The sequence below is a fragment of the Perna viridis genome, chromosome 2 (genome assembly GCF_037379345.1).
Source record: "Perna viridis isolate PV_CMFRI_1.1 ecotype Kerala chromosome 2, ASM3737934v1, whole genome shotgun sequence".
Classification (NCBI taxonomy): Eukaryota; Metazoa; Mollusca; class Bivalvia; order Mytilida; family Mytilidae; genus Perna; species Perna viridis.
In genome coordinates this window covers 66121573-66698288 of record NC_142446.1, presented here as the reverse complement: position 1 = coordinate 66698288, position 576716 = coordinate 66121573, and the positions used below count along the sequence as shown (strand labels likewise).

The window sequence follows — 576716 nt, the reverse complement described above, 5'->3', positions numbered from 1 at the left end:
AGTTCAAGACTATTATCTGAATATAATAGCATCAAAACCTATGATTTTTTAACACTGTATACTGTTCCCCATACTCAGTTAAAATCCCGATTTAAAAACATTATACATCGTTGTTTTTCCAAAAAGATGGTACGCCTAGATACAAATATATAGTTCTTGGTAAAGATTCATCATACATTGTAAGAAATAATTCCAAATCATCTTCCAAATATGCAGAGGAAGATGTTTACAAAATGCTGGAATTTTTAATCGACAACATATTTGTCAAGTGTGGTGGACGTGTTTTTCAACAAACGGTCGGCATTCCAATGGAAACAAATTGTGCTCCTTTACTTGCTGACTTATTTCTTCACTTTTTTTATAGCTGATTTGATCAGAGAGAACGAATATCGTTTGGCTAGATCCTTAATCTCAGTTTTCGCTATATAGATGACGTATTATCTTTAAACAATCCTAATATCGGGGATTTGATACATCGCATCTACCCAAAAGAACTTGAGATAAAGGATACTACAGACACTGTGAAGTCAGCCTCATATCTTGACCTACACTTAGAAATCGATGGTAAAGGAAAACTATTGACCAAACTTTACGACAAACTTTATGACTTTTCATTCAGAATTGTCAACTTTCCTTTCATCTGTGGCAACATCCCTTCGGCTCCTGCGTATGGAGTGTTCATATCACAACTCATACGTTATGCCAGAGTTTGCCGAAACTACGTAGACTTTTTGTATCGTTCTAGGGCTCTAACAAATAGGTTTCTGGAACAGGGTTATGTTGCTACAAGATTGAAGTCATCCCTACAGAAGTTTTATGGTCGTCATCATGAACTCGTGAATCGTATTGATGTATCTATCAGCACCATGAAAACTGATTTATTCAACGGGTCATATTTTTCCTTTCCTCGTTTGTCTACCCTGGACCTGACATTTTATGAGCAACTCGACGGGTGTTTCTAGAATTAGCAGAGGACGCTTATCCTACCGGTGCACCTGGTCCATGCTCCCAGTTTTTAGTGGAGCCCGAGTTGCTCATTTACTTTTGTTACTTTGTATGTATGATTTTAGTTACTTTATGTTCTTTGTTGTGTATGTCTGTTCTCCATGTCTGGTCTTTGTCCCTGGATTACATTCTTTTGATTACCGCTATAATCTTGGTTTCCTTGATTACTCTCTACAACCTGTGAAATAATAAGGAGGTTTATTATATATTTCAAATCGGTTTGCTCTTTTAATCTAGAAATGGTTTGAAGATTACATATTTGATTCCAAATTGTTTCAAAGTCTAATCGCGGACGGGAAAAAAAGAGTTGGAAAATAACTGTAATCTTGTAAATGGTTGCCGATAGTCAGAATCAGTTCGCAAGTTTCCTTGTCTTACATCTCGTTGATACGGTGATTAACAGTCATTAAGACATGATGGACAATCTTGGTGGCGAATTTTATAAAACAATGTTTCCTTCTTTTCCTTCTAGATTGAAGGGTTTCCCAACCAGTTTCAAAATATAAAGAGTCTATATTTGCATATTTTGGAAGACCAGTGACAATCCTCGCAACCTCATGTTGCACTCGTTGAATTGTGTTCATATCATCTTGTGTACAACCATACCAAAGTTCACAGGCATATTCCAACAAGGGTACAATATAGGCAAAGTAAATTTTTTCCAGGTTCTGTCTACTAAGAATAAATTTAAATTTACGCAGCATGGAAAGTTAATTGGAAGCGCTTTTTACTATATTTTGAATATGACAAGTCCATTTACAGTTTGAATGAAATGTAACACCTAAGTGTTTAGACTTTTAACACATTCAATCAGCTGATCATTGAATCTAGTACGTGGTCTATCCGGTTGCCGATTTGTAGAAAATAACAAATTTTCCGTTTTTTGGGGATTAAAATTTAATAGCCAGTTTTTTTACCAGTTATTTATCTTTTCTAAATCAGATTTAATGTTTTCTTTAATTTGATTTATATTTCCGGAGGCATATGACAGTGTAGTATTGTCAGCAATGTCATTTATGTACAATAAAATGGGGTCTATAAATTTCCAGATATATCATATGCCTATATCTTTTGAATTAAGCCTTTGTGCCAAACGCGGTCAAAGGCTTTCGATATATCACAACAAACAGTGCACATAATTTGTTTCTTTTCAAGAGGTAGACTAATATTATAATAAATCTCGATCAATTGATGAACTGTAGAGTGTCCATGCATAAATTCAGATTGGAACCGGTAGATGAAGGAATTATCTACCAAAAGTAGAAAGTTATACATATATTTGTAAATAACACGTTCGAAGACTTTACCAACACAACTTAACAATGAAATTGATCTATAATTACTTGGATCTGATTTTGATCCTTTTTTGAAAAAGCTAGTACATTAGCAGATTTCCAGGTAGACGGATATTTATCATCCCTTAGTGATTTGTTGAATATAATACACAGGGGTAACATACAGTTGAAGCAGTATATTTAAACATATGATGACTAATACAATCATTGCCAACAGCTTTGCCTAACTGTAGCGTCTCAAGAACATCTTTGTACTTCATTGGGGTTAATTTGGTCAATATCTAAATTATTTACACAACGAGTAAAAATGTGGTGGATCATGGTATGAAATGTCTATGTTGGAAATCGAACAAAAGAATTCGTCTAACAGATTTGCCTTTTCTTTTTCATTTAGTGTGAATTCACGTGTATTGTTTATTAGGGGGGGAATGCTTTGGACTTTGTATTCACCTTTGAGTTTTTATAACTAAACTCAGTAGGATTTTGAATTTATTGAATTTTCTTTGTCGAAAAGTTCATTAGCATTTATTAGGTATTGTGCCCTAGCAAATGGCATCATGTTATTGACTTTGTTTCTTTGGCGCTTGTATTTTGCTTTTAATTGTGGAGTTTTTTTTAATTTTTGATTGCTTGTGAAATCGATCACGAATTTTCATTTCTTTACGGATTGAAGAATTAAACCACGGTTTGTCGTTAGGTCTCATTGTAATCTTTTCTGCAGGAAATGAACTCCTTAGCAATTTCTAAATATTTAGCGGTAAATTTAGAAGTCATATCATTAACATCTTGGGATACCATAAAAAATTCATCCCAATTAGTATTGTCAATTTTGTCGTTAAATCCATGAAAATTACCGTTTTATAAATCCATATATCTCTTTAATATGATGTTATGAAGTTAAAGGGAATTGTCATTGATGCTGTAGTGGCATCATGATCGCTTACAACTCGATTATATCAGAAAAAGAAATTTCACACTCATCGGACGGACACTAAAATAGGGTCAAGTAATGCCCCTTGACGCGTAGCTTCGGAAATACAATTTTTCAAATTAAAAATATTCATTATTTCATTCAGAACATGGTTTCTTTCAACCAATAAATTAACATTTAAATCACCTGTGATCAGTATTTTCGGTGATGATTCGAAAGCTTTTTCCAGTGACGCATGGAAGTTATCTCAAAAAGGCAATGTTGCCCCCGGTGACCTATAAACAACACATACCAATATCTTATATCTGGGAAATGTTAGTTCGAACCAGATTAACTCGCCATTCACGAATTCCAAATCAACTCTTCGTTTGGCATGTAAATGATCAGCAATATAAACCATAACTTCGCCCCCCAAACAATTTCTGTATTTGCGAAATATTTCGCGATGATAACCAGGAAGTTCACTACTAGCGATTGTTTCATCTAGATGGGTTTCTGTTATACCAACTATTGAAGCATTATGTGAGAGAATTTGGATGGAATCAAGTATATTTCGTACACTTCTCGCACATCATTACCTAACAAAGTTTATTGCATGAGAAACAGGGTGTAAAAATGTTCTGATAAAATGATCCAAAAATGTTATTTTTTTATGTAAAAATAAAGGTACAGTTCTTGCATATTTTCCAGCTGACACCATATACTAAGTAAAGAAAACAATTCGGCATGTGAAGAAAGACTTTTCTAGAAACTGGCCTTAATCTGAGATAAAAAAAAAATACCTATCGCCATCCTGTAGGACACTAAATCATTACCCATTATAATAATATTTTAAGTTCAAAATGTCCTGAACAGGTGGCGCTTCAATTCAAATTATTTAATATGATGTTCAATACCAATAACAAAATATGCGGAGAACATAGGAAATGACAAGCAAGCACAAAAAGATGAATATACAATACAATGCACAAAACTAGGATGAACCACAAAAAAAGTTTGTATGATTATAATGTGAAAAAAGAAGAAATGTAGATCAGCGGAACTGGAATTTATGAATATAGGTATCTGACCAATTAAAACTATTCATCATAGATAGATCAGCCTTTATCACTCAATATAAATTTATTTCGAAGTTTAATTAGGACCATTCACGTGTTTTCTTGTATGCTCAATAAGGCAGGTAATTGACCTCAATTAATACTTATAAACAGGTAGGTTGTTTCCACTAAGACACCTTAAAAAATAAGTGTATTCAAGTATAACCGCAATAGGAATCATATCATCAAAAGTGTCTCCGAAATTGAGCAATTGGATAAAGGAGGATTCTAGCAATCAAGTTGTAAGGTAAATATATTCACATTTTACCATTTTTAGATTGTTATTGGCCAGAGTTCAATAATAAGAACAACAACATAAACAAGGCTACCACGTGTTTTTATGTTAGTTCAGGTAACAATATTAGTCATTTTTTAGGACTTTTGGATCTGTGTATGTTAAGTTGCTTCCTGTGTTATTGCCTGATGAAAATAGCTGAAGACCAACATGCCTTAATTAGGTTTTGAATACGAATCTTGTTTAATTCATCCATGAGTCGTTGTCGTCTAGTAGTCAGGTTTTCAGTTATGAATAACTTACCTGGGTCGTCTTTTAGTTTCTTTTTAACACTGAAGACGGCATTTCTTTGACGGTAAGAAATAAATCGTGCTTCCACATTAACTTTGTTGTCACGCACTTTTCCGATGGGATGTGTTCTACCTAAATCATTCAGCGTAATAGGTACCTCCAGTTTTTCATTACAGATATCCATAACAATTTTGTCAGTATCTATGTCCCTTAGCTTTTGTGGGTCAGGACAGGGTATGTTATGGAATCTCGGACTAGTACGTCTACTATACTGTTCTTGTTCGTCTTGTCACCAGTCAATATCAGTTACTTGATGGTTTAAGTCTTTGATCTCATTTTAAATTTCATTAATAGTTTTGTTCTGACTAATTTTTACTCTTACATTATTTTTTATTTGGGCTTCATGGTCTATAATGTTCTTAACATGAGCTGTAATTTTTTTTTCGTTTGACTCTATGATCATAGCCTGTTCTTTGACAGTTTTTTGCAATGGTTCTACAACATCTCTAATTCGTGGATATGCTTTTCATCCAGGCTTTTAATCAGAACCACAAATTTTCGAAACTCGTTTTTCAATAAATTCATCATCTTTAAATATGGTGCCTACTAGTTTATTGGTGTCAAATTTTGTGGGCAACTCAGGTTGAGGTTGGGGTTGATGAATCTTGCTACTATCACCATGATCAACTTTGATGTTGTCTTCTTCAGGAGTTAAGTCTGATGAGTAGCTACCCAATCGTTGTTTTGTTTGCCTCTCTGTTTGTTTGACATTACCAGGTAAATCATCAGGACTAATAGGGTAATCACGTTTTAAAGTTTATGATTTGTTCTCAGGAGTATCAATGTTTAAATTCGTGTCCGCCATATTTTCATGTACATGAATATTGGTTGCCTACATTTACATTAGAAGGTCTTTTGAATGTTCAAAATTCTACTTCATTCTACTTTATTCTGATAGGCAATAGTTTAGGTCATCCATAGAATACTATCTCAGCTGATTTTAACTGCTAGAGTCACATATTTGAGTTCAATTTCCAGTTTTAACGCTTTCACAATTTACAAATCTGCCATTGCTGACGCATGCCCTAACAAATGTAATAAGCATGTAAATAAAACAAACAAGATATATATAAATTTAAAATATATAAACAAAACACCAAAAATAATTTGTTTCGATTATTAAAATTATGCACAGATTAATAATTTATTTATTTTATTATTACAAATTTAATTATAAGAAATGTTTCCAATATTTGAACAGGTTATACAATATAACCTGGTTTTGGGCAGTTTACGCTAAAACATAGATCGCTTCGCGGCCTATCAAGAGTAAACTGCTCCAAACCAGGTTATATTGTATAAACTGTTCAAATATTGGAAACATTCCTGAAAAAATTTGTGTAGTCCGAGTTGCTCATTTACTTGTGTTACTTTGTATGTATGATTTTAGTTACTTTATGTTCTTCGTTGTGTATGTCTGTTTTCCATGTCTGGTCTTTGTCCATGGATTACATTCTTTTGATTACCGCTATAACCTTGGTTCCCTTCTACTACATGTTTACTGTTCTGTTTTGAAAGAATAATCAAGGGAACCAAGGTTATAGCGGTAAGAACTGTAATAAGCATGTAAATAAAACAAACAAGATAAAAAACTGTAAGATTGCGACAAAACCAGAAAAAAAACATGCTCGACAATAACAAACAAATTCGACAATGCATAATTTATGGTCTGTTCTTCTAAAAGTGTCAGAGGATACAGAAAAGCAAATTCCTAGTTACAATAGAATGAGAAAGAGACATGAATTATCTTTCTTGATGATGAAGACATTTAAAAAAGAAATAAATTTGATTTCTATTGTCGTTTCGGATAACATTTGGATAAAGATTTCATATGTAGACTCTTTTGTACTTTTCAGTCTGATTTTATCATAGCCTGATTTCTACACAATATAGCACTTTAAAATTGGTGTAACTGTTTTGTTATTTGGTGAAAGAAGGCAACGTTTGAGGCGACATATGCACGTGCAATCATATAAAAGTCATAAGTTCCAAAATTCTTGAAGGTTGCTCATTAAACTGAAATGTCACGTTTATTTTGTAACATTTGTTGTAGACTGCGAGCCTTAGTTTTTTTCTAAACAATGGTTCCATATTTAATCAAACGCACGTGATTTTGGTTGGAATATGTGTAGTAGTTGTCACGGGTAAGTTATAATATGGGGACATGTGTAGCACTTGTGATAGGTAATTTACAATATTGGGACATGTGTAGCACTTGCAATTGGTAAATTACAATATTGAGACATGTGTAGCAGTTTTAATGGATAATTTATAATATTGGGACATGTGTATCAGTTATCATGTGTATTTTATAATATTGGGGGACATGTGCAGCAGTAGTGATTGGTAATTTACAATATTGGAATGTTTTAGCAGTTCAATGTTGAAACATGCAAAACAGTTGTGATAAGTGAGTTACAATGATGAAAATGTGTAGCAGTTTTGATTTGTTAGTATCAATATGGGAATATGTGTAACATTTGTTATGATTACAATATTGGAACATGTGTAGCAGTTGTGATGGATATTTACAATATTAAAACATGTGTAGCAGTTGTGAAGGATTTTTACTAGATTGGAACATGTGTAGATGTTGTGAAGGATAATTACTAGATTGGAACATGTGTAGATGTTGTGAAGGATAATAACTAGATTAGAACATGTGTAGCTGTTTTAAAGGATGAGTAAAAATATTGATTGTTTCTTTTACTTTTATCATGTTGCTTTAAAGAAGTGTAGTGGGGAAATGAAATACGCACGATTTGACAATCTCAGACATCCTTTAGGTTAAATATATTTGTCAATGGTTCCCTTGATTATTCTTTCACACGAGTGAAAAGAAATCAAGATCTTCAATAGATCACGGATGTAAGAACGTATTTGTTCCGTATACAGCCAAAAAGCTGAGCAATTATAATGAGTTCAACTACTTTTGTTGCATACAATATGTGTCGTATATCTGGGTGCCGATTAACTACGTGCTATTAACAGTCATCACCTAAAAAATTCTGTTTTATAGTAATTATTCTTGGGGTTTTTCTTGTAAAAGGATGAGGGTACATAAGGCTCTGTAGCGCCTACTAGAAGAAATGAAATTATCTCTCCTTAAACACCTTATCATTATCGCCAATATTTTATTAAAAATGATGAGTTTCATCTTGGTTTTAATAAAATGAAAAATAAAATCTTTTGTATTTACGAAAAAATTAAAAAAAAAAAAAAAAAAACGTTATCTATAAATATTCCGCGTGCAAGTGTTGAATAAAGTATAAAGCAATAACACTGTTTTATAACAATAAACTGTAGATTGGTCTAATCTAAGAAAATGCGAAATTCATTATATTTTTATAATAAGTTTGTTTTTAGTACCCAAGCTTCGCGTAAATATTTCATGTTTTTTTCAAAAATATAGTTTGTCAATGTCAGAATGCCCAAATTCATTTAAACGTTTTGTTTTCCTTACAGATCCTCACAAACAAAAAATTAATCATTCGCCGGCATCTGTTTATAGCTCGTAGACATTCAAAGACAATATCGACCCGTGAGAAGGAGATGAACATTTAGACGCGTCAAATGTTTAGTTTTTTTTCGTTCGAAAAGGGCTCGCATACCACTTTCAAATAATGTATTGCATCGTTTACCGATCACAAGAAGTCGTACTTTTACGATTCATTAACGAGTGATTACAGGCAGTTTACGTTCTATTATTCGGTGAATTAACACGTATTCGCGCATGTGTTTGCATATAAGAATAATTTGACCTGGACAAAGAGGATTGAGTGGCCGTGCCATTATGAGGTTAAATACAATCTCACTGATAAAATCGTTACCGTTAGTAAAACACTCATCATTTACAACTTATATTCGTATAAAAACTATTCATTAATTATCCGTAAATACTTGTAGTATTTCTTAATGTGTCGCAACAGTTATACGTTCGTAAATAATTCGTATTAATTCTTAGAAAATCTGACAGGGTTCGTTCATACTATAGCAAGCAATCGAAATCACTAGTATAAAATGCATTTGCAGGAATATGTGTTAGTTTTACTTGTCATGTAAATTTTAATGGTTCGTAAGCATTCGTAAGGCCATAGCGTGTGCACGTGAAGAGGGTGTAAAGGCTTAAATCAAATCGTATTTCTAGGCATTAAAATGTTCGTGTCTTCATCAGTGACCAGTGTAAGAAGGAGAAAAAAGATAAGCCGTTGAACAGTTACGAATTGTAGTTACGTACTTATCCCTGTGTAGAATTGTTGGTAGTTTGCATTTGTACCTTTTCTTCAACGCTTCATTGGATGTCTATGTAGTATACTGTTTTCATTCAATCACTTTGTTTCCCGTGCTGTTATCAAACCAGTCTAAGTATGATTTGTCAAAGAGTATTGATGTCGTTTAAACACAATCTAAAATTCAGCAATCATCAACATGAGACCAATATACCCCGACTATAGAATACTTGTATTACCGTCGACACCCAAACTACATGCATATGGCAGCTCTGCGTGAACAACTCTTGTTTCCTTTGTTTAGTTTTTACTATCATAAAAGGCCTTCTTTTTATGAAGAAATATTAATTATAAATTAATGCATAGCCTTTTTAAATCGTTAATATTGTTAGGTACTTCTTGCACTTGTAATTTCAGTACTGCACATTCGTATATGATTTGTATAATTGTATATTACTATACCATCTTATGCTGCTGATCGGTGTAATGAACCGCCAATTTATATCTTCATACAAGATCAACATGTATACCTCGTAAAAACTATACGTGTACACATGTTCTACGTGCGGTTTTTACTTGTATGACAGCGGGAAGTTGACGCTAAAAGATGAAATGATCGGTTAGCATTGAACTCTGTAATATATAGCAGAGGAAAGCCTCGCCTGCCAGTTGTTTGGATTGAGAAACATTCAGGTCATCACGGTTACTAAGTCACCCGATTATAATTCTAATCATTAGATTCTTCATGCTTATAGTCGTTTTTGATTGGTCGAGAACGTCGTTGCCAAAAAGTTCATATATGCATCAACTCCGCCAGATCGTCCATACATGCATGAACGCCAGTCAACTTGAAACCAATATGGCGCCGTGTAGTTCGAAAGAGGGTGGCAACGAATGAACGGCATACTATAGCCGTATGAATAGTTTATAACATGCACATTGATTTTACCGGTCAAGTTTGTTTAAAGAAAATAATTTTCATCTCGGGGAAAGAATCTTATAACTGAGTCTGACTGAACCCTTGAAAAAGACCATGTTGTTCTTTCTTCTTGTATTTCCTTAATAATTATATTCCTGTTGAATTGTTTACATTTCGTATTTTTCAATGCAAACTATCACTTCGTCCACGCCGCCTTCACTGTCGTGCAGACGATTATGTGTAAATACGTGTGCAAGGGAATGCGTGTGTATTGAAGCGTAAACATAAACATAGTGTATCAATATAACCGACTGAGGCTCTCAGAGAGTAAAGTTGACTGTCGGATAGAATTAAAGCTCTTAAAGCTTAAAGCCGTTCATGTAATGTTTGGGAGTGGAACTCTTAAAGATTTTAAAACCTACATACGGTTTGAAACGTTCTAAAATGTCAAGTATAAATTATTTTCGAAAAGTGAATACAATTATTTTGCAAGTCATGTACAAATGTACGATACGTCAAAAGATGTGAAATGGCAAAGAAAATGAATGTTTATTACCATTCGACCTTAAATCTTCATGTTTCAGCTCATCAAAAATTGTAATCTCATATTCTGAACCAGTTCCATACATTGAGAAAATCACAGGTTGATTGTATGGGGATTTAAGTTTAGTAGAGCAATGAATTCGCCAGAATGTTGAAAGCAAGCCAAAATCAGTGGCACGGAATTTGACAATTAGCGACTTTGACGACTTCAGTTTTTGATAAATATTGGCCTTGTAGTCAGCCCTAAGGACGATATCAATCGAAGGCTGATAAAATGGGCAATATTAAAAATTCTATGTATATAAATATGTTTATCACATATTTTATACCAGTAATCAATTATATACTTTTTTTTTAAAAAAAAAGAAATATCATGATCCCACATCAAATCGACTGTGACGTCACCGATGAACAGGATAACGTTTTGAACAGTTGTGCGGAAGTAACCCCTGTAAAAATCACGAGAGGGCAGATATTGCCCTCATGAAATGTGAGGGGTGTGGTGATAACATGAAGAAAACAATGCTTTTATTACATATTCAAAAACCATGTTTTTTTCAATGAAATGTATGTTAATTTTATTTACTTGCAATCGTTACTAGATCTCTTATACCGCCAGTACATCTCTAATAATAAATTTAATTGTCTGGGGATCGGTAGTCTGATTGGCAATCATACCACATATTCTATTTTTTGCTATAACTTAGACCATTCTGACATTCATGTGGTACAGTCACAATGATAGCACGCGTGTCTACTATATAAATCTTGGTCAAACGCCAAAATATAGACGAAGACGCATAGACCCATTTATTTGTTCTTAGTCATACCAAGCTCTTTTACGATATAATGTCGAATACGACTCTCTTTTTTCTGGCTTATAACCCCTATATTGGATATAGATAATATGTATTTGTTATCAATTTTATGAGGAAGAAGGAAAAGCAACACGGGAAGTCAAGTCTCTTCATTTCTATGAGCAGACAGATGGTCCCTAAAATGGTTGATGTTTTTTTCGTAAGAACATCATGATAACGAATAACAGCAAATATTGAATGGAAAATGTGGGAACAAATGGTTTCCCTAATAAACAGGTATGCCATGCGTATAGTCTAACCACAACATATGTTTCTCAAATGGTTCACGGCCAGGCCTTGCTAAATATAACCTGACAACCCATGCGACACTATTGCAAGGGCCCCCCTATCCATCACCCGGGGACGCTCAAGAGACAGAGCGTATTTCCAAAGAGTTTTTCTTTCATTTTTTTTTTACATATATCATAAAATACAATATCGTACAAAGACATAAATCCACCCGTGATGCGCATGACTTAACTGGAATACATTTCCGTGCGACATACAATGTGTGCACGAGAATAAATGAATAGGTTAAAACAAAATTTGTCATTTTCACAAAATAACACATTGTCAGCAACGTTGCAAAATGTAAAATACCTGAAAAGGCCTTTTTAAGACAATACCGTGTATAAAATATATAAATAATTTTCAACGACAAACCAACATGTTGTTGAAATTGGGCATTTTACAGTCAGTTTGGAAATATCCCGATAGTCCTTCAAATTAATATTTCTAAGGCATAAAATATGCTTACCATGAAACAGGTTGAAAAAAGAAGAATACATTAAAATATAAAAAAGTACACGTATTTTATATCTACGCAATCCATGTGTGGTTCGACAAAGAAATTCGGGTAACAGTTCAGATAAACTTTTCATTTGATTTTCTGTCACTTCAAAAGAGGCATATAAATATTGGTAATTTTGATTTCATAGACATATTACTGTGTAAAGATGGAACATTTGTCTTGCATATAAGCTTTCTATACCAAATACATGAAGTAACATGTATGGTATTATTATATGCATATGTATATGTATTGGATATATAAAGAAGGTATTTTAGTGTTTAAGTTCACAAAAAAAAGTTTTAGTTATGCTATAGACATTGCAGCATCTGTTGGTTCTTTTGATTTGATGCCAACACTAGGAACCGAAATCTGAATACACCTTGCTAGGCCAATGTTCCACAACACAGACGCAATGTGGGCACAGCAACCAACAACACGAGCACCGGCTCTACATTGACAATACCAACCGACAACATCAACCTCAGCATTTGAGCAACCGGTAAGAATCCAAAGGTGGTATTGTTTGCTTGATACATGCCGTGATTGTATCTTAGCACGGTAAATATTTTCCATGTCTTTACAAACAGAAATGTCGTACAGTACATCGTCTTTGAAATATTCATTTGTATACGAACGTGCCTGTTTCAGTTGGTACACCCCAAAGGTCAGTTCTCTTAAATAATATTCAGTTAAACGTGGAAATTCTTGCCAGAAGTCGTGTGCCTGCATACTGTGCCAAACTGATCTTTTTTTTATCTTAGCCTCTTGATTTTACCATTTCTTGTACAAGATTGTAACATTCTTTTTGCTCTTGCAAGGTCATGTTCGTTGTCGGAAGCAAATGGTGGTCTATATTTGTTACAAGTACCTGCAACGATACGTACAATGTCTCCTATATATTTTAACATAGAATTGGGTACTGTACTACATTGGTCAAAAATTGCCATGGCTTAAGGCGACCATTCGCGGACTCCACAACCCATCTGACTTTAGTTACTAATCTGGAATCATTTGCATCAGATGTGGTGTGCTGTTTTTTTTTTTTCAGACTGTGCAAGGTATGCCGGACTGTGAACTTGATACCCTAGGTCGCGTAGGAAACTTACAGAATCCCTGAAACCCCTATCCAGCACAAAAACATCCTCTTTTGCCAGCCAGTTATTTAACTCTTCACTGTCTGTTTTCATCATATGCGTCAAAATAGACGCATCATTGTTCCTGTCATCTGCCAAATAAGGTCCAAACACACTTACAATGTAACCATTACTAGCAACAACAATCATTGGTTTGACAAGGGGTCTGTTTTTGTGCATGGAGTAGGACCTACGTTGGAAAAGGTAATCACTACTTTTCTCAATATACACATGTTCCGTCCATGACCAAAACTGCCAAATCATCACGTCCATCGCCAAGAAGTTCCCTGGCAAAGACAGTGGTATGGTCCTTAACTACTGTTTCACGAGACACGTGAGAAAAACCAACAGTCGAAGGGACAAATGTTACAAGAAGGGATTCCGTACAGAATGAAATATTTTGGAAACAATTCTTTTTTTCCGGACAGAGAAAATAATGTAGAAAATACTTTATTAGACAACCATGTTCTTAATTTCATAAGACAAATACCCAGAGCTAAGCGTCTAGAACGAACGGAGGAGGATCGTATGTTAAAGTATGATACTAAGTCATTGAATTGTATCTTGTCTATATCAGTGAGATTATTATAATCAGCATCAGACAAAAATGCAGGATTATCAAAATCTAATGTTTTTGAGGCTGCAGATGCACAGGTATGTTGTCTACACCGTTGTAAAAGATCCAAGATATCATCAGTTGTCATAATGGTAGAAGTATTTTTATATCGGTCTTTTGGCATTGCAAGTGATGGATCTACCAAATTATTTTTCAGGTGAGCAGTACAACACCGTGCGCCAGCTGGAACAATAATATTGTGCCTAATACAAATGTCCGTCTTGGTTTCCGCTCTTAATGATTTCAATTCGGGTTTCTTTTTCAGGCAAACAAAGCAAATGACATTTGACCTCTCGACCTTCAAAATAGGAATCGGGAGAGAGGTGGAAAATTTACTTGTCTTTGATTTCAAGTCGGTGTTTCCAACTTTGCCAGATCGCGTCAAGAAATAGAATGCATTGCGACATTTATTGCAAACGAAGTCATCTTTAGAAAGTGTGCTACATGTTCTTGTACACAGATACTTGTACAAGTCAGTCTGTAGCCAGGTGTATTGTCATGTGATAGTAAGTTAAGTCACATGATACATTTACAGGTAAAGTTGGACTTGGTCATTTTTTAAGCGATTTTAAGAGTGATTTTTGAAGATTTTTTTCTAAATAGACATAGAGATCCATCATTAACCAAACAATCCTTTCTTGTATAGAAAGTTTAAGTAAATTCACACTTTCAGTTTTCATATTTTTTTTTTTGGTTAAAGCTGGATCTCACTATTAGATAAGACGCAAATGAGTGAAAAAATGCAATTTTATTCACTGAATAGCCTTCCAGACGGTTTTCGTGCATTCGTCTCTCTACTTTCGATTTGAAAGTTGATTTATCAAATCATAAAATCTATTATATAACCTATATTTTAATGAATGTTTTTTCCGAATTAATGAAAAAAAAATTCTCCATTATTTCAGTAGGCAGAATAAGGCCTTATGGGCCCTCATCCTTTTGTAGTGAAGTTGTGAGCACAATATCTGCTATTTTTTCTATCTATATCAAAAAGGCCAAATTGTATACTGGTCCAAAGCACATACGGTAAATGACAATAAAGTTATCGAGACTTATTACAGTATACACTATGCTGTTTAATCGATAAAAACAAATCATATCTGTCAAAAGATATTATCGATTTTACTTAAACTTTTTTGACTTTTGTGGAGTATTAAAACACAACTTAAAATCGGTCATATAATCGAATAAATTTTGTAAAAAAGAAACAATTAACAGTATTTTAAAACTTGCAATTGATAATTCTCCTCCTTGGCCTTATTTATCAATTTTGATGTTTATTAATTTCATATTGTTTAACACCCATAGTTACATTCCGAATTAGGTCATAATCATGTCTAGAAGATTCTTGTTAATAATATATCAAGTCTATAAGGCGAACGATATGATGTCTTTAATTTTTACCTCGTATGTAGGCCGCTAGCATGCTATCCCATAGTTTTCTACTGTCATGATAATAATATTTATAACCTGATATTACACATATCTGAATGAGACTATAAAGAAACAAAAACAACAATACCAAGCATCTGTGTAAATCTTGTACGAGAAATCAAAGATTATAGACCTCTGAAGATCCTCATAATAAAAAACTGGTCTTCCTCTTAACCAAAGCAAGGAATCAAAATTTTTCGCATAAGTTTAACATAAAACCCCGAAAAAAGTACCCACGAAATTGATTTTGAACATTTTATATAAGGCATATCATTTGTTTTTATCCAACAAAAGTGACATCCGCAAATGTGTTCACTTGACAAAATCCACCAAAATTTGGTACCGCGAAAATTGACATGTTTACAGTAAATAATTTTATGCAAAACTTCAAGGATTAACATCGTCTCAGCACAGTCAATTTGTCATATAATTGCGAATTTCAGAGCAATACCGACTCGTTAAATTCTTTCTGTTCTTAAAGCTGCATTAGCTGCCAAATTTGCTCAGTTTTGATTCTACTGAATTTTGCTGATTCAATGAAATAAGTTTTTTTAGAAAAGTCAATTGAAGAAATAAATGTCAATGATACCTACAGAATATTGTGAATATGTCGGTCTTCCTTGCCGTTGAATAACCACTTTCGCTTTGCAATCAGATTTGTTACTAAAGAAGCGACCCTTACATCACATGCGCGGATTAAGGTCACCAGAAGTCATATGCATACGAATTTATCTAGGTCGATTTTTTGTCTTGCAAGACCCATAATATATAGACACCTATTTCATATATTTAATGCATTTTATTTGTGGATATGATATGAAATTATAGAGGAAAAGTACAATTAATTAGAAATAATTCAAAGTTAAGGCATCTTTCAACAAACACAAAATTTACGAAAATGACATCTAATGCAGCTTTTTTTTTCTATAGAATCAATCTGTGGAAGCAGGCGTTGATATGTGTTGCCCGGATTTCAATATTTGTGCAGGGCGTAATACATATTTACCAATTTGGTAAAATATAAAATGTAGAAAAAAAAATCACAAGTTTCTAGATTTAAAAAACGACATGTAAATCAAGGGTTAGAGATACGAAATGAAAGTTTTGTGTTATTCAAGGGGGAGTATATTTGAAACGCGTCTGTTAGAGAGTAAATCAATGGAACCAAGATTCCAGCGGAAATCAAAAGAATGTAATCCACGGACAAGGACCAAACCAATCGGAACTACTCGGCCATTTCCGCTACACTACAAAATAACCTCGGATGCAGAAAGGAGAATTTCTTAATGAAAAATCCCGTGCAGGTCCGGGTGTCAAAAGAATAGGCCTGCAGCAGCGATAAGCTTGTCGTAAAAGGCGACTAAATAGTGTTTAGAAACCTAGCCGGGGGATGTGTGCCCCAGGTATTGGAATGGGGTACCCCTGGCGTGTTACATGCTGGGGTTGTCAGGCTACAATACGGAAAACCTGACCGCAAATCATAGCGGTGCACCGTGTTGGAAAAGATGCCACGTTTCTTGCACGTTGAAGAACCCTGCTGTGGTATTTGATAGGAGTAGGAACTTGCGCTCCGCCACAGGAGGCTAAATTGCCCGACCCTACCCATCCCCCCTTCTAACTTGTGGCTATCAAAATTGTGTCCCATCCCTTTTTTTCATCATCATCATCATCATTTCATATTCATTTAATCATCCCTTTCATGTTCATCACCTTAATATAGCTGAAATAGTGCTGCTCGGGCGTTAAACCCCAACAATCAATCAATCAATCTTCATGAAAACATTACCGGAATTGTAGTCATACGCGACTCAAAGTAGTTCTATCCACCAGGTACCGCTAAACAAATTGGTTAGATATCACTAGAAATAAAGAACAATAACTCTATCAAGAATTTTGGCGCGAAGCAAGAAGCTAGGAAAAAAGTAGTGGTAAAAATGTCAAGCAGTAAAACTATAATTTTAGAGTCCGATCGGACAGATTATTTCGCCTAGTGCCTCCGAGGTTTTTGTTTAGTGTAACTAGAAAGGCTGAGGAGTTCCGATTGAGACCAAACATAGAAAACAGATAACACAACAAAGAACATAAAGTCACTAAAATCATACATACAAAGTAACAAAAGTAAATGTGTAACTCGGAATCCACTAAAAAATGGGAGCATGGACCAGGTGCACTGGCAAGGTAAGCGTCTTCTGCTTTTCTAGAAACATCCGCCGAGCTGCTCATAAAAAGTCGTATAAACGAAAGAGGAAAGGAAAACGATGACTTATAAAATTGACAAATGTCAAAACTTTAAATCAATAATTCAAAATAGGAGTATTAAATTACGGAAGACGAGTAAGTATATTTGTTTATAACAATAGGCTGGAATACTTTTTCTTTGGTAGATAATGCGTTGAAACCTAAATCTTTTTTGGACTTTGAATCTAGTTTGGTTTAAACATGTGATCGGTTTACTAAGATTTAAGTACCAGTCCATTTAAAATTCAGATACTGCCTATGGTACAGGTGATTAATGGTGTAGAAAACCCACCGAATAAACAATGTTCTTTTTCGGTCTTTCGATGCTATACTTCTAGGTAACATTAGTCTTTTCTGTATTTAGATCTGCATTTTTGAGATAATGATATATTCATCTCAACCAAATCATAGCAAATCAAGAACGATAACTTTTGCAAAGCTCTAATTTCATGTACAATCTATATGAATCATATCTCAAAAGCGCAACATTCACATTAAAAATCAAGAGTGATTATGTGGTCTGTACTTGATTCTGAATAGGAAATAAAAGTAAAGTTGGTGGGTTTTTGACAGGCATGTATCACCTCCTGTCTAATTTTTATAAAGACTGATAATTATGTATTCATTTAAATTGAAATAAAAAGATTGTTAAAATTGTCTGGTTTAAACATATTTTAGATCATTCATCGTTCAGTTAAGACAGGTTTTACTGTATACAACTACTGCATTTTTGTTGAGATAAATGCACAGATATTAAAAGTGTAGTCATTGGTCCATTTTTTTCTCGGGTAGATCATACTTGATAGAGACCAGATTTAAAGTAAGGAATAACTTACCCGGTTTGTCGATTTTGAACGAACTATCGAACCATTTTGCAGTGATTATTTTAGTTTTAAAACCAAATAATTGGAAATGCTATACACTTAATATATTTACATGTAACAGTAGACTAGTTACTAGAAGATACGATGAACAAAGTGCGTTTAGATATTATAAATATTATGATGTATCAAAGACGGTGTGCAGGGGTATAAGTAATGGGCTATGGCTCAATTATTTCTTACTTTCTCTCAGTTCACTGAATGTGAATGTTACAATCAGCCTAATTGTGAGTAAATAGGTGATTCTTTGATCCATTGATATTAAAGTTACATTTGAAAATTTTAATTTGTTAAAAACAAGTGTGCTATTGTTACATTTTAGTGGTACTAAGATAAACGTTATCGAATATACTTTAGATGAAGAGTCAAATACAACTGTCTTGCCAGTTCAAGATCTCCAGTCTAAAACCTATTAAGGACCTGATGATTTTAGGTCTATTCGTTCGAGTATGTAGTCTCTCTGGTAAATTGCATGTTCTCCATATATACCTAATGTACCGTTGTACTACGAAGATGGTTTGAATTTGAGCTCAAATGCAGAAAATATTCTCATTTTATTCAATAACTCCTTCCGGCTTTTTTTTAAATTCTTGTCTGTGCTTGTCAAATTGTTGTATATTGTGCATTAGATAATATACTTTAAAAATTTTGTGTTAAACAATGTCTAACAGATGCAAGGGAATTACAAATTTTTCTTTATAGCTTGTAACACCTTATCATATCTTGTCCACTTAAGTACCAATATAAAATTTAGGCACTTTCAAGGATAAAGGCGACTTCAGATGCAGAAAAAGATACCAATCAAACGGGTTTTTTTCGACATATAGTTACTTTTGAATACAATTGTATATATTAAAGGCAATATATTTAAGTTTTATTTAAAAAGTGCAACAACAGAAAGACAAACTAGGGTTCTTTATGTGGTCTGTAACTTTTTTGAATTAATACAAAAGTGACTTTGGTGGGTTTTCGAAATGCATGAATCACCTCTTGTCTGATATTTACAAAGACTGGTTTTTAAAACGTTTAAATGAAATTGTATTTAAAGATAATAAAGTATAACGATTACTTTTGTCATGCGCGATAACATATCAGGGAGGCTTCCATGTAATACTGGTTTTCAAAGGCCTTTCCTTGCTGTTAAAAATAATCTTGTTTATTTTTCTATGTATTTTACTAATTTGCTTATTACGTACATTGTAGACAGTGAGCGTACAATGGACATCATATATGATAAAATAATTCTATTTGGAATATGCGTTGCAGTTGTGAAGTGTAAGTAACATCATTGCAATATTACTTGACTCTTAAAGTTTTATTTCGAAGGATTTTGGTAGGAAAAATGGAAAAGTGCACCAATAATAAAAAAAAAAACGAAAAATATTGGGCCTTATTTTTTTCGCAATAAGAATCATTATATTTTCAACAAGTATCATAATATTTTCAACAAGTATCATAAAACCTACGAGAAACAACTTTAAACTAACAGCTGCAATAACCTGATTCCTCAAATGTGTCGTAATACTTCCAACAAGTTTCATAATACTTCAAACAGATATCATTAAGGATGTTCGCTTTTCATGTTCAGTTATTGTTTTCAGACTTTCCGAGTTCTCAGGTTTATCAATTTCAAGGCAACCATATTTTTGAACAGTGATCCCCTAATTCTTTTCATAATTTCATTAAACACACTTTAAAATGTTATTTAAGAAGATTTTATGAAATCATTGATTTTTCGGTAACAAAACCTATCGAAATCTAGAGAAATCCTTTTTCCTTCAAAATTACAAATGTTTTATCTAAAAAAAACACCACACACTGACCAATCATTTTTATTCTAGCATAAAAGATCTTTAAACATTGTAGAACCTTTTGAAACCATTGTTATTCTATAACAGAGCAGCGAACATCCTTAAACTCCTAAATAATATAACGAAACATGCGAAAACTCCTCGATAGCCAAAAGTATCATTATAGAAATATCTCTTTTGTGACATGAACTACAATTCATATGTACAGCATACCGAATTTTACAACATTAATATGAGTGACATACTTGCATTTTGAAATATGTAATACATGAATTATTTCAATAAATTATTATCGACCCACATGTTTTCTTGACTTTTATTTGGTTAGACTAAGAACACAAGTTAAATTTGTTTACTTTCAATATTTAAACCTTTATAAATGAAGAGCTGTGTTGTGCAAGTGATTTGTGACTATACAAATTACTACAATTACTACGCTTAAGTGGGAAGAGGATCATTACTTTTTGAAATATATTATCTTTCTTTATAAACTATTTTTAAAGCTCGTCTAATTAGAACGTGACTATGTGAGAATAAGCACGTGCATGCACTTGAAAACTTACGGATTTTGATTCTGTTAGTTATAATTTACCGACAGAATGAGTAGATTAATTGGAGCCTTAATGGTAATGTTGAAAGTTTTGAAAAATTGTTAACGACGATGACTACGACGACGGACACCAAGTGATTGCAATAGCTAACATAACTCACATGGCCTTCGGCCAGGTGAAATAAAAACTTACAAGTATGAATTAAATCTTATTGTTTAAGGTAGTAACTCATGAACATTGTTGAACATGATGTGAGAAATCCTTGCAATTCGATTTTTTTGTGAGAAATCACATTTTAATGTATATACTATAAGAAAACAACGTTGGACTTTTGTAATGCCAATGATTTTCAAAAGTGTGTGTGTGTGTGTGTGTGTGTGTGTGTGTGTGTGTGTGTGTGGGACACGTTGGTTTTATTTTGTCGTTACGATGGGTCAAATAGTGTTTGTTTCTATTGTGCAAACGACAGCCTAAATCGTGTATGTATGTATGCATGTGTGAGTAAAGCGTTGACACATTTTGTCACCTTTTACTGAAAAAAGAATTGTAAATACTGGAAGTCAATAACACAAAGTTGACATATCAAATTATGGAATAAGGGTATTTTATGCAAATTCTTTGTTTTTGTGGGTAGTCTATCTACCATCGTTGATATTGATAGATGCGCGGATATAAACAGATTATATATTTTTCCTTGGTTGATCAATCGGAGGCTAGTTGAATAATTAGTATAAATGTCTTCAAATAAGTAATAAAATTGTTCAGAGCGTTACTACTAAAAGACATCACCGGTCACAAGAGGGAAGGTTGTAAGAAATAAACGGTATATTTGATTATCGCCAATCATAAGTACCTGCTTGTGATAGACAAATAAATGAATTAAGATGTGTTTTACCAACAAAACAAAAAAAAATGTTACAACATAGACTTAAAAGTTGGCCAAACTGCACTCAGACATACATGGCAAAGCAACATCTTTTACTTCACCATCTCTTTTGCTTGTTCATCGTTTGATGGTTCATCATGCTGAAAATGATATATATCATATTTATAACATTGGTCATTTTCAGAAAATTGCCTCCTTTATGTGACAATTTAAGGAGGTAGACTTAAAGTAAGGGAAATAACTCTTGAAATCAGTGTTTGTATCATATTCAATTTCACAGATGCCTATCAAGCTTCATTGAATGAAAACAATCCAAGTTACTTCGATGCTTACATGAAATTCATATAAAATGCTGAATACAAACATTTCCATGACAATGATTCGTAAGAGCTGTGTCCCTAACCTTAGCTTTTAGCTCGTTAATTATCTGAGAAAAACAAGAATATTCAATGGCAAGATGCTATGTTATTCAATGAGATCTGTCTAAACTGAAAACCTTCATAAACCGAACATTTATGAAAGTCCTTTATATCACTTGTAATTTAGAACCTCAGTAAACCGGATGTTAGTCCAAAAGGGGTTCGCTTAAGATAAATTCTACTGCACATGTCACTAGCGTTTGAATCTGTTACTTTAAACTTAATTCTACTGTAAAATTAAAACAAAAACTTACAATGACTTTTCAACTCTAGAACCCTAGATATAAGGTTTTGTGTTATTGTAGGGAAACACACATCCGTTATCTTTTTCATCTCGATCTTACTCATTGGTTTGTTACAGAACCATTATTGGCATTGCTGTTGTAGTTGTCTTGGTGATCATATACCGAATTATTTAATATTTCTTTTGCAAAAGTAAGTATAAATACTTAAATGCTTTTATAGATTGCGGGTAAGAGTTAGAGTGAAAGTTCCCGGTCTGGGTGTCTCAAAACTTCATAAAGTTCTTTAGTTCACATCACCAATGGTTCATGCTCAAAACTTTTAATGGAGTCCAAGTTTCTCATTTACTTTTGTTACTTTGTATGCATTAGTTTGGTTATTTTTTGTTCTATGTTGTGTGTGTCTGTTTTTTTATCTATAGTCTTTGACCCTGGATTACTTTATTTCAATTTCCGCTAGAATCTTAGTTCCCTTAGTTACTATTTCTTTTCTTACAGGATGAAAATGTATAACGTAAATGAGGATATATGTAATATTTATTCATAATAAATTCAACCAATACCTTTTCATTGTCTTCCTTCTATTTTACGGGGACACATAGTCTATTTGTTTATTTGTTCAAACGACAAGCACTTGACATCGTTCACCGTCGTCACTATTGTCGTCGTCATCGTTGTAGTAGTATTCTCTTTCAGCAATTCTTCAAACATCCTATGCTCTGAAACCATACGACAGTTTTTGATGGAAGCGGGCATGAGTGTTTCTTAGGGTATCCTGCAAAACATGCATATGGATTTTTTATCCGTAAAAACATTTCCGCCATGTCTATTTATGACATATTAGAGTTGTTGCACTTGAAAAGCCAAAATGACTTGTTTCGCATAAAAGCGCCATAAGATAAAATGAAACTTTCGCATTATGAAGTAATTCTGATGACAGTACTTACAAACGTTTTACTATTACAATGTTGTAGAAGTTATTGATTTTAAAAAGGCAAAAAAATGATATTTTCAGTATTAAGTCTATATAGATAGAAATTTTCATTGGAAAAAGTCTCATAAAAAACTTTCATTTTATTTTTTCGATTGATAATTGACATGTTGGTGGCACTTTTAAGGACTTTTTTTCACAAAAATGAAGATAACTAGAGGATAAATTGGAAAGAGGTCAAAAGTTTAAATTCCCTTCTAAATATCACTCATAATCTCATTTGATATATTTGAAAAGACTTTTAAAAGATCGTAGAAATGCAGCTTTTCCATTGGAGACATATTTTTTCGGGGAATCCGCGTCCTAACTTAATATCAAATTGCTCTACAAAGACTTAAATTCTACAAGAGTAGTATACACGGAGACTAACAAGTAAGGTTTTGCTGCCTTCTTTAGAAGCTTTGAAAGAAAAAACATTAGATATTATATATTTCTGTACTTCCACAATATAGACTGTACTAGCCATACCAACGCACAAATACTTTGATGCCGCCTCGATGTTTTAAAATACTCAGTGAAAAATATAACCCGTCCCAATAGGTCGTAATTTTAGGATTTTATATACATGATAAATTATTTGTTTTGTCAACGAATAAGTTTCCCTTTTCGAACTTAAAAAATACGCACATGTGTAACAAATAAAAAAAAACATGCAATGTGAATGCGATTTATCAAGTTGAGTTAGTGCCAGTTAAGTTTAAAATAACCATGTTCAATATTTTTGTATTGCAATTTACGCAAATATGCATTGGTTCATTTTTTATCTGAAATCACGTATTTCAGTGTTTGTACTGTAATTTAAGCACACATGCATCAATGATATATTGATCCGACTTATTATATTATGTTTGTGCTGCAAAAAAACACACATGCATGGATTCCATGTTGATTCGACGTCAAATATTTCAGTGTTTGTGTTGTAATTTAAGCGTACATTCATGAGTTCCATCTTGACGACAGGCATTTCATTGTTTGTACTGTAATTTAAGCACTATAACTTCTTCTAGATGAACATGGGACATTAAAGTATAATGTCCATGTAAATAATTGTTAAAAAAAATAAAATTTAGGAATACTATCAATTAACAGGGGAAATACACCGACGTTAACACTTTCATTCACTTTAGTTCAGAAGCAAATTTAAAGTAAAATGTAGGTGATACAAATGTCCTATTTGTAATCTTAGTAATTCAATAGAATAATTCTTATATTTCGACATACATTTATCACTTAAAACGGAAGAAATTGACATATTGTCAAAGAGTAATCAAGGGAACCAAGGTTATAGCGGTAATCAAAAGAATGTAATCAAGGAACAAAGACCATACATGGAAAACAGACATACACAACAAAGAACATAAAGTAACTAAAATTATACATACAAAGTAACAAAAGTAAATGAGCAACTTGGACTCCACTAAAAACTGGGAGCATGGACCAGGTGCACCGGTAGGGTAAGCGTCCTTTGCTTTTCTAGAAAACCCGCCGAGTTGCTCATAAAAAGTCAAGTCCGGGGTAGACAAACGAAGAAAGGAAAACTATGACCCGTTGAATAAATCAGTTTTCATGGTGCTGATGGATACACCATAACGATCCACGAGTTCATGATGACGACCATAAAACTTCTGTAGTGATGACTTCAATCGTGTAGCAACATAACCCTGTTCCAGAAGCCTATTTGTTAGAGTTTTAGCGCGATACAAAAAGTCTGCGTAGTTTCGGCAAGCTCTGGTATAATGTATGAGTTGTGATATGAACACTCCATACGCAGGAGCCGAAGGAATTTTGCCACAGATGAAAGGAAAGTTGACAATTCTGAATGAAAAGTAATCAGGTTTGTCGTAAAGTTTGGTCAATAGTTTTCCTTTACCATCGATTTCTAAGTGTAGGTCAAGATATGAGGCTGACTTCACAGTGTCTGTAGTATCCTTTATCTCAAGTTCTTTTGGGTAGATGCGATGTATCATATCCCTGAAATTAGGATTGTTTAAAGATAATACGTCATCTATATAGCGAAAACTGAGATTGAAGGATCTAGCCAAACGATATTCTTTCTTTCTGATCAGATCATCTATAAAGTCAGCCTCATAAAAGTGAAGGAATAGGTCAGCAAGTAAATGAGCATATTTTGTTCCCATTGGAATGCCGACCGTTTGTTGAAAAACACGTCCACCACACTGGGCAAATATGTTGTCGATTAAAAATTCCAGGATTTTGTAAACATCTACCTCTGTATACTTGGAAGATGATTTGGAATTATTTCTTACAAAGTATGAGGAATCTCTACCAAAAACTATATATTTGTATCTAGGTGTACCATCTTTTTTGGAAAAACAACGATGTATAATGTTTTTAACTGAATATGGGGAATAGAAGTATACAGTGTTGAAAAATCATAGGTTTTAATGCTATTATAATCAGATAATAGTCTTGATCTGATTGTCTCCAAAAGATCTTTCGAATTTTTCAGGATTCACATTGAATTAATACCACTACGGGAGTAACAAGTGTTGTGGTAGGACTGTATACCCTCTTTGACAGTTGTGACTATAGAAGTTAAAAGTTTTGAAAGAGGTTTGGTGGTACATTTTGCAGATCGAGCTATGAAACGTTGTTTGTATGGATTCTTGTGAAGTTTAGGAATCCAGTACATAGACGGTAAATCACAATTATCGTCCTTGGTAGAGAGACCAAAGGATTTATGGTTTTCCACAATCTCTTCTTTGGAAAGAGTGGTTGCAGTGTAAGTCTAATCACTGCTATTATTTTCTACGTCTACCTCTGATAATAAACATTGGATATAAAACGTTTTGCAGACAAAAACAATGTTGTTTTGGGCTGTGTCTGCTGGTACGACAACATATTTGTCATGTTTACTGTTTATTACTTTTTATTAGAAAAAAACTCAGCCGCAGAGTACTGCGTAACAGGAGTATATAAATGTATATATAAATATAAAGTACATACATATAAACACAAAATATCACACATAAAGTTATCAAGACAATATTTTCCCAATATTATTGCATACAAATAGCATATCTAATTAAACATCTTTTGCAGTTTTTGCATGAATATCGACACATTTATTAATACCTTTATATTGCAAAATTTTATCATGCCATACATTTTTTCTCTACTTGGATACCTCGTATAATATGATGGTATAAACTTTCTTCTTAAGTCTAAAACTACGTTATTATTACACTCACAAAAATAATGATATTCGTCCCCAAGACCAGTTCCACAAATTCTACATATTCTATCTTCCCTTGGGAAATTCCTCCACCTCCCCGTTTCAATGGGAAACTTTATATTACATACCCTTAATCTACAAAAATTTATCCGGTAACTCAACTTTAATTTTAAAAGATAAGGCTCCAATTGAAATTCATGTTTAAAATTAGAATAATATTCACCTCTAGACGAGTTGTTCATATCAGTAAACCATTTTTGAATAAACTGGTCTTGAAGACGCTGCTTAACGTTAATTTTCATTAGATTACCATCAACATTCTCTTGGATATTCCATATTTCACTGAGTCCACAGTTATCAAATATAGATTTTAAATAGTTAATCCACTTAAAATTATATTCACCATGTTCACACATGTAGAATAATAATTTGTATAATTTGCCAGAAAGTTTATTTTCACTAGAAGCTAATTTATGCCAAAATCCAACCATTCTAAGTTTGATCTGCAGTTCAAGTGGAAATCTCCCAAGTTCCCAATAAACCATAAAGTTTGGTGTAGATGATCTAACACCCAGTATACGTTTGCAGAACTGACGATGTAATTTTTCAACATTAGCCTTATTTTCAAACCCCCAAATTTCCGAAGAGTATGTCAAAATATACGTTTGCAGAACTGAAGACGTAATTTTTCAACATTAGCCTTATTTTCAAATCCCCAAATTTCCGAAGAGTATGTCATGTATAGTAGACAATGTTTTTGCCACATCGGGGTTTTTGAAAACTGATGTAGCCTTGGCAATCATTGACCTACTTAAAACTTTCATTCGTTTCAAAATTAAAGACCTAAAAGTATAAATCAATAAGACAAAGTTGACGAATTGAATTACGGAAAACGGGTGTTCAGTATAAAGCAATAGGTTGTAGTATATTTTGGCAGTAGTTGATATCCAACACTATGACTGGATGCAGGGATATAAATAATGGGCTGTGGCTAAATTATTTCTTATTTCCTCTCAGTTGACTGAATGTGAATGTTACAATCAGCCTAATTGTGAGTAAATAGGTGACTCTTTGATCCATTGAATATCAAAGTTACCTTTTAAAAAGTTAAATTTGTTAAAACAAGTGTGATGTTTTTACACTTATGTGGTACTAAGGTAAATGTTACCGAATATGCTTTAGAAGAAGAGTCAAATACAACTGTCTTGCCAGTTCAAGATCTCCAGTCTAAAACCTATCAAGGACCTGATGAGTTTAGGTCTATTCATCTGAGTATGTAGCCTCTCTCTTAAATTGCATGTTCTCCATATATACCATTTTACTACCAAGATGGTTTAAATATAAGCTCGAATGCAGAAAATATTCTCATTTTATTCAATAACTCATTCCGATTTAAACATTCTTGCCTGCTCTTGTCAAATAGTTGTACATTGTGCATTAGATACTATACTTTAACATTTTCTGGTATACAATGTCTAAAAGATGCAAGGGAAATACGAATTTGTCTTTATAGCTTGCTACACCTTACCAGATCTTGCCCATTATTTTATGATTTCAGTTACTTCATGTTCTTAGTTGTGTTTGTCTGTTTTCCAGGTCTGGTATTTGTCCCAGGATCGCATTTTTTATTACCGCTATAACCTTGGTTCCCTTGATTACTCTTTGTTACTAAAGTGCACCAACGTAATGAAAAACTAGGACTCTTTATATGGTGGGTTTTCAAAATGCATGCATCACATCCTGTCTGATATTTATAAAAGTAGCTACTTGAAATATTTAAATAATAATGTCTTTAAAGTGTCTTTTAATAAAGTGTTACGATTACTTTCGTCATGCGCGATAAAAATCATAACTTCCTCTTAATACTGTTTTTTTAAAGCCTATCCTAGTGTCCCGGTTTATTTTGGTGTTTTGGTATCTTGGTATTTAACACTAATTGGCTGATCAAGTAGTTCATATGGTAGACACTGAGCGTAAAATGGATGTCATATTAAATACAGTTATTCTATTTGGAATATGTGTTGCAGCTGTGACAGGTAATTAACATCATTGTAGTAATAGTTATCTCTTTCTTCTCATGTTTAATGAGTCTAATAAGAAAACAGAAATAGCAAGTCAATGCAAAAGCAATCAAAAATGTAGGGCTTTATTGTATACAACACCTTAAATAAATGTAATCAAACCGTTTTTATTAATATTTTTTTTTTTAATAATTTTCACATATTTCTAGAGTGTAGGTTTGAACTTTCGCTAAGCGTTTATTTCGTCTAACGGAAAATACGACACATTAATCAGCATTATTTAAGCATTTTCGTTTGATTGGTTTGGTATTTGTATTTGTTTTGTTATTTTGTTTGTTTTAAAAGTCTTTTAAAAAAATTGATATTGCAGTCATTAGACATATTAGTTTGTGTCTGTTACAAATTAAGTAGCTGTCTTTGTAGAAATCATGCAAGATCTAAAAAATGTGATACATCCAAAAAAAGGCTACATATTTTTATTTTTGCAATTAAGTTGTTTTATTGGTCTATACTATGAAATGTGTAATTATTCATTCAAATCTATTTGCTCTTAGGAGATAATCAACTTTGAAAATCCAATAGATTGTATTGTATTTGAGTGTCATTTACAGAGTTATCTTCCTTAATTTTTAACATGAAAAACAAAATGTTAATTTCTGTTTACTATGGCAATTCACACAAAATATAAAAAAAATAAAAAATATGTATGCTTTTTACCCATGAATCACATTTGCATGATGTGCTACTTAATTATTTGCCAAAGACAAAACGAAACAAGCATTATTAAGTTTGTTTTTCACGTGAATGAAGATGTATTGTCACTTCATGACTTGTACATCAACTAAATGTTTCTCCGACTTCAGTTTTTCCTATTTATATTTTGACAAGTCAAATGAACAAGAAAAGCCAATCGTTCTTCAATGGGTTTAGTTTTAATTTTTTTCTCAGTAATTGTATTACTTTTTCCTCCGTCTAAAATCAAACAGAATGTGTATTAAGTGTTGAATGTGAAGAAAAAACACAGATATTTTATTTGTATCACCCATGACATGTGTTCTTAAATAAATCATTATCGGCGTCAATATCGACTGCTGTTTGGTTAGACCCGGAACACAAGTTAAATTTATTTACTTTAAAGGATTTAAATATTTTTAAATGATGAACTGCGTTATGTACATATAGACAACTGAACAAAGCAATTAAGGTATGATTAAAATGCTTAAACATAGGTGGGAAGATGATCTTATCTTTTGAAAAAAATTATCTTACAGTAAAAAAATGTTTTAAAATATCATCTAAATTGAATTGAGATATTTATTATACGTGACTTCGTGGATATGCATTGTACTGTACAACTGAATACACATGAAAAATGTCAATGGGGTGTCGTTTTCTTTAAAGGGAATTTAACGCATAAGTATTTGGTATCATCTAATTTCTTTGTTAGTTTTTGTGTTGTTGTGGTTGTTTTTGATATTTTTGTTCCGTTTTGTTGTAGTTGTTACTGCTGTTTTTCATTGTGGCTATTATTGACAGGTTGTTAATACGATAACTTAGTAAATGAAAAGTATTTTATATTTTGAATTTGAAGTTTAGAATGAGACCGTATTGTTACAAAATCAACAACTAATTAGTGAATATGATTTCGCTTGCAACATGCATTCGTGATTTTTTAATTGCTGATTTGAAATAACTTTTTTAAAGGTCAAACCTGCTACCTGTCCTATTATCATTGTTCGGGATATGACTGGTGTTGCCCGGATGGATATGTCTGTACCGGAAGTTCCACTTGCTTGTCGATTGGGTACTTTAATTTATAGCGTATATCAAAATAAATTTCTAATACTGTAGTTTTTGTCTTATCTCGAGAAAACAAATTAAGATAATGATAAATCAAACTTCAATGAATGACGAGGAAATCTTCATACCACAGGGCAGGCTGCAGCTGGCCCCATAAAATCAAATACAGAGGTACAGCAAAATAGTTTGCCTAATATACTCAAGTTTCATCACTATAACCTAAAAACAAAACAAGACATACATAGGCCAGAAATTCCTGGCTTGGGACAGGCGCAGAAATGCGGCTAGTTTAAAGTACTATGCTACTCTTCAAGTAATTCCTCATTAAAAAATTACTTTTTTTTCTTGATGAAAGTAGAAATATAGTTTGTTTGTTTACCTTACAAAGAATCCTTTTCATCTTGAGTATTTATTGTGTACTTTTATAACAGAGCCATTGTTGGAGTTTGTATTGGAGCCTTGTTTGGCTTGGCGTTCCTCATTTTCCTGGTCAGTTTTTGTTGCAAATGTAAGTATAAAGACAAGTATGCATTGTACAGATTGGATTTCTGGTTCTTCCTATGGTAGGTTTAATGTTGATATTGTCAATATTGGTATAACTAGTCAACTTCAAATTCAATATTTACAGAAAAAATATAGTATGTTAAACCCTTATCCTTATCACGACAAATGTTTTTTATAGTCGTCAAAACAACACGTTAACTGATTTTCAGTTGCAATCTCACACAGATAAATTCTAATATCTTTAGTTATATTTTACGATCAACCGGATGGACAACACACCGAACTTGACACCTACCGGATTTTATTCACTTACAATAAAAGATGTTGACCGCTACCTCTTTCATTGTCCTTTATATGTAGTCCAAAGACAAATTATGTTTTTAAGCTGTGTCCGTGATACTTATCCACTTAACGCAAATATTTTACTATCTGAAAGCCCTGAATACATTTGTTATAGTAACTATAGTAAATATTATTTGGACTTTGTGCAGGTGGTGTTGCCTTAGATGTCACAGCGGTACGAGTTCGAGTCCCGCGGAGAGAACGACCAAACATTTGCATCGTGTGTGTGTGTGTGTGTGTGTGTGTGTGTGTGTGAATTGTATTAAGGAAAGGGCTAAATAAGTACATGTATATACTTTGTCAAATCCATTTCGTTTTTGAGCAAATACAATATGTTTAAACTAAATAAAGCAATGTATTGGTTTGTGCATATCATGATTTTCATTTGCTTTAAATTCTATTTCTATGGTTTTTCTCTTTATGATTCTTGTGGATATCTTAATTGTCATTATCTTCATTTTTCACTTTCTTTACATGTGACAGCTAATAAGCGAATGGTAGGAACAGTCATAACTCAACCTGGTGGAACAACAACAGCAGTTATTGGACAGCAGCAACATGGTCAACAATACGGGCAACAGCCCGGGTTTTCACAGCCAGCCAGTGACAACGCATCTTACCCTCCTCCATATAAACAATAGTCAGAAGGAGAGAGCACTTCTTAAAGTAGCAGTCTTTATGAAAATTAGTCAGGAAGTGTTTAAAACATGTTGAAAAAAACATATATTTGCTTTTATTTCTAGTTCATAAACAGTTATGGACCAAATAATAAGTCTTTATAAATAATGTCATTCGGTTGCTTTTTCGAGATAAAAATTATATGGATTGTGTATAAAATGGGTACGATGCAAGTTTAATATTTCTTGCATCGGTTTGATTTGGTTGATTTTAGTGGGTGGTAAATGTATGGTTTTCTAAAAAAAAAACTTCAGTCGAGATCTAAATGCCGAAAGGACTATTACATTATAATATAACATGTGTTGACTAAAAGAGCGTCGTTTGTTCCATAGGTTTCTCTACATCATAAAACACTTTTACTATATAAATTGTCTAGATTTTAAATGGACTAGTACTTAAATAATTGTCTTCATTATTTCACAGTGATCTATCAAAAAGTACAGTAAAACAAAAGACTGCTGAAATAACAATCCAATGCCATTAGTATAGAAAAGTATTAAAGAGTGTTTTGTTTCGTATTATTATTGTAGATGTGTTATATTCCTTTTTGTATTTTAAGTATTGTCTCATTGCTTCTAGTTTGAATGTAACATTATTAGACTCTATAGTTTAAAAAACTATATGTAATTCGTTTTTAGGGGGTTTTTTTTGTTTGTTTTGTGAAAGTTTTCTTGTGTTGTTTCCCTCATTGTTGTGGTTCATTTAATGCTTTCGCTTATTGTTGTTTTAATTTGAGCTCTGATTTCCAAAAAAGTAAAACATTTGTCAGTACATGAATCGCAGTGTCACACTTGGTGTGTTGTTACATTTCACGACGGTTTAAATCAGTAATTTCATGTTAAAAATACATCAAAATATATATATATATATATATATATATATATATATATATATATATATATATATATATATATATATATATATATATATATATATATTGAATCTCAAAAGATGTGTTTGAAATCTTGAAAAGCATAGTAATAGACAAAAAACAACTGCTTTTCGTCAATACAAAAAGAAACTATAATTTTGCAATTTGTTTGTTAGCGGAATGTACTTGAACATTGCTTTCTGGTTGAACTGTTTTAAATGTATCAAATAGTGTCAAATAAGTCCATATAGGCTTAGTGTGTATCTTTAAGTTTTAATATATTGTATGTTATTTACTTTTTGTATGATAAATGCGTGGTATTCTAATAAAAAAATAAACAGATTCATATATTTTCTGTGTAAAAGACTCAACATTTACATGTATTACAGAAGTCGTAAAAATATTTATACTCTTCATTAGTTTAAAATGTCATTTTTTTCAAAATAAGTTTTATAAGTAAAATGAACCCAGTATGAAGCATAATAAATGTATTATTAACTATTTTGAAAATGTAGAGTACAACCTTTTCTTGTGATTTAGCACAACTTTCAATGTCAGGTTAGAAATATAACTAGTGATTTAAAATTTTCATGATGTTTCAATATGAAACTTCATATTCAAAATGTCAGAACAAGGGTTTTTTTTTAATTCTAAGTAAAAATGACTTAAGATTTTTTTTCCAAAAGAAATATAACCTCTCTGATTCATGTGCTTGAAACTAAGATTCCGACAAAACCATGCTCAGACAAAAAAAGACTAATTCGACAATGTTGATGCAAAATTTATAGCCTGTTTTTCTAAAAGTGTCAGAGCATGCAGAAAAGCTAATTCAAAGTTATAATAGAATGAGAAAAAGATGTGAAATATCTCTCTTTGATGATGAAATTACAATTTATTTCATAAATTCATACTTTGAATTACTGACACTTAAATAAGAAATGAATTTTATTTCTATTGCCGTTTCGGATAACATAAAGATTTCATAGGTAGACTTTTTGTGTTTTTCACTATGATTTTACTACAGCCTGATTTCTACACAATATAGCACTTGAAATTGGTGTAACTTTTTTGTTATTTCGTGCTGGAAGGCAAAGTTTAAGGCGACATACAAACGTTCAATCATATAAAAGTCATAAATTGATTCCAAAATTCTTGAAGGTTGCTCATTAAACTGAAATGTAACGTTTATTGTGTGACATTTTTTGTAGACTACGAGCCTTAGCTTTTTTTTTTCAAAACAATGGGTTCCATATTTCATCACACGACCGTGATTCTGGTTGGAATATGTGTAGCAGTTGTCACGGGTAAGTTATAATATTGGGACATGAGTAGTACTTGTGATTGGTAATTTACAATATTGGAACATGTGTAGCGCTTGTGATTGGTAATTTACAATATGGAGATATGTGTATCAGTTATAATGGGTAATTTACAATATTGGGACATTTGTAGCAGTTATAATGCGTAATTTACAATATTGGAATATTTCTAGCAGTTAGATGTTGAAACATGTAAAATAGCTGTGATAGGCGAGTTACAATGATAAAAAATGTGTAACAGTTTTGATTAGTTAGTATCAATATTTGAACATGTGTAGCAGCTGTGATGGATATTTACAACATTAAAACATATGTAGCAGTTGTGATGGATAATTACAATTTGGAACATATGTAGCAGTTGTGAAGGATAGTTTCTAGATTGGAACATGTGTAGCAGTTTTAAAGGATGAGTGATAATATTGATTGTTTCTTTTATCATGTTGTGTTAAACAAGTGTCGTGGGGAAATCAAATGCGCACGATTTGACAATCTCAGACATCCTTTAGGTTAGATATGATTGTTGTCTGTCACAGCGGAACATTTTTAGACAATTTAAACTTACCCGTACAAAATGATATTCCTTCTTAGGACACTTCCCTACCGGTGCACCTGGTCCATGCTCCCAATTTTTAGTGGAGTCTGAGTTGCTCATTTGCTTTTGTTACTTTGTATGTATGATTTTAGTTACTTTATGTTCTTTGTTGTGTGTGTCTGTTTTCCATGTCTGGTCTTTGTCCCTGGATTACATTCTTTTGATTACCGCTATAACCTTGGTTCCCTTGATTACTCTTAGAAAGATAATAATATAGAAATTTAGATAATGGTAATGATATAATTGAAACTGTGTTTTTTTTTAATTATCATTAATTTACTTATACAAGAACATACATGGACTTCTGAGAACTCATTTTCAAACTGTTTCATAAATGTCATAGATATAATTCTCAATGGTTCCCTTGATTACTCTTTCACACGAGTGAGAGAATTAAAGATCTTCATTAGATCACGGATGTAAAAACGTATTTGTTCCGTATACAGACCAAAAACTGAGTTATTATAATGAGATTAACTAACTTTATTGCATAAAATATGTGTCGTATATCTGGGTGCCGATTAGCTAAGTGCTATTAACAGTCATCACCTCAAAAATTCTGTTATATAGTAATTATTCTTGGGCTTTTTGTTTAAATTTGAATATTTCAAAACATATTTTGCCAAACAAAGATGTGGACCTGCGTAACAAAAAAGTGGGATTAATTTATAATTCATTGACCGTCATATGACGGGTACATAATAGGATTTTATCACAGAATCGATCCAGAACTAAACAGGTCAGTAGGATTGTATTATTGAATTATATTGGAGTGAGCATTAGAAAACTTTAATTTACAAGACTTTGTAAGAATTAAGCAAAATGTGAAAAACCTAAAGTATGTTGTTTTTTTTTTTTTACAAAATATCATTGATCTAAAATTTTGCTTGTACCCAAGGTAGTTTCCTCTTTTAGTGATGACCACTATTTGTACTCTGCATGACTGGATATTTTAGGAATTGTTTTATTAAAGTGTTAAAGAAGTATCTTTATTGTATGTAAAAATTTAGTGAAATTATAACTTATTTAACAAAAAAAAAGACATGAAAACTTAAGTCTGCTTAACGAAGTCCGACGCTTGATTTCCCCTTTTTAGTATTTTGGTTGTGCTTCCAAGTGATGTTAAATTGTTGTTGTTTTTTTTGTTTGTTTGTTCTTTTTTTAATAATATTTTGTTTTTGTTTTTGTTATGCTAGCCGTAGTTGCGTTATTTTGTGTCGTTTTATTATTTTTTTCTCCTTAAATGTTTTTTTTTTAATCTTGTTTGATTAGAAAGTCGATTTGACACTAAATCGAAAGTTAGTTATACATGTAAAAAGAAGGTTCGAAAAACTCGATATCTCTTTAAAATTTGTTGCTAAAAGGCTCTGTTTATGATTATTAAGTTAAAACTCATTTAAACCCGACGTTTTTAAAAGTCGATTTTGGTTGAAACTTGTACAATATCTTCATAAAATTACAATGTTAATTTAATAACTAAAAACCAAAAGTCTCCGACAATAAACAAGTCAAATAAAAGAACGGTATATAATAGCGCTAATTTCGTATTGAATTATCAATAAAATGTGTGCAATGTAACAAACAATGAGAAAAAAATACGTTTGTTTCCAATGGATACGAACCAATAATGGAACGCAAATATATGGTTCAAGTGGACTGAATCACTCTAAATGTACACCACGGACTTAATATTTTTAAGAAAAAATGTTACGTCTGCAATTAAATTGTAATGGAATTGAATTGAACAAAAAGCATCTGTGCGTTCACAATTCTTATTAACACAGAATATGTAGATAATTCGAATAAAACCGTGTTACAATATTTCATCACGTCTATGAACACCGCTATTGTTGACTATGGTAGATTCCAGAGAAGTATTGTACATGCACGTGTTTTTCACCGTCGCCGGTCATGTCTGTGGAGCCGGGTACGTTAACGACGACTCGGAAAGTCCTGACCTTCTTATTCTTCTTCGCTGTATTACAGATATTAATAAAAACAATACATGTATGAATATAACAAGGTTTTGTTAGACAAATATTTGTTATTATATAGTACTTATATTTTTCTACAATGTCATACCTTGAAATCCATTTCCCTGTATTCTATGAACAAAGAATACAGGAGATTGCAAAGATTATTCTTTTGAAAAACTAATATTTTAGGCACATGTTCATTTACATAAAAGTAATAAAACATCAGTTTAGCTTTATTTTCTGGTACAGTATAAAGTGTAAACAGTATATTTTATACTTTTTTGTCGGCATCAAAATGTGGTCACATATTCATTCATACAATATCATAGTAATGTATAAACTTCACTGAAAAAAATAGATAAAAGAGTCATTCAAATGTGTAACCTTCTAAACAGAACCTAGTTTTCACTTCGTTTGTTTTGTTTAGTTCGAATGGTTTTGTTCACGTTAAGCAAGCCTTTTGTTTATACAGGTTAAAAAGTACAATGATAGCATCATAGCAAGAATTCATGCCTGGTTTCTTCTTTGTTATTATTAAGTATTTGGCTTTGACATTTTCAAAAGCATTCGTGTAACTTTAGACATCACGTCTATTTGTTCCGTTTTGTTGGAGAGACAAGATTTATTTTATCCTTTGCTGGAAGTTGATGTTTTATATTATTTTTTTTTTCAAATCATAGCACACTTCTATATGATACTGTGCTCTTGTATGAATGCCATGGCTTGTCATTTTCAAACACATTTTACTATGAGTTTTAGTCTATACAGAATAAGATATATATCGTAAGTTGTGAAAATATAAGTCCTACAATCCAGGTGCGCAGGCACGGTTAAAATATATATTACTGTTTTCGATAAAACTTATCTTATCTATTATTTGGAAAGGTCGCACTATCGTGGAGTGCATTGAAATTACAAAGAGATACATTTCGTTTCCTTTGAAAGTTTTTGGCACGACGTTAATTTTCTTCACATGATTTATTGCTATGTTACATGTATATCAAGTTCCGGTGGTTTGTGGGTAATGTCCTTAATTTAATGGTGAAATTTTCATTAACTTAGTTTAGTTTTGTTTATTTTGGGTCATTTTCTACAGTTTCCATATTATTTAAATCATGATACTTTTTTTAATTAAATAATTTCGTACTAGTGTGAATATGTACCTCTTTGTGACACGGGTCGGGAAGGTGCATTAACATTCGCAATATGACGGATGACGCTGAAAGAGCAGGGCGTGCTAACCTACTGTGCTCTACTTTGTGTCTGAACGTTATGGCGTATTTGAATTATCCCATTGCTAACGCTTTTTTTTTTTTTTTTTTTTTTTTTTTTTTTTTTGTCGATGTTTGGTTTAGATAGTTTTGTGTATTAAGTAGCAGTCTTTGTAAGAATCTAACAATTTGTGTGTGTTTTAATTGTCCCGTTTTGACAGATTTCATTGTAACTCTTCCTATATGTACTTACTTCTATACTGCCACCAGACAATGAGAATCGTTACGACAACTGCTAGAGTAGCACCGCCAAGCATCCCCCCTATCATAACACCATAGAATACTCTGTAATGAAGGAAATACAAATGAACATGTGAGTGATCATCATAAACCTAACTAAAATGTAGTTAGATGATCTGTCAATTTTCACTACAGATTTATATACATGAAAATCACTTTGAAAGACTAAATAAATTATAATGTTTTAATGGTAAATGGCATGTTACATTTAAGTTTGCTACAGAGAAATTATGATCTAAGTGTAAAATGATTGCTCCGAAATTTTCAGAACAAAGAACACGTGTACACATTGATTAAAGATAGGTTTACATTATCAAGGTAAATATAACATTTCCTGTTTTTCTTTCGGTAATGATGCCCGTTCTCGGACACAATCCAAAACTGCAGTGACGTAATGATGATTGACGCCACTGCTGTTCGGGAATTTGGACCTACTCGTTGACCATCTTGTCTTTTCCGAGTGGTACATGTACTATGGTAAAATGATATGACATGAATCATGCCCAAGTTGGTCTGAAAATAAATATAATGATATTTATATTATTAGTAAATAACAAAGGCCATTTTGAAGTATTCTATACTGTAAAGCTATGTATTATTATTAAAACTGCAAAAATCTTGACCGGATGTCCTTTTAAGTTTAATGTTACAGAAAGTCCTGTTTAAACGTTAAAACAATAAGATTTCAGATGGAAATACATTCGTTTAAGGAGGTCGACCTAGGGTAAGGGACACAACTCTTAGAAATAATTCACCATTTTACATCAATCTCTTGTAAGCATCAAAGTAACTTGGACTGATTTCATTGTGTTTCAAATGGAAGCTTGATAGGCTTTGGTGAAATTGAATATGATAAAAACATATCACTGATTTCAAGAGTTATGTCCCTTACCCTACGTCTACCTCCTTAAGACAAAACATAAAGTAGTGTATATTTAATGTTGTTGTGATTTAAGGTGTTCCCCAAAAATTCCCAAAAATTTTGATTTTAATATATTTCTCAATAAGGGTAACAACAAAATCATCGAACACTAATCTGTTTCATAATCAAGTCAAATCCAAAATAAATCTGGCAAAAAAGATATTACACCACCGGAGCAGCTACATATTATAGTACCGCAATGGTTCCAATTGTGAATTACTTTTTTTAAAATGATCAAGTTCACCTTCATGTGAATATATTCTTTCAAGCGGCGAGCTAGAATAAACAAATAACTTCTCGAACCCATGTAGAACCTTACCTGTTTAAAACATTTCACTACGATCTTGTTTCTACAACACTGGCACTTGGCTAAACAGAAAGATTCATATATTCCGAAAAACTGTATCGTGTATGTTAATTTCAAATATATACATGTATTAAATTAAGTACACAAATTATATCATAAAAATCATAGCCTGTGTGTTTTATTGACGGAAGAAGAAGAGTATACGTTACAAAATGTTTTGGGCTTCACTAGCCCACAACATGCCATATCAATAGGTTTTTAAAATCGAACATTGTTCATATTTTTGTTATTAGATAATCCATGCAAAACCCAGGCAGTTGTTGGCACATGAAAAATGTTTTCATAAAAAAAATTTATATCACAAATGCGTCATTTCTCTAAACTGAATGTTGGGCTTTGATTAACTGCAAAGATTATAGAAAAATAAATGTCATAGAAATCATTGAAATTCATTGAAAAAGGGAGATAACTATTTATTATGTGCAAAATTTGGTTGCTATGTAAAAACATCTTTGACGTACATATTTTTGAATAATATAAACATTGCATTGGTACCAACAATTCATTGGAAAACAATAAGTTGTGCCGCCCATATCATAGGATTTGCCTGATTTTTACATGGACAGCCACTAATTTCAATTATCAATATCTAATTTTGATATTAAAGCAGATATTTGAATTGTACTTCTACTTGTTTTAACAATTAGCAAACTTGTTATATAACAACATAGCTGACTTGTGATAATAATTAGCTAGGTTGCTTGTTGCTGTCAAAAGTTTTCTAAGTTGACTGTGATAACCACAATTTACCTAATATACCAACGGGTTTCCGTAATTAAGTGCTAACCATATAACAAATGATGAGTCATTAAAAATGTTATCATAGTATGCATCATATATTACAATTCTTAAGAAGTTTACTGTTAGTAGCCTAATCTGATGACCGATGCTTTGTTCTTCGTCCGTACTTCCTGTAATATAGTGTTTAAATGTATTATCTACGAACCATCAAGATGACTCAGAACTGCTGGACTGCACTTGACTACATGATTCAGTCACGGTCGATGTATCTTGTTTTCGTAACTTGGCACCGGTAATGTTTTAAATTGTTTATACTGTCCTGATCGTGAAGTTCGGTCTCAGGTTGTAGATAAGACTGCAATGGATGTCACTTTCTGCCTTGTGATTTTTATTTGCGTTTTTGCAACTGCTGTAAATGGTAAGCTAAAATTATATAATCATATCTTCACGGACACGAATCTGTATTTTGTCCATGTTGATATTTCTTATTTAAGGGGATTTAGGAGGGGAATGAAAACACGATCTGACTCAAAGCAGGTAGATTTTAGGTAGGCTAAGCAACCTAAAACAGCTTTTTCGTACAATTACGGAATACGCTATCATCTTAAAATCATATTTTTTGCTAGTGAAATAAACCAACATAGCACAATGACGTGAATAGTTATATAATGATTCAGAGATAATAGATATTTAGTAGTACACATAGGCAATTTCTAGGAACGAATCTCAAGCTCGGCGAAAATAAGATAGTTAAAGGGTACAAATAGATCTTAGTAAGAAATCTTCATCAAATTCAGACAGTAAATGATTCAAGAATGTCGGAAACCCATCAAATTTACATTTTATTCTAATTTTAAAACTGCTACATATCACATAACCTAAGTCTGAGTTTGTCATTCAATTGTTGAATTTTTGATAGATTGTGTAAGTGTTATCAACCTTGATTTGGTTCGGTTGATTTTTATTGGGATATGAAAAAACAGTTCTGAATATAAAAAAACATACCGTACAGATATAGCATATGTAGACCGAAAAGCATCGCTTGTTCGATGGGTTTTTCTACACCATGAATCACCTATGACATAGAGAGTGCCTGAAATCTATATGAGCTGGTACTTAAAAAGCACAAGATAAGATCATTTTTTACTCAGTTATAAGTACAAATGTAGTATGAAAGCAAATATCGGAGTCTATCAAACCAAGTTGAGAAAGTAGGAATAAGCTTCCATTTTGAAAGATTAGCAACAATTGAACCTGGCGAAAATGGTCCTCCGACTCAACTTAAAGTATGTCAAATACATAATGTTTCACTTTAATTTGATAATGATATAGTCTTGTTCTGGTGCCAATGCAAATACGATGTAATCAAATATGAATGTATGAATAAACCTCATCGAGAACCTGACCTTAGAGGCACTGACAGCCTGATTTCAACCTGACAGGAACTTAACTTGACATACCAAGGGTCATACAAAAAGGGATCTTTTTTAATTCCATATATGCAACAGCAAATGATTATAGCCAGCATCTCAAAGTTTTCTCAAATTATGAAGAAAAATATATCCTAGTTGGTGTAAAATGGTAAAAGGCACTATTATTTTTATTAATATCAATATATTCAACTTCGTCCTCTTACAGGTTATACCTGCCTCATATTATTATCATCTTTAATCACTTGATATGTAATCACTCCATGTAATTTCCTTTTAGCAAGCCTTTTTGATGTATGCTACGATACTTACTACCACTGCACTGGATATGACTTTTGTTGCCCTGATGGATATGTCTGTACCGGAAGTTCCACGTGTTTATCGTGGGGGTATTGTATATTAACTAACAAAGTTTGAAAATTATTACTTGTCATTGATAAAGTGTTTTCGTAATACACATAATTGTTTTTGTTTTTTGTTTCCATCAACTGTTATCGCATTTGTCTGGTACATTTATAATGTGCAAGCTAGCTTGCACGTTTAAAATCAAATGCGTATGTACAGTGAAACCTGTCTGAAGGAGGTAGACCTTCTGTAAGGGACATAACCCTTACAAATAATTGGAACGTGTGTAGTCAGCATTTTACATCAATCACATGCAAGCATCAATGTAACTTGTACTGATTTCTTTTTCAAGGGAAAGCTTGGTAGGCTTAGGTGAAATTTAATGTGATACAAGCATATTACTAATTAGAAGAGTTATGTCCCTTATCCTAGGTCTACCTCCTTATGTGATCTTCCTTTTAGTCCATGAAAATCGGCTTAATGGGCTTTAATACTGTAGTCGATATAATTTGTATAAAATGAACAACTACTATTTCTGTGCTGTGTGTAGATATCATACAGAAGGAAGAACACTAAGTTAGCAGAGAAAAAAAAACAAAATAAAACCAAAAAACATTTTTTATCACTTGTGTGTAGTGGAATATTTTCATTTATTTTGCTAACGAATGCATATGTCATTGACTTTGCAGTACAATAATTGGCGCATCTATTGGAGCTTTGGTTGGTCTGGCTATCCTCATCATTATCATTTGTTTGGTCTGCAAAGGTAAGTTTAAAGATGAAAGCACCTTAGTTTGATTTCATCAGAACACTAAAAATAACTTAGACCGCTTGATATGTTTATTTCATATGCTTTCTGGTGTTATAAAAAAAGACAAAATATGACGGGAAACAATATTTTTTTTAATAAATCATGAACCAGAACTTAATAATCGGTTTTTGTTTCTGTGAATTGATCAAGCTATATGACATCCCCTAAGTTTGCGTATCCGCAAAATTTTATGCTCACAAATATAATTTCCCCGAGTAGTTTAAACTTGATCTGTAGATAAGTATTGTATGATACAAACCATCCTACTACCGACAATTATACTTTAAAGTTTGTATGTGTATTATAAGAATTAAAGCCACTCTAACGTCAATGACAATTTAAATGTCAAGGAATATTTAAACAATTAGTGATTAATTAGAAGTCAGTTTTTCATGTCATATTTTTGTAAGGATCAGGCAAAATGTGAAAAATCATAAACAAGCATGACAAAAACCTACCGATTTGTCTATGTGATAGTGTGATCAAGGGAACCAAGAATATAGCGAAAATCGAAAGAATGTAACCCAGGGACAAAGACCAGACATGGAAAACAGACACACACACAACAAAGAAAATAAAAAAATCAAAATAATACTTACAAAGCAACAAAAGGAAATGAGCAACTCGGACTCCACTGAAACCTGGGAGCATAGACCAGGTGCACCGGTAGGATAAGCTTCATTTGCTTTAACAGAAACACCCGCGGAGTTGTCAAAATCTAGGGTAGACGAAGCTATGACACATTGAACAAATAAGTTTTCATGGTACAGATAGATAATCTGTTGCAGCGGTAACGATCCACAAGTTCATGATGACAACCATAAAACTTCTATAGTGATGATTTCAATCTTGTATCAATATAACCCTGTTGCAGAAGCCTTATTGTAAGAAATCTAAAGTGGTACAAAAGGTCTGCGTAATTATGGCAAGGTCTGGCATATGGGTTGAATGAAAACTCCATACGCAGGTGCTGAAGGGATGTTGCCACAGATGAAAACAATTGACAACACGAAATGAAAGGTCATCGCGTTTATCGTATAGTTTGGTCAATAGTTTTCCCCTTTCCCTCGAGCATGTTATTTATATTTGAAAAGACAATCATTTGATCTCTGAATCACTGGATTTGCTTAGAATTCTTTAATAGAATGTTAGAAAAATTAGGTTTTTGACAGAGTAATCTGCCCTTGAAATGTTCATTTCAATGCATTTCCATGAAATTGTAACTCCGCTTACCAAAATGAAATGGAAAATCTCGTCTTTTTATCTTGGTTCTGATGGTGTAAAGAGTAAAATGAAACTTTCAAAATAACGGGTTTTTCAAACCATGTTTCACCCACTGCCTGGTTCTTACAGAGACTGAGCTTTAAAATTGCACACAAAAAATAATAACTAAATATAGCTCCAAGCAAGAAATGTGTAAAGGTGAAAAATAAGTGAAACACATTATCATGCATGTCATTCCGCACATAAATGTCACGAAATTTGTTTTTTTTTATTTTTTTCTTTTCTTTTTTTTTGGCTATTTATTTTTAAAGGGGGGGCTTTAAAATGAACTTGATGGCTTTTCTTATAAATTAATCATTCAGTATTTTAAACAACCATTTTTTTAAGGTTTCCTTCTAATGACCTCTTTTTAAATTAAATATTATAATGTTTAAGTGCCAGTCTCTACAAGAATCAGACAGTGAGCGTATCATGGTGAAAAATAAACAACCACTTTGACATTGTAATTCGACTGGTTGTACTTCAGAACTAAATACAGTCAAAATTTTCCATAAAATTTTGGTGGAAATGTGTAAGACATAGGGTAAGGGATATAACTCTTGAAATCAGTGGTATGTTTCCATTGCAATCAATTTCATCGAATCCTTTTAAGCACTCAGTTTAAACAGAATGAAATTATTCCGAGTCACTTAGATACTTACAGGATATTTATGTTCAATGATTTATACTCAAACGTACTGATGATTTGTAAAATTATCCAATAAGGTAAGTCGGTCTCCTTAAATCCCCAACAAATCAACAATTTTCTTAAATTCTCATTAGTAATGAAAAATGTCTTAAACAACTCCGATTTCCAGTTATTCAGAGGTCAAAGAGAGACCGTTTTAAATAGAGAATGTCAATTTCTTCGGTGAAAGAATACTGTCCTAAGGCTATCGGTATGCTCTTGTGTCTTTAAATGTTAAATGTTGTTCCGTTTTTTGCATGATTTTTAATAAGAGTCTTCAAGTGCATAAAGTAACATAATATCAAATTATTTAAACCTTTAACAAATCTTTGACAGGCTATTACAATTATGAATGCGTGTGTCAGTATTTTAAAAGAGTGTTCTGATCATCTGTGTACGCTGATCATATATGTGTATGTTCATTTTTAGCATTCCATTAGCCGTCCAAATGTATCGAAGTTTAAAATGGCGATTATTGCCATTCTACATATATAATCATCACAGACGTAATATTCTGATACGTCAATTTGAATTTTTATCGAACTTCATTTTGTATAATAAAATATTAATGAAAAGAAAATCAAGGAATCCAGAATTCGAATGGTGATTCAATGGATAAAAAGTCTTGGCAACAGACACACACAACATAGAACATCAAATGATCAAAAATGAACCGCACTATAATACAAAGGTAAATGAGCAACCTAAACTACACTTAAGTACTGTCCAAGAATCAGGCAAAATGTGCATAAGATTTGGCACATGCATTATCCAAGTACATAAACCTCACAACCTCTAGAAATTACCATCAAAGTGTTATTAAAGTTTGCCCTTTTTAATTTAGTTGATATGCAAATGGAATTTAGTTGATATGCAAATGGAAAAATGATGGGAAATTTTCCTTATACATGTATAAGCACTCAAAAATATCTACATCACAGATGCTTCAGGATAAATTTCTAATAGCTTTACGGTGGTTTTCTAGTATTTTTGAGCATAATGGAGGCAAAAAAATACCAAATTGAGAAAAATAAAGGACCACTCATTGCCTGATTCTTACACAGAATGGTACTTACAAGTGGGAACATGGACAATGTTCACCGGTAGGGGAAGGTGTTAAATATTTCACTTCATTTTGTAGTTGTTGTTTTCCTCTTTTTATAATGTCCAACGTTTCAAATTTTTTTTTCCACAGCAAAGAAACGAGCTACTACAGGTACAGTCATAACCCATCAACAACCAGTCGTTACGACAACAACTCTCGGACAACAACAATACGGACAACAACATTACGGACAACAACATTACTAGTAATTGCGTTATTTATGTACTTGAACTATAGAGTGTTTATTAATTTAAGACTTTTCCAAAGGACTAACAGTTCTCAAGTAAGGAAGGAATTTCTGGAAGAAAAAGGGAGATCGCAACAAATTTGAAATGACCATGAAAGACCAAAATAATACTTTTAAAGTTAATGGATGATAATAGATCATATTTTATTGTATCAAAATAGAAATGAAATTGAGAAGAAACAATCATTAACACTACAAAACTTCCGCATGAATTCAGAAAGAAAACTTGCCTTGACCTAGCTACATGTGGCTCTTAAAATTACATTGCTCTTGATTTAATTTGAAATTGATATTGTAACAATAATTATAGTTTTTGCTATATATATATTTGTAATAGATATATATTAATATTCATAACTGTGTTTCATGGTTTAGTTTTCAATTATGACATGTAATAAACTGCATTGCTGTAGTCTTAAGTATGACGTCGTATAGTATCTATGGTAACATCAATTTTCGAAAGCATTGTTTATTACTATAGAACAAAGCAGTGTTCTTTGCGAGGACCGTGGCATCTTTCACAACACGTTGTACCACTATGGTATTCGGTCTGGTTTTCCTATTATGGCCTGACAACTTGTTCTTTGGGCAGAGCGCCCTAGCCCTCAGCCAGTGTTCTGAGCACTATATAGTCGCCTTTTACGACAAGCTTATCGATGATGCGGGCCTATTCTTTTTACATCCAGGGATCCTTGTGACAAGATAATACTCGGAACTACAAAATTATAACACACGAAGAACAAAAAGTACTATATAAAAGGAAACTGTACGTAGAAAAGAACGGATAGTACCATAGATGAACTTGGGTGATAATTCATTTACATAATTTCAACCAAGCAGATCATAAACATATTGATATGGATGATTCTTAAAAATTTATTACAACTCCCCTACATAAACGAAATACGTTGAGTCACAATGGATACAAATTATAAAGTGTCAGTCTATGTTAGAATCAGGCAGTGGGTCAAACATAGTATGAAAAAAACCATCATTTTGATGGTGTAATTTGACAGCATGACATTGAGTGCGTACAGCGCAGCTTGATACGACTAAATTTGTCTATTTGCACCATAAGAAGCAAGGAAAAATGACAATAATTTCCATATTATGTTGGTGCATTGAGTTATAATTTCAGTGAAATGCACTGAAATTGAATATTTCAATGGCAGATAACTCTGTCAAACACTTCATTTTCCTAACATTCTATTGAAAATCTTTTGAGCAAAGCCACTGATGCAGAGATTAAAGAATGGGCAGGTCTTTTCGAATACATAAAGTATTCTTGAGTGATATTACATTGTCAGATCGGTGGGGTTTTGACATGCATGTTTCTGATTTTTCCCATTTTGCCTGATTCTTACTAACACTTACACTTAACACAAACCTTGGAGCAAGCAATCAAAACAACAACAAATAAATTTGAACTTGTGGTTTTTAAGAAACCTGGTGTCATGAGTTGAATTTGTGAGAGTGTATTGATAGTAGCTAATAGCTGGAACGTAGTCCCGGGAACCAGGATAAATTTGTGATGACCATTTAATCCGCATGACATTTGGTTTTCATAGGATGGTGATCGCGAAATTTTCTTATACATAACTATTTTTAAAAATTGCTGTAATTTTCCCGCGATTTTTTTTACTTGCTTGGGCTTCAACAATATAAAATTTTTATTCTGAATTAAATGATCATGATTAAAATGGTAACATTACCTGCTGACTTGTCACGGGTGAGCGATTCTGGCTCTTTAGAACGTCTAGTTTAAAAACATTCAAGAAATAATGTGAAAGTACTTTTGGAAATGTATCAATATGTATTTTACTATAACTAATCTTATTTGACAATTGGTACAAATTATTTAAGCTATTTTTACTGAACAAACGATTTTATTGATGATGCATCACCATACATAAAGTTTAAACAATCAAATTAATGTGGGTACGATATATCCGATGGAATGCTTTTGAGTCATTCATGATTTAGCCTCTTTTTATCTTTAGGGCGTCGCTGACACTCACTCCGTACGTATGATGATAGATTATAGGCCAATCAAATAAGTTGAATCATAACAATATCTTCAAATCAAACGCTATCTATATAGTGACACACTCAACGCAAAATGTACATGTGATTAATAATATATTGAACGTAGACAGATGTTTATAACAAAGGCCATTTACAAAAACACATCCACTTAATTGGCGATAAACGTACTCTTCACAAGAAGGGGTCATGATAACTCTGACAGCATTGCAATATGTAAGCACTGCAGCACGATATAAAAGATCATGGCAACTGTAAATAGCACCATTATCAAGATAAGGAAACTATGAAATATCTTACTTTACGAATTTTGAAAAAAAAAATCTTGACTTAATTTTTTTTCTTGTAGGGTTTATTACTTTGGGTGCTAGTAGATTTCAACTTATTTCTAATGAAACAATATATCATACGAAAACCATGATAAAAATCAAATTTTCTTAACGACAATAAATATTCATACAAAATGGGTACAGCCGTTTTTCCAGGTTTTGGCTCAATTAACTAATTAAGTACTATTCTACGTAAGAATCAGACAATGGGTGGCATATCAGATTTCTTAATTTCGTCTTTTTGCCACAAAAATTATCAATACATTTAGAAAACAATTGAAAAACATCTGTGACGTAGATTTTTTTTTTTTTTGACTGCTTATATAAGAAAAAATGCGGAAAAATATACCCGCCATTTTCATAGTGCATTTCAACTAAATATCTTAAAAAGGAAAATTTTACAAACACTTGGATGGTTATTTCTGGAGGTTATCGGGTATAAACACGTGGTTAATGCAATAAAATCTTTTTTTTCCTTCATGTGCCACGCTTTATACACATTTTGCCTGATTCTTAGACGGAGAGGTACTTAATAACCAATATATGTATACAAAAGCAAAATAAGCGGCCAACATTGAACGACCATTCTAAACAATGTACCTCCAGCTAACGCTATACTATTTCGTTGACAGAAGGGGGAACATAGTTCATATACACCTGAAGATGTTGATGTTTCAATTTTGTCTACATTTCGACTTTATCTTGTGCAAAACAATTTTTATTTTTTTAAATAAATTCGTTTCCGCAATTTTAATCCCATATTTATAAAATGAGAGAAGTTTAACTTTCACGCTGCTGATATTGTAAATTGTCAAATTTAATTACTTGATTAATTATTTGTTTCCAATTTTAAGAATTAAATGTACAAAAATAAGATTGAACATTACATTGGAGCAAAATGTTCCGTAGGATAAAATTTACAATGTGCCATCCATATCATAGATACTGCCTGGTTTCTTAATGGATAGTCTCTTACTAACACTCAGTCTGTCATTTTACGCGCTTCTGATTATTGCAGTATCTATATAACTGTGTGATGTGTTGGTCAATGAGTATGAATTAAGGCAGGGAAATGTATATATATTTTTTAATGCCTGTATTAAGTCATGACTTTTGCGGTACCAGATGCTCTGGTGGTGTAATATTTATTTTGCCAGATTCATTTTGGACTTGATTTGATCATGGATCAGATTAGTGTTCGGTAATTTTATTGTTACCCTTGTTCGAGAATATAAAAATGCATGAAACCGCCTATTTCCCAAAATCACTTGAAAACCATACTCTTTTCATATAAACAGCAATGAAAAATAAATAATTACCATTTAACTTAGATAAACATGTCTTCATAAAGTGATAATTAAGTATATGTGTACTGTCATTATTTCGAAATTTGAGTTGAAACAATTGCATGCGTCTTTAGTCCAATATTTCGGTCAAATGCATACAAATACCAAACAAAGTGAAACACGATTCAATGGAAATGGGATTAACTTATAACAATTATAATACTTGTTATTTGTTTTTATAACAATAGAACATGTCTGTGGTAACACAATACCTTATAAATTGTATATAGATAAATTGTTCGAATTCATTATCATGTTTAAGCTAAGTATTAAGTAACAGACACTTTTCTTTTTCTCTACATATGCATTTAAACAAGACCTTCCGTGTTTATTTATATAACTGTATAATGCAAAAACTGTATTCCAATCTTCTTTATGGGACAAATTACGGACTACTTTTTACCCACGTCAAACTGTCCAGCGATCGCAAACAGATCGATGGCGCGTTTTTAATTATTGCAGCTTGATTGTCGGCAGAATGCTAAGGGTCGTGAACATTAATTACACATATCATATCTTTTCTTTGTGAAAAAAATTAACCGATTGGCACAATCTAATGCCAAGTCAGAAATAAACCATGTTTCAATTTCATGAAATATCGAAAGTAAGTGCCTGGTACTGCTCTCCATACTTTTATTTACCAATTTCACTGTTTGGATCTGTTATATGTATAAAGACAAGCTTATATGCCGTAAGCCTATTAATTTTTGCGATTGCTAATTTTAGCTTATTTTATCAAATGAAATATAGGCGGGTTAATTTTGGCAGTTTCATAAAAATGATAAGGGATTTATAGTATTGAAAATCTTACAGTTTTCAGTCCAACCAAAAATATCGGAATTTATTACACCTCGAAAATTAATACATAAACAGTTATAATCATGATTCGTTAATGTAAAGTTTCAATTTCTATTGAAATACTGAATATTTTAAAATGTACTGTCTGCGATTAATCGACGTATACTACTGTCGACTGTAGAAATGAAAGTCACTAGCAAATCTATGGTAAATGATTTATAGAGGAAATAATTTCTATTCGTTTCCATCTAGTAAAGTCAGAAATAAAATCAAAATGATAAGTTCTATTTTCAAACAAGGAACAATGAAAATAAGTAAAAGCTCTGTCTCAGAAAGTAGCAAATGTAATTTTTAGGAAGGATATTCGTGCAGTGAAATTCATATAAAGCTAAGTCATCCATTCATTCATTCAAAGCAGGTGAAACAAATGAATAGAACATATAATGAAGTTCATTTAATATTTAATGCAAATTATCAACATATAAGTATAACGAATTGGTAAAGTATTGACAAACTGGGGATCGTCCAAACAGAACAAAACAATGCCGGAACACCACTAGACAACATAGAAACGGACAGAACCAACCCCACTAAAATCGGAGGTTGTTGTTTCAGATACCGGTTGGGCTGGACGTTGAAGGTCAAGCATGGTAAAATAATGGGTCATATCAGTCAATCAAGTCATTCTGACGACCACAATAACTTTGAAGTGCTTAGTTCAATCTATAATCAGAAAATCCCTGTCCTAAAAGATTTTTTAATATTTCAAAACCTTTCTTGAAAATGATGTAAACACGTATTGTATGTAGACTGTAATGTGCGACCATAATTTATTGTTATTACATTTTATGCTGAATTAACCTGATAAGCCACAATGTATTAAAACTTTGAATTGCCATCAAACATATGAAAAACAATTGAACTGACTCGGTTTGGGTTAAAACATTCTGGCGTATTTCTCAGTGTGAACTATAATTGTAATCTGCATTTTTATTTGAATTGTAGACGTTGAAGCTTGGTGCAAGTATTTATTTAAACATGAAAGTCCCTCTTGTCAAAGCTGTTTAAATTGTGTGTCACTTGAAAATGGTAAGTTACTAATTAAAATCTTATACAAACACTTTACTTTTAAAATTCAAGATTCGAATTCAAAAATATGGCAGATGCACAAACCAAAACCAACAAAAAATCAACACAAGTTTGAAGTATTTTTTTTTAAATGATATTAACACATGTATACTTTTCTAGAATGTAGCTTATTTCAGCTGGTCTACACAGAAAACACCAATTTTACTTTTACTTTTAATTTAGAATTGGCTACAAACCACAAAGTCTAATTTTTTTCTTCCAAATGTTGCATTTTATGAGATAAAATTTATTTTTTTATGAAATTGGCCCGTTGTTAGATTATCGTTCTTGATTGTGTTTATTTAAGTGGGTGATAAATGTATTGTTTTCTGAAAATATATGGATCTTTAGTAGAAAGTAGCACAAAATACTACTTTATACAACGCTTTAAATAATTAAATGGTTTGTTAAACTATTATATATTTTGTCGTTGAATTATATGTGCATAATATTCCTCCAAATCAGAAAGTCTACTAATGACAGAATATATTTTGTTTAAGTTGATGACATGCATGGTAATCGGCCATTGGTTCACGAATCATTACTTGTCTGTAATAAGAATGTCTTCCTTACGCACGCATGGTGTCAAATAACTAAACCCAACTAGCTGTTGGTGAATATCCCAAAATTTGACAGTTAAGAGTCACCATAGACAAAACAATTATCACCATTCATTATTTTCTTTGCGCTTCTTGAGCTTGAATCTGATAAAGTAACCTCTACTATTTAGCTGACGTAGCAACGTTTGAAGAGGTTTCTTTGTCAGATATTATTTGGTAGCGGTTTAAAAATTGACTGGAATATTTTAAATAAATCTCCAAATTAAATCCATACTTTTTAAATACCCATAAGTGCTTAATAAATACATCTAATACAGTGAACATAGCTGGTAAGTAGCTATAAAGAATGGAATATGTTAGTCAGCAATCACTCTTTAAAAATATACTTATCGTAAAACATTAACAGAATTGTGTTAAAAAACAATTCCTATATAATTTTACAATACAACAGGAACGAAAGAAAATTGAATACGAAAGTACTAAGGAGTCGCAATTAACGAACCAAAAATAAAGCCAAAAACAAACTTAAAATGGACATAATTTGCAAATTATGTATATCCAAAAAAGCAGTACTGACCCAACTAAAACCCGGTTGAGAAACAAAATTCGTCAGAAAGAATAAGCATGGAAAACAATCTAAGTCTGTCGCTTGGTTATATCTACAATAATTCTTTATATAAAACATATCTTTTCCTTTGATGATATTCCATCGGCGGGTTAATGTCACGAGAGATTTGAAGAAAAAAGAAACGTCTAATTACGACGCAAACTGAAATCCATACCCAATAATGCTTATGATTTTTATTTGCAGGCGACAATTGCCCAGGTACATCTACAGCCTGTGGAGAAAAGTGTTGCTTAAGTGGATATGTTTGTGATAGTAGTGATGGCACATGCACATCGATTGGGTAACTTAATCAAGACTTTTTAGGGGAGTCTAAATTCGAACTCAAAACATGTTGAAATGAATAACACATACCTTTCTACTTAGTATTTCTTTGTTTATCTATCCCTGCCATTAAAATAATAGAATATTGACAATTTAGAACATTAAACTGATTTTGTCCGAAACCAATGTGACTTGACCACGCTACCAGATGAACAAATACTAAAACTTTTACTCAGTGTCGATACGAAAATTGTCAACAAGTGCATCAGTGAAACCGTTAAAAATGAGGCACAAACTATCTGAAATTGTATTTAGATGGATCTTCCTATAAAACATTTGGTTTCAATTTTAAACCTTTACCTTATTTTTTGAAAGTGTTCGAATATTGATATTTTGAAAATTTTGAAAAGAAAGTGCATCGTAAGCCTGTAGAGGCTGGCTGACATTTTAATTAATGCATATAAGTAATATATATAAGGTCTTTAATAATAACACTTATTATATTGGACATATTCATGTGATTGGAAAACGAAATAATAAACTAAGAGAGACCACGAAATGTCGAATTACCTTTCTACGTAGGCATCTTACGTCACATGGTTTTATTATTCTAATGCGTGCACTATATTACAGAGTTATTGTTGGTATTTGTGTCGGAGCACTGCTTGTTCTGGCTGGGATCATTTTCCTTATTTGGTGTTGTTTTTGTAAAAATGAGTGAGTACAATGTATTTTATCGAGTTCACCCTTAATTCAAGGTATACCCTTTCCGATTCTGTCTCCTCAAACGGATCGACCAGTAAAAGAGTAATCAAAGGAACCAAGGTTATAGCGGTAATCAAAGGAATGTAATCCAGGGACAAAAACCAGACATACACAACAAAGAACATAAAGCAACTAAAATCATACATACAAAGTAAAAAACGCAAATGAGCAACTTGGACTCCACTAAAAACTGGGAGCATGGACCAGGTGCACCGGTAGGGTAAGCGTCCTCTGCTTTTCTAGAAACACCCGCCGAGTTGGTCATAGAAAGCCAAGTCCGGGGTGGACAAACGAGGAAAGCAAAACTAAAGTAAAGTATTATATCAATCAATAAAGTTCATTAGTTAACATATATGTGTACATGTATATTCATCTTGATAGGTAAAGCATTTGCATGACATTCCGTGCTTTGAACATCCGAATGGTATAAGGTAATCAAATTTCAAATTGGTTTTTGGCAAAACTAAAATTAGAATTGATTTATTTTAGTATTCACCACGGTGGCCCTCCGTTAATCGACTCATTTCAGTTTTTTTGTTTGATACATGAAGAAGACAAAGTCTGTTTCAAAACAAACGTTTATATCAAATGAAAAATCTGTACGTTTGTCTACAATCCCTGCTCCTAGCGGTGAGATATTTATACAAATACATATAGCTCCTAAAAAAATATGCTAGTGTCTACTGTTAGTAAAACAATAACATTTTAGTTATTGTTAACTTTGTAATAGACAGACAGTGTGTAAATGTACTACATGTCTGATACAGGGAACCAGTTTATTATTACATCGGTAAACTTTGTCTGCACAGGTGAATTCTGTTCAAAGGATACATTTTATGTTTATTCCGTAGTAGTTTAGTGGTCAAATTGTTCAAACTTTGATGTTTCGATAGCTATTATCTGAAACCGAGGCTCTACCTGTTTACATTACACCTTGAATTCGGTGAATAGAACTTTTTAATGTAATGGCCTATAGGACTAAATGTTTAAGTATGAGGGAAGTCGAATTTTCAGTGGTAATTACTATTTCTGACTATCAAATATCTACTTTAATTCTTATCAATGGTATCAAACTTTTAAGGGACTTCCCGTTCCTTTGAAACATTTTTAGTTAGATCCTTTAATCTCAGTTTCCGCTATATAGATGATATATTTTCGTTAAACAATCTTAGTTTCGGGGATTTTATACAGCGCATCAACCCCAAACAACTTGAGATATAGGATATGACAGACACTATGAAGTCAGCCTCATATCTTGACCTACACGTAGAGATCGATGGAAAAGGAAAACTATTGACCAAACTAACCGACAAACGCGATGACTTTGCATTCCGCATTGTCAACTTTCCTTTCATCTGTGGCAACAGCCTTTCAGCACGTGCGTATGGATTTTTCATATCACAACATGACAACTCATACGTTATACCAAAGCTTGCCGTAAAACTACGAAGACTGTTTGTATCGCGCTAGATTTCTGACAATAAGGTTTCTGGAACAGGGTAATGTTGCTACAAGATTTAAGTCATCACTACAGAAGTTTTATGGTCGTCATCGTGAACTCGTGGATCGTTACGGTGTACTCATCTGCACCATGAAAACTGATTTGATCAACGTGTCATAGTTTTCCTTTTCTCTTTCGTCTACCCTGGACTTGGGAAAGAGGACGCTCATCCTTCCGGTGCACCTGGTCCGTGCTCCCAGTTTTTAGTGGAGTTTGAGTTGCTTATCTACTTTTGTTACTTTGTATGTATTATTTTGGTTATTTTATGCTCTTTGTTGTGTATGTCTGTTTTCCCTGTCTGGTCTTTATCCTTGCAGTACATGATTTGTTTTATTTCCGCAAGAATCTTGCTTCTCTAGATTACTCTTTGATCAATAATATAAACGGCGGTATGCAGTTATACGTCTATCAAAAGACGGGCATATATACTCTAGCAAAATAAGGTCATGTCAAGTTCTTTTTAACAACAAAAATATAACTAGTAAGAGGCAAATGAATTTATGTGGTGGCTTGATTCACATGAATTTATTTACTATATCATCATGTGAAATGTTTGTGAAAATATTTACCTGCATGTGATATATAACATTAAGCACAGTAAAAAAACTGCTTAAAATCCTACAATGGAGCAGTTTCCTTTAGATTATTGATACACAGAGTGCGACTCTTGCAACTGGTTTGAAAATCGTATAAAAACACATTCGAAGAATTCATTTTTGCTAGACGATATTAATGTTGAAAGGAAATAACTAACCTGCGCATCATTTTTTTTTTCTATAGTTTCGTTTTAACATTGTAATTTTTTTCACGTCTCAATTTCTCTATTACAGATAAAGTTTGGTTATTTGACTGACGTGAGCGTGACAAACTACGATAACAAATTGGACTACAAAAAAAAAGAATATTTTCCGAATATATTGCACTGCACAATATTCACTGAAATATCGACTTACATTTCTTGATTAAGGAAGCAACAATTTCATTTTAAGGGCATTATGGTGCCAACAGGTAAGGTCTGAAATAATTCTATGAAACACCAAGAGCAATACATTTGATTTGTTATAAAGAAGATAACCAGTGTGGCAAAGGAAATGCATTGAATTGAGAAAAGAATAAGATATGCCAACCGCTCTTCCCGTAATATATAAAATGGTTACTTTCTTTTCCCGTATAGTTTTTTTTTACATGTGTATTCATTTATCAAAGATACATTTATTGTCGTAAATACATAGTTTTATGTTACTGTTTAATTAAATATAGTTTTATGATGCACGATTCTTTTCTGCAGTTAAAATAATTTTCAATCCCTTATATCTAAAGTATTTTTTTTTTCTGAAGGGTTAAATTCCCTAACACCAGATTAAGGCCTACTAATTTGCCAAAGTTTCAATTTACTCTTTGAAATTTTCAATTTCTTTTTTAAAAGTAAAATATTATCTGAATACTGGTATACAAAAAATACAAGCTGTTGTGTAATAATTCAGTCACAAGGAGGGAATAAAACTCTACTTCTAATGTTTTCAAAAACAATTTCACAAAAATGAGAGGATTAGGTGTAGAGCGGAAGTTATGATCTTTTGTTAGGAGTTGTGATTGTACAGAAGGGCACTTTTGTATAAATATGAACGAGTTCGACAAATGCCCTCTATATTTTCTACATAAAAGAGTCTCATGAAATGAGCTATTTTAACACAATACGGCTAAATTTTCACATTTTGCTTTTTTTCATCTACAATTTTAGTGCAACACACACATTAACAACAATGAAACTAGTGAAACAAAAATACACAAAGAACAACAACAGAAGCAACTCCACTTAAAAAAAGACTTCTACTTCTTGTAAGACAACTATCTTGATGTACGGTGACGGTTAAATCTGGTGGTAAAGAATGAAAGATTGGAGCTGTTTGTCAAATGGAAACTGCATTTTTTAAAGTGTTCATTTTAGTCTATGATCAAGATATCATTGCCCTAAAAAGTCTTTGTCCCTGGGTTACATTCTTTCGAATTCTGCTAGATTCTTGGTTCCCTTGATTACTCATTCATAATTTCCTCGCAGCTAGCGGTCGTAATTGTTTTATTGGTGCAGATTTTCAGTCGACACTAAGAGTCGACTTAGTTTTTTTATTGCTGTTTTGCAGCTTTTTGTTTTGTGAATTGTCTCTGTCTAAGTATAAACTTTGCTTTACTGGAAGAAAAAATAATTAATTATGTATGACCGACGTATCTGAAAATGATCTTTTTGTCTTCTTGATGAATATTGCACTCAGTGACAGACTTGTGATCGAACTGTTATGAGCATACGAGAAAAACGACTATGCAACAAAACGCGTGTGTATTTATATAGTGTTATTGCAAAAGGTTTTCTATATTGGCTCAGTTATTGGTCCGAGTGAATTTCATACGAAAATCATGTTACTTTTATGTGAAGTTAATGTGAATTTCATGTAAAGTTCGATTAACATGAATTTCCCGGGAAAATATTTGCCAGTTTAACTAGTCCAATACGTCATATTGGCCTAGACCAATATGGATTTTAACCAGGCCAATATGACGTATTGGACGGATAAAAGCCGTATTGGGCAGCTAAATACCATATTGGACGGCTAAATATTCTTAGGATAGTCAATATTTTGTTTGTAGTGGCCAGGTTTTGTAAGAGGTGGTATTAGTGTATATTATCTGTATTGTGTGCGATGATCATGGAATTCACCTAACTTGTTTTTGTTTGTTTTAATAATATTTCTTTTTTAAAACACTAACATGCAGAATAATCCTTGATATATATACTTTATATATGTGGTACTTTAGTAAAAAGCATTGTAATGTAGGGTAGATTTTTACCTAGAGAGCTTGATTTGTATTGAAATTGGAACGGGTCATTTTCAACTAACTGTAATTTCCTTCATCAAATGAAGATCACTCACTAGCATTCTACTGTAACTATGAATTATCTCATCTGCGAGCGAAATGTCAATTCGTCTTAAAGAGTAATCGAGGGAACCAAGATTCTTGCGGAAATCAAAAGAATGTAATCCAGGGACAAAGTCCAGACGTGGAAAACAAGCACATCAAAGAACATAAAGTAACTAAAATAATACATACAAAGTAACACAAGTATATGAGCAATTGAAAAGACCAACATTTAATCTCTGCATTACTGCATTTTTTACCATGAATTTCTAAGTGAAGGTCAACAAATGAGGCTGATTTCACAGTCTATAATCCTTTATCTCAAATTCTTTGGGTAGATGCGATGTATCAAGTCCCCGAAAATAGGTTTATTTAACGAAAATAAGTAATCTTTATAGCGATAACTGATATTAAAGGATCCAGCTAAACGATGTTCAGTTTTTAGTGAAGTCCGAGTTGCTCATTTGCTTTTGCTACTTTGTATGTATGATTTTAGTTACTTTATGTTCTTTGTTGTGTATGTAAGTTTTCAATGTCTGGTCTTTGTCCCTGGATTACATTCTTTTGATTACCGCTATAAACTTGGTTCCCTTGATTACTCTTTCCTTCTTTTGGATCAGATCAGACCTAAAGTCAACATGATTTTCCTACTGTAATGCCAACCGTTAATTGAAAAGGTGTCCACCACACAGGACAAATATGTTGTTAATCAAAAATTCTGGTATTACGAAAAGATCTTGTTCTGTATATTTTGAAAATGATTTGGAATTATTTTTAAAATGTTTGAGAAATCTCTACCAAGAACTACATATATGTATCTATGTGAAACTTCTTTTTTTGGAATAACAACGATGTATGATAATTTTGAGTCGGGATTTAAATTGAGTATGGGGAATAGAAGTATACAGTGTTGGAAAATCATAGATTGTAATGCTATTGTATTCTGATAATAATCTTGAAATGAGGGTCTCCAGACTATCTATCGAACTTATCAGGATCCACATTGAATTAATACCACTACGGGAGTAATAAGTGTCCAGGTAGGACTGGAGACCATCTTTGACAGCTGTGAGTGTAGACGTTAAAATTTTAAAATGGATTTGGTGGACACTTTGCAGATTCTGCTATGTAGCGTTGTTAGTATGGATTCTTTTGGAGTTTAGAAATCCAGTACATAGACGGTAAATCAGAATAACCGTCTTTGGCAGACAGACCAAAAGAGGATAGCACATGTTTATGGTTTCCGACTATCTCTTCATTGGAGATTGTGGTAGCAGTATAGGTCTTATCACTGCTATTGTTTTCTACTTCTACCTCTGATGAAACATTGGATGTAATACGTTTTGCAGACAAAATCAATGTTGAATGAATTCACTAGTCATTGAATGTTGTGAAAGATGGTATAATACAACCGTCGCTTCTCGTGGACAGTGGATCGTCAGCAATGTGAATAAGAGTTTATTTTACCTTGTTATAATGCTTAAGTATGGTCGTGACTTATAAGAAATGGTAATACTCCTCCGTGAGCAAATCAATCATGGATATCTAGTATTGCAACTTGATTGTAATGAGGATCAGGATTGTAAAGAACAATTGAAGAACATTTTCGTACATTTTATTACACATGTACGTACTTTTTAATTTCATAACATCCTCAATTTCACAAACGAGGTCTGCATGTCTTTTTTTCAATCGAATCACGAAAAACTCAATCTTATCAGTAGAATATCATACATTTTCTCTCAAGAACTAATATGGTGACACATTTTCATGTCGAGTAAAAAATGTTCCTTTATTCAAGTTTGTTAAGTGTCAAACATGTTTATCTGGTATTGATCTCCAAACTTACATGTTTTGTCTCCCCGTTGCATTTTAACGGAATAAAGAAACTGTGAATATCCGTTTATATTCAATAGTAACATAACTTCCAATGCGCATACAAACCTAATAACTGCAGATAATTGCTTAATTTTTTTACAGCATGTCGAGGTAATGGTGTAGATCATTTTTCTGCGATAATTGTAAAATTTGTGAGTTCCACTTAAATGATTAAATTGGATTTAAAAGAAACATTTTTCTACATGTACCACAAAACTGAAAAAATGTCCACTTTATTGTAAAGTTTGTTGATTAAACTTTCCACAAAGTGATGATCAGATGTTTTCTTCTAAAATCATAATTACGATCCAATATTATAAAAATGTACGGTTTTTTTTTCAAAATCAGACTTGCGGTTTCATTTTACACACCACCTATCTTTTATGTAACGATTTTTTTCCGAATCCCAATGATGACAACTAGAATCGGGTTGTCTAGGAAACGGAAATAGGGCATAAATGTGTTAAAGTATTAGAAGAGAAGCTTTACCTCATGAAATGGGTAAACTCGAAAGGTGTGCTCATATATTACATTATGAGAAATGTGTAGCAGGGAAGATTTTTTATAATTATTATTATATTTGTCATAGTAAGGTGAAAAATGAAAATAAATTGCTATCAGTTGCTTTAGCGTGCAAGGCACAATGAGAACAAGTTTAAAGCTAAATGCCAGATATTATCTTTTGGAAAAGTTATGCGTGCGTGTAATGAATAAATATAAAATATTATTCTAATTATTAATACAAGTAGACCAATAATCATTCGGACCAAATCAATTCTCTTAACAAATATATGACCACTCATTGCATGTGGGTGAATACCTTTTTCTATGTTTAAGTCTAGATTCAGTAAATGCATTCAACAAAATAATTCAAGGTAAGCAATCAATTTTGAACGACCATTCTTGGCAACGTTTTCATGAGATATGCTATGTTATTTCGTTGACAGAATTAGATATATACAGAACGGACACATTTAAAAATTTACTTGAAGTTACGATTTAGTCGACATTTCTACTGTATCTTACCCGAAGCCATCTCTAGTACTTCAAAGAAAACAATTCTGCAATGACGGCCTCAAATTTACGAAATAGAAATAGCACACCGGAAAAAACCTGCTAAGATTATTTTAGATGTGTATGAAATTGTTTTTCCCCAAAATCAAACGGAACCCATAGTGGTCTTTTTTTTCATATGTAAAGTCCATTTGATAATTAACATTGCACTTGAATAATTGAAATATTTTCAATATTAGGTACAAGGGTCATGCGTCACTAGTCCAATTTCTTTTTTTGGTCAAATATATACAAATGCCATACAAATACAGAGTGAAAAAAAACAATACAATATGCAATGGGATTAACTTACCGAAAATAAATAATATTTGTTTTAACAATTCAAAACTAAATTTTAAAATATTTGTTGTAACGAAATACGTGTGAAATATATTAATGATAAATTGTTTTTATTCATTATAATATTCAAGCTAAGTATTGAGCGAGAGATACTTTTATTTTTCTCTTCATATGCATTAAAACAAGGTCTTCCGTGTTTATTTATAGAACAGAACTGTGTAACGCAAGAACTATATTACGATCTAACTTATGGTACGAAATGAGAACAGATCCTACACACTTTAAACTGTCACGCTGTTATGACAGGTTGATAACGAATTACAATTATTGCGGCTTGACCATCATGAGAAATTTTGGGATTGGTAGCAAAAATTTTACTTCGTCTTCAATTTCTTTCCACCTGATGTCTTTTCCGGTTAATATTGCTAGTGCTTCAGTTTTTTGTGTGATTTCTTATTTTACTTATCTTATATAGTTTTTATATGTTATCCGTTCTATTCAGTATGCTTCATTGTGTATGCAGATCGTCTTTGTTTTCGGTTTTCACGTTCTGGCCATGTTTTTTTTTCAATTTACAGTAAACCGTGAAATTTCCGCGGTAGTTTTATTTTCGCTGCTTTAGCGATAACACCTGTAACACTTAAATTAAACTGTCGCGAATATTTTCTTCGAAGACCATTTTACAATGATCCGGGGAACGATTTCGAATTTAAACCCGCGAAAAAGTTGATTGATCGCAAAAATCGCGAAAAAATACGGCGCGAAAATTTCCCGATTTACGGTATTTTGACGTGTTTAAACTGTCCCGATGTTTCGGTAATTCATCCGGTGGAACTTTAAAAAAATGGCTACGGTCAACGCTTTTACACGCCAATGAAACATCAAAAATGAAACGGTCAATCCTTAAATAAATGAGTGTTAACAAACGAACCTCACAAGAAATCAAGCTTTCTCCTTCTTGTCAGATACCCGATATGCTGTACGCGGAAGCCCCAATCTGGTAAAATATAGAAGACATGTTTGATAAGCAGTCGAGTCTTTTCATTAAAGTCTGTAAAATGGTGGAAAAAAGGACTAAATACTGTGAATTGTGACCATAAATCAGTGTTGATATTTTATAATGAAAGTAAAAACATTCAGCTTGTATCAAAACCTTCCGGGTTTGGGTTGTTTAAAGGCTAAAAACCACTAATTCCACTTCCCATAGGCTTCTATGCTAATTTCACAATATTCAATGGCTTCTCTGGACTTTACCTTAACTTTAACCTGCAGATGACTATATATCAGCATGATTCTACATATGTCAGCTCACAATCCTCAGAATGGCATGTGGGGTTAGCAGACTTGCAGTGCAGTACTGGTCACCGGAAGTGAAGGGTCTATAAATAGCATGGGAAATCCCAGTGTTTTCACAAGATAGGGGTATATTTAAAAATCATTATGGAGATTAGGCTTCACATCACAAGAAGCAAAATGCACCTATAAAATGTACAGAAATGTTTTTCCTTTCAGAAACTGTTTAAATTTTTAAAATAAGATGAGAACTTTTTTCACAGCACTATGAGGAACAGGGGTAATTTCTGCGTAGGACTATTTTTGCGTACGTTCCAAATGCTCATTGGTTGAATTGGTGGTCTGTAACCTAAATTAACTGCATATCAATGCCATCAAATATAAGGAGTCCGCGTTTAAACAATTCAGAACAATTGAACTGGTTCTGTTTTGGTCGGAACAGTGCGGTATATTTAAAAATATAAACCATAGTTACAATTTGCATATTCATTTGAATTGCAGATGTTGAAGCTTGGTGCAAGTATTTATTTAATCATGAAGGCCACTCTTGTTATAGCCGTTTTACTAGGACTTTGTGTGTCAATTGTAAATGGTAAGTTACTAGTAAAAACAAAACATCCATGGAATTTAGTCTTGGTTCGATTTCGAGAAAAGAGTAATCCAAGACCGAATAACAAAAGACTCAATTTCATAAATGGAACTGGACATTTATACTTTGCGACTGACTTCAACTGGGCAGTTTTTATCTATTTTTTTTAAATTATCGGTTAACGTTTAAAGCTGCATTAGCTACAATTTTTTTTCAGTTTTTGATTTTACTGAATTTTCCTGATTAAAAATTATGTAGTAATGCCGACAATACCTACAGAAAATTGGGAAAATCAAAGAAGATCGATAGATTGATCTAATTATTTTTCGCCATTACTTCCGAAGATTGCGACAGTACATTCACCTGAGTTAAAAATAATTTCACCTTGGTTAAAAAAAATAACAATAACGGATACACAGGTAGGCACGTGTCTTGTTGACATTTCGTTTCATCTATTTCTTGATTAGTTTTCAAATAAACAATGACAATTACTTTCCATATTTTTGCCACATTATATTACAATACAAAATGATCCTTGCGTTACATTCGAACTTTTTTTTCTTTTACCGCTTGAGTCCGTTGGTCTTCCTTGCTGTTGATTGACCACTTTCGCTTTACAATCAGATTTCTTTTAAAGGATCGACCTTTACAGCACATGCGCGAATTAAGGTCACCAGAAGTCAATGCATACGAAATGATCTAGGTCGACTTTTTCTCTTGCAAGACAATAAATGTATCGACACCTATTCAATGTATGTAATACATTTTATTTGTGGATATGAATTGAAATTATACAGGAAAAGTACAATTAGTAGAAATAATTCAAAATGAAGACATATTTCAACAGACAAAATTTTATGAAAATTACAGCTAATGCAGCTTTAAGCAGGCTTATCAAATATCATCTTTCAGATGATACAAATGACAATTCAAATACGAATTATCGTCCAGAAATTTGATCACTAAGATTTAATTGCTCTTTGGACTTAACCGTACGCTTCTTTCACCTGAACTTCACTAATGCTCTCATATTCTCTCAAATAACATTACATTGTGTTGTACAAAAATTTCTCGGTAAGTTAAATAATAAGAAATTCGGTATGACAGATGGATATGAAAAAATCGTTAAAATGACATGATGGAAATGAACCAAAATTTCACTTCAGTATTTGCATAAATAAAGGTTTTTATCTGGATAAATCTTTAGCTATAGGGGCCAAGCTACCTGTACTCAAGTAACCACGCACCGATATTAGTGATGACTTGAATATGCATTACCTCCTAGATGACCTGCTCTGCGCATGTTTTTGATAGTTCAAGCAATTACTTACGTAAGATTAGTTAAGCAACTCTATTCCAGACCCTACTTTTCACAGGTTTTTGTTGTCTTTGCACTACATAAACATGTACGTATATGTGGACAAAAACTGCGATGATACTTTAAAATAAAATTTACCATAATTTCATATTTGTCAGCTCCCTGCTAAATGATTAAAATGTGTTAAAGATATTTGTCATGCCAGTAATCTGAATGTTATTAAAGAGCCTAAAAGTTAATGTTTTAAGTTCTTTTGGTTATTTGCCTAAACAATTTAAATGCAACAAATATGTCAACAAAAAGATTCATACTAATCCAATTAAATAATTCTGTAGAATCATAATCTGGCTGTTGAATAATGCGTGCATAATATTTATCCCAATCAGGAAGTTTTCTCACATAGTTAGGTAACATACAATTATATTATAATATTTATCCCAATCAGGAAGTTGTCTCGCATAGTTTGGTAACATACAATTATATATTTAATGTTGATTATCTGCATGGCAATCGGCCATGAATATGAACAACGTATCTTAATTAATCTTAAGAATATATTTTTACGCATGTTTAGTGCCGGGCTAAGTGTATTGCTAAGTATAATATATCAAAGTGTTAAAGCTAGAAAAGCAGAAATTGCTGACCCTGCCGGCTGATGTCACTTCCGTTTTTTTTTTTTTTTTTTTTTTTTTTTTTGTAATTGCTTTTATTATTATTTATATATTCTATTTTTTATGTGATGTCTTGTTTTTCCACTTTTTTTATGTCGTTGTACTTTATTCTGTTTGCTGTATCAGATCGCCTTTATTTTCTAGTTTCATGTTTAGGTCATTTATTTTGCTTTTATTGTGACAGTTTATAAACTTTATTTAAGACATGAATCATATATAATGCCATACTTATTTCAAATAACCAAAAGGAGCTGGCCGACGGTGTCTATTCTATCCCTAAAAATGACATTTTCAGAGCCTCTATAAACAAATGATATCAATCATAAACTCCTCTTGTGTACTGAAAATGTATCAAAAATGTAACTTCAACCAAGTTAAAAGAAGAATCCTTATGACCTTAAAAAGATAGGTCGAATGCTCATGATAAATTTCAAACGGTAGGCAGGTATATTTTTTTATTTCAGTGAAGATTAACTCGTAAGTGTCGAAAGTGGATGAAATATACTTGTCAGCATTTATTCAAGGAAAAACAAAGCTCAGAAAAAAGTATGTTCAGACTTTTGTCGATTCCACTTTTATCAAACGATACAAAGAGTAATCAAGGGAACCAATGTCATAGCGGTAATAAAGTCGATCTAATGTCACATACATTTTGCAGGTGACATTTGCCCAGGTTCATCTACTCTCTGTGGCGATACTCTTTGTTGCGCAAGTGGATATGTTTGTAGTGGAGGTTCGTCATGTGTATCGACTGGGTAATTAAAGTACACTGTTCAGTTTTCGTTGGATCCAATTCATTCCTTACTTTCTAATTATTATACACTAATAAATTATATTAAAGTAATATCATGCTTAAGTTTAAATTAAGAAATGGGATTCATAATTCTATTATTTGTTTATATATAAATGTCTTTCTCTGCCATTAAAAAATAAAAATTGTACATATTGGCAAGTCAGAACTATTGAATGGTTTTTGTTCAGGTCAGGAACCTGGACATTGTAACATTAACCTGTGCTATGCAGTTTATACAAAAAAAACTTTTTAAATGCAAATTTATTGTATCCTTTATTTGTTGTAGAAATGTATGGACGTTCAATGTGTATTTCTTCCCAAGGGTGAACGTATATCCCATGTAACATATAAAAAGCATAGTTTTAAGCTAGAGAGGCCTTATCTTTAAATCAGATACTAATCTTTATGCTCTGGTTTACTTGGAACTCCTTGTCTGCGTGCCCAGTTATCTGTATTTTCTCAATCAAAACCGCTTTGTCGCAACGAGGAAGACTGAGTAGTTCCGACTGTCCAATAACGCGTATTCTGTCAGAGAGAAATAAAGTCCTCGGTGGTTCTAACTCATAGGTTCACTTCAAAATTATCAACAGTTATTTTCTTCGGGTTTTAATGGAAGAAGGCAGCACTTGTAATAAAATATGAAACAAAACTTGACAATTTTAAAAAAAACTTCCTGACAAAAAAATTGTATTTAAATGCTAATGATCTTTTGACTACTCACAATATTGTAATATATGTCATATATTATCTTTTCTAACCGTATGTGTGTATTTCATTGTAGTGCTATTGTTGGCGCCTGCATAGGAGCATTGGTTGTTCTTGCAGTGATCATTATCTCAATATGCTATTGTTATAAAAGTGAGAACAATGTGAATTTAGTCATGTATATTGTTATTTTTTCACAACAGGGTTTTTTCACATAGAGGAACGAACTAGCATTCACTAATTCTACTTCCGATTCGAGTTGTCCCTCGTCTGAAACAAACCGCTGAGTTTAAGCCTATAATTGGTCACAAATCTATGGTTCAAGTGATACGAACTGTCTACTTGTTCGAACTTCGATTATGGAACTGTGTATCCTCAATAGCGTATACAAACACACAAGTTTCTTAAGGTCAAAGTACCGTGAATCACTTAAATTAGAGTTATCAATTTTAAATTCTTACGGGTGCTGTGGGGGACTATGCAAGAAAATGAATAAACGATTACAAAAAGACATTGGTTCCCTATCAACCAGACCGTGTCAGTGAAATATGTGTGTACGCTGGACACTATTCACATAGATTTATAGACAGGAAATAAACATGTAATTTTTCATTGATGTTCTGATAAAGTCGTAAAATTTCTGTGTTTTGCGAAGCCAGTGAAAGGATGCATATTATGAATATTGCATAAATTAAGATTAGATCGACAAAAGTCAAGCAAAGCTCCGATGCAAACATAGTTTCTTTGTTAATTATCGTCAGGGCTGTTAAATCGTGAAAGAAATGTTTGAAGTATTCGCAATTTTTCGGTTATTCGGTTTTTTTACATGTTTAACGTCTTAATTTCTCTATGACAGAAAAGGATTGATCATAAGATTGATGTGAGAAGACAGGAAAACAACAGCATGGACAACAACAATTCCATGACATATATTGCACTGTTCATTAGCATTGAGTGTTCCATGATTTGATTCACCACTAATTCTAAATTATTAACCCCTAATTTAACAACTATAAAAAAAACTTTGTATCAGTCATTACAATAAATGTTATGAATATAATAGTTTTTACTATTTTGGAGTATCATAATAGACTACGGGTCTCGAGTCGGGATGCAGTAGCACGATGGCTTATGCGGCTCGAGTCGGGAAGCTTCCCTTCGGCACCTGTTCATACACAACTCATACGTTATGCCAGAGCTTACCGAAAATACGCAGACTTTTTATATCGCGATAAAAATCTTACAAAGAGGCTTCTGGGACAAGGTTATGTTGCAACAAAATTGATGTCATTACTACAGAAGTTATATGGTCGTATTCATAAACTCGTGGATCGTAACGGTGTATCCATCTGCGCCATGAAAACTAATATGTTCTAGGTGTCATAATTTTCCTTTCCTCCTCGTCTACCCCGGACTTGACTTTTAATGAGCAACTCGGCGGATGTTACTAGAAAAGTAGATGACGCTTACCCTACCGGTGCACCTGGTTGGTCCATACTCCCAGTTTTTAGTGGAGTCCGAGTTGCTCATTTGCTTTTGTTACTTTGTATGTATGATTTTAGTTACTTAATTTTCTTTGTTGTGTGTGTCTGTTTTCCATGTCTGGTCTTTGTCCCTGGATTACATTCTTTTGATTAACGCTCTAACCTTGGTTCCCTTGATTATTCTTCCCTGGCAGAGTACGGGACTCCAGTCGGGAAGCGTTTGGGATATTAGACCGGCTTTATAACTTTCAAGATTCGTATGATTCTGTAGATACTTATGATTTTTCTACCCTGTATACAACACTGCCACATAACCTTATTAAAGTAAAGTTGTCATATCTAACTAAATGGTCTTTTGTTAAATCTGGCTCTCAATTTATTTCTTGTAATGACTATAATGTTCTTTCGATAAAATACATAATTAGATATGAGTATTACATTTAATTTTTGAATTGACAATTTTTATAGTCGTTTTGGGAGTTCTTTATATAGACAGGTTGTTGATATTCCAATGCGGATTAATTGTGCTCCTCTCATAGCCTATTTGTTTCTCTACTATTATGAATCACATTTCTTGGCAAACCTCTTTAAAGATCTTTCAAAACATGACCTGCTCTTGCGTGAATTCGCTAAAAAGTTTAGAAATTTTGTTGCTATTTTGGTCGATAAAAATCCTAACATTGGAAACTTTGATCCAACCGGAAACACTTAAGTTTACCAAATCTAACATAAACAGTACTGGTACACCTTTTTCCTGATATTCCCGAAGCACACTCCTACGGTATTTACATTTCACAACTTGGTCCGTTTTGCTCGTATTTGAAATACGTAAGTTTCAGATTTTAACGAGGCAAAATATTCCTCACAGAAAAACTTTTGCACCAGGGGTACCGATTTCAAATTCATCTAAAAAAACAATTACGAAATTTTGTCACCGTTACATAAGTTTGATACAAAATTATAATAGCACTTGCAGGTTCTTAATTAGAAATGGTGTTGCTTACCCGGTTTTTTCATGGATATATCGTATATTAAGCACATTCTTTTAAACAAAATCCGATAGATGATTTATCAACTGTCCTTAATAGATTGATTCATAAGTGATACCATGTCTATTCTTTGAACCTTGTTTTTACAAATATAGATATCTACCTTCATTGTTACGTAAAAACTAAGTCATTTGTAGCATTGTACTACATCAAATCTGACCTATTTAGTACTTGGTGTTACTATTCCAATCCAGTCCACTGGAATTATAGTGGCTGATTATTTCTAATGCTGATAATCTTGATGGTATTGTCATTCTTTGACATGTTTTAAGCTAGCTTTCAATTACTGTTATCGTTCTGTTATTGAATGTCTCATTTTATATATATATTGTGTGTTCAGGTATTCCATGAATACGAATTGGATATATTACATGTGCTAATTTACTTTAATTTATTTTTTCTTTTAATTGGATGACGAAAGAACTCAATCTTGTCTTTATAGTATTGCCTTTTATTCTCTCAAGGCTAAAAGGATGACACACTTTAATGCCGAGTCAGCAATATACTATAATTCAAGTTCTTTAAGTGTTAAAATATTTGTCTGTTACTGCTCTCCATACTGACAATTTTTCTGCCTTACCATAATTATAGTTCCAATTTTCACTAACAACATTGCGAAACAGATCTTTCAGAAACACAATGTATTAATATGCTCAGCATCACGTATTAAAACAAATTAAATAATAATCATGATTCTTCACTATAGAACTTTCATTTATAATTCGTTTGAAAAACTAGATATACCAAAATCGTCTGCTATAATAGGTGTACTACTGAAGGCGAAATTCACTCAAAACTTTATGGTAAATGTGTGGTAGGGACGATTTTTTAATTGATTGTATTTGGTATAGTAAGATGAAATATAAAATTAAAGTGCAATCAGTTGCTTTAATATGCAAGGGACAATAAGAACAAGTTTAAACTGTCTTCCTCGAAAAACACCAGACATCACCTTGTTTATAATATTAGTTATCTGTGCATTGAATAAATATGAAATATAACTCTCTTCTTCAATACCTTTATTTCTTCATAAATAAAACTCCCAATTAATGATAATTTAATTATAGTTCCAAATGTAAATAGATCATATACATCGTGAAAAAATGAGACATGTGTTATAAGAAAAATCAATATTAAATATTTCGCAAAGTGTTCACAAAGAAACAAGAAGAAATTAATGTGGACAAAAACAATATCGGAAACAAAGTCAAACAAAAGTAACAGAAGAATAACAGGACGCATAATACAAAAAAACAAAATCAGAATACAAAACGAAAACAATACCGAAGTTTATGCTTCTAGTTTGACAACCGTCGTGATTCACGTTGAAAGTCAAGTCTGGTAAAAACAAATAATAAATGAAACGAGAATGGATATGGTTAATATGTCAAAGAGACAACATACCCACCAATGGGACTTCAATGAATGACGAAAAACCCAAACACCACAGGGTAGGCTGCAGCTGGCCCCAAAACATTCTCGGATACGGCGAAATAGTTGCTCTCATTGACTCCAGCAACATGAAAGTATTTTTTTACTGAAAGTGAAAACGAAACAGTACATACAGAAGCCAGAAATTCCTGACTTGGGACAGGCGGGGTTAAAATACTTTGTTGTGATCTGAACCTTCACCCTTTTAAATCTTATAAAACTTATGAAAGATTCGTTTAGCATATTCAAAACATAAAAACAAAAAACAAAACAAAACAAAAAAAATCCGTGTCATTTAATTAAATCATGGTAACGACCATGCAATTTTTGAAATAACCAATAACCATCTAAAATCCTTGTCCTAAAAAAAATTGTGAGCCACTGAGTCCTTTCATGAAAATCTGTGAAATGGTGTAAACAGATTCTGAAGATTGTAAAGTGTGCCAATAATTTTTTTTTTTTTTTTTGATTTGTGCTAAATTGACCCAATCAGCGTCCATGTATTGGAACTTCCTGGTTTTGTGTGTTTTAAATAGTTATCATTTCTATCAAATATAACATATTTGCATATTATATCATAATTCAGAACAATTGAACTGACTCGATTTAGGTCGAAACATTCTGGCATAAATCTTTATATAAACAATAATTTTGTTTTGCATATTCATTTGAATTATAGTTGAAGCTTGGTGCACGTATTTATGTAATAACTATGGAAGCCACTCTTGTTATAACTATTTTGATTGGAATTTGTATAGCATTTGTTACTGGTAAGTTATTAGTTAGAATTGAATTTACTCTTAACTTGTGTTAGATTTCGAAAAAAAAAGTTAAATGCAAAAGACCAACTCGTGGATCGTTTTGGTGTATCCATCTGCACCATGAAAACTGATTTGTTCAACGTGTCATAATTTTCCTTTCCTCTTTCGTCTACCCCGGAGTTGACTTTTAATGAGCAACTCGGCGGATGTTACTAGAAAAGCAGAGGATGCTTACCCTACCGGTGCACCTAGTCCATGCTCCCAGTTTTTAGTGGAGTCCGAGTTGCTCATTTACTTTTGTTGCCTTGTATGTATGATTTTAGTTACTTTATGTTCTTTGTTGTGTATGTCTGTTTTCCATGTCTGGTCTTTGTCCCTGGATTACATTCTTTTGATTACCGCTATAACCTTGATTCCCTTGATTACTCTTGCATCTTATAAACAACTCTTTCTGCGTTCATTTCCTTGGATAACTGTATTTCCTGAAATAATTTTTGACTGGTTTTAACATTTGCGCGGGAAAAAAATCACGTACTTTCAATAGTAGACCGTTTACAAAGAAACTTTCTCTGAAGTCTTCTAAAGAATTTCAAAACAAAATATTTCTGGGTATAAGATATTTGTGAATTACTTATCAAAAGCTTCTGTCTGGTTTTAAGGCAGCGCTTACGTAATCTCAAATTAGCAAGGAGAAGAGTTAGTTGTTGGTGACTAACTGTGACTCTTAAGAAAACCGTAGCTATAGTCGTAGCTATAATAAAAGGAAAGGTGGACTCCGGTAAAAAAAATATCTGTTGTCTAGAAGTATACAACGTTGTGATGTTCTTTCGGACAGAATGTAACATTGAAATATCTAATGATTGACATTTATCTTTTTTCCTATATTTTATCACAATGGGCATTAAAGTTGCGATCTTTATTAGCATGCTCGTTTTGTCGTTTGTTTTGATTCTATGTATCTTTTTATAATTATTTCTTGCTTTATTTTGTTTGTTTTTGTTTTTTCGAAACAAAAATAATAAAAGTGAATATTCCCTTTTTTTCAGGTTTTACTTGCCCCGCCTCATCCACTCCTTGTGGAAATCTATATTGTTGTCCGAGTAGATATTTTTGTACAGGTTCTTCATGCACATCGATTGGGTATATCAAATTATATTCTTTTGTATTGTGATATTCAACTGTTTCCTTTTTTTTTCCTTTATATTTGAAATCATATTTATTTTTTACAAACTTATAGCATGCTTAAATAGTTAAGAAATTCGATCATGTAATATGAAACAGAACTTCATACTTCGGGTAGTTTTATATACCAGTTTCTGGATATTTATAAATTGATATGATTTTCAGAAGAACTGAACCGATTTCTATTAATTTGTCGTTTTGTTTACTTCTTTTGTTAACGTATTGTCTTGATGTTTTGCGAGATTACATCATGGGACTATGTGATACGTGGTTAATCCATGCTTTCTGTCATAAAATAATGCCAGATTTTTACATAAACATGTAACATTACATGTTTCACTTCTCAGCTTTTCTATGACAGATAATTGTAAGCAGACGGAACAACGATAACAACAAGGGGAACACTATCTACCGATTGTATTACATAAACATTGCGTATTATATAATGCATTTTTTTTCTTCGTAAAATTCTAATATACTGACATTCGCAGAGTGAATACCGAAAAAAACTGTCTCTTATCAAACTGATTGTTCTACAGAATTAAACCCTAGCAGATTGCTAAATATTTTTCTTGTAGTTAAGTAATGTGTGCATTAAATTATTCCAAATCAGGAAGTTTTCTCGTGTAGATCAGATATGTATGCATGTATGGTTTTTCGGTTAATGATGATCAAATGCATGGCATTCAGCCATTTGTCCATAAATGCTTACTGATCTCTGTCAAGACTATTTTTTGCAAGCTGTATATAACCGCAGGTGCCAAAATACCCCGATCGTGAAACAATGCAAGATTCTTTACGTGTTATACCAAATTTGCTCGGTTGTTCCAAAATGATGAAGATCAGACTGTTAACGACATATAACTACATTGCATATTGAAGGTTGTGACATGCTTGAATGGTTAGGGACAATGTGTTTGAAATATATATATATGCTTTGCATGATATGTCTTTATGTTTAATTTTATTCTAATTCATTAGTTAATTTAATTTATACTGAATGTATGATAGAAATGAAACTATTATATAGATAGCAGTGTTTTATCGAATGTTCCCAGTGTATCAAATTTCGATTATTCACACTGTGAAATAAATTCGGTAATTTCAGTCTTGGACTTTCTCCCGGCAAAACGTCACAACTTTGTTATCAATTCGCCAGTCACAGAATTTATAGTTCATTATGAAAATATCGATTAATTACGAATAAAATCTATTTAATGAATAAGATAATCAATTGGTTGGCGTGAATAACCAAATAAACCACTCGTGCCAAGAACACTTGAGGATTTAACTCAAGCGCGGAACGAATTCCGCATACTCGTTAAATCTAGCCGTTCTTCGGCACTCGTGATCATATTTCGGTTATTCACTCTTTCCATCTAACTATCCTAATCTGATTAAACCTTTGACAAGAATAGAAAATTATACTTTTGTGACAATATAGCACAGACAGGAAAGAATCTTAAAAATGTGGTTATCTTGCATTTTTTTTTTTCAAAACAAAACTGGGTGGTTTAATTACAGGGTAGTTGTGGGTGCATGTATCGGAGCATTGGTTGTTCTAGCTATCATCATCATTGCAATTTATCTGTATAAAAAAAGTAAGTACGACTAGATTAACTAATTGTACCAAATTCGAGTGGGAATCCAAAAATATATTCTAATGATAATGACTAAACAGGCAAAACACACACACACACACACACAAAACATGTAATAACCAAAATAACACGTACAAAGAAAAAAAGTAAATGAGTAAACCGGTCTCCCATAAAACTAGTAACATGGACCAGGTGCACCAATAGGGTAAGCGTCATTTGCTAAAAACACCCGCCGACTTTCTCGTATGAAATGCACAGTGTACGGTTATTTTATATTTTTTATACCTTGCACTCATTGTGTACACTTTACACTTAACACAGTCCGCAGCATACTAAACGGCGAGTGTGGAAGTTTACCCACGACACCTATGAGTGAAATTTGGTGTCAAATCTCATCAATGCAACCATTATCGAGATGACAATGCATGGAAGCTATAAAATATGATTTGTTGATGTATACTTTATATAAAATGTTAGTTCAATTAAGACAGTTCAGCCATCAAATATTTGATGATGATAAAAAAATTTTTTTTGGTTTTTTTCTTTTGTTTTTTTTTTTTTTGTTTTTTTTTGGTTATTTTTTGGTATTTTTTTTGTTTTTTGTTTTTTTTTTTGTTTTTTTTTTGTTTTTTTGTTTTTGGGGTTTTTTTTTTGTTTTTTGGATTTTCTTTTTGTTTTTCTGGTTTTTGGGAGCGGAGTTGTTGTTTTTTTTTATTTCTTCTCTTGAGTTGGTTATTTTACATGTTTCAATTTCAGAGAATTAGATTGATGTCAGTAGGCGGAATGACGATGACAACAACAGTACGGACTACAACAAGGCCAACACTTACTACACATTTTATTGCTTCATACATTAACATTAAATGTTCTAATATACACCTTCATCATCATATCTACACCTTTATTGAATAAAATTTTCATGAGAAAAGGGGGGGGCAACAAGTTAAGAGGCAGTCCATGTAAAAATCAGGCAGACCTTTTGGTATGGAAGGCACATGGTAAATTTTATCCAACTGTAATGTATGTATCCTATGTATGCCAAACAGTATATAGTTTGTTTGAAATGGACATAATAGATGGCTCAGACCAAATTTTGGTCAAATCTCCCTTTTTTTAATGAATTTCAATGATTTCTCTGAAATGTATTTCTCTTAAGTTGTTACAGTTAGTCAAAAGCCAACATTTATCTTTGAGAAATGAAATGGATGAATCGTTTTTGAAAACAAAATTTGTGATGTGCCACCTACTGCCTGGTTCTTGCATGGACATCCTCTTAATATTAAAGGGACGATGGTAGTAATAAATCTGAAACTGAGGAGAAAAAACATTCGGAAATAACAATATGAAACCAGAATAAAACAGTTTTTAGCTGTTATTATACCATATCAATATATTAACAATATTAGGGCACTGTTGAAAAAAGTCTCCGTGTGCAAGAGGCTAAGGGATTTGGCAAAATGCGAGGCTATGCCGAATTTACTATGACATTTTAAACAAAATATCAAAAATAAAAATATGTAGGCTTTCCAACCATGAATCACATTTTGCATGATTCTTATGTGGAATGCTACTTAAGTTTTTTTCGTGTGACCTTTTGTTTCCCTTACCTTGCGTTTTTACATTTAATATTTTTTATTCCGTTTGCTACATTGTGTATTTAGACATTCTCTTTTTCATGAGTTCACGTTTAGACCATGTTTCTTGGAAACTATCCCACTGCTGACGCTTTGGTATTTGTTTTTGCCTATTTTTACAGATTTATAAGATTCGGTACATCGACTACTATCTTTTCTATGACAAAATAACATTTGTTGCACAGATCGAGTGCGATATCATGTCATTCTTATTTTATTTTAATTTTATTTGTGTGTTGTTTTTTTTTTCTCCCTTTTGCGTGGATGATTTTCAGTTAATTTTTATTTCATTGTTACATGTATGATATGAGTTTTTTCCTCCTTGTGTGGTTTTATCATTAAAATAGTTTGACGTTCGAGTAGTATCGTTTGCAAACGGTAAACTTCGAGAAGCGCCACAAATGCTGCAATTCACCTGAAATACATAAAATTGAATAGCACAAGTACTACAATATACAAACTTGAGTGCATATCATGCAAGCGATTTACAAATGTAGATCTATGGGAATTCGGACTTTCAAGTCGTTGGTTAGACGACAGAAAAATAGCGTGTTGAATCCCATATACCAGAGGTAACCTGCCAAGAAAAAACTACATTCATACTGTACTGTACATGTTTTTTTCTCACAATTGTGCAGGTAATTTTGATTTTTCACATATTCTACGTCCAAAACTGAATTCTATTAAGGGACCGCTCCTCCCCATCCCCCGAAAACCTGGAACTGCCCCTGATGATCAACCTTTAATGCACATCAAAGTATTATATCAGGCTAATTTATACTTAAATTTATACTTATTTGTATACCTCAATGGCGGGTTCAGTCGGGACGGCATTGGTCCAACCCCCCCCCCCCCACCCGCCCTTTTTGAATGGAAATTTTTATAGATTTTTAAAAAGTAGGGCAAATATGTGCGAAAGATACATGTACGTGTAGCTAACCTGGAACCCTCCCCCTTTTTCAAACTTTATGGATCCGCCCATGAACCTGACCTAAAAAATGAATAACGATTAGTATTTTAGTTACTAACACAGAAACGAAGGACATTTATAGATATGAAATAACTTATTACTAGTAGTATAAATTTATTATCTGTACGTCGGTAAATGTAAATCCAGATTAAGGTATACATGCACTTATAAAGTTTCCTCTCAGGTACAATGTATTCTCTTATTACATGTGCTTGTACGATTGATACAAAATTTCGACTGAAGGTATCATGACAAAATTGAACCATGATTTGTGATAGATAAAAACTTGTATATTAACGCTTTTTACATAATAAATCGAAGGTGAACTTTTACATGTACTTTAAAAAAAGTGTCACACTTATGCTTCTTATTCATTTTTGTATGTACAATGTAGCTGGCCAGAAGGGTTAAGAAATTTTATTTTGATAGACAGAAAATACAAATGTTGAAGATCAATGAAATCAATTTTGATTTGATTAGTTTTATAATATTTTGATTTGGAGCACAAAATAAAGCATTTTAATCACTATATAAGCAGATGATACCTGCTCTACATCTTCTTCTTTGTATAAAGTAGTATAGTCGATTTTCGTACAATAATAGAATCATTCAAGCGGAATTTTGCAGCTGTTACAGTTCAAATGACTCGTTTATGATCGGCAAATTTCGGAATGATCTAACTTAAGGGAAAACTTCAGTTTAAAGGCCACCAAATGGATGCAATGTATATTGTTGTGTTTCTGTGTGGAGCTTTCTCAACTGTTTATGGTAAGTTGAAGATAACAATGATTTACACAAAGTCATAAAATCTTATAATTTTACAGTGAAATTAAAATAAATATACAAAATTATATCTCAAAACCCATCACCTCTTTCTTTTGTGTCACCCGATAAAACTATGCTCTCATTAAGTAAGTTAAAAGAAAGATCGACCAAAGTAAACCTTTTGTTGGTTTATCGACGGAGATCTCACTATCATACATGTACATAAATTCAACACATGTTTGTTAAATTTGTATAAGTTGATGATAGCATCATATTTCTTTTGATAAAAATCTACCCACCAATCTCCCCCTCTAATGTAAAGTTATGTCAATATAATTATTTCAGTATTCAGTTCAATAAATAGGTTCTGATTGAACAAAACTTTTTTAAGTGGGAGAAGAATGCACTTCTTGTTTATTATTTGTGGGAATGTCAATGGACTCCTTTAAATATCAAGAAATAGATTCAAAATTATCTATAAATCGTCAATTTAATGTAATGTAAACTTACAATATTGAATTCAACATTTTTTTTTTATTTTTTTTTTATTAAATTTTGTAAGAAAGATTATATTTAGTTTAATTATTTGTACATTCCTTTTGTCTGCATTCTCTCTCTGGCATTTACAACTTTTGTGTACACAACTTGTGTACAGCATAACCAATTTGCGATACATATGACTGGTATTTTAGTATTAGATAGCCACTTGGTCGATATTACTTCTAGTGGACCAAAAGTCTCCAAGGTATTCACAAACCCAGTAGTCAGACTTGCTTACCCCGAAATATATCAGATTTTATTTATCATATTTATCAATATTTGCAGCATTATACATTTCAAAATACCTGAAAAAGTAATCAAGGGAACCGAAGCTATAGCGGTAATCACACGAATGTAATCCAGGGACAAAGACCAGACATGGAAAACAGACATACACAACAAAGAATATAAAGAAACTAAAATCATACATACAAAGTAACAAAAGCAAATGAGCAACTCGGACTCCACTAAAAACTGGGAGCATGGCCACTGACAAATATTAGCTTTCCAAAAATGTTTGTCTGACCTTAGTAATAATGAAAATTGGTTCCATGTTGTCTATACTGTTTTTGTTTGTAATGTTTAGATGATATTTGTTTATAAGCCTTTTACAAAATGGAAGAAAATAGAATATGAAATAGAAATTAATCCCAAAAAAAATTAATTGTACGGAAGCTTTTTTTAAGGAATCCTTTTAGGGTCGTGTTATTTACTTTTGTTAATTTGTTATAACAGATAACAAATTACTTTTTTGATATAACGAATTACTTTTTGATATAACAGATTGTTAATTTGATATTACAAAATAATCATTGTATAAGGGCAAACAACAAACGATGTGTCGCTTGTATCGCCACAAGACCAATACTGCACATGCTCGAAACTGTATTTAACCACCGACACTGTAGAACGTGCAATGGCCAAAATTTTAACGTCATATTATCAAAATCTACTAAATTTTCTTATATAAAATGAGACGAGAGTTGTGCAAGAAAAAAAACTATTACATTGTCCAAAATGTGAACACCATCATACCCCGATTAACTTACATGGTTTGCTGAATACCTAACATACCGCTGTGTTATGCTCTGTTAAATAATTGTCAATCATCTGCTACTAACATTAAATCGCCTACGTAAATTATCTTATTCATTTCACCGAGTTAAAATGTTGATAATTTCATAAAGGACATTTTTGCGAAACGTACATGTACACATCATTGATCGCTTACATTTTACTTTATTTTCAAAACAACTTCAAAACGGAATATCGTTGTTATGGTAACCCGTTTCATGTCTTTCTTTATTCCGTGCCCATTCCGAGTTTGCCGACTGCGACTTATAAACATTCACCCGACTCGATATCAGGTGATATTTAACTGGTAAAAGCAAGCAACAGTTTAATACAGTTAACGCGTTTATTGTAATTCGATTCCATCACTATATTTCAACCTTGTCTTTTGCCTCTACACTGAACCATAACTTATATATATAAGCGTCCTTGTGACAGCCAATTCTTAGTATATCTGACCCCTCGAGGTCGATATATATATATATTGTATTTGAAATATATAGTGAATAACCTATATACACAATATTAACTACCTTCAGAGGTCAGTAAAGGTCTTCAACAATTGTAAACACTTTAAAGTAAGCTATGAAAGGCTCCGACAATAAAAGAAATTAAATCATCAGTAACAGAACAATCATACTTCTTCAAAACAAAATGAAAGAATTAAAAAAAAAACACATTAATGACCAACATCTCCTGACTGTGGACATGCGCATGAGATCTGCAGTGGAGTTCAACTAGTTTTTTAAGGACTTAACCATCCCCTTTAAATGTTTGGTTAAAAATGAACTGAAACATCAAACACACGATAAAATGTATGATACTACAATTTAATAGGAATATATAATTGTTTTTTTTTTTCACAGGCCAATGTTACTTGTCTTATCATCATTGCTCTGGTTATGACTGGTGTTGCCCGGATGGTTATGTTTGTACCGGAACTTCCACGTGCTTGTCTATTGGGTAAATGTAACCGTATATTTTCTTACTATGCAATGACCTGGCGAACTTTTCCGGCAAAAACAGACATTTTAGCATCTCGTTTTGGGATATGACTAGGAAGAAAATTCCTTGCGTACGAGAATGTCAAATCAAGGTGTATGTTCGATTTTACCATTTTCATTGTATTGTTGCTATTAGAATATATGGCGGTTGGCTTTCATGTCTCTTTGGTAAAAACACGAATACAAAGAACAACCTAGTCTTAACGCTCAAACTATAAAACAATATACCATGATAAAAAAGTTAGTTTAAAAGTAGACCAAGAGGGGAACGTCAAAAAAAAAAGATATTCGACAAAAAAACAGCAGCTCTTTCCCCCTATACTTGGATATTACGGAAGTTCGAGCAGTTTCTGTGGTTCGTGCTGTCTTTTTAGTTTCATGTGTGGTGAAAAGAAGAAGACAGCTATGAAAATTGGTTTCGATTGTCATGTTGGAAACTAAACTCGTCGACACTTAAGCGTCAGCCTAGAACTGATGCGCACCATCTTTAAATAATCCAGTCCTCAATTTAAATTTCGCTCACAAAAACGAATAAAAAATCTTATTTAGCGTTTACTGGACAGAATTCATTGAAAATTGATTTGTTTGTTCGTTGGGTATGAAGATAAAGAATTAAAAAAACAACACATCCGCTTTTACATAAAAAATATCTTATTTAGCGTTTATTATCGTGATGTCAATCTTTAACATATTTGCGTTTTAAATATTTGTGTGTAGTAGGATCAATTTTGCCTCCGGCATTTGCGCTCATTCGAGTATGAAATAAGTAAACTTTCATATTAAATTTCGTTTTGGTTTACCGTATGCATTTAAGCATAAAGAAAATCTCAGATTCCCTTTTTGGCTCACCTGGCCCGAAGAGTCGTGTGAGCTATTGTCATCACTTGTCAAGGGCGTCGTCGTTAATAATTTTTCAAAACTCTTCTGCTCTGGATCAATTAGAACCAAACTTAGTATGAATGTTTCTTAGGGTATTTTGCCTAGAATTGATGTGAGGAATTTTTTATCCGTAGACAAACATGGCCGTTTATTAAAAATGGAACACAAAGGTCTGGTATCAGTGTCACGTATTTATTCCCAAGACCGTTACGGTCAGCCAAATTCTGACTGAATAAAAGTGTTCAGCATGATGAAATCTATTTATGGTTGAATTTTTATGCAAATTTGTCGACCCATTTCGAAGTTATTGCCCCTTTTGACATTTTTGTTTTGCTATTTAGGATGTTATTGCTTTCAAAGATCTTGTTCTAGGAGACTACTTAACAAATTCAATGAAAAATGGTATGATTGTTCTTTTGGATGCGCAAAATGACTGTTGGGTGGTTTTTTTTATCCTTGAAAAAAAAAGAAAGACTGCTGTTATTAAATATAGAATTTATGGGTAATATATCAGTTTTTATTTTTGCATAATAACAAAAAAAATGCTATCTGACCCATTTGATATTAATGTTAAGAAAGCCATTGCGATTAACCAAATACTGGGTTAAAGCGATCAGCATCGAGAGATATATCTGTGGCCAATATCTTTTGGGAAAATCTGTCTGTTCATGATGGAATTAATGTCTTTTTAGCTCACCTGACTGTTTGAGCCATGTGAGCTATTGCCATCACTTGTCTATCCTCGCCATCGTCGTTTACATTTTTTTTCAAAACTTCTCCTCTGACACTACTGGACCAAATAGAACCAAACTTGATATGAATGTTCCGTGTGGCATTCTGCAAAGGACTGGTGCGGCAATTTGAGATCCGTCGAAAAATAAAGCCGCCGTTTTTAAAAATAAAAAATAGGGGTCAGACTGTAGTTTTTTTCCGCAAATATCTCATCAAACGTCTGACATGGGGTCAGTGTTCAGCATAATGTGATCTATCTGTGATTAAGTGTTCATCTAAATATCTTAAGCCATATTGGATTTATCTTTTTTACGACGTCGTTTTGCCATTTTTAATGTAATTACTTTCAAAAAGTTTCTTTTCAGAAACTACTGGACAGAATTCATTGAAAATTGATTTGTTTGTTCGTTGGGTATGAAGATAAAGAATTAAAAAAACAACACATTCGCTTTTACATAAAAAATATCTTATTTAGCGTTTATTATCGTGATGTCAATCTTTAACATTTTTGCGTTTTAAATATTTGTGTGTAGTAGGATCAATTTTGCCTCCGGCATTTGCGCTCATTCGAGTATGAAATAAGTAAACTTTCATATTAAATTTCGTTTTGGTTTACCGTATGCATTTAAGCATAAAGAAAATCTCAGATTCCCTTTTTGGCTCACCTGGCCCGAAGAGTCGTGTGAGCTATTGTCATCACTTGTCAAGGGCGTCGTCGTTAATAATTTTTCAAAACTCTTCTGCTCTGGATCAATTAGAACCAAACTTAGTATGAATGTTTCTTAGGGTATTTTGCCTAGAATTGATGTGAGGAATTTTTTATCCGTAGACAAACATGGCCGTTTATTAAAAATGGAACACAAAGGTCTGGTATCAGTGTCACGTATTTATTCCCAAGACCGTTACGGTCAGCCAAATTCTGACTGAATAAAAGTGTTCAGCATGATGAAATCTATTTATGGTTGAATTTTTATGCAAATTTGTCGACCCATTTCGAAGTTATTGCCCCTTTTGACATTTTTGTTTTGCTATTTAGGATGTTATTACTTTCAAAGATCTTGTTCTAGGAGACTACTTAACAAATTCAATGAAAAATGGTATGATTGTTCTTTTGGATGCGCAAAATGACTGTTGGGTGGTTTTTTTTATCCTTGAAAAAAAAAGAAAGACTGCTGTTATTAAATATAGAATTTATGGGTAATATATCAGTTTTTATTTTTGCATAATAACAAAAAAAATGCTATCTGACCCATTTGATATTAATGTTAAGAAAGCCATTGCGATTAACCAAATACTGGATTAAAGCGATCAGCATCGAGAGATATATCTGTGGCCAATATCTTTTGGGAAAATCTGTCTGTTCATGATGGAATTAATGTCTTTTTAGCTCACCTGACTGTTTGAGCCATGTGAGCTATTGCCATCACTTGTCTATCCTCGCCATCGTCGTTTACATTTTTTTTCAAAACTTCTCCTCTGACACTACTGGACCAAATAGAACCAAACTTGATATGAATGTTCCGTGTGGCATTCTGCAAAGGACTGGTGCGGCAATTTGAGATCCGTCGAAAAATAAAGCCGCCGTTTTTAAAAATAAAAAATAGGGGTCAGACTGTAGTTTTTTTCCGCAAATATCTCATCAAACGTCTGACATGGGGTCAGTGTTCAGCATAATGTGATCTATCTGTGATTAAGTGTTCATCTAAATATCTTAAGCCATATTGGATTTATCTTTTTTACGACGTCGTTTTGCCATTTTTAATGTAATTACTTTCAAAAAGTTTCTTTTCAGAAACTACTGGACAGAATTCATTGAAAATTGATTTGTTTGTTCGTTGGGTATGAAGATAAAGAATTAAAAAAATAACACATCCGCTTTTACATAAAAAATATTATTGCTCATAAAGACATTTGAGCGATTTAGGCTCTTTAGAGCATCTAGTTCAAACATTTTTGTGTTGTTATTTTTAGCTTTTTGTGAGCTATGACCATCATTTGGCGTCCGTCGTCGTCTGTCGTCGTATTATAAAGCCTACAAAAGTTCGACAAACAAAATTGTCGGACGACTCTTTATCAAAGTTATTGTCCTTAAAAGGCGAGAGCGAGAAATGGTTTTAAAGTTGTTTTCAGCTAATATCTTAAAAACTATAATAGATAGAAAGAGACTTTCAATTAATGAAATGATCCTAATGAAAAGTCCTACCTTTTTTAGTCAAAATTGTCGGACAATTTGTCCTTGTTAGATTTATCGCATTTCGAAAGGCAAAAATTTAGCCAGATGTGTGACTCATGTTCCTGGGAGTCTCTTGCCTATGTTTTCTTCTCCTTGGGAAAAAACAACTGGACGGAATTCAATGAAAATTTATATGATAGTTTCTTATGTACATGTATGAACGTTTTTTTTATCCATGAAAAACATGTCTGCGTTAACAAACTAAAGGTTCTAAAGAGCATGTATCATTCACCTCGACGCACATGATAAGCCACGTTCTAATTTTAGCTCTCCTGGTGATAGGATGTGTGAGCTGTTGCCATCACTTGGCGTCCGTCGTCGTCTGTCGTCGTCGTTATTTTTTTTTTTTTTATTAATTGGTAATATTTTTTTTCTCAACTCTTCTCTGAAACTACTGGACCAATTAGAACCAAACTTGGTATGAATATTTCATAGGGTATTCTGCATAGAACTAATGTGGGAATTTTTTATACGTCGAAAAATGTGGCCGGCGTTACTAAAAATAGAACACAGCAATAAAAACAGAAGTTTGTTCACATATATCTAAAACCGTTAGGTTCAGCAAAATCTTTCGATTGCCTATATGACCCTTATGATAAGGCCTACAAAAGTCGGCATTGGATCAAATACGTCGGGCTACTCCTTGTGTCGGAGTTATTTCCCTTGAATCGTGAGAAAATGATGATTTAGCAGTTTTAGTCAATATCTTGAAAACTATAATAGATAGAAAAAAAACTTTCAATTGATTAAATGATCCTTTATGATGTGTCCTTCTTAAGTCTTTTTTAGTCAAAATCGTTGGACCACTCCTTGTTAGAGCCATTCCCCTTGAAAGGCAAAAATTTAACCTGGTGAGCAATTCAGGCTCCTGTGAGCCTCTTGCTGTAAAAGCGGCAGTCATTTTATGACTATTCCTAAAGATCTATCAAATCATTTTTTATTGAATTTTGCCCAGTAGTTTCCGAGGAAAAAGTTTTTTCAAACAGTTCAACAAAAAAGTAAACGTCGTAAAATGGCTTTATCGCCGATATAGCTTAACAGATTCGCTCGAAATTTTACCATACAAAGATCTCATCAAACTGAACATTTTACAAATGTTTACAAAATATATGAGAAAAACTGCTGTCTGACCCCGAACTTCTATCATCTTTATAAACAGCGACCCAATCGCAACATCTCGGCCAATTCCGTTGATTCCGAGCATTGCCGGGAGGGGCCAAGGATGTACAGAATGACAGCGACCGTGTTTTTTTTCACAAATTAAAAATCCCAATAGTCATTTGTTGCTGTATTAAAATCAGCAATTATACCTACTTTACTGAATTTTTTCCAGTAATTTCTGAGTAGAAGTTTTATTAAAGTATTAATATCCAAAATAGCGAGAGAAAAAAGGGCAATAACTCAAACAAAATTACACGAACATGTGACATCAGACAGATCTCATCATGCTGAACACTTTTATCTGAAGTCAGAATATGGCTAATCCTACAGGTTTCATGCTAAAATCTGCTGCCCTTTCCCTGTGTTTTATTTTTTTTTAGTAACGGTGGCCATATTATTTGACGGATCAAAAACCCAACATCAGTTCTAGCCAGAATACCCTCAGTAACATTCATACTAATTAGGATCTTATTGATCTAGTAGTTTCAGAGTAGAAGAGTTTGACAGTAATAACATCAAAATAGCACTACAAAAAAAACGCCAAAAAGGGCAATAACTCCAAAATGGCTTAACAGGTTTACACGAAAATTTGACCCCAGATAGACCTCATGCTGAATATATTTGCACCCGTCAGAATTTGGCTAGGAGATATATCCAAAAAAGCTAGGAGATATATGCAAAAAAAAACTGCTGTCTGACCTCTATGTTCTATTTATAATAACGACAGTCATGTTTTTCGACGGATCGAAAATTCCCACATACAGGTAATAGATGCTTTAAGTAACAATCACGGATATCATAAGGAACATTCATGCCAAGCTTGGGTACAATCTACATGTTTCTTGTAGTTTCTAAGGAGGACTTTCAAATTTAGAAATTCGATTAAAAAAAACATACCTCTATTATCCGCCCACGGATCTTGACCCCTTTATATATTTAGTAACGGCAGCCATGTTTTTTCCCGCCAGATCAAAAATCCTCACACACGGATTGTTTTAGATACTCGGAGTATCATTCAAGCAAAGTTTGGTTACAATCTGTAAAGTTTACGAACGACAACGAACAGTGGATACAAAGTGATGGCAATAGCTTGGCCCTTTGGGAGAAGTGAGCTAAAATAGAATGTAACTTATGAAGTCAGGTGAGCGATTTGGGCTCTTTAGAGCTTCTAGCTTGTATAATACCCTGCATTTTTTTTAATTTCTAGATCGATTGTTGGTATTTGTATAGGATGTTTGGTAGGATTAATAATCTTGGGTGCAATCATCAAAGCATGTTGCTGCTGTAAGTAGTCAAAAACGTTGATACTCAAAGTTCTGTATACTGTATTATTTTATGAATTTATCAAAATGAAATGTTCTAAAAGTGATAAAAAGTACACCAACTTTAAAATATATGACTTGGTAATCACGGCTTGACCATTTTCTAGAATTGCTACGCTAAAAATAAGTCTTATTATTGTCATTGTACAGTCTTTCTTCATAGTGAATTCTGTCTAAACTGAAGTCATTTCGAACTTTAGAGATTGTTTGGTTAAGACAGGTTTAGCCTGGTAAAACATATCTTTAAAATGAGTGATATGAAGGAAATTTAAGAAGTGTCTGGTTTAGATAGGGTTTTTTGGTTTATTGAGCCTTTGGTTTAGACAGGTTTAACGGTATTCATACAGACATTTATACACCCACGTAAATTCAAAAAATGTCAAAATTCTATATTTCGTTTTAGCGGCTAGAAATTCAAGTGCAGCGGGAACTGTTGTCACCACACAACCTGGTGACACAGGGTTGGCGTATGTCGGCCAACAACAGTACGGACAACAACAATTTAATCCCGGTTTTCGTTACGGACAACCTACTGGATTTTCACAACCAACACAGAATAATCCTGCGTACTCGCCACAATCGAATGAATATATTAAGCAGTAAAGGATAAAGACGGAATGTGATTTCCGATGTTCATGTACATCTACTTTGGATCAACCCTATGCAACATAATGTGCTTCTTTTTATACATGATCTTGCTGCTTTGTTTGATGCCCCCGCTCGGTGAGAGTGATGTAGTGATCGGGGTGTCCGTTCATTATTCCATTTTTCGGAAACATAGTTTTACTTAATATTTTGACGGAAGCTATGTATAAGTATGCCATATTGTGTGATTCGATTTCAGACTGTTCTGTTTATCGACCTTGTTTATATTTTGATCATATGCATGGTTGTTGGATGGTGAGAGGGAATGTCTTAGAAAGTTTTGCTAACAGTTTTTTTCTACTTTTGTAATTGTTTTTCATGAATTTTATTTAATAACATCTTTGCTTTATACATGCATTTATTAAAATTTTAGTTATTATATTTTATACTTAGTCAATGCCCTGATATTTACTAATCAAATTTTCGCAAAGCTTAAAACGCTAAGTTATAGTCCAAATTAAAAGACGAAATCCTAAGATGGCTTTTACATTAAATCGTAAGGAAGCAACCATTTAATTTCAATGGGGCTAGGGCTAGGATCAAAGGAAAAGGTTCGGTTATGACCAATTTTTGCCTCAAAATTTGAAATTGTTCAAAATAAAGATTTTTATCGTTTTTGTACACATATTAAGTGTTTACACCAGCTAGTTCAATAAGATTTAGGCCAAAACAGAAACGCATCTCGTCATTATAACTCTAACAAAATTGCTTAAATGATGAAAAATCCATAAAATCTCAAAATTTCAGCATATTTTTGACTGAAAAAAACAAGAATAACAAGTTAGACCGCATGCTTGTACATTCTTGATCTTTGTCTAATTATATTGTGTAATATTGTAAAATACAAAATACATGTCAGTATTTTGGATAAACTCGGATGCGGCCACTTCCGTTTTAGGCAAAAACCATCAAAAAATATGTGCAAAAATGCAACAAAATTGAAGATATTTCACAAATATTGTGTTAATTTTGACGGCTATTGGGTCAAAACATTCATGATATGGCCAAAATCGGCTAACATATATTAACTACAAATATTATCCTTTCCAATAAACGAACTAGTATATACCAAAACAAATCTTTCAAAAACGTTGATTACAGGAGCCAAAATAGGGCCTAACCGAACCTTCTCCTTTTGTGTCCTCGATTTTTTTTCAGTATAATTTTGGACCTGACTTTTTATTTCTGACTGGAAATTGCTTGTTCTGGATTTTATTTTTCAAACCAGGTCCTGGTTTTTTTTCTGCTTTTTATTTATTTTTTTCTCTAATTTTTTTATCCTGGATATGTTTAAACCATACATCATTGTCTTGCCTATTTATTTCAAATTATATCCTAGACCCCACCCCCAATGATTGCTCCCTTAATTCAGTAAATCTGATCAAACCAGGCTAGCTCCAAACTGATTGGCAGATCACTATATAAAATACTTATCAAAATTTGTTTACGAACTAATTTTTGAGGATTCATTCAAATGAATACAGTATTGCAAAAAAAATTTAATTTTGTTTTCATGAAATTACGTAAATATAATATTAGCTGAATTTGCAGAGGATGAAAACATTTTGTAATCTATTGTGTTTTTTATTCAGATTTGAGATATAACTTATTTTTTGAAAACTTGATATCAGGTGCAATAGATACAAGTTTTAATTATTTTAATATTGATGAATAATTTATTTTATTATGACTATTTGCATCCAGTTTTAACAAAAAAAAACTTTATATGTTTTATCGCAGAAAATATTGTGTTCAGCAATCGCTTCAAGATTGTGAGAAAATTAATGTATGTTTGAACGTGTCTTATAAGTCCCAAACTTTAATCGAAATTAATTATTTTCATTTTCTATTTATTTAATGTGTGATATTAATTATTAATTGGAAAGAGTGAATAACCAAAGTATGGCCACAAGTGCCGAAGGACGCCTAGACTTAGTGCTTTTGCGGAACTTGTTCTGCGCACTTGTCAAATCTTTATGTGTTCTTGGAACGAATGATCATATTTTGGTTATTCACGATAACCAATGGAACACCCTATTCATAATATAGATTTCCTTCATTGTTCATTGCTTTTCAAATTTTGTGAACGGTGGATCGGTATCCGTGTTGTGAAGTTTTGGAGGGAGAAAGTCCGAGAGTTAAATTAGCAAATTTATTTCACTGTGTGAATTGCGATAATTTTTACACTGGGAGCATTCGATCAAACACTGCTATCTATATAATAATGCATTGTTTTGGTATGCGATACTATAATAAAACATCTGTTCTGTTCAATTCAGGTTACAGACCACCAATTCAACCAATGAGCATTCGGAACGTACGCAAAAATAGTCCTACGCAGAAATTACCCCTGTTCCTCATAGTGCTGTGAAAAAAGTTCTCATCTTATTTAAAAAATTTAAACAGTTTCTGAAAGGAAAAACATTTCTGTACATTTTATAGGTGCATTTTGCTTCTTATGATGTGAAGCCTAATCTCCATAATGATTTTTAAATATACCCCTATCTTGTGAAAACACTGGGATTTCCCATGCTATTTATAGACCCTTCACTTCCGGTGACCAGTACTGCACTGCAAGTCTGCTAACCCCACATGCCATTCTGAGGATTGTGAGCTGACATATGTAGAATCATGCTGATATATAGTCCTCTGCAGGTTAAAGTTAAGGTAAAGTCCAGAGAAGCCATTGAATATTGTGAAATTAGCATAGAAGCCTATGGAAAGTGGAATTAGTGGTTTTTAGCCTTCATTCCAGAATTCCGCTTCAGCTGTAACAAATTTGGAATATATGTAACAAGACTTGCTTCTAGTATTAATAAAGAATGCCTTTTTTATCTCAATATCTTTTCCTTTTTTCAATAATTTTAAATTGAAAAAGTTTTCTTAATTGTGCCATTAAAAATTTATGTTTATCATTTTTCCTAATTAGGAGATAACCATTTGATTCGGGGTGGGGTAACTGACAGTTATTCTGGCATGCATCTCCTCCAAAACTAAATTTTCTTACCTCAGTCCATATACATCATACAGTGAAATGATAATTAAATTTTCCCCGATGTGGTTGAAAAAATTCTTCTCACCAGCAAATTTTTTAACTTCAGAAACAAATATTTTGACCCTACAAAACTTGCCATCTGTGCTCTCAGCAATACATGTAAATAACCTAGATGTATAACACGTTTGTATAGCGTCAGTTCTTGAAGGCAAAATGTGCCTGTTTCAAAATGGCTGTATACTTGTTCTCTACCATTATCTACTCAGAAAATAATTTCAGAGGTTACACACCGTGCTTGTATTTGCGCATGTACACTGTAATTGAAGACGGAATTCATTAATGAATGGCGAAGAAAAGGAACGCAGGTCCGGAACGGAAGATACTAAAGCCATTACCGGGGTTATATAAAGTTTGGACCGTTTATATTGAATCTGATACATGTAAAAATGTATGTGATTAGGTATGAAAATGACATGTTTTCATTATTCTCATTTCAAATTCGACACCATCAGATAAAACGTACAAAATTTGTCTGCAATAAAATATTCAAGGACGCTTCTGTCGTAAAAATATAAATATATGTATTATGATTGTTGATTTGAATTCAGTTTACTTATGAATACTTATGAAAACTTTGCATCTCCTTTATAAACACACTTTGTAATAAGTGATGGATTATACAGCAAAACTTAACTAAATTACATGCATGTCTATGGCAACTTTATGCTATTCACCTTTTTATTATGTCAGTTCCCAAAGCGATGCCTTGACATTCATATAGACACTGTACATGCACGTCAGTTAAACTAATTCTGTGAACAACTAAGGATGTCCAGAGACTTTTTTTTTAGTTTTCTGGCTTAGAGGAAAAGTATGAATATTATCCTTTTACATAGCCGCCAACGAAGACGGTTTTTTTTATTTAAATTACGGTCTGTGCATCCGTTTTCAGTCGCATTTCTTACAATCGTATTGGGTTTCGATCACATTTTTTCGCCTCGGGCTAATACAGCTGACCTCAACCTAAGTACAACTGTACTTGGACTTTATACAGGATTAATATGAAAATACCCATTTAATATCACTATTTTATTGGAATTACTAATCAGAATCATTGGACGAGCAATACACCACTGGATGCCTGCCAGTCGTGGCTCTTACTGTACATTTATTTGAGTCGAACAGTACTACAAGTGAGCAAGCCCTTGTGGTTCATGTGAACAAAATTGTGTGCATATTATAAGTTACGGTGATCCACTTTTTTTTGTTTGAAGATAACTGGTTGTCACAGATAGAATTCTGTAATATGTCTTATTCTAGGTCAAATCTGCAAAGATTCTTATCGCTATTGCTCATAAAATAACTTGTGTTTCTCTGAAGGATGTGTTTGTGCCGGGAATACAACTTGTTTACGTACTGGGTAATGAAATTATAACGGCATAAGCATAGTTTCAGTGTGACCAGTCAACATAAAAACAGATCGTGCCAGACACTTTAAAGTGATTCAAGGTGAAGAAAATCTCACCAAAACAAAAGATGATTTTTCAGTTTTTTGGGGTTTTTTTTTTACATGCATGAAACACCTTCTGTACGATTTTCAGAAATACTGCTAATTAAGTACTATTATAAAGTTCTAAGAGTACATACCGGTGCAATATATATCGTCATCAGAGTTTGCTGATAAAAAAACAAACATAGTCAACGTGTGACATAAATGCATCTTATGTCTCTATGGACAAAAAAAAAGACATTAAGTACTGAAAAATATCTGAATCCCTTCTCTCTCTTTCAGATAAAAAAACAGTGTTTCCGAAACAAGCTCAGTACAATTATCATATCGCTATCAAGGAATAAAAAATTCAATTGTCGATAAATAGAATGATAGGTTCTATATGTATACATTTACATGGATGTTCGATACGGAAAATGCGTTAACTTCAAACAAGGGAGATAACTTTACTTTGGTGCAGATTTGGTCTCGCTAACCACTTCTAACGTTTCCATTACTTTACATGTTAAAAGGGTAATTTTCAAAATTTCACTGTTAATTCCCAGGACAAATGACATCTTAAAGTTGCATACCATTGCAAAACTTGGAAGATAAGGCTTTCAAAATTATTATGCTAATGGTACGATGATTGTAGAAATTCTTCACAAAAATTTACTTTAATAAATAATATTGAAAATGCACATTTTTACCTTGGAGGCATGGAGGCAAATTACTCACACATGTAAACAATATTCATACACTTTTGTAGTAAATTACAAATATGATTTTAAAGTACACATTCTCAGCTTTATTTTGACTACTTTTGACCAGAATACACACAAATAATGCACTTACAATGCATAGATCTAGGTTCAGTGTGTTTTTGGTACTACATAGAGGAAATGGCCATTTGACCCGGAAGTGGTTAGTGAGACCTTTTGGTTGCTTTGTTAGGGAACTTTAAAATAGTTTTCTGAGCCACCAATTGTCACATTAAAAATCTTTTTACTATTTGTCATACATATGATATAAAAATTACTTTGGAACAGAAACAAATTATGGGAAAAATTTTACCACGTGCCGACCGTATCATATGATTTGCCTGATTTTTTCAAGGACAGTCTCTTAAAATCTACTGTTTTGCAACTATATTTATGAAGAAAAACTCAGACCCTAGTCGTTTAATCTCTGTGTTCTGAACAAACATTTTCTGCAGAGCAATAGCGTGTGCTAGAGCTTTAGTTGGAATGATCTTGCTCCTTAAAACGCACAAACAAAAACACTAAAAAAATTTAAAAGTTTTTATCCAGAATAGATACTTGGTACAAATGAGTAGTCCGATGTACTGCGGGCAAAGATAAAAGCGAAAGATGATTTACGTTAAAATTGTATGTTTTCGACTTTAAAAAGTAATATACACGTGAACAGATACTGTAAATATACTGTATCATATTTCTAAGCATTATCCGTAGTCCTGCATTACTTACTATGGAATACGCATGAACTGCAAAAAATTGCAACCCCACCATCCATACATGCATTCACTAAATGTTTATATCAACTTCTCAAATTCTACTACACCTTGAAAAGCGTCAGGTATATAAAGTACATGCTGTCTGTGTATTCTTCCTCCTCATGTTCTTATCTGCAGCTTCACTGAAACTCATGTCTTATCTGCAACTCCACTCAGACCCGCTGAAAGGAATTAATGAAACACATTCTTTACCTCATATTTTTTTTCCATCTGACATTAATTTTGATGTTTTCCTGATGCAAAAGATGGAAAACCAAGGGACATTTACAAATCCACAACTCCTCTAAACCTCTGAATGAAATTCAAAGAAAATTTCACAATTCCTAAAACCCGTGATGGCATTGTGCACCCATCATTTTGTTTTTGTTTTTGTTTTTTGTTTTGTTTTTTTTTTTTCAGTTGAATGACTTTTAGGGGATTCCTGGTGCAAAATATGGAATCTGGCATTAGTCGATCAAAGGGGACCATCCTCTAATCCGAATCTACCCTTAACCCTCTGAATGAAATTTGACGAAAACTTCACATATTTAATTACATCATGTTATTATGTAACGCCTACTATTGTATTTTTTTCCATCTGAATGACATTTATGGTTTCCTATTTGATTGCAGGGGTATCATCAAATGTGCTTTGCTAAAAACGTTTTTTTTTTATTTTTTTTTTTGGGGGGGGGAAGAATTTTTGCTTTTTATTAAGTCGCTAATATTGTTAGCGACTTCTTGCACTCGTAATTTCAGTACTTAATATTCGCATATGATTTGCATAAATTTATAGTCGTTCGCCGTGTTAACCGGCATAGCGTCATAGTTTTAGCTTCATACGAGATTAAAAATATACCTCTTTAGTATCATACATGTGTGATGTTCTACGCGTGTTTCTTGCATATACGAGAACGGGATGTTTACATAAAATGATCGGTTAGCATTGAATTGTAATTTTACCCAGTTTCAAACACAGGCGTTCGTTACAATTGACTATAATATATAGGTCATATATATTATCAGGACACCGATATCTATATATAGCAATTGCCAGTTGTTTAATCTTGTTTCGGGTGATTGAAAACATTCGGGTCATCACGGTTACGAAACAGTACGCAATCATACCGAGGGAACCAAGGTTTCAGCGGAAAGTCGCCCGATTTTAGAGCGTATCGCATTCGTGCCATTTCGGATGTTGGAAGTAAACCAAAATCAGTGACTAAGAATATTTGACGATTAGCGACTATGGAGACTTTAGTCCTTGATTTTTTAATGAGCACGGAAAGCTCATTATAGAAAAGACCTTAATCAAACCAGCTCCTGGTAAGTTTGACAAAAAATGGACGATCAACAGTACTGATAGGTCAATATGAGAATCAGGCAGGTGTTTTTGTGGGATTCTTCTTTGATAAATGCATTAATAACTACATGTATAAGGAAACCTGCAAATAATTGTGCTTAGGTATGATTGTAGCATCTTTTAGTGATTACATATGAAACAAAAATGAATCCGCTTGACTCTTAAACATATTGGTACTTAAGCAGATTTATGGACTATAAAAATTTAATGGACATTTAACTTTTTGTTAAAACTGACAATATTTGTACTTGATGATATAAATATCCTTTTTTCTCTATGATTAAATGTGTAAACGAAAGTATTTAAGAATCTGATAACTTTGTATGCCCCATGCCAATAGGTATTTACTGGACAAAAGCTATATTGAAAACAAATACACAAAAGCATATAATCAACCCAAATTTCGGAATTAAATATAAATAATTTTAAATTAGGAAAAAAGAAGTTATTGAATAACTGACTTTTATTGCTTGATTTCTTATTCATTTTTAAATTTCCGTCATCAAAACAAACAAAATGTTGATTTGAAATATCGTAAATAGTTGAACCCTGCAAAAACCAGACTAAATAACGTCTATAGTTGCCATTCACATCACAATACGATGCCATGTTTGACACCCACAGTCACTCTGACATTCACGATTCATGTTATCAGTCACTTGCAATGCTGAGTGATTTGTTCTTTTTTGAATGTGCTCTTTTCTTCGTTTTGTTATGTGGAGAAGTTACAGAAGTTACAACAGTTACTGGTAGGAATATTTTCTCACATCTACACATGCAAATATTTTTCACATGAAATTCATGTTAATTGAGTTTCATATGTAATTCACGTGAACTACACATGAAATTCACTAAACAGGAATTTCATGTCAACAATTCATGCGGATATCACGTGAAGTCTCGACTCTCCCAAATTTCACATGAACTGTCACAAAATTTTTCCTCAATTCAGGTGAAAATCATGTTAAATAATTTTGCCTGTGTAAGATATCCAGTGAGAATAGTATACCCGTTCTTGTTAGTTTCTGAACTGACATCATCAGTACTTCCGCTAGGTAAATCATTTTTTTCTCGTAAAAGTTCACTTAAAAGTTCTCTCAACAAAAAAAAGTACAAGAAAAAGTCACATTTCCCATATGGAAATACTTGCGGATTCGCCTCTGAGATCAACTTGTTTCTATGAACAAAGATGCTTCTATTACAACATTAACATTATTTTCTCCATTGTTTTCGTTCTTGTAATTGGAGAAAACTTTGAGCACCAACCTCAAATACAAAAGTCATCCTTTCAGATTGTTTCCTTTATTCGGAATATGGAATTTTTTATAATGGGACTACCTCAGTAACAGAGTCGGGCATACCATGTAAAAGATGGGATGAGGTCGAATATGTTTATTACGACGGAATAAACAGTGAAGACGAAAACTATTGTAGAAGTCCGAGCGGTCTGAATAGACCTTGGTGTCACACAAACGATCCGATCATTATGTGGGAGGATTGTGCCGTTCCGAATTGTGGTACGTATTTTACATAGCCAATATAATAATATCATTAGCGTCAATGATAAAAAGAAATATAAACATGGTCAGTGAAACATCATGACGTAAAAGTGGACGACCATTGAATTTAAGAGGGTGTGACTGGCAGTTTTAGTAAATAAAAGTCTGGCCTGGAATGAGTTGCAAATAAATATCTGGTCTCCACTACCTTGAAAATAAAATAAGTAAATAATTTTCAGTCCTCCACTCGATGTACAGAATAATGAAAATAAATAATCTTGCCGTATTGTATTTGAAAATTAATATCACGTCCGGACCAAAACTGCCAGCAACAGAACCACCCCGCTTTTACTTTCAAAAATAAAATGGTAGTCCTCTAAAAGTTGTCAATTTTTAGCGGAAAAGGGATCTAATTTACTCAGTAAATATATTTTTTTAAATATAGTGTCCTTTAATATTATTATTGTTATTGTTATTAATTTTCATGGCTTTTATAGTTAAGTATCGACAGTGTGTCGTAAGTCTATTATGGTAAGTATTGATCCATGTTTTATGATTTTTTATTTTTTAAATGTCATTGAAGATCAATATTTAACACTTAAATAAACTACTCTATATTTGATCTTATCTAGAAAATTACTACATGGAAAATATCACCTGTTTAATTTAGTTGAAAACACCATATATGCAGAATATAACATGTCAAAATCTGTATCGTATCGCAGACTGTATCAATTCGGGACTCCTATATTTTCCTAAAGGGCCACCGGCCCGCGGGATGATATGGATCGAGGGTTGATACCGCATGTGATACATATTTTAACATGTCAGGTTCATTATATTATATGTTTTAACTATACTTCAAGTATGGTTCGTGAAGGGGTGCTATATAGGGTATACGATATAGGTCTAGAGGTGTGATACAGGGTATGCGATTTAGATCTAGGGGTGTGATATAGGATATGTAATCTAAGGTACCTATAAATGATATAGGTTTTAACAAATACTCAATATAATGCATATACGAAAGGTATATTTTTATCTTAATATATGATATATGGATATAAACCACAAATATCAGATGTGGACAGTTTGAATAACTATAACATTTAACTCCACTTGAGTATAAAAAATACGAGAAAGTAATGAGAAAGAAACATTTAGGGACTTACAAATATTTCTTTCACTTTCATTTCAGACGATATAACGACAATAAGCCTGACCACTACGACTCCAAATGTTTCAAATACCGAGGAATCAATGTCTGATATTCCGAATGGATATATTTGTACCGGAAGTTCCATGTGCTTTTCTATAGGGTAAACAAGGGTATAGATGTAATTAATTTCCATCCTCCATCATAAAAACGTCACAAACAAAATTCTGCCATATTTCGAAGACAAATCCATACCGATTATTTCATATTCCTTTACACGTATTGCATCAAAAATGTTCAACTACAAAAGGGTATTCATGCAGGACCTCTTTTGAGGACTTCAAGGCTAAACTATCTGACGGTCCTCCGAAAACTCTCAGTTCAAACATGATCCTTCCGGACACGTCATTGCGGGAAATTTAAACATTATAGAAAACGAATCTGTCCGTAAAGTCCTTGCTAAATGTCCCAAATACTGTGAACCAAGTTTCTTAAATTGGAATTATAACTTTAAAATTCTGACGGCTGTAGTGGAGGACAATACCAGAAAATGGATAAAATGAGAACAAGAAGAACAGCGTGGGTAACAGCTGTGAGGCATCGAAACGTATGCGAGTTCTCGATACATGTAGGTTGACGAGTGTCAGTGCTACAACAGTTTTTGAAGATCTCGATGTAGTCAAAATATTGTCTGCTATACTTGTCGTACCAGCGACAAAGCCCAAAACAACATTTTTGTCCGTATGACGCTTTACATCCAATGCTTATTATCTGAGGTAGCTGTAATAAGACCTATAGTGCTACCACACTTTTCAAGTAGATTGTGGAAAACCATTAATCCGCTCAATCATCTTTTGGTCTCTCTACTGAAGACGAAGATTGTGATCTTCTGTCCATGTACTGGATTCCAAAACTCAATAGAAATCCATACAAACAACATGTCATAGCTGAATCTGCAAAATGTACTACAAGGCCTCGACACTTCCATGTGCACAGCTGTCAAAGATGGTCTTCAGTCTTAAAATTACCACGACACTTCTTACTTCCGTAGTGGTATCAATTCAATTTCGATCCTGAAAATACCTTAATGCTAGATTATTTAAGAAATACAATAGCATCAAAACCTTTGACTTTTCAACCTTTTAAACTACTTTTCTCCATACTGAGTTGAAAAGCATTGTACATCGCTGTTTCTAAAAAAGTCGGCTCACTTAGATACAAATACGTACGTAGTTTTTGGTAGAGATTCCTCATCCTTTGAAAAAAAGCGGTTCCGAATCATCTTCCAAATACAAAAAAACGGTGGAAGCGTTTTTCTACAGACAGTCGGCGTTCCAATGGAAACAAATTGTGCTGACCTAATCATTCACTCTTATGAGGCTTACTTTATAACTTCTCTGATCCAATAGATGGAACATAGTTTAGCAAGATCCTTTGATCTCAGTTTCCGCTATATAAATTTGTTCACCGTGTCATAGTTTCCCCTTCCTCTTTCGCCTACCCCGGACGTGACATTTATGAGCAACTCGGCGGTTGTTTCTAGAAAAGCTGATGTCCGAGTTGCTCATTTACTTTTGTTTCTTTGTACGGATTATTTTGGTTATTTCGTGTTTGGTTGTTTTGTGTCCTTATACTTGGAATACATTATTTTGATATCCGCTCGAACCATTGGTTCCGTTGATTATTCTTTCGAAAAAGGGAACAACTGGGACATGTATTCGTTGCCAATAGATTAATCTCGCTACTTCAACAATTCCACGGTCTCCTGATATACCGATACCGGGATACAGAGTAGTTCCAAACCGATAAAATACTTCCTTCTGTCGTAGAAAGTCTTCCGCTTTCTCTAGGCTTGAACTCTTAACAAGCAGCACGGCGGGTGTCTTACAAGGAGATGGAGCTACTCTCTTCTATGGCTTGAAGCTTCTTAATTTATTTATTACTTCTGTTTTAGTAGGATTCGTTCTGTTCGTTTATCTAGACATTTTATAGATGTAAAGACAACTGATTGGCTTGGAGTAATAATAGTTGGTCTACATGAGAGACTTTTCATGTGGGATCTCTCTTCTGTGAACTTCCATGCCAAATTTTAGAACACGGCGGGGTCTGTTATATTTATCAAACATTCGTAGAAATTTCACCATTTCAGGAGGAGAACAACATGTGACCCTGTTTTGTAATAGCCAGACACGCTGATTCGAATCTTTACAATTCTAGCTCACAGAATTAACAACCCGCAAGTAGGCATGTCACCGCAATTATTCCGACTCAAAACCAATGGAACTTTAGGGGTCACTATATCTCCGAAATACCGCGTGCTTTAAAGAAATTGGTGACTATATACTAATATCGAGTGTTTCTAAAAACGCACATGTAAGATGTAAATAATATGTGTATCAACCAAAAGATGGTTAAGAACAATCAATCGATATAAATTTTCAGGTCCATCGCTGGTATGTGTATTGGATGTTTGGTAGTATTAGTAATACTCGGCGTGATTGTCATGATATTCTGTAAATGTAAGTGCGATATAAACCCAGTAAACAACAGTAGAACACCACACCAAACAGAAACAATTAACTTACCAACACAAATTCGCTGCTGCTTATGTTATCCATTTCATAGCATTAATATTTTTACCCCGTGACCCCCACTTTTCGTTTCATAATTTCATTTAACACAGCTTACAATATTATTTGGGAAGGGTTTTTTTGTTAATTCTTGTTATTTTTTTCGTTTTTTTCTAAAATAAAACCTACTGAGACCAAACCTATGGAAAATACAGAAAAATCTTTTCCCGTCAAAATTTCAAATGCTTCTATTTCAAAAACGAGCATTATGACCCATCAATATTTGTTCTATTCATGCTTTTCTAGCATGACAGATTTTAAAAGATTTGACAATCCTTTGAAATCCTTGTTAATTTCAAACGAAAGAGTAATCAAGGGGACCAAGGTTATAGCGGTAATCAAAAGAATGTAATCCAGGGACAAAGACCAGACATGGAAAACAGACATACACAACAAAGAACATAAAGCAACTAAAATCACACATACAAAGTAACAAAAGAAAATGAGCAACTCCACTGAAAACTGGGAGCATGGATCAGGTGCACCGGTAGGGTAAGCGGCATTGAATACAAACAATATGGCTACTAGGGAATTATTGAAGTCAGATTAATGCAAGCATATCTGGTAAAAATATACATCATTAATCCAACAAGGAAATGTGATTCGGACATGTACAAAATGTACATGAAAAGCGAATGAAAATATAATAATATTATGTTAAAGACTGTCGAATAAGCTTAGGGAACACAAGTATAATATATATATATATATATATATATATGACTTTCATAGGACTTGAAGTGATTCTACGAGTTTTAAATGCAATTTTAAGATATATTTTCTTAATAATGGATAAGCTTAATTTAGAATCTGCATTGTTAAAAACAATGTATGAAACACAAGCTTTGTTTAGCTTTTGAACAAGATACAAGTAAATATTGGTTCTAAATTATGTTTTATATGACTGTCTTACAACTTATTTATGTGTATAGTGACTTTACACAGTAATTATACCGGATTTTATCATCAACACTATTTCTACAGTAAACAAAACATTAACGACATCATGTAAATAGTATGTTGATGGAAGAAATTCAAAATATTTGTCGAGTTATCGTTCTTAATATAACAAGCATTTATTTCATGTTACTTATACTGAGTGGGGGCCTGCGATCATTTAAACACAAACATTCCAAATTTATTTACTCAGTCATGTAAAAAACAAAATTATGTTTCAATATTTCCCTCATTACTCAACAATGTATGTTGATTTTCAAATCAACATTATTTTTTAACTCCGGCTACGGCTAAAAAAATAAATCGTAAGATCCCAGCCCCCCTCACCTTGTAATTGTCTGCGTCTTACTAGTATAAAAGGGTCCCCTGCGTAGTTTGTGTGTGATTTTTCCGTTGGTATTTGCAATTTCACAAAATATAACTACAGCCATATTTTTTCTTTGTAGCTAAAAAGGGAACAGTGACCCCGGATGTTGTTAAACATTCTTGCGGAATCGGGGAGACAGGGATCATTCCGATGCAACCGGAACAACAATATTCCAAATACAATTACAAACAGCAATCTGAAATCACACAACCATCGCAGAAAAACCCTGCCCATCCTCCTTTATCAACAACTTATGTACGATGACGTACACTAAAATAGCAACTACATGCTTCAGACATTTTTATACTATAATATGGAACATCATCTCTACCAGTAACCTATAATTATACCGAAATTACATGTACTTGCAAATGTTGCTTACATCACGTAAAAAACGCTCTTACTTGATGTTACTTTGTCCTAAATCTTCTTTAATTGACATGAAAACTTCAATTATATTTACATTATGAAAAACAGAACTATAATGAACGTATTGACTAGAATTTATCAGTTTGCTAGCTTTGTTATTACATTCTAATTTGTATCTTTCTTGTTATGTACACTTCATAACGTAATATAGTATTAAGTACTTCTTCGTCAAAGAATCAGGCGAAATGTATAAGGTGTGGTACATGAGATTTTATTGCATTATCCAAGTATTTATACCTCATAATCTCAAGAAATTACTATCAAAGTGTTTGTAAAGTTTGCCTTTTTAAGATAGTCAAATTTAGTTGAAATGCACTATGGAAAAAAGGCGGGAAAATTTTCATGAATTAATTTCTTACATAAGTAGTCAAAAAATATCTACGTCACCAATGCTTCAGGATTAATTTAGATAGCTTTTCTGTTGTTTTCTAGATGTATATGAATATGTTTGAGGCAAAAAGACCAAATTGAGAAAAAATTATGTGCCACTCATTGCCTAATTCTTACATAGAATGGTACTTAACAGACACGAGTTTATGATTGGTGATTCACGCATATCTAAATTCCAAAAATCTTTCGATTTGAAATACTTCAGTGGACGCAATAAAATAGTACGGGAAATTTTCCCGCCAGAACATTACACTATAACCAATCAAATTACTTCATGATATTCCACTACATTTGACTAAAACCAAACGACATACTTCAGTCCAGTTTCTGAGTCTTAACCTTCAAAGCATAATTTTATGTTTGTTTAGGTAATGGAAATTTTTTAAATGTAAACATAAAACCAAATCAAAATCAACAGTGAATCAGTTTTGCAACAGAATCGTCAAATACAAGTATATCTTTTTAAATTATGATACTGATTCTTGAGTTCTTTCTTCCGAATAGCTGTTATGTATAGTTCAAAAATAGTTTATTTTTTTTATTTTTTTCGTGAATTTTGTAGAAAGGGTGACTTGTATGCAACCTCGAGATCTAATTTAAATATATATTCATAACTAAAATGTTGTAGCATTAACTTTACCATTCAAAGTACTACAAATGTTTTCAGAAAGTACAATAACGTTCTCTCATTTATTTGGTATGTTTTATTTGCTTAGCTGCCCATTTTCTTTTGTTACTTCGTATGGATTATTTTCGGTACTTTATGTTCTTTGTTGTGTATGCTTGTTTTCTATGTCTGGTTTTAGTCCCTGGATTACATTCGTTTGATTACCGCTAGAACCTTCAATTGCTTCCCTTGATTACTCTTACAAATGTCATTGTTTTTTAACCCCGTTTTGTCTTGGATTTTACCTTCAAAAATGAAATACACTGTAAAGATGATATCGATGAAACAAGAACTAAATCATTTATTTATCAATATACATTAATAATGTTGAAATTATGAATTAATTGTAATTAACGTTTCTTTTGGAAAAAAATGATTCGATTGTGTAACGCATAATCAGTTTCTTTATTTGTGTTTTAACAAGGGACTTCGGCCTTCAGGTATGTTTGTGTAATGTTTTTTTTTCCAAAGTGGCCAGTTTTAAAAAGGGTGATGATTGTGATCACGCTAAAGCACTTTAACCCCGCCGCATTTTTGCGCTTATCCCAAGTCAGGAATTTCTGGCCTGTGTATGTCTTGTTTCGTTTACACTTTCAATTTACTTCATGTTGCTGGAGTATAAGGAGGCAACCATTTCGCTGTACTTAAGTATAATGTTGTTTTGGGGCCAGCTGCAGCCTGCCCAGTGGTGTGAGGGCTCATTGAAGACCCATGGTTGGCCTTGAGTTTAAATTTTTCATCACGGTTATATTTTTGACATATTCACCATATTCATTCTCCTTATACATGTGAAACAGTCTAAATTCAGAAACATATACTATCTTTAAATTGATATTTGTCAGTAAACACAAAATTAGTTGTTTAAATACTTTTCGTCAAATGAAAATTTTCTACTATTTTTTTTTCTGGCTTTGCCAGACATTTAAAACAAGCACTATCTTTAAGAAAAGATAGCCGACGCATTGTCTTGTTTTGTCAGTCTGTTATTAAAGTATATAGAACATTCAATTTAGATTTTATTTGGTGAATGGTGCGACCATGCTCTTTGCTATGTTTCGTATTTCAATAAATTAATTAATTGGTTCGACAAGTAAACCAATTTATATGGAAATCAAAGGACTGTTTTTGATTGAAAAATATTCCAGACACTAATGCCCCCACTGTTTGGCAAGAGGAATGTATTACTTTACGAATGAAAAAAAAATTAAGAGGGTGTCTATGCAAAAATCAAGCAGTGATGAATTTTGTTTTTTAAAAAAAATGCATCGGTTTCATATCACAAATGTATTCTTACAGTTTTGATTAAATGCAACGATTAAAGAGGATCAAATTAATTAAAGGGTCATTTTCCGAGCCATCTAATGTCGATTAAATAATCAAAGTGCTATTAGCACTGTTTTTATTATACTTTGGAACAAAAAAATAACAGTGGGCAAAAAATTTATGATGTGCTAAGATAACCTCATAATTATAAGACGTTTAGTACTGAGGCGTAAGGCAGACCATTTCCTGTAAGTTCGGGCCCCGGGTTGCACGTGTATGGTTTCATATGGAACAACTTTAGATTTAGTGGCTAGGTATTCCTCTTTGATCGAACAAATGACAACAGATCCATGTAACAAACTGGCACTAAGTAAAGTACCTGCGATACTTATATTACTGACAAGAAAAAAATCAACTGGGACAAGGTGTGCTCCCGATTCCGGTTATCACAATTTGGATGATTCAACAACAAATAAATAATTCTTATATGTTTTGTGGTAATGAATATGTATTACCATTTAGTTTGAAATCCTCTTGATTCAAAAGAAAATACCGTCAAGAATACTGCGAAAGCATTATAACTGTTCATGAAGTACCTATTTTCATGGTTTTCGTGACTTAGGCAAACAACGAATATTGTTCTTAAAAGAACAGAAGTTTCCCTTCACTTGTACATGCATGGTGATGGGATTGTCAAAGCAAAGAATTTAGAATAATTCATCATACTATTTGACTTTTTTTTCACTAAACCACGAAAATGATATCCACGAATAAAAAAACACTCACTAGCGATTTCAAATTGATTAGAGAAGATTTTTGTCAGTCTTTTAATATGCATTTCAAAGAATTTGAAACTTTAAATCTTTAAAACAGTTCGCCTTTTTAATTTGACAATTTGACTTCTTTATCATTAATTCCTATCAGATTTTTGTTGTTTTTAGGGCCAGACCATTTGAATTGAGGGGGAGTGGTAGGTAAAAAAAACTTTGATATAGATATTTTTAATGGGACCTTTTGAAAACATTGTGCTTTTACATTATGTATGTGAAAATTGATAATTTTAATCTGATGTATTTGGAAAAAAAACATGTTCAACCCTTAACATGGTGAAAATAAATATATTGATTTGAAGAAATCTTACCCGAAACCTTTTTCAATATCAAATGGCAACTGCACTGGAACGAAGGCTTCTTAAAATCAGAAGCCTAGTGCAACAAATTAACATCAAAAAGCCTAGGTTTCGGGAATATATATAGCTAATTTAATTACAAAATGTATTACACACAATGTATTCGGTCAGTCTTTGTTCTTTTTATTCAACCGTGGAATGTCTGAAGTATCTCTAAAGTATATTTATTACCCAGTTTACACTCAATATCGTCAGTAATCAGTACGATTACATGCAAGTATAAGTCGTCAAATGCGGAGATGATTCAACATGTACTTGAAAAATTCAGACATCTATCCCTATATATAAGCAGTAAACTCCTACAAAACGAATCTCACACAAGATTGCTGTCATGAATTGTACCGTAGGTAAAGAGTGTCACGCATGATTGCTGTCGTGAATTGTACAGCAGGTAGACTCTTCTTCCGGTACTTCAGCTGTTGCCGTTGCATCTTTAGGTGCTGTAAAGACATTAAACGTGATTTTTGTTACAACTGTCCAGAGCAAATTCATTTATACAGCCGATGAACATGCGTGGAGCATGCTCAATAAACACTTCCGCAAGGAAAATATTTTTGTTATACTGAAGCCCTACCTCATGGAAGTATATGTTACGCATGCTCACCACGAAATCCAACAAGAGCGTCGCTTAGGTTCTGTAAACAGTAAACAATTACCTCACAAACCAATGTATTGATCACCAGACATCAAGAACATATATTTATCTTTCACTTATATCTCTTTTTCTTGATGTCCCAGTAATGATTTTTAATCTTTATTCCTAGACAAGTCCCCCCAAACAAAAATCGTGTCGTCTTTATATCTTAGGAAAATCTTCTGTTTTACAAGTTCATCAGTCAAAGGTCACTGGAAAAAAAGGAAACTGGGGGAGGTAAATGCAACTTGAAGACCCTTGTTGCTTTTTTGTACTACATTTGAAAGTTCCTATTCTGGATTTTAATTATATTCTTGTTATTGCTATTCATATTGAATTCAGTTCTGACTAGCTCAACCCAACATAAAAGAAAATAGGTGCACCATTGCGCCTTCATCAATATGCTTACCTCTACAGTGCAAGTACAGTTTGACGCATAGTGTGGCAATGACTAGAACAACGAATATGGTTAGAACTACTATCAACCTATAGATAGAAAGGATATCATGTAAACAATTCATACACTTATTGGTATTGTAATATATATGTTCGATTAACTCAAGTCCTTCCTCAACATATTTTAAACCAGAGACCGGTTACAACAAGAAAAAAAAATAAATTGAGGATTTATTCAAATTCTTAAACAGCTGCAAGTTGGTCCTACCAAACTGCATCAAAATTTACAGATTTGAATGAAGACTCAGGGATAATTAAAAAAATCTTCTCAGATGTTGTTCATTAAACCAGGCCCTGAGCATTAAAAGAAGTAACTACCTTAGTTTTCATTCATAATGTCTTCGCCCCTCTGTTAAGTTACCCCTTTATATCAAGACAACTGTCAGATTCAATACTATTTTTAAATAAAATTGCGCAGCTACCTCCCCATCCCCGTATGCCTACCATATCCCTAGACAAGTTGAGGTTCCGGTACATAGATAACCATTCGAACAGCACCAGACTGTCCCCTGACAGCAGTGGTACCCATGCGGGCAATGCCTATCTTGGTCACATGCTGTAGAAAAATTAACACACCTATATGGCAGTTATTATATGTCATGTTCATACGATTACAAATGTAGTTTTTATACACGTGTATGTGTACGTACTTGCATGATGAGCAATTGAGCAACATCTTATACGTCATTGGTATTATCAAAATAACAGAACAATGACGCTTGTACAACTGCATATAATGATTCAACTTGAACAGATCTCACAATGGAATTAAGGGTATATGTCTGTCGTGACTGACGAAATACGAAATACTTTATTAAGGCTTTTAGCTAAATGATTGAACATAAAATATTGACAGTGAATATTTAGAATACAATATCATAGAATTGACTTGTATACATGTATATATGAACACACTGAAAAGGCGTACTCACTGAAAGCTGAAATGTCCGTGAAACAAAGAACTATGAAACAGGCAAACAGATACATATAATATTAATATCTCTAAATGTCAAAGGCCGATCTTTCACTTGCTATAATCATCGGAAGAAGGCATAACAAAACTTTATCTGTCCTTTACATCTCGAGTTGTTTTGTCCCGCCAATTTATTTTTCAAACGTCAGCTTGTTATGACGTAACGTTAGAATACCGGAAGCCGATTGATTCGACGGCATTTCATTCATGCAGTTGCCGTCGAACGTCGATACGAATGTTTTTACCATGGGTACATTGGTAGATTTTCTTTTGAAGTTTCTTCTAGACGAAGACTGTTGGTTTGAAAAAAAATCAAGCTGCAGTAAACGGAGTTGCTGTATTAAACAGTTGACGCAGGAAAGTTGCAACATATGTTTTGACATGTTTTAAAACATATGGAACACATATGTTTACGGCTGATTTGTGCATATAAAAACACATGGAAACATATATATTCCGAAATAATAGGAAATTCATAAGTCTTTTCATACACGAAGTCCTTTAAAAACCAACCATTTCGTGTACTTTGTTTTTTTAAGAATATGATAAAATTCGTTAGTCCTAAATATAATTGTTTTCATGCGTATCCTGTGGCGGCCTTCATTATATGGAATGAAAATATAAAGAAACATATGTCTTTCAGGTGTTGTTAAAAGCATTATTTGAAAAAAATACATGTATTTTTTCTGTGTATTTGGTGGATTTTGCAGTTACTGAAATAATTCCGATGGATTTTAGAGAAACAATCTGTGTGTAAGCTGTACTTAAAATTTTAGTCATTGATGGAAAGAAAGATTGTATTACAGTTGTCGAAAAAAATAGTTGAAAGTATGCACTTTCACCGTCATGTATACTGAGGAAAATTTTATCATAATTTATTCGTTGGTTTTGAAAAAAAATTAACTCTGCAAAAGTCAAGTCAGTTATTGATATAATTTTACATAACCTTGATGTAACTTTTTTTCATATCTAGCGGATGCTGTGCCTTCAAATTTTTCTGTATATACAAGTTTGTCTGTAATAAGAGGGAAACTAGTGGTGGTATTGAGGCCATTATTTGTCGAAAGAAAATGATGAACCTTTAAGTTAAATTTGAGAATCAATGGTTGTTTGTACTATCTGCTATTCATTAAAGCTTTAAATTTAATATTGTTTGGTCTTTTAACCATTTTTTTCCATGAAGGATTTTTCTGTTACTATCAAACAATGTATAACTACCGAGAAATTCCAAAGTAAAAATATCGACGAGATGACCGTAACTGGACAAGAAACGAACGGACAGGACAACAGTAACGGGTATTTGATATACTATATAGATAGCAGTGATTAACCGAATTTTCCCAGTGTAAAAAAAATCGATAATTCACACTGTGAAATAAATTCGGTAATTTCACTCTCGCACCTTGTCCCGCCAAAACTTTACAACAAGAATATCAATCCGCCGTTCACAAAATATAAAATTAATATTGAAAATAGCAATGAATTATGAAGGAAATCTATATAATAAATAGGATAATTAATTGGTTTTTCGTTAATAACCAAAATATAATCACTCGTGTCAAGAAAGCATAAAGATTTAACTCGTGTGCGTCCACACACTCGTTAGATCTATGCGTTCTTCGCCACTCGTGATCATATTTTGGTTATTCATTTTTTTTCCAATTAATTATCCTATTTAATATTTAATACGAATTATCAAATAATGTGCTGTATAATTTTATGCTTTTTGAAGAAAAAATTCAAAAATCTGTGGTTGAAATGCAACATACTAGTTTATTAGTTTACTTCATCAACACATTTGCAAAAAGATCGCTGTCCTTACGATGAAAAAGAATAAACTTTTAACGGGTATTTCAAGTTTTCCTTAACAAAGTAGAAGTGAACACTTCTAAGCAGCTTTTTACTTGGAATTCATATGTTTGGGAGGATACATGTATACCACCTGTATTAAAAGTAAGTTTTTTTTCTTGTGAATGAAATGTTCGACAAGGGTAGTTTCAGTTTTTTATATTTAAAAAAAGGATTGGTCCGATCAAGAAATTTGTAAAAAAATAAAAAGGGGGGAGACTAACCAAGGTTATAGCGGTAATCAAAAGAATGTAATCCAGGCATGGAAACAGACATACACAACAAGAACATAAAGTAACTAAAATCATACATACAAAGTAACAAAAGCAAATGAGCAACTCGGGCTCCACTAAAAACTGGGAACATGTACCAGGTGCACCGGTAGGGTAAGCGTCCTCTGCTTTTCTAGAACCCCCCCCCCCCCGAGTTGCTCATAAAAAGTCAAGTCCGGGGTAGGCAAACGAGGAAAGGAAAACTATGACCCGTTGAATAAATCAGTTTTCATGGTGCAGATGGATACGCCAAAACGATCCACGAGTTCATGATGACGACTATAAAACTTCTATGGTGAGGACTTCAATCTTGTGGGATAAAGACTTTCATTTGCTCGTTTTTTCCCATTTTGCACAATTTTTTTCTGCAAAATTCTTTTATACCCTACAACATAATCCAGCACGTTTCGAAACAAAATAGGTTTAAAGCAATAAATACATTATACACGTATATATTTTGTTATTTAGGCAATATTTGACATAAATACAAATAAAATATTAAAAACAAAATATTAAAAACTCAAGGAAATAAAAAGTTATCCCCTTCCACTGGCGCTATTTTGTCAAATGTTTCATTTTTATTCAATTTCTTGCTAAATTTCAGCCAGTTTAACTAGGAACATTTTTTTTGTCATTTTAATTATCGATTATCAATTTGCTACATAATGCAGGGTCATTACCTGTATGAAAGGAACAAACAGCATTTATAATATAAAGAAAAGGTTTGAACAACGGAAAAGGTATGTCATTACATTTCAAACAAAAGACGTTTTGTACAGAGAAGAAGATATGTCATTACATTTCAAACAAAAGACGTTTTGTACAGAGAAGAGGTATGTCAAAATATTTTTTAAAAAAAGATGTTTTCTACAAAGAAGATGTTTGTTTTGTTTGTTTGTTTGTTGGGGTTTAACGTCCGAGCAGCAATATTTCAGCTATATTCAGACGATGAACATGAAATTGATGATAAAATGAACATGAAATGATGATGAAATGAAAAAGGGATGGGACACAAGGACAATGGGGTCGACAAATTTTGATTGAAAATAGGGAGAGGTGGGTAGGGTCGGGTAATTTAGCCTCCTGTGGCGGAGCCCTATGGTTCCTACTCCGGGAGAATACCACAGTAGGGTTTTTTAACGTGCGAGGAAAGTGGCATATTTCCCAACACGGTGCACCACTATGGTTTGCGGTCAGGTTTTCCGTATTATAGCCTGACAACCCCAGCATGTAACATATCAAGGGTACCCCATTCCACCACCTGGGGCACACAACCCTGTTGCTCTGTGGGCAGAGCGCCTTAGCCCCCGGCTCAGGTTCTGAGCACTATTTAGTCGCCTTTTACGACTAGCTTAGCGCTGCTGCAGGCCTATTCTTTTAACACCCGGACCTGCACAAGGCTCTACAAAGAACAAGATGATATGTCATTACATTTTGGACAAAAGACGTTTTGTACAGAGAAGAGGTTATGTCATTACATTTCGGACAAAAGACATTTTGTACAGAGAAGAGGATTTGTCATTACATTACGGACAAAATACATTTTGCACAGAGAAGCGGTTATGTCATTACATTTTGAACAAAAGACATTTTGTACAAAGAAGATGATATGTCATTACATTTTGGACTACATTTCATCACTACAGAAGTTTCTCATGAACTCGGGGGTCGTTATGTTGTATCCATCTGCACCATGAAAACTGATTTATTCAACCGGTCATAGTTTTCCTTTGCTCGTTTGTCTACCCCGGACTTGACTTTTTATGAGAAACTCGGTGGGTGTCTCTAAAATAGCAGAGGACGCTTACCCTACCGGTGCACCTGGTCTATGTTCCACGTTTTCAGTTGCTCATTTGCTTTTGTTACTTTGTATGTATGATTTTAGTTACTCATGTACTTTAGTTATGTTCTTTGTTGTGTATGTCTGTTTTCCGTGTCTGGTCTTTGTCCCTGGATTACATTTTTTTTATTACCATTATAACCTTGGTTCCCTTGATTACTCTTTGTACAGAGAACAAGATATGTCATTACATTTTGAACAAAAGACGTTTCGTACAGAGACGAAGATATGTCATTTCATTTCGAAAAAAGACGTTTTGTACAGAGAAGAACATATGTCATGACATTTTGAATAAAAGACGTACCCAAGCTAATAGCTCAAGCTAAAATTTACATAGCGTTTTGTAAGAATTATAAAAAGAGTGAAAGTTGTTACAAAGCTACACTGCTTTTGTTTTTCAAAATGTTTACAAATGTTTGCCTGAATATTGGTTTCAATGTTTTATGAAGTTGTTTTCTTACTGAGAGCACCAGTAAAATACTGAGTAATTGTTGACCCACTTGCATTTTTCTTACGCTTCGAGATTAAATTGTTTTTAACAATATTATGGATGCTATCTGGTTATATGTTTTACTGCGAATGTTCTATGTAATGTAATTTTGTAGGGACTGTTGACCCATTACTAAACCAAGATTTGTTTAAAGACGTTGCTAAGTTTTTATGTTCGCAAAATGATGGTATATATTGTTCTTTTTATATCAAATAACTAATGTACTAGTATACAAAATATGTCTTTTGATGACTGTTTCGTCAGGTTATTTTTTTTCAACAAAAAATTATTTATAGTTCTGAGTAAAATTCTTATCTGTTTTATCTTGAATCTGCCTGGGTCCCAGGATGTAGAACAATAGGTGAGTATTGCCCTCTGCATGAGCTTTTCTTGGAACAATCTTATAACATTTAGGTTTTGTTTTACAATGTATATGGCTAACCCACTTAAACGGCGAAATACAGGAGACCTCGTATGTTAAAATGATTCCGATGAGTCGGTATTTCTAGAAAAGCTGATATCGATTTCCTGTACACCTGGTACATACCTTCAGTTTATTGTAATGACCGGATTTCTCACTAAGTCTTATTCTTTAGTGTCTGTATGTATTCTTTAGGATAATTTGTGTTTTTTTTAGTGAATTGATTCTTTTTATTGTCAAGTCTTTTGTCCCCTTATTGTACTACCTATATAAAAGAACGTTTTTTTTTGTTTTGTTTTGTTTTGTTTTGTTTTTTGTTATTATTATTATTATTATTATTATTATTATTCTTTTATACTTTTGTTTGTTTTTTTTTTTTGGGGGGGGGAGTGGGTTTGTTGTAAAATTTCAATTTATGTCACCATAGTGGATACTTTTTGCCTCATATCACCTTATTACCTGGCGGGTTGTCTCAAAGCTAGTACAACTCACAATTGATGTTATGACAAGTTCATTTAGGTGCATTTAGAATAACGTTTATCAACACGCAACACGACCATTTTTTTTCAAAATCCTGGATTTCATGATGTGGCCAAAGAACTACGGGAGCGACATTTATCTGTATCTGTTAGGAAATAATGCATACATGTTACATTTTTATTTAATCAGAAAAAAAAATATGGATGATAATACACAAAAAAAATAAAATAATATTGCTAATGGATACTCTGTAGCATTATTTATTCCTTAGTAAGGGGCATCCTGAGTACATCGACACATGTTTATTTTGCAAATATCCATGAAAGTTGCACAGTTCTTCGAGCTTAAAATATCGGTGCATCTATCATTTCTTTATGTGTTCTTGGTCCAAATGGTGGCAATTTAACTCCAATTTCGGGACATGGTTCATGGACGCAAATACAACATGGTCGACCTTGAAAATAGACACTTCAAATAAATATATGTTTATTCATGAGTTATTATAGAAAAAAAAGTCAAAAGCAAATTAAAGTAGAAGTAGTGTACCGAAATCAAAATAAAGTAGAAGTAGTGGACCGAAAGCAAAGTAAAATAGAAGTAGTGTACCGAAAGCAAGGTAAAGTAGTGGTTTTATTTTTGTTTTTTGTTTGGTTTTTTGTTTTTCCCATTACGTACATCCCAAAAATGTAAAAAAAAAAAATACACTTGAAAAGTATGATTTACGCACGTATGATATTCATGAAAAGATGTTTTGTTGTTATAACGTAATCCATTGTTTTGTTTATGTTATACACATAATTAAGTACCAGTCTTTATAAATATCAGGAGGTGATTCATACATGTCAAAAACCTAAAAAAACATACTTTTATTTCTTATTAAGAAATAATTACAGACCAGATAACAATCTGTTATAATAAGTTATTTTATTATTTACAGTTGTTGCATTTCGGGAAAAATGGTTTGTATATTAAATTGTCCGTTCATTAAGTTGTTGAATTTAAAGGGAGATAAGTGTATGGTTTTCTCAAAAATGCAGTTCTGTATACAGAAAGGAATATATCGTTTTGTAAAATATTGCCTGCGTAGACCATAAAAATATCGTTTTTCTTTGTTTTCTTGATTTATTATTTGCTTTTTGTATCATCTACCATTTACAACAGCTGCATTTCAACCAAATAGGAGTATGAGAATTTTTGGTTGATATGGTTTGGTTCATGCTAATGCTAAGTTTGTTTATTATTACAGGTTCCTATAAGTATCTAGTGGAGGGAATCAGTCCTACTTTTTGTCAATGCAGGTATCTAGTAGAGGGAATCAGTCCTAATTTTTGTCAATGCAGGTATCTAGTAGAGGGAATCAGTCCTAATTTTTGTCAATGCAGCGGGCATCTCATAAAATTGACTTAAGAAATATTCTATGTAATGATGCAAGGTTGAAGAAAGGATTAGTGAAAATGACTGTTTAGATAGTGGTTTATACCCAAAAACAAATTGTAGGAAAAAGTTTTTAATATAATCAAACTAAAGAGATTCCACTTATTTTATTATTTCTCAACCTTAGAAATAACGCATAATTATCGGTATTTCAATTATGAATGTGACCTTCTGATTTTTTTTTTAATTTTATAAAGCCTCGACAAAAAATTTAATCTTATACTTTTATTTGCACAATTCTAATATAAACTTGAATTTAAATTATTATGGAAGATAGTCGTATTTTCGCGATGCAGAAATAGATCAGCTCCTTTTAATTCGATTTTGACGGGGTTTTTTTAATGTCTAGACAACCTTAAAATATGTTGCCATTCTATTCACTTATCATAGACACAGTTCTATAATTTCTTATATCTAAAGATAGTGCTTTTTCATGTTTGGTATAACTAATTAAGTGGGTAGACATAGGGTAAGGGACATAACTCTCCAAATCAGTGATATGTTTGTATCGTATTCAATTTTATCAAAGCCTATCAAGCTATCATTTGAAACAGAATGAAATCAGTCAAAGTTACTTTGATGATTACATGAGATTGATGTAAAATGCTGAATTTAAACGTTCCAATGATTTGTAAGAGTTGTGTCCCTTACCCTAGGTCTACCTCTTATATAATCATCGCCTGAGGAACAAACTATAGACAAAAAGTATTGGCATCAAGAAGAACTTCAAGACAATAAAAAATTGAAAATTGTTTTTGTATTATGCTATTTTAATTTGTTTAGTTCTGTAAAACAAAAAAAAATATATACATGTACATTTATACGTATTAAAGTATAAGATTTTTATTATATTTTTCTGTCCGATTGATGGAATACCATTTTAATCACAAAGAGGATTGATCAATATGACCATAAACGTATACCACATTTCTCTCCTAATATTGGAAGTCAAAGGGTGTGTAACGGTGCGACGATACTTACAGGTGTGATTGATCTAACTTAAATATTTTTTTGTGTTTCATCTTATTCATTCTTATTCATCTTTGTATTTCTTTGCGTTTAGTCCCCTTTCACTTTTGAAATGTTGCTACATTGTGTTTTTCACTTTTCATTATTCTTAAAATCTAACTTTTAACGGACATTCTTTCAAACAGGATATATTTGAAATATCTCCCTCCATCAGAATGCTCGAAAATTGCTGTTTTAACAGAGTTATCTTCTATCAATGTTCGCTTGCATTTCATTTCATTTACGTTGTAACTTATTATACCAAAATATTGTCTTCTTTTCTGGATTTAAATAGTGAAACTACGCTGTCAAAATGTTGTGTTATTTCATACCATGTTTTACCAACAACCTAGCGAAGACTGATAGTTCGTATTATTATTTGAAAAGATGCTATCGCACGATTTTGGTATTTGTTTGTTTAAGGAAATATTTCAGGCATTTCCGTATTCATGTGTTATTGCAGATGGTGCTATTTTATACCTTGATTCCTACAGAGACTTATACTTAGTTCAGTTCTCCTCCATTTATGACTTTGAATACAGAAGCTGATATAAATACCCCACTCAATTTGGCTCCACAGAAATCCGGTTTCTTCAGCCTTTTCTTGATTTAAACTTTTCCCCCATTCTCTATGATAAAGATGCAAGATGAAATGAAAAATTCACTTTTAATAACATTCGGAAAGACAACCATCACTGCATCAAGTCTAACAAAAATTATCGTGAAGCTTGACGTCAAAAATATTGTAATTTGACTTAACATTTTTGACATCACACCGACATTAAACAAAATCCATGATTTCTCTATTTATGGGAAAGAGCAATCAATGGGACCAAGATTCTAGAGGAAATTAAAAGAATGCAATCTAGGGTCAAAAACTGTACGAGGAGATAGCCGGACAAGCCATAACCATCTGTAATCCAGACGAACGGACGGACAGGGGTAAATTAATATGCCTCCCCCCCCCCGACAGTTTGTCGCGGGGGGACATATAAAACATTGAAATTCATTGAAATAAAGACGTAACTTTTTATGTTTGTGCAAAAATTGGTTGCTTTGTAAGGGAGCTTTTAAAATCGTTCTCCGGACCATCAATTGTCGCTTTAAAAATATTTTAATATTAGACATAACTATCATATAAACATTACATTGGAACAAAACATTTATTGGGATAAAATTTACCATGTGCCACCATATCATCTTGATTTTTACATGGACAATCTCTTAAATGGGTATAATAAAAATTTATTAGAGTTCATAGCAGAAAGTATCAGATTGGAGTTCTGTTTTGTTTAAATGCCTCAAGTTAGATACTTTCAGCTAATCCAGGTCATATTCGCTTTAAAAAGTTAATAAAAGTAGCACTAAATTTTTTTGTGTAGTAAATTACAAATGTAACACTCCTAATTCAAATTCACTTTTATAAAAACGGGGATATAAAAAGCACACTTAAAATTTCAGCGTAAATTGCAAAAAGATTCTGGCATCTGTCAATAGGTATTGATTTGGCAGACGTCGTTGTTTCGTCAATAAATTTGTATCTTTGCATCCCACAATTTGAAGACCAATTTGTGGATAACTTTTTGTTATACATATTAAAACCATTATTTTTTATGTCATTCCTTTACTTACCACGCGCAGAAATTTAAAAAAAATAGCTCACCAATTTCTTTTTAATGGAAACAGTCTACAAATCGCTATCTTTCGAACAAAATCCGGTGGATTTATCAACTGTCCTTGACAGATTTATTTGTAAAGGATACAATTTTCAATTATTGTCTGTTCTTTGAACATTGTTTTCACAAATGGAGATATTCGACCCCTAATTGCATCACTATGCAAGTTCTTTTAGTACTGCACTCCATCAAGTTTTTGACGTTAAAAATCAAGCCCTCTGGAATTGTAATTATCGATTATTTCTAATGTTCGTAGTGTTGATAGTATTATCATTCTTAAATATGTTCTGAGCTAGCTTTCGGTAACTGTAAACTTTCTTTAAGTGGTTATTTCGTTTATATAGTGTAAATTGGGTATTCCATGAATAGAATAAGGAAGAGATATGGGAAAAAGCAACAAATGCATTATCGTATAACATAGATAAAAAAAGTAAATACTTAGAGATCACCAATATATCTTCAATAAGTGTAAACACATCTTCAAGTAAGCTTTGAAAGGCCCTGACAACAAAAGTAAATTTGTAATAAAATCCACGATCACAACAGAACCAGATGACAGTTCTTCAAAATAAACTAAAAGTCAAATAACGACATGAAGATACATTTAATGTCTAACACTTTGTCACTCTATAGCGGGTATGTTTGTTTTTAGTTCATTTTACCTTACATTAAAAAAGAGGTGGTTAAGGCCTTACAAGACTAGTTTAACCTCAGATTTAATGTGCATGTCATCCTAAGATACCATCATTATTCTTAATTCTGACTTACTAACCTGAAAACCAAAATAGTACGTTCTTACTTAAAATACAAAAGTGCTTACACCTTATAATGATATATATTTTCGAAATTTCACACAAATCTAATTTTTAATCAGTTCTGAGTAACGACGTTAAATTGTTTCATTGAAAAATGACAAAATAGTGACAATCACAGCAAGGCTAAATATAATGGTAGCAAATACGTAACACACTTTCCGTTCCAATATATACTAAATAAAACATGTCATAAATCTGTTTGGCATGAGGTATCAATCCGAGACCCTTACAGCACCCGAGTCCATCCCATTCGACGATCTCCTTTAGTACATTCTACATAATATTCCCAACTACTAGGTGATTTCGGCTATACTAAAAATAACGAGAAAGAGTAGTTTCGATTGACAATATTCCTACACTATCGGTTGCTTCTTTAGTCCTAACTATAGACCTGTGATTTGTATATAGGTCTATCTTCCTACTAAAGAAAAGAGACATTAAATTTCAACTGAAATAAACTCTCTGAGGTTGAACTAAATCTAGGTACGCATCGTTCTATTTGTAATATTTTTAAGTAGCGGTCTTTTTAAGGATCATGCAAAGTCTGTAATATGTGATACACCTTAAAAAGGCTACATATTTTTTTTTTTATTAAGTTGTTTATGGGTCTATATGATGCAATCATTCATTCCAATCTGTTTCCTATGAGAATATTCACATCGATCAATCAATAGTTTCATTTGTATTTAATGGTCATTTACATGGTTATCTTCCTTAGTTTTGAACTCTCTAGTACATTCTGAATAATTTGTATCTCTTATGAACAGGGATACATAAAAATTCACATATTAATTAATGTTTACTTTAACATTTTGAACAAAATTTTTAAAAAATAAAAATGTGTAGGCTTTTCAACCATGAATCACATATTGCATGATTCTTAGCTGGAGTATTACTTTAAAATGACAATATGATTTGACATCCAGTAAACTAATGTAGTGATATTAACCTTTTTATTTGTTATTGTGGTTATTTGCATCGTTTGTCATACAAGGAAATGTTTTGTTATTTGTGACATCATCAATTAATTTCAATTAAATATTGGTAAAAGATATTAGAAGAGACTTTTCATCAGATTGGAGTCTTTCATTTCGATTGTCAAATATGACGGTATAGCTCGGTGAGTGGCCGGTTGTAAAAATGTTGTTTAAAGGTTGCCTTACAATTGTACTCTAAAAACATATGTAGTAACTTGTAGGCTGTAATTTTTAATTAATAGCATCATCTGGAATACCACATTTGTGAGCTTTGGTTTTGTGTTGTTTTCTGTTTATTCATCCGTTAGCATTGCTTTTGTTGTTGTTTCTTTTGTTTCTTTGAAATGCATTCTTTTCTTGCCGCGAAGGTCATTTGAATAACAAAAATTAGCTTTTAACAAAAAAACCCAAAAAAATCCTTGTCCCAAGGGTCTGTGATAAAAAGATTAACAGAAGAAATATTTGGGAAATGCAGTGTACTAGGCAGTTTTTGAAACGCCCGGACAGTTCCATCATGGTGAAAACTAAACAAAAATAAGACTGTAACATAATTTATAGTCTGGAAGTATAATATTGCATACAATAGCAGTCGTACATTGTATAGGGCGTTTAAGTTAAAAAGGATTTAGTATCTGTCATAACCATCATATCCATAATCATTTCGTGAATAATCCCAAGGGCGAGGTGGTCCCCATGGAGGGAGTTGTCCAGGATAACAGTCACATGGACATGGAGCTCTGAAACAAACACAGCATCGACTTTTCGGGAAACCTGGAATGAAATATTATACATTTGTATAATAAACTCTTTATGACATATGTACAACGCTATATTGATTAGATGGGAAATACATGTATTATGAATTTGTTTACAATATTACTAGATAAATTTTGAATACCGTCATTCCTTTTTATCTGTTCTTAATTCGGTGCATAATTTATTCGGCGAAATGGAGATTTAAGTCGCTAAGAGTTTTTAAAAATAGTTAAAAAGTCGCCAGCTCGAATCGTGTTCTTTCAATAGAAGTGAAGTCGCTGTGAAATTTAACCAAAGAGAGATAACTCTAGCCCATCCAAGTAATAAACAACCAAAATGACTGCAATTTTTGTAACGAAGAGAAAACTTGAATTGGAAGAAGTTCACTTAATTTTCATCAGTTCCAAGCAATCCAAAGAATATTTCACCCCTTCTAGCGACTTGGATAATGGATAAAATCAGCAGAACTTAGTTTTATCATATATATCTTTTAATTTCCCATTTTTGGGACTAAAACATAATACTTGGCCTGAGAACTTACAAAAGATTATTACTGACTGTAGGTCGAGTCAGTCTTTCGGGTCTCATACGGGCATAGAAAATTGCTAACCAATTTTGCAAGGCATTCGTTGAATAGCATTTATCATCTATCACAATTCTGTATAAACTTTACTTTGTTAGTAATACATTTTAGTAGTAAACTAACATAACTGGTTCATGATATAAACAAGAATCCACTGGCATCGGCGGTCCCAAAGGGCGGGGGCCAAGACCGTATTTAGGCTTGAAAAGATTGGTTGATTATGCAGTAAAAAAAATAAAATCACTGGAGTGACCCCTTAAAGACTTTTGGATCCGCCACTAACTAGTGTCTAAACTTTAAGGCAAACTTACCCTCTGAAAAATCAACTGATACTGCAACCAACAGGAAGCTAATAATGCTCAATAAAACCAAGGTTCGCATCCTTCTATATTTAGTAGCGTAATGACAATATGACATGACACTAAAGTATATATATATATACTAATAGGACCAGCAAGTAATTTATATAGCGGTTCCCTTCAATAATTCATGTTTGAGGTGATTTGTATTTTTTTAATGCCATAAAAATTCAACATGCACTATTTTACACCACAGGTATATTTCAAACTAATACATTTGTACTGGTCAATATAAGAATGATGCAAGTCTTAAAGAAGGACGACTGCTCGGGTGTCCCATATACTGACTTCAACGGAGAATAAAATAAGAAAACACTAACACACATATTTTTAAGTGGCAGTTGAACTCGTGTATACGAAGATAAGTATGTCCAAACATTAATTCATGTAAAAAAATTTGCCATAAGATACCGAGTAAAAACAATAGTTTCGGGGTTTTTTTTGTTTGTTTTTTGTTTTTTGTTTTGTTTTGTTTTGTTAATAAAGGTGACGAAGAAGGAGGTGTGTTCAAGTAAAACGATTGATTAGTAAAAAATACTATAACGTTCGGGGTTTCAAGAAATTTACTTGTAAAAAATTAGAATCTGCCAGATTCTGAAATAAACGAATACACTTGAACACTATTTTCAAATTGCTCTACGAAAAAAATATTGTTTGTGTTTTTCTGAAACCCTTAATCGGTTTTTCTTGTGAAGATAAAAGAAAACCTCTGTTTTAACCACAATTTTAAGATTGATCAACATGACTTATTTTTTTTCTATCAAAAGGATGACACTGTTCCGTATCTCTGATATTCGACATCTTGTAATATACCTTTTTATCTAAGGTTAATTAAGTTTGTTAGTTCATTTCTGTTGTTCAGCAACCATTAATCTTTCGAACGATGAATAATGGGAGTTTACATGGGAAAAAGAACGGATATGGTGAAACACAACAAATATACCTGCATCAGACCACCAAATGGTTTTAAACAAGTGTGAACATACCTTTAAGTAAGCAATGAAGGCCCTGACAACAAAGGTAATCAGATCGATAATATTTCTTAAAATAAAATTAAAAAATATCATAACGACACACTGATGACTGACACCTCCTGATTGTGGACAGGCGCACGGAATCTGCGCTGGGGCTAAACGAGGTTTAATACTCCTTTTTGTGATATTTTAATAGTTGAAAAGAGGGGGGTATTAGCTCTAATTGGCTTTAATACAACTGAAAGATGAAAGTCTTCAATGTGAATAGGGAGACTTAAATCCATAACAAAGAACTAACATCAGTAGTTTAAAAAAAAATCATTAAAAGTGCAAAAGAATTACTAAATTTTGTACTTTTTTGTCATTTTCCGGTCATATTTCTGACAAGGAAATGGTGTCCACACCTAAGGAACAACTTCTCAATCAGATAATACATTTTATCATATGTGTAAATATAATGATGTTTCCTGGAAGTTTACCTAGTTTCTGAATGTAAATATGCCCCCCCCCTAAACAAATAAAATTCTCGGTAATTTTTGTTAAATGACGTATAATTGTGTCACCATTATGACGTCATTACAATGAGCTAAGGCACGAAAAAAATATTTCCCTATTTATATGTTTTACTATGCTTTGAGCAATGTATATGTTATTAAAAGAAGTTGATATTTTAGGACCATAGTCATAGCTTAATGCCCTTATACCTTTACTTACATTAAGTAGCTGTACACCTTTGAATCATAAAGAAGAAGTATTAAACTTTTTTATTATATAGATAGCAGTGATTTACCGAATGTTCCCAGTGTAATTTTTTCCGATAATTCAATGTGAAATAAATTCGGTAATTTCACTCTCGCGCTTTCTCCCACCAAAACGTCACAACACGAATGTCAATCCGCCGCTCACAAAATTTTAAATTTATGTTGAAAATAACAATGAATAATGGAGGAAATCTGTATAATAAATAGAATAATCCATTGGTTATCGTGAATAACCAACATATGATCACTCGTGCCTAGAACGCATTAGGTAGTACAATAAAGTTAGGTCATTTCTGAAAATTTGGTCTCATTTTGTTGAAATAAAGCTGTTTTGAGGCAGTCCGCACAGAAATTTCTAGTTTTTTGTTATAAAAAAGTGCATATTTTTTAAATCCTTGGTGCGTGGAAGTCATTTATAAGTAATTAAGTGATTATTGTTATAAAATCTAATAGCCATGGTAACATATTGAAAAAAATATTACTGAGTTTTAGTACAAATCAGGGGTGCCTTTCCAAAACTAACAGCCAAATACTATGTTTTATAAAATATCAGACACTTAGACACGACCACAGGATGAAAGCATGCATGGAGAAGTTGGAAAAGGGTAAAATAAATAAGATCCTTTTCGATTCATTCTCTTACAATTTTAGTTCCAAAAGTTCGTGCGAAATAAGGTATTTTGAAAATCAGCCATCTGATGCTGAGGAGAGAACCTAATGTGGCAGGGGACTGAAACATTCCGGATACCATTCTTCATTTAAATTACATCTGTTTACCATTACATATATTACATCTGTCTATGTATAAATGCTTAACTACATTTAAACAATATATCCACCAAATTTCAACTTTTAATTTTAAGTTTTTCAGAATTTGACGGGGGTAACTTGGTGTGCGAAACAGTGCGCCTTAATGTCACTGTATAGTGCACCCTTAAGATTTAACTCGTGCGCGGAACAAGTTAAATCTAGGCGTTCTTCGGCACTCGTGATAATATTCTGGTTATTCTTTACAATTAATTATCATACTGTTGTCTATTATATGTATAGATAGAAGTGTTTTATCGAATGTTCCCAGTGTAATAGATTACGATAATTCATACTGTGAAATAAATTCGGTAATTTCACTCTCGGACCTTCTCCCGCCAAAACGTCACAACTTTGACGCAAATCACAGAATGTTAAATTCATGTTGAAAATATCGATAAATTATGAAAATCTATGTATTAAATAGGATAATCAATTGGTTATCGTGAATTACCAAAATATGATCACTCGTTCTTGAAGATTTAACTAGTACTCGGAACAAGTTTCGCACACTCATTTAATCTAGGCGTTCTTCGGCATTCATGATAATATTTTGGGAATCAGAACTACTCGGTCATTTCCGCTACACTTAAAAAAAAACTCGGATGCAGATTTTCTACTTGAAAAAAGCCGGGATTGTAGTCATACGACTCAAAATAGTTCTATCCACCAGGTGGCGTTAAAAATGGTTAGATATAACTAACCCGAATATTTTTAAGATGGATGGCACTTGTCCCACAAAAATATGGCTTTACTTGAATATACTAGTTGCCAATTCCATCAATAAAATGCCAAAAGCTAACTTATATTACAAAAATATACATATATGTCATATTTGTTTCTTTTTGTTGTTGTGTTTGTTTGTTTTATTATGGATTTCCTTCTTGTATATATATATATGTATATATATATATATATATATATATATATATATATATATATATATATATATATATATATATATTTGGAGTGTCGTGTATGATTCATAAAAATTCGCCTTCATAAGATGTTCAAACAATGCCAGTTCGGAAATATTGTGTGAAAAAAATAATGCAAGGTAAACAGATGTTCATGTGAAACTAAAAGTCAACTACATATGATTCCTTGTCTTGTCCACTTGTTGATTTTTATCTTTATTTATAATCCGTGTGTTTCGTTCCAGGATGTAATGAAAAAAGATGTCATACTATAAAAAATGCTTTGTTTTTATTTGTGGTAATATTTGGTATAAATGTCTTTGCTATTGTTCTTACTGGAATCTGAACATTTTTCTCATAACAGTAAAAAGAGTGAAAATGCACACTACAAGTAGCTGGTGGTGATTGAGTTATATGTTTTACTTGTTGTCAGAAATAGTGAAAAATCCTTTTAAACCATGATAAACCTTCCAGGCATTCCCCATCTCATAGAAAATTCTCCACACAATATCCCTTCCCAACATTTCCCATTTCCTATAGAGAATTCTACACATCATAAACCTTCCCGACATTCTCCATTTCCCATAGTGAATTCTCCATTACGCATAGAAAATTCCAAATGCTTATATGGTCCCCATATTATGGTCTTTACAATATCATTGACTGAACAGCTCAGCCGTTATATTTATTAAAATATACTTCTCGTGTAGAAAATAATTTTCAACCAGTAACCATACTCCAAATCCCTAACCCCCCCCCCAAAAAAAAAAAAAACAAAAACAAAAAAAAACGATATCCCAATTACCCACTCTTAATTCCCATATATACCATGGGTAGTTTCCCCATACAAGTACTAGCTGCATTAATTGAAGCTGACAGAAACTCTTTTAGAAGAAGTCATGCATCTTAAAAATTGAGTTGATTAAAACGTTCCATTGCAATCTGTGGTTTATAAATACTAGAACTATTTATTGTCATAACTGTGTAAATATCTCAATTTGATAGTATTGATCCCTTAAGTGTTTTCTGTCATCATATCTGTGTCTATATTTGTTCCAATAGCATGTGTATGCTTTATGCAAATAAAATAATCTAAAAAGCATTTTGTGCCTTTTTCATGCCGTTTCTTTTATTCATTTCCTGATAAAACTTAGTAAAGGTTGGCCAAAGAAATCTACTGGCTTATACAGCTAGTGTAGTATTTATACTCTCTTTAAAAGAGGGAAAATGAATTTTATTGTTACAAAAACTGGAAAATTGACCACAACAACTCCAATGTAACAAAAAAAATTAAAATCAGCTTAAGCATGATTAAACTTGACAACTGACTTGGCAATAAGAACATTGTAGTCACTTCGGTAGATTGTAGGTTTTATATTCCATGGATTGCCTGCATAAATATCGAGATGGGTGAATATGTCAGGTTTATATAATAATTGACATTTTATTCCAATTTTTCGAATTCCGTTCTCGCATTCCAACACCTGATTCTGGTCTAAATAATTGTTATTGTAAATACAAACAACGTGTTTTTTTCGATCGTATTCATCTTCTGCCAAGTCATCTACAGTGCTGATCTTTGCCGAGTTGCACGGAATGTTGCCTTTAACAACAGCAGTAGCCACAAGTCTCCACAGATGATCAGCTTTAGGACCAGTATCTGCATAGAAAAGCCATTTTCCGGATGTTATATTACACTTACTTGCCAGGTCGGCAATGAGGTCAGGGGTTATTTCCCTATTTGACCTTTTAACGTCATTCCACATATGATCTAGCATTTTCAAAGCACTTTGTTTTTCTAAAAATCTTCTTAAATCGTCCAGTTCTTCTAAAGCTTCGTCGGGTGGTCCTTTGACTGATACATGTATCCAATCATCTCCATTTGACCTGTGAATAGAAACGCTCTTAAAATATAATTATCTCAGTTGAAATGCAAATGCCCACGACCAACACATTTACATGCGTTAACACACGTGATTATTTACTCGATTTGTCAGTAATAACAAAAACTGGATGCCTTCTCCATTATTCAATAAAAATCATATGCAGCAGTTTTGTTTTGTTTTGTTTTGTTTTGTTTTGTTTTTTTTTTTTTGTTTTGTTTTTTTTTTTTGTTGTTGTTGTTTTGTTGTTTTGTTGTTTGTTTGTTTTGTTTTGTTTTGTTTTGTTTTGTTTTGTTTTTGTTCTTATCTTATTCATTATCTCATCGATGGAAAATGGTTAACTGATAGTACATATTCACGTGAAATTAGTCTCAATTTCACATTGAGTTCAATTAACATGAACATCATAGGACAACTTAAAATCCAATTAACGTAAAGATTTAATTAATATGATTTTCACGTTACTTCTATCACAAATTGTATTGGCTCAGTTCAGGTGAAAAGCGTGTAAAATTCATGTGAATAATTTTGCCCATATAGTAACGAATTTTACAGGTTATAATTATAGTTACTGTGGTAATTTTACGAAATCAAACCGAATGAAATTACTTTTTCTTTCAAAAACAAAACGCATGACATTATACTATTAAATGTATTAAAGATACATGTAGTGGGATGATGGCATGTTTTCATTTAACCACTGCTCAAACTCTTCAATTGGTTGGTTTTTCTGTCTGTATCTAGTACTATCACAATCGTCTTCAGGTATAACAAATGTGATGCGACTTTGGCTCCCATCCGAGTCGTCCATTACTGCAATATTGATAATGATGAGAAAAAATACGGAGGACTTGGTGCAATACACTACAATGGGTCTCTTTGTAGGTGAGAAGAAATACGGAGGACTGGGTGCAATACACAGCAATTGGTCTCTTTGTTGGTGAGAAAAAATGCGGACGACTGAGTGAAATACACGACGATGGGTTTCTTTGTTACCGAGAAATAATACAGAAAACTGGGTGGAATACACGACAATGTGTTTCTTTGTTGGTGAGATCAAAAACCGTAAACTTGGTATATTAAATGGCGTTGTATTTCTTTGTAAAACTCTCCCTTCTTTCTCACGGGTATTCCGATAATTGGAACCGCAGCTGACAAAACGAACACGAACACGAACACGGTAGGCAGTTATAAATTCTAGTTTTTCTCCCATACTGATAATCATTAGGTAAGAGATAACTATACACACTTTTTCCTTATAAATTCAAACATCCATAGTTCAATAGTTTCACGAGAATGGGTCCTTCTCTACCATTCAAATGCATAGAGATTTGTCATTTCCAGAGCGTCAACAGAACAGCCCAGCCGATAGTAGGACATACTCTGACTGAGTTTTTCGGTCAGGTATCTCGAAAGCTGGGCTTCGCTACCTCCAACTAATAACAGACATCTACAAACACAATCCCCGTAAGGGGCGACCGTGCGAGATCCGTAAAATAAAGGATAGTCAAGACCGTAAAAACCACCAATCGTATATGCCGAGACAAACCGCTCCAGAATCCAACTAGAGACCCTGCTGAAAAATTAAATGCATTAAATGACTTCATCGGTATAATCGCGTTACCAAAGATAATTACTGCCTATGGGGGGACAGACCAGAAATTTGGAGGGGGTATCTCCAATCGGAACTACTCGGCCATTTCCATTACACTTTTTTGTAGCTAGACAGGCTGAGGAGATCCGATTTGGGGTATTTCTTGGCATGGAGAAATGTTTGTTAGACTGAATTCTTGTAATAATAATAAGAAGACGAAACCGACAAAATAGAATATGTTTTCCCAATTCGTCTTGGGAACATAATAATTGCATGCAATTCGCAATTTGTCTTTGGTGATAAATAGAACCTTGACTTGACTCGTGTACATCGGAATACCCTTCTATAGATAGTATAAATGTATAAATACCTTAAAATACGATGGATCAGTATATATGTCAATAAATAAGGGTGGTGGTCACTTGAAACGACGTTGGAATGTATACTCAGGGACTAGGAGGTCTGCCCAGCTCTTGTTCTATTCCCTACACATAGGTTTTGTTGTCTTTACGATCTTTTTCCTATATTTGTACGATTTTTTCGGGGTTTTTTTATGAAGAATTTTCATTTTTCCGACAGCTGTTATGTTAAAATCGTGGCTATTGTGAAAATTTAATTTAATATTTTCTTTTTTAAATGGCGGTACTGTTGAATTCCTTAATATGTATGCTGTTGCACAACTTCAAATGGCGCTCGATTTTTGTACCAAGTTTGGTTTGCTTAGACACGGTTCAAAACTGTAATCTAGCCAGTGAGATTTCATTTCTTAATTATCATTTCTTTTCATTATCTTTTTAATCTTAGCGGTTGTAAATATACAATAATCTGAGACCGTTTTCACAATTCCCCGACCCCAACCAAAAAAAAGTAAATACTAAATGAAGAATTTTTTTCTGATGTGCGAATTTCTTCAGTCTACACCATGCCAAGACGTACCGCTCCAGAACCCAACTAGAGAACCTGCTGAGAACATAAATACATTAATGACCTCATTACCAAAGATAATAAGTGCCTGTATGGTGCATCTTAAAGCAAAAAAAATGAATTTACCATAGAAAATGATCGTTATTCCAGTAAGTGGTGTCCCAGTACAAAGTTACGATATACGTTCTATTTATATAATTTTTATCTGAAGTGTCACAATTTCGTATGCGCCATTTATTCACTTATTTTACACTACCTGCGTGTTCGTGCATATGATAAAATTGGAGGTCAATTCAGAATATTTTGAAAGGGGTCAAGTTTGCCTGATTTCACAAAGTTTTCCAACAAAAGGAGGGGATACAACCCCATTAAAATCGTGGCTATTGTGAAAATTTAATTTAATATTTTCTTTTTTAAATGGCGGTACTGTTGAATTCCTTAATATGTATGCTGTTGCACAACTTCAAATGGCGCTCGATTTTTGTACCAAGTTTGGTTTGCTTAGACACGGTTCAAAACTGTAATCTAGCCAGTGAGATTTCATTTCTTAATTATCATTTCTTTTCATTATCTTTTTAATCTTAGCGGTTGTAAATATACAATAATCTGAGACCGTTTTCACAATTCCCCGACCCCAACCAAAAAAAAGTAAATACTAAATGAAGAATTTTTTTCTGATGTGCGAATTTCTTCAGTCTACACCATGCCAAGACGTACCGCTCCAGAACCCAACTAGAGAACCTGCTGAGAACATAAATACATTAATGACCTCATTACCAAAGATAATAAGTGCCTGTATGGTGCATCTTAAAGCAAAAAAAATGAATTTACCATAGAAAATGATCGTTATTCCAGTAAGTGGTGTCCCAGTACAAAGTTACGATATACGTTCTATTTATATAATTTTTATCTGAAGTGTCACAATTTCGTATGCGCCATTTATTCACTTATTTTACACTACCTGCGTGTTCGTGCATATGATAAAATTGGAGGTCAATTCAGAATATTTTGAAAGGGGTCAAGTTTGCCTGATTTCACAAAGTTTTCCAACAAAAGGAGGGGATACAACCCCATTAACCCTTTTCTGGACCCTCCATTACATTAACATCTTACAAGCACTACACATGAATTCTAAATAGACCGCATTCACGGGGGGTCACTTTGGTTAAACTTGGTACGGGGCTACAGCTGAAGCTGAAAAAAAAAAACACCCCATGCATAAATTGGATTGAGGGCCTGTGCTTACACTATCCATTCGAAGTTTTCTGATATATGGGGTCGACTGATATATTCGTCCTTTATACATGTACCAGTCGACCCCCATATATCAGAAAACTTCATATGGATAACGCAATATTTGCTGTTATAACACAGGACCTCGTATTTTTTTTCTTTTTAACAAAAAAAAATCCCGACCCCGAGTACCTGTGTACCTGTGTATAATGTTGTTTAGGAGCCAGCTGCAGCCTGCCTATGTGGTTTCAGGGTTTCCTTGCAATTTATTGAAGACCCATGGGTGGCCTTGAGCTGACATTTTTCATCCCGGTTTGGTTGTTGTCCTTTAGGCATATTCACCATATCCATTCTCGCTATATTATAGTAATAGTTGTATTTTAGACATACTTTTTAGTGTGCTTGATAAGGACATATTGCTATTTAACTCTATTTAATATTAAATTTGTTCAAATAACGATCAAAACTAGTACAGCTCCTTTCCGAATGCTGGTTATTAAAAATCTCAACAACAAATAAATAATTTGGCAGTTTCAACAACAAAATCATTTTCCGCGGTTTAGGAGAAAACTTTATCTGATGCGTCAATCGTCTAGCAGCAGTCAGTGATAGTACGTGGGCTTCAAGAAAGATAAAAAAACTTCACCTTGTGCGGCATGAATCTTAAAAGTTTGTGGAAGTACGGAATTTTTTTATCTATGTATTGGATTCTGGTTAATTGCTTTGCCATAACATGATTGAATGTAAGATACTGATGAACTTAAGTGTCAATCTCTGTAAGAATCGGGCAGTTGGTAAAACAAGGTATGAAAAATCCATCATTTTGATAGCGTAATTTGACTATATGTACCATCAGAATCAAGGAAAACAGACAAGATTTTCCACATCATGCTGGACCATTGAGTTATGATTTCATTGAAATACACTGAAAATGAACATTTCAAGGGAAGATAACTCTGTCAAAAACATAATTTTTCTAACATTTTATTGGAAAATTTCTGAGCAAAGCCAGTGATGCAGAGATCAAATAATGGTCTTTTCATATATAGAAAGCATCCTTGAGTGAAATCATATTGTCAGATCGGTGGGTTTTTAATATGCATGTTTCTGATTTTTTTCAATTTTTGCCTGATACTTACAAATACTCATGAACAATCAAAGAATTATCTCCCTTTATTTTTAAAAGAGTAATCAAGGGAACCAAGGAGCGAAAGTTGCTAGTGCATTCTATGTTATTTATTCTCTTTGACCTTTTCAGTAAATTATAGACCAACATTCATTCCTTAAAATATGAGTTCAACACCTGTCTCAAATGTACTAACATTCATTAAAAACTAAATTTGGCATATGGCACCTACTGCCGTGTGACAGCTTCTTAATATTTTTTTTTAATTTTATAGATGGTTAAGTTAAGGCAGGTTCCACAGGAATAATAGATGAAATAAGCAAATTTAATTTTCCTTTATTCAAAATTTCATTCCTTGTAAACAAATTTAACTACAATACTAAAGAATAACAATAAATAAATTAATAAAAAATTCAATCAGCTTAACTAGCATACACAACTAACAAAACAAAATATTAACAAACAACATGGTCGGATCAAGAAGCATATAAAAGATGGCAAGTTCAAATCCAAAATTTTAAAAAGAGAGGATTCTATGCTGTCATTTGCTGATTTCAACCCAAATTTTACCCAAAATAGTTTTTTTGATTTTTTTTAACAAATATGATGATGGGAGGGCTCTAATCCCCAGAACTCTCCCCTTGGAACCCCACTGAACCATTTACGGGTATAATCTGTCCAATTGTGTTTCTGCAACATGGAAAAGGGCTTTTTTTGGGGGGGGGAGATACACAAACTTAAAACAGGTTTTCAGTCTAAGTACACATTAAACACCCATGACAACTCAAAGTCATGACATCATAACATTAGTTTCAGAACACTTCCTGACTGAAGTATCTGTTCATGTTTTATGATGCCATGGCCTGATATATATAAAGGGAAGAGGGTCAGATAATGTCCATTATGGATCTATCTGTATGAATGCTTCACAGTTATCAACATTTATTATACTTCATGTCAATTTGCTGTATTTTGGTTGGTTCAATAGAAGGTAATATTCTGCTCTATCACAATACACATGTCTCAGAGGATGATCTTATTTTCTATTTGAAGTACAGATATGACATTCTAAATCCATACCCACATGAGTTTCAGAGAAGAAACACCGTTTTAGTAATTAAGAAATGAAAGATTTGTGTGTCGTAGTATCTCAATATTAGAAACTGACGCAAAAAAAATCTTGATTTTGAAATTCTTGCCCTTTTGTTTTCTTTTCATATTTTTGGTGAAACAAGTACTGGTAATCATTCCTACATCTATGTATGTACAGTGAAAACCAAACCCTGAATAATCTGAAAAGCTGTCTACACCAGACACTTTTAAAAGCCCTGTTATACCAATTTAACAATCAGAACTATTCGGCCATTTCCGCTTCATTAAAAAAATTACTTGCTCTTTCCTGGCAGAAAGGAGAATTTTTCTGGAAAAATTGCAGTAATTGTGGTTATATGCGACTCAAAGTAGTGGCACTGAAAAAGTGGTTTTATATCACTAGAAATAAAGAACAATAACTCTGTCAAGAATTTTGGCGTGAACTGAGGAGCTGGGAAAAAAGTAATGGTAAATATTTCAACCAGTAAAACTATAATTTTAGAATTCGATCAGATACCAGTATCGTATTGCATATCCCTGAGCAGGTGTACGTCAAAACATGGATGCTATAAAAATATAGTGCATTTTCTTTTTGCCTCTCTACAAACTAATAATTTGTCAAAAGATATGAACAATGACTTATAAAATAGAGCAAACAACACACTGTAAGATGAAGAACTTTTTTAAAAGAAAATCTAACATAATATCATAAAAATGTTCAACTGAAAAGGTTGGTTTGGTGAGTGCAAAACGAAAGTGAAAGTAGGGAAAATGGCTATTTATAGTTCGAGACTACTTTTCTGTCCGATCTTCGTGGACTCACCCTATTTTCTTTGCGGGAAATTATTTTTTCACATGTCCTTAGAAATGCTACATAAGTGAAAGTTTTATTGAATCAATTTACATATTTTTTAAAAAATCCTAAAAATATGCACTTCACTATAGAAGTCTATGGGAAAATTAATACGATACTGAGACCATCAGACGAATTCCAGCCAGATTCTTCCGCCTAGTCGGGGGTTAAATTTTGAGGAGTTCCGATTGATCAATTTAAATGTACTTTGAATCTTGCTTAACACGGAATACTTATCTAAACCATAAGAGGTTTGGTTTAGACAGGATACTGGATTATTCAGGTTTTGGTTTGGACAGGTTTCACTGAGATAAGATGTAACCAAATAAAACTATACCTCTGTTTCCGGTTACCGGACCGACTCATGCCTTGACCCCCGAATGACTTATTTTCAAGATAACAAACAACAAAACGTACCATCAACCCCTACATTTCAGAGATGGTAGTCAATTTACGGTTTCCACAAAGTCTGGGAAGTTGCTAAAATGTTTTGAAGTTGTTTTCTACAAGAAGTAAATAAAATAAAATCCCGACCTACCAACCCATTTTTTTTCTGACATGTAACTGGATACAAAGGTGTAATTTTATTAATTAAATATTTACAAAACGTTAATCCACAAAAAAATGATTATATGTTATATGAATACAAGTATATGTTGTTTTGAATGAGAAATACTCCCAAATATTACATTTACATTAAGTCATTGCCCAAACGTGGAAGTTTCTTGAATTTCATTCAAACATCTTGAAACATAGTTCTGATCTACATGTAGGATTTAACAACACTCTATTCTACAGATGACCTTTTTGATCAGCGAATCAGATTTCATCTGTCATGATTTTGGAAGCATTCTTCAAAGAGAAAAAACCTGAGGATTCTGAAAAGGTCATCTGAACAGAAAGAAGAATTGAGTGTTGTTAGATCCTACATGTAGTGGCTGAATAGAACAACTGATAGCCATATGTCTTATATCTTATTTAGCATTATATCCAATGTAACAGTTCACAAACAACTCAATAGTTTTACATACTACACAGGCAAATGTGCCACACATGAGAGTCAGATGGTTTGCATCCAATGATTATCACATGAATCAAGCACTATATGATAATCATATGTTTCAGTTAACATATGATAATATCATGGTTATTATATGATAATCACATGTTTTTCACAAACATACGATTATCATATGTTTTCAAGCCCATATTATCATATGATAATCAAATGACTACCACATTTAAATATATGATTGTCTTATGATTATCATATAAATCAAGCACCATATGATTATCATATGTGGCACATTTGGCTTTATACATAGGTGAATCACACCTACAATACATGTACATGTAGCAAGATGATATAATATGTTAATCATGAGCACCTTCAAACTGAAACCAAATGCATGTTCAAGACAAACAGATGAAAACAAGAAATCTGTGAGTGATCGCTCACTTGTGACACCCACAATTTCAAGGACAAAATTAGAAAAAATGTCCTTGGTTACTGAGGAAAGTGTGATGAAAATTTCTACTTTCAAAATATAAAGTAAAAAATAAACAGAGTCCTTGGTTAATAGGAAGTTGTTGAGTTTTCCTGAAAATGAATCCTACAATATGGCATAGAAACAGGAAGAGTGTGTTTAAATTTCAAGCCACTGTGAGGAATAGTTGCCAAGATAACTGTGACAGAAATAGGTATTCTGGAAATATGGAAACAGGGACACACAGAAACACTAACAAAGGTAAGACAGTATGCTCCCTCTCCTTCAGAGCAGGGGTATAATAATGTTAACTCAAATTAATTTTTGGTTAGGTCATGGTATCATTGGAGCAGGACTATAATAATAATTTTTGGTTAGGTCATGGCATCATTGGAGCAGGACTATAATAATAATTTTCGGTTAGGTCATGGTATCATAAAGGGTTGATCATTAACTAGTTTTTGTGATACATGAATAAAAGTGACGAAACATCATTTTTGTCACAAGAAAATAATGAACACCTCAATGATAGTTTGTAGATATAAAAAGTCCCTTCCTGTTTCTTTATTTTTTTTATTGTAGAAAAATGGCCTTAGAATCAAGAAATCATTTTTAATGGCTATACACTAACCTACAGTTTAGTTACTAATTCTAATTCAAATTCATCTGAAGAAAAACTATTTAACCGAGTTCAACACTAAAATCCTCAGCACCAAGATTTTCCTTTTTTTTGCGATTCTCAGTTTAACAAGAGGCTCCTAGGAGCCTGAATCGCTCACCTTGTTAAAGTATGTCTTTCAAGGGTAATAAATTGAACAAGGAATTATCCAACAATTTTGACTCAGATGACTTTGGTAGGACTTATCATAATGATCATTTCAGCCATTGAAAGTTTCTTTCTATCTATTATAGTTTTCAAGATATTGGCTGAAAACTGTAAAAAAAAAAAAAAGAAAAAAAGAAAAAGACGTTCTTACGTAATAAACTTTTGTACATGTATCTTCAGATTTAATTTTAAATTATGCAACTACACTTGGATTTTTTCAGGCACGTAGCTGAGGCCAAATTGAAGTGTAGGCAAAATTACAGCAGGGGGTCTGGGGCAGAGCCCTGGTAGGGGTTCCAGGGGGCGAAGAAGCACACCCCCCCCCCAGCTCCGCGGAGATAACGAAAAAAAAAATTGGCAAAATTAAGTGCAGGCAAAAGGTTTTTTGCCTAACGGCAGCTATGTGCCTGTTTTATACTATATGCTTAATAAGAAAATGTTCATATTATAATATACACTTACATTGTACAAGAACCTGAAAACGGTTCTCAATATATTAGGCATACACTTTATCATTAGTTTTTGTCTGATGCTTTTGGATGTAAAAGTTCTTTACATGACAAAATACTGACCACCACATCTCCACTCTAAGGTGCCTTGGACAGCCTTGAGATTCATAAACATTTATCAAAAATACAACTTTGACAGGTAGGAAATGTAAAATCCACCCAAGCATTAGTGTACTCAATAAATACAGCTTGTCAAAACCAAATCATTTAGATCAGACTTTAGAAGCATGATTTAAGTCTACCACTGACTGGCCAGTTAGAACATTATATTCACTGCGGTATATTGTGGGTTTTAAACCCCATGAATTGTCACGGTAGATACCAAGGTATGTGAAAATATCAGGTTTATAGTACAAAGGACATTTTATTCCTACACTTCGAATTCCACTTTCACACATTAACACTTGTTCCTGATGTAAATAGTTGTTATTGTAAATACAAACAACATGATGCATTTGATCATAGCCACCAGGTAAATCATTTACCGGACTGACTTTAGCAGATTTTGATGGAATGACCCCTTTGACTATAGCTGTAGCTATGAGACTCCATAGATGGTCAGCCTTAGGGCCAGTGTCTACGTGGAACAACCACTTCCCAGTTGTAATTTGACACATTCTTGCAAGGTCTGCTATAAGGTCAACATTTATAGGCCTGTTTGACCTTTCAACCTCATCCCACATTTCCTCTAATCTTTCAAGGTCACCTAATTCTCCTAAATCTCCAACTGTTGGCCCACTGACTGAAATCCACCCAATCCCTTTAGATCTGTATGAAAAATAAAAACAACCACTTGAACAAATTTGATCCAGTAATTATACTCACAGGAGGTACAGTAAACATAATTTTTTTTGCGGATTCTGTCAAGTGAACATATTCATGGGTATCAGTATTCGCAGATTCAAACAAAAGGCTCCCAGGAGCCTGAATTGCTCACCTGGTTAAATCTTTCCTTTAAAAAAGACATAACTTTTTGCCTTTCAAGAACAATAACTCTAACAAGGAATCGTCCCAAAACTTCGATCCCCACAAACTTTTGTAGGCCTCATCATAAGGATCATTTCAGCAACTGAAAGTTTCATTCCATCTATCATAGTTTTCAAGACATTGGCTGAAAAAGTTTTAAAAAAAAACGTCATTTCAAGGGTAACAACTCTTACATAGAGTCATCAGACAACTTTGATCCCTTGGAGACTTTTGTGGGCCTTGATAATAATCATTTCAGCAATCAAAAGAATTTGGCTAAACATAACGGTTTTGGAGATATATTCGAAAAACTACCCCTATGTTCTATTTTTAGTACAATTTGTTCACAAAAGAGTTAATGCAAGAGAAATATGGCCGGGAGAAAGGGTTGGTCTTTCAAATGAGGAGCCGCAAGAAAGGGGGACTATTGTAACAGTGGCCATGTTTTTTTCGATGGATCAAAAATCCCCACATTAGTTCTATGCAGGATACCCCATGGAACATATATACCAACTTTGGTTCCAATTGGTCAAGTAGTGTCAGAGGAGAAGATTTTTGAAAGAAATATCAATTAAAATAGTAAAAAAACGTTGAAAATGTTGAACACAAAAATTTGACCTCAGATAGATCTCATCATGCTGAACACTTTTAATTGTGCCAGAATTTGGCTAAACCTTGCGGTTTTGGAGATATTTGAGAAAAACTACTGTCTGACCCCTATAGACTATTTTTAGTAACAGCGGCCATGTTTTTTGATGGATCAAAAATCCCCAAATCAGTTCTATAAAGAATATTCCAAGGTACATTCTAAGTAAGTTTGGTTCCAATTGGTCATAAAGTGTCCGAGGGAAGGAGTTTTGAAAAATTGTAAATGATGACGATGGGCTACGATGACAGACAACGACAAAGACAGACTACGACGATGAAGGACAATGATGACGACAGACGCCAAGTGATGGTAATAGCTCACTTGGCCAATGGCCAGGTGAGCTAAAAATGATAAGCCTTATATAGTGTTAAAAATCAATTCTGCATGTACTTTTGTGTTCACTGTGAAAATTAATGTTTACAATATAGTGACCATACTGTCTGTCCATCTGTTTGGCCGTATGTCTGTCATTGTCTGTCTGTCTACTGTCAGTTCCTGCACCGCAAGTTCTAATCTACAACTACTACTCTAAAACCACTGGAATTCAATGAAACTTTCATACATTCTTTATTACATGATAATAATAATAATAATAATAATAATAATAATCTCCCCTCTTTAAACAGGATAATATATTTAGCTACATAACTAGTTTACAATATGGTCCTGCATTATATACATATATACAGCATAAATTATAAAAGTTACAATATAGCAGTAACATATAAACAATGTTTGATTAGCAATACAAATAAACTAATGACCATAATTTTGTTGTAAATACATTTTTTTTAAAGATTCTATGGCTGTACAATTTTTTTAAAGTTTCATTCAGATCATTCCATAGATAACTACCAGAAATAATAAAAGATCATTTATTATACCACATAAAATCGTTTATATGTTACCACTTTTTATCTCCTACATATATTTTACATCTCCATCTGAATTACTTTTTGTGGTTTTCTTATATGACTCCATTGAGGGAACAGGGGTAAAAATTCGCCCAGTATCCCATGTCTACCAGATTTTGAGCTTGGCTTACCTAACTATTGGGTAGTATTTAGTAGAATATAAAAAGAGTATTTAACAGAAATTTAGTCTAGGGTACTAACTTGAAAATCCCGTTTTACTACTGAGGGAAACAGATGTTAACACAAAGTCATCTTGGCTCACAGTTTCTCTAGTTTTACCTATAATGGGAAGAAGGCAGATTACTATTCATCCATTGCTCAAACTCATCTATTGGTTGAGTTGTCTGTACATATGAAATCCATTTGTCAAGGTCAGAATCTAAAGCTTCAGTAGCCAGTGCTGTTCTAGTCTGTGTTGTACACCAGTCCATTTCTCCTTCCATTGCTATAAAATCAAAGTAATTTAAAAATGATACAATAATGGCTGGATAAAATAAACATTGTTAGTTACTTCATGACATTTTGATCCAGGAATCTTCCAAAAAAGGGGGGTTGATCTAGAAATTGATAGAGAAGGGTTCTGATCCAGAGATTTACAAAGGGTAGGGGTAGAGTTTTAACGAAATCATCCAACAAAAGAGGGTTTACAGTCCAAGGACAGACACTTTCAAGCGGGCAAAAAATCTAAGTCATAGCTGCTTCATAATTAGTTGTATTGAATATTTATTTCTTGTAAAATACCCCATACATGTATATTGATTTAGGTAAATCAAAAATAGAAAGATCTATAGTCAGTAAATTTTGTTTGAGTGCATATGCACTAGAAATAGAAAGGGGTCGTTATGAAAATATGGAGAGAGAAAAAACGTATTTGTAAATCATGTGATAGTGCTGACATTAAGGATGAATATCATTTCTTCTCAGTGTGCACCCACTACACACAACACAGAAATCAATACAGAATCAAAGAGACATAGCATATATATAAAACAGTAGTTCTACAGAAACACTAAAAAAATATCAAATTCCTGAATGAATGAATGTTGGAATTGAAGGTCAATTTAATTCAACAGAAATTATATTAATAAATAATGTCCAAGTTTTAAACTATATATTAATCTTATTTTGATTAGATTTACACCACTGTTGCACCATGGTCATAAATTTAGTTTATATGTAATGTGTTTGCCATTGGACTGTTTTTGTTTATGCCATAACCATTTACTGTAAATATGTTTGTGCAAGTAAAATTATCTAAATTGTCTAAAATTGTCTATATTTATGTTTAAGAAGACAAAGAGTAATCAAAGGAACCAAGGTTATAGCGGTAATCGAAAGAATGTAATCCAGGGACTAAGACAAGACATGGAAAACAGACATACACAACAAAGAACATAAAGTAACTAAAATCATACATACAAAGTAACAAAAGCAAATGAGCAACTCGGACTCCACTGAAAACTGGGAGCATGGACCAGGTGCACTGGTAGGGTAAGTGTCCTCTGCTTTTCTAGAAACACCCGCAGAGTTGCTCATAAAAGGTCAAGTCCGGGGTAGACAAACGAGGAAAGGTAAAGAAGAAACTATGACCCGTTAAATAAATCAGTTTTCCATAACAATCCACAAGTTCATGATGACGACCATAAAACTTCTGTAGTGATGACTTCAATCTTGTAGCAACATAACCATGTTCCATAAGCCTATTTGTTAGAGTTCTAATGCGATACAAAAAGTCTGCATAGTTTCGGCAAGCTCTGGCATAATGTACGAGTTGTGATATGAACACTCCATACGCAGGTGCTGAGGGGATGTTGCCACAGATAAAAGGAAAGTTGACAATTCTGAATGAAAAGTCATCACCTTTGTCTTAAAGTTTGGTCAATAGTTTTCCATTACCATCGATTTCTAAATGTAGGTCAAGATATGAGGCTGACTTCACAGTGTCTGTAGTATCCTTTATCTGAAGTTCTTTGGGGAAGATGCAATGTATCAAATCCCCAAAATTAGGATTGTTTAAAGATAATACATCATCTATATAGTGGTAACTGAGATTAAAGGATCTAGCCAAACGATATTCTTTCTTTCAGATCAGATCAGCTATGAAGTCAGCCTCATAAGAGTGAAGGAATGGGTCAGCAAGTAAAGGAGCACAATTTGCTCCCATTGGAATGCCAACTGTTTGTTGAAAAAACACGTCCAACACACTGGACAACTATATTGTCGATTAAAAATTCCAGCATTTTGTAAACATCTTCTTAAACAAAGTTGAGAATAATGTTGTACCACCCATTGGCTGATTCTTGCACAGAATGGTACTAAAGCATTTGTCTAGTGAAGTCAAGGTTGCAGTAGTTTCACTTTCAGACCAAGCAATTGTAGAAAAATTGAGTTTGAATGTTCAAATTATTGTGTTGATTTAATTAGAAGTATTTGATGGTGATAAATGTGTTTATTCATTATTTGTCAAGTGATTGCTGAACAGTGATATATTTGATTAAAAAAAATAAAGAATTAGTTGAAGCGAGGCACCCTCAAATCTGGGATCATCCCTATATAAGTTATAGGGACTGTAAGTCTTATTCTAATTTCATTTTCCTTACCAAAATTTCTGATGTAGAACATATTGAAATCTGAAGACCTGTTTGCATTTTGTTGTTTACTCCCGGTATCTCAGAACCCTGTATTACAAAGCAAAATCTATTTTATGCTTTTCTAAACACTTTTATGATGTAGAAAATAGATACATTTTTATTGGTACAGTGTATTTTTTATACGAAAACATGTTTTGCTTTTATATACTGAATCCAACGCTCTAAAAATAACAAATCTCTATGCATTTGAATGGTAGACTAGGACCTATTCTCGTGAAACCACAGTCACATGATGGACTTACAAATCCTATTATACTATACTTGACGTCAATTCAAGTCCATTTTCAATTTAGTCGTAATCTTCTTTATTCTTTCTTTTATTCAGGCTTTCTTTTTATTTGTTATGCATTTCTCAGTTTATAAAAACCAAAAATCAGTACTTACGATTGATATGTACAATAAAAAAAATTTTAATTCCTCGCCAGAAATTCCATTGTAATTCCACCATTTTTGTTGCTAAGTGTTGATTATTGACAAAATACTGATCTATTTTTTTAATTTCTATGTTGACAAAAAATGTAATTTCTCACGAATTTGAAAATAAACAATTATAGGAACAATAACCTTCAGAAGAATTTTTGACACAAAGTAAGTCGGTAAATCTTTGTTTTCATCAAACTACCAACAACCAAATATCATTTTGGTAACAAAACAAGGAGTTAAATACAGACAGATTCGCATCTTGTAAATTATTGCAATTTCTCGCATGGCGAGATTTCAGTATACTAGCCACAGCTACTTGCCGCCTATACAGTCAAAATTAGGTTGTATGAAACATTGATATCACAAAAGCAAGGGAAGCTACAGCTATAAACATCTTCATATACACTATCAGACCATTTTTATAAATTTAAAACAAATTTTATGATGATCGTTTGGGTTTTGAAGGAGTTAGAACTTTAATTTAGGAGGGGATGCCTGTCTCGAGGGCGTAAGTCATGCCACTATATTATTATATGAACAGTTGATCAAATAAAAACGTTGCTATCACTCTAGAATGGGAGGCTACAGCTACAAAATTTCTTATATACACCCTCAGACCATTTCTGATCAATCTGAAATAAATTTTATGATGACAGATTGGGTTTTGAAGGAGTTTAAATTTTAGATTAGGGTTACCGCCCTCGAAGGCGGGGCTACACAGTCAGGAGTCAACACAAAGGCTTGTATAAACGTTGATATCTCAAATGCAGAGAAAGCTACAACAATAAAACATTATACTATTTCTGATAGTTTTTTTCGAATTGGGAAAAAGGAGTTTGAATTTTTAATGAGGAGGGAAGTACGCCTTTGAAGGTGGGACCAGGTTGTAAATTTGATAAGGGATTAAGGTCTCGAATATCAAGGTTTTGATCAAAACAAATACTGAAAAAGTCGGGAGGCAACTTGAGGAGGGATATTTTGTTTTACAAACCATATGGGTCAGAATACCTACATTTATTGTGATGAAATGTTGATGCGATGGAAATCGTCCGTCATTAAAAGGGCACACTCAGCATCAACGAAATGCATCATGGGTAATCTTGCTGTATATCGCCACATGCAATATATTTACTATCGTACTATGTAAAATTGTGCAAGATTCAAATCCTTGCTATATATAAATCCTTGTAAAAACACCATGGCCAGTTTGATAATGTAAACACTGTGATCTACATTTAAAATCTTGTCAGATTTGAACAATTCACATTTTACAAAGTCAAAGAAGCCTTTTTGTAATATGAGTAAGCAAGTTATTTAACACATTTTAAATATCGGTGGGTGTCAATAAAACTGTACAACAATATTCATTTCAAATTTGAGCGTTATGTTACGTATGTGACCCAGAGTATAGTGGGGCTGGATATTTGATAGTGGGAGCAAACCCCTGTGGTTTTTCTTCAACAGCAAATGTAATGCTAATAAATTATAACGCACTGCAAATCTGTGAAAAAAGCAGCGTACCATAAATGAGTATTTGTGCCAGAAACTAAATAATTTACAATAATGCCACCACTGTGTTGAACCCGGAAAAAAAGAAACTCAACACTTCTCAGAAGACTTCTGTACTTTCACTTTTGTTTGTTTGATGTACTCGCGATGTTCACGGTTCAAATGACAAATTCAAGTATGTTTTTTTTTTTATATACTTTTATCGCCCTACTCCGTTTTTTTTTTTTACATCAAATTGTGTTCTATTACACCATAGATCGATAACTCATTCTCATTATATTTTAATTTTTTAGAAGTATAGATATTTTGTACGTGCTTATCATATTCAACGGAACTCTACTTCCGGTTATTTTTTCACAAAAATATTTTTATTTCGAATTTGAAATGGCACAAGTTAGAGAAACAATAGAGCTTTTGGTTAAAATCCTTAGGGGAAATGGCACTTCCAAAATCAAAGCTGAGAGTTTCAGACTTGCTAAATTCAACAACGATACAGCAGTAAGCGTAACAATGCAGCACTTTTTTTATACTAATTTTAAAACACTAACAGTGTGGCCAGGCATGCAAGGTTCAAATTTACTTCCATAAGAAGAAAAATAGGCACTTGTTTCAAACAAATGCCTGTGGTGGAAGGCCCTATTCTTTTCTGAGGTTGAAATTAATAGGAACACTCAACAGTCTTTCAGTATTTTACTATTTATTCCAGATGGTGCCCTTGCACCATTGGTGCAGTTATTTTATGCATGGCGCTCTAAAAGTGTGGCATGTGGGCCCAGGAGGCGCACAGTTTTCTGCAGGTAGATCTAAAAATTTTCAGATTTGTTTCTGTTCCATGTCCACGTGCTTTTCTGTCATTTAAAAGGGCCAATGGCCCTGACCTTATGATCATAGTAAACATGAGAAGCAAAGGTGAAAACTTTTCGCAGGTCAAAAACGATTTAATGAAACTTCAGGCTGTGAGCAAGGGACACGATCATTTCCCCGGATTCTTTTGAAGAGACCCAGTAAATTACAGATCAGCCAACTGACTGGAAACAAATGGACATGGGTGGCGAACCTAGAGTTGAGAACTTTGACTGAAGATGAAACTGTTCATTGTCCGTAGGCCTGGGCCGGGTTGGATACAATCCCGCTAAGAACAGAAAGATTCTAAGTGGAGCTGCAACATCATGTTGAATTACAATTTGAATCAAAACATAATAAAAAAAACAACATATACAAGTATTTTTTTATTCATTTGAAGTTGATGTTTCTCTGTTATATCTCGCTTAAAATGAATCTATTAACATACCTGAGGTTAACATATCTGTTGGTTGAATCTTTCTTGTTTTGTAAAAAGACCCTTTATAATACTGCCATATTGGCCCCCTTTATTCAGAAAAATGACCCCTGTTTTGCTATCAAGGGGGCCGCTGGCCCCTTTTTGCAATTTTCTGGAATGTACACATGTCTTTGGGAGGCAGGCTAAATTTTGTTTTGCTTGGTCCACACTCAGAGACTGCTCACAATTGATTATACAGGTCATAAATATTATTGGGACCCTAATGTTTATGACCTATATAATCATTTTTAATAAGCCGCTGTGCTTTGTTGCCTCCCTTTAATGCATAAATGTCTGATTCAAAAATACCTTAGCGACCATTATGGTTATCAGGACTAGAGGAACATATGAGTTGAAACATAAATGTAATATGAAGTAGACATTGCTTATATCAGCAGACATCATGGGCTTGACCATACTTTTACTATCTGTGCGAGACTGGTGAGAGTAGTATATGACATTAAAACTCCTCTGACACACAGGGGTGGGGTTCAGATGAGAATTTTGCTTCGTAAGTGCAACATCGTTATTTATATTTCAGCAGCAAGAGAAATCGATATTTTTATTTGAAAATCTGCTTTGTTAAGTAATTATGAGGGAAAAGGTTTTTATAATGAAGAGTAAAGAAATTGTTTTTTCCCAAAAATTTGATCTTTTATTTTTTTTTTAAGATCTCAGTCCTCCGCCCCCTTTTCCCCTTGCTCTCAAAATGATTGATGACTTTGTAGCACTTCACCATACTTTACTATTTTTAACCCTTAAGTGCATCTCTAGCAACATCCTTTTCAGTTTTAGTGGATTAGATTAATTTGTATAGATACCGGAAATATTACAGTTCTCCACAGATGGTGGGAATATTTTACACACATCATGTGATGTAAACAAAATTCAAATGAAACTGACAGCTGTAAATCAAATTCAAAAAAAGAAAATGGTTGCCTTTCCTATCTTAGAAAAGCTCTGCTTCGATTTTGATAATACAATCAGAGTTATATTTTTTCTGAGGTTGCTTAGATTCTTGACAACAGCAACAGTAGAACAGGGAAGATGCACGTACGATTAACCACATCTTTCCTGAACTTTTTAAAAAAAAAACACCAAATTCAATTCTTTTAATAAAAAAAAATTACTATATTTTTATTAGTTTGATTTAAGGGAATGACAAATTTCCTCCATAATGACAGTCACTTTTTGTTTCTTCCAGGACATGACTTTTTATTCCTTAATATATTGGGGAACCTTAAGAAAAATTAAGATAGTACATTTAATATCTGTAGAGCTCACACCGCTTTGCTGTGCTTGTTAGTAAGTGTAAGTTTTCTTACTGTGTGAGAGAATTCTACATTTTGTAGCAACAAAGATGAAAAGGGATTATTAGAAGCCTAAGTGCTTATTTTCCAACCCATAGTTCAAGGTACATGTATCAGATGTCGATGAAGAAGATTGAAGGTCCAGAACTTGTATATAGGGAAATGAAATTTCAATAGTCCTATGTGAGAGGGTTATGGACCTACTAGAGTTTCCACTGTAACAAATCAAATATTTTACCATATTGATCTTACCCTGAATTTAAGATATCAAATGCACATGCTGGATTTTGTTAAAAATAAAACTAACGTAAAATAAAAGTAATTAATTGATGTTTAAATCTATTGCAGTGTGTAGATATGTGTAAAAATTCACAAACAAAACAATGGAATCAGTAAAATATATTGACGGCTCAGTGGTCACGTGATGTGATCACCAATTTAAAGGATCGGTATGATGGATCAATGACCGATCGGAAACTGATCGGTGATCGATGACCGATCACAGTTTTAGTTGCATGGATCGTTTTAGGTACTGTACTACAACCTTTGATATGCCTGTTGTATAAAATAATATGAGCGAGTTAAATCTGAAAAGCTCACCCAGAAAAATTAATTAAAAAATTCTCATCCTTAATATATTAAAATGAATGGTTCCAATATGATAAAAATTGTCTTAATTTACAGTGTTAATTGCTCCAGTTGTCATGTTCTAAATTGTATAATGGCTGCAATGTCCAACACTCATAAGGAATCATTGGTTGTCATGATCTGAAATATCTTTGGGCTAAGTAATCTTGCATTGATATTTTTGTTACCATGTGGCATCACATCTTGACCATCAACTATCTTGGAAAAAGCTGATTCTTTTGTATGTAACCATCGAAGCTGGCAAATGTTTTCTAAGATTTGTGTAGTTCTCAATCGCAGGAAAAAGTATATGAAAGTGAAACTGCCATGGTGCTATTTTCAGCCCCTGATTTTACATGCAAAAACCAAATATTGATGGGTTTTCTGGCCATAAGTATAGTGGCCCATATGATAGTACAACCATTTAAATTTGGGGAGCATAATAAACTTGAGTCAGGTTGGAAGCGTTAGGGTTAACTCCCTGTTTGGGGTACTACCCCCTCATATAGTGTGTGTTTCACTAAGTGGAATTCTAATTTTGTCCTTTAAAAAATTGGAGTCCCATTTTGTGCTGTTTTAATCTTATACAAATATGTACATGTATTAGCTGGAATTATAAACCCAAAGTTTAATTTTTTGATATATTTATTCTTATTAATAGATACAAAACATTTCATTGTTGAAGGAGGATTTGCATTGATCATGTTTGGCTTTATCTTAATTTAGGTATCTTAAAAATGTAAATTTACTTCTTCATTTTGTAGACTGAGACATTCTGGAATTTGTTGTTTGAGCTCCTTTACTTCTGTAAATATGGATCAATAGATGAGGTATCCCTGAAGGCCAAAGATGAATTATCAACAGGTAACATGTTTAAGTTCTCCAAATATTTTTCAGGGTGGACAGAAAGGCATGAAAAATAGTGTACGCAAATTGATTTTCAACACTGTATTGCATTATAGAACTGCGAAAATTGGTACCAGCAAATATGTTTACATGACAAAATCCACAAAAAACTTAGCAACCTCAAAAATTAATATGTTTACAGTAATGAGAATGATTTGCAGATAACTGAATTTGTGTATTGTAAAAATGAGAAAGTTTCAAGCATTTCCAGAATTACATATAGTATATTATTCCATCCATGGATGAACTGATCTAAAGCCAAGTTTTCTTTCTTGTAATAGGAGATAACTCATCATTGGTAATGGTAAATGAACTCATATTGTGAGATTTTAAAAAATCTTTGCTTGTTTTATTTTCAGAGGAACTTGTGGTGTATGTCAAACAGGAAATGCAGTGTAAAGGTTTCCTTTCAAGGGAGTTTTCTTCACTTCCAAATGATATGAGCAGTGGGAGTCGTGAGTTGTTGCTGGGGTTTGCTTGGTTGCTATGCAAAGAGGCTCTAATTGACAAGTTTATGGAGGCATGTGCCTCACCTCTAGATGAGGAGGATCCCTCTTTTATGTATGAGGTAAGTTGGAAGATTGTCAGGGACAGATTTTCAGATGTACCAGTAACTGGTCTAGAATTCCTGTTTCTCTTCACTGGTCAGTGTATAATTTGCAATGTACATGAAGAATGCACATGAACGACTATAAACAATTCATTGGTTCTCAGTTACTTCCTGGTCTGTTTTGTGTGTGCCTCAGTACCCATTTTGTTTACTGCATATCAGTATGTCAATAAGATAAAAAAATAAATTAAAAACACTCCTAGTCACTTTTGTGGACAATGAAAAGATTGAACAAAAGATATGATTTAAAAAATATGAAAATGTATATTGCAATTTTTACTGTGTACTACAAAACTGAAATTGAAAAGTACGTACACAGTTTTTAAGTTAAAATGTGGTGCACAGTGTACATGCATGTTAGATAGACAGTTTAAATCGATGTTCAGCATTTTTTATATATTAATCTCGACTATTAAATGCAAATTATTATTTATCTTTTTTTTTGATATTTTAAACTGATATCACACAGATTTCCATGATACACATACACATGTAGTAAGATACCTGCTCGTGACTCTTACAATGCATACAAAACTTTGACTTTCTAATTAAAGCTAGGCATACAGTTAATTGTTCCATTTAGTTGCTGAAGGATGTAACAAAACACTATTCTATTTTTTGTTCAAATGACCTTTCAGTTCAGAAAATCAGATTTCAGCTTCCAAATTTTTAAAATCACTTTTTTCCAAAAACCAGATAATTCTACAAAAAAGTTGATGAAGATCCTTTATACACTAATTGAAAGGAGCAATTAGTAGATCTGATTTTAATTAGTTGGTAAATATGTTCGTACTATTCTAATTGCAGTTTGACTTTGGTGATTCCTCTAGGCCTTCTAAACAGATGGCTCCACAGAGAGTTCTCTCCCCTGCACAGAAAGTACAACACCTAAGACTACTGAATGGTAAACTGAGGTCAAACATCAGACAGTTACAGGCCTTACAGAGAGAAAAAGCAAAGTTACAGCACAGGGTAAATACATATACAGTGAAACCTGCCTAAACTAAATGCTAAAATTGGTTCAGTTTAGACTGGTATTTGGTTAAACAAGGTTCAAATTTCATTAAAGTTGATATAAATAGACTTGAGGTTTGGACAGGTTTTCAGATTATTTAGGGTTCCTTTTAGTCAGGTTTCACTGTACACTTGTATATGTATGCCACTTCCCTTCATTTTTGGAAGGAAATGATCAGCAATTAGAGGCTATTAAAAGGGACAAAAACATACAAAATTTTAGTTTCAAGACTGTTGCTTGAGTAAAAGTATATAGATTTCTGTTAAATTCTGCTTCAAGATTCTGTGCTGCAAAAGGAATGCTTTGGTTGATGAGAGGGGTTATGGCCCTTGTAAACACTTTATTCTATATTCAATAAAACTGGTGTAACTTTATTATAGACAGATCAGTTACATGTAACAGTCTTTGTGGAATACATATCATATGACATTTAATCGACAAAGAACAAATATTATAAAATGCCATGATATTTCTTCCATTTGGCATATCTTTTATTGAAAAAACTTCTGTTCAGTGACACCCTAAAAGCATAGAAATTAGATTCCAAAAAGAAGAAAGACATAAGCATGATCTTAAACTGTGCATGTACATATATATATTACTTGTTTAATAAAAGGCATAAGCTTTTGAGCATTTTGATGACCATTAAAGATGTACCAAAGTAAATTGTGTTATGATCATAAGCAATAATTTTTGGGCAGTTACTCTGGTGCAAAGAGGCTTACAAAATGTTGAATCTCAGTCCTGGGGTTGATGGTGGGGGGAGGGGGCAGCAGGTGGATGGGGAAAATATTTTTGTAAAATTTTTCTCTGCAACTATAAATCACAGTCACAAGATATTTGGTATGCAATTTCAGTATGGGGTTCCACATTGTGGAGTGCGATTTGAGGTCTGTTGCACTTCTACTTCCTGTTTACTGACTTGGTGTATTTTTCAATTGGACGACAACTTGGCCCTTTCTGTCTTTGACCCATTTTATTTAAAAAATATTCAGATTATGTTTTGTTTGTTGTGGTTTAACGTCCGAGCAGCAGTATTTCAGCTATATTCAGACAATGAACATGAAATGGATGATATAATGAACATGAAATGAAAAAAAAAGGATTGGTCACAAGGATAATAGGGTCGACAAATTTTGATTGCCACTGGAAAAAGGGGGATGGGTAAGATCGGGCAATTTAGCCTCCTGTGGCGGAGCGCAAAGGTTCCTACTCCTATCGAATACCACAGCGGGGTTCTTTAACATGCGAGGAACGTGACATCTTTCCCAACATGGTGCACCACTATGGTTTGCGGTCAAGTTTTTCCGTATTATAGCCTGACAACCCCAGCATGTAACATGCCAGGGGTACCCCATTCCACCACCTGGGGCACACATCCCAGTTGCTGTGTGGGCAGAGCGCCTAGCCCCCGGCTAGGTTTCTGAGCACTATTTAGTTGCCTTTTACGACAAGCTTAGCGCTGCTGCAGGCCTATTCTTTTGACACCCGGACCTGCACGGGGCCAGATTATGAGTATTCTGTAACTATTGTAGTGAGTCATCCACAATTTTTATGGGACATTTGACACATCTATTCTTTATCTATTTATCTTTAACTAAAACTGCAAATTTGTCTGCACATCAAAAATTTATATGAACTAATTTTCAGGGAGAAACGTGATCAAATTTCTGCTCCTTTGTTTCTCTAGGTGCACGAGACTACTTTTGGTGTATCTTTGAGTCCAGATAGGAGTCACCTTTCAGTAATGGAGGTTCATTTACTAAAACACCCAGAACTCATGAAAAAGGTTTGTATCATAAACTTACATTTATTTTTTTCATATGTGGCTTTAAGTACCAGTCCAATTAAAATTCAGACACTGCCTCTAGTAAGGAGATTCATGCTGTAGAAAAACCCACAGAACAAACAATGCCTTTTTTGGACTACATATGATGTATTCTTATGTGACAATAGTCCTTTCTGTAATTAGATCTGCACTTTTGATAAAACCACACTGTAATCTCCCACTAAAATCAACCAAATCAAATCAAGAGCGATAACTCAAACAAACTGCTAACTTCATGTACAATCTTTATTAATTTTATCTCAAAAGCACAACATCCAAATGAAAAACTTTGACTGATAAATGTGGTTGGTTATTGATTCTGAATAAGTAATATAAGTTAATTCTGTGGGTTTTTGACATGCACAAATCACCTCCGGGCTGATTTATATGAAGACTGCTACTTAATATCAATGCTAAAAAATCCCATTGTGGTATGATGGTAGCTTGCTCACCTCAAGTCAGTCTTTGAAATAAACAGCGCAACAGCCATGGCTGGTAAAAATGCTGGTTGACTTGCAGAATTTGGCTAATAAGCCAATGATTGCTATATAAGTTCATTAAAATTTGTTTAGGCTAGGCTTGTTGTCAGAAATTTATATGGCAAAGACTGTCAAGTGCTAGAGAACATGGGTCAGTCCTCAGCTAAGTCATACCAAAACAAATCTGAAATTTGTAGTCACTGCATGGAGATAGAGTTATGTGTAGTTTGTGCTGATTTGGATGTAAACTACTATCAATCATATGTTTAAGATTTTTTTGGAGATACAGGTAGATAGAGCCAAAGATCCAATGTGAACCAGGGCAGGTCCAGGTGAGGGCATAGTGGGTCTACCCACCACCCCCCATTTCATAAACTGATTTCCTTTTATACTGATTCTCATAATTATGCCTGCCCTTCATAATAAATTCCTGGACCCGCCTCAGTGATCAACCTACAGTAGAAGAGTTCTAATTTGTGAGGTACCAGTTTTCATTGATTAAGGTAACTTGATGCCAAAGGTTTGAAGAAAATCTCAATTTGAAATATTTTAAATGTTTATATCGCAAATTACTTTAGATACTCAAACTGTTAGAAAAAGACAATGAAAGACTACAGAACATGTTGGCTTGGAAAGATCAGGAAGAAGTTTTCTGGAAATGGATGGTATGATATGTTGTAAAGAAGTATATTACAGCTTATACAATGATGATGTTCAGGATAGAGATTTTATCTTTCATTGAAGTACATTTATGAATTTCTTTCGGTAGTTGACTGGACAATTACATGTAAGAAGGAGGTTTAAATTTTTTATCAGACAATTCAAAGATATTTATAGAAATTGTACCGCCCAGTCAATTACCGTAGAAAGTTTCTCAGGTGTATTGAAAGTGTACTGCCCAGTCAATAACCAAAGTATGTTTCTCAGGTGATTGTCATTTTATCAAGAGAAAACCAACTCTATCTCATGAACATCATAATTGTATGTGCTGTAATTGTCCTTATGGTAGAAGATACGTAAATATCACGTCCTAGAATTTTTCTGAAATTTTGCATATGGAAAGATTGACTCGATTGTAATCATATGACAGAAAAAAAATGACATCGTATTGGATTTTGTTTTCTAAGTACATAGATTTGAAACATACTAATACAGTGATGAAAATACATTGGATATGTAGGAAAATTGTTAAAAAAGGCAGGTATTTAATTATTTCTTAGTATTGTGAAATAACGGTGCCTAGAATTTTCTTTAAAAAATAGAATATAATTATCAGCTGTAATAGCTATCGAAAGATGTATAAAAATCACTTGACAACGGGACTCGTTAACCCGTCATGCTCTCCTAAAGTGGAAATACTAACCATTTTATTTTGGTGACATCACACATCTACATGTTATACAGTTGTAAATGAAATGCTAGGCTTGCTATGACACTTGTTTCATGTATATTAAGTGTAGCAAAATTAGTGAACAGAAGGGCCTGGACACAGTTTTTTCTTCAGTTTCAAATGAATTCAGAGATGTTGGAAAAGGGAATTAAAATACCAAAAAGGCCGAGAAAAGAGTTTTTCAAGAAGGCAATTTACAAATACTTGTAGATTGCTATATTTTGCGAATGCATTTTCTGTATAATCATTTATTTTATAACACATATTTGTATGAAAAAAACGAAAGATCTCTTCAAAATTAAAAGAAATGGATACATGATTGCTGCATTATTGTATGGCCTAAATGATAAAAATGCTCAATGAACATATGTGATATTTGGTAGGCGTGATATTTAATGAGGACATTGTATTCCAACTGACAGTGATAGGAAAGCTGGGAAATCTTTTGAAGTATTACACATAAGGGAAATGGGACATAGAAATACCGGTGAATTACGTATAATTCTGACCTAATCCAATCAGTTTTTTGTAGCCCATACCAATTCTAACTATTTTCTACCCTCGATTATAGAATACACTACAAAAAATATATTAAGACCAGTGTCCATGCATGAGTCCGTCTGTCCGTCCGTCACCCCTCTGTAGGATTGTTTACCAACATATGTAATTGATCATTGCGTCACCATTTAATTTCAACGAATTTTGTAGGAGTTAAGGAACTTTGCATGTCAATTTTTTTTTTGTGGCGACATGGAACATATAGCTACTCATAGCAATCTTGTTGGAAATACATCATAATAACAGCTTTTCATGTCATTTTTTCACATTTGGTCTCGGGCTTGTTTTTTTTGACACAGGGCTTATAAATGTCAGACATGAGAAAAAATGCATTCTTCTTGTGTAATGTGCACCTGTCAAACTACTGTAACCTTGTCCACTTCCCGTCTTTTGCAAACCCTTGTCAAAGGCAACTGATTTTTCATAGGGCATAGTAATTTTGATCACAATATCACACAAACTGGTGCACTGGTACGGTTCCAATTGAATTTTATTGTGCTACTTTAGAGACAAATTGATCGTCATTTGTAATCTGAATGGTGAATTTAAATTAATGAATTTAATTTTGACAATTTACAACATCAAGCTTGTGTTAAGATGTATGTTTGAAAACGATCCCGATTCTTTCCTGCTATCTTAACCCTATTTTTGCAATTTGACGATTAATTTAAACAATCAATGTAAATTGATTCAGTACAAGACTACTTTGATTTATTTGATAGTTTGTTGTAGGGATGCTTATTTGATTTTGCTTTTTCCTTCAACCACCCCCACTTTTTATCTCACCTGGCCAAAGGCCATGTGAGCTTTGGCCAGGTGAGCTATTGCCATCACTTCGCATATGTCGTTGTCAACAATCTTTCGAAACTCTTCTCCTATGACACCACTTGATCAATTGGAACCAAACTTGGTATGAATGTTCCTTGGGGTATCGTGCATAGAACAATGTGGGGATTTTTGATCCATCGAAAACATGGCCACTGTTACTGAAAATAGAACATGGGGGTTAGACAGTAGTATTTCCCATATATATCTCCAAAACTATTAGGTTTAGCAAAATTATTTCAATAGCTGAAATGACCCTTATTATGTGGCCTTCAAAAGTCATCAGGGATCAAAGTTGTCAGGTGACTCCTGTAATAGTTATTGCCCTTGATAATGAAAAATGACAGGTTTAGTTTGATTTCTTATACCAGTGATGGATCAAAAGTCAGATAAAAAATTTCACGCAGTGTTTTGTCAAGAGTGAGCAAATATTATCATGTAACCCCTCTGGAACCCACTTTTCAATATCTGAATCCACCCTGGTCTCATATATCGTGTGGTTTTCTGTCTCGTATTTATTCTTATGAACATAATACCTTTGTATGTATATATGTATATCATTGTATAATTCTAATCATAAGGTTCTTCATGCTAATAGCCGTATTTGATTGGTCGAGAACGCCTTTGCCAGAAAGGTCATACTTGCATGAACTTTGCCAGATCATTCATACAAGCATGAATGCTAGTCAACTTGAAATCAATATGGCGACCATGTAGTTCAAAGAGTGAGGCAACGATCTAAATGGCATAATATAGCCGCAAGAAAAGTTTATTACATCCACATTTGTACTGGTACAGTTTGTTTACAGAGGGTAATTTTCAACTCGGGGGGAAAAACCTTACAAATGCTTAAAATCTAACTACAAGTAAATTTGCCTCAAAATTAAATTGTTCCAGCACTAAATATATAAATACATTCACCGGTTCAACACATTTCCAAAAAAAATTCCCAAACGTTGGGATAGAATTATAAGGATTAAACAGCTACTTTCGGTCATTCAAGCATGTATAAATGGATCTCCCCACTCCCAAACATTACATGAACGGCCGAATGAGTTTGGGAGCTCTGAGATCTGTTCATACGTGCAAGAACGACAGAAAATAGCTGTTTAATCCTATAACATTTTGTAAACCGTACTTATTCATGGATATTTCCTTTTGTATGGGTCTTTGGCAAGACACATCAGCACAGCTTTCAGTCCTTTTACCTATTTCTTTTTCTCAATCTTTGTTTTTTGTTTTTGTTTTATTTTTAATTTTTATGCTAATTTGTGGTATGTTCACAAAAATGCAATAATAAATACGAACCCACTCTTTCCATACAAATGATTTAAAATTATGGTTTGTCTAACTCGTTTTCATATATATATTTTATTCATCGAAACAAGACTGGTCATTTATTTTTAAATAGAGGAAATTTCCAAATTTCTCTTTTTTTTCATAAGGAATGCTCCCAAGACCATATCTTCACTCAGATTTGCAATTATGCAAAAACAGAGGAGAATCATATACAGTTTTTACACCCTTTCAGCATATCTGCCAGATGTCTACTACTCTTCTATCCTGTCTCCATTCCAAATTGTCGTTTTTACTTACATATGAATTCATTTTTTTTTTTTTCGTGAACATCTTCTGGTCTCTATTTTCCGCGAAGGTTATGTTATTTAGTATAACACAATTTACGAACAAAATATTCTCGGGAATTTCGATTGCTATCAAACATTTTTTAGTCGGTGGTCAAAGGGAAATAACTCGCATAGTATCAAACATTTTTTAGTCGGTGGTCAAAGGGAAATAACTCGCATAGTATTTATGACAATACTGTGCATTATGTACAGTAGATATTTTAGAAAAAAAAGATGACTGAAACACTAGTAATGCCAAAACTGCAATTTATATAGCTAAAATTTCTTTTAGCATGCTTTTAATATAAGTAAATAGAAGCAGGCAATATCTAACAAAAATTGAAATTGCATGGCAAAAACCCACTGATGTGGCAATATACTTTTACTCACGGATGTTTTTTTGTTCGAAGTGACCATTGTTTTAACACTTCCTCATCTGGGATGTTAGGAATTTTTCATTATAATTTTAGAAAGTAGACAATTTTTTTAGAGTTATCTGCCCCTGAAATACATTTTTGTATTCATTTGTAGTTCATTTAAATGAAATTGCAACTCATTTTCCCAAAATGAAATGGAAAATCTTGTCTTTATCCTTTGATTCTGATTGAACAAATAGTCAAATTATACTGCCTGATATCTCGTTCTATTGAGTCTGGTTTAGTGCTATGGTATTGTTTGGTAATATTATGATAGAAACTTGACTACAGAATATTGTAAACATATTAATTTTTGCGCTTGCTAATTTTCGTGGCTTCTGTGAAGTGAACATATTTGCGTATATCAATTTTCGAGGTTTCAAAAACTAATTAGCATAATAATCAATTTTCATTGGTATATTTGTACTATTTTTTATGTTTTCTGTCCACCTGGAAAATTGGACATTTAGGACACTGCAAACACTAGTACATTTTTAGTAATAAATGTTATGTGATGGCATCATGTCCAATGGAAATACTGATATGAGGTATCAAACTATGCTTTAATAGGAAAGTGTCCTTGACAACAAGTTGAAAGACATACCAGATATGAAGAGTCCTGGAAGAATGACCTTCTACAACATCCCCCCTGATGCTGGGTTGAGGATGGAGTGTGCTAAACAAGACTTAGAGGATGCTATCATAAAATATGAACAAATCATTGAACAGATTGAGGAATTGTGGGAATCTAAGGTAGGGTCTATCTCTGTAAATTGAGGGCACTGCATTGGGTTTTGGGAAGGGGCAAGGAGTAAAATAAATGCATGAAAGAGGAATAAAAAAATTTCGATTTAGATTTTTTTTTCAAATACTACAAATAAGTTAACCATGTTAATATATGTGTGGTTCCTGGTTATTCTATAGACTCTATTGTCATAGCTGTTGGGTAGTCGATGGGCATGTGTGACATATATTTTTACTGGCAACTTTATCATTTTTTTTTTCTCTTTGCATGATATTTCCTATCTCAGGCTACTGCCTTGATACTGAGAAATAATGGCAATTTCTGATGACAAAGTTACGTCAAGTCAATGCAGATAAACAGAATAAAGCCAGTCTTGATGATCTGGACAGATTATCACCATTCACCCTAACTGGGTCCCTGTGATATGTTCTGCCTAGACTTGAAAAATATTTATAATCTATAATTGGAGATCACTTGTGATAGTGCAAAGATAACATGGTGAAGAGAGGTGATTATTGCCTCAGGTTATGTACACAGCCAAAATTTTCACATATGAGAATGTGGAGTAAAACATATGATAATCGAACAATAAATAGTCATCACATGTGGTACTTTTTACAAAATTTATATAAGAGGAATATCAAATAGTAAATTTCCTCAGGTGTTTAAAGGATTTTAAGTGTTCAGTCACTAAGAAATTCATCTGATATTGTAAGTTGTAGAATTGTCAAAATTGGTCCTGTTCCTATTGAAACATCAATATAGGGTATTGCTATATCTGAAACCTAGGTGGTTAGAAGCTTTTTGTCCTACGCTGCAACGTGGAGTGGGGACATAAAAATGGCTGAATGGAATTTGACCAAATTTTGTAGGATTGTTTGTCACCATATGTAGTTCACCATACTTAACCACTATTTTGATTCGCCAATTTTTATGGGAGTTATGGGACTTTGTTCATTTTTCACATTATTCACAATAGGAACACCTTGTGGACGCAACTCCTCAGAAACCACTGAACGGAATTTGACCAAATTTTGTAGGATTGTTTGTCACCATATGTTGTTGATCATACATAACTGCTATTTTGATTCAACAATTTTTATGGGAGTTATGGGACCTTGTTCATTTTTCACATTATTCACAATAGGAACACATTGTGTACGCAAATCCTCAGAAACCGCTGAATGGAATTTGACCAAATTTTGTAGGATTGTTTGTCACCATATGTAGTTCATCATACTCAACTGCCATATTGATTTGACCATTTTTATGGGAGTTATGGGAGTCCTTCAATTCTTAACCTAACTTAATTTGATTCATCAAGATACATTAACCTTGAATTACCACATGGACTTATGAAAGCACATAAGTTTTGAATCTGCTATTTATACAAGTGTCAAATATTTGTAATTCAACTCTTTCTACAGCAGCAGGGGACATATGGCTATGCGTAGCATTCTTGTACTGGTAGTTTGTATGATGGTAGACTTGAAGGAGACTTATAAAGTTATGAAGCAAAACAAAACAGTCTCAATAATTTGTTACACATGGGATGACCACAGCTATTACAACTTAAATTTTATATTGTTATGGTTAAAATATCTGATGAAATGATGTAGAACAACACTTAATTCATCTTTTTTTCATCAGCGGTCGGAAGTAACAGAGAAAGAACTGGATGATCTGTTGGCTTCGATCAACATTGAGATATCCTTACAGAGGGCAAATCTAACACTGACTAATACAGAGGATATTCTTCATAATCAGAAACAGTCTCAATTCTCATTCATAAAAAATAATAGTAAAAAACTGTCTAACCTCTCAGGTCATGTGGGAAGTCATGTGACTAGTCAGGTGACTCCTCCTGAGCAGTCAGTACCAGCTGTTGATATTGAACAAGAACTAGCCAAAATGGAACAACAGTTAGAAAGAATAGAGTTAGAGACACTGAGGAAACAGGGACATTTTAAAACACAACTAGAAAGTCTAGCTTCCAGTGTTCCAGAGGCCATATGTATCCAACCTATGTCTTGTCGATAAATCAAGTGATTGGTTTAACCATTTGTTGCCAGGCTTTGCAATGCCCTTTTTAAAAAATTATATTTGCAATATCTGTATTAGAGAGGTTTAGTACCTTCCTTTGTATGAATTACCTTACAGCAGGTAATTTTCGGGTATGCCAAGTATGGTGATTTTCTCTATAAATAGGGGTACAGTACTTGTATGGGGACAGCTTCCCATTCTAAGGTATATTGGGGTATTTTAAATGGGGTGGATGTTGAAATTAGTTCTAAAATATTTTTTGATATGAAGAATTATTTTGAATATAATTAATAATAACATTTGAAATGTTAAATTTAAAAATGTAAAATTTGATTTGATAATGTAAATATTTGATATGAAATACCCAATGGGGATTGTATGGGGGATGGGTTTTTTCTATTGGAAATTGGGATGGGGATAATGGTGTATGGGGTATGGTATTTGTATGAGAAATTTATACCATACAAGAGCTGTATTAAATTTTTGCTGTCCTTATTTTTCACATCTTCACATTTAATGGAATGGAAATTAGATGCAAAATATCAGAACTTAAATTGGCAAGCTTTTATCTTCCCAATTCCCAAAAACATCTTGAATAAAGTTAAAATTAGAACCTCTCAAAATTTTCATGCCATTTTTACGAAATTTTTAAGCTGGCACATTAATGTTTAAGTTGCTAGTTCATAAAAGTACACAATTTATTTTTGAACGATTTGTTTGTAAGAGAAAATTATTCAATGTTTTACACCTTTCACTGCACAATGTACAGTCACAACTGTTCCTGAACTGATTTGTATAATTATTTGGGGTTACCAATAATGGACTGACCTTTTAAGAATCCATGACCCGTGACTGATTTGTATAACTATTTGGGGTTTGATTACCAATAATGGACTGACCTTTGAAGAATCCATGACCTAAGACTGTTTGATCTAATCTGGTTTGTTTTGTAAACACTGTGGGTCCATGATAGGTAAAATAAAATATTTTGAACTTAATTTGAAACTTTCAGAATTTTGGAACAAATCGAGTGTAAAACTGTTGTAAATTTACTTTGAATTTTGGTACTTCATTAAAAAAAAAATGTAAATGTGAAAGAAAAGTGATGAAAATTATCTCTTAATCTTTATCATTTGTGAATTTCTGTAAAATGAAAAAAAAAATAAAGCAAACCATTTAAAATATATGAAGCAATCAGCAGTCATATGGTCTAAAAGGGAAAGAATCAATGTTTTTATGGATCATTTTGAAAGATCAATGATTGACAAGGGTTAGCAATCAAAGTTACATGGAACAGATCAGGTACTGTTATAGAAGTACACAATAATGATATTCATTTAAACTTGAAACAAAGAAGTTACACATGTGCTTAAAGTACAGTATTTTTATAACTCTAGTATCAGATTGAGACTTCAAATCTTTGAGAATTCTTTATTTCCAAGCAGTCTGATAAGTGTTTTTTTTTTAGTTGGAAATAAATTTGAGGAATTTTATTCATGCTCTTGGTCTTGTTATTTCATAGTCTGCTGTATAATAATGAATTTTCATTAATAATAAGGAAATTTGTCTAATATTTAAAAAATATATATATATCTGTTTGGTAAAAAAGGCTCTGACATGATCATATTGTTCGGACATGAAGTCATTTTTCTTTGTTAAAGGTTTATAATGGTTGGCATGTACTGGAATGTTAATTATCAGTATTTAATTACAGTGAAACCTGAGTTAAGCAAACCCCTTCTGAACTTTAAGGTTTAGACAGGTGTTCAGTTTATTAAGGTCAGAAATACATTTAAACTGATATGATTGGACTCTTTGAGAAGTGTCTGCTTCAAATATTTTGTCAGTGAGGTGAGTGATTCAGGCTCCTGGGAGCCTCTTGATTATTCAGGGTTCAGTTTAAATAGGTTTCACTGTATTATCAAAGGTTTAATTTTCCTTTGATTTTGTGTTCATTTTTTGACCTGCACTTGATACTTAATATTCACTCTTTGGTTTTGAATTAAGGATTTTCGCTGCTCAACTGTAAGGTAACGCTTTCTAAACTTTTGGTATATATTTTTAGAGAATTGTCTTGAATACAAAAATACCAAGTAAAATTGTTAGGGAATGCTTTTGGTTTTGAGATATAAGGAGTTCAAAATTTGGTTGGAGATGGACTCCTCTTGAATTTTCCTTGACTTTGCATTAGGAACTTTAAGCCTTCTTTAAACTATGGAAAAATTAAAAGGATTTGAAAATATTTTGTCAGAATGATGTATATAATGATATGAGAAAAAGAAAACATAGGCTCAATGAAAAAAAAAATAACGCATTTAGTTGGGTAAAAAGCGACAATCCTGAAAATCTGACAAAAATTCCAAAGTGAAACCACATCCTCAGGGTGGAAATTAGGCCATTACTAAGTGCTTTTTTTTCCAAGTGTAAAATATGCACAAAACCTACAAAATTTTTGTTTAGCAAAAAAGAGGGGTGCCAACCCTCTAGAAGGCCCCCGGATCCACCACTGCATTACTTTGTCATTTGTCTTCTTATGCATGTTGTTCACTGAAAAATCAAATGTACATATTTGACATAAATCTACTGTTAGTTTCTTGGTGATTGCTTGACAGTGATATTGTTGGTCTTTTCAAAACCATCCCATCGTCTTTAATAATTTGAAAAAAAAATATGCATTTTTTTAACTTAGAAGTTTAGATATTGGTATTACAATTACAAAATCCTGAACTTGTATTAAAACTTGTTAAATATAAAGAGGATAACAAAAAAAGTGGCATTACTCGTAAATAAATTTAATTTTGAACAGAAAAAAATATGTCCAGCACTTAGAGTTTAAAATGATATTCTGGATTATATTATTGTTTAGCTGCTTTGTATACAAATTGGGAAACTTGCATTATGGGAAACAGCCTTATTTTTGAAGTAATAGAAGGAGGTAGACCTTGGGTAAGGCACGTAACTCTTACAAATAATTGGAATGTTTGTATTCAGCATTTCACATCAACCTCATGTAAGCATTAAAGTGACTTGGATTTATTCCATTCTATTTCAAATGAAAGCTTGATAGGCTTTGATGAAATTGAATATGATGCAAACATATCACTGATTTCAAGTTCTACCTCCTTAAGGCAAATAATATCACTACTTGACTTGAGTTGCTTTTCTGCTGAAAATTTGTTTCATACAGGTTTCAGTTTGCAAATATTTAAACCTGTTTACTTGATACTAATAAGAAATAAAGAAAATTTTCCCTGCTATTTTATTCAAATAAAATATTTTGCAAAAAGTTTGAAAATAACGAGTTAAACTTCCTCAACTCTAGAAACTGCTTACATTAGAGTGTCTATAAGTGGTATATTTATTAAACATGCACAATTAACATGAATCTGTTTTTTATCAGACACTATTATCATAGGAATTTACAGAAAGTTTTTTGGTTTTTAGCCATGTAATTCATGCTTGAAGAATTGTACTGTTTTTTGTTCCTGTTACACAACCCTGCATAAACATTAATACACTTGTTACCACCATTCTGTATTTTATAGTACATGATGAATTGTATGTATAGAAAAGGAAGGCATGTTATACACAATTACTTTAAATTTCTGAAGCTATTGTTTTCAAATATTTAAGTACCAGTCCATATAAAATTCAGACACAGCCTTTGGTAAGGTGATTCATAATGTAGAAAAACCAACGAACAAACAATGCCTTTTTGGTCTACATAAGCTGTACTTTTATGTGACAATAGTCCTTTCTGTATTTGAATCTGAACTTTTGATAAAACCACACATTAAACTCACACTAAAAAATCAACCAAATCGAACAAAATCAAGAACTATAACTTTTGCAAAGTGCTAATTTCATTAACAATCTATATAATTTTATCTTGAAAGCGCAACACCCAAGTTCAAAACCATGATCCGTTATGTGGTCAGTAACTGAGCAAATTCAGTGGGCTTTTGGCATGTATGAATCACCTGTCTGATTTTTATAAGGACTGCTACTTAATATGCAGCCTAAACTCAGAAAATGTGTTCAGTTTACAGGCTTGGAATACATTGAAGCTGATATTAAGGAACTGCATTCATTTCAATTTTTGACATCTGGTTTAGACAGGATTTTATTATTTTTTATCCTGTGATCTTTTTAGTGCTTGTCATTTTCGTCTTTGACAAAAGACTTTTCAGAATGACAAAAAATATCTGGCCTCTTTTGTCATGTCAAATTTTTGAAAGTACAAAAATATTGAGAGTTAGTTCAAGTGGCAAAAGTGAGGATTTTATTACCCAAGCTAATTACAACTCTCAATAGGTGTCAAAACAATCATTAGTATACCATTTAATTTGTTCTCAATTTCTCATGCCAAGCTGACAAAAGCTTTCAGATTTCTTGATAAAAACCTGCAAACCCCTTTTGGACTTTGGACTTTTTTCTGTTTAGACAAGTGTTTCGTTTATATAGGTTAAAAATGTGGTTAAAACATGCCACTCATAAAATATTCTTGTTTATATAATATTCTACAATAAGTTTTGTTGAATACAATTTTTTGTATGCCAGTGGTTGGTAAAAAAAATTATTTTATTAGCCTTAAAATACTTTGATGTATTGAACATACATCCATCCGGAAGAACATTTTATATGTTGCTAAATTTATACATATTTGTGTGCTTGTATTTATTTTGTTAGTGTTTGCAGCATTTTATTTGTGGAATTCCACTTAAATGTATTGTGATTTTTTTTTTGTGTTTAGTTTTGTTATGCAGTATATTGGTTATTGAAATAAACAAATAGAAATACAGAGATATAGTTGTTGAAGGTGTAAAATAATTTGAATTGTACAATATGTTTCACAGGAAACTTTCCTGTTTTTTTACTTGTACAGTGTTACTGTACACCATATGTTTCACAAGAAACTTTCCTGTTTCAAAATTATTTTACTTGTACAATGTTAAGTATATCATATGTTTCATGGGAAACTTTCCAGTTTCAAAATAATTTTACTTGTACACCATGTTTCACAAGAAGCTTTTGGTTACAAAATAATTCTACTTGTACACCATATGTTTCACGGGAAACTTTCCTGTTTCAAAATAATTTTACTTGTTCACCAAATTCTGTAGGAGGGGAAAGTGTACCTGGTGATCACAGATACCTATGGATTCCAAGTTTTCACCAAGAAAAAAGGGCCAAATCTTTTAATAATGGTAAATCCAAAATACACTGTATTAAAACTTGATTTATATTTCATGGACTAAAATTCAGGTCTGGTTTTTAAAAAATTCTACTGTATCAAAATGGGATTTTGCCATTAATATTCTATTCACTTAAAGCTAAAAAGTGAACTATTGCCTGATATATTTACATGTAGTTTCTTTAGAAATGCAGTGTTAGATACCTACAGATATGCTGTGGTTGTTTCTGAAATCTTTAAAAATGTACCAATCTAACGAACAACACCTTCTAAATCTCTATTTTTTATTTGACTGACGAGTTATAGTGCCTAGGGCACCATCATCAAGGTATAGACTGTGAAAAACATTGTGCCTAAGTACAAATCTGGTACATGTAGTTGCACGGTAATTGTGACGTCACTATTTAGAGTCCATAGTGATATTGAAAATATAATAATAGTTACTTTCCTTATATGATGACATATGTGAAAATGTTGTTACAATAATGAAATGCTGCTGGCCTTTCAGTAATGATCTATAAAGTGCTAAAATTGATCACATTGGTTTCTTGTACACATTGAACCAAGCTAGGACAACTCAAGAAACCATTCATTTAGTTAAAAAAAACCATTTGAAATAAACAATACAAAACTTATTTGGTACCATACAATAAAAGACTTAAAGACCAAAAAACTAAAATCTGTACAGGCATTATTGATCAAACGTAGCGGCTACCAGGACAGTGAAATCAATATCAAAAGCATCAGAAAATAACTAATCAAATTAGAACTGACCATGAACTTATATTGTGATGACAAAGAAATAATGGTAAAGAAACTTCCATACCGCAACATACCACAGTCTGGGATCCTCCAACACTATTTGGAGCAGTACTTCAGCAGGTCAAGTGAAGCCAGTGGATGTGGTAAAGTGTGTTGGATGACTGTCCATCCGAAAACAACACAGATGGAAAGAAAAGGAAAGAACATATTACTCATCTGGAGAAATGATAGCTCTACTACTAATCTGTGTTTAACTTCAAACATCAACATCCAGTTGCGAGACCTACAAAGGCCACCAGCATTTCATCTTTCTAACATCATTTTCACCCATGCCATGGTATAAAGAAGTAAATTTTTATATCATTTTATTAATCATGTTTTTTTATTTATAGTCACATCCATGTTTAAATCAGTTATTTCTGTTTATAAACACTTAGTGTTTTCATTTTCAATAGATGTATTTACACATGTGGACACCATTGAGGAAAATAATATATTTTCCCATTGTTTTCTTACTGAATTCTCCTTCAATTGAAGGATCAATGATGTCACAATTTAAAATTACATTGTTTTGTTGATGTCAAATGGTTATTCAGAGACAGATCTGGGGTCATTCTGCGCAAAATGATAATTGTAAATTCATGTATTTCACTATGGACTCTTAATAGTGATGTCACAAATAGTGTGCAAATGCATGTACCAGATCCTTTTTACTGTACTTTGACTTCAAATTTTGGCAAATTTCTATCTCCTTGCTGTACCTCTTACAATCATGTCTGATTTTATTGTGTTGAAGGTAAAAAATATGGTATGGAAGCACTTTCATAATTAAGTGTGAGTGTTTGCAAGAATCAGGCAAAACGGGAAAAATCAGAAACATGCATGTCAAAACTCCACTAATCTGACAATGTAATTTCACTCAAAGATGCTTTCTATTTTTGAAAAAAAACATTATTTGATCTCTGCATCACTGGCTTTGTGCAGAAATTTTTCAATAGAATCTTAGAAAAATGAGGTTTTTTGACAGTTATGTTATCTGCTCTTGACATGTTCATTTTCAGTGCATGTCAATGAAATTGTAAATCAATGGTCCAGCATGATATGGAAAATCATGTCTGTTTACCTTGATTCTAATGGTGCAATTAGTTAAATTACATTAACAAAATGATTGGTTTTTTTCATACCATGTTTAACCAACTGCCTGATTCTTACAGGGACTGACACATCACAGGAAAATCTCTGAGAAGCAGATAAGATCTGACTTGTTGAGCTGGTATTAAAAAAAGCAACACTACCAAGAAAGACCTTTTTATTACATGTACATACTGCTTAGTGCAGGTACACTGTACAAGATTTTTTTCATAAATTTGATTTTTAATTCTTACTCCATAAACTAATAAATCAAAATCACTTAAGTAAGCACCAGTAAAATATGGTTCTGTCTAAAAACCAGGCAGGGGGTGATTCATCATATCTCAAGATAATCAATGAAACTGTTCAAATACATTCATTACATCCTAAAAACAAATTTTTCCCATGTTTGTTGTCTTAGATCTGCTACATATATCATGAAATAAATTTTGACTGATTATAGAAAAAAATCTGGCATGTTATTTTCCCATACTTTTCTGTAGTAGATTGTAACCAAATTTTAAGTGTTTTTCAATATCTCCAGTGGACAACTTTGCACTTATCTTTTTTAATGCAGTTTCTATAATGCCTACTGAAGGATTTCCAATAAAAAATATTTGGGATTAATAAATGCATGAATCACTATAAATCACAAGCTTCTGCCTGGTTTAAAGGCAGTGCTGTACTTAAAAATATGTTGTTTTTTCAGTTTAAAAAGACCTGAGGTTAATCAAATTTTCAAAATAATCCTACAAGGAATAAGTCAAATATGATATATTATGCACACAATCTATTCTTGAATTAAATAATTTAATAAAAATTACAAATCATTTGGCACTTAAAATTAATTTCAATATGTGAATGCATTATGTACATACACATACATATACTTTTATATATTTATGAACACTTGGAGTTGTGTGAACACATGCATTTTTGATAAAACACTTTTTAAATTAAAAGAAATGCCCATTGTCAACATAATACAGAACATGTACATTTGTTTTTATACCAAAATATTCAATATGTTAAAGCACATATGATATGCTTTGATTGATTTGAAAAAAAATGAAATGTGTATATGTTCAACTGACATTAGTTTAAGCTAGCACAGGTCATCATAGGCCAGGAATTGTCCAACCTTTTTTCAAAAAGGAAAAATTCTGGAAATGGAACAGTAACTTCAAGAGTAAACCACAGTGCAGAAATCTTCATGAACTGTATTCCCATTCAGACAGGGGAAATAGACACAGTAGCAGTATTTAGTTTGAAGTTAAATATGATTAATATAATATAGCTCTTTCTAAGATGTACATTGAAACTCTTGAGTGCATTGGTAATGCAACAATGTGTTCAGAAAACAAACAAATGCAAAAAAAACCAAGCTTTTATAATACACTAAGTGTATCTTGTATAAACTGTCAAAATACACATTTCAAACACTTAACTACAGAAGACATCAATGAATGAATCTATTCTACTCAAACTAAAACAGCTCAGTAGGCAGGGGAAGGGGGTTCCTGTCCATGTTTGAGGCCCTTTTTGTTGGAGAACTTCGTTAACACTGAGCATTATCTTTAAGCAAAAATGCCAACAATAACCTGTAAACCCCCTCCCCCACCATTAAAAAAATTATGGACCCCAAACTTGTACCTCATAGGATATCAAAGTCATACTAAACTGATTCATATTCTACTTCAAAAAGTTATGCAAATTACCTAGCACTTTAAAGGAACAGTAAATTTAAATATTGACAGGAAAAAGTTTATAACCTTCAATATGATCATTTGAAAATACAGAATACAATTGGTTGCAACAAATCAATGCACTAAACTTTGAACAATGTTTTCTTATACCCTGAGTTACAAAACTATTTAACCGTATAAGTTTATACTTATGCCAATTTTAGTACAACCTTAATCAAAAGATTAAAGGCACTTCAAATTTTAATTTCTAACTCTGTTTTTACAATACTGCAGTAAAATATGTTATAAAAGAGAAAAAATAAGAAGCACTTCTTTGGTAAAACATGACTAGAAAGTCATAACAAAAACAATTAAAGATACTAATGTAATGTTGTCATTGAGATTAGAGGGTTCATGCACCATTTACCACATTCCAAATGAAAATCTGAATCAGATGTTTTTTTCTACAAAAAATGATCTATCAAATTCAGAAAATCATCAGAAATAGCTAATTCTCAAAATTTTAAATCCCAATCACTGAACATATAATACTGAAAATAAAAAACAATGTGAAAGAAAACAACAATCAAAAATTAAATTGAAGTTTAAAACCATGATTTACATACATGTACCAAAAAATTATTCTCTCTTGTGATTAATAGTGATTTAACAAAACAAAAAAGAAATATAGTGTCTTCAAAGAAGTGATAAGGTAGCAGATCTGAAAGGCAGTGTTATTCAACTGGTTAGTTTAACCTTGGACCCCTGTTGGTGTTTCATCATACGGAGTAAAAGGGTCTGTCAATACACCACAATCTGTAATTATAACCTCATTGATTGGCTGATCAGCTGAGTTTTTGGGCACTGCTTCAATTTTTCTGACAACATCCATCCCTTGTAAAACTTTACCAAAGACGACATGGGCTCCATTTAACCAAGGGGTTTCTGCTGTTGTTATGAAGAATTGTGAACCATTTGTGTCTGGACCTGTAAATTGAAAATAAAACATACCAGCATATTATTTTATGTCACATATATTTAAGGAATTTTTTTAATTATAATTTATCCCTATTGTGCCATTTCAGGTAGGGTGTCACACTTAATATATGGGGAACCCAGTGGCAGATCCAGGGGGAGGGTGCAGGGGGTTGGCACCCTTCCTTTTTATGTGTAAAATTAACAAAAAATTTGCAAATAATGTCCTAGCACCCCCTCCCTTTTCTGAGGAACCCCAGCTGACACCCCTCCTTCTCAAAGTATCTGGATTCGCCCCAGAAATCCCTGCTTCATAGTTATCTTGTATAAATTTATGGAGATAATTATGGGCATGGCTAAAATATGTACATGTACACAAATTACAATACAACACCTTGTGTTTATGTTTGAAGACTGTGATTGCAAGATTAAATAACATTAAATAATTGTTTTTTACAAACTTGTGTTAGCATAGAAGGCTACTCCTATTAGTCTTTTTTCTCTGTGATTGTTCTATGAGCAAATGCACAGCTGTTAAATTGATTTTTGGTTACCAATTTTTGTTGGTTGTTAGTAAAACAGCCAGCAATACAGCTAACTTCAGGGGTCTTTCATTGATTAAACAACAATCACCTGACAGAGATTAGAATCTATGAAAAATGAAGAATTATATGCCCTTGAAATAATCATTTCCAGTGCATTTCAATGAAAGCAGTTTACCAAAATGATATGGAAAATTTTGCCTTATTTCCTTCAATTCCAATGGTGCAAATAGTCACTTTAAAAATTGTGGATTTTTTTATACCATGTTTTACCCATTATCTGAATGTTAATGAGACAGACACTTATTAACTAGTATTTTAAAAATAGTATTACAATAGATAAATAAAACTCTATTAAATTACTATAAAACATTCCTTAATATTTTCTTTCACTCTCCTCTTCTTTTACTCAACTTACCAGAGTTTGCCATGCTGACCCATCCTGGACCATAGTGCTTCAGGTTGAAGTTCTCATCGGCAAATGTTTTGCCATAGATACTCTTGCCACCAAAACCATTACCAGACTCAAAATCTCCACCTAAATAATGTTGTTTTACATTTATTTATCAAACTTATATGCAACAACAGCCATTGCCTTTAGATCTAGTCAAAATATTAGTATTATGTTGAGATTACAGCTACATTATGTATATCTACCAGAAAATGTAACATGGATCTAAATGCATTCTTTGATTAGCAATACTATCTTCATTAACAAATCATCTTTTAAAAACAATCATGATTTTAAACATCAGACATTACACTGATTACAACTGTAACAGGAGAGCATGATTTGACTCACAAAATTATACTCCGCCACTGAGAATTGAACCCTAGACCGCTCGGTGACAAGCCAGCGACAAACTGATTCAGCTAAAGAATTAATCCTTTAGCCAAATCAATTAACTGACTATTTAAATCTCACTACCTACTACAACGCAGGTAGGCTGTCCTGCCACTCAACCCCATACGCTTACCCAAAACCAATTTCTCCAAACCTTTTCTTTATGGTATTTAAGTTACAACTGACCAATTGACTATCAAGTTTGTGTACCTTGAAGCATGAAATTTTCAATGACTCTGTGAAATTTGCTGCCTTTGTAACCAAAACCATGACTGTGGGATGCTAGTGCTGCAAAGTTTTCAGTACTTTTAGGTACAGCCTCTCCAAACAAACCAATTACAATCCTTTCAGCTGGTGCCCCTCCTATTGACACATCAAGGAAAACTTTCTTTGTAACTGTCAGGTCACCTGCCTGTAATGTAAAGTTTAAGTTTTTTAGCAATTTTGATAAAAAAATCTCTTGTTAATCATGTTAAAAATTCCACAATGAGAGTTTTATTAGAGTAATTTAAAGTCAGTCACATTTTTGACAATAATAAAATCATCACAATAATTGCTGAATTTACAGTTAGTAAGTATGTATCTGGAAATTATACAACAACCCTACACTGTAAGAGGTTGGGATGCTGTTTCTATATACCCAAACACTGGCGATATTGTAGTATTGAGTTACATAGTACATGTACAATACCATAATCACCAGTCCACATAAAGGTGAACAATTTTAAATCTACAACATAGAAATGTTAAAGCTTTGTGGGATGTTTTTGATTAAAATTACTATATTTTCTGTGAACTGAAAAATACCAAGTAGTTGAATTTTTACACATAAGTGTGACAACAGGGGAGAATCTCCCACATTAGCTGTTCCAAAGATTAACAGTATGTAATACTACATATTGTCACAGCCTACAGATTCCTTATATTACAGCAATCTCAAAAGACTGTTGTCAAGCTTTCATTTCATCTGACTTATAATTGTGCCATGGATAGAGTATGAGGAAACTGGTTTCTAAGCTAAAGTATTCAACATCTTAAATATATGCATCTAATTACTGTGAATGATTAAGTTTTTGATAGGGTGTCCACGCATAAACCAGGCAGTGGGTGGCACATGACAAATTTTACTTCCTAAAAATGTTCTCCCATTTCATACCACAAATGCGTCCTTTCTCAAATTCGAAAGTTGGTTTTTGATTAATTTCAAACGATTAAATCATTCTGTTGTACAGAAAGCTATTTCTATCATTCTAATTTTGCATGTTTATCTTTTGTAAAAGCTTTTATGCTGCATTTCTCAACTTTCTGTGCGAGACTGAGACTCATTTTAAACTCATTTGGTAATTTTTTTTCTTTTTGATCCCCAAAATTTGCAAGATCTCACGCATTTGTATCTTGAAAGCTTTGTAATTACTGGTCAAGGAGTAGATCTTGCCGGCAAGTAATTTTCGCCAACTGATTTTTCATCCTCTCCTGTGAAACAAGTTCATGCCCCAAATTTTAGACAAAACGTCTAACAGCTTACTGGTATTTATCTCTCATAAATGAATTTGGTTGAGGAAAAAAATTTTGGTGATCCGAATGGCGAAAATTGATTCTGTCTTGGAATGGTGAGACTACTCTCTGACCAGTACAGCCTTGGCCTTATTGGCAAATGATTGAAATGTCATAATAAAGATATATAATTAATGTAAATAATACTTCATATGACTCATGTCATAAAAAAGAGAGTGCAGGGCAACATATACTTGGTTCTATCAAGGAGTGTATAATAGAGGGAGAAGTCATTTGTGATAATCTATATAGAACACTGCCTTTGCTATTTGGCTGTTAATTAGATCAAATTTTCTCAAATTTCTTCGTTGAAAATAGGATAACTTTGCTAAGGGTGTTTGTAAAAACCACTGGATGGATTTTGATGAGTGATGTCCCAAATCAAAGATAAACAATTGGAGAATGGCAACATATATTTATGGTTTATTTAAAATCAGAGGAGCACATGTATAAATATTTTCCATTTAAAAATTAGATCTTTTAAACCCCAAGAACTTCCACCAGGAGGAATGACAAATCATTGAATGTGTTACCACTGATAATTGGTTTCTAGATGTTACTGAAGCATTAAAAAGTTAAGTACCTTGTCACTTACACTGCACTGATAAAATTGTGTTGTTTTGGACAATTCATAATATCACATTTCAAATGTGTCTACAGACATTGCTAAGCACAGAAAGATACTTCTTATTTTTCCATGAAATGTGGAAAAAAATAACAACAAAGAAACGGGTTTTCAAATATTCACCAAGGAAGCATGAATTTGCAGAGTTCACATACATGCAGATATAAACACACCAAATGCAAAATATGTCGGCTTACATTTTACACAGGTATACACATAATATACCCATTTACTCAAAAACAATTATGTGTACCGGTATTAAAAAGTCAAATACATGTATATACATGTAAAAAAAAAAATATTGCAACTTTACAAGTTTTTGTTTTGATAACATTCCACTTCTAGTGTACCTAAATGACCATCATCAATAACCTCTAACAAGACATTTATTGGGTTACCACACTTTCATTATCAGCTTGAAATAGCTGGTGAACTGTGATAAAACTTGGACACTGACAGCTTTGTTCAAATAAGCAAAAAATTGTTTTTTAAAGGCTCAAAAAGTATGATTTGTCATTGAATGTTTCTGGAAAATATTGCATTTATAAAAAATAAATTAATATCAAATGAAAGAGAAAAATCTGCTGAATGGAAATGGCTATTTCTAATAAGTGTGCTTTGAAAAACAATAAAATGATGACTAAATGAATGTACCTATCTCTTGAGCAAGAAATATAAAAATTTTCATTTTCATAAACTATACCCCAGTATAAGCTGTTAATCATTGTGTATTTCTGTTTGTATAACCATATGAATTTATCATCAATTAAAAGATTAAAGAAATTTCTTTAAAATGATATAATTTTTATTACACAATAATGAGATTGAAATATTTCACATAAGTTGACCAAATTGTGGCAATTACTGATAAATAGTATGTAATAATTTGTTTTAACTGGAGAGGAGAGGTCACGTGATAGAGACAAAATGAAGTGTTATTTTCTTCTGATGAAATTTAAGGATTTCGGATAGTTCAATTTTGGATTATGCTTTGACAATTCGCAGCTGTAAATATTATTATCTGTATTACGTATTGAGCTGAAAAAATCTTGATTTTTGTAACTCCTTCGTCCATTCTCAAATGTATTTTAATACAAAGAACTGTTTATATTCATTGTGACCAGGCCTGAACATTCCCTTTGGCTATTGACAGTATTTACAATATTGAAAACAGTTCATGACACGATTGATTAACTTGGACTTTGGACCCGTAGTAATTACAGCTGTTACATAGTAAATACATAGTAAATATAACCCACTGACCCTTAGTGTTGACCAATCAGAAACCAGCAATGTCTTTGAATGAAACGTCCACTCTCATAGCGGAAAGTCGTAAATTAGGGAGGCGACACATGATGACAATCCAAGTTCCAATGCCATTCTTAACATGATACTACAGATAGTTATAAACATTGAATCTAGCATGAAAAGAATGGAATCTAACCTAGATAAAAGTGTAGAAGAGCTAAAACAGTCTATATTGTCTGTGTCTTCTAGGGTTACAGAATTAGAAAAACAAACAAGTGAAATAAAAACCAAAGTATCTGAATGTGAGATGAGTTGCCAGGGAGTTAGTAATCTATTTGACAAAGCAGATAAGTAAATTAAAACAAATACAAGAAACATTATTCACCTAGACAACAGAGTACAAAAGCTAGGACATACTCCAATTGTTCAGCCAGTTGTTCAGCCAGTTACTGAATCCTTAGAATTACAAACCCTAAAGTCATCTATTGAAAAGCTAGAAGATACTGTTCTTGATTTACAGTGTCGTTCTATGAAGAACAATCTAGTGTTTAGTAACTTGGCAGAGCAAAATACAGAAACTTCGCCAATTTATACATGAGCAGCTAGGTATAAGCCATCATATTGAGTTTGGGAACGTGTACAGGTTCGGCAAGCGGGTGAATAACAGACCAAGACCAATTGTTGCAAGGTTCCTTTATCACAAGGATTTGAGGCTGGTATTGGATAACGCTACTTGGTTAAAAGGATCGCCATTTGGTATTCACGAACAATTCCCGTTAGTCATTGAGAATAGACGTAAAAAGCTTTATTCTGTGCAGAAAGAAGCAAGATGAAACGGTAAACAAACTGTACTTGTAAGAGATAAACTCTTCATTGATGGCAAGTTGTACCATCCACCAGATGAAAGAACAAACACTACTCCACAGCGGACAATTAGCTACCGTGATACATTATTAAAAACACCGAGAGAACATGAGAGGCCTTTCAAGAGACAACGACCAAGTTCGGACTCTTCACCTCAGACTAGTGGGACAAATAGTTATTAGGACCGCCTTGGGGGGAAACAGAAACTTGGAAAATATTATTTCAAATAAGTATGACAATGTGAATGATCAATATTTGTGTGTGGAATAAAATGAAAATTCTTTAAAGGACACTAATAAAAAGCTATTAAATCCAGGTGTAAATGAAACATATTCTAAGAGTAAAAACTGTTTTTGTATTAATAATTCTTTAAATGAAAATGCGAATTCTTCAAACAACTATATATTATCAGATCATAATGATGTAGTAAACGCTGAAGAAAAATATAATAAATGTATTTTTGATTTTTATCAGGCTTTATTTAGAACAAAATCTGATTATATGACATGTAGTTTGTGGATTGAGGAAAATTTACATGATTATTTTCTAGTTCTAAATGAAGTATGTGAATATTATAATGTTACATATGAATTTTATGTTAGTAATCTCAATAGTAATAACATAGAACCTGTGGAGGACACAAGTCACGAAAGTGTTAATTTAGATTTAAATATTTCTAATTGTACTGAATGTAATAGTGTTACTGATAGTACATGTATTAGTAGTAGTGTGGATAGACCTTTTAATAGAAATTTGAGTTTAGATCCTGTAAATATTGTATGTCTGAACTGCTGTGGTATTAGGACCAGACTTAACTATCCGGAATTTGGTAATATGATACGAAAACACGATATTATTTGTTTATTAGAAACTAAAACCGATGACCTTGACTCAATAGATTTTTCTGGGTATCAATTCAAAATGAAAAATAGGAAAAATATTTCAAATAGGCGGTCTGGTGGTATTATGGTTGGTTACAAGAACGAGCTGTCTAATTTGATAGAATTTAAAAACACTGACTGTAAATTTGTACTCTGGTTTAAGTGTGATGGTAAATTATTTCAGTTAGATCAACCGGTAATAGTTGGAGTTATTTATATACCCCCAGAATACACCAAATACACTTCTGATGAAGCTTTTACTGAAATTGAAAGAGAGTATCTATCCTTTCAAAACTCTACAGAATATTTCTGCCTTTTAGGGAATTTTAATGCTAGAACAGGTACAGATGCTGATTTTGTCAAATTAAATGAAAGAGAGCACGGGGATAATAATATTACAGAATTTGTTGATAATGATATAGATATATTAAAATCTTTGTCGATCCCTGTACACATAAAGAGTATGGACATTGGCAAAAACCAGTATGGTGGCCTTTTGCTAAATCTATGTAAGAGTAATAAATTGTTTATTGTTAACGGTAGAGTAGGCGGTGATAAAGATATTGAGAAATTTACTTGTAGAGAATCTAGCGTAGTAGATTATTGTATAAGTTCTGCACATTTATTTAGATCAATTGTATATTTTGATATACTGGAGTCTAGTAAATTACTGTCGGACATTCATTCGCCTCTTTCTTTGTCTCTCCTCGGTGAAAATGGCTCTATACAAATGATAGATCATGAAAATATTGGTAATGCTACAGTCAAGGATGTCTTTAAAATAAAAAAATGGGACCCTTTGAAGTGTGGAGAATTTTTCAACAATATTGATAGTGTAAAAGTAAGAGAATTAGAATCAAATCTAAGTGTAGTGAATGATAATGTAGATGTAATAAATTAAATGTCAGTTGATGCTTTGTTAGATGAGTTATGTGGTATTTTTATCTCATCTGGAAAGGTTACTTTTGGTACAACACCCATAAGAAGTAGTAAAAGTACCCAAGAAAAACATAACAGGGATAATAAACCATGGTTCGACGTGGATTGTAAATTTGCTCTTAAGAATTTTCGTAAACTTAAGAGAAAATTTAAGACTAATAGGTCTTGTAGTAATTATAATATGAAACAAGCAGAAGCACATTATAAAAAGACTCTGGATGAAAAATATAAGATGTATTGTAAAAATTTATCAAAAAATATTAATGATATGAAGTCTAACAATTTGAAAGAATTCTGGAGGTTTTTGAAAAATTCTAAAAAGAAATGTCAACCAAATATTGACATTTCAAAACTTTATGAATTCTTCAAAAATTTGAATACCGCTCCTCAATATGACGACAGAGATGAATTACCCAATATCGATAACCCTGATTTAGATCGTATTAATAACGACCTTAATTCATATATTACACGAGACGAAATTTACAATTGTATTAGAAAACTTAAAAATGACAAGGCTTGTGGAGAAGACCATATTGTTAATGAATATATTAAATCCATATCGGACCAGTTTATTGGAATATATGAAAAACTTTTCAATATTATATTTGACACAGGACTGATCCCAAACAGTTGGGTTATTGAAACCATAAAACCTATTTATAAAAATAAGAGTGATTTCAATGACCTGAAGAATTACAGACCAATCACTATTGTTAGTTGTTTGGGAAAACTTTTCACTTCCGTTTTGTGTAATAGACTAAATGAATTTTCAAATGAGTATTGTATTATAAAAGAAAACCAATGTGGATTTCTTCAAAACTATTCAACTCTTGACAGTATATTTACTTTGTATATGTTATTTGAAATTATGAAATGTAAGAAAAAGAAACTGTACTGTGCTTTTATAGATTTTGAAAAGGCCTTCGATACCGTGTGGAGAGAAGGCCTTTTCTACAAGATGTTACTTAATAATATTCATGGTAAAATGTACAATGTGATTCTAAGCATGTATAGTAGTATAAAATCTTGTATTTCATATAATAATTTTAAATCAGATTACTTTCCTTGTGAAAATGGCATCAGACAGGGAGAAAATTTGTCTCCTTTTCTATCCTCCATTTTTCTAAATGACTTAGAAGATTATTTAATCAGTAAAAATATTGTTGGATTAAATACCATTACTGAAAACATAGAACATGAATTAGATACATACATTAAAATTTTCATTATGTTATATGCTGATGATACCGTTCTATTAGCAGAAGCGCCCACAGATCTCCAAGACAAACTCAATTACTTCTATGAATATTGTACTAAATGGAAATTAAAGGTTAATATAGGTAAAACAAAAGTAATGATATTTGGTATGGGTAGAATTCTACCAAACATTAACTTTAGCTGTAATAACATAGAAATAGAAATTGTTAAGGAGTTTAATTATCTTGGCGTCTTACTTACAAAAACTGGAAATTTTGGACTAAATAAGAAATATCTAGCAGACAAGGCTTTAATAGCCATGTATGAAATTTTAAAATTCGGAAGGACGTATAACTTGTCTGTAAAACTTCAACTTGACTTATTCGATAAAATGATTTTGCCGATATTACTATACGGTTGCGAGATACGGGGGTTTGGCGATAATCAGCTATAACAGAAAATTCACTTAAAGTTTTGTAAAGTACTTTTGAACTTGAAACAATCAACACCAAGCTTTATGGTATATGGGGAACTAAGCCGACATCCTAATGACATTGATATTAAGGTCAGAACAGTGATGTTTTGGGCTAGATTACTAAACCGTAAATAAGAAAAATTTTCTCGTGTTTTATATAATCTATTATATTGTCTGAATACAAATCAAAATGTATGAATCAAATGGATTGAAAATGTGAAAAATATATTTAATACTTGTGGTTTTAATTATATATGGGAAACACAGAATTTTATAAATAAAAACTGGTTGAAATCAATAGTTAAACAAAGGTTAATTGACCAATTTCTATATGATTGGTATTCTCTTGTTAAATATCTCCAAAGTCTACTAATTATCGAATATTTAAAACCGAATTGAAATTTGAGGAATATTTTAATATTTTAGATATCAAAAATGCTATTGTTTCATGTAGATTTAGAACTACTAATCATAAGCTACCGATCAAAACTGGGAGATGGCAAAATGTAATGCGACAAAACCGTATATGTCTATTATGTAATACTAACAGTATTGGGGATGAATTCCACTACATTTTAGAATGTAATTATTTCTCTGATAAACACAGAGAACATATTTCGAAAACTTTTACAAACAGACCGAATATACTTAAATTTTGTTCACTTTTTACAAACAAACGAAAACCAGTCATGTTGAAGCTTTGTAAATTGATTAGATGTATAAACTCATGTGTTTACCCTCCTAGCTAGATATCTGCAGAACCTCTCTCATTCTTTTTGTGTTATTTGTTTGTATATATTGTAAATAGTCTTGTTTGTATTTGTATGTTGTCTCTGTACCAGTGTAATGCATTGGATATGTGAGAAAAATAAAGATAGAACTGGTTAATTTTGTCATTCTTATTATATCTTAGTGCTATTAGAACATACCCTACCTCAGTATCTTCATCTTAACTTTGTTATTATAAATTTGTCAATTTTACAACTTATATTTCCTGAATAATCCTCCACCCCCAGTAAGGCAGTATGCATATGTCAAATGTAAATCGTAAAGGCTGAAGTTTAACCAGACCCAGGAGGCACAGTTATTTTCACACATAATATAGACTTTATTAGGAGTGCCCAGTCCCTGTAATATGAAGTCCCTGTTTCTATCAATAGCATATCGCTAATATCGGTAAAATAAATTTAACTTGAGGCTATTACATTACGTTGCATGATCTTACCAATGACAATGAAAGACAGAAGGGAAGAAGAAGAATAGACTGCCACCTAATTGAAGCCATTTTCTAACTTCAAAGAGACAAGAACAAAGGTAATGCCACGTCAAAGCTAAGCTCGTCTGCAAATATCTGGTAACCTAGCTTTCTATTTTAAAACCAGGTGAGTCATTCTAAGAATGAAACAAGTTAGGGTCTGTTATAATAATTCCGGATTCTTATTATGGGGCTTTTTTTGGGGGGGGTTGTTTGTTTGTTTGTATGTTTGTTGGGGTTTAACATCTGAGCAGCAATATTTCAGCTATATTCAGACGATGAACATGAAATTGATGATAAAATGAACATGAAATAATGATGAAATGAAAAAGGGATGGGACACAAGGGCAATGGGGTCGACAAATTTTGATTGCCACTGGAAATAGGGAGAGGTGGGTAGGGTCGGGCAATTTAGCCTCCTGTGGCGGAGCCCTGTGGTTCCTACTCCGGGAGAATACCACAGTATGGTTCTTTAACGTGCGAGGAACGTGGCATCTTTCCCAACACGGTGCACCACAATGGTTTGCGGTCAGGTTTTCCGTATTATAGCCTGACAACCCCAGCATGTAACACGCCAGGGGTACCCCATTCCACCACCTGGGGCACACATCCCAGTTGCTCTGTGGGCAGAGCGCCCTAGCCCCCGGCTAGGGTTCTGAGCACTATTTATTCGCCTTTTACGACAAGCTTAGCGTTGCTGCAGGCCTATTCTTTTGACACCCGGACCTGTACGGGTCTTGGGGGGGGGATTATATTTTTGCTTTGCTTTTTTTTTGTTTTTCTTTTCTTTTCTTATTTCGCTATGTTTTTTGTTTTATTGTTGTAGGCAAGGTGTTCTCCTGAAATAGTTTGGGAGAAAATATGGGAGTCAGGTCGACTATATATTATGAAATGCAATATTTACTGTTTGATTTATTGCATTAACTGAAACTACTGAAATTCGCGAGGCCATATATGATTTTTTTCAGAAAAAAATCTTTCAATATGTAGGATCGAAAAAAATAATAATTTGGTGTTAATAATTGTTTAATTTTTTTTTTTAATTGTACAATATGAATTGGACCATTCCACAGAAAAAGTTAATTTTGTTTGATCAAAAAGGTTCATATTTATTTAAATTCAATTGCAAGGTAAATAGTAGCCCCCCTCCCCCCGGTCATGAACTTCCGTTTTGAATTTTTTTCCATGAAAAGATGAAATGACAAAGGGGGCGACCATTAGATTCTTAAGGGGGGCTGGCAGATTTTAAAAATAAATAATCTGTCTCTGATTATTTAGGAAATAAATAATCTGACCTCATCAAACCAGAAAATAAATAGTCTGATTTTGCTTATTGCTTGAAAATAAATATTCTGATCTTGGCTAGTAAATTGAAAATAAATATTCTGACCTCCGAAAAACCTTTAAAAAAAATTTGGCTCGCTACACTCGCCATAGTTTCATAAATTAGAAATGTATACATATTTAAATACTCCACAAGTTTTATACAACATCCTAATAGTTTCCACTGGCAAGACTAAATACATGTACATAAATGACTTTACTGGGGTAATGCAGTCAGGCGCGTAGCTGAGGCCAAATTGAAGTGTATGCAAAATTACGCAGGGGGTCTGGTAGGGGATCCAATTGGTAAATTTAAGTGCAGGCAAAAGCTTTTTTGCCTAACGGCAGCTACGCGCCTGGCAGTGGCGGATCCGGGGGGCGCGAGGCGCCCGGCTTCCTTAGAAAATTGAAAATTGCAATTTTTTAAAAATTGTTGAAAAATTGTGCGTATGAAATCATGAAAATACTCAAAAAGAAGTATGATTCAAAAGTAAGCCAACAAATTAGTTATTTAGTATGATTTCTTGATCCTCACCGATGATCCGGTCAAGAATTTTTTTTTTGGGCCCCCTTACCTGAAACTCTGGATCCGCCACTGTAATGTGTAGTAGTCCGTGGGATGGGAGGGTCCACCGTGCACCCCACCCACTAATCAACTTCATGGTGATTTTTAGGTACCTTTACATCTCCCATTACCGAATAAATTTGTCACCAAAGAATATTTTCGGATTCTTTTTCAGTATAAGCATATAATTGTACCCCACTGAGTCAAAAAGCCAAGATTTTTGTGACTCAATTGTTTGAGCGTCTACGTCTTACTGGTACAGCATGTGTGGACAAACTAAACAAATACAGGTATCATCACGTGGCCCAATGTCTCAACTTTACAATGGTACCAAGAAATTTGCAAAAACACTTAGGGTTTGTGGGTAAAAAACATAATTGTTTAAACTACGGTATTTTGAAAAAAAATGACGATAAAAGGTGATACAATGGAAAATATGAATTTCTTAAAAATTCCCGTTTTTACAATTTTATTTTATAGTTATTGTAACCCCCCCAAAAAAAAGAAAATCTAATCGCCTGAATTGATCAGATATGTTGGGTATATAATTATGTTAATTATGAATGCAATATGAATTTTATGGTGTCGGTATGCTGTGAATGAGAATTTTGATACTGAGACCAGTTTTCTAGGGGTAGGGGTAATATTTTAAACAATTTTTGAAAATTCATTCTTGAAAATTAGTTTTCGTGGTTTATTTACGTAGAAAATTAAATCATCTATCGAATGATAGTAAATTTGAGACGTTTTGTAGAGTCGAATATATGTGACTTTTTACGGAAAAATCGAAAATCCCTTTTGCGCTTTTTTGAATGAACTCCGAAACTTTTGGATAGACTACGAAAATAGCAAAAATTCATCAAAAGAACCCCAGATGTATTAATTGTGATAATACTAAACAAATAAGATATTTGTTACTAAAGCATGAATATTCTAGGAGTTTTGACATGGAAAAATATGTAAATTTAAGCGATTTTTCGGTGGGATAGGGTTCATTTTTTAATCCTAAGTGTTACCGCAACTTCTTGGTACCATTGTAAAGTTGTGACATTGGGCGACATGATGATATACATATATATGTCAGTTTACTTCGTGTTGTAGAAAGGTTGAAGAATAAAAAACGTTGAAAATTGATGGATTTTTGCCTCAACGATGTATAAAAAGTAGCCAAAAAAAAAAATGCTTCAGTTTATTTTTTGGCGACAAAAAGTTTCGTAAATGAAAAGTTTTGGTTGATGAGCGGGGGGTGCACGGGAGGTTATATATATGCGAATCTGCCCCCTAAAAAGTCTCTCCCAACGTTTCCCGTTAAATTTGGGGCATATTTCAGGTCCAGGAATGCCATCTGTCGGATATAGTAGAGAGAGTAATCAAGGGAACCAAGGTTATAGCGGTAATCAAAAGAATGTAATCCAGGGACAAAGACCAGACATGGAAAAACAGATATACACAACAAAGAACATAAAGTAACTAAAATCATACATACAAAGTAACAAACGTAAATGAGCGACTCGGACTCCACTAAAAACTGGGAGCATGGACCAGGTGCACCGGTAGGGTAAGCGTCCTCTGCTTTTCTAGAAACACCCGCCGAGTTGCTCATAAAAAGTCAAGTCCGGGGTAAACAAACGAGGAAAGGAAAACTATGATCCGTTGAATAAATCAGTTTTCATGGTGCTGATGGATACACCATAACGATACTATGCCTTGTATTACAGAGAATGAACTTCATTTAATAATGTCTTTAATAATAAACATTAAGTGACTCAGATGTTCAAATCATATAAAATGGTTTTCACTTCACAAAACAAAAATACAAAAATTGCTACACCGAACAACAGTTTCTCAGTGTGCTAGAGTTTCTTTGTCACTTTTGGAGGGACAATTTTTCAACAAAGAATCACTGGCACTCAATGGGCACTAACGGTGCCCCTCTCCTAGTCGATATGTTTTTTTTTTCTCCCTAAAAATCTTGCGAAAGGCAAAAAAGGTTAAAGAGGCTATAGATCCTTCAATATAACATATCGATATATTGACAACCTTCTCTTCGTTTATCTTGAATTTGGAGAATGGTTTCCGTTTATTTATCCACCAGAGCTCAAAACTAAGGAGAATACTGACACAACTTCCTCCGTGTCATTTTTAGACCGACAACAGAAGTCATCTCAGTACTAAATTATAACAAACGAGACGAATTTCCCTGTCTTGTGCAGTAATATAGATCTACATACCAGCTTCCCATGATAATGGTGTTAATACTAGTATTTTTCAGTTGTTATGGTATGTCAGAACTAGTAGCCAACAAAGTTTGAACAAATCTGTCAGGAATTTTAGCGAATTTCTTTGCAACATCTTGGCGCCGTTGTTTAGACTCAAGCAGAAATCTACTGTAACAGTTTATGACAAAACAAATACCGAAAATCAGCTCTGTGATTATAACGTCGACAAACAGCGGTTCAACAGTGCGTGCAGGGCGCTTTGCATAAAGTACATTTCGTCGTTGAATTGCTTTAATCTGACAAAAACCAAAGGGAGTACGACCAACTAGTCCGTGACAAGAGGAACTATAAGATTTTAGAACGAGCATGTAAAAACCAAGAGGGCAACATGTTAGAATTTCTTAAACGATCGAACCCGAAAGAAATTTTTCGCAATTTCAACAAAACGAGTAGAGTAAACCAAAAATGCATAGTAGTGAATTCTTCAGTCACTTCAAGAATTTAGAAACAGAATGCAGTGATGAAGATGTTCTTAATGCCGAATCCAGTGAAATTCCTGTTTACGAATTCGAAGAATTAGATTGTGAAATATCTGAAAGCGAAATCTATAAAGCAATAGCAAAATTTAAAACATGATAAAAGTTATGGTGTAGATGGTATATTAAATGAATACCTAATCGAATGTAAAGATGTGCTTGTATCAATCTTATGCAAAATGTTCAATGGTATCTTAGTTTCAGGACTCTACCGTTAAGACTTGTTCATGGCCATTCTTGTACCTGTTCACAAGCGGAGTGACCCTTGTGACGGTAATAACTTTCGAGGCATCAGTCTACTGAGTTGCTTAGCTAAACTGTTTATTGATGTCATTAATAATAGACTGAAGGATTGGTCATGTAATTATGACACTATAAATGATGTACAGTTTGGGTTCCAAAAAGGATTATCAACTGTTGATGTTATTTTTTGCCCCTATAAGATTTTAAATCGTCGTCAATTCTAAAAAGAAAAATTGAACGAATGGTATCGGTGCTGAGTACAAATCGAAAGAGCTGTCTTCGCAATTCATGCGAGCGGATCCAAATATTTACAAAACAGGGGCAATGATTCCGATAGAAAAAGGGGTTTTCGGCTATTACTTGTTCATTTTCGGCCAAGTTCATTATAAGACCGTCATGCCGAATGGGTACGTTCTATTGTATTATTACCCCCATTTCCTACTAAACGGGGGGAAATCGCCGATTCAAACGAACTAAAAACTGACTGCTATATAGGTTGGAAACAAATTGTGTACTGATTTTAACAGATTATTGCCTCGTGGTATCGGAATGAGATAACAAATAAAAGTGTAACTGCTGAGATGGTGGCATAGTAATTTACTAAAACGGTGTCAGCCTGCAGTCTAGTGTAATTGTTATTTGTAACAGTGGCGGGTCCAGAGAGTTACCTAAAGGGGGTTGGCACAAAAAATATTTAATAAACATTTTTCATGCGTGCATATTCACACACAAAAATACGTTATTCTAATAAATTTTGGGCGCCACCCACCCCCTTAGATCCGCCTATTTGTAATGATCTGTATAAGGTGTCTTTGATTAAAAAATGCAGCTTCAGATCAAAATAACGTACCATTTACATTTTTCTGCTGTCATAAGGATTATGTTGTTTTTACATGTAGGTCTTCTTCGCATATCTCTCAACAACACTTTAAGGGATCACTGTTTCCCGCTTCAACTTTATACAAGTGAGTACACCAATCTGATTAAAAGTTATAATGCGCTACTAGTCCGATTTTACATATTTGGATAGTTTCCAAAAAAGAAAGGATCATATTTAAGTTATTAACATTGAATCACTGGATAGGCCCCCTCTTCGGGAAATCACCCCAAACCCTCCTTTAGGCCGGGAATTTAATTCTGAATCTCCCACAATATATTTGTTAATTGCTGTTAACTTCATGTATCATACATAGGCAGATTTTGTTCGATATTAAATTTCGGTTAACATTGAATCACGGAATAGGCCCAGACTTCCCGACTTCGGCCAATCAGCCCAATGCCTCCTTTAGGCCGTGAATTTATGAATCTGCTACTGTCATAATATTTGGCAAATATTTGATTTGATTTGATTTGTATATTCTATATTATGGTGCAAATCAAAGACCATTACATTCGATCCCTGTAAATAAGAGGTTTAAATCTGGTAGAAAAATGCTAGTAATGATTTTAAAAAAATCCAATACTTCAAAAAAATCCCTTTTCAAACAGAATTTCAAAAGGAACACTTTGACATCTGAATCATCAAAAAAGAATTTTTGTCAATCTTAAAGATAACATCTATTTAAAAGAGGTGGGGCTAAAACCTTCATGTTAAATACTTTTACCCCATGTCAGAATTTGGCTAAACCAAACAGTTTCGGAGAAATATGCGAAAAACTATGTTATACTTTTAGTAATGGCGGCCTGGTTTTTCGACAGATAAAAACATCCACACTCCAGCCATGCTAGAAGTTGTCTGGCAAGCTATTTTCTGACTTGGTGCCATCATAACCGCTTACATTGTAGCAGGAAAAAAAATCCCCTCATCAGTTCTATGTTGAATACCCTAATGAACATTCATACCAAGTTTGGTTCTTATTGGTCCAGTAGTATCAAAGAAGAAAAGTTTTGAAGAATTGTTCACGACTACGACGACGGACACCAATTGAAGGCCAATTGAAGGCAAGGGCTGACGTGGCCCTTTTGTCCAGATGAGCTAAAAACTCACCAGTTACACAAAATCGCTGACAGCTTTTTTTAGTGTTGTTTAAAGTGAGAACGACGGATGGACATCAGCATACTATAAAAAGACAGACGTATGTACAAAGTGGAATTTTACGTCCTTTAATACTTACAAAACAAAAAACAACTCTCATAACCATTTATTGTTAAATTGGATCTCCAGATGAGATGGCATAGAACATCACTCATAAGTGATTTATTATTCTTAATTGATAAGTTATAAAGGTACAAAATAGTCAACATGACAACTAAACACCACCACTGGTACTTTATCATATAGACAGGATCCAATTGGAGCCTCTTGATGCCACCCCTTCCCCTTTTTTGGCCTACCAACATACACATACAGTAATGATACCAGGAAACCCATATGGATAGAAAACCCTGTTTGATAGTTTTAATTGTATATGGAATGACTTTAATCATAGAGAAAGTAGGAAAAAATGAAAAATACAATTTTTGTTGCCCAGGTAAAAAAGGGGGACATGAAGAAGCTTCATTGGGTCCTGTATACAAATACCTGTGATTGACATTTCTAATTAATTTAATATCAATTACAATGTTGACAATTTACAGGATAAAAAACAGTTTAAACTTACCATTTTTGATTTGGCTCTAAGGCACATTAGAATAATATATTTTGATGAGACAATAAGCAATACAATTGAGCAAGCAAGCTTAAATTGTGCAGTGGTAACTTTTTCTAAAAAAATTGTTCATGAATGTAACGGGATGATGAAGACTGATTCAAAATATTAAAAAAAGAGAATAAGGAATGTTTTCTATTAAATTTATAAACATTAAAACAATCCTGACCAACCTTTTTTGATTTTGCAATCAGGATAAAAATGTGGTTTCTTTTTTGTCAGACACTGCTGTATAAGTCGTTTTTTTTAATTTTGTGCTTGTTGAATATTTCATGTTTTTTAAACAAAATGGGTGATTATTTAAGGAGGTAGACCTATGGTAAGGGATACAACTCTTGAAATCAGAGATATGTTTGTATCATATTCAATATCACCAAAGCTGAAGCTTTCTTTTGAAGCAGAATAAAATCGATCCATTGGCAAGTTAAATAGATGCTTACATAATATTGATGTAAAATGCTGAATACAAATGTTCCAGTGATTTGTAAGAGTTGTGTCCCTTATCCTAGGTCTACCTCTCTAAAGTGCAATGTAATTTTCACAATTTCTTATTAACCATATAAAGTTAGTCTAAATCATTGCTGGTATTAATTTCCATGTTTTTAATTTCTCTTCCCGGTGTCTATCACAAAAATTGAATTATTGCAAAAAAAAAACTCACATTTATATGGTTTATTGCTATATCTATTCATAACTAACGATTAAGAGGCACCATTATCAATTTGATTATAAAATCTACTCTACAGTAAGGTGCTATGCATACATATTTACATTTTTTATAATTATAAAATGGGAAAAAAACCTGAGTTGCAAATATACTTTAAAATACAACCAAGAAAATGCAATAAAACACATGACATGTAATAAATGCACATTACTAAAAATTAAAGAAATAAATGAGAAACAGGAAATTCATGATGGGCATTGATAATCCTATTTCTGAACTTACATTTATGTCTATAAAAAGTGTGAAAGAACATAAAAAAATCTTTGTATAATAATGTTACAAGAATACAAAAATTAAATTTCATAATATTTCAGAGATTTCCAAAAAATAAACGAATGTTCATTTACAGATGTATAAAAATAAACGACTTAAAATCATTAATCAACAATCTGACCTGAAAGACCTCTAAATGTTAATGTTCATCTGATTCCCTAAACCTGCACCCCTGTTGCCGTTTCATCATAAGGAGTAAATGGGTCAGACAAGACACCACAATCTGATATAATCACATCATTGATTGGATGGTCACCATCATCAGTTCGCACAACTTCAATCTTCCTTACGACATCCATTCCTTGTAAAACTTTGCCGAAGACAACATGGGTTCCATCTAACCAGGTGGTCTGTCTAGCTGTGATAAAGAACTGTGAACCCCCGGTGTCTTTCCCTGTTGAAAAAAAAAAAAGTCGGTTCCTATAACAGTGAAATTGTTGGCCTTTTTCTTAACTACAGCAGTATCCCCTTCCTTTTAATTTGGAAAATATAAATAATTTCCTTAAATTTGGTATGAATTTGGAATGGTGGTACAAAACCTACAAATTGTACGTAATTTTAGGTTTTTGAAGTAATTGATCATATTTGTGATAATTTTTGCTGTCATGTAAAATTTTAAACTGAACTTTTTGGAGATTCATTCTTATATTGTGGGTATGTCATGTGGAATAAGTTACCTCAACATTTACTTAATGTAGCCACAACTAACTCATTCAAAACTGATATAATACTGTTTATACTGCTTTTTAATGTTGAATTTCTATACTGTATATATCTTTACAGAGCACTTTAACATTGTCGAATAAGCTTTTGTTTTATTATTAACTCTGTGTTTTTAGAAAATAAATGTGTGTGAGGGCCTGAGCGAAGATTACTAGTAGCTTGTATACTAACTGTAATCATCTTAAAGGAATAATATCATTATTATTACTATCATTCATTAAAAATATAGATATTTGTGTCAATTACCTTTCCTCATGATCTGGGCAAGTCTCATCAAATCAAAGTTTTTTTTTGTTGCCTGATTATAATTATTTCCGACTCTAATTCTGTAGTGATACAGTGAAACCACTCAGTTTTGTTCAGTTAGACACTGGACAGGGGTGTTCAGTTAGACACTTGACAGAGTTGTTCAGTTAGACACTTGACAGGGTTGTTCAGTTAGACAATGGATACATGTTCAGTTTGACACTGGACACAGTAAGCCACTGGACTGGTTATCAGTTAGACACTGGACAGGTTATCAGTTAACCACTGGACAGGGTTGTTCAGTTAGACACTGGAGAGATGTCCAGTTAAACGCTGGACAGGTGCTCAGCTAGACACTGAACACAGTAAGCCACTGGACAGGTTATCAGTTAGACACTCAACAGGTGGTTTATAACATATTAAAATTTATACAGTGATAATTCTTTTATTCTTGGGTATCAATTTTTGTGGTTTAGGGGAAAAGATCAGTTCGTAGATTCTTAAATTCATGGATTTGACAACTCAGTCATGATAAATGGGTAATTTCCTTTTCCTCGGGAACTAAATTTCGTGGTTTACCAAACCCACAAAAACATCCAAAATTGGTACTCCACGAACAACAATACTTTCCACAATGTCTCTGGTTTAGACAATTTTTCAAGTTTTTTTTCAGGGTTCAGTTTAGATAAGTTTCACTGCATTAGCTATCATATTCAAATTATCCTGGATATCTGTACACATTAATACCTTTTTCCGTAAATACAATGTTCCAATGCCCAATTTCATTCCCTCCCCCTTTTCTACATCTACCAGATTTTATTTGACAATACTGTTTCATTCTGGAGTCCAGCGACCTTGTTTTAGGTAGGTCATACAATAAAGCATACCCACTCTATTTCTAAAAAGTCCTTTTTTAACAGGCATTTGTTAATAGAAACATTTTCTACAATTACTATGTATCCCCTTTTTTATTTCACTTACCAGCATTTGCCATGCTAACCCATCCTGGGCCATAATGATCAAGCTTGTAGTTTTCATCTGGGAAAGTTTGACCATAGATACTCTTGCCTCCATAACCATTACCAGATTCAAAATCTCCACCTGAAAAAAATTTAATACTTGATATATAATAAATTGCTGCTTTATACTTCCAATACATTTACTTATAACAAAACTGAAGGAAACTAGAAAACATGTGAGCTTGTCTTATTTACCTTGAATCATGAAATTATCAATGACTCTGTGAAATTTGCTGCCTTTGTAACCAAAACCATGACTGTGGGATGCTAATGCTGCAAAGTTTTCAGTAGTTTTAGGTACAGCCTCCCCAAAAAGTCCAATGACTATCCTTCCTGCAGACTCTCCTCCTATGGAAACATCAAGGAATACTTTCTTTGTGACTGTTAGGTCCCCTGCCTGAAATAAAATGACAAAGAACTGGTTAATAGGAAAGCATTTTTTTACTTTTTTATGGGGTTGGGGTTGTTTGGGTGTTGGTAGTAAAGAGATTCTGAAAATTTTGTTCATCAAATTTATAAGCAATAATTTGTCATTTGTGATATTTATGCCACTGGATATGTAATGTCAAGAAAAATACATCAATTATCCTTTTAAGAAAAGATACAATCAGAAAATGTATTTTCTAACTTATTTTATCCAAAGATATTACATGCACATGCATGTAAACCAACATAGAAAACTTTCTTCACAAGTTTCATATGATTTCACTCCCCCCCCCCCACCCCACCCCCCATTTTTAATTAGAGAATCCAGAGTTCCCTACTAATACATGCGCAACCATTCTTTAAATTTTAAATAATAAATTGTAAATAGGAACAAACATGTCTTGTTTGATCTAGAAAAAAAAATTGCACAGTTCATGTTATTAAATAGTAATTTATAGATAAATCACTACTTACTACAACATAATAATTTTAAAAACTTGAGTTATCTCCCCTGAACTCCCCATGATGGTCAATTCTTATGTCTTTCAACTGCCTCTGATATTCTCTGATCATCCATGTCTGTGCATAACAAAAATCTATTAAAGTCTTGTAAGAAAGGGAAACATAGTATTACAACGTATTTGCTTGGTTGAGGTGAGGTCACATAAAGACTGCAAAAATCTGTTCTTCTTTTTAAAATATTCTAAGTATTTTGCAAATTTTAATCTAATTATAATTCAACATTCAAAAACATTAAAAATGAAAATATACACAATCTTTTTTTTTTCAAGAAACAAATTTTTGAAAGTATGGTAAATCGTTTTAAGCCTAAAATATATAAGAAGTCTATAACACTACTTATAATTAAGTAGAAGTAATAAAAAAAACTGTCAAAAAACTGTCTAATTTGTTGTGAACTCGTTGGTGGAGTTCCGGATGGAATCAGGGACTTCATGTTATGCACTACCAGCTTATGGAATACAACACAGTTTTTTTAAACTTTAGAAAATTAAAATTTGGTGATCCATAACCAGGATCCCAAGCCGCCAAAAAGAATGTAAACGTTCACGTGTATAATTATTTATGCATGCATTCCGGGCAAAAAATAAATTCATATTTTGATTGTTTTCAGAATCTGTGTACTACAGCAATGGTAAAAGTTGTATGGCAAGCTATGACTTTCTGACTTGGTGCCAATTCCAACCTTTGTGCGATTGTATAAGTAAAATATAAATTATCGTGATAAGTTACTACTCAATAAGTTACATACCTTGGACAAAGAAAAATAGCTTGCAAAAAGGAAAATCGACTGCATCCGCAAGGAACCCATATTTACAACTAAGAAATCTTTCAGACAGCAGAAATGCCACGTCGATTGCTTTACACGTCTACAAACCCACGTGTTAGTAATCTGATCCGTCTATTTGATAACTGCTGATGATGCTTCTTCCAATATACAAAGAATAAACAAAGTAGGGTTAGATTTATCCGGTGATAATCCATGGCATCAAACTCCCGGGGAAGAATCGCCACTAGATTTTAATAGCCCCTGAGAATGGCTGACAGTCACAACATATTTATATATAAATATATATTATTATATATTTACATTTGCGAATTTGTTGCCATTGTAAACAAAAAAATTCACACAAAGATTTGCAAATCTTCTCGAAATCTTTTCGTAGACCAAAGCATGCGTTGGTACAACACTTCAATAACAATTTTGTGAAGTTACAATAACTGAAGGCTAGGACACTGACCGATGGAGTGAAGGTCTCCAAGAAAAATATGTAACTTAAGAAAATCTCTTTGGTTAAACTTTGGTGTATAATCTTAATAAATACGATAAGTATTCTGATGACCAAATAAATAATTTATTGTATGCAAAATGAAAAAAAAACAAAAATTGCACTTGTCATAATCATATAGTAGCAATCGCATAATACTCTGTCACAATGGATTTATAGTAAAAATGATTCCATGCATGGTCAAATTTTCCTTTACCAGCTTTGGAAATGTTCTTGTCTCTTCACCATGACTCCAATCCCACCCCCTAAAAAAACGCAATTCAAGTCAATTATGGGGGATCCCATTAGTCGTTTTGATTTAAATGCTATGGAATGGAATTTTATTACGTAAACGTTAGATGTGTCGATTTTTTATGGAGTTTCACGTTTAAGAACTATAGACTAAGACCATGACTAGGCAAAGACCATAGCTATGACTATAGACAAAGGCCATGACTAGTCAAAGACCATGGCTATGACTATAGACAAAGGCCATGACAAAGGCCATGACTAGTCAAAGACCATGGCTATGACTATAGACAAAGGCCATGACCAGACAAAAACCATGACTAGGCAAAGATCATGGCCATGACAAATAATTAGTTAACGCGTATAAAATACACATTAAACAAAAGAAGCAGAGTGAGTGGTCAGCTAACACGAAGTATATTAAGTAACATTCTTTATAAAAATCAGACGGGTGGTGATTCATGCATGTCAAATTCTTACCTAAGTCACCTTTATTTCTTGTTCATAAACAGCTTTGGACCAAATAACCGGTCTTACATTTTCATTTGGGTGTTACACTTCCGAGATGAAATTTATATAGATTGTATATGACTTTGCCACTTTTCAAGAGTTATCGCTCTTGATTTTGTTTGATTTTGTTGATTTTAGTCGGAAATAAATGTGTGATTTTCTCAAAAGAGCAGATCTGAATACAGAAATACATATAATTGTCGTTTTGTGAAAATATACCATATGTAGACTGAAAAGTTTTTTTGTTTGTTTGGTGTTTGGTTTCTACACCATGAATGACACTGCCTAAATTTTATGTGGACTGGTACTTAATAAGGAATTTAATTATAAAGCAATTAGTTTTTCTACGCTCTGCATGACAATATATCGAAGTTACAGTATTAGAACATTCCATAAATTAAATGTCGATTTGGATATTTATGAAGTCATATACTTATTTCTTAAGTTTGTGACATCAATATTGGAACAAACAGCAACATAATGGTATTCATCTCTAAGATTATTCCCTCAGAAATTGCATGTGCGATAGAATTTAGGTCTATTGAGCTGACATTTTGTTATCCCGGTGTGGTTGCATGTTGTCGCTTTGACATATTCATTATATCCATTTCCGACAAAATATCGTCTAGAACTTGGAATAAAATCCCGCCTCCCCCTCCCCGACTCGTAAAAAAAAATTCTGTTTGGACTGGTCTTGAAGGGGTTGTTTTTCACTAGTTTTCAAATAAGTCAAATTTACATATTTCTGGATTTACCTGATTTCGATCATACCGATATACTATGAAAATATGTATTTGATAAATGTTACCCATTTAACAGAACGATCACCATTAACAATAATAATTAAAAAAAATCAAACTCACGTACTGAATCAATTTATATCGATCGTTTTTTATGCCTAAAATAGTCGTCGAATTCAAAACTATGAGATAAAAGGATAGTACGGGGATCGAATTCAAACGTGACACATGCTTATTGTTATAATTGGTTAATATTGAAGTCTGTGTTTTAATTTTAATTTCACCAGTCTGATTACGAAGTACAATTAAAAACCACACATACACACCAAAATTCTTGATGCATCGTAGCAGTGCGCCAGATTGCGTAATATTCAAGTTCGATATCGGTTTCCATGGAACACCTAGATGAATAAATACAAAACTCTCCGACATAGTGCATATTTGAAGTACAAACTACTACTTGGCCATTCCAAGTTTTTTTTTATTTATTAATTTATTTTCAGATCGATATTCAATTTATCGGCCCCTCACCTTTGATTTTCAGCTCAGATACTATTCATGGATTAGTATGTACTTTCAGTATTTTTACAATTCAGGTTATTCTAGACTTATTGTAAATCGCTGTATATATAATTGTGTTTTGCTGATGTCCTGTTGATACTTAATTTTCGTCATTTTATAATAAATGGCCTTTTTCAATTCATATATTGTGTTGTGTCTTTTTATGAAAATCAAACGAAGCAGAAGTTATTCAAGGAGGAAAGATGACAAAAATTCAATTTATCGACCTCCAGATCTAAACTGTGTGTTAAATCATTCATAATTAACCCACAATCACTGAAATAAATCATATCCTTAAATACATGTTCCTCTAAACTAGCTACATTTCTCAGTTGCTGCGCTTTATAGCTCAAGTGCTACAAGTTATTCAATAGACGCATGTGTGTCATGTAAAAGCGCTGGGCATCTAGTTCCAGAATCACATACTTTAACATTAACGATAAAGTTTTAGAATATATTTCACCGATCGTGTCTGGTGCAGGAAACATTTGCCATGCACTTTTAAGGCCCTGGAGCACATTCAGCTGTATTATAATAGTAAATACATGGCTAAAATAGGCAGATAGAATGTTTTTTTGGCAAAAACCAAGAACACCAGACAAAAAAAAAATGACACAATTCCGGAGAAATGCACAATCGAAATTTCTATGGCATCGCCTGTGCAAAGTTTTATTTTCACTTGTCAGATCAGGGCTTTTGATGTCACGAGGCGGTAATCGTAATAAAATACGTCAGGATCGTTTCGGGGGTTATGCTACGTTTTTGTAAAAAAAAAAAAAGGTACAAAAAATAAGTGGCAAATAATAGCCTGAAACCCCTTTCTTTATACAAGTTTCTTGATCGTAACCACTGCTCCTTTTATCCATCAGGGCCTGCATGAAATACCTGAAGACAGCTCTTCCAATTGGTACTCAGCTCAGCATTGCTCTTTATATTTCAATTATACGATTGATAACTATTTATAATATCGCAAGGTTTTCATGGCTAGCAAAGCATAATATGTTTTTCATACTTCTAAAAGTAAATAGGCAACTTGAATATATCGACACTGAACGACGATTCGGGTAAACAGGTACTGAAAAGATGATAGAGGTCAACTATTTTTAATTGGATCATGGTTAATACAAACCAAAGTAATCAGCATATTTAATTCGCAGATAAAGTTGTTTATTGGGTTTGTTTATTGGCGTTAATAACATAGAATTAAATTATACGTATTAGAAATACCTATAAAGTGGGCCTAACTATCTGCATTTGAACATAAGTGGGGTATGCGGTAGTGTACGATAACTGCAGTTGCTATCAGGCTTTACAAATCTAAAGTCTCTGGCGACTGCTATATCAATGCTGATCTTCGATCTAAATTGATAAAAACAGTTTCACGATAGCTTATTGTCGTTTGACACTAATTTATGCCTAAAACAAACTCTTTTCGACTTCAAGTGAATAGCAAGTGTAAATCTACGTAACTCTCCGTAAACCATAAAATTTGGTGATGACATTAATACCAAGGACCTTTTTTTACAAAACTGTTAATGATTTTTTATTTCAGAAGAATACGTCAAAATATGGCTGATTTAGGGCATCAAACTGTTTCATCTGGAGATCAACTGGAAATGATGAATTATTGATCTTTAAAGAGCGTACAGTGCTTTTTGAGCCTGTTCAACCAACGTGTTTCAATCTTTACAAAAACTATCAGTATAATTGAAGACTAACCCAAAATATTTGTATGTATCAGTTAAATGAATATTTTCATTATATAGTTTAAAACATACACATGGCGAATCTTACGCTTGTAAAAAACATTTGTTTTTGTTTTTGAAACATTCACAGTAAGCTTCCTTACCTTACAATATTAATTCTTCAAAACTTTCAAGTGGTTTTACTATCTGCGAAGATAGAAGTGCAGTCCGCATATAAAAGGATCAAAAAGTTTTACGTACATAACAAAATTTTGAAATGATTCCTCATCAAGTTCCTTCAAACAGGTCATCATTTGTTTCTTTTGGCTAAGAAAGCTGCATATCATAATGGATTTAACAGTTCTCGCAATAAAATTTTCCCAAAATTGAAAAAAAGTTTTTTTTTAAATTTTTTTTTAACTTTATAAATCTTCATAAAAAGGTTATATTCTACTTGATCGGATGGGCGTGTGAAAGGTTGAATACGAAGATCATTATTAAAACACATGTTGCTGAAAGAAAGTTAAGAATACCTTTCCATCTGTGTCAAAAAAAGACAGGGATTAGATGTCGCATTTCACAACAAGTCATCGTTTATAAAATCAATGCCAATTGTTAAAAAGGAGAAGAGAAAAAGAATTATTGACTTCGTCTTTTAGATTCGTTGTAGATAAATATGAAACGGTTTACATAAGTTAGACTGCGTAGGATTTAAAAGCTAAGGTTAATTTTCTATATCCGAAAAAAAAAATCCGAATAAAAAAGAACTAAAATGGAATTAACAACACGAATCTGAAAAGGAAATTTTCTTGAAAATTATTCCAATTTTGAAAGTGGAAATTTGATATATCTGCAACTTGAGAGACGAAAAAACTTACCATGTTGCCGAAAACTTCATTAAAATTTGACTTTAATTATTTGTTAACATTAACATTTCTATCACTGTATGTCGGTGTCCATCCTCAATGTGTGCCTACAAACTGTATACCTGGCGAATGGACTAACTGGTCACCCTGTTCAACCTCATGTAATGATACCCCAGGAGTGAGGCAACGCGAAAGGCGAATCATAGCCAGTGAATCATGCGGGGGAACTTGCAATATCAAAAAAATCGAAGAGGAACCTTGCAACAGGGATGTTTGTTGTCCTCAAGATTGTGAATACACTCAGTGGTCAAAGTGGAGGTTCTGTTACTGTACAAATCAGACAGATATTTGCAAACTCAAAGGAGAAGAACGTGTGGTTTGTAGTCGTATGAGGAACAAGATTAGAGAGGCAAGCTGCGGGGGTTACTGTGACAACCATGATAAATCTATACAATCAGATACCAAATGTTTTAATTTATGTTGTCAAAAAAATTGCCTCATTGGTTCCTGGTCGTGGTGGAGCCCATGCAAAGGTCAGTGTGAACAAAGAGGAACACAGTACAGGTATAAATATATCCTACAACATCCTGAATGTGGCGGTACACCATGTGAAAGTCTTCAGAAAAACGAGACTCGTTCTTGCGACGTTGGTTGTTGTCCCGTCCATTGTATTTTAGGGAAGTGGGGCGAATGGAGTAAATGTAATGCCACTTGTGGAGAGGGTCTACAGAGGAGGACTCGTTTTGTACAGAAACCAGAATGCGGAGGAAAAGAATGTCAAGAAAGTTCAGACGAGTTCCAATATAAAGACTGTACGAAGTACATTAACGTTGACTGTGTGGTAAGCTGTGTACATGTCTCCAGTGACCGGTTTCATAATTGAGAATCTTCTCAACTCCTTTTTCAACTCAAGTCCATTTAAAATTGAAGTTCTAAGTAAAAGTTGATTTTTTTTTTATAAAACCACGGGGACTGGTATATTTGTATTATTGCTCAACAATATATAAATTACGTCCGATTCTCTCGACCTTGTCTTAGACTCTTGGTTGGTTTTCATGTTTCAATATGATCGGTTATGCATGCAATTTAAACCTTTTCTGAAAGGACAAAAGCACAAACTTGGGTAATCAATGTTTTTCTTTAAAAAAAAAAATTATTCAACAGTAAAGCCCTTTAAGATAATCCCTTTGACTGATTTCAAGTCAATATTTTTACGATAGCTTTTCAATATCTAAAATGTTTTGTTTACACCAGGAAATGAAAAAAAAAGTTTTCTCTCCTCTATTATGTAATTTCTAAGAAAGAAATCTTGAAAGTAATAAAGACCTTAAACGTTGCACAGCAAATGACTTAGAATGTATATTGAATGAAATGTTAAAATATTGTGGATGTTATATACTACTATGTATACATGTAAGATATTTAACAACATTCTTTCTAGAAGAAACTTTCTGGCATTAGCGTATAGCAAATAGCTATAGCATTTACTAAGCATATCAATCGTAAGCAACACGACATAATATACATAAATACTTGCACACGTAATTAATTAAAGAGTGTGGAATAATAACTACAGACTGGGGGGGGGGGGCAGACAAAAATGTAATTCAGGTGTTACAATACTGACTTTGTTCAATTTGTTAAAACATTTAGCCACGAACAATACTCGAAAAATATCTCTACATATATGAATGCTAAATAAAATTTCAGTCTGACAGGAAGTCACGCCTTTCAGTGCTTACCATACAAAGTTTGGTATTTTCGTATCTTCTGCACTAAATGTATATATTATATGGTTTTCAATAATTATTTAAATTCAGATACTTTTGTTTCCGAGATGCCACAAGCGGAGGTCTTTCTGACTCAAGTTAGAAAGTGCTAAGTAATATTAGCAACATGTAGTGTCACGAAGTGTCAAAGTGACAAAAACCATCCAGAAAAAAAAGCGACATGATGGGAAAGGTATCGAAGGAAGATTTTTAAATATATTTCTATATATTCAACTTCGTCCTCTTGCATCATATTAATATTACAAATACACAAAAGGCATGGAATCTAAACAAGCTATCTATTAAAATTGGAATATAAGAACACTTCACAGTGTGGTCAGAAACATGTACAGTCAAAATTTTCTGTAGGTACGAGTTATAAATTCATTAATTACAATTTTGAAATCAATTAACGGCATGTGTCAAGGTAATCCTTTAAGTCGTAATTTATTTAACATTTTTAACAATGAACTTCTTACATGTTTTGATGGAAATGGTAGCTGTTGGTAATATGCAATTGAATTGCTTGTTCTGTGCAGATGATGTATCTTTGTTCCACAAAAAAATCGATCATAAAAGCTTTCTTCAAACTTAAGGGGCACCTTCTGTACTAACGTGAGATCTGTGAGCATGTAACAAATCCTAGGTTACTAGTATTAACATGAAAGTCATTTCAAATTAGAAGGAACGTATGAAAAAATGTCAATGTGACAAGTTCATTTGTTTGGAATTTTATATCAGACTTTGAATATTGCTTTTATTGGAGTGGTGAAGAGGATATTAAATGTACATGAAGTATGTTGAAATATTATAATATAATTGCAAACATGGATGAACATTCTATATCACACCCGTCTTCGTTGGCTTACAGAAAAAAATAGATTTTAATAATTTCGATTGTTGCCTTATTTGTATAAAAACTTCATTTTAAAGAGGAAATCATTAGTGACCTTGAATCAAGCTGAAATTTCACGGTCTTAATCCAAAAATTAATTGTGTACAAGACAGTGGCGGATCCAGATGGGGTGCAGGAGGTTGGCACCCCTTTATTACTGGAAAATTTGTCATTTTCATATGTTAAATTGACAAAAAATGAATGTCCTAGCACCCCTTTTTTTCTGAAGAAACTCGGCCGGCACTCCTCCTTTTCAAAGTGTTTAGATCCGGTCCCGCAAGAACTTCATCACAAAATAAAGTTTTCTTATCTTATCTTTATCGAGGTTCTATCATGTTCAATACAAAAAAATGAAGGTTCAGTGTTTTAGGTATTTTGAAATTTGTTATCATCATACTGCACATTTTGAAAAAAATTGATAAATAAAATTTGATATAATTCGGTGTTAGACAAATCTGCTACTGGGTTGGTGAATATCCTCGGGGATCTTTGGTTCACTAGCAGTGGCATCAACCCAGTTGTATATTAATCATAATACTGCAAATTTTCGACATGCTGTACTCGTGTTTCATGGGATAACAATCAAAACAATCGCAAAGTCCGCCAATGAGAGGCTGTACCATGTCCAATAGAAGGAATGAATGCTCAGTGTTTTAAGCATTTGGAAATTTGTAATACTGCAAACTTTGAGAAATATGATATAATTCGGGTTTAATGATGGAAACAATTAGTACATGTAATTCTAAACATAATTAAAAAAAAAACAAACTGACCAGAATGTTTTAAAAAGAGAGATGTTATCATTTGGTTTTTTCAAACTTTTGTGCAAAATCAACAATATTAAACATTTGGTTTTTTTTCAACAAAGGGTGAAAGGGTTAAGACCCTCAGGGTCAATACCCTTTTTGACCCTCCAATTTTAATTTAAATTAGATTGCAATTTATTGTCACCGGTACATTGCATTTGGGCACATTGACATTTCAAATGGGTGCAAAAATTCTTGCAAATGGGCGCATGATATTTTAACATGTACATTTCATATGGGCGCATAATTTAAATGGGATTTTTAATAACTAGTGTAAGTGAATAATAGTTTTAATATTAATTTATTTATTTACATGATAAAACAGCATACCACAACGAAGATGTTAAAATTGACATGATAAAACACATACGCACTAAGTGTTAAAATGGGATTATTAACTAAACCTCAAAAGCCCTAGAAGGTAAAAGTGACTTACTTGAAACACAATCATTCTAAAAGAGTCCTGCTAAAAAAAAAGGCATCACAGGAAGGTTGAACTGATAAACTATATATCTGTCCGAATGGAATACTTGTAGCCCATATAGTATGTGGGCTGAGATAATCCCCCGTGCACCCCCAATCATCAACCAAAATACGATTTTCAGGTACTCTTATACCTCCCATTTACGAATATTTTTGTCGCCAAAAAATAAACTGAAGCATTTTTTTTTATTTTTTGGGTACTTTTTATACCTCGTTGAGGCAAAAGTCGATTTTTAAAGTGTATTTTTTTCTACGAACTTCTTCTTTCTACAGAACGAAGTAAACTGGCATATGTATATATCATCATATAGCCAAATGTCTTAGCTTTCCAATGGTACCAAGGAAGCTGCAGTAACACTTAGGTAAAATGAACAAAATGTACCCCTACCCCGCCGAAAAATCGCTTAAATTGACACATTTTTCAATGTCAAAACCCCTAGAGTATTTACGCCTCAGTAAAAAAATGGTTTATTTGATATTTGCTGTTTAGTTTTATCACAATTTATACTTCGTGGGTTCTTTTGATGAATTTTGGCGATTTTCGTAGTCGGAATTTATCAAAAAAATACGAAAAATGGGATTTTCGATTTTTCTGTCAAAAGTCACATAAATTCAACTCTACAAGTTATTACTCAAATAAAACGTCTCAAATTTTGTATCATTCGATAGATAATTTAATTTCCTACAAAAATAAATAAAAAAAAACTCATTTTCAAGGATGAATTTAAAAGAAATGTTAAAAATACTACCCCTACCCCTAGAAAACTGGTCTCATTATCAAACAGAATTCTCATCCACAGCATACCGACACCGTAGAACTAATATGTAGGCATTCATAATTAAGTTAATGATGACCCAACATATCTGGTCAATTCAGTTGCATAGAGTTTCTTTTCTGGGCGACTATTACTATAAATTTGGAAAAAAGGGAATTTTCAGGATTTAAAAATTTCTTCTATATCACCCGTTATTTAAATTTGTTTGGAATATCGTAGTTCTGTCAAGCTTTTGATACAGCACAATAAAATAGTGTCTTAGCTTCAAAATGAGCCCAAGTAATAAATATTTGAACTTTTCTAAGTAAAGTTAGGTGAAAAATTGCCACTCCTACCCATGCCTCAACATGAACCCAAATTAATATATAAACGGTGTACAATAGACATGTTGGGTACAATTGTTTTAATTATCAATGTATCCGAAATATCTTCTCATTTCAGGCGAGTATTTTCAGTTTCAATGTGACAATAATGAGTTTTTCATAAAAAAGGGAATTTTCAGAATTTTCCTTCCATTTCACGTATAATTGGCATTTTTTTTCAAATACCGTACTTCAAATAAGCTTTTGTATATTCAAATACAATTATACAGTGTCTTGGCTTTGTAATGAGCCCAAGTAATACATATTTGAACTTTTCTAAGTCCAATTAGGTGAAAAATTGCCATCTCAACCCATGAAAAGAATACCTAAACATAAACCAAAATGTTAATTTTTAGCACATAATCGATGTAAAAAAGACATGTTGGGTACTATTGTTTTAATTATCGATGTATTCAACATATCTTCTCATTTCAGGCGAGTTATTTTCAGTTTCAAGCTGACAATAACGAGTTTTTCATAAAATTGGGAATTTTCGGATTTTAATATTTTCTTCCATTTCGCCTGTAATGGGCAATGTTTTTCAAGTACCCTATTTCAAACAAGTTTTTGTATATTCAAACACATTTATGTAGCATCTTACCTTTCTAATGAGCCAAGGCAATACACAATTAAACGTATTCGAGGCCAAATGGGCGAAAGAATGGTGTGAAAGAAAATGATCGTTTATAGCATACACGAACTGTACGCAATGTCTGTCTGGTTTTTATTATGGAGATCTTCTCGTATCAATCACATTGTCAAGCAAATATTATGCTTTTATTTTCCCGAAGACGAGAAAATATTACAAAAAGGGGAAATTTAAGAATAAAACAGATTATCACGCAGTTTAGCACGTGAATTATATATTTTTTGTTTACAGTTTTTACATGATTTGATTTTGTTTGCTAATCTACCACATATGAATTCTGGGTTGTTCACGGAAATTTTAGTGAGTATGGGGTACCATTCTTTCGCCTTTTTGGCTTGGAATACGTTAAAGTATGCGATGTCTTAGCTCATTAGAAAGCGTAGATGCTACATAGATGTTTTTGTATATGCAAAAGTTTGTTTGAAGTATGGTACTTGTAACCAAAAAGCCAAATTACTGTAGAATGGAAGAAAATATGAAAATCCGAAAATTTCCCTTATTATGAGAAAAATCGTCATTGTCATATTGAAACTGAAATACGCACCTGAAATGAGAATGTATGTTGAGTACATCTATAATTAAAATACTAGAACACAACATGTCTATTGTACACCGTTTATATGCCAAAACTGAACATTTTAGTTCATGTTAAGCCATTTTTTATCATGGTAGGGGTGGCAATGTTCCACCTATTTGGACTTGGAAAAGTTCAAACATTTATTACTTGGGCTCATTAGAAAGGTAAGACACTATAATTGTATTTGCATATACAAAAGCTTGTATGAAGTATTGTATTTAAAAGACATTGCCAATTATACGTGAAATTGAAGAAAATGTAGAATTCGAACAATTCCCCTTTTTATGAAAAACTCATTTTTGTCACATTAAAACTGAAAAATACGCCACAGAAATGAGCAGGTATGTTGAATACATCGATAATTAAAACAACAGTACCCAGTTTGTGTATTGTTTACCATTTATATGGCAAAAATTAACATTTTAGTTCATGTTGAGGCATTTTTTCCGTGGTTAGGGGTGGCAATTTTCCACCTAACTTGACTTGAAGAAGTTCAAATATATCTTACCTGGACTCATTTTGAAGCTAAGACTTTATCTTAATAAACCGTTTCACACAAAAGCTTGTTTAAACTACATTATTCTGAAAAAATATCAGGTGATATAGTAGAAAATTCTAAAATTCTGAAAATTCCCATTTTTCCGATTTTATAGTAATGTCACCACGAAAGGAAAATCTAAGCGCCCGAATTGATCAAATATGTTAGGTACATCATTATCTTAATTATGAATGCCTAAAATATGAGTTCTATAATGACAGTACGCAGTGAATAAGCATTCTGTTTGATACTGAGACCAGTTTTCTAGGGGTAGAGGTAATATTTTTAGCATTTTTTGAAAATCGTTTCTTGAAAATTAGTTTTTCGTGATTATTTATGTAGAAAATTAAATTATCTATGGAATGATACCAAATTAGAGACGTTTTATTTGAGTAATAACTTGTAGTGTTGAATTTATGAAAATCGAAAATCAAATTTTCCGCATTTTTTGGATAAATTCCGACTACGAAAATCGCCAAAATTTATCAAAAGAACCCCGAAGTATAAATTGTGATAATACTAAACAGAAAATACCAAATAAACCATTTTTTACTGAAGCATAAATACTCTAGGGGTTTTGACATTGAAAAATGTGACAATTTAAACGATTTTTCGGCGGGGTAGGGGTACATTTTGTTCATTTTACCGCAAAAGCCTAAGTGTTACCGCAGCTTCTTTGGTACCATGGTAAAGCTATGTTGTGGGCTATACGATGATTAATTTGTTTAGTTTGTTCACACATGCTATCCCAGGAAGGCTAAGACAATTAAGTCACAAAATTCTTGGCTTTTTGACCCAGTGGGGTACAAATATAGGCTTATACTGAAAAGACTCCTAGAATATTCTATGGCGACAAATTGATTCGGCGAAGGGAGGTATAAAGGTACCTAAACTCACCACGAAGTTGATGAGCGAGGGTGCACGGTGGACCCTCCCAGTCCATGGACTAAAACACTTAATGAATTCAAGACGGATCAATTCCTCACTACAGTATAGACGGTACTATTCCATAGAATACTCAATTTTCTCACGTTCTTCTCAACGAACGGTCCTTTCATCTTGGTGTAGTTCATAGTCTGCTGCATCAGTAATGCATCCACAAAAACATACAGAGCAGGATGCGCTGATAAAACTTGGAGTTTAAATTTAATGGAACGCCTCCGGTCCGTTGTTCGTGCGTTTTAAATCTTAGCTGCCAACAGTGGATTGGCCCAAAGTTGAGACGGAAACCGTGAACTGTCGGCGATGTTTTTATATACGTGTTTTGAACATATTCATATGATTTACCAAACTTGTAATTATAGTTACCTGTAAATGCGTCCAGTTGAAAGGATTCAAAATCTTTGCGCCCGTTTGAAATTGAAAAGAAACGCGCCGAGTTGTGACATAAGTTTTCTTCATTGTCATCAAAGTTGAATACTAGTTATGTACCATTCTCACTCATTTATTAACTTGTATAAATAACTCTTTGATAATAATATGTTAGAATAAAAAATTCAATCTCAATGTCACTTGATAAAACAAGAGAAGTTACATACAAGATACAAATTTTATCGCTTAAACAACAACATTCACCTCTTTTTTCTTTATAAGAGAACAACATATATATTTGAACATGGAGTGAACGAAGGTTTTTTTTTCCTTCAAAATTGTACTATATAGCGAGACGTACAACCAAGAAAAACAGTAGAAATAGTACTGAGACAGAACCCTTAAAAAAAAAATCTACCCATATATACATTTCCTTGCACTTGTGATACATGTTACTATACACTATAAGTTGCGACAAATTTTCTACAAGAAGTGCCCCATTTAATAGCTAAGCGAAAAAAAAAATTTCCTCAGAAATTAGGAGCCCCCCTACCCCGCTCCACCCCACCCATTGGCCAAATGATATGTTTGGAGCATAGGGGAGCAAGGTAGTCTGAAGTATAAAAATATCTTGATGCGATACAAAAGTTGGCGCCAAAGTGGTCATATCGGAACTATTCGGACATTTCCACTATACTAAAAAGAGAAAGTCCGAGTAGTTCTGAGTGTGAGGCTCTGTGAAAACTTGTAGAAAAATACGACGAGAATGATCCTATAAGCTTCATCACCTAGTGGGACCAACAACTTTTCTATGCTTCAAAGCAAGGATTTATTTATAGCATTTATATCTTTAACTCCTTGTTCAAAGGGTATCACCCTTTCCCTATAATAGAATATTTATATAGACGTGAAAATATCTTTAATGCAGAAAATATCGTCTGCTAATTACAACGTAACATGTAAAGCACTGTTATGATACTAGATTTTTATTTGGGAAGATCCATAAAAACTTATTTGCTTTCATGTTTCAGGTATCTCCATGGTCTGTTTGGTCCAGTTGTGTTCTAGATAATGGGGAGTGTGGTGTAGGACACAAAAACAGATCTAGGACTATCACAGTGCCTGGTGAATGTTATGGGCAAAAATGTCCTGATGTCTACAATACTACGGTCTGTTATGGTCCATGTTGTAAGCAAGACTGTGTGGTGTCTCAGTGGGCAGAATGGGGCCCTTGTTCTTCCAAGTGTGGCGTTGGAATCAGGTAAGTCTATGAAAGACCCTCTTGTACATTTTTAAAAAGTCATACTATGAAGGAACTGTTTTTTTTTGTGGGGTTCACTTTTTTTGTAGTTTTCAAGGATTGGTCAAACATCAAATTTAAATTCACATCAAAATGTGAAATCACAAGTTATTTACATTGAAAATTCATTTTTATGGGGTACAGATTTTCAGGGTTCAGCCAGTCATAATTAGATTACAACAAAATTATGAAATATTTTAGTTGGAACTTTTTATTGAATAAGGTTCATGATTTTTTAATGAAAATAAGGAATTCAGAATTCCAGGAAATATTAAAAATATTGGCAAACACAAAACTGATACCTATAAAAGTATAGTTGATATCAAATTGCAAGTAAATTCTGATAAAACTTTTTGAGGGTAAAGGTAGTTAGAGGTAGAAAATTTTTACAATTGTTTTGTCCTCCCCCGTTTTTGCTTTGTCTAATTTTCTAGTGAACGGAAAAGAACTGTAGATACCTCAGAATCCTGTGGTGGTTCAGGTTGTCCAGAACTCCTGGAGACAAAAGAATGTAATGTAACAAAAGAGATAGACTGTCAGATGTCAGAATGGGGAGAGTGGTCGTCATGTAATAATAACTGTGGTTTTGGAAAGGCTTTCCGTTCAAGATCACTTTTGACCCCAGCTTATTGTGGTGGGCAACAATGCCTGAATATGACTTTAGAAGATGTGAAGATATGTGAAAGTTATGAAGGGAGTGTGGATTGTACGGTGAGTTACAGTGATCGACTGATTTCTGTTTTTGTTTAAGGCCACACCAATGTGATATTTTATTCATAAGATTTTTCTTCAATAATTTTTGTCAGCTGAAACAGTATTCAAAACATTTTTTAAGGAGAATAAATGATAAGATTGATAATTGGCCCAACTTTTTAAATAATTACGATTTTGAATTCAGTTACAAGAGTAATAAACATTCATGGACTTTGGTAACAAGAAGGGTTTCAGGAAAATAGAAAAAAAAGATGTTTCTTGTACCAAAGTAGAAAAAAAATCCTATTTTGTAAAGGATTAATTATTTATTGAACTTTTTGTATTGAAACAGAACAGATAAATTATACCATGCCTTTGTGATTAGGATTAAAGTAGTTATACATCATGTTCAGTATCATAGGTCACAGATGTGTAGACTAATGACATTTCAAGTAGAACAATATTTATTACTAGTAGTGTGTTGTATCATAACCATATTTTCTACATTGCCTTATCAGGCAAACCTAAGATTTTCAAAAGAAGGAGTTCTATGCTTTTAATGGTATTTTTTTTTGCCTTTAAAGCAAATTTACAAAATTTCCCAACAAAGATGGGGTCCAATTCTATAAACACACCCTAAATGTGCTCATTACTATCAACTATTTCATTTTGCTTAATTGTAATGTAAGTAACAAAATGTAAAACTTCAATTATTCACAGGACATTGGTCCAGTAATATTTCCTACTTGGCTGAAAAAAGGTTTCACTAGTAAATATATTTAATGAGACATTAGAGACTTCAGAACAATTCAAGACATTTAGTAATTTTTTTCAGAGCCATTTCAAGACTTTAGTTCTTTTTACTGGAAATAAATGTTTGTTGAACTAATTTTTCATTAAAGATGGAAAATATATCAATTTTGGTTATTATGAGTTGCACTTTTTCTCTATATCTTATGGTTATAACAATAACAGTTTTTTTTTTTACAATACTTGAATAAGGTGTAAATTTTCTTGATATTTTTTGGGGGTCTATGAATGTTACTTTGAGGAGGGTATTAACTCTACTTTGGGTGTTTTTTTTTGACACCATTGGATAATTAAAAAATTCCTGAAATTCTTAGGAAATGTTAAGTGTAAAATTAGTCATAGTTATGACATCAGAATGCATTGATCTATTATGATTTCATAACTTACGGCAAATTTAACACTTGTTTTTTTGTGAAAAGGACAGCTGTTTTGTGACAACAGAACACTAAATACAGTCAAACCTCGTTAAGTCGAGGTCGCAGGGACCAGGCTAAAATGTTTGAGTTATCTGAGGTTCAATTCATCCGAGGTCGAGTGTAGTATGGAAATATTTGGTTGGTAATTGTTTCTGCTTTTTTAATGATTTACACATGCTGTATTGCTTATACATGTATACATTGTACATGTACTTCACTTTATCAGGATACTTTGAGGTGTCTTTTTTATCGTTTTGGAAGATAATTTTGAAATGTTGTGCATTAGATATGTTATAAATTCTAAGCAACATCGAATGTTTTAGGGGAAGTTTTTATTTTAATTATTTTCTGTACATCGAAAATGTCAGTGTTACATGACGTGTTGCTTTGAATAAATCAGTATCGTGAATACCGTAAAACCATGTGCACTACATTACAACAATTAAATTTCAGATAAATTAGTGAAATGGACAGATGTAAGAATACACCAGTTATTATCATCTGTTTTTCGTGTAACTAAATGATTGGATATCATTCCAAGAAAGAAAATATATCACAATTTTTTTAATCATTATCAAAATATTGATAACATTAATGATTTGAATGCCGAAGTGTGATAATCAAATTTGTTTCTTTTTACCTGGCAAACTTTTTTGCATTTATCAAAATTGATACACAAATCAGGCCATAAAGGTGTCAGCAAGTAATTACATAAGCCGTGCTGAATGTTGTAAAAATAAACTTTGGTCATCATTTGTTATAAAGCAATCCTAATAATTAATAAAAACCTATTGAAGGGGCTGATTGATAACCTCGAGTTATCCAAGATTTCGATTCCTCCAAGTTTGAGTCATTATTGGTAAAATTGTATTGGAGTAGGAGAATTTTGGCCCGGACTGTCAAATTAGTTGGAGTTATCCAAGATTTTGACTCATCCAAGTTTGACACATCTAGGTTCAACTGTATTATTATTAAATTTGAAAGGTTAAAATTAAATGAAAATTACAGATTTTTTGTTAATACTTATAGCCTCCATTTCTCTAAAGATTATTGGTTCAGCAGTGGTCATTCCAGAGTTTAACAGTGGGGATCAAGGCCCTTTGGTAGCAAATTTAGGGGTCATTTTGGAAAAACAGGTGGTTATAAAAATATGTATGAGTAGATTACATCTTATATTGAACTACAACATTTGTTTTAATTATTGTTGTTCTTTTCATAAGTAAACAAGTACTTGTTCTGAAGTTATTTGCTCATTATTGCTTTTTATTTAAAAACTTCCAATTGATGAAATAATAATTCCTTATAAAAAGGCCTACTAAAGTCCTCAAGAGTTCAAGTTAGAATTATTGTCCTTGAAAGATATTTTTTTCGGGTGAATGAAGCAAGCTTTCTAAAGCTTTTAGCTATGCTTCAGTATTTTGTGCTGATATTTTAATGTAAATATCAATACTTTAATGTGAAACAGGTATCTGTATGGACACTGTGGACTGTATGTGAACGTAATTGTGATGTTGGAGTCAAGCGTAGAAATAGGACTATTATAAAAAACCCAGTCTGTAAAGGACAGCCTTGTCCTAGCCTTGCCGTGAGTCAATTCAGCACAGTTCACACTTAAATGCACAGTTTAAAAAAAAATTATGACTAGTTTATGCACTTTTTGTGCACTTGTTAGTCTGAGCACAAAACTGGTGATGGAAATAAGTACTAGCGTGTAGGAATCAGGCATTTGGTTAAACATAGTTGGGGAATACTTCTGTCTTGTCAGTACAGAAGAATAAAGACCAGATTTTACATATCTTCTTGATAAAATGAACTACAGGTTATGAATGAATGTAATTGTACTGCAAATGAGCAATCCAGGGACATATGTATAATAACTGTCAAAATTTGAAATATATAACCTCTTATTGAAAATTTTCTAATTTTATCAAAATGAAGAGAAAAATGATGGTCAATATTAGTATAGTTGACCATTGTAAATGAAAATGTGCATTGACTGGATTGGTTGATGGCATGTATCTTCCAGATTTAAAAAAAAATTGCCTGATTTTTTCAAAGACTTGTACTTATTTGGTAGATGATGAATAACAACTATCATAATGGTAAATTACACTTTTATTGAAGTTGAATAGTTTGTTTTCATGTCCCATTCCATGAATCAGGGGTATTATTGATCCACATGTCCATCTGTTTGTCTGTTTTGTTTCTGAATGATAATGAAGAACTAAACCAAACTGTTTCATAGTTTAAACTCAGTACTTTGGACCACAGAATGCAGGTTTAGTTTGGTAAAATATGACTATACACATTTCTTGTGTTTAATTTTTTATGCAGATTTTAATGAGAAGTAGGTCTAAGTCTGATATGTAATGTCACACTTCATTTATGGGGACAGTATGATCACATACATTTTTCTAGATTACACTCATTCTGTCATGAAAAGTAGTGAAGGGAAAACGTTTGTCTTGTTATGCACATTTTTTCTCACATGGGTGAGAACCAATGGCAAAAATCTTCATTTTAAAAATAATTGATATTACAAATTGTGTAAGAATTATGGAGTTTTATCACTTGAAAGTTTTAATTCTGGGTTATCTGTTATCACAAGATCAATTTTCTCAATTGTGTAAACTCATGTCTATTATTTTATTGATTTCTGATAGTCAATCTTTCAATAATCTTTCAACTTATTGTTTTTTGACCTGATTTAAAGCCTTACTTACTGTTATTGATAGAAAGTACAAGGTGTAAAAAGCAATAGCACTGTACTCACAAAGCCAGATGTTTAAAAAGATTTTTTAAGATATTGAGAAACTCTTCCGGTATTTAATAGCAGTACAGATATATTAAGGATGTTCACTGGTCATATTCAGATATCTTTGACTTTTTTACTCCTCTGGTTTTTATACATTTCATGGCCTTGATGTTATTGCCCAGTGACCACCACTTTTCTTTTCCTAATTTCATTAAGCACACCTTTAAGAGTGATTTGGGAAGTTTTTAATGACTAATCCTTGTTATTTCTTCAGTTTTTTTAATTGATAAAACTTACTAAGACAAAACCTATGGTAAATCTAGAGAAATCCTTTTCCCTCCAAAATTTTACCGTGTTAGAAACTGAATTTTTTGTCAACATAGACCCACCATAATTTTACATAGACAGCACTGTACATTTGAAAGCAATTTTAGCCAATTTCGTCATAAACCTGCTTGATTTTACATAGACTCGGTCTATAGGTCTACTGCTAATTTCTTTCACTGATTTTAAATGATCATAACTCAAAACCACATGTACTAACTCATCTGTCTTTTTTTTAAATATTTTGTTCTATCATTAAAGTTCCTGAAAGATTTCATAACCCTTTGAAACCCTTGTTATTCTGAAATAGAGCAGCGTACATTCTTAAATGCATTCCAAGTCAGTAGATTTTATCTTGTACTGGTTAATTTAACTAATTTCATTTTTTTAATCTATAAAGATAGAATAGAACTTCATTGTTTTTATTGATGATCTCATTCACTGTGGAAATTGTCCATATTGCACATACCCATTCAGCAAATGAAGTTGAGTGGAGTTACCAGGTCTTCATAAAGCACAGTGGCAACTCAGTCTGAAAAAATAAATTGTAGCTTTCACATATGTGCAAAATCCATTTAACAAATCAACCAGTCAGAATGAGAATAAATTGATGCAGGAAAAAGATTGAAAATTTTAAATGGAAATGATTTATAACACTAGTTTAACTTTTGGTTGAGACAGATTTTATTAATAGTTGAGCAACCATTTTACTTCACAATGGAAAGAGGAGAAATTGTTTTAAAAATTCATGCTGACAGATGAACTTCTTATAGAAAATCATATGGGCTTAATTAAATCATGTGTAAGATTGAAAAAAAGTATTGAAAGTATAAAAATAGGAGATGTGGTATGAATGCCATTGCCATCCACCAAATGCCAAGCAAAGAACAATTAGACTTCTACAGATCACCACATGGTCATCAAAAATGGGCAAAACACATACCATAAAGCAAGCTTTAAATGATGTGACAGTGAAACTATTCATAAAAAATGAAAATCAACCTAATCTATAGAAAAAATGTAAAATGAATAACATTGAACATGAAAAACCATGACAACCACTGGACTGCAGGTTTCTAGTACTGAAGTGTTGTTTTCCTTATAATGCTTAGTTGTTATTCACATAGTTCCTACCCAGTCACTTATTGCACTTGCATGCATTTTGCACTATAATTTCATTATTTGCACATTCTGCACATTTTTGCACACTGTAGATGAATGAATGGCAGGAATGGGAAAGTTGTCACCGAGACTGTGATGAGGGCATACAGATCCGTCGAAGGACAGTCAAAATTAATGCACAATGTCGTGGAGCCAAATGTCCTTCAAGTATTGTAAGTTTGTAGATGTTTATTTTTTGGAGAATGTTTAAATCTTCTTGGGTATGTATATTTTAGAATTGGCAATGATAAAAGTTTGTCTGTTGAAAAATAGGATAAATTTTCCATGTGCATATTGCTTATTGCACGAAGTGCAGTTAACAAAATATGCACATTGAAAATTTATGTTATTTTTCAATAGACAAAATTTTTATTATAGCCAATTCTTATAAATTAATTTTAAAACATATTTTTATCTTTAAACATGAGAAAAGTAGCTCTGAATTCAATTGAATAGGAGCATGTCAATATTTTTTTATCCATTGAGATATAACAAAATTATTTTAACCAATCAGATTACAGTATTTATCTCAAATTAATTTATTTGTATATATTTGTCATTTCCCCTCAGTTTTCACTATGTAAATATGGTGCTATAGAATTAATAACTGAAAGGGAAAAAAATGCATTAAAGTAAATTATTTCATTTATAATCAGGCAGCTAGTGATTTGGATTAAATAATTGTGAAATTCAGAATGGGTCTTTTTAGTGGCCTCTCCAGAAAATCAATTAAGTATTCTTTAAAATTCATATAAGAATTCTGATTTAAATGGGACATTTTCAGCTGAATAAAATGTGATAAATGACACATGGGACCTTAAATAATCCAATCACTGAATGTTTTTTTGGGAAAATAGTTCTATTTAATATTTTTGCTTTTTTCCTTCTATTTGGAATTATTTACTTGTGAGTTTGGCACCTTGTAGTATATTTGGTGTTCACACTTCATGTAGGAACAATGTTCATATATTCTTCAACATCAATATGTCCCATTATGCAAAAACATTCCTAGACATCATAACATACTATATATTTGTTCAGATGATTTGAGCGGTTTTGGTGACATCTTGATTCAGTTATTTTGTATATATCTTACTTTTGTTCATGATAAGATGAAAAGAAGACAGCAGTATTAATAAGTTTGACAGATGAGTGAAATGTTTTATAAGGTTAAATGAAGCTAAAATAAATTGATAATATGGAATCCAAAGTATTGAGGAAGATGTCATGCTGCACATATGTTTGATTTGTTATATTTCAAGGTTTTTTTCATGTAATCAGAAAAAAGATTTCCATTGAGTTTTTGTTGTGACCTTTCTGAATTGGGAGTACATCATGTTGTTCATTGATTTTTATATTAACTCACAGCGCATTTTAACAATTTATATTTATTTAACGTTATAAGAAATTATGCAACTATATACATGTACATGCTTCAGTATGGTTTGTATAATTTATTCTATTACCTCTCCATAAAATGTATACTAACCTGGTATTAAAGTTATGTTAAGCTTACTTCTATTTGAAGAACAAAACAGTTTTCTTTAAATTATCAGGGTGATTTTAACACTTTTAGAGTAACTTCTGAATTTTTTTTCACTCTTCAGTTAATTCAATATTTGAAAACATTTTTTTTTACCGTGGATAACTATTAGATAGGGAAAATACATAAAATGAATATCACATCTAGAGCCTGTTTTGCAACTGATGTTGTGTACATCTTGATTACAAGTTATATTCAAATTAAGAGATGGTCCATGTAAAAATCAGGCAGACCCTATGATATGACTGGCACGGGGTAAATTTGTTCCCGTGTAACTTTTTTGTTCCAATGTAATGTTTTTTATCGTATGTATGTCAAATAGTACAAAGATTTTTTTAAATCAACAATGGGTGACTCAGAAAGCATTTTTTAAAGTTCCCAAAAAAAGCAACCAATTTTTTTCACAAAATGAAAGTTATCTCCCTTTTTCAATGAATTTCAATGCTTTCTGTGTAGTTTATTTCTCTTAAACTGTTGCAGTTAATATGAAACCAAAATTTGAACTTTGAGAGAAGGATACATTTGCATTTTGAAATGGATGAAATTTTTTTAAAACAAAATTTGTCATGTGCAATCCACTGCCTGGTTTTTGCATGGACACCCTCTTAGTTAAACTATCTTACTAATTGTTCCATTCAGCTGGGGTGAACTAACAACACTCAATTCTAATTTTCTTTAAGATATGATGATTTGTTTGATTAGTCAAGTTGATTTCAGCTTTGTGATTGTGGAAGCATTATTTAAAAAGAAATATCATGCAAAAGATTCTACCATATTTACGTTAACTCTTATTTAAGACCTTTAATATTCTAATCTATAGGAGACCTTTTTATTTTGGATGCAAAAAAGTAAAGGACCCTTTCTCTTGTAAGCAAATTTGAATCTCTGTAGAACGAATTACTGTTAGATCAGTGTCTTGAATGGAACATTAGATTGAAAAAGGCCAATTAACTTCCCGTTTATGATAGTTAAAGTTTTAGGATTCTATTGGAAAACAAATGTTCTACATTCCCTTGTTTTTAAAGTTTATTCATAAATAGTTCCTTGGAGCTACAATAGTATATTGCAACCTATATTTATATCAGATTTCAGAGTCCCTTGTTGTAACAGCTGGTTTGGCACCATGTCTCAAATAAATTCAATAAAACAATGTTAAAATGTATTCATTTTTTAATGTCATTGTTCAATAATTTTCTATTTCTTTTTCATTTAAGAGTTTTACACACTGCCATTTGAAGTGTAAAGGACTTTGTAACCAGGGTGTATGTAGCTGTCCTGAAGGAGAAACCCTGGCTTCCGATGGTGTGACATGTAAATTAATTGTATGTCCACCAATTCCATCCCTCTCATATTGTCCACCAGAGCGTCCTAATCTTGGAAGTTGTTCATTTCCCATGTTCACCACTTGTTCCGAGCGTGTAAGTGATAACTATTTATCTAGAACTGAATTTTGACGTTCAACTCACTAGCTTCTTTACGTCAACAAAACAATAGTCTATAATTGTTTTCTTTTGTCCAGTTGTTGAAGAAATTCTTTAGCAGATAAAATGGAATATGTGTATCCATAAAATTTTGAACTTTTGAACGCGTTCATAGAATTTCACCAAACTTGAGTAGTTGGAGGCTAATGGGATCAGGAAGACTTACTGAATTTGAGGTTAGTAGATTAAAGGCCAAGGTCACACAGACTTGACAAAATATATTTTTGGGGGCGAAAATTGGTTCTGGTGTGCAACTTTTGAGCGCCTTCATAGAATTTCATCAAACTTAGACAGATGAAGGCTTATGGGGTAAGGAAGACATTTATTGAATTTGAGGTTAGTAGGTTAAAGATAAGGTCACACAAACTTAACAAAATATAATTTTGCACTTTGCAATATTCCATGAAATTTTACTTTTAATGCGAGGCAGGGGACCTTGAACACTGCTCTTGTTGATAATCTTATTGGAAAGGTTAAATCAGTCCTGTAAACATTAGATGAAATTATTTTCTGTGGATTCTGTCAAATGCTATGGGTATTATTTTTTTGTAATGTAGGAATATTTTGTAGTATGGGAATGATTTTAGCAGGACTGGTACTGTATAGTGTAACCTACGTGTAGAACAATATTAAACACTATGCTACTACTATAGTAATTCAAATTCCAAATGAAATACAATGTATGTACTATCACTCAATGAGGAGGTGCATTCCCAGAATTTCACATGGAATGCTTTGATTTATTGTTTAACTGCTCTAAACCTGTCTACTAAAGATTATAATAAAAAACACCAACAATTAAATTTGGTGCGTCACAGGGTGCAATTATTGTAAACTCATTATTTATGACTAAAATGCTTTCCTTAATATTTATAATATGTAAAGAATTCTCTTCTTGTTATTGGTGATTTTCTTTGGCTTTTTTTAAATCTCTATTTTTTTTATAAGGTCAGTTTCCAATTTTGCCTTTTTCCTAGAAATGTATACAGTAAAAATTAAAAAAATTATTGCAGTATAGACATTTATAATATCAGTATATTGACTAGAAATAGTATAGGATTAAATACTGTTTTTCCAGAGTTTATCAGTGTGTAAAATTGGAACATTTGCTTACTAAACAAATAAAATGTGAAGGACCTTCATGTCAGGTTTGTGAGTGAATGGTCTGATTTTACACATCCAAAAATTCTTGAAAAATAGTATTTAATCCTTATATTTCCAATCTCTAACTATCAAAAATATATCAGTAGTTTTTTTTTCTTTTCGTGAATGCTCTCATTTAGTTAAATTGACACCCAAAATTGATATTGCATTCAACTGACAATGTGACATGGTTGTCAATTGCAATATTAAGTATATACAGGCTTCTGATAACTGTAGTTTTTCAAAAATTGTTGTTTTGAATATGCAATGCCGAAAATGAATGGAAGAAAGCAGATAATACCATTTTAAGCCTCTAAATGGCTCTGTCTTTTGTCAAAGAGATAGTAGCCACGTTGTTTATGATTTTTACATGGAATTTACACTATATAAACTGTCATCGCTGAGGTTGTAAAAGGTGAACAAACCAATCATAATGCATGCTTATTAGATTGGAATTATAAAAAAATATACAGATTCGGCACAAGTTAATAATGAAATATTAGACAGCATACGTTGACATGCATGAAAAAATGATAAGTATTAACAGAACCTGCAATTCGAGATAACCAAGCTCCTGAGTCCAGGAATGTTCACATGTTTTTGGTAGCACAGTAGCTCTTTAAATGAAAATCATATTTATCACTATATTAGAACGTAATGACAATTTTTTAATATACAGTACAATAAAGGAAGGAAAAATGCATTTTAATTTTTCTTTGTAAATTTCATTTTTCCAAAGTGACGTTATATGTGTAATGTATTCATGTATATTATTATGTATGAAATAATAATTTGTTTACAGACATACAACACAACTTGTAAAGCCTCTTGCCAACAGGACAGAGAGCTGATGCCCCCGCAGGAGAAGTATCAAGTGATCTGTCAGAAAGATGCTAAATGGTCTCAGCCAAAAATTTTCTGTAGCCCTAAAAACAATCCACCTCAAGATGTAAGTGACTAACACGTCTTGTTACTGCTTGTAAAATGTTGCTTAGATTCCAAGAAGTTTTAAATATGAGTGATGATTTTTCCGTTCTTTTAACAGAATTCCACAATTTCAAATCTAGATTTTACTGTTAAGGTTCTTTTTTTACAGTATATTTACTTCTGATTTAGCCAATTTCCACTTTGTTTGTAGACCTGGTATAATCATCCCAGAAGTACAAGTCCATATAAAATTCATACACTGCCAATGGTAGAGGTGATTCCTTGTGTAGAAAAACCCATGAACAAACATGCTTCATTAGTATTTTCACCTAATGACAGCATGGGTAGGTTTTTGACATGCATGAATCACCTGTCTGATTTCTACAACTGTTACTTCAATACAATTCTCTTTTGACAGACATTTTGTTGTATACTTTTTTTCAGTCTGTCTATTTATTGTAATTGAAGCTTTTTTCACAGTCCACACTAGTGATGTTTGATATTCATTGTCAGCAATTAATGTCCTATACAATGTAATTAGGTGAAGCTTGCTTTAATAATTAATTATGATGTTAAATACATTATATTAACGTCACTTGACATATGGATAAAAACGTTTTGCACTACAAGGAATAAATTGTTTTGGTGACTGCATTTCTTTCCTCAAAGTTATAAATAGGAAGAAAACAAGGAAATTAGAATACAAAATACTAGGGTAAACTGGTATTCTTTTTGAAATATGAAATAAATTTACTACAGAAACTCAGTCATCACAATAAACCAGTTGTCTGAAGCCCAAGGCTTGTAAAAATGCTTTAGGCCATAAAAAATTCATTTACAGGCAAGTTATATGTGAAAAAAATCTAAAAAAATGGTTTGGGCCTGTGGGTCAAAATGTTAGCTGTTCAGACTAGAAACAGCCTTTGCTTTGAGGTTAAAGACGGTGACCATTTAAAAACGAGGCAATGGTTGTTAAATGATAAATTTTGTTTTCAAAATTTTTTCACCTATTTCATATCACAATGCGTCCTTTCTCAAAATTGAATGTTGGTTTTGGATAAACTGCAATGACAAAAGAAAAATATATTACTTAGGAAGCATTGAAATTAATTGAAAAAATGGGAGACAACTCTTTAATTTGAGGAAAATTTTGTTGCTTTGTTAGGGAGATTAAATATCTTTTTCTGAGCTATCAATTGTTGATTCAAAATAAACTTAATACTTTTTGACATACATATGCTATATACATTACATTGGAACAAAAAATTCAGTGGGATAAAATTTACCATGTGCCACTCGTATCACAGGATCTGCCTGATTTTAACATGGACAGCCTCTTAACTAGATTTACTGTGTACTCCTAATTTCAGATTGAAATAGACCTAGCCAAGACAAAGATAGACGAGAATACCCCTGCTGGATACTGCCTTTATATGGGGACAGTTGATGATGATTATGACAAACATGTCTACACTATTGTTCAGGATGTATCTGATAGATTTTATATAATGGAGCACAGACTTTGTCTAAAGAGAACAGCTGACTATGAGGAACCACCTACAAAGTGAGTGATCTACAATCTTTATGCTCAGTTATTAGCTTAAACTTCCTGTTTGACAATTGTATATTTTTCCTCTGCTCTATAGAAAAGGGTTACTGTAAATCACTCATCTTTAGTTAGACTATATATTTTTTGCATAATAATTTTCACTTAATTTACTAGAATAGATAAGCATGAAAAATAGTAAGAGCAAAAATTATTTTTAAAACTAAAAACATTAATCATGTGAAAATCACAAAAATTGATGCCACAAATATGCTTACTTGACATTACTATCTAAAGTTACCATGTAAATACCGGTAAATATGTTTATACTAGAATATTTCACAGTTGTAGTGTCATGTTTGTCTGTTACAAAGTTTTCCATCACATATCACTGCAAATACACATCACAAATATATCACTTGATATATTGAAATGACTGGGTGATTTTGGAATCACCTTGTGTGTCTGTCAGTCCGTTCATTCAAATTCTGTGGCAATTATCTTGGCTCCCAATATATGGTTTGATTTTAAATTTGGTCTGTGACAGATTGCTTTACAATATAAACTTCCTGTTTCATGGGACTTGGCTATTTTTCACCATGGATTGATAGAGACAATTTTAATCACAAAAACCTCAACTCCCAATGGAAGGATTGATTTCATATTTGATTTGTGGCTTTATATGGATAGGGAATACTTTGTAAATAATTTTGGGTGCGGTTCAATATCAAATTCAATGGGATATCTCTGGCACAACAGCCCATGCAACTTCATGCCCCTGCAATAAAAAGGGGGGGCATATTAATTTACCCCTGCCCGTCTGTTCGTCTGTCTGTCCATCCGGACTACATATGATCATGGCTTGTCCGGGTATCCCCTTGTACAGTTTTCGAACTACATCTAAAATATTTTACAGGATATTTCTATGATTAAAGTGTGCAGGGTCAAAGGATTTTGATTTTCATGAAATATTATGGAAATTGGTGATAGTTAGACTTAGCAATTTTACTCAGAAATATATGGATCCTGGCTTGTTCAGCTATCTCATTGTACAATTTTTGAACTACATCTGAAATATTTTACAGGATATTTCTACACATGATGAAGGTGTGCAGGGTCATAGGATTATGATTTTCATGAAATATTACAGAAATTGGTGATAGCTAGACTGAGTCATTTTCATCAGAAATAGGGCTATATGGCTTTTATGGCTTTCTCTTTCCATAGTTTTTGAACTACATCTAAAATATTTTTTGCAGGATGTTTCTACACATAATGATAGTGTGCAAGGTCATAGGATCTTGATTTTTCATGAAATATTACGGAAATTGGTGGAAGTTAGACTTTGTTATTTTTGTCAGAAATATATCCCAAGCAACAAGGTGATTTGTTATGGTTGGTATGAACATTTTTTATGCGTTCATTAATACGTCCGTCGGTCCTCTTTTTCTCATCGCAACTTGTCTGACACTACCAAACAGAATCTCATGACACTATGTGGCCAGGATACAATATGCAGATATGCATATATTTAGGAATTTCTGAACCCCAAATTGATCCCCAGACCATGAGTAGCACAAGTCTTGGAAGGATTTCTGAATCTGCAAACCATTTCTTCATAAAAAAATAAACTTGTTCCTAATTTGGCAAATCTAGCAAGCGGGGGCATCATTATTGTCTTACAGACACATTTGATTTACTAAAAAAAAAAAATCACTATTAACAAATGAGGCAGGGGCTCCTGTGATAAACAGGGCTTCTAGTTTTTTATTGAGCCACATATTTGATCACTTTTATTCAGATGTGAAATTTGCCATTATATTATGGTATGGTGCTGTCATTGTGTGGGTTGTTGGTAGTGTTTATAGATACTTTGTTTCAAAGATAAAACATATAAATCTCTAGGATATGTTACCACTATGTTCTATACCTCAAAGTTTAGGCTTAGTTTTGACCTGATCTGTTTAAGAATAAGGGACTGAAAAGGGCCAAAAATGTGTATGCCTGTTTCAAAACAATTGCATAGGTAAAAGTATATGGATCTCCATGTAATTGTAAAATAAGGTGACATACTACAAAAGGAATATTTTTATTTGATTTTTAGTTTTTCAACACTTAATGTCAAGGAAAAGAAATCATTATAAAAAGGCCAAAATCTTTATTGTTTTTATCCTTAATCTCTAAGAGAAGAGGTATAAAAAGGCCAAAATCAAGCAGGTTTCAACTAAGAATGTGTGTATGGTTTTTCTTTCTGGAGTTAAGGTCCAAAAAGGCGTAAAAATATATAAAAAATATAAAAATATGCATTTTGATTATCTCCTATACGTATGTTTAATTGCATCACGTCGCGAGGGGACATGGAAATGCCGTCTGTCCGTCCGTCAGGGTTTTCTGATCTTTTTTTTTTGTAATGCTCCTACCAAATAAGTTTGTTTTTGGTATGTAGGCCATGTGAGCTATTGCCTTCACTTGGTGTCTGTCATCGTCGTCTGATGTCGTCGTTAATAATTTTTCAAACATCTTCTCCTCTGAAACCCACCATTACTAAAAATAGAACATAGGGGTCAGACAGCAGATTTTTGCATGTATTTCCAAAATCCTTAGGTTTAGCCAAATTCTGAGTAGATTAAACTATTCAGCATGCTGAGATCTGTATGTGGTCAAATTTTGGTGAAAATCTGTCGACCCATGTCGGAGTTATTGCCCTTTTTGGACGTTTTTTGCTGTTTTTGATGTTATTACTTTCAAAAGTCTTCCCCTCAAAAACTACTATACAGAATTCAATGACAGTTGGTATTTTTGTTTTTTAGGGTATCCCTAACAAAATGACCGTTTGGATTTTTGATAGGTTAAAAAAAAAACAATACCGCCGTTACTAAAAATAGAATACAGGAGTCAGACAGCAGATTTTTGCTTATCTCTACAAAACCGTTAGGTTTAGCCAAATTCTGACATTGTGTTAAAGTATTTAGCATGTTGAGATCTATCTGTGGTCAAATTTTGGTGAAAATCTGTTGACCCAAGTTGGAGTTATTGCCTTTTTTTGGATGTTTTTTGCTGTTTTTGATGTTATTACTTTCAAAAGTCTTCCCCTCAAAAACTACTATACAGAATTCAATGAAAGTTGATATTTTTGTTTTTTAGGGTATCCCTGACAAAATGAGTGTTTGGATTTTTGATCGGTTATAAAACATTGCCGCCTTTACTAAAAATAGAACATAGGAGTCATACAGTATTTTTTTGCATATATCTCCAAAACCGTTAGGTTTGGCCAATATCTTTCAGTTGCTGAAATATCCTTATTATAGAGCCTACAAGTCTTCAAGGGACCAAAGTTGTCAGACGACTCCATGTAAGGGTTATTGCCTTTGAGAGGTGAAAAATGACTTTTTTTACAGTTTTCAGCCTATATCTTGTAAACTATGATAGGTAGAATGAAACTTTCAATTGGTGAAATGATTCTTATTATAAGGCCAACAAAAGTCTCCAGGGATCAAAGTTGTCAGACGACTCCATATAAGAGTTATTGTCCTTGAAAGGCAAAACATTACGTTTTTTTGCAGTTTTCAGTCCATTTGAATATCTTGAAAACTATGATAGATTGAATGAAACTTCCAATGATGAAAGGATCCTCATGATAAGTCCTAACGAAGTCTTCATGGAGTCAAAATTGTCCATCAGCTTCTTGTTAAGAGTTATTGCCCTTGAAAGGCAAACATTTAACCAGGTGAGTGATTCAGGCTCCTGGGAGCCTCTTGTTTTTGTAATGTTTTTACCATTTGATTTTATCTTTTGTATGTAGTCTTACTATGAGAAGTTACTGATTAAGTTCGACTCTGGTTGTGGCTGAATGATTTTTACAGAAGTTATTTAAAGTTTGAAATGTATCTTTTTAGGTGGGAGACTTTGAAACGCTGTTCTTTTATTAATTCTTTGATCACTTTCAGGTCTGGTTTGAAACTTGTGGAAGTTTTAATCACTACCCAAATTAAGCGCTTAATCAAGTTTAAATATCGTGTCCATACTTGTTGCTTGAATTAATCATGATTTAATTATAATTGTTTATGATATAAAACTGTGAAGTATTTTATTTAACTCTCTCAGCTTTGAATATCAAATGATATGTAACAGTTTATATATACAGGAAACATGATAAAGTACTTTGTTCTACTTGTTAAAAAAATTTAATTAAGTATCAGTTTTTTTCAAAACTTTCATCTGATTTGATCAGTAAAAGTACCTCTTTCAACTTTTTGAGAATAAGTTATATTTGACTTTATTAATCGATTTTACTTTCTTTTTGTCCTAATGCACAATAAAAGTACTCCATAAATGTCTGAGATATGTGACTATCTCACACCTCCCACTTGGGGTTGTACTCAGTTACTCTATGTAAACAAAAAGTTATGTCCAACAAGGAATGGATTTTGTACATATCTTTCTCCATTCTTATTCAGTATCTTTCTGTAACATATGTAACTATTACACCCAGTGTTGACATTTGATGAAATGCATTAAGTTGATTTCCCATTGAAGTTATTTCTGGTTAGTAGATTTCATTAAAATCCGTGAAATTATTTGTGTAAACCAATATGATTTTTTATTCAGTATTATTGAATATGTGGAAGCTATACTATTAGAGTGGTAATGAAAAGTACAGATTCTTGCTGAGTTAAGATAGGGGAAAGAAAAAATACAGATATTCAATTAAACATTCTAAACCAGATCCTTTTTAAACTTTAAACCTGTCTAAAGTGGACATCTTTCAAAACAGTTGAAATGTATTTTGATCCTGAGTAAACTGAATACTAGGCGAAAACAAGCAATTTCTATTGTTCAAATGGTTGAGGTTAAATTTAGATTCTTGTTCAATGATGATAGGTTACAGAAGTGCCTACCTTCACAATTTGTCCATAATTTCATGAATTTTTCAATTTTTTTTTTGATTTTCAATTGTTTACAGTAGAAGCCATTCCCGGTTTAGGAAACCGGAAATAATATTTGCAGATATCATTGAAATAAGAACAATGGGAATGAAGATCATGCAGTGCATTCAGGTTTCACAAATGTTGTCAATCTCAGCTAAGATTAATCTTGCTGTTTCTAGATAGTGAACAAAACACATTTCATCCAAAACAAATTAGAAATGTCAATTTCAGTTTTAATGAAGATTACTGACAAAGGTGCCAAATTGCAGATAACTGAATTTTTCTTTACTGATTGTATCAAGGAGGTTGGCATCTATGGGGTTTACTGGTAAATTACTCTCCACTTGAGCTGGTAAAATTGAAATTTTCATCAAGGGATCTTTTGCGAGATGTTGAAATCTTAATTTTACCATAGAAAGGAGAAATACTTTAAATCAAGTATAGGCTTAAGGAAAATCAGTTTTTCCCATGATATAGATCTGTTAAACCTTGGAAAATATACATCTTATTATGAAGAGATCAATGTTGGTCATCTCAAATAGACTTCCTCAAAAAAAAGTATGTTGTCAGATCAGTTGGTTTTTGACGTTCATATTTTAGGTTTTCCTTTTTTGTTTGATGTGTTGTAGATGGAACCTGACCATCAGAAGTACAGATCTGGCTGGTGATTACATTGAGAAATTGTTTCCTTTTGAGATTGTAAATGCTAACGATCCTCCTAGAGCAGTCTATGTAGGTATATTGTATGCATCCTAGGTCTCACTAACCACTTCCGGGTCAAATGGCCACCCCTCTATGTAGTACCAAAAACACAATGAGCTTAGACATATGCATTGTAAGTGCATTATTTGTGTGTATTATGATTAAAAGTAGTCAAAATAATGCTGAGAATGTGTACTTTAAAATCATATATGTAATTAACTACAAAAGTGTATGAATATTGTTTACATGTGTGAGTAATTTGCCTCCATGCTGTCAGTTAGCAGAACAGGTAAAAATGTGGATTTTCAGTATTATTTATTCAAGTAAATTTTGTGAAGAATTTCTACTATCATCGTACCATTAGCATAATGATTTTGGAAGCCTTATTTTCCAAGCTTTGCAACGGTATGCAGCTTTAAGATGTCATTTGTCCTGGGAATTCACAGTGAGACTTTGAAAATTACTTTTTTAACATGTAAAGTAATGGAAACGTTAGAAGTGGTTAGTGAGACCCTAACCTAATTGCATTCTCTCCCCTTCACAAATTGTATTGTTCTGCTGTTTCATGTAGAACTAGAGGTTAAATGCCTTTAGAAATACATTTTTATTAATATTTAGGTATAGTATTTGTCTTTGTGAAAATGTTCCCTATTGTTTCTTTTTTTTATTCCTTTAAAAATTTTGTATCCAAGTTATAGGATCCTAAACACTAATACCAGTATTTGGGATGTACTGCTATACTGTGATATGTACAGCTGTTTATTATGGCCCACCCACAAAATTTTTAGAATGACTTCCTATTAGAGTTATTGATTTTTGAAGATCTTAGCAGTTTTTATCCTCTAGAAAAGCAGAACATGCTTACCCTACTGGTACACCTGGTCCATGCTCCGAGTTTTTAGTGGAGTCCGAGTTGCTTAATTACTTTTGTTACTTTGTATGTATAATTTTTGTTATTTTATATTCTTTGTTGTGTTTGTCTGTTTTCAATATCTGGTCTTTGTCCCTGGATTACATTCTTTTGATTTCCGCTAGAATCTTGGTTTTCTTGATTAATCCTTATCTCAATACATCATGAAAAGAATTAGAGATAGAAACAAACTTGTCATTAATGTAGAAATTATATTCATTAGCGAGAATTCTATCAGTAAGGGTCTCTATAAATGATTTGATCTTGTTCTGCTTTTCTGCTAGATCAAATGTCATAGCAACCAGATTTCTAATGGTGAGTGATGGGTTCTTTTAAGACTTTAGTTATTGTCAAAAATTGTGTCATGAGTCATGACTGACTTTCTTATCTTTGATGACCTGATTACAAATTTGACATGCAGTTCTGCCAACAGTCTATCTTTTACAAAGGAGAAAGTTTGGTAAGGACCCCTTTTGGCCTCATAATTAGGGCATTTTAAAAATTTGATTAAAGCTAAAGTATAGTAAAATGATCACAAACTCTGAATATAAGATGTTTTTGAAAAGATTTATGAAGTTATTACAGAAATAACAGTATGCATTTATGCAGCTTTTACAAAAACCTTTAACTTTTAACATTTCTACAATTTTTAAGATGGTTTTTGTGTGGAATGGAAGTGGCCACACATCTGTTGACTCAGGGTACTGTTACATGAATTGTAACTAACAATTATACACAAAATATATGAAGCATGAGAATCAGCATGCATGTGGCCATTGTTTAAAGGTTGAAAGACTCCACAACATTTGGTGTTTTCCAGCCTTTTTAACAGATTTTCCCAATCTCAGCCAAGTTTGAAGGACATATACAACTGTATATTCCAATTATTACCATAAACCAATCAAATCAACTATAAAACACATTAAAGAGCTGGAGAAACAATTAAATTTTCTTCATGAATTTTAGGCAAAATTTTGCCCTTACCGAACCAACTTCTTTTTTTGTAGTGGGGCCAATATGGATGGACACCATCTAATGATATCTAGTTATATGTTTCAGTTAACACCAAATACTATACCAGAAAACAGTATGAACAATACCAAAGTAGGATGTATCTCCGGGGTTGACGACGATCCAAGTCAAACATTATCCTTTCTTCTTGTCAATTCTAACCTCAAGATGTTTGCTACTTACCAGGAAAATGGACAGACTTGTGTAAAGGTAATATAGAAACATTCTGTTGAATTCAAATATTGAAACAAAACAATAAGAAAGATGAAGAACATACCAAAATACCATGTTAAATATTAGTTCTTGTTCACTTGACAAAGTTTTAAAATTATGGTGGAAGCCAAATCTGTTAAGAGTTGCTTGGGTTTTGAAGAAGTAAAAATCAAACATATGGGTAGTTTTTATGAACTTTGGGGTAATTTGACTTTGTCCCCTGCTGCACTGGGCAAGTTTTGGTATAAAGTTGTTTCTAAAACTGAAACAATTATGTATACAATAGACAATTAAACAGTGGGGATCAAGGAATTTATTTTAAAATTGGGAGGGGGGGTTGGGGTTTGATCCAGAAATTTCAGAGGGGGGCCAGGCAATCATTTTCTCGTTTTTGTCCTTATTTAGAACAAAACTAACATATTTTCTTATCAAAGGGGTTCCAATTTCTGGAAACTCATCTAGATCTGCCACTGACTAAAATCCCCAATAACTGTTTTTGGATCAAAACGATACAAATACATTTGAAAACAAAGGCCTTTTGATACCCTTTTTTTTTTTACCTGTACCTTATTCCATTCCAAGAACTTAAAGTCCATGGCCTAAAAAATAAGTTGTATCTGTTATTTGTATGGTTTTAATTAGCCAGTATTTAATCAAATTTAGTTCTTAAAAATGAGAATAGAAACTTTGATAACAAAAACTTAGCTCATTTGAATTCTGCTAGAATTTGACCTTTCCAAAATTTCTGTATTCAAGAGAAATGTTTTGGAAATATTTTTGATGTTGGTCAACTAATGTAGTTAGATGAACATTTTTTTCAAACAACAAGTAGTATTGAATTCATTTACATGGAATTAAAAAATGTTTCATAAAATATTAGGCTTGTTACTTATGTAATACATATGTATATTATTGAGAAAATTCTAAAACAGGTAGCCAGACAATCTGATCCAAAGTGTCCTACAGAGGGTGGGAATTTCTGTTTACTGAACCGTGAAAAACTAAAGCGCCGAACCATAACCATCATGGCTGTAGATGACGGAAGTCCTCGTGAGAAGGCATACTTTGATGTCCATATCAAACTCTCTGATGTCAATGATAAACCAACTGCTGTAAAACTGGACTCACCATCTATTCCAGAGGAAGCTGAAGCAGGTTTGATTAATTGGAACAACTCAGCCTTTTTCTTTACAAAAATGAAAACCCTCCAATGCACTAGAGAAAAGAATCTGTCAAGAATTTGTCCTTTCTGATCCTAAAATTATATTTAAACTGGTTAAATTATATTCTACATTAGTTGTTTTTCTTCGCTCCCCTCTCAGCACTACAGGCTAAGTTTTTGCAGGAGTTGCTGTTCTTTTTTTCTGGTGATACCTTTTAATCATTTTCAGTGCCAACTAGTGTTTTTTTTTAGTGTTGTGGAAATAGACCAGTATTTCCAATAGAAGGTATGATATAATCATGCCTATGTGAAAATCAGGCAGGTAAATATTTTTATACTCCTAGTTTTATTGCAGACATTATTTTGCTGAAACTATAAATCAAAATCCCTCAAAAACTCAAGTTAGAGGTTACATAGTATTGATGAAGAAAGTTATTTATGGACTGTTTAAATTGAATTTTGAATTGCATTCCAATCAAGTTAGAATGGTTTATGACCCTCTTTTGACCTTACAGATCTGCACTACACAGTGTGTAGGTTTTTTTGTTGGTTATAGTGAATAAATTTCAGTAAGAAAGAGTCTACAAAAAAATAGAAATTGATGCTTTACTGTTTCTATTGGACCTGCCTGATTTTATAGGTGTAGCAATATTCCTAAGTACTGAAAATTTTGATTCTGGTGTCTGTGGATATTATTTGGATTCCAGATAATAACTTGAGTACTTGTGTATAGATCTTATTGAAATTATACAAGATGTCATACCACAGAAGACTGGTTTTTTTTGCGACTTTGCCATTTGTTGTCAGTTTGCTTAAAATTCTTTAGGTCTGTAGACTTATTTTTAGACAGTTCATTTTAAATGAAACACATTGAAAGTGAGAGACTTTAAACATACTTCAGTAAGGTTCTGGTTAAGACAGTTATGGAGTTTATTTAGTGAACAATTAGGTCACCAAATAAATACCTCAACATGTGTATCATCAAACAACACATGGTATTTTCAGTACTGTTTCCAATCACTTCAGTTTTCTTCTATTCAGGAGAAGATCTGGTTGCTCTGACAACAGAAGATGAGGATGTTGACCAGGCACATACATATGACCTAGTTAATGACCCCAGTGGTTTGTTTAGTATCAAGAATGGAGTGCTCAGTGCTTCCAGAAGCTTTGACTTTGAGACAGAAGAGTTCACAGAATTTGTCATTGTTGTAAAATCTACTGATGATGGGACGAATGGACAACCATTATCTGTAAGTACTGCAAGTTAATATGTACTGGTAAATTTTTGCATGCATTTATTACTGCTCTTATTTTAAAAAAAAATTCAAATATGGAAAATTGATCAGTTTTTTTTTTTACTTTAGTGTCTATCTGTCTGTCTGTCTGTTTGTACTTTTATGGATTCTCTGTATTTTCTACAAATTTTGACTGCAAATTGGTAATCTCTCCATTATTTCCTATGTTGTAATTTCACAAAGTTCAAGATTTTATGGATCTTTTCCATAGAATACAGTGAAAACAGATTGTCATCAAGTAGTATAAACAAATATGCTTTTTTTTTATCATGATTTGATATTTGATACATTGCTTTACCATGACAATTTAAAGATCAAGTTTGAGTTTTGTACCAGTCAGTTGATTTTTTCATGAGTTATTGTCCTTTGACTTTGAAAATGAATGTAGACTCAGTTTTCAGCACTTTTCTTGTTAACAAGTTATGCATGAAGTTTGCACTCTGTTCTCTTCAACAGTTTTTTCTTCCGTTGGGGACTTTGAATTGCCATGCAATATTCTCACAATGCCTGTTTATTTTGAAGTACATCTAATGCAGAAAACTGGTAACCAGTTTGAGGGGCTTCCTAACAATTTACTCAAGAGATGGCAGAAATGATATGGTTTAATATGTTTTTCCTGGGTATATGTGAGATTTCTCACTATAAACTTATTTGCAGGGTATTATAATACATGTACATTGCTGGAAAATACCAAATTCATTTGTACTTCCTGCAAAACAGTCAGAATCACATGGGTATTGCATTCTAACCTTTTCCTAAAGTTTGTATATACAGATTTGATATTTCCAATAGTGTAGATGTATTTTATATTGTGAAAGTACTTGAATTTGTGGATACCAATTTTTATGGATTAGGGAAGAATCACTAGGCCGTGGATTTTTGTATATGTGGTTATTAGGTTTTCAGTATACACATCAGCGGAAATCTCTTTTTCGTTGGGAACCAAAGTTTGTTATTTGGCCTACCCATGAAAACCATGAAAATTGATACTCTATGAAAAAAAGTACTTTCACAATATGTCATTGTTCTATCACAGGTAACATCAACCATAACATTTAAAATAGAAGATATCAATGAGTCACCATTTGGATTGGAGATAACACCTATGAATGCTTTGTTGAATTATGATGTCAACAAGCCAAAAGTGAAAGAAAATGGCAATGGTTTGTGCTTTTCTTTTATATTTTATTGTGAAATTACGATATGAATATTGCCCAAAAAATATCAACTTTTTTGTAATAGCACACAAAAATTTCAAAACATAGTAAAATATATTAATGTTAGGAAAAGGAAAGTTCACAATCATACAACAATTATATATCATTTAAAAAAAATAACTGCTGAGAAATTGTGGATTTTATTGTCTTTTCTGACATATTTACACAAAGAAAACTATGTCCACACCAAAGAATATTTTCACAAATGATAAACTATGTAATAATAAATGTATTCACTAAATATGAAGTTGTTTCTCTGGTATGGACACTATTTTGTTGCACCAAAATATGACCAAAAAGTGACCATAAAGTACAAGCTGAACAGAATATCTGATATTTGTTCAAATTCAAACAGTTCTTTTGTTCTTTTGATGCAAGAATGTTCAGAAGTTCTGATCTTTTCTCAATTTTCAGTATAGATTCAAGTCTCCTAATTCATAATATGCACTTTAAAATTTGATGATTAATTTTCAGTAGATTTTAGCCTTATAGGAGCCATAAACACTCCTACTTTGATTATAGCTACTGCAAAAATTCTTGATGTTGGCATGTGTTTCTTATTATGCTGTCCTATATTTGTCTTTTTTTTTAAATGTAAAATGTATATGCTGGACAATACAAGTACAAAATATGCATGGCTCTGTCTGAGGGAGAATGTTATTAATCAGGTTCAATCATCCAGAAATGGTCAAAAATGCCGGTCATTGCCCGACAAATTTTGCAAATGACCAGCGACCATTTTCCAATATCGTACATAAAAAAATTGTTAACCACTATAAATTACAGTCAGCGTGGTTTTATTGCTGTATAAACATCCTTCTACATGTCTCCTAATTGTTTATTGTTAATTATTTGACAGGTGTAGGTCAGTATCAATTAGCCAATGTGCAGCCACCTGTGACTGTGATTTAACTGTAACTGATTAGTTGATTGCATCATTAAATTAACGCTACACATGCAGCACCATTGCATGTACGAATTAATTGAAGTGATTTGGAGAATTTTCTTACATGTGTTACTTTATTTAAATAAGAAAAAGATTGACAAATCCATCATTTTCTTGCCGATCTTTCAGTGGTAACGAAAGCTCATGTGCTGAATCAGTTGTAGTTTGTAATTAATAATTCATCGATTGAATCTTTTTAATACATAAGTCAACAACCCATTCAAATCAATATACAAAATGTATTCATGTTTTTATTTTTAAAATAATTAACATTTTTTTCATCACTCAGAAGTTTTCAGCGATGTGATGAAAAAGTCTGAGAGACGCGATGTTTTGTTTACATGTCAGAACGGCCAGATGTGGTCGAACCTGAACTCATTCACTCGTTCAGATATTTTATAAAAGACAGAGTATGTGATGGAATAACACAAATTCCAGTATTTGTCTTTAAATAACTACAAAAAAGGGTTTTTAAAGTTTATTCTTGATGTAGGCAGGTAAAAGGCTGATGCAAACGTCTGCTGAAATTTGATAAAATGTCTGACATGGTCTGTCAAAATTTTCGCACCCTAGATCAGGTTATATAAGGCCATTGTTTACGTTGACATGTAAATTTGATGATTAAGAATGATTCACGAAGTCCATGGATATCTTATTGTTGTATATATTTACTACAAGTTGTACATATGTGCTTTTATGGACTTTTCCACACATTTTCAACTGTTCTTTTGGCTAAAAATTTTCATACTGTGAAAATACTTATATTTGTGGGGTACCAATTTTTGTGTATTTCTTGGTTGACTCAAACCACAAAATTAAACTCCTGACAAAATACATATTTTCTGTTTGTTTGTACTGTGGTAAATATCAAACCACGAATTCAAGAATCCATGAACCAAAGATTGGTCTGCAGTCCAAGAAAATTGACATGCCAGAATAAAAGTACTTTCATAGTAATTATTTTATTGTTACCTGCTAACTTCAAAATTATGATAAACCCATTCAGCATAGAACATAATGTAAAAAACATTTTGTATGTGATTTTTATACCCTCTCCCATTTTGCAAGCAGGGAAATATATAGTGATAAGGAACGTCTGTCTTTCCATCTATACTTTCGTTATACAGAGGGGGTACCCTCTTTTTCACAATTCCTCCTACATTATTGATGTGACCTCCTTTTTTAGATTTTGATCTAAATGTTTTTTGAGGTATGACACAGAAAAATGTTGACTTGGCCATTCCCCAACATGGAGTAGTGGGTGGGGGTATCAATTTAATGGTACCAATTTAGTAAACATTGCATAGTTTTTCTAGTTAAAACAAGTGACCTCCATATTTTGGTTAGATATAAGGTTGTAGAATATACTATAATAAATATAGCAAATACTTTGAATATAGAATTAAAATTTGAATTTGAAAATTAAAAATAATATAATTTTTTTTTTTCAGCACTGGTGGTTGGTACAGTTGTCATCAAGGATTATGATAAGGATGACAAAGTGACCTTGACCTTGTTTGATAATACAAATGACAGGTTGTCCTTGAAAAATCCCAAGTGCGTCAATTTGCAGGTAAAAAATTTGATAGCTTTTTGTGAAGTTAATATTTGTCTCCTTTGAAATTTAAAGCTTTCTAAATTTGTCCTGAAATTAACCAGGAGAAGATGATATGAAATTTTAGCAATTCATGTATATAATGCCTTTTTTGAATTTTTGCTGTTAATTGCTGTTCAGTTACTGTAAAAGTGCTTTTATTGGTGGGTACCAAGTTTTGTGGTTTAGGGGGAAATAATTGGTTCGTAAAATCTTTAATTTGTGGATTTGAAAACGATAATATTCAAACGAATCTATGTTGTCATTGTTGTCATCTGTGTTGTCATCTGTTGTCTTCTGTCTTTTCATCCTTGTTTTGTCTTCTGTGTTGGCATCTGTGTAGTCATCTATATTTTCATCTGTGTAGTCTTTTGTGTTGTATCTATGTTGTCATTGTTTTCATCTATGTTGTCATTGTTTTCATCTGTGTTGTCCTCTGTGTTGCATCTGTGCTGTTTTTGTCCTGCTAACACACTTGGTGTTCATGCAATAACTTGAAAAGTAGTTTGTAAAAATTTATGAAACTTTAATACCAGCATTCCAAAAAAAATTACAAATGTGATTTTAAAGTACACATTCTCAGCTTTATTTTGACTACTTTTGATCAGAATACACATAAATAATGCACTTACAATGCATATATTTAGGTTCAGTGTGTTTTTGGTACTATATAAGGGGGTGGCCATTTGATCCGGAAGTGGTTAGTGAGACTTATACACAGATGAAAGAAGTTATTTCCCTTTGTTTTAAAATTTGTAATGCTTTTGATGTAATTCATTTCATTCTGGCCGTTGCCAAAAATCACAAACATTTGTTTTTTAGAAAACATGAGTTTGTGATCTTAAATGGATGAAAAATGTTTAAAAGCATAATTGGGCATGTGCCACCTTCTTCCTTGGTCTTCAATAGACACCCTCTTAATTTAATCATTTTTTCTAAGACACATAATTAGATATTTGCAAATATGAAAGAATGTGAAACTTTCGTGAAAATTAAGCTAACAATATTAGAACTGTTGAATATTTATAGGAGGTGAATGTTTACTGTAGAGCTCTGCTTATCTCCTATGGTTCCTTTAACTATGAGACAGAACCAACCATACCCATATCCATCAAAGCTGAGGATAAATCTGGCTTAAGTCAAGTCATCAATGTTACCCTGGAAGTCCTAAATGTTAATGATGCTGCATCAGTAAGTGTTATGTATATTTTAATGTCCCAAGCTTATGGTATGACATGGGCATTAATGTTTGGGTCTATTGATCCTACATAGACATCAGGGACTGGTTTCATAAAAAAAATCTCAAATTTGGGTTCTTCAAATCCGTAAGATTTTTCTCAAGTCTTCAGTTTATGCAATCAGGACACTTCGTTTCTGTGCAATAACATAAGTTATGGTTGACCAATTATTCTGAAATTTTTATATGATTTAACTAATCATTAAAGGAAGGTTTCTATATAATTTGGACTTTGTGACCCCTACCATTTTAGAAAAAAAGGGCCAAAATAGGTAAAATTAGGTGTCTTATTACAGCCCAATTAAAATATTTGTTTTTTCTTTGATTTTAATTATTCTTTTTTTATTTTTTTTTATTTAAATCTGGTAAACAAATATATCAGCAGATTTTTATTTTTTTTCAAGTTACAGGGGGTCACATAATGAATCAACTATTTCAGTTTTGGTCCGATTGAAAACATTTTTTTTAATTGGTTCCTCATTGAAAAAAAAACAAAAATCCCTGTCTGCAAACATTTTTTTATTGTGTTTTTCAATCAGTTTTTTGACATCCCTTATAGTTTTTGTGCTATAAGGGGTCAGACCATACCCTAATAAATCTACTTTTTTTTATTTTTGGTCTTATTTCAATTTTTTTTTATAGGATTCCTTATAAAAATCCCTGTCTGTGTTTTTTTTTAATCAGAGTTCAGATATCTTTACTGTTTCCAAGTTAAATGGGGTCAAAGGGGCCACACCTAAATGGAACGACTGTTTTATATTTCATCAAATTTTGAAAATCATTAATTGAATTTAAAATGTTGGGCAATATAGTGTCTGAACCAGTTGTGTTCATAATAAATTGTAAGTCCATATGCTTAAGTGCTTCAAAAACTAAAATTGTGTCCAGCCTTGCCCCTACTATTCTGGGTTCGACCACTGTGGTCGTATCCTGCTCCACTTGGTAAAAGCAATTTATTCATGATTATATTCCCTAAGAATGACTAGAAAAATGAATTTTTCCCTATTAACAGTATGAAAATATTTTTCTTTAGGATATTCTAATTAATGGTACAATTGTAACAGAAGTGTCTGTTGAGGAGAATAAATTAAGTACTGTGATTGGTCAACTGTCCAGTGTTGATGAAGACCCAGCTGATCAACATGTGTACTCCATCAATGACCCATCAGGACTGTTTGTCATAGATGGACATCTATTAAAGGTTTATAGGATAATTGATCCAAAAAATTATCACGGTTTCCCAAGAACATTAGACTTTAATGTGTGTGTGGAACTTGTGCTATATATGCATAAGATATTTCTCCAGGTGTTCTTAACACCTGTAATTATCATATGGATTTACATAAACCAATTGAGTATCGTGATGATGTTCTCAGTGTCTTCCAAAGTTTGTTAATTCTACTCTTAAATCATTTATTGAGATTTTATAAAAACAATTATACAAAGATTGGCCATTATTTGTAAATATGCATGAATGAAACAAGAAATGATCCAAATTCAGGGTTTTTCATGTTCTGTAGGTTACTGGTATTTTCATGCACACTGACAACTCATTCGAGTTCTATTTAAAATTTGGTATCAAAACATTTTGAATTTAATTACTTTTGTTAGTTGAAAGTTTATGTTTGTTCCATGTGTTTGTGCAAAAAAAAACTTTTAACTAAACTTCATTTTCAGACATCAGATACAGCAACAGTTGATTTTGAGAAGGGGACTAGTTACAGGGTTACCTTGACAACAACGGATAGTGGAAGCCCTCCAATGTCTTATGACAAGGATATTGTTGTCCAAATTGTCAATGTCAATGAAGAGCCAACAGATATACAATTATCTAGTTACCAGGTAATGGATAAAATAAAAAAAAAAAAAAACAGATATGGTGAGATGCATCAAATGCATATAACCTAAATCCAAAACAATAAATACTTTTAGAGATTACCAAAAGGTCTTCAACAAGTGTTAACACACCTTTTTCATTAAGGGTAGCAGCAGTGATCAGTAATATTTCAATTGCCAGTTTGACTGTTTGACTGTTAAACGGCTTTCGTTGATTGTAGATTACCAAAAAATTTGAATTAAATCAATCAAAATTGAACTAAACAAATCTAATGAAATGCATTGTATTCATTGTAGAAGAACATTTTTTTCTTGAAAAATCCTTATATAAGTTGAAGTGGATGATAAGTCAAGGCTGACACTTTGCTGAAAAAAAATATCGACTTATAGTCTGGAAAATATGATATGCCCCCACTCAATGAGTCTATGGTATATTAGAATCACCTTGTCTGTCAGTCATTCTGTCTGTCCGTCCATCAAAATTTTTGTCGCTATTATCTTGGCTCCTATTTATTTTATGGATAGATTGATTTCAAATATGATATGTGGCTTCATATAGATGGGGCATATGTTATAAGTAATTTTGATTTCTTTCCGATATCAACTTCCTGTATGAATGGAGGTATTCATTGCAGGACAAAGTGTACAGCTTCATGTTATGTTTGGAATTTTAATGTATTGTTGACTGATACTTTACTCTTAACAACACAAGAACTGTAAATGTTATGCTGGACATGATAAATTGAGCTAGTAAGACCCATATTCCTGAAAATGAATTTGATCAATAATCATTGATATTGCATAGTATATAAGTAAATGTCCACATCCTTTGCCAACAAAACCCTTTTTATTGTTCAACCATGCATAGAATGGTTTTTATCTTCATGCATAATTCTGCCAAATTGGTGGAAAACATGTTATTTCATTAGATTTTTTTTTGCCAGAGATATTGGCCACATGGGTAACAATGTAACTACTGCAGCCATGAAAGCTTATTGTATCAAGACAAACTTTGACAAAATATTTAATTTATTGAAACATGTGGCCAATGTACAAAAACCACCTACAAACCTCTGAATTTCATAAGAAATTATTTGCAGTTGCATAAAAGATACTTTGTGATTTCATTGTGGTGTGTAAATGTTGTGACAGCTTATTAATCTCTTTTGTCTTAATTTTGTAATCTTTTTAAAACAAAAATATGTCAATAAATCTAAATTTCCACTAAACAAAAGGCTGGAAACTGGTGTAAACAAATATATCCCTTTCAGTCTTTTATTAATATCAAAGCTGGGATCGTATAATTTCTCTATATCAAAGCTGGGATCATGTAATTTCTCTGTATCAAAGCTGGGATTGTCTAATTTCTCTATATCAAAACTGGGATTGTCTAATTTCTCTATATCAAAGCTGGGATTGTCTAATTTCTCTGGTTTTGATTGTTTTTTACTGCAAATATAAATAGCACAACTTCAATAAGTTCTTAATAAGTATTCAGATAATCATCAGTAGTGTACAGGTAGTGTTTTCCAACAATATATGCTAACAGTTTTTCTGTCTGGGACGAAGTGTAAAAATTACCATTCTTGATTAAGTGTTGCGTAATTGTGTTGTGTTGCATTGTAACAATTATCGTTCAGGTTATAGAAAAAAACATATACGTTTATTCGGTTGTTTCCTCACATCATCAACAATACTATCATACACATAAACAATTAATATGGACATAAATCATTCAGAAACATCACACACAGAATAAACTTGTCCACAGGATACAAAAGTCGTTTGCATCCTCCCTCAATGTCAATGTTACAAATATATGTCGTCACTAGAAAAATACGGAAATAAAGTATGAATAAAACATAAAACAGATGAAAATACAAATTCATAGCACCTGCTACCAACAAGAAAAATATAGGGTAGGTAGGAAGGGAAATTATTTTATTTTTCAAGAATATTTTACATTAAGTTTATTAGGAACAATCTAGACTTAAATGGTTGCTTGTTGAGCCTATTTTATTTTTATTTTGCCTATACAGCATGGTTTATCAGAAATTGATTGGCTGTTGCTGAAGTAGTAAAATAGAAGTCCTTTATTCAATTAAAATCTGAGCTGATTAATTAACTATTTAAGTACATATTTGTAGATTGCTGAGAACAGTGCTCCAGGTACTCCAGTAGGTGAACTATCTACAATTGACCCTGATAATACCAATAATCCTACACAGACATTTACGTATGAGTTGGTAGATAATTCTGCAGGCAGATTCCAGATACAGAACAGTCAATTACAGGTAAGTAGTGACCAGGCAGGTGTCAGATACAGGACAGTCAATTGCTGGTAAATAGTGACAAGGCAGGTGTCGGGTACATGAGTCAATTATGGGTAGGTAGAGACCAAGCAGGTGTCAAGTACAGGACAGTCGATTGCAGGTAAGTAGTGACCAGGCAAGTGTCTGATACAGGACAGTCAGTTGCTGGTAAATAGTGACCATTTCTCTTTGCGGAACTGTAAACTGCCGGTAGACAGTAGGCAGTCATGTTCTAGATACAGAACTCAACAGATTTTTATTGGTCTTTGACTATCCTGTTGTTTTTTTTATTGTTTGTGATTTTTGTTAAACATATTCAAATGTCTTTTTTCTTTTGAGAGTGTATTCTGTGTTACTAAAAATAAACATTAATAGAAGCTAAGATTTTTTTCTCAGATTCCTGTAGGTATTATTGTTCCATTGTCCTACATAAAAAGCTCTTACAGCTATATAAATATTTGAAAACAATTAAGTTAAAAATCAAATATTGAAACTGGATATTTGATGTTTTGTTCTTTGTAATTTGTACAGGTTAAAGAATCAAAGGAGCTGTGCAACAATAAGCCTTGTATCTTAGATTATGAATATGAAAGGACCTTGACTATCAAGGTGAAGGTCACTGATGATGGCACTCCAACATTGACATATGAGAAGACCTTGACATTAACCATCATTGACATCAATGACCCACCTGTTGTTGATATTGCTGGGAACACCATTCCTGAAAACTCCCAGGCTGATCTGGAAATTGGTAAACACTTGCAATTTGAAAATGGCTTTTTAAATACTGGTTGTTTGAGTGAAAAAGGTTGCATGATTGATAAAAATCATGAGCACATGTTCTTGAGGACTTGAGTCTAATTCACTTAAAACACAATGTTCAGGGTTTTTAAACCCATAAGAAATACAAAGAAGATCAGCTATATAATATTTCAGGAAACATCACATAAGGTGACATGGAGGATGAGTGAAAAAACAACAGAAATTCCCAAAACAATGTGACTTAAAGTGGATCTGAATATCAGAACAAAAATCGTTTAATAGGCAGCTAATACTACTGTGGAAGAATTCATTGGTTTAAATTTTTATGGTTTTTGTGGACAATGAAACCATTGATTAAATTTCGAACAAAATGAATATGTTTTTAAAATACTATAGGATCTGAAATCCATGAATTCAAAACTCCTTGAACCAGCAAAATTTTGACAAAGTAGAAAATTGACACCTGTTAATAAAGATGCCTTCAATGTGTAATTTTTTTTTCAGGATTAGTGACATTTACAGACCAGGATAATGGACAGACAGTTACCTTACAGTTGCTTGACAACACAGAACTCTTCAGTTTGAAGGAAGATAATACTTTGGTTGCTAAGCAATCATTAGATTATGAAAAACAAGCAAGATATAACCTAACGATCAAAGCAACAGACAATGGAAGTCCCGTTGCTAGTGTATGTTTACTTAACCAAGAGAAGGAAGCCTCATATTCAACTCTATTTGTTAAATTGTCTGCCACAATATTGGCTTCCTGATGATAATGAAGAACTGCTTAACCATATTTTTTAAAACTGAAACAAACATTTAGTCAAAATGCAGGTGCCTTTTGATTACAGGATTTACAATGGAGCCTTTCTAAATTGACCCTGTAATAATTCCAAAACCTGTCTAAAGCAGGCACTTTTAAAGAACCCTTTATATCAGTTTAAATATACTGAGATTGGATATGTTGAATATGTCAAAGAGACAACAACCTCACTGGGGTGAAAAAAATGTCTGCTAAATGCCACCCATGGGTCTTTAATAAGTGATGAGGAAATCCTTGCAGCTGGCCCCAAAACAACTTTTTTTCACAGGTACGGTGAAATAGTTGCCCCTATATGTATTTTGAACCTTGGTAAAACACATGTCCGAACTAAACATAACCAATTTTAAACTGGTTTAGTTTATACAGATTTCCTTGTAGTACATTTCCCTTTAAGAGTTATGGCCCTTTTTTCATTTCACTACAAATTTTGAATACTGATATTTTAATTGGTCTTCATTTTTTTTCAATAATTATTGTATATTTGATAAAAACACCAAAATATTGTATCTGTGTGTTTTATGCTTTTTGAAAATGTTTTTGTCCATGATAACAGAGATAATGATGTTTAAGATCAGATTTCATTTATTAGTTTATTTCATGACGATAAATTGCATAAAAAAACAAATTAATTTACACAAAGCAACAAATGTGGAAAAGGTATGATGACTTTTGGTTGTTTCTTTGTCTGTCCATCTTTCTTCACTAAGTTAACTCCTGGATAAATCTATATTTGGTCAGATTTCCTTCTTACTTCAGTAAAGTGTTAATATAACAGCTTGGATGGGACTGATTATACAGAAATCCTTTAAAGGAACTACTGATACTTTTTGGTTGTGAGTGTCCAGTTTGAAGACCGGTGAAGTACATATGAGCCTGATAACACTAGATTCATTTACTACACCTTTATTTCAGAGTAACACAGTTATATCTGTTGAAGTCCTGAATATCAATGAGAACCCTGCATTCTCAGGAGACACAACCCTATCTGTACCAGAATCATCACCTATAGCAACTGTGGTTGGTATGGTAACTGCAGTTGACCCTGACATTGCTGAGTCCTTGACAGTAGAGATTCAGGGAGTCAGTCAAGATTTTAATCTGACCAACATTCTTTGTGGTCAGCAGGTAAGATAGAACAGTTTTTTTTCCCATTATATGTTAATTTTCTTTCTGCCTTTTAATCGAGATTCATGATGATATTTTTTTTGCATCATGGAAGCCAAAGTCCTGAGCAGTTCAACAATTTTGTTTACTAAACATGTAAATACAAAAGTGAAGGATTATTTGTTATTGTTAATTCATTAGATCATTCTATAACAGTAATATAGTTTGACATTATTAAATGCCTTTGATTTGTTGCTAAGGAGCTTTTTGGTGTAAGTTGTTCAATGTTTTTCAGCCTCCAAGTACCTATCATTCCCTTCAATTACAATCTTTTTATATGTAAAATTAGACAGAGATTACAGCATTTCCTTTTATTTTTGTTTACATGATTAACTTTACAACATTCTGAAAATCAGAAATTTTCAGAAGTGTAAGAGAGAAAAAAAAAAGAAAAAAAATCTCAACAAAAGAAATTATGAATGGTGGAGAAATTTTGACTGGTTCTATTTCAGAATACAACAGGGACCCAGTGTATTGCTGAGCTCACCACTAAGAAGGTATTGAAGTTTGCAGATAGATCAGTTTATACTGTCACCATGGTAGTGCAAGATCATCAAGGTTCTATTGTAGATCAAGTGTACACAATAAATATAGTGGACCAAAATGATCCTCCCAAGGTAAATATTGGCCATGGATTTTGTTGTCATAGTTGACATATTGTAAGGCCAAAGAAAATAATAGTCTTGTTTCCTGCTACCAGCAATACAAAAATAGGGTAGATAGATAGGAAATTTATGTTATTATTCAAAAACAATTTACATTGAGTTAATGGGGTAGCAATCTTAAGTAAACAGTGCTTGAGCCGAAATGCCCATAAAATGTTAAGTGTAGGCACAAAAAACTAAGGTTGGTAGGGTAGCAGGAGAAACATTTTTTTTTGCCTAAATTTTTGCTTCCCATTTTAGCACAAACTCCTGGCTCAGCAAGTTGGACTAGTACAAAGCAGGTTCTGTTCAATGGTCAACCTTTCTTATCTTTAAATGCATAAAAAACCTTACATAGGACATTAAACCATTATCAATCGATCGATCTTTACATCTTACATGTAGGATCGTACCTCTATTTGGTATAATCATTCTTGATATATCTGCTTGAAAATGTGTTTATGCCATTGATATTGTACACTATCATGCCAGTTATAGCTCTTTCTCTGGTAAAGAAAAATCTTTTATGCAGGACATATTATTTAATGGAGAAGATGGTACTAGTTTAAGGATCCGAGAGAATGTTGATGATGTTGACATAAAAGAGTTATCTGCCCTTGATCCAGATGAAGGACAGACTCACAGTTTTACAATCAGTGGAGATAGTAGTGTATTTGAATTACAGGGCAACTTACTAAGGGTAACATTAATGGCTAATATTTTACAGTGTAACCTGTTTAAATGAAACCCCTTTTGGACTAGAATTTGTTTGGTTTAGGCAGGTGTTTAGTTTACTCAGGTTCAAAATACTTCTAAATTGACACCAAAGAATTTTAAAAAAAATTGTCTGGTATAGACAGGTGATTGGTTTTTAAGGGTTTGATTTAGCCAGGTTACACTGTACAATACCTATTTACTCTCCAATGTACTGAATAATTTTAATGATGGAGGTAATGACTGGCTAAATGTCTTCTGGTGTAGTAAAATCGAACTTGGAGACCACCTGCATTCAGGAATGATCTGTGTTATGAGACTGTGATTGAAATATATCTGTGTAGTGCATTCTATGTTATATTAACCTGTTTTTAAAGACCACCTGTCTTATATGACCAAGATTTTGCTCTTCCTTGGAAGGTCACTTTAGTAAGGTTTTACTGTACAACTGTTACTCTTGCTGCATTCAGACATATTGTGAATTTGCATCAATGCATATATGAATTCGCTTTACATTCACAGGCATTCAAATTGCATTGATAAATTACGCATTTGTTTTTAAGAATTCACTTTTACTGAAAGGAATATGAATTATTGAATTCGCATTATGGAAAACTATCCAGAAGCAAATTATAAAATGTGCTTTATTTCAGCATTAATTGGAAATTCTTTTTATATGTGAATGTGTAACTGAATTAGAATTCACATTTAATGTGAATTGAGTGTGCATTATTTGACTGTGTGAATGCACCATTATCAGGGATGATTTATCAACACCTTCAAGTTTTTATGATATCCTTGTTATTTCATCCTGGAAGTAATGGCAAAAAATAATTAGATCGGAGCAATCAATCTTCCTTGATTAAAAAAATATTGTTTTCACAATATTCTGTAGGTATTATCGACATTTATTGCTTCAGTTGCAATACTACAAACTTATTTCATTGAATCAGCAAAATTCAGTGGAATCAGAACTAAACAAATTTGGCAGCTAATGCAGCTTTAAGAAATATTTGTAGAAAATCTATCAATATGGAAAAAAATATTGCATGGATTGACATAGAGGATAAGATGATTTCTATGAAATTTTAAGCTGACTTGTGTACAGTGGACTTTTCAAATTTAAGTTTGATGTGTTTTTTTTTTTAGGTCATGGAATGAAAACCAATTGTTGAACAGGGGATTGATTATATTTGCCCTGTTATTTTGTCCATCTATTTGTCTGTCTGTTTGTTTCAAATTTGTGGTCTCTTCCCCATTCTATTTAAGAGATTGGAATGAAACTTAAGCAGTTATTTAATACAATTCTTGAATATACAAGACCATAAAATTGTATTATTTCATAACAAAACTTTGATATTGTCTTGGTTAAAAAAATTGAGACATAAAAAATGAGACATAAATTATGAATTAGATTTAAGAAATTTACCATGTGAACTACATCTATTTTACTAAAAAGGTTAAGAAAGATGCTGTAATAGATTATGAGACTCAGAAGGAATACATTGTATCCATTACTGCTGAGGATTCTGGTACACCATCTGAGGCACTCACCAAGAATGTCACCATCAATGTGGATAATATTAATGAGGAAACTTCAAACGTGACTTTAGACAACTACAAGGTATTGTGAAATCTGAGTAATCCAAAATGTTTTATTAATTCTTATAGCCTCGCACTGTAGGAGGGGGTATATATACTGTTTTACTTGTGTCCATCATTCTATCTTGTATTTTTTGTTACAAAGTTTCAGCTTTTGTACATTGCAGGGTGTTGATATTTTATACAAAGCTTTATATGGTGGTGGCTTTATATGGATATACTGTATTGTGGCAGCTTTATATGGGTATACTGTATTGTGGCAGCTTTATATGGGTATATTGTATTGTGGCAGGAATTTTCCATATATCTTGATGGAAAAGGGGGTACATATCACTAGTAAGCCATTGCTCACATATTAATTGTTTTGAGGACTTTAGGATGGACAGAAAAATTAGTTATCAGGAATGTTTGTCTTGTCATCTATTGCAGAAATTAATAATTTTGAAACTCAAGATTTTGGTATTATGGTACCCCTTCTCTACTTGATAGCTTATAAGCTTTCCAATTTATCCCAATTCTAAGCTGTCCGTAAACTGTCCAATGTAGTTTGCTACAAACCCTTACACAGAAAAGGACAAGTTCATTAAGTTATTAAGAGGCTGTCAGTGGGAATATCAGGCAGATCCTGTGATACCTGGCACAGGTAATTTTATCCTTCTGGATCTTTTGTTCTAATGTAAGGAATATATCATATGTGTGTCAATAGTATAAAATTGGTTTTAAATCAACAATGGATGACTCTGAAAATATTTTTAAAGTTCCCTAACAAAGCAACTAAATTTTACTTCAAATTAAAGAGTTGTCACCATTTCTTCATTGGATTTCAATGTTTTCTACCGGTATGTAATTGATTTATCTTTGATCGTTGAAGTAAACCAAAAACCAAAGTTCAACTTTGAGAAAGGATGGATTTTGGGTATGAAATGGGAGAAAACCAATTTAAAACAAAATTTGTCATGTGCCACCCACTGCCTGTTTTTTGTATAGATTCCCTGTTAAAATTCTATAAAATTTGTGCATACATTAAAAAGAGGGATGGGTGTATTGGTGTGCTTTGGAAAGGCTGTTAATTATAACCATAACATTTAGGTACCAGAAAGCAGTGACATGGATACAGTTGTAGGGAGAGTACTGGTTACTGATCCTGACAATGCAGTGGAGCCAATCCAAACATTCAGATTTGTTCTGGTTAACAGTGCTGATGGTAGATTCAAGGTTGATGGAGATCAGATAAAGGTTTCTTATCGGTTTCCTTACATTTAAATAAAATGTGGAAAATTCTTGAATATTTTTATTGAATTATCATTAAAAACTTGTTATTTTAATAGAAATTTAAAATCATCAATATCAAATAAAACTTATCTATAAATCAGTAATAATAAATGAAAAATTTGAGTTTTAATTACTGTTCTGATTTTACAAAAGTATTATAAATGTATAGGTGCTTCGTTGTGGCCTTGTAGACTGTGCCTAACTCATGTTAGATTTATAAGTAGTTTACTTGTAAATTTGGCAGGTTGCTGAGAGTAATGCAGGTTGTTTGTCAGAAGGTGGTGGAACTTGTAGACTGGATTATGAAGAAACCAGTCAGTTTACTTTGGAGATAGATGTCACTGACAGTGGACTGGTTCCTGTCAAAAGTAAAAAGTTCTCATTCGTTGTTGAAGTGACCAATCAGAATGATCCACCTAAAAATATCCAGCTGAGTGGTTGGTATTTTTTGTCTGTGTCTTACATCTATCTTTTCTGTATTGATACATGAAACAAAGATGTTTGGAGGAGGGATGTCTACAAGACAATGACATCAGTAGGTAATTTATAGGGACAAACTGTCAGTGATGTCCTTTATGTCCAGATGCTCTGAAATATGAATGGCTCAAAATTGTTCTGTAGGAATTGACATGTATCGGAAGTGAATAATTTACATATTAAAGGAAGTGATTGTGATATAACAACATAGCAGGGAATTATCAACCAAATACACGGTTATTTAAGTACATATAGCTCTGTTCCTGATAGACAAAACCTTGAATCATATTGATGATAAAAAGGTGAAGTAATTTGTTTTCTCAGTCTGTTTTCATGATTAGAGAATTTTGTTTTCTTGGATTTTTGAATTTCTTATACTTAATGGGAAATTTTACATTTAATTACCATGTGAATTTGAGGTTTGGCTAAAATACAAAAACCATGAAGGTTTTTGAATTATTATAGTTTAAAATACAAGTTACACAAATAAACAAAGCTTGGTTTTGGGAGTTTTTACAGTCTTGACTGTCTTTTGGGATCTTGCATGGTTGCCTTGTATGGAGATTATTTTAGAAGATGTACTTAGTAAGAACGACTGTTGGTGGGATCAGAAAAAAATGGTTGGAGTAATGTGTTACTAGGGAATTAAGGCTGTTGGTTCATAAACAGAGACTAAATAAGCTACTGAAAAATGTCCTGAGATTAGAGTTTTACCCACCAATATCAGTAAGGCCATAAAGTCTCACTAACCACTTCTAACGTTTCCATTACTGTACATGTTAAATAAATAGTGCTGATGGCGTTGGACCTTTGAAGTCGTGAGATATTTATGGTATGGTAATTTGTTCTTTCTGTATTTTCAAAAAGATTAATTATTTACAATGGGATTGGCACTTTCACCAGTACTAGAAATACACATCCACACAATACAATGATTCAAAATTTCAATATCAATTTAGTTTTCTTTTCTTTTTTCTTTTTTTTTTATTCATTTCATTTTTATTTTGTTTCAAGTAAAAAGTAATTTTCAAAGTTCAACTGTGAATTCCCAGGACAAATGACATGTTAAAGTTGCATACCATTGCATAGCTTGAAAAATAAGGCTTCCGAAATCATGCTAATGGTATGATGATTGTAGAAATTCTAAACAAAATTTACTTGAATAGTACTGAAAAACCACATTTTTACCTTTTCTGCTAACTGACAGCATGGAGGCAAATTACTCATACATGTAAGCAATATTCATACACTTATGTAGTAAATTACAAATATAATTGTTAAGTACACATTCTCAGCTTTTTTTTTTACTACTTTTGATCAGAATACACACAAATAATGCACTTACAATGTATAGATTTAGGTTCTGTGTGTTTTTGGTACTACATAGGGGTGTGGCCATTTGACCTGGAAGTGGTTATTGAGAGCTGATGGTAAAATATGAATTACCACCCCTTAAGAGAAAACCTGAATCAATTTATAGATTTTTTTTCCTATTGAAGGAAAGTAGATTTGATACTCTTGAGAATTATTTACAGTACACACTATTAACCCTTGTCATGCTGCGCCTGGACCTTTTTGGGATTGGCCCTGGTTCTGCTTTATTGGTCCTGGCAGTTTTAATCTTACTTTAGGAAAGCACAATTTATATCCTTTTGCAAGCAGCGTGACTACTTTAAAATGAGGCTATCTGATATAGAGTTTGTTAAAAAATAATGACTTGAAAGCTGAAAGAAGACGGCACAAGTTTCCGCTGACAAAAAAAAAGAGATCTTTTAGGGAGTAGGGTTCATTTTTCAGACCCGCGACAGAGCAGAATTAATCTGTAGTGCTCTATTTTGCCTGGAATCTAAATGAGAATGATGTCTGTAATCACAATTTCTATGTCAACCCCTTGTTTTGACTGCTTCCAGTTTTAGGCCAAACAGAGGCCAAAAATTGGAAAAAATCCTGAATTTTTCACAAGAGTGACCCTTCAGGAGGCTCCTGACCTTCATGACTGTAACGAACTATATTTGGCTTCGGTAGCCTTCATTGGGTACAGGCTGTAGGATGAATGTGTTTTACTCTTTGTTTTGCTCTTGTTGAACTCAACATGTAGCAAAAAATGGCCAGAAATGGACAAAAATGAGCATTTTCGAGTGACAGATCCTATTTACTGAGTTGGTTTAGGTAGGTTTCACTGTTTCATACAATCATGAATGTCATGTTTGGTTACCATATCATATAAATATAATAACATTAACTCTTGAACTTTCACAGGAAAAGTATCGAAAATAAAACCATCTATTCAGGTTATATGTTTAGATTCATCTTTACTTAGTATTAGGCCACACAGGTTTGTTTCATATGCAATTATCTATCTATCTACAGCTAGAAAAAAAAAATTATATAATTTTTTTTCTATTTGTTATGATTTATATTTTAGATAACAAAATAGAAGAGAATGCCCCTCATGGGAAAGAAATAGGTCAAGTGACTTTTGATGATGAAGATGAAGCCCAGAATCACATCATTTCATTATATGATGATAACAAGGGGCGGTTCTCTGTCAATGTATCAGGGTTCATTGTCAAAGCAACAGATGAGATTCTAGATCCATCAACTGTATATGATATTATCATAAGGGTCATGGATGATGGTGAACCTCAAAAACAGGTACATTTGCACCTACTGATAAACTGTGAATAATAGGATAATTAATGGAATAGAACGAATAACCAAAATATGATCACAAATGCCCCCCCCCCCCCCCCCCCCCCCCCCCCCCCAAAAAAAAAAAAAAAAAAAAAGCTTACAAAAAAGGTCAGTAGGAGTAATCATACATTGATTGTTTGTGATAACCAAATTATTTTCCTGTTTATTATATAGGTTTTCTCAATAATTTGTTGTTATTTATTTAAGGATTGTTTTTAATTTTTGGTTAAATTATAAGATATAAACAACTTGGAGATGGTTTATGTTGCAGGGTAAACTGACCCAAAGTTGTTTATATTCAATAATCTAACCAACGATTGGAAACATTTCTTATATTTTAATTCAATAAAACCAGAAAACAAAAATATAAGAGCAATAAATTGATTTTTGATTTGAAATCAACATTTTCTTAACAAGGACTATTACTGTCAATGTCTTCTTTGTAATTAACATGCATGCTTTTAGTGTATTGGAATAACATTGAAGTATAATAGATTCTTACATAAGTCTCTATTGAATATGTGACAAGGATTTTTTCCACGAGTGAGAAAAATTCCATCTTTTGAGGAGTGAATCTCCACAGAAATAGTGAAAAAACAAAGAATTTCTCACACTTGCAGAAGAAATCCCAGATCTTCAATAGATGACGAGTATAAGAATCTTTTTCTTCTGTTTCACAACCAAAGGTGTGGAATTACAATTAACAAGTAATTTGCATAAATTATATAATACTAGGTATAAATTTTCTACCTGCGATTAACAATTATCACATTTGCATATTAGAAATCCACTCTGATTGGGAGTGGTAGGAACCAAAGAAGTTGTTTGGAATCCATTTCTTGTGACATTTTATTTTTTATCACAGACAGATAAGATGTTCTCAATTACTGTGATAGGAGAAACCTTTATAACCTTGACATTTACCAGTGAAGGTGGCACCACTACATTTGAGGATGGTAAACCAAGTATTCCGGAGAATTCCACTGTTGATGAAATGATTGGCACTTTAAAAGGAGAACATGGTGATGCCCTGGATATGTCATTTAATATCAAAGATTCTGAGGGATTGGGAATTCTGAAATTGTCAGACTCATTGTGTGAAACACAGGTAAAGCTACATTTTAATGCCCCTGCTTGACTAGTTATGTAATTATAGAATTGTTCATTTTGTTTAGTTAATCCTTTCCTCTGTTATTGGTTTTTTGAGACTGGCACACTATATCTCTACGGTAATAATGAGAGAACTGTTCAACTAAATCTTTTTTAATGCTTATTACTTATTTTCATGATTAATTCTGATTATGATGTATATATATCATTTATTATTAGGAATAGTAATCCTTTTTTAAACTTCGAATATTTATTATGCAAGGGTGTTATGATAACCTCTAGTTTTAGAGAAGAAAAGATTTTGGTTTTTGCAGAATTTTTGTTTGTTTGCAGTTTCTGTTTCTTAAGCATGTTCACAGGTATTTTATTACACAGTATTGTTTTTAAAAGATTCATGATTTTAAGTTTTTTGTTAGATGTCTTAGGAAGACTGAATTGAGCATTTTGTAGCATATGGTCATATAATTATTACATCTCATTTGTTAACCCCAGAATTCTAAAAGATCATTACTGACACTTGCCATCTGTTGATTCACATTTTTGCTTTGGTTGTCACATATTAATATGCTGAAATCAAAGTCTCACTCAGTATTATTTTCATCTGTGGTTATTTTTTTTAGTGAGATGGGTCAGTTAAATTTTATGATAAAAAACATGTCAAATTACATTTTGTAATTGTTAACTTTATGATTTGATAATGTTCATATATTTAAGTGTTTTTACTTCTTGGACCATGACATGTTTGAATGTTTTCACTTCTTGGACCATGACATGTTTGAATGTTTTCACTTCTTGGACCATGACATGTTTGAGTGTTTTTACTTCTTGGACCATGACATGTTTGAATGTTTTCACTTCTTGGACCATGATGTGTTTGAGTGTTTTTACTTCTTGGACCATGAGGTGTTTGAGTGTTTTTACTTCTTGGACCATGACATGTTTGAGTGTTTTTACTTCTTGGACCATGACATGTTTGAATGTTTTCACTTCTTGGACCATGATGTGTTTGAGTGTTTTTACTTCTTGGACCATGATGTGTTTGAGTGTTTTTACTTCTTGGACCATGACATGTTTGAGTGTTTTTACTTTTTTACTTCTTGGACCATGACATGTTTGAATGTTTTCACTTCTTGGACCATGACGTGTTTGAGTGTTTTTACTTCTTGGACCATGATGTGTTTGAGTGTTTTTACTTCTTGGACCATGACATGTTTGAGTGTTTTTACTTTTTTACTTCTTGGACCATGACATGTTTGAGTGTTTTTACTTTTTTACCATGATGTGTTTGAGTGTTTTTACTTCTTGGACCATGACATGTTTGAATGTTTTCACTTCTTGGACCATGATGTGTTTGAGTGTTTTTACTTCTTGGACCATGATGTGTTTGAGTGTTTTTACTTTTTTACTTCTTGGACCATGATGTGTTTGAGTGTTTTTACTTCATGGACCATGACATGTTTGAGTGTTTTTACTTCTTGGACCATGACATGTTTGAATGTTTTTACTTCTTGGACCATGACATGTTTGAATGTTTTCACTTCTTGGAGCATGACGTGTTTGAGTGTTTTTACTTCTTGGACCATGATGTGTTTGAGTGTTTTTACTTCTTGGACCATGACATGTTTGAGTGTTTTTACTTCTTGGACCATGACATGTTTGAATGTTTTCACTTCTTGGACCATGACGTGTTTGAGTGTTTTCACTTCTTGGACCATGATGTGTTTGAGTGTTTTTACTTCTTGGACCATGATATGTTTGAGTGTTTTTACTTTTTTACTTCTTGGACCATGATGTGTTTGAGTGTTTTTACTTCTTGGACCATGACGTGTTTGAGTGTTTTTACTTCTTGGACCATGATGTGTTTGAGTGTTTTTACTTCTTGGACCATGACATGTTTGAGTGTTTTTACTTTTTTACTTCTTGGACCATGACATGTTTGAGTGTTTTTACTTTTTTACTTCTTGGACCATGATGTGTTTGAGTGTTTTTACTTCTTGGACCATGACGTGTTTGAGTGTTTTTACTTCTTGGACCATGACGTGTTTGAGTGTTTTTACTTCTTGGACCATGACATGTTTGAGTGTTTTTACTTCTTGGACCATGACATGTTTGAATGTTTTCACTTCTTGGACCATGACGTGTTTGAGTGTTTTTACTTCTTGGACCATGATGTGTTTGAGTGTTTTTACTTCTTGGACCATGACATGTTTGAGTGTTTTTACTTCTTGGACCATGACATGTTTGAATGTTTTCACTTCTTGGACCATGACGTGTTTGAGTGTTTTCACTTCTTGGACCATGATGTGTTTGAGTGTTTTTACTTCTTGGACCATGATATGTTTGAGTGTTTTTACTTTTTTACTTCTTGGACCATGATGTGTTTGAGTGTTTTTACTTCTTGGACCATGACGTGTTTGAGTGTTTTTACTTCTTGGACCATGAGGTGTTTGAGTGTTTTTACTTCTTGGACCATGACATGTTTGAGTGTTTTTACTTTTTTACTTCTTGGACCATGACATGTTTGAGTGTTTTTACTTTTTTACTTCTTGGACCATGATGTGTTTGAGTGTTTTTACTTCTTGGACCATGACGTGTTTGAGTGTTTTTACTTCTTGGACCATGACGTGTTTGAGTGTTTTTACTTCTTGGACCATGACGTGTTTGAGTGTTTTTACTTCTTGGACCATGACATGTTTGAATGTTTTCACTTCTTGGACCATGACGTGTTTGAGTGTTTTTACTTCTTGGACCATGACATGTTTGAGTGTTTTTACTTCTTGGACCATGACATGTTTTTGTAGGATGTCCTTAGACTGATTCCTTAGTTAGAATTTTTTGTGCATTTTGCCCTCAATTTATAGGAGTTAAGTTTTTTATATTAAAAACCACAGGTTTCTATAGGAGTTGTCTCTTGTCAGGCTTCAACCACCTTGGTAGTCTCTGGGTAGCATGCTCGCCAAAGACGTTAAGATTTGTTGTCACTGCCTTTTTATCCAAGCACACATTATTTGATGGGACAGAGTGATGATTGAGCCTTAATAATGTGTCTGAGTGGGGTGGCATGCCTATGTAGGGGCTGTTGCTTGTGTTAGCCAGCACAATAAAGATCTGGCTCAGCATGTCAGACTAGTACAAAGCAGATCTGTTTGATAAGTCAATCAATCTTATTCGGGATGCATGAATTATAGTACATGATTGATATTAAACCATAATCGATCAAATTTTTTGTCTACCACCACTATGTGGAAGGGGGCATAGAAATGCTAGTGTCCATTTAAGCCTGTGTCCATCTTGTTGCTCTTGTGGACACAACTCCTCGGAAACCATGTGACAGATTTTGTTCAAACTTTATAGGATTGTTAGTCATCATTTAATGTTGATCATATTTTGCTGCCTTTTGGATTTGACAAATTTTACAGGAATTATTGGAATTTTGCACATCAACTTTTTTTGTAGAGGGGGTGGGGGATATGCATATGGTTACGAGTTGCTTGTTTGCTTAGAAATATGTATACACCATTAGGAAAAGGTGATTTCTTTGAAAATAAAGTTGTTACCTTCTATTTTAGGATCAGAAGAGAATCTGCTCAGCCCAGGTGTTGGTAGACTCCGCATTAGATTATGAAAATGTGAATCAGTATACTCTTCTGTCAGAAGTTACAAATACTGCAGGAAAGAAAACTATAGAAACATTTCCATTGACAATAATTGATGTAAATGAAGCTCCTTCTGTAAGTCTATGTTAATTTACAATGAAAGCTGTCAACTAAAGTATGGCCAAAAGTTAACTGTAAATCGGGAAATTTTTTCACAGTTTCTGTAATCCATCTGCTTTTGCGCAGTTTTAAATAAAAGTCGATCCTCAAATGGAAATACAATGTTCTTCAAAACAACAGTTAAATATTCGCATTTATAGTCTTACCACAAAAATAGCGAAAATAGATTTGCCGCAAAAATTTTACGTTTACATTATTTTAAATCCAGCAGGTTGTCTAGAAATTGATTTCAGATTACTTTTGGTCTGTAGTTTTTCATGGACAAAAAAATTGCTCAAAATCAACATAAGTTATTTGGGGAGTGGGAGGGGGTTTGGTGTTTTTTTTTTTGTCTATCCATCATGCCTTATGTTCAGATTTGTGTTAAGGCTGTTAGTTGTCTATGAAACCTACTATATACATGTTTTGTTTTTTTTTAAGGAACAAACTTATGAAAATAAAATCAAATTGTAATTTGGGGTGATAGTGCTGAGCCTTGTGTCACTGTGGAAAAATATCTTGCTTTATTCAGAAAAAAATATGTAAAAAGATTAGTAAAAAATAGTTCAGATGAATGCTTTGAATAGTTGTTTGCTTCCAAGTAACCATAATATATATATAGCATTAAAAATTAATTGTTCTGTTATACCATAAAACAACAGGATATAACCTTTGTTGGCGGACAACCTGAAGTTGAGGAAAACTTAAATGATGTGACTGTGGGCATCTTTAGTGTGGTTGACCCAGACAAAACAGACACTCACATGTACACACTTACAAACAATGCAGATGGGAAATTTGTGTTGAGCACTAACGGACAACTTTCTGTGTCAGCTGGTACAAAGATATTACAACCCTTTGGTTGTAGTAGAAATTAGTGGGGATTAGTTTGGGAAAAGCTTCATTACCCTTTACTTCTTTATGTTTTAATTCCCCCCTCCTCCCCAAACCCCCCTTTTGCAGTTACAGTTCTGTTACAGTTTTTTCTGTAACTACTTAATATAGCCACTTGATAGAAGATTGTTTTATAGGTCTGTTGTGGGATTTGATATCTGATTGTAACAACATCAGCTTACTGCATGTTAATATTTTTACTATATGGTTACTGCAATGTGAAACAGGGTAAATCCTATATAGCTGTTCTAGTTGAACTTGTATTTAAGAATCAATATAAAGGAAAATGTCAGCAAATGCACCTAATGCATAGATGAAATTTTAAAAACCTGAAACCTTTGTTTCAATAAGTCACCCATGCATGATTCTTGAAAGAACTTTACTTTAAAATATCAGTGGAATTTCAGGGTTTTTTTGATGACTTTTGGTAGATTGAAGCTTAATTATGGGTAGTTAAAGTTTTTGTTGGACTTGAAAACATTTTCCTCTGTGTTAAAAGTTTGTTTACATGTCAGTGGTGGATCAACTTTTTGTTCTTTCTCATATAGGACATTGATTTTATACTCTTTTTAGCTCACCTTGCCCAAAGGGCCATGTGAGCTATTGCCATCACTGGGCGTCCGTTATCGTCCATCATTGTCTTTAACAATTTTTCAAAACTCTTCTCTGAAACAACTGGGCCTGTTTGAACCAGACTTGGTATGAATGTTCCTGAGTGTATTCTGCATAGAATTGATGTTGTGATTTTAGGTTGCACTATACAGATAGGATTGAGGTGCACTGTTTCGTACACAAAACTGACCCGGTCTAATTTTGTAAAACTTAAAAATAAAAGGTGAAACTTGGTGGAAATGTTGATTGTGGGTAATGGAGCATAGAGTACATAAATAGTTGCAATACTTGTGAAGGTAAAGAGGTGTACAATGCATGCTTTAAGCTATTGGGAAAGATTCAGGTTCTTACCAGATTGGGTCCTCTTCCCTGCACCAAGTTGCTGCTTTTCAAAAATGTAAATTTTTGCTCAAACTTTAAAAATTAAAATCATGAACAAATGAGCAGAAAAAGTACACTTTTAATTTTTTTTTTTAAAATAATGCCATCACTTGGCGTCCGTTGTCGTCAGCGTTGTTGTGGGCAAATTTTAAAAAATCTTCTTCTCTGAAACTACTGGACTGACAGGTTTTAAACTTGGTATGATTGTTTCTTAGGGTGTTCTGCATAAAATGACCATTGGGATTTTTGATCCATGAAAAAATATGGCTGCTGTTACTAAAGATAGAACATAGGGGTCAGATTGCAGTTTTTTGCCAATAACTCAAAAACCGTTGCCTTTAACAAATTTTTGGCGTGGGTAATATTGTTTAGCATCATGAGATGGACCTATGCCAAAATTTTCAAAACAATTGGTCAACTGATGTATGAGTTATCGCCCCTGAAAGAGTTTTTTTTTCTTTTTTGGCATGTGCAACTTTGAAAATCTTCTTCTCAAAATCCAATGTACAGAATTCATTGAAAGTTGGCATTTATGTTTCTGAGGGTATCCCACACAAAATGGCTGTTGGGATTTTTGATGCATGAAAAAATATGGTTGCTAAAAATAGAACATAGGTGTCAGATTGCAGTTTTTTATCAATAACTCAAAAACCGTTGCCTTTAACAAATTTCAGTCATGGGTAATTATTGTTTAGCATCATGAGATGGACCTATACCAAAATTTTCAAAAAGATTGGTCAACTTACGTAGGAGTTACGTCCCCTGAAACAGTTTTTTTTTTTCATTTTTCGCATGTGCAACTTTGAAAATCTTCTCAAAATCCATTGCACAGAATTCAATGAAAGTAGGCATTTATGTTTCTGAGGGTATCCCACACAAAATGACTGTTGGGATTGTTGATTCATGAAAAAACATGGCCGCCATTACTAAAAATAGAACATAGTGTCAGATTGCAGTTTTTTGCAAATAACTCAAAAACCATTGACCTTTAGCAAATTTCTGGCAGATTATATTGTTCAGCATTATGAGACAGACCTATGCCAAAATTTTCAAAACAATTGGTCATTTGATGTAGGAGTTATTGCCCCTGAAAGAGTTTTTTTTTTGCATTTTTTGCATGTGCGACTTTGAAAATCTTCTTCTCAAATCCAATGCACAGAATTCAATGAAAGTTGGCATTTATGTTCCTGAGGGTATCCCACACAAAATGACTGTTGGGATTGTTGATTCATGAAAAAATATGGCCGCCGTTACTAAAAATAGAACATAGTGTCAGATGGCAGTTTTTTGCAAATAGCTCAAAAACCATTGCCTTTACCAACTTTCTGGCATAGGGTAAAATTATTAAGCATCAAGAGAAGGACTGATGCTAAAATTTTCAAAACCATTCATTGACTTATGAAGGAGTTTACGACTCCTGAAACAGTTTCTTTGTTGTTTTTTTTTCACATGTACAACTTCGAAAATCTTCTTCTCTAAAACCATTTAAGATCATTGAAAGAAAATAAGCATAATAGTTCTTTAGTGTATTGTGCTCAAAATGACTGTTGTGATTTTTAATCCGTGAATAAATATGGCTGCCTATACTAAAAATGGAATTTGGGGTCATAAGACAGGTTTTTTGGAAAAAATTCAAAAATTGTTGCCTTTAGCAAAATTCTGGTTCAGATCATGAAAATGCTATGAAAAGCATTTCTTGCATTTGACAATTTAGTTGATTTTAACTTGGCCTGTCTCATTCCTCAAGTTTTTCAATTAAGCAAATGGTTAACAAGGTGAGCGATTCAGACTCTCTTGAGCCTCTAGTTCATGGGTCTCTGTGATGTAAGGTTTTAAAAAATACTTTTTATTAGAAAAGATTGTTGGATTTGCTTGTTTAAGTGTCTTAATATAGCTTTATTTCCTCAAATTGTCATAAAGTTATCTGCAGTGATGTATCTATATAGTGGAACCTTAAATCTTAAAAAAAAATCTCTTCTAAAACACAACATTGGGGTCAGACCATTGGTCCGGAAATGGTAAAAAATGCTGGTCATTGACCAACAAATTTTGCAAATGTACGACGACCATTTTCCAATATCAGACATAAAAAATTGTCAACCCTTATAAATTTCAGTCTGTGTGGTTTTATTAGTGTATAAACTTCCTGTCTACCTGTCTCCTAATTGTTAATTGGAAATTGATTGACAGGTGTGTGTCAATTTTAGCCAATGTGCAGCCACCTGTGACTGTGATTTACCTGTAACTGATTAGTTGATTGCATAATTGATTTAACGGTACAAGTCCTGCCCCATTGCATATACGAATTAATTGAAGTGACTTGGACAATTTTCATACATTTATAGAAAATGATTGAGATGTCAATCGATCATTTTCCCGCTGATCTTTCAGAGGTAACGAAAGCACATATGGTGCTGAATCTACGAATCAGTCTTAGATTGTAATTATTATTTTGTCAATTGAATCTTTTTAACGCAGAAGTAAACAACCCATTTAAATAAATATACAGAATGTATTTGAGATAAGCAACTTTTTTCATCACTCGGAAGCTTTTGGCTGTTTTTCGTTCTGAGCAAGACTGACACAGATGTCTGCTGAAGTTTGATAAAATGACCAGCATGGGCTGTTAGAATTTCTGGACTCTTGGGTCAGACAGAAGTTTTTTGCACATATCTCCAAAACTGTTAGGTTTAACCAATTCTGTGTAGGGCAAACTGTTCAGCATGGTGTCATTGATGAGATCTACTAGTGATGAAATATTCATGTAAATCTGTTAAGCCATAATAGAGTTATTGCCCTTCTTCTACTTGCTGGTCTATTTCTTCACTCTTATTTGGCTGACTTCATAGTTAATCAGATCCAAAAGAAAGAATATCGTTTTGCTAGATCCTTTGAACTAAGTTTCTGCTATATATATGACTTATTCTCTTTAAACTATCCTAATTTCAGGGATTTGATACATCACATCTACCCCAAAGAACTTAAGGTAAAGGATACTACAGACACTGTGAAGTCAGCCTCATATCTTAACCTACACTTAGAAATCGATGGTGAAGGAAAACTATTGACCAAACTTTACAACAAATGTAATGACTTTTCATTCCAAATTGTCAACTTTCCTTTCATCTGTGGCAACATCCCTTCAGCACCTGTGTATGGATTGTTCATATCACAACTCATACATTATGCCAGAGCTTGCCAAAACTACACAGACTTTTTGTATCATGCTAGAATTCTAACAAATAGGCTTCTTGAACAGGGTTGTGTTGCTACTAGATTGAAGTCATCACTACAGAAGTTTTATGGTTGTCATCATGAACTCGTGGATCTTTATGGTGTATCCATCTGCGCCATGAAATCTGATTTGTTCAGTGTGTCATAGTTTTCCTTTCCACTTTTGTCTACCCTGGACTTGACTTTTTAAGATCAACTCGGCGGGTGTTTCTAGAAAAGCAGGGTATGTTTACCCTACTGGTGCATCTGGTCCATCCTTCCAGTTTTTAGTGGAGTCCAAGTTGGTCATATGCTTTTGTTACTTTGTATGTATGATTTTAGTTGCTTTATGCTCTTTATTATGAAAGAAAAATGGTTGCTTTTACAAAAATAGAATGCATTTATCAAGCCAGGTGAGCGATTCAGGGTCTTCAGTTTTAGGTCTGCCAAAATGTCAGTTGTTACATAATTCTTTTAAACCCACCCTACGGTTGTATTGTGTTCATTTGTTTAATATTTTAGTACTCTATCCTCTTGATTACAGTGAAAGGGTTTGGGAAAGAATTTAAGAGAAATGTGTATTGTGTACCAAAATCAGAAATGAATGTTAACTGACATTTGACTTGGTAAATACTAACAGCAAGCACTGAAATGTCCTGATTTATTTTTTTCATTCAAGAAGGGAGTCATGAAAATAAACCATGCATTTCTCCCCTGGTTATTCATATCACCAAAATAATTGCCTAAATTTCTTAATTTACCAGTAAATATTTATGTATATACATGATACCTGACAGAAAAATTTCGTAATTACAGATGCTGACTTGGACCATGAGACACAGCCATCCATTGATATTGAGGTGAAGGTCACAGATAGTGGTGCCCTCAGCGTTACAAAGACATTTACATTGGTTATTGCAGACATCAATGAACTTCCTACTAAAATGGAGCTGACAGAGAATACTGTATGTATAATAGGATAATGGTGTACAGCCTGTGGAAAAGTTGATATCCTTCATTAATGTTATGCAAGTGGAAAGAAACAAAAAGCGACAGCTCTTTATTCATTTTATACCCCCACTCAACTAATGGGTGGTATATTGGAATCACTTTATTCTAAACCTATCAACAAAAGTGTGAAATACACCAAAAAGAAGTTGTATTCAAGAAAAATGGACTTGTCCTAAATGATTAGTTCTTTAACAAATTTCCTGGAAGTTCAGAAATTGTTTTGAACCTTTTTTCAAATGTAGTATTGTTAATTGCAACAAATGGGTTGAAAACACTTTATTGGTTTGTCAATCCATCTCTCCATCATTCTGTTTGTCTGAATTATTTCCAATTAACTCAACTTTAAATTGATTGATTTGTTTAAAACTTGTTATGGTACAAGTATTATATGCAGTTTGTCACTCATTTTTAGTTTGAGTTACCTCTCCTCTCATGTAATAGTGGATTTATTCACTGCATAATACATTATTTAATGTGAACACACAACAGTTCTTTGGTCCTTTTGTTTATTTGACATTTCACTTTGACAAAACACTGCAAGTCAGTGTACTGCTTTTAGTTTCTGAATAACAATTAAAGAACCACTGTAAACAATATTAACCCCATTTTGTAGTCCATTATAGATCATGTGAAATAATATAATTTACACTTCAGTTGTTAAGACTGTTTTGTTCACATTTTTATGCCCTATTCATCAAGAGGATAGAAAATTGGAATCACCTTGTCTTTCCGTCCATCTGAATTTTTCTCGCAATTTTCTCTGCTCCTCATGGATGGATTGAATTAAAATTTGGTGTGTGATAAGATATAGATAAGGCATATGTTGTAAGCAATTTTGATTGCTCACCAATACCACCTTCCTGTATAAGTTGGGGTGTGCATAGCACCACAAGGTATGCAACTTCATGTTTAATGCTGGGGTATCTTTGATTACTAGATCCAAATTCTTTGTGACAATTTCAAACTTTCGTTTCAAACAGGTAGCTGAGATGAGTCCAGAAGGCACAGTCGTTGGAGAATTAGTTACAGAAGATCCTGACCAAAACCAGACCTTCACATATACCCTGGTAAATGATGCTGATGGTAGATTCATGCTGGATGGAGGTACCCTAAAGGTAAGTGGAAATATTCAGGTATCATAGACCAAGGGTGGTTTATTATGGAGTGGAAAGGGGAGATTAACTTTTGTTAATGGTTGTCATGGATTTTTATGAAATTGAAGGCTTTAATATTTGAAATAACCTAAATGTTAGTAGAAATATTCTGGTATCAGACCATTCATCTAAGTCTAGAAGAGAACATATATGATTATACCTCAAATATCAGAGTTTTGGAGGTATAATGTTTTTGACGCCTACATGTTGTTGCCTAGGTAGTGCCTCTATTTTTGACCAGTTTCCTTCAAACTTTGGTGAATTGTTATTATCAATAACATCTTGTATGGCTTTAATTGACACTGAAATTGGTCAGGGGAACCACTTTCTTGGGAGGGGAATTCAGTATAAAATCAATGATTTTGGCTTGTTACATAGATTGTGCCTTTTTTGGTGGGTTTCATTCAAATTTTTGTGAATGATTAGTAGTTATTGAAAATTTAATGTGTTGGAGTTCACAGAAATCAGTTAAGGGAGACCTCTTTTTATACCTCCACAAACAAAATTTGGGGGTATATAGGAATCTCCCATTCAGTCTGTTTCTCTGTCTGTCCGTTTCTCTGTAGGTTGTGCCGTCCATCTGTCTGTCCACATTTCTTGTAAGAGCAACTCCTACTAAACCACTCAAGGGATTGTGATGAAATTTTATAGGAAGGTTGGGTTTAGTATGTAGATGTGCATGAAGGATAGGAATTACTGTCAGAGGACTTCAAAGGAAGATAATCCAAATTTAGGGTTTCACATGTTAAAACCTCATAAGTGCAACTACTCTTACATTGCTCTAGGGCTTTAAATGAAATGTTATAGAATGGTTGGAAATCATATGTAGATATGCATGAAGGAATATAATTACTGTCAGAGGGCTCCTAAGGGAGATAATCCAAATTAGGGTTTTACATGGTAAAACCTTTTAAGTGCAACTCCTCCTAAAAAGCTCATGGGATATTGATAAAATTTTATAGGAAGGTTGGGTATCATATTTAGATGTGCATGAAGGAATATAATTACTGTTAAAGAACTCCAAAGGGAGATAATCCTAATTAAGGGTTTCACATGAAAACACAACTCCTCCGAAACTGCTCAGTGGATATGAATGAAATTTCATCAAAGAACAACACCCAATAGGGTACAGTTGTGTATTACATAAAGGAATAATGCATGTAAATCATAACAAAACATGGTATACTTGGCAGTTTTTCATTGGTATAACACCTTGAAAACTCTGGTAAATCCTTGAAAACTTATTAATCAATAGTGGCAACCCTGTATCATGCCTGCAAAAATTGTCATATTCATAATGTTTTTGATGATGTCATCTATAAATAATGTTAACTACATAGTGTGTTATTGACAAGGTATACAAACAGAATTTTTCATTCAGTTTTTGTTTCTAATAAAGAACTAAGGTTTTCATTCAGTCACTTTGGAAATAACAATCATCATTTTAAGCCTTGCTAGTCTTACCAATGCAATCATTCTTGTATTAAATCATACTTTATAATATTTCAAGTTTTATTTTTTGTTTAAAACATATAATATCATCTATTATTTATCTTCACTGTTGCTATAGTTATGCCAAAAATAAATCCATTTCATGACCATTATGATACTGGTAAATATTGTAATGGACTGTTGTATAATTCCTGTCCATTATAAACTATGTCTGAATCATGATATTAGAAAAATGATAATGTTATATCATGCTATGACAGAACTTAACCAGTGATTCCAGAACAAGTTGTACAAAAACAATCCTTCATAATTTATCTTCATTTACAGTTACACTCCAGAACATTTCACTTCATATAGTGTTGCTTTGGCATCCTTTGGATCTTTTGATAATCTTATATTTCCAATGTAAATATTACCAGCAGGAGACAAATCAAGAGAATAAGGCTTTAACACCCCAATATCTGTTAGGTAATAGTAAGTGATGAAATCCCCCTTATTGTTTAGTATGTAGATATTAGCTGTATGGTAATCAGTAGTAAGGACATTATCACTTGGTGTTGTAACTATGCTAGTAAGGAATGCAGGCTTGTCTTCTGAGTTGATGTCTGGATGTCCGTAATGGTACCTAACATTACCCCCTTGTTTAAGTACTACTAATCTACTTCTTCTTAGATCTCCATGTCTATCTATTACAAAAATATTGTCATTTGTTGTTAATGTTATTGCTCTGGGATATGTGAATAATGGTTTGTCTTTATCTTTGTCATACTTCACTAATTGTTTCCTTCCTTGTTCATCAGTATCACCATCCCTTTTGTTATATTCCATCCCCCTACATAGAGCTTCTCATCCTTGGTCACTAGTACACACGATACTTGCTTGGTATCTATAGAGAATTTGGAATCCTGAATTTGTTCTGTCAACTCATTGACTATCTTTAGATTTGAGGTTCCTTCCATTACAACCAAAAGAGAACCAGAAGATGAGATTGCCAGGCCATATGGTGTGATATCAAAGGTTGACATGACATTTACACTGTCACCAACAAGTTTTATGTGTAGAAGTTTTTCCAGTCCAGTATCACCTATCCACATAGAACTGTCCCTAGCAACAGTATCACCTATCCACATAGAACCATACCTAGCAACAGCCATATATTGAATGCTATTGGTATCTACTGGATACTGCTTTACTACTTTGAAGTTGATCTCCCTGATTTCCTCAATATTTCCCACTTCTAATGATTGATTTTCACTTTATAGATATTATTTTATGGTTCTTAGTTGCTGGTATTTTAAGATGTCCAGTTTTACAGGATTCACAGAGGAAAAATTGGCAGTCATCACATTTTGACATCAATCTGGTTACAGTATCACAGACTTGACATTTCTTAGGAATCACCACTGACTTGATATCTACAATTCTATGATCTTAATTATTTTAAGATGAAGTTTTATACAGTTGCAGCATATTAAAAGTTTACAGTCTTCACAACACCATTGTATTTTGGTGCCTGTCTCACAGAGTTGGCATCACAATGGAATTTGTCCATTTTTAATTGACTCTGAGAGTGCCATTTCAATGTGTCTGGTTTAAAGTATAAGTTAATATAACTGTCTATAGGTGTAATTCTCTGAATTTATTTATGTAACAAGAGCAGCTTCCTTGTTGTTAAGTACTTTAGTTTTTAAGTGAACTTACATCTTCTGAAATCCATTAAAATCTAAAAAAAAACTACCTGAAGTGAATAAATTATCCACAGCAGAGTTAGAAATAGTAGCCTGTCGCCAGCCCCAGACTGGCTATTTTTTGGCAGGGTTGGCTAATTTTAGCAAAAATATATATAACCATATAGTAAATATATTGAAAGATTGTATACATGACTGGCTAGAATTTGAGTGAGTTTCTTCCTGGTACCTTAGAGATTCTGTTTAGTCAGATTTCACTGTTCATTGAATGTTCACAGTATTTCTTATTTGGAAGAAATGGGCTGTTGGTAGCAAGCAAATATGGCAACTTAATTATGTTAAAATGGCAGCTCCAGAAAAGAATCATGCAACAGAAATAGTTTATATGTACCTTCTGCAAAAAAAAGTTTTTTGTTCAATTAATGTTTTTAAAATGAAAGTCAGTGAAAATCTTTTTCAATTAAAAAAAGAAAACTTCCTGCCAAACTTTGTTTACCATTGTACACTATAACCAGTCAAAAGGAGGTTGGTGGAGGGGAAGGGGTGTTGCAATCATGTCTGAAAGCAGGGAGAGTCTAAGTCATTGGGTTCATCATGTACTAGCAGAAGCACAGTATCAATTATGTGGTTCAGCTCATGTCATGATTTTTTTTATTATTTGTAAAAAAATGAATTTTCTATGCTTTAAAAAAAATTGATTTATGATTTTGCTTACTTGAAGTAAATTTGGTCTGTAGGCACAGTTAAGGCTCTTCATTTATCTTTTGGTCCTGGTTAGCCAGTGTCATCACTTTGGGATACACTTGGTATACAGTTGATATAGTTAGCTAATGCCATCACTTTGGGATACACTTGGTATACAGTTGTTAAGATTAGCTAATGTCATCACTTTGGGATACACTTGGTATACAGTAGATATAGTTAGCTAATGTCATCTCTTTGGGTACACTTGGTATGCAGTAGATATAGTTAGCTAATGTCATCACTTTGGGTACACTTGGTATACAGTAGATATAGTTAGCTAATGTCATCACTTTGGGTACACTTGGTATGCAGTAGATATAGTTAGCTAATGTCATCACTTTGGGTACACATGGTATACCGTTGTTAAGATTAGCTAATGTCATCACTTTGGGTACACTTGGTATACCGTTGTTATGATAAGCTAATGTCATCACTTTGGGTACACTTGGTATACAGTTGTTATGGTTAGCTAATGTCATCACTTTTGGTACACTTGGTATACAGTAGATATATTTAGCTAATGTCATCACTTTGGGTACACTTGATATGCAGTAGATATAGTTAGCTAATTTCATCACTTTGGGTACACTTGGTATACCATTGATATAGTTAGCTAATGTCATCACTTTGGGTACACTTGGTATGCAGTAGATATAGTTAGCTAATGTCATCACTTTGGGTACACTTGGTATACCATTGATATAGTTAGCTAATGTCATCACTTTGGGTACACTTGGTATACCGTTGTTATGATAAGCTAATGTCATCACTTTGGGTACACTTGGTATACAGTTGTTATGGTTAGCTAATGTCATCACTTTGGGTACACTTGGTATGCAGTAGATATGGTTAGCTTATGTCATCACTTTGGGTATACTTGGTATGCCGTAGATATATTTGGCATACACTTGGTATACCGTTGTTAAGATTAGCTAATGTCATCACTTTGGGTACACTTGGTATACAGTTGTTATGGTTAGCTAATGCCATCACTTTGGGTACACTTGGTATGCAGTAGATATAGTTAGCTAATGTCATCACTTTGGGTACACTTGGTATACAGTAGATATAGTTAGCTAATGTCATCACTTTGTGTACACTTGGTATACAGATGTTATGATTAGCTAATTTCATCACTTTGGGTACACTTGGTATGCAGTAGATATAGTTAGCTGATGTCATCACTTTGGGTACACTTGGTATACAGTTGTTATGGTTAGCTAATGTCATCACTTTGGGTACACTTGGTATACAGTAGATATAGTTAGCTAATGTCATCACTTTGGGTACACTTGGTATACAGTAGATATAGTTAGCTAATGTCATCATTTTGTGTACACTTGGTATACAGTTGTTATGATTAGCTAATTTCATCACTTTGGGTACACTTTGTATACAGTAGATATATTTAGCTAATGTCATCACTTTGGGTACACTTGGTATACCGTTGATATAGTTAGCTAATGTCATCACTTTGGGTACACTTGGTATACCTTTGATATAGTGAGCTAATGTCATCTTTTTGGGTACACTTGGTATACCATTGATATAGTTGGCTAATGTCATCACTTTGGGTACACTTGATATACAGTTGTTATGGTTTCTTCCTGGTACCTTAGAGATTCTGTTTAGTCAGATTTCACTGTTCATTGAATGTTCACAGTATTTCTTATTTGGAAGAAATGGGCTGTTGGTAGCAAGCAAATATGGCAACTTAATTATGTTAAAATGGCAGCTCCAGAAAAGAATCATGCAACAGAAATAGTTTATATGTACCTTCTGCAAAAAAAAGTTTTTTGTTCAATTAATGTTTTTAAAATGAAAGTCAGTGAAAATCTTTTTCAATTAAAAAAAGAAAACTTCCTGCCAAACTTTGTTTACCATTGTACACTATAACCAGTCAAAAGGAGGTTGGTGGAGGGGAAGGGGTGTTGCAATCATGTCTGAAAGCAGGGAGAGTCTAAGTCATTGGGTTCATCATGTACTAGCAGAAGCACAGTATCAATTATGTGGTTCAGCTCATGTCATGATTTTTTTTATTATTTGTAAAAAAATGAATTTTCTATGCTTTAAAAAAAATTGATTTATGATTTTGCTTACTTGAAGTAAATTTGGTCTGTAGGCACAGTTAAGGCTCTTCATTTATCTTTTGGTCCTGGTTAGCCAGTGTCATCACTTTGGGATACACTTGGTATACAGTTGATATAGTTAGCTAATGCCATCACTTTGGGATACACTTGGTATACAGTTGTTAAGATTAGCTAATGTCATCACTTTGGGATACACTTGGTATACAGTAGATATAGTTAGCTAATGTCATCACTTTGGGTACACTTGGTATGCAGTAGATATAGTTAGCTAATGTCATCACTTTGGGTACACTTGGTATACAGTAGATATAGTTAGCTAATGTCATCACTTTGGGTACACTTGGTATGCAGTAGATATAGTTATCTAATGTCATCACTTTGGGTACACTTGGTATACAGTAGATATGGTTAGCTAATGTCATCACTTTGGGTACACTTGGTATACACTAGATATAGTTAGCTAATGTCATCACTTTGGGTACACTTGGTATACAGTTGTTATGATTAGCTAATGTCATCACTTTGGGTACACTTTGTATACAGTAGATATATTTAGCTAATGTCATCACTTTGGGTACACTTGGTATACCGTTGATATAGTTAGCTAATGTCATCACTTTGGGTACACTTGGTATACAGTAGATATAGTTAGCTAATGTCATCACTTTGGGTACACTTGGTATACCGTTGATATAGTTAGCTAATGTCATCACTTTGGGTACACATGGTATACCGTTGTTAAGATTAGCTAATGTCATCACTTTGGGTACACTTGGTATACAGTTGTTATGGTTAGCTAATGTCATCACTTTGGGTACACATGGTATACCATTGTTAAGATTAGCTAATGTCATCACTTTGGGTACACTTGGTATACAGTAGATATAGTTAGCTAATGTCATCACTTTGGGTACACTTGGTATGCAGTAGATAAAGTTAGCTTATGTCATCACTTTGGGTACACATGGTATACCATTGTTAAGATTAGCTAATGTCATCACTTTGGGTACACTTGGTATACCGTTGATATAGTTAGCTAATGTCATCACTTTGTGTACACTTGGTATACTGTTGATATGATTAGCTAATTTCATCACTTTGGGTACACTTGGTATGCAGTAGATATAGTTAGCTAATGTCATCACTTTGGGTACACTTGATATACAGTTGTTATGGTTAGCTAATGTCATCACTTTGGGTACACTTGGTATGCCGTAGATATGGTTAGCTAATGTCATCACTTTGGGTACACTTGGTATGCAGTAGATATGGTTAGCTAATGTCATCACTTGGGATACACTTGGTATGCAGTAGATATATTTAGCTAATTTCATCACTTCGGGTACACTTGGTATACAGTAGATATGGTTAGCTAATGTCATCACTTGGGAAACACTTGGTATGCAGTAGATATAGTTAGCTAATGTCATCACTTGGGATACACTTGGTATGCAGTAGATATATTTAGCTAATGTCATCACTTTGGGTACACTTGGTATACAGTAGATATGGTTAGCTTATGCCATCACTTTGGGTACACTTGGTATACAGTAGATATGGTTAGCTAATGCCATCATTTTGGGTACACTTGGTATACAGGTGTTTTGGTTAGCTTATGCCATCACTTTGGGTACACTTGGTATACAGGTGTTTTGATTAGCTAATGTCATCACTTTGGGTACACTTGGTATACAGTTGGTATATATAGTTTGGAAAAAAAGCCATTATTGCATGTCCACTTCTTACATAGGATACATTGAAAAATGCATTCTTTTGAAAGTACAGTGTTAACTGTCCTAATCTGAACCCTTTATGTACTTTAGAACTGGTTCACTGTTTAGACAGGTATTCAGTTAGCCATAATGAACTTAAACAAGTGTCTGGGTTTATATCATCTGAAGACAGACTTGTATTTGTTTTCACAGGTAAAATCTGTTGGAGAAGGTTGTAAAAGCATGGGTAATGACAAATGTTTACTTGATTTTGAGTCTGCCACCAACCATGTTGTTGTTGTCATGGTAACAGACAATGGTAAACCACCAATGGAGAAGGAGTTTACTTTGACTATTGATGTTGAGGATGTCAATGATTCACCTTACAACCTTGCCATCAAAATGGAGAACTTGCCCGAGGATTTGCCTACTGGCAGTAAAGTTGCCACTATGATTGTAAGCAATGAAATAAATTACAAAACCAAATATTTCTGAAGAATCAACCTTCAAATAAAGGATTGATTTATTGTTTGAATGCATACACTTTCATATTTTATATAAAGTAGTTAGAAGATACAACAAATTATTTCTGGGCATTTCACATTTTGTATATCTGGCGAATTTAATTTGCTTGTTTAAATCTTGTGATCACATTCCTCTTGCAGGTTGAAGATCAAGATGCAGATGATGTCTATATCTACACAATCACAGGAGCTGAAGGGGTTTTTACTATGGTCGATAACACAATTACACTCAGTGGAACTCTGGATTACGAAGTGAAGTCCAGTTATACCATTTCAGTGGAGGCTGTTGATGGTAGGGCTGACCCCCAAAAGGTAAATTAACACAATATTAATGTATCTATTACAATCACAAGAGGGGGAGCTGAAGGGGCTTTAACCATAACTGCTTGTGTTTTTTACTGCTGTATTTGATTGGTTCTTTCGTGTTTTGCAGTAAATTTTGTGTGTGTGTTTATTTGTTGTTTATTATTTTGTTCAAGAATTTCTTGTTTGTACCTTTAATATAAAAAATTCTTCTTATATTGAGTGTAACTCTGGATTGTGGTGGACTAGTTACATTTTTGAAAACTGAAATTGGGGTAATATATTTTATGGGGGGGGGGGTTGACTTCTACTAGCCTTTATATAGCATTTTTGACCCCCAATTTTCCTAAAAAAGGGAGGTTGGTTTGTATTTAGCCAAAACTTTTGTCCGTCCTTCTATTAATCCATGATTGGTTTCATTGCCACATAACTTTTAATGGCAGTGGAATTTGAATGAAACTTGTATAGGTAGAAGCTTAATTGGCATGGAAAACAATTGATTTTAATATCAGTAGGTCAGAGGTTAAGACCACTGTAACTCATGGTTAGGTAGATTTTTTGTTATATGTGACTTTGAGCCCAGCATTTATTTTTCACCAAAAAGATATCATTGCAATAAAATAGATAGTTTGAAAAATGCTTTGCAGTTTTTGGATGTACCCTCTTTATTCCAGCATTTCTTTTTGCATGTCTTTTATGATGACTATAATTATTGGTTTATTTTAGACATCAGCTGAATTTGTCCTTCATGTTATCAATGTGAATGAATCTCCATATAACCTAGCACTAGAGGCAATCTCTGGAAAGACCTACCCATATCCTGAAAACAAACCAATCATTGACGAAAACAAAGTAACAGAAACACTGATTGGTCAATTGGTGGCGTTTGACCCTGATGGTTCAGATGCTTTGACCTTTACAGCAACCTCTACCAAAATCAAATTGTATAACCAGAAATGCATTCCTGTTAGTCAGGTAACGTTGAAATACATTTTTGTTTCTTTAAAGATCAGAATTTAATTTGTTTCCCATTATACTCTATGAGTTGCTCCTTTTTCATTGGATGAAAAGTTTGCAAACTCATTCTAAAAAAAAATGACTGAAGTCAAGAGCCTCCTCGAAAGGGTGGGGAAGGGCTGGAATTTTGTTTTTTTTCAGCAGCAGCTAGACTTCAAATCAAAGTAAATATCATACTGTACGACATAAAGTAATGATCAATTAATCAAAGTATCATGCCGCACGAGGTTATGTTATCATCAGTTAATCAATGCTAATATCCTGCCTTATGCATATAGTTATAATCAATTAATCAAAGTAAATATTATGAAGTATCACGTTAAGTTATAATCAGTTAATCAAAGTAAATATCATGCAGTTTGACATTAAGTTATATTCAATTAACCAAAGTAAATATCATACTGTATTAGGTTATGTTATCAATTAATTAAAGTTAATATCCTGCCTTATGCATAAAGTTATAATCAATTAACCAAAGTAAATATCATGCACCGGGCATGCAGTATGAAGTTATATTCAAATAATCAAAGTAAGTATCATACCGTATGAAGTTATGTTATCATCAGTTTATCAAAGTTAATATCATGGTGTATGATATTATCAGATTATCACATGAGATTTTTGATATCACATGTATTATTATCCCAAGGTTTGATATTGGCCCAAGAGCTGCAGGCTCGAGGACCAATATCAACCAAGGGCATATAATACATATCAAAAATGTTATGTGATGTTCTTTTATCATATGCTTCACAATAGGAGTGCAAAATAAGGCTATTAAATCATACATTTTTAAAACACCAAAAAACATAATATTTATTTTTCAACAATTTAATAATAATGGGATAATAACAGATATTTGATGTTGAAACTTTTATTGTTTATTTATATTTTTTTTGGTCATGAATTTAACTTGAAAAGTTAATTGTTATATTTCCGGTCACCTGTGCCCCAGCCAACATATTTACTATCTTGTCTTTCATATTATCATTGTTCACTTCTGTAGCATCAATGAAGTTTCTTACTGGACCAGGTTAACATTTAATGTCTCATAGTTGGAAATATCTCTTAATGCATAATCCAGTTCAGCTACTTTGGAGGTAGATAGAAGCTGCTGGTCAACATCTGAAGAACCGAGCCAATATTTTATCCAGTTCGGGAACTGGAATTTCTTCAGTTTGTTGTTGTTCTGAATGTTCTTCCGGCCAACGCGATAGCACTTTCATATCACTCACAATTATACATTTTGTATTAATATTCTTCATACACTCTATATATTCCATGGTATTGTCAATCTCTATTTCCATCATACCCAGCTGTTTGTCTGCTTCGTCGTTAGACGCCATATTGTAAACAAATACGATAATTGCCGAGCGTTTACGGAAAGGGGTTTAATATCACTTACGGAAAGCCATGTAATATCATTCCAAGGCATTTAAAAACATTTAGATATCAACCCGCTTAGACAATCTTGAAAAATATCAAATTTTTGGCCCTAAAACTTGCTTTATTATACAGTAAGAAATGATACTTATTTTCTATAAGTATATGATAATAAATTATAATGAAATCATAGTAAATTGTTTTGCATTGATAAGCTTTATGAATGATATGTTCTATATTCATATTTTTAAAACACTGAACAGTAAAAAGTATTTTTAACCATAGGTCTTGTCTTGTTATTGGTGAAGATGAATAATCATAGTATTATTAGATATTCTTGATTTTGTATATTGCCTGAATATAGCTGAAATATTCCTGTTTGGGCATTAAACCCCAACAATCAATAATGATCTTGTATAACAAAGAAATATTTTCCATTTCAGGGAATAAGGTGTACATCAGATGTACGAAGTGCTGTCGTCTTTGATTTTGAGACAGAATCTTCTGTTGACCTTCTATTTTATGCTGCTGATGGTGAAGGTATAAAAATCAACAAACAGGTCGTGTTGTCCATTGGAAATGTCAATGACCCTCCCACTGTAAGTTTTCAATTTTGATGCTTGTCTTTCAGAGGTGTTAACTGATTTTTTATGTTTTTTTTAGTACGAATTTTGACTGCAAATTATGCTCTACAGACTGATTATAGTACAGTCGACTCCACTTAATTGCATATCGCTTTATTGCATATTTCGGTTATTAGCATAATTTACTCCTGCACATAACCATTTCCTATTATTCTATTAGGGAAAAAATCGCTTATTTGCATAGGCCTTGCAGGTGCATTTCGGTTTATTAAGAGAATTTTGCCTCATCCAGGTAAAGACAGGTTTACCCAAATTCTATTTTAAGCCTTTGGGTCATAAATATCATATTTATTGTTGTAAAAACTAGATTATCATCAATCAAGAGGTGTTAATAATGGATTAAAAACATAATGGACATAAAAGACAATTTAAATGATTTCTAATTACATTAAAATAAACAAGCACCTAGGTAAACGATGACTTCTGACGACATGCCAAACATCACCTAATGATGCGGCTTGGGGTATTTTTTGTCCCTATTTAAATTCTTCCGACTACAAATGATTATCAATGTAAATTTAATTTTCTTTAATGAGCTTAACAGTTTTTAGTGAGCTTGGGTTACTAGGCATAAATATCAACTGAAAATTAAAAGTCCTCATTCATTCAGTACAATGTCTAATGAAATTCAACTACCCTAAGGTGCCCCATACTATCCACACTTCATAGGAATATATCGAGGTCAATGACACATACAATGAGAAGGTCTATAACAATTAAATACCAGATCAGAAATGTTGAACAGTGATATCCCTGGTTGATCCACAGTATCGTCGTCTTACCTGAACTCACATTTCCGGTAAAATCGTAATTTCGGTTATAAGAATAGCCCGGTTATTTGCATAATTTTTACTGGCAAATAGGCTATGCAATTAAGCGGAATCCACTGTATTTCAATGTAAAGTAATGGAAACGTTGAAAGGAGTTAGTGAGGCATATACATCTAGTGATATTTGTCTCCCATTGTCCTTTTTTTTTCTAGAAGATATTAACAGTGTGTATAAAGACGATTTTTTAAATCTCCTAAGCTTAGTAAATGGACAGTTGATAAGGAGATTTAAATCTCCTGACAAGTGGAATTTTATTTATATATGCTTTCTTTTCATTTTTTTTTTTTTTTGTCCAATTTTTTTAAAAAGTTTTCATGGATTAGGGAAGAAATATAAGTTCATGGATCCTTGAATTCGTGGTTTTGAGGTTTTCAGTACACACATCAATTGAAATCCCCTTTTCATGAAAACCACGAAATACTGGTAATCCTCGAACAAGAGTACTTTCACAGTATGATTCATTTTGATGTTCATCATTAAAGATCAGCTTCTGTTGTTCCCAAAAACTTGAAACACCACAAAAAAAGGAGGAGGTAAAGCTGTATCATGTGATTGCAGGTGTTTATTAGTTTGTCTTGGTTTTTAGGATATACAGTATGATGGTTCTTTGAGTGTTCCTGAGAATTCTGTAGATGTAGAACTTGGTACACTATCTGCTGTTGATGTTGACATGGATCAGATCTACAGCTATTCCATACAGACTGGTTCCAAATTTTTCTATATTGCTCATGATAGACTAAAGGTTAGTAACAAAGCTCTTGGTCTAAGTTCTTAAGGTCAGTATAGATATAACAATGCTCTGGGCCCACTTTCTAAAGGTCAGTATGGATATAACAATGCTCTGGGCCCACTTTCTAAAGGTCAGTATAGATATAACAATGCTCTGGGCCCACTTTCTAAATGTCAGTATAGATATAACAATGCTCTGGGCCCACTTTCTAAAGGTCAGTATGGATATAACAATGCTCTGGGCCCACTTTCTAAAGGTCAGTATAGATATAACAATGCTCTGGGCCCACTTTCTAAAGGTCAGTATGGATATAACAATGCTCTGGGCCCACTTTCTAAAGGTCAGTATGGATATAACCAAGCTCCTGGTCCGGTTTCCAAAGGTCAGCATAAATATGACAAGGCTCAGGGCTCAGTTTCTAAAGGTTTGTAGAGATAAAACAAAGCTCTGGACCTAGTTTCTAAAGGTCAGTATAGATTTAGCAAGGCTCAGGGCCAATTTTTTTAAGGTCAGTGTACATATGACTAGGCTGAGGGCCCAATTTCTAAATGTCAGTTTGAATAAGAAAAGTCTCTGGACACAGTTTCTTATGGTCAGTATAAATATGACAAGGCTCATGGCCCAGTTTCTAAATGTCAGTTTGAATATGACAAAATTCAGGGCACAGTTTCTTAATGTCAATATTAATAAGACAAGGATCAGGACCCAGTTTCATAAAAAAAACTCTTGAATTTAACTTAAATCTTCAAATGAAAGAAATCTGATGTTTACATTTGAATTATTTAAAATTTAAATTGAATTGAATTAACTTTGAATGCTGGAGCAGATTTAGATGAGCATCTGGCCAGTATGGGCCCTCCCTAAAATTGGCAAGGCATAGGTTGAAACATTAGACAATTGAGAATAGCAATACACAAAACGATTTTCATAACACATAAAGTTAGTAAAGTATTTGCAAACATTAATACTTTCATTTAGTACTGGTAATAATCAAGAATGGCTTTCTCTTGTTTTGTTTGCCCCTTAAACTTCAAATCCTAGACCCCACTTTTTCTTCTCAGTCCACAGCTGTTAGAAAATGCCTTTGTGATGCCTAGCCTTGATTGCAGGATGTCCCATGTTTGCTTTTAATTTCAAAGTGCTTTAAAATTTTAATATTAGGATAATTAATTGGAAGAGTAATCAAGGGAACCAAGGTTATAGCGGTAATCAAAAGAATGTTATCCAGGGACAAAGACCAGACATGGAAAACAGACATACACAACAAAGAACGTAAAGTAACTAAAATCATACATACAAAGTAACAAAAGTAAATGAGCAACTCGGACTCCACTAAAAACTGGGAGCATGGACCAGGTGCACCGGTAGGGTAAGCGTCCTCTGCTTTTCTAGAAACACCCACCGAGTTGCTCATAAAAAGTCAAGTCCAGGGTAGACAAACGAGGAAAGGAAAACTATGACCCGTTGAGTAAATCAGTTTTCATGATGCTGATGGATACACCATAACGATCCATGAGTTCATGATGAAAGAGTGAATAACCCAGATATGATCACTAGTGTTGAAGAACAGTATAAAGTTAATGTGTATAAAAGATTCAGCTTTGTATGTGAACTGCAGTTTGACCAGTATGGACCAAGTTCATAAGTTGAGACTGATAATCCCAATCTGCTTACAAAACAAAAATTACAAAAGTTCTGTTGTAAATAATACCTCAATTAATAATATGCTTTGCATGAAATTTAAGTCGATGTGCAAAAATACTCCTTTTTATTTAAATGTTGAGCCTCTTGATTGTGGTCAAGAATGTCAGAAAATTATTACTGTAAATTAAACTGAAATTATTCATTATTAGACTGATGTATGTAACTACTAGCTTAATAAGTCATAAGAAGAGCTTACACTAGTAAAACTTGTATCAGAATAAAAATTTCCATTTTGTTTCGTTTAGTTCTTTTTTATTGTTTTTTTTTATAGCCCTTGCTTGAAAAATGGGAGGTTAATAGTTCTCTGTCTGTCCACCTGTGGTAATCCATATAAAGTACACAGTGAAGTCTTGGTTGCCATTGTAAATCTGTTTTTAGACATGTAAACATCAAATTTTTTTTGAAACTACTAATTACTCATTCTCTTAATACTTCGTCATATTTCTTTGTGATATATTTTCTTTGTGATATATTTTCTTTAGGTGACATCTGCTGCAGAATTAGATTACGAGACCAAAAGTACACATGAGATAACAATTAGGGTTACAGATAATGGAGAACCTATGCCACTATCGTATGATAAAGTGTTCACAGTGGCTGTGACTGATGTGAATGAGCCTCCATCTGAAGTCAGATTGACCAAGAATAAGGTAAATACTGGTAAATGGTTCACTAAGAGTAAGGTTTAAAATTATTGTTTACATTTCATTCTTAGGGTAGAGGTGAGGCTATGGGCTATACATTGTTAACATGTACCTAAACTTGTGTATCTGTTCATACTATTGAAATAGATTTCTCAGGTTTTTGCCAGGGTGTATCATAAGGTATATAGCTTTAACTGTATTGTCTCTTCATCCAGGTTTTCAGCACATCATCTTCATCATTTCTATGCAATTATAATTGCAAGTGTGGTTATATGTTATTAGTCATAACTTGATCAAAAATAGTCCTTAAATTTGAAATATTTTGTTTTTTATAAAATAACAAGATATTTGCACTTTCCTAGGTGCCTGAGAATGCAAAGACTGGTGTTGTAATTGGAACTCTGACAGCTGAGGACCCAGATAATCAGATTGATCAGATACAGACATTTACATTTACACTTAAAGACAGTGCTGATGGCAGATTTAAAATATCAGAAAGCGGACAACTCTTGGTAAAGTAAAGTTCACTAAGGAAACAGATTGAAATAAGTGATTTTTTTTTATTTCTAGCACTGTAAAAGTCATAATCTTTACTGTGAACACAAAAGAAAGAAAAAAAATGCCAGCTAAATTTACTTTCAACACTATATAGCACTAATCATTTTTTGAAACCACAAAAAATTGATACCCACAAATATGTTGACTTTACAGAATCAGTGAAAATAAAGCAACTACAAACATTAGTACATTAACTGTATAAAACTACACAGGCAAGCCTTAAGATATTTAAAAAATTACGGATATTTAGACTTAAATATTCCATAGGTTGCATGGCATTTTTTTTATCTTCAGATATTACTTCATTCCTATATATGTCCTATTTTTGATAAGTGACATTGTATTATTCACATGTGTGGGGGCATCATTCATGCCTTCCATGCACAGAAACAGTTTCTGAGGTAGTCTTAGTATGAGTTTTTTGTTCTAAACTTCATGCTTCAGTGTGTAGTTGGGGTGGATGGGCACATGCACAGATTAAGGTCACCTGAAGTTACATACATACAAATTTTATCTAGGTTGACTTTTTGTCTTGTATCGACACCTATTTCATGTATTTAATGCATTTTATTTTTGGATATGAAAGGAAATTTACAGGGAAAGTACAAATTGGTAGAAATAATTCAGAGTTAAGGCATATTTCAACAGGAACAAAAATTTATCAAAATGACAGCTAAAGCAGCTTCATGGAAAGACTTACATTTCTGTATGACTGCAGAATTTTGACAGTCTTTGATGGTATGTTGTTTTTGTTGTCTTTGTTGTTGTCAGTAGACACATGGTTATCATGCTAAAACTTGAATATTTGTCAGTATATATCCTGACAAAATTTTACAGCAATGTTTCATTCCACAAGAGCAAGTTGGTATTGATATTTTTGGACATGGTGCAACTCCAGTAGGAGTAAAGGTTCAATAAGGAACTAAAAACAAGCATTTTATGAAATGTTACTATAGGAACTTAAATATAAGTGTATGGATTGCTATGAAATGTGCCACAAGGTTCCATACCACAAAGATCAGTCTGGGGTGGATATTGGTTTTATGATCTTACTGTAAAAGGTTTAGAGGCTAAAAAATAAACACTTTCCTTGTTTATTGGCAATAACTTCAGTAAAAATGTATGAATCGTCATGAAATTTTACCACCAGGTTTCATACCAAAAAAGTAAAGTTTTAATCGAATTACAAAAGGAAGGTTTTTATTGAATAAGGTTAATTACCTTTAGTATTCTGGAATTATTGTAAAAAAAATAAGCGTTTTCATAGTTTGACTAAATGTCTTATATCTCATTTTTATGCCTCCACAATGTTCAGTTGGGGTGCATATTGTTTTACCCTTGGAAGGATTAAAGATGTGTATATTATGAGGGTTTTCATTTTTATCAATATTTGACATTTTTATGGATAGTTGGACTTGGTCATTTTGTCTGATTATGATATTGTCGCCATTCTAAAGAATTAAAGCTTTTATGTATAAATTGACTTTTATATATGTCAGAAAATACATGTGGGGGCATCAAATGTGTCTCTCAGACACAACAATCTTTCATAAATGAATTTTGACAACCAAACATTATGTCGTAGTTGTGTTATAATGGAGTGTGGGGACATCCCTTGGTCCAGTTTAAGTTCTTCGGCCACTTATATTGCACAATGATACGTCATTTTGCATAAAAAAAAAAATGAGAATGGTAAATTATATTGCTTTTGTGGACACATTTACACCACTATTTTCACACCCAAGAAACAATTTTATATTTTCAATTATGGTAGACTGCAATAATGAATGTATATGGTATGAAGATGAAGTTGTTTTTTTATGTTTTTTTGTTTTGGTGTGGACACAGATTCTTGCCAGAAATATGACCCAAACATGACTAGATAAGTACAAAATGAAAAGAATTCTTTATAGAATCAAATATCCAAATTCACAATTAGTGCTTCTATTACTTGTAGTTATATTTTTGTCCAAAAGGAGTCCTTAATGTCTCTTCTCCTTTGAAGTAAATGACGTTGGATCAGATTTGTAGTGTAGTTAATTTTGGATTAGCAAATAGTTACTAAGGGATTTAAAAGATGAAAAATGAAGAGTCTAGACTAAAATAAAAAGAGAATTACAAACCAGGATTTTATTTTAGTCCCTCCATCCCCATAAAAAGTTACTTCTTAAATCTAATGTCTTCAAGAGAGACTTTTTAAATTGTTTTATTATTAATGTATGTGCACCATCTCAAAGCATATTTTTTTAATGTTTGTTGAAAGCACCATTTGAGTTTTCATTGTTTTCTGACTTTTTGCTTCTCAGTTTAATATTTTTAGCCAATAGCAATGTGTAGGTCTATCATGTGATTTTTTACTGGTGTGGAATCATGCTTGTCAACGGAGGAGACATATTTTGTAAGAACATTAATTTTAATTTTTTGTGTTTTTTTTTTCTTCAAGGTGGACAAAGCAGAGTTTGACTATGAAAAAGTACCATCCTACACAATTGTTGTTACAGTACAGGACAGTGGATTACCTCCATTGAGTAAAGATGTTAGTTTCACCATAGATGTCTCTGATGTTAATGACCCACCTGTAGATCTTCAGTTGTCTGGTAAGTGTGGTTTGATAGTTTGTGGTTTAACTTAACTTTGTCAGTCTAGAAAACATGCTATTCACAGTAGCAGTTCTGTCTGTAAATAGCCTATAAACTGAACCTACTCAGTCATAAGTTTGGGTTTGAGGGCCAAGACCTTCAATTTCTGACCTAGGACCTCAGACTTTTCATATACCGTGGTCCTAGACCTTCAACCCTTTTCATTGACACTTCCCTGGAATGTTTGATTTTCCTGAAGTGGACCATTGATTTGATAGAAACCTTTTGACTCTTGAAGTCATGAATATTATATTCTTCAATATAATATTAGAAGATGTAGTCAATCTGATTAAAATTAGATCTATCAACTGTTCCATTCAGTCCAAATGAATTCTAATTGGTATATGTTTTATTTCAGCTGAAAGTGTAGTAGAGAATGCAGCCTTAGGTACAGTTGTAGGGACTCTTACAGCTACAGACCCAGATGCTGGACAGCTTTTGTCATATTCCATATCTAAAGGAGAATATTTCTCAGTGTCTGGAAGCTCCTTAGTTGTCAGTGGAGCTATAGATTTTGAATCTAATCCAGCATTAATGTTTGAAGTGACTGTTACAGATGATGGATTTCCTCCAATGTCTGTAAGTTTATCAGTGGATATCTAGGTTAATAATACACCAAGTCTTGACAATTTGGGAATATGCAAGACTTTCCTATAAGAAAACTATATATCTGCATTAAAAAGTTCAAACAATCTTTTCCAAACAGCATGCTACAGAACAATCTTAAGCCATTTATGTTTCCTGGCATCTGCATCCTGCTTAATCTTTGTTCTTATTAGAAATAGTTGTATTACAAATTCTTTTGGGTATAAATATTTTCAAATAAACTTTGATGAATCTACCATAAGGACAATTAGAGCTCTGTTTCAAGCCTGTAAGGGCCACTGGAGTAAATGAACGACTGTTGCTTGAAATTCTAGCTCTCTAGAATGGTCCCATTGCTTCTCAAAATACTTTAAGGGTCAAATCACACCTTTAAATTGATAAAACAGACACTTATTGACTTTCCAAAGGGCCATGTATGCTATTGCCATAATTTGGTGTTTGTCGTCATTTACCATTTTTCAAAACTCTTCTCCTCTTACACTACTTGACCAGTTTGAACCAAACTTGTTATGAATGTTCCGTAGGGTATTCTGCACAGAACTGGTATGGGTATTTTTTATATGTCAAAAACATGATGGCCCTTACTAAAAATAAAACATAGGGATCAGACAAAAGTTTTTCACATATATCTAAAAAATCGTTAGATTTAGCCAAATTCTCACAGGGTAAAAGTATTAAGCATGATGAGATCTATCATTGATTTTCTTGATAATCTGTTGTGCCTTGTTGGAGTTACTGCCCTTGTTTAATCTATTTTTGCTAGTTTTAGTGTTATTTCTTTTCTTCTCAGAAACTTCTAGACAAAATTCAATGAAAATTGATATGATTGTTCCTTTGGTATGAGCGTTAGGAAATTTAATCCAAGATAAAACATGGCTACTCTTACAAATTTTGAATAATGGTTATGAAACCAGGTGAGCAATTTAGGCTCTAAATTAAAAAAAAAAGTTCCTGACACAAAACTTGCATTTGTTTTCTGACATAAGAATTATACAGTTTGTGTATAGTGTATATTTGTGTATACTTAAATGTTTTCTGGGTGCAAAACAATTTTTTATTTGCAAGGAAAATGATATATCTATTATGAAATGGATGAAGGTGCACTTTTGTTTTACTTTGCATTTTATTTTCAGACAGCTAAAAATTTCACAGTTCAGGTCACTGATGAGAATGAGAGACCAGCTGAAATAAGTCTTAAACTGTCTGAGAAGATCACAAATACTAGTATGGGAATTCCTGAAAGTACACAGATTGATGATGTTATAGGAACTATAGTGACCTTTGATCCTGATGGGTCAGACAAGGTGACCTTCACCTTGGCAGGAAATAGTGGTGATGCATTTAAATTATCGTCTGCTCCTTCAGACTGTAAACAGGTAAAGTTGTTAAAGAATAGTTTGATGTTTAAATTGGTATGCATGTTCTTTAGGCGATCCTACTCGGAACTTATGTGGGGCTTTTTGGTCTGTTAACAAACATGACCTCTGTTACTTAGAATAGACTGTATGTTTGCAAATATTTAAACAAAAAACAAAAAAAAAACATTAGGTTTAAACAAATTCTGATATGCCAGCACTCCACAGTATTGTAGAACTGCCTAATTTTGGTCTTGTAATCTGATGCTTTGTAACATTTATCACTTTAAAAAATTGTCAAGCATCTGTAAATCTATATATCTAGAAATAGCTCAAGCCAAGGCCTTCAGGATGCAGTAAAAATTTTCTGGAAAAAAAATACTCACAGCATATAGAGTTACCATAGAAACCATGCAAAAATATGCGAAAATTTGCCAAAAAAATCATAAAATCAGGTTTAAAAATATCAAATTTCCCGCAAAATATCTGAAATTTTTATTTCAATCCCTGAAACTGTTCAAACTTTTCCCTTCAAAAACCCCTTCTTCATATGGGCATCGCCAGTTAGATTTTGAGCTATTTCACTTTGTAATCCACTTATTAAATTTAGCATGGTAAAAAATTGACTTACTTTCACTTTCACAATGAAGTCAAATTGTCATTGAAAAAAAGCCTCTTCAACATTGAAAATATATAAAACATTGCAAAATACTTTTAAAAATCCCCCTTTTTTCAGAAAATGTTTTATCAACAATAGATTCTTCATTTTTAATCACTATAGCAACCACCGCTTTCCATTTATGTCATTTTTCATCCCTAGCCAAAAGTGCGAAACTAAACTAAACTGTGGAGTGCTGGCTATGGGATTTAAAGTGTTCAGCAAGATGACATCTATCCATGACCAAATTTTCATGAAATTATGTTGTCCCATGTTTTGCCTTTTTGTGATTTTTTGCTATTTTTGTGTTATTTTCAAAAAAAATTCTCTGAAACTACTTTACCAATTTAAACCAAATGTGATACGAATGTTTCTTAGTGTATCCTGCCCAGAACTGATATTGGGATTTTTTTATCTGTCTACAAACATGGATACTATATCGAAATATATACAGTGGAGTCAAACAGCAGTGTTTGGGCAAATATCTAAAAAATCAGTAGGGGCCAGAAGGGTTCAACGTGCTGTTATCTTACCTTTGAGATATTTTCATAAAAACTTGCTTACCCATGTTGCAGTCTTTGCCCTTTTTGAATTTTTTTTTATTAAGAGGTGATATAAACCATAGTTTTGATGCATAATGTTATGTTTTTATTTCATTTAATACATGAACAAACTGAATAAACACTCAAAGTTTATCTGTCTTCTGGTTCATTTCAAATCATTTGAATTTTCCCACTCAATGTAGTTTTATTATAAAATATGAGTCACTTCCGGTACCAAGACCTTCATATTCTGTCACTGATTCCAGAGTAAAAAAAACTTCCCAGAAAAGCATACAAATTTAAGTACTTAAAGTAGAATATTGTTCAAGTATTTCCAAAAAGACAAGTGTTCATACTAACATAAACTAAATGCAACCTTTTTGATCGTAAAATATACGTGAAAATATGAATCCGGGTTGTTGTATTCTATTTATGATTTCATATTATAATGATAATGATTGTTATTGTTCAGATGCTTTAATACAAGCACCAAAATAATGTTAATGAAAAAAAGTCACATTGTTGAATCATGAGTAAAAACACACAAATTTGTCAGTGAAACTTTCTTGAAAAAGAATTTGGGATCTATATGTGATAAATAGGAGTAATTTTAGTTCAAAAGAAAATAAACTACAGGCAACTTTTACCTTCCCAGTTAGCATCTGTTTTAAAACTTTCCCAACCCTAAAAAATATTTTCCACAGGTAATGGGAAATGGTAATCCTAGAACACTGCATCATTTTAAACATTTTTTTCTCAGATACTGTATGAAAGATTCTGAAATGTTCCTTAATGCATTGTGCCCAGAACTGATGTGATATTTTTATCCATCAATAAAAGTGGCTTCAGTTTCTAAATATACACAATATAAATCAAGCAGAAGTTTTTATATGATTGCAAATAATATGAAAATACTGTTTTACTGTTGTGTCTGTGTGTACATGTTTCCAATATTTTTTTTTCTGTCAGTTTTCTCTGCATCTACTCATCACAGCGGCTTGAAAAATTTTAGTGCATTCTCTCTGTAGGTATGCCTTATGGTAGGATCTATTTTCAGAAATTTGACAACAACTTTGTTTTTTTTCCTTATATTGTGGTTGAAAGCAAGGGTATCACTAGTGAGGCATTGCATACAGATTTCTTGTTTGAAGTCGTATAATTGTATGAAGCTCTCATTATCCCTGTTGTACACGGGCATGAACTTCATGTGAAGGCTCAATTCACCTGAATTTCAGGTGAACTCTGTTGCAAAGTTTATTTGCTCAATTCTGGTGAAATTCATGTGAAAATCATGTGAAATAAGTTTGCCTGTGTAGTCATCCATAGCCATTTAGTCTTGAATATAAGTAGTTTGACTTTTCACAAAGAGGTCCTAATTGCAGTAGGAAGATTGATATTGATTTCTGTGGTATGGCCTCAATCATTTAGAATTGGTGGCCAAAAAGGGGACAAAAGCAAGCAATTCATAAAGTATAACTCAACTCCTGTAACATGTCTTTTCATCACAATCTAGAATCTGAGTGGATGAAATTTTTCTTTCTGTTTTTTTTTTTTGCCCATTTGTACAAGAGTTTGGCTAAAAGGACATTAAGCCACAATCAATCTGTAAATGGACATAGATGAATGACATACTAGTAGATGGAAGCTTTTCTGTCAAGGAAGACACTCAGATAATTTTTCTGGTAAATTCAGAGTTATTGTATCTTAAAATAACAACAAAAACTGGATATTTGAGTTCTAATCTAGTTTTGTTTGTAAAGTAATACAATGAAATATTTTCTCTTCTCAGCCAAATCAATCAACACAGTCACAATACCTAACAGAATGCAGCATTGATATTCTTCTTAAGAAAGTTCTCAATTATGAAGATGAAAATCAGAGATCACAGAAACTAGTTGTCATAGCAACAGATCACCAAGGACTTCAAATACAGAAAGACTTTTTGTTTACTGTTGTCAACTCTAATGAACCTCCCTATGTAAGTATTGAATCGCATCTGTATAGATAGAAAATTATAGGGGTGGCATAATGGCACACTTACTTTCAATTTATGTAAGTGTATGTCTGTCAAACTACCATTATTTCCAGATTTAAGATTATTTTGTATTTGTGTCAAATTGATCATAATGAAACTTGGTAAGCATGACAAATGATAATATTTTGGTATATTATTTCAATTTTTGAATTAATATTTTTGAGGAAATTATTACTGAGCCTTATATTTTTCTTTGTGTCTAATTTTTTATATAGCATCCATGGTGAAAACAAGCCTAGTAGCTATTTCTCACTTAATGTTATTATGGAGTGCATACATTATGTAAATTGATTTTTTGACACGGCTGATTCTGATTTTATGAATTTGCCATTTTTTTCAGACTTGGTAAGATGCAATAGATATGTGAAGTTGTAGCATTTTAATTTTTTTCCCTTTTTCTTCTCTTTTATTTGTAGGACATACTGCTTGGTGGAGAAATTACTAGCATACCTGAAAACTCCCCAGATTTTAAGATCGGTACTCTTGATTCACTTGATGATGACGAAAATGATGAGCATGTTTATCAGTTAATTACCTATTGGGAACTCTTTGCTGTGCAGGATGGAATATTAATTGCCAAAAGCCCATTAGATTATGAGAAAAAGCAGAGCTATGCTGTGACCATCAAATCTAAAGATAATGGCGTACCTTCACAATTCTTTGCTAAGACCTTCACCTTTAACGTAACTGATGAGAATGAGGCTCCGACCAATATCACATTATCTTCCAATGAGGTAGGTTTCGTGAATAAAAAGAAGGCTACAGTAAATATCAGTATTTTATAATAAGAGGTGAAATAACATGATTTCCCGCCATATTTCTGGTTCCCTGCTAATTTATTACTTTATGTGGTAAGACTATTATTTTCATTGGGAACTTCTGGTTTTGTCTTTTACTAAAGGTAAAGAGCAGAAATATGGCGGGAAATCATGGTATTTCAGCTTCAATTGTGAGATAATAGGGAACATTTCAAAATATCCATAGAAATAAGATGGCGGATAAACAATACATTCAATGCAAAATTCTTGTAGGAAAAATAAATTTTGAATTTTTTCAATCTCGGAGGTAAAAACGAAAAATAATTGTAAGGGAATCGTAGTACAGAACGACATGAATAAAATGGCAAGTTTTTGAAAGGAACCGTTGAGTAATTACAAAAATAAACGCAAAAAACCGCAAACAATCTGAGGTGACTTGGACTTTAGAAGCTTGTAAACTTTTTTACATTTCTTATGTTCATCCTGTTGCACTGCATTAACCCGTAATTTAAAAACTGTGTATCAGCACTAGAACTTCATATCAGTCCTGAGAGGGTCTATGGTTGATGCAAGGGACGTTATGGAACAATACAATGACATAATCTTTTAATTGCTCACTTGTATTGTTACAACAACAAAAAACTTAGATAACTATTCCGAGTCATATTTGACAAATTATTTGGTTTATAATCAGAAAGTTACTTTCTTCATTACCTTTGACAACCGACTGATATAGATGTAGTTGCCATTAAAGATGGTCCAATAACTGGTAAAACATCAGCCTTGGGTTGATATCAACTTGCAAAATCTGTCTTCATTAAGGGGCTAAAGTATTCATATCACTTTCAAATATGTGATTACTTGTGTTATGTGGTGGTAGTGATTTTACATCATGTGTTAAGGATTGTTGCGCATTCAGAAAGTATGTAATTCTTATTACTGTAGAAATTTATGGTTATTTTTATTAAATATTTTATTTTTTTCTAAATTATGAGGAAGTCTGTGAAAGCATGCATCTACACAAATTAATCATTTTATCAACAGTGAAATACTAGATAACTCTGATAAAGAATGTCTTGTTTTTTTTCTTCTAATGTTCTCTTTATATATTATCAGGTGAGCAATGATGCTGCTGTTGGTGACCCTGTTGGCATAGTGACAGTGATTGATCCAGACAACAGTGGTACAGTCCAAGGACAAACCCATTCTTGTATTGTAGGAGGAGAAGGTGTTGGGATATTCACAGTTGAAAATGCAGAGATGTTGTTAAAGGCTAGTTCATTTTTCATTAAACAAAAGGAGGCTTGTAATTTTTACCTGCATCATCAACAGTGAAAGCTGGTTTTATAGCCACTCAACTTTTGAAAGTTGGTATTGTCAATTTTAATTGTTAAAACAGTCTGATTGTGGCAGGCAAATTTACATGTTTTTCCCATGTAGGGAAAGAAGTTTTAAAGAGAAACAGTAACCAATAAAACCATAAAAATTAATACCCTAAAAATAATACTGTTTCATTCTTTAGAATTTCTGCCTATAGATTCAAGCATTTCACATTTAGGTATCTGGGCCTATACCCCTGGAGACCAATGAGATGAACGTAACAATAACATGTGAAGACTCAGGAGAGCCTCCATTGTCTACCAGTATATCCATTGTCATAGCTATCAAGGAGACCATAGAAATACCCAAAATACTGGTTCTGACAGATCAAAAAGTTGTACCAGAAAACCTAGATACTTTTACTGTTGGTAAACTGCAGGTTGTCCATCAGCTTACAAAAGAGGCTATAGATGGGGTAGGCTTAAAATAATTTCAGTTCAATGTTCTTTAAATCTTTTTGACCCAAAAATGTCTTTCTCAGCACAATTAATTGGACAATGGGAATGTTTGCACGATTCATTTGCTATTGCCAATGTAAGCATAAGCAAGTTCATAGATTAAACTCCAATCACCATTTTATCATTGGTCATCTTCACTGAGATTAGTACTATTGCCTTGACTCAAACACCTCACCCCCACCCCAAAAAAACAAAACAATCTGGTTGTAATGTCAAAAATAAGTATTTGAGTATAAATGGCTTTTTCTACAGATTTAGAATGAGGATTGTTTATGTTTTTTTTCATATGGAACTTGGTTTTAGATAATTTTACCTGTACCAAATACACTTTCTTGACTATTATGACTACAGTATATATGATGTTGTTTATTTAACAAAAACTTATATATGTATTCATTTTTTTCTAGTCATTCCTATATCTTTTATCCAATACGGATGTACCCTTTACATTAGAGGGGAATTTATTGAAGATTAACCAGCCTCTGGATTATGAAGCCCACTCCCAGTGGGAGGTGACTGTAACAGCTTCAGGATTAGATAATGGCAAAATGGTTGATATTGAAGAAACATTTAAGGTTTGGTGACATTGTTCTTAGATAGGATGAAGTATTTTGTGGCAATATTTGACTTGAATATGTAAGCAGTGAATAAAATATAATGAGAATAGGTATGGTGTAGATGTAAAGAGAAAACCCCACCAGGATGAAAATGCCAAGGCCACCCATTGATCAATGAAAGACAAGGAAATCCTCATATCACAGGGCAGGCTACAGCAGCCCCCAAAACATCATAATACAAAACTGTATACTGCAATTGCTGTTTCATTAAAAGTTGATTGGAGGAAACAAGAAAAAATGTTGGAGGAATACATTCATAGAGTCCTTGAACTAATCCATGCAACTATTTGATGAATCAATGTTAGCTGAATGAAAAATTGTTGACAGATAAATAAAAAAAATGAGCAGAGACTGATCTGATCACAGTTTTGTTATGTAAAATGACAGATGATGGGTTCATGTAAATCTTGAAATTTCCATTGGAACAAATCCAGTATAATACCATATTGTCTTTATCTTAAATTCATATTAAATCAGTGCATTATGTTTTTCTTGAAATAAAAGAAATATACAATAAATGTAAAGTAAAAGTAATTAATTGATGTTTTAATCAATTGTATTATATAAATATCGGTAAAAATTGACAAACAAAACAACAGAATCCCTAAAATATATTTACCACGCAGTGGTCATGTGACGCGATGATGACTGATTGGAAACTGATCGCTGATTGATGACCAATCGCAAATATAGTTGCATGGATCAGTTCACATACATGTATACATCAATTAAGTAATTAGAAAATCATTTCCAGTATGTTTACCCAATCACCATACAGTCTTCTAATTTATATATATAGGCTTTGGTTGGTAAAATTTAAAGATTAAGGTCATAATTGACAGCTATTCAAAGTAAAATGGCTATTTCTAAAGGACTGCAACAAGTGCTCTCTAGAAATCTAGTAGGACACATTGGTATAATGTAGGGTAATTTTTTACGTAGAGTTATTTAAACCACTCAGAGGCCTAGCTAGATTAACATGCATGTAAAGTGGTATCACTAGCTGTAGACTTTTTCTGCTTCTTTTGCAATGATGTATGCATGGTTCATGGAATACATATATCTTCATTTTATGTAGCAATAATATTGATTTTTAATATTTTATTTCAGATAGAGGTATCCAATATTAATGAGGCACCAATTAAGATAGGGGTTTATGGAGGAGGGTACCTTCCAGAAAACAGTGACCCTGGAACCATTATAGGGGACTTGAATACTAAGGACCATGAAAAGGACCAGACTTACCAGTATGAACTTCTGAGTATTGCTAAAGGGTAAATATATGAATATTTATATCCCTACCGGAAGTCATAAATGGACTGTGTCCATTTGTTTCACTGGCACAGGAACTATAAGAGCACAACTTTTCTGAATAAGGAGATCAGATTGTGTTGAAATTTTGTAATGTGATTTGATACCATGTGTACTTGTTTATCTCTCACCAACATTTTACAGGAGTTGTGGACTACATTAAAGTTTACCTATTGGTAATAGTTGAGGTAAAATATAAATATTAGAAAGTGATTGATTGAAAATAGAAGCAATATATGTAGAAATATAGGAAGGTTTTTATGTGTAACTAATTTGTAATTAAAAAAAAACTTTCCCAGTATGTGCACAACCAGGCATTCTCTTTCAAAAGTCAGAGGCAGACCATAAATTTTCATTTCTTAGTCGAGGCTTTAGATGTTTAGCTTTTAAAAGTAAGAAACTTTGTGAAAAAAAAAAATGGGACAAACGGATAATAATTTTTCAAAAAATAAATCACTCCGAAGTTACATAGGTATTTTTTTCCTAACGGAATGATTTTGTTGCCATGTACAATATATTGCATATAAACAAATTTTGTATTTAGTTACTTTGCTCTCTTGTACCCTGTGTCTGTCAGTCTGTCTTTTCACAATTTTTTAACAAATTTCGCAGCTTCTCCTGGATTATTTGGTGTATGGCTTCTTTTCATATTAGGTATATGACTTAAATGACCGTTTCTGTAAGAATCAAGCAGTGGTTGAAACATGGTATGAATAAACCCGCTGTTTAATTTGACTATTTGCACCATTAGAATCAAGGGAAAAAGGCAATATTTTCCTTATCATTTTGGTAATAATAGGATAATTAATAGGAAAGAGTAAATAGATTTTGGGCAAAATATGATCAAGAGTGCTAAAAAATGTCTAGAATTAATGAGTGTATGGAACTTGTTCAAATCATAAGTTAAATCTGAATGTGTTCTTGAGTGATCATGTTTGGTCCTTTTTATTGTATAGATTCTCTCCCTTATTTGTTGCTATTTTCAACGTATGATTCGAAATTTGTTGTGAATATTTTCTGACGTTTTGGCGGGAGATAATCAGAGAGTGAAATTACTGAATTTATTCATCGTGAATTATTACAAATTTTTACACAGGGAACATTTGGTAAATCACTGCTATCTGTATAATAAACTAAGTTATGATTTCATTGAAATGTGCTGAAAATGAACATTTCAAGGGCAGATTACTGTCAAACCTCATTTTTCTAACATTCTATTGAAAAATTTCTGAGCAAATCTAGTGATGCAGAGATCAAATAATGGTTTTTTGAAATAAAGAAAGCATCTTTGAGTGATATTATATTGTCACCAATATCAATGAGCCACCCAGTGATGTCACCCAGTTTGTTGTGATTTTGATATGCATGTTTCTGATTTTCCTATTGTGCCAGATTCTTACAAAGACTTACACCTATATGTGGAGACTTGTACACTTTCAAATTTTCCAGCTCATCTTACTGTTTACACTGTGATCTTTATGTTGCTGATTAGGAGACCTGGTATGTTTATTGCTGTTTGTGCAGCCTCTTATGAATATTTGAGCTTTTTTCATTCTTTAGATTAGATATTGTGAATGCAGATCCAGCACTTAAAGATGCCTTCATCTTAGATGGGAAGACCTTGAAAGTGGGTAGTCAGTCTGACCTGATTAACTATGAGCAATCTAAAGTGTTCACTATACTGGTAAAATCCACAGACTCTGGGGAACCACCATTGTCACTGGAGGATACATTTAATGTGGTTATCACTGATGTCAATGATCCACCTACTGATATTGTATTGGATAATTCGGATGTGAGCTTTGTACAATTTATATTTATATACCTTTTCAAACAAATATTGGGGGATATTTAGGAATCATCCTGTCTATACATCTCTCTGTCCGTTCATTCTTCTGTCTACATTTCTGTCATGTACAACTCAAGAAATTTTTGTAGGAAGTTTTGATACAATATGCTGATGTGCATGATGGAATATAATTATTGTTGGAGGACTCCAAAGGGATATGTTTAACATGTTAAAACCTCTGAAACATAAGTCCTCCTAAACTGCTGAAAGGATTTTGCTGAAATTTTATATGAATGTCGGGCATCAAATGTATATGTGAATTACTGCATTTAGACATTAAAGGGGATAATCCAACTACAATTTAAAATCTTGTCATGGCAACTTAACCTTGTAACTAATTACATGGGAAGGTATGGCATCATATGTAGATGTACATGAGGGAATAAAATTACTATTGTATTAGTCAAACTTTACATTTGACATTTAATTCCATTTCAAGAAGGGTTGTTGATGTTCTTTTTGGGCTTGCTCAAAGTACAGTGAAACTTGCCTAAATGATACCCTGAATAATCTGAAAACCTGTCTAAACCAGACCCTGAATAACCTGAAAACTTGTCTAAACCATACATTTTTAAATCAATTTAAATGTTTTTCTAACCTTGGAAAATGGAACACTTGCCTGAACTAGACCCATTTTAAAGTTTGAAGGGGGGAGGGGATGTCGTTTTGTTTAGATTGGTTTCACTGTATTTCTAATTTGATGTTGACAAGGGTTACATTTTGCTCTACAACATTTTGTAGAAAATGAAAGTTATTTATTGCTATCTTGTTTAAAATCCCTTTGATCTTGCTATACGATAATTTTCCATCTCACGCCAGTCGAGTGAGAATGATAATTATTGCTAGTTTGTATGTCCCCTTGTGACATACAAGCAACAGCGTAGGAATATTTGACAACCCAAATAAACGTTTGTATACTGCGTATGAAATAATGGGAAATATGTGGCAATATTTTCTAGTCTACAATTGGAAATGATTAAATACAGTAATTTACCCGATTAGAATGAATAAATCCCAAAATTATTTCACAGATTTTAAACATTTTTAAAAAATGTGTATCACAGCTGCGCAACATATGTAAAATAGTCCCGAAAGGAAATTTTTCAGCGCTTATAAAACTTACATATTTAGGTCAAGAAAACGGAAAATAAAAAAAAAACTAATACCTTACAATTCATCAAAACAGCGATAAACAGATTATTAAATATTTTTTCAACTCGCGGGAGATGATCATAAGAAACTCCCTCTCGTTGAAAAATATTAAATAATCTAATATTATCTGTCACTCTCTCTTGACATCTCTTTATGATAAAGTACATAACACATACCAAGGAGTTTTATAGAGAGATTGTTACCCATTAAAAATACATTGGATCAATCGTCTATGCTTCAGGGTGAAAATGATTTTCTTTGCTCTTTCATCCTCTTAGCTATGCTATTTATATAATATAAGATATCAAAAAGTTTTGTATGCATATGTATACAGGTACCAGAAAACAGCCCAGTGAACACAGTGATTGGTGTTTTTACAGTTGAAGATGAAGATGCTGATCAGACTCATTCATGTGATATCCAAAACTCTGCTGATGTACCTTTTGATGTAAGATTTTCCAAATTATGTAGAATTTATCACAAGTATTATTTTGTTGACACTAAAATTGCATGTGTAACAAAAGCATTGCCTTCATACATAATATAAATGTTATAGCCTACTGGACAATATGTGATGAATGGCCTATGCATTGTGCCCTTGTTATAAACCCTGGAATGATGAGGGTTTTCCTTAGACCAATATCAGGTCTTGGATTATATCATTGATCTTAATCCCTCAAAATAAAAAAGACAAGTTCAGAAGTGTATCAGGAATAAAAATGAATTTTTCTATTAAAAAAAATGTGGATTCTTATGCTTATTGTTTCTAAATGAGTTCTTTTTTTATATGCGGATGTAGAAAATCAAGGTCAGGGTAACAATCTGTAACAAAGCATACAAGTTAAGATACAAGTACATATTTTTCATAAATTTACAGGAGGTTGTTGCTTCTGTGAGCTAGCACAATAAAGATCCGGCCAAGTGTCGGTCTAGTACAAAGTATGGTCTATTTGTTTGGAATGACTTTCTCATACTGTGTTGGATTAGTACAAAGCAGGGTCTGTTTGATTGGTCAGACTTTCTCATACTGTGTTGGATTAGTACAAAGCAGGGTCTGTTTGATTGGTCGGTTGTTCTCCTCATGAAATTCATGACATGTCTGCCATGGAGTGTTAAACCATAATCAATCAATTAATTAATCAATCTTTAATTACAGGTAAAAGACAAAGTGAAGTTAATAGTAAGCAGACTAGTATTAGATTATGAAACCACAAAAACTTACGTGATTCAGGTAATGATATATAATATTAGGCAGATGTGAGAGGCCTCATTGATAGATATATTACTTATCTTGAGGTAGGTGTTGTCATGGGTACTAGCAGACTTGGAATGACTGGTCTGTGGACTAAGTTGTCCCATGCATTATCCTTTACTTCTCCTATACCACTAAATGCAGTTGAATGAAATTTTCACAGAATGTTCATTACATATTCCAAGTATGCATCTTTTTTTTTTTAATTTTGATTTGAATCAATTTGAGGTTTTAATTAGCGAAACATGGACTTAGTCATTTATAAATATGGGGAAATCAGGGGATCCATCTCTTATCCATTACTCCTCCTACACTGCTGAGTTGATTTTAAGGAATTTTTTGCACGATCTTTATTACATAATCCCATTGTATTGTAGACTTTAGAGGGGGTTGGTGGGGTCACTAAGTGAGCATTGCGATACAGTTTTTCTAGTTACATTTTAAGGTCATAGGTTAAAGTCATATAGAATACCCTTATCAGGATTATGTTCTCAATTACTAGTATATATGATATATGCTGCAATTTATTTTGAATACTTTAGTATTTTGCCATACTCATTTTTTCATGTATTTTTGGGACAGAATCTGCAGATATTAGCAAGGCCAATAATTAATAATTTGTTGCATTGTCTAGTTGAATCTTGAATCTTATTCTGGTTGCATTTTAATCTTGTCATTCTTATTAGGTGTCATGTAAAGACCAAGGACAGGATGGAACACAGCTTGTATTCACCAAAGCCATCACCATAAATGTCACCAATATCAATGAGCCACCCAGTGATGTCACCATATCTAAGTTAGAAGTGTCCGAAGCAATTTTGCCTGGTGAAATTGTGGGCAAAGTTAGTGCTACTGATCCTGATTCACCACAGGTATCATGGAGCTGTCATTATGTGCTTTCCTTTCTAGATTTGACCATTGCCTGTCAAGTGACCTCAGAATATTTCCTGACTGACCTTATTATTAAATGAGTTTTTCTGTTATTTTACTTCCAATTATTTAACAAATAACATTGAACATGGACCATTTTTAAATTATGTGAGTTTTCCAATCTTTCTTTTTTAATTTTAGAATATTGAACTTTAAGTTATAAATTGACCTTAGACATTACTTAACTGCCTTATGAGATGTATTACATATTTTCAATCAATCGTTTTTTCTTCTGTTTTAAAGCTGGATTTTTTTTTTCTGTCATGTGTTTTGTACATTTTAGGTGACTTTCTCTCTCAAGGATTTGGGTTTGTTCACTCTCAGATGTGTTTTGTACATTTTAGGTGACTTTCTCTCTTGAGGAGTCAGGTTTGTTCAGAGTGGAAGGAGATGATACCATAGTTACAACTGGTCCATTAAACTATGAAGAGAGGGAAGAATATATTGTCACTGTAAATGCAACTGATAATGAAGGACTGTCTACATACAAGGATTTTACTCTGAGGGTAACATAGTTGTAGCCATAATTAAAGCAATATCCAAGTATAAAAAATGAAAAGAAGCCAGTGGAGAAAATTCTCTATTTATCACATTTCAGTAGAAAATTTCCGTGCAACTGCGGAATAGTAAAAATGGTCTATTTAAATATTTATTATCATTTAAAATGGTCCATTCTGAGATTTTTTTTTCTCACTAAAATTTTGTATTTTTAGCTGTGTGAGGTTTCCTTATTTCACCAATGGGTTATGACAGAACACATGTGCTTTCCCCTAAAAAATTGGCACAATTAAACAAAGAGTCTGTGAACAATCTTATCTTACCAGTATGTGTTTGAAAATTCTTTTTTAAAATATAATTTTATTGAGAATAGCCAGTGTTTGATATTTAATTGCAGTTTGTTTATATCACAAGTGACTGCTTTGAAGCGACCCATAAATTACACCTGGTCGTGATGTATTACGGACCGTATCGATACGTCATGATTAGCTGTTTAAATGTAGGTCATTTTAATTCAACAAGATTGAAGTGAGAAAAATAATTAAACACCAGCTTTTCTCATGCAGGACTGGGAAATCTCAGACACCCTTGGGTAAGATGTTATATAGTTCCACAACTCAGCTGAGCCTTGATAGAGAACGATTAAATTTTACCCTTGTGTGTCTTAGACTTCCCTTTCTTGCACTCGTACAGGTGTTAGATTTTTGATATCTCAAATTATGACCTGAAATGAAATAACAATAAATGATCAGCCTGAACTAGAAGTGGTTTCCAGTTTGTTCAGGGTTCTGTTTTGACAAGTTTCACTATGTAGGTATGTCCAATTGTAACTATAAATATCATTCTTGTAGACAATTTTAAGAGTGTTCAATGGTTGCTTTAGGGGTAAGCGAAAATACATTAAAATTGTAAAAAAGCAAGCGTAAAAATAGTGAAGCACTATTAGTTTTGTCTAAATAACCTCGTCCGAGGCCCTCATTTAAAAAGTTCAATCAATGGGCATAAATTTAACATTCTGAAATCTTGTAGGTTTTAGATGTGAATGAAAGTCCAACAGGAATAAAGTTAGACAACAATGAAGTTGAAGAGAACTTGCTTAAGGGGTCTCCAATAGGAGTTCTGACTACAGAAGATCCAGACAGAGGACAAACATTCACATATCAGTTAATACAAGGGGTTAATGATGGTGAGGTATTCATGAAGTCATGGGTCTACCCTTGATCTAACAGTTTACCATATTTTTTGGAATATAAATCAATATGGAGTATAAGTTGAATTACCTAATTTTGACCCAAATTGACAAAAAAAATATAGATAAGTCGAATTTGGCAGATAAGTCAAGGGTCAGACGGTTTGTTTTTAACAGCATATTATTCCAGCAATGTTACTTTGTATAGTATTTCTGTATAAAATTTATATTTGTTTACAAGTCTTGTACAAATTGGTCCAATTGCATAAAGTATAAAAAAATCATGTGTGCCAGAAACCTATCCAGCCAACAGAACATTTGATTTCATAATGTTTAACTGACCACATAGTAAGAGACAACGTTTGTATCATAGTGACACATATACAGTAGAACCTTGATAGCTGAAACTCCAATGAACCATGTAGATTTGTATGAGTTACGTAGATTTCAAGAAACAGAGGTTTTGAGATTCCCAGAAATTTTCCATTTCAAGCATACCTCTTAAACAGGTTTATAAAGTGGCTGCCAAGGTCGAAACATTGAAGGATATTTGCTTAATCTTGTTACCTTGGAGACCAACACTTAAATTTAATTGTTTGGGAAATTGATGGTCAGGAAAATCATGCTGGGTTAATTACATTGATTATTAGAAGAAAACATTACTACTTTAAAATGCATTCAAGAAATTCTGGATGTTTGAGCCATCAGAGTTTAAGTTCTGTTGTAGTTTATTATAAGTTATAATGTTTTGTATTTGTAGGCTATTTTGGCATCTCTGGTAATAAGCTGGTAACAGGAGAACTGGTATTGGACTATGAAACAAGTACTGAGTACAAAGTTGTGGTAGAGAGTACAGATAGTGGCATTCCTTCAAAATCTGTCCAGGTAATATTTTTATAAGACTATCAAGATAACCTAAACTAAAAGATGTACATGTACAGAAGAGTGAAAACCTTCTCACTTTGTAGATTCTACAAAATTAGCCTTCATTTGGAAATTGTACAGATTTTCTTCATAGAGAATATGGCAATTGAAAGACCAAAAATATGATTTTATCTGTTTGATAACATTTTACATAGTAGATACTGTCAATATTTTATTTAAGGCCTAAAAAGTCTTTTTATGTCAAATTTGGAGGGCTGTTGCCCTTGAAAGCCTATAATGTATTCTTTCGTTTTTTTTAAGGGTCTGCAGTTTTCAGAGAATCCAAGCCCTTTGAAAACATCAGACTGATTCTTTCCCCTTTTCAAATCCAGATTTTACGGATTACTATTTTTTTTTACTGTATATTTACTTCCAATTTTGCCAATTTCTGAAAACATAAGGCTGGTGGTTTTTATAGTATAGTTAAACCTACATAATTCAAAAACCTGACTAATCAGATGCTGATACATCAATTTAATGTATTTTGAATCATGGTAACCTGAACACCAGCCTAAATCAAATAAATCCAAAATATGTAGATAGGTTTCTCTGTATTTATTACATTGGCTATTGTTGTTTTGTTTCAGGAAGAATTTACAATTATAGTCAAGAATTCAAATGATCCCCCAAATGCAATACTGTTTGACTCAGTTCCTTCCCTTTCTGAAGACACACCAACACAAACAATTGTTTCCAAGATACAAGTTGATGACCCAGATAGTAACCAATCTCATTCCTGTAATCTCAAGACAAAAGCAACACCCTTTACTGTATTGACCAATGAAAAAGCAGAGAAGAATTTGGTGCTTAATGGTAAACTGGACTTTGAATCTGTCAGTAAATTTGACTTAGTCATCCAGTGTTCTGATGGAGAATATGATATAGAGAAGGTATGAGGTGATTTTGAATATATCACTAATGGTTTTTCAATTGAGGTGATGAAAGAAAATAGTAGGTTCTTATATAAGTCTGCTGAAGATATGGTATTTCTATAATTAGTGTGAAAGATTATGTGTTCCTTTCGCAGGAGGAGCTCAGCAAAGTGTTAAAAGGCCATATTTTTTCTTTTAGATTGGAAGAAATATAGGAAATTAAATGGAAATGAGTGTACAAACATACCTGTTTCTATTCTAAAATTTTACAATTAGCAGGCAGTCTACTGTATTCAGAGAGGAAACCATAAAGTATAACTCTCATCAGTGTGATATTACATGAAAGGAATGTGACCTTGTTAATACTTCTCTGAAAACATCATTTATGAGGTCTTTGAAATAGTCATTTTGATTGGACATTTGTCCATGTGTGTTACCCTGTTCTCAGTAGAAATGAAAATAAGATGATGGACATTTTCATCTTCTAAGTGTATGTGCTAGCTCAATTATGAGTATAAGGAAAAATATTAAGTATTTAACCTTTACCTGAATTTTTGCAAATTTCTTTTTTTTCAGAGTTTATCAATTTCTATTGAGGATGTCAATGAAGCTCCAACATCTATATCCTTGTCTGGAACAAAGACCATTCTAGCAGATGCCAAACCAGATGATTTGATTGGTCAATTCTCAGCCAATGATCCTGACCAAAATCAAGTCCATAACTTTGTTTTAAAGGGTCAAAATTCTGATGTTTTTAAGGTGAGATATTGTAGAATTTTTTTTTATAAAAGTTTCCTCAATCTAAGGGGTTCAAATTTTAAGAGTTAAAGGTCTTTGATTTTTTTTTTGCATCCTGAAAGAAAGGTGCTTAAGAAGAAAGTAAAAAGTCCTCAATAGACCCTTTAGTGCTAACTGAAGGATAGTGGATGAGCATGCATGGAGCATGCTCAATATACACTTCCTTGGGGAAAATTCTTTTGTTGTACCCAAGCCCTACTTAACAGAAGTGTATATTGAGTACATTCATCAACTTACCACAAAAAGGTCTGTTAGAGTAAATACAAGGTATGTTGGGTCCATGACTGATAAATAAAACTTCAATAGTTCTATATTAAAAATTGAGGGGCTTGGACCTAATTTGAACACCTGAATCCTATATTGATTAACTACATCACTTGTTACAAATGACTTGTGATAAATACTTAAGTAACTACAAAAAAAATTACATGTAAGTTAAAATATTAGATTACTTAAATTGGGTGCAGATGTCTGTGCACTTGCCTGCCTGATTAAACTTTGTCTCCAACTCCTTGGCTGGATTCTCACAAAACTTTATGCTGGGTTACACCACTTCATGGTGATGTGTATATTGTCAGTGATAAAGGTTTCAACAAGTTTGTAAAAAATATGGCTACAAACTTCAGCATATTTCTTCAGCCACTGGACAAAATCATTATCCACAACTCCTTCTTTAATGCTTGCTTGATTTGTATGAAACTTTATGAAGTGTTAGGTAACTATAGAGTGAGGTGCATATTATCAGTAATTAGGATTTTAACAAGTTTTTATGAAAGTTTGATATTTTGTTCCCAGCATACTGACAGAAATACCATAATCTGCGACGTATCCTTCATCTCTTGCTTGATTTTCATCGCACTTTTTCTTGTGTCACTAAATGGAGACATAAATATTGTAAGAAAGTGCTGTTTATTGGCAAGATGTATTAGAGATATGGATTTGACTTGTGCAAAACATATGCTTTAGTTGGGTATTAGTTCTTTTAAGGACAGATCTAGATTCATACCAAAATTGGGATATTTTGGTCATAGTTTTATTTTGGTTTATTTGGTGAAATTTAATACACAAATATTGAAAGAAATCAATTACCATGAGTAGCAAACAAAAGGTATCTGATGTTTACACAGCAATTAAATTGACCTTTGGTAGTGTATAATTTATAGAAAAACTTCAACCGTGAAAAAAAACCCAAAAAAAACCACAAAAACACTTATCATTCTGAATGCACCATAATTTAAACATACACATTTTGACAGAAATCCACCAAAATAATCCTATGCCAAAATATCAGTATACTTAATTCAAGTTATTTAAATGTTTATGTAGCTGTCTTTGTAAGAATCATGCAAAAACTGAAAAATGTGATACACCCCAAAAAAGGTTACATATTTTTATTTTTGTAATTAATTTGTTTTGTGGGTCTACATTACGAAATGTGTAATTATTCATTCAAATCTGCCTGCTCTTAAGAGATAATCAACATTGAAAATCCAATTGATTCTATTGTATTTGAGTGTCATTTACAGAGTTATCTCCCTTACTTTTGAATTCTACAGTGCATTCTATGCAATTTTTATCTCCTATGAACACAGGTTATATGAGGAACCAAATGTTAATTTCTGTTTACTAAAGTATTTTAAACAAGATATCAAAAATAAGTATGTGTAGGCTTTCCAACCATATATCACATTTTGCATGATTCTTAGCTGGAGTGTTACTTAACATGTATAATGTGTTTCCAGATTGAAAAAAACAAATTACTGATGAACTCAAAACTGCCAACAGATATATTAACAAGTGCAAAGCCTGAAATCAGAATAACTGTCCAAGTGTCTGACAATGGGGATCCTATTCAGTATTTAATACAGAACTTCACACTACTAATCACCAATGTAGAAATATTAGCTGCAGAATTGCCTTCTGTTGCCCTTGACAACACTGAGGTGGAAGAAGATGCAGAGATTGGATCTGTAATTGGAAATTTATATAATGTCAACCAATCTATTGGTGAAGATATCATATTTGAATTGGAAAACAATCCTAATGATTTATTTTCTATTAGAGACAATCAACAGCTAGTTTTAGAGAAAAGTTTGGCTGATTATGTTGGAACTTCAGTTACTGTTGTAATCAAGGTCAGAAATATTGAAACTTTTGAGTCTGTGTCTCAAACTGTGACTATACTGATCAAAAGTGTAGACCGTTGCTTCAGAAATGGGAAAACTTGTAGTGAAAATGCTAGGTGTATCAAGATGAATGAAACGTATCATAACTGTCATTGTGAAGATGGATTTTCTGGTAATGGGTATTTGTGTACAAATATTGATGACTGTGCAGAAGCAACCATATGTGAAAATGGTGGGACATGTATAGATGGGATTAACTCATATTCTTGCCTTTGTACAAAAGAGTTCAATGGTCAGAATTGTGAGGTTTCTTTAGAACCACAAAACCCTTGCAGGAAGAATCCATGTAAAAACAAAGGAATTTGTCAATCTGAAGATGGGAAGTCTTATGTCTGCGTTTGTACTCTAGGTTGGTTTGGTGCCACCTGTGATCAGAGTGTTGATGACTGTGAACAATCTGATTGTCAAGGGGGAGGAGTGTGCATTGATAAACATAGAACTTACATTTGTGAATGTCCAGAAATGAGGACAGGACCAAGATGTCAATACTTCACCTCTGCTTGTGAAGCTGGTAGCTGCAATGATGAACCAACTGATTTATGTGTTCCATTGTACAACAGGGATAAGCATACATGTATACAATCAAAAGAAGATTTGGTCAACTTAGTTTCAAAGAACCCTGACATAATCAAATTTGATGAAAATGAAATTCTAGCAAGGTTTCAGGATGTTCTTCTAGAACTGTTGGATAGGACTGGTGTCTCAACTACAAACAGAATACGTAAACGGAGAAGTACAGAATCAGGGGAAGTACAGGTTTATATTAAAAAAGTTGAGAAAAGCGAAGATGGTACTGTTACTGTAAGTTTTGCAGTGTTGAATGCTGTTGATTCACCTTATACTGAAGAAGAAGTAATACAGATGCTGTTGAAAAGTTGTTCTGATATTGGTATGTATGTCTTTATGTATGGTCACAAGATCTTGTGTAGAGAAATAATGGGGAGATTGATTGGCAAAAGCAATCTCACTAGGAAATATTTCTAGCAGAATTGCTGTTCCCCATCGATTTCCATTTTTTCTTTCTACACAAGAACCTAGTGGTGTGATATTGGTACATGTAAAAATGGGAGATGTGGTATGATTGCCATTGAAGCAGTCATGCACCAGAAGCTAAGCAAAGAACAATTTAACTTCTACTGGTCACCAAACTGTCTTCAATGATGAGCAAAACTCATACCATAAAGCAAGCTGTAAAAGACCCCAAAATAAATGAAGTTTAAATAAATAGGTATCTACTTAGGAAATTCTTTAAGCCAGTAACATTTGCACAGCTGTCGATGTGCACAGCAAATTCTTTTTCAAAAATAAAATTTGAATGCAAACATTATTTGTCATTACTTGATATGTTTTAAATGGAGGCACATGAAAATTAAACAACCTTGGAACCTGAATCGCTCACCTAGTTAAAGTTTGTCTTTCAAGGGCAATAAATTTAACGAGTTGTCCAACAATTTTCACTCAAGAAAACTTTGGCAGGACTTATCATAAGGATTATTTCAACTGAAAACTGTAAAAAAGATAAAAAAGTATTTTTCATTTTTCAAGGGCAATAACTCTTACAAGGGGTAATCTGACAACTTTGATCCTCAAGACTTTTGAAGGCCTTATAATATGGATTATTTCAGCAATTGAAAGAGTTTGGCTAAACCTTACAGTTTTGGAGATATATGCAAAAAACTACTGTCTGATCCCTATGTTCTATTTTGAGTCACATCAGTTCTATGCAGGATACCCCAAAGTACATTCATACCAAGTTTGGTTCCAAGTGGTCAAGTAATGTCAGAGGAGAAGATTTTTGAAAGAAATATCATTAAAATTAGCAAAAAAAAATGTTGAAAAAAGGCAGTAACTCCAACAAGGCTTAACAGATTAAAATGAAAATTGGACCACAGATAGATCTCATCATGCTGAACACTTACCCTGTCAGAATTTGACTAAATCTAAGTTCTGAAGATATGCGAAAAACTACTGTCTGACCCCTATGTTCTCTTTTTAGTAACGGCAGCCATGTTTTTCGATGGATCGAAAATCCCCACATACATTCTATGCAGGATACCCCAAGGAACACTCATACCAAGTTTGGTTACAATTGGTCAAATAATGTCAGAGGAGGAGAGGTTTGAAAAATTGTCAATGACTGACGCCAAGTGATGGCAATAAAAAGATAAAAATTTGATTCCTAAATCAAGTGCATTGTAACTAAAATGATTTTACAGAAAGTATTTAACTTTAGTATGATATGAAATGATAGGATGTAAAGAGATGCTTCTGAAATTTCATATATTAATATATTTATATACTGGTATAACTTTATCACTATTTTAAATGTGTATGGCCTGATCATTATGCCCCCACTCCAAAGGAGAAGGGGTATTCGTTTATGTCACTGGTTCATGTCAGGAAATTTCCTGCTGTTTCTGGACAATACACTTAATATAATTCATATAGAATTCCTTTTATATCAATTAATATCTCTTTCAAGATCAATAAAGTAAATATGTTTAGGTATTTATTCGATTATAAGATTAGAGGGACTTCTTTTTTGCTTTGCAAGATGTTTAGTTATAAATTTGCTTAAAGGAAATTGAATTTTTGCTAAATGTGCCAAAAGCATCCAGTATGTTAAGCATGTTCTATTTAACACACTTATCGGTCAAAGTTTTCATTCTTTCATCAATATTTTATAATTGTTAAACAAGATGTGAAGCGCAGTGATTTTAACAGAGTAAAATTGGTGGGAAAATTTAAAAGGCCTTTTTTTTTAAATCTCATTTACACCTAGGACATTATTTTCTTTTTAGCAGGGTTTTGAATGTGACTGCAAATTATTATTATAGGTTTTAAAATTGTTTAAAAAAAGGTGAAATGAAACCAAATTTATCAATGTGTGTTAAGTGGGTTTTGATCATATCCATACCTATTAGGGGGGGGAGACTCCAACAAAATCAATGAAAAAATTACAAAAGTACAAAATTTTTATTTTTACAAATTTACATAAATTTGCTTTTACTTCAAAATCTTCAACATGAGACAGTGTCAATGGAGGAGAAACTCCCATATGAACTGTTACAAATGTTAACAAGTATGCATATCTCTGAAATCAGTATTTTACTATCAACATTAAGAGAAAAAGAACAGTTTTAATTATATGGAAAATACAAATTTATTATTACAGTTTTATTTTACATCATGTAATATTTGAAATCGAGTGCATTATACTATTTTCATAAGAATCAAAACCTCCAGTGCTAACAGCACTTTGATTTGTTCCCAGGTGTAAATAATATTTCTTTCTCAATTTTAACCCTTACTATCTCACTGTAAACCTGCCTAAAATGCTTCAATTTTTTTTAAATATCAGTTTTCTGTAATGAATATTTACTTGGGTCAGAACTCATATATTGTATTCCTGAATTCACTGTGAACTTGTTCATGGTCACAACTTATATATTGTATTACTGAATTCACTGTGAACTTGTTCATGGTAGATCGTTATTTGATGTGTAGTTACCTTAACATTCTTTTACTCAATTTTAACCCTTACTATCTCACTGTAAACCTGCCTAAAATGCTTCAATTTTTTTTAAATATCAGTTTTCTATAATGAATATTTACTTGGGTCAGAAATCATATATTGTATTCCTGAATTCACTGTGAACTTGTTCATGGTCACAACTTATATATTGTATTACTGAATTCACTGTGAACTTGTTCATGGTAGATCGTTATTTGATGTGTAGTTACCTTAACATTCTTTTACTCATACATTAGTAGTGTTTGTCTTCATATGCTGCTTTTTTGCATAATGGAGCCCATCTCTTGTTTGTTTTTAATGGTTCTCTGATTTTTTCATTTCAGAGATCTTGAATTTTACACCCTGCAAAGTGACAATTTGATATCTGTTTTTTACATGTAATAATTATTTATTTGCTGACCCTCATACTTGATAACCAAACTTCTTGGAAACTAATGCACCAAATTTCATGAAACTTTGTAGGTAGTGAAGACCTGAAATGTAGCTGTGCATATTATGAGGAATTTTTGGTCTACTGAATTTGATGTCTCATGAATGAACGTTGTGCTGAAGCAGTGTTGTCAATCACAACTTTAAGAGAAATATGTATTTGATTTTAGAAAGTGAAGGTTTAGATGAGACAGACGTGTGTCCAATAATACGACAGCTACAGACACCTGCCACTGCTGTTCCAACTGATCAACCAGGAGGAGGAGGTTCAGGAGCTCTTATTGGAGGAGCTGTTGGTAGGTATCATTTTAATAAATGTAGATTCCTCTTCATTAATGCGTGGTTTAAATTATTTCTTCTTTTACCATTGAGAGAAATTAATAATTCATTCTGACTTTATTCTTTCAGAACTTCCACACCTTGTGTGATTTAAAAGAAAACTGTTTTCAAAAGAAATTATTTTCCATCTTGATACCGAATTTCATTTTGCATTCTACAGAAAGGACTTCGGCCATTTTCCCCAGGATTCTGCCCATTGATGAATGTTCGTTTAGACTATTTATATGTATATATAACAATATATAACATGTTTTATGTTTGACTCTTGAACCTTGTTTGAAAATACTCTTTTTAATAGTGTCTGAATAGATATATAGTTACATCCTCCACCACTTACTTGCAAAGTGAGAAGCATATAGTGATAGGGATGTCCATCCTTCCATCCATCACAAAAGGGAGCATTTCTTATCCATTACTCCTTCTATACTATAGGATGGTAGTGATGAAACTATCACAAGAATCTTTTTTACATGTTATCATTTTGCACTTTTGATCTGAACAAATGACAACTTTGTCATTTGTGAATATGAGGACATAGGGGAAACCATCTTTTACTCCTCCTACACCACTGAATGGAATTGAATGAACCCTTTACAGAATCATTATTATGCTCCCAATATACACCTCCTATTTAAGAATTTGATCCAAATCAATATGGAGGTCAAAAGATGGACTTTATCAAATAGGGTAGTGGGGGTATCAAGTTAGTGAGCATTGCTCACAGTTTTTTCTAGTTTATGTCATATTTTAGAGGGGGAAAAATAGTTTAAATGAAATTCTAGGGTGACAAATTAAAGTTGGTTAAGTTTTCAGACAGTAGAAAACTGTAGTAAATAGCTTGCATTAGCAATAAATTTTGAATGCTTATTTTATAATATTTTTCAGGAGGAGTAGTAGTGGTCATTATTATAATCATAATTATAGTCATTGTTATAAAGAAGAGAAACCAAAAATCCGGAAGTTAATATAAAGGTAATTCAGTAAAACATTTTTATCAAGTTTGGATGCATTGTAATCAGTAAGTGTCGTCATGTTCTTGTTATACTTAGAAACTATGTATACGAAATACATAGTCTCTTTGTCCCATCAGAAAAACAGTACATTTTTGGAAAGCATATTCTATGAAGTTCTACTGCAAATTAAGCTCTACAAGTTGTGAATTTCTCCATTATAACAGTGTAAATATTCACAAAGTTCAAGATTTACAGACTATTTTCATAAAATACAACCAAAATCATGAATTCAATCAAAATGTAGCATAAACAGATCTAGTATTGATTAAAAATCACTACAATTCAGTTTAACATGTTACTTCTTTATCTTAGCACAAAAACAAACTCTAATATTTTGTTTTGTTTCAGAACTCTGAAGAAGTATAACTAGAAAAGTGAAGGTTTGTATTTTGTCTTATTGCATGCAGTATCTATACAATACTTTGTTGAAATCAAAGATGTGTACAGTTGGTTAACTTACATCAGAATTCTAATGTTTGGATTTAGTAAAATAGGTAAAAATCTTGGCTCCAAATGAATGGATTGATTTCAAATTTAATATGTGGCTTTATTAGGCATATGTTGTAGGCTGCTTTGGATGCTGTCAGATATCATCTTCCTGTATGAGTGGGGATATTCCTAGCACGACAGTGTGTATACTTCATGCATTTACATTATGGTGTATGTTATGTACAGTCAAATTAAAGTTGTGATTAAAAAAAAGAAAAAAAAAAACTGCATTTCATCCTTTGTATGTGTACTTCCAGGGATGATTATAAATACTTTTATCTGTTTCAGGTGCTGGATTGTAAGAGGATGATCCCAGATCTATACACATTTTTACAATAAAACATATCTCCCTAGCACCAATGTTTATCTTTTATATAACTTCCAGATTCAAGACCTTTAATAAGAGTAAACACAATTTTACAAAAAATAAATTCCAAAAGACAACCACAAAGTTGTACATACAAGAAACCTGTGAGCAATGGCTAACTAGTGATACCACTGCTTTCAATCACGATAACAATAAAAAAAAAGTCCTTCGTAAACAGGAAGTTAATTCAAAAGATAAAAAAATTCACCATATGGTACACATGTACTACAGGTAGAAAGTGTGAAAATTTTCAGCTGCCATGGTAAGTAGTTGCTGAGAAGACCATTATAAAATTTAAACTTTCGAAGATAAAAATTAAAAAAATAAACAAAGTCCACTGTCAAGAGGAAGTTGTAAAATTTTCCCAAAAGTAAATCTGAGCTATATGGCAAACCTACAGGAAGAATCTCTTCAAATTTCATGCCGCTGAGAAAACTGTGACAGGTATAAAAAATTGTTACTGATGGATGCACAGACAAGGATAGAACAGTATATGGGAGTATAATTAAAAGCAAGGAGATCATGATTAGAACAAGAAATTAAGTATAAATGATCTGGGGACAAAAGCACACAAAACACCCTATATAATATAAAAAAAACTACACAGAAACTAAAGCTTAAGTAACCAAGATTCACTAAAAACTGGTAGTATGGACCAGGTGCATCGGTCAGGTAAGCATCTTCTGTACAAGATCAGACAGAAAAGTAGTCTTGAATTATAAATAGCCATTTTTTCTACTTTCACTTTCATTTTGCACTCATCAAACCAACTTTTTCAGTGGAACATTTTTTTGTTAAAATGTTAAGATTTTCTGAAAAAAAAAGTTTGTCATCTTACAGTGTTATGTTTGCTCTATTTTTATAAGTCATTGTTCATGTCTTTTGACAAAACATTAGTTTGTTAAGAGGCAAAAAAAAGAAAAACAATGCACTGTATTTTTATACCCTTCATATTTTGAGTACACCCACTCAGGGGATATGCAATGCTATACTGGTACCATATGTTTACAACCAAATGCTGGCATACGAAACTCAAGTCACACATACTTTATTGCATTATATATGAACATTATTTTGTCCTGAACATCTTTTGGTGAAACAGTGAATCTGATCGTCAAAATCTGTCTGGGCATTATTTTCAGCCTACTGAAGCATTGAAACAATCATCAGCCTAATTAGATGTTCTATCCTATCTTGTCTACTAAGCCTTGCCCATCAACACCATTGTAGAAAAAGAAATTATTATGTGGTGGGTCTTTCTGTGAAACAGCCTGAAAAGGAAGCATATATTTGTTATTTATTGTTCCATGGGAGTGTAAATATAGATTTTCCTTCAAGTTGCAGTGACTATTAATTGTTTCTCCATTTGAACTGACTAAAGAATTGGTTTCTCCTCAACTAAAATGAAGAAAATTCAGAAATATGAGAAGATAGGAAAATATTTGCAAAAATTGAATCACTTATCTTTAAAACATTTCCTGCAAACTTAATTAAGAAATAAATCAAAGAAGCTCCATTGTTTTACCATGGGCTGGCCATTTACGTCACATTGTTTTTAAACAATGATATAAAGGGCCAGCCCATGGTAAAATGATGATAAAATGGAGTTTCCATGATTCACTTCAATTCTTATAGGACTACCAGTAGTTTCTTCATATTTTTTTAAAAGAAGCAGCCTATGTGTTGCATGAAATGTTGGACATGAGTTCATCACTTTTTTTACCATGGCTGTGGTCTAAAGAGCTTTGAAGCATGACATATTAGAATCATGTTTAAGACTCTTCATTCTGACAACTTTAAGGTTCAAAGATCTAGTAATGTACAACAGAGTGTAGAATGGAATTTTTCCTAAAAAAAGCACTGTGATTCTTCCAAGAATGTTCTGTTCCGATTTCAGTTTAAATCTGCATTTATGATATTTAAGTTAAAGCCTATTAAGAAAGCAAAATTGTACAGAAATGTTTCCCAAATTTAAACATTTTAAAATTCTACCTCAAAGTACCCCATTATAAAGTAAAAAAAAAAACAAACAATGATTTTCCTGTGTGATACACACCTAATCTACAGAATATCCTTCTTTCTTCACTAACACTTATGATTCATATGCTGCCTTGAAAAGTATTTTTTCTTATATCCTGATCTTATTGAAAAAGATTCCATTTCTGACAAACAGATTGTCGATGATGTATTTTCATACTGTCTACAAATTAATTTTTTGTAGTTTTTATTATGTCATCTTTAACTTGATGTTCCTTCCACACTTTTTGAAACTCATGGATTTACATAATTTTTGGTGTTTAGTTCTTTTTATTTTCCCTTATTTATTGTTTATATTTTCTGTACTGATTTGACTGGTGGTAATTTTAAGCTACCCATTTGTGTTAAAATACACTGGAAATAATGAACCGTAAAGGAAACGGAAGTTTCAGTGTGCAATAAAACCTGGTTTAACCCAGCTATCATTAAGAAATGCCTGTACCAAGTCAGAACCATAGTGATGGTAATCCAACTTTCCAGTTTTTGCCCTGATCTTGCTATTTTCTACACAGACTTTCCCTTAAGACTATTCCTGTTGACTACTGCCTAGTTTTTATTAATTCAGTAATTTTATCATTACCCTTTATTTACCTTAATAATTTCTTGACCAATTACTCCACCCACTATAGCACATACTGGACTCAACTCAGCAAAACAATAACTAAAAAAAATTTAAACATGCTAAGATAAAATGACTTCATTAAAAGAAGTTCACCAAGTATCTTTCTAGGGAAACTTGTTCTTGGAAATGAGTTAAAAAACAATACTTTTCCCAATAAACGCAAGTAAAATAGATTAACTATCTTTTTCTGAATGTGTTTTTTTTTATAGTTCATTGTATTTTCCCACCACCATCCAAGGTTAAGGAAAGGTTAGCTTTTTCTATAGATTAGGTAGATTGTTGTCTTATCAATAGTTTCACTTCAATTGTTTCAGGGCCTTTTACAGCTTGCTTTATGGTATGGGTTCTGCCCATCATTGAAGAATGTGTAGTAACCTGTGACTTGTTCATTCCCTGGCTTGTTGTGGATGACTGTCTTACTGGTAATCATCTCCTATTTTTATATCATCATTAGAAGTAGACTTCTTCATTCCCTGGCTTTTTGTGGGAATAATACAATATCTATTTTTAATTATCTAATTCATTCATCTGTATGTATGGATGACAAATGGATACCTTGACTTTTCCCACAAGGAATCAACTACATTTTTTCAAGAATAAGAATATGCTTTGCAGCTACTTTTCAGGTTTATGATGCATACTGTGATACATGTACATCAAACAAACAAAAAAAAAAACGATTAGGCTATTCACAGATGATTTCTTGGTTCTTAGACCTCTTTAGATGAAGAAGGAAGCAGACTTCATCTTATTTTGCCCAAAAAACAATGAAAATTTACAAATATGTATGAATGAGGTGATTGTTTGCCTTTAATTATTGAAAAGGCCATGTAAAGGAGTAGTAAGACACCTAAAAAATTAGGGAACCAAAAAAATTACTTTATTTGGCTTTACTCTTTTCAAGTGAAACATAGCTCTACCCTCCATAAGGCAAAAAACCTTCATTTGCTGTGGTGTAATAAGTAAAAAGGGGACAAAGATAGAAATGGTAAGATAGCCATAAAATACACCAAGTCAGTAAACAAGAAATAGAAGTGCGATAGACCTATAATTGCACCCCAAGTTGGGTCCACATCCTAAAGTTGCTTTTAAAATGCTGAAAAAATGTTACAAAAATATTTTCCCTGCATGCTGCACCATTCTATAAGCCTTTTAGCATGAGTGCAACCTGGCTAAAAATTACAGAATCAAATATTGATTCCATGAGTATTGTTTACATACTACAGTCCTTACTAAAATACCAGATATTCTAAATTGTGGCTGAATTTGAGAAAAGCTGAAAAGTTGGGTTAATTTCCCACGAGATAGGTCAAGTTTTTTCTCATCAAATTGAAGATCATTTTGAAGTTTTTTAGTTGTTAAGTACATTTATCAGTTTTTTAGTTGTTAATTACATTTATCTTGTACAAATCAGGCAAGAATGAGCACATCAAATGCCTGCTATTAGTTCATATCCCTCACAATGGTTTCAAATATATGTTTGACCATCCTCTAGTCAAATCCTATCTAAAAATTTTTTTTCAATAGTATGTTAAGTAAATTGACATTTTTACAGTTATATGCCCATGAATTGATCAATTAAAGTGCATTTTATCAAAAGGATGTGACACATTTAGCCTTTATTTCATTAAAATGGTGAACTTTCCTTGATAAAGTTTTGTTCACTGATTCTTACAGTCTAGTAGTTAGTTGTGTATTAATTTAGCTGCTTTAGAATAAGTATCACTCCCTGTAAGAGTCATGCAACATGTGATTTTCATGGTTGGAAAGCCTAAATATTTTTATTTTTGATATGTTGTTGAATTTTCAATGTGGATTATGTCCTAAGAGCAGACAGATTGTCATGAATAATTATACATTTCATAAGACAAAACTATGAATCAACTTCGTGAAAAAATAAAAATGCGGCCTTTTTTGGGGTGTATTATATATTACAGAAATTGCATGATTCTTACAAAGACAACTACTTAATAGAATTTGACAAACATACTGTTTACACTGTAAAGTATTTGTATCTTGGTTCTCTAGATTTATAATGAAAGTTAAACATTATAAATTAGAGGAGATACCTGCTAAAATCTTGTGGAATGATGTTTTCATTAAGTTTCATTTGTTCCATCACTGAACTTCTTATATTATTGAGAACCACTAAATCATCCTCTCTAGATCCCACAGCAGCTCTTCTTCCAACCTGTTCTAAAAACTTGAATAAAACTGAAAAAAAGATACAAAATAAAATATATAAACTATGAGAACAAACACGTTTTTTTTTTCAAACCAAACATTAAGGCAGAAAAAGAAAACTAGTGGCAGAAAAAAATTAGTATAAATAAATAAACATTAACTTTCAAGTACACAGCCAAATGTGCCACATATGATAATCATATGGTGCCCGATTCGTATGATAATCATATGGTAATCATGACAATCATATGATATTTAACATGATTATCATATGATTCTCATATGTTAATTCTGGCTTGAAAACATATGAGAATTATATGTATGGGGAAAAACATGAATATCATATGATAATCATGCGATTATCATATGGTGCTCGATTTATATGATAATCATATAATGCAAACCATATGATTCTCATGTGTGGCACATTTGCCTGTGTAGGCAGATAACTAGTGTTTAAAACATACTAAGTGATAAATTTAGAAATTATTGCAATGATTTTTAACTTGGGAAAATGTGATAGACTGAAAAATGCAATAAAATTGAATTTTTAACATAGCATTATCTGATTTTCCTCAAAGTCACATTTTTGACTAAAATGACAAAATGGCTATAATCAATGCCAGCAATAAATTCATAATTAAGAAAAAAATCAGGGAAACTCTATTTTATCATCGTTTTACCATGGGCTGGTCATTGTTTTACCCTGAGTGATAGCCAGAGCTTAAATAATGACATTAATGACCAACCCTTGGTAAAAGAATAATAAAATGGAGTTTCCATGATTTATTTAGATTCTAATAGGACTACATGTAGTCTCTTCATATTTTTCAATCGTCCGTTGCAGCATATGCGTTGCACGAAATCTTGGTCATGTGTTCGTCTTTTTTTAACCATGGCTGTGGTCTAAAGAGCTTAGAAGCAATTCATATAAGAATTTACAGAAGTTTATCATTGCTATTTACAATGTTTAGGAAATTAAACCCTACAAGTTTGTTGGTGCATTGAATCATACTTAACTGATTTCTCTCAAACAAAATCACAGGAGCTGTTCACTCATTATAAAATTGAATTTTATGAAGAACTCTTACTGTGCATTATGAAATATGTGTTTGGGGTGCGTCTGATTCTGCGCGAGTTTTCAACTGTGGTCCAGTCTACATCTAAAGCTTGCTGTAGTCTTGTAAAAGTGGCACACTGCAAAATGAACCAAACATTCTCTTACAAACACAGATAATTATAGTCTTAGACATCTAATAACACAGATATTTACAGCACTTTAACTTTGCTGTAACTGTGCTTCTGTGCTTAATTATGCAAAACTATAGGTCTAGGACATAAGCCCCTGGATAAAAGCCCCCCATCCTATAATAGCTTAATGTTAATGTAAAAAAATATAATCATTTTTTGTTTATTTCTGTTTGTCTGGGGTTTTTTTTTGTGTATTTTTTTAGTTTTCCTTTTGTTGTGTGTTCCTTTTACATTGGTATTGCACTTTTTGTGAGTATTTTTTAATTTTGTATTTAAAAATTTAAAATTCTATTTAGTATATTTAGGAAGTTTCTGTTGCATAATAAAATTTTACAATTCTAGTCTTCATATATTTTTATATCAGTCCATGAAGTATAATTTGCAAAGAAATTTCTCATGTGGGGCTTTTGTCTGGGGGCTTCTGTCATAATCTCTAAAACTGCACTTGGTAAATACCAATTATACCATCTCCTTTGTACCATATTATTTTATTTTTCACTAGTTGTAGTAAGATATTCCTGCTATCTATATGGTGCTTGCTCTACAGTTAATTTGGACTATATAAAAAGTTAAATCTTAGTGTTGAACATTTATAATTAATGAATACTAAAATAATTTCTCCAAATACCAATTAGTTGTTATAAAAAAAAATTACATTGAATGTTGTTCTGAATGATCATACAAACCAAAGGAAGTTGAAATTGGCAAAACGGGTCGTAAACATAGCCTTAAAGTTAATTGGATTAAACAAAAAAAAAGAAGAAAAATTCAGTTTCACACTTTAAGAAAATCATTTCTTCCATTCCAAACTGGTGATAAAAATGCACTTCTTAAACAAACAGGCAGTGATAAATTTCTGCTAGAGTTTTCCCATCATTTTACATTTTCCAATTTTTCATGAGTGAAACCAATTCTCCTGCAGCCTACCTCTTGATCTTAATATTACTCTACTCACTAAGGTAAAATTAAGCATGTTGGCTAAAGCTTTCATGCTGAAAATCTTAATTTTACCATCTTGAGAGGAGAAATAATTTAAAATGAATGAAAACCTATACGTCTAGTTGTTTCTTTTTAACCAGCTTTGTGATACATCATGTAAGGAGAAGTCTTCTCAACTATGTGTTGACCTGTCTATTTCTGATGACATGCTTTTACAATGTTAAATGTATTTGTTGAAATTAAAGCATTTTTAACATTTTAATAGTTTCTTCTTTATAAATATACCATATACAAAGCAGTTTCTACTTACTTTAGCTGGTTATTATGCACAATTAAACCTAGCTACCAATGGCTAAGTTTCTTAAAAACAAATCTCAAATTGAGAATTCACTCAAATCGAGCTTTTTATAAGAATCCTCAATTTCAAGATATCTAATTAGTTAACATTTGAGTTCAAGAAAAAATTGTTTGAGTTCTAGAAAAAACTGAGGAAAATTTAACATAATATTTTTATAGAACTATGCCCAGACCTTTTTAACAATAACAGTTTCATGTTCTTCTACTTTGGCCTTTTTAGCAGAAGGTTCTCCTTCAGGATTCTCTTTTTTCTCTTTTGGTTTTGGGACTTCTCTGAAAGATTGAAGTTAAAACTGATAGGTACACATTATTTAGAAACATAAGTTTAGATGTGGCTAAATGACTTGTCAATTTTAAGGATATTGCTGGAAAAAAAGAAAAATCAACATTGAGATCTTTTAAAAACCAATGCCTACAATAAAACAAATTATCTCCCTTTGAATTTGATCCCTGGTAAATACAATGTAATTTTAAGTCAATGATTGATTTTATAGAGAGAAGCCTGAAGATGCAGTATATATATTTCTATCTACATACAAACCCATATATATGTATTACATTTACGAAGACATAACATCTAAAATCTTAAAAAAAAATTTAAAAAGGTTGCACTTTGGTTTATTAGATTAGTAACAATGTTTTCAGGTTTTTTTTTGGTTCAATCAAGCACCTTGAATTTCAAATCCAAACAATTTTAAACATGGAAGTTTTCAGTAGCAAATGCACAAACTAATGAATATTAACAATACAAAACTTATATTCATGAACCCAAGTACCTCAACAGAATACAGGTATATTAAGCAGATGCTTGTTCCTGTTAATTCAGTATTCCTTTGATTTTTTCTTTAATATTTATAATTTACATGTTTACTTACTCAGCATATTCATGGTTGCCTAGATCTGAAAACATGTAACCATAGTAACCAAAGACATCTCCAGCAAAGAATTTTATATTGTTTTCAGCACTTATTTTATCGATTCTTGTCAAAAGTAAGGACGAACAACATGTTGCACAAATGACGTCAAAATTTTTATAATAATCGTCTGTTTTTTGTTGTGGATCTGAATCATCTGCATTAACATTAACCATGGGGTTCAACTGTTGTGTTCTATCAAGGGAACTCTTAGCTCTCTGAGGAAAAATCAACAGAATGTTTAAGAATAATACAATCTACATACAATTTTAACATTAAACAAACATCTTATTTGATACTGATTCAGATATTTGTAAAATTGTGTTGTTTAAACTGCTTAAGTATTCGTCTATGTAAGAATCATGCAAAATCTGAAAAATGTGATACACCCTAAAAAAGGCTACATATTTTTATTTTTGTAATTAAGTTGTTTTATGGGTCTACACTATGAAATGAGTGATTATTCATTCAAATCTGCCTGCTCTTAGGAGATAATCAACACTGAAAATGCAGTAGATTCTATTGTATTTGAACGTCATTTACAGAGTTATCTCCCTTAATTTTGAAATCTACAGTGCATTCTACATAATTTTTATTGCCTAAGAGCACGGGTTATATGAAAAACCATGTTATTTTCTGTTTACTATGACATTTCAAACAAAATATCAAAAATAAAAATATGTAGGCTTTTTACCCATGAATCACATTTTGCATGATTCTTAGCTGGAGTACTACTTATAAAGTTAGTAACTCTTTGTTAGGACAAACATTTTTTTTGTCAATAAAATTTCCAAACCTCCCCCACTACTTCCATTGGTTTTCATATCACTGTTTGGACATTCTGGATGCTTATATACTATTGTGAAAGTACTATTGTTCGTGGGGAACAAATTTTTGTGGTTTTCATCGGTAGGTCAAACCAAAAAATTTGGTTCCAAGCAAAGGGAGAATCCCATTGATGTGTATACTGGAAACCTGAAAACCACGAATTCAAGAATCCAACAAAGTTGTGTTTCTTCCCTGATCCATGAAAATTGGTATCCACAAATTTAAATACTTTTACATTACTAAGAAAGTTACCAAAACAAAAAAGGCTTATTCCCCTGTCCATGGAACTGCTAAAAGTGGAGCTATCTTAGTACTTATCAATTGTTCAAAAATATTATACAGAATATATTTGTATCATGCAATCAAATTCAGCAATTTCAAACAAATAAGTGTAACCACCATTGACCTCTAATTACTGTTTTCATAGTTACTTTTTAGTTGACGGTCATTTGGTAAGGTTTAAAATTTAAAAACAACATTACATACTTGTAACCTTTTTGTTCAAGTAGACAAAACCAGTACACAGACTTGACACAGAATGATATGCAGATGGTCTTAGAACCATAGGAAAATACAATGTAGAACCAAGCATTATAACTGGTTCAAACAAAATTCTTATTTCAAATTGTTTGTAAAGTCTGTGCACTGTCATTGTCTTTTCACTATAAATGTAATTCCTTATTGAAAAAAACCCCATAATTTTAAGCCTAAATTCAACAGGTATTTGATTATAAAATGAGAATGGATAAGCATTCTGAGAATATTGCATGGCATGACAAAGTCTCCTATTCGAAAGAAATTTGTGTTGAAGAGAACAGAATACAAAGTTCATGCAAAATTTGTAAACAAATAGTGCAGAAAAGTTAAGTCCAAGGGCCATAATTCTGCAAAAAATCAATGGACTGGAACAATTTCAAACTCTATATGTAACTTGCCATAGTAAAGCAATATACACGTACCAAATATTAAATGAACATCTACAAGCATGACCAAAAATTGTGGAAAGCTTCAAGTCGGCATTAATTTTCAAAGTCCAAGAGCCTTAACGACCAGAACAAAAATAAATTCAACCGTGATCTGTTAATACTTACCAAGGTGAAAGGATGTACCAAATACATTGTATAACATGAATATCTGCAAGCATGACGAAAAAAGTGTGAAAAACTGATTTGCCAGACTGACGGATGGACAAATGCAAATCTTAAGTGCTCTTGGCAAAAGTAGCCCGTAGGAAACTAAAAATAAACCCAAAAATTTAAAGCCCATCTAAACAGCAATTATAAATTAAAGTGTACAACATCCTGTTTTTAACTTCAAAACAATTTAATGTTGTATTTGTTTTGTGACAGTATATTACTTTCAAATAAATAATCAATGCTCAAATCAAAGAATGGCTGCAATATAAGTAACTAGCTCAAACTAATAATTTTGAACCAGCTTTGAAAACTATTAAAATTAACAATACATACATTTTTGCCTTTCTCTGACTGTGGAATTAGGAACTGTGAGCAAGTATCTTCATCTGTTACCTGGAATGAACATCTTATCTTATTTATCGTTCAACAGTTGAGACACATGTACCCACTATAAGGTTAATGAACATGTGTGTTATTGTATGTGTGGTTCTGTAAATTTCCATAAGGTAAACAAACAAGATGTGTGTGGTTAAAGATAAAAAAATCATATAAGTTATGCTATTGTTTTCTTGCTGATCTTGATATTCAAAATTGTTAAAGGATAAAAAAAAAAATTATCTGCACACAAAAAAAAAATCAAAACAAGAAATCTGTGAGCGATGGCTCACTAGTGATACCCCCTTTCAATCACAATCACAATATCAGGAACAGAAACAAAGTCCTTGTTAAACAGGAAGTTGTAGTTCAATTTTCCTGAAAATAGATCCCTTCATATAGCATATCTAAAGTGCTCAGAAAAGTGTGAAGAAAATTTCAAATTTCAAAATATATTAAAAATAATCAAAGACCTTGGTAAACAGGGAGTTGATGTCAAATTTTTCCAAAAAAAAAAAAAAAAATCCCATCAAATGGCATACCTACATGAAGAATGTGTTAAAATTTCAAGCCAATGTGTTTAGTAGTTGCTGAGAAAAATGCTGAAAATGACCATAAAAAAAAATTCTTTCCAGACCACTGCGGCAAAAATTACTAACCTCTGTATTATCAAGTAGAGTAAGAGACTTGATTCCAGCTAGAACTATATTTTTAGCTATCTCTGCTCCAAGTCCTCTGAGACCAATTAATAAAACTTTAGAGTTTCTTAACCTGTAATAATAAAAGTACATTCACATATCAAGGGATATGAGCATCATATGAATCATAACAAATAATTTAAAGCAAACAGATTATTTTATCATGCATAAATATAAATGCATTGCACATTAGAAAGTGTTAAACTATCTTGTACTGTGCCTCTACTATCTGTTACTTACTAGCCATTTTTATCAAGTTCTTTGTTAAAATTAGTAATTTAAGCATAATCGCAGGATGGATTTTGATGCAAATATATATAAAATTTAAGATGAAACACACAGACCACTCTTTCTAGTCTTGGTAATACAAAAATGAAAATACTCCTAATGAAAACTTAATTATCTTCATAAATTTGTGTTTTCTTTTTGGTCATGTTTCGCAGAGACAGTTCAAGAAAGAAATGATAAACACTAAACAATGGAGCTCTCAAGCAGACGATACTTTTAATAACAAATGTTATTTTCTTATAGTTTCAGAAAGTTACTATAGGTACTGTAAATTATATTTACCGAGAAAAATAATTCTTTTGAAAGAGAAAATGTTCATTAAATAACTATTTTAAGTTTCCATTATGACAAATTAAGTCATAACTGCCATTTTTTTTTACAATTAAACCCAGTCAGCCTCTCATTAAGACACTAATTGCAACTGGGTAAATAAAAAAGAGTTCATTTGAGTTGTCCAAAAACCAAATCAGTTGCCAGTATCTCATTCGAAAATAATTCATCCCTTCAATAAATCACTTAGTTATCAACATAATGATACAGTAAATGACATACATGTTTACTTTGTTGGAAAAATGATGCGGTTCTATTCTTTCATGTTTCCAACCGGTGCACCTGGTCCATGCTCCCAGTTTTTAATGGATTCCAAGTTACTCATTTGCTTTTTTTACTTTGTAAGTATTATTTTAGTTACATAATGTTCTTTGTTGTGTATGTCTGTTTTCCATGTCTGGTCTTTGTCCCTGGATTACATTTTTTTATTACCTCAAGAACCTTGGTTCCCTTGATTACTCTTTCAAAATCATATATATTTTCGATTAACTAATAGTGTTTGGAATGATATGAAATCCAAAAGAATGTCAGTCAAGTGTTCTTGATATTAATTTGTAAGAAATTTAACACACCAACTTTTAAATAGTTAGACAAATAGTGAAAAATCCCTTCAGAGAATAATTTGTTGTAAAAATTACCTTTATTAAGGCTCAATTACATGTATCTCAAAATCAGGTTCAGTGACCAATGTTATTAATATAAAATTTCTAAACTATTAGAGACTGTCTTTGAGAAAAACAAGTAAAATCTATATAATAAAAATAACAAGTATGATCTACCACAAAGGTTTGTTTTTTAAATACCAAGCACTACCATAGTGACACTCAGATTTCAGAAATGTTTTTATGGTTGTAAACAAATATGCACCAAAAAAAAAAAACAAAAAAAGTATAGGTGATGGATATTAATATTTATTTTTGCTATAACAGGGCATAATCTAGGTGGAAAAATGGAGATTTAGGTTGCCAAGAAATTTAAAAAATAGTTAAAAGTTGCCAACTTGAGTATTTTAAATAAAAGTGATGTCGCTGTGCAATTAAACCAAAGAGAGATAACTCTTAGACTGGCACTTCCTGGTAATAAACAACCTAAAAAGCAGCAATTTTTTTAGCAGACAAAACTTTAATTGGAAGAAGCTCGCTTAACTTTCATTAGTTCCAAGCAATCCAGGAATATTTCACCCCCTTTGCAGACTTGGATGATGGATAAACTTCCAAAACAATACAAATATTTATACTATAAACATTTGTACTGTATTGAAGTTTAGCTGTAGCAGAACCATATTATTACCAGTATATCAACATACATGTACACAAATGTACTCTGTATACATTTTCCTGTTGTATTTTTCAGTCAGATAACCGTCATTGTACATGTACATGTGTGTGAACCAAACAAGTCTTGCTAAACATTTGCTATCTTGGAAAATTAAATACAAATGGAATCAAAGCTTCTTCCAAGAGAGATGGCAAAAACAGTCAACAGATTGGTTCCCAAGTGTTTAACAAAATGATGTTAAACATGCTATGGTCTGTTGATTGCCACATGACCACACAGGTGTCTGAAGCCAACTGCTGACAAGATTATCAGTCACCCCACCTGGCAACAAATTTATTTCAAGGAAGGTGTCAAATCAGATACTAATACACAAATCAAAACTGACTATGGTAAAAGGTAAAATCAACCCTGGCCAAAAGCATGTGGCTATTTATAAATGCAAAGTTGAATGTTGCACAATCACAAGATGTTTTCAACATTAAGAAGCTAATTTACCTTATAAAAAAAAATTCCCAAATAATATTTATTCTATCAGATAATTCCTAAACGCTTGAAAAGAAAAAGGAAATGGCCATTTTTTGTTTATACTACCATATTGTTGTGTATCAAGAAATGGATTGTAAAATCCACAAAGTCTAAAAAATAGTACACAGGTGTGATGAACCAAAAAAAAAAAAAAAAAAATATGAACTCACATTTTTTGTAAATCATGATATTGGGTTTCTGTCATGAATAAACTTCATTTCAACACAATAATTATTAAAAAACAAAAACTAAACAACTTGTGTGTCAACTTTAAATAACAAGAATAAATTTGTGCTTTTTCTTGGTAACTGTATTAGCTCCACACTACCTGAAAATTTTTGGAAACATGAATATTAAGACCAGAGTAGTCTATTACATGTACCTGATTAGATAATTCAGAGTAGTCTATTACATGTACCTGATTAGATAAATCTAAATCTATAAATAGAAAGTTACAAAGACTAGAAAAAGTGTTTAATAGAGAATGCTCTTAATCAAATCAATATCACAGTCAAATCAGCCATTGGAGTCCCTAAACAAATCAGCCATTGAGGCCTCTAAACAAATCAGCCATTGGAGCCCCTAAACAAATCAGCCATTGAGGCCCCAAAACAAATGAAAAATCGTACTTTCCAATTGGTCTGCTGTCAGCAAAAGTTTAAAGGTAAAACTTTAATGAAGAACCCTGGATGTGTAAGAATTGTTTATGAAGTATTACTTATCATAATTTGACAGGATATCTTTTTAATTTTGTGTTAAATATAAAAAGGAAAAATAAAAAATAGTATCAAAGTTATAATTACTACAATTGAAGAAAAAAGGTAAAATGTTTACCTATGAATAATTCATATAAACATAAACAGCATTGTACATTTTGAATAGAATGATCAATTTTTAAATAATTCATTAAATATGAAGTGGCACATTTTAACACAGGACCTATTAATGTTATTCATGAGCTGAATACAGTGCTATCCAAAAAATCCTTGGGGAGAACAATGACTATATAAAGTAACTGTATCATGTAACAGCTTGTTTGAACCACAATATTTTAACAGAATGCCTGAAACAGGTAAAATAGAAGAAATACTGAAATTCCATAAAAAAATCATTTTTTTACAACTATATCATAATTGTCACCCCAAAACAAAAAAAAAATTAAATGCCAGACATGAGCAGATATATCATTACTATAAATATAATTATAAATACCAATGTGAGTTTTGCAGTGTTGGTAAGCATCTTGATTCATACTGAGACCTGTATTCTAGGTGTTTGGGTAATATTTTTCACAAGAAAATACACTTTTCTTGATTTCATGATGAAGAAAATAAGATTATCCATTGAGCTGTCTATTGATACCTATATATGTGAATTTACTCATTGAAGCAGGAATATGATTTAAGAAGGTTGAAAAATTCAAAATAAAAAATGATGGACTTTTGCCCCAACAAGTTTTTTTTTTTTTTTTTTTTTTTGGGGGGGGGGGGGGTGGTTGGCCGGGGGGTTATCTCAGCCCATGAACTACATAATGTATGTAATGTTTACACCATGCACCATGACACTGGTGACGAAGATTGACTGTAATTCTGTAGACTACCGTTTCTGAGCATCAAGGCCCCAAAGACGAATTTGTCTATCATAAAGTGCAGCTTCGTCCTCAGTTATATTTTCTTCAGCCATATTTCAAAATATAACGTCACTCTTTTTGTAATATAAGGTTTTCTCAATCCATTTTACTTCAGATTTCTCATATTTACCGGGTACAATAAGCAAATGTAACACGGGGTTTGATTGGTTTAAGTGGTCACTTTGTCCAATCAAAAAGTTCGGAACGAAATTTTCTTACCTAAATTTTTAGAAGCTACTATACGCTCCTCCACACTAAAGATTGAATTAAACAGAGAAGTACACGCGATCATTTTTTGCAATAATGCTGTTAGAAAATGATGCCGTAGGTATCTTACTGAAGTACTATATTTCAGTAATTATTGAAATGTTAATTAAGTTTTAAAAAAGATGAAAGAACCAATCTATGGATTGAAAGAACTATTTTTCACGAAAACATCTGTCCACAGTTAATTGGACTGACATACATGACATGTGCATTATTCTGTAATAATGTTACAGAATGATTCTTTCGCATAGGCATGTGTTTCAGGCAGTTTATATGCTCCAAGTTGTTTCGGTTAAAGTGGGTGCATTTACATGTTAACATTCAGTGTAACAATGTGCAATATTTTCAGTTAAGTATTAGTTTTTATACATGACGTGTTATAGGAAAGCATGATTTGACCCACAAAATTATACTCCACCCCTTAGGATGGAACCCCAGACAGCTTGGTGACAAGCCAGCTACAAACTAATTTGGCTAAAGAAATAACCCTTTAGCCAAGTCAATTAACTGGTTATGTATACGTATCTCACTACCTACTACAATCCAGGTAGGCCATCTACATCAATATCTTTATGTTGATCTGTCAAACTTGACAATCACTCAACACTTCTGGTATGAAAGAAAAAAATTGGAGAATAATATCCGAAACAAATAATAGAACTGTGAAGAGCAAATCAAAAATAAAGAAAGAGAGAAGCCCCATTTACTTTTCTATCATCTGGTCTAGACCTGTTCGGCTTCCATGGCGGTACCAGGGTGTAAGACCCCTCCGACATAGCTCTAGCCCATCATTTGACCTACTGGGCAAATGCGAGGATAGCAGAATTAGTAGGTGACTGTGGCCAACTCCCTCTTGAAGGATACCAAGGAGGGAGCCTCAGCGACTGATGCTGGTAGTGAATTCCAAACTAGTATTGTTCGTGGAAAAAAACTGTACTTCAAGATGTTGGTCTTTGTACAGTACTGTCAAAACTTCTATCCATTTATGTTTTTGCCCTCTTACTCCATAATGGTAGATTTTGTTCAGGAGGCACTTATGGAGAACATGGTTGAACACCTTGGAAAAATCCAGGATTATCATGTCTGTCTGATGGCCTTTGTCAAGAGATGTTGCTAGTTCGTAGCTGAGCATGATGAGCTGTGTTTCACAGCTGCGCCTTGCTCTAAATCCATGCTGACAGGTGGTAAGGATCTTGTGCTTGTCTAGATGTTCCAATTTCCAGCTGACTATAATATGCTCCATAAATTTACAACACAGGCAGGTCAGGGAAACAGGTCTGTAGTTGCTGGCATCATATCTACTTCTTTTTTTTTGGAAGATTGCAGTTACATTTGCTTGATTCCAGTCAGTAGATACTTTTCCTGAGCTGAGACTTTCTTTGAAGATGATTCCAAGAAGTGGTGTAATTTCATTGGCGCATTCTTTTAGGATTTTAGCTGATATAGCATCTGGCCCTGAAGCTTTCCTTGAAGCCATCCTGGCACACGTGCTACCTGAAACACTTCTGAAAATAAATAAAATTAAAGCTCTGTTTAGTTTGGTCAAGTTATGATAATGTAAGTCTTTGGTTTGAATTGTTACATACAGTATACCGCAAATAAGTATTCGTAATGGAAGTTGGAGGTTAAAGCACACTATTAAACCTGGTTTTGCCTACTTTTAATTTTGACATGGCTGTACCTAGTCAGAACCTTTGCAGTTGATTCCAACTTTCCAGTTTTACCCTGATATTTATATTTGTTATACAGTCTTTCCTTTTGACAACTTCCTAGATTTGATCAGTGAAATGTAAAACTAATTTTTTAATCATTGGATTTCTATATCATATTTATTCCAATAATACTACTCTTTTATACCAAATTTTTTTATGTTACAAGAATTCAAAAACTTAGACAACTAATACCAAAAGGTTACTAGATACCTTGGGCTTTGGCTATTTAATGAATAACCCAAGTGCACTGAAAATAAAGTTACCAATGATTAAACAATGAATATTTACAAGAACAAAATTCAAATATCAGTAATTCTTCAAAATTATCTTTTTATAGAAAACTTTATAGGTCTGGAACTAGACCAAATTATATAGACGATTTGTCTAAACTGGCTGGTAGATCCATGATGTCCAAAATAAGAATTAGCTCTCATCAGCTTACGATTGAAAGAGGAAGACACCTCAATATTTCAAAAGACAATAGAATATGCCTTGTATGCCATATTAACATTGAAGACAAAGAACATTTCTTATTTGAGTGTGATTTATACAATACACTAAGGGACGAACTAAAACTGAAAATTTCTTCTTTATATAAAAACTTTGATACGTTTAGTATTATAAAAAAAGACTTAAGTATATTGTTAAACAGTAAAAATCCTAAATTACTGAGATTGTCTTCTAATTTCATGTTAGATTACATGGAAAAAGGAAAAAGTCTTATCAATTGATATATAAATTGTATTTTCATAACCCTTTATAACTTCAATTCAGTAAGCTACTATATACATTATATATAACACATGTTCAGTATGTTCAATTCATGTAATTTTAAGATTGGCCAAAACTACTTATTGTAACTGTGTTAGAGCTAAATAAATAAATAAAATCTTTGTATTTGTAATTTTGTTAATACATGTACCCTTCATACAAAAAAATGTAGTGCTAAAATGTATTTCTGTTTTGACCCCAACAAAATGATATGCCAGTATGAAATATACATGTATTTAGTGTTCATATTGACATTTAAAAAAAATGTATTTGTTATTCAGGTGTTTTTGAAATTAAAACACAGTTTATTCAACAAAAAATTAAATAATGCGTACCAAATGTCATATCACTAGTGTACAAATTTATTTTTTGCTAAAATTATTATGAGGCTGGTGTAACTACATGCACAATTGTAAATGTACATGTAGGTTTATATTTTCTGCAAAGTTTCTTAATGCCAGCCTCTTTGATCTTCCCAAATTTTGGCAAATTCCACCTTGATGCAATTGGCAGTTTGGGTATCCCTGATTTAGGTACATCTTAAGGTACATGTAATCTAAGAAAAAAATGAGTCTTGATACGCTCATTTTTTGGGCAATCAGTTGAATGAATGAATGACATCATTAGGTTATAAATCAAAATAATGAAGTTTAATTAATATTCAGTAATCATTCTCATGTTTATACGAAATGTATTTTCATATGTTCAAAGTCTACCAAGTAAAGACAGCTGGAAGAATTATATTCTTGTTGTCTTGACATCGTTTCATTTCAGATTTGTGTTCTAGTAATAAACCAATGTGTTACACAAAACTATAAAAAAAACTGAGTGATTTATCTTGTCTTTTACAGTTTCTGTCTGAGTTAACAAAGATGTTTCAGAAGTCAAAATCAACAGGTTCTGTTGTATTAACAATGAAAAGATGTAAGTATAATGAAAGGTTGGTGGCCTTGTCTGCTCAATACTTATTTGCCTTTTACTCTTCTGCTAAGTGTTGCGATGAAGCTTTTATTCTCAGAAAAAAATACATAGGAGACTAGTTTGTGTTTACATATTAATTGGCCTTGATACAAAAGCTTGAAAAATTATAAAAGTTAAACATGTCAAATTCACTGCATGTACATGTATGTACATCACACAATATTAACCAAAAAAAAAATAACTTCAAGATGTGATTTTCAGGTTTGAAAAAAAAAGAGTTTTTTTTAGCTTGGATTGGAAGTTGGTGTCTTTACATCTTAGCCAGTGCTATTCAACCCTGACAAAGGCTTAAGGATGAAAATTGGGGTCTTCCTTTCTTTGTTTGATCACTTTATTGCTCTGTTTTACTTATTCTTTTATTTATTTTTCAATGATATAAGCAAAATCACAACTTGTATCATTATATTTGAATATTTAAATGAGAATATAGAAATGATTAGATTCAGACAGACAAATGCTGGCAGTAATAGTTGCACAAAACACTTCATTGTTCATTGAAAACTTTAAGCTCAGATGTTCTATTGTCTATAAAAAGGGGATGGCCATAACAAACCCAAGCCAAGGAAAGGACACTTACCAGAACCAACAGAATATAAATGCTTAATAAGAGCTAGTGTAGGCAACAAGAAACTTAGTACAGTTGTAAGTATATTCATTTTGTAGTAGATGTACATGTACATGTACATGTTCACATATACGTACATGTATTTCAAAATTTAGATTGTTAAAGAGTAATCAAGGGAACCAAGGTTATAGCGGTAATCAAAAGAATGTAATCCAGGGACAAAGACCAGACATGGAAAACAGACATTCACAACAAAGAACATAAAGTAACTAAAATCATACATACAAAGTAACAAAAGTAAATGAGCAACTGGGACTCCACTAAAAACTGGGAGCATGGACCAGGTGCACCGGTAGGGTAAGCGTCCTCTGCTTTTCTAGAAACATCTGCCGAGTTGCTCATAAAATGTCAAGTCCGGGGTAGTGTTCATTTTGTAGATTTCCTCCGTATTTTCTTCTGTCACTTGCAGAGGTCTTTAAAATCACATGTGATCGGAGCATTTTAAAAAAAGGTCGAAATCAGAAAGATCCTTTAGTTTTACTCAAAATTGGTTACCCACATTAGCATCAATTCATGTCTTCTTAATAAGATATTCCTCTTAGGGTCACTTAATGAAAAGTTTCAATTTTTCTACTCTGCTCCTCTGAGATAAAGGTGTTGACATGTATGGTTTGTATGGTTATTATGCATGTAAGGCCATGCAAAGTTAATTTCTTGGTTCCTGGGTTCTCCTTTTTTTTAAAATGCCTCAGTTCCCATTGTTATTGCAGTAACAATAATATTAAAAAAAAGAAAACAAACAAACAAATCAGCTCCCCATTTTTCTTTTTGGCTGTGAATAATGTTAAAAGCACTTTCATTATGTTCAAAGGACATTCAAATCATTAAAAATATTTCTTCTTCTCTCATTGGTTCTCATAAAAAATGGCACGAAAACCAAGTAATCAAATGGCTTAAGCAAGTGTGATTTAATCTAGTGCCTTTACTATATTTACTACATAGTTCTCACAAATGCATGTATCAAAATATTTGGCTTGATGTTAAAGACTATTGAAACACAGTAGAAAATTGCCATTATCAAAATTTCGGTAAAATGGGTATATGGCTATTTTTTAACGCTAAGGTTGAGGCAGGGCCCCTTTTCTAATTATACATGTAAGACAAATCAATAGTGGAAGAGTTAATTTAAATAGAAGTAGTAGTAATTTTTTTTTTACCTAAATACATGTGCTGTAATTACAAATGGCTACTAAAAGTTACATGTTCTTGTTTTGTTTTTCCTTATAGGTAAATCAGAGAGATGTTAACAAATTTCAGATGGTAAGTGACACATTTCTATCAAATCCATTGAAACAAGAACAAAAATGGTTTTATTCAGTGCAAAGTTCATAAACTTCACAACAATAGAAAATCTCTTGCTAGAACAATACACATAATGAAAATTATCAAAATTGTGATTGCAGCTACTGTTGTATTTTATTTTTTATTTTTAAAGCAATGGATTGTTAACTTCATATATTCGAAAACTTTCAAGAGATTAAACATTAGCTCATTACATTGTAGTCCAGGTGTCGGTTTCACAAAAAGTCGTAAGTGCGAAATTGATTGTAAGCTATGACGTAACAATGCTGTTTTCTGTTATGATGTCATTACTTACGATCAATTTTACACTTACAACTTTTTTGTGAAACTGTCTCCAGGCTATTGAGCTTGCAACAGTATTTATGGCATATAATGTCATATTTTGAATATCAGCTTTAAGAAATGAAAATTATAGTTTTATGGGAATTATTTTCAGGCCTATGCAAATCTTCTGAAGGGAAATATGGATGGACTGAAGAAAAAAGACAAGAAATCAGCAGGAAAATCCAAATCCAAAGCTACGCAGTGAAGAAGTAGAACCGTGTTATCCTCTCGTTAATTAGATCAGTTCTTTTGTATTTGATTTCTCTTTAAATAACTGATATAAAATTACTGATGAGAGGTATTGTTGTGTACAATGCAGATATATATGAAGGAAATATTTAAGATTTATTAGTTAAAAAATGCTGAAATTAATAAAAAAAAAAGTCTCACATATTTGAGTAACTGCAGGGGGAGTCCAGAGATTTTGAAAGGGGGTTCAGGCTATTGTTTGTTCATTTTTCCCAAAATTTCTCATGGAATTAACAAATTGTTTTCAAACAAAAGGAGGGGTTACAACCCTCCCTTGGATCTGTCACTGATCTGCCCACGTTGCAGCTGAATGTACTTTGTAATTGATTAATAATCATGATTATAGCAAGACCATGTTGAGAATATATATTGAATTTATATCCATTGATCTTTCATTCCAGAAAGAAGCTATGCAGAGTTTATTTGTCATAATTGTAGGTTTTTTTTAGAACCCTACGGCTTGGGTTGGTTCCCATGTGGAAAAAAATAAAGATAAGAAAGCACCTCCCATGACTCATTTTCACATGCAAATAGTACTCTCATCACTTATTTGGGGCATCAACAATAAAATTACACATTTTCAAACCAGAATTTTACTGTTGCAATTCTTTTTTTACTGTACAATGTATATTTACATGTACTTCAGATTTTTGCCAATTTCTGCCTTGTTTGTTGACCTGTATATGCAGCCAGGTCTGATTCAGAATTTGGTTTAGACAGGTTTTACTGTACATGTGTTTTAACACTGGCAGATTTTGCTTTGTTAAAGACATTTTGTATTTGATGTGTACAATTTTACTGATTTTGTAAGAATCAGGCAAAGTGGGAAAAATCAGAAACATGTATGTCAAAACCCCATCATTGTGATGGTATAATTACATTCAAGGATGATTTCTCTATTTGAAAAGATCATTATTTGATTTCTGCATCACTGGATTTGCTTAGAAATCTTTCAATAGAATGTTAGAAAAATGAGGTATTTGACAGAGTTATCTGCCCTTGAAATGTTAATTTTCAGTACCTTTCAATGAAATTACAACTCAATTTACTAAATTGATATGGAAAATCTTGTCTTTTTTCCATGATTCTGATGATGCAAATAGTCAATTACTTTCAATATGATGGTTTTTTTTTCATACCATGTTTCCCCACTGCTTAATTCTTTCAGAAAGTGGCACTGAATGAAAGAGTGTGGAGCTGCATTGTTGTGTGTTTGGTTGAGAGAAAATAATGAGTTGGGTGTGTGAAATGAAAATAATTGGTATTGATGTGGCAGAAATTACATTTAAGTGAGTCCTGAAAGTGTTATTTAAGAACATGCCGTAAAATAAAAAATAGTACTACCTGTCAGTGTATTTATTGCATTATTTGACAACCCCTTCATATAAAGTTTGGGAGTATATTATATAATAGTCTTTGGATAGCGTAAGAACTACTTATCCTAAACTGCTCAATGATTTTTAATGACGCCATAACAAAATTTAGTAAAAACACCATATATGGAACTGAAATTTGCAAAATACAAATATGAGTGGTATTTTGTTTTCATCAGAACTATTCTACATGCATTTGGTGAAACATTCCATAAATGTTAGGCATCACATGTAAGTATAAAAGACTAGCAGGAGCTTTACTATAGCTTATTTGAAACTTGTACTGTATCTCCATTGAAACCTTATTTATGAGGAGATACTGTAAACGTATTCATTTTTGCGGATTCTGTTAAATAAAAATATTTGTGGGTATCAAATTCCATGATTCTGATGATGCAAATAGCCAATTATGTTCAAAATGATGGTTTTTTTTTTTCATTCCATGTTTCCCCACGGCTTAATTCTTTCAGAAAGTGGCACTGAATGAAAGAGTGTGAAGCTGCATTGTGTGTTTGGTTGAGAGAAAATGAGTTTGGTGTGTGAAATGACAATAATTGGTATTGATGTGGCAGAAATTACATTTAAGTGAGTCCTGAAAGTGTTATTTAAGAACATGCTGTAAAATAAAAAAAATGTACTACCTTTCAATGTATTTATTGCATTATTTGACAACATGCAAGTATAAAAGACTAACAGGAGCTTTACTATAGCTTATTTGAAACTTATACTGTATCTCCATTGAAACCTTATTTATGAGGAGATACTGTATACGTATTCATTTTTGCGGTTGCTAATTTTTGCGGATTCTGTTAAATAAAAATATTTGTGGGTATCAAATTTTCGCGGTATCAAAATATGGTTCGCAATATAAAGTGTTAACAAAGCCATTTCACTGGTACTATTTTTCATGGTCCACCGCAAAAATAGCGACAATTAATACATACACAATAATAAAATATAAACATAACATAGACAACAGAACAGATTGTTATGCAAAATATGACTTGTGATGTTTTGCCGTCACTGTAACGAGACACAAACTCTATACTATAACCCCGAACAAGTAAAACATAATCACAAGATTTTCATTCAGAATTGTCAACTTTCCTTTCATCTGTGGCAACATCCCTTCAGCACCTGCATATGGAGTGTTCATATCACAACTCATACATTATGCCAGAGCTTGCCAAAACTACACAGACTTTTTGTATTGCACTAGAACTCTAACAAATAGGCTTCTGGAACAGGGTTATGTTGCTACAAGATTGGTCATCACTACAGAAGTTTTATGGTCGACATCATGAACTCGTGGATCGTTATGGTGTATCCATCTGCACCATGAAAACTGATTTATTCAACGGGTCAAAGTTTTCCTTTCCTCATTTGTCTACCCTGGACTTTACTTTTTATGAGCAACTTGGCGGGTGTTTCAAGAAAAGCAGAGGACGCTTACCCTACTGATGCACCTGGCCAATGCTCCCAGTTTTTAGTGGAGTCTGAGTTGCTCATTTGCTTTTGTTACTTTGTATGTATGACTTTAGTGATTTTAGTCCATGTCGGGTCTTTGTCCCTGGATTACATCCTTTTGATTACTGCTATAACCTTGGTTCCCTTGATTACTCTTGCACTTGAATTGGTGTTCACATCAAATTCATGCGAATTAGGACTTCATATAATACTGGACTCTTAGGACTTTCATGTGAGTTTATTTGCCAACGTAATGACAAGTACTGAGAAAATTCTAACTTTATTCAGCATCAGTTCATTATATCACACATACTGTTAAATGACCTGAATGACAGAAAATGCTTGTATGATGGTATTTGTGAAAGTAAATCAGCAAAAAAATTCATTTGGAAGTTACACAAGCATGTACACGTACTTGAATTTACAAAATGATTGTAAATGATCATGACTACTTGTCTACAACATAATATGCGGAAATACATTTTTCTGTAAGTTTATTTTTTTCATTCCATTTCATACAGATGACTTAAATTACAAACATAATTAACAAGAACAATGATCATCCTACATGTACTTATCCTACCTACATTATAGTATTGGCATGTTCATACATGTGCATGCTATAAAATCCATACATGTACACACATTACACATACCTCATCCATTTATTTTAAATCATAAGTTTTTTGCACACAATATTATGCTTTAATAGCACTAGGACTGCTTCCTATTGTATAATAAAATGTCCATAATATTGTAAATATTACAACACACAATATGAAAAATGCAAATAATAGTATACATCTAGCACAATAAAGATATTTAGTGTACAATGAACATAAACAATCATTAAACAATTAAGGAGGTAGACCTATGGTATGGGACACAACTCTTGAAATCAAGGATGTGTTTGTATCATATTCAATTTCACCAAAGCCTATCAAGCTTTTATACGGGACAGAATGAAATCAGTCCAAGTTACATTTATGCTTACATAAGATTAATGTAAATGCTGAATACAAACATTCCAACGATTTGTAAGAGTTATGTCCCTTACCCTAGGTCTTTCTCCTTAAAGTGTCCCAATTTTTAAGCGCTAGTTTTTAAGTCAACAGATGCAGCAAATAAGCAAATGATAGCTATTACTGGCAATATTAAAAGTGGTCAAAGGTTGCTTTTATCATGAAAATACAATGTACATTTCTATAACAACATTATCTATGCATTAATAAATCAAAATAATAATAAACCAAGTTACAGATGGCACCTTTAATTCTTGTTTCCTCAGTGTTCTAGGATTTTTCAAAAATTGAGGTTTTCTCGGGGAAAAATCCATATAAAATCAACTTTATTACAGTCACTGACTGCTTTCCTAACAAAGCAAATCCTTACAGCATATGAAGTTTTCAACTTGCCACGGGAAAGTGTAACCAAGTACCTAACTTTTCTTGACCCAAATTTCACTTGCCCTGGGTAACGGGAAATAGGAATCCTAGAACACTGCTTTAGGTATTCAGAAAATGAAATACTACAGATGGTAACCAAGTAATCTATAGCCAAATACATGTATGTGAGTGATACATGTATATTTCTGTTCTGTCATGGGATAAAAATTTGAAGAATAACAAATGAAAATACAATAAGGTTACAAATCACATAGAAAATATTGTTAAAAAAAAAAACAAGTTTTTTATTATCTACATTCACACATTACTATTGCACACTTGGAATGGCATTATCTTTACAATCTATTTACATACTAAGTACACTATCGATTTCCGTATATATGTACATATTTTGTAATCTAGAATACAGCAAAATATTTTGAATGCTAATTTAAGACCTTGAAAGGTACAACGCAAATGAATACATGCACTATATATACCAGTGGACTTTGTCAAAACAAGATAAAACAGCAAAAGAACAAAAAATCAAAATTTGCGTCAACACAAAAGTACAAAATATTACATACTCTAAAATGTTACTATTAAGCTACTTGTACACAATAGTTTCATTAGGGTTTCGATTATTACTTGACACATAAAAATGTATGAAATGTCAAAATCATAATATTATCATTGGACGAGACTAACTTTCACTGATTAATAAGTCGTCGTGAGTAGTCTTGTATGTCTATTTTGGATGGAGGTCTTTTCACATACTGGTATTTTACATTTCTGAAAATTTGGGTCTGTTCTGATTTCCAAATAGAATTAAGTTTTTGTCTCCTTTTTCTTGAAGGAATAGACATATTCCTTCCTTCGTTCAAAGTTGAGGAAAAGTATTTGAAATAAAAGTTAAAATAACATTATTGAACTTTGATGTGTTATTTGTATCTTGATACACATGAACATATATACATATGTATGTTCTCTTCATAAATAAAGAAATTAAAGTAGTCACCGTGTATATACTTATAATACAGTTTCCATTAAGTATTGAGGTTCTTATTTTGTTGATCAATTATTCACTATATAAAGAGAAATCAACCATTAAAAAAACCAACATAACTGATAACACATAAAGTTGTATAACCAAAAACATTTGTGGCAATCTTATTTTCATGAAATTCTGTGTTTTGACTACAAAAATTGAAATTGTAAAATATAATTTCAATTTATTTTTACCTAAAAACTTAATGCCTAGTTTTCTACCACAAAAATTAAGATTCAGCAAAAAATAAAATACAGTAAATGCATAAATTACCAGTTTTACTGTAATCGAAAATAAAAATTCCAATGAAACTCCCTCTAGCTTCAATGAAACTTGCTCTCCACTGGAAGTCGCTTCATGAGTATATATTGAATCAGTGACTATCCACATAGATTTAACGACAAGTACGTGATTGGTCATATAACCCCTGAGGCAATCTTCTATTTGGTCATTGTTCAATTGCCTGCAAGTGGATTTTTAGGAGCATTGAAGAGATTGAGAGAAAAATAGATACACAAATAAATTCAATTACAGTCTCAAGTCTGAAACATATTCACACATTTTGGTCACCCCGCTATCTAGTTGGGTCTGAGTAGGGTCTTTTTTTAAAATGCCATTCCCATTAAAAAACCTCCAGCAAAACCACCTGCCAAAAACATGTTCTTCTGAATAAATTTCTTTACCTGAAATGAAATTAAGAACCATCTGAAGTTGTAACAAATTAAAACAAGAAGAAGTAGGACCATATTACCATACATTTTGTTTTACAGTTAAAGAATAATACTTTAATTACTTTGAGATAAATACTGTAATCTGATCTGGTTAAAATAATTTTGTTATATCTCAATGGATAAAAAAATATTGACACGTCCCTATTCAGTTAAATTCAGAGCTAATTTTCTCACATTTAAAGATAAAAATATGTTTTAAAATTAATTTATAAGAATTGGCAATAATAAAACTTTTGTCTATTGAAAAATAACATAAATTTTCCATGCTCAAAAATACTAAGAATTTACATTCAATACAGAAATTGTGTAAAATTGGATGATGTTTGCAATGTCTATTTTTCATATTTTCTACACCAATATAAAATAAAACAAATGCACATGTATGTCAATTAACCCTTGATGACTACATGTACGTTGCTTTTTGTAACTTACTCTACTTGAATACCCTGGGAAGTTTCTTTGTGCTTCTCTCTCTAGTCTATCTTTTGTTTTGTTTATTTCTGACTCTATGGCTCTGTAATTAATTTTTATATATCCCTGATGATTGGCAACCTTCAAGAAACGAAAAAAATAGCATTTAGTATGCAAACATTTAATGCAAATGATGAATAAATAAATATTTCTAAAGGTTTTAACAAGATGTAAAAGTTTCTGACCTTTTCAGTTGAAAAGATTTCTTTAAAATGACTTGTTACATGTACATGTATTTTGAATTAAAATGAAAAAAAAAATTGATAAGGAAGCATAATTTACAACCATCAAGAAATTGTTAAACAGAAACTAAGCTATGGCTTCACAAAATCTGGTGCCCCAACTGCACCACTTAAAGTCTACTGCACTTCATATGTAAATAAAGAAATGACATATAACATGTGATTCTCCAATAATGGATACTTGTTAACATTTCAAACAGTTAAATTGGGATATTCTACCCACTGTCACTGTCTCATTTTTACAGGAAACAAATTGTTGGTGTAAAAATTCAATTATTTAGTATTTTTCACAAACAATACAACAATTTTAACCAAAAATGTCCCTCAAATCTTACATTTCTATTTGAGAGAATCTAAATTTTTCATTGGTTTCATGGGAGTCTCCCCCTAATGTGGGAGGGTTAACAGGTATGTAAAATTTGCATTTTTTTTAACTTTTAGATAAAATATCATAAGGATCATTTCAACAATTGAAAGTTTCTTTTAATCTATTATAGTTTTCAAGATATTGACTGAAAACTGTAAAAAATACAGCATTTCTCCCTTTCAAGGGCAATAACTCTTACAAGGAGTCATCTAATAACTTTTATCCCTGAAGACTTTTGAAGTCCTAATAATAAGGAACATTTCAGCAATTAGAAGAATTTGGCTAAACCTAACATGAACCATAAAGAAAGTAAAAACTGAGTATTGTAATTGTTCTCATTTTCACAGTGTGGATATTTTCACAAAGTTCATGCTCAGTAAAACCGGTATCGGCTGGTTTCGCCCTAGTTACATGTTCGCCCTGAGTTGTCTTGCCCTGAGTTGTTTCGCCCTGATTGGTGAGTGGTTTCGCCCTTATCAATTAACAGGTAAATGATAGATGTTTTAATAAATAAAAGGTATTGTTATTCATGATAAACTAATTAGTACTCTAAAAAAAAAATAAAAGAAATCGTTAAAAAAACATGTTTGCAGAAAAGAAGTAATTAATCCTATAATTAAGGAGCAATTAGGTATTTTATTGAAATTTTGATTGGTTTTTCAATTGTTAGGAAAATTAATATAACGGACATTGTTATTAAAGAAATATTATTCAAACAGTAATTGACAATAGATGTTATTTTCAGCTTTAACTCAGCTTGCAACCTTTTGATCTTCAAACAATTGCCAAAAATGTACCACAACCTGCCCAGCCAGAACCAGAACCCATGCAGGTTGACAACCCTATAGATGCCAGCTCCGATGTTAACCACAGAGTAGCAGATGACGTAGAAGAACCACAGGACGCGTGAGTTTATATAAAAATTTGTAAATATTTCATCATGTTCAATGTTTTAGTTATAATTTTAAACTTGTCCTTTTATTTCTTTTATCTTGTGAAATCTTTATTCATTATAGATTTTACATTGCTTTAATTTTCTTGCAGATCCTTTAATGCAGAACCTGATCTCCCAGACGACATACTACCAGAGGAGCCAGTGGTGTACAGAGTTCTAGAGAAGGGCAGCAAACGCGGTGGCAGACTCCTTGTATCCAGTAACGGTTATTCTCATGGTGTTAAGGTATTTTGATCTAATATAGAACTGAATTAATATAGAAAAGAATTTTTACATGCGACATGTAAACGTGCCCGAGATTACACAAATTTAAAGTATTAATTAATTCAATTGATATGTAAATGAGCGTCAGTTGTTATCTCTTTACGACAGTATAATCTAAGCACGTGCCTGAGATTACATAGGTAATAAAATAATTAAGTTAATTGATATGTAAATGGACGTCAGGTGTACCTAGGCACGAGTCACAATTCACACATGTATATAAATTGCTAAATAAACATACAAATTAACAAAAATGTTGTAAACCAGCACTACAATGAAAATTTGCATTATACTTAAGTACTGTTAAAAAAACAGTGCTGTTACAGAATCATTAGAGAATAGGGAAAATAGAGATATATTTTATATTTTTATTTGATTTTAAATAATATTTAATATCTTTTCCATTTTTATTAAGATGTTAGATATATGTATTTTGTTTGTTTTCAGAATGCCAACAAGAACTCGACATTGTGGACCTGCAGCGTACGTTCAAAGAAGATCAGGTGCCATGCCATTAATTGGTTCTGCAGTTTTACATTTGACTTAATTTATTTACACACAGATTGCATAGGCTTACATGCTGTTTCAAAAGAGACATAGAATAATTATAGTAAATAAATTCAATGAAAAAAATCAAGAATCTACCCAGGCAAACAAGATTTAGGGCGAAACCACCCAGGGTGAACCGGTAGTAGGGTGAAACCACTCAGGTGCGAACCGGAATTAGGGCGAAACAACCCGAATTCAGTAAAACCTCAAAAATAATTTTCAGTGTTAAACATGTAACAATTTTCAACATAATGCAAACTTAAATACTCATGAAAAAGTTTGAAAACCATTAATCACAAAAAAGTACCCATGAAAAAAAGTACAATAACTGTAATCTATAGACACAACACAAACCTTACCAAATTTTTTGAAAGTTCACTTAGCAGATACTTTTGTACCTTCTCATAATGGCAACTGATGGAAGTTTTTTAAAAAGTAGATAATTAAAGTAATCACCTTTTGACCTCCATACTGATTTGGATCAAAATTGAAAAAAAAAAGAGGATGCAGAATTGTAATATGTAATATTCTGTTTTAGTTTCATTAAATGCCATTCAGTTGTGTAGGAGGAGTTACAGATAAGAGATGGGGACCTCTACTTCAAGGAATGATGAAGTCCATATAAAAATCCAAAAAAGTAGGTGCATGAATATAACAACAAATGAAGCATTTTAGAAAGTTTCATTGAATTCCATTCAGCGGTGTAGGAGGGGTAACAGATAAGAGATGGGTACCACTGGGTCCCCATATTTATAAATGACAATATCCATGTTTTGCTATGTGGAACCCCCAAATTTCTTTGAATCAAAATTTTAAATATGAAATTGGCAATGGGAATTTGTAATAAAGATTCAATGAAGTTTTATTAAACTCCATTCAGCAGTGTAGGAGGAACAACAGATATGCAATTATTATGCCCACTGCCCTTGTTAATGTATCCATATTCAAAAATGGCATGAAAACCCCCCATATTGATTCTGATCAAAATCTTAAAAGGAGATGCACAATTTTATTAAATTCTACTCAGTCATGTAAGAGTAATGGATAAGCAATGGGTAAGTAATGTCCCTATACTAAAAAAAACTCCATATTTTGCTTTGTGAAACCCCCAAATTGAGAGCAAAGTCATGATCACATAGGGAAGGTGGTACAATGAAAACTGTCAAAACTGAACCCTGAATAACCTGTCTAAACCAGACACATCTTTAAAAGTCCCATCATATCAGTTTGAATGTATTTTGAACCCTGGTAAACCAAACACCTGTCTAAATCAAACCAATTTATAAGTCCAAAAGGGGTTCGATTAGACAGGTTTTGACTGTATTCAAATTTTGTAAACTTCTACAAAGAATGCACTACATAGGGATATCATAACCATGATAGTCTTTTAAGGCAGGTCACCATTGAACACAGGTGGTTGATAAGACAGGTTTGACTGTATCAATCATGCAGGCAGTGAGTGAGACAAAGTAATGAAATACTTTTACATTCAGATTTAAAGAACAAAGGACAGTCTGTAATTTCTACATAAAGCAACAAGCTATACAATTAATAAATAAGTTGATCTTATGTTTATAAAAATATGTAAAATATTTGGTTTCTTCCAAAGATAATTGTAAATGTGTCCTTATTTTTCACTTTTTTAATATAGCTTGTATCTTCATGCTCCTGGTAGTTAAGCTACATGTAGGTGGTTGGGTTTTATTGTGAATAAATGGTGCTTTTATTTAAAAAAAATTAATCTTGCAATGTTTTTCTCACAGCATAATTTCCACTCCATTTTTCCCCACACACCTTCCCTTGCCAATATGACTGCAAAAGTATCATTTTAACCCCCTCTATTACTAAAATAAAAATTGAAAAAAAATCATGAGTTGAGAATCTGCAAGTTTTTCATAGAAAGGAAGAGGATTTTGATGTTGCATTCACCTGAAGAAGCAATAATGTGACAGCTATTGGGAAAGGGCATACAAACATTATTTTAATTAAGTAGTAGTCTTTGTAAGAATCATGCAAATTCTGTAATATGTGATACTGCCCTAAAAAAGCTACACATTTTTATTTTTGTCATTAAGTTGCTTAATAGGTCAATATGATGAAATATTTAATTATTCACACCAAACTGTCTGCTCTAGGGAGATAATCCACATTGAAAACCAACAGTTTCTATTGTATTTTAGTGTCATTTAAACAGTTATCTCCCTTAATTTTGAATTCTACAGTACATTCTATATAAGTTTTATCTCCTAAGAACAAGGGGTTATATGAAAAGCCACATGTTAATTCCTGTTTGCTTTTAACACTTTAAACAAAATATCCAAAATAAATAAAAATAAGTAGGCTTTCCAGCCATAAATCACAATTTGCATGATTTTTATGTAGAGTGTTACTTAAGGCCTGCCAGGTCCAGAAACTGCAAGTCAAGACTTCCATAGAAAAGAAGGGTTATTTATACTGTTGCATTCACCTGAAGAAGCAGTAATGTAACTCCAAGTGAAGCAGCTGTGACTTTACCAAACTTAACAAACAGATATCCTGTACACCTGGAAGTATATAATCATAAATCAAAAAAGTTTTTAAAAAATGATAAAATAAAAAAACTTTCTTTGCATACAAACACCACACCTTGAAAATGGCTTGCACAACGAATCCATTCATAGAAATGGGGACAATACTAAATGCATATCAGGACTACCAAGCTTTCAAGACACATACCGGTATGTATGAGATTTGGCAAAAGTTTTAAAAATCAAAGAGAAAAAACAAAAGATCAAAGGAATATGCCTTCAAATTAACTTCAAAATGAGTGAGAGTAGGCACTTTTGGCTTACATTTTTTACAATTATATCATTTATAACAAGCCATCTCCTTCATTGGTTCTAGTGTTTATTTATAGGATTAACAAGGTAACATACAATGAAACCTGTCTAAAATAAAGTACAGCTCTGCCTTAAAACCAGGCAGAAGCTTATGATAAGTGATTCATGTGTTTCTTAATCCCAAATATTTTTTTTTGGAAAATCCTTCAATCTGTATTTAAAAATGAAAGTGCAAATGAAAGTTGCCTACTGGAGATATCAACACTTAAGTAAAAAATTATGTAACAAATACATTTGAACAGTTTCATTGATTTCCTTGAGATATGATGAATCAACCCTGCCTGGTTTTTAGAAAGAACTGTACTTAACACTCAAAAACAGATTCCTCATCAATAACAAGCAATTTTTTAACATCTTCTGATGATTTTTGACAGGGTTCATTGTACAAATAAAAATTAACAGAAAGAAGTCAACCAATTAGGAAACTTAAAGTTTTCTCTCATACATTTCATGAAAGGTATATAAACTATAAAATACACTTGTTGCTAAAAATTTGAAGATAAATATATCTAAGAAAAAGGGGTATTTTCCTAGCTTGTAAATTTTCTGATTTTAACTAAAATTTTGATTTGAAAAGCAATCAATATTTTTGTACTACAATATATAACATAACTTTTTTTTCTGTCTTTAAGTTCCTTTATTGGTTAACTTGAAAACTAACATCACCAATGAACGTTTTACCTGTATCAATAATAAACCAATTCCCAGAGAAACAATTGCTGCTTTAGTTACTTTGACAAATACAAAACTGGATACCCTGTCAAAAATATACTGTAGAGTGTAGACATATTAATTTTTTGTGGTATACTAATCTCAATTAATTAAATTTGTTCCATTTCAATATCACTGTAGTTAGGATCTAACAACACTTCATTCTACTTTCTGTTCTGATGACCTTTTCAGAATCCTCCAGTTTTTCTCATTGAATAATGCTTTTAAAATCACGACTGATGAAATATGATTGGCTGATCAGAAAAGTTATCGGAACAGAAAGTAGAATAGAGTGTTGGTAGATCCTACATGCAGTGACTGAATGGAACAATTGATAGATCTAATTTAAATAAGATTGTACTCATTTTTTTATATTATTCAAGAAAGAGATGAGAGATATACAACCTGGAATATTGATTTTTTAACACTATGAATCACTTTCTTTTCTTTCTTGTTATTAAGGATTAGTCAAAGGAACCAATGTTTGACCCTGGTATATATTCATTCGATTTTTTGGTAAAATCTTGGTTCAGGGATAAAGACTAGACAGGGAAAATAGACATACACAACAAAAACATGAAAAAACCAAACACGTACATGCACAAAGAAACAAAAATAAATGTGGAACCCAGATTCCACTTAAAACTGGGAGCATGGACCAGATGCACTGGTAGGGTAAGTACCCTCTGCTTTTTTTGGAAATACCTGCCAAAATAGTTTATATCCAAATAATTTCATATACAATGAATATACCATTTTTGTTTAACCAATAGTAACTCTGAGTGCAAAAGTGCATTTCAGATTTTCTATGATAAATATGATAAATATCATATCCAACAATCCTATCTACATGTAAAAATTGTATCATGACCTACACATGGTAGCAGTTGTGTAAATGTAGCATATACATGTATTGTATATGATTTACACATTAAAATGTACATCAGTAATTCTGTACAATACATAAATTTGTAAATTAAACATAAATATTTATTTTCCAATCTTAATCAGCCTAAAATAAGACATACATGTATACATGTATGGTATTTGATTTACACAGTTCTAACATTTCAGAATAAGAAAGTCGAAATAGATGCCAAATGATTTTTGTTGAAATATGATCTGAATATGTCATTGTCTTACTGCAGTCGGTAATTTTGTTACCCTTTTATTGCAGTTTAATATCGGATGTTTCCCCTGGAGACTTTTCCCAAAGTGTTGAAAAATATTTTCCCTAAGGGAGGAAAATTCCCAATTGTCAGGGACAATTTTTTTGAAAATGTTCCTCAAGAGGTGATTTCTTGGCCCAGTACTTTGTTCACTTCTGGGGAATGTTTTTTTCAGAAAGTCATAACCTAATGAATATTGGGAGTACATATTTGTCAGTTTGGTATTGGTTTTTAGTTCTGAATCAGCATAAGACATGTTTCTGTCCCCTGTATAATATTTTCCCAATGTGTTGAAAATATGGTAAAAATTTGCCAAAAATAAATGGTTGGTGCTGCTTTTAAAACAAGGAGCAAAATCACTGGCAGTATCATTTGCATATACAGTTAAACCTGCCTTAACCAATCCATTACTAAACTTCAAACCTGTTTAAACCCGAAAGTTTTTGAAGTTCAATTTTGTCAGTTTAAATGTATTTAATATCTGGATAAACTTAACATCTGTCTAAAATGAATGAATTTTACACTCTAAAAGGGGTTTGGTTTAGACAGATTTCACTTTATTACAACACTCAGTTAAATGCACTTACCATCCTGACACGCCCCCTATGGCAACTTGCTGAGCAGCTGATTTCTTTGATATATCACCAAAAACTTTCTGCACCAAAGTTTCATTGTTTCTTCTAAGGGCATTTATATCTACTATTTCAAAACTGTTATCCATTGTAAAACCACTTCAGACCTGCAATGGAAAATTTAGTCTTACATGTACAATCCATGCATTATGAAATTACAAAAAAAAAAGCCATAGATCATAGAGTCAATTCAATTTCAACAGATTTTTATAGTTGGTTTTATTGCTGTATTTTCCCACTACTGTCCAAGGTTATGGGGAAGGATGAGTGATCGTGTTTAACTTGCCACATACTTTGTGTGCCTGACCCAAGCTAGGAATCCAGTTGTCCTTGTTTTTTTTTTTTACATTCATTGTTATTCGTTTTAAGTTTTTTCTACAGATATGGGCGATTTTTGTCTTTTAAGAATAGTTTCACTTCATTTGTTTTGGGGCCTTAAAGTACATGTATGGGTTTTGCCCTTTATTGAAGACTTGTTATCGTCCCAAGCTAGGCCAGTAACCAAAAGTTTAAGCATTGCAAATTCTCAGATTGCAAATTTCGATGTGCTGTACACACGTTTCAAGGAGTAACTTCTTATCAGAAGTATTTAAACAAAAATCAGCGAGCACTATGAGTTTTACCATACTTGTACCGTCTGTGAAAGACCCGTAAGAATAGTAAAGGCAGCATGCAAAATCAGTACAATGTATACATTTATTTGAAAATCTGGTTTGTTATCTAATGGGGGAAATGTTGGTTATTTTTTCAAGGAACGAGTAAAAAAATGTTTTTTCTAAAATTTTGAACATTTATTATTTTTTTATCCCAAAAGATCCCAGCCACCAGCCCCCTCTTTTCCCTCGCTTTCAAAATGGTTGAAGACTTTGTAGCACTTTGCCATACTTTCAAATGTTTAACCCATAAGGGCATCTCTAGCAACATCTTTTTGAGTTTAAGCAGGTCAACTAGATTAATTTGTGCAGATACCGGAAATATTACAGTTCTTTACTGATGGTGGGAATATTTTACACATATGTGACGTTAACAAAATTCAGACGCAATTGACAGCTGAAAATTCCAATAAGAAAACAATTGCCTTTCCTATCTTAGAAAAGGTATGTTTTTACTTGGATACAACAATCAGAACTATATTTTTTCCAAGGCGGGTTAGGTTCTTGACAACAGCAACAATGGAACTGCGGAAGATCCACATGTCCATCCACCTTTTTTCCTGAACTTTTTAAAAACACATATTATTCACTTCTTTTAATTACTAAATACAAATAGATCAGACTCAAAAACTATCAGAACAGATGAAGTTATTTTTACTGAATTGTAATTACAATCTTAACCTATATATTTTTATTTCTTTGAATGAAGGAAGTGATGAATTTTCTCTGTAAGGACAGTCACTTTTTGTTACTTCCGTACATGACATAATTTTCATTAGTATACTGGGGACCTTAAGGAAAATTAGATAGTACATGTAATAACTGTAGAGTTCACATGGCTTCAGGGTACTTGCAATAAAATTTTCCTCACCCCCGCCCCCTTTTTCTGAAATTCTGGATTCACGGCTGATTTTTTGTAAACTCATTAATTTTTTAATGTGAATGCTGAAGAATTCATTGACATGTACTTAAAACCGGTTAAACGCAATCATACCTAAAAACTGATAGAAACATACATGAAACGTATCGTCTATCGATACTGCAGAACCAAAGAAAATATTTTAATGATTATGTGGCCGTGTTGTATCATTCAAATTTCATTGTACATACAAACAGCCTATCCTTATCAAAGATTATAATAATGATAAAGCAGATTACAAATCATTAATTACTGAATTCTTACAAAACAAAATGTGAACGCCTTCTCAGGTTAATGTCAATTTTCAACTTTCTTTTTGAAGTTTTCTTAGAACATTATCCGGATTATTTTACGGAACGAATCAAAAGATTGTACTTCTCTCTATTAGATTTAATGTTCCGAATATATCTTAACAATGCTTTTGATTCTAATAAGTTTTAACTATCATTGTGAACCTTAAAACATGGAAATTATTTTTTATCAGAATTATTTTGATAACTTTATACCAGTGACACGGATAAAATCTTTCTCCGTCATGTTTTAAATATTAGTCACAATGAATGCGGTGGGTAGAAATAGAGACTAGAGAAGATAAGAAAACACCAAAAAGTCAACTGGGGAAAATACACGTTTTAAGGTCTTTTAACGGTAGAATATGATTAGTTGTCTCTTTACATGTTTCCCATCACATATAGTTCGGATTCCGGGTTCCAGTGAGTAAAATTATTAAGTTAAATATATTATTGCAAACTTATTTAAGAATAATTCACCGTATAAATTTCGAATTTTGGTTTAATATGGCTGAAAATACGATTTCGCGGAGAAAGACTGGAAAATTTGTATAAAGCATAAAAGATAAAGCATAAAAGATTTATTTAAAGTCGGTTTTACATATAACAATATGTGGAGGTTATATATATATATTTTTTTTAATTGAGATAATCCGTTCAGATTGTTGTGGCTATTTAATTTTATGTCATTAATTATAAACGAAGTTTTATATAATTTTGTTTGTTGCATTCTTGAAATTATCCTAGAATTTTTGTTTAACATTCAGGATCAAAATATTATTTTAATGCTAATTTGTCCTGTTACCAACTTTAAACACACCTACATATGTAATACATTCATATATTGATAAATTGAAACTGACAAACCGGTTTTCACATCAACTGCCATATTACATGTAGTTACGTCAGATAATGAATCAAGAAATTTAATATCAAAGTGAAAAAAAGTGATATTCTTTTACATTGATGTTTTATAGTTTCGAATTCCACAATTAAAATTTTCAATCTTTGTTTTATCAAATACAAAATTTAACCGCAGGCAAAAATAATGACTGCAATGACCACGAACAGCCAAACTATAACTGAGGCAAAAAGATATGTCTACTTAAAGGCCCATTTTGTTTTACTCAGTCATATTTTGACCATATCAATGCTTAAAATGTTCATTTAAACAGAATTTGTATTACTTAACACACACACACACAAAACAAAAAAAAACCCCAAAAATGCGATGGAGTAAACATCAAAGAAAATCTAATTTTGACTAGGACACTTAATACGTAATTTAACGTTATTGTATGTTGACCTGTACCTCAGAAAATGTCATTTACGCTGCAAAATGGTTTAGGTGGGCGAGACCTATCGGAGGTTGGGTGATAGTTTTGAAAAGCACAAACAAAGCGTCACCAATGGAAAGGATTGTCCAATCTGTGAACATTCCCGGGAGGCTAACCACAGTGTTGATGACATGAAAGTTACTCAGTGTCCATTTGGAAACATGTCCAGGTAAAAAAACAACGAAATTCCTATCATCAGCATTCTTGTTTTTATAAGAATATTCGTTGTTATTCTCCCCAATTTGCCATACACTATACAACAAGGAGTACGGTTTTACTTAACTGCATATGAAAGTTTCTGAAGCATAACAAAGGGATTGGTGATATTAAACAGCCCTTTCCAGTTATTTGCATGGATTGTTTAAGGAGGTAGACCTAGGGTAAGGGACATAACTAATGAAATCAGTGAAATGTTTGTATCATATTCAATTTCACCAAAGCCTATCAAGCTTTCATTTGAAACAGAATGAAATCAGTCCAAGTTACTTCGATGCTTACATAAGATTGATGTAAAATGCTGAATACAAACATTCTAATGATTTGTAAGAGTTGTGTCCCTTACCCTAGGTCTACCTCCTTAAAGTTTTCTTTGTTTTGAAGAAGGCTTTTCGAGCTTTTTCCATAAAAATGTTTATTGCTGAATTAAATTTGCCAATATATCTAAGTAATATTCCTAATTCGAAATATTGTTTTACTGCTTTAATCATATTATTATCATATTTAGATTTGTTTAGGAATGCCTTTCCATTTGAGTTAAAAACTATAACTTTATAATTTACTTGAAGTTTCCAGTTTGGACAATAAATAAATAGTTTATGTAGAGAATTTGAAATTCTTCGTCATTTTCTGATAAACGTACAATGTCATTAGCATACATAAGAATATTTAAAGAAACATCACCAATGACAACTGGATTTGTCGTTACCGTAGACTTATTAGATAAAATATTCTTTAAGTCATCTATAAAAGAGTAATCAAGGGAACCAAGGTTATAGCGGTAATCAAACGAATGTAATCCTGGGACAAAGACCAGACATGGAAAACAGACATACACTACAAAGAACACAAAGTAACTAAAATCATACATACTGAGTAACAAAAGCAAATGAGCAACTCGGACTCCACTAAAAACTGGGAGTATGGACCAGGTGCACCGGTAGGGTAAGCGCCCTCTGCTTTTCCAGAAACACCCGCCGAATAGCTCATAAAAAGTCAAGTCCAGGGTAGACGAAAGAGGAAAGGAAAAATATGATACGTTGAACAAATCTGTTTTCATGGCGCAGATGGATACACCGTAGCGATGACTTCAATCTTGTAGCAACATAACCCTGTTCCAGAAGCCTTTTTGTTAGAATTCTAGCGCGATACAAAAAGTCTGCGTAGTTCCGGCAAGCTCTGGCATAACGTACGAGCTGTGATATGAACACTCCATATGCAGATGCTGAAGGGATGTTGCCACAGAAGAAGAAATTAAATAAAATATGGATTAGAACATCACCCTGCTTTACACCGCGTTCTGATTGAAACGTCAGACTGACTCCATTAAAAAACTTTCATTTTACAAGTGGCATCAGAATACATAGCATATAACAAGAATACATATATGTAGAATATTTTATTCTAGATATATTCCTGGGCATTTTTTAATAGCTTGTAAAACAGGCAATCGCGCCGAATAGTATCAAATGCTTCATATCGATGAAAGCAGCAAAAAAGAAATTTTTAAAGTTAAAAATTTGTCACGTTCCATCGTGATTTTTACTCACTTCATCATTGCTTATTATTATTTGTTTGGGTCTATTTCGGATATTAATTCTTCCCAATTCCGCGTCATTTACACTATTTACATTTTGTTGAAGTGACGTTTTGGTATTATTTATTTTTTTGTTGGTATACATGGAATAGTAATGAAACGATAATTATCCACATAATTTGGATTACTTCTACTTTTTTCTATAAATTGAGCTAATGTAACATTCTGACTATATGTCAGGTAAAATCCAACTAAGACAAAAACAACATAAAAAATTCTTACCACATATTTGGAGAGCGTCTACAATTCCAGTTGAAAGTGTGCACAGATTCACATGATATAATGACTAGGCTAGAATCAAGGGTTTTTTAAAACGTTTTTTGAAAATTTGATTTTTATTCGATTTTCTATTTTTTGAAAAGTCCAAATTAGGTAACCCGAAATTCCCGTACCCAAAATCAGTCAGGTTTTTGTTTTTGTTTTTTGTTTTGTTTTCTTTGTTTGTTTGTTTGTTTTTTGTTATCAGTCAATTTTAATACATATTTGATATTAGAACCCTGTAATATTATCAAAATACTCAAGGACGATATATCAAAAATCAAAATTACATAGGATTCTGTTTTTGGGAATTTCTTCTTTCATTTTGGATCGTCTCAACTCTTTTTTAAGTATATCAATTCTTCCAAGGCTTTCTATCATTTAGGTCCCTACCTTTAAAAATATGTTAGCTTCTCCATTAAAATGAAATTGAAAGATCACATTAATAGTCATAAAATTTTGCCATCAACCTTGTATACAGTCAACGTTATAAAAATATAAGATAAATGTACCTACTCTTTGTGTGTGCGTTTGTGTGTGTGTGTTTTCATTTTATGGTTTATTACTTACCTTACTTTTTTTACCTTGATTCAGTCAAACTACAAGAAAGGCAATACATGGACTTGTAATTTTAAAGTGTCAGTCCCAGTAAGAATCATGCAGAAGGTGAAACGTGGTATATAAAACCCATCATTTTGATAGTGTAGTTTGACTATTTGCACCATCAGAATCAAGGAAAACAGACAAGATTTTCCATATCATGCTGGACCACTGAGTTACAGTTTCATTCAAATGCACTGAAAATGAACACTTCAAGGACAGACGACATGTCAAAAACCTCATTTTCCTAAGATTTAATGAAAATTCCTAAGCAAATCAAATGATGCAGAGATCAAATAATAGAGAAAGCATCCTTGGGTGATATTCTATTGTCAAATCGGTGGCATGCATTTTTTTTATTTTTCCTATTTTGCCTGATTCTTACAAACACTTACACTTAAAGGTTTATGGATATTATAACCAAATGTAATATACATTTGTCTAGTTTAGTCATCGATATGGTGGTATTTTTTTTTATTAAAGAATGCACGTCAAATACACAGAAAACCTCATTTTGCATAAGCTTATTTCTTATAAAAATGGGACTTTTCGAAGGAAACACTTCGAACTCTACATCAATTCAATGAACTTTTCTTAAAAAAATAATTCTTAAACTTCCCGTTTAAAAGTAATAGATAACCACACGGTATGTTTGTCTAAGCAACTTAAAAATGTATGGTCTCATGATTACAAAGTTCAAGATCATAACGAAATAAAACAGATACAATAATGTTAGACTGAAATATTGACTGGAACTTAAAGATAAAATATGTATTGTTAATTGGGGTGAAATAAACATATACACATAAATCATATTTCGCTTACCAACAATCTCAAACATTGTGTTTTCTGGGAATTTACTGCACCTACTGACTTTCAAGGTCTTCATTTCTGCTATTTCTGGTCTTTTTTCTGTCACTGGAACACACAACCCACAATTTATACTGTGAATTACCCTTAAATAAGCTTGTATAAAAATAACTAACTATATATAAATAAGTACGTATATGTGCACTGTAAAAGCCATTTTATTTCGTACATGAATTATATTTCTGGTCTATATTTCTACCATTTCTGGTCCTTTCCCACCATATTCATATTTTCGATCACTGGAACTTAAAAAATCCGAATTTTGTACACGGTAGGGTCTTCTAAAACATGTTTGCATTAAGGTGTCTCAACACAAAATTAGTAAAATTGCACCTAAAATGTTTACCCCTACATCGTAAGAGGTTGGAATTCCGTTCCTCCATACCCCAACCTCTTACTTCCGAGCGCCATATTGCATAACGCTCGTTCCGACGTCCTTTGAAATCGGCAGAATTATAGTAAACCATTTACCATTTAAAACGTTTTATACAGTTTCTTTACCATTATACGGGAGAAAGTGACTAAACAAATAACCCACATGATGAGAAAATCCAGCAATCCTGGAAATCCTTTGTAAATTCAGTTATAATGAACTTCATATTTGGTTTTTAGCTCTTGAGTGTGTAATTCCGGTTGATAAAATTACGGATTTTAAAATTTGCGAAACGAACATATCAAATTAACCAACGAATTGCCTTTACCAACGTCAAAAATAAATTGTATTCCGCAAAATTGCTGGTCATTTTGACAACTGTCTTCATTACAAATGTTTTTTAGGTATTTAATGAATATTTAGGAGTTTTATCGCTTGATTTCCGGTAGGTTAAACTTCTGTTATGTAAATAAAAGACTTAAAATATTTTAAAACACGTTTAGCTAGTAATTCACATTTGCGGTGGCTTTCAACGTGTCAGATGCTAGAGGTTAGGATGGCACCAAGTCAGAAAATAGCTTGCCAGACAATTTTATCACTAATTTCACTTTTCGGGTCTTTATTTCTTCAATTTTTGGTCTTTTTCCATGAAATGATATTTTCGGTCAATGGAAACCAAAAACCAAAATCTATAAGCGATGGCTTACATATACATTCAAATAGAAATATTTAACCATATTCTACATGAAAATAACAATTAAAACGTCCATTTTCTTCTATTTGGACTTCTGGTGTTCCCTGGTCTTTATCTCTACCATTTCTGCCCCCCACTCCCCCCCCCCCCCGAAATGAATTTACTCACTGGAACCTGAAATCCGAAATATATGTGATGGGATATACTCGATCATATTCGACCTTTAAAAAGACCTTAAAACGTGCATTTCCCCTATTTTGACTTCTGATCTTTTCTGGTCTTTTCTGGTCTTTATTTCTATTCACCCCAATGAATGACGAAAAATGGCTACCAAAATGACAACAAAAATTGAGGTGCTAGTTTTATTGATTTTTGCGGATATAGCAATGGCTGGCCCTACGACACCCGCGACAATACAACCCGCAGATGCAGATATTAAAGAGGAGCAGCATGTTTTAGCTCAACATAAAACAGACAGCGTCACAATTCTGTTACTTATGGTGCTGCTGATGCTGACAATCTTGACAATTTGGTTGTTCAAACACAAACGTCTGAGATTCATACACGAATCTGGATTGTCTATCATTTATGGTAGATTATTTAAGTTTATGCTGTAAATTAAGATATTTGTAGTTAATGCTGTGTCAATTTGCAAAACTACAGTAACCAGATGTTTCTTAAGAAAAAGGGGCGGATCCTTTAACCAGCAAGATGTGTAATCAAGTTGTCCCTCTTCCGTTACATTTTATTTTAAAATTTTTATTTGACTACTTCATTAAAGTGTTTTATGCAAAGAATATGCAAGTTCAGAATCCATCTATTCAAGACAACTTTTTTTTATTTACATCGTAGATGAACATAACACTTTTTGGCCCATGAAATAATGCAAAATATAGGCATGCTTCTTTCATTGTATAACTGTTGTTAAATTTAAAGTTTTTTGGGACTTTTTAAATACATCATGACCTCTTTTCAGGTATGATAGTTGGAGCCATTATAAAGTACACAGCATCCAATAAATGTGTCAGTTCTCCTTACGCTCAAGTAGTCAATATGTCATTTATTGCTGAAAATCCACCAGCATCAATATACCTCAAGTTACCGAAAACCCTGAATAGTTCAGAATTAAAGGAAGTTAAATACAATTTGTGGGGTGAAGTGTCTGAGGATACCAGTCATTGTACAGGATCTCTGGTCAGAGCAGTAAGTTTGTTATGGGAGTATATACATGTAGATGATGCTCCTAATTTGAATAAAAAAAGACTCTTTAATTTAGACTTTTCTCAGTTGGGGTAAAGATTATTTTGGGTAAAATGGTAGGTCATACAATGAAGAGTAAGGAAGATATTCACACTGGAAATAGTTATTGATGGATACAGTTGTACTTCAATATAAAGTACAAGTAGAAAATTAATTTCTTATGCCTAACAATGCTCTTACATTCTTCAGACAGAAAATGGCTTTTTATTATTTTCTTTTTGGAAGGCTAACAGCATTTCTAGTAAAAGTTATGGTACATGAGTATGTCAAAATTCCTTGGACTGTAGGACAAATTGGGTGCTAGGAATGATAAAAATTTCTACTATGTCTGACTAGATGCTGGGCTGTTGTTTTCAGAGGAATTTGGTCCAATATTAACCAGTCAGTTACGTGTACTGAAGTTACAAATGTTCACTAGTATTTGTTTACCTAGACTGTGATTTTAGGTTTTTGATCCTTCAAAATACCTTATGTCGGTGGTCTATAACTGGAACTTCCCTATTATTTCTGAACACTACCCAAAAATATAGTCCATATGTAATTCCTTTTATATCATTCAATACCTCTTTTATAACAAGTAAATAGGTTTCTTGCAATTTATCAGCTCAATAATATTCTATTATTTATGCAAATAAAATTAAGATCTAGTTTGCATATCAACACAAGATTTGAGTTACTTGTTTTTGGCCTTGAAAGATATTTAGTAATAAATTTATATTTAGAGAATTTATTTTTTGCAATAATGTGTCTAAAAGCATACAAATGTGTTAAGCTTTTCATTTTAACACACTCATAAGTCAACTTCTCCATCCTATCATTAATATTTTACCATTTATAAACAGGAAGTGAAGTAAAATTGGCAGGAAAATTCAAATTGATAAAAAGTGTCTAGTTATTGAAAATCTGTGTTAAGGAAATTATTTTCTTAAGCTGAAATTGGTTTTATTTAGTATACTTATAATGTGGGATAAATACTCTGTTAATATAGTTTTTGAATGTAAATGCACATTAACTTTTGGGTAGGTTTTAACAAGGAGTTTTAAAATATAGAATCAACTATAAAAATTCTTGGTTTAAAATTGGGTAAAAAGGTGAAATGGAACAAAATTTGTTAATGTGTGTAAAGTTGGATCAGTAGTATGAATTGACTTTTAGTTTATACATATTAGAAAGAAGACAGTTCTTAATAATATGTATAATGCCAATGTATGATTATAATTTTATCTAACAACATGTAATCTTTGAAATTTTGTTCATGCTACAATTTTTACAAGAATCAAAAACTTCCAGTGCTATCAGTACTTTGATTTAATGTGTATTTACTGTTGCTTCTTATATACATTCTGTATTATTGCTAATTTTCTTTTCTTGTTTTTTTTGTATTTCAGATGACCTTTGACCCAGAATTTTTCTTTAATGTTTTATTGCCATTCATTATATTTGAGGCTGGGTATAGCATGAAAAGGGTAAGTATAAAACAGGTATTCAGTCAGAAGTTTAAGTATATTGTAGATTAAAGCAAAGATGAACAAAAAATTAAAATGTTTTCTGGATGATGCAAATACATTACCCGATAAATAGGTGATTATATTCACAGGGATCCTTTGTGTCATTAGCATTTTATAATCTGAACTTAAACATTCTATCGTTTGAAAAGGTTCTTTCAATTTTCATGACTCTATCTTTGAAATTATTAATTAGTTTATGTTTGGTTTAAAAAGAATTGTTTTTGTAATGGTATGGTTACACTTTCATTCTTTTCAGAAACATTTCTTCAAGAACCTCGGGGCTATTATGACTTACGCATTTGTTGGTACAACTATTTCATGTGTTGTTGTTGGGTATGTTATATTACTTTTTTTTCAGTCGCTAATATTGTTAGTGACTTCTTGCACTTGTAATTTCAGTACTTTACATTTGCATATGATTTGCACAATTATATTTTACTACACCACATTATTCTGCTGATTGGTGCCATGTTTACTGTCATAGCTTGATAGTTTTTGCTTCATATGAGATCAAAATATACCTCTTCATATCATACAGGCAAAGGTCCAGAAATTTTGACAGCCCATGTCAGACATTTTATCAAATTTCAGTAGACGTTTTTGTCAGTCTTTTACCTGCCTAGATCAAGAATAAACTTTAAAAAACCTTTTTTGTGGTTATTCAAAGATGTTCTGACATGTAAACAAAACATTGTATCTCACTGACTTTTCCATCACAAATACATTTTGTATATTGATTTGAATGGGTTGTTGACTTGTGTATCAAAAAGATTCAGTCGATGATTCAATTATAAACTACAAATGATTCGTAGTTTCAGCACTATGTGCTTTCGTTACCACTGAAGGATTGGCGGGATCAGTTACAGGTAAAATCGCAGTCACAGGTGGCTGCACATTGGCTGTATAATAATAATTTCCAATAAACAATTAGGAGAGAGGTAGACAGGATGTTTATACAGTAATAAAAACCATGCTGACTGTAATTTATAAGGGTTGACAATTTTTTTACGTCCAATATTGGAAAATGGTGGTCGGTCATTTGCAAAATTTGTCGGTCAATGACCAGCATTTTTGACCATTTCTGGATCCTTGCATACAAGTGTGTTCTACATGTGCTTTTTGTTTATACGGGAATGGGAAGTTGAAAGTTGAAGTAATCAGTTAGCATTGAACATTGCCAGTTTCTGATTCAGACACAGTGACTCATTGCAATTGACTATTTAGGTATATAGTACTTGCCAGTTGTTTAATCTGGTTCCTAATCTGTTTTCCTGGTCTCACAAGCAACCCAAAATCATTAAAAATTTGAGAGAAAGTTGTGGAATGAAATCATTACCTGCACTCCCTGGTAACTAGATGTTTTGATTGAAAAACATTTGGGTCATCACAGTTATGAAAGAGTAATCATATCAAGGGAACCAAGATTCCAGTGGAAATGCATATCACATTCGTGCCATTTCGGATGTTGAAAGCAAGCCAAAATCAGTGGCATAGAATATTTGACGATTTGCGACTTTAAAGTCTTCAGTCTTTGATTTCTTTACTTCTATTAAAAAGTAACAGATTTATAAAAATAGAAATGGTGTTTTGGTAAGGTACTTCCCTTGGGTGTAGGATGTGGTGGGTTTTATCTCTAATGGTGCCATATCAAAGGCTTTAAATTTTGCCTAAAATACTTTCCTGCTTTGAGCTTGCACATTGATAATCTGGCTTATTGTCAGGCTGGTGAAAAGCAGGATCTGTTTGATCCAACTTTCTCGTCCTGAAAAGTATGTAATGTTTGCCTTTGGACAGTTGACTACAATTAGTCAATCAATATACACAGTAACGAGTGGTTTAAATTATTTCTCCACTCAAGATGGTAGAATTAAAGTTTTCAACATGGGAGCTTTATCTTAATTTTAACATAGAGAGTGGAGAAATACTTTAAATGTAAAATGTAATTGGTTAAAGGTCACCTGCTTTTTTGATCAGCGACTTTGAATAGGAGAAAGAACATAACATGACTGCATGCAAGTATGTTTTTTTGTTATCACATGACCTACAATCGATTGTCCTGATTTACATCAGGAAAATCTTTGCACATTTACACATTTTCATGCATGGCTGTTGTGTATCAAACATTAACATACCCATACTTGTTATGTTTTCTTACTTGTCTGGTTATTGTGTTATGTGAAATATTAATAGGATAATTAATTGGAAAGAGTGAATAACCAAAATATTATCACGAGTGCAGAAGAACGCCTAGCTTTAACGAGTGCGCGGAACCTGTTCCGCGCATGAGTTAAATCCTTAAGAGTTCTTGGGATAAAACACTGCTATCTATCTAATAATAAAAGTTCACCAATTTTTTTCTTTACTTAAACGAACCTAAATATCATTAAGACTGTCTTTTTGCAGTGGTATTATGTTTGGACTGACCAGAGCAATGAAAGATATAGTGAAAGAATTTACCCTGAATGACTGTTTCTGGTTTGGAGCTATAATCTCAGCCACTGATCCTGTGACGGTTCTGTCTATATTTAGTGATCTTAGAGCTGATGTTGATCTGTTTGCCTTTATCTTTGGAGAAAGTGTACTCAATGATGCTGTTGCTATTGTATTAGCAGCGTAAGTGTTTTTTTTATGTACCAAATGTATATAGAAATCTATAATCCAAACAACCCTTCAGATGAAATTTTTGTTCACTTTTTGCAAATGTTTGAATAATACATACTGAAAATGAGGATGAAATGATGATGTATCACGATACTTTTGGTCAAGATATGATATGATACATTTGACTGAGGTTTCGACATGTTACAATACAGGTCAAATAACAACTTTTTTTTTTAATTAATGAAATTACTATTCAAATAATAAAGTAGGAATTCTTGTGAGGAAATCCATTAATCTTTTTTAAGATCAAAATTATAGACTCAAAGAATGAAACATGGCTTCAACAAAATTCATCATTTTTAAATCAGTTGAATATTTTTTATTCTGACTTGAAGAAAATATGTAGGACAACATGCTATAGTGTATTATATCGAAATATATATGGTATTGTCACCCTTGTTATCACGATATCTATTGTATCATGAGGTAGGTGTATGGTGATAGCCCTAGTTAAGAATACTTCTAGCAATTAGAAATAAGGTGATACCAATTTCAATACAAATTTAGGTAGACTGCAGAGTAATTTCTGTCAGTCAGTGATTGTTGTGCATTTAATTTTTTTTGTGTCTTAGTTATATAACTCCTTTATTTATTAATATTTAAATTTGGAGTTGATTTCATTTTACAAAAATGTTATTGAAAATCTGATTTTTTTCTCCACACAATGAATGTAACCTCATGTTGGAGTCTTCATAAGAATAATGCAAATTCTGTAATATGTAATACACCCCAAAAAAAGGTTACACATTTTTATTTTTGTTATTAAGTTGTGATATAGGTCTATATGATGAAATGTGCAATTATTCATTCCTATCAGTCATCTTTCAGTATATAATCTGACAATTTCTATTGTATTTTAGTTTCATTTACAGAGTTGTCTCCCTTAGTTTTGAATTATACAGTACAGTCCATATAATTTTATCCCGTGCAGGTCCGGGAGTTAAAAGAATAGGCCTGCAGCAGGGCTAAGCTTGTTGTAAAAGGCGACTAAATAATGCTCAGAACCCTAGCCTCTCTACCCACAGAGCAACTGGGATGTGTGCCCCAGGTAGTAGAATGGGGTACCCCTGGCGTGTGACATGCTGGGGTTGTCAGGCTATGATACGGAAAACCTGACCGCAAACCATAGTGGTGCACCGTGTTGAAAAAGATGCCATGTTCCTTGCACGTTAAAGAACCCTACTGTGGTATTCACCCGGAGTAGGAACCATAGGGCTCCGCCACAGGAGGCTAAATTGCCTGACCCTACCCACCTCTCCCTATTTCCAGTCGCAATCAAAATTTGTCGACCCCATTGTCCTTGTGTGCCATCCCTTTTTCATTTCATCATCATTTCATTTTCATTTTATCATCAATTTCATGTTCATTGTCTGAATATAGCTGAAATATTGCTGCTCGGACGTTAAACCCCAACAAACAAACAAACAAACAAACTATAATTTATATCTCCTAAGAACAAGGGTTATATGAAAAGCCACATGTTAATTTCTGTTTACAATAACATTTTAAACAAAATAGAAAAAAATATGTAGAATTGATAATCATGAATCACACTTTGCATGATTCTTATCTGGAGTGCTACTTAACTTATTTTAGATCAGTAGACAGTTACAGATTGAAGAGTACCAATGAAGGATTTAATGCTGATGCCTTTTTCATATCTATTGGGAACTTTGCCAAGATATTTCTTGGAGCCTTTGGTATTGGGTCAGCTATAGGGTGTATAAATGCTTTGATATCCTTGTACTAAAAATTACTAGCAAGAAGCTCAATGAAGAATTTGATATGAAAATGTGTCTATTATTACATTTTGAAGTTTTTTACATGTAAACCCAGCCATAGGAAGTGGGGAATAATTATGTGGTAGCCTCTGTCCGTCTGTCCCCTGATGGTTTCCAAGGGAGATCTTTAGAAAATATTGAAGGATCTTTTTCTAACGGTGTAAAGCTATTGAGTTCCATAAAATACAGATGAAGTTTGAATTTCGGCTTGATTGATGTATTAACACAAAAGTTACGGCCATTTCAAATTGTTTCCCGCCCCCAAATGTTTTGCAACATGGCAGGGTATCATTTAATGTCCCATTAGATGCCCTATTTTTTCTATTTTTGCCCAGTAATATGGGGGAAAATCAAAGAGGAGAACTCCATGGGCAAAATCAATGAGAACTACATACGGAAAATCAAAGAGGAGAACTCCATGGGCAAAATCAATAAGGAGAACTCCATGGGCAAAATCAATGAGGAGAACTCCATGGGCAAAATCAGAGGAGTACTTCATGGGCAAAATCATGTTTAAGAACACATAAACTGACAGATGGACAACCATACAAGAATGACAAAAATTAGAACGAGTACTCACCAAATAAGGGGGGTGAACTCAGAAGGTCCAAAAGTTTAAATCTTAAAATAATGTGTTTTTATGTTACTAGTAGTGTACATGTAAGTACTGTATAGTTTATAAAGTAAAGTATTTTTAAGTTTACTCTATTCTTATATTCTATTCAGACCACAGTGATCATGAAAAAGTGATAAATACATAACAAACATTTCGTGCAACTCTATTAAAAAATATGAAGAAACTAGTTCTATTTGAATTAAAGTAACTCACAGAAACTTCATTTTATCATTGTTTTACCATAAACTGGGTATTTATGTTGCATTGTTTTACCCCTAGCTATTGTTCGTGGTAAAACAATACGACATAAATGCCCAATCCATGGTAAAACAATGATAAAATGGAGTTTCCATGATTTATTCCTTAAATAATATATGACTTTCCTTAATGCAATCCACCTGACAAAGTTCACCAAGATCAAAGATTTCCCGCTGCTTGAAACAGCTTTATTGTTTTTGATGTCTTATATGTCATTCCAAGCTTGTGAAGCTGCAGAGCTTACAGGTAGGTGTAAATACAACATTTTCATAGAATCAGGCAAGCAATATAGTTATATTTAAAATTTAAATGACCTTCATACATTCTATGAAAGTATCAATATTTTTTTACTGTGCAGATTGAGGTTTTGAAAGATGTAAAGAAATTTTAAATAGATTTTATTCCATTTATGATGGCTATGTTTATATGAATTTATATCCAGAAGATAATTTTAGCCATTGTATATAGATGCTGTTTCAACTTAATTTTTATGAACTACATATACATATTGTAATATCTTATTAAGAAACTAGATGTAGAAATTTATTCATTTTTTTTTTATAAGAAGATATAATTTTTTTATTGGTTAGTCAGAATTGAGAGGTTTAGAGACTCCAGTAATTGCATTTACTGGTAATAGATGAAACGTGGCACATGTTGGATAGTGATGCATGAATGGATTCTTTTCAATTTGAAATTGTAATTATGCCAAGACTTTAGAAATATTAAAAAATACAGATTTATTTTTCTTTGCTGTCAAAATTGAATATATATGTATTTTTTCCTATCTTGCACAGGTATTGTTGGTATTTTATTTTGTGGTATAACTCAAGCTCATTACACATACAACAACTTATCTGAGGAGTCTAAATATAGAACTAAACAGGTAAGATCTAAGACTGGTGTCAATGAGGCTTACCTCATACCCACTTGCAGTCAGACCTATAAGAATACCATTGATTTATGAGCAACTTCTAGAAAAGCAGAGGCTAATAACACTACTGAAGCGCCTGGTTTTTGAGTCTGAGGTCTCATTTGCTTTTGTTTCTTCATACATGCTGTTTTGTTTATTTTATGTTCTTTGTTGTTTGTGTCTGTTTTCCTTATCTGTTTTTTTTTTCCTTTTGGAATCTTGGTTCCCTTGATTACTCTTTTAAGAACTTTACAGATTTTTGGGAAGTCTTCAATAGAGATTTTTGTATAGGAGAAGTGTACACTGATATTCAACAATGGGAAACTGTTTTAAAATGTCTAGTCAACAAGATTTGGTAGGAAAATTGTTTCACATAGTGATTCTGTCTATTTTGTCAAATGTTTAACCACAGCATAAGGGTATGAAAATTTTTATATGGAAGTATTGCATTTACTTCTGACACAGAAATACTGACTGAGTCTGCTCATAAAATCAGCATGTAATTGATTATTGCTGTGACCAAATAAAAAAATATGTGTGGTTCCCAACGACCGTATTTTTTACTGCTTTTTCAATTTGCCGTAATACATTGTATTATACTACATTGATCTTCAATGTGAATGAAAACTCATTTAACTAATTTTTTAAGAATGTAATTTTGAGTATTTGTGTTTCCAATATTACATGTACTTTATTTTTTAGTAATTTGATGAATTTCTTTGTGGAGAATTTTGTGTATTTTGATATTTATATTTCCAATACATTTGTATTACATGTATTTTATTTTCCAGTTATTTGAGCTGATGAATTTCCTTGCGGAGAACTTTGTGTTCCTGTATATTGGTGTTTCCATATTTACATTCCAGTACCAGTATTGGCATGCTGGTTTTATTTTTGCATCTGTTGTATCCTTTTTATAAATGCTTAAAAAATACGTATCAAATTTAATCTTAATACTGAACAAAAATCTTAATTCATGGTGTTATGACAAGAGGAATGTCCCATCTGTGTTCCCTTTTCAAAAACATGTATTTACAGGAACAAACTTAACTCTTAAGTGTCAGTCCCTGTAAGAATCAGGCAGTAGGTGGAACATGGTATGAAAAAACCCATCATTTTGATAGTGTAATTTGACTATTTGCACCATCAGAATCAGGGAAAGTGGACAAAATTTGCCATATCATGCTGGACCATTGAGTTACAGTTTCATTGAAATGCACTAAAAGTGAACAATTTAAGAGCGGATAACTCTGTGAAAAACCTCATTTTGAATTCTATTGAAAAATTTCTAAGCAAATCCAGCCATGCAGAGACCAAATAATGGTCTTTCCAAATAGATAAAGCATCCTTGAGTGGGAACGATGGGGTTTTGACATGCATGTTTCTGATTTTACCTATTTTGCTTGATTCTTACTAGAACTGACACTTTATTTATTATAAGTGCTGCAAAATAAAGGGAATTTTTTATCATGAATTAAAATCACAGATAAGCATACAAGGAGATGTGGCAATATTTTAAAATTTTACCTACAAGGGGAAATCTATAGACACAATAATGTAGGGGTCACCAGAATGACAATGAAGAACTAGTCACAACTAAAAAGAACTTAACAGTACACTAACAATGAATGTCACAAACTCCACTTAAAATGGAAGGACACTAGATATTGAATAATAAATCAAGTGAAAATTATCTGAACACCTGGATATACCAGAAACCTGTGTTAACCGGACTTCTTACAAAATCTCAACATATCAGTTTCAATGCATCTTGAACCTGTTTAAATTTAGCACTTGCTTTTACCCAGCAAATATTTTAGTTTTTTGACATCTTCAGTTTTGAATAAGTTACATGTAACTGAAAGTACATGTGTAACTCTATCAGCTCATTGCAATGACAGTGTGTTTGTGTACCATTACTTGTACATCAAACTTGTAATTCTGTATTTATCTAGTTTTGTTTTGCAGCTATTCAATAATAATACATGTACTTGTGTAAAATACACCTTAACTAGTTTTCAGTTTTCTATTATTGTTGCCAGATTTTTGAACATTTATCCACTGTCATTTCTACTCAATATTGGAAGAAAGACAAAGATTAAGTCTAACTTCATGCACATGATGATGTTCTCTGGTGAGTCAGTGGTTATTATTATTATATAGATAACAGTGTTTTATAGAATGTTCCCTCTGTAATAAATTTTGATAATTCACACTGGGAAATAGATGTGGTAATTTCACTCTCGAGCTTTCTCCCATCGCAAGATCATAACACAAATATAAAAATATAAGATTGAAATCATGTGCGGAACAAGTTTCACACAATCTTTAAAGTTAAGCTTCTTTGGCACTCGTGATAATATTTTGGTTATTCACGCTTTCCAATTAATTATCCTATTGTTATTGTTGTACAGTGGTGGGATGTCACTAAAAAATTCAAGAGTTTCATTTTTGTGGTTTAGTAAAATTTAGATATTGTGTAAATTAAAATTAAATTCAAATTTGTCTATTTGCATTGGTGATTGAATTAAAATACTCTTACTCATAATCATTCATTGAAAATGACTTTTAGAAGACGGTACATACATCTATTTTGTGTTACCTGTTATTTTTAAATATTTAACCAATTTTATTCAAACTTTGTATAGTATTAATAAGTACATATAGGCACATTGTAGATGTGCACCTCCTTTTAATTCTTTCCTATATTTTAAGCTTGTTGAACTTACCCATTTTGTAACAGTGTTTTTTATGTCATTAGTCCATTACTTAAGGAGAATTTTAAACCACACTGTATTTTCTTTAACTTGCTTTGTGCTTATATGCATATTTAATATACTTAGATGCTGACAAATAGGTAATAATAATAATAATAATAATAATTATAGTAATACTTTATTTCAAGGGGGTAACACAGTTAGGAGATACACCTGAAGCCCTCATAAGTAAACGAATACAAAAGTATCCATAATACATTTTTTTTTAAAATACACACTAGCATGCAGTCACACAAAAACATCAACTCAGTTTGCTGAGTAAATAGCATCTTAATCTGTTCATAAAAATTTGGCAGTTTTTGGAATTTTTTACCGTTGTTGGTAGGTTGTTCCGCAAAGTTGGACCAAAGTAACTAAAAGATCTTTTTTAGAGTAGAATTTTCATTCTGGGATTAGATAAGTTACCTTTGATTGTGTTTTGTAATGAATATGAGTTGTTATCAGATATAGAGAGATATGATGGAGCTTCATTTGATTACTTTTACTTAAGTATTAGAACACATTTGTAATACTTTTTAAAATTTACATGAAAGGGGTGTGAGTCCTGACATATATTGGTCTTGATAATATTGAGTTTTTTACTGGGCTCAATGGTGCTATTGCTTAGCTTAATTTTATTGCAGGTCATCATAGTGCTTAGTGTATGCTTTAAAAGCCTTTTTTTTTCTTCTGTCTATTTTTTTTTGCAGATTTTCCATAGCTCTTTTTTTTATTACAGGTCTCCGTGGTGCTATTGCCTATGCTTTATCTATAAGGAATACAGCATCTGTTGCGAAAAAGTTGATAGTTTCTTCAACTATGTTTATTGTTCTTATAACTGTTATAATTTGTGGAGGGTTGACCACACCCATGTTACAATGGCTACAAATAAGGTAAGTCTAATGTTTGTTGGTTGTCACCCATTTGACAGTAAACTGCTTTCTGTCCACAGGTCCTGTCTTTAGTTCAAAATTTAAAAAAAAAAAAATAATAACAATGGTCAGGAAAGATAGAACCTTTATTTCCTTTTTTTCATTGTTATCAGAATTTTCATTTCATGTCATGGGATCTAAACACCAGATTTATCCTTCTTTAGTGAAGCTTTTTTTGATTCCCTTGCCAATAAAATTTTCAAGTTATATTTTATCCATTTATAATAGACCAGATAATATCTTTTTGACCACAGTTTACATAGAAGTCATTATTATATGATGTTCTTTGGTGAATTGGTGTTTATTAGTATATAGACAGCAGTGTTTTATCAAATGTTCCCAGTGTAATAAATTTCGGTAATTCACACTGAAATAAATTCCGTAATTTCACTCTCAAATTTTCTTTCGCCAAAACTTCACAACTTTGATATCAATCTGCCAATCACAGAATTAAAAATTTTTGTTGAAAATATCAATTAATTATGATGAACATCTATATACTAAATAGGATGATCAATTTTTTATCTTGAATAACCAAAATATGATCACTTGGCCAAGAACGCTTGAGGATTTAACTTGTGCGTGGAACAAATTCCGCCCACTCGTTAAATCTGGGCACTCTTTGACACTCGTGATAGTATTTTGTTTATTTACCCTTTCCAACTAATTATCTTATTAATCCTCATGAAAGTGTCATTTATAAGTCTCGGAGGCAAAAAGTGTTAAAAACTGTTAAAAACAAGTTTGGATTGGTTTTCAAGTACTACCTTAGTTGGAGAAATTTTGTCCAAATAACCCCCTCTTTATGCAATTGATTAAACAAGGTTTTGCAAATTAATTTGTTTTTCATGTTACATGTCATCTAATAAATATATCTAATAGAATTGAAATTTTCTTGGTAAGAAACAAGATTAAAAATATGGAAATGACTCAATGCGCAAAAAAATCTTTAGATAAATAAATATCTATATACAGATCCATTTATTTTCATTTTGTTACATCATTGCTATATATAGAAATGTTTGATTGTAGAGTTGGTGTTGAGGAGGATGTTGAAATGAAAAATATTAAAGAACCTAAAGAGGTATGAATTGGTGTCATATGTCATTGATAATTTAAACTTTTGTTCTGAAATTCTATTTCAATGGATGATTGAATTTCTGTTTTGGAATTTTTATTTCAAAGAAAAATTAAACAAAAAGTTAATGGTACCTCATAAAACAACAATATTCACACAGTATTCCATTTTTTTCCAAATTTTTAAGGTACCATGAATCCTTCCTATGTTTTATATATATTATGTAAAGAATTTGAATGTGAATATCTATAATAAAGACGATGTTAAATACGACATGAAATTATTATAGTTTTGATACTAGAATTTTCTATTTGGTTTTTAGTTAACTTTTTTAAATACATAATGAACTATCTTTGCAGGATACTAACTCAGTTGAGTAATCTGTTTATGCTTCTGTCATGAATGTATATTATCCCTTAAAAGTAATCTGTGTTTGTAGCTTGGAAAATAAATCCCCAAACTCTTTTTGAGAAGATTATATTCTATGCTAATATTATTCTTATTTGAGATTTCTTTTGAGGTTCTCCCTCATCTTATAGTTGTCCTGATTCTATTTCTGTATGTGCCCTATATTATTGATTTGTCTCTCATTTCAAGAGTTATCTCATCTTTTCTATTGTAGTTACATTTTTTGATAAGAGTTACGTGGGCAAATTTGCAATTTTTTACCTTTCATATGCCTTAAAGTCCTGAGCTCAAATTTGTAGTATTGTGAAAGTATTTTTGTTCATGGGGTACCAATTTTCATGGTTTTCGTGGGTGTTCTAAAATGTGAAATTTGGTTCTCATCAAAAAAGAAATTTCCCATTCCCATTTGTTTGTATGATAGAGTTGTCAAATACACAAATTCAAGAATCTATGAACTGATAGAAGTGATCCTAAGCCACCAAAATTGGTACCCACGAACAACTTACACAGTACTTAGTATGGCGATATAAATTTTAAACATTATTGGCCATATCAAATTTAAACTTTACTGGCAATCAGAGTATTCATATTTTGGGCAGAAAATAAAATATAGACATCTTCTTTGTTTCTAAAGAAGATATGTAATGATTGGAAGATAATTCTTGCAAATGGAGATAACATGGTTGTCTGCAAAATATTATCGTTCTAAGGAATTTGATCTTGTTGACAAGTTTCATATTATTCTTTAAAATGATCTACAAATATTATCTTAGGTATTCATATTTCTTGAACAATTTTTTTTTACAAAGTCCAAATGGAAAGTGGGTCGGGTGAGAATCATAATCATATTACTGTATTATTTTGACGAATTTGGGATAATTTGGTCCTGTTGCTTTCATCCCTATTGTTGGTTAACAATTTTAGTAAATTTGCATAGTTTTAACATTCAGTGGAAAAGGAAAAATAAAGTTTATGACTAAACCTGTGTCATTCTTTGCATGTGATGTCTCTCACTGGTTTTATATATTACAGGTACAAGTGCATCAAATTTCTTTTGCAAAAATATTTAAGTAGTACTCCAGCTAAGAATCATGGAAAATGTGATTCATGGTTTAAAAGCCTACATATTTTTATTTTTGATATTTTGTTTAAAATGTTATAGTAAACAAGTTAACATGTGGCTTTTCATGTAACCCTTGTTCTTGGGGAATAAAAATTATATTGAATGTACTGTAAAATTCAAATTTCAGGGAGATAAATTTGTAAATGACTCTAAAATAGAAACTGTTGGATTTTCAGTTTGGACTATCTCTTATGAGCAGACAGATTGGAATGAATGATTTTACATTTCATCATATAGACCTATAAAGCAACTTAATAACAAAAAATAAAAATGTGTAGCCTTTTTGTAAGGTGTATCACATTTTACAGAATTTGCATGATTCTTACAAAGACTGCTACTGAACTACTGTGAGTTGGCAGGTGCTGTATTTGTCCAACCTATTTCATAAGGATTGATTATTATATCATCTATCAATGTAATTAAGTAGCACTCCAGCTAAGGATCATGCAAAATGTGATTCATGGGTAAAAAGCATACATATTTTTGTTTTTGATATTTTGTTTGAAATGTCATAGTAAACAGAAAATAACATGTGGTTTTTCATATAAACCATGCTCTTAGGAGATAAAAATTATATAGAATGCACAGTAGATTTCAAAATTAAGGGAGATAACTCTGTAAATGACGCTCAAATACAATAGAATCTACTGGATTTTCAATGTTGATTATCTCCTAAGAGCTGGCAGATTTGAATGAATAATTACACATTTCGTAGTATAGACCCATAAAATAAGTTAATTACAAAAATAAAAATATGTAGCCTTTTTTTGGGGTGTATCACATTTTTCAGATTTTACATGATTCTTACAAAGACAGCTACTTAATAGTTGTCAGATCTTGCTTTGCTCCAGGTTATCTGTAATGTATGCTTTGTAAACCAGCACACTAATTTTGTCCAGATGGGCAATTCAGGCTCTTTAGAGCCTGTAGTCCTGATTGATCAGATTCTAAAATCACAAATTTGATGTGACTATCTTTTTGTAAGTTTTGAATGAAAGTTTAGTAGGAAACATTAGTTGTTTGTATTGTTATTACTGAAAGTAGAACCCATTTAAACAAGGAACCTTCCACAGTGGTGATGAAATAATATCCAGTCATCTTCTATCCAAAAATGTGTCCTACCAGTCCTAGGCTAGGAACCATTTTAAGGGATATTGAGAAAAAAATAGTTTTCAAAGAAACCAAGCTACTGAAAAGAAAATGAAACATTTGTAGGATAGGTTGAATGACACTGCTTATATTTATATCCCTGTAATGTAATGGTAATCACCCTAATCCTCAAAATACACCTGTGGCATGATAGGCCAACTTTGTTAATTTCTTGGTTCACAGACCCTAACATATCTCTGTTAATAGTGCCTAAAATCACATGCTTTTTTGCTATTTTTTAAAATGAGTACAGAATCACTAATTTTTGAGTGGTTATCATCTTTATCAGTTTGTACAACTTAAAAAACAATAAAAGAAACACCTTGTCTGAACAGTTTTTATAATGGCCTAAGAACCAAGTAATTACCTATATACCAATACTTGTTTGGCCTTATACACCATTTTATAACCTTTCCAATAGATGCATTTTATTGGTTTATGTGATTTATTTAGGGTTCTAGACATGGTGCCACCTACCAAAGTATGGATAACCACAATGAAAGCAACGCTAACTTGGTTTGTCATTGCATTGTGACAGGATTTTTATTGTTAAAACTAGAACAGTTCAGATCTTTCTTGTGCACTTAAGTTGGAAGAAAATGTTTCCTATCCTATTTTTTAAAGTTTATTAAATGAATCAATTTAAGATAAGTTTTCCCATTAACAAAATTACCTTAATGTGACTAGCGAGTCCAACAAAAATATGAATAAATGAACAAAAACTGCCAATCAATTTTAATTTTCACATTTTTTACAAATGTCCATACTAAGTCTCCTTGACTGCGACAAATGTTGACATGATTTTTTTGTGTGAATAAACCAATATCTTTTTTTAGTATTTAAAAATTTTCCTTTTGTTTTACAGTGCATGAAATGATGATGTTCAGAGAATAGAGTTGTCTTCCCTTGATTAAATGACAATTACCTGGTGAACTACCAAAGTTAATTGGACAACTGACAAGAAGATTTATACTTTATCATTTCATAAATATTTAATCTGTGTCTGATAGAAAGTTTGAATCTCCTTGCTAAATGATAAATGACCAGTTAATTTTTAAAGGCAGATAATCAAGTAATTATCATTTAGTCAAGAAAAGGCAAACTCTCTCACCTGAACATCATCATTGTATATGCTATAACTGAAATTATACTTAATTCATATTGGATTTTTCTAAAAGGGCTGGCTGTATTGAATTTATTTATTCCAGTCACATTTTTGGTCTTTACACATTCAGCTTAAAGCATTGGATATTATCTGAACTGCTCTAGGAACATCAATTTGTTATTTATTTTAATTAATGGCTTGCTTGCAATGAACTAAAGGTATGGTTTTCCTATTGCAAGTTAAGTTGTGTGGTCATACAAATTCATGGAGTGAAATTCAAAATCCTACCAACAGAAAATGTTACAAATTAAGTAAAAAAAAATAACATACTTTTTTGGTTAAATTCACAAAGCACAGACTTTCTCTTTAGTAATGTTAAATTTTTAAAGAATTTTTGGTTAAAGCCATGATGCACAGATGATATTTTATTGGTGAGTCATGTCATATATTCCAAAGATATACATACATGCTTAGGATACATTGAAGTTACCACTACTCATGTACATGTATCTCAAATTTGAAGAGATGGATGACTGTTTTGGGTATTCTTTAGAAATTTATATTCTCTAAAAATTGTTTCCTTTAAAAAAAAAACCTGATTTATGTATGACTATACAGTTGATAGTTGTGCATGAACCTGTATATGTCCACAGCCTATTTCTGATTGTTGGTTGTATATCCCTATTTTCTTTCAAAACCTTATTCCTAATTCCCTTATCTTGATGTAACCCATCCTCAGCCAATTTTGACATCATCAATGAAAAATTCCAGGGTAATTTTTCCAATTTGCTTTTATATAATTTGTGTCTTGTAGTTACTTGTTCTGTCTATTTGTTTTCATTGAATTCATATCCATTCTTTTTTTTTATTTCCATGCCATATCTGTAGAGAACTAGACCAATACAATTTCATTTGTTGATATTCTGCTAGCTTGCATATACCTGTGTAATTTTCATTCATAGCTGTTCAACTTTGTGCTGGACATTATGTTAACGATGATGATATTTGAAGTTTTATATTTCTGTGGGGAATTAAACTGTACCGTACATCCCAAGGATTGTGGTCAAATTATCTTTTTTGACTTAGCACTTAAATACTTTGATTAAACAATAATTTCATTGAAATTACCAGGTAGTAGATAATATCCCCTCTTAATTTTGGAACTTATGAATGATATTGGTAAAGGGGTGAACGAAAACCATGACTTCGTGATTGACATTATATGATAGAGCCATTTGTTGATTGGTATCATCTAATACAGTAAAACCTTTCTATAGGGAGAGCTGTGAATAAACTGAAAACTTCAGTTTTAATGAACCTGTTTAAGGAGGGAGACCTAGGGTAAGGGACATAAATCAGTGATATGTTTGTATTATATTCAATTTCACGAAAGCCTCTCAAGCTTTCATTTGAAACAGAATAAAATGAATTCAAGTTAATTAAATGCTTACATAAGATTGATGTAAAATGCTGAATACAAATGTTCCAATGATTTTTAAGAGTTGTGTCCCTTACTCTAGGTCTACCTTCTTAAATGCAACAACTACCATAACTGAACAATTCTTTCAGTCCAAATAAAGGACCAGTTTAGACAATATTTTCTGTACTGCAGAGAGTGAAGGGCAAAAACAGAAATAACCCAAAGACCTGTCTAAACCAGATAATCTTTTGAAGTCCCTTCAATCATTTTTCAGTCCATTTTGAAAACCGAGAAAACCATAGGCCTGGCTCGATGGAACAAGAGATTTGGTTATGTAGGGTCTCACTGTACATTTAAATGGCAACCACATCAGTCATATTTTACATTTTCAGTTGCATATATTTGAAGACAAGAATTCTCAAGCCAACTCTCCATTGCTAGAGGTACCTTTTTGCTTTGTGGTATATATTTGTGGGCCTAATTGTTAAAGAACTCTTATTTTTGGATATTCATATTTATGTTTTTTGATGTAATGTGAAATTTAGTGTATAGGGTTGTCGGCATGTTAATTTTAAATATGGCCTAAATTTTTTTTTAACATTGGAATCAGAAATATGAGTTCTATGAGTAGTAGTAACTCTGGCACTTATTTTTGTGACATGCTATTTTTTGTTGTCAAATCTCTTCATTGAAATCCCATATTTTTGCTTTTTTTTTAATTTGTAAAGAATATCAGCCTTATTCATGCTTTTTGTACTGCTTAGATTATTCATTTGTTGGCATCACATTTTAATATCATTTTTTCACAAGCTTCAGTTCACCATCATTTAAGCTTTATTATTGTTATGCTACTTAAAGTAATTACAAATCAGTGTATCAAGTGCACCTTTCTTACTTACCGGATACCTCAGCAAGGTGCACTTAATTCCAAAGTCGAAATTGTGTCCTTCTGCTGTGTTGTTACTGGATGATTTTGTAGATGATGTTTTACTTGGCTGGGTTGAATTTTCAGTCTTTTGATAACATAAATTGTATATTCATTAAAAATCGTAATCCTCACCTAACCCTTGGATGTTAAATCACAAATTATAAATGTGGGATGTATGATAATGAGTGACTTACAGCACATATATTGATAATGTTCATGGGATAGAGTTTGTCTTTGATTAAAGGACAACTACCTGAATCATTTTTGGAAGTAAATTTGACATTTAGATTAGAAAAAATAAACTTTCTATCTATAGAATTTTTTGATAGAAAGTTAAAATCTCTTTGTCAGTTGTCCTTTTCACTACCAAAGTTATTTCATCCAGTGATTATCATTTGAACAAGGGAATACTAACAATATCCACTGAACTTCGTCATTGTAAATGCTGTAATAGAGTTTTTTTGTTAACAGTAGCATTATAGTCAGTAGAGTTGCATGTGTGTATTTAATGTATATTAGGATTTTGGCACAAGTTCAATCAACAAGCTTTTGATATTCTTATATGCACAGAAAAGTGTTTCAGTATCAATAATGCAAATGAAAAATTGTTCAAAAATAGCCATCAACAAATGCATATAAATAGTAGAATTATGCACTTATACACTTACTTACACTTTAAAAGTACTAATATTTTTGGTATCAGTGTATGTGGCAGATACTTTGACCATACACCTTTTATATGGCAGTATAAATGAAATTTACTTCGGAAGTGATTTTTTGTGCTGTTTTGCCGCAAATATTGATACAAAAATGTACTAATTTTTTTTTTTAATTTCAGTTTAACTCCACATTTAGAAAGTAAATGCATCCACTAATATTGTTTGTTTGTGTGCACTTTATTTTGACAAAATTTATTATATTATTCTGAAATTACATGCATCAGTCTTTTAAGTAATTCGCATCAATTTTTAGGTGATTTAAATGTAAAAAAAGTTTCAGTTACAATGTACCTTATATTACTTTCTTAATGGAATTAATGTGTAATAAATAAGGCAACATGTTGAAAGTAAAGTATACAAATAAAAGACAGTAAATTATATTTATTTAATTACCTCCCTTTGTTACCTTTACAAAACTATCCAGATTCTTTTTAATTTTCTGTGCCAGTTCCTGTCATACTCCATTAAAACTCACAATTTAATCATATTTCATTGTGTCAGTTCTGTATTGAAAGTGTTTTAATTTTTAGCAAAGGCCACCAGATGAGGAAGAACCTAAACCCAAAAGAAAGTATGATAAAGCATGGCTTGTATCTTTATGGCATAATTTTGATATAAGGTGGGTGAAAGGTATTAAATTAATAGCAATATATTTCTTAGACAACATTTTTTTTAATCATACATTTGCCAGACCAATCAAATTGAATTTAAATATGCTAAATGTTCTATTTAGTCACTGCATGGTAACATCATGCCATACTTTCTATTCAGATTATTGAATATTTAGTTGATCCTTGTCTCAGGACTATGAAGATTCAAATTAAATGTCCATTCCATCTGTTAATGTGAATAGGTGTGTGATAAGATAGATATCATGATGGAAAACCTTTAAGATCCTTGATCAGATTGAAATCAAATTTATAAAACAATACGACAATATACATTAACAGGTATGCATTTTTTAAGTTTCAATATTGTAGGAATATGTAATATAAGTGGTGTGGAGCATTTGTCCACATATAGCAATATTTTTATGTAATTTTACTTTGGTGTGAAATATTTCTCTACATATAACAATATTTTATGTGATTTTACATTGGTGTGAAATATTTCACTACATGTAGCAATATTTTATGTGATTTTGCAGTTGTGTGAAACATTTGTCTACATGTAGCAATATTTTTATGTGATTTTGCAGTGTTGTGGAACATTTGTCCACATCAAGCAATATTTTTTCTTGCAGGTTTATGAAACCTTTTCTAACTCACAGTACTCCAACATTAATGGAGACCTTACCACCATGTTGTTTACCGTTAGCAAGAATACTTACTACAGAAGAACAAATGGCTAGTGTAAGTCACTGTAGAGGGAGGGGATAGGGAGATATAGATACTTGGGAAAACAAATAGTGTAAGTCACTGAAGAGGGAGGGGGTAGGGAGAAATAGATACTGGGGAAAACAAATAGTGTAAGTCACTGAAGAGGGAGGGGGTAGGGAGAAATAGATATTGGGGAAAACAAATAGTGTAAGTCACTGGAGAGGGAGGGGATAGGGAGAAATAGGTACTGGGGTAAAACAAATAGTGTAAGTCACTGGAGAGGGAGGGAGTAGGGAGATATATGTACTGAGGATAAACAAATAATTAGTGTAAGTCACTGTAGAGGGAGGGGATAGGGAGAAATAGATATTGGGGAAAAATAAACGGCTAGTGTAAGTCACTGGAGAGGAAATAATTTTGGAAAAACAAGTGGTTAGTGTAAGTTTCTGTTGGGAGGATAGGGAGAAATATTTACTGGAGAGAACAAATGACTATTGTAAGTTACTGTTTGAAAGTGGGGAGGGGGGGGGTGATAGAGCGAAATACATACTGGGGAAAAAAATCCTTCTTTCAGTCATTGTAGAGAAGTTGGATATAAATTCGAATATAATGCTGTAAAGCACTCCTTTTTCAAATTTCCAGCTGATAGACCTCTAGGATTTCATGATGCAAAACTGAAGACTTTATCATTTGTTGACCAGGGAATCACATTTTTCTCTGCAATTGTCTCTCACTTGGATCTGATTTCTTTTCATTCATAAATGTAGTTGTTGTTTTCCATAAAAAGGCAACATATTTCAAAAATGAGTAGTAAAGATATTTGATGACATTACGTCAAGTCATCCTGCATCTGCCTGGTACCTTATTAGAACTTTATGTACTACTTATCATTATTCAAAAGTTGTTGTGAAATTTTAAAGTATTTTGAATATTTTTTAGCTTCTCATTCAAACTGTTTACTCAAATTAAACATTTATGCCATTCTGAACTAACACATTATTATTGAATTAAACAAATTTACTTTCTTGTGACTTTGATTAATTTTTTAGCTTCTCATTCAAACTGTTTACTCAAATTAAACATTTATGCCATTCTGAACTAACACATTATTATTGAATTAAACAAATTTACTTTCTTGTGACTTTGATTAATGATGAAGCAAACATATAATTTGAAATGTAACCATACTATTACAGTAGTCCCCTTTTGAAATGCCACCCCCTCCCCCACCCTGACCAACAGCCACTCGTCTTATGTGACCACATGTAATGTTAATTGCACTAAAATTCAAGTTAATAATCTTTTGTAGCCTACAATACACTCTGTAGAAGTTGACTCTGACACAGATATGATTATAGATCATAGAGAGCTGTCTATTGGTGGAGATGGAATTAGTACAGTATCTAATGGGACTAACAGAGACAGTGATAAACATGATGTTACTGAGGTATATTCAGTTACATTGTTTCTCTCTCTGCAATTTTTTTATTCAGTGAAAATTATGCTTAGATTATAAATTTTTTATCATAATATTGGCATGAAAATGACATAACATTTTATAATGTCTGGCATATTATAAGTCCTTGGCTAATTGTACAACCCTTAGACTTTGCCTTGGTCAATATAAGGTCTGACATTATGACACTAATTACTGTTATTGAACGTTACAGTGGAACCTGCCTTAATTGAACTAGTTATTAAATGAATTTTTATTTGGTTATTTTAGAATGTAATGATAAAAATATATGGTTAAATAATATAAATCTTATACAAAGAGATTTTATTTATTCAAAGAATATTAACTGATTTTCAATGTAAACTGGGTTTGTTGTAAACTGGCTTTACTGTTATGTTGTGGTAGAATATCGACTTGTTACTTATTTTAAAATGTTTTTTTATGTAAAAACTAAAGATTCTTTCTCTGGAGAAAATTTGAATTTAATATTGTATCAGTGTTTATTATTTAAATTGATTTTTAGATTTTTCCTTCAAGGGGACCTTTTAGTTTGCATGTCATTTTTAGAGAAGAATAAATACTGCTGAATGGCTATACTGCATTAATATATAGAGCCAAAACTATCCTACAATAGTAATTATTTACACCTGTACCTTAAATCTGAGTGAAACACGGTCTTTGATTACATCACCTGTGTGAAAGGTCAAGCAGTGGTTCTGTAATTGCATGTGACAAGAATCTCAGAATGGATCACTGCAGCTATGATTGTGGGCCTACCCAAAAGAGATGAATCCCCAGTACTTTTCCCAATTACAGTCGACTCTCGTTGTCTCGAACTCGGATGACTCGAAATTTCGGTTAAGTCGAAATTTTGTCGAAGTCCGGAAAAAAATGCCTATTTGTCTATGTTATTTTACTTCTTTTTAGTCGAAACTGGATGAGTCGAAATTTCGGTTTTCTCGAAGTAAAAATTAAGTCCCTTCAATGAATTTCCTTGTGAAAGTCAATGGTTATCTCGAACTAATTAGGGTAAATTACATGTCAAAGTGTCAAATCATTTTACCTGTCGAGGCCCTGTGTCACCATTAATTAGTTTATTACACCTTTCGATGATGATTTTGATTTGATGACTTGTTACCTGTATTTCTATAATTAATAAAACTATGAAATATTTTATTAATGCAATTAGATTTCTTTTATTTAATGATTAAAGACCATTGTTGGCATTTGTGTTTTTGACAAGATGTCTACGCTTGGGTGTGTATAAAATAATTACCGTTATCCGAACTCAATGGGTCGTTAAAATAAGATTGTTGTTATTAAAATCTTGATGTTTTATTAATTACAATTTTAAACAAACATATACGCTTGTGGATGAATAGCAGTATACACAGAATATGTAACCGGATCCAGTTGTACTTATTTTGTCATTCTCGTCCATGGTTATCTCCCCTTTCTGCTGCTCGAACTTCATTGATTTCGTTAAGTCGAACTTCGGTTGAGTCGAACTTTTCTCCTGGTCCCTCCAATTTCGAGATAACGAGAGTCAACTGTATTACATTTGTGATTTTAAACAATATTTCATGTAAATGCCCAAAAGTACTACACATGAGAATGGTTTGCAACAAATGATTCTCATATAAATCAAGCATGATGTTATAATCATGATTCAGTTGGCATATGATTATCATTTCAGTAACATATGATTAACGTATGTTTCCAGATCAAAATTAACATGTGAGAATTATATAATAATCATATGATTATCATATGTAACTTGTCATATGATTTTCATATGTAACTTATCATATGATTTTCATATGATTAGATTATGAATTGATCATCATATGATTAGTAAATGTTGCACATATGGCTGTGTTTGTTTTATGTTTTTTATTGCTTTGATCAAATCAGTGATCTTATTTTAAGTTTGGTTCTGTCTTAAAATCATGCAGAGCGTGTTTCTTTACCATTGATTTTTAATCCTCAGCTAGAACCTTTATATAATTCCAGCAATGTTAGTATCTAGGAATGCTGTTTATACACTGTAATGAGACAAATTTCAGCTGATTAAATTTCAAATTGGTGCAATTTAACACTGTTTCCTGTACTTTTTAGAATTTAACTAAAATGTAGCTACAAATGTCTGCTACCATCAAACTTATACTGTTGAAATCATTATCTGGCCTCCAGAAGAAGAGTTTCAAATGATAAATATTTTTGTGTAAAAGATCATGCATGAATCACTTTTTAATCACCTTTGCATGATTCTTAGATGGAATGGTAAAAATCAAAGATCTTTTTTCAATTGGACTGCATGTGTCCTCACATTCTCTATTATACAGTACTCTCATGATCTTACAAGTCTTAGGCTGTCTTTATATATTTATATTTTAGTGTATGTTGTAATTTTTCATTTAAATATTATTTTCTAGTTCATACTTTTAATTACGCTTGTTTTGTTTTATTTTTGCTTTACTTTTGTTTTGGAGGTTAAAGCAGAATTGAATGGCCCTTCCAAAGGTGTCTTTCCTACCAATAATTCAGTGTCAAGTGATGATTTACCCTTGACTCCTTGACCTTCAACCTTCTGCTCTCAAGTAAGGATAGTTTTGTGTGGCTTGTGCGTGTAGCTGGAAAATTTTGTCACTTCATGGAAAATTTAACAATATTAATCCCAACTTCTGCACATTTAGTAGATTTCTTATGTGCTTTGCAGTCTCAGAACCTTTACAAATTGATTTCCTAAACTTAAATTTCCTCTGGAGTGATCGTCTGACATTTATAGTACATACCATGGTAATGTTATGGGGATAGAGATAGTCTTTCCTTGATAATAAGTGATGAGCTTCCTTAGATTTTTAACTGAGGAGATTCAAGTACTATTCAGTGTAAGAATCTGGCATTGGGTGGCATATCATTGATCTCAATTTGGTATTTTTTTACTAAAATATATTCAATACATCTAGAAAACTACTGAAAAGTTATTTAAATTTATCCTGAAGCATCTGTGACATAGATATTTTTTGACTAATTATATAGGGAAAAAATGCAGGAAAATTTCCGTCATTTTTCCATAGTGCATTTCAACCAAATTTGACCAAAAAGGCAAACTTTATAAACACTTTGATGGTTATTTCTGGAGTGTATGAAGTATAAATACCTGGATAATGCAATAAAATCTCAGCGATTTTATTCTTCATGTGCCAAACCTTATACACATTTTGCCTGATTCTTAGACAGAGAAGTACTTACACTTTCTATCTAACATTTACTTTAGTACATATGAAATAAAATCTTAAAAATGTTCATCAGGTCATGGTCATTTTATTTAGTGGAGACTGATTCTGTCTCTTGAACATCATCATTGTATGCATTGTACAGGTTTGGGTGTCATATTCCCATGTTCTTATTTAAAATATTAATCAGTTTCCTTCTGTATCTTCTTTGTGAGCTTTTCTTTTTGTTGTTGAAAAATATATGTCATTGAAAGGGTTAAACAGGAAGTTAAAAGGATAAGGCAAAATTTGAATCTCAATAAGAGATAAAAGGTACAAAGAACTACCATACCTAACAGTAGCTTGGATATTAAGTAGCAGTCTTTGTAACAATCATGCAAATTCTGTAACATGTGATACACTTAAAAAAGGCTACATATTTTTGTTTTTGTTATTAAGTTATTTTGTGGGTCTATATGATGAGATGTATTATCATTCATTCCAGTCTGTTTACTCATAGGAGATCATCCACATTGAAAATCCAATATTTTCTATTGTATATTAGTGTCATTTACAGAGTTATCCTCCATAATTTTAAATTCTATAGTACATTTTATTAATTTTTACCTGCTAAAAAGCACAGATTCTAATGAAAAGCATCATGAAATTTTCTGTTTACTTAAGCATTTAAACAAAATATCAAAAATAAAAAAAATTGTAAGCTTTCTAACCATGTATCACTTTTTGCATGATTCTTAGCTGGAGTGCTACTTAAATAGTTCATGGAAGGAAGTGACGAAATTTCCCATGGTTCCTTTTATTAGTTTTCTGTACAGCATGGGATTTATGTATATATACATATATATATATATATATATATATATATATATATATATATATAGTTATATATATATATATATATATATATATATATAGTTATATATATATATATATATATATATATATATATATATATAGTTTTATATATATATATATATATATATATATATATATATATATATATATATATATATATATATATATGTAGTTAGTTACCAGTTCCTTGGCCTTTATTTGGCTTGCTTTTTTGTTATACATAAATATTGATTTGCATGAATTATATGATTTATCAATATACAAATACTCAGATTAAGTTAAAGAAATGAACCAATTTTTTTAGCTCACCTTTTATCAAGGTTATGATGGCCATTGTTTTGTTTTATTTATCCTCACCATTTTCATCTAGTTTTATCATTAATTGCCATGTACTTTTGAAAAAATTCTTGTCATCCATATTCATGTGTTTTTGCATCCTAACATTTTACATTGGATTAATCGAAGGGAGTCAATCATTTTTGCATTTTGTTTGACAGTCCTATATGTCTATCAATTTCTAAAATATTTTGAAACCAATGTCCAATTAGAAACAAGGAAAAAATGTTACAGTCGCCAACCCTACATTTGAGTACCTGTGTAGAAATTAATTTTATTTTTGTGAAATTTGCAGTTAGGGGTGTGTTTACCTCACAAAATATTATATATGCCTTTAGATAAATAATATCTGCAAATCAGAAAAAAATCTTTTAAAAAATTACATTCTTGCAAAGTTTGAAAAAATTCAGACAACTTTTATACCCCCCCAAAAAAAAGAGTTTTTGTTTTGCTATTGTTTATATTGAAAATCAATGGAAAAAAATAAAAACCTTCACAAGATATATATAGGATGTAATTTTTAATTTTCTCAGGACTAGACAGATGAATGATTTGTTAATGGGTTTGTCTAGTAAATAAGTGTTCAGCTGAGATAGATTCTGCTTAACCCCCTTTCTACTGCAGGAATAGGTGCATGATGTGCAAATCTTGCTACTTTTTGAGTAAATGCTATTTTCAGCAGACATATGATTGTTAAGTTGTTCAAACATTAAGACAACTAATTTAGCCTGGTGAATTGAATGACTCAGACTAGAATACTGTTACTGTTAGTATATGATTTTTGAAGTACTATTAAATTGGACATTTTTAAAGATTTGGTTATAGGGTACTTTTTAAAACTTGTTTTCTTCGGTTATTGATTGGTGAATCAAGTTAGAGCAGTTGCTGTTTGGGTACAATCTGAAATTATTTTCCTGTGTCAAAAATAAAAAAAAGAATTCATCACAAGTGATACTAAAATCAAGATACACATAGGCCATTCTAAGAATTACTTGGTTCTTAGACCTGTAGAAAACCAACCAGGTAGGGAAGCATTTCTTTTTACATTTTTATTACCATAAGAATTTGATGATGATGCCTTTTGATCCTTGGCAGACAGAAAAAAGGATAAGGGAGGTGCTTTTTATACCTTCACTTGTAAATTGGGGGTATTAGTGATAGAAGTGTCTGTCCTTTCTTCTTTCTTCCTTCCTTCCATTTGTCTGTCAGTACTTCATTCTGTTATACAGGGGGTCCAATCTCTCATCTGTTATTCCTTCTACATCACAGAATGGAATTGAGTGAAACTTTCACATACTCATTATTGCATTATCCCATTGTGCACCTTCTATTTAGATTTTGTTCCAAATCTATTTGGGGGTTTCAGATAGCAAAACATGTCATGGACTTTGTTATTTGTCAATATGGGGACATGGGGGCCCATCTCTTATCTGTTACTCAGATATTCACTAAAATATTGCTCTGTATATTTTTATTACTGATGTCAATATGAAATATATGTGTATTGATAGCTACGCTATATGCTACATTACCTGTCCAATACAATTTAACTTCACACAACTTTACTACCATAAATCAGTTTAAGCTAGATTCGCCAGGCTGCAGGCTCTTTGTGACAGGTAAATGCTGCTTAATGTAAAACTGTTACCCTGAGTGAAAGGTCTCTCGTATTTTTAAAAATCTTGCAAATGCTTGATTACTCTGGAGTAAGCTTTAATATTAACGTGTAATGTATTTTACAAGCAGGATCAAGAGTTATTAATACTGCATGATGGTACTGGTATGTAATCATACTTTAAACCGTATATATTATGCTAGATAACTAGTATCCTTGTGCACATTTGAAATATGATCAGAATTTTTCTAAACTGCCTAGGGTCCCTTCCCACTTTTCCGCCCCTGCACACAATCACTGCCTTTTGTTGTTTGTTTTAAAAAATGTTATTCTATAACCAGTGTTTTAATGAACCACTACATGTAAAAGTATAAAAATAGCTTCCATATAAAAATGTTAAATGATTCTGTTTTTTTTTTTTTTTTTTTTTCGAAAAAAGAAATGTCTAATTATCTAAAATGATGTTGAAATCTCCTTCAGAATAAACTTCAGATACATTTTTATTAGATTGTGAAATATTGAAAGTAATGGTGAGTAGAAAGATGAAATATTGAAGCTTGGGTATTCTATCAATATATATAAGTATGGAGAAAACTAACAAAAATAATATCATAGGAAATTAATCATTGAAGGCTCCTCTGCCTTTGTTATCATAGTTATAATCGTAGGCATGCTCCAGGATTGCGCATTGCTAAGAGAGGTCAGTGGGGTGGGGTTGTTAAATAATGTTCTAAGACTTCAGAAGAGATTAGTTATATAAAGTTATGGAGATAATGAGCTTTTTCAGTACTAATAGCATGGTTTGTATAACATTTTATAGTCACTATAAGAGTACTGTGAAATGAATGACAATTCTTGATTCATGCATGAAGATTGGAGGTAGGCTGCCAACATAATAGCATTTGGATGTAGAAATGATATAGCACTAGTTCTTGTACTCCTATCATATTTGATAGGCCTTGAGTTGTATGTAAACATTTCTCAAGCTTCCCAAGCCTTAGCTTTGAGGGAGGATGGGAATCAGAGAATTATTATAGTAATTCTGAAATTTAGCCCAATGACTTTGGCAAATTCACACAGACCTACATATTTATTTCTCATTACAGTCTCATAACTGTAATACACAGTAAGTAGTAATAGAGGGATTCGTAGAATTTGGGGTTTGGAATTTTGTTCTCCTCTTTTTAAATGTAAAAGAGACTCATTGGTCTTTAGCAGCCTTATTCAATTGATATTACTCTTTTTACCTAGTCTTAGTTTATGCATGCATAATTTGTAATATCTTCTTCAAATACCAAGTTAGTGTTCTACCAAAATACTTTTTTTTTGTTATTTATATTAATGATTGAGGAAAGATTAAACAATATATATATATCATATGTAACACTTAAATAACAAAATGTTGTCAAATATTCAATGGAAGAATCAAGATATGTGGTCCCATTCAAGAGTTATGCCCCTTCTATGTAAATAAATAAAAGAATCAGGTTCTGTGGTCCAATTTAAGTTTTATGCCCCTTCTATGTAAATAAATAAAAGAATCAGGTTCTGTGGTCCAACTTAAGAGTTATGCCCCTTCTATATAAATAAATAAAAGAATCAGGTTCTGTGGTCCAATTTATGTGTTAAGCCTCTTTCACATTCAATTTACAATATATTCCTGCAGCATGACTACATTCGGAATAATGATATCACTTCATTCTGACTTTGTAATGAGGAACCTCTCTATAGAATGGTCTGTGGTAGATATAGACAACTACAAGACTCAAATCAAGTTCAAAGTTCAAAAACTTTCAACGAAATGTATTTGAATGAGTGGTCAAGAAAAAAATGTATATAACTTGGTGGAATTTTTTCCTATATAAGTCAACTTATCTTTGAGTAAAAAATAATGTATAATGAATAAGCATAATTTTGAGTTAACAATTTTTTTCTTATTGTTTCATGATAAAAAAAAATCATTGTTAAAATTTCTCTCCTAACTGTCAATCATGTTACAGTACACTATCACATTCTCTTGATCTATTTTTAGGCTTCTCTGATAGATGACAACACCCTTGGTGACCTTGGATCTGGACAGCCAATGAGATTACAGATTAATGTGCCTGGACCATTGGGAGAAAATGTTTGAGCCAATCATTATCCCTCTTTCAACATGATGAGTGCCAATCACATTTTATTTTACATTATGTGATACTTGTTTCATATGTTCAGTGAGATTACAGCTGAGTGCTTTGAGGTCATCCTGTTTATCTTTAGAAGATTGTTGTGTTAAGTCTGAATCTTTTTTTGTATGGCAGACTTTTTTTTATATAAATGTGTTAACCGAGCATTTCTGTAAGATTTATATTTTAAATTAAGTTTGTAGATGTTTACTTAATCCAGGTTCAAGAACCGTCTGTGATGTTAAAAGCCAATTTTGTGTAATTTGTAACTGCTTTGTTGATGTGCTTACTAATATAAATATGGCAAATGTTTTTGATGGCTTTCAAGTGATATTATTGTTATTTCTAATCTCCTATTAGCCTTTTAGTACAAACTTTAGTGATATTTATTTTAGTAATTTTCAGTACATTTTTTTAACAAAAGTTTAATTTTGTTTAAAGCTGTTTGGATAAAATTTAAAACATTAAAAGAGATCTATATTAAGGTGGATCATTGATTTAATTTTGTGTCCATAGGTTTTCCTTTTTTTTTCACAGATGACCTTGTATGACATTGAAATTTGATTCGTCCAAGTACAGTGAAACCTTTCTAAACCACACATTTTTTTTACAAAGTTCCTTTCTATCAATTCAAGTGTCCAGTCTCTGTGAGAATCAGGCAGTGAGTGAAATAGGGTATGAAAAAAAAAAAAACATTTTGAAAGTTTTATTTGACTATGTGCTATCAGAACCAAGGAAAAAATACGAGATTTCACATATCACTTTGTTAAATTGAGTTCTAATTTCATTGAGTGAACATTTAATGCACAGGTAACTCTGTCAAAAACCTCATTTTTTTAATATTTTTTGCACAAATCCTGTGATGCAGAGATCCATTTATGGTCTTTTAAAATAGAGAAAGCATGCTTGAGTAAAATTATATTGTCAGATTGGTAGGTTTTTGACATGTATGTTTCTGGTTTTTCCCATTTTGCCTGATTCTTACACTTACATTTACAGTACCTGTGCCAGTCCTTGCAACAAAAATTGAGGTCTGTCATTGATCACTGATCTGTCAAACTGATCCATAAAACCAGTGATTGCATCATGTGACCACAGAGTGGCCAATATATTTTACAGATTCTGTTGTTTCATTTATCAATTTTACACATATTAACATAATGCAGTAGATTTAATACTTTCATTTTACCTTTGTTTTGTTTTATTTAACAGTTATCCATCATTTTACATTACAAAACAGCGATCAGATCAGTCATTGGTCATCGGTTATTGATTCATCAGCAATAAATCAGTCAGTGGTCATGAATCTGTCAAATTGTTGTGCTGATCGGTTCAGGGATTGTTAAATATATTTTGAAACTAGGTAAACCAAATGCCTGTTTATATAGAAACTATATTTTAAAGTCTAAAATCGGTTTGGTTATGAGAGGTTTTACTGTAATTTGAATGGTTGACCTTGGAGGATAAAAATCAATTCAAGATTAACAAAATTTTTTCTTTTACAAAAAATCATGAAATTATAGAATAAAATTCCAGACCCAAATTATTTGAAGGAAAATGATAATTTTGGTCCATTAAACTCATGAAACGTCCACTTAAAGTTAAAGAAAAGTTAAAGTTAAAATTAAACTCTTTTCAATATCTTCTTTGAAGAACATTATAACATGATTTTTAGAAACTATCATGTGTTCACATAGATTGATCGAAGAAGCCGTCAAAAAACATCATGAAAAATTTCATGGTTTAGAGTATTAAGCAGAGGATGCTTGTTGCATGTATAGTATTGATGTAGGTTAATGTAAATTGTTCTTTTTTTTATTTTTTGCATCAAATATTAACAGTAAATTGTATTAAAAGAAAGTCAGTTTTATTTTACTAACCTGTGTTTTTGTTCCTGTTACAGTATATATGTATGCATAATATGAAAGAAAATACTACATTTTTCTTAAAAATGAATAATTATTTCCAACTGGTGAATCCATTACAGGAACAAATGTGTGTATTTTTTTGGTAATTTTTTGTTAACCTTTGTACTGTACAGTTGTTTAGTTGTTGAATGTGTGCAGTGTTATCTGTATAAGTGTGCCATGTGTGTTTTTTACTGTTATGTGTGTGCATACTAAGTGTGTATGATGCCCTGTCATTACTTTCGTATCATACTGATAGTTGTCATCTATGTCATAAATTTTTGTGTATGACATGTAAAGCATTTTTGTGGCACAGATATTGTTCCGTTTAGTTTTGTCTTAAAGTGTCTGAACTCTGTTACCTAAAGCAATTGTTATGTGTATGTCATGTATTAAAATCATTTCTATCTCACTGAAATTGTCATTTTTTTTTTTGGTGTTTGAACTCTGCTGCCTAAAGCAATGGTTATGTGTATGTCTTGTAAAGCATTTTTATGGCACTGAATTTGTCCAGTTTTGTTTTTGGGTGTCATTAAAAGCAATGTTTACTTATTTAGTCATATATTAATCACTAGCCATTTTTACTATTTTTTTCAGAGTTTTTTGCTTTTATTTTTTCAAAAAAGTAGAAAACTTATTGCAGGATCTTTAAACTAGGACCCAAATAATTCCTAAAAACATTTTATTTCACATGCTCTACTGGTATTTAAATTGTCCTGCTCTACTTTCATGATATAGAAATAAATAGTATATTATAGTACTTTTTGAAAAGACAGGTACCTGTAATTTGGAAACAGTTACTCTATGTTTCAGTATTCTTGACACAAAGTATTGTTTGTGTATTTGTCTATTCATGTCTGTTACTGCTCGTGTAACCTGTATTGTGTTAAGGAGGTAGACCTAGGGTAAGGGACACAGCTGTTACAAATAATTGAAACGTTTGTATTCAGCATTTTACATCAATCTCATGTACACATCAATGTAACTTGGACTGATTTCATTCTGTTTCAAACGAAGGCTTGATGGGCTTTGGTGAAATTGAATATAATACAAACATATCTCTGATTTCAATAGTTATTTCCCTTACCCTAGGTCTACCTTCTTAAAATAGCAGTCTTTATAAAAATCAGACAGGAGGTGACTCAAGCAAGTAAAAAAAAATCACCAAATTTATTTATTTGTCTTGTTCAGAAACAATTACAGCCCACATAACTAATTCTTAGTTTGTCATTCGGTTGTTGAACTTTCGAGTTACAAATTTTATAGAATATGTATTCTTTAGTTGGTTGCTTAGGTAGGAGAAGAATATATGTTTTTTTCTGTTCATATCTTGTTTGATGGTTTTTTCTGCCTTATGAATTGCCTCTGCTATTGCTGTTAGAATTTAAATGGATTGGTACTTAAATACTGTGGAAGTACTTCAGTTTGTTAGTTCCAGTATTCATGGTTTAGGGAAACATATCAAGCTGTAGATTCTTGTATTAGTGGATTTGGCAACTGCATCATATGAATGAATGGACAATTTCTTTTTCGCCAGTAACCGAGTATCATGTTTTGCAAAACCATCGAAAACCATTGATATTGGAACCCAATGAACAACAATACTTTCATAATTTGATCCATATAAGCTATATTTTTTTTTCACAAATTACATACATACATATATGTATGTATGTAATTTGTGGGAAAAAAATATATGGCATATGGTACAATATGCCTTTTGATAGTTATTAACTTTTGATTAAATTTTACTTCTATTTACCTCAAAATAGCAGAAACAGAAAAAAAACAGTCCATGAAGAAATACTGCTTTTGAAAATTTAGATTAAACAGATAAACTGAAAATTTGGCACTAATTTTTATATTTTTAATCATGTTTTTTCCATCTCTGGTCTCATAAACATTTTTTAAGTGTATTTATTGAATTAAAATTTATCAATGAAAACTTGAGTCACACATTAGAAAAAAAAATGTTATTACCATAGAACCGATCCTTATCTAGATCTGTACTTACAACTTGATACTAGTCTTTCTATTACATATGTTGTGTAGGATTGCTTGAACAGTTAGGTCATCATACTTCCCCTACCACCTTAGAGAGTGAGAGAAATGATGTCCACTTTCACTGTATATGCACAGCCATGATAATCATATGGTGCTTGATTCATTTGATGATCATATGGTTATCATGTGACAATCATATGATAATTTTAATATGATAGTCATATGATTATCATATGGTTTTCATATGTTAATTTTGGCTTTGAAACATGATTATCATATTTTTTTGTGAAAAACTTATGATTTTCACATGATGTTCATTTTGTAAGATTTCCATATGATGTAAATCATATGATTCTCATGTGTGGCACATTTGGCTGTGATATATGTAGTGGAGTAGGTGAAATACACTTCCATTATAGAAAGTGGAAAATCCACTTTCACCATAGAAAGCGGAAGAGTTACCTCTTTCCATCATGAATGTTGAAGAGGTAAAACCCACTTTTTCTACGTAAAGTAAAAGAGGTAAAATCCACACGAGCTGTACTGTACACATATGTTTTCATATATTTTTTTATTATATATTAACCTCATTTAAATGTTTCCTAACAGGTATTTTACTGTGCAATATTAATTGTATATATTAATTATATATGTAGCTTTAATCTATTTTTGAGACGGTAATGCTGCACCAAAATAATCAATCATCTCAAGATTATATTAATGTATATAAGCTAAAGGGGTTGGAGGAAGGAAATTTAATTATATTTTTTTGTACTCAATATTCAAAGAGCAATGTTGAACTGAAATCAATATAAGCATTTTTTTAATGCTTTTAAGTACCATTCTGTGTAAGAATCAGGCAATGAGCAGCACATCATTTTTCTCAATTTGGTCTTTTTTGCTTCAAACATATTCAATTATATATAGAAAACAACTGAAAAGCTATTTAAATTTATCTTAAAGCATTGGTGACGTAGGTATTTTTTGGCTGCTTAAAAAGGAAAAAGTTTGGGAAAATTTTCCCTAAATTTGACGTATCAATACCTTAAAAAGGCAAACCTTACAAACACTTTGACAGTAATTTCTTGAGGTTATGATGTATAAATACTTGGATGATGCATAAAAATGTATATTTTCATTCTTGTGCCACGCCTTATATACATTTTTTCTGATTCTAAGACGGAGAAGTTCTTAAAATTGTTTGTGACATTCAACAGATGAATAAATATCGACATTTGAATCTACAGATTTTGTTTCTACACAATTTGAAATTAAGACAGAAATATTTGAGGTCACATGGTTAAAATTTTGTGTTTGTTCTGCATTTTTCAGTATCTCTTATATGATTTTATATATAGCCATATTCTTTAGTTGTGGTACAAAAATAGTTTGAGTTTGAGAATAATATAGGGATATGGGATAAAGTGCTAGATATATTTATACATGTAAATTAGATTTGTGGAAGGAAACAATTATTTACAGGTACATGTACTATTATTTGTGGGTTTCAATTTTTATGATATGTTACAACTTCATCAGTCTGTAAATTTTTACTTCCATATTCTACTGTACAGTATAATGACAATAAATAACCTAGTTTTAAAGCATTTGAAAAGATATTTCTGCTAAAATTTTAGAAAATATTCCAACATTGCCAGGCCTAGTCCTCCTCCCTCTGAATCAAATGGTTGACCCCTTACATTTTGTTGTTTATTTCTTTTGTGGTTTGACTCCACAGTACTTTGTATCTCTCAGACAGTATTCAAAGTTGTTTTATAATTAGACATTGTGGGTTTATTTTGATGGATTTCTACAGTGGAACTTCTTCAGACAAAATTTTTTGTTCTTTTTTGGAAGGTGTCCTGTTTACTAGTTCTGTGTTGTTTAGATAAGTTTCATTGCATACAAATACACTACAGATAAGAGTCATGCAAAATGTGATTCATGGTTGGAAAGCCTACATATTTTTATATTTTGTTTAAATTGTTATAGTTAACGAAAAATAACATGTGGCTTTTTAGATAACCCCTGGGCTTAGGAGATAAAAATTATATAGAATTGATTGTAGAATTTAAAATTATGGGATACAGCTCGGTAAATGACACTAAAATGCAATAAAAACTGTTATTTTCATTGTGAATTATCTCCTAAGAGTAGAAAGATTGGAGTGAATTATTTAACATTTCAGCATACCTATAAAGCAACTTAATAACAGAAATAAAAATGTGCAGCCTTTTTTGGGGTGTATCACATATTACAGATTTTACATGATTCTTAAAAAGACTACTACATGTACTTATATAACAGTAGTTGATGTAATGGAATTGTCTAGAGCTGCAGTAAATATGTATTATGACTGCTACTGGTACAACTTATTTTTCTGATTAATAAGTACATTTTGTATTGTACAACTATTTGTAAGAGTTGGGATTGAGTTTTCTAAACAGATCAAGTCTAGTTATTTACTAGTAATTGAATAATTCCTATTGTTAGAATTTTTTGGTACCAGCAGATGAAAGTTTAGAAAAAAAAAATCTAATACAAAAGCACCTTCCTAAAATTTGGGAGGAGCTGTATTTGTTTTGACAAAATCAAAATGAAACAAAGCACCTGTAATCTTGACATTCTGTCTGAGAAAATTATTTTTATTGTCTTGCTGATCTTTTGTTATCTGTTTTTACTTTGTTATATTTTTGCAAAAGATATTTTTATGAATTATATTTGTACTGGTATGTATGTGTGTGATATAAGTTTAATACATTATTAAACTCTGCCAATTTAGCTTGTGTTGTACTTTTTGGTCTCTTTTTCACAAAGCTGAAAGAAAACTACAAAGTTGAACCTGTCTTAAGTGACCTTCCAAAATTGAGCAAAAACATGACCACATAAGACAGGTTCAATTTGTCCTTCTCTGCTTAATTTAGAATTGAAAATTTTGTAGTGCTAATAGAAATTGGGGATATTAAAGAAGGTAAATTCTTTGCAAAAATATGCTTGAGAACATTTGAATTGAAAAGAAAGACAAAAAATATAAAGCTATATACAAGGACCCTATAAGAAAACAGAGGGTGAACTCGAGTGCTCTGTAAGGGTGCAAACCAATGAAGGCTATGTCTGGTAATGAGGAAGAAAATCAATGAAAAATGTAGTTAATTAGTCATTCTTGGAAACAGATAGGCAATAATAATCGATTACGTCATGATGACCATAGAACTTTCAAAATGATGAATATTTCCTTATTCCAATAATTTCTGTGTCAGCCACTTAGCTTTCACAAGGAAAACTGCATAAAATTGTTATTGTTCAGTTATCATGGATTTTATTATTTTGTTGTCAGGGCCTTCCAGAGGTGTTTACACTTGATGATAACTGAAAGTGTGTACTATGTTGTATTTAGGTTATACACTTGTGCATTTGTTACCTTTCACCATATCTGTTCTTTTTCTGAAGTAACCAAACAAATTTAGTATTGTATTGTGGTGAACTTGCAGTTCATAAAATCATGAAAAAAATATTTAAATTAAATTTATCAATAAATTCCATCTCAGAACAAGTATCTAAGTATTATAGATATGTGCTTAAATGTTTTACTTTTACACTGACAGCTGCAACCTAGATGTGAATAATATTGAAGTATTTTACAGCCTACAAATTTAGGCTATATTTAAATGAAAAACAAGCCCCCAAAATAGTACCCACAAATTGATTAATACTTCTTGTTAACTTCTTCACAGTTTCTACAAATTTTTACCGCAAATGACTCAATGAATTGTGAGTCTCTCCACAAAATCTGTTAAAGCTCAGAAAAGCAGATACAACAGTTAAAAATATGGTTTGACATATAAAGGTAGCATAAAAAGGTCTTGTATCTTAAAAACCATGAATGTCTTCAGTTCAGGTAGCTCATTGACTTTTGTTTCTTTGTACATGTTACTTAGGTTATTATATGTTCTTGTGTGTGCCATATTTTTCCTGTCTAGTCTATTTCCCGGCATTGTATTCTTTTTATTCCCACTCAAATCTTGGTTCCCATGACTATTATTTCACTGAGTCAATGAACATTAGCAATCATCAAAATTGATGTGTTCATGGTACTCTGCAACTAATATTCTTTGTATATAAAAACATGTAAAAGGAAGATTGAATGACTGATAGTGGTTTAACATCTTTAAGGCAGACATTTCAGGTAAAAAGGAGACAAACATGATAAAACAATTTAATGCAAATGTTTCCACTGTCCATACTTAACTAACATGTAAAATTAATTTCTAATACATCAATGTAACAGTCTGTATCTCTGGCAAAAAAATAGAAAATATACAATTAATGAATTTTAATCAATTTAAATGGTTTTAAAAAGCTGTCCATGTAAAAATCAGGCAGATCCTATTATATGGGTGGCACAGGGTAAATTTCATCCCACTAGATTTTTTGTTCCAATGTAATGGATAAATCATATGTATGTCAAATACATGTATTATAAAATTTGATTTCAATTGAAAATGGATGGCTCTGAAAATTATTTTAAACTTTCCTAACAAAGCATCCAAATGTTACTCAAATTAAAAGAGTTATCTCCCTTTCTTTAATGTATTTCAATGCTTTCTATGTAATTTATTTCTCTTTAATTGTTGAAGTTAATCAAAAACAAACTTTCAACTTTGAGAAAGGATGCATATTTGATAAGAAATGGGTGAAAAAAATTTAAAACAAAATTTGTCATGAGTCACCAACTGCCTGGTTTTCGCATGGACTCCCTCTTAAAGATATGCAGGGCTAGCATAAAATACTGCTTGTTATCTATAAACTGGAATGCTACAATAAAATATCATTTTCAAGTTTAGACTACTGACTTAAGCAAAAACAAAATAAAAACTTTTAAGACACAACAGGAATTGGAAACAAGATTTTCAAGTAATTGCATAAAAATCTGTATAGAAAATTATCTGATTTAAGCCACTTTCAAAACATTTTGGACGTATGAAAAATTTAGGAATGACAGACTGACAGACCCTTAAACTAGAGTTTCCATCAGCTTTTCCGTAAATTATCATATGATTTCCATATTAATTATCATATGAATTTTCACCACCCGATAATTATGACCAAAAGTGGTTCAGTTTTTACCTATCAATTCAACCATCTTGGTAAAATGACCCACCATGAACATAATTTTGCTGTATATCATACCAGTTATTCCAAATGTTGCCTATAACTTAAAACTACTTGCATCTTTTAAGCATTTCAATACAAACATCAACCAGAAAAAAGACAAGACTTCCAGTTGACATCTTATTTGTGAGAGTGAGATCAACACAATTTGAGGATATATATAACTTTTCTTGTTATACATGTACTTGGTTTGACTTCAGACAGATGTGATGTCTGTCATGATCCTCTAAAGTTTTCTATTGACTTACATCTTGTAAGACAGAGATCAATTTGTTGATTGAAATATCTACTCTTGTAATACAAGTGCAAGATTTGGCAACAAACTGAGATGTGCTGTTGTGATAAATAAATGTAAATAAATACAAAAATTACCCTCTCATACATTGTATGGAAGATAAAGACCCATCACAACACATTTTTGTATTAACAGGAATACAAATATCAGATGTGACAATTTTGGCTGTGTTGGCGACTCATGAGTCAGTTTACAGTACAACAACTGAAAAACTATGTCTTTAACTGAACTGAGTATTTTAAAATGAACACAACTTTTGACATAAAACTAACTATTTCATCTTTCAAGATAAAATTGAAAAATTAATTATGAAATTCTGAAAATTACATGGAACAATAAACAACAACATCTTTGGGTCAAAAAGTGGAATGTAAAAACAATACTAAAATACTCATTCCTGAAAACTATTGGGCAATGCTGAAAACAATAGAACATTATGACAATAGGACAATCCGGAAAAACCACTGTTTGGGTAGTTCTAAAAAATCATTATATTAGATAATGCTGAAAACCTTATACTGGGCAATTCTGAAAAAAAAAATCATCCTTGGAAACATTGACAATTGGGCAGTCTTAAAACCTTAATATGAGCAAGATCTTCAAAAGATTTAAAAAAAAATTGTTCCATTAAACATCTTCACTTCTTTCTCATTTTTTTCTATCATTCCTATGCAGAAAAAAAAAATATTAGCCATCATATGACTTAAAACTTGTTAGTTTAAAGGTGAACATGTACAATGATAAGCTGGACTGGACGATATACATACATGTACCAGTGGCGGATCCAGGGGATGCAGGAGGTTGACAGCCCCCTTGTTTTTATTGAAAAAATTATCATTTTCATGTGTAAAATTGACAAAAGCTGGCACATAATGTCCTAGAACCTCCCTTTTTATGGGAAACCCTGGCTGGCACCCCTCCTGTTGAAAGTGTCAGCTGATCTGGCCCTGCATGATCATAACTAAAACTACTAGAATAAAAAAAAATCTGCTCATGACACAAAAACACCCAATACAACTTACAACATAATGTAAATATTTCAAACAATTATAAACCCAACTATATATGCACCTAATTCTTACTAAAAATTGCAGGGAACTAATATATTCAGTCCATGTAAAAAAAAAACAACAACAAAATACACTACAGTTCAGGTGAATGTTACTATTTTCACTTTGTGTGGTAAAAGAGGACATGTCAACAAAAAAAATATACTAATTGTACTAGTTTCATCTTTGATTTAGTTAATTTTAGTAACTAGGGTCCAGGATTTTGATAATAGTATATGAGAGCTTTATCAACAGATTTCCACATTGGTCAGGTGGAAATGGAAAGAAACCCATGAACTATAGTGTAAATCATATACAATGACGTTGCAGCACTTCAATGTCTATATTGCACTTATCATATACTTCAAAACATAATTTTGACTAGTCAGTTACACATTAGCAATATTTAAGTAGAAGGTGCAATAAAAATTGAATAAGAGGTTTTTTTGGATTGAAAAACATATGCACAAGGCAGTAACACTACACCAAAGTATCATGAACCTCAAATATCATTACCTATATCTAGAGACACTTATTACAGGAGAACCTGTTTTAACCCAACCCTGCTGAAACCAAATTTCTTATGAAGTTCATATTTAACAGTTTTAATGCATTTAAAACCTGTATATACTGATCATATAATTTTCAACCAACAGGCATTCTATTAAGATCAGGGATAATTTTAAAAAGTCTACAAACAAAGCGGAAATTGGCAAAATCGGAAGTAAATATTCAATAAAAAAAGAATTGTAAAATCCAGATTTGAAATAGTGAAATTCCACAAAAAAGCGGAAAAAAATCATCCCTATAAGATAAATTTCATAGTTCTGTAAACCAACTAATTTTTGTGAATTAGACTGTGAATCAAGTTTGGCAACTATTCAATTTAGTGTCATAGTATTCTAATATAAAGAGACTCATTTGCAGCAATTTATAATCACATATTTTTTCTTACTGAATAATCTTTAATAATTACTTGCAAAAGTCAGTTGGTTCACATTTTTCCATAGCTGCAAAACTGCAGTTCTTCAGACCCCCCTTTTTTTGGTGGATCCATTTTTTGCAAAAAAAAAAAAAAGGACCTTAAAAGCTACAGTTTCGCAGCTAACTAAGTGCGTCATTTTTATTTGTGCTACAGTCCATGTCAATAGCAACAGGAACCTGAATGACAAACTAAATACAATGCAATTAGTAGAAAAAAAATATACATAATACCATGTACAGCAAAATCTTTAAAAAAATCAAAAAGATTAAAAAATGATTACCCGAGTATAACAATCTGTGATTATCCTGATTATAATTGTATCTGATTACTTATTGGTACCAATACCAAGGATAAATATTCCAGGAAAGGTATTCATAGGAAACGGGATATTAATGAAATAATTTGCACACTGACGACATATGTTAAATGAAGTGTCATTATCTCCAAACTAGTAATTTTCTTGGGATTTGATTGGCTGGGAACACACAAATTTACAAATCCCATATCCCAGTGTTGCTAGGCCATATACCTAGGAACTTACCATTCTCAAGTGGAATGTACATGCTGTTTGACACTAACATATCATCCACTTCTAGGGATAATTTTATGAGGTCAAAAAACAACGCAAAAATTGGCAAAATCAGAAGTAAATATACAGTAAAAAAATGAAATGAATCCAGATTTGTATAGGGAATAATCATCCCTGGTCTTTACAAATATCAGAGAGAATTATGTTTTATGTTCATTTATGGGTTGAATTAAAACTAATTTGAACATTTTCTAACAAAATTAGAAACATATTTTTAAAATTCCTTTACTTAAATCAGCTGTTACAGTAGAGGGGGTTGTTCTGCTTTTGTCTGCAAAATGTATATATATCTATCCCTGCTATATGCATATTGACAACTGCATTAACAGAGAAATATCCAAAGAAACAACTCTTAAAACCTTGAATTTAAGACTTTAGTCATTCGAGAGTTACAAATTTGTATAACATAAAATAACTTATACCATCGTAACTAAACTTAAACTTCTTTTATTTAGTTATTAATAGGGTTCTTGTTTTTGTACCTGTTGTAGTAGTGGTTGTCAGAATTACAGAATAAAGGAGCCACATTCTTAAATATAGACTAAACCAGGAAGTAAATTGCATGGCTAAGATGAAAAACAAGTATCTATGCAAACACACATGCTTACAAATTGTTATGATTCATGAAGAATTATGGTTTTATTTCAATGAAGCACAGCCATGGTGTTACTATATTTTTGTTATTTCAAAATTTGTGTCCATTACTATATCACATAAGGAGTTGAGGTAACCATGACAATGAAAAAGAAAGGAAAAAAGGGCCACCTCTAATGAAATCAGCTTACCAAAAGACAGAAATTCTATCATTCATAAAAAATCCAAAAACTTTAACTTTCTCTTAATCATAAATATGATTATTTCAACTGTAGAGAGTTATCTTCTCTTGACAACAATTATTACTATGAATCATGGAGATTTTAGTGATTGGCTTAAATTACCATTGAAATAAGGCTGTTTCCCCTGATGAAAGTTTCCCACTTTGTCTAAAAAATGGCTAAAAATAATCCCAAATAAGATTAACTATTTCCCAATTGGTAGTCAAAGGGTAGTAGGATATGATGTTTCTGCTCAAATTTACACTGTTTAAATGTTTATGACTTGTCTTTTTCTTGACATCCTATATAAAAGTAATATTTTTAACTTCTTATCTAAGGTTGTGTATGGTCATTTAAATTTTTCCAATTTAAAAATAAATACAAAAAATAATGCATATCATCCCAAAAAAAAAAAGGTTTGAAAAGAACCAACAAGATCACTGGATTTATTACCAATTTTTTTATCAAATGATTTTGACTTAGTACACCATACAGTTCCTTTATAAACTTTTTTTACTCTTATTGTAATGGCCGAATCTATTAAGTTTCATTGCATCATTAAAAACATAAATTTTTATAAAGGTAGGGAACTCTGTACTCTTCAACTAAAGAATGGATATTAAAATATATTCAAAGTTCGATGTGTGTGTGATACCATATAATATTTTACATAACTTAAGTAGAAAAGCCAGTAATTACAATGGAATTGATAAAAATGTAATATATAAATTTAAATAAATACATAAAAAATTACTAAATAATATTGAAATTATTTACATAAATTCAAGCAAAGAGTATTTGATTTTACACTCAAATTGATTGCACAATTTAAATGAACATGTATCATTGCCTTTTTACTTTTAAATAACAGTAAAAAAATTAATGATTAAAGTAAATTTCAAGACTTTCTACAGCTAGACGGTAACAAAAGCTCATTAATGAAAAAAAAAAGAATGGATATAAGGAAATCCATCTATTTCTGCATCTGAATTGCCAAGGGGTAGATGTATCAGGTAACATTTGACATGTATAGGATATCAAATCATAATTTGAATTTTTAAGCAATAAATAAATGAAACATAAAACTATCATTATACAAATAGTACAACAATAAACACCAAGGAAAACATGTTAATTAGATGTCTTTGTAAGAATCATGCAAAATCTGAAAAATGTGATACACTCCAAAAAAAAGGCTACATATTTTTATTTTAGTAATTAAGTTGTTTTATGGGTCTGTATTGTGAAATGTGTCATATTTGCCTGCTCTTAGGAGATAATCAACACTGAAAATCCAATAGATTCTGTTGTACTTGAGTGCCATTTAAAGAGTTATCTCCCTTCATTTTGAAATATACAGTGCATTCTATACAATTGTTATCTCCTATGAACATGGGTTATATGAAAAACCACATGTTAATTTCTGTTTGCTTTGACATTCTAAACAAAATATCAAAAATAAAAATATATAGGCTATCCAACCATGAATCACATTTTGCATGATTCTTAGCTTGACTGCTACTTAATTAAGGAGGTAGACATTAGATAAGGGACACAGCTCTAACAAATCATTGGAACATTCTTATTCAGCATTTTACATCAATCTCCAGTCAGCATCAAAGTAACTTGGATTGATTTCATTCTGTTTCAAATGAAAGCTTGAAAGGCTTTGGTGAAATTGAATATGATACAAACATATCACTGATTTCAAGAGTTATGTCCCTTACTATAAGTATACCGCCTAAAGTTATTCGTAGAAATGGATTCAAACTAGAAAAAATAATGATTAGAAGTAAAATGTCACTGTCAAAAATATGCTGGCTTGTATCACATTCAAAAAACAAATTTTCACTAATTCTTCTTCCAGTATGTCTTGTGCATTATCTAAGACAAACCACAGGTTACCAACTAATAATGGGACATGAATATCTTGTTAAGGAGGTAAACCTAGGGTAAGGGACACAACTTTTAAAAATCAATGGAATTACAACTACTACAAATACAATGTATTCAGCATTTTACATCGATCTTATGTAAGCATCTAATTAACTTGGATTCATTTTATTCTGCTTGAAACGAAAGATTGAGAGGCTTTGGTGAAATTGAACATAATACAAACATATCACTGATTTCATGAGTTATGTCCCTTACCCTAGGTCTACCTCCTTAAAGTGGAACAAACTGTGTATATGGAAAGTACCCCTAGTTCAAGAATCAAACAACTAAGTTACAGTGGTCAAACAATGACTTATATTATTTTTCTCAATTCTTAAAAGTCTCTTTGTAATTAATTAGTACTCAAGCTAAGAATCATGTAAATTCAGTAATATGTGATACACCCCAAAAAAGGCTGCACATTTTTATTTTTGTTATTTAGTTGTTTATAGGCCTTTATCAATAAATGTATAAGCATTCATTCTAATCTGTCTGGTCTTAGGAGATAATTCACATTGAAAATCCAATGGCTTCTACTGTATTTTAGTGTCATTTACAGATTTATCTCCCTTTACTTTGAATTGTACAGTACATTCTAGAAGACTTATATCTCTTATGAACAGGGGTTATATGAGAACCACTTGTTAATTTCTGTTTACTATAATGTTATAAAAAATATCAAAAATAAAAAATATATAAGCTTTCTAACCATGAATCACATTTAGCATGACTATTAGCTGGAGTAATATTTAATAAAGTTTAGTACATTACATTGTTTATATAATGTGTAATATTTTTAGAAAATGTGGGATACTGATAATTGCTAATAGTATTTATGATAGAATTATACATGTGTATTCACAAATTTTGCAGAAGATCCTATAATTGAACTATAAAGAACAGTTTAGTGATATCATCAAGACTGCTTTATATGCCCATTGCTAGGTTGACGATTATGTTCCTGATCTATACCATTCTTTTCTGAATCTGGATCAACAAAAGCACTTCGATGCTTCACACCTGAACTTGATATACAACTTGAAGAAACATTTAACTGATCCTGATTTCCAACTTCCTGTCTGTTACATGAATTTTTAGAACATTTGAATACATCAATAACTTTAGTTTCCTCTGTGCAGTAAACATCACTAGACGTGAAGTTTCTACACACCAAGAATAAAACTTTTGCTAATAGTGGAAGTGCCAATGTTTGATGACAAAGTGCACACAGACGGTAATATGGTCCATAAAACGGATCAGAAATTGCAGGACACAGCATGTTGTTTAAATTTACTTTTGATATCTGCAATAAAAAAAAAATGTCATGACTATACAGTTGTGATTAGGATATTACAAAAACTTCTATCCTAGAAAAACATATCAAAGTCATGTTGGTAAATAAAAAATCTCAAATTGTTGTGAAATTTTTTTTCCAATTCAAATATATATACAGTAAAAGCTATCTGTAGAGACTTTTCAAGGGAAAGCTAAGTCAGTGCCACACAAGACAGATTATTCTTTTATATAAAATGCACTATATAAGGATGTTTTAATTGTAGCCTTTTAAGACCGCTCATTACAGAAAACAGCTAGTCCATAAGGCAGTCCAACATAGAAAATCAGCTGTCATATCTTTGCCCTCAAAGTTGTCTCATTCTTTTCAATGCCTACCCTATCTATGCATCTGGAATCTACAGTACCTGAACTGATCCGTGCAACAAAAATTGTGATTGGTCATCGATCACCAATCAGTTTCCGGTCAGTCATCAATCCATCAAACCGATCCATTTAACTGGTGATCATATCATGTGACCACAGAGCGAGTCAATGTATTTTATGGTTTTTGTCAATTTTACACATATTTTACTCATAAAATGTAATCGATTTAAACATCAATTAATACTTTTATTTTACATTTCTTTTATTTAAAACAGATCTTACATCATTTTACATAACAAAACTGCAATTAGATCGGTCAACAGTCATTGGTCATCAATCAGTCAGTGATCAATCAGTCAATGGTCATCGATCAGTCAAATCATTACGTGGATCGGTTCAAGGACTGTAATTCACAAAAAGTCGTAAGTGTAAAATTGATTGTAAGTTATAACATAACAATACTATTTTAGGTTGTGATGTCATTACTTACGATCAACTTTACACTTACGACTTTTTGTGAAATTGATGTCTGGTCCATGCTCCCAGTTTATGTGGAGCCAGGGTAGCTCATTCACTTTTATATGCACAGGTATACGCATATTATATTGGTTATTTCATGTTCTTTGTTGTGTGTGTCTACTTCCATGGTCTAGTCGTTATCCCTGGATTATATTTTTTATAATTGTTTGAATATAGGTTCCTTTATAATGTAATCTTTGCTATCAATACTTACAAAAGCTAAGTAATGGAGAAATACAAAATGATAAATATAGACATTTCCTATAGAGAATGCTGCCCAACTAAAGTCAGATAATGGTTCTGGAGTGTATACTCCTGCAATAAAACAAAATAAACCTGTAGTTCATAAAAATTTGAAGTCATCTTGTCACAAAAATCTACATCTTTGCTTTTTTTCATATTTTTTTCTTAATCTTCATATCTAGCAATTTGATTGTTGACAATTGAGCTTAACATGATTAAAGAAAAAAGGCATTAATTGAACATAACATGATAACCTGCCATGTAATGGGGAAAAAAGGGGGATGGCAAATTGTATTTCAAAAACTCCACTATGGGTATTGAACTTAACCTGTATTTTATGGCACTTAATATCTGTGCAAAGTTTCAAGAAAGAAATTCAATGATCCCTTCTCAAGTTGTCATCATGAAACTGTTGGGGGGGGGGGGGGGTTGGACATAGAGGGACAAATGGACGGCCACACAACTTTTCTGAGGGTATCACAAAATACATTGCCACTTCATGTGACTGGGTATAAAAACCAAGTGTCTGCAGAAAACAATACAGTTGTATAAAATGTCTAGTGAACAATTCTATGGTAAGGGTTCTCAATAAGTTTTAAAGTAGGTGGAGGAAAATTTTTTCTTGCTAAAACTAACTGTTACAAAGGAGAATATAAGCTACTTCTGATTCTGATACTAACAATATCAATATGGAAAGTATCGGTAACTATCATTCTGTTCATGTGTAATCCAATAACAGCATTTTGAAACATTTTAATATAAATTTATTTTTTGGACTACTTTTGTCCTGCGAAAAAAATCAGTAGTAAGACAATACAAACTGTTCAAGCTGGATGTCATTTTCATCCAAACCTCTAAAAAAAAAAAAAAGATATGATGACATCACAGATATCTTCATATATCGTGTCATGGACAATAAATAGAGAAATATCTGTCAAAATATTTAAAAAAAAAAGTACAGATTACCGTTAACAAGAGCATACCTCCTTTGAGAATTAAATAAACTGGTATAACCATCATCAATATATGCTGTATGTAGTAAACTTCTGTTTCAAATGGAAGCTGCAAGATAAAAAAAAACATACTGATTCTATGACATGCTTCCAAGCTCTTTAAAAGACCATAACCATGGTAAAAAAGTGATTAACACATGACCAACAATTTGTGCAACACATAGGCTGCGTCTATTAAAAAATATGAAGAAACTAGTCCTATTAGAATCCAAATAAATCATGGAAACTCCCATTTTATCATTGTTTTACTATGGGCTTGCGATTTATGTCTTAATTCAACTCCTGACTATCGCTCTAGATAAAACAATGCAACATAAATAGCCAGCCTGTGGTACAACAATTATAAAATGGAGTTTCTATGATTTATTTCTTTAATTCAAAATTTTCTTATTCACAGAGAATAAGGGATTCAGTGCATTAAATTTTTTCACAAAATATATGTTCTATATTGAGAAAAAAAAAGAGAAACATTTGGCTACAGCTTTACAATAATGAATATCTAATTTTTGAAATGATAAAGGAAACCTTTTACAAAAGTTTTACAATCTTTCCTTTGTTCTTTATGCATGAAACAAGAATAACCCAAACATATCAGTACAATTTATAAATATAACCAACTTCCTTCTTAAAACAATGGAGAATTGAGTCTGAAATATAAGATCGATGATAAGTTTATCCTACATTTTCCATGATTAAATTAGCTGATTAGGTTTGATAAAGTTTATAGCGAATACAATGATGATGTTCAGGGGATCAAGTCATCTTCTCTTGACTAAATAACTACCACCAAATAAATTTTCTAAGGTAGTTAACTGGAAAACTAAGGAGATTTAAATTTTCTGCCATTAACTAAAAATTGTCTAATAGATGTTTAAATTGCCTTCTCCATTGTCAAGTCAAATAAAGTTCCCCTGAAAATCATCATTGTATGTGCTGTAACAAGGAAAACATTAAAATCTAAATCATTATAAAATTCAGCCTACTTTCATTTCTTAGTTACTTCCTCTAAGTCTTTATTTTAAAAATCAATAACATAAACATTGCACCATATTCGAAACCCTCCAGTTTCTCTGACGACCTAACATCCATTGATCTACACACTGAATTATCTATCATAGTTAATTGACAAGCAGCATCACTGATTCCTATTTCCAGATGAAATCTGATATTGTATGAAAAAATTATGTTTATCAAATGCTTATATGAAAAAATTTTTAAATTGGCTGAAAACTATTAAAAGAAGTCATTTTTCACCTTTCAAGGGCAATAACTCCAACAAGGAGTTTTTCAACAACTTTGATCCCTGCAGACTTTTGTAGGCCTTACAATAAGTATCATTTGGCAATTGAAAGAATATGGCTAAACCTAACGGTTTTGGGGATACAACAAATGTATATGAGTATAAACCTTCTGACAACATAAAAGTTGTTTATAACACAGTAAAATATATAAATATAAGGAAAAATAATATTTTGTGGCATTAGTCCATTGTAATGACGTCATAATGGTGCCACAATTATACATCAATTAGCAAAAACTGCTGAAAATTTTAAATTTTGTTGAATTTTCGGACATATTTACATGCAGAACAGTATGCCCACACCCAAGAAATAACGTTATGTTTTCACAAGTAATAAACTGTGTAATAATGATTGTATTCACTAAATATAAAGTTGTTTCTTGGGTGTTGACACCATTTCCTTGTCAAAAATATGACCAGAAAGTTACCAAAAAGTACAAAATTTGACAGAATATCTAAATATTGGTAATCTTCAAGCAATTTTTCTGTCCCTTTCAATACAAGAATTATCAGAATTCTTTATGTTTTCTCATTTGTAATAGATTCAAGTCTCCAAATTCACAATTAAATCATTCAACACTTAACGATTAATTTTCAGATGAATTTTAGGCCAATAAGACCCTTTATTGCCCCTTCTCCTTTTATAGAACTGTTAGTCACCACTTGTAGTTGATCATATGCCGTCATTTTGATTTCAAAATTTTACATGATTTATGGGATTTTTGCCCATCAATTTTTTTTTCCTTTGAATGAGAATAATATGGCTACAAGTTGCTTGTTCACCTTATTTTTCTATTCAGAGGCAAATCAAACCACATTTCTAACTTTTTTTTTATTTGCTTTTTCAACTAATATGCTGAGTTAATGTAATTTTTTTCAAAGCTTAAGTACAAACATTTATTTTCAGCATGCAGATTGTTTGTCATAATGAAGTAATTCTAAAGTCCGAACTGAAATTTGACATGTTCCTATTTTAACACATCTGTTAAATAAGAAAAAAGGTGACTATTACAAAGTCACAAAAATGTCATTTAATCATGAATGTACAGAAATAAAAGCAAAAAAAAAAAAACACACACACACACACAAAATAAGGAAATGTTTCAGTTGTCAGTTATATGATAATAATGTCATGAAAAGAACATAGCATGATGAAGCATCAGCTTATCACTTCATTAAAATAGAAAAAAAAGCCAACCCTAACCTTGGGCTAGACTGACCTCCATTTCACCCTCAATTGACAATGAGCTGCATTCATTGCAGGCAAAGAAGATCAAAGATATTTTGATGTGACATATTTGTGATAATTGCTTCGACTACATTTTAATACAAAATTGATGGTGCAGTAACTTAAGTTGACAAAGACCAATGGCTTAATGTTCTAAATAACATGCGTCTGTTACAGCACAAAAGAATCACAGCTTTTGGTCTCAAGCTCTAGGCTTGCTTATGTAAATGAAGACAGGTCTGTAAAATTAACTTAATTAAGGCAAACTGATGACAGATAACAAAAATATCAAAACTTGATATTGGGCTGTGATCGTAAATGTTTAATGTGAAGAATGAGAATAGTGACGTATGTTTTTCCTTAACTTCCCACATTAGTTTACATAAGTGAAACTTTAAAACTGTGGTGACAAACTCTTTTGAGTGAAAAAAAAAAACAAAAAAAAAACAACCCAAATATTCATCCCAAGATCTCTTATCTTTCTAAGAGCACAAACAGGTACTTTTTACAGAAAAAATTAGTACACCAACAAATAACCTTTAAATTTTATGTAATTACATGTAATTAAGAGACAGAAATACAGACAATACATTTAACCAATAAATGATCAAAGATGAGCTTTTGAAATTGATCTTCACTCTTTACTCCATACTCATCAAGTAATTTTGCTGAAGAAAAACACAAAATTATGCCCTACAAAGTGGAGTCATTAATTTTTGACCTAATAATATTAAAATTTACATTTTGCCCCACTGAGCCAAAGCGTTAATATTGTCACAATGAGTTGAAACATTGATTTTTTTTCTTTTGAGATGAAAAAAAAAATTTCTGTCCCACTGAGATGAAACATAATTTTTTTTATAGGAGGTACATGTAGTAATCTCCCCTTCAAAATAACTTAGATCATAAAAAATATCAAAATAGTTATTTCATAAGGAAATTGAAATAGTAATTTCAAAGCACAATGTTCATAAGGAAGAACTTAAGAAAGACAGGCAATACATTTAACCATTAATTAATTAATTAACCAAATTAATGACCAAAGATGAGCTTTTAGAATTGATCTTCACTCTTTACTCCATAGAAACTCATCAACTGAGGGAACAATAATGACAAGTGTTCAATCACCATCAATTTCTGCCTTCAGTTACAGTATCGATATTATTACAAGTCTGACTTGGATTCTATCTTATTTACAGGAAATTTGTGGTTCACTTGAGATAATGTTTCAGTCTGCAATTTACACAGAAAACCTGTATCAACTAAACCCCTTTAAACAGTACAGTTTGATTGGTTTAAATAGGTATTTAGATAATTGCATTCAAATCAAATTGTAAAGATTTTGAAAAAAAACATTCAAATCAAATTGTAAGGATTTTGGGAAAAGTCTTGTTTAGACAGGTTTTTTAGTTTATTCAGTGTCTGGTTAGACAGGTTTTTAGTTTATTCAGTGTATGGTTGACAGGTTTTTAGTTTATTCAGTGTCTGGTTGACAGGTTTTTAATTATTCAGTGTCTGGTTAAGACAGGTTCTTAGTTTATTCAGTGTATGGTTGAGAAGGTTTATAGTTTATTCAGTGTATGGTTGAAAGGTTTATAGTTTATTCAGTGTTTGGTTGACAGGTTTTTAGTTTATTCAGTGCATGGTTGACAGGTTTTTAGTTCAGTGTTTGGTTAAGACAGGTTTTTAGTTTATTCAGTGTATGGTTGACAGGTTTTTAGTTTATTCAGGGTTGGTTAAGAGATGTTTTTAGTTTATTCAGTGTATGGTTGACAGGTTTTTAGTTTATTCAGTGTATGGTTGACAGGTTTTTAATTTATTCAGTGTATGGTTGACAGGTTTTTAGTTTATTCAGTGTCTGGTTAAGATATGTTTTTAGTTTATTCAGTGTATGGTTGACAGGTTTTTAATATATTCAGTGTATGGTTGACAGGTTATTGGTTTATTCAGTGTATGGTTGACAGGTATTTAGTTTATTCAGTGTATGATTGACAGGTAATTGGTTTATTCAGTGTATGGTTGACAAGTTATTGGTTTATTCAGTGTATGGTTGACAGGTTTTTAGTTTATTCAGTGTCTGGTTAAGATATGTTTTTAGTTTATTCAGTGGACTAAATTAAGATTTTATCAAATTTCCAAATTTACACGTCATAAATTAATAAATACTTTTTGTCAAGCAGCAATTTCACATTAACCTCTTCATACAAGTAATTTTGCTGAAGAAAAACACAAAATTATGCCCTACAGAGTGGAGTCATTAATTTTTGCCCTAATAATATTAAAATTTACATTTTGCCCCACTGAGCCAAAGCATTAATATTGTCACAAAGAGTTGAAAAATTGATTTTTTTTCTTTTGAGATGAAAAAAAACTCTGTCCAACTGAGATGAAACATAATTTTTTTATAGAAGGTACATATAGTAATCTCCCCTTCAAAATAACTTAGATCATAAAAAATATCAAAATAATTATTTCATAAGGAAATTGAAATAGCAATTTCAAAGCACAATGTTCATAAGGAAGAATTTATTACATATTTATTGGATCCTTCAGAAAAAATCAAATGAAGTAAATTGAACTTTGTTGCCTATGTACTATAATATACTTGTGTTCATATGACTTCAGGTTCTATAATGTGGGGAAAAAAGATGTTACTTCGAATATAATGCCTTAAAGAAGATTGATTAGACCTCAGATTAGTTCATGAAATGATTGAATTTCAAATATAGAAGTTATTTGATGTTACAAAGACCTGAATAGATATGAAGTCCATTGGTACCGCTATCTATTAAAGTGCAAAATAAAATCAGCTATGTATGAAAGTTCATTTTCAATTTAAGAAGATAGAATAAGGAAAAAAAGAGCAGAGAATGAAAAAGAAAAAGAAAGAAAAGGGAAAAAGAGAGAAGAGAAAGAAAAAGAAAAAAAAGAAAAGAGAACAGAAAGAAAAGGGATACATGTATAAATGTTTAATGGTAATAACTAATATGCATGACAGGTTGTCTTATTGACAAATCAATGTATGACGTCTTTGGAACCATTTTTACTACTACCACCACCCCTCTTTTAGTCTGAACTGCATCTGTAAAATATTCATTCTATGAATACAAACAGAACACAGGAGAAAAAAAAATGTGGATCTAAGGCTAAAAAAATAATACACTTGTTTCCTGCTACCAGTAAAAAAACAAGAGGCTCCAAGGAGCCTGAATCGCTCATCTGGTTAAATTTTTCAAGATAACTCTAACAAGGAGTTGCCGACAATTTTGACTCCATGAAAACTTTGGTAGGACTAATCATAAGGATCATTTCATCAATTGAAAGTTTCATTATATTTATTACAATTTTCAAGATATTGGCTGATAACTGCTAATAACGTAATTTTTTGCCTTTCAAGGGCAATAACTCTTACATGGAGTCATCTGACAATTTTGATCCCCAGAGATTATTGTAGGCCTTATAATAAGAATCATTTCCGCGATGAAAGGTTTCATTCTATCTATCATAGTTTTCAAGATATTGGCTGAAAATTGCAAAAAAAGACATATTTCACATCTCAAGGGCAATAACTCTTACATGGAGTTGTCTCACAACTTTGATCCCTGAGAGACTTTAGTAGACTTATATTAAGGATCATTTCAGCAATTGAAAGATATTGTCTAAACCTACCCATTTTGGAGATATATGCAAAAAAAAACTACTGTCTGACCCCTATGTTCTTTTTTTAGTAACAGCTGCCATGTTTTTTGACAAATCAAAAATCCAAACATTCATTTTATTTAGGATACCCTAAAAAACAAAAATACCAATTTTCATAGATCTCATCATGCTGAATACTTTACCCACAGTCAGAATATGATTAAACCTAATGGTTTTGGAGATATATCAAAAAAAAAATTTTTTTTAGTAACGACTGCCGTGTTTTTTAACAGATAAAAAATCCATTTTTACAGGATACTCTAAGTAACAATCATCTTGTTTCATCAAAATCCATTCAATAGTTTCAGAGGAAAAGATGTTTGAAGAAATTGTTAACGATGACAGCGGACACCAAGTGATGGCAATAGCTCACATGGCCTACAGCCAAGGGAACTAAAAAAGGGTGGGTTGGTTTTATTTTTCAAAATCCTTTAACATTGAGTTAATGGAGATACTATCTAGACCATAACAGTGCTTCAGCAAAAATGGCCATCAAATGTTTAGGGTAAGCACAAAAAAGGTGTGTAAAGTAGCAGGAAACAGACATATTATTGTTTTGGCATAATATAGAGCCTGGACCAAAAGAACAGAAAGTTCTCTTGGAAAGGAGAGATCATCTGTTCTTTTTATCTGCTTTTAAAGTTAAACTTATAGATTCACTATTTTTTTTTCAATTTATAGCTAAATTGCTTGTTGTCATGTATACTTACTAGTCTTGTATTTACAACAGGGAATATAATGGCAATAGGTGCCCCTGATAACATAAATAGATGTATCCTAAACACTGCTGTTACTAGTCTACTGGGAGGAGCAGCAAGACAAAATATCTGAAAATAAAATTTAAATTGAATTTAAATCTATCAATCCATTTGAGTTATTGCCAAGAGTTTGCCTATCAATTGGGTAATTTTGTAAAAATTCTTTATTTATACAGTGTGTGTACAGACTGAAAGACGATGGTATCCCATAATGTCAGTCAAAAGACATGGCATACAATTCTACCGTCATAAGATATTTTTTGTAAACTAGGAAACAAACTGACTGAGGGGGTCAGAGGATGAGGCAGCATAGTTTTGGCTTTTACATATACATGTAGTTGCGTAAATTGTTTCAACTGTGACAGCTCCCCAAGTTTTGCAGGGTATGTTGCTCTTTTACAGAAATATTATGTGTTTCCCTTAGTATTATTATACTGTAGACTGTTTCTGTTCCTTGTTTTTGATATCTTGATATACTAGCAAGTGATATTGTTTGCCTTAAATAACCTGCAAAAAAGGCTGTTTTCCTAGTGAAAAATTCCACATTGGCCCCATATGATGGCCAAAACATTTTTCAGAAAATAGATCAATTATTATCTATTCAGTAGTCAAAGAGCTAAAAATATCACATTTGTTCAAAATTTCAGTGTTTCTGACCTGTTTCAAGATATTGTACATAGTAACCTCTACTCTATTGGTAAAAAATTCCCAATTTACAAAATGACACATATTTTTCAAAATAAAAAGAGAATATTCAAAAGGCCAACAGTATCCATAATACAACTGTTAGAATATTAACTGTCGCTGTACTTGATTTTAATTCTGCCAAAAAAAAAAACAAAAAAAAAACTGCAAACAAGAAAATGTAAAATGATGCACCATCACTTATTAATTTGTATCAAGTAACAATCGATTGAGATATTAATTAAATATATGGCTTGAGAAAATTAATTACAATTTCAATACCTATACCCCATTACTGCTGGTACATGGTTTTAATTTCTTGTTTTAAAAAGAGATACAGCAATTTTAATACCCCAATACCCTTGGTACATGGTTTTAATTTCTTGTTTTAAAAAGAGATACAGCAATTTTAATACCCCAATACCCTTGGTACATGGTTTTAATTTCTTGTTTTAAAAAGAGATACAGCAATTTTAATACCCCAATACCCTTGGTACATGGTTTTAATTTCTTGTTTTAAAAAGAGATACAGCAATTTTAATACCCCAATACCCTTGGTACATGGTTTTAAAATCTCATCTAATAGATACAGTAAAACCTGACAACCAAACCTCTTTCAGACTGAAAATATGTTCGATCAAGATTAGTGTCCAGATTATACAGGTTCTAAAAATACTCTATAAAATACAAAAATACCAATTGTATACATTACAATTTCAATATACTGTACACGTTTTAAGGAGTAATCTCTCATCAGCAGTATTAGAATCTAATATTTTAGGGTCTCGTCGAAAAAAATCAATCAAACACAACATTTACAAGAAATACTTTAACAAAAACTATCGTAATATGAGGTAAAATCCATCACAGAGAGGTACGACCGTGTTCAATATTAGGAATGAAGCCTTAGTGTTCACTAAAATAACAGAAAGTTTCGAAAGTTTCTAGTTTAGACAGGTTTTCAGTTTATTCAGGGTTTCATTTATCAGGTTTTCAGTTTATTCAGGGTTTGGTTTATCGGGTTTTCAGTTTATTCAGGTTTTGATTTATCTGGTTTTCAGTTTATTCAGGGTTTGGTTAATTGGGTTTTCAGTTTATTCAGGTTTTGATTTATCGGGTTTTAAGTTTATTCAGGGTTTGGTTAATCGGGTTTTCAGTTTATTCAGGGTTTGGTTTATCAGGTTTTCAGTTTATTCAGGGTTTGGTTTATCGAGTTTTCAGTTTATTCAGGTTTTGATTTATCTGGTTTTCAGTTTATTCAGGGTTTGGTTAATTGGGTTTTCAGTTTATTCAGGGTTTCATTTATCAGGTTTTCAGTTTATTCAGGGTTTGGTTAATCGGGTTTTCAGTTTATTCAGGGTTTCATTTATCAGGTTTTCAGTTTATTCAGGGTTTGGTTTATCGGGTTTTCAGTTTATTCAGGTTTTGATTTATCTGGTTTTCAGTTTATTCAGGGTTTGGTTAATTGGGTTTTCAGTTTATTCAGGTTTTGATTTATCGGGTTTTAAGTTTATTCAGGGTTTGGTTAATCGGGTTTTCAGTTTATTCAGGGTTTGGTTTATCAGGTTTTCAGTTTATTCAGGGTTTGGTTTATCGGGTTTTCAGTTTATTCAGGGTCTGGTTTATCAGGTTTTCAGTTTATTCAGGGTTTGGTTTATCGGGTTTTCAGTTTATTCAGGGTTTAGTTTAGATAGGTTTCACTTTACTTGAATAGAAATAAATTTGTATTTTATATCTTGATTGAACAAGTTTTCGATTTCATAGAAGCAGACAATTTGTCAGAAATATTAATGATTTTTTTTTTAATAAAAAATAAATATTACACAAAAATCAATGTCTGACAATAACAAATATAGAAATGGCATAATATGCAAATCAGTCTGGTGAGCTGTTACTACTGAAGAATAATTCCATAATGTGTCTAGTAATATCTTATAAAAATGTTGGGTTATTTTTTTGGTTACAAGTAAAAAAATTGAAAATCAGCCTAATGAGTTGTCAATTTTGAAACAGTATTCTGTACTTCATAATGTGTCAATAATTTATTTATTTTTTTGTTGTTGTGGTTGATAGTAAAAAAAATAGGCACTTAAGTAATGTACACCTTTGGAGACGTATCATGTTCCTAAGTTTGTATAATTAATATGACTTGCACTTGGTATACATGTACATACACATACTTCATGAAGACATAAAATGCATATGATGCAGTGGCACATTATGCTCTGTGTGACTGATCTACTTAGAGTTGTAAAATTTGAAAATATTTTCATTAAATTTACAACCTCTGATACATGTATATACATACATAATATTGTCAATATAAGTTCTCCACTCTCCATTCACAATGAAGATGAAGACTGTAGGTGAATTGGTGTTTCCATCCACAATGGAGATGGAGTTTCAGAATTGGTGTTTCCACCCACAACTGAGATGGAGTTTCAGGAGCATTGGTGTTTCCATCCACAGTGGAGATGGAGTTTCAGGAGCATTTGTGTTTTCATCCACAATGAAGATGAAGTTGCAAAAGAATTGATGTTACCATCCACAATGGAGATGAAGTTATAGGAGAATTAGTGTTACCATCCTTAATGGAAGTGAAGTTGCATAAGAATTGGCATTCCATTGGTGTTTTTACATACAATGGTAATGGAGTTAAAGGAGCCTACATGTTTCCATTCATATTTGACATGAAGTTAAAAGAGTATCCATATTTTTTCACACAGTTGAAATAGAGTTACAAGAGTATTGTTGTTTCCGTCAGTTGAAATGGAGTTAAAGGAGTATCCCTGTTTTCACCCATACTGGAGATGGAGTTACAGGAGTGCCCTTGTGTCCATCAGTTACAGGAGTCTCCCTGTTTCCATCCAACAAAATGCAGTGAAATTATTGACAGACATGTAAAGCCTACTTGTATACTAATTTTTGCACTTTAGTACAAAAAAAGTGTTTAGGAAAGCAGTTTTATTACTGAAAAAAACTTATTTTTACAAATTATGTGTGCAAGAAAATACTATGAATATGTAAACTTCATCGTGGAATGTACATGTATGTTACAAAATGAAAGTCCCAACATTTAAAAGCAACACAATTTAACTGATACCTTGATACCCAAAAATATTGGTCAATGAAAATAAAATTTGTTTACAATGTTTTTTTTGTTTTTTTTGGTTTTGCTTTTCATGTAGACCATTTCAAGATAGTTGAAAAGCTGACAGCAGTCAATTTGAAAATCTAAAATTATTCATGTACATGGAAGTGCCTACAACATGCAGAACATAAAGTTATCAACAATCCTCCCCTAACAACTTTAAATCACTCTAGATTAAGTAAAGAACTGCATTAGAATATTTTTCTGTTATTGATTAGCCTCTCAAATTAAACCCAGGAGATTTATCTCCCTTTGTTAATTTGATCTGTTTACTGTTTCTTAAGTCAGGCAACCAGTCACAGAGGGAGTTAAAGATGCTATTATTCTCTTCAGTAAAGAAACGAATTACATAATTTTGTCACCAGCCATTACTGCAGAATATTGCTCTAGCAATTGACTAAATGATTTATATTGAAGAAGACAAATTGAATAACTAAATACTATAGTTAAAAGGAAAAAAAGATACTGTTAGCAGTGACTTGTTATCTGTGCAAATCAATCATGAAAATGAAATAAAAATGGAGACATTAAGAATAAACAAGTACTATCTTTAAAAAAAGATAGCCAACACATATGCTGGCTTTGTTAATACTGAAATGTGAGATCACTGCACTATGTTTCATATTTCAATTACTTCATTGGTTAAGCAAGCAGACCATTTCCAATCATTCAATACATACATGTAAAAGATTGTTCAATATATAAAAGTAATCGAAAATATTTCAGACACCAATGCCCCCAACGGAGCCTTAAATTTCCCAATTACTATCACATTTGTCCAATGAAATGCAGGGTTGTAAGCTACATCTGTTAGGTTGCCATGGTTAAGCATAATGGATGTCACATGATGTCAAAGCCAACTCAATACCATCAGAGTCAGAAAAAATGCTCAGATTAGAGGACAGGGAAACCTCAGACATCCAAGGGTGAGGTTTCAAGTTCTCTAATGATTTCAGGCTCCCCTGACTTTGAGAAAATTGGAATCTTACATGCACATGTACCTGAGGATGCAGCATTTTCTAGCAGTGTTTGAATCTTTTCTCACTTTTAGAAATAATTTTGTGATAAGTATGCCAATTCAGAGTGTTCTGCTTGCCGAAATTCCTTTGTAAAAATTTTCAAGACAGTAAAAAATGATTCATTGTAACACTAACTTTGAACTTTGCATATTTTATCCCTCCCATAGGTGAGATAAGGAAATCTCACACAGAGCTCTACAAATAGGAATATTTCACAAACTTACAATATGCACCTGTCCAAGAAACAGGTAAATAAAGTTCCAGTAATGGTATACATTGTGCAAAAACCTGCAAGGAAAATTTCCAAGCAGTAGACCAGTTAGAGATTAATCAGGTATATGGACATGTACTTGCATGAATATTTCATAAAATGAATATAATTCAATTTATAAAAAAAAACCATCTTTTGTAACTTCTGGTTAGGATTTAGTGTCTAATTCCCCAACCAACTTTATCAAGTGTAGGCATAAATAATTCTCTATGTAATTGTTAACCATTACACCCTGTTTAAAATATTGATTCTTGCTTACAGAAATCTCAATGCTTTCAAGCTCAACTTGACCAATATCTGATATTCAAAGTCACGCTTTGTCATCAATATTTTCTAAGCATTCTGTAAAGTTTTTTATTCTTCTTTTTACACAGCATTTTTCAAGTATTTCCTTTCCACTATTGTATCATAATAGCACAGCTCTAAAATTTCCCCTAACCATTATAAAGGATGAAAACTACGGGCTATATCTAGAGTTCAAATCAATAAGAAGATTTGACACATAGAACTCCCTATGGAGTACAATGAGCTACATTTGTAAACTAATAGTAAGTTAAGTGGAATATATATATATATATATATATATATATCTTTATTTCTCCAAAACCAAAATACATTAGTACAGAGAATTTAAACACAGAAATTTATGAAAATACGAAATAAACAATGCATTTAGCATATAAGGATAAAACAGTTACGTTTAGAAACAACTACATGATGTATCCCAGGAGATTACATTTTCGAGTTAATAATACATATCAACTTGTAGAGATTGTTTAAATTGGAAATGTTTCTATTATGCATTAATTCATTGAACTTAATTATGTTTTGTCGGTCTATAAATTTCTTCTACATAAATGTTTTTCTCTCATTTTCAAAATATGAGCATAAAAAGAGACAGTAGAATTGGTCACCAATATCAACATTGTTCCATAATATACATTTTCGGTCTTCCCATGCAATATGGAGACAAGTGTGTGTGTATTGCCATACAAATGCACATGTATGAGGTAATTACTAGACATGTATATCAATTAAATAAGTGAGCTAAAAAACAAGAAAATATGAATTCAAACATTAATAAATTTTTTTTTTTAGAATATTTTGTTTTTGTTTCCATATTTTATCTCCAAGAAGAGTTTAAGAAATAGTTTTTATAAAATCATGACTGGGTTGAAAGAAAATGACCTGGTCTCCTGAAATATTCTCTTACTGAAAATGAGGAAAAAAGATTGAAGTCCAGTATGCTGAGGATGATCAAAATTGTTTAGAAAGTAAAATTTAAACATTGTGTAGAGTGCCAAGGTACATATACTTCTTGAAGGTTTCTATGTTGTGCTGTAACATTACAAAAACTTTTAATCAGGGATTCAAATCTACAGGTCCTTTCAAGAAAAGAAGGTCCACAACTTTTCCAAGAATCAAATCAATGATTATCTTGTTAGAAAAACTGCCTCAATAAAGTGTTGATGAAAAAAAGTTGGTGTAGGATCTAGGTTAGAAATTGATGGCCCAGGACCTTAGGCCAAGATTAAGATGAACGCCCTATATGTTAACAGTCCATCCATGTAAAAATCAGGCAGATCCTATGTAATGGGTGGCACATGATAAATTTTATCCTACTGAATTTTTTGTTCCAATGTAATATTTATATCATATGTATATCAAAAAGTAAAAAAAGATTTTTTAATGCAACAATGGATGACTTGGAAACAATTTTAAAGTTCCCTAACAAAGCCACCCAATTTTGCACCAAAATGGAGTTATCTCCCCTTTTCAAAGAATTTCAACGCTTTCTATGTACATGTAATATTTTTCTCTTTATCTATTGCTGTTAATCAAAAGCCAACATTGAACTTTGAGAAAGGATGCATTTATGAGATGAAATGGATGAAAATTGTTTGAAAACAAAATTTGTCATGTACAACCCCACTGCCCAGTTTTGCATAGACACATTTTAAAAGCAAACCCTACCTGCATCATTGTGGCCACATGACAAGGGTTCAGTATATACACCATCTGTCTTGTTGCAAGTTTAAATCCAAGCTCAATACCAAAAGTTAAACACATAATAACAAGTAATACTCTCCTGCCACAATAGTCTCGATCACATTTCACAGAAATATTTGGCAGTGTCAGTTTTGTGAAAGCAAAAGCAATGACAACACCTGAAAATATAGTGGTAAAAACACTTTCAATTATTCGCTGTTTGGTTGACAGAAAGTTCTGGCATTCTTCCCCACCATTCCCTGCAAGATCAAAGTTAACACCTGTATATGACCAATCAAACCAGCCAGCATTTTCTGTCCCGTCAATGGAGGATGCAGTCACAGCATCAGACATGACGATCAGTGGTTAGCTACCAAGGGATCCACAACTTTTCCGATGCTAGTGTCTTTCATAAACTAGTAGCTCTTTAAGTCTTGTTCTATCAATAAATTTGTAGCGTGATTCCAATAATTTAAAAGTTGGTTTCTTTATAAATTCCTCACTATCAATAGTTCCCTCAAATCCTGTGATGCTGACAGCTGCCACAGTAGCTTCACAGTTCTATGCTACCAATAACTGGCGAAAAAAATAGTAGTCCTTCAGTTCTATGCTACTGATGGTTCCATGACCTGAGAATAAAAAAGAATCATTAGCATCCGAATGTAATAGTGCCATTATGAAATTACCTGTTATCTTGTTAGCATTAATTTAATCAACCTAGTAATGAATATTTTATTGGTATTTGCTCAGAAATATTGCCATAATTACCTGCCTGGTTACAAATACAGTTAGTCCAGCCCTTTTTATTACATGTAAATAAAATATACAATATAGTTCAGGATACGGAGTAACAAAAACTACTGGTCAATACAGGGATATAATTCTGGAATATACATATACCTGTATTAACTTTCCATTGTGCTGTCATTAATCTTTCAGTCAAAGGATATTTCAGTTTGAAAAGAACGGGACATATGTGATTTTCTAAAATGGCATTTTTATTCCATTAAATTCTATTCCATTGGTGATACATCATACAGTGCCTCTATTTCTTTCAACCAAGTTTGGTTTCAAATATCATAAGGGTGTTTATAGATAACTCATGGGCAAATAAATATAAGATTTTGAAAATAAAATATAACTAAAATGGTTTGATTTGATATTCTAAACCTTTTTCCCTATCACTGTTTTTTAAATACATCTACATATATAGCAAAAAATATAGAACTAAATCTACAACATTTGATGAGCAGTCATGTGATAATGATAAAGACCTTAACTAAAATTAATTGTTTATATACCTATCCCATTTTAACAGAAATCATCTAAATTTGACACACCTTAACAAACTAACAACAAACTTGCTAAAAGAACGAAAGTGTAATATAGTTTAGCACTTCAAACTAGAACATTCTAGGAAATGTTTGTTTGTTTGTTTGTTGGGGTTTAACGTCCGAGCAGCAATATTTCAACTATATTCAGACGATGAACATGAAATGATGATGAAATGAAAAAGGGATGGGACACAAGGACAATGGGGTCGACAAATTTTGATTGCCACTGAATAGGGAGAGGTGGGTAGGGTCGAGCAATTAAGCCTCCTGTGGTGGAGCCCTATGGTTCCTACTCCGGGAGAATACCACTGTAGGGTTCTTTAACGTGCGAGGAACGTGGTATCTTTCCCAACACTGTGCACCACTATGGTTTGCGGACAGGTTTTCTGTATTATAGCCTGACAACCCCAGCATGTAACACACCAGGGGTACCCCATTCCACCACCTGGGGCACACATCCCAGTTGCTCTGTGGGCAGAGCGCCTAGCCCCCGGCTAGGTTTCGGTGCACTATTTAGTCGCCTTTTACGACATGCTTAGTGCTGCTGCAGGCCTATTCTTTTAGCACCTGGACCTGCACGGGGCTAATCGTCAGTATTAGCATTTGCACTACTATAAGAAAATCAACTACTTCATAAAAAAAATAGCAGCAGTGCTACAATATTTTTAAATTTTTAGCTGTAAAATTTAATTCAGATTGTAAAAGGTGAGGATGCAATGAATTGTACATCCTTCAAGTTAAAATATAATTGAAGGCCAATTATATAATACATGTATATTATATTGTCTAAAAGACATGAATAAAACTTGATCTACATCACAGTGAACACAATGATAATGTTCATTTAGTCTTACCTTGATAGGTTGACAATTACTTGATGAACTTCCTTGAGAAGTGAACAGAAATTCAATTCATCCTATCTTATTACATAGATATTTAAATATAATAGAAAGAATTGTGTGTTTACCTTAATAAGAACATCAGGTTATTGCTTTTTTCTATCAAAGGAAGATCAAATATATTTCCTGAACATCACCATTGTTTGCGCTATAGTAGCAAAAACCATGAGATAAGAGCTGTTCAATTCTATAGTAACAAGAGAATTTCATCACATTGTGAAGCTGTACGTACATTTTTTGTAATTCAATGTCTGTACACAAACAACAAACTCTATGCATTAAGTCTTGACTGAGTCATTTATATACCTGAACAAAGAATGTCATACAGCCTCCTTATACATCATAGCATTCTCACAAGTGTTTCAGGAAAATCATACCATAATAAAGTGCTTTTCAACATACGACAATAATTAGCTTAATTTTTTTCTTTAATTTAAGCAAAATTTTTCTCTATGAAAAAAATAACATGAGAAAACATAAACTTGCATAATTTTTACAATATAACTTTTTTTTTTCTTTTTTAGAAGTGAATAAAAAATTCCTTAATTCCAGTGATTGAATTTAAAGAGAAATACTTGGTATATGCAATTTGAAATTCAATTTTGCTGGTAGAAATTATTTCCACTTGCTAAAATTTGCTTGTGGAATTCTTTATGTATGTAATGTCAAGTCCAGAAATAACCACAGAAACTTAAATTTACCAAGTGCAAATTTTCAGTACTTGCTAAGTTCATCTAGAGGAGAAATGTCTGAAATTCAATCCCTGAATTCCATTAGAATGTTTTTATTTACATAGAAAGAAGGTTGCTATCTCAGAACTTCATGCATATTTATATTTCTTATTAACAATTAATGACATCAAATTGTAAATCCAATTTGTCACAATTGGGAACCAAAAAAAAAAATTTAAAAAAAAACCCTTCCCATCAGTTTCGTATAAATCATAAAAGAAATTGGAATTTCAAATTGCTGTTTCTTCCTTTATTGAAACATGTTTTTTACTTTTATGACGTCAAAAAGTATAAATGTAATTTACATAACAAATAAAGAAATGTTACATAAACCTTTAATACAATAATAGTATAATGTTGTTTAGGAGCCAGCCTGCCCAGTGGTATGAGGGTTTCTTCATCATTCATTGAAAACCCATAGGTGGCCTTGAGTTGACATTTTTCATACTTCAATTTTTTTTTCTGGTTCTAAGCCTCATCTGAACACTGTAAACATATTTTTTTGCAGATTCTGTCAAGTGAACGTTTGCAGGTATCTATTTTCTTGGTTTCATGTAACATTAAAACAGTACTTTTTTTCATGGATTTCTGTTCACTGCAAAACATAGCAAAAATTTGTAGACTTTGAACATTAGTATGTTTACAGTATTGGTCTTACATCAAGTCAGTCAACACCTATTTTCTTTTTCTAATCTTAGTATTTTAAATTTCACAAATAATATTAGAATTTTCTAAATGGAGGACACTGCTTAACTCTTACTGATCAGTTTTAAAAGAGTCAATTTATGCAGTGATACAAACAATAAACACAGAAATAAAATCTGATTTAAAAACAGAAAAAAAAATCCTTACTTTTAAATGAACAAGTAACATATTTCAAGTCCATACTAATATAGATATCAATTTGGACTATTATTTCATACATTGTACAAACTGATTTCAATACCATATGAATACTTGGTAATTGTAGCAAAAGTATTATACAGCCTAGACAATCAATATATTGATGGTTATCAAATTGCATGTTCATTTGACTTGTATAATTAACATCCAGGTGATTTATAGGAAATGATCACAAGTTCAAAATGTCCAGATCCATCAAGATAAATGAGGCTCAGATAAATCTCACAAGTTCAGTGATTGACATAATTTTTTTGTCTGTAACTGTAAACGAAAGATATACAGTGAAACCTGTCTTAACCAAACCCTGAATAATATTAAAACCTGTCTAAACCAAACCCTAAATAATCTTAAAGCCTGTCTGAACAAAACCCTGAATAATTTAAAAACCTGTCTAAACAAAACCCTGAATAATCTTAAAACATGTCTAAACCAAACCCAGAATAATCTAAAAACCTGTCTAAACAACACCCTGAATAACCTGAAAACCTGTCTAAGCAACACCCTGAATAATCTGAAAACCTGTCTAAACAAAACCCTGAATAATCTGAAAACCTCTCTATACCAGACACTTTTTAGAGTCTCTTTATATCAAGTTAAACGTATTTTGAATCTTGGTAAACCAAACACATGTCAAAACCAAACCAATTTTGAATTCAGAAGGAGGTTTGGTTTTGACTGATATATTTACTTGTTAGTTTCATGGTCAGTGAGTTTAATACTTGCCTAGTTTTTCAGTAACTGATCAATATATTTGTGTCATTATCAGTGAGTGATAGAATTATGTCATGCCAAAATCGTTTATCACAAATGTCATGTTTAGTAACTGATATCCTAAAAATGATTTTATCATGTGTCAAGGTCAGAGACTGCTGTTCTTATTTTCTCTAGTCAGAGATAGATATTCATTAGCAATGGCCAGTACATTTTCTTTGCCATGGCAATTGACTGGTATATATTAATGCCATTTTTAAGTAACTTATACATACAAGTTTATAGAACAGTCATGGTCAATGACTGATATTTTGTGTCTAATTTAAAACAGCTTTTAATTATTTGAATTTTTATTTCAACTATAAACATCATAGAAACATAAATTATCATAGAAACATAATTTGGTGACAGGTGTTCAAATTAGCTTTCAAGAGTAATAGGTCCAGATTTTTTTTTTAATTTTCAAATCAAAGGTCCACTTGAGGAAAATAAAAGGCCCTCAAAGAAGAAACAATGTAGGATATTGCAGGTACAGGAATTACCTAGGTTAAAAACACTTTAAAGGTCCTGGTACAGGAGAGTCCCGGACCTCACACCACTCCTAATTTAAACCCCTGGGTCATTAATTTTCAAAATAAACTAATTTGGTGGAATGAAATTTAATATTGATTGACTGTGTAATCAATACATGTAGATTTAAAGATGAATTGTTCATCTTAATGACTTATTCTGTTTTGGACAAATTTAAAATCCCACCATATGGTGTGGATCAATAAATACATCTATAGGGGGTGATAATATTTTTGTACAATTAACAAAACCTAAACATTTGTTTTGTTTTTTGTTTTGGTTACATAAACAATATTAATCCATTATAATTTCTACTCAAATGTTCAAATAATTCAAATTTTTAATAATAAATCCATTAAATAGCATTGCAGATTTATGTTTATCTTAGGTATATGTAAACCTCTTTCAAAACTTTTAACTTCTATACTCACATCTGTCAAAGATGGTCTACAGTCCTACCACAACACTTGTTACTCCAATAGTGGTATTAATTCAATGTGGATCCTGAAAAATTCAAAAGATCTTTTGGAGACCATCAGTTCAAGACTATTATCTGAATATAATAGCTTTAAAACCTATGATTTTTCAACACTGTATACTTCTATTCCCCATACTCAGTTAAAATCCCGACTTAAAAACATTATATATCGTTGTTTTTCCAAAAAAAATGGTACACCTAGATACAAATATATAGTTCTTGGTAGAGATTCCTCATACTTTGTAAGAAATAATTCCAAATCATCTTCCATATATACAGAGGAAGATGTTTACAAAATGCTGGAATTTTTAATAGACAACATATTTGACCAGTGTGGTGGACATGTTTTTCAACAAACGGTCATCATTCCAATGGGAACAAGTTGTGCTCCTTTACTAGCTGACCTATTCCTTCACTCTTATGAGGCTGACTTTATAGCTGATCTGATCAGAAAGAAAGAATATTGTTTGGCTAGATCCTTCAATCTCAGTTTCTGCTATATAGATGACTCGTTATCTTTAAACAATCTTAATTTCAGGGATTTGATACATCGCATCTACCCAAAAGAACTTGAGATAAAAGATACTACAGACACTGTGAAGTCAGCCTCATATCTTGACCTACACTTAGAAATCGATGGTAAAGGAAAACTATTGACCAAACTTTACGACAAACATGATGACTTTTCATTCAGAATTGTCAACTTTCCTTTCATCTGTGGCAACATCCCTTCGGCTCCTGCATATGGAGTGTTCATATCACAACTCATACGTTATGCCAGAGCTTGCCGAAACTACGCAGACTTTTTGTATTGCGCTAGAACTCTAACAAATAGGCTTCTGGAACAGGGTTATGTTGCTACAAGATTGAAGTCATCACTACAGAAGTTTTATGGTCGTCATCATGAACTCGTGGATCGTTATGGTGTATCCATCAGCACCATGAAAACTGATTTATTCAACAAGTCATGGTTTTCCTTTCCTCGTTTGTCTACCCCGGACTTGACTTTTTATGAGCAACTCGGCGGGTGTTTCTAGAAAAGTAGAGGACTCTTACCTTACCGGTGCACCTGGTCCATGCTCCCAGTTTTTAGTGGAGTCCGAGTTGCTCATTTACTTTTGTTACTTTGTATGTATGATTTTAGTTACTTTATCTTCTTTGTTGTGTATGTCTGTTTTCCATGTCTGGTCTTTGTCCCTGGATTACATTCTTTTGATTACCGCTATAACCTTGGTTCCCTTGATTACTCTTTCCATACAAAAGATATTTTTATGATTTGTTCTTCTTAAAAAAAAAGGCCACAGTAATAAAGGATTGTTTTTGACCATGTTATGCCAGCATAATAATCAAAATTAAGATTTATCCCATCATCAAAGCCTTATTTAGTTTGGCATTATTCGAATTGCAGACTGCAGACTGACTGACATTAATGATGTCAGATTACCAAGTAAGTTTTTGAAAAATAACCTTTCTTACCCAGATGAGAAATAAACAATCAAATTAAATTATTTTACAAAAAAATTTACATTAAAATCTGAATTAATATTCTTTTTTTCAATAAATTAAAAAATAAAGATACATTTTTTTTGCAGCTAAATAAAGGAAACACATGAATATATGTGGAATAAAAATGCCTATAACACATACATTCAATAGATTTTACCAAACTTTTGATAAAATATATAACAAAATGCCTCTACATGTACATATCAATTAAACTGAATTATGAAATAAAATCAATATACCAAACAAAAAAGTACAAACATATATTTTTTTCTTTCCAACATAATTTTTACAATACATTTAACTAACCATATCATGTTTGTAATAACCGTCGCCACAAATAAACTTTTTTTCACTGATCAGAACTTATATTGATGCATCAGTCACCTATCCCAGATAAACCTTTAAAGACAGCTGTTTCATTAAGGAAAAGTGTTAGCATTAAACTGTACATCAAATTGTATCTATAATAAGCAACTGACATCTGCCCTTTACTGGGAAACGGCAGATAATTATTCTGAAGTTGTAGTATTTGGGCCATTTTCATAATAGATTTTAACAGCTTCAATGAGTGGGAAGATATGGTCAAGTTCACTGGAAGACAATTACATTTTCAAAAGGAGATATTATGAATTGAGGAGGAGTACTTGATCCATGCATATGTCATCTTTCTTATAATTTCTGTATATACATTGCCAAAGGTTGATAATTTGACTGTGGTTTAAAGTCCTATGGCCAATATTTCATGCATTTCAGGATGATAAAAACTGTTCTCTAAGGAGATCTAGTTATCAATTCTATCTACAATCTGTGCAAATTGTTTTTTGAAGTTACATGACAAAATCCAAGAAAATGATTTTTTTTAAGCAAAACCGAGATTTTACAGTAAAACAGGACTGTTACTATTAATAGAAGAAGTATATTCTGATAATCTAAATATTTTTTAAACAGTCTGAATTGAGGTTTTTTATAACGGAACACCATAATGATATTAAAAATACTGTAATGAAGTAGAATGATAACAGAATAACATGTATGATTATCTGTACCAATAGTCTTTTTATGAAATGCAAGCCATTTTAGCAAGTTTTTCAAAGGGACTTAACCCACCAAAATATGATAACCTGATTTCTAGTTTCATTGGGAAATAGAAGAACAGTATACATTTTTCCTTGAAACTTAATTTTGGTAAGTACCTAAATTGTTTAAAATAAAGTCTACAATTACTTACTGCAGCTATAATTGAGGTCTACTACTGTCCATTGCTCCAATCAGAGAGTAAACCAGTCTGTCAAATTGGAGAGTTACCTACCTTAACTCAAAATTTGTAAAAAACAGTCAAAGTTGGGAATATGAAAAAAGGTCTACTAAGAAAAGATTTCATATCATTAGGGAAACAAACTTATCTCAATCCCCCCTTATTTCTTTTTCTCATTATCCTTACCTGATAGCAATGAAAATAATCCTTTCCTAAACCAAAACAGTAGACAATTAGCAGCCAAATTTAACAGATGTACTAACAACCGATTTCATAATTTTATCAATCCTGATAAACTGTTATCAGTGCAGCCACAAACAGATGTAGCTTCGTTGTTTATCTATATAGTAAACAATGAGAGAAACTGACGAGATCGTATTAGTATCAATGATCAATATTCCTTCAATAGCCAGATATAAAATGTTTAAAACTCATCCAATTATTGATTGATAAATTGATATAGGCCCTTGTTGACTGAATTGTTCATGATGGAATTTTGGGGTATGACGGGGTTACTCTGAAGTATGAGTAAAGGCCTGTTTAAGATGGAATATATATATTTTTGGGTACAAGGGGGAAGACCTGGTAGTGGATAGATTACTCTAAAAAATACCCAAGAAAGAATGTTCTCATGAAAATACTATGCAAACACAATAATTTTCAATCATTTGTTAATAGATCAGTAATTTCAGAGCTAAAATGTTCCAAAGGGAAATTAGGGGTATGCATAGGAAAAACATAAGGAATAATTAAGGATCAACTGATAATCTACTTCAAAAATAATTTTCCATTCATCCAAAGTTTAAATGTTTGCTCATTTGAACATGTTGAATGGCTTCTGATTGGCTTAAAGCTTTTAAAAAATGCATAGCATGGAGTCAGCAGAACTTCAGTGAACTATCTTGTCTTAAAAACTCAACACACTGAAGTGAAATATATTTAGCATTTTATATGAATATATTATATTCATAGATCATTTCAATACTGATATAGGTCAACAGTTAGAAACACAAGAATAACTTCTAAACAAAATTTACTGTATTGATTTTTTTTATTCAATCTATACCTCTGAAGACTTTCATCTTAATGGGCAGATGTGGCTTATGAAAAAAGTAAATAAAATTTTTTGTGGATAGTTACAGCGAATGATATAGTTAACTTCAGGGAACAGAGTTTATCATGGCTACATTATCACCCAATGATCTATCTGAGGGAGTTAATTGAACAACTGAAAAAGAGATTTTAACTATATCACTCTTGGTCTTACTTTGGTTGAATGACCATTACCTGATTAGCTAACTGTACAATTAACAAATACAAAAATACTGACCATATTTAATGCAAATTTCCATATGCTGTACAAAGGTTTGAAGGAGTAACCTCACATCATCAGCATTAAAATAAACTATATAGGAAGATCTAAATCCAAAACTACTTCTATACAGTAAGTACTGAAAGATTTCCCATCATTTTATAGGTATTTTAATTCATGTTAAAAGAAAGTTAAAATTAAAAGCATGAGGAAGTACACCAGGAGATCACCATTCAATCAAGGTAAGACCACAACATTTTCTGAAGTTATCTATACTACTTGCTGTAAAATGATATGTTCCAATGAATATAACAGAGTCATTATAGCAATGCATTTCTCAATTGAGGCTTAAGCTTTATCATGATGATATTTGAAATTAACAAAAAAAATCTATTAAAATGACTTTTTTATTCTGATCAATGCATTCTTTATGAAACATGATAATACAATAAAGACATTGACTCATAAATAAATAAATTCAAAAGGAAATACATTGCTTAGAATAAAGTGAATCAATGAATGGCTATAATCAATTATCTGGCTGTTGTTTTGTTTTTACTAATGTGTACATCAGGTTAAAAAATAATAATAATAAAAGGGTTTCAGGTTGAGCTCTATTCCAAATTAGGATGGGCTGTGTAAAGTTTACACATTTCTTTTTTTAAATATTTTGTAATGTCTAGACCAACAATTACACATCATATAATGTGTAAACTGAGACTTACACATCCTTACATGATTAAACCGAGACCCACACATCCTAACATGTCTGAACTGAGACTTACACATCCTTATGTTTTAACTGAGACCCACACATCCTAATATGTCTAAACTGAGACTTACATATCCTTACATGTTTAAACTGAGACCCACACATCCTAATATGTTTAAACTGAGACTTACACATCCTAATATAATTAAATAGAGACTTACTCATCCTTTAAAATACCTGAATTATAATACATAAAGATTCTATATAGATCATTATGTAAAGCCTACATGAGATAATCTTTTATAGAGAACAATCAAAAACCAGAATTACTGTATTTTATATACATAAACAAGTACATGTACATATATATTCCACTTCTTCAAGGACTTAATTAATTACATAAATACTGTACATACAAATATCCCATTTCAATACTTTTATTGACCTGACAATAGTCAGTTTAGACTTGATAGTGGTTATTAGAGGGTCATTTAAAAAGTCAGCAGGACTTTGATACATATCCAATTTAAGTCTTAAATCTATGAAATCCCATTTTTTCAAAGTCAGAGTTAACCACCATAAATTTGCAAGCCTTTCAGAGTTTTGTTTTTTTAATCAGAGAAGGTAATTAATATTAAATATGAGTGACAAACATACCACACACGATATGCCTTCTATAAAAAAAATAAAATTTGTAACAGTCCTAAGAGCCTAGCTTAGAACATTTGCAAAAAATTAAAAATAAGTTCCACATATGTAAAGTTCACTTTCCATTTCATGATGCAAATCAACTTCACAAAATGGTATGAGCTACAATCTAAGATATTACTGAGATGGAATCCATCTCTGTGGGACCCACTGTGGTAAAAATTCTGTACATCAACCATGCATAAAACAGATGTTTTTGTTGATAACTGCTGTTTAGGTCCCTCAGTTCAGTAGAGGAAAACTGGGTTCATGTGTACCAAAGTTTGTTTACCTTGATACCATTGATGTTTTTTTAGACCCATTGTCTGGAGATAATCTAAGCTTCTAGCCTACACCAAAAAAACAAAAAAGTCACAGCCCAGACACAAATCATTCATAAATTATTAATATGACCTTGAAGTGAAGTTAAAGGTCAAAGGTCACCAACCATGGTCTTGTGATGACCTAGCCTCAAGCACAATATAAAAAACCGTCACCAAAAGACCAAAAAAGTTTCAGTCAGGACACAATTTGTTACAGACATATGGCCACACCCAGCAGAACGGACACACTAATCACTATAGGGCACCCACCACATTTTGTGGTAAAGCCCTTATAAAGAACATAAACTAGTGGTTCTTATGGAATTACCTGCTTTGTGCTAGACAAAGAGTACCCAAGTAAGGCATAGAAGGACATCTGTAATAAAGAGAAGATAACTCTACAAACAAAAGATAAAACCTGAAGAGACTACTATTAGGGAATTGATTAAAGCCAAGGTAAACACTTAAATACAGAAGATGTATGAAGATTTTTTTCACCAATCAAAGACAAAAGATGGCAAGAATGACTATTTCACACCTGTGTACAATTATTCCAATTAAATGGCTCCTGGATTATTGTTATTGAATGTCTGTCAGTGCAGTGCCAAATACAGAAAAACCTGTCAAAATCAAAAATCTTTTGACTGAAAGATCTGTCCTGTTGAGTCAGATGTTAGTTTACATAGGTTCAAAAGTCACTGATTATAATATGAAGAAACTTCACAAAATGTCTGAATTTTCACAAAATTACCAGTTTATCCTGGGTTTGGTTTAGACAGGTTTCACAGTAAAGGTATAATTCAGAACTCCACTGTCATATACATACAGACATCTAATAATTATGCTATGCAGCATGACAAAGGGAAGTAACTCTTCTGAGAGAGAGAACTTTTGGGAATCATTAGTAGATTTCCAAAGAGATACAATAAATAAACAGTCAAGTAGTACTGAATTTAACCATAATGCCAGACAAGTGACATTTTCATTCTTTTGACTGCTGTCTCATATTCAGTAAGGCAATTAGTTGAAATATATGTATGATCATTTCTGCCAAACCAGCTGCCCAGCTTAAGTTTACATGCTAAATCAATTAGGCTGAGATAAAACAATACCAATATATTGGTTGATGATGATTTAGTACTCATAATGCATTCTTTTATTTATATAAAGTATTCCTGGATTACGTAAGGCACACTGAAAATGAAGAACTGCCATATAAGCTGTTACAAGAATCAGGCAAAAATCATAAAATCTGTATGTCATGGTAAGTCTTGGAAATCTCACTGGTCAGAATTAAAATATTACTTTAATAGGGCCACTGATTTTTAAAGTACTGATTGATGGAAGACCATTTACTCTCTTAACATAGTACAGTATGTGTTTCATTATAAAAATATTCCTGTTATTGTGTTACTTTAAAGAAACGTAACGGTAACATGTACATGTATATGTTTCTGCAGCTACATGTATATGGATATATCCATGGATTGTCATTTGCTACATAATCCAATAGCATTGAAAAGCAGTACAACAGCATTTTATAATGTCTGTCCCGACCTTTTCCTTACTTAAAGTCCCATAACTCTGAAATGAAAAGTTAGGAAAGAACCAATAGTGAAAGGGAGCTACCTTCCATAAATTTCAAGTACCAAAACATTGAAATCTTTCAAAAGACATTGTAAGCTACTGTACAGCATTTGGATGGACAGACAGATGTACAGCGGTCAACCATAGTATGCCAATCATGCTCGATTTTACGGCCGTGTTTTGTTCCTGTCTAGTTATTACTAAGACAGTTGCATAAGTCACATGAAAACACTTCAAAAGTTCAAGTACAAGCACTTCATTCGATTTTTAAGGGACATTCCCTTAATTCAAAACCATGAATTCTGGTAATAAAGAAATTCTACAGGGTACTTTTTTGCTTATTTCTTACATATTAAAATTATGTAAGATCTCAGTAGGTGTTTTTTCTGTGATACATGTACAGTGAAACCTGTCTAATCCAAACTCTGAATAAAGCAGAAACCTGTCTAATCCAACCTCCAAACAGGCCAGAAACCTATCTAAACCAAACCTGGAATAAAAAGAAACCTGTTTAAACCAAACCTTGAATAAAAAGAGAAACCTGTCTAAACCAGAAACCTGACTAAGCCAAACCCTGAATAAACCAGAAACTTGCCTAAACCAGACCCTGAATAAATCAGCAATCTGACTAATCCAAAATCTGAATAAGAATAAATCAGAGACCTATCTTAACCAGACCCCGAATAAATCAGAAACCTGACTAAGCCAAACTCTAATGAACCAGAAACCTATCTAAACCAAACCCTGAACAAACCAGAAACCTGTCTAAACCAAACCCTGAACAAACAAGAAACCTGTCTAAACTAAACACTGAATAGACATAAACTTGACTAAACCAAACCCTGAATTAACCCAAAACCTGTCTAAACAAGATATTGCCCATAATCCTCTTCTGTCAATTTCAATGCATTTTATTCTGTGTAAACAAAACATCTGCCTATAATGAAGAAGTCCTTCTGTCCAAAAGAAGTTCAGTTTAGACAGATTTCACAAAATCATTAACCATCCTTTAGTTTTGTTTTTCTTAAAGGCAGTCAAATAAAAAATTAAAAAAAAAAACAATCACTGAAAAGTACAAGATACAACTCGCAGGCTGGCTTTTTAAGCAAATAATAAAGTCTGCATTGGTGTCACCAAGTTATTCCTTGAAGTCAAGAAGCAATGAATGTCCTTCTTCAAAGTTCTTCTATGTTCTAATTATAACGTAATTCAAAGTAAACATTTCTATTTTGCACTATATTTAATTTATCATTACATGTTTTGAAGCAAGTACAGACAGGGATTGAACTTAAGAATTTTTTTTCACTAAATAAATTTAACAAGCACTGAAAGAATTATACTTTCTACAGTAATTTTTGAACTGAATTGTACATATAGAATTCCTCAAGCAAATTTTAGCAAGGTATAATAATTTCTACCAGCAAAATTGAATTTTAACTTGCATTTAGCAAGTATTTCCCAACAACTAAGATCACTGCAGGATTTGACAAAATTTTCGAGCCAATCTATGTACCAGTACATGTAAATTTACTAATTACAATAAAAACAACAAATTTTGCTTACCAGTAATTTCATAAAAGCATAAAGAAAAAACTTACTCTATGATGTTTACCCATCAAAATCAGTTTATATCCATTCTATTGATACATGCATGACGTGAGGCCTTTGGCTTTGTATAGTTTACATCCTGAAAGTACAAAATATAATACATGTACAAGTACAAAGTTTTGGTTTAAACAAATACATGTACAACAGCTTACAAGAAATTTTTCATTACTATTAATTACAGCAGAGATAAAAATTTGGATCAAATTTATTTTGTTTTTCTGCTTTTTTTTCACATCCCCTGCTTTGTGTCTTTTTTTCACATCCTCTACTTTGTGTAACTTTTTTTCACATTCCCTGCTGTGTGTGTCCTTTTTTTTCACATCCCCTGCTTTGTGTGTCTTTGGGACCAACACCATAAGATTATCTTATTAAACTAATTTCTACTCAATATGCCTTGAAATCTTGATTGTGTTTATCAAGGCATACAAACAAATGTATATTTTACGAAGAAAAAAGTCCATACATCTGTTTGTCCATATCAGTTTCTAATCCACATCTCTCCTGAAATCACAGAATGAGATTTGATGAAACTTTCACAAATTTTTTATCATATGATGCCATTTTACAGGTCGTTTTTTTGTTTTTCTGTCTGGATGAATATTTCAGGTTTCCTGACTTTGTCTTTAGTCAAATGACTAAGTGGGAATCATCTTCTAATCCCCAAATCTTCTAAAACAGCTGAATAAAATTTTTAGAATTCAATTTGAATTGTTTTCAAAAATAGCTGTTTATAATGACCTTGACAACTTTAATAGGTACAGATATCTGACTCTGTTAGAGGAAGTAAAAAGACTTATGAATGCCAAATGACTCATTTAAATAGTGGCTTGAACTTCCGCTCTGATGCTCTGGCCTAATTAATCGTAGACCCCACGTGAATTGTCTACAACAATGGACTTTTTAAGAAAATAAACTTTTGACTGGTACACTAATATTTGGGCTATTATGTGGTAACATTTTTTAAAAAGTAAACAGGCACCAAGGTTTAATAGCAATGGTTGTCTCATGGTAGTGTGCTTGCCAGAATTGTTTTGGATTCCATCTATACAGTTAGTCACACCAAAGACCACAATTGGTCAGTCTTACCCATGCGTGTTTCAGGCTTTACAAAAACCTGGCCTAAAGACTTATAAACTATTAACTATAAGTGTCTTTGGAGTACCACTTCCCCAAAGGACTGATGTCTTCGGTATCTTTTAGCTTGTCAATAAAGACTGTCACATAATTAGTGTTAAATCAGAGTCCAGAAAGTCAAATATTGTCATTGTGTTAAGCTGTCAGATCAATACATTTCTAACATCTTGACAAATGGAAGTAGCAGATTTAAATTGTAGCTACTACTGTATTACCATCCCTCCTCATGTAATTGATTTTTAGTACTCTTCAAATGCTGGTTAAGAATCAAAACAATTGACAAAACAATTAACAATCAATGAACCAATACATGGAAAAAACTGTATTCATGTTCTATTGTTAATTTTCATACAGGGGCCTGGGATTTCCCAAAGCCAAACTAAAGCCAATGTTTTATTGTTATTTTTACAGGGACCTGAGTTTGCCCAAAGCCAAACTAAAGCTCATAATATATTGTTGTTTTTTACACGGACCTGGGATTTCCCAAACTAAAACTCATGTTTAATTGTTATTTTTCACAAAGGAATAAGAGGTTTACCAAAACCCAAACTTAAGCTCATGTTTCATTATTTTTCACACAGGGACCTAAGGTTTCCAAAACCAAACTAAAGCTCATGCTTCATTGTTTTTTTCCACACAGGAATCAGAGGTTTACCAAAGCTAATTTCAAACTAAAGCTCATATATGTACATGTACTTCATTGTTGTTTTTCACACTGGGACTAGAGATTTCCCAAAGCCAAACTAAAGCTCGTGTTTCATTATTTTTCACACAGGGACCAGAGGTTTCCCAAAGCCAAACTTAAGCTCATAATTCATTTTTTTTCACACAGGGACCTCAGGTTTCCCAAACCAAACTACAAGTTAAGCTCAAGTTTCATTGTTATTTTTCACACAGGGACTAGAGATTTCCCAGAGCCAAACTAAAGCTCAATTTTTATTGTCATTTTTACACATGGATCAGAGGTTTCCTAAAGCCAAACTAAAGCTCATGTTTTATTGTTTTTTGTTGTTTTTTTTTCACAAAGAGATCAGAAGTTTACCAAACTTGGCTATTCATCTTCCACTGAGGCCATCATTAAAAAATTCCTAGATTTTCGAAATTAGGGGCAGGCCGGCAAGTTCTATTTTTTTATCTATTCTAGTGAAAATGATGTTAACTTGAAAGAAATTTACCTAAATAGGTGAAAAATCAATATAAAATTTCTTGGGGAGAGTGAAAAATTTGATTGGGAGGGGATGAGAATCAAAAATACTTTTTATTTTGACCTAACTAAGAGGGTTTTACAAGCTTGTTTGCTTGCGTAAGAAATACAAAGTGGATGATAAAGAGAGGTGCTCTTTTCACTTAAATTTTAAGCACTTTTTCTCCTTCAACAAATTTAATGGATAGCTTAATAAGTTCAATTTTATTTGTCAAATCTAAAAAAGAACAATGCAGAGCATTTACAAATGGTAACGTCTATCATTCCTGACTTTCTAAAGATCAACAGAAATAAGAAAAATAAAGGGAAATTTTAAAATTTATACATGTAAATTATTATCAAGTTTACTGTTCTCATTAGGTCTGTTACCAAATGAAAACTAATGTTTGTTTAATCAATGCAAATGTATCTATTACTTCTGCACAAATATTCAAAGATCATAAATAAGTGCTAAAATATATATATATATATATATAGATATAGATATATTTTTAGGTCTGAAAAATTCCCAACGATGTTAGAACTGTAAAATTTGCGAAGCAAATTTTGGTCGTTCCCTCTGCGGGACTCGAACTCGTACCGCTGTGACATCTATGGCAACACCGCCTGCACTAAGTCCAGTGCCCTAGACCACTTGGCCAGCTAGGCTATATAAAAATATAGCTTTCGCTGGCTGGGTCATTCCTCCTCGTAGGATTAATCTAGGGCTGTAACTTAGTACATGATGTATGGTAGTACGGGACAGTTCATTTTAGATGTTATTATGTAGGATAGAGGATCAAATTAATGATGTATGTCACAACAAATCAATATTATACAAACTACACTGCTCCATCGGATCAAATTGATACAGGGAAGATATATAAACGTATAGGGCGCTGGACTTAGTGCAGGCGGTGTTGCCATAGATGTCACAGCGGTACGAGTTCGAGTCCCGCGGAGGGAACGACCAAAATTTGCTTCACAAATTTGACAGTTCTAACATCGTTGTAAATTTTTCAGACCTTTCTATACGTTTATATATCTTCCCTGTATCAATTTGATCCGATGGAGCAGTGTAGTGAATAGAGTCGTCACATTCTAAGAGGTTTGTATAATATTGATTTGTTGTGACATGCATCATTAATTTGATCCTCTATCCTACATAATAACATCTAAAATGAACTGTCCCGTACTACCATACATTGTGTACTAAGTTACAGCCCTAGATTAATCCTACGAGGAGGAATGACCCGGCCAGCGAAAGCTATATTTTTATATAGCCTAGCTGGCTGAGTGGTCTAGGGCGCTGGACTTAGTGCAGGCGGTGTTGCCATAGATGTCACAGCGGTAAGAGTTCGAGTCCCGCAGAGGGAACGACCAAAATTTGCTTCGCAAATTTGACAGTTCTAACATCATTGGGAACTTTTCAGACCTTTCTATACGTTTATATATCTTCCCTGTATCAATTTGATCCGATGGAGCAGTATAGTGAATAGAGTCGTCACATTCTGAGACGTTTGTATATATATTTATATATATGTATATATTTAAATTTTAGCCAATTTTATAGTTATCTTTTAGAAAGAAATATGAAATATACATGTACAAGTACAAAAAAAAAAACACCTTCTATAAAGTGTAAATTATATTTTTGTACCTGCAAAATTAAAAGCAAAATATTTGATACATTCAATAAAAGCTTCTGCAGTTGGGTTTATATACATGTACATGTAGGCTGAAATATTCTCGGACTATTGCCAGATTTGAACTCATTAAACATGCTAGCAATAATTTTACAGACATAAAGTTCAATTTAAATGCAACTATTTCTGTAATCACATTCTCATCAAGAAATAAATTCAAATGACCTTTGAGGAAATCTTCCACTAAAGAGCAAAATATTGATTAAGTAATAAAAATAAGAACTGCTTTCTTTGAGCCTATATACATATACTTCCATTTAAAGGCAGTAATGATTGTCTTGGCATTTAGAAAGCACTTTTTGATTTGAAAGCAGAATTCAATAATGATCCAGAATATAGTCATTTGAATCTCAGATGTCAAATAATCTAACTCTGTGAAAATGTCAACTACTCAACAAATAGTATTTAATGCCTATTATTACCTTAGTTTTACAAGAAACTATCCAATTTATTTACATGTAAGAGAGTTTTGAACATAAAAGATTCTATTTGTTTGTTCTCCAGTCCTAAGAAAGTCATTAATCAATTTGATGCTCTACATAAATGACAAATTCCTTTGTATATAAAGAATTTCCCCAAATTAGCAGATTGGGTCAATTTGTAATTTGTGGACATGAAAACCTGCATATTCCAATGTTTATTAAACAGACAACATTTATAAAAGACTATATGAAACACAATGGAAGCAATTCCATTTATTAATTCATCAAAGTATAATTGTTTAAACATTAATTAACCATCAAGTACATTATGGTACTTTTACAATGATTTTAACCAAACTGAGTACATGTACAATAACTTAACCATCAAAGGTCAAGTACAATAACTTAACCATCAAAGATCAAGTACAATAATTTAACTATCAAGTACAATTCATGACTCATGAGTAATGATCACTTTTAATATATGATATAAGAATCTTTTCTCTAATTTTTACAAATACATGTCCAATACAGGACAGTAGACCTGCACCATTCTTCAAATATTTAATGACTATTAATTGACATGAAGTTAAATGTGTATGATGTTCAAAATTGAGAAACAGTATTAAACACTAGAGGCTCAAGAGAGCCTGAATCTCTCACCTGGTTAACCATTTGCTTATTTGAAAAATTTGAAGAATGAGACAGGCTAAGTTAAAATCAACTAAATTGTCAAATGCAAGAAATGCATTTAATAGCATTTTCATGACCTGAACCAGAATTTTGCTAAAGGCAACAATTTTTGAATTTTTTTTCAAAAACTTGTCTTGTGACACCTAAGTTCCATTTTTAGTACAGGCAGCCATATCTATTCACGGATTAAAAATCACAACAGTCATTTTGAGCACAACACACTAAAGAACTATTATGCTTATTTTCAATCCATGATCTTAAATGGTTTCAGAGAAGATTTTCAAATTTGTACATGTGAAAAAAAAAAATAAACACAAAAAAACTGTTTCAGGGGTCATAACTCCTACATTAGTCAATGAATGGTTTTGAGAATTTCAGCGTAGGTCCTTCTCATGATACTTAACAATTTAATCCCAGCAATGGTTTTTGAGTTATTTGCAAAAAACTGCCATCTGACCACTATGTTCCATTTTTAGTAATGGTGGCCATGTTTTTTCATGAATCAACAATTCCAATGGTCAATTTGTGTGGGAAACCCTAAGGAACATATATGTCAACATTCATTGAATTCTGTGAGAAGAAGATTTTCAAAGTTGCAGATGCGAAAACAAAAAAAAACTTTCAGGGGTCGTAACTCCTACATCAGTTGACCAATTGTTTTGAAAATTTCGGCATAGGTCCGTCTCATGATGCTGAACAATATTACCCTGCCAAAAATTTGCTAAAGGCAATGTTTTTGAGTTATTTGCCAAACACTGCCATCTGACCCCTATTGTTCTATTTTTAGTAATGGCGGCAATGTTTTTTGATGAATCAACAATCCCAACATTCATTTCATGTGGGATACCCTAAGAAACATATATGCCAACTTTCATTGAATTTAAGGAACAATCATCCCAAGTTTAAAACCTGTCAGTCCAGTAGTTTCAGAGGAGAAGATTTTTAAAAATGTGTCCACGATGATGATGGACGCCAAGTGATGGCATAAGCTCACTTGGCCTTTGGCAAGGTGAGCTAACAATGACTTGTTGATTATCAGATTTCTCTTACCTCAAAATTTACATCAATACTTTTTAAAACCAAGATTTAAAATTCTATCTGAACAAATAACAACTACAGAAATTTGTACATGCACTGTCCATAAAATGATCAAAGGAAGTAAACTGCCCCCCCTTTTATGACATTGCATTTTTTTAAAATGTTCCTGTATGTTTTAACATGAAAAATTCCAAGAAAGGAATATAATTAAATACAAAATAATGCAATTTCATTATTTTGTATTGCACTTTTAATTCAATTCTACAGAACTTATTTTTGTCTTGAATAAAAAAAAAATTGCTCACCCCTTTTTGTTTATTTCTGGTTCTTACTCTACCTTCTTTAGGTTTAATAGTAAATTGTTAATAAACACTGTTTGATACTCATCAGTGGTATTTTCCAGCTATTTCAATGTAATGTTAACCATGGTGCATGTATGCAAGAGCCTGGATGAATACTTACATTTGTATACAAATATACAAATATATTTCAGCTCTTTTCAGTCTTTAACAAAAAGCTCAGAAAAAATGCTATACCAATGAATAATTCAGACAATATTGCATGATATAACACTTTCACATGATATATTTTGAATTACATTTACCAAAATTACACTCTAGGGGATTTCACGTAAAGATTTCATGAGTTACCTCCCTTTTGCATTGATTGTATAATAATGATTTACCAGAAATTCACTCTAGGGAATTTTTACATCAAGATTTCATGAGTTACCTCCCTTATTCATAGACAACAACCATTAATTACTTACAGTTGAAAGAAGCATCCCAATCAATACCTTAGTTTTGTTTTGTTAAAAATATCCATGAAGATCAATTATTGACATAGGTATATTTTTGCATGTTAAATGTTTGTTAAAACCACTTGAATAATTAATACATGTATCTGATGAAGTGGTATAAAGTATAAGCAACAGGATGAGTTGATCTGGATGTAATCAATAATAAGTCAATTGTATAAGCAATTTGGCCTTGATCCAAAATTATATGTACCATTATTCTCTATTTATTTGTCACTCAGAAACACCTATTTTTCACCAATGTTGGAAAAGTGACAAAAAATTAGAAAATTTTGACAAATTTTCTATTAGGTCAATATTTTGCAGTAAAGGATCCCTATGTTCAGATGCTGTTGCACTCATCAATTTCATGTATAAAATCATTTAAATGTGTCAATCCTACATGTATATGTACCAGGTACCTTAGTACATGTAGCTAAACAAGCTGCTGTTGAAAAAATACAAATACATGTAAATACAAGTAAGCAGTAACTAAGATCAATATGCACATTTAGGAGGTACATGTATCTGTATTTTATTTCAAGATTTGAAGGCATCGATCCTGGATTTGATGACAAATCTTCAAAAACAATACGGATATCTCCATTCCAATCGAACTTGAAATATGTCTGTGAAAACAATTAAAAATAACTGATGAGAGATGGGTACCCACAGTGTAATGGAAGAACAGACCGAAGAAAGCAAGTACAGATAGACAGACACCCTCATCACCATATATTCCCCACTTTGAAAATTGGTTTAATAAATCTGTGCATGTGACATGATGTGTTTAAAATTTGAGACTGGCAATCATGGAATTGACGTCCTGAATTTTTGTTTTATTATCCAATTGAATTCCTCATTACAAAAACTGTTACATAGGAGTATTTTGTATGTATCCTAAATGTAAATGTTTTATTTTAAATATGTTGCATGGTTTTGCTGCAGCAAGAATTAAAGGCCAACAAAAATATGGATAACATGTTTAAAATTGAGTCATTTGTACTACAATTTTTCCAGCAGTTTTTTTTTAGTTTTCATATATCCCTTGGGACTTGTTGTAATTTTCAAAATTCTGTAAATATACATATGTTCATGATAATGAAGACATGCCATCATTAAATGTACATGCAGGAAAAAATTACTTGTTAATTCATATTAATACCACCTTTTCATCTGTACTATCTTGCAATATTTTTTTCAGATTTATTTAATTTCTTTAACATGGTTATTCCCTGAGGATCTGATACTTATTTAAAAGCTAAGTAGCTAGGAGATTTCAGACAAAATTTATTCAGGAAGATTTGAAAATTAGTGTAGCAACAAAAATTACAATGAAAATACATTGTACAAGTACAAAAATATTTGACCCTGAGGTCATAGGAAGTTCTGACCTCCTTATAATTATGTTGAAAAAGAATAATCTAGAAATGTTGATGTAAAAAATATGTCTGTGTACATATATCACATAAAAAATCTTAGCTTTCAAATACATGTAGATTCAAATAATTTCCTTCATGTAAAAATAAAACTGCTATAAAAGGGTTAAAAACTAAAGGGATGATAAAAAATATTAATTACTGTTGTGGAAATTAAGCAAAGAATAGAACAGCATTAAAACTTTAACTTCAATATAAACAATGCAGCTCCTCTGACATTTTCTGATTTGGCAGGTCATAAAATGGAGCATTTGTACCTTATGATTCACATTATTAAACTTCTATTACTAAAACAATTTTTTACCCCAAGGGAAGTTTATGGTACACATACTTCTAAATAGCAATCTATTTTCTACACACTGAACCTGAATCACGCCAATCAATATCCAATTAAGCTTAAACCCACTGTCCGATGTGCAAATTTGAAAATGGAGACATTTCTGAAGCATACAAATTGTGTGACCATTTCTGGTACATTATACATGCAATTTTGACTAATTCATTATTTATACATCAACAGATGTACTCGCTTGTTTCTATAAGGCCAAAATAAAACAAATTTTTCAGATTCTCATCCCCTCTTGAACAGATTTTTTCTCCCTCCATTAAATATTCAAATTTCTTTTTCTTGCCCCAATTTAGGTCAGTTTCTATCAAAATGACAGCATTTTTCACTGAAATTGATAAAAAAATTTGTCTGCCCACCCTTAAATTTGAACAAAACTTGAGATGAGAATCAAGGAATCTTTCTACTATGGCCTTAACAGTTTTAATACATGTATCATTTACCACAGACTTTGGACTTTTTAAATTGGATTCACAATTAGAAAGACCTTTTAAATTGTATTCCTCTCATTACAACAATTGAAAAGACTGAAAAAGGAGTTTCTTGTTTTATCCTACAAAATGATGTCACCATGGAAATTTGACAAGTTTGACCAAATAATCCAACAGCCATACATGTAACTTTCCAAAATCAAACACTAATACATGTATTTGGGAATAAATCTCTTTTCCAAATATTTTGGCACTTCAAAATCTACAAGCTTTGTACCCATGGAGATGTAATGAGATGAAGCCTTGTTATATATACCTAGAACTACATGTACATGTAAGATACATGAACCATACTAGACTTCTGGAACAGTGTTATGCTGCTACAAGACTGAAGTCATCGCTACAGAAGTTTTATGGTCGCCATCATGAACTCATGGATTGTTACAGTGTACAGTGTGTTTCTAGAAAAGCAGAGGACACACCCTACCATTGCACCTGGTCCATGCTCTGAGTTTTTAGTAGAGTCCAATTGCTCATTTACTTTAATTGCTTTATGCATACGTGTATTATTTTGGTCATTTAATGTTCTTTGTTGTACATGTATGTGTCTGTTTTCCATGTCTGGTCTAAGTCCCTGGACTACATTCTTTTGATTTCTGCTACATTTGTGTACATGTAGAATCTTGGTTTCCTTGATTACTCATGAGTCATGTACATGTATATTTGAAATTTATTGCAACTCCATTTCTTCTTTGCATCTAAAAAGCTGTTGTTTAATGAGTAATCCTGGGTATTTAAAATATCCATTTGTTCATTTCATGATATTCACCTTTGAAAGTTATTGGGTTTATTCATCTTAGCATAGGAAATTATTGTTTAGAAATGACTTCCAGTCATTAGCCATTCAAATCCAAAAAGAAGAATGAAAACTGAAGTTCATTTTATGAAGAATCTGACTCAGGTCAAATGTTTAATGTACATGTACATGTATGGTAGAATACAATGTATATCTACAAATGTATGATTTACAGATCTTAAAACAGACAGTCACAGAGAAGGCACTTGGCACTGTATAGTGTGTAATGTGCTAGACATACTGAAAACCTGAAGATTGGTCTTATTGCTATAACAATTGTACTTGAAGGAAAAAAGAACTTGCAATGTTTATGTTACATAGAGATGGCTTGAGTGATACTGTATCAAAATGTGTACAAAAAAAGACTCCTATGATTACTATGACTCCATCAAAGTCAAAACTAGGATAAAATTGCTCCATTTCATTACTTATCAATATTTTTCTGTCCATAACTGAGAAATGTTATTAAAGTGTTAGAACCATTAAATATCCCTTGGTATAAAGACAGGAGAGTAAAATACAGACAGTTTTTGAAAATGGTGACTACGCTCATAATATCTCCACTACGGACTCCAGGAGTGGAGAAATTAAAATTTGTGTTGACATCTCATGGTCAAGGTAATGACTAACACATTGTTCTTTTACTTGTCAACCGTTTGAACTCTGTAATAAAATTGCCGATCATGGATTAAATACAATCAACAGGTTATCACACATCCACTGGATACCGTGGGCGTGGACACTATACTGTAAACCTGACACAGTGGGCAAGTTGACGTCTGACCACTGTGGGCATTAAGGGTAGGCAAAGCCTGGACAACTTGATCTGTCCACCGTGGGCGAGTGGCATCATCAAAATAGTCGTTAGATGTGGTGTATATATAAAATATTAGGAAAAAGAGAGCCTAGTACATTGTAATGTTGTCATAATGGTGCCACAATTATAAATAGTTTATCAAAAACTGCTACAGTTGTATTTTTCTTACGGAAACATTTACATCCAGAAAACTATGTCCACAGACTCCACACCCAAGACACAACTTGATATTTTTACAAACAAAACAAATTATGTAATAATGATGGTTCACCAGATATGAAGTTGTTTTCTTGAGTGTGGACATTATTTCCTTGCCAGAGATATTCCTTAAAATATGACCTTAAGGCCAAAATTAAAATTAAAATTATGTTTGTTTTTTCCTAAATCTAAAGGTAGCTACCCATAAAACTGCCTTGTCCAGATAATTTTATTGCCATTCTCTGACAAGATTTTTTTCAAATTTTCAAAGCAATGTTTTTTTCAAATTCTTTGATGATGGCTTTCACAGAATGGATGAAATTTAAGGGAAAAAATTACCCTACCTACCTATCTAGCAGGTAGGGTCAGACTAAGGGGAAACAATGATTAATTTAAGTGAAGCCTTAAAATGACAAAGAAGTACAAAATTGACAGAACATCTGAATGTCTGTTAACATCAAGCAATTCTTTTGTCTTTTTAATGCAAAAGTTATCATGTTACTATATATTGTTATAAAAGTTATTACATGTATTGAATATATTCGGTTCTGTATGGAGATTATTTCACATTCCTGTTTTCACATTTATGGCCATTGTAAGTGTACTTTGATTTGATGTCTGAATATTCTCAGCTTCTGCAGTGATCAAATTTAAGAGGAAATACTTGCTAAATGCAAGATAAATTTAAATTTGGCCAGTAGAAATTATTTCCACTTGCTAAAATTTGCTATTGGAATACTACATGTATATGTCATATAGGTCCAGAAATTACCCAAAAAACTTTAATTTAGCAAGTGTAAATTTTCTGTACTTGCTAAATTAAGCTAGTGGAAAAAAGTTTGAAATTTGATCTCTGTTCTGTTCAATACATCAGTAGCTACATACATTGTAATTCCAATTGAAGAAATCGATAAAACCCAGCTTTCTATGCTGAACCCTGAACTGTTTGGTCAATGATTTTACAAATTATATCTGGAATGTCTGTTGCCGGCTCTGATAAAAATATCCTAATCAAACTGGACAAAAATGATAATGGCATGAACATAATGAAGCCTACTTCTTGATTGGAAATTAACCCTCTATGTAGGCTTTATGTCTGCCTCATAATATCAAATCAGGGCTGACAAAAATCATGAAAGCTATTTTGTATTCATATTTCTTTGGGAGCATTGAAGGTTTCATAATTATCTTAAAGGTAAAAGTAAATTTCATAAAACATCAGTGAACAAGCCAACAGTTAACATAAAATCTGTGAAGCTTTATAACCGACAGCAAGATTTACAACCAATTGGCTATTTGGCTATTGTCAACTATTAACATTGTTGCCAGGCTTGTTTGGGAGGAAAGCCTAAAATTCCAGGCTTGAAAATCGGTGAAACCCTGGGATGGGCTAGGGAAGATAACCTAAATGCATGTGGCCCCATTGTGGGACTCAAACCCACAGTGTCATTGGTGACAACCTCATGACTACATGTCTAGTGCTTTAAACACACAGCCACCCTCATAATGTACTACTGATGTAAAATGACACAGCTTTTTGTGATCATGAAATTTGTTATCATGAAATAGTTTAAAATGTAAATTGTGTTGTTAAAATATCTCAGTTCTTTATAGTTTATAGGGAGCTTTGTCATTCAGTATAATTTAAAATAATTATAATTCAAATCTTAAAGATCAACTATAACAATGGAATCGAAATACACAATAAATATGAAGAAAAACGGTTGTTTTCACAAAGAAATCATTAATATTTACCCCTCACAGATGACTTTTGATCATAATAAATATAAATAGTGCTTAATATACTATAGACAAAACGTTTGTCATTCAACCGCCTTCAAGATCCAGACAATGGCGCGATAACTCTCTCGGACTTTTTCTTCAAAAAAGATAATAACCTGAGAAACTGTACGAAAGAACAACATAGACGCACGTTGGACGTATGGTTATAAAGGAAGAAATGGTGCTTTTAAGCTCTTGCTCCCCTCCTGATGAAGGGATTCGGAAAAAGCAAGAAAATACTTCTGCATTTGTTGGCGATAAACCCCTTGGAAACGGTACATTGTATATTGCCGAAAGGTAAACGCCATATTATCCGAATACCCTACCAAACCACTTAGGCGGTGTATAATATATTTTGGGCCTATATAATGTTACAAGTGACATGTTATTCTCTAAGCAGGTTCTGGCTTTACAGTCGGAATCTGTGAGTTTATGGTTAGATTATTTGTTAATGAGTGTCCACGAACAATGATGAATTTATTTAATGTTTGACTGAAAGGTGCACTGGCTACAACTACAAGTCCCTCTTTATTATACTAAATGACACAAAAAATCTGTGTAATTAACCTCTCTGATAATGCCACAACTAACTGCTCCCCCTAAAAAATCATAATTAGTATATTGATACATGCAATCAATAAACATTTTCATTTCTTCTTAATCTTAAAAAGATGGACTTGTAGCAAGTCTAGTCTAAAGGCTATTTGAGTCATCTTTTCAGTTTCAATTAACATTAAAATGTACATTGTACCTATACAACATGTAACTAAATTGTGCCAGTATTCTTAACTGTAATGAAGTTTTGTTGACTGCCTTTATATATATTTTTTTTACACGTTTTAGTTGTTTGTCATGGCAAAGCACAGAGCATGAAGGACAAGGTTTCTCCTTGCAGTACCCTGGAATCAGTATCCATGCTATATCCCGAGATTTATCATCATTCCCTCAGGAATGTTTATACCTTATGGTGGATGGTGACTTAACAGGTTAGTGTATGTCTGTCAAAATTAACACTATATAACTGAAATCATTTTTGAAACACGTTAAAATTAATACCCACAAATATGTTTTGACAGAATTCGTGGAAATTAGTTACTGCAAAAATTAATATGTTTACAGTGTAGTATGAGATTTTAAAGTGAATGCTATAAATTACTGTGTTTACTATACAGTCATGTGGAGGCATCAAAATTTTGTAAACTATTTGGCATGTTATTTATTTAGCCATGTATTAATAGATGTAAAAAAAAAAAGTATCTTCTGAACCATTTTTCAACCTTCCCATCAAGTGTGCAAACAATCTTGATGACAAATTTTTAAAATGTTTTCTCGACTGCTTTTGTTGCTAACTAAAAATAGCCTACACAGGAGTGTGGTAGGGGATGTGACAGTGCCTGACAACCTACATGTAGGCCATGGACGAAATGTGACTGGTCAAACTATAGGTAATTTCTTGACTACTATGAAGTAGTTTGGTCTAATAGTGGCTTTTGATGATTCAGACTATATTAATTTAGTAGTTCATAGTATTTCCATAAAGTTTGAATGAGTAAATCTTCATTCCATCTGGTACAAAATTTTAAAGTGTTGTATTACCTGCAGACCAGTAGTTGAATACTGGACATCTGTTCCCGCAGACATCTCGGACCATGACCACTTGGCCCATTGTCTAGATTACTATGCCCTTGAATAAATTTTTTAGAACTTGTTTTTATTCAATATTTGGTGAATTTATTGTATGATAAGTATCTAAACATTTTCATAAATAACTTTGCTGTAAAAAGTTGCAAGATCTGTGAAGGCATCATCTTGGCTATTTAAAGTATTTAAATCCAAATAGAGCCACATTGATTTAAATACAAATATGCCCTGAAGACTAAATGATGGCTTCACTTGATTTTTAGATTCACATATTGACACATCAATTTCAGTTTTAATTTTTTTTCTTTGTAGATAATACTGGTGAAAATGATGAAGGTTCAGATGAAGAGCATGAGGATATCGATCCAGCAACAGAAATGAGATTTGTACCAACAGACAAAACAGTGTGTAAGTAGTACTGTTGGTATAATCTAGTAGCATTTTTATGGGCTACCAATTTTTACAGTTGTGGTTTGATTAAACAAGGAACCTAGAATCCTGATGTTTTGATAAAATAGAACCAAAGAATAATCACTCTTCATATTTTGGAAACTTTACTATGAATGTAAACTATTTATCCTTATTTATATACCATCCCAGTGGTCTCAGGGCAGTGTGCTCACCATGAGTTGGAGAGATTGTGGGTTCGATCCTTGGATGAGTCACACCGAAGACTTTAGAATTGGTAGTTACTGCATTTCGTCGAGCATGCAGTTTAAGGGGATAGAGTAATGACCGGTTGCCTTGGAGTCAGAATAATGTGTCTGAGTGGGGTGCCATTCCTTCCTGGAGGCTATTGCTTCTGTGAGCTAGCACAATAAAGATCAAGGTCAGCGTAAGGACTAGTGCAAAACTGGGTCTGTTTGATTGGTCAGTCATTCTCATCCGGAAATGTATGAAATATCTGACATTAAACCATAATCAATCATTCAATCTTTATTTACAGTACATTTTGTTTTTAATGCAATATTTGATTTTTGATATTCATATAAGTAGATGTTTTCTTTTGTTATTAATCATTCACAGACTTATCATTTTTTATTTTAGTGGACCAGTTATACCAAGCCATGTCTGACTGTCAGATGTTACATCCATGTGAAGATGACTCCAACTCAGATTTTGATGGTAAATTATAATTAAACAAGATATATACACATAGAATAATAATGACCAAATCTGTTTGACATGCTGTATCATTCCAAAATATCTATATCAGCATGAGGGCTGATGCTGGTCGAGGGCAATATGGCATGTGATACAGATTTTACCATGTGATGTACACTTTATCATACTTTCAAAAGGAAAGACCTGGCAAGGAAAATGATAAAGAATTCCAGGTAGGAGTGAGATATAGTTACAGCCATGTGAAAATGGGTATAAGTTGCAATGTTTGATAAGATTCAAACATTATGGACTTATCACATATTAAAAATTGCTGCATTTACTTGTAATAATAAATATATAAGGGCTGTTTCAGTAAAACATACATGGGACCCATGTACAGCATTTTAAAAAATATGTATACTTGGTTGTGGGTTGGTGGAAAATGCATCTATGGCACAGTACTGGGCTTGGAAATTTGCTTCTGTGAGTGGTTGTTGGGAAAATGAAGGAACATTCTGTTGAAAGTTGTTTTTTACTTTCTCGAAATGGTCCAAAATGAATCCCTGTCATTGTATAAACCTTTAGTATAGTTGAGTTACGCGCTTTTGTTGCCGGAAGTTCGCACCATTTTTACAGGTGTTCCGCCCGGAAATCGCCCTGTGTTTGTTTTGACATTATTCTTCTGGTATTCTTGGGGCTTTGCTGCAGAGCAGTGGTGCGACCTGAGATGCCCGAACATCAGAAAAGATGTCAACTTCCGTTGTTTGTTGATGTGGTTCATAAGTGTTCCTCGTCTCTCGATTTTTATGTAGATTAGACTGTTGGTTTTCCCGTTTGGATAGTTTTACACTTTTAATTTTTGTGGCCCTTTATAGCTTACTTTTCGGTGGGAACCAAGGCTCCGTGTTGAAGATCGTACTTAGACTTATTATTATGGTTTATACTTTAAATAAATTGTGACTTGGATGGAGAGTTGTCTCATTGGCAGTCATACCACATCTTCTTATATCTATTCAGTGTGTCTGAATTATCAAAGCAACTCTTCCACAATTAAACTTCTTTTGAAACTGAAATTGTACAGTTGTTAAATCACTATGTAGTAATAGCATATTGATATCAAGAATAACCCATTCCAAAACTTCAAAATGAAAGGGTATGGGCTATGGAGTGAATGTGTAGGTGACAAAAACACCAAATTATCAAAGAACAGGGCTTTTACTTCTGTTCTTCATCGTAGAAATTGTCGTTAAGTCTACAACAATGGACAAGATTTCCATATCCTTGAACAAGATAACCCCCAGTGTGCAAATGAGCAGAATTTTCCATATTGATAAACATCAATATTACTTTATACTCTCTTCTTCCTCACCTACACAGAGTGATGCTTAAATACAGCAGATTTCCAGCTGAAGGTGCTAGGTATACAAGAAGAGAAGTTTTCTTGAAATCATTGATCCCCGATAAAACAATTGGATTTTAGGAAACTTCACGCAACTATCAAGGCAATCATATGGATACACACAGAAATTTCAACTGGTTAGATGAGATACAAAATAGTTCATGGTAATACACCAGCTTCATAGACAGTCACTGTTGTACAGTGTGGATCAATAAAACTTCTGCATTATTTTCTATTTCTCTTCACATACCAAATATCATCGACCTGTGATATAAAGTGGTTGTTGAAAATTTGCTATGGACAAATACTCTTACAAATGTGAATACCAGAAAGGTAATCCCTATATTCTGGCCTTCTTCGAATTTGCTCTTAGGCAAGACAAAAATCAAGATTTAGCTATGCATTGAAAAGAGGATATGTGTGCATGAATATGAATGTTAATATATGAGACAGGGCCTAGTCTAGAGGGAGAAATGGGCAAAAACTTTTCCCTGTTTGTGCTCACTTCTCCCATTTATCTTTGAGAGGGAGAAGTTTTTGTAATAAATTACTTAGACAAAAATGTCAATATTGTTATTTTTCAAACAGAATTTGCAAAACCTCTCCTTGTCATTGATGTCAAGATTAGGCCCTGTGAAATGATTTTAATGTACAGATATATGAATGCACAAGAGATAAAAGCATTAGTCTATACATGAATACATGAATATATGCAACATGCAAGAAACAGGGAATATATATGTTTTTTAATCAGTGTCTTAGCTAGGCAAAAATGGAGGGGTGCAGTGCCCCGCCCCTCTGCCATATTACCCCTTATTCCCCATTTATAATTATCTGAAGATTACACTTTTGTTAATAAATTACACAAAGCCAATTAAGAAGTGTGACCTTCATTTACCATATCCTGTTGTAGTTAACGCTCAGGTATACCTCAGGTAATTATTGGTGATCATTCAGCCGATCAGGGTTGTCAGGTGATGATCATTTACAAGTAGAATTTGGATCACGATTGGATCTATCACAATTTCATGGATAGCCAATTATTGGTTAATAATTATTTTCTTTTGTACAATAAATTTTAAAAATATTTTCAAGTTGACAGGTCTGTGTTATGTAGAACCATGGGTGTAAACAATGCACGTTGCATGTTTGTTTATTCAATATGTCAGTTATCTCTGTCAGTTCAATTCTTTGTAAAATTTTCTATATCATCAACATTACAGGTAATTTTTCAAAAGTTATTATTACATTAGTTGGAGAAAATAATATGATTTTGAAATTGAATTTGAGCAATATTGAATATTGGTTACATTTCGTGCAACATTTTGTCTCATAGTATGTCATAAATGCTAAGAATCATTTGCCCTTAATCTTCTTTATGGTGTGATAGTATACTGCTTTAAATTTTACAAAAGTAATGTTAATTTTTGTCTACACATCATTCTTGTATTATTTAATAAGAACACATACATACAAGAAAAGAAAAAAAAAACAGTGAATAAAGATATTTCTGACTTAATGGAAACATAAATTTAAAAAAAAAACTTCAAATACACCAATGTTCCTTTTTGGTTGAAAAAATATGCTATGTGTTAAAGTGCCCTCTTCCCTGCACACCCTCTATTTTCAAATACTAGCTAGAACACTGATTATGTGTAAATGGAATGAAGCATTCATGAAATTGTGCAATGTCTTACTATAATCTGTATGAAATACATGTATGTCACATGCAGCTGAAATATATAAAAAATTAAAGAATCACCATGGGAATACTGTTAAAGAATGTATATATGAATTTTAATATACAGATAAATGAACGCAGACAGTAAAAGCGTGTCTATACATGAATATGTGCAACATGTAAGTGATAGGCAAAACTACAGAATATGTATAAATGAAATGAAGCATTCATGAAATCATGCTATGTCTTGCTATTATCTGTATGAAATGTCTCACATGCAGCTTAATTAAAAAAAAAAGCAATGTATCACCATGGGAATACTATTGAAGAATATTTATAAATTTTAATTTGCTTCTGTTGGTGCCTATAAAACTTGGGTTTTTACCTCTATGGGTGGGTAGGAGTTGAAAAATATTGCTTCTATGGGAGGTTACCCCAATTTTCAAGTGCCTTCCCCCTGTCCCATGTATGTTTTACTGGAACAGCCCTAAACGAATATTTTCAAAATTAAACACAGGTAAATATTGACAAGTTTGATAATGTGTTAATGGAGTCAATGGAGAAGTAGTTTTGACTAAGTATATAAATAGTGCTGTCTGATATCACAGGATAGGAAACTCACTCAAATTCTAGCCAGTCCTAAATACAAATTTTCAATATATATACTATATGTCTATATAGATTTTTGCTAGAATTAGCCAGCCCTGCCAAAAATTAGCCAGTCTCAGGCTGGCGGGCAGGATACTATTTCTAACTCTGGATATCAACTTTTTTTGTTAGTTTAAGCTTCCAAAGACATTAGGATTTTTTTTTATAAAAACAATTCAGAATCACTGTCGGTGTTCGCTACAGATATACTTAATTGCCTTTCAAAGAACACAATGTACTTTAGATTAGGAAAAATAATAAAATAATTTGGATAGGGCCTATTTTATCTCAGTATAATTTAATTTGAGATGTGACATGCTCCCTGATTGGATTAAAAATTTAGTCCATCATTCCATAGACCAAATTTTGTAATGAGCCTGTGATGTCATCTTTTTTGCTGATTTACTCCTTAAATTTTTATACTAAAATTAAATTATAAGGATTGACTGCTATATTTTTTTTCCCCAGTGCAGGTCCAGATGTTTGAAGAATAGGCCTGCAGCAGCACTAAGCTTGTCGTAAAAGGCGACTAAATAGTGCTCAGAACCCTAGCCGGGGCGCTCTGCCCACAGAGCCACTGGGATGTGTGCCTCAGGTGGTGGAATGGGGTACCCCTGGCGTGTTGCATGCTGGGGTTGTCAGGCTATAATACGGAAAACCTGACCGCAAATCATAGTGGTGCACCGTGTTGGGAAAGATGCCACGTTCCTCTCATGTTAAAGAACCCTAGTGTGGTATTCTCCCGGAGTAGGAACCATAGGGCTTCGCCACAGGAGGCTAAATTGCCCGACCCTACCCACCTCTCCCTATTTCCAGTGGCAATCAAAATTTGTCGACCCCCCATTGTCCTTGTGTCCCATCCCTTTTTCATTTCATCATCATTTCATGTTCATTTTATCATCAATTTCATGTTCATCGTCTGAATATAGCTGAAATATTGCTGCTCGGACATTAAACCCCAACAAACAAACAATGTTTTTTTTGGTCTATTTGAAATAAACTCAATGCCCATGGTGCACACTTGAAATTAATCTGCTATGCAGGTTATTTTGTGTGCACCATGTGATTGAGGTTAATTCCTCATAGACCAAAAAATTATAACAATCATTCCTGAAATGAAGGGAAAGGACAAACAAACAAAATTTTTATTTACAGAAATATTAAATATACTGATCACGATGACTCCAAGGCCATATAAAGTTAATTTAATTTATAGGCAATATTCTATGAAAGCTAATTAGGAGGGATTTTGTTTTTACTACCCTAAAATTACGAATTACGAATAGAAAAATGAAGGGGGAAAAAATCTAGTAATAACAAGATTAGTTATGGTGTATATGTCAAAAGGGCCACAACTCCACCAGGATGAAAATTCATTTAAGCAAATTAAAAATATATGATATGGCAATAAACTCAGGAATTGCAACATGCTGTCATTTTTATGTTTTGCCAATGTGATATATGTAATGCATTACAGATGAAGGATGGTATGAAGGAGAGGATGGGATAAATCAGCTGTCACAACAGGGGCAGGCTAATCTACAACACATAGAAAATCTGTTAGGACAGGGTGATGGACAACCTAATAATCGTAAGTAGTAAGACAAATCTGTTAGGTCATGGTTATGGACATTCTAATTATTTTAGTAGTAAGAGAAATCTGATCAGACAAGGTGGCGGACATTTGAATTATTTTGGTAGTAAGAAAAATCTGTTAGGACAGGATGATGGACAACTTTATAATTGCAAGTTGTAAAACAAATCTGTTAGGACATGTTGTAGACAATCTAATGATTTTGGTAGTATGACAAATCTGCTTGAACAAGGTGATAGACAATCTATTATTGTGTAGATAGCATTTTTTTTATTGAATGTTCCCATTGTATTAAATTTCAATTATTCACTCTGTGAAATAAATTCAGTACTTTCATTCTCAGACTTTCGAACGTCAAAATGTCACAACTTTGGTATCAATCCACCAATCACAGAATTAAAAATTCATGCTGAAAATATTGATAAATTATGAAGAAAATCTTTAAAATAATCCATTGGTTATTATGTATAGCCAAAATAGGATCACTCGTACCAAGAATGCTTGAAAACTCATGCATGGAACAAGTTCTGCACACTCATTAAATCTAAGCGTTCTTCAGCACTTGTGATAAAATTTTGCTTACTCACTCTTTCCAGTTGATTATCCTATTAATAATTGTAATAAGTAGTCCATAGTAATTTTGTTTTTATTTTTTTTTCACAGATTATTTGGTTGCTGCCTTATTGACTCTTTTCCTTTGTTGCTAGTCCAATAACAACAGTTGTGTACAACACATTTTTTGTTTGAATATTTATGGGTAAAGAGGATTATTGATTTATTTGGTTGAATATATGCAGTGATTTTTTTTTTCAGATATAGAAAATGGAAATGAAGCTCAGATGGATGATCAGTTTGAGGATGCAGATGAAGACAACAATATGGAACAGTGATTTACAACTTAACATTATCATCAGGCAGCTGTTTGATTCTGTACCTTAATGCGATTGATCATGTTGAAGCTGTTGTTGAGAGGTGCAATGTAGTGGTATATCTGAAATGACTCGGTTAACAATAATTTACTAGGTGGTTTCAATTAAAATTTAAAATTGTGTATTATCATTACTGAGGAGAATATGTCTTGTTTTGACACATAAATATTTCATGAGACATAACTTTGAATAAACTAGATTCTTATCTCTTAGGCCAGGAAAAAAATGTGGTTTTACTCTTTCCCGCCCGACTGATCCTATTTTTTTTTTTCTTGACCTTTTACTTTTTTTTTTTTTAAATTTAATTTCCAGAAGTTTTGTCCCTAACCAAACCCACCATTATGTCAAAAATAGCAATCTCCAGGGCAATAAAAATGTGGCCTACCAACCCTAATTTTTTTCATCAGATGACAGTTAACAAAAGACTAGTGAAGAACAAATTCACCACTTAGTAAATACTTTTTTTTTCATATTTTTATGAGCTTTTGTGTGGGTTGAATGTAGAGTAAATATTTTTCATGAAATGTATTTATGGAGGGGGGGGGGGGATAAATGATAGGTAATAAGTTCAGCGGTTTCTCCATAACCTGAAAATATTGTTAATTCATATATGAAGTCCCATAGAGTTACGTTTTTTTTGCTTCTAATATTAAACCATTTAAGTTTTGCAACTTTGATCATTGTATATAGTCCATTGGTAGTATCATTATTTTTTACATAATTAAAAGTGCTATTTTTTTTTACATAATGATAGTGCTTAATTATAACATTGTTGATATACGTGTATTATGTCTGAATCATTCAAAACCTTTTTGATTGTATCATATTACCATCTTTTAGACTTAAATATGAAGCATTAGTTCTATGGATAATAAAGGTCTTTTAAAACTATTTAAACTGTCACCCTTTTTGAAATTGAATGATTACACATGTGGTTGTAGCACTATTTTTTGAAAATCATCTTGCAGTCATTGTTTTCATTCCATTTTTCATGATTGCTTTTTTGTGAGAGAAGGAAGTACACACAAATCTGTAGTATTGGATTAATGTACTGTAATTTTACCTATTTCTGTATCTAAGAATTAATTCATAGATGAATAATCGTGAAATTAAGTACCGGCGAAAATAGGTACAATTACAGTATTTGTTATGGTTAGTGTAGTTGATGTATGAGAAAATAAAAGGTATTTGATGAATTTAATTGTTTTTAAAAGCCAGAGATATAAAATTTTGTATGCTGAACTAGTTGAAAAAGAATAATTAAAAGAAAAATTGATGAAATGAAAAGAATAAAAAAGAAAAAAATATGATGGAACTAAAGAAAAGAAAAATGGAGGGGGAGTTGTCATCTACATTACTGAGGTCTATCGTATTTCATAGTATGCGAAAACTTGGTTTACATTCTGACTGAGACTTTGTGTTTTTTAATTTAGTCATAAATAAGGTATACTTGTGTGATAAAATCACTTTAAACTGAACACCTTCCACACTTGAGAAATGAATTAGGTTTTCACAGAACGCAGTTTTCCATAGATTCAAATTCCATTGGCGTTGAAATGAAGGTGCTGAATAGGTCACTCAGGAATCCATTTAGACAGGTTTTCATCTTATTGGCTTGCTCAGGGTTTGAGTGAAAAAAACTTACACCTGGATACAAATATGTAGTATTTGGTAGCAATTCTCCATACTATTTCATATTATCTTCTAAACACAACAAAGAAGAGATTGTGAAAATACTAAAATTTTCTATGAACATATTTGTCCATTTTGGTGCAAATGTTTTTCTACAAATGGTCGGCATTCCAATTGGAACAAATTGTTCTGTGCTACTGGCCGACCTTTTTCTTCACTTATATCAGGCTGACTATTGCTGAAAGGATATTGTTTAGCCAGATCCTTAGATTCCATTATCCGATATAGAGATAATGTTTGTCTTTAACTATGCTAGATTCAGGAATTCAATACATCATATTTACTCCAGGAAAACTTGAGATAAAGGATACTACAGACACTATGAGTTGGCCTCTTGTTCTACTCTTAGTGATTGATGGAAAGGGAAAGTTCATGAGTAAACTATACAACATACATGATAACTTCTTGTTCAGCACTGTAAATTTTCCTTTTCCATCTGTGGCAACATTCCATCTGACAGTAGCATATGGAGATTTTCAATAAGGCCTCTTGTACAGGGTTATGTTATGGCAAAATTAAAGTCATCACTATAAGTGATTGTTGATGGCCATCATGAACTAGTGGATTATTATGGTGTATGAGAACCAATTTGTTCACTGTGTCATAGTTTTCCTCCTTTGTCTATTTTAGACATGACCTTTAATGAGCAGCTCGGTTGGATTTATTAGAAGAGCAGAGGATACTTATCCTACCGCTGCACCTGGTCCATGCTCCCAAGTTTTTAATGGAGTACAGGTTGCTCATTTCCTTTTGTTTCTTTGTAAATGTTTTTTTTTTTCCTGTTCTTTGTTGTGTATTTTCCCAGTTAGATTACCATTTGAGTAGTGGTTCTCTTTACATGGTGACTATAAATACCCAACAATAGAAAAGACCAAAGAACTCTGTACATGTAAATATTGTGCAGCTTTGTGCCACTTTTATACCCATACAAAAATGAATATTATTTATAATCTCACTGGGGTTGTTGTCTCTTTGACATATCAACCATATCCATCCTCGTTTTTTAAGTCTAAATGACTTCTGACTTAAATTCATACTGGTAGCTGAAAATTGTGCCTTTGGATTTCATGGATTAGTTCAGAGTAACAGAAGTTGATCATGCTTTGAAATTTTTTTTTGTTTAACTCAACTCTGTCACTGGGTCCCTATAAAAAATTAAAAGCCATTCAGGGCTTTATGGGATGTTCAATCAAACAGATCTTGAAGACGTGAACTGACAACAGTTTATAATTTATTAATACACTTGCGCATTTAGCTGCAAAATATGTAGCTGTAAAAAATGAGAAATTTCAGACAAGATATTCACAGTCAGTTTGTAACTAAATGATAAAACAATGATAATAATTTAGAAATTTATTGTCTGTACATTTGCTGAGAGTTGAGGTAAAACAGGGTGTATATATATAAGTTAAACATTGAATTTACAGAGTCTTACACTGAGATCAACAAAGTCTGGCATTTAATCCCGCAAGAACAAGAGTTCAACTTCCATGGTCAGAAGGAAAATATTGAAATACTTGGAAGTACTAACCTTCTTATGAAAGAATATAAATTTATGACAAATGAATGTTACTATATTCATATATTTTGTTCAAATCCATCTTGCCGGGGTAATACCACTATGGCACTTGTGTAATTTACCCTGAGTAACCCTTTAAAATGCAAATACATGTAAATGTACTAGCTGAAATATTATCATAAATGAACAATTTTGTTTTATCTAACATTAGATGTATATGAAAAAATGCCACCTACAAAAATGTTATTGTCTTGAACAATGAATTACCTGATAACTACCCTAATATTTTCTGATGAAGTTGAATTCTTGTTCACATGCTAAAATCATGATGTTACCATGGAAATAACTGTTACATGAATTAGCAAATTAATACCTTGACAATAAATATAAAACCTTTACAATGAAGCAAATCTTATAGGTTGTTTTATTATAACATATAGTGGACCTAGAGAAGGTTCTCAGTAATCAAATTGACCACCATATAAAGTAATTAGAAAATGTAAGAACATTTCAACCCGAAAAAAGAAGAAGAAAAAAATAATAATAATAATTTCACAGCCACTTGTAGCAACAAATTTCAGAGAGCCTTCAATGGGAACAATATACATTTAATATATAAAAAACATCCTTAACACAAAAGCAAAGCCTAAGTATTGCCTCTTTTCTCTAACATTACCATGTTATGAAAGCAGACTTCAGCCTTTTCTAACTTTGACCTAATTAAAAACTTATACATTACCACACAAAATAATACCGGTTGTAACAAAACAGTGCAGTCAACAATCATTTAATATTTAACCATAACAATTTTGCCACTATATATTTACATCTACTAACTAAACATAAGTCATGGAAACTTCACAAATTGAAAAAAAAAACAAACAAAAAAAATCAGTTATTGTTAGCATTTTGGATTATTGCTGCAAGAGTTAAGCAAGGTAAAAGGTACTTTCAAAGACAAAACTAGACCTTTAAGTACCATTCTTTGTAAGAATCAGGCAATGGGTGGCACATCATTTTTCTCAATTTGGTCTTCTGTACCCCAGATACATTCAGTAAATCTAGAAAACAACCGAAAAGCTATTTAAATTTATTCAGAAGCATCTATGACATTTTTTACTGTTTATATAAAGGGAAAAAGTGCTGGAAAATTTTTCTGCCATTTTTCCATAGTGCATTTCAACTAAATTTAACCCATCACTATCTTAAAAAGGTAAACTTTATAAACACTTTGATGGTTATGAGATACAGATACCTGGATAATGCCATAAAATCTCTGTATTTTTTTCTCCATATGCCACACCTTATACACATTTTATCTGATTCTTAAACAGAGAAGTACTTAAACCTTTTAAAAAAACTCCGTCCCCATTTTGCATTGTGATTTTATTTGTCTAGGGTCATCCTAAACTGTCTTAAAGGGAGGTAACCATTTATGAAAGTTTAAATAGGATTCACTCAATATATTTTAAAGAAGTTAGTAAAAGGTAAAAGACAAAGCTAAGAAATAGGTATAAAATTTGTAACTTAAGCAATATTTCAAAACAGAACCCATGTCTTTGCACTGGATAATGATAGAAGGAAATCCAAAAATAAGCTCACCTCACACAAAAACAAATCTTAGTTATGTACAACTTTAATACATGTATTCAGTTACACCAAAGAAAATGAACTAAATACTTCGACCTTCAAACTTGGTACACCCAAGTCTACTTTTAATAAAACAAACCTGTGAGATTTTGAGTGTTAGATGCTTTTTCGGAGGTTGAGAATTTCATACAACATGCTAAGGACCTCCAATACATAAAATCTCTATTTGTTTCTGTTTCTTAATTATTTTTAAAACAACTATATTATTGTAAACAAGTAAATATAAAGGTAAAGTCAATAAGGGTAATTATTCTAAATTGAAGTGATTTATCTCCCCTTGTAGGGCTAGACACACTTCCTTCTTTTTACAATAGTATATACAAGACTATTCCTAGCTAACCAGTAACTATATTTATATACAGCTTAATCACCTGATAGTCTGAAAACTTTCTGTGTTAAACACAGAACTGTGTAAAAATACACATATACAAAAAAAAAGCAAAAATAATAAACACATATGCAACTTTCAAATCACTCAAAACATTTTATTTCGTTAATTTAGCTATAACTTTAAATACAGTGGAACTACTTTTAATCAATCGAATGTAAATAAGAAGATTAAAGTTTTTGTAAGGGCCATAACTCTTGAAATCATCGATATATTTGTATCATATTCAATTTCACCAAATCCTACCAAGCTATCATTTGAAATAGAATGAAATCAACCCAAGTCACTTTCATGCCAACATAAGATTGATGTAAAATGCTGAATACAAACGTTCCAATGATTTGTAAGAGTTGTGTCCCTTACCCTAGGTCAACCTCCTTAAACCAAACACCAATTCTTTAAAGATCATAAAATTTACATCCACTAATCAAAAGTACTTTTAACATTTTCTAATATTATTTTCAGTGACTGAACAGAGTGTTAAAAATGCCTGCAACTGTTTCCATGGGAGTTTAATAAAAGAAAATAAATTCTTGTATTAGACAATTATTTTTGAAAAATTCTTGAAAGAACATTACAATGTTCAAAGCAACAAACTATCATCCAATTTAATACAGATTTTTACAGCTATACTTTCACATAGACCCTATATTCTGCCATTTAAGACTTTACCAGTCTTCACAATAATAAATAAAATGTAAATTAGTATGTTGGTTTTACCATAAAGTTATTCCATAGTTATATAAAATATAAATATAAAGCAATACATGTTTGAGTTTGTATTATTGTGCACAATATTTAAATAAATAATTATAAAATTCTCAATATAAATTTTTGATGATAATTACAGTGAAATTGAGATCAATTAAACACCAGATAAAAGGGGGGAACAAGCTTGGTGATTTAAAATAATTGGAAAGAAAGCTTTTATTATTTTGATCAATTACAACAGTGTTCAATGAAGATATCCTTTATTAAAACTGAAGAAAAGCACTTGTGACAATTATCTATCACTGAACCAGATGTTTCTTATAAAAAAATTGGGAAGAGTATTGCCTGGTTTCAACTGAGACATCTGTAACTTGAACTGGCTTATGAAGAGCAAAAGGGGAAAGAAGGAGCCAATTCATTGAATCCTTGTCACTCACCTTAGCTCTTAATAGACCAGGTATAGGAGACCTTAGGTTAATCTGAAGGTGACTAAGGATGACAACCCCTCTTGTATGAGCATGCTTTTACAGGTGCTCATAGTTTATGGTCACATTGAAATGTCATGTGAAGGTGCATTTAGAAGCCCTTGATTAAAAATGCATATGTGCATAAGCAAAACAAAGGCCACTATCTGCGTCTTAAGTTGAAATCTCAACTCAATTGTGAAAGAACACATTACATTCTCAATGCCAAATTAAACTGTTACCGAAGCTTCTACCCTTTTTATCTGGTTCCCTGCCAAACAAAACAGGTGACTGACAAGGGTGTGATATGATTGGTGCAAAACATTCCAGAGCCCACACTTTAAAGTCTATGATGCTTAATGTATTGGAATAAACCATGTAATAAGAATAAACAAAAGAATTTTCCTAAATTATTGCCTTACATTTTGCAGGATATTATTACATTATATAATATTTATCGATAGAAATCTTATTATTCCTTATCAATAGTATTTGGACAGACACTCATCAGAATTAAGCAGAGCAAAACTTCTTTTTTTTTGTTATCAGCAGGTTAAAAAACTTTCTACATTGCCATATTGTGTTCACACTTAAGATTTTAATGCAAAGCTGAACTGTGTTTAAAAGCACAGGTACTCTAAAAATTATATTATCTTTCACTGAATCTTTCCTCTTTTAAAAAGTAATATAATACAAATGGAAGCACGAAATTTAATTCATTGATGTTTTTCCTTCCAAAAAAGTTTAGGCCAATAAACATATAAAATGATTTAAAGCAAATTTCTAACATTTCCTATATTAAATGGTCTTGCATAGGTGTAACATACTTGGCCTTACAATAATACTTAACGTTAAAAAGGCCAAACATACATGTCTTGGTTCTCAGGCCCTCCCCTGGTCAGTTTTGAGGATACCTTATTATTCATTTTAATAACCATTGGAAAAGGGAAAATGTATCAATGCAAAAAGCACCCTCAACACTTTTTTTTTTGGGGGGGAAGGGCAACATGAAGGAATGGAGGGTCATAAACAGGCATCCTTCCTTCAATAGTTTTCATGGAAAATGGCCTTAGAATCAAGAAATTAATTTTGAATGGCCTAATGATGGTTTGCTAAAACAAGATAATTGTTTACTAATTAATTTTCAATTTGGTACACACTGGTTCAAAATATTTCTAGCATTACAATTGTGAACAGTTTTTGACAATTATTTTATACATTACATTTCCTTAAGTTAGACAACAAAATGGCAAACACTTATTTTTCATTTTTCTTCTTGTTTTTTAGGTTGAAAGACAAGGCAAATACACATCAATACTCAAGAAAACAAGTTTAATGTCTGAGGCAGAAGTATGAGAGTGATATATACTACATGTATTATGAATGCTTGTTTCAAGTGAACATTAATGATACTTTAGCTTTTAACTATAAATGGAGTCATAAGTCAGAGGTTGATAATGAACCCCCTGATTGCTGATGATTAAGATGAGAATGACGAAGCACTTGTTGTGTCTATAGCACTACACTCCAACAGCTTAAGCTGATGATAATGATTATGTCCACATTCAGGTGATGATCAGGAAGCTGTATTGTAACTCCCATTTCGCTGAGGCATATGGTTGAGGGTGATATCCAATCATGAAGGGAATTTTTAGGATGCAGAATGGATGCTTCATGAATGCTGCTCAGTAGGAAGCTGTAGGTAACTGAAGAAGAAAAAAGATTATTTTTAATTACTGAAGATTTAAAACAAAAAAAAACAGGACATCAGCATAATGTTTATAGTAGGTGCTTTGAATCATGATTGGCTCAAAACTGTTCTGTTAAAAGTGACATTTTGATAAAATGATGTTATGTAAATGTAGTTATTTGAACTTTTAACACAGACACACAGACACATAACATAGGAAGTTGGTTGAGATTTTATCCATAACACATAACATATACCACTGTCCTTCATAGTCAAACCTTAAAATTATATTAAACAAATAAATTTTATGTCATTTTCAAGCTGAGCATAATAATATATTTGTTTGGTGTTTCTGTACTACGAGCTCATCTCATATATGTAGGAATAAATTAAGATTTATTTAAAGATCTGAGTCTTTTTTATGAGTACATAAGGAATAGCAAACAAATATATTTTTAATTTAGGCCTCAGTAAAAAAAAATATTAAATGACTGTAAATTAATTGGTACCAGACAGACATCCCAAGTATAAACTTGTAACAAACAGAAGTAACCCTTATATGCCAACCCACATCAACACAATATTCAGACTTCCCACATCAACACAATATTCAGTTTTCCCAAATCAACACATATTCAGATTTCCCATATCAACACAATATCCAGCTTTCCCATCAACACAATATCCAGACTTCCTACATCTACACAATATTCAGATTTCCCACATCAACACGATATTCTGCTTTCCCCATCACACAAAATTAAGATTTCCCACATCAACCCAATATTCAGAATTTCCACATCAACCCAATATTCAGACTTTCCACATCAACCCAATATTCAGACTTTCCACATTAACACAATATTCAGATTTCCCATATAATATTGTGCCAATTATCCAGTCTCACTCCATCTCAATAAAATGCAAATTTAGCTTTTGGATTTATTCTGTACAAATTTGAAGCTGTTTCAAGAATTACGGTAACTTACATGAGGGGCTAGCTGAAACCTATCATAAACTTCACACAATTCCTCTAGTCGATACTGATTTAGGATGATAAAGCCTTCTAGAGTGTTACTTATCTTCCTTGCACAGTCCTGGCAATGTACTACATATTTACGGTCTTGTTCTATCACAAAAAGTATATCAAATACTTCAACCTGTAACATAATTAATAATAGGTAATTTATAAAAGAAAATAAGAAATGTTAACACCAAGTTCAGTTACATATTTGACTTGTACATCAGAAATATCTTACTAAGGTTTCACTAACGAAGTTTCCATTACTTTACTTGTTTAAAAAGTATTTTTCAAAGTTTCACTGTCAATTTCCAGGAGAAATGACATCTTAAAGTTGCAGACCATTGCAAAGGTCAGAAATTAACACTTTCAAAATCATTATGCTAATGGTACAAAGATTGTAGAAATTGTTCACAAAGTTGACTTTAAAAAAAAAATAAATTTAAAAATCCACATTTTCACCCTTTATGCTCACTGGCAGCATGGGAGCAAGTTACTTGCAAATAATTTTGTTGTAAATTACAAATATGACTTTTATAGTACATATTCTCAGCTTCATTTTGACTATTTTTTATCAACATTCACAGATTAAGCACTTACAATGCACAGATCTAGGTTTAGTGTGTATTTTTTAATACATAGAGGGGTGGCCACTTGACCAGGAACTGTTGAGTCCTAAAATTATGCTAGCATTACAGATGAAATACCTCCCTTTGAACTTATATACCAGAGTTGTTTTTTGGTGTTTTTTTATGCAAACATAAAATTCATTCGGTGGTATTTTTTCACGAAAAAAAGACTTCTAGCGATGGAAACTTTTTGTACATTTAAGCCAAATGTATAAGATTTGCTGCCTTCACTTGCCAAGTTTGCATTGAAAGCATACTTCATTTGTGTAGGTTAACAAAAAGAAATGAGCAAAACTGTAACTGCTATTCCAAAATAAAAATGCCCAGGGGGTTAAGGACACCAAAGCATAACAGGGGTACCAGCAATGGAATTTAATTACAATACATGTATAATATTTAGACTTCCGACCCGCTAGGATATTCTTTATATTCTTTTCTCGAAAAGCCTTGGGTAAATAAACAGAAAGAAAAAGAATAATAAGGAAAAATATTTAATTTGAACAGAAGAAAATCTGGAGAAGACCATAAACTTACATCACAGTTATTACAATAATGAGCAGCCTCATTGTCAGATCGCCCTTGCCATTTAATCTCCAAACCATGTGCTTCTACATAGTCCATTGTCAGTCGTATCTGCTTCATTGATCTCATCAAAACAGATCTAAAAATATAAATAATTACTAGTTATAACATTGCTTGCACTGAAACAATACTGTTGATGTAGTATTTGCACATTGTTCCAATTTTAGTTATAATTAGGTCAGACATAAAATGGTGAATTATACAACCTGCTTTACAATATTTGTATTTTAAAATAGAATCTATCTATTCTACATGTAAGATAACAAACAATAGAAGAATTCAAAGAAATTTAACACATAAGATTTTCCAATGCTAATAGGACAATTTTTATTACAGCCAAGAGAACACAGTAAGTTAGTGTTCATAAGAATCAGGCAAAACAGGAAAAATCATAAACATGCATGTCAAAAGCCCACCAATCTGACCATGTAATACCAACCAAGGATCCTTTCTCTATTTGATAAGACCATTATTTATCTCTGCACCACTGGCTTTGCTCAGATATTTTTCAATAGAATGTTAGAAAATTAGGTTTTTGACATAGTTATCTGCTCATAAAATGTTCATTTTCAATGCATTTCAATGAAATTATATCTCAATGCCCCAACATGATATGGAAAATATGGTGCAAATAGTCAAATTACACTACCAAAAATAATGGGTTTTTTCATACCATGCTTCACCGACTGCCTGATTCTTACTGAGACTGACACTTAAAGAAAGAGAAGTACATGTACTTACTTGACCATTTCAAAGAAAGTTGGTTCTGAGATCTGTAAATTACGAGCAATGTTCCATGACAAATGCACCATGGGAACAATTGACTTATAATTCTGTAGCTTGTTCCATTCATATCTCTCGATACCTGACTGGAAACATTTGTAATTGACTGGTCCTACATTCCAAGCAATGTTATTACACCATCCCTGGAAAAAAACAGTATGGGTTTTGAAAAGTGAATAAAGCTTACAAGCTGGCCATTTACGTTGATATTTAACCTATTGCTATTGCTTGGGGTAAAATAATGGGACATAAATGTCCAACACATAGTAAAACAATGATAAAATGGAGATTCCGTAATTTATTTCTCAATCGAATTATGTTGTTTTCCCCAAGTAAAACCTAAAATTTAAGTTACAAGACAGAGTACAAAGAATTAATAAATCACTCAAATAGTATGATTTTGGAAGTGAACTTTTGGTGTAAACAGCAAGTAACCATGGCCCCTTTATATCGGTTATCAAGTAATTAATATTGCAAATTTTAAGTATCTTAATCTGACAGTGTAAATCCCTTAACAAACAGATAACCATCAAGATTCATTGGTGCAAGATTTTCAGCTAGAGTTATTTGCTGTCTTTGTATCTACATACCACAGCCTGTACCCAGTGTACTGTTCCAGGTCCTACCCAGACCAAATCTCCAGGTTTCTGTATAAATCTATAAACTGGTACATTCTCTTCATACAGATCCTCTAATATAGGCCACCAGGAACCAGTCAAATAGTTTACATTGTTTCTAAAAATAGATATGTAACTTTCTACATTAAACCCTTTAAGCAGACAAGTTTTTAAAGTCAACCAAATCAGATTAAGTGCGGAAAGAACTACTGATAATTGTTGTGAGAGTATTATCAAGTCATCCCATTTTCACTTAGTCAATGAAACAGATATATAATTACATTTATCTCTTTATATAAAGCCAAGGATATTACTAATTCAGAAATTACTGTGATAAAGTCATGGCAAAATATGAAACCTGTAGACATCACATAAAAAGATGAATTCACTGAATCCTCAGAAAATGTTTCCTCACCTTTCACACATGTTCTGTATGACTCCCCAGTAACTCTCTGGTGTAGCAAACCATTCACAGTCACCTGGTCCAATGTTAATATTGATAGAACCAAAGTTATTATTCTCTTGGTGTCCTGTGAAAATACAAGGAATCATAAGTCTAATATTGACTTTTAAGTGTAAGTGTTTGTAAGCATCAGACAAAATGGGAAAACTCAGAAACATGCATGTCCAAACCCCACAGATCTGACAATGTAAAATCACTCAAGGATACTTTTTCTGTTTGAAAAGACCATTATTTGATCTCTGCATCACTTGTTTTGGTTGGAAATTTTTCAATAGAATGGTAGAAAAAAGAGGTTTTTGACAGTTATCTGCCCTTTAAATGTTCATTTTCAGTGCATGTCAATGAAATCGTAACTCAATGGTCCAGCATGAAATGGAAAATCTTGTCTGTTCCTTGATTCTGAAAATAGTCAAATGAAACTATCAAAATTGTGGGTTTTTCATACCATGTTTCATCCACTGCCTGATTTTTACAGATACGGACACTTAAATGATTAGTTTACTGCAATATGAAATGTGTTAAAACAGTGTGAAAATTATATCTTACATGTATCTGGTATATGCTGTTTGTTGGCAAAATTGGTGCAAAAACTATAAACTACCTGGAGTTTGATAACCCATCAAGTCCATCCTTTCATGTAAAATATAAACTACCTGGAATCTGGTAACTAATCAAGTCTACTATTTCATGTATACTGTAAACTACCTGGAATCTGATAACTAATCAAGTCTACTATTTCATGTATACTGTAAACTACCTGGAATCTGATAACTAATCAAGTCTACTATTTCATGTATACTGTAAACTACCTAGAGTCTGATAACTAATCAAGTCCTCAATTTTCTATAAATAATGAATAGTCCTGTATCAAACGGAACAAAATCATCTAGGTTAAATATAGACAACCCGCAGACCGACAACTAATCAAGTCCACCTTTTTATGTACACGTTAGATTACCTGGAGTCCTTGACCCTGGTACTTTCATATACAACTGAACAGTATTCATCCCGAGTATTGTGTGTCCCACATGACTTAGTAAATTACTGGCTGATACAACTCGTGTAAAGGCTGGTAATTTCATCAGTTCTTGTAGCTGTGGTTTCCATTTCCTTTCATCAGATAAATCTACATTGGTACCAAACTTAATGTATTTAAATTTCTTTTTCCTGAAAGACAGAACAATTTACTACACACCACACACATTTAATTCTAAATAGTTCTATAATTACGGTAAGATAACAAGATAATTACAAGAAAATTACTGTATAATAACATAGTTATATTTCATATTGTGCACATATTCAAGAGCAATATATTTAAATAATAACAGAGTAACCAAGGGAACCAAGATTCTAGAGGAAATCAAAGGAATGTGATCCAGGGACAAAGATCAGACATGGAAAACAGACACACACCATAAAATACATAAAATAACCAAAAAAAAAAAAAATACATACAAAGTAACAAAAGTAAACGAGCAACTCGGACTCAACTCAAAATCTGGGAGCATGGACCAGGAACACCTGTAGGATAAACATCATCAGCTTTTCTAGAAATACCCACCAAGTGTTGCTCATAAAAAAGTCAAGTCCAGGGTAGAAGAAAGAAAAACTATGACACCAGTTAACATGGTGAAGACCGATGCATTGTAACTATCCTTCAGTTCCTGATGATGACAAAATTAACCAATATTCATTCAATCACCCTTTAACATGTTTCAAATTTTGCCTTTATGTTATTGATGATACAGAAAGTATGAAGCAATATTTACACTGATGGAATATGGAAATGATATCATGCTGACTTGTACATCTTGTGTGGTGCAGTGCTCAGCAAATTAATCTCTTGTTAATCTTTTAAAATATTTTGGCCTCTAAATTGTTGACAATACAAATGTTTTATTCCATTTTAAGCTAAAATCTTACCATTTTGTTTGTATTTTTTTCACAGACACCTTTTTTTTTTTTATTCCATTACTATCTTTTCCTATTATTCATGTGTAATTCAGACAGACAAGACATGAATCTAACATACCCTTTGGGGCCAATCGATGAATTAGAATCGCTATCAGATTCCCGATGCAAGCCTTTTGATCTATCATTTTCTTCTTTCAGTGACTCCTGAAATGATGAAGCCTGGTACTGAGCATATTTAGCTACAGACGTTAGACCACGGCTACTATCACATCTCCATAATCTATTACCCACGGCATCACGGTTTTCGTCAGGCGCCTGCTGCTTCTGTGTCCTTACTTCTACAGGATGATCAGCATTTGCTTCTACTAAACTTTTGGTTGAGAATAAACCTAAATCTACAAATTAAAATAACAAAAGAATTGAGATTCACAATTAAGTTCTAGAGAAATCAAATCCCATTACCATGGCAAGTGTAAATTTGCCTGGAAAAGTCATATTTTGAAATTTCATGGGAATGTTAATTTCCATGTCTAACTCATCCATGTAAAGCAGAAAAAAATTTCACTTCTCTTTATAGCACTCAGCTATTCTTTTTCATGAAAAACTTTCTGTACGTTTAGTAGTCTTCCAGTCTTTATCAAAAATTATATATAATATACATGAGATATATATAGACAAGTGTAAGAGCCAGATAAGGAATTGATTGATATGATAAGGATGAAGTCAAATGGTGTGATTCCTCACAGATAACAATCTTTTAATTTGTTGAGGATTTATAACATACATTTTGTATACATTATTAATGCACCTGAAAAATTAACTAGGTCACAAGGTAGAAGAGCATGACCTGTAAAACAGAATTTGTCTGTTGTGGATTCATGAAAATCCATATTTTTTGCTCAATTGTATTAACCTTCTTCATATATTTTGCTTAATTATATTAACCTTCTTCATATTTTTTGCTGAATTACATTAACCTTCTTCATATTTTTTGCAGTATATTATCAACCTTCATCATATTTTTTGCCTTTTTTCATATTTTTTTTTATGTATTTCATCTACCTTCACATTTTTAGCAGTATCTTATCAACCTTCTTCATATTTTTTTGCAGTATTTTATCAACCTTCGTTGTAAAATCCTGAACTTTGTATGATTAAAACAAAGGAACTACATGTATGGAGAGATTCACAATATGTTAAGTATAACTCGTTTTTAGTAAATAAAAATTATGTAGACCCCGTAAATTTTACACCACAGCTATAAGTTGCCACATTTCTGTCTGTGTACGTACATGTATGTCTGCGCTTTTGTGTAATCATGTGTAAAAACAAATTGACTTCATACCTAATTTAAGAGCACCTGCCAAACCTCGTATCACAACTACCGGCTGAGAATAACAGTATTGTTGTAGTTCTATAGAAAAAGCATCCTTTTTCGTGTCAAGCTGAAAATCAGAAAATGCAAAATCATAAAATACAAGACATACATGTACATATAGATCATTCTGTAACATATTTCTTCATTCTACAAACTTACAGACTAATAATTTTATTTTCCCCTTAAAGTAGGAATGAAACTTGACGCTAGATACTACCATAACATACTATGTACCACTAGTACTGTAAATGTTACTAACATTAACATATTCATTGGTATAATTGCAATGAATAGCCATCTACACCTGAACATTTTATTTTCACTGAGCCCGCCATCTACACCTGAATATTTCATTTTCACTGAGCCTGCCATCTACACCTAATATTTCATTTTCACTGAGCCTGCCATCTACACCTGAACATTTTATTTTCACTGAGCCTGCCATCTACACCTAACATTTCATTATCACTGAGCCCGCCATCTACACCTAACATTTCATTATCACTGAGCCCGCCATATACACCTAACATTTCATTTTCACTGAGCCTGCCATCTACACCTGAACATTTCGTTATCACTGAGGCTGCCATCTACACCTAACATTTCATTTTCACTAAGCCTGCCATCTACACTTAACATTTTATTTTCACTAAGCTAGCTTATCCTACATAATTAATCAAGTGAAGACATGTAAATTACATATGATAAACTATTAATGACATGTGCATTAATATGAAATAACATGAAACCTCATTAAAAGTGCATCAATCTGGGAAAACTCAATACAATATATTTAAATGATAACTAACAATGCACTTCCATTTTATACTTGTCAACAATGATTCGAGAGTGCATTCTTCACGTTTTGTATCTGTATTTATTAAGTATTTATTTTTTATAAAAAAAAGAAATCATGAATGCAGTACCTTGCAATAAATCCTTAAATGCATTGTTATAAATATCAAAGCTAAAGCTTCTACATGTAATACACTATCAATTTTGTACCTACAATCTATTTCAATTTGTAAACCATGAAATCCAATTAAAAGCAAATTTTTATGAGATTTTTATGCAAATGATGAAACAATATATATAAATAGAAAACCTTAAAGAAGCAATAAATCCTTGAAATATAATAATGATGAAATAGATGGTTTGGCCAGTATTAAAAATTGCTCTCAGGTGTGATTTCATTTGGAGTTTTTGCATAGGATATGATCACTATATCATATGGAAGAATTTTTACAACTGATGATTGGAATATTAAATTCATGATTGAATCCTGTTAATACAAAACCCCAGAAAAAAAAGAATATCTATCGAAACCAAATAATGTTGGACTACTTTATGTCAGATGAAATGTTTAAGGAGGTAGACCTAAGGTAAGGGAAACAACTCTTACAAATCATTTGAATGTTTGTAATCAGCATTTTACATCAATCCCATGTAAGCATCAAAGTAACTAGGACTGATTTCATTCCATTTCAAATGGAAGCTTGACAGGCTTTGGTACAATTGAATATGATACAAACATATCACTGATTCCAAGAGGTCTACCTCCTAACCTGAATAAACCAAAAACTTGTCTAAACGAAACAAATTCTTCAGTCCAAAAAAGGTTTCATTAAAGTCAGGTTACACTATAAAATCAGTATTGAACAACACCAGGTTTAATAAAAGTTTCAGCAAAAAGTATCACCTACACAATGGTGAGTCTGAAACTGTGAGACTTAAATTAGCAATCTCTTGTAATTGCTTTAATACCTGGTGTTGTTCTTTTTTACAGTGATGATACTCCCTTTATGGTAGATTATCATTTAGAATCTACAATAATCAGACTTGCTTACCCATTTTTGCTAAAGACAGCAAGAAAGCCAAAAAATAATAGTAAGTTCACATGAAAAATAGTACAGCTCTGGTTTTTTGAAAAAAATGAAACTTTAACACGGGAGGAAAAACATAAATATGAATGCATAGTAATATATAATCATATAATGTTAACATCCATAATATATTAAATGATTTTTTGTTAATTATTTATTTCTTCAAGATTCTGTAATATGCAATGACAGATTGGAACCAAAAACTTTCCAGAGACATAAGAAATTTGCTAAATCTTTAGGAATTGGATAACAATCATAATGGCAATCCACAAATTGTGAGCCTTACTCAAAACTCGTAAGTCTCAAATATGTATACCAAAGAGTGTGGCAAGTAGATATTGAAACTATGGGATGAGTAAATTACTTATAAACTTACATAAACACTAGGCGTGGGTGGATTGAGACTCTCCTTAGGAAGAGGAGGAAAAGGTGCCCTAGGTGGCTGAGGAGGCGATCCATCTTCTGTCACTAACATACTAATTGTAATGCCACTTTTTCCTAGTCCTTTACATGTCGTGAGAATTTCTGCTGCTTTCATTGATATTGATAATGGACACACAGGAGGTTTCAATTCCTTGGGAATGGGCACAGTTTTATTATCACAATATTTTGATTTTTCCTCTTTTGAGTGAGGTTGTTCCTGAGACAATTTGGAATGTTGCGAGGGACTAGATTCCGCGGATAATTGAGCGAGTATGTCCTCCGTTATAGAATGAGGCAGATTTTGAGATGAAGCATCACTTTCCTGTAAATGTTCGGACACAAATTTTTGAATGTCTTTCGGCAGATCTGATTCTGTCGAGGATGATAATGATGATTTGGACGTTTGACTGATTCCCTGAGTATCACTGCTGGAATGCTGACCAGATGGCCCCCCGTCAGAAGGCACTCCATTGAGCATATCCCGTCCAATGTTTGGCTTTGGAAACTGTTGGTCTTCTCCCATGGCCTGAAGTTTATGTGGATTTAATTCCAGCTGTAAACAAATAAAAAAAAAAATCAAAATATTTTGCATAATAACTGTTAAATAACATTACATTTGTACTGATATGTTTATTAACTATAAAATGAAAACACTTTTTTAGCAGTTAACACATTTTCAATTTAAAAGAGGAATTAATATACAATACATCTCATTAAACATAACCTTTCAAATGCCATTGACATACAGATGTCTACATTTGAACTATGAAGTTTGAATTTATGTACATATATCAACATTAAAATGATTTTTTTTTCAGTATCCTACCTGTATCATGTTTATAACATTTAACTTGTATTGAAATAATACTGATGTTTAAGCATATGTTGATGTACATATACAAACAGTAAAATATTTATCAACAATTAACACTTAAGAGGAAATCTGATATTTAGCTCGTATTAAACAACGTTTTAAGGGACAATGACACTTGGACATCTTACAACAACATACAACATTCACAATAACTATATTCTTTAATAGATCTGCAAGTATTTCTAAGTTCTATGGTAAACAGGAAGTAAATAAGTGTGGAATTTTGAAAGGAGAAACACTGTACATGTCATCATGTAAAAGCAATATACCAAATATCAAAGCATTCCGTCAAATAGAAATCAGTTACAGAAAGGACAGACGAACAGACAGACAATGTGATTGCAATGTAGGTACATAGGTATTATACTTTGAGAAATCTGACATTTTTAAATATTAGTTTTGCTTTTGTGATGAGAACTAACAAATTTAAAAGAAAATCAAATTAGAACTTAAGATGTCACAATGTTTGCTATACTGATATTAAAACTGACCACAGGTTTTACACTTATTATTTGTGAATAGGACAAAGAGACTATCTGAACAATTAGAAATCCACATTTTATTTTAATATCTTCATTGATAAATAAGACCTCATTTTTTCAAAAGAACAAAATCTTTTTACAGGTGTTTATTCCAACTTTACCTCAATGGACAGCTCAATTTTTGACTAGAATATATTCCCATGAAAAAATCTTTCAAAGAAAATTAGACACACATACATGAAAAATAAATGACAATACCTGTTGGTTATATTGATGTAGTTTGAATTGATATGTCTGGAATGCCCTGAATTGTGCATGAAGTTGTTGCATTAGAGTTTGACTTTGTGGATCTAAGTTCATACGGTTCTCCTGTAACTTATTGAGAAGCTGCATCTGTTCGTTGGTAAACGTCACTGGTGTGGGTGGCCTCATTTCTTCATGTGGCTGTAAAAAAAAATTTATTAATAATCTTGTGAGCATGTTTTCATACCAGATGCTGGGTAATGTAACAAGAAGTTGCAGGAGTTGTCATGTTAGGTATACCCCAACTTGAACAGGAAGTACATCCATCTACATTAAACCACATACCTAACTTATAATCAATCCATCTAGTGGGAGCCAAGATTTGTTTCCATTTAATGGAAAAAGGTAAATCCTACAAAACAGGAAGTAATAAGAGCCGGCATTCAAAATTGCTTATAATATATGCCAATCTAAATAAAGCCACACAATTTTAAATCAATCCATCCACTGGGAATGACCAGCGGGTGGACAAGGTGTTCTACATAAAACCTACTTTGGGAATGACGGGTGGATGGACATGGTGTTCTACATGAAACCAACATTGGCAATGATGGGTGGGTGGACATGGTGTTCTGCATGAAACCAATATTGGGAATGACCGGTGGATGGACAAGGTGTTTTACATGAAACCTACATTGGGAATGACCGGTGGATGGACAAGGTGTTCTACATGAAACCAACATTGGCAATGATGGGCGGATGGACAAGGTGTTCTACATAAAACCTACCCTCTTCCTTCCCTGAGGTTTCTTTTTCTTGTCATCAGGAATTTGACCAGGTAGCCCCTGAGATCCAGGGGACATTGAAGACTGAGGCATATTGGGTGGCTGAGCTGGCATCATTGGACCCTTTGCCAAAGGGTGCTACAATAGAAATGATACACAGTTTAAGCAGAAATTCCAAAATTCATTGAAATTCATTCCAATCTGTCTGCTTTTAGGAGATAATTCACATTGAAAATCCAATGGTTTCTATTGCATCTTAGGGCTATTAACAGAGTTATCTCCCTTAATTTTGAAGGGATACAATACATTCTATATAATTTATATCTGTTATGAACAAAGGTTCTATGAAAATCCACACATTATTTTCTGTTTACATAAGCATTTCAAATAAAATATCAAAAAATAAAATTATGTAGGCTTTTGAACCATGTATCATATTTTGCATAATTCTTAGCTAGAGTACTACTATATATTTAATTACCTGAGTAACAGGTCCAGCTCCCTGTCTGGAGGTTAATTCAGCAGGTATGGGTAATGTCCAAGCTTCTTCTATACTTGGCAAAGTCTTAGGTCTAAAATGATAACATTAAAACAACAGTGATATTTTAGAAACTGCTAATGATTACATTGTTATTACCTAGAAATTTACTACTACAGTTGAATAGTACTTTTAGGTGCTACAATTCCCCCTTTAAAAATCAATTGTATATGTTGTAATAAGCTGATAACACTCCTTTGATAACATCTGCTCTATGACTGAGGAAGCTGTAGAGAGAGTGACCCTTTCTACCTCATATCTCTTCCTTAGCAACACTTTTCAAAGAAACTTTAGTGAATGAAAAAAAAATCAGAAAGGGACTTGTAGCCTGTCTAGCAGACATATAGACCTGTCTAGCACACATATAGACCAATGATGTAAGATAAGTTGTTGTAAAACCAAAATTAGTTGACAGTTTCAATTATAATAAACACTAGAAGTCACTTTTTTTTTTTTTTTTATAAATTTCTGGATTGGAGCCCCCCTCTCCCCCTTTTTTTTTTAATTCTGGACCTGTCTGCCTCTTTACTTTTAATAATATAAATACCTGCTCTGAAGGTGATGAATAGGAACACTGTCCAAATGCTGCTGAAGAAACTTAATTTTGGATGCTAACGATGAATTAACTCCCCCTGGAATATTAAAAATGTCATCATAAATACAAATTCCTTATTGATTACAAATCATCTGGTAAAAACTAAATCCATTAAGTAAAAGACATCTGTAAGTTTAATTTTTTAATACCATGCACCATGCCAAGTATTTGAAAATTTTGGAAATAGATTTACTTAAAAAATATTTCAATATTTAAATTTTCAAAATGCCTCCCTCCCTACTTCGTCAGTTTGCAGGAAAAATTGCAAGAGAAACCAGAAATTAACATCACCTCTTGCCTGAATCTTAACGAGACCTGTACTTAAAACAGAATGGCCTTCATTACAAACCTTTATTTCTAGTACCATTCACATAACAAGTATAAGCGTCTTTTGGTTGGTTACAAGTTTCATAAAGAATTCCAAGATCAGTCCATGCTGCCGTGTGGGATTTGTCAAGCTGTACAGCACAAATATAGGCTTGAAGGGCGTCCATAGGCTGGTTCTGTTGCTGATAGAGTACACTATAGATAAAAATACAAACAACTTTTATTGACCAATAAAAAATCTCAAATTGGAGATTTCCTAAAATCTTCAATGTGATTGGTTGAAATTTGTGTTAGGAATTATTCGAGGAAAATTTCAATTTTGGCATTTTTTTTATGAAAGCAGTCACTGACCTGTAAAATGGCTCAGACTCTTGGTACAAGAGGCTCTAACAAGTCCAAACCAAATTTCATTTCAAGTGATGATTTCAAACAGAAAACACCTAAACAGTTTGATTCTTCTTAAGCAACAACTAAGGAAGAAAATCACATACCCTTTAGGGTACAATTTTTGTAGGTTTGCTATTTTTGCAAAGTCTACAAAATACGTAACTCAGAGCTTGCCAAGTTTCATCTAAAAAATACTATTAAAATGAGATACTTTTCTATCTTCAAATATTTGAACATGGGAAAAGTATGACTCTTCAAGTTGATACCTTAATTCTGAAAACATGGAAATTCAGCATTCAGGAAAATTTACTTGGACAAATACATACGTTACATCTGAAAGTTTTATGAGCATACTTCCCAGTGTTTTCATTACGAACCAGCTGGAGGCCAATCTGAATGCTTCAAACACCTGTCAGGCCGGTTCCAGGGGAAAAAATGACATATCATACTATTAAGGACAGAAAGATTTGTCCTGTTCAAATTTTGATTTGACCTTTTAGGAGAAAAAATAATGACAACACTCACTTCCAATACTAAAACTTAAGTATTAGAGTAAAATTTACATCTTCTTCCCCATGAGACAAAAAGACCAGAAAAAAAACAAACTTACCCTATTGAGCACCAGGTGTCAGCACTGGCCTCAGATTTATCAATAGAGTTGCGGTAAGAGACAAATGCATCATGAACTTTACCTAAGCTGGAAAAACATCTGTAAAAAAAAAGGAAGATTTTAAATGTCAAAGATCTACTAATGGTTGTATCCACAAACTGTCAGTCAAACTGTTGTTTTAAAGAAAAAAAAACTTTTCTTATCAAATATCAGGTCCAGATAATTTTATTGGTAAGAAACTTGTGACGAGATTCGCCCATTTTATCACATGATACCTTCATTGTGGTATTTGCGGTTTCATAAAGAATCAAACTGAAATTTTCCCAAAATCCTTGAACTTTTGGTCAAATCTTCAATTTCAAGTGATTTGATTGGCCAAAAATTTGTGTTGCGGATTTGAGGAAAATCTCAATTTAAGATTCTATATGAAACTGGGCTTCAGTACAGAAACTCACCTGCCAAGAAGATACCAAGTTTGACCATTAGTAGGATCACTTTCTAATGACTTCTGGAGATAGAGAACAGCAGATGTTTCCCTGGATTTCTTTTCCCCAAGCTGCTCAGACGTATGGTACAACCAACCTACAAAAACAAGAATTACAATGAGACATTTCTTAATTGAACACTAAATGAGAGAAAAACCAGTCTAAACTATACTTAGATATTCTAACCTGAACACTTATATCACAGAGTTAGACCTAGATTAAAGGACACAACTCTTACAAATTATTGGAAATTGGTATTCAGCATTTCACATCAATCTCATGTAAGCATCAAAGGAAAGCTTGAAAGGCATTGGTGAAATTGAATATGATACAAATATATCACTGATTTCAAGAGTTATTTCCCTTACCTTAGGTCTACCTCCTTAACTAAACAAATCCTGAAACATTCATTAAATTCTTCTAAAAGTACAATAAAATACAGAATAATACACATATACAATACTTATAACATATTACAACTTTTTTCCAAGTAAATGTTAGAAATATGTTTAACATAACTCTAGAAGGCAGAAAAAAAAAACAATAAGAAAAAAGTGTACAATTTGATTCCTGGTTCTGACAACACTGACATAGTTCTGACAACACTGACATAATTTATTACAATGAAAACGATGTAACATTTCTGTACTAGACAGAATCAAATAAAAATGTGTCTACCATTAACCAAGCTTGCTAACCTTGCTCCCTAATTTTTATTTTAAGAAAACACCACTTAAATTTAAATAGTTCAGTAGGCAATTTATGTCTAGAGGCTAAACACTGACACTGGTTAAGTTACATAACATTTATTAGACATATGTAGTGACACAATAGAAGGCAATACATTCAAAAGTACCAATAGGCTCCTTTGAGAGACAATTTACCTAAGTTGATGATCAACTACATTGCATGGATTTGACTCCCATTTTCAATGAGGGTACATATAGAAAAGGACTATGTATAAAATTCCCTCAATTATTGAATGAAATGAGTCAACATGGCCATAAGATTAGAAATGACCCATTACAAGATATGAGGAAACGAAACAGTTCAGAGAAAAAATCTTAAAACCAATTGATGATTTAACTTTTTTGAGATATCATACCACATAAAGGAGGAAGAATGGGCAAAAATTATGGCATAAAAAACAGATTAAAATGTATAAAATGTACGCATGCCTTACTGTGGCACATAAACATCTCCACAATGAACAAGTGGCAATATTAGAATCATCTAAGAGAGTAGTGTATTTCATTCAGGGGAATGGAATGTCATCGACAAGGTGGATACAAAATGAATCAGTCATCTTAGTTTATGAAAGTAATATCGTATGGGCCACAAATGTCAAGAGCACTAGTAAAATATATGTGTATATACTATAGTTGCATGTCAAAAAATGTCTAATTTTAGGTTTTATTGACTATTTTGGTCCTTGGCCATTCAATATATTATACAAATTATGATATTTCCTGTCATTAAAATACTACTAAGTATTACAAAGCCTAAGTGTTGTCAACTTGACTTCTAATTTCAACAACCAAGTCCTTAACATGTAAAAACACTTTTTTTCCTTATTTGTGGAAGTACTTTTATTTGTGGGTTTCATTCTTCCACGTACAAGTTCTTATATCCTCTACATGTTTAATCAACATCCTTGATAAAAGTTCATTGGAAGTACTCATTGTTTTTTTATTTGTAATTTTGATAATTCAAGAATTCAAAGAAAAATGTATCATATTTATAAACACTCCCACATTCTCAATTAGACAATAGTTACTTTTCAAAATAATTAAGTACCACTCCAGCTAAGAATCATGCAAAATGTGATTCATGGCTTACAAGCCTACTTATTTTTATTTTGATATTTTGTTTGAATTGCCATAGTAAACAGAAATTAACATTCGTTTTTTTCATATAACCCATGTTCTTAGGAGATAAAAATTATATAGAATGCACTGTAGATTTCAAAATTAAGGGAGACAACTTTGTAAATGAAACTCAAATACAGTGGATTCTATTGTATTTTCAATGTTGATTATCCCCTACGAGCAAACAAATTGGAATGAACAATTACACATTTAATAATATAGAGCCATAAAACTTACAAAAATAAAAATATGTAGCCTTTTTTTGGGGGTGTATCACATTTTTCAGATTTTGCATGATTCTTACAAAGACTACAACTCAACAGATGTATATTTGTTTCTACTTCAAATCCTCACGTGAAACTAGAAATGATACCCCTCGCTCTCCTCCCCAGAAACCATAATTGATACACTTTGCTCTCCTCCCCAGAAACCATAATTGAATGATACCCTCACTCTCCTCCCCAGAAACCATAATTAAATGATACCCCTCGCTCTCCTCCCCAGAAACCATAATTAAATAAAAACAAAAACAAAAAAAAAAACGAATAAGCCATTCAGACGGAAACAAAACAGGAAAGGAGGTACACAATGGCATAATGTGAAAAAGAATGAATGAAAGTTTCATCTAACTCCATTCAGCAGTTTTAAAAACATTAGTTCACATTATTAATATATGTTATATAAATAAATTTCACCGATTATAAAAATTAATCAGACCTCTGGATGGATTAACAGACGGACAGATGGCCAGAAGTCTTCCATTACCATATCGCTCAATCACATCAACTGATGGACAAAAATACTAATAAACAATATGCTGGTTAGTCACCAGCTGAATATCACCGTGATGTATCAAAAAGATCCCAAAGATAAAATATACACTACATTAAAAAAATACAAAAAAACAAAACAAAAAAAAAACAAAAAAACAAAAAAACATGTATCATGGTGATAAACAACATCTCAAAATTAAGAAAGAAGACATGAAGAAATATAAGAAATATAAAAAAAGTTTATTTTCATTGCCAAACAGCTGATTCCCACATAAAGATTACAGTTTTGATACACAAAACAAAGAAGTGTGACCAATATGTGACCAACATGTGACAACTATTTGAACAAAGGTATGAAAACTGTGAGCTTCTCCAGTTACCAATAACTTAACAAGTGTTACTGTCAGATGGTGCAGACTTATAGATACAAAAGATCAATAAGGCCAACAAAATTAATTCCTTGGTTTTCAGGCCATGCCTCATCTCCTTTCAAGGTGCAATTTTAGTGATTTCAGTATGCATATATATACATTATATAGAAAGGTCTGAAAAATTCCCAACGATGTTAGAACTGTCAAATTTGCAATGCAATTTTTTTTGTTCCCTCTGCGGGATTCAAACTCATACTGCTGTGACATCTATGGTATCTATGGCATCTATAAAGCAGTGTAGCGAATAGTCGTCACTTTCTGAGATATATATATATATATATGTATGGCTGAGAACAATAAAAAAATATCATTTTTATCATCATTATTAATTTTGGAAATAAAATGGTCAATGTCGCCCTCCCTCATTTGTCTTCCATATAAAGAGATGAGAGAACCCTAAAAATCTTGAAATGGCCTAATACATGATACACACATTCTCTTTTCAACTGTATCTTCAATGTAATATAAGGAAGCTATAATGGTTTTGAATAATTGAAGAGACAAAAACGTGTCATTATCTTATTGCTGATGCTAACAAGAATATAAACAGACCAAATAAATTTCAAGGTGTAAATTTCACCTGATATGGACGTAAATTAAGTCACGAGTTATACTTATTTTTCTGTGAAATTCGCACAATTTTAATATGAAAATCATGTAAATGTTTATTTCATGTAACCAGTGGTTTTTCATATTTACAGAATCAAAGCTATTTTGAATTTATAGTTTTTCAAAGGGACATAACCTACTAACGCATGACAACCTGGTTGGCAGCCTCATTGGGGAAAGGAAGAATAGTAAATATTTTTCTTTGAAACTTCAACCATTGTTAAGTAGTTAAATGGTTTGAAATTATTCATAAGTATCCAAGCACTTACCACTGCTACAATAAGTCAAGTTTTTTTAATTTGAAGTCTATTGCTGTTCATTGCTCCAATCAGACAGATAAACCACTCTGTCTGGTAGGAGAGTTACTACCCTTTGCTTAAATTTTAATAAATGAAGTAAAAAAAAAACAAAAAAAAAACATGTCCAACCCAAACTTCTACAGTCCATTCAAAACAAGTTCAATGCATTTTGAACCTTTGTAAAGCAAACACATATCTTAAACATACAAATCCTCTGGTCACACAAGGGGTTTCATGGTATAAAATTACCTAATTGTTTAAGGGCTGTTGCTTTGACAGATTTATCAATGTCGTCTTGGGTAACAAACTGTTCATAAGCTTCCTTGGCCTGCTTGATCTTTCCCTGAACCTCAAGTAGATGGGCTATATGTAGCTGAACTGAAAAAAAAATACAAGGTCTTTTTTGTATTGAGATTAATATCAATTTTAATTTAATGGAGGGATAGAAAAAAAGTGCTTCATAACCCCCTCCACCCACACACCCCTGACCCTCATACATTTAGTTCTGGAACAGATCTTAGACCCTCCAACCCCCCCTCCCGACCTTCGTACATTTAATTCTGGAACTGCCTTAAGACCCTCCAACCCCCTCCCCCTGACCCTCATACATTTAATTCTGAAACAGCCCTTAGAGCCTCCAACCCCCTAACCCCCCACCCCTCATACATTTAATTCTAGAACAGCCTTAAGACCCTCCAACCCACCCACCCCCCATGACCCTCATACATTTAATTCTGGAACAACCCTTAGACCCTCCAACCCCCTAACCCCCGTCCATCATACATTTAATTCTGAAACAGCCCTTAGACCCTCCAACCCCCTAACCCCCTGTCCCTCATACATTTAATTCTGAAACAGCCCTAAGACCCTCCAACCCCTCCCCCCCGACCCTCATACATGTAATTCTGGAACAGCCCTAAGACCCTCCAACCCCTGAACACCCTGTCCCTCATACATTTAATTCTGGAACAGCCCTTAGACCCTCCAACTCCTCCCCCCCTCATACAATTAATTCTGGAACAGCCCTAAGACCCTCCAACCCCTCCCCCCCCCCCCGACCCTCATACATGTAATTCTTGAACAGCCCTGACCCTCCAACCATACCCCCATCCCTTATACATTAAATTCTGGAACAACCCTAAGACCCTCCATCCCCCCTCCCAATCCTCATACATTTAATTCTGGAACAACCCTAAGACATTCACTTAATCTTACAATCTACTTTTGGTTAAACAGGAAGGTAAAATAAAACAAAAAAATAATTACAGACAGACAGCTGTACAGACACACTGCCACACACCAGAAAACGACATGGACAGAATATACAACTATTTAAGTTTGATTAGGATATAATAAACAAACATATATTAAAGACTGTCTCTGTACTATATACTGTAGACATGTAACTTTAAACAAGGTAAATAAAAATATATAGTTAGTTATGGTCTACTGGAATACAAAATAGAGTAATGGCATACTTGGTTTTTGTAAGGTTTGATTTCCTTCAGTCTCCTTATACTGGTACATCTAGTACATATATATGAAAAGTTTCACTCTGTCATACTTTTCCTTTCCTATTTCGTCTACCTCAGGCTTAGACTTTCTATGAGCAACTTGGTGGGTGTTTCAAGAAAAGCAGAGGACGCTTAACCTACCAGTGCATCTGGTCAATGCTCCCAGTTTTAGTGGAGTACGAATTGCTCATTTGCTTTTGTTACTTTGTATGTATTATTTTAGTTACTTAATGTTCTTTGTTGTGTATGTCTGTTTTCCATGTCTGGTCTTTGTCCCTGGATTACATTCTTTTGATTTTCGCTAGAATCTTGGTTCCCTTTGTTGAGTTTATAGATTCTCATTTCTAACAACTTATACTGGTACACCTAGTACATGTATATTAAGCTTCCCTATTCCCTACAGTTACTATCAACATGTTTTGCTGATAGATATAGTAAAAATATCATAGAGTAAAAAATAAGAAGAAAATATTGACATTGATGCTCCTCTCTTGACCTCACTTTCAATCAGAAATATAAGTCGACAGATATTTGTCTAGTGAAGTACAGCTCATTTTGAAAAATTCAGTTTCAGTTTGACTGAATATTTAAATCCAATGACAACAATAACAAACAAAAAAAAAGTTTTAACAATCAAATGACAATCACTGTATGAAGTCAAGGTGGACAAACCTCTTCAAAGTAATTCACAGTAACTAGTCAACAAATACTTCAGAATTTAAAATTTAGTTTGTAACATTTAAAATCTTCCATTTAGTTGTAATTCCATATAAATTCTACACAGATTTCTGGCAGTCATAAATCATAAGTAACCCCCCTTTTTCTTTCACTAACATCAGATATTACTTACTTTGTGACTTGGACAAAGAACAGGGACTGGAATCTGTTAGTGCTTGTTTAAAGTGCTGAAAAACATCATACAAACATACATTATGATAACCATACAACCCTGATCTAAAGCTTACATCCTGAACATGAAAACAAACATGCAGCTGTCCTATCACAGGTCAATATCCAGGACAAAGTTCAACAGTCTGTTGGTGTATACTTCCCAACAGTTTCATCCTATTAATTTGTATTACAATACACATATTGCTTACAAAGGAAACTGTGGTTTTTATATATAGGAAGTATTAGTGCATTACTTCCTGTATGCATAAGAGTACATTCAGTAGTTTATTTGGATGTCAAAATGACGGGAGCAATGTAAGTAAGCTCTGAAAAGGATTTGTTGGACTTATTCATAATTTCAAAATCGTAAGAATTTATGTCTTGTAAATGTGAAAAGAAGGGAAATGTTTAGTCTTCAGTTTTGGGTTGAAAATGTTTAAACAGGGTTTAATAGCTGAACAAAGAAGGGAATCTAATGTGTAGAACTGATTATTAACTATGAAACCATCCAACTTTCTGAAGAAAAAATTTCACTACCACAGGTGAAACTGCTTCACATGATGGGCCAGAGTCATCAAGGGAACCAATATTCGAGCAGCTCCTTACATTGTACGTCAAATTATCATCTTTTAGAAATGTCACCTTGGTTTTGTTTTAACTATGATAGTCATGATCAATGTCACATTCCTCATTCAGTTATTTTATATACCTGCTGTGTATGTTTACATATATATATATCAATCATCACACCTGTCGACAGGTAAAATTTGTTCTACTAAAACATTTTAATTTTGCCATTTGTAATATGTACATGTATAACTACACCCAACAAAAAGATCTTTTGGGGGCATCTTTTTTTTTATCTTTTAATTAGCATATATATATACATGTGTATGTCTAAATATCGGTAGTCACAATGGTTAAAATAGAAAGTGCACAATTTGAAAAGTGGTAACTGTCAAACAATAATAAGGATTTTCCATCATTTAAGAACATTAATGTCATCAGGGTTAGAGCCAGATTGGTTCATATCAGTGCAAAGATCAGCATTTTCTACGATCTACCTGAATGTAAAAAAACAATGTGTGACTGAATTTGCCATTTCTGTGGTAACTAGAATACAGATACTGCATGCCTAAATTATTTCTTACCTTTAAACTAACATCATAATCGGATGAGGTTTTACACATCAAACCAAGGCGTATTCTGATTTCATTGGCTCTACTAAACCCTGGGTCTGTGTACAATACTTGCTGGAAAGCTCGAGTGGCCCTGACAAAGAAAAGAATTCTCTCATCATTTCTCTAAAATACTCATCATGTATCTACACTAAGTACATACAATAAATTAGAATTATAGCACATACAATGATAATGTTCACAGAATGGGGTTGGTAATCACTCAATGAGCTGCTTGAAATACAGTTACATTTAAAGTGGACAATTAAAATAGAGATTTGCATCAAACACAGATTTAATGAACGTGAAGTAATATAAAGTTTACATCTTCAGTTCATTATCTAAGGCAGTCCATAAGGTGATTGTAAAACCAACTCTATCCCCTGAACAACATCATTATATGGGTTGTAAAAAAATAAACTGGTATACACTTACAATTTAACCATAATAATCTAACAAAACATAATGTCATCTTTCATTCATTCCTGGCCACAACCATTTCGCACAAACCTCAATTCAAAAATCAAAAACTCAAAATATACCAACAACAAACCTGAATCAAGAATAACACACTGAGTATTCTTTTAGACAATATATAGGCATATACTGTTAAATGGGAAGCAAAGCAGGTGAATTCTGAGGTGACATGCTAAACCTTAATGGTGCGTCAATACCAATGACAGTTATCTACGCCAGAAAATAATTTCTGTGTCAATACCTTAATCAATAACAAAAAAATCATCGCTTCTTACGTCAAGTATCACCTAATAAGGACATTGTGCCCTATTCTCCACATGTCTGTAATCATATCACCAGGTTCATCAGAATCTTTCTTGCTTTTAGCCAAAACATCTTACGCAAAATATTGACCAATACGTACTAAATGCCGTAATGAATTTGTACTTCAGTTTGTGGTAATCAACTTCCAAATGAGGAAAATTGTGGGTTTGTGAAACCATGGAGTTAATCTTACACAGTCATTTCCTTCCACCAAATACAACTGTAAAACATCCCAACTTTCCTTACAATGATAAAAAGTACATGAACTTAAAACATCTCTACAAAATTTGATACAACTCCAACAAGTAATATTCACAAAGGAAGAGTACAGCTTTTAATATTTCTAGTTTCATTCTTCTTCAAAGGTCAATTTACATGATACAGAAAATACTCTCATAATTATCTGTAAATAAGATTCTTGAGATTTGACCAAAAGTCTAGTCCTTGAGAAAGTCAGGCTTTCCTTAAAGAAATCAGTACTATGAAAAATGTCAGCTCAAGACCATCCATTGGTCCTCAATAAATGAGGAAACGCTCACACCAGAGGGCAAGCTAAAGCTGACTGCAAATGCAGACAAACCTCTCTATCCAAACCCTAATTGAACTTCAAAATCAGTGAGATGAAGTCAGGTGTTCATGAAGTTTACCATTTTGGGTTAAGAATATATTTAAACTGATATAAAGAAACTTTCAAAAGCTCCAGGTTTAGACATTTATTCTGATTATTAAAGGTTTAGAAGGTTGCACTGTATTAAACTCCTTTTAGTATTTTACAATGTAAACACTTGTAACCTTCAGAGTTGTTAATTGACTGACAGGTGTCTCCCCTGAAATAGATTAGACAGGTGAGCAGCTTTGGTTAGAATTTACCTGATGAAATGTCATAAATTTGTCATTGTAACAAACCAACCATTTAAATCAATGTTTGTTGAAGGGAAAATTTGAAAGGCTTGTGTAAAGAAATGTAATCAAATCAAAAGTTAGTACCATAGGGTGTACAGGATGTAAAGTATATCATATTGTTTATTTCTCCTGGCTTAATCGTTCAGTGTAGATATTTGTGTAGGTACATGTACATAACAGAAACCAATGTGGAAACTGGGAACATGTTACACAGACAACACTCCTACCAAACAATGAAAATAAAACAACCATGTATGATTCAGACCTGTGGTAAATGTTATTCAAAGAGTATAAAAATATACTACAAAACACTTTTACACTATGGCAGGTCACATACAACAAGAATGGATATAGTGAAAGAGAAAACAACCCCACCTGGATGTCAGCTCATGGCCACCCATGGGTCATCAAGGAAACCCTCAAACCACAGGGCAGGCTGCAGCTGGCCCCAAAACAACATTTTACACAGATACAGCAAAATAGATGCCCCAATATACTCCAGCAACATAAAAGTAATTAAAAAGAAAATGAAACTTTACAAACAGAGGCCAGAAATTCCTGATTTGGGACCAGCACAAAAAAATGTGGCAGGGTTTGATTTACTCATATGGGCACCAGTACTGTTTGAGAAGAGTAATTACCCTTGATATGCCTAAAAACCATGGGGCTTTAATTTATGTCCTTCTTCTCTTATTATCTTAAAAGATTTTTATGGATCCTTAGTTTATACTAATTCAACATGCGAATTACTTTCAGTCAATAGATTAGCCATAAAACTTCCATATTTTAAACTGAAATTCAATTTTCTATTAAGATATGCCTATACTACCATTACAAGACCAACGTAATCAACCTGGAGTGGAGAACTGAATACATGAAGTTCAGATAACAAAATGATTCCTGTAACCATGGTTACATACAAGGAGTCGTCAACCCCTAAATCACCTTTCAGAAATCAGGACAAGATCACCTGACAAAGAGGACAAATTGCCGTAAATCAATGCCCATATCATCTTCCTGGATTCTACTAAAGTCATTAACCTTGGCATCAAAGAATATTCAGATCAATATTTCTAAAGAACAAAGGAATATTTCTAAATAATTCATACAATCTACCATACCTGCCACATGCTCTCCACATTCAAGTTCTATATGAATGGAACAAAACTATCTTAACCTCTTATTCATGAAAATGAATGCAAGGTCATGCATAGTGCTGAAAACAATTTTTGTGGCAATTTTATTTCCTTTTTTGAGGTAAGACAAAAATCAAACAGTTCTTATCTCTAACTTCAAATGACATCATATAAAGACACAGAAAATATGGGGGGAAAATGGTGTGAAAATTTCCCACATTTTTTTGGGTCACATGCTTTGACAAATTTAAGTCAAATCATTTTCCCCCTACCCCCCCTTAATTTTCAGATTTGCGTTCATTAGGGTAAAAAACACAGAACATTATACACAACAAATAGAAAATGGATGGACAGAAAACAGAAACTTGTTAGATCAGAAGCCATAAATTCTGTACAAATGAAGGTGCACTTATTCTAACTTAAAATATGGAAGAAAAGTGCATTTCCAAAGCCTGGATCTAACACTACACAGCTTCATTGTTCATAACAATATAAAGAAACCATCAATTAAGTCTGAGAGCCAGGAACTTCCCACTTCTCCTGTATCACAAGATGATGGATCTGAAACCTAATCAATGCCTCCTGTCACCTGCTGTTGTCATGGTAATTAATTACTATTTAATCCTTCATTAATTTTCAATTGGAAGCAGGTGCTCTGATCGGATAAAATGATGTAATACTGTCATCAAAGGGCATTGTCTAAATGCATGCTCGTAAGTATCAAACCCATGTCACTGAGTTACAAAAAATAATAAGCATTTCCAATTGGAGCAGGTGCTCAGCATGAATTATGTAATAATGTGTCATGGAACATTGTAAACATAGTATCAACAAACACCTTATATCTGAGCTATTAAAGGCCATCAAAGCTTGTCCTAAAATGACAATGGTGTTAACATGATGCCAATGCAATACAGTGTACTTTACTCTGACAGAAGCATTCAAGGGATAGTACAAAAATAAATACGGAGGAACCATTTGATTTTTAGGGGGGGGGCTAGGATCAAATTTGAAATAAAAATGTAGGACAATATTGTATGGTTAAGAAATTCAAGGATTAACAATTGGATAAATCGAGTAAGAAAAAAAATGTACTGAAAAAAAAAATCCAGGAAACCAATCCTTTCCTCCTCCACAGAAATCAAATGGTTGCTCCAAAAACAAATAAACCAGTTACAACAGAACTCAATGGATATAGAAGAAATCTGCCTAACAAGAAATCCTTGGAGTTGCATGTTGAACCTGTGTAAACTGACCATCTACTCTAAAGAAAAAATACAGTCTGGTTTAGACAGGTTTCTAAGACCATACTGATGAACTAACAAATATACCAAGTTTCATGATGATGTCATTTAATTCATAAATAACATTTTCAAACACAACCATAACACCAAAAAAGACAGACAGACAGACCAACAAATGCCATGTGATTCTAAACATTATGTGTGAGATGGAGGTTCAAGTTTAAAAGCTTTAAGTTGATAATTCTATACTCCTCAGTTCTAACATTATTCTTCTAAAAGTAAGCTGTTTCATAGTATTAAGTACCTTTGCCTTAGGTAAGGATAGTTGTGGGTAAACCACAACTGAGTCATGCCAAAGATTTAAAAGACTGGTAGTCACTGCTACTATGCCAAGCACAGAGCACTTCAGAGATACACTGATATCTGGTTGGCTAAGAGTCAGAGTAATGTGTCCGAGTGGAGTGACTTTATTTCAATGATTAGTAGTAGTAAAACATAGTAACACAGATAATTGTGGTTTAAAGGCCTTACCAAGCCATAAACCTGGCCTAATTAAAATGGATACTTGTGGTTTTGGTTGGAAAAATTACAAAAGACCATTTTTCCTTGTGGTTGCTACTTGTCAACAAAAAAGTTGACAGTATGTCTATGGGACATGCAGGCCCTCCACCCACGGACCTTCTCATGTGAAACTAATGCTCATATCTACTCACAGACCAGTTCAGGTGAAACTAATGCTCCAATCCACTAAGGACTTAAGGATTCAAGATTCAAATGACTATAATAAACATCTTGCCAATGTTATCAATATATATATATATATATATATATATATATATATATATATATATATATATATATATATATATATATACATTGTACATGTATGCGTAATGGGAAAACAGGACCAATACAACTTATAACAAGATTTCTAAAAAAATTGTTTCCAATAATTACTGATTACAAATACATGTATAGATTCAGTTAGATCATAGATGACCCCTTTTCACACAAAACCATCAACACTTGTGTACTTAAATGCACTTGTAATGCATGCAGAAATCTGCGTCATAACAATATTGAATCAACTAAAACACTGAAAAATTCTGTCATTATTAGAATTTCATAATCCACTTCCTTATCCTACTCAAGTGCACAACCAATGGACACCCACTGTAGTTCACATAAACAAACAATTAATTTCCAGGAAATGATAATTAAAATATCAAGTGGTTAAACAAACAGGAACTTGAAATATTAGTGTCCTTTAAGTTCAAACACTGAATGACCAATATACACCAAAAAAAAGCCATAGGGGTATACATATATATATTGTTTACAGTTTACAGCCCACTAAAAGAATCATTGGTATATTTTTACAAAGATCCCTGAATCCAGATATAGTATATTTATGCACAGTTATGTCATTCAAATGTTAAAAAAAAGACATCATTAAGTGTAGGTTCTATGCAATATTTAATAACTTATAAAAAAAAATTACTATAGAATACATGCTTCACCAAACTTAATGTTTTGTCAAAGATGTCTAGTTACAAAAGTATTTATGATCGAAATATTGAATTTAGTTGTCGATACTCATATATACTGCACCAATGAAATATGTCATGACAGATGTCAGCCCCTTACTCTATTATTGAGCAAATCACCTACAGCTGACATCAGTTAAAGTCATTGGAACATTTTTTTCAGTACATACAAAATGTATGACATTCCCCAGAACAAAACATCCACAATACATAAGAGTAACAGGAATTCCTTGTTCTTTAATACATTTATTTTTATGCTGTCTTGACATGTCTGAAGTCTATTGCTGATTTCATATGCATTAATTATGTAAGAATGTCTTACAAAGGTGTTATTTCATCAACTTATTTAAAATAATCAGACTTAATATTCTTCTTAAGACTGGCAACAATAACAACAAAGAGAGCTCCTTGACAAGATCTGAAGACAAAGACATGCTAGAGAAATTAGTGTCACCACTACCTGTCATGAAATGTTTGTGTATGTGGCAGAAAAAAAATAAGTCATAAAATAATAGAAGTCCATGTCCCTTACTGTGATGGCAACTGTGTGTGACTAGACAGGCAGACTTAACCAATTTATGACATACATGTAAGTTAGATATTTCATGGCTAATATTTATTCAATTCAGCATCTGCTATGTATTAACTGTTAAAGTACTTTTATTTGTTTATACCAATTTTCGTGAATTGGGAAAGAAACACAAGTTTGTTGATTATTGAATTCACAGTTTTGAGATTTTCAGTATACAAATCAAATAGAATCTCCTTTTTGTTGGGAATCAAATTTCATGGTTTGGCCTATACAGAAAAATCCTGAAAATAGGTACCCTTAGGATAATAGTAGTCCAACACAGTGAGATGGATCTCACAAAAGCAACAGCCCACTTGAGGTTATGCCATCACATTCTATATATCATTTTATGCACCAACAAAAAACGTCAAGTAATATAAAATTCCAAACAACTTAGGTGTAAGGTGAGATGGGTTCCTCATACATGTACCATAACAATTCCTTTGCTCTATTCTTATCATCACAATCTTATAATCATGACACAATTTTAAAATGCTCTACACGATTAAAACCCACTATTAGAAGGAAAATATATACATATTGCTAATGCACCAACTCAAGACTAATTGGGACGCCACTTCACTTTGACACAAATATCCCCACCAATCAATAGTTCTCAATTAAAATCTTAACTGCCGTCTAACCTACTTTTCTTTAGACATCCATTTAAAGAAAAATGGAAAAAAAATGAGAAAAAAAAAAACATGGCTGCAAAAAAATGGTGTGTTTAATACTCTAACCTTCTGACTGACTGGTTTGTTTTTCTACTTGAGTAATAATTGAATTATATCGTTGACTGATATAATAGAATTGTGCATTAGGCAGATAAGTGCAGCTTTGTTGTGGTTGTCCAGAAACTAGGACGGTCTGTTGATAAGGGCAGAACATGGTGAACTACCAAACATGTCACTGATGTAATCAAGTACTTCCAAAATATCAGTTCAAAAATTTTATAATAGAACAATGGTTAGTGATAATGAACAATGTACTTTGGCAGAGAATATTTTGTCTTCAAATACTTGAAAGGTTGTACTGTCATTACACTGTAAGTTGGTTACACATTTTATATTTTTACATATAAATACATGTATGTGTTCAATAAAAATTTAGCATCTCTGATTTGATTGTTAACAAGCATAAATGCCTATCGAAGGTTTTACAGTTTACATAGTGGATTGATGATCTAGTTGTGCTCTAAAATCTCATGGGAAATCGTATATATCACTAGTTTAATAAAATGTTTCAATTAATCGAAATATTTGAAGATTGATTGTAATTTTATTAAACTGGTGATATAGATTTCATATGCCCACCACTTGAAAATATTTTGTTGTGGTTTTTCCCCATACTCTAGCAGATCCTCAAGCTCTAAAGTATGACCTTGGACAGCAACACCTGGCTGTTCTCATGTTAAATCTATATCACCAGTTTAATAAAATTACAATCAATCTTCAAATATTTCGATTAATTGAAACATTCATTTATCTTCTGAATTTGTACATGTCTTTTAAGGTCTAAAAACACTATGGTTTTATATATGGTCACAGAGTGATGAGGCTGGTCAGCAGAGGAAATTATGCTAGCAAATGGAAAAATTTGGCAAAAACACAAAAAACTGAACACAGACACCTCAATCCATGTTTAATGTAGACTATTAATAAGGACATGCATATTGAAAAATATTGTTCTTATTAACCAAGACCAGGAATGTACATTTACATAAAAAATAACTATACTCACTGAAAACAGACAATGACTAATATGAATAGGATTTCAAAATGTATGTCATGTAATACAGTGTATCCTTACATTGCTATCAAAACTCTCAATAATAACCATTTGATTCTTGGTGCCTTTGAAATATATCCTTTATCCTTTCCCACTTTCCCTTATATGCCTTTGTTACTAGCACTAAATATTTGATGTAAACATGAACAACAAGCTAGCATAAACAGAAAGATGATGAGCAAATGCTACACAACTGCTAGACAGCGGCAGTCTGAACACATCCTAATTAGTCTTAGACTTCCTTATATGGTTATAAGTTAACACATTCGTAAACAGTACTAGCTGCAAGACAATGTGCCTACTATGATCATAACAGACTCACAACTTACTGTATATCATCCTACGATGATGCTCATTAATCCCACATAATCTTTTCATCATGATAAAACTGTGTTAAACCTACTCACTGATTACAGAGTTTACCATAAAAAATGTTTCCATAAACAGGATGATTGTGATCAGTAACTTCTAATTTAATACGAACAATGCATATAACATGTAGGAGAAAAAGGTCTCTTTCCCAATAAATTTAATTTACTGCAGAAGGAATCCAGGAGATATTGACATTTTGAAGTAGACGACTGTAATGTGTTTAAATAAGATGTAGCAGACAAAACTGCTTACACTGCAGTTTCAAGAAATAAATGTTACACCAAGCTACATCTTAACGGGACAATAAAATGCAGGGTTCAACATTAATCATACTTTGTAGTCCTGTGCCTTCCTAATTTGAAAATGGACTAAATTTTATTTTTAATTGGTAGTCCAGTATAGGCTACCTCAAATAATTCTTAAAATTTTATTAGTCCTATATAAAGGACAACAAACCAATTTTAAGGACTATCTAACAATTAGTCTTATAGGCTACCTAGCACAAAAAAAGCTAACCATGTAAAACGTCAGATAATCTAGAGGTGAAATAACTATTATGAAATAAAATAAAACGTGATGAAATGCAGCAGAAAAAGTTCAAAATCCCTCATATGAAAATGTTTCATTTATGGTAAAAGTTTTCAAAACAGTACAAAATATTGTAATCTTGAATAAGTAATTTTCAATTACGAGTTAAAGTTAAGGTGTCCTCCAGGTAGGAATTGCAACTTACTTTCTGATTTTTAAGTATACGTAAATAATTGAAGTTCAAACATGAAAACATGAACCTCGTAAATACAGACAGACAGACAACATAACAAATATATGACATGAGCAGTATAAACTACATTACAATGTACATGTTTGTACAGTTGAAACAAAGATAGAAAGATTAAAGATATTTATAAGTAAATGCAAACCTTCAGGATTTGAAACATATACAATTACACCTCAGTAAAATCTGTATGTAATCTTAAGGTGAAAATGTTAAGTGTTGAGCCTGAAGGAGAAACAAGTTTTTGCCTACCTGTACCATCGCTTGTCAGCAAGATCAAAGAGAAACAATTTTATTACTGCAGTAAATAAAGGATTGATATATGACAAGGCAGAGGTGTGTTGATTTCTTTTTTCAATATTTGTGCACTTTTGCACCTAATAATCTCAAATCTATTAAAAAACATCAGAAAAATGCATCCAATTCAATTATGTTTCCATTTCTACTTGAAAGAATTAGTACTCGAATACCTAGTCACAGCTCAATACATTATCCATGGCAGGTAATTGTGATTAGAAACAGTGGTTTTAGTGTTCAGAATTTTTTCCGTTCATTGGTGATACTGGATGTGAACTTAGGACCTTAATGGGTGGGTCATCGACAAAGATACAGATTCAAAGAAACTGTTATTACCTTGTGGACAAAGAATATTCAAAGCAATGAGAGGCCCAGGATAATGGGATGCAACAAACCGTCTAAAAACGATCCTATACTTAATTCAGTGATCTGGAAAGCAGAGTATGAACATTCCAATAAACTTTCAGAAACAAGGATTGTCGTTAAAAGTCACCTTAAGTTTCAAGTGATAAGTGAACTTTTCATGTTTGAAAAAAAAAAAAAAATTGATAAATAAGAAATAAGATGATAATTAGGAAGGATCATAGGGGCAATCCAGTTTTCAATGAGCTTGAAGTTATGGTCCCTAGAGCAACTTTGGGAGAGGTGGAACGACCAAGATACAATAGGTTAGATCCTTTTTGATAAATTATAAGGTACCGTCACCCCTCATTTATATGTTACCCTAAACAGTTATCTGACCAAGATTATTTTAGCCTTTCCAACCAATCTCTATACCTTCCACACAAAAACAATTTGTTTTTATAAAAGAAAACTTTTAAATTCACTTCTGTTCTAGAAATTTCACCATTTATATCTAGGTAAACTCGAGTCATTTGCCATAACATCCAAGACACTGCAATGGAAGCCAAGAAAACAAAAAACATGAATTGATTATTATGAAAAACTTTTACATGACACCATATCATAGAAGCATATCAGACATTTATGTCTTTGGGAACATATTTCCACACAACTACAACTGGTAAATCCCAAATCCTTCCTTTGTCTAGTATAAAACTGTGAACCAGTTTCCACCAAATTTCACATACATGTAAATAGTGGAAGCCACTGTTGCCTTAAGATTTCTCTACACCATAGAGCTTCTACTGAGGGAAATTTGAGACAACTGAACTGAGGCCTTTAATGGCATATTAGAAGAATACCCACCCTACCTCCTCCAAAAAAAAAAAAACTACTACCTACCCCACCTTTTCTTGTATTACCCTGTTCACATATGATTTTTAAAAGCCTTACAACACAAAGCCATACACAATGCAATGACTTCTTTTCTTTCTTTGTTACAGAAACAAGTGAGTGATTAACTCAGAACTTCCAACTGCCCTGTCAGTGGGATTGGGCAAAAATCTAAATAATTGGAAACCATGAAGAACCTCACGTAGCCACCCTGGCCATAACCACAAAAACTAATTATTGATGCATTTGTTAGCTCCATTTCATGGTTATCCAATATCTTTGACTCTAATCAAGTTTAATTCCTGCTTTTTCATTGATGGGGAAAACTATGACTCACCACTTTACAAAATTGTCAACAAGAAAAATCTAAGAGACTCTACGACAGTCTTTCAAAGTTAAGAGATTATGAGAACGGAAATGAAAATATTTATCCATTAAATTATAATTTACATAGAAATATAAACACTTTATTTCACCAGGATCAAAGTGAGATCTTCAGGTGAAGCTCTGACATCACCTTACAATTTTTTTTATAGTTTGGTTGATTTTGTGGCGACAGGTGACAGAATTCTGCCCAGAACAGGGATTTAATATCCGTTGATCAAAAGCATCAAAGGTTTACAACCTCGGCAAAAATTGTTCAAAGGTGTGTCATAAATTTGCCTTGACCAACTTAAGGAGTGTGTCACTATGTAAATAATATCTTGATATTTAAGTTCAATTTCTCTGATTCAATGATTTGGGTTTTAAAATTTTGTGAAATCTTTTTATCCTTTGTGTAGTGTCAGATTGTACAAATAATTCTCAAATAAAACACCTGAACTCAATAAAATACAATACACATAAAACAAAGCTCAATGAAAAGCAGTCAGACTAACTACCACAAAGCAGAACATCAAAGTGTGACAGACAGACAGACAGGCACAAATACCTACATAGACAAATATTTCTGATATGTTCATATAAGCAATTCACATAGTGCTGGATAATGGTACTCATGTGTCATTCAACAGTTCATTCTCTTCAATGGGGTCTGGAAGTGAAACAGTGCCATTCCTAAGACACACTCCGAGGTTTTTTAGTTATCCTGAAAGCTTATCTCTGCCACCAAACGAATTAATATCAAATCAAATTGACGTAACCCATGAACAACCTCAATCGGATAACTGATTCAAGGTTCTAAGTAACCCACATCAGTTCTGAGGATTTCAAATACTTAAAACCCATGATCAAATTGAACTGAACACAACAACCTTCCATGATAAAGACAATACTGATTTTTTATTAGTCATCTGAGGTATATACACAAATGTTTATAATATTATATTGCTACATTCTTGTTGCATTAATCTGTGGTAAGATGCCGTTTCATTTTATTTTTGGCATTTCAATTTAATAAAACAAGATAAAGTTAAAACATTTGATTATTCTGGACATGCAAAGGGAAACGCAATTTATATATCATTCAACTGAGACATCAAGAATGAGGTTAATCTAAAAATAAACCAATTTATAAAATTAACAAAACAAGAATTTTGGAGACAATAGGGGCAGATCCAGAGAGTGTCCAGAATATTAAAGGGCTATTACATACGAACGATCAAATTTTCCAACAAAAAGGGTCCTGGTTGGACCACAGTGCCCAATGCCACTGTATTTATTGTAGCCAAAACATTATGCTTTTAGTTTTGACTGGCATCAGAAAATTTCTACTGAAAACTGAGAACTGTAATCAATGACTAGTACTAACTACTTTACAAATTTAATGTATACATGTAATGACAGGGTAAGACACTTAAAGTTCTACACCACAAGAAAACATCAATGTAAATGTGTGAAACCTTTTTTTATTTTTCCATGAGATAATGACATTTTTCAACTGAAAAACAAAGTACATGTAAACGTCATCAATATATTGTGCACTTCTCAAAACCTCACCAAAAAGCCCTCTACAAATTTAATAAGAGTGTTGGGGTTAGAAACTCTATGCTCTTCACACCAATACAAAATTATCTCCAAATTTAAGTACCGATTTTCGGCAATTCTCAGATTTGTTTTAACACGAAAATTGCCATTAAAATACTTGACATTTGGCTGAGACAATGTCAACAAAAGATCAAAGAAATGCCATTTATAGTTAACTAAATGGGTTGGATATCAGTGTCAATACCTTTATTGTTGATTATCTGCAATAAATATGCAGGTTCAGTAAGACCTATTATAGCCAGAGCTAATTTGTAGGAATAAGGATAAAGGTCCTACACTAGAAACTCTACATAAAATAAATCAACCCATTTCATACTTTTGTCAGACAACTTTTTCAGCTCTTGTATAATTTGTCAATTAATCCGAGTCATCTATATATACATACAAATGCATACTTGTCTTGCATATACTGGTAAATACTTTCATAGGATTATTTCAGCAAAGCTATTTTTTTAACATGTTTTGGATACTCCTCCATACTTTTCCTGCTATACTCCTGCCCCCCAGCCCTAAAAAAAAAGTAAGGCCATATTACCGCTAAGTCACTAAAACAAACCAGTCAAATACTGCTGCCTACCTACCAAGCCTAAATTTCTAAGGGCATGTTAGCAAAAACACAGGTGTTTTTTTCTTCTGCACACCTATTTTTATAAACAATGATAATCTCTGTTGAAGCAGAAAACTTTGCACAGTTCCAAAACCACTCTTTGTATATACTTCAATTGTTATTGTCATCCTAAGTTTTTTTTATGAAATGAATAACACAGCTGTTGAATATCAAGCATGTGCTTAGAATTACCATTCTATTATCTCAGTCAAAATCTCAGAAACTGAAAGAAGAATGTGGCTTTTTTTAACATAAATATTTCATGAAAGTTATAAAGGATTTCTGCACAATGGGTGGAGTAAATAAAAAATGACACATTTGTTTAAATATGGAATAATGCTTGGAGTAGCTAGCTTTTTGGCAAACTGGAGATAGTGATTCACAGAACAGATGCTTTCATGGAGTGCAAGGAATATGGGGAAGCAAAATGCATTTTAAATATAGAACCTTACCTACAGTGAGTCCTCAATAAATATTCCTACTATGCAAGTACTAAAGTAGTTAAGATAGTAAACATTCAATGACCCATATCACAAATATGTTGCCATACCTCTCTTAAATCTGACCAATAATGGCCATTCAGTTTGAAATTATTGTCCCAAGTTCTTGAATACTACTAATCTGACATGACCCCTGACCTTTAAAGAAATGTGCTGAGGTAGTGAGTTCCACAGAAGAAACTTGTTCAATCATGAATTGTTTCTATAAATAGCTATCAGAACATATCCCATTATGTCATTGGTATTTTGTCAACAAACACACTCTGCTATAGTCTATTTCAATATACTTTTCACTGAAGTTTGTAAATAGGTGATCAGCCTTTTTAGTGTCAGGCCATCACACAAGAAAAAAAAATATCAAAGGGATAATTGATTGCAGCTCATTATGATTGCCCCAACCTTTTTACAGTTAACAAGCCTATTGTATCTATATTATTTTTCTATAAAAGAATAAAATGTAATTGAAGTCTTTAAAACAAGACCAGAGTATTCTAAACTATCATAAGGCGAATTAGCCTTAGTTAGGGCACCTTCAATCAAGACCTCCAAGCTCAAGTTAATTTTTTTCTATATTTAGAACCAAATATGTACATATCACAAGTTCATGATACCCACATGATGCAATTAATAAAATCCGCATAAAACCAATATAATTAGTATCGTAATTCATAAATCTGACAACTCAAAATGCATTGGTTTATTTTTAACATTGAGTTAACACTTCACTCACGTCAACAACAGACATTTGAAAGACGATTAACTTCGGAGACCTCTTTATTGATCCAGATCATGGAATTCCGTCTCCATCCTGGGAATTTCTGTAAATCTTTCATTATCAGCTAAAAGCATTGTGATAATACAGTTTCCTTGTATGTCAACCCTAAATTGGTATTACTAAAATTCACTCAAATCTCCAAAAACAGCCCCTCAATTCAACAAAATAAATTACTTCCCTACAAAGAATCAATCATATATAATTCTCAATTCCATGAAATAATAGATTTTAGTAAAAAAAAATTGTGTTTTACAAATATTTTTCTAAAAACAATTATTTCCTTATTGAAAGAATTTTCATCAATAGGACAGTAGAGTATCTTTTGTTACTTGAAGAATATCACATACAAGTTGTAAAGGCTGATGTATACATTATCAAGGTCAGATAACCTAGTACACATTGTGGTCTATTTATTAGTATGTAAAACCACAAAAATTTCAAACAAGACTAAACCTGAACATGTAACTTAGGTTACAGAAAAACTCTAACAAACTGCCATCTTATTGTTAGGCAGTTCTTGGGCAACTCCTTCTACTTTTTAACCTCTACAAGAAAGGCAAGTCAAGATGTCAAAAAAAACCTTTTACTTGCTCTTAAAGGTAACTCAGTTTCCCTGTATGTCAATCCCAAATGATAGAACTAAAATTCACACAAATCTCCAAATACAGCCCTTCAATTCAATAAAATAAATAAAAAAAATGATCATTTATTAACAAGGCTAAACCTGAATGTGTAACTTCGTTTACAGAAAAACTCTAACAAACCGCCACCCTATTATTAGATAACTTTTGGGCAACTCCTTCTACTTTTTAACCTTTGCAAGAAAGTCAAGATGTCAAAAGCAACTTTAACTTGCCTTTAAAGGTACATTGTGTATGAAACGATAACATTTGAAACAGAATACTAGTTCCTGTAAATACAGTTGAAGCTAATATTTAACTATACATGTACTATGTGCCCAAAGATTTCACATACCGTAACATGTATGGGCACTAAAAATTATGGAAAATATTGATCTGAGTATTTTCAACAACATGATAAAATACCTGAAAGTGCCTAAACAAATTTAAAACAGACCAATGATGTTTATATTGCATGTCAATAATTTGTGTCAGTTACAAATTACATCTCATCCTCTTCCAAACACAAAGGCAGATTTAGAAAAGCCCTTGTATGGTATTCCTACAATAAAACCACGGTTATACAAATGTTTTATTTCTCATGCACCTGAACCTAAAACATGCAACATCATCATTTTATCTTAACCTAATTAATGGTAGAATTTATGATAGATCAAATAGCAAGAAAATTGGCATTCAAGTTAAATTTGGCATCAGTTCCTCATTTCTCCAAGTAGTTTGGAAACAATACTGCTATAAATTACATACAGTTACAGAAATCAAACATGAGACTTTGGCCCACAGACAAAAAATCTGTCAGTCTTGGCAAGCTTAGCTTCATAATAACAGACTGATCTATTTACAAACAAAGAATATCGATGAATACCCCCTTCCTTTGGACTTCCTGCTTAGTCTGCTACATCACAATATGACCTTGATTGACCCTAATCAATCAAATCTTATGTAGGTCAAGACCATCACAAATTAATTTCTTCAAGTCTGATCTTATTCCTAAAATTCAAAAACTTCTCTCCAAGTCTTAAAGTGTTGCTGCCAAGTGCCAACTGAAGGGTAAATTAGATTCACATGTAAATCTTAGGCTATAACTATAACTCTAATTAGGCAGATCTAAGGCCAATGAAAAAAAATAATGTTTGTTTCCTGCCCCCTACCTACCCTAGTATATTGCACCCACCATCAACAGTTCATGGCCATTTTGGCTCAAGCGACTAATGTTAAAATATAGATTGCATCCCCATTAACTTCCATTTTCTTAATGTAAATAAAATAATTTTCCTACCTTTCTACTCTATTTTTCTCTTGCTGGTAACAAGAAACAAGACCATCATTTTTTTTTTGGCCTAAGATTTAATCTTTATTAAAACAATAACAGACACATCTTTGAGACAGACGTGACTTTGGGCAGGTAGCAAAACATACAAGTAAGAAAAACTGATTAGGACACCTTTACAGCCTTAACTAGTCGATTTAAAAAAGTTCCGGCTATTGAATTATTCCCTAGGTTAAAGAGACTAGCCACCATAGTCTACAATGTCAGAGACCCTTTAATTTAGCAGCCTACCTGTGTCTACGGAGAAGTCCCCATGAAAATTGTAACCTACTTTACAATTGGAATATATATAAACCATTAATGACATAAAAGGAAGCAAATTACAACATACGTAGGCGTTCCACTCCTCGCTATTTCAGATATCAATGATATATTTACTATAGAATACCTATAGTATAGTGGGATTTTAATACAATCTATTGTGAAAGGAGCCTTTAACAAAAATCAATGTTATTGTGCAAATTCTCAAAAAAAAACAAAAAAACAGAGATTCCATATGTTCAGCTTTCCAAAAATGGAAACTGCATATCAATAAATGATAATTATCTTATTTGTTAATCAAGCATTCACGTAAAAGTTCTCATTTTTTCAAAGTTTAATTTTCAAAAAGAAAAACAATATTATATGTACCTAGTACAGAAAGGTACCTTACGTGTCATTGGTTACGTCATAATTAGTATGGATATTTACATGTATTAACAATGATATTATGACAAAATTCAGGTCAGTCTTTTGTGGAACATTCAATAAATAAGTGATGTATAGCAATGGTTACCAACCCAATTCAAAAAGAAAGTTGCCTTTCCACTTTTATGCAGAATTTTTCCAAAAGCTGCAATTTTTTTCTGATTTCAAAGTATTTCAGAAAGCATAATGTAGATGAGTTAAATCTTGAATGGATTTTACACATTCTCCACTGAGTGTGACATAACATTCCTATAGAGGGGGGATACCATAAGGACAGTTTTGTCCTCTTACTACAGAAAATACAGAGAAAACGAAAAAAAAAATAAAGAAAAAATGAGACAAGTAACTTGGAATAAAGTGTCACAAGGGGAAAATTATGTTTATGGTTTAGCTAAGGAATAGGATTTTATGGCAGATATTTCATGTATTTCAGGTTAGTACACTTGTTAATTTTTTTTCTTTTCCTGTAAAATTCTGTAATCCTTCTTCTTCAAACCTATCTTGGAATCTAAATCACTGAACAAAGGGGATGCATTTGCACTCATTGCACCCTCCATATATTTAAACAGCATGTACCAGCTTGCAAAGTGATTCTCCTTTTATGCCCTTAGAAGATCCCCTTAATGATTTCATATTTCAAGTCTTCAACAGTCGTCATAGAAACAGTTCAAAGAACAACATTTCAGTGAAAGTTGGAAGTATATTTTAAGCCTTTTAAATAAATAAGCTAAGAGCAGAGAGAATATATAAAATTTTTAATGCACCTCTATTGATCCCAAATATTCAAATACAAAGCTTTTACCTAAAAGCTAAAAAAGCATTGTTGCAGTTTTTTTAAAATGTCTTTCTTCACAAAACATTAAAACTTACTACAGTTAGTGCCTTGATTTCTTAAAAGTCTGATCCAAAATCAGGCACCATTTGACTTTTTACTAAGGTTTCATGAGTGAATTTGCTTGATCCATACTCTTTAATAACAGTGAAACCTGTGCAAACCAAATCCTGGATACACCCGTAATCTGTGTAAACCAGATCCTGGATACACCCATAACCTGTGTAAACCAAATCCTGGATAGACCTGTAATCTGTGTAAACCAAATCCTGGATATACCTGTAACCTGTGTAAACCAGATCCTGGATACACCAGTAATCTGTGTAAACCAAATCCTGGATATACCCATAACCTGTGTAAACCAGATCCTGGATACCCATAACCTGTGTAAACCAAATCCTGGATAAACCTGTAACCTGTGTAAATTAGATCCTGGATACACCCGTAACCTGTGTAAACCAGATCCTGGATACACCTGAAACCTATGCAAACCACATCCTGGATATACCAGTTTCCTGTGTAAACCAAATCCTGGACATACCAGTAACCTGTGTAAAGCAGTTTTAATACTTTTTAACCTCTGTATATCAAACACCTGCCTTAACCAAACAAAAACAGATTTTGGTTTATACAAGCTTCACTGTAAAGCACCATGCAGTCATGTGACTTCAGCTTTTATTGTTGCAACAATGACATAATGATATTTCTGCAAGATTCTAATCACATATTCAGGTTTTACATGAAATCATACAGATTCTCATTGTTAATTCTAAGCATACGTCCTTGAATTTGCTGCCTACATGTTGAAGATTTTCAACTGAAAATTTCTTTCATTTTTTCTTAATAGTTGTGTTATAATTCTTCTAAATCATGATGAATGAAAGAACACTTATGAAATTCCTTACTCATCAAATTTATAAATAGCAAGCACGGCTATCTATAAATCTAGTACATTTCCACACACATAAACAGCATAACAATTTACTAATCAATAGGCATAGCTACTGACAGACAGAAATTTCTTTGATGCTGCAAATCAAAGGCACAATAATGCAATGTTTCTTTTACCTTTCAACAACTCCTCCTCACTATACCCTGCTTCAATAATCCTTCTTTTCACAAAGATGGCAAACACACAATCTATGCACCCTGAGGTTGAGCAAACTCCTCAGCTATGCAAACCTTATTCCTCCATTGTACATCCAAACAAATCAATACTTCTCATGGATAATGTGTATTAATATCTCTGATCAATGGCAGCAGATGTGCCTGGCTTAAAGGAGATTTTTGAAACAGACTATAGAGTTATTAGAGGACAAGATAATTTGCAAAATTCCTCAAAATACATACTTGAGTGGGTGGTTTAAGGGGCAGAAAAGCAGGAACCAGGTGTAGGGGATGTTAAACATTTCTTCAGATGCCAAAAATCGAGAAAAGATATAGAATATAGATCAAACATGATCCAAAATATTAGATAACAAAAGAAGCTTATAATATTATATTATTATATGGGGTATGGATGAAAAGCTTAATCATATACAGGAAAATAATAGTGATCATCTACTTGTATAAAAAGGAAGACCAATGATGGTGTTTAAGATGAGGACAAACTGGAAACATTTACAGCCTCGAACAAGGGATAACTAATCTAAGCATACTCGTTAACCCTCCAACATTAGGGGGCAGATTCCCATAAAATCAATGAAAAATTTACAATTTACCACATTAAAATGTAAGATTTTGGGCAGATTTTCGGTTAAAATTACTACATTTTCTCCGAAAAATACTAGATAACTGAAATTTAACATAAAAAAAAATTTGCTTTTACATAAAAAATCTCCAACATGAGATAGTGTCAATGAAAGAGAATCTACCATAATTACTGTTCAAATGGTTTAACAGGTACAGTCGAAGTCCTGTATTATTTTCAAAAATATGAGATTAGCAAAACTGTGAGCATTTCTGCTGTGTGTGATAAGTCATTGCAGAGAAAACCATTACAAAATAGAAGCAGATGAATGAATGGACAATCAGACAAATGTCCAGAAAAGCATTATCACTATATAAAACCATCTTCCAAAGCCAGGGTCTATTTGCAAAAATAAAGAAATTTTAGTCCTATAAGCTTAATTTGATATTCTCCCCATTCTTCAATCAAGAATCCTTTTTTCCTTGAAAATCAACTCTAATTTAAAACCTTATTTTACAAAAAAAAACATTTTTTTTTACCAATTACAACACTCTAAGCTGTGTTTTTGTTCTCCTAGTTTAACAGAATGATCTTCATACTATGTATAACTAATTTTGTTGTTGTGAAAAAGTCACTTCTGAAGTCTTAAGTACTTCTCCATCTTAAAAATTGGGCAAAATGTGTATAAGATGTGGCACATGAAGGAAAAGAACGCAGAGATTTTATTGCATTAACCAAGTATTAATACCTGATAGCTTTCAGAAATAAACATTTAAGTGTTTGCCTTTTTAAGATATTGACAGGTCAAATTTAGTTGAAATGCACTATATAAAAATGGCAGGAAAATTTTCCCATACTTTTACCTTATATAACCACTCAAAAAATATGTACGTTACAGATGCTTAAGGATAAATTCAAATAGCTTTTCAGTTGTTTTCTAGATGTATTGAAAATAGTTGAGGCAAAAAAAAAGACCAAATTGAGAATTATAATGTGCCATTATTGCCTGTTTCTTATACAGAATGGTACTTTAAAGTCCTTGTAACCTTGGCAATTGAACCAGAATAATTGTATTGCTCTAAAAATGGATAAATCATCAAGATTCAGTTACTAATAGCGATAAAAGCAATGAAGTGATATGACAATATACTTTATACAGCAGTTAAAGCTATCTACACAAAAATCTTGGGTAGTTTACTGTGAGCAGGGATCTAAAGGGGACACAGATTCATTAACTTATTTGAAATATGTTTACAAGCAAATTCTATATCAATTATTTCTATCATGTAAAGTTTCATCAAAGTCTGTTTATCAACAGGCTAACCTTTAAATCATATGTATTTTAAAAACTGATTTCTTTTCATTAATACTGAAAATCAATTACATGTAGACAAAAATCCTTGTTTGGGTCCTCAATAAAGGAACAAAGTACTTGCTTTATGCCTGATTTCTCATTTTTAAAGCCACTGTTGAAATAGCCATAATAAATCGTAACAAAAAAAAAAAAGAACTTAAGTAGGCCAGCAACCTCTTGAATTTGATGAAGGCTATGAACCCAATTGATTATTAATCAACATTACTATATAGAGCACAGCATCATCGACTCCTACATCCTATATTTTATCTTCAATCACATGATCAATACCATGCACTTGTTGGTCAGTCTAATAACCAATTGGCAAGTTCAAGAGAAATGAGGACAGTCACCTTGAGGGTTTTATGTCCTGATATCATGCCTGTTCTAAAAAACATTTACATAATTATGATAGAATTGACCTAAAAACCTGAAGAGTCAAAGACCCTAGAAAAAATATGAACTCTAATGACACTAGATACCTGGTAGACACTGCTTGAATGCACACCAAAAGAATACATGTAGATATGGAGTGAATAAAATCTTCCTTGAGTTATTCAGATATGTAATTATGATTTTATCTACAGGTAATTTTTCTGTACATAAATACAGTAGAAAACATTGCCATATAATCTGCATTTTATTTGGAAACTATAGAGAATTTAACTGACCCTAAAAACAACCTTTGCTAAGTTCATTTGCCACAAAGTTACTAATGGGAAATACACAAATGTTAGTATGAAGAATCCAACTTAAAACCGAAGGTTTTACTCAATGATCTACAACATATCTTCATTAACCAAACTTCACACACAGTCCAAATATGTAAATCACTGCCCACTAGTAGGTCAAGTCATCAAGCACTAAATCACATCCAATGTTATACATTGTATGCAGTTAAGTTTACCTAAATATTTGCTTGTGTCAAAATATCAATTGGCTATGAATGGACAGACCCATGGACAAGGGTAAAACATTATACTTCCCAATTTTTGGAGCAATGATAAAGCTATTTTGAAACTTCCTGCATTAACTTAAGATTCTGATCATGCGGACTTATTTCCCAAATTTTTCTCATTCTTAACCTGAAAAGAAAATCTGTGATAGATTGTTGTCTAATAATTGAAAACTTAGCTTCCTGCAGTCAAAAGCAGATCAGTTGATCATCAGCTATCATCTACACTAAAGCTAGGATAAAGTTTGCATTTTTCACTCTTCACGGTGGAAGCGCGGATATGATAAACCAAAATGACTAATGCTTTCTGTTATACACCATACTGGGTGAATGCTAGTAAAAGGAAACTTCTCATTACCTAAGAAAAGTAAGTTTAATTTCTAAAATTGATTTCACCATGAGAAAATCAACATAAGTAATAATTTGAAGTGTATACTTTACATATATATATTGGTAGAAAATAAAAACATAAACGAAGAAAAAACACAAGCTCAAGAAGTAAACACAAAGACTTTACAGAATCAACAACCACAAAGAAATAAAGATAAGTTGGAAGCAATGCCATTACCTCATTTGAAAATATTGTAGGTGGTTTATGTACAGGGCCACCTAAGGATCATGCACAGCCTCAAAAGTCCATATTTTTGTCTCATAAACAGGGTGTTAAAGCCATATTTCTATCTCATGTGCAGGGTGATAAGGCCATATTTTTGTCTCATGCACAGAATGATATAAGATTAGGCCATATTTTCTGTCAACTTCAGCATTGAAATAAAATAAAATTGGACTAACTCAACCTTTGAAATCATTCTTCCTAAAAAAAAAAATCCTTGACTAAAGTTGTGTTGCACATATTGTTTTAAAGTATATTTCTTTGTTTTAATTCAATATGCTAATACACATATACAATGCATCTATCAATCCATTCCTTTAAAGAACAAACAAAAACAATACTATACAAACTAATTATAACTTCGTAAGTTGTCAATTTCTTCTAGTGTTGACAAGTGTGCATGTTGCCAATCATTAAACCTGGGATGTACTATAAATCAGCTCTTTGTAGGAGTACACCTGGATTACCTATGTCTGGTGGCAATCAGCCAGACTCAACTAGGTCACATTAAATCAGGGGGAAAGTCTGACCTTTAAAAACTTAAAGATCTGATTACTGCAGAAGTGGAGTCTGCAAAGACATATTCTTTAATACTGAATTGGGAATGGAATTCTGGTAAAGAGAACCCCGTTAAATAATGACTGTGTGTAAAGGGTATTAGGTTCATGCAAAGTTAGGGGTGGGGAAAAAGAAGCAGGGTCTTCCATACTGAATGGGGGAGGAAATCCTGGTAGGAAGCACCCTGTTACACATACTTCATGACTGTATGCAATGAGTTTGAAGTTCTTTAAATCCTGGAGAAGAAAATTCCCTGTTGAGAGAAATAGAAGGAGCTCAGTCTCCTTCATAAAACAATTAATTGACCTATAATTATCTTATTGGTACAATAATTCTTTATATACTTTGAATACCAGGAACTGAACTTAGAAAAGATAAAGATTCTCATCTCAAGCTGTTCATAGAAGCTGTTGAGTAAATTAACAGTAAATTGAAAATACAGAATTTGCAGTGGAAAGAAATCAACTATCAATTCACAGCTTTATATTGAAGCCCTTAAATGACAAATTTCAACAGCTATACATACTTTGACACCATTTCTTTCCTTTCTTTCCAGTCCATTTTGTGTGTACAGCAAGTGATAATTGTGCATACAAATAAACAAACATATACACAGCCTAATATGCCTTGCAACATCTTGTAGTTACATCTTGACAATAAAACCCCATAATTAACCAAGAACCACCTCTGAAACTCCTGTCTATCTAATAAAACCAAATTTAAAAACATTTTCCAATAACATGTACCACGACAACCAGCTTCCTCTAAGGATTTCACTATTACGACAATATATTCTGTTTGTCTATTGATTGTGACGCACTCTAATGTTCCTGCTGCGAAGAAATTATGTCATGCCTCCAGTCTTTGTCTCATCACCATCTGTCATCAATTTCATAAATTAAAATGTTTTGCTTGACAAATCTTCACAGCATTTATATCATGTACATGTATTTTCTTCATGTTTCTATTAATAAGGGCTTTAATTCGAGTATGCAATACCTACAATCTCTAGCATTTTTTCTTGCATTTGAAATCAAATTTTATAGCTACTTGATTTAAATATCAGATAAAACTTACAAACCATGGGTTTAGTCAGCAGTTTTTAAAAAAGACTCCTGTATCCTCTAAACACCCGTAACATTTAATGTGGAAAGAATCAAAAGTCCTGGAAGGCAATCATTGAAGTTGAATTTTGAAAAAAAAATTTGATCATTCCGTATTTTAAAATAAGAAAAACACAAGGAAAGAAATATACAATGTACTATAAATAAAAGTCAATGAATATTCAATTTGACATCCACCTGCCCCACCCCCTCCCCATCCCGCACATGATAATTTAAGGCTCAAACATTGCTTTTATTTCTTTTTTGAATCCTTCTTTTTTCTATCTTTACCATCGTCATCAGCAGAGGGGGACAGATGAACAGAAACTGCCCTTCTCACAGTTTAAGGCAAGCAAGATTTAACTTACATTCAATAACACTCATCATCATAATGCTCCACCCTATGTTATGATAATCTATATTAACTTGGGAATGTTAATGTACTGTACTAATCAGAGTTCTCATTTATATCTCCTAAATCTCTGTAATTCTGATCATAGATGAAGAAAAATTTTGCACATAATTAAAAAAAATGCCAATGCTCTTGAGCCCCATAATTGGGTTTTAGCGGAGGCACAAATGGTTTCAACCTCAATAAAATCAATACCTTTATTTGAACTTATGCAAAATACTTGGTTTTCTTTCTTTTCTTTTGTTCTCACCAATCATAACTCTACCCTACCCCATCCCCCACTTTATTCAGGGACTTAAACAAATTAAATAGACCTTTGAAGCATATATATTGTTTGCCTTATCCACAACTTAGTCTGCACCTCTTTATGCAGAGCCCATTAATGCCTGTAAGCAAGGGGGTTCAACTGTTACGACTAACTCTGACCCCCTCCCTTGGAAGCAAAGTGTATTTAAAATGAGCTTAAAATTGTTGAAGCACAGTTCATGTCGGGAAAATTTCTCCAAGTAACCCACTTCCAAACACTTCTGCCTTAAATTAACAGTTGTATATATAGAACCTTTTGAGTATTGCAAAATTTCAAACAGTATTTAAGATCATTATCTCTAATCTTGAACATTCTTAACTGTTTTCCTTATCATCTTCATTCCAGGTATACATGTTAATGTCACACATCTGTTATGATGATTATTCAGTCTACCCCTTTTATAATCATTAATATGTACAATGTTTAAAAATATGGTAATGTTACAAAAAAGTTCAAATCAATAAATATCAGATGTTCTTTTACGAGCTATACCTATGTTACATAAATAATCTCTCTCTTATCTAATTATTTCTGCCATCCAGAGAAAAAAAAACATTTCATTCATATTTATGGCATACATATGTTCAGTATATAACTTGGTAGATTACTAGGTCAGGAGGTCTGACAAATTGTATTGTATAAGTACAAAGAAAAAAAAGTTGTCTCACCTTCCAAAAGCAGGCTATACATCCAATGTCCAAGAATTCAATTTAAAAATTCAAAATAACAATCAAAGGCTGGACGCTCATAAAATCAAGGTCACTAACTAAAGGTCTAAATTGAGGTCAAATGGCCAGAGAAAGTACTATGTAATCCTAACACAAAGAAAATTATCTGAAGTTCCTACTTTAACTAAATACAACGAAAATTAGTCCAGTATCCAATAAGATTTTAGACTAAATTACACAGTTTTTCACCTACATACAACATATCACATTTTTTTATATGAATTCCAAAAGTTTTTTGTTACAAAGACTGGAGTTCAGTGTGTGTGGAAAGTATTTTTATCCCCTGTGGTTCAACATTCTATAAATGGAGAGGTCATGGGTTACAGGTCATTGCACATGCTCACAGCTGGTAATAATAAGATTTCCCAAGATAAAGTCTATTTCAAAGGATCATTCAATATTATAATCCCCTAGACCATTAAATGGGTAAAGATAACAAATAATTTATCTATAAAACTACATGTAGTTGTTTGTAGTTGTAATAAGATTATACATGGTGAGAAGTTTTAATTAGTCAGTGTCACAATTACAACACTGACAAGACCTTTGATAACAAACCTAGCCAATAAAATTACATCTCTAAATCATACAATAGCTTGATGTGATTTTATTACAGAAATATTTTGATTGCCAACCATGACCTTATTAGTGTTGATATACATGTATTAATATGACAGACATGACTTGATTTACACATTTACTGCAAATAAGACACAGGTTTCATAATACTTTATTAATGGTTATAAATGCAATGCTGAATTTTAACCATTTCAATTTTCCTGCAAGACCAAGAATCTGGAGGATATTTGAATAATGTAATCCAAGGATGAAAACTAGACATGTAAAACAGACATATACAACAAAGAACATGAAATAACCAAAATAATACATACAAAGTAACGAAAGTAAATGAGCAATTCAGACTCCACTAAAAACTAGGAGCATGGACCAGATGCACTGGTAGGGTAAACGTCTTCTGCTTTTATAGAAACAAATGCCAAGTTGATCATTAAATGTCAAGACCAGGGTAGATGAATGAAGAAAGGAAAACTATGACATGTTGAACAAATCAGTTTTCATGGTGCACATGGATACACCAATGATCTAGGCTTTCATGATGATGACCATGAAACTTCTGTAGTGATGACTTCAATCCTGTAGCAACTTAACCCTGTTCCAGAAGCCTAATTGTAAGAAGTCTAGCATGTTACAAAAAGTCTGCATAGTAACAGCAAGCTCTATAAGTTGTGATGTGAAAATTCATAGGTGCAGAAGGGATGTGTTGCCACAGATGAAAGGAAAGTTGACATTACCAATGGAAAATCATCATTTTTGTCGTATAATGTGGTCAATAGTTTTCCTTTACCATTGACCTCTATGTGTTAGTCAAGATAAGAGGCTGACTTCACAACTTGTCTGTAGTAACCTTTATCTCAAGTTCTTTTGGGTAGATGCGGTGTATAATATCCCTGAGACTACAATTGTAGGATTGTTTAACCATAATAAATGTACGTCTTCTATATAGCAGAAACTGACATTAAAGGATCTAGCTAAACGATGTTCCTACTTTTGGATCAGATCAGCTATAAATTCAGCCCCGTAAGAGTGAAGGACCAGGTCAGCAAGTAGTGGTTAAATAACATAAAAGGTGACAAAATCAAATGATAGTAAGTAGTGATCTTTGCAAATTTTGTAAAATGTGATACACCCAAAAAAAACTACACATTTTCATTTTTGTTATTGAGTTGTTTTGGGTCTATATTATGAAATGTATAATCATTCATTCAGATCTGTTCGGTCTTAGGAGATAATCCACACTGAAAATCCAACAGAATCTATTGTATTTTACTGTCATTTACATAGTTATCTCCCTTAATTTTCAATTCTACAGTGCATTCTATATAAATTTTCTCTAAAGAACAAGGGTTATATGAAAAGCCAAATGTTAATTTCTGTTTACTATAACATTTTAACCAAAATATAAAAAATAAAAATATGTAGGCTTTCCAACCATGAATCACATTTTGAATGATACTTATTCTTTACTCCCCATGTTGATGGGTTATTTCATTTATATTTTATGTAACTATTCACATCAAAATTGAAAAATCAATACCTTAATAAAGGAGGATGGTAAAAAGTTAAAAATAGTACAACCAGAGAACACCACCAATCAGGATTATGAAAAATAAACAACTGCACCATGAGTACATGTTACACCCATCGTCTTGTGAAAAAAAAACCCAAAATATTTTTGGAATAACACAGTGTTGTACAGATTGTCATGCTTAGTATATCCTGACTCATTCCTTATTCTTCCCTAATCAGATGATTATATAAGAGACCACCAAAAATTGTCACAACATGTTTCAGGATTCATTGTATAATGTCTCTCTAAGATAAATTTCCATTACTGATTCTTTCCAAAGGCTATGCCCACAATAAATACATCGGAGATTTGGAAGGCAGTTTTTTTGTGACCCAACCATTCATGCATACCTTTTAAGGTTTAAATGCACCTCCTGAATTCCCTTTATACAGCTCGAAATGTGAAAAAAAACTAAAAAAGTCAATAAAAAAATTCAATAACTAAAAAATAGAATAAAGAATCATCATCAAAGAGTATTTCAGATCTACAAGTGTGTAAAGTTTTATGCAATAATAATAAATCATTCTTGAGACACAGTGCAACATGTGAAAATACACCCCCTTTTTTACTCACGAAGTTATACCAAGAAGTATACAGACTGTTTGACCACCATAAGAAACAACTAACTTAAATTTCAAGAAATTTGGATAGCAAAAGTTACGGTTCAACATGTTTACGATGGACAGACAGATGGATGCTGTACATTTGTATACCATATACATCCCACCAAAATTTTGATGGCCGCATCCAGACAGACACAACAAGTCAATTAAAACAGAGGATATTGCATACTGCCATATTTGATGGGGTATAAATACAAAACTAGGAAGCAATCAACATGAACATAAGGTATTCATGTAGTTTTTTGTGTTTCAATAGCATGTATCTAGAATTCAAATTAAGGTGGGGCTTAATATTTAATTTTGTTTCTATTTCTTCAAAACTCATGTGCTCATGGAAGTGACTACATGTATATCCTTTCATTTTTTTCATAATAATTCCTGTTTTTTTATCACATTTAAAGGAAATATTAAACAAGCATTCTGAGAGTACTGCATTGCAATCCAAGTCCCCTCTGAACAGAATGCAAACTTCAAGTCTTTATTAATTTTCTAAGTTAAAATGCCATATCTCAGCAAAAAAAATTAACAAACCAGAACACTTTTCAACATGATCTATAACTTGCCATGTCAAAGCAATGTACCAAATAAGAAATTAATATCGGCAAACATGACAAGAAAAAGTATGGAAAACTGAGTTATTCAACTTATTGCATGAATTTTCTAAGTCAGCTATGTACATTGTACCAAATATCAAATAAATATCTGCAAGCATGACAAAAATAAAGAGAGGAAAACTTGGTTAATGCACGAATTTTCTAAGTCCAAGGGCCATAACTCACCAAAAAATCCATGGACATAAACAATATTCAAACTTGATCTGTAACCTATCATGGTAAAGCAATGCACAAAATATCTAATACACTATAAATATCTGCATGCATGATGTTGAAGAAAAGCAGAAAACTGATTTGACGGACTGACAGAGTGGAAACCTATAGTCCCCATAAAGGAAAGTTGCAGGTACAGCCCTCTACAGGACTAACAAGTATTATACATTGGAATACATAGACCTCTTCTATCTGAAAAGTCCTTTGACAAGGATGAAATGCTAAGTTCATACATATATGCAATATCTTAAAAATTTAATATTGAAAAAAAAATCAGTCACGGTGTCTCTTCATGTACCCATAGGTGCAAATATCAAATGCTTCAAACTGAAATACATATACATGTATATGAAAGTTTATAAAATCTATTAAAGGAAGAGACCTAAATAGTATGTCCTCTTTTGTAGAGGATTGGCTTAAAGTCATTAAAGCCACATAATGACTCAAAATATCAGTTAAATACATCTGCATATATAATAAATATCACTTTTATCACTTTTATTTGACATTTCATATGCTTTGTCTAGAGCTACATGGTTAAATTTTGTGTAATGCTTGTTTTTGGTCCCTTTTAAAGTTTAAGGTCCCAAATTTCAAACAGTTGGGGCCATAATCACCAAAATCTTTGTTTTGTAGTCAAATAAAAGTTATTTAATACTTCCTTTCTATAGACCTTACAACAACACATGACAGAGAAAGAAATATTGAGAAATAATGTACAATGTATCAACGAAGTACGATGGAGTAATCTCCCCTTTGAAAAAAAAAGTAATAATTAAAGAACCTTAGTGAGCGTGCTCACATACCCCACACGTCCCCATGTTGGATACTAAAGTAAATTTGTTCATAAGAGAAATACATGTAGAAGGACCCGATAAAAAAAAGAATGAGAGTGTTTTTTTAGGCTTTAGACCTTTATCTTCTAACTAACAGCTGTTACTCAGGATGGTAGTTTAAAACTCCAGATGGTGATTTCTTTGAGTTTTAGTTAATCTACAGTAAATATCATTGTAGAGGAACAAAACACACACTTGACCTATAACTTATCATAGTGAACTTATATACCAAAAATCATGTCAATATCTGCAAGCATTTAGAAAAAAAGTCTGGAAAACTGTTATTTCTGTGAATTTTGTTAAGTACAAGGCCCATGATTTTGATAAAAATCATCAGAGCAAAACGAAACTTAAAATTGACCTATAACTTATCATGGTGAACTTGTATATCAGTATCATGTCAATATCTGTCAACGTTTAGAAAAAATGTCTGGAAAACTGTTAGTTCTGTGAATTTTTGGAATTTCTGTCCAAATCTTTGGTTTATTTAATTCCAAACACAGTTCTAAGAAGCAATCTGAGGTCAAAGGTACATGTACAAAATACAGATATACACGTATGTCTAATTCCTGTTACCACAGCAAATAAGTTTATGTCAGGAGGTTGGAAATTATTTTTTTTAATAAACACATTTTTTAAAGGATAATCATTTTCACTCAAAAATATAACTAGGTCCCAAAAAAAGTAGCTCCAAAACTTGTTGAAATAATTAAAATAAGACCTATCAATTGTTCCATGCAGCAATTAATTAATTGAACAATCGATTTGTCAAATTTCAGTTAGATTGTTATACTTATGCACTACTGGGAGCAGCCATTTTATTGATGATGCAAGCACAAAACAGAACTGGACATGAGCTATTCCTGGAATTTTCTAACTAACTCGGAAATGGAAATAATTTATTTTCAAAATTTTGATCAGAATTTTAGGAGGTCAGCAGTTTTGAGTCCAGGTCACTCAGGTAATAACAGGAAATAAACAATATTTTTTGGGCTTTGACAGACAAGCAGTATTAAAGGCAATAAAATGAATAACATTGTTTTAATGTCTAGAATTACTTTGTTTTTTATATAAGTTATAGAAATACAACACAGCACATGAACTTAAACTTAGGTCCAATCAAATGGTTTCCTGGTTATTTGAACTTTGTTTTCTACAACTCTAGCTAAAAGCCAGTCTTTAGTCAGACACACAGAGTGACTTAAGGAAAGTGCAGGCATCAATTTCACAAAAAGTCGTAAGTGTAAAGTTGATCGTAAGTAATGACGTCACAACCTAAAATAGTATTGTGACATCATAATTTACGATGAATATCACACTTCAGACTTTTTGTGAAATCAACGCCTGATTTTTTGAAATTTTGCATAAATATGCAGAATATTTTTTCATTTCCTTTACAACCAAACTCGTGCTCTGTGCAACTCATAAGCCATTGGTAAAAGTTCTATAGAATAATGTGATGATGACATAATAAATTGACATTCTAATATTACAAAAAATTTACTTACAGATGGAAGACATTAAAATGGAAATAGACCAGCCCAAGTCCATAGAGGAATGATGTATTCTGGAAAAGAGAAGAGTCCACTGATAAATAATATGTACAAGTTGTTTATAGAGATAATTTTATTAGTAACACGATCATGAATAAAATGTCAAATTTTCTCAGTGATAGGAAATCTACCATGTAAAAATGTCTCCATTACAGTGCTTTTTCCTGACATATAGGGTATTCATAGGCCATTTAATAGATCAAATGGTCATTCAAAATACATGTGTTTTAACAGGAAATATTGAAGCCAAGCCCAAAAAGGATACATTCCCCATGTCAGACTCTCAACATGAAAAGTTGGACCAGTTGAATTATTTCCCCTTACAAGCTTTGTATTATTGTAGAAATCAGTTCTGATTCCTTTCTGTTCTGTCAGTCCAGACAAATTGTAGAATTGTTCGGGATCATTCTGATGCAGAGTTGTCAAAAATCATTATGACCAGGAAACAACAGAAATCATTATGATCCAGAATTGTCATACATTTTGTATATACTTCAGACATAGCTTTGTCAGGAATGGTTTTGACCAGAATTGTCAGGCATCATTCAGATCTGATCAACAACTATCAGGAGCACTGTCAGACTGAATAATATGAATATTGTGACCAGCCAGTGTAGAAGTACAAATGCCATAAAATGCTTCTACTCAACAAGTCTGTTTAAATAATAAGTTCATGTATACATTAAATACATTGAAACCTTACTCTGAGAACACAGGAAATTTGTCTAATCTGACATCCTTCATATAAGTTTCTTAAACTCTCTAAACCAAACACATGCCATTACAGTACAACTTCTAAAGTTTAAAAGAAGATTTGTTATGACAGGGGTTTCACAGCATAAATTTCATGTAATAAAATTTTACTCACTTTCCAATGGTCTGACTGTAAGTGATAATATCTCTGGTAGGCAGATAGAGCTGAAATCATAAATTGTTCATGAAAATTTAATCAATTTACTAGCAGCAAAAACAATTTGAAATTTGCCTAATCAAGGGCAGATAACCCAAATGTATTTACAGCATAACTACAGTGGATCCTTGTTAATCACATACATGTATTCTATTTGTCAATAAAAAATTACTCAATTAACAGAAGTTGTCATCTTAAGGGAAAATTCCCAATTTTATCAATGTTTCAGTACAATATATTCTTTTATTAAGTGTACTTAAGTCTGTATGTTCAAGTATATTCAAAGGATAGAGAAAATGTTGTAAATACATATTTAAAAAAAACCTGATGGACTGCACTAATGATGTTATGTTGTTTTACCAATCAATAATATTTATGCAATTAAGATGAATTTTACAATTTTTGATCACCTGTAATGCAAAAAAGAGGAATTTTTTTATTTGGAATAGATAGGAAATTATTTTGTTTTTTTTTCTACATAGTGAAGCAATAACATGAGGAAAATGCAATAAAAAAACAACCATAGAGGTAAACTTGCAGGAATAAACTTGTTTTTTTAATAATCCTGGGCAGCAACATCTATTCATAGCTGAACCATAAAGATACAACATTCTAAGTCCATTCTGCATTGAATAATGATTGTAAAATCACTGGAATGTTTGTGTTCATCATTTTACATAAATCTCATGTAAGCATCAAAGTAACTTGGACTAATTTCATTCTATATCAAAGGAAAGCTTGATGGGCGTTGGTGCAATTGAATATGATACAAATATATCATTGATTTCAAGAGTTATGTCCCTTACCCTAGGTCTACCTCCTTAAACCAAAGCTGTTGCCCAGAAACCAGATAAATGTTTGGTTTTTTTTTAATCTTATTGGTCTTTTTTCGGCTGCTGTGGTAAACAATACATGTAAACTGAAACATTTGTCAATCAATGTCATGCCCTAATTCATATGGTATTCATATGTTACACGCCCCGTGCAGGTCTGGGTGTTAAAAGAATAGGTCTGCACCAGCACTAAGCTTGTCGTAAAAGGCGACTAAATAGTGCTCAGAACCCTAGCCGGGGCTAAGGCACTCTGCCCACAGAGCAACTGGGATGTGTGCCCCAGGTGGTGGAATGGGGTACCCCTGGCATGTTACATGCTGGGGTTGTCAGACTGTAATATGGTAAACCTGACCGCGAACCATAGTGGTGCACCGTGTTGGGAAAGATGCCACGTTCCTTGCACGTTAAAGAACCCTACTGTGGTATTCTCCCGGAATAAGAACCATAGGGCTCCGCCACAGGAGGCTAAATTGCCCGACCCTACCCATTTCTCCCTATTTCCAGTGGCAATCAAAATATGTCGACCCCATTATCCTCGTGTCCCATCCCTTTTTCATTTCATCATCATTTCATGTTCATTTTTATCATCAATTTCATGTTAATCGTCTGAATATAGCTGAAATATTGCTGCCCGGACATTAAACCCCAACAAACAAACAAACAAACATATGTTACACATCAAATTGTTCCCAAGTGTGTAAATGAAGAATATTGGACAGTGACTCTAATCCCTAAGTAGCCAGGGAACAAAATGTATCTAACCTTTTGGATACTGTTCTAACAACAGCAATAAATGGCCCAAACTGCAGTAAATATCAGGGTCAATATCTGGGTCATCATCTCCTTTTTTCACTTTCTGTCTGATCAGCTGTTCATAGTATTTTATACCCTGAAAAAGAAATGGTCAGATTCTATGAGGTGTATATCAGATGTCAAATGAAAAAATAAATAAAAACTTAGATACTACATACCACTGTGTCATAAGCATCCATTGGAGAAATAGACAAGTTTTCCTGGACAGAAGACATGAGCACTTTTAATTTGTGGTACAAAATGTAGGTGAAGACATTTATGCTAAAAATATCATCACACTATACAATGTATTTTCATGTGTTCATTTAGAACAGTAGTACAAAAAATGTACATGTACATGTATGATGCTGAGATCTATTTAAGTTAATTTAAATGATCAGTATGACAAAGTGTATTTAATTATCCTATTTAGTATTGTTAAAAAATAACTTTAAAGGATGATGAATAATGAACTAGAAGAGTTTACATAAGTGAAACACCCAAACATTGTAAACATATAAACAAATACAAATGTAAGAAAATCTTTTTTTTTCATTAATTTCCTGATATTTGATAAAAGTGAAACCAAATGTACTTATATATACTTATATACTTATACATGTACCATTCAGTAGAAAATATGTCAGACAAAACTTTAACAAGTAGTTTTTAAATGTACCTTTTCCACAAGACCTTTTCTGACAGCTTCTTCAGGAAGATTCAACTTGATAAATCCAAAGTTTCGACTATAAAAATTTAAAAAATATATATATATATGTAAATATACATTTATTCAATCTAAAGAGATAGACCAGTGTGTATACATCTGATATATAATTTTACCCATATTTCAGTTAATTGTCATAATGCTATATTTTTTAACAGGATGCTATTTAAAAAAAACTTCCATAGGGTCCAATACAAATGTGATGTTATAAATTTTAAAATGCAATCATGCAAGATGCTATATTGAAATTTAGGGGTAACCAAGATATTAACGATAAATCTTATAATAAAAAAAGAAAATGGTTTAAAAATTTCAGGACAAATTATGCTCCAGTGAGGCTGCTGTTCAAGAACCTAACCCACCTTGAATAATTTAGCTTTGATCGTATTATTCAACTTGAAGCATAGTTTTTCTTAGATAGGAAAGGCATTTAATATCTTCTTGAAATTCAGTTTGCTTTGTCAGTTGCATCTGAATGTTGTGCATTTGTTTATGTCATAAGTTAAGTGTAAAACTATTCAGCTGTTATTGTTCCAAGATACATGTATGCAGTGATTTTTCTAGCGCTCGTCATATTTGTCATTGAAGAAAGACTTTTCAGAATGACGAAAATAATCTGGTCTCATTTCATCCCCTGTAATCTTTGACACTACAAAATACAGTATCAAGTGGCTAAAGTGACAATTTTATTACCCTAAGCTAATTACAACTCACAAAAGGTATCAAAATTTTGTGTAAACAATTTTCTAATTTGCCAATTACACTAATCACACACATGGAGTAAATGTCAATCTCTTGACACACAAGTTCAAATGCTGGTACAAAATTTCTGCTTTGGAAAATACTTGACTTCTTGTTAACTCTGTATCAAAATGACATAAAAAGTTATTTGTCAATGTGGGTAATTAGGTCAATTCACAGGTGTCACTCTATTTTCTAGTTGCATGTCAGCAATATTAACAATCTTGGAAATATCATTTACACAATCAGTGAACTCCCCAGAGACCAATACTATATAAATGTAACTCTTAAATGGTGACTTAATATTGTGATTAACTTAAGTTTGGATCCAAAATCACAGTTGAAATTGTGCTAAAAATAGAATTCAATGAGGCAACACAGGAGAAATACCTATTTGAGAGTCTGTCCAATATATGTACAGTATAACCGGCGCATGTTAAGACAATTTATACCTGTAACTACACTGTGCTAGATGTATTTTTGTCTTTCTACAAAAGGTGGCCATGCAGAAAACAGCGTTTTTTTTTCAATATTAAGGAATTTTAAATTATGCCAGGGATGTATAGAGTATGTAGTCCCTGATTAAGTTAAAGAGTGTTAAAGGGTTTCTATTTTTGATGATTCTTAAAGGCTGGAGAGCTTGTTTTTTTTAATTAAATCTCAGGTATGTTTGCCATTTGGATTGTCTAGAAAACATGTTTGCATCATTGAAAAATGTGCATCATTCATATACAATATATATTGAAAAAATATAAAAATGGTCCACTTCCTTCTCACACGAAAGTGCCTAAAGCTTTCAAAATCCTGGGGAAAAAAACCTGTTAATGTACAAACTGACAAAAGGATATTGCTTGAGCTGCTTGTGGTGGTAAATAACCATTTCAAGTATAGCGAGAGTTAGAAATAGTAGCCTGCCTGCCAGCCCGAAACTGGCTATTTTTTGGCAGGGCTGGCTAATTTTAGCAAAAATCTATATAGCCATATGATAAATGTATTGAGAAATTGTATTCAGGACTGACTAGAATTTGAGTGAGTTTCCTAGCCTGGTTTAGCAATACTCAAGGTGCTTTCATTTACAGGCAATGCCTGCTCAATATTATAATTTCATACCGACTTTTGTTTAAAGATCACCATATGATATGTGACTTACATGTAGAAAAGTGCAATCACCAGACAGCAGTGGAATACACAATATCAATGGGCATCCCTCAATGGGGCAATATCTAACAATGCAAAGTAAACTCAACTCAATAAATGGCTCTATTAAGGATATATTTGTATACTGAGGTGATGAAGAGGAGAAATTAAATATGAGATGTGGCCTTGAGTTGAGCTGTGGGGGTGGTAAGTTCGCTCGCTCGGTAAATCAACAAGGTTTCAGTAAAATCGCCAGTCTTTGGTTTAGTTCAAACCTGTCTAAATCATCAAGTTGTTTTCTTTCTTCATCCAACAGTGAAATATCTGTGTTTTCTGTATTCATAATGTTGTGAGCATTTTCAGGCAATACACAAAACACTTCAGTTGTATGTTCCGGTGCTTCCCCAACACACTAACCTAATTAAACGAAACCAACCAATCAAATCTCTGGTGACAGAATTCCCGATTTTGGGTCATTTCGTACCATAAACACTTTGGACCTGACCATTTATCAAAAATAATAATAATAATAATAATAATAAAAAATAAAAATTTTAAAAAATAAAAAAGGGGTAGAGGAGTAGGAGGGATGACAAAAATGACTGATTTTTGTTCTCAAAATGTTAAAACTTGTTTGTTTTCATAACAATCAGAAATATAACAGTAAATAACAAAATCAAGTTTTTGTTTAGTATTGCATTATATTCAATACGAAGTCCGTATCATATCAAACAAGTGAATAGACCCATATTTTATCATAGGTTTTTTTTCAATTTATCGAGAAAAAATTGACCACTTTTTGTAAATCTCTGGATCCACCAATACCAATTACATTCATAATGAACAAAAGTTTACGAATATATCAGTTTTTAGATTTTTCTATCAATATTCATCTTAAAATATGTAGGCCAATAGCATTTTTGACTACTGTAAGACCCATTGGCGAATCAAAGGGCTTCTTATGGTCGAAAAATTTGGCTGACTACTTATGAAAAATTCTCGAAACCAATGGAACCCCACCACCCGCCCCTAATCCAGCAAAGGCCCTCCGCTCCCTTTTCCAGAACCTGTGGATCCGCCATAAATTAAGATCGCAAAATAAAATTTAAATTTCGCCAGATTTTTATTTTTAAAAATTATACAGCAGACTAACGTTTGTACGACCGCTCGTCATCAGAATTAAAAGCTACTGAAAACTAATGCGAATATTCTGTAACGATTTCTTTTTTCTTTCGCAATGTAAATTTTAAACATTCGTTTTTTGCAAGGATTTATTTATGTACATTACAGAAAAAAACTTTGTATGACAGTGCTTCCAATTTCAGGGACATATCAACCGGTTTGAACGGTTCGTAGGCACGTAGCACCTAAAACGTACAGACCATGAAATCAAAAATATACACAGCATATATATTGACCCTCCCATTTAATCGCCGTACCCATACGAAATCGAATGTAACGCTTCTGCATTATGTACCTAAGATCTAGATCCCGGGACATAGTTTTGAGCTTACATGGGGTTTCAATCACATCGACCAGTTACAAAAGGGTTACCAAGGTTATCAAAGTACGTATTTCAGGCATTTAAGTAAGAGTTACATGCACAATGTAATGTAAAATGCAAGCCCTTAATGAGTCATAAAAAGGAATGTGCTATAAAGTGCCTATCAAAGACATCCAAATGTAGAACCCAAGACATAGGGAAACCACAAGGAAAGAGACAAAGTCGATTTGGAAGGGTATTTAAGGCTTTCTATATCCATAAAAAAGCAAGTGGGCTAAGTCAAAGTAAAATACAAGATTATCTCGAACTTGACATAACAAAGTAAGATCGATGTCAAGAATAAAAAAAAAGATATAAAGGAAACACAATAAATCATTCGAATGGATGAACAAAATAAGAGGTCACATTAGCATCATGTGATACAGAATTTGTGAAATTCTATATTCAGCGATTTCAGAGGAGTTGCGGATTAAACCTGGAGTCGGACCGGCGGATACAACGGCATCATCACTATATGTTTCTTGCTTTGCAGGGGTGTAATTGATTTTTTTGTTTGTTATTTGTTTTATGCTTTGCTTGTTATGTTCCTGTTTTTGTTTACATTTGACTCATTTTACAATTGCGTATATAAAATAGTTTTCCTTTAGTATGAGTATTTCGGATATTGTAATCATACATATATGATACTGCAGTTATTTTGTTTGACGGAAGTACAGTCATACATGAGTAATTCTTTTTATACAAATAAGTACAAGAAGCACACTTTATAACGTTGTCACTATAAATGTACAATTGTTTCAGTTTTGGTCGTTTTTAAAAATATTTTTCGGGATTTGTCATACATATTTAAAGTATAGTAAGTAAAACAAATTGCTTCATTTTGACATTGGTATATCTCGGGTATGTGTTATTTAATCACTTTTTGCCAAATATTTTACGACAAATTAGCAGTTTTTTTCTTCTTCTCTTATTTCAGTTTTAAATTTTTTACAGAGGAATGTATAATGCCAATTTCTAATAAAAGGTACTTTTCTCTACTAGTACAGATCCGATCGTTTACTATAATATAGTATTATCATACATCACTGTTTTCAGCGAATTGGCCCAGAAACTGGCAGGAATTCGATTTTGATCAAATTAACAAATCAGACGGAAATATCGGTTCTCGAGAAAAAAGGGTTATTGTTGGAAATATCCGTTTTTCAAGTGGTTGTAAAAAATAACAAGAAGTTCTTTTTTTTCTGTGTGTGCATGTATATGATAGAGAAATCTTGAAATACGTAATAGTTAACAATATGATAAAAAGTCCGGTATTTATTTCCAGTGGTAGATTCAAGAGGTTAATATTAAACGATATTATACAAAGTCAGGAATATATTTCCCCACAAATGTTGAACATTATTGTTAATTACGTTGAAAAATTTTGGCAAAAATAAACGAAAGTTACCTGGACCCTTTTTTTCTGGAATCTGGACCTTGTTTAAAATTTCTGGATCCACCCTTGTCAGGCGCGTAGCTGCCGTTAGGCAAAAAAGCTTTTGCCTGCACTTAATTTTGCCAATTTTTTTTAGATAAAATACATCCAGGAGAGGCATAAATGTTGCTCTAAAACGCTATCTCCACGGAGCTTCGGGGGGGGGGCTTCGCCCCCTGGATCCCCTACCAGGGCTCTGCCCTACACCTGCTGGGAGTCTTAAGCGGCCTCCAGACCCCCTGCCATAAATTTGCCTACACTTCAATTTGGCCTCAGCTACGCGCCTGCTTGTATATACAAACAAGTAAATCTTGTAAAGAGTTGATCACTGAAGAACTGCGTTAAGATCATATTTTAAACAAGAGTTATCTCGCGTTTTCTTAGTCATGCATTATTAGTCTTGAAGTTGTTAATGGGACGAACGATTGTAAGAGTAAAACGAGCCCAAAGAAAAAAAGAGTGGATGTGATAAAATCTAACAAATAAAAGTGTTTAACCTAATATATTTATATACAGTTAAGTGTAAGCAACACCCCAACTCAGATATGACTGAACAGAACAACCTATTATGGTATCGGGTAAAACAGAAGAGGATCTTCAATGGTTTGCATATACAGCCACACCAAGTATATAATTCTAACTGGATGTGGGAACTCTACCATCTTACTTGCTAGTGCATATATATGTAGATACGTATGTAAAGTATTATGCCACCTCAAAAAGCACCTGCATAATTAAGGGCGCTTCCATTTAATTGATGTTTATGAGGACTTGAGACTAATTTGGATCCTGTCTCCAGAATCAAACCTGAGACCATGAGAAAAAAATACATAAATGACCTTATCTGTATTATCAAAGATAATTAGTGCATGTAGAGGGCAGATCAGAAATTTTTGGGGGTATTTCTTGGCATGTTTTCTAACTTCATCTTAGCCACGAGAAAAATCAAATGGTTCCCTTAGTAGGAGAAAAACCGAATGTCACATTCGCTGTGTACAAAGCATGCACGAGGTCAACCAAAGTAAAAGACTAAGCAGCAAACAAAAATACAGTACAGAAGTTTCAACATAGATTAGAAACCCATGATAAAAAGAAATTGGTTATAACATTTATAAAAATAAAAAGTAGTTCCCTTATTCAAAAGAAATTGAATGTGGCACTTTTTCTGTCTAAAACAATGGATCGACTTGTTTTGTAGGTGAGAATAAGAAAAAAAAAACAATAAGAGAGAACATTGCGAGCACATAATCGGATTGTCAATCGACATTCCGAAATATTTCAATATCAGAAGTAACACGTTTCTGATTGGATAAAAAAATTGTTCATCATCTCATAGACCAAATTTTACATATGACTCTGACGTCATCAACTGTTTTCAATGGCTTACTCGTCGAATTATCATTATAAAAAGTGACTGGTATATTTTTACGGTCTATTGGAAATAACCACAACGCCCGGAATGTACACTTGAAAATAACCTGCTATGCAAGTTATTTAGTGTGTACCACGTGATTGAGGTTATTTCTTCATAGACCAAAAAAATATAACAGTCATTCCTTAAATATTTTGTACTCAGTTTAAGTATATGTATATATTAACAATTTCAAAATAAACCCACTAGCCTAAATTAAACTATATCGTTATGACAGTCCAATAAACTTAAGTATACGTAATATACATGCAAACTGGATATCTGTAAATAACCCCACCCTAAACACCAATTAAAGTTTTATCCTATAAAAAGTTCGCTATGACAGGCTTTGACTGTCAATACATTTATTCATGTACAGAAGCCAAGATAATAGGAAGAAGAAATATCAAAACTAACAACTGGAAACAGAAACTGACTAACTCCATTTCGCTTCCGTGATTCGAGGGAAACAGACCACTTAGAAAAATTTCCTTATTTTGGAGATTTTAAGATACACAAAGTTTGAATTTGCGATAATCGTTTTTTATCACTTTCCTATAAACCGATGGAGAGAAAACAATAAGTTTGTATAACTCCATATCCAAACTTGTATTTCTAGGGCGGCATGCTAATCAAAGATAAAATTTACTTTCTTTAAACTTCACTGTATCTTTCTCATCGGTTTAAATTATAGTTCAATGTTCGATAATTGAATGTAAATGGAGTAAAAAAAGATGGACAGAAAGGATAACATCGCCGGGAGTTGATCCAGAGATTTTGGAAATGGTTCCAGTAAAAAGGGAGGGGGTCAAGTTATTATTTGCTCATTTTTTCTCTGAATTTTGCACAAAACCAACAGATAAAGGAGTCAGAGGGATTGAACCTGCTACCAGAACCTAAAATCATCTATAGGAGGCAATCGGAATTACTCGGTGATTTGCGCTACACTAAAAAAGTTTTCTGTTAACTAATGGCGAGAAAGCCTGAGTAGTTCCGATTGCATATGTTATTCATGAACATTTCTCTGAGCAAGTCAATGGTCTTGATTACTTAAACAACAGAAATCGTACTCTATGGAATGTTCTGCTACTAGTATCTCGTACGAAAATAACCCAAACAATCCGAAATAAAAAGACAATATATGAAAAGCTATCATTAGGTAAGTTTTATTTCATCTCAGAAAAAAACCTGTAGTAACCATTATATTTTGGGGGCGATACGTGCTTTGTAGAATAATATTGCTTGTTCGAGATAAAAACGTTCTGTAAAATGAAAACTTCCAATATATTATATTTTCAAATGTGGGGGATCAAGCAGAAAGAGAGAGAAAAGTTAGAGCGAGGGGTATAGAAGAGGGCCGCGAAGTGGGTGCGAGGGGTATAAAGGAAGTGATCATTATATGAGATAGGTGGGAAATGGGAGCGAGGGGTATAGAAGAGGAGCGGGAAGTAGGACCGAGGGATATAGAAGAAGAAAGAAAAGTAGGAGCGAAGGGCATAGAAAAGGAGCGGGAGGTATGAGCGAGAGTTATAGAAGAGGGGCGAAAAGTGGGAGCGAGGGGTATAGAAAAGGGATGAGTTATTGGAGCAAGGGTTATAGAAAAGGGTTGGGAAATGGGAGCGAGGGTTATAGAAGAGGGGTGGGTAATGGGAGCGAGAGTAATAGAAGAGGGATGGGAAATGGGAGCGAGGGTTATAGGAGAGGGGCGGGAAGCAGGAGCGGTGGTTATAGAAAAGGGATGGGTAATGGGAGCGAGGGTTATAGAAGAGGGGCGGAGTGTAGGAGCGAGGGTGATAGAAGAGGGGTGCAAATTTTGAGCGAGGGTTATAGAAGAGGGGTGGAAAATAGGAGCGAGGGTTATAAAAGAGGAGTGGATAATGGGAGCGAGGGTATAGAAGAGGGATGGGAAGTGGGAACGAGGGTTATAGAAAAGCGATGGGAAGCAGGAGCGGGGGTTATAGAAGAAGTTTGGGAACTTGAAGAGAGGGTTATAGAAAAGGAGCGGGAAGTGGGATCGAGGGGTATAGAAGAAGGGTATAGAAGAGGCCGGGAATAGACTGCATAATATATAAATGGTTTACGCAGGTTTGCGGTTATCCAGGGTTTGGTTTATACAAGATTAGCTGTATTTAACTTGTTTTTTGTCAATAAATAAGCATAGAAACCTAAAAAAAATTATATATACTAAATGTAATGAAATAAATATGTTGAATAGAAATGAGCAGTTGTCAAAAATAGTGGGCGGTACACTCAATATGCTGGTAACAGCAAATTATACAATGCAATGTGTAAATTACAATATATGATATTGCCCATAGCCCAGCAGGCATAATAGACACCTATTGCAAATAACATGTACGTTGTTTACCAAAAAATGCACAATTTATAAACAATTTCATACAATTCATAACTTACTGGAAAAATTGACTCCAACAATATAAAACACAATCACAATCATTGACGATTTTGTCGGCCAGGATAAACCAACAAGACCCCATTTTATTAGAGAAACCTGTGTCTAAACCAAATGTGAGAACCTTCTCAAGAGATACATATATACACGGACTGTGTATTATGCAGAAAAATGATAATTAGAAATAAACCATAGGAACTTAATTTGTTTGCACTACTGCGTTGGGCTAGAAAGTGACCGCTGGGAAAATTCCCGCTAATTGTTACGCCAGTACCGTAAATACAATAATTTCTCACTATACTAGCGAAACACGTATACGGTAGCCATTCACACTTTACATTACACAATGTAGATAAAATGTAGGGATGGTCTCAAATATATAAAATCGAAAGAAGAAGTACGTTTTTCATAAACATTGGTTTATCTATAACAGATTCACTTGGTCTATATATACGTAAATAAGTGAAGATAACTATATAAATGATAACTATCTTTAAATATAAGGTATATTACTGGCGATTTATTAGTTCTCATGACTGGAGCCTTTCTTTGTCCTATTACCATTTTTTGCAGTATCAATATTTATATGATCAAAAGAAAAATACCATTTACTATTGTTTGTCACATCAATAAACCGAAAAAAATCATCATTGAGTAGGCTATAAAAATGGAAAAAAAATGCTTATTATATCCGGAAACGAAATGGGGCGAATTCAGGATTTCAGGTTTCGGTTTTTCGCCTGCGAAAAATACGGCCTTGCCCATCTTTTGAAACACGATCCAATGTTGTGTACATGCTCTGCCGGTGAAGATCCAGAGATTTTGAAAAGTGACATGAATATTGATGTGAGCGTCATTGTAAAATCAACACAACAGTTTTTGCCTTAATTATTGATCTCTGTCCCCGCCCTTCCCCCAAGATTATACGGTGAAATCCGAGCCCTTCATAATCAGAAACTTGTCTAAACCAGACAATTTTTGAGGTTTTCATATCAATTTATCGAAATGTATTTTTAACCTGGATGTATCAAACAAGTTTTAACCGAATAAATTCCAAAAACTGGTTCGGGTGTACACAGGGGTCACTGTACCATTTGTATGCGGACTGGAAACATAACTGAATCGGTAGATTGGTTGTTGTGAACATTCCATGACATTTCGGAATGAGAACATTTTTATCAATCGAACAGACCCTGGTTTGTATTAGTAACACGCTGGGTCGGATTATCCACGGAAGCCATAACCCATAGTTAGACATGTCCCCATACTCGGACACGTTAATTTTATACTCTGGGCAAATCAGTCATCATTGTATCTCCTGTATGCCACGTGCTTTGCAGAGAAATAGGAAAACTAAGTTTTTGGTACGACTCGGGGGGGTCGAAATGAAAATCTCCAGCACTAGACGCAAGCACGCTGCACGAAATTAATCCCAGAGACGGTCCTTACAGGTGCCTTATCAAAACAGATGTTAAATACATTTGTGCTTGTCATATATATATTATACAAGTACACTCTGTTGTAGATGGGGTGGTAATCGACTTTTTTTTGATAAATTAGGGTGGGTTCCAACCGACGAATTCTTTTGGACCCGGCTAGGATTTTTTTCTGTTATGAAAGCCAAGTCCTCGGATTTTAGATAGATATCAATAAAATCATATGATCGAGTGATTGCACTTAAAATTGATACAATAAAGCGACACAATATTAAAACTTAGCATAGCTTTTGGCCAATATACCGCCCTGGCATAAATCCGATTTCAGATACTCAGTACATATAAACGAAATTAAGAACTATGTATGAAATTCACTGTCATTGCGCATCTTCATGTACGACATTGGCAAAGCGACAGTATTTGTTGGAATTCGATTTTGATTACATGGAACACTTTTACCTGGTCAATAATTTTGTACTAAATATAGTACGCTTTATTAGGTCACGTAAACCTAATTTATGTTGACCTTGCATCTAGATCTATAGTAGTTGAAGTCCACTTTTCAGGAATCACTTTTGTTCAAAGTACTTTCATTTCGTATAATTCTCTTAAATTCTTGATCAATGAATAGAAATTAATTGACAGAGTTAGAAGTTGCTTGAGATATGCTTATTAAGAAAGGGATTGTTCTACCTGCAGTTTGTAGAGGAAAAGTGGTAAAACTTTTTCAGTTCATATTACATAGGTCATTTTTGGTTGATACCTATATATTTCTTTATTTACCATTTTATGCTTTATGCTTTATTTTTTTTATGAAATCAACCAGAATTAACTAAAATGAAGAAATTTGACTCTTGATTAGGATGTAATTGAAAACTACATGTGTTCAATATTAACTGAATTTAGATAATGTTAATCTCTATAAAATTTTATAAGCCTTTGACGTGTCGTGTTTTCACATCCAAAGATGACAAAAACTTATATTATAGCAATGATGGCATCTCTGGAAGTTAACACATTTTATATTTATTGAGAGAAAGTTGTCGAGCTGCGTGTCGGATCAGTGGAAGTAAATTATAAAAATACATGACGGGAAACTAGGTTAGATTCGTATAGGAATAGACATGTACATATATATATATATATATATATATGTACATGTATCTTAATCCCCCAAAATCTTAACTAATTTTCAGTATTTTAAAGATAATCCTATACAATCAGAGTTTTCAAAAGTCAATGACGAATTTAATTCAGTCAGAGATTATGTATTTAGATCAATATTAACAAATCTTTGGGCTTATATGAGAAGGGAAGTAACTCTAACTTCCTTGTCCAATGATAAAAATTTGCCGCGGAATTTGTAGTTTCATATATGTCCAGTGTTAAATGATCGCTTCTACAATTTCTTGCGTCTAAAAGAAAGATGTCAAATATCTTGTTTGAATAATGCGATGAAGTATTTCTCAGAACTAGGTCTACTATGTTTCTAGTTTTGTGGAATAATTTATTCACAAATGATAATTATGACTGTGATAGAAGTTGAATGGTGACACGCACATGACAAGGAAAGAAACGTTAAAATATAAACTGTTGACTAAGTACTACCGTATTTAGCGACAACAAACGCCACCAATAATTGTCTAGATTTTACGAAACCAATGTGATAGCTGAACTGCATATGGTTATAAACATGATCTGAATAACTTATGATTATTAGCTTGGAAAAAATATAAATTAAACTTTCGACATCTAAACGGCTTCTCTTCTGTTCTGATATATCGTTTGTTCGCACATTCGTAAAATAATAATACCATTTGAAAAGTGTAAATACAAATGTAAAATAAAATAAAATCGTGAAAAAACAAATTCATTTTGTGATCTACATAATTATTTTATTTTGCAGAAAAGTGTTAATAGCTTTAGACAAAGAACAAAATTCTTACACATCCTATCGTGTCTGAACTTAACATCTACCTTGTAGATATTTAAATATTTAGATAAGTTGTTTTAATGGCCGACAAAAATGTCGTTCTTTGAATGAGGAAAATATTTTATGAAACCCTTTGTTCTCCTCTTTTAGGGAAATTCTTACCATTGCCATTGAAGTTGTGAATTCAAATTCCACACGTAGATCTCTGTGAAATTGAACATCTTGTGTTGTTTGTATGCATTAATGACTATCGATATATTGAAAATACATTCGCCACGCAAGCAGTATTCCGCCATATTACATAAAGTGTTGGATAATTTACAAGAATTCTACAAAATGGAGTCGAAGTGTCATAAGGTAAGCTGTTTACTATATTCTTTTTTTGTAATTGTATTCAATGTTGAAGATCACATGAATCAATTTTCCAGAAACTATACTTATATATGAAAAAGATAACATTTATTAATCCAATATGGTAGCCTATCTAACGTGTCATGACCTGCTCTTTATGATATATGTTGTCATAACAAGAGAGCGAGTGAAAATTCTATTTTTACATCTGCGAAATAGCTAATTTGAATCCTATTTTTAAAATCTTGATTTTATTTTGAGGATTCCCAGCGGTTTTCAAGCGGCTATATCGATTATGATGTCGTGTTGTAATTTATCCAAAGTGTCCATAGGGACAGCCATAGTATACTGACTTGCGTAGTTTGCCCTAGTTCTATTTATGGGCACTATGTCATACCCTTAATAAATCTACCCACACAGTAATGAAACCCTTTCTATATCGTGTAATATACATTATACTTAAGTATATACACCGTATACACATTCCGTACATGAATTTTCATAGTTAAAATTTGGCATCCGGACAAAAAAGTATGGAAAGTGTTTGGTTCATTACTTGGCAGTAGCGTTTGTTTAGTAGATATAGCTTAAGAAATTTATGAACAAAAATACAAAATATTTGCTAACATAGATAAAACTGATAAATATATGGTTACATTGGACATTGAGTCGGTTGATTTCTGAATAAAACGACCAAGACTGAATTGCTTCTTTTTCTTACTGGGATTTGCAAATTCCATTGGAATTCAATATACAATATTGTCTGTTTAGGTCCAGTTTGACAAAACTACAGTGAAACCTAACTAAAATGTAATTCCTAAAGCTTCAATGTGCTCCTGTAGGCCGGGCAAATGTTTTAACTGGACTTAACTGTGGAAGAATGAACTACCAAGATATATGCTTTTGTATTGTCAGGTTTACAGTACATGTAATGTAACCATTAAGCAGGTTTTGAAGTGTTTAATTAGCTACACTAGTTAACTGACCAGGGTAAAAAAACAACTTGTATTCAAATGTGATTCAAAATAATAATGATGTGAAATTGACGCGCAAGTTTATGATAGCCATCCCTTTAACTTATTCTTAACATGGGAAGCCATGCATTCATTTCGTATTTAAGTGTCAGTCCACGTAAGAATCAGGCAGTGCGTGAAACATGGTACGAAAAACCCCACCATTTTAAAGTTTAATTTGCCTATTTGCACCATCAGAATCAAGGAAATAAGACAAGATTTTCCATATCATGTTGGTAAATAGAGTTATAGTTTCATCATGGAAATGCACTGAAAATGAACATTTCAAGTGCAGATAACTGTCGAAAAACATCATTTTTCTAAGATTCTATTGAACAATTTCTGCACAAAGCCGGTGATGCAGAGATCAGATAATGGTCTTTTCAAATAAAAAAGCATCCTTGAGTGAAATCATATTGTCTGATTTTTGAAATGGATGTTTCAATGTAGGGAGGGTTGGATCCAGGAATTCATAAAAAGGTTGTATGCGGTTCAGAAATTATGAAAGAAGGGGTTTTTCTATGGCTATCATTTGCTCATTTCTATCCAATTTTTGCACCAAATTAGCAATATTTTTTTTTAAAAAGGAGGAAGGAGTTCCTAGATCCGCCACAGTTAGATTCGAACAAGTATAATGCATTGCCCATCTTGCAATGAAGCCAATAACAAAGGAGGGGTGGGTGGCTAATTAGTGCATATGTGACCAAGCATTGTGGCATTTTCCCGGTGACAGAGATACTTGCATATGTAAAAGCAGATATGAGTAAATGGTTTATTAACATGGTATAGCTAATTTATTTTTAGAAATCTATTTTATCGCCCTCGTTGTTGCTGTTTTTTTTTCTTCTGAAAACTGGATTAAAGTTCGGAAGTTGTGACCCATATCACATGTTCATTTTTTGTGCTGATATATCATGTTTACATTTGGAGGAAGGCTGTTGGTAATCTGAATCATTCGAGTGTTTTAATATCGGAACACGTGACTTCCTTATTTCAAGAGTTAAAAGCTGTCAAAAATTAAAATGTGCTATAAAATGAACCTTTAACTTCGTTATTATTTTTCTTAAATGGGACAGACTGGTGCAATAGGTTTATACTCAGAAACTGTTCCTGGTAATCTTTTCCTGTATCATAAATAAAAAATATAAAGAGTTTTTTTTTAAATTTTTTATATCTACATGTAATACATGACGTTGTCATTAAATTTTCTTATATTTTGTTCAAAATAAAATGGTCATCCATAAATGCATAAAAAAGTCAGGGACAGATCCAAAAAAACTAATAAAAGTGTGTGTGTGTCTTCTCAAAATGATAGAGGGATAAAAAAAACTTTAATTGCTCATTTTTGCCAAATTTGCACAAAATTAAAACAGTGCAATTAGAGGCGGATGAGGGTTTACATGGCCCATTGCGTGTCACGTATTTTTCGTTGATCACTAGACAAGTGTCTTGGCGTTTAGAATTCCGTTCAGCTTACATGTATTTAAGGAATAGCAAGGCACTGCATGGCACGGTAATAAAAATCAGAATCATATGACATGTCTGTCTGTGCGGGGAAAATCATTGTTCAATTTAAGTATAAAGGACCGAGTTAAATAATACACTAATGGACGCTTATCAAAGACCATATGAGGAGAACGGATATGTTGAATATGACAGAGACAACAACCCCACCGGGATGAAACATGTCAGGTCAAGACCAGACTTACGTCAGGCGTAACCTAGCTCAAGCTTATCAATGACCGGAAGGAGAAATCGTAGAGATATCTACCTAATAGTTGAAATCCTTTTTTTTAAAGTATGGACGTGAAATCACACGTCATCGTAAAGCCATAAAAATGAAACTATACGTCCTTTAATTGTATCTTATGAATGTTATCCTTCTCCATTCATTCTCTTGATCAATTTTAAATCTCTTCCAATAATTTATTTTATTAGAAAACGGAATTCTGGTGATATATTATACTTAGTTGCAGGGAAATAATTAATATGGCAGTGGTGAATTATGAATGACGAAACCATTATCAACTATAAATCAATATCGAATTTATTTGATTGGGATAAATTTAACCTTAGCAAAACGAACAATCGAACTTTTAAACAAATATTCAAAGAATTTATGTTATGAACATATTTGTTAAAACGTTAGTCATTTAGAAAGTATTTTAAAGATGAAATTATTCACTTACTCTAAAAATTGTCATGATGACTAGAGTAAATAAATCTTTAAAATACTTTATAAATGACTAATAAAAAAATCAGAAGAAAAAAATAGGAGTGAGTTCCATAATACAAACAGATAAGTAAGATTCAATTTTGAAAAAAGGCATCGTCAACTGCAAAAACCGCCAATTTTGTATAAGCCAACCATTCTTTGCAAAATTTTTGTATGCAATATAAAATTAATTCTAACTCATTATATTTAATCAGTTTAAAGATGATATGTACTTTGTATCCACTTCATTAAAATACCCATCCACCTGGCAGCTACTTACTGAAAAAAAAAACAACATTCACGCTAATGATTTGAACAAGGTTAAATGGCTTATATAAAAAGAAAATGAAAAACTTGATACTTTAAAAAAGCCAAATCAAAATATTGTCCTTCTATTGACATCGTTGTCATTAACAGGCCACTTCAAACAGAAAACTTGTTTTTTTCGAAGTATACAACAATGGGTGATTTTTGATTTTCGATGTATGAAAAAAAGGGATTTAACAAAGTCTATGGATAGGTAGTTTCTTAACATTCCTAAAAAAAATAATAATGTATGAATAACCAGCATCATTTTGCGTGGCCTAAAAGTCATTTTAACCTCGTATTCATCGCCAAAATTAAACCAGGTACAAAATTGAACAAGCATATCATGCTGTTGGGTCAAATAGGTCTGCTACATTCACGATATGTGACATCCTAAAATTATTGAGATTTTGTAAGAGTACAAAAATATTAAAATAATATACAAAAACGACAAAACAAAACAAACACTCCATATCCCCGAAAACGTGAAGCAACAAAACAAACCCCCAAAAATCATAAGATGCAAACACAATAACAATGTAAACAACATTGACTCACACGAAACTGAACATAACAAAACAAACAGTACAAAAAACCACTGAAACAAACAGAAACCAAAACAAACAAAACAAAAAAAAAAAAAAAAACAAAACAAAACAACATCATAAAAATGGCACTACCACTTTAAGAACATTGAAATATGTACACAGTTTTCGAGAAAGAAATAACGTGCGGTCATATGTTCCTCCCTAGATTATTTTCAAAATTTATTGAAAAATCGTATAAATGTGTCATTAATCAGTCAGAATCTGTGAATTGTTTTATTGGTAGACGCCGTGTATCAGCTTATTCGACGGTTAAGAATGGTGATATTATAGAAAGAAAAGAACTTCAAATACGCACGAATTGCAATTTCGTTATATTAAAACTAGCATGCACTTACAACGCTTTAGTGTTTTGTACGCGAATTTTTTATACTTAACTCACGTGAGTTAACTTATGATTTGGCACACTTATTCTTACTTAAGTAGGATGTTCAGTATGTACATCGAATTTGTCGCGATTTAGACGTAATCAACCCCAGCTTCAAAATAGTATAAAGAGGGAGATAATCGAAACAATAACTAAACGCGGAAGTAAAGAACTGAAAAAAGTCAACACTTCATGTTCAAAAATGACACAAAGGAATCAACGTTGTTCGTCATTTCATTAAAAAAAAATTGAAATATTCTTATTACTCAAATACAACTTAAGAGCATTTTTTTCCCTCTGAAGTCAATGACGACGCCCATGTTTCTTACATTTCCACGTGATTTGTATAACAATTAGGCGGTCTTTTTTAAATGTGTGTTGCATTATACTCACCAATGGCAATGCACGGAAGTTTTCTCTTTTAACAAGCAAACAACTATATTGAAAATCATCCATTTCGTACTAAAAGAACATGAAAACTATCGCAATTTAAGTAATTTTAACTAGATTTTCACAAATGTAGGAAACTATCGATGCCTTTAGTATATGTTCGTCAGTATGAGGCTGGTGTTTTTCGTTTGTTTGGACATGAATTTTAAATATATACTAAATCATGACCTTTTGTTTTTTATCCTTTTCAATGTTAATTAATAACATCCATTTATTGTCATTAAAATAATACATTCCCTTATAAAAAAGGGTTATTATTTTTAACATTCAACACTGAGAAGATATTGGATAAATTTTAATATTTTTGACATTTATACCTTAATTTAGTAAAAAAATGATTACTTATAAGTAAAACCAAATGATTTTTTAAGTACATTCGAACCTCGTTAAGTCGAAGTCGAAAGGATCATGCAAAAATGTTCGAGTTATCCGAGGTTCGAGTAATCCGAGGTCGAGGATAAACGTGAAATACTAGTAGTTTTGTCCATAATTGATTCTGTATTTACATTGTTTGTGATGCTTGTACATGTACATGTGCTCCACTTTACAAGGTACTTCGTAATGTCATGCGTTTAAAAAACGCCATGGTTCATAACATGCTGCTTTGTTTGATTCAAAATCAGGAGTACCGTCAAACCATGTGCTCTACAATATTACGATAAAATTTCAGATTCACTAGTGAAACTTTTGTTATTAGTTTGTAATTAGTTCGACTAATCCGAGTTCGACACATCGAGGTTCGACTGTAATATGCAACAAAAATGAGCTAACAAATTTTTTAACTCGGATTTTTACATATTTATGAAAGCTCAACATGCCACCAAAGACCTATAAATACAGATCTACGCTGCTATCTTAAATTTTTGAAGTAGAATCGTTTCACTTCCGGAAAAACGCGCTTCATTTTGGTAATGTTTTTTTGTGAAAATTAGGTACAGTTATCTTACTTTGAAGTTTCGGAAGGAAATCTTGTATATATTTCTTACGTTACATGAAAAATAAATTGGTATAAAATGCACACACATGACTAGAAATCTCGGATTGAAAAGGAACTTAAATAAATTAATTTATATTACTAGCATTTATTTCTCATCTATAATGTACATCGTATAACGAGAAAGAAATAACGCGGTTCCTCCCTAGATCATTTTCAAAATCTAAAAACCGTGTGAATGTATCATTATTCAGCCAAGGGTCTCTGAATTGTAGTATTGGTAGACGCCGCGTACCAGCATATTCCGCAATGAAGAATGGCGATATTATAGAAAGTAAAGAACATAAAAAACGCACGTATTGCAAATTTTGTTGTTATATCAAAATTAAAACGCGCTTATAGTTTAGAGTTTTGTACGCGTATTTATTTTGAAAAAGTTAACTCATAATTTTTCACATTTATTAATTCTAAAGGAGGATTATCGGTATGTACATCACAGGTTAAAAAAAGTATAGAAAGGGAGATAATCGAAACAATAACTAAACGCGGAAGTACAGAACTTAAAAAAATGTCAACACTTCATGTTTAAATAAAAAATAATAAAGAATTAACGTTGTTTGTCATTTTATTTAAAAAGAATTGAAGTATTTTGATTACTAAGACACAACTTTAGATCAGTTTACTTTTTCTCTAAAGTCAATGACCACGCCAATTGTTCCTACAAAGTTCCACGTAATTTGTTTAACAATTAGCCAGTCCTTTTTTCGAATGTGTGCTGCATTGTACTCACCAATGGCAGTATACTCGTGATTTCTGTTTTAACAAGCAAACTATATTGAAAATCATCCATTTCGTACTAAAAGAACATAAAAATTATCATCGCAATTTAAATAATTTTCATGAGATTTTAACAAATGTAGGAAACTATCGATTTAAATTAAAAAAACGATAGATTTTCGTCAGTATGAGGCAGGTGTTTTTCGCTCGTTTCGACATGCCTTTTGAATATATACTAAATCTTGACCTTTTTACTCTTTTTAATGTAAATTAATAACATTTATTTAGTCTCATTAAAATTATATGTTCCCTTAATTTTCAAAACATTCAACAGAAAATGTTTTATAAATCTTAAATTTATTGAAGTAGAATTGTTTCACTGTAAAATATGCGCTGCATTTTTACAATGTTTTTAGTGAAAATTAGGCAGTTTCGGAAGGAAATGTTGTATATATTTTTAACGTTACATGAAAAATAAATTGGTATAAATAATGCTTATACACGACTTGAAATCTCGAATTAAAAACTTAAATGAATTGACTTATAATACTAACATTTATGTCCCATCTATAATTCGTTGCACTTTATTTAATTCAAAAGTGGTGACCTAAAATTGTGAACCACCGCAGATTAAGCGACAAAATTCAGAATAATATAGGAAGATAGATAGTCGAAACAATAACTAAACATGGAAGTGTAGTGTTGAAAAATCAAAATATATGAAATTGATGTTATTCGTAATTTAGTTTTTGAAAATATTTAATGTTTTGCTAAAGTCAAAGTCTAGGATATTAGTTGTCAGGATAATTTTAGTCGACGTTCAAAATGCAATTATCATGTTCACGAAAACTTTGCTTAATGCTTCTTTATACAGTATTCTATATGTATGCAATATGTATACATGTTTCCTTCCTGCACAAAACGTGTTACTACAGCCATATTTTGCTTACAACTGAACATCAAATTTTAAAGCGAATGTACAGTTTTACTAGAACAGATTTTTGTTCGGAAATACAAATATGATGTAGCCTAAATATCTAATGCAGTGCAAGCTAGAAATAATCTGTGACTAATTCCAGATTTTATTACATCACATTCCATAACAAAAACACAAAAATCTGGTCAGACAATATAGTTTAAATTTATGGAATAAAATATACACTGATTATAATAACAATATAAAAATAAACAAACGAACAAACATGTGTTTGGGTAGAACAATATACAGATGCGGCTTTGAAATTTGTAAATCATACGGACGACCAATCGCACACATTTAAAAAAACGAAGATGGGATATGTTTTGTACTACTTTTGCTGTTTTCTTAGCTTATCTCATAATTAAAAGAATGTTTTATATTGATAAATTGACAAATTGACCAAAGTGACAAAAGTGTTTTACTTGTTTAATTATCGACAAAAATATCGTATTCCTTCAGCGAAATTTTAGAAGTTAACATACGTATAGAAATATACATTGTTGCTGTTCAGAAATAAATGCTTTGATATTTCTTTTGAACATAATTCGATATTTGTGTTTTTTCATTTAGCCCACCCATTCGTGTGGAGTTTTATACATATCCAGTAAACATATATAAAGAAACTTCTTTAATAATTTGATTTTTTTTTTAGATATGAGTTAATTAATGTTATAATAGTGCTAAAAAATCACGATACATGAACCTAGTTCACATGAAATGTACTTTTATACAGTACTTTATTTATAGTGAAAAAACCAAACAAACAAACAGACACAGGACCTTTCTTTCATAGTACGATGTATCGAACAATCTCCAAGTAATTGTTTTTAGAATTTTCCCTCTGCGTGTTCCGTTTATCGGGACATACTTTTATATGTCGTCTGCTTTTTTCCTTGTAGTAGTTGGCTGTTCTGTTATCAGTGTTGGATGTTTTTGAATTGATGACAAGCAAGAACCTATTAAGCGGGCGCCATTTATTATATCAAATTTTAATGGTGCTCGCTATATAATCTGTTGGGCAGCTCGGTTTTAAAAGAATATTTGGTAGCTAGCACTTATCGGCATTAATATAATGAATGAAATATTTTTATATATTGTCGCTAGTATTTTAGGGGTCATAACTTTTTACACCAGAAATGATTGTTGCTCCTGAATTCTATTTCTTTTTGGTTTGTTTTTTGTTGCTGCTTTTTTGTTGTTTTATGTTTTTGGTTCCTTTTCGCCCCATTTTCATTCTTAATATAAAAGTTTCACAAATGACTTCATTTGACCAAACAAAACATAAGTTTCACCTCATAATAATTGCACGGCATTTAATTCAATTAACGTCCCCCTTAAACTCAAATCCTGGATCCGCCCCTGCATTTTTTACAATACTGCCAATCTCTCAAGTTCCTTTTTAATGATGAATTGGCATAGATATGAACGAACTGTCTCCTCTGCCCTGAAATAGATATATACGACTGATTAAAACCGGTAAATCAAGTGGTATATATGGTTTAATCTTTTGCCTACTAAAATAATAATGGCAACAAATTTAGCCTTTTTAATGTAGAATATGTTATTTATATCGATATAGAAAGTATTCAATAGAAGGTATTACATAACTTTAATGATTAAGTTGTCTACCAGGAAGTCGATCGGTTATCATTTAACATCGTTTCCTATAAATGATATTTATTGCTGTAACAAAGCCTTTTACTACTGCCATATGATAAAGGTTTTAAAACACGTCGAACATGTTTGGTGTTCAAAAGAACTCTCGTTGGTCACTTGCAAAGGACACCTCTTCACGATCTCTTCTATTTTAATTCGACCTCATCGACTTGCTGAAGTAAACCCTTTATTTTTAAGTAGTGCAATCTTTATGCTTAATACTTTTTTGATTTGATTTTAAATTTTCTGTAGTGTAGTATGAATGTGCTCGCTTTTTGTCTCAAGCTCACACAAATGACAGGTCTTTGTGAGCTTATGTCATCTCTTTGTGTCCGTCGTTGTCGCCGTAAATATATCTTTTGTCTCTCAAAACCACCCACTTGGTGTCTATCTCTTAAATATAGCTTTATATTTAAAGATTCAGTCGATAACTCCGACCGGAAAACACCCAATGCTGCCATGTTTATAAATACAGCACAAAAGTAAAGAAACGTTTCTTTCTTGCTTTTGAAAAAAAACAAAATATCTAATTGGTGCAATGCAGTTTCAAAATAAAGAGTTTAGTTAAAAAAATGCCTCAGTCATTCGATGGAAAAAAATACACGATTACATTCACACACACACACACACACACACACACACACACACACACACACACACACACACACACACACACACACACACACACACACACACACACAAACACACATATATATATATATATTTATATAAAGAAAGGTCTGAAAAATTCCCAACGATGTTAGAACTGTCAAATTTGCGATGCAAATTTTTGGTCGTTCCCTCCGCGGGACTCGCATACATCGTGTACTACGTTACAGCCCTAGATTAATCCTACGAGGAGGAATGACCCGGCCAGCGAAAGCTATATTTTATATATAGCCTAGCTGGCCGAGTGGTCTAGGGCGCTGGATTTGTGCAGGCGGTGTTGCCATAGATGTCACAGCAGTACGAGTTCGAGTCCCGCGAAGGGAACGACCAAAAATTTGCATCGCAAATTTTACAGTTCTAACATCGTTGGGAATTCAGACCTTTCTATACGTTTATATATCTTCCCTGTATCAATTTGATCCGATGGAGCAGTGTAGCAAATAGAGTCGTCACATTCTGAGACGTTGTATATATATATATATATATGTATATATATATATACTTACTGTGTAAGATTTCTTTTCGATGTTACAACCACATTTAAAGCAGACAACGTATGAAGGCCTTCCACAGTTCTTGTGTCCTGTTGTACATTGATTGTTATAATGGATATAAACGCCTTCTATTTTGACCAGTTCATCCCACTTTTTGTCATCTATCAGCTTTTTGTTTTCTTCCGAAATTTCAATATAGCGTTTACATTGACAATTTCGCCAAAATATATAAATCATTCTCCCTTTGTATTCAGTTACCTTGATGTTGTACATACACGATCTTAAATCGTGATATTCTTTCTTACCTTCAACACGTTGAATGTTAGTTTAGTTGGTTTGTAAAAAGCTCATCTTGTTTTTCTTTGCGAACAAAATTCTTGCAGTCTTTATGTGTTCTCCTTTATATATAAAGTTTTAACCAATCGTAAAAAAGGCAACTATTAAAGGGCATTACAATTCTCAGAACATGACACTTCGGTATTTAATTTGGTAAATTTGTAATCTAAGTTGGAATATGATCACGGAATTTCGAAGAAAAAATTTCCCGCCGCTTCTTTTTTAGTGTATGCCTGTACTTAAAAGGCGACTTTTGGATCCTGAGATTTTTGAAAATCTATTTAGAAATTACTAAAGATTTTCGACATATGTTGGAAGCGCCAGACAGTTTTAGGTTATTTTTTGTGCATTTAAAGAATAACATAAACCAGTAACAACAGTTGGATTGTCAAGGCAATCAAAACAGCATATGCAGATGAAAATATGAAAGTTAAAGCGCATTCTACAAGAGCAATTGCTCCAACGCTGGCATTTTACAAAGGTGCATCAGTCAAAACTATTTCAGGGAGCATATTGGGCTTCTTAATCAAATTTTACTTTAGGGAGTCAGTAATTAAAACCATGTCCAGGTTTCTGAAGTTCCCTTAAAATGACAGAGAAACAAATCGACATATTTCATCATTAACTTATCATTTATCTTACATTCCACGAAAAAAGGGATGTAGTGTTTCTGTTGCAGTCCATGGTAGAAACGTTAAGAAACTAACACTAACACAAGAATACAATCTAATCGAACGCTACCATTTGCTCAAAAGAAACTGTCTGTAATAGTTTACCTAAATACAGCTATTCTGTTTTAAATAAAGACTCTTTTCTAATAGACTCAAGATTCTATATTAGTTAAAACTTGTTTTCGTGAGTGAGTCAGAAACTCTATGCGTATTTTTTTGAAAATGTATATCTAAAGGCGATTACATCTAATATCCTATTACATTGTTGTAACAAAGGTATCACGAAGCGGGTGTCTTATTCTAACTGATTATTCGGTACGATTTTAATGGACTATTCTAAAGTATATTTTTGAATATTTAAAAGTATCCAGTTGGTCATGGTTTATACTCATGATCTACACGCGGTGTCTTTCTCAGCAATTTATTATTTCTTGTTTCAAATATGATTCGACACTTTTGTTGTTTCCATTTCTCTTCGTGAACATATTTGAAGTACCCTTATTATAGAAAAATTATTCTCTGTACACTATAGACTGAAATGAAAACATTGAAATATCTGTTTATTTTATACGTTTCATTATTTATCATACAAGGAACTATGGGGTACATTTTGCTATTTAATACGAATTTGTTGTTCACACAAGTTATTGCTGTAAACTTATTAACGTCTAAGTATTTTTTGGGAAAAAGGAGAAGTATTCATATTGTATAACCTATCCTAAAGAATGAGATGGAAAATCTGTTTATTCTGTTTTTTTTAAAGTCAGTTCTATATAATAGTTTCACATCGCTTTTCTTTTCTTAAATCTTAATATGAACTGAAAAGTACATTTTTGTTATGCGCCATTGTTTCTTTTTATTAGGCTAAACTATTTCAAAAAGTCAGTAAACGTCTTTGGTTGTAATCTTTGCTACTTTTGCTTCAATCACGAAAACGACCACCTCAAAGACGAGCCAATTCGTAAAGAAATAAAATTTTGAACTTCTTTGCTTAGCACATGAAACTATAAATTAAATGATTTGTTCTATAACGTATTGACTAGAAATCTTAAGTATGTTGTTTTATTCATACTTTTTGGCTGTTGATATTTAGATCTGTTGTTATAAAATTGAGTTACATCGCCTATTATCAACATTAATTAGAGGAGATGTATTTTAATTATTTCTCTTTTTCGTCTCTCCTTTCCCAAAGTGAAATTTTTGTTACGTTAAAAGCTTAGTCATGAAAGTATTTACTGTTTTTCGTGACTTATACTTTGTAAAAAATGTATTTTTCCATAGCTGTATTTGGCAAAATGATTTCTTATTCCGGTTTCGATCTCAGGGTATCTAACGTTATTCTTGGTTTGATTATTTCCATTATTACTATCTGTGTCTTGGTTGTGTCTTTGATTCAAAAGATGTTTAAGATTGACTTTCCGTTATTCCACTCAGATGACTGTTCCCTCGAATATATTCTTTTGAGAATAGTATCTCCAGTCGGACGTTTTTAACCAAATGTTGACTATTTTGCAATTTAAAAAATTGGGAAAATCAAACAATTGTATACTTACCACTCATATTTGGTCAAACTATTTGCCTGAAACAGAACGCATACAACAATTTTTCTGTATTTTTATTTTGTATTACAAATTTTAAAAAATAAACTTCATGCGAAAAAAAGAATAAAATTGCTACATTATTTCTAATTCTGATTGCCCGTATTTAAAAATAACAGAGCTAAGTATAAATGTACTGTTAGTTATGTTTGAACATTCTAGTTGTTAAACTAATTAGAAATGTCGAAAAAAAATCGATTATTTTGTATGTGTATCGTGTTTTTTGTCTTTGCGTACACAACAGCTTTGAAATAAAGGTAACCATGTCACTAATGTAGAAATATGTGTATTAAATCTGGATGCATGTCCTGACAAAATAGTAAGTTTTTTTCCACGTGGCGTATTTATTTTGTTCCAACGTATAGAAAAAGTAAAACACGTACATCTAATCCCCAAATAATTTGACGAAAACTACTCGGAATATGTTTCCTAATTTTTACATGGCCTTAAAATGGCCTTTTTTGAACAAGTTCCACTGGAAAAGATAAGGAAAAATAAACTGATGAGATATAATTATAAAGAGTAAAAAGGAGATATAAGAGAAATCTGATAAGAGAGTTGGTGTAAGTGGGCAGGTACAAAAACCACAGGTTTTTCTTATGTGTCGTGAAGTATGAAACCTCGAAATCGTACTGATATGTCGTATCTTAGATGTACAATTATCAATATTTTGGGGAACAGCGAAAGAATCTAAACTTGAAAATAAACCATGAAACCTTAAACAAACTAACGAACATCACGTTCCCTAACATAAACAGAAACAAACCTGGACAAACAAAAATATATTTTAAATTTCAGGAATAATAATAATAATAATAATAATAATAATAACAATAAAAAAAATAAATAAACCTACAAACATGTATTCGAATAGTACAATATACAATATACGTTGTATCAACCAATTTCCAAGTAATTCCTTTTAGTATTTTCCTCCGCGTGTTCCGTTTATCGGGATATACTTTTGGATGTCGTCTTTTTTATTTAGTAGTTGGCTTTTTTTATTAGTGTTGGATGTTTTTGTTCATTTTTTTCTCTCAGAAACCTTAAATTTATTCTACTAATATATGTTTCTACAGAAGCCCGTTGAGCTCATTTTCGTAGACTAAAAAAATAAATAAAATTTTGCGTAAATAACGCGAAACGTACACGTAAAAACGCAAAAACATTTGCTCAGATGTCTATCATTAAATAAACGTAGCAGTGAGTTTCCTTGCTGCCATGGTGGTCATGAATAAATATCTCCTTAAATGGGAAAGCACTTTGAATTGATGACGAGCAAAAACCTATTTATATCAAATCTTAATGGTGATCGCTATATAATCATTAGGACTGCTAGGTAATTTGTATGCCCCTGTTTAGAAAAACATTTGGTAGCTAGCACTAATCAGCATTAATAACATTGAAGGAATACTTTTCTGTTTTCGATATTATTTTAGGGTTCATGACTTCTTTCACCAGAAATGGTTGTTGCTCCTGTATTCTGTTTTTTCTTTGTTCTATGTCTTCTTTTGTTTTATGTTTTTGGTTCCTTTTTGTCCCGTTTTCATTCTTGATATAAATTTCATAAATGATTTCATTTGACCAAACTTTATATATAGAGCAAAACAGATTTAAATCTCTCCATTTCAAGCTCCAACACAAAAAAAGGGAAAATTGAAAATTCTAGAAAAAAAATTAAAAAGTCCAAGTGTAAAAATATAGGCGGACAAATTATACGTTTTTTTCTTCTTTTATATATACAAAAAAGATTGATTGATTATTGGGGTTTTACGCACGAGCAGCAATATTTCAGCTATATTCAGGCGATGGACATGAAATGGGATGATAAAACGAACATGAAATGATGATATGAAAGAAGGGATGGGACACAAGGATAATAGGGTCGACAAATTTTGATTGCCATAATATAAAAGGGAGGGATGGGTAGGGTCGGGCAATTTGGCCTCCTATGGCGGAGCGCAAAGGTTCCTACTCCTATCGAATACCACAGCAGGGTTCTTTAACGTCTTTAAAGTGATGATAATTTTCTTTTGATAGAGATAGGATGTGAATACAGGTGTCGTCATTCTTTCAGTAAGGTTGAATCACGAAGCCAATATACAAGTTTTAATGTGCATTTTTTTTTATAATACTGCCAATCTCTAAAGTTCTTTTTTAATGAATTGTCCTAGATTGGCACAAACTGTCTCCGCAGCCCTGAAATAGATATATACAGACTGATTAGAATCGATAAGGTTAAATAATTTGCCCATTAAAATAATAATGGCAAACATATTTAACTTTTTAAAGTAGAATATGTTATTTATATCGATACAGAAAGTATTTAATGGAAGGTATGACATAACTTAAATATTAACTGTTGATTGATGTCTACCAGGAAGTCGGTTATCATTTTTGCATCGTTTCTTACTACAATGGTAATACATATTGCTGAAACAAAGCCTATGACTGCTGCTTAATGAAAAATGTTATAAAGCACGTCGAAAATGTGTAGTGTTCATAGAAACTTTCATTGGTCACTTGCAAAGCAGGACATCTCTACACAATCTCTTATTTTCAATTCAACCTGACCGACTTGCTGACAAAAACCCATATTTTTAGGTAGGGCATTCTTTATACACGTTATACTTGAAAAAAGCCTACAATACTCTCGAAAATTATATAATGAGTCATTATCAGAGTGATTTGACGGAAAGCAAAATATCATGATTTTTGTCACCAAATATCTTGAACAGACTAACACATACAATTTCCAGGGATTTCGTACTAACCTCTACAGATAGCTTTTTAAAATCTCCGACATTTTTCGCATCAATTGTTTGACAATATGATAAAGTCATGTGAAATCATTTGAGCGATTTTACATTGGTTGAGATAATTACCAGACCAGATTCAATTTTCAGATATTACTGTAAGTGTAGACCTCCACACGGAAATACCATTGTGAACAATATCACTCTTGTAATCTCGAACGACAGACGCTGTTCGGAGCTTGAAACTTTCACAGATAAAATAATCATTCTGATTAATGCTAATATTACAGTGGCTTTAGGATTGAACCTTGTAAAGAAAAAAAAATCATTAAATATTATGACCTACAGAATTCCAATTTTCCAGTTGCGGAATCCAAGCCTTCCCACAAACGGACAAATTGATTGAGTTTAAAAAAATCAAAAGGAAGTGAGGAACATATATACAAAATTAAACATCTTAAACAGAAACCAATAAATAAAATAAAGCAAAGCTTCTTTCTGGCTTTTAATTAAAATCGTGCTATGCAGTTTCAAAATAAGTTAAGTTTAAAAATACCTCTATCATTTGATGGAAAAAAATACACGATTACATTCATTTCGCCCGCCATAGAGTCCGTCTATTTTTATTTCTATTTCTTAGCCCAGGCACTTCTTTTTTTTATCATATTTTAAAACAGTACAGTCATGTTCCCTTTTTGTTAATTTCAAATGGATAATGCATGCTAAAAAAAGGAACTGGTGTACATTTGCTCTATCATTTGTTATGAATATGGTTTCGGTCATTCAACCGTTTTTTTGTATTGAAAAAAACATTAATATATTACCTGAAGTGAATGTATTTGTAAAAGAAAATATATATATATATATATGTATATATATATATAAAGGTCTGAAAAATTCCCAACGATGTTAGAACTGTCAAATTTGCGATGCAAATTTTTGGTCGTTCCCTCCGCGGGACTCGAACTCGTACCGCTGTGACATCTATGGCAACACCGCCTGCACAAAGTCCAGCGCCCTAGACCACTCGGCCAGCTAGGCTATATAAATAAATATAGCTTTCGCTGGCCGGGTCATTCCTCCTCGTAGGATTAATCTAGGGCTGTAACTCATTACACGATGTATGGTAGTACGGGACAGTTCATTTAGATGTTATTATGTAGGATAGAGGATCAAATTAATGATGCATGTCACAACAAATCAATATTATACAACGTCTCAGAATGTGACGACTCTATTCGTTACACTGCTCCATCGGATCAAATTGATACAGGGAAGATATGTAAACGTATAGAAAGGTCTGAAAAATTCCCAACGATGTTAGAACTGTCAAATTTGCGATGCAAATTTTTAGTCGTTCCCTCCGCGGGACTCGAACTCGTACCGCTGTGACATCTATGGCAACACCGCCTGCACAAAGTCCAGCGCTCTAGACCACTCGGCCAGCTAGGCTATATAAATAAATATAGCTTTCGCTGGCCGGGTCATTCCTCCTCGTAGGATTAATCTAGGGCTGTAACTCAGTACACGATGTATGGTGGTACGGGACAGTTCATTTAGATGTTATTATGTAGGATAGAGGATCAAATTAATTATGCATGTCACAACAAATCAATATTATACGTCTCAGAATGTGACGACTCTATTCGTTACACTGCTCCATCGGATCAAATTGATACAGGGAAGAAATGTAAACGTATAGAAAGGTCTGAAAAATTCCCAACGATGTTAGAACTGTCAAATTTGCGATGCAAATTTTTGGTCGTTCCCTCCGCGGGACTCGAACTCGTACCGTTGTGACATCTATGGCACTCAGTATATACACTCAGTACGACTGTTTTGGGGAAATTACATGTACAGCTAAAGTGGAATACTTTTGTACGCTTCTTCTTCTTATCGTCATACTGCTTGTGACTTTTAATACATTGTTTACTGTAATGGATATAAACATCTTCGATTTTGACCAGTTCACTTCAGTCTTCTTCCTTTATCAAATCCAATATTTTGGATGTGGGGAATTTTTCCACATATTGTCTACATTGACAGTTTCTATAAAATAGGAAAATCATTTTCTCCTGATAGTAAGCTTCTTTTTTGTTTTGTTGTAAGCACACGTATCTGATTTGTGAATTTCTTCCCGTTTTTCTTTGTGCGAACAAATTCTAGCAATCTTTATCTATTCTTCTTTTTATATGAACTTTTAACCAATCGCAAAAAAAGGCAACTATTGAAGGGCATTACAATACTCAGAACATGACACTTTGGTATTTAATTTGGTAAATTCGTAATCTTAGTTGGAATATGATCATGGAATTTCGAAGAAAAAGTTTTAGCCACACCTTTCTAGTGTATAGCTGTAATTTAAACCATGTTTACTTTAATACAGCTGTTTTGTTTTAAAGACAGACTCTTTTCTGATTGACTCAAGATTCTATATTAGTTAAAACTTGATTTCGTGAGTTAGAAACTCTATACGTATGTTTATTGAAAATATATTTCTCAAGGCTATAACGTCTAAATTCCTATATGCATTGTTATAACAAAGGCATCACAAAGTGGGTGTATTATTCTAACTGAATATTGGGTCCGATTTTAAAGGACTTGTCTGAAGCATAGTTTTGGATATTTAAAAGTTTCCAGTTGGTCATGGTTTATACTCATGATCTACACGCGGTGTATTTATCAGAAATTTATTATTTCTTGTTTCAAATATGATTCGACACTTCTGTTGTTTCTATTTCTCTTCATAAACATATTTGCAGTCCCTTTATTATTATAGGTAAATAAGCGCAGTACACTATACACTGGAATGCAAACATTAATACATCTGTTTATTTTAGATACATGATTTGTCAAATAAGGCATTATTGAGGTACATTTTGTTATTTTGAAATACGAATTTGTTGTTCATTCACGTTATTGCTGTAAACCTGTTAACACTGATACCTTTTAAGTACTTTTTGGGAAAAAGAAAAGTTATTCATAATGTGAAACATATTGTTAGTCTTGCTTAAACCCGAATAGCATTTTCAGTTTTTAACATCTTTAAGCATACAATTAAAATTAAAAAAATAAACTGTATGCATGACATCAAGCACAGCTCAACATATATGATAAGACTGGGTAAGACTGTAAGCAACATGACAAACAATCTTGTTGTTATGATGTTTACACCTTTGAAAGTCACCGATACAAAGGTATTGACATATCTTTTATAATACAATTAATTTTTTCTATCAAAAATGTATTGAATATGTGCTGAAATAATTTTCCATAGAATTTTCATATATGATTTAGCTGAAATGTGTGTTGGGTGCGACTTGAATATGTGTTTACTGAGTTGATTGTTTAGTGTCTTTTTTTCAGAACATTATGCTAGTTTTAATATTTTGATTTAAAAAATGAAGTTGTGTATAACAACAACTCTAGATTTATTAATTTCATTTAGTGTTTTCACTTTTTACAGTATTATTATTCATTTTATGTAACAAATATGACTACTACTTTTTCTCACTTTTTGTGAACACCAGAATATGCCGTTCCCATAATACAGACCAAGATTGTTGAATAGGTGATGTTGCATGATTGCCAATAAGATTGTCGTCCACTAAATGCCAAGCAACGAACAATTATACATCTACAGGTCACCACATGGTCTTCTGTTTTGGGCAAATTCCATACCATAAAGCAAACTGTAAAAGGCCCCAAAATAAATGAAGTGTAGCTATTATTAAAGACGTAAATCAACCTGATCTAAAGAAAAAACCTAACACAAAAATCAAGGAACATAAAAAGCAACGACAACCCCTGCACTACAGGTTCCTTGGGGGCAGGATTAATAAAGTATATGGCGGGGTTAAACATGTTTGTTAGCGCTTAATCCTTCCTCTCACCTGGAACAGGGATGGGAAAATACAACAATACAAAGGATAAAAAATCTGATTTTTTTAATAATGTTTTTTAATATTACTACAGAGCTGAAGACAACTGTCAATGTAATTTTTGGCAAAAAAAGTCTTTAACATTTTCAGTTTGATACATAACATTGATAAATTTTACTGCCAAAAGAAGTGACTTATATATATATTTTTTGATTTTGTCATAGAGGAACGTGATCCATACACTTAGAAGTGAACACGGTTGTTACTTTATTTTCTTTGTTGTGTATGTCTGTTTTCCTAATCTGGTCTTTGTCCCTTGATTGCATTCTTCTGATTACTGCTATTACATTGGTTCCTTTGATTACTCCTCCATAGTCTAAATTTTTCAAAATTTTTTAAAAGAATTAGATTTCCAGGTATTTTTAATGATGTTTGAAGTATTTTTCATTGGAAATACACATATTTGCTTTGTTCACTGTTTATACATGTATTTTCATTTCTTGACATGCATTTCAAATGGTATCACGCAAAGCTTTTCGAAAAATTTGAATAGGAAAGCATTTAAATTTTTTTTATCTAGATCTTTACAAAACATTACATAGACAGATCACTTACAATGCAATTCCACTAACAACGCCATGCCCTACCAAGGGCTCGAAATGCATTATGTCGTTTTAAATGTAATATCAAAAGATAACAACAATAAAGTTGGAACCAAAATAATTATTAAACTAAAACATTTAAAAGACCCCCTTGCCTTTTTAAAAATTTTTTTTGTGTTCCATTTTCAATCTAATGTTTTTTAGTTTAGTCACTTTTGCTACAGATAGTCCATGTAATTCGGTTGATCTGCTTTTTGTGGAAAAAGTACCGTAAGCATAGAAAATTGTAATATCTTTTACATGACTTTCAGGCGTCACACTTTACATGTAAGGTATTCTATGTGTCACACTTCCCTTGATATTAAGTACAATTGCTATATACCTTACATAAGTTTATACATGAAGTTCATTCTAATAAAATATCTTTTTATTAACCACTTATATCATTGATGGGTGCAATGTATTCTGTTCCTCCGTCATTTAATGTTTGTAGAAATAAAGTCTTTGTCTGTTTTATATTTTGTAAATGTATGCATCTGTCTTTTTATATATGAAAATGTGCAATAAATAAAAAAATAAATAAATAAAAAAAAAAATACAAAAAAATAAACTGAAGTTTTATACTCTTTACTTTAGACAAAAGTAATGATATCTTATGTTATTACCCTTTGCTATTTCATCTTTCTTTTCTCACAACAATTGTTAAATCTAAAAAACAAATAAAAATTGTTCATTTTAACAATTACGCTTTGTATTAAGAAATGGACATTTACACTTTAGAAACGAACGCTAAAGTCAGAAAAGTGAGAATAGATCTTGAAGAAAAGATGAAAGATTAGCCTAGATTTCTTCTTGACGGTAAAAAATTAGAGTTATCTTTCCTATCATTGAAACGAACAACAATAGATCTTGTAGAATTTGACGTCCGGAAACTGTAAAATCTGTAGATGAAGAATTATGACTATAACTAAAATGTGAGACAACTAGGAGAAATACACTCCTGTAGGTCTTTTGATTTTTTTAGAATCTACATCTGGTTGGTGTCTCTTGTAAAAATGGCTATAACACAGCAGCTCTTAAATTGATTTTTCATTGCGATTAGTAGAATACATGTAGTAAGAAATTTTGAAAAGGATAAGTTGTACTAACAGATCCAACAATGTATCTTTGTTCGCTATCTTATTAGCAATAGAAGGAAGATCCTGTGTCTTGAATTAGATGTTCAATGTAATATATTTTATACACACGTAAAATATTGTATGGGCTTTTTTTTGTCTGACGATGTATTTTTTTTTTTTTATAAATATCTGATTAAGTCAGCATAATATGGGAATCGTCACAAGGTTTTAGACATTTTCAGGTACCGAATACAACTAATAATTAATTATTTTACACTCTTTTTTTCTTAATGGCATTTATTAAAATCCTGAAGTTTTGTGTTCAGTTGCAATGCTACTCACGATATTTTGACCTTTTACAAGACTATATTGTTTTGAAGCATTTGTTATGATATTTATATTGTGAGTGATAATATGTCTAGAAAGACTATAATAAAATGACGAAGAGGGACAGACATAATCTGGTGATTTGAAATTAGAATCACAAAGTTCGAATTCTCACAATACCCTTGATATGATCGAAAATAGTGGCTGCAATCGGTGTTGTGTAAGTGTAAAAGTCTCATTTACTATGTTTTCACTACTTTACATGTTGAAAATTAATTTCAAGATCTCAAACCAATGAGGTCTTAAAGATGCATTCCATTGCTAATCTAAGAAAATTGGGCTTTAAAGTTATTTGTAGTGAACACATTAAAACAAAATAAACAATGTTTAATTGTAATCGGAGTGTTTTTTTTCACAAACAATTTAAATACATGTTTATGATAAATTGCTACTTACATGCCACATGCCGAATGGCTTTCTTTGGAACAATAACCTCTTACACCTAATATTAGTCTCCATTTGCCATCTATAACTCTCTCAGAAACGTGACTTAGAACAGGGTATCGTTTGTACTCTTTTTGTGGACAATTACAAAAGAGAACAAAACATTTTTCTCCATAATTGTATTCAATTGTATAGTCAAACCCGATATCGTGATATGTCTCTCCATTTTCACCATCCATTTCAGTGCAGGTTGGATTGTTATCCATTTTAAGATTTTTTAAACAAGTTAAGAAACATTGAATTTTTGACTAAAAACGCAAGGTGTTTATATGAAAAAAAAAGGAAATGCGTATCAGTGCTTATTCTATGTTAAATTTTATTACGACTACAGACTAATTATCTCTTTAAACGTTGCTTTTAATACAATAAAGAAACCAAGAAAAACCCTAACTCATACTCAGATTCAGGTAATTATGAAATATACTACTTTGCCATGAAATATATAAATTTAGAACAAATGTCAACTGTACACTTTAACCTATTCATTTTGCGATTTCGAACAAGATAATTGCTATTAGTTAAAACAGAAGAGTTGTATTTTTTAATATTTCAAGATAAACAACATAGATATGTTTACACTAAGGACACTTAAAAATTCAATGGAGAAATGTAGCGATGAAAGTATTTCTAAATATTGATAAAGGGAAATTAAGCGAATTAACTCGAATTCGAGAAAGAATTTATGGATTAAAGTAATCTCAGTGGCAACAGTGATTCAAGCCATATAACGTTAGTGGAAGACACCAAGCAATTTACAAACACAAATTATTAGGAACTGACAGAAAACTTGGAGAAGTTAAAGTAAAGTAAACATTACTACCCTAGTACAATCAAATCATCTAGTCATACAAAGCAATTTAATCACAAAAGTAGTAGTGTTAAATAATAACGGTATATTTTGAACAAAGGTTCCAATCAATGAATTATTGTTATTTTTTTACAAAACAAATGATGTAGTGTTAGATTTTGTACAAAGTGTAAAAACATGATATAGAGTTATATTTTGTACAACAAAATAATTGAGTATTATATATTGTACAACATTTCAAACCAATAATGGAGTATTATATTTTGTACAAAATTACAAAACAAGGATTTAGTTTTATATTTTGTACAAAATTACAAATCAATGATTTAGTGTTATCTATCGTACAAAATTTGAAACAGGTGTTTTAGTATTATATTTTGTAAAAAAAAGCAATGAAGTAGTATTCAATTTTGTACAAAGTTTAAAACATGATATAGCGTCAAATTTTTGTACCATAAAATAAACCAAATCCTTGCACTCGGCTTATGATATACCAGGTTTTAAACTGAAGTAGGATATATGCACAACTATATAGTAACACATCTAAGAATTTGTTTCATAGACTATTGCAAGAAAACCTTTTAGCTTAAACTACTAGATTGCGACTTTGTTTTTCAGTTTGGAAGATTAAACCGGAGGTACTAATATTGCACCATATTTCATTATAATTTGACTGTAGTATGGGTTATTAATGTGGAATTAATCCTATACTTTAAATTTTGTACAAAAAAAAATCTATTTAATGAACTTTCTTTGGATTATCTCCCTTATCTTGGCTCTACAGTTTCCTGAAGTTATGCATTTTTTTGGTTTCTGTAATTTGCGTTATTCTTGTTTAGATGACAGACATTATTTTGTGTATTAAATGTTTTAGCAACACTATTTTTTATTGCGAATTGTCTCAAAGAAAAAAAACAACTTCAATTCAATACTTGGTTTAATAGAAATCAATATCAAGTTTTAAAATATAACAACAAGCTTTAATTAATACAACCTCTCCTTATAATGTACAAGTATTGTTTTTACAATAAAGTCATACACTAAAAATTTATTGATATAGTCCTTATTATATACAAGTATAATTGCTAAATTTCCTAAAAACCGTGGCCACGCACTTTTCTTTTACTTGAAGCTGTACTGTCAAAATAAAGTCAAAATAAAATAATACAATTATATTGTCCTATATTATAACTGTATATCTGTATATTTGTTTGTCTTTGTTTCTGTAATGAAGGTTTCTTTCTTGGAAGTCGTTGTTCACAAAAACCTGTTAAATTTCAAATACCACAGTACACCTAAATATATATTACAGTTTACTTTAAGTCTTTAGAAAAAATAAAGACGATACTGGTAAACTACTATACTCGGCGTCACATAAATAACATACTGTTAAAATTTGAATAAAAATATTTTCTACGACTTTATTGACACCTACCTCGTTTAAATTGTCTTAAATGACTTGCTCATTCGTTTAGCCAAACGGCTTCTCCCTAAACATTGAATCGTTAAATTCCGGTCAGATTTTAATTCTCGGTGCCAATATTTACATTGTAAAAAGTCGGCCATGTTTACAGTGATCGGGTTGCTAGGAGATGTTGTTTACGTTTAAATGGTTTGTCCAAAAACCGAAGAACCCAGAATGTATTTACACACAAAAACATTAAATTTTGTTCTGAAGTATGTTTAATAGTTAAATGATATTTGCATTTAAAGTTTTTCAAATGGTTTGATCATTATTCTCTTATTTTGCAATTTAGAGTAATTAGAATACTAGGAAATAATATCGTTCATTTTCCATCTTCTATGTGGTTGGGTTATCTTATTTAAGTGTAGTGAGCTGCAAATATACTGAAACTTAAAACCTACCAGTTATTTGTTCACTAGAGACAGATCTTGTCACATACTAAAATGATAAGAGTCGAATTAAAAATAAAGTTTTTAAACATGGTATATCAAGTATTAAAGTATTTTTTTTGCAAATTTAAAACACATTTTTTATAAATTGAAGAAATGAATATTCATAAAAAAATAAATACACATCTTTTTTTTCTATAACATACATGGTTACAAAGAGTTATACATGTTCGTCGAAACATTAGGTCCTAGCGGTTCCGTACAAAATAATAAATATTTGTCATACTAGTATTTCTTGGAAAGCTCTTTTTTCTGATTTAAAAGAGGATAACAGTTTTTTCTCCGAAAAATTCAAATTAGGACTATATTTTATAGGAACGGTTCTGTAATACGATTATAAAGTACTATGGGAAAAATGAGACCTCAATTTAGGCTACTTTTTCCAAATAGAAATAATGATCAGCTATACAATATATCTGACTTGACAGAAAAAAAAAATGTTTATATCTAGTGTTTCTTTAAATTAGATATGTACAAATATGTTGAATTGTCAGAGTTGTCTTTCTTTTGGTATACGATTAAAGTTAATAATCTTTTATTTAATCATATTGACCATGAATGATGTGCTTGAAGAGAAAGTAATTTAGAGTTTATTTATTCGTTACATTGAACTCAAATTCGAACATTGTACATGCACGAAGACCGTTGATTAATTTTTAGTTGATTGTATACAATTAAGCTTCTTTGTCAGAACAAGATTGACTTGTTTTGTACACTCATAAATGAACAGGCATACAAATGTACAATTGAATTGGCATTTTTCCTATTTTATTGAAAAGTTAAAGTTTTTTGCCACGTCTTTCATTGTTGAACAAGCAAATAATATGATTATGAGTATCGATACTTTTTAGTTAAGCTTTTCCACAGTTAGATATATATTTTTTTATCGTGCAACCTTTGTGCAATCGTCTAGCAATTTCTTGCTTTTTTGTTCTGTTCTCGATTTATGTGTTTCATTTTATCTAACTTTTAATATATATTTACTGGTTGTTTCAACGATCGCAGATGTGTTAGTAGGAATGATACCTTCTTATAATGATATATAACTTACATGGAACAGTATGACTGATTTTCACCAGAGCAATAACATCTCACAATAACAATTAGTTTCCGCTTGCCTTTGATGATTTTCTGTTCAGTGTATGTCTCACATCCTTCAGATTTATTGCAGTAAATTGTACGATGTAGTTTTTTTGGACAAAAACATTTCAGCACAAAACACTTTTCAGAATAGACGTATTCGTAGTGGCAACCATATCCGATTTCATGATACTCGAATGATTCATTAGGCATATCATTACAGGTGTCGTTGTCTGCCATTTTGTAACTATTTTTATTCTTATTATATAGTGTAATGAAACAAAAACTGCTTTTAAATGAATTTGAGGCATGCGTATCATGCTCTGCATTTCAATTGGATGCACATATTGCTTTGATCTCGTAAATTCCAAAATTACGTGTTGTTAGACAAAAATAAGGAAAGAAAAAAAAAAAAACAATCCTATTCATAGATTAAAAAAATCAATGTACGAGTTACCTTACAAGACAAGCAAATCATTGTAGACCATTGATTATCCCAATTCTTCCTACGTAGGCAAAAAATAAAACCAAACCAAAACAGAACAAAACGTAATTAACAGAATTGAACATAGTATTTTAAATAGAATTCATTATGTGTAGTATTTAAAACACCTGTTTAAATCAAGAACCCTAATCTTAATTGAATGTTTATCTCCATATGCATTTGTTAGAGAAAGAGACAACAAGGTCGACTTTTACCATATGAAAAGTACAGGGGAAGAACGAAATACACTTTGTACAAAGCCAACAATTCTCATTTTAACCCCAATAGTGCACACATCGAATAAGTTTTATAGTAATCAAGGGAACCGAGGTTCGAGTGGAAATTAAAAGAATGTAATCCATGGACAAACACCAGACATGGAAAACAGACATACACAACAAATAATGCGTATAAAGCAACAAAAGAAAATGAAAAAATATATATGGAAAACTATGACACGTTGAATGCGGTGAACGTTTAACGGTTGTTGTATAAATCAAGTCAACTTGCTTTTTGAAATTGCATCATAAAATTGAAATCGAAGTTGTTTGTTTTACATGAAAATGAAAAAAAGAAACTTACATATGCTATGCAAGCACAAATACTTAACAGAAACAGAAAATGACATATTGGAAGGAAAAAAGGTGCTTTATATAAGATGACAAACTTAAAACCAAATCAGCCTGCGTATTATGAATACGTTGTATTCATTTCATAACTCAAACTGTTAAATCATGTTCGATAGTGTATCAATGAAGTAATGATAATGATCCGTCTAGGTAGACGAAATGAAGGTACTTCATTTGTCTTAACATTTTCATTCCTTTTAAGGAGGTAGACGTAGGGTAAGGGACATAATTCATGAAATTAGTGATATGTTTGCATCATATTCTATTTCACCAAAGCCTCACAAGCTTTCATTTGAAGCAGAATAAAATGAATCCAAGTTAATTAGATGCTTCCATAAGGTTGATGTAAAAATGCTGAATACAAACGTTCCAATGAGATTTAAAAGTCGTGTCCCTTACCATAGGTCTTCCTCCGTAAGCTAATTCCGTTTGATATCATGCACTGACAGAGAAATGTACGTGTTATTTTGATTATTTCATGTCCTTTGTTGTTTTTGTGTATATTTCATCGTCTAGTCGTTGGAATGTATTATTTTGATGTCTGCGCGAATCTTTGTACCGTTGATTACTATTTAAAAACAATATATTGAATGAATTGAAAAACATAAGATAAAATTAACACGTTTACCCAAATTTCATATAAATTTATTCTGTATTAGGACTAGACAATCAATTTTATACAATAAATCAAATTTTGAAATAAACTTCTTGAATGTAAGCAATATATCATGTCTGGTTATTTATGTATGGTATAAGGTATGAACGAAATCCAATGTTATAAGGTATGATCGAAACACTATGAATATAAGATGTCAAAATGGTAGTGTACATCGTAGTCTTCAATGACGAATTTGTTTCGCATTTTGTTGTACCTAGCTGATTCATTAGAATTACATGTTACAGTCCTCCCATGTATAAAGTTTGTATTTCTTTTCTAGTGAAACTTTTTTTTAAATCTGAAATATAAAAAATAATCAAGTATTCGGTTACATCCGTCACTTTACAAATGAGTGAATTGCTTCAATAATTGAGCTCATCGACACGTTGACAAGGCAGATTCACAAATTAATCCCACCAAAAACATCGGACTGATTCATACTTGAGCAAAATCATTTGATTTCACAAAGTTTCGTGAAGTAAAAAAAAATGGCTGTGGTGGGAAATTATTCGAGATAGACAAATTAAATGTCGATGATTGAAGTTCACTGCAACAAACTTTCAGCTCTAAACAGATGACACTGAATTTATTATTACAGCAATGAATCACACACATCTTACTTTAAGAATTTAAGGAAGTTGATTTATTTTTGTCGATCTTTTTAACGGGTCGTAGTTTACCTTTCCTCGTTTGTCTACCCCGGACTTGACTTTTTATGAGCAACTCGGTGGGTATTTCTAGAAAAGCAGAGGACGCTTACTCTACCGGTGCACCTGGTCCATGCTCCCAGTTTTTAGTGGAGTCCAAGTTGTTCATTTACCTTTGTTATTTTGTATGTATGATTTTAGTTACTTTATGTTCTTTGTTGTGTGTGTCTGTTTTCCATGTCTGGCCTTTGTCCCTGGATTACATTCTTTTGAATACCCTATAAACTTGGTTCCCTTGATTACTCTTTTAAACCATTTTACATAATGGTAGTGTGATATAAAAATTATGTTGAATGAATTTCAATCATGTTTATTTTTTCACTTCTAAGTACTTGCGAATTAGATATAACATCCATTCAAGTCGAATTTACAAGTCATTTAAGTCTTCTCGAAATGTATATAATACATAATATTATAACTTTCTTTTGTAATAAGCCTTTTGATTTGTGTATTTGAAAAAAGATGCGCTTCAGGTCTAATAATTCAACTTAATTCTTTAAATTTATGCGCTGCTAATTAGCCGATGATTAAATTTATATTGCACCTTAAATTGCTTAAATTTACCTGAAACATGTTAGATTTATTTCAGATGGACTCCTCTAAGCCCTCTGGGGCTTGCATCAGAATTTGAAAACACGGCAAACAGTATCACTAAAATAATTATCAACAGAAGCACTCCTCCAATTGAAATACCTGCAATAGCTTCTGCTCCAATCATGTTGATCAAATAAACTTGATTTAAAAGTCGTCGGAATTATTTTTTTTACTGGTGAAAAAAATTTAAAGCATTGATTCAGAAGCTATCTGAGCCTTTATACTCATCCGTTGTGTGTGTCAAAATTTCATTGGTCCATTTTTGAGTCATTCTGAGAGGAGCTGAAAAGTCCCATTTCTATTTTTAAAACTATTGGTACGGTCTCGTGGTGTAATGAAAAGGTTGATTCGTAATTTTCACACGAAGATTGTGTTACTTGATATTTGTCTTGTTTTTTCTGCTAAAAAGTTGAAATTTTTTTACCGTAAAGCTTTTTCATGCTATTTGTTCTTGTTAAATTGATTTGGAAATTGCATTTTATGAACAGATGCTTATGCATATGATTAACACCATTGATAACTATGTGTGTACCGTCATAGTATAATAATCCGATCATACAGTATATACAATCACACTTATACCCAAATATAAAAGTCCAAACTGTTCCAAAATCGTGTATTAATTATTGATTGAAGTAGTTGTTATCTGGTAAACTCACAGTGAAGTTAGCATACATTTTGACTGGTAGTTTGCCAGAAATGAAATAACTTCTTAAGTTCAAAATGTTCATATGTTAAAATCTGTTTGAACCCATTATTTTACTTTGAAATAACTGCTCCAAGTCCGTAACTGGATGATACTTTTATTGTACACTTTAATCATTTATTTTTACCGATTATGATTATAAACTCGGTAACTTCGTTCACGTACTGCTATTTCAAAACGTTTAATTCCATGTTGACGTTTTAATTATTGTGAAAGAACTAACATAACTTTGAGTTGTTTTAAACGTATTCAGTAGTTGATGCAAAGTTGTGTTAAAGATGTTTTCCTTTAATACCAGTTTTCATGAAACTGGAAGCATATAAAGCTTCATCCAACAAAAATTAACATTGATGTTAATTGTATAAGCTATTAATTTTGTTTGTGGTTTTTAACCCCGCCCCATACTTTATATACCTGTCCCAAGCCAGGGATCTGTATGTAGTCTAATGGTTGTTGTTTTTGTTATGTTCATTGTTATTCGTTTTACATTTTTTTCAATAGATTAGGTCGATTTTTGTCTTTCATGAATAGTTTCACATAATTCTTCTTGGGACATTTTACACGTTGCTTTATAGTATGTGTTTTGGCAATCGTTTTATTTTTATTTCTGTTCAGCAGAATGTTCAGTTAATGTACCCTTGTGACTTTTACAACTTGTACCTATAGACAATTGTGTTTATAAAATATAACTTTTTCTTTGGTTCTATGGATCACATATAGGTACATAATGCACATATTAAGAGTTATATATATATATATAGGTATGTATTAGTTCTAATTTGTATGGATTTCCCTCTTCGTCCAAAAATATCCGGATTTTTAATGCTTGCCTACTTACCAAAAATAAAATTGATTCTATTCTTAGATTTTTAAGATCAATAAACATCTGTGGAGTATTCGTTTTTCCCAATTATGTGTTCTGTATTTCTGACTGTATTTTGATTGTTGCTTGCATTTATGACATTATTTATTTCCCTTTTGTTCTGTGAATGAAAAATTGAATAATGGTTTTGCATCTTATTACCCACACAACTCAATGAAAATATTTTTTATTTTCTAATTGTATTCTGTCTTATTGTTGTGCCTTTGTTGCTGTTGTTTATCCTAGTCGACAATCCTTACGACCTTAAGTATAATATTTTATTATTAATAGTTGAAGGAATCCTTTCTATTAGTCTTCTTGATTTCATATCGATCTTTTTGGTTTATAGTACTTCTTGTGTACAGTTGGATTTTTCTATCTTGAACGTCGTAGTAAGTTTAATGCTGCAGATGATTGGTAATTCTTTAAAACGCGTATACATCGTAGCGAAATTTACAATATTTGTTTATGATGGGAATGTTCGTATTACTCTTGGTGTAATTTTTTGTCGTATTAGGATTTTTAAGATTATAAATGATTCTTATATTTTTATTAAGCTATTTTTTTCGTTTTCAAAAAATCCTGATTTATATTTCTAAAGATACATAATTATATTTTTCATGAAATGAAGGAATATACTTTTTCAATAGATCTTTATATTTTCAACTTCACAAATAAATGAATCTTTACGATATGAGGGAAAAAAGTCTTCCTTGAATTGTCAATCACATTTGTTCACTGGAGAAATTCTTAATAAGGATTGTTCCTAGGACCGCCCTGAAAAAAATGATGAAGTATACTAAGCAACACGTACTATAATACCACTTTATTTAATTTACAAAAATACTACTAGTATTTTTTCACCACAGTAGCGTCAACCGTTTCTTTTTTAAATCAAAATTTTTTATAATGGAAATTATAAATTTAGTTCAACGATTTTCTTTTACATGTTGACATCGGTTCTATACTACACTAACAACGTTCTTTCAAATATTTAACTATTCTCTTGCTTTTAAATTTCCAGACGAAGCAGTGCGTGCATTTTTGTGACGAATGATGAAATTCCTGTCTCCTATATCCGTTACATTTACATTTGAGAACGAAAATGTAAATCCCAGTCTTCTCTCCTTTTTCTTTTATTCGATATAGAATAGTGTGGTATTCTCCACTATCAGGGTCGCTGTCAATACTTGTTTGTGAGAGTTCTGCCTCTGCCATTACAGCTCTTTCCTTTTCTTTCTTTGTTATACTTTCGATTTGACAATGCGGGTCTTTTATAATGATGGGGTTTGCAGCTTGTACAATATGTATGTCAAAGACTTCTTGCATATTACATTTTTATTCTTATAAAAGGATTTCCAGGAAAAAAAGACAGGAAATAAAATAAGTCTATTATTTTAATTGGTGTATGGATCCTCTTAAAAAAGCATTACACATGTCTTTTTATAGACATCAAAATCAATACAGTTGCTCTAGGTCTATACTTGTTACATATTTTTAAATATATTACCAACCGGTGTCAGGGTCTCTTGTGATATTTTGAGTTTCAAAACAATGGAATCATTCGAAGGATAATCTTATTCAATAACAGCTTAAACCTGGCCTTTGTTCTATTTTCTTTCGACTTTATACATGTTTCATATAACCTAAGGAAAGAATTCGAGTGAACTTGTAAACGAGTCACTATTCGTGCGTTAAGAAATATAAAAAAATAAATCAGGGAATTTCTTCTTTCTTCTGAACTTAGTATTTTAATATATTTGATTGCATGCATTTTATGCTTTTGCGTGTGTTTTAATGTTGTTATGTTTATTCTTGATATGCTACTGTGCATTTTAAATATTTTTAAATTCATTTCCTTCCAGTATTTGTTGCATTGTCTTTTTTCAAGTATCTTTGTGTTTGTTTATTTTTATTAGAAATGCCCTGAGTTGTCTATTGGTTCACCCTTATATTTTTTGGACGTATATGTGCTAATCTAAAGGACTTTGATAACTACTTAACCAGGTAAACCCAGTTTTGTTTATCATTTATTTCAACCTTTTTTCAGTGAATGAGTGCTGAAGAAGACCTTTCGTTTTCTTCTTAATGTAAAAAGTGTGTTAAGTTTGACCTGACCGTTCCTTGTGCTTATGTTCATGTTTTGAAGAAAACCAAAAATCTATACAAAGTTTTATAATTGTTTTGATAACATACAATAATAATATGATGAAATGTTATGATTCAAATATAACAATGGAAACAGACATCTCTTTCTAATATATATCACGATTGAATATGATGTTTAAATATAAAAATGATACGCATATCAAAATGCTTTGTATTTTGTAATGAAACTGTGTGAAACATGATTCAAACCTTTCCTACCTAAAATGTTCAAATAGTCCAGATCAATAGTGATTGATATAATTAAATTCTTGAAAATGTGTAATATTTTCCAGTCCAAGTCTATGTTAGTATGAAGAACAATGTCTCTTAACTGCTTTAGAATGGCTGTGTGGTTACCCGAAGTTAAACTAACTAAACAATTATATATTTTATCCTCTAGACGCGGCTTGCGTTTTAGTTAATGAGCTTTTAAGCATTTTAGCGGTTCCATTTTCGATTTGTTTGTTCCATTTTCCCATCCCTGCAATATTATAAGTAGTTGAGTTTTTGTCAAAGTGATTTGCATCCATATCGTTCAAAATATATATCATATCATTCTCGAACAAAGTTGCTTGAAATATATATATGATTTGTAAAGCTTTATAGGTGTGAAATTTAGTACTCAGTATGTCCTTACAAAATCGAATATATTCAAGTCAAGAGTTTCAAAATCAAAAATATACGATATAAAAATTTCGAAAAATCCAAAACATTTGATGTTTTTGTCATGCTTCCACGTGGCATAACAGAGTTTTATTCAGAATATTGACGTAAAATTGCATTACTCGAAACTTTTTGGGTACAAAAATATTTTTTTCAACTTTATACTCTTCGTTAGTAGGTGCAATAAGTTATTTTGGCTAATGGTTTCTAATGGTCATCTATTTTTTGCACATTGAAACCATCCTCCAGAACAAAATTATATCCTATAAGTCCTTCCCAGATATGTTTGTTTCTCTTTCTCTTTACCAAATCTCTTTTGTATATTTTTTCTTACTGCCTGATATTTTGTGTGTATGTGAAGCTGAACATCTTGTCATGCTATTTATCTGGTGTATGAACGACGGGTTGAATCGCAATAGCACCCTCTTTTGATTTTTTGTTTCATGTATGGTTTTATGTTCTCTATAACAGCAGTTTTGTCCTGATGAAAAGTCATGAACATCTAAACCTGTTCAAATGTTATTTTTCTTTTTGCCTTTGCATTTCGTCTTTGTATAAAACAAACACAATGTGATAATAACCAGGACAAAGCTCTCCCAATCTGCATGAAACAAAGAGGTCCGTGAACTTCATCATCCTTATTATCGGTGGGATAATACTCAATGTCAGTAGAGTTCGACATATTTTTGTAAAGAGCGAGAGGTTCTCCATACTTTAAATGTTTAATCCTTTTCTGATTGGTTAGTTATTTAAACGTGTTGGTATTTCCAAGAACTACAAATAGATAATCGAAGAACAGTACTTTTTTTTAACTCATGTTTCTAGAAAGAGTAATCAAGGGAACCAATATTCCAGCGGAAATCAAAAGAGGAAGATAATCTGGTCAACTTCCAGAAATGGAAAACAGACGCATACAACAAAGAACACAAAGTAACTAAAATAATACGTACACAACAACAAAAGTAAATGAGCCATTCGGACTCCACTAAAAGCATGAACCAGATGCATTGGTAGGATAAGCGTCATCTTTTTTTCTAAAAACTCCTTCTTGTGCGCCTATTTTTGTTCGTGTCTAGTTGTTATTATAGGGTAAAATTCGTTTGATTACCGTTCAATTCCTGGTTCCCTTGGTTTCAGTTTAATGTTATTTCTTATGGAGCTAGTGTCCCCAATTACATGATGAATAATAAAAATTGTTTTTTGTTGTATTTATTGCCTCTCGAGGAGCATATGTACATGGTATCTACTGCTGTTTTTTTCAGACATAACACATACAAGGCTATGTTTACCCATGCTATCAATTACTATGAAGTCCGGGTTGCTCATTTGCTTTTGTTACTTTGTATGTATTATTTTTGTTACTTTATGTTCTTTAGTTTAAACGTATTTTATTTGTCATATAAAAAAGGAATATCAAACGATCCTTTATTTGATTTAATCAACATTTTCATTATTTTCCAAAAGGCCTGAGAAGTTATATTTTCCAGAATCATGTTATCTAAATTTTGCTGAAATTTTCTTTTGCACTTTTCTTCATGTTATTGACCTTGTTTCTCTGCTGCTTGTACCTAGAAATATCCCTATCACATTTCAATTTTAGTGCTGATTTTCTATACCGATGTAGATTCCGTATTTCTCTTCTAATTTCACTGTTGAACCAGGATTTATCACGTTTGCGTATCGTTATGAGCTTTGTCTGTATACAATCTCTTACAATCTCAAGAAATTTGACAGTAAATATTTTAAAATTTCATTCATATCTTCATATACCGGAAGTAATTTTATCCAATCAGCTTGAGAAAGCCTATATTCAAATTGTTCTTTATTTATCTTATCGTAAAGCCAGACTACTCGCTTGTATATCCCGTCGGATTTTTCTGGGCAGTTTAAAAAATGAAATACAGGCATTATGATCTTATATTTGAATATCAAAAACACCCGAATAGCTGTACGACATAGTGTCACTGATAATAATTGGATCAAGCAGTGACTCTAGTTTGGCTTTGTAATAATATGTTTTTAATTTAAAGTAAACAGATTAATTGTATCTATTAGTTTATGGTGATTTAGAAAGTTGCAATGTAGGTCACTCGTAATTACAAGATTTTCAATTAATTGGTAATTTCATCCTATTGCATGATTTAATCGTGTAAAGAATATATCGCGGTCAGTTGACGAAGGCTAATATGCAGTACACAGGATATTTTTTTTTACCTTTGGCTCGAATTTCTACCCATAAAGTTTCATCAATTGTATTTTCAAGTTGTGGGATTCGTTTATGTTCTTTGTTGTGTATGTCTCTTTTCCATGTCTGGTCTTCGTCCTTGGATTTCATTCCTTTAATTACCGCTAGAACCTTGGTTCCTTTGATTACTCTTTCAAAAAATGATTGCTGGTGTGTTTCGAGTAAGGTTATGTAATAGTTTTCAAGATTTCTATGAATCTGCTTTTTCTTAATGAATAAAGACAGTGACATGTGTTCAGTATTTACTTTCATATGCTTATTTTGCTGCAAGATTGAGGTAATCACTACATAAGTTTTATGGTCGTCATCATGAACTCGTGGATCGTTATGGTGTATCCATCTGCACCATAAAAACTGATTTATTCTACGGGTCATATTTTCCTTTCCTCGTTTGTCTACCCCGGACTTGACTTTTTATGAGCAACTCGGCGGGTGTTTCTAGAAAAGCAGAGGACGCTTACCCTACCGGTGCACCTGGTCCATGTTCCCAGTTTTTAGTGGAGTCCGAGTTGATCATTTACTTTTGTTACTTTTTATGTATGATTTTAGTTACTTTATGTTCTTTGTTGTGTATGTCTGTTTTCCATGTCTGGTCTTTGTCCATGGATTACATACTTTCGATTACCGCTATAACCTTGATTCCCTTGATTACCCTTTCATTAAAATCACAGGAGTTCTTTATCGAGATTTTTTAATCTATAAAATGTAACAAATTCCGAGGTAAATATTCCGTTTTCCCTATAGTGGTAAAGGAATGAGATGTTGCTGCATTTTATTATATTAATGCAAAAAAATCGAGGTGAACAAATTATTTATTTTTTTAAATGACAAACAAAGAGTTAGATACATAAAAAGTTTTAAATCTGACAATAAATGATTGAACGCGAATACAATTTCAGAACATTTGTTTGGAAAAGCATAAGTGACATCTTTCTTGAATTGTTGAAATATACAAGAAAAAAAAAAGGGTTGGTTGTCTAAATATATAATTCTTCTATTCTGTTTAATGTCAATTCCAAAATCTATTCATTCTGTGTGGAAGAGTAATTTGTTTTTCACAATTAACGTCCATAATAGATGTAAAATTATCATCCATTCATTCTGTAATTTTCTTGAATTTGGTTACCTGCAATATAAAATACAAGTTGTACTCACATGTTATTGTAATATATATAATGGATATGGTGAATGTGTCAAGGAAACATCAATACACCGGGATGAAAAATGTCCGCTCAAAGTTACCCGTGAGTCTTCAATAAACGACGAAGAAACCATTACACCACAGGGCAGGCTGCATAGTATGTCGCTTGTACAAATTACATATGTATGAGTTGTGATCAGTAGTATATGTACCGATCTTATTTGGAGTATTTTGAGTTTCATAACAAGCAAAATCGAAATCCAAATTATATCCGAATACAAACGCACTATAGGATGGTAAATTTGCGTCCTATTATATTTGTTTTGATAAAAATGTTTTAATAAGTGTACATTCAAAATCAAAAGGTTTTACCTGAAAAGATTGTTTAAATTACGTGGACATCTCTAGGTCCTCTTCGGTTAGCTTCATGATTTCTTGACAAGTAAAAAATTAACACATTTGTCTTCCACATTTGTAAATTTATGATTGGACAGTTTCCAACCCTACGTTTAAGTCTTAAATAGAAGTTAGAAAACCCTGAGTCTAATTTAGGGACTGCAAGTGCGAAAGATGTGTTATTTTTAAATAATTTGTGTATTTAGAATGCATTTCCGGTACTGCGTACTGAGTTCGTTATCATTTTGTTATAGTTTCCTCTTATGTACACGTTGTTATGAGTTAAGTTCGTATATCTTTATCTAACACATTCATTTATCATTACCCTTGTATTATCAAAAGCAAGTTCGTAATCATCCCAGTTAAAAGTTTATGCTTACAATTACGTGTAAAATAGGTGTGTAGCTTATTGATTTACTGTGCAGCTTGGAAAGCTAGAACTGACACGTCAGCTATTTAAAAGATGTTTATCAAATAATTTAAAGTGGTCTAAATAATATCGTATGATAAGGTTTGAATTCAAGGAAGGTAAGATGATTTCACTCTTTCTTTTACTTAGATCAAGGATATGTTTTCATGATTCAACCGGGTTATCAATGATAAAAAAAGTCGGGTTTCTCAAATAGTTTCGTGTGTATATAGAACGGATTCATTAGAATCATATGTTGTTATTTCATTTTACAGTTAATAATAACTTGTTACCTTATGTAAGAAAGATACTCAGTGTTAGTACAATAACAAAAGAAACCATGAACGTATATTATCCTATACTTCCTGTTTCTTTTTTGTTGAAGTTCTGTATACGAATAGTAGCAATTTTTATCGTTGTGAATAAAAACACCATCTTCCATCATGTCATCAGGATTTCGAAAATCGATTTCGCTTTCCTCAACATTGCTGTATCTATCACAATAACACTGCCGCATAAATATATAGAAGGGTCTATTTTTTCTATAATACTTTATGCGCAACATTTCACAACCAGGGTGGAGATGTTTTTCGATGTAATAATTTTCATCATAACCACTGTCAATGTTAATGCTATTGATAAATGCCATGTCTGAAACCGATTTCAGAGCACTGTCACTTGTTTTAAAATTTGTAGTTTCTGAATTATGTTTTCTCATGTACCAAACAGAAATGTTCTTATCGTCAAATAAATCGTTGACACGTCAGTATTCAGTCACGTGGTCGTACGATTTTCTTCTATGAGTCTATAGCAAATTTTCGTTCATGTCATTGAACTAAAGCTTAGCTTTTCTAATAATGTAGTTTTACTTTACCATTTTATAATAAAATTAAAGAGCTAACATTTACACGAATTTACCTTGTGTAGGAATGTGGAATATTGTTTTAGTTTTTTTATATTTGCCTGGGTATAAAGTTTTTGAATTTTAGTAAAAAAATTATTTAGAATGAACCTTATTTATATTAATTATGCTTTCGGGTTTGTTGTTTTATCTAGATTCAAAAAGGTATTTTATTATACAATGAGAGCAAAAGTTAATGAATTTGGTTCAATTCCAAAATTAAATCTAACATAATCAATAGTTTGATTCCTTTCGTCTTGATCATGTTGCTGAACCTTGGTCTGTTGTCTTTTTTGTATTGTTACTCACCTTGTTGGTGAAAATGGCTCTCCATTACAGTAACATACAAGAGTTATAATGTACACAATTTTTTTTCCTTCTGATCGTTTCTTCTCTTTGTAGCAACAATCCGGCGATGAGTGGTAGATGATTTCTTTGTTCTTATATTTGTCACATGTACATTTTCTAACATATATGTAAACATCATTTTTAGATTCTGTTGCCTTAATGCAACAACAAGGTTGATCATGTTCCTCTTCGTTATTAGATGACGGTGATTCTACATCTTGGTCTGGGTGCGACATGTTTAACAGTATTAGTCCTTTTCGTATTTCTCGAATATTTTTTCTGGTTTTATTATGTATGCAAATTAAACTCCTCCCATTTTGTGTATTATTAAGTTATAATGCCTTTTAAATGGAATTAATAGTGAAAAAATCAAGAAAACAAATAATTCGGTGAAATGGGGTATATATATGGACTTGAATCAAAAGTCAGAATAAATCAATATGTTTAATGTTATTTCGTCTTGGTTATTAAATCTCGTTTGCCTTTGTGCATTTTTTTCCTTTTGTGCTTTAAATGTTTCGTTTTAAGTGTTTTAAATGGAAGTCTAAGTATATGTTTTATGATAAAATTATTGTTTTACGTTTCTTTAAACACAATGTAAGGTTGGTACATTAAGGAACAAATACTTCTATTCAGCATCGAAACTATCATTTTATTAAAAATTGTCATACATTTTGTCCTCAAGAAAACAAAGAGCAAATAGATTTAAAACTTATTTCTTCAATGTAATCAAACACTACGTGATACATAATAGAATAAAGAGTCCTATTCCACCAACGGCACCAACTATTATTACTCCAAGTGACATAACAGAGTTTTATTCAGAATATTGATGTAAAATTGAGTTACTCGAAACTTTTGTGTACAAAAATATTTTTTTCAACTTTATACTCTTCGTTAGTAGGTGCAATGAGTTGATTTGCTAATGGTTTCTATGGATTTATTGTATGCCAGCTTCTATTTAAAGAACTCTGGTTCCCAGAAAAGGTGTGATTTATTTAGATAATGATAATTTTCTGGAAAAATCTGAATAAATCTCCTGATTATTGCATTTTGAATATTATATATATTTTATTAGTCTTTAACATTAAAATATATATTGGTTTGATGAATGGTAATATATCTGCATCTACATACACTTTGTTCAAACTCGGACTCGAATGACAATGTTGTGCTTCCTTATTCTAACATTACAAAAGACAAACATTCAAATAACCTAATATCATTATAATATTGTAAGTTTGCACTGTACAAACAAAAATGAATTTTCATTTTCAAAATCATAGCTTTGTTGTATTGACCTATTTTACGCGTTAGCATGGGACAGTGTGTGCTTATCAACTACGTGAATAGTTTATCGAATTTTTTTATCATTTAATATGAATTCAATTCAATGCAGATATGACGATTTTAAACTTGTTTACATAAATACGTAAAAGTCGATAATTTAAAAATCAGTCGAAGCCATTGACAATGATAGTTTCTTCTCAATGTTTTTACATGTCATTTTTGTTAACCTTAGTTTCGTTTTTTTCGTGTTTACAAAATACACAATGTTTTGTTCTTAAAGTTTTGTTAAAGTAACAGTTTACTTTTTTGTAAGATAAAAACTCCTTCTACAACAAGTACTTGTCCTCTCGGATTCATTGAATTTTGGTGACTATAACAACTACCATAGTCGTGAATGAATACATAATCGACATGGTTAACGCCAGTCATGACTAAAGCTGCTTGATATAGACATAATCAGTTTTGGAACTTTAAAAAAAGTTTGAAATTTACAAAGTGAAGTGTAAAATGACAGTGCCAAGTATTTTTAACCTCAAATGTGACAATGACACGTCAGTATTTTACGATATCACGTGGTATCTGCATTGATTATTCTAGAACAATATAAATCATTTTTGTGGAATGACTTTATTTAGAATAAAAGTAAAGATTTACAAACGCCTGAAACATTTGATAACTTAATGTATTCCATTAGAACGTTGTGTGCACAATGTCAGCTGCCAAATATTTCACAAACTAGACAGTAACTATATATAAGAACACTCGTCACTTTTTTGCACATTGAAACCATTCTTCAGTACAAAATCAAATCCTATAGGTCCTTCCCAAATCTGTGTTTGCATCTTTTTGTCTCCTTACCAAACGTTCTGTTGTTTATGTTTTCTTATCTGAAAAGATAGACATATATAATTTAGGAATGAAAATAATAAAGAAAAAAAAAGAAAAGAAAAGAAAACACTGTAAACAAGCTAACACTAATTTGAGCAAGAAAGGCTTCCAAATAGTTAACAGCGACTTGATAAAATGTATTTTTGTCTGTGTTCTGGATAGTATTTTTTTCAAACCACATTATAAGGCTCTTTTGCTATCATGGGTAAAACATATATACACCCTTTCTTATGACTACTTGTATACAATCAAAAAGTCTTTATACTACCTGATATTTTGCGTGTATGTGAAACTTGACGTCTTGTCATGATATTTACCTGCTGTATGAACGACGGGGTAGATTGCAATAGCACTCTCTTATAAATTTTTTCCCATCTACCATTTTTTGTTCTCTATAACAGCATTTTTGTCCCCATTCAAAGTCATGAACATCAATACTCTCTCCAAATGTTATACTTCTTTTCGACTTGAATATTTCATTCGCATTTCTTTTTTTCATATCACAAACACAATATAATAATAACCCGATCAAAGGTATCCCACTCCGTTCGTAAAAGCAATACACACGTTCTATATAACAAAGAGGTCCATGAATCTCATCGTTCATATTATCGAAGACATAATACTCAATGTCAGTATAGTTCGACATATTTGTTAAAAAGCAAGAGGTTCTTCATATTTTATATGATCAATCCTTCTTCTCTGATTGGTTAGTTATTTATACATGTTGGGTATTTCAAGGAGGCTATACATAGATACTCAAAGAACAGTACTTTTTTACCCATGTTTCTAGAAAGAGTAATCAATGGAACCAAGATTCCAACGGAAATCAAAAGAGGGTAATCTAGGGTTAAATACCACACATGGCAAACAAACACACACAAGAACATAAAATAACCAAAATAATACGTACAAAGCAATAAAAGTAAATGAGCAACTTCTCCTCCTATAAAAACTGGGAGCATAAATCAGGTGCACCGGTAGGGTAAGCGTCATCTGTTTTTTCTAAAAAAAAAAAACAAACAAAAAAAAACACCGAGCTGCTTATAAAAAGCAGAGAATGCTTACTCTATCTGATACGCCTGATCCATGCTCCCAGATTTTAATAGAGTCCGGGTTGCTGATTTATTTCAGTTTCTCTGTATGTATGTTTTTTTGTTATTCCAAGTTCTTACTTGGGTGTGCCTATTTTTTCATGTCTATATGTTAACTTAAGGTTATATTCGTTTGATTTCCATTCGATTCCTGGTTTCCATGGTTTCCGTTTAATGCTGTTTTTCCTAGAGGTAGTGTACCCAGTTGCATGATGAATTATACAAATTGTTATTTTTTATTGCATTGATTGCCAGTGATGTTCTCCTTTCGAGGAGCATGTTAACATGATCTTTACTACTGGTTATTTTTTTTTCAGATATAAAACATATAAAGCTATGTTTATTCATGCTATCAATTACTATGTCAAGAAGTGATTGCTTGTTTTTTTTAAGTAGGTTTGTTCGAGATATCTATGATTCTGTTGTAATGAATAAAGACGGTGAGATGTGTTCACTATTTACTTTCATCTGTTTATTTTGCATTTCCTACCCGTTCCGTCGCCTCATCACATATCTTCAATAATTTTTGACAATGTACCTATATTGTATATATATAGAGATTTAAACTTGAAGTAGACGGTTAAAATAATTCAATATGTTAAATTTTATTTCGTCTTGGTTATTAAATCTCGTTTGCCTTTCTGCATTGTCTTCATTTTGTACTTTAAATGTTTCATTTTGAGTGCTGTAAATGGAAGTGTAAGTAAATGTTTTATCCTACTTTGGAGAAAATTATTGTTTTACATTTCCTTAAACAAAATGTAAGGTTGGTACATTAAGGAACAGATACTTCTATACAGTATCGAAACTATTATTTTATCAAAAATTGTTAAACATTTTGTCCTCAAGAAAATAAAGAGCAAATAGATTTAAAATTTATTTCTTCAATGTTGAAGATACGTGATACATAAATACCTCGATTCCTTTAAATTTGTTTCATTGATAAATAACAAAAATATCAATATTTCATATCAATTAAAACCCCAACAACAGTACGAAGAAGACAATTAAACTGTACAACAACCAGTAATTCGTTGGGCATAATCTAATATATTAAATTTTGATATAGATGTTTTGTATCAGTATTCCGTTTAGGCATGTTTTGCTGTGATCAAGACCTTACTTCGATTTTCTGTAAAGCGTTTCGAACTTACAGTATTTCAATTTGGGTTTTTATCCGTCTTTATTTGAAATGTTTTGATTAGGCAATGATTTGATGTTCAATATTGTTTATTCCTACTATGTGTTACAAACTTTTTAAGTATCTTACCTTATCGGTTGTAACTTCTGCTTTCCTGTCTGCAATAACAACGCCTTTCTATTGTGTAGCAGTTATTTTCAAAATCGTAATTCATGTAAATGTCACAATTGTCATTTCGGTGAATTTCAAAACCAGTTTTCGGTACACGAACTTCATCATAATTTATGTCACTTGCTGCATTATGTTGTAATTTACAAACACATTTCCGAACGAAAACCCAGACGATAATATCATTCCATTCACTTATGAAAGCTGGTATCTTTAAAACGGTACATTCAGAAAGGAGGTGACGCTCCCCAACCAACTTGGAACTCAAAGATTCTATAATAGCCTCGTTAAATTCTGACATTTTCGATTTTTACGACTTATGTCTTAAATTTGGTTAAACTGGATATCTTGCTTACGTAGATTGTTTTGAGTTTTCAAGTTTTGGCCCTTTTTATAAAAGAACAGGGATCTGGAAATTATGTGACTATTTTTATCTTTATCGTAACATATATTTATAGCAAAACTTCTCATTGGTTAATTTAGTACATTCATCTCCTCATCTTATTCTAAATTGATTAAGGTACAATATCAGAATTATGTTTGGGTGTGTGTAAGTGTATGTGTGTGTGTGTGTGTGTAGGGGCTGTACTTTTTTCATAGCCTTATATTTATACTTTAATTTATAGATATAACCTCATGCTTATAATGTTTCCGTACACATGATTTAGCTCTAAGTACTTTGAATGATATATATTTAAGTTATGTCAGGCATAACAAGTTTACATGCATTTAACATCTATCAACAACCTTTAATAATGTTTTGTAGGCGAATTTAAAACGGAAATTTAATAGTGATACTAACAACAATATGGCAGACGATAGTGCAGAACCCGGTCAAAATAAATTTGACATTGATGATTCCGTATTGGACCATGCAGCTTCAAAAGTGGTAGCGGTGGAATTAAACAAAAGGATACCGAAAGCTAAAGAAAACGAACAAGATCCCATTCCGTCTGATGGTAAGATTATTTTATTGACAATATTTCAATGTCAACAAAAGTTTGTTTGTAAATGTTTGACTATTAACCTGTCGGGCTAAAATTGAAATGTCTAAAATCATTGTATACTTATTTTTTGAACGACTTGTCTCTATTGAATCCATTGGTATCTTGAATTGTGATGTAAAACATTTAACAATCCTTAAAATTTCCTAATAATATTCTTTCCATATCAATTATAATTTAATGAAAAAAGTTTTGAGGTGTAAGATTTGTAGATTTCTTTCAATATTGTAAAGTTCTGTCTGTGCATTGTGAGAAAATCCGTACATGGTTTCCTCTTGCATGATTGACCAATGTTATATAGTCTGTTCATGTAATGTATTAAAATTGTATATAATAATCAAACTTTAGATATTGAATTGTAACTTCGTGACCTTATCTATACGCGGGCTTATCAACCACCTTGTTAAATACCCGGCAAAAATATTAATGTTCAACAACTTAATACATATTTCCCTGTTTTTACATGTTTATGAATGTCACATCTGTTTTAGAGATGAAACATTTATTGTGTTCAAACTTTTCAGATTTATCAACATACAAATTGACTGAAAAATATGGTTGTGAAAAAACTTATGAAACTAAAGTTAATTTTAACATTCATAATCTCTGACGGTACAAATAGTTTGATAAATATCTGTGATTTTATATAAAAAAAATAAATGAATTCATGCACTCCTTCGAACATATTTCGTTTTATTAAATAGTTATTGGCTGGTTATCAACAACTTCGGACTATTTCTTGTTATGCCTTACTTTATGGACAAAAAATATCTAAGAGATTTAAGTTAGGATGTTTTAATTTGATAGATGATGAATACAGTTATCCAGATTTAGATCTTGACCCTGAGGTAATAAAACGCCGAAAACTTTTACGACAACAAGAAAGACAAAAACAGCCATTGGAAGCACAACAACAAAAGCAGCAAAAGGACATTACGGACAAAATACAAACGTGACGGTTTAAATAAAACTAATACAGTCACTATACTCAACCATTCTGAATTCTTCGTATACGTTGTATGGGGAATTCATTCTCGGAAGTGACTTATATCTTATAGTGATGTTTCGATATATAACATTATGGTAGCTTAAACACTATTTTTACATATAATTTCTATGAAACTGTGCCATAGCACTAATTGTACTCTTGGAATATTTGATAATTATGTTTTTCGAATAAAAAACGGTATTCTATGTTTTAATATGTATTTCTTAACATGAATTAAAAAAGTTGTTTACATTTAAACGATGAAAACATCTGTGCAAGCAGAAATAAACTATTTTTTTCTTTTATTCTTAAAAATCGAGTAAAAAACAAGAAAAGTAATCATTTCTAGTATCTAGTGGCAATATGGTATCTAGGTTAAAGCTGTATACCGATAACTTCCTGTATATTGCACGAACAAAATATTAAAATGAAATACCTGTATCTGTTGAAGTAGTTTAGTCTGTGTAGGTCTGTTTAGTCCTCCTCCGTAAATTAATACTTACTGCCTTATGCTTAAAGAGTTAGTGAAATATAGGGATGAAATTACATCATAACAAGCCAATGCATTTTGTAGACAAACGGCAGAATTGGGTACCCCATATATTAGATTCATATGTAGGCTAAGGCACATTCATGATTGATTGTTATTTGGTATGAATTCTCCTTTTTCTCTGTGGAAAAAAAATCACATAAAAAAAATAACAAAAAAAAATTAAAAAAATTAGACAAATACATAAAAAGTAATGGTGGAATTTTCACTTCACAGATTTTTTTTCAAATATTTTGTTCTTTTGTCATATGTCTGTAATTTTACAGAATGTAGGACTCGCATAGGTTGATATATGCGAATGATATAACAATTATAAGATATTTTTCTTTTGCAATCGAAAAACACTTTTAATTTATGTAATATTATTAATTTTGTTTTATTTTCTGGTTTAAATAAAAAGCGGGAAAATATTGAACGCCTTCGATTGAACTTCCGGTAAATTAGAGTTACCTAACCTTATTTGAGCGCAAAAGTGATCCCCCCGATCAGCGTCAAAAATGCCGCCAAGAATTGAATTTATACAGATTCAAAACCGGTTAGCAACCAAATAGCACACATTTCGCACTAACTATTGGAATCAACAAATTCCCATGAACCAAATGTTGAAAATCCCGAGGTTAAGACGAATGTTTTGGCGTAAGAATAGGCGATTCGACGAAAAAATTCGAATTAATTCGCGCGAAATCATTTGGGTTGACAATTGTCTACGAAAATACAAGTTACGCTGGTCTTATGTTTTAAGTATGTTGTTAATGTGAGTTTCTAAGGCACTCGGTTCGGAAAGATTTGTAAGCTAATGGCTAATTCTCTTTCTTTGGCAAAAATTCCTTGAATTCTTTATTAATCTTGTAGTGTTTTATGGCTTGACTACGAATGTATAGGGTGCCTTCACTCTAGTAACTTGTTTGCCAGAAGTCTGTTCTCCCTGCATTTATTTGTTGACCCTAAATATAAAGTTTCCAGGCCTAGTAAAGGTTAGAAGATGATATATGTTTATTATTTTATACTGTAAGCTATATCAAGCACATTCTTTACTTCTTTGTTGTTGTAACATTTGTAAGAAAGTTGAAAGCACATTATGCCGTATACTATTAGCACATGTTCCTTCAATGTGTATATTTATATTTATCATCGTAACTTTATGCTTTCATTTGTATACATTTTTATTAAACAAAAATGTTAAATTGGCCCTGGTATGCTGAAATAGGCGTGACAAATATGTTTCATATTACACTAGTCCACATAAATATATGAATTATTACGAAAATCTATCCGAATAATAACTTTTTGAATATTTGGCCTTGTCCAATACAGAAATTTGTATTGGTCCATTTTGTATCCACTTCCTCTTTCCGCTTCATTTAAGGGCAAATACAGACTGGTTTTATTGGGATTATTTAATAAAAGTGTTATAAACTGTCAGATTCTGTATTGGCCCCATATTTATTCACAGTCAGCTGTATTTGCTCTTGGTTTAAAGGGCCTTGGAATTACTATATAAAACCTCGAATCAATACCATAGCCAATACGGAATCGGCCAGTTAGAAATGTTATTGTATGATATTAAAATTCTCAGAATCCCAAACAGACCCACTTAGTAAAAAGTGCTAATTGACCTGAAGAATCAATTAATTCCCAATCAAAATAGATGACTGTTTAATTAAATTCTGTTTGTTTTTGTAGACAAATACAAGGATACTGTGGCTACATTTATTTTCATGGGTATCAATTTTTGTCAGTCGGCAAAATAAACAAAATTGAGACATTTCTCTGCATTCCCAGCAAAATATTACAAATGAAATACAAAATTTATGTATGATACATTTGTCAGGATCAAGACTCCTGCTTTCATTTTCCAGATTACAATTGAAAGTTTTGATAAGTCTAAATTCTTGCAAATGAAAACTTTATGCGCCAATGCTAGTTGTATGGTAAATGGGTAGTGGTACAACCCTTAGTTTACCAAAGTCACTTATATGATATTTGTTATCAGTGAAAAGACGAGAAAAGCCAGAGAATACCAAACATCATTTACCAAGACATTTACTATTTATTTTTAGTTGTCTGATATTACAAATATAAGTAGCCCAAAGTCCTTTTTACTTGACTAAACTTGGAAATGTCTTGAAATACTGTTGAAACAGTAGTTAAATAGATGTTTTGGGCTCAATAGTAAAAATAATATCCCAATCTCAGAAAATTGTGATATTTGAACAGATACAATAATGGATATGACACAAATTTCCATACCGGATAGGTTAGTAGTATGTTTATTGATTTTTCTTGCGAGAGCATCATTATCAATTTTTGGTCAACTGGAACTTCAAAAGCATCAGAATTTTAGTTCCTTTTTAACATGTACATTTCGTTTACAGTATGCTTCCTAATTGAAACTGAATTTTCATATAGACTGACTAAGTGAATTTGTAATAAACACTGACAGCAGACATTTTTTTAAAAAATAAAATATTGATTATGCTGAAAATTGAAATCCAGTATGGAAATTTGTGTCATATTTTTTACTACATCAGTTCATATTTTGGGAGTTCAAATGATTTAAGCTGATGTTTAAATAGTATTTCAAGGCATGTTAAATGAGTGTATGTGAGTAAAAAGACGGACCCGGCCATATGGGCTATAAAACAATTTAATTAAACAATCAATGGTGACAAGAT

At 32.3% G+C, this 576716-nt stretch overlaps 20 protein-coding genes, 5 long non-coding RNA genes and 1 pseudogene across 68 annotated transcripts; 12 read left to right on the top strand and 14 right to left on the bottom strand.

The window, feature by feature from the left end:
* The first annotated feature begins 19705 nt into the window (after nt 1-19705).
* Nucleotides 19706-33215, top strand: LOC148626562 (uncharacterized). 2 transcript variants are annotated; one of them, XM_088570643.1, is made up of 4 exons: nt 19706-19832; nt 30379-30478; nt 30906-30982; nt 31804-33215. In XM_088570643.1, exons 1-4 carry the CDS (start codon nt 19724-19726, stop codon nt 31959-31961), a joined length of 444 nt encoding a protein of 147 aa, XP_088426769.1. In that variant the 5' UTR covers nt 19706-19723; the 3' UTR covers nt 31962-33215. The 2 variants fall into 2 exon arrangements, with proteins under 2 accessions (XP_088426769.1, XP_088426770.1); XM_088570644.1 differs by lacking the exon at nt 19706-19832 and adding an exon at nt 28517-28689.
* A 3016-nt stretch (nt 33216-36231) lies between these two features.
* Nucleotides 36232-39700, bottom strand: LOC148626561 (uncharacterized). The gene is made up of 4 exons (XR_015920105.1): nt 39509-39700; nt 38703-38780; nt 38221-38312; nt 36232-36755 (listed from the first exon to the last, which is right to left on the bottom strand). It is a non-coding gene; the product is annotated as an uncharacterized LOC148626561 (long non-coding RNA).
* Nucleotides 39701-40560: 860 nt separating this feature from the next.
* LOC148626560 (uncharacterized) lies at nt 40561-46608 on the top strand. The gene is made up of 4 exons (XM_088570645.1): nt 40561-40715; nt 42008-42116; nt 42762-42838; nt 46030-46608. Exons 1-4 carry the CDS (start codon nt 40658-40660, stop codon nt 46143-46145), a joined length of 360 nt encoding a protein of 119 aa, XP_088426771.1. The 5' UTR covers nt 40561-40657; the 3' UTR covers nt 46146-46608.
* Nucleotides 46609-51659: 5051 nt separating this feature from the next.
* Nucleotides 51660-56706, top strand: LOC148626559 (uncharacterized). Its single transcript, XR_015920212.1, has 4 exons — nt 51660-51791; nt 53202-53298; nt 53913-53996; nt 56376-56706. It is a non-coding gene; the product is annotated as an uncharacterized LOC148626559 (long non-coding RNA).
* Nucleotides 56707-63409: 6703 nt separating this feature from the next.
* On the top strand, nt 63410-68085 carry LOC148626558 (uncharacterized). 2 transcript variants are annotated; one of them, XM_088571239.1, is made up of 4 exons: nt 63410-63574; nt 66219-66315; nt 67135-67211; nt 67915-68085. In XM_088571239.1, the coding sequence occupies exons 1-4, from the start codon at nt 63484-63486 to the stop codon at nt 67923-67925; spliced, it is 276 nt and encodes a 91-aa protein (XP_088427365.1). In that variant the 5' UTR covers nt 63410-63483; the 3' UTR covers nt 67926-68085. The 2 variants fall into 2 exon arrangements, with proteins under 2 accessions (XP_088427365.1, XP_088427364.1); XM_088571238.1 differs by having other exon boundaries at nt 67135-68085.
* A 3524-nt stretch (nt 68086-71609) lies between these two features.
* Nucleotides 71610-90362, top strand: LOC148626557 (uncharacterized). 4 transcript variants are annotated; one of them, XM_088570639.1, is made up of 6 exons: nt 71610-71792; nt 72830-72923; nt 74490-74566; nt 80413-80509; nt 86763-86839; nt 87281-90362. In XM_088570639.1, the coding sequence occupies exons 1-6, from the start codon at nt 71735-71737 to the stop codon at nt 87478-87480; spliced, it is 603 nt and encodes a 200-aa protein (XP_088426765.1). In that variant the 5' UTR covers nt 71610-71734; the 3' UTR covers nt 87481-90362. The 4 variants fall into 4 exon arrangements, with proteins under 4 accessions (XP_088426765.1, XP_088426767.1, XP_088426768.1 ...); XM_088570641.1 differs by lacking the exon at nt 72830-72923 and adding an exon at nt 75323-77938 and having other exon boundaries at nt 71636-71792; XM_088570640.1 differs by lacking the exon at nt 71610-71792 and adding an exon at nt 75323-77938 and having other exon boundaries at nt 72860-72923.
* Nucleotides 90363-104987: 14625 nt separating this feature from the next.
* LOC148626556 (uncharacterized) lies at nt 104988-107863 on the bottom strand. The gene is made up of 4 exons (XM_088571237.1): nt 107452-107863; nt 106964-107075; nt 106473-106549; nt 104988-105869 (listed from the first exon to the last, which is right to left on the bottom strand). The coding sequence occupies exons 1-4, from the start codon at nt 107504-107506 to the stop codon at nt 105787-105789; spliced, it is 327 nt and encodes a 108-aa protein (XP_088427363.1). The 5' UTR covers nt 107507-107863; the 3' UTR covers nt 104988-105786.
* Nucleotides 107864-119288: 11425 nt separating this feature from the next.
* On the bottom strand, nt 119289-120612 carry LOC148626555 (uncharacterized). Its single transcript, XR_015920211.1, has 2 exons — nt 120404-120612; nt 119289-119524 (listed from the first exon to the last, which is right to left on the bottom strand). It is a non-coding gene; the product is annotated as an uncharacterized LOC148626555 (long non-coding RNA).
* A 4510-nt stretch (nt 120613-125122) lies between these two features.
* Nucleotides 125123-128588, bottom strand: LOC148626554 (UPF0696 protein C11orf68 homolog). Its single transcript, XM_088570638.1, has 3 exons — nt 128438-128588; nt 126459-126606; nt 125123-125797 (listed from the first exon to the last, which is right to left on the bottom strand). The coding sequence occupies exons 2-3, from the start codon at nt 126602-126604 to the stop codon at nt 125212-125214; spliced, it is 732 nt and encodes a 243-aa protein (XP_088426764.1). The 5' UTR covers nt 126605-126606; nt 128438-128588; the 3' UTR covers nt 125123-125211.
* A 2402-nt stretch (nt 128589-130990) lies between these two features.
* LOC148626553 (UPF0696 protein C11orf68 homolog) lies at nt 130991-142718 on the bottom strand. 4 transcript variants are annotated; one of them, XM_088570632.1, is made up of 4 exons: nt 142562-142712; nt 140567-140644; nt 138246-138411; nt 130991-136205 (listed from the first exon to the last, which is right to left on the bottom strand). In XM_088570632.1, the coding sequence occupies exons 2-4, from the start codon at nt 140586-140588 to the stop codon at nt 135650-135652; spliced, it is 744 nt and encodes a 247-aa protein (XP_088426758.1). In that variant the 5' UTR covers nt 140589-140644; nt 142562-142712; the 3' UTR covers nt 130991-135649. The 4 variants fall into 4 exon arrangements, with proteins under 4 accessions (XP_088426758.1, XP_088426757.1, XP_088426759.1 ...); XM_088570631.1 differs by lacking the exon at nt 140567-140644 and adding an exon at nt 141002-141118 and having other exon boundaries at nt 142562-142703; XM_088570633.1 differs by lacking the exon at nt 142562-142712 and adding an exon at nt 141002-141118.
* A 143-nt stretch (nt 142719-142861) lies between these two features.
* Nucleotides 142862-163050, top strand: LOC148626552 (tubulin epsilon and delta complex protein 1-like). The gene is made up of 8 exons (XM_088570630.1): nt 142862-143047; nt 146572-146671; nt 147073-147281; nt 148131-148295; nt 150029-150127; nt 151224-151310; nt 156030-156212; nt 157855-163050. The coding sequence occupies exons 1-8, from the start codon at nt 142934-142936 to the stop codon at nt 158242-158244; spliced, it is 1347 nt and encodes a 448-aa protein (XP_088426756.1). The 5' UTR covers nt 142862-142933; the 3' UTR covers nt 158245-163050.
* A 2445-nt stretch (nt 163051-165495) lies between these two features.
* Nucleotides 165496-178515, bottom strand: LOC148626551 (peptidyl-prolyl cis-trans isomerase 6-like). The gene is made up of 4 exons (XM_088570636.1): nt 178392-178515; nt 169591-169792; nt 168955-169074; nt 165496-168006 (listed from the first exon to the last, which is right to left on the bottom strand). The coding sequence occupies exons 1-4, from the start codon at nt 178449-178451 to the stop codon at nt 167771-167773; spliced, it is 618 nt and encodes a 205-aa protein (XP_088426762.1). The 5' UTR covers nt 178452-178515; the 3' UTR covers nt 165496-167770.
* Nucleotides 178516-185432: 6917 nt separating this feature from the next.
* LOC148626550 (peptidyl-prolyl cis-trans isomerase B-like) lies at nt 185433-190728 on the bottom strand. Its single transcript, XM_088570637.1, has 4 exons — nt 190640-190728; nt 189139-189340; nt 188906-189025; nt 185433-187349 (listed from the first exon to the last, which is right to left on the bottom strand). Exons 1-4 carry the CDS (start codon nt 190697-190699, stop codon nt 187114-187116), a joined length of 618 nt encoding a protein of 205 aa, XP_088426763.1. The 5' UTR covers nt 190700-190728; the 3' UTR covers nt 185433-187113.
* Nucleotides 190729-195620: 4892 nt separating this feature from the next.
* Nucleotides 195621-305870, top strand: LOC148626548 (protocadherin Fat 4-like). Of its 2 annotated transcripts, none has more exons than XM_088570626.1 (61): nt 195621-196608; nt 204965-205194; nt 205668-205944; nt 208618-208737; nt 214150-214353; nt 216362-216508; nt 217857-218050; nt 223590-223692; nt 225632-225793; nt 226729-226951; nt 228000-228208; nt 229290-229416; nt 231868-231989; nt 233040-233201; nt 234281-234448; nt 234925-235089; nt 237231-237377; nt 237927-238146; nt 238662-238846; nt 239893-240105; nt 240597-240761; nt 241321-241488; nt 242962-243126; nt 244194-244340; nt 244621-244813; nt 247279-247508; nt 248413-248655; nt 252227-252388; nt 253075-253249; nt 258329-258477; nt 259504-259638; nt 267577-267819; nt 268029-268199; nt 268917-269165; nt 271034-271189; nt 272651-272806; nt 274981-275148; nt 275505-275654; nt 278144-278297; nt 278698-278918; nt 280079-280321; nt 283290-283478; nt 283952-284269; nt 285410-285565; nt 285852-286088; nt 286539-286706; nt 287859-288022; nt 289620-289854; nt 291395-291508; nt 292217-292291; nt 292999-293184; nt 293587-293748; nt 294770-294926; nt 295690-295814; nt 296441-296743; nt 297302-297484; nt 299266-300598; nt 303844-303969; nt 304898-304984; nt 305374-305405; nt 305803-305870. In XM_088570626.1, exons 1-59 carry the CDS (start codon nt 195781-195783, stop codon nt 304975-304977), a joined length of 12360 nt encoding a protein of 4119 aa, XP_088426752.1. In that variant the 5' UTR covers nt 195621-195780; the 3' UTR covers nt 304978-304984; nt 305374-305405; nt 305803-305870. The 2 variants fall into 2 exon arrangements, with proteins under 2 accessions (XP_088426752.1, XP_088426751.1); XM_088570625.1 differs by lacking the exon at nt 208618-208737 and adding an exon at nt 211446-211565 and having other exon boundaries at nt 195622-196608.
* Nucleotides 261134-262823, bottom strand: LOC148626549 (uncharacterized; annotated as a pseudogene).
* Nucleotides 305871-306913: 1043 nt separating the features above from the next.
* LOC148626547 (SUMO-activating enzyme subunit 1-like) lies at nt 306914-321427 on the bottom strand. Of its 3 annotated transcripts, XM_088570629.1 has the most exons (10): nt 321192-321300; nt 317184-317295; nt 316483-316542; nt 316105-316147; nt 314147-314171; nt 313445-313544; nt 311816-311921; nt 310610-310754; nt 308510-308579; nt 306914-307152 (listed from the first exon to the last, which is right to left on the bottom strand). In XM_088570629.1, the coding sequence occupies exons 1-10, from the start codon at nt 321284-321286 to the stop codon at nt 307066-307068; spliced, it is 843 nt and encodes a 280-aa protein (XP_088426755.1). In that variant the 5' UTR covers nt 321287-321300; the 3' UTR covers nt 306914-307065. The 3 variants fall into 3 exon arrangements, with proteins under 3 accessions (XP_088426755.1, XP_088426754.1, XP_088426753.1); XM_088570628.1 differs by lacking the exon at nt 316105-316147 and having other exon boundaries at nt 314147-314403; nt 321244-321427; XM_088570627.1 differs by lacking the exon at nt 316105-316147 and having other exon boundaries at nt 314147-314403; nt 321192-321294.
* Nucleotides 321428-321524: 97 nt separating this feature from the next.
* LOC148626546 (signal recognition particle 14 kDa protein-like) lies at nt 321525-329519 on the top strand. The gene is made up of 5 exons (XM_088570624.1): nt 321525-321597; nt 324875-324947; nt 325540-325646; nt 326857-326889; nt 327368-329519. The coding sequence occupies exons 1-5, from the start codon at nt 321577-321579 to the stop codon at nt 327458-327460; spliced, it is 327 nt and encodes a 108-aa protein (XP_088426750.1). The 5' UTR covers nt 321525-321576; the 3' UTR covers nt 327461-329519.
* A 1093-nt stretch (nt 329520-330612) lies between these two features.
* LOC148626545 (FUN14 domain-containing protein 1-like) lies at nt 330613-343707 on the bottom strand. 2 transcript variants are annotated; one of them, XM_088570623.1, is made up of 5 exons: nt 343584-343707; nt 341703-341854; nt 339917-339992; nt 333941-334060; nt 330613-333460 (listed from the first exon to the last, which is right to left on the bottom strand). In XM_088570623.1, the coding sequence occupies exons 2-5, from the start codon at nt 341834-341836 to the stop codon at nt 333383-333385; spliced, it is 408 nt and encodes a 135-aa protein (XP_088426749.1). In that variant the 5' UTR covers nt 341837-341854; nt 343584-343707; the 3' UTR covers nt 330613-333382. The 2 variants fall into 2 exon arrangements, with proteins under 2 accessions (XP_088426749.1, XP_088426748.1); XM_088570622.1 differs by lacking the exon at nt 339917-339992 and adding an exon at nt 338824-338899.
* Nucleotides 343708-349838: 6131 nt separating this feature from the next.
* On the top strand, nt 349839-387846 carry LOC148626544 (sodium/hydrogen exchanger 9-like). Of its 15 annotated transcripts, none has more exons than XR_015920100.1 (21): nt 349869-350145; nt 350531-350757; nt 352203-352280; nt 352579-352655; nt 354726-354935; nt 356580-356718; nt 357779-357884; nt 358436-358524; nt 359343-359456; nt 360574-360685; nt 362047-362200; nt 363272-363323; nt 363677-363688; nt 366451-366513; nt 368915-368965; nt 370700-370788; nt 371413-371521; nt 372798-372935; nt 375437-375544; nt 379121-379154; nt 381022-381124. XR_015920100.1 is itself a non-coding variant. In XM_088570611.1 (21 exons), exons 1-19 carry the CDS (start codon nt 349878-349880, stop codon nt 375521-375523), a joined length of 2175 nt encoding a protein of 724 aa, XP_088426737.1. In that variant the 5' UTR covers nt 349869-349877; the 3' UTR covers nt 375524-375544; nt 379497-379519; nt 381022-387846. The 15 variants fall into 15 exon arrangements, 14 of the variants coding, with proteins under 14 accessions (XP_088426741.1, XP_088426744.1, XP_088426737.1 ...); XM_088570611.1 differs by lacking the exon at nt 379121-379154 and adding an exon at nt 379497-379519 and having other exon boundaries at nt 381022-387846; XM_088570617.1 differs by lacking the exons at nt 375437-375544; nt 379121-379154 and adding an exon at nt 380096-380115 and having other exon boundaries at nt 381022-387846.
* A 1421-nt stretch (nt 387847-389267) lies between these two features.
* Nucleotides 389268-440959, bottom strand: LOC148626543 (transmembrane protein 164-like). Of its 4 annotated transcripts, none has more exons than XM_088570601.1 (7): nt 440869-440959; nt 428045-428133; nt 413424-414067; nt 406277-406393; nt 399310-399388; nt 398298-398398; nt 389268-397208 (listed from the first exon to the last, which is right to left on the bottom strand). In XM_088570601.1, the coding sequence occupies exons 3-7, from the start codon at nt 413790-413792 to the stop codon at nt 396822-396824; spliced, it is 1053 nt and encodes a 350-aa protein (XP_088426727.1). In that variant the 5' UTR covers nt 413793-414067; nt 428045-428133; nt 440869-440959; the 3' UTR covers nt 389268-396821. The 4 variants fall into 4 exon arrangements, with proteins under 4 accessions (XP_088426727.1, XP_088426728.1, XP_088426729.1 ...); XM_088570602.1 differs by lacking the exon at nt 440869-440959 and adding an exon at nt 435000-435136; XM_088570603.1 differs by lacking the exons at nt 428045-428133; nt 440869-440959 and adding an exon at nt 422012-422791.
* Nucleotides 440960-441004: 45 nt separating this feature from the next.
* LOC148626542 (methylosome subunit pICln-like) lies at nt 441005-451087 on the top strand. The gene is made up of 6 exons (XM_088570605.1): nt 441005-441192; nt 441739-441881; nt 442849-442944; nt 443584-443661; nt 448846-448959; nt 449776-451087. Exons 1-6 carry the CDS (start codon nt 441056-441058, stop codon nt 449850-449852), a joined length of 645 nt encoding a protein of 214 aa, XP_088426731.1. The 5' UTR covers nt 441005-441055; the 3' UTR covers nt 449853-451087.
* A 1834-nt stretch (nt 451088-452921) lies between these two features.
* Nucleotides 452922-517875, bottom strand: LOC148626540 (lysine-specific demethylase 6A-like). 7 transcript variants are annotated; one of them, XM_088570594.1, is made up of 25 exons: nt 517721-517875; nt 515520-515586; nt 514811-514937; nt 513174-513223; nt 512261-512319; nt 480564-480684; nt 479372-479426; nt 477257-477385; nt 472998-473124; nt 472543-472641; nt 471568-471740; nt 471171-471255; nt 470567-470657; nt 470089-470223; nt 469316-469501; nt 467655-468254; nt 465363-465462; nt 464136-464412; nt 463059-463267; nt 462053-462167; nt 461611-461755; nt 460979-461163; nt 460190-460316; nt 458995-459165; nt 452922-458021 (listed from the first exon to the last, which is right to left on the bottom strand). In XM_088570594.1, the coding sequence occupies exons 1-25, from the start codon at nt 517786-517788 to the stop codon at nt 458001-458003; spliced, it is 3522 nt and encodes a 1173-aa protein (XP_088426720.1). In that variant the 5' UTR covers nt 517789-517875; the 3' UTR covers nt 452922-458000. The 7 variants fall into 7 exon arrangements, with proteins under 7 accessions (XP_088426720.1, XP_088426724.1, XP_088426725.1 ...); XM_088570598.1 differs by lacking the exons at nt 512261-512319; nt 513174-513223; nt 514811-514937; nt 515520-515586; nt 517721-517875 and adding an exon at nt 506258-506599; XM_088570599.1 differs by lacking the exons at nt 512261-512319; nt 513174-513223; nt 514811-514937; nt 515520-515586; nt 517721-517875 and adding an exon at nt 499666-499795.
* LOC148626541 (uncharacterized) lies at nt 479685-483578 on the top strand. Of its 2 annotated transcripts, none has more exons than XM_088570606.1 (2): nt 479685-479727; nt 482602-483578. In XM_088570606.1, exons 1-2 carry the CDS (start codon nt 479714-479716, stop codon nt 482918-482920), a joined length of 333 nt encoding a protein of 110 aa, XP_088426732.1. In that variant the 5' UTR covers nt 479685-479713; the 3' UTR covers nt 482921-483578. The 2 variants fall into 2 exon arrangements, 1 of the variants encoding a protein (XP_088426732.1); XR_015920099.1 differs by having other exon boundaries at nt 479696-479778.
* A 5016-nt stretch (nt 517876-522891) lies between the features above and the next one.
* Nucleotides 522892-573705, top strand: LOC148626537 (uncharacterized). 4 transcript variants are annotated; one of them, XM_088570590.1, is made up of 4 exons: nt 522892-522993; nt 527767-527973; nt 572266-572458; nt 573311-573705. In XM_088570590.1, the coding sequence occupies exons 2-4, from the start codon at nt 527860-527862 to the stop codon at nt 573457-573459; spliced, it is 456 nt and encodes a 151-aa protein (XP_088426716.1). In that variant the 5' UTR covers nt 522892-522993; nt 527767-527859; the 3' UTR covers nt 573460-573705. The 4 variants fall into 4 exon arrangements, with proteins under 4 accessions (XP_088426716.1, XP_088426718.1, XP_088426719.1 ...); XM_088570592.1 differs by lacking the exons at nt 522892-522993; nt 527767-527973 and adding an exon at nt 565444-565546; XM_088570593.1 differs by lacking the exons at nt 522892-522993; nt 527767-527973 and adding an exon at nt 565635-565657.
* On the bottom strand, nt 542789-557339 carry LOC148626539 (uncharacterized). 4 transcript variants are annotated; one of them, XR_015920094.1, is made up of 5 exons: nt 557070-557339; nt 553999-556096; nt 552900-552936; nt 543923-552300; nt 542789-543236 (listed from the first exon to the last, which is right to left on the bottom strand). It is a non-coding gene; the product is annotated as an uncharacterized LOC148626539 (long non-coding RNA). The 4 variants fall into 4 exon arrangements; XR_015920095.1 differs by lacking the exon at nt 542789-543236 and having other exon boundaries at nt 547471-547485; nt 548942-552300; nt 557070-557326; XR_015920096.1 differs by lacking the exon at nt 542789-543236 and having other exon boundaries at nt 547724-548050; nt 548942-552300; nt 557070-557326.
* LOC148626538 (uncharacterized) lies at nt 564518-571867 on the bottom strand. Of its 2 annotated transcripts, XR_015920092.1 has the most exons (3): nt 571461-571867; nt 566880-569095; nt 564518-564849 (listed from the first exon to the last, which is right to left on the bottom strand). It is a non-coding gene; the product is annotated as an uncharacterized LOC148626538 (long non-coding RNA). The 2 variants fall into 2 exon arrangements; XR_015920093.1 differs by lacking the exons at nt 566880-569095; nt 571461-571867 and adding an exon at nt 565237-565362.
* Nucleotides 573706-576716: the final 3011 nt, after the last annotated feature.

Excerpts from the sequence above, each read along its gene's own strand:
- LOC148626562 (XM_088570643.1), top strand. The coding sequence starts at position 19,724 with ATGTATTTTACTAATTTGCTTATTACGTACATTGTAGACAGTGAGCGT. Across the intron at positions 30,479-30,905 it reads TCCACTTGCTTGTCGATTGG|AGCCATTGTTGGAGTTTGTA; the intron begins GTACTTTAATTT and ends CTTTTATAACAG. Across the intron at positions 30,983-31,803 it reads GGTCAGTTTTTGTTGCAAAT|CTAATAAGCGAATGGTAGGA; the intron begins GTAAGTATAAAG and ends TACATGTGACAG.
- LOC148626560 (XM_088570645.1), top strand. The coding sequence starts at position 40,658 with ATGGATGTCACTTTCTGCCTTGTGATTTTTATTTGCGTTTTTGCAACT. Across the intron at positions 40,716-42,007 it reads TTTTGCAACTGCTGTAAATG|CAAGCCTTTTTGATGTATGC; the intron begins GTAAGCTAAAAT and ends ATTTCCTTTTAG. Across the intron at positions 42,117-42,761 it reads TCCACGTGTTTATCGTGGGG|TACAATAATTGGCGCATCTA; the intron begins GTATTGTATATT and ends TTGACTTTGCAG.
- LOC148626558 (XM_088571238.1), top strand. The coding sequence starts at position 63,484 with ATGTTGAAGCTTGGTGCAAGTATTTATTTAATCATGAAGGCCACTCTT. Across the intron at positions 63,575-66,218 it reads TTGTGTGTCAATTGTAAATG|GTGACATTTGCCCAGGTTCA; the intron begins GTAAGTTACTAG and ends TACATTTTGCAG. Across the intron at positions 66,316-67,134 it reads TCGTCATGTGTATCGACTGG|TGCTATTGTTGGCGCCTGCA; the intron begins GTAATTAAAGTA and ends ATTTCATTGTAG.
- LOC148626557 (XM_088570639.1), top strand. The coding sequence starts at position 71,735 with ATGGAAGCCACTCTTGTTATAACTATTTTGATTGGAATTTGTATAGCA. Across the intron at positions 74,567-80,412 it reads AATTTATCTGTATAAAAAAA|GCCAATGTTACTTGTCTTAT; the intron begins GTAAGTACGACT and ends TTTTTTTCACAG. Across the intron at positions 80,510-86,762 it reads TCCACGTGCTTGTCTATTGG|ATCGATTGTTGGTATTTGTA; the intron begins GTAAATGTAACC and ends TTTAATTTCTAG.
- LOC148626556 (XM_088571237.1), bottom strand. The coding sequence starts at position 107,506 with ATGTATCTGTTTGCCTGTTTCATAGTTCTTTGTTTCACGGACATTTCA. Across the intron at positions 107,076-107,451 it reads CACGGACATTTCAGCTTTCA|CATGTGACCAAGATAGGCAT; the intron begins GTGAGTACGCCT and ends ATTTTTCTACAG. Across the intron at positions 106,550-106,963 it reads TCAACTTGTCTAGGGATATG|GTTGATAGTAGTTCTAACCA; the intron begins GTAGGCATACGG and ends TTCTATCTATAG.
- LOC148626554 (XM_088570638.1), bottom strand. The coding sequence starts at position 126,604 with ATGGACGACTCGGATGGGAGCCAAAGTCGCATCACATTTGTTATACCT. Across the intron at positions 125,798-126,458 it reads ATGCCATCATCCCACTACAT|GTCAAATGGAGATGATTGGA; the intron begins GTATCTTTAATA and ends TTCTATTCACAG.
- LOC148626553 (XM_088570631.1), bottom strand. The coding sequence starts at position 141,065 with ATGGTGGAATTACAATGGAATTTCTGGCGAGGAATTAAAATTTTTTTT. Across the intron at positions 138,412-141,001 it reads TTTTATTGTACATATCAATC|CAATGGAAGGAGAAATGGAC; the intron begins GTAAGTACTGAT and ends TTGATTTTATAG. Across the intron at positions 136,206-138,245 it reads CTGCCTTCTTCCCATTATAG|ATCTAAAGGGATTGGGTGGA; the intron begins GTAAAACTAGAG and ends TTTTTCATACAG.
- LOC148626552 (XM_088570630.1), top strand. The coding sequence starts at position 142,934 with ATGGCACAAGTTAGAGAAACAATAGAGCTTTTGGTTAAAATCCTTAGG. Across the intron at positions 143,048-146,571 it reads AATTCAACAACGATACAGCA|ACTGAGACATTCTGGAATTT; the intron begins GTAAGCGTAACA and ends TTCATTTTGTAG. Across the intron at positions 150,128-151,223 it reads ACCCAGAACTCATGAAAAAG|ATACTCAAACTGTTAGAAAA; the intron begins GTTTGTATCATA and ends AAATTACTTTAG.
- LOC148626551 (XM_088570636.1), bottom strand. The coding sequence starts at position 178,451 with ATGGCTTCAATTAGGTGGCAGTCTATTCTTCTTCTTCCCTTCTGTCTT. Across the intron at positions 169,793-178,391 it reads TCTGTCTTTCATTGTCATTG|GCAGGTGACCTGACAGTTAC; the intron begins GTAAGATCATGC and ends TTTACATTACAG. Across the intron at positions 169,075-169,590 it reads TGAAAATTTCATGCTTCAAG|GTGGAGATTTTGAGTCTGGT; the intron begins GTACACAAACTT and ends AACATTATTTAG.
- LOC148626550 (XM_088570637.1), bottom strand. The coding sequence starts at position 190,699 with ATGGGTTCCTTGCGGATGCAGTCGATTTTCCTTTTTGCAAGCTATTTT. Across the intron at positions 189,341-190,639 it reads GCTATTTTTCTTTGTCCAAG|GCAGGGGACCTAACAGTCAC; the intron begins GTATGTAACTTA and ends ATTTTATTTCAG. Across the intron at positions 187,350-188,905 it reads GGTTAGCATGGCAAATGCTG|GGAAAGACACCGGGGGTTCA; the intron begins GTAAGTGAAATA and ends TTTTTTCAACAG.
- LOC148626548 (XM_088570626.1), top strand. The coding sequence starts at position 195,781 with ATGTTGCCGAAAACTTCATTAAAATTTGACTTTAATTATTTGTTAACA. Across the intron at positions 205,945-208,617 it reads AAGGGAGTGTGGATTGTACG|GTATCTGTATGGACACTGTG; the intron begins GTGAGTTACAGT and ends AATGTGAAACAG. Across the intron at positions 286,089-286,538 it reads CAAAAGAGGCTATAGATGGG|TCATTCCTATATCTTTTATC; the intron begins GTAGGCTTAAAA and ends ATTTTTTTCTAG.
- LOC148626547 (XM_088570627.1), bottom strand. The coding sequence starts at position 321,286 with ATGATAGACAAATTCGTCTTTGGGGCCTTGATGCTCAGAAACGGTAGT. Across the intron at positions 311,922-313,444 it reads AAACTGTTATTGTTAAAAAG|TGTGCCACTTTTACAAGACT; the intron begins GTCTGGGCATAG and ends TTCATTTTGCAG. Across the intron at positions 308,580-310,609 it reads ATTCCACAAGATTTTAGCAG|TTATTGTTTTGCTGAGTTGA; the intron begins GTATCTCCTCTA and ends AATTTTTTTTAG.
- LOC148626546 (XM_088570624.1), top strand. The coding sequence starts at position 321,577 with ATGCTGTTAGAAAATGATGCC. Across the intron at positions 321,598-324,874 it reads TGCTGTTAGAAAATGATGCC|TTTCTGTCTGAGTTAACAAA; the intron begins GTAGGTATCTTA and ends TGTCTTTTACAG. Across the intron at positions 326,890-327,367 it reads ATGTTAACAAATTTCAGATG|GCCTATGCAAATCTTCTGAA; the intron begins GTAAGTGACACA and ends AATTATTTTCAG.
- LOC148626545 (XM_088570623.1), bottom strand. The coding sequence starts at position 341,836 with ATGGATAACAGTTTTGAAATAGTAGATATAAATGCCCTTAGAAGAAAC. Across the intron at positions 339,993-341,702 it reads ATAGGGGGCGTGTCAGGATG|GGTATCCAGTTTTGTATTTG; the intron begins GTAAGTGCATTT and ends TATTTTTGACAG. Across the intron at positions 334,061-339,916 it reads TTGGTTTATTATTGATACAG|GTTGCCAATCATCAGGGATA; the intron begins GTAAAACGTTCA and ends CGTTTCTTGAAG.
- LOC148626544 (XM_088570608.1), top strand. The coding sequence starts at position 349,878 with ATGGCTACCAAAATGACAACAAAAATTGAGGTGCTAGTTTTATTGATT. Across the intron at positions 350,758-352,202 it reads CAGGATCTCTGGTCAGAGCA|ATGACCTTTGACCCAGAATT; the intron begins GTAAGTTTGTTA and ends TTTGTATTTCAG. Across the intron at positions 358,525-359,342 it reads CTAAATATAGAACTAAACAG|TTATTTGAGCTGATGAATTT; the intron begins GTAAGATCTAAG and ends TTTATTTTCCAG.
- LOC148626543 (XM_088570601.1), bottom strand. The coding sequence starts at position 413,792 with ATGTCTGATGCTGTGACTGCATCCTCCATTGACGGGACAGAAAATGCT. Across the intron at positions 399,389-406,276 it reads CTGTTGTAAATACAAGACTA|CTTCCATTTGAAACAGAAGT; the intron begins GTAAGTATACAT and ends TTTATCTTGCAG. Across the intron at positions 398,399-399,309 it reads TTATTTAATTCTCAAAGGAG|GAGTATACACTCCAGAACCA; the intron begins GTATGCTCTTGT and ends GTTTTATTGCAG.
- LOC148626542 (XM_088570605.1), top strand. The coding sequence starts at position 441,056 with ATGGTTATAAAGGAAGAAATGGTGCTTTTAAGCTCTTGCTCCCCTCCT. Across the intron at positions 441,882-442,848 it reads GGTGGATGGTGACTTAACAG|ATAATACTGGTGAAAATGAT; the intron begins GTTAGTGTATGT and ends TTTTCTTTGTAG. Across the intron at positions 448,960-449,775 it reads TGATGGACAACCTAATAATC|ATATAGAAAATGGAAATGAA; the intron begins GTAAGTAGTAAG and ends TTTTTTTTTCAG.
- LOC148626540 (XM_088570594.1), bottom strand. The coding sequence starts at position 517,788 with ATGAATACAGAAAACACAGATATTTCACTGTTGGATGAAGAAAGAAAA. Across the intron at positions 514,938-515,519 it reads GAAAAGGTCTTGTGGAAAAG|GGTATAAAATACTATGAACA; the intron begins GTACATTTAAAA and ends TTTCTTTTTCAG. Across the intron at positions 472,642-472,997 it reads ACTTGGTATCTTCTTGGCAG|ATGTTTTTCCAGCTTAGGTA; the intron begins GTGAGTTTCTGT and ends TTTTTTTTACAG.
- LOC148626537 (XM_088570590.1), top strand. The coding sequence starts at position 527,860 with ATGACTATCGATATATTGAAAATACATTCGCCACGCAAGCAGTATTCC. Across the intron at positions 527,974-572,265 it reads TGGAGTCGAAGTGTCATAAG|GCGAATTTAAAACGGAAATT; the intron begins GTAAGCTGTTTA and ends AATGTTTTGTAG. Across the intron at positions 572,459-573,310 it reads AGATCCCATTCCGTCTGATG|ATGATGAATACAGTTATCCA; the intron begins GTAAGATTATTT and ends TTAATTTGATAG.